Source organism: Oncorhynchus kisutch, linkage group LG30 (assembly GCF_002021735.2).
Source record: "Oncorhynchus kisutch isolate 150728-3 linkage group LG30, Okis_V2, whole genome shotgun sequence".
NCBI lineage: Eukaryota > Metazoa > Chordata > Actinopteri > Salmoniformes > Salmonidae > Oncorhynchus > Oncorhynchus kisutch.
Window position 1 is genome coordinate 2,575,818 of NC_034203.2, and position 576,716 is coordinate 3,152,533.

General features: G+C 41.6%; 8 protein-coding genes and 1 long non-coding RNA gene across 12 annotated transcripts; 5 read left to right on the forward strand and 4 right to left on the reverse strand.

Moving 5' to 3' along the window:
• Positions 1-596: 596 nt before the first annotated feature.
• Positions 597-20,038, reverse strand: epdr1 (ependymin related 1). The gene is made up of 3 exons (XM_031809879.1): positions 18,978-20,038; positions 17,380-17,588; positions 597-3,841 (listed from the first exon to the last, which is right to left on the reverse strand). The coding sequence occupies exons 1-3, from the start codon at positions 19,232-19,234 to the stop codon at positions 3,651-3,653; spliced, it is 657 nt and encodes a 218-aa protein (XP_031665739.1). The 5' UTR covers positions 19,235-20,038; the 3' UTR covers positions 597-3,650.
• A 5,641-nt stretch (positions 20,039-25,679) lies between these two features.
• On the forward strand, positions 25,680-32,043 carry nol7 (nucleolar protein 7). Its single transcript, XM_020466664.2, has 8 exons — positions 25,680-25,945; positions 27,915-27,975; positions 28,702-28,757; positions 28,852-28,877; positions 29,023-29,131; positions 29,594-29,715; positions 30,913-30,990; positions 31,210-32,043. The coding sequence occupies exons 1-8, from the start codon at positions 25,761-25,763 to the stop codon at positions 31,281-31,283; spliced, it is 711 nt and encodes a 236-aa protein (XP_020322253.1). The 5' UTR covers positions 25,680-25,760; the 3' UTR covers positions 31,284-32,043.
• A 2,441-nt stretch (positions 32,044-34,484) lies between these two features.
• On the reverse strand, positions 34,485-59,809 carry ranbp9 (RAN binding protein 9). The gene is made up of 14 exons (XM_020466663.2): positions 59,239-59,809; positions 48,548-48,659; positions 47,993-48,045; positions 46,326-46,493; positions 45,804-45,826; positions 42,172-42,356; positions 41,806-41,918; positions 41,368-41,476; positions 40,910-41,064; positions 39,408-39,564; positions 38,776-38,897; positions 38,274-38,425; positions 37,404-37,515; positions 34,485-36,684 (listed from the first exon to the last, which is right to left on the reverse strand). Exons 1-14 carry the CDS (start codon positions 59,453-59,455, stop codon positions 36,554-36,556), a joined length of 1,809 nt encoding a protein of 602 aa, XP_020322252.1. The 5' UTR covers positions 59,456-59,809; the 3' UTR covers positions 34,485-36,553.
• A 25,915-nt stretch (positions 59,810-85,724) lies between these two features.
• On the reverse strand, positions 85,725-88,141 carry rnf182 (ring finger protein 182). The gene has a single exon (XM_020467715.2). The coding sequence runs from the start codon at positions 87,861-87,863 to the stop codon at positions 87,006-87,008; it is 858 nt and encodes a 285-aa protein (XP_020323304.2). The 5' UTR covers positions 87,864-88,141; the 3' UTR covers positions 85,725-87,005.
• Positions 88,142-97,112: 8,971 nt separating this feature from the next.
• retreg1 (reticulophagy regulator 1) lies at positions 97,113-172,057 on the forward strand. Of its 3 annotated transcripts, XM_031809880.1 has the most exons (9): positions 97,113-97,322; positions 100,076-100,194; positions 109,047-109,077; positions 159,328-159,454; positions 159,747-159,831; positions 164,342-164,464; positions 164,561-164,631; positions 167,571-167,694; positions 167,878-172,057. In XM_031809880.1, the coding sequence occupies exons 1-9, from the start codon at positions 97,198-97,200 to the stop codon at positions 168,402-168,404; spliced, it is 1,332 nt and encodes a 443-aa protein (XP_031665740.1). In that variant the 5' UTR covers positions 97,113-97,197; the 3' UTR covers positions 168,405-172,057. The 3 variants fall into 3 exon arrangements, with proteins under 3 accessions (XP_031665740.1, XP_020322919.1, XP_031665741.1); XM_020467330.2 differs by lacking the exons at positions 97,113-97,322; positions 100,076-100,194; positions 109,047-109,077 and adding an exon at positions 140,139-140,340 and having other exon boundaries at positions 167,878-171,833; XM_031809881.1 differs by lacking the exons at positions 97,113-97,322; positions 100,076-100,194; positions 109,047-109,077 and adding an exon at positions 148,065-148,658 and having other exon boundaries at positions 167,878-171,833.
• Positions 172,058-181,961: 9,904 nt separating this feature from the next.
• On the forward strand, positions 181,962-190,174 carry znf622 (zinc finger protein 622). Of its 2 annotated transcripts, none has more exons than XM_020466841.2 (8): positions 181,962-182,089; positions 182,676-182,739; positions 182,917-183,498; positions 183,699-183,977; positions 185,023-185,185; positions 185,456-185,571; positions 188,093-188,236; positions 188,693-190,174. In XM_020466841.2, the coding sequence occupies exons 2-8, from the start codon at positions 182,688-182,690 to the stop codon at positions 188,824-188,826; spliced, it is 1,470 nt and encodes a 489-aa protein (XP_020322430.1). In that variant the 5' UTR covers positions 181,962-182,089; positions 182,676-182,687; the 3' UTR covers positions 188,827-190,174. The 2 variants fall into 2 exon arrangements, with proteins under 2 accessions (XP_020322430.1, XP_020322431.1); XM_020466842.2 differs by having other exon boundaries at positions 183,702-183,977.
• Positions 190,175-197,594: 7,420 nt separating this feature from the next.
• Positions 197,595-200,260, forward strand: LOC116358572 (uncharacterized). The gene is made up of 4 exons (XR_004206320.1): positions 197,595-197,888; positions 198,289-198,565; positions 198,676-198,966; positions 199,070-200,260. It is a non-coding gene; the product is annotated as an uncharacterized LOC116358572 (long non-coding RNA).
• A 12,112-nt stretch (positions 200,261-212,372) lies between these two features.
• Positions 212,373-459,491, reverse strand: myo10 (myosin X). The gene is made up of 41 exons (XM_020466612.2): positions 459,106-459,491; positions 405,364-405,462; positions 358,857-359,015; positions 322,111-322,298; positions 299,620-299,754; positions 296,446-296,570; positions 295,949-295,962; positions 295,691-295,775; positions 292,909-293,012; positions 292,179-292,308; positions 290,748-290,866; positions 289,104-289,250; positions 287,984-288,084; positions 287,675-287,741; positions 287,136-287,228; positions 283,159-283,227; positions 279,147-279,229; positions 278,734-278,842; positions 278,234-278,314; positions 268,734-268,858; positions 262,945-263,059; positions 254,643-254,749; positions 250,807-251,025; positions 245,380-245,419; positions 244,115-245,110; positions 243,781-243,901; positions 242,902-243,145; positions 240,856-240,951; positions 234,388-234,481; positions 233,940-233,995; positions 229,345-229,487; positions 228,977-229,168; positions 222,003-222,160; positions 221,716-221,839; positions 220,960-221,257; positions 218,909-219,116; positions 218,537-218,673; positions 217,416-217,536; positions 216,713-217,204; positions 216,105-216,296; positions 212,373-215,894 (listed from the first exon to the last, which is right to left on the reverse strand). The coding sequence occupies exons 1-41, from the start codon at positions 459,124-459,126 to the stop codon at positions 215,784-215,786; spliced, it is 6,318 nt and encodes a 2,105-aa protein (XP_020322201.2). The 5' UTR covers positions 459,127-459,491; the 3' UTR covers positions 212,373-215,783.
• Positions 459,492-483,817: 24,326 nt separating this feature from the next.
• On the forward strand, positions 483,818-540,510 carry basp1 (brain abundant, membrane attached signal protein 1). Its single transcript, XM_020466435.2, has 2 exons — positions 483,818-484,130; positions 536,746-540,510. Exon 2 carries the CDS (start codon positions 536,754-536,756, stop codon positions 537,399-537,401), a length of 648 nt encoding a protein of 215 aa, XP_020322024.1. The 5' UTR covers positions 483,818-484,130; positions 536,746-536,753; the 3' UTR covers positions 537,402-540,510.
• Positions 540,511-576,716: the final 36,206 nt, after the last annotated feature.

The following is a 576,716-nucleotide window of genomic DNA, read 5'->3' on the forward strand; positions in this document are numbered from 1 at the left end:
ACATGCTTTGTAAGTAGGAAAACCTGCAAAATCGGCAGTGTATCAAATACTTGTTCTCCCCACTGTCCATGGGTGGGGGCCTTTCAATATGGGGCCCGGGCACACAAATGCTCCTAAAAAGAAGCATGTATTTATTGATGGCAGTTCTAATGTTTCCATCAGAGGCCCAGGCTTTTGGCATAGATGGCAAAGCTCTCATTTCTGTACGATTGAGCCCCCCACGGCACTGTTAGTAGGAAAGTTATTCATTTTAACCACCTAAATATACTCACGTATCTGAAACTCAAACATTAATTTCCCAACTGCTTTTTCTATAATTCTACAGGTTCTTTATCATTCTCTGTACCTTATATTCCAAAGCAACCACATTATGCATGCCGTCCATGGTATTGGGCAGATGCTATTTGAGAACTCGTCTGGTTTACAAATCAAACTCTAGTTATCTTATTGCAGAGCACATTGTACAACTGTTTTTTTATTTTTTATATTATATTGTATTACAAGGTATGCTTTATGTGTAGGCTATGCCATATGTATTGACTAATATGCAGCTGTCGCTTTTAAACCCTCATTCTAGCATACATGACACACACACCTTTCTATCTACATGCCTTTATTTGGGTTTCTATGCAAAGTATATGTTTCTTTAAGCCTGCAGCTAGTTATTTGAAATGAGACATACTGTATGTATCATGCCAAAACATGATTTAACAATTTAATTAACTGACAGAGAGATGGCTAATGAAACACAAATTGACATTTACAGTAGGCTTGTCTGTAACATTGGCTAGCTTTCAATAAATTGGCTAAATGGTAAACAGATTTACCTCTTCATATTTTCAAGACAATTCGTATTGTATGCAACATATTTCAAGTGCACTCAAAAACAAATATTTCAATTTTTTCAGTCTGGGAGCTAGCTATGTATATGTTCCTCTTCATCAGACAGCAGCTCATGTTTTCACAAGTAGCTGTGTTTATATCATAGATAGAAGCATAGCCTTCATCACGAGGTGTATGTACGGGAGTTCTGATTAGTTTTAAGTTTAGTAGTTAAGCAAATTTTTCTTAGCGGCTGAGTGTTGGAATATATGTTTTAGGCGAAAATGTGTAAGAATTGAAGGGGCCAACAAATTTGTGTCACAAGAATGTTTTACTGTCATATACAAAAAAATCTGTTCCTCCCTTAAGGCTTCGGCCAACCACCTATCTGTCCTCCACCTCAACACACTTATGGACCCTTCCCAAATTAATTTGAAGGCAGCATACTTCCTGGGGTCCAGCACAATTAAGGCAGTTATACAGTTTTAAAAACATTACAATTCAATTCACAACAGATTTCACAACACATTATGTGTGTGCCCTCAGTCCACTACTTCACTAGCACATATCTACAACATAAAATGCACACGTGTACATGTGTGTATAGTGTGCATATGTTATCATGTGAGTGTATCCATATGTCTGTGCCTGTGTGTCTTCACATTCCCTGCTGTTCCATAAGGTGTATTTTTATCTGGTTTTTTTTGTTTAAAAAAAATCTAATTGTACTGCTTGCATGAGTAACTTCATGTGGAAGTTCCATGTAGTGATGGCTCTATGTAGTACTGTACACCTCCCATAATCTGTTCTGGATTTGGGGACTGTGAAGAGACCAATTATTATTTTTACTGTGAAATAGCATTGTATCTGGTCAAACACCATTTTTTCCAAAACTTTACTAAGGGTTGGTAACAGGCTGATGTTTGGTTGGATGTTTGAACCAGTAAAGGGTGCTTTGCTATTCTTGGGTAGCGGAATGACTTTTACTTTCTTCAAGACCTGAGGGCACACACTTTCCTGTAGGCTTAGATTGAAGAGATGGCAAAAAGGAGTGGTAATATCATCCACTATCACCCTAAGTAATTTTCCATCCAAGTTGTCAGACCCAGGTGGCTTGTCATCGTTGATAGACAATTGTTTCACCTCTTCCACATTCAAGTTACGGAATTCAAAATTACAATGCTTGTCTTTCATAATTTGGTCAGTTATAAATGGATGTGTAGGTTCAGAATTTGATGTTGGCATGTCATGCCTAAGTTTGCTATCCTTGTCAATGAACAAATCATTAAAGTACTTGGCAATAACAGTGGATTTTGTGATGAGTGAGCCATCTGATTCAATGAATGATGGAGCCAAGGTTGCCTTTTTGCCCCAAATTTAATTTAAGGTTTTCCAAAGCTTTTCTCTTCATTCTTTGTATTATTTATCTTTGTTTCAAAGTACAGATTCTTATTTTGTTTAGTCACATGATTTCTTAATGTACAGTATGTTTGCGAATCGGCTGTGCAGACGGACATATTGGTCAATCTTTTTGCCTCATCCCTCTCAACCATACATTTGTCAATTCCTCATCAATCCACAGAGATTTAACAGTTTTTACAGTCATTTTCTTAATGGATGCATGCTTATTAGGAACTGGAACAAGCAAATTAATAAATATGTAAAATTCAGCATCTGGTTGCTCCTCATTACACACCATAGACAAGCAAATATTCTTTACATTTTCAACATAGAAATCACTACAAAACATCTGCTTACATGTTATAGGCTGATATTATTATGTTAGTATATGCTTATACATGTTGCATTAGTTGTTATGTTAGGATTACTTCTGTCTGCAATCCCATGTAACATAAAACAAGTTATCTACCCGCTTGGCATAGTTCTGGCTACAGTACAGTATCCAGGCCATGAGGAGTAATCCCTTCATTGTTGTTATGGAACCCAAGATGGCTACCAGTTAGATCTTCGAGTTGCTCACCTAAAATGGCCGACCGGTAACATCCGGTCACTTCCTCATACGAATCGTAGCCTCTACCAAGATGTCCATTGCTAGACAAATATAATGCTAACTCCTAGCTGCTAACCCTAATGCAAACTCCTCCCTACTGTACATAGTTCTGTATGCTGTACCTATAACCTGAAGCTTACTAGCCTCCACTGTATATATTGTGTGCTACTACCCACAGCCTGTGGCCTGCTAGCCTAGCATGCTAGCTTTTCTTGTATATTTTACATATGCTAGCCAATAATTGTATCTTGTGTATACTATGCTATGCTAGCCCACCTGTATATACTGTCATAATGTGTGCTACATTAGTTGGCTGCTACAAACTTCTCTTTGTAAGCCATACTGTTAGCCTAGCTGCTAATACATGCTAGTAGCTCTGTCCATAGTGTACTATTGTATCCTACAGTGTACCACATAAGCTTATGCTAATACCTGACCATTATAGTACGTGTCATCCTCATTGCTATTACATAGTCATTAGCCTGTAATGCCATTATGTAATACATGCTCTTCTCTTGTAGACAACCACTACAACACTTACACTACTAATAGTCTCCTCTTTCAGTTTGCCATGTGTGTGTGTTTGGTAATAAAGTGTGCCTTGTCTCCCTGTCTCCTGCTGGTCATTCTACATCCTCTAACCGGGATGCCGGGACAGTTGGACCTACACCTAAACCGGCACTAATAAGAATTAGTTCTTAACTGACTTGCCTAGTTAAATAAAGGTTCAATTTAAAAATATAAAAAAAAGTGGGGGAAATGTGAAAACAGAGCATGGGGTCAACGAGCATGGGGTCAAAGGGGAAAGGTGAAGGCCTCAGCAGTCGGAGTCCATCCTCTCTGGGCGGGCTGACTGGCAGCTGCTGGGCGGTGTGAAGACTTCCGGGTCGCTGATGCCCAGCTGGAGGTCAAAGAAGCGGGTAGAGGTAGTGATGCTGCTGTTCCTGGTGTAGGTCTCCTGGACAGGGTAGCAGTCCTTCACTGTGTAGACTCCCACCCACGCCTCATCTGGTGTAGCAGGGAAAGGTAGGATTAGGATTGACTTTATTGTCCCTGAGGGGAAATGTGTACATTAAAATGTTCTGTTGCGTCTACATAGAATACCATAGGTTAAAAACATGAGCTTCCCCGCCCCGCCCCCCCCCCCACACACACACACACACACACAGGTTAATCAGTCCATGGCAAGGCTGTGACTTTGTGGTCTGTTCCACATGATTTAAGAAGTTAAACATTAGTCACATAGTGGCTAATGTGGCCTAGCAGTACTGGCACAGCATTTGACACATATCTACAGTGTCTGCTTATGTTTGAATCTGGCCAACTGCCCTTTGACAACCTCTATCACGATATTTTCAATAAAATCTGAAAATCCCTTAAAATGTATACTTGAAAAAACACTATACACATGGATATCTTCCACAATAATGCACAATTATGAGTGAGACATCACAACATACAAATAGGATACTTTGCAAGGGTCTGTATTCTCAGAGTGGTGAAAACAATCCCATTTCAGCCAATTTGCAGCAAGACAACTAGGAAATCGCCACGAGGGGTCAAGTGGACAAAATCTGTGTTGACTGTTGACTGATTCATATGATGCCCTTGACCTTTTGAAATAAGTTGCTTGTCATCTCCTGACAAGCACTTTGCACTGAACACCCTTAATAAAGGGGATTTTCACCCTGGGGGAATCTGGGCTTGTTTTCATTATGTCATTGGGTGTGTAGATATGGTTGTCCTTGTTCAGTAGAGCTATTGGATGTCTTTCAGCGATGTTCCTATCAGCGGACTCATTGCTAAATATACAAGCTGACAAAATAACTTCATTTATCTACTGAAACCCATATTGTGTGTTGCTAGCTAACACACTGTGTTACAGTGGAGGGGAAATCAAATCATTTTTATGTTTGCTGACTTAATTAGGTAGGTACCCAGCTAATCTAAACACAGCAAAAAAAGAAACGTCCTGTCGCTTTCAACTGCGTTTATTTTCAGCAAACTTAACGTGTAAATATTTGTATGAACATAAGATTTAACAACAGACAAACTGAACAAGTTCCACAGACATGTGACCAACATAAATGGAATAATGTGTCCCTGAAAAAAGGGAGGGTCAAAATCAAAAGTAACAATCAGTATCTGGTGTGGCCACCAGCTGCATTAAGTACTGCAGTGCATCTCCTCCTCATGGACTGCACTATGATGTTACCCCACTCTTCCACCAAGGCACCTGCAAGTTCCCGGATATTTCTGGGGGAAATGGCCCTAGCCCTCACCCTCCGATCCAACAGGTCCCAGACGTGCTCAATGGGATTGAGATCTGGGCTCTTCTCTGGCCATGGCAGAACACTGACATTCCTGTCTTGCAGGAAATCACCCACAGAACGAGCAGTATGGCTGGTGGCATTGTCATGCTGGAGGGTCATGTCAGGATGAGCCTGCAGGAAGGGTACCACATGAGGGAGGAGGATGTCTTCCCTGTAACGCACAGCATTGAGATTGCCTGCAATGACAACAAGCTCAGTCCTATGATGCTGTGACACACCACCCCAGACCAAGATGGACGCTCCACCTCCAAATCGATTCCTCTCCAGAGTACAGGCCTCTGTGTAATGCTCGTTCCTTCAACGATAAACGTGAATCCGACCATCACACCTGGTGAGACAAAACCGCGACTCGTCACTGAAGAGCACTTTTTGCCAGTCCTGTCGTCCAGCAACGGTGGGTTTTTGCCCATAGGCGACGTCATTGCCGGTGATGTCTGGTGAAGATCTGCCTTACAACAGGTCTACAAGCCCTCAATCCAGCCTCTCTCAGCCTATTGCGGACAGTTTGAGCACTGATGGACGGATTGTGCATTCCTGGTGTAACTCGGGCAGTTGCTAGCTGAAGTATATGTTCATTAAAAGTAGTTAAAAGTACGCCCCGGTTTGTCATCATACAAGGAACAAACATAACATGGTGTTAGATTGGTAGTCGCTATGACACAACAAAGAAAATAAAGGAGTAACTCAGCAAATTTCTGCAACGAAAATTGAACATTCTACCACAAGTCAAGTGACGTGAGTAGTCGAAGATGCTACCTTGCAAGAGCGAGGACAACAGGGGGAGATGATGACAAATTGAAAGCTTCCATTTTTCTGCATGTTATTGGAGAGGATGCATTGGACATTTACAATAACTTTCAGCAAGATGATGCAAACTTGACATGGACTGTGCTAATGGCTAAATTTGAGGTTGGTACTTTTGGTCGATACTTTGTACCAAGCCAGAACGTCACGTTTGAGAGATACACGTTTTTCTCTCATGATCAGAATCAGGGAGTCAGTTTTGACCAGTATTTGGCTGAGCTGAACACACTGAGCAAAATGTGTGAATTTGAAAATCTGAAAGACAGGATAGTCTGTGGCATACTTGATAATGGACTCAAGGAGAGATTGCTGCATGAGCAAGATTTAGTGAAGTGAATATGTGCCGAGCAGCTGAAACCACCAGAGCACAAGCTAAAGAGCTACGCAGGGATGAGACGTCAGTGCATGCAATAAAAAGAGAGCAGCACCACACACAACAACTTACAAAACAAAAACAAGCAAAAGAGACATCACTACATGTGGATTTATCCACAAGCCAAAAAATTGCCCTCCATATGGAAAATCATGCAACAACTGTTGGAAAAATAATATTGTCTCAAAATGCTGCAAAGCTGAGGTTACAAAGTAAAAGGTTCACACAGTCGAGGAGATTGAATAATTCTTTGTTGATTCTGTGGAAATATGCAATGCAGTAAAAGCTGAATGGAATGTGACATTGACTGTGAATGAAACTATAATACCATTCAAGCTTGATACTGGAGCACAGGTAAACCTGTTGTTCGCTGGATGACTACAAAACACTTAAGGTGAAGAGCAAAATACACCCGGTGAAAATTAAGGTTACTGGTTATACTGGGGAGAACGTACCAGTCAAAGGAAGCTGCATAGTAACTTTACAGCACAAAGGAAAACAGTTCAGAGCACAGCTGCTGATCGTGGAAATTAGTGTACAGCCTATTCTAGGAATCAATGCATGTGAAAAGCTCAATTTGTTGAAAAGAGTGTATGTAGTGACATCACAGAGTGAAATTGACCAAAAATCATTACTGGCTGAGTATGAGGATGTGTTTGAGGGTCTTGGATGTTTACCAGGAGAACACAAAATATGTACTGATGACAAAATTACTCCAGTTGTGCATGCATGCAGAAAAGTTCCATTTGCACTGAGGAAAAAGCTCAAGGTGGAACTTGGACGCATGGAAAAGATGGACAATAATGGATGAACCTCCAGACTGGTTAAGCTCACTGGTTATTGTGGTGAAAAAGAAGGGCGATCTCAGGATATGCCTAGACCCGAGAGATCTCAATAAAGCATTTCAAGTTGCCAACCACGGAAAGTCAACCTAAAACTAAACAAGGACAAATGCGAGTTGTGTGAAAACACTTACATTCGTGGGAGACGTACTTTCAGAGGATGGAGTCAAACCAGACCAGAGGAAAACATCAGCCATCAACAACATGGAGCGCCCGAAAAACCAGGACGACGTGAGATGCTTCATGGGCATGATCCCCTACCTTGCAAAGTTCATACCTCAACTGTCAGCACAGTCCGCTCCACTCAGATGTCTTCTGGAACAGAAAAATGAATGGGAATGGTCCCATGAACAGGAAAACTGCTTCAAAAACCTAAAGAAGACAATCACAGAAGAGCCAGTGCTCAGGTTCTATGATTCAGAGAAAAACACAAGGATTTCTGCAGATGCGTCAGTTTGGCCTAGGAGCAGTGCTTCTGCAACAGCATGACGACATATGGCAACCCGTCGCTTATGAGTCCAGAGCCTTGACAGGCGCAGAGACAAGGTATGCACAAATAGAGAAAGAACTACAGGTGAGCACATACGCTTGTGAAAGGTTTCACTAATAAGTCTAAGGACGAGACTTCGAATTAGAAACCGACCACAGACCATTGGTGTCAATCATATCTAAGCCACTGAATGATTTACCAATGAGAAGCCAGAGAATGTTGATCCGACTGCAAAAGTATGATGTGAAGATGATCTATACCCCGGGAAGTTCATGTTCTCCACGACATGCTTTCTTGAGCAATCAACAAGAAAGAGAGCTTCGACACACATAAAAACACAGATTCAGGCCTACGTTGACATGATCGTAGCATCACTTCCTGTGTCTTCTGAGAGAATGGAGCAGATCAAAAGAGAGACTGCGGCTGACCAAACTTTGACAGAGTTGAAAGAAACAACACTGATAGGATGGCCCGCACAGAAAAACAACTGTCCAAAGAGAATACAGGATTACTGGATGTGCAGAGCAGAGCGCACGGTTGTGGGTGACATAGTGTTCAAAGGCAACAAGATTATCATTCCCATGACACCGTAAAGAAATGCTACAGAAAATACACGACGGCCACTTGGGTGAGGAAAAATGCAAACGACAAGCACGAGAAGTAATGTACTGGCCAAGATTGAACCAGGAAATCAGCCAGACCACTGCTTCATGTGAACTTCCAAAGCAGCAAGCAGAGCCGCTAATCCCTCATCCAGTACCCAACAGACCCTACTACAAAGTTGGAGTTGACCTTTTTGACTGCAATGGCAAAAGTCACATTGTTGTTACCGACTACTACTCAAACTACCCTGAAGTAGCAACACTGCCAACTACCTCCAGCAAAGCTGTAATCACCTAATCATCAGTCTTTGCAAGACATAGGGTTGCATCTGAACTGTACTCAGACAATGGCCCGCAGTTCTCAAATTCCGAATTCCGATAGTTCGCTAACGACTGGGGAATCCGACAACATTTCCAGCCCCAACTACCCAAGGTCCAACGGCTTAGCAGAGAGTTCAGTCAAAATCGTCAAAGGTCTGATGAAAAAGGCACATGTTGGAAAGGAGGATTTCCTAAAAAATCTGATGATCTTCCGCAGCGCACCACTGCAGAACGGAATTTCACCTGCACAAATGTTGATTAGACGTCGCATCAGAACCAACCTACCCATCCATGAGGACTTGCTAACACCCAGAGGTGCTCACAAAGTCACTATTCACAAAGGAAAAACAGAAAGACAGACAAAAACAGCAACACGGTAAAAGTGCAAGAGACTTACCTGAACTGAAACCTGGAGATCATGTACGACTCAGAGACATAACTACAGGAATCTGGATGCAGCAAGGGTGTGTGCAGAGAGAAGTTGCACCACGATCCTATGAGATCCAAACGGAGCATGGATCACAACTGAGACGAAACAGAGTGGATCTAAGGCTTCAGCCATTCACTCAAGGGACTGAGGATCCTCAGGAGGATACTGCTGAAGCGTCAGATGCCTTTAGAAATGGACAATTCAGTCAGAACACCCTGACTGACAATGCTGTCCAACTATTTCAGGAAGCACTTCAGCAGAATGACCAAAAAAGACTGTCAGAGCCCCTGGAAGAAAGGTTGAAAGGTGCCCAGGGGTGCCCAGAGTAAACGGCCTGCTCCTCAGTCTCAGTTGCTAATATATGCATATTATTATTAGTATTGGATAGAAAAATAAGTTTCTAAAACTGTTTAAATGATGTCTGTGAGTATAACAGAACTCATATGGCAGGCAAAAACCTGAGAACAAATCCAAACAGGAAGTGAGAAATCTGAGGTTGGTATATATTCAACCCATTCCATATTGAAATCCCCTTGGGATATGAATGAATATTCACTTCCTAGGGCTTCCACGAGATGTCAACCATCTACAGAAATTTGAATGAGGCTTCTACTGTGAGGTGGGACTGAATGAGAGGGGAATGAGTCAGACTACTGGCAGAGAGCCAGTTCCAGGTCACGCGCATACCACATGATATCTTCCTGCGTTCCGTTCCTCAAGACACAAAGGAATTCTCCGGTTGGAACTTTATTGAAGATTTATGATAACATCCTAATGATTGATTCTGTACTTAGTTTGAAATGCTTCTTCGACCTGTAATATAACTTTTTGAAGATTGACTAAAAAAATGATCGACCATCACCAGCGTTTGGATAGGTGTACCAAACACGCTAAAAAAAGTAGCTAATTGGACATAAATAACGGACATTATCGAACAAATCAAGCATTTATTGTGGACCTGGGATTCCTGGGAGTGCATTCTGATGAAGATCAAAGGTAAGGGAATATTTAGCATGTAATTTATGGTTTATGTTGACTACAACATGGCGGCTAATTTGACTTGTTCTGAGCACCGTCTCAGATTATTGCATGGTTTGCTTTTTCCGTAAAGTTTTTGGGAAATCTGACACAGCGGTTGCGTTAAGGACATGTATTCCATAACGGCATGAATTCCATGTGTATAACTTGTATTATCATCTACATTTATGATGAGTATTTCTGTTGAATCGATGTGGCTATGCAAAATCACTGGATGTTTTTGGAACTAGTGAATGTAACGCGCCAATGTAAACTCAGATTTTTTTAATATAAATATGAACTTTATCAAACAAAACAATGAGTGTCATCTGATGAAGATCATCAACGGTGAGTGATTAATGTTATCTCTATTTGTGCTTTTTGTGACTCCTCTCTTTGGTTGGGAAAATGGCTGTTTTTTATTGTGGTTTGGTGGTGACCAAACATAATCGTTTGTGGTGCTTTCGCCGTAAAGCCTATTTGAAACCGGACACTGGTGGGATTAACAACAAGACTACCTTTAAAACGGTATAAGATACATGTACAGTGAGGGGGAAAAAGTATTTGATCCCCTGCTGATTTTGTACGTTTGCCCACTGACAAAGAAATGATCAGTCTTTAATTTTAATGGTAGGTTTATTTGAACAGCGAGAGACAGAATAAAAACAAAAAAAATCCAGAAAAACAGATGTCAAAAATGTTGTAAATTAATTTGCATTTTAATGAGGGAAATACGCATTTAACCCCTCTGCAAAACATGACTTAGTACTTGGTGGCAAAACCCTTGTTGGCAATCACAGAGGTCGTTTCTTGAAGTTGGCCACCAGGTTTGCACACATCTCAGGAGGGATTTTGTCCCACTTCTCTTTGCAGATCTTCTCCAAGTCATTAAGAAGCTGACGTTTGGCAACTCGAACCTTCAGCTCCCTCCACAGATTTTCTATGGGATTAAGGTCTGGAGACTGGCTAGGCCACTCTTGCTAGGCCAATTGCTAATAAATAAAACGTTTTTTAAAAAGGGGCACCTGGTTTATGTTTTGTTTATGTGAAAAGAAATAGAGTCACAATAGAGTATTGTTGGACAGACTATAGACATCAGAATATGTTTATTGCCTCTTAAGTGATGAGAGCAATGTAAAAAAAAAAAGCAATAACAATTGGGGGAAAGAAATGTGTGTTATTGAAAATTGCATGTTATGCAGGTTGGGTAAACAAATGTGATGTGACATGTGTAGTTACATAGAAAAGTAGTTTTCTTTTAAAGGAAGGACAATATGTTGTTATGTGTTAATAACATTTAGGCTACGTTAGCCAGCAGGCTATGCAGGGGGGTGTGGTAGGTGGTTGAAGAATGCCTTGCATGGCTAAACAGGGAGTTTTCTAGGTGAAGTATATGTTCATTAAAAGTGGTTAAACCTCCGCCACGGTTTGTCATTATACAAGGAACAAACATAAGTGACCTTAATTGCCTGTTAGTGTCTTAACGACCGTTCCACAGGTGAATGTTAATGAATTGTTTATGGTTCATTGAACAAGCATGGGAAACCGTGTTTAACCTCTCTAGGGTATGTGGGACGCTACGTCCCACCTGGCAAACATCCAGTGAGATTGCAGAGCGCCAAATTCAAATATTGAAATACTCATTATAAAAATTCAGAAAACAAAACATATGTTACATCATCTTTAAACCTAACTTCCTGTGAATCCAACCACGGTGTCAGATTTTTAAAATGCTTTACGGCGAAAGCATACCTTACGATTATTTGACAACATAGCCCAGTTGACAAATCATTACAAACAGTAACCAGCCAAGCAGAAGAGTTACAGAACTCAGAAATAGAGAGAAAATTAATCCCTTACCTTTGATGATCTTCATATGGTTGCACTCAGAAGACATTCATTTGCTCAATAAATGTTCCTTTTGTTCGAGTCTCTTTATATCCAAAAACCTCTGTTTTGTTCAGTAATCCACAGAATCAAACACAGTCAAAACAGGGAGAAAAAACATCCAAATTGTATCCATAAAGTTCATAGAAACATGTCAAACGATGTTTATATTCAATCCTCAGGTTGTTTTTAGCCTAAATGATCTATAATATTTCAACCGGACAATAACGTCTTCAATATAAAAAGGTAAACAAGAAATGCACTCTCCCGGGATTGAGCATGAAAATGCTCTGTGAAAATGCTCTCTGTCCACTCATTCAGATTGGTTTTACTCACTCATTTACAAGAATACAAGCCTGAAACTATTTCTAAAGACTGTTGACATCTAGTGGAGGGCATAGGAACTGCAAATTGAGTCCTAAGTCAATGGATCCTGTAATGGCATTGAATAGAAAACTACAAAAAAAAAAAAAAACGACTTCCTGAATGGATTTGTCTCGGGTTTTCGCCTGCCAAATCAGTTCTGTTATACTCAGACACTATTTTAACGGTTTTGGAAACTTTAGTGTTTTCTATCCAAATCTATCAATTATATGCATATCATATCATATCTTCTGGGCCCGAGTAGCAGGCCGTTTAATTTGGGCATGCTTTTCATCCAAAATTCTGAATGCTGCTCCCTACCCTACAGAAGTTAAACCCTTTACAATGACGATCTGTGAAGTTATTTGGATTTTGATTAATTATCTTTGAAAGACAGGGTCCTGAAAAAGGGCATTTCTTTTATTGCTGGGTTTAGATGACAACATTTGCTAAACAACTACAGGTAGCCATATCTATGACTATAAATAGAAGAGGTTTTAAAGTCGGAGATCTATTGTATCTCCATTGTAAAAGCTCTTCTCTTTTTAGTCATAGAAATATGGCTACTAAACAGCAAGCTATAACATTACAACCAGCCACCTAAAGCTAGGTTTACCAGCAAACATTAGTACATGACTGGAGATTGCTAGCTAGTTAGCCTGGCACCTGCTAACTTGTTACTATGCGCCAGGCCTCCCATTTGTAACTTTTTAGCAAACGTGTAACATCAGCAACTGTAAATAGTTTTACTAGCTAGTTATGTAGCATAATTGATGAGGGTTGACATTGCTTATGATTATGACCGTGGATGCATTTCAAAATGACAAATGTATAGGCATGACACAAGATAGGATTCCAAACAGTTGTAAATAACATATATCAGCTATCCAGCAACTAAGCTAGTTTGGTTTACTAGCTAGCTAACAGTGAGGAGAAACAAAAATACAACAATTTAACAGTTGTAAATCTCAAAAACTGATACGCTTGATTATTTTTACTGAGCAAATATTTTCCTAAGCATGCCTGTTAGACATGGCTGTAGCTTGATACTGTCAGCCTACCTACTTTGGTACATTTGCACAGTCTGGTCACTGTGCAAAGGTTGAGGGTCACACCATATTTATTTCTATTAGGCTAGATATTGTTCTAAATGTAATCTCTGTGCCTATGCACATGTATGCATGTTCAACTAGTCTACCCAAATGTTGTTATGCTGGCACAGTTCAACTGTCGTTCAAATTGTGCAATGAAGTCTAATTTATTATACATTTGTTGTCTTATAGACCATACCGTGTGGTGCCTGGGATTCTTCCTGGAGTGGATTTTTGGAGAGAAACATAATTAATTTGCCTGCGTGTGTCATTGTAGGAGAACTGTATCCTGTGAAATATATCCCTCTTGATGGATTGGACATTATGCCAGATTACAAGCAGAAGATGACTCAAGAGGAGCTGAATGGCAGTTTGATCATGGCAAAGTGTTCCCTGAACTTACTGTATGCTTCTTTGGAATGCCAATTCCACCATGACCACCTCTCCCATCATTGTACATTCCCCACCAGTTCTTTTAGCTACAGATTGTTACACCAGATAATGTGATTTAACCAAAACATTTTGGTATCCCTTACTGCGAGTTACAGAATAGGTACCGTTTGGTGTAGCACAGAATTTTCGACCAACCTTGCGGTCTTCGTCCTCAATTTGTGGAAACACAAGTCTCATAAAATATCCATGTTCATTTGCAGGGGGTCAGCTTGAATTCAGAAAATGCTCAGTTACTAAAGTAAATACAGATTTTGCTCCATCAAGTAATCCAACCATGTGTACGTCTCCATCTTGTCTATTTAAATTATTCTCTCATTCATCGAGACTGGTGTCTGTCATCATGACATGCGGCACTTTGGGATGGACACGCACCTGTCTCGATCAATTGTTATCTGCTATTATTTTATTTTGTTACTATTTTTCCTTTAGTTTATTTAGCAAATGTTTCTGGATTGTGAGTTAAGGGCAAATTAGCATTTCACAATAAGGTTCTACACTTGTTGTATTCGGCGCATGTGACAAATACAATTTGATTTGAAAAGTATTGATTTTAATAACAAAGCATTTTCTAAATTTCAAACGGACCCCCTGCAACAGAATACAGACATTTTAAGGCTTCTGTTTCCACGTATCGAGGACGAAAACAGCATTGTCAAGCTAAAATTGGTTGAACATTTCCTATGCTACACCAAACAGTACCCATCCTGTAAATCCCAGTAATGGATACCAAAAATCTTTGGTTAAATAACATCTGTTGTAACAATCTGTAGCTACAGTTCTCTGCACTTTACTACACCTGAGACACACTGAACTGTACTACACTGTTCATACTGTATTTTTGAGGGTATGTTACCATATACATTTTTTGTTGAATACCGAGTCCTCTTTTTGAGATGGCATTAAATATTGAACATTCCCCTGTATTTTAGATTGACAAATAAACATTATTTGGATATATCTGAATGTCTAACATCTGTTCGATGCTACAGAGCCCTGTACAGCTTATATAAATGTATTTTGTGAATCCATATTTGAATCCACTTATTTGAAATTAGCACAGACAGCTAGAATAGCACACGGGCATGATGACAAACTTGTTTTTAAATTACCTATAGAAGTTCTGAGATTACTGTGTGTTGGTCGTTCAAAGTAAATAACGGCATGAACCAAGTTTGTGGGCATGCCCCATCTACTTAACTGGGTGGTATCTGCATTCGCTATGAATGCTGGACTTTGTGGTTCACTATGAGCAGACGAATACAAAGGAAGTCAAAACTTTCCGATTCTAGCAGTGAAATTAAAATGTACTTCTTCTAGCTTGTGGTTTGGATAATGTTGATGTTTTTAACAAAAACGTAATGTTGTTAATATAGTAATGACTATGTCGTGGCAGAGCCAGGGGGAAATTCCTCTTTAACGGACTTCCCCAGAGGAAGTTGCCACCACTATTTCATTGTAATTTCCTGTCCTAGAGAGGAAATGCATGTTTAGGTTCAAACAAAGAATGATGAAGGCTACTTATACATATTCACAAATTGGGTATGAGAATTTCCACGTGGAGTTGATAAACATTAACAAATAGGGCACTGAAGGCTGTCAGTGAAGCTAGCTTGAATGCTAACCTTAGCTAACATTATCTAGCTAGCTAATGTTATCAGATGTTGCTTTAAAAAAAAAAAAAATACATCGTATTCAAAATATTAGCCAACTGGCTCTATGGCTGGTTCTGGAGCTGGATATGTCATAAGTATTGATTTAGGGAAAACTTTGCCCCACTGGGCCTCCTGGGTGGCGCAGTGGTCTAGCACTGCATTGCAGTGCTAGCTGTGCCACCAGAGACCCTGGGTTCGCGCCCAGGCTCTGTCGCAGCCAGCCGTGACCGGGAGGTCCGTGACGCACAATTGGCCTAGCGTCGTTAGGGAGAGTTTGGCCGGTAGGGATATCCTTGTATCATCGCGCACCAGTGACTCCTGTAGCAGGCCGGGCGCAGTGCGCGCTAACCAGGTGCACGGTGTTTCCTCCAACACATTGGTGCGGCTGGCTTCTGGGTTGGATGAGCGCTGTGTTAAGAAGCAGTGCGGCTTGGTTGGGTTGTGTTTCGGAGGACGCATGGCTTTCGACCTTCGTCTCTCCCGAGCCCGTACGGGAGTTGTAGCGATGAGACAAGATAGTAACTACTAACAATTGGATACTATGAAATTGGGGAGAAAAGGGGGTAAAATTCAAATTAAAAGAATTTGGGCCACACTGGCCTATTGTTATATCCAGTTTTGGCATCTTCTATAAATTGCAGTGGAGCACATAGTCAAAACTTTAAAGATCAAAACCATTCATCTTGGGGCTATGGCCATAGAGCCAGTTGGCACACATTTATACCATTTATACAACTATAATATATATATTTTTAAACAGACTAGCTAAAAAATAAGTGAACATTTATACATTTTCCAATGGATTATGATAATGTTCTGGTAAAAAAAATTTTTTGCAAAAACACATGTTTGCACCCCCTATTTTAAATTTGCACCCCATAATTTAAATGTATTTTAACCATTGCTCAGGTGGCCAAGTAAAACACAAGGCTGTTTGGTTCTCTGAGTCGATAAGAAGAATAACTTTACAGTTGTTTCTGATTAATAATAATCAGGGCGGCAGGTAGCCTAGTGGTTAGAGCGTTGGGCCAGTAACCGAAAGGTTTCTAGATCGAATCCCCAAGCTGACAAGGTAAAAATCTGTCATTCTGCCCCTGAACAAGGCAGTTCCTAGGCCGTCACTGTAAATAAGAATTTGTTCTTAACTGACTTGCCTAGTTAATTAAATAAATAAGCAATGCCATGCTGGTGGGTGGTAACATTCAAATAAAACCCAGCCCTGAAACGAAATGTAGGCAGAAAATAATTTGTTCATTCACACGGATTTGCAGTTTGGATTTGTCACTCAAGCCCAAATGAATCATACTTTGACTAAAACAATGACTTAAATCATTGTGCAACATTATGGGTAAGCTCTGGCCATTGTCTTTCATCTTGAAAAAGTTGATTTCTACTGGTTTAACATATATGAAAATAAAAGTAAACATTGAAGCATTTCCTGTTTCTTCTAAATAAGATGGTGTTTGCCAGCCAGGTGAGCTTGATGCTTTCAAACATTTATAAACCAACTTTTTGGTCTTCAATGGACCTTCACTTCCTTCTAAGTATACAGTTTTTCACCAAGCACCTGGTAACACAATGGAGTGAGTGTAGGAACACCTTCCTAATCTCGAGTTGCACCCACTTTTGCCCTCAGAACAGCCTCAATTCGACGGGACATGGACTCTACAAGGCATCGAAAGCGTTCTACAGGGATACTGGCCCATGTTGACTCCAATGCTTCCCACAGTTGTGTCAAGTTGGCTGGATGTCCTTTGGGTGGTGGACAATTTTTGAGTCACACGGAAAATTGTTGAGTGTGAAAAACACAGTAGCATTGCAGTTCTTGACGCACAAACCGGTGCACCTGGAACCTACTACCATACCCCGTTTAAAGGCACTTACTTACTTTTGCGGGCTGGTTTCCTATCTGACCACTCCTGCACCTCGATCATGTCTCCAGGTCCACCGATAAAGTACTGGTCCTCATAGGTGGAGTTCATAGGGATGTCAAAGGGGTCCCAGGCCTGGGTCAAGGGGATCTTAGAACACTGCTTTGTCTTCTGCTCGATCTGGAACAGCAGGCCACTGTTGTACAGGTAGATAAACTCAAAGTATCTGGAGAGTGAGTGCAAAACAAAGGAAATATTAAAATGTCAAGTTTGTAATAATAGGAGAAAATGCATGTGATTTGAATCAATCATACTGTAGCAATGTAAATAGTAGCTATTCAACAAGAAATGCAGGGTTAGTCCTTTTAACATTAGGCCTATTATATTGCCTTTTGCATTACTGATTGATCATTGATAATAACCAAGTAATTACATTATTGTTCAAGGTCTATCTATGCTGTGAGAAAAACGCTTTTCCTCTTTTGGCTCTGGCTGTTGTCATTTGTTTTACTTACATGGAACCCAAAACCGGCTGCGCGCATGCACTATCGTGCATAAATGTATTTTGTCCCCCTACACCAAAAGCGATCACGACACGAAGGTTAAAATATCAAAACAAACTCTGAACTAATGACATTAATTTGGGGACAGGTCGAAAAGCATTAATCATGTAAGGCAATTTAGCTAGTTAGCTTGCACTTGCTAGCTAATTTGTCCTATTTAGCTAGCTTGCTGTTGCTAGCTAATTTGTCCTGGGATACAAAACAATGAGTTGTTATTTTACCTGAAACTCCTCTACTCTGACCATTAATCAACACATAAAACGGCCAACTGAATTGTTTCTAGTCATCTCTCCTCCTTGCAGGCTTTTTCATCGTTGAACTTATATGGTGATCGCATCTTTCATAGTATTACCACGACAACCGGCAAAACAGTTAGTCTTTCAATCACCCACATGGGTATAACCAATGATGAGATGGCACGTGGGTACCTGCTTCTATAAACTAATGAGGAGATGGGAGAGGCAGGACTTTCAGCGCAATCGGCGTCAGAAATAGGAATTACTTCTATTTTAGCCCTTGGCATCGCAGACGGTTGTTGTTGCGTGCGAGCAGTGTGGGTGCAATAATTGAATAACATGGATTTCTAAATTAATTTTGCGGCGCACGCGACGTGTCTGGTGAGCATATTAGGCCTATTAGGGGTACGGAGAGCTTATCCAAAAACAGGGCACTGGATCAACTACTTTCATGAAGGTCAGCAGCAATGCTGACTCATAGGTCTGAACATAAAACAGTTCTAGTTCATAAAGAACACATCTGCTTATTATTTAAAATATGAATTAAAAAACATTTATAATCTTATTATATTGGTAAAGGTTCAATATCACACAATGTCTTAGATTGGATATTTTTGTTTCATAATTTTGCTGTTATTGTCTATTTAGGTCTGCAATCAATGGTAAAGGACAGCTCAAGCCATATTGACGCTTTGTAGCGGCCATCATCGGTATTTCATCAGTATCCACAATACCTAACCTTTGTTTACTTGACCTCAGCAGTTGGACAAACGCTATTCATGAATAAAAACGAATGTTTCAAAGTAGCCTGCTTACTTCTGGCATGGTGTATGTTTTTTATTCTGTTGAAGAAGCCTTATTCTGTGGTTCTGTGCATCATACGACACCGAGGCCCGTGTATTTCGTCCTGTGTTGTGGTTGTATTCGACGGATCTGCCCTCCCATTGCAAGGGCGCAAGACAGGGCTGAACCGGCGGTGCGAAAGCTGTCTCCGGGTAGCTCAAAGCAGGTACCACCGCTCCCAAGCAAAATGCAAACACAAGAGGTACAACATGAGTCATCCTGGAATTCATTTAAGTGAAGGTAAAAATCATGAACTGTTGATTTCATTTGATATGTGGCAGCAGGTTGATAACACCACAGAGTCTTTGATACCGTTACACTCAAATAAAAAGCCCTTTTGTTTTTTCAGAGCAGCTCACGCAGTCGCAAATCCGTCCTGTGATAATAAACATGTTTGTATAAAAAGGATACATTTACGGTAACATTGTTATATTAATTATTGTAAACATAAATAGCATGATATGTAGTCGTACCTTAGAATTTAACAAGCACAGGAACATTTAGCATTTTGAAATGTACATGTTTAAAATGGATATTTGCCCACTTATCTTTTTCTTTACAATGTATTTATATAAAATGATATAAACATAATTAATAGCCAACAAATAATAGTCCATACATAGTATGGAACGCCGTTTGGGTCTTGACTTGTCAAAAATGATACAATTCAAAGAACACTATTTGACGTGTCAAATAAGCTTGTTGACCAATCAGGACCTGAATATGACTGCAGTCACATAACAATTTATCGCGTTCATAATTTTTTTACGTAGTAATTACACAATGATTACAGTATCACTCGTATTTCATGTCACAAGGATTCATCGATATGTATGCTATGATGCTGGTAAAGTTGTCTCGCGCACCTGCCCTTCCCTGGACAGTGCGGATCGTAAAAACGCTAGCTAGCTGATGGATGCAAACAATGTTCTTCCCCAAAAACACAGAAAAAAGACATCATATGTTTCAGTAGTTATAGTCATCATCTAAAATAACCCTAATTTGTAAGACAGTTCTTACTTGATTAATGGTGGGCGGACCCATTTATGTGAAGCTAGCCACAATAGTGGACATTGCGGTTAGCCTTCAAAATAAAATGTCATTGACAGTAATGCAAATGCATACAAATAGTATAATTATGCCAAAATTCAACAAAATACAATAATTTATTGATTTGACAAAAATGTTGAAATCACACTGGATGTATTAGACTTTAGAATTGCATTGGGGGCATACTTATTTCACTGTACAGCCTACCTATGGATTGTGGATCAGTGACATGGGGTATCAGTCGTAGCACTTATTGCGGGACTCTGAAACAACTGTGAATTGAGCCACATTTCTTGTACCAGTCAACCTACTATCTGTATTGAACACTGTTCCAGAGGAAAAATAATACATTGTGGATGTTTTGGAGCTTGATAACTCTTGAGGAGGACTTTGGGGAAAAAGCACTTGGGTACTGAGTAGGCTGATACCATATTTCATTGATCTCTCGTTCGTTAGGTAAGGCTGTACAGTGCAATATGAATGTCAAAACGCACAATAGTCTGACTGGGGAGGTGATTTCCCACAGTCAAAGTCCCGCAATATGAGCTACAACGCTAATATTTCTGTAAACTCTTCACAGTTGTCTTCTCTGGGTGTCTCAGAGTGGACTGATACCCCCATTTCATTGCTCCACATTCCAACACTCCAACCATGTTTAACATTATCAAGTCTAAATATGGAATGATTTCACCAATTGTAACCTTCTGCATCACTTTCAAATAGGGACTTTTAGTTTAAAGGCGAACCACAAATTCCACGATTGCTGCTATCTTCACAACACATATCCCGGTACGGTCAAGCCATAATATAGTAGTTAGATAAAGCTAGCTGGATGATTATAACGTTAGTTTTGGGCAACAGGGTTAAGTAGCAGGCTAGCTATTTTTTTTTTTTTCAATAGGAGAACAACAAGTGGCTACCTAGCTAATACTTACTCACATGGATTCCTAAATCATTGCTAAGAATAATGAAAATGACTCCAGTTTCTACTGTTTATTGTTTTCAGGCTGGTTGTATTGGTGCTAGCTAGGTACCAAGCTAAAGCTAGCTAGTTACCCCCAAAGTTATTTGTTAACATTTTTGATCATGATCTAATATCAAATAATATCGAATGCTTACACAGACGTTTTCCCATTCGGTCGAGCAAATAATGCCTTATTACCAACGCGGTACTGTATAGCTGTGACAGTGATCGTAATTGTTGCGCTTGGCTTGCACGTGCAAATTCAGCACACACAACATTCTATAATAGAACTGTGTTATTTGACGCGTCAAATTAAACGCTTTTTTAACGCGTCAAGTATATTTTACGCACAAAGACCCAAACGGCGTTCCGTACAATAGTGCGTAGGCTAAATTAAATTATGTTTTTATTTATCTTACTGTTATCTAGATCTGTTTATGTGCATGTTTTTTTTTAATCATACTTGTCATGAGAGGGCGGGCTTGTAAAAGTTGTGGTTCCATCAATCAGCTGATGCTAGTTTCGCCAGAGATAAAACAATTGCACAATTTCTAAACCATACTGTACCTTCTTTGACAATAGAGCTCGCCCATTGTAGTCCTAAAAACCGGACATTAGTTAGCCTACCTCTGGTTTCTTCAGCCATTGCTATACAGAAAGAATAGGGGTTTGGCACATATAGCGAAAATAAGGTCTGAGATTAACACAGGTTTGGGAGATTTTATACGTTTTGTTTTATGAGATCATATCAGTCAATTAACATGACCTTTATGATTGATGAAGGCTTTGTGCTTTATGTGCCTTTTTAAAATTGCATAAAATGCGTCATAATTCACAAAAAGTGACGTTAGCTGATTAAGATGATTTAATTGAACAAAACCTATAAGATCTCCTAAACTTGTGTTTACCACATACCTTATTTTGGGCATTTATCCAAAACCCTACAAAAACGCTATTTCCCAATAGGGAACTCCATTGCGGAGTTGGTGCCTACAAAAAGACGCCATTACCTATTGCCAGAGAAGGAAGAGAGGCCCAACTCGGCGGAAAATCTGTCTCCCTCCAGTAGATGGCGTTTTTTTAATTCGCCCACCAACCAATGAGTTTTTGTATGGCGGTAAATGAGAGTTTCGAATTTGGTTAGCAAAAACATGTATGGCTTGTTTGCTACATTCGGTTTATTGATCAAATAGAAGTTTCGTAATGCTTAAGTTGTTACTAGTGTACTGATATAAGTACGACACGTCACATCCCAGCAACTTTGAGAAAACACCCTGTATCGGAATTGTCTCAAGATTGCTATGCATAGTAGTATTGCGTCTCTCTCCATGGAATACAGGTGGTTGACGTCAACAACCTTCATGACATATTCAAAATAATATCACTATAATGAGATGTATCCACCAATCAAAAGATATGATAGGCGGGAGCTAGATAGCCCGCTGGGCCACTTTGTGGACAACGACTCATACTGTTAGGGTGAAGAGACATGTATCTAGTTTCAAGTTTCAATGTACAGTCAAATGCCTTTCTTGCAAACTCAAAACCAAACAATGCAATATTCAATAATGTATTACTAGAAAAAGACACGAGAAATAAGAATATGAAATATGAAATACACAATAAAGTAAGTACGCATACTATACACAGGAAATATTTTAAGTCAGTTCCAATACAATATTTACATGTGCAGGGATATTGGAGTGATGGAGGTAGATATGTATAGTGGTAAGGGGACGAGGCAACAGGGTAAAAGATAAACAGAGTAGCAGTAACTTGCATCTTGTCAGTATATCCATAATCTTTGCTTTTGATCTCTATGTGGGAGGGTTAGGTTATAATGCCGCATTTAAAACAACTGGGAACTCGGAAATATGCCGACTTCCGAGTGTTCATGACAGTGGAGGCTCCTCAGAGGAGGAAGGGGAGGACCATCCTCAGTGAATTTCATTAAATTTTTAATTGTAAAACATTTAAAAAAGTTATATTTGGGATAAAACTATACTAAATATAATCACATCACCAAATAAGTGATTAAAACACACTATTTTGCAAAGGAGGTCTACAGTAGCCTCAACAGCACCATGGTGTAGCCGGAGGACAGCTAGCTTCCCTCTTTCTCTGGGTACATTGACTTCAATACAAAACCTAGGAGGCTCATGGTTCTCACCCCCTTCCATAGACTTACACAGTAATTATGACAACTTCCGGAGGACATCCTCCAGTCTTTCAGAGCTCTTGCAGCTTGAACTTACATGTTGTCCACCCAATCAGAAGATCAGAGAATGAATCTAGTACTGAAAGCATAAGCTACAGCTAACTAGCACTGCAATGTATAAAATGTGTCGAGTAGTTGACTCAAAGAGAGAGAAAGAACAAATTAATTGCTTCCAAAATTAAGGAGAAGCAAGAGAGAAATAGAGAGAGAGAGATTGTCATTCTTTTTCACTTACTTAGCTACCAAATGCAGCTAGCTAGTTTAGCCTGCTGAAACACCCTGCTTAAACAGAGGGATGCTATGTTAGCTAGCTGGCTATGACTTTCCAACACAACACTGAAACTCTTCCAAGTCAAGGTAAGCTTTTGGTATTCCTAAATTATTGCCACCGGGCTCACCGGTAGCCTAAGCCTATCACTGTTACATTGAACTGGGTGAATGGAATATGAACGAGAGTCATGTAATATGCTGTAATAGAAATAAGGCCATGCTCATTTAAAAAATGGTCCTTCCACCTCTTTAACGACACTGACCTTCTGACATCATGATTTGACCTCTTTTTTTCCCCCAGAGTTCAAGACATCTGGGAACTGGGAAATACCAGGTGAAATAATGACTTCAGTGATCTTCAAGTTGGAAAGTCGGAGCTCTAGAAAGAAGCCTGAGTTACTAAGTTGGAATTCCGAGTTGATTGACTTAGAAAATATTGTTTTTTCCGCAGTGTCTTGAACCAACTGAAATCGGAAGTCCGAGATTTCCGAGTTCCCAGTTGTTTTGAATGCGGCACAAGTTGTCTTGAAAATCTTTGGTTTCGCCACGACGTGGACTAATGAGGAGACGGTGGATGTGGTTGGAAAAGCACGCTTGTTTGAATTGGAAAAGCGTTGCGGTAGCTATTGATAAAGAAGAACATCAAGACGAAGCAGTTGATTTACAAGTGGGAGCGCTATGGAGATTGTGACAGACGGTTAAATGGTGTCCCTTGAGAAGGCAAGAACAAAACGTATGTCAGGAGAAGTGCAGTATTATCATAAGGAGACGTATACTTGGAATACAGAGGGCGAATGGAGTGAAAAAGAGGCAGAGGAGATCTAAGAGAGAGAGGGGGAGGAAGAGGGTGAGCTTGAGTCTTAAAAATGGCAGGACAAGGAGAGATGGTTTGTTCAAGAAGAATAGTAGAAAGTGTAAGCAGAGTGAGCTGAAGACAGGAGGAGAAATGGAAGTGAATGAGGGAGAAGTATCGGAGATGGTAGGTGTGGTGAAGTTCTCGGAGCCCAAGGCTTGAGGTTCAGGATGAAGATGAGTCTGTGACAGTAGGAGGGAAGTTTTTGGAAAAAGTGGACCCTTGCCGTTTGACTGATCTGTGGTTTCAGGGTGGTTTCAGGGTGGGTGAAAACAGAGTTGGATGCTGTGGACTCAGTGAGGGTAACCAGAAGTGGTCTTGTGGTAATTGTTTGTGTTTCTGCTGGTCAGAGGGAGAAGGCGCTCCGCATTAAACGAATGGAGGCTAGAGATGTGAATTGATTTGCTCTCAAGAAAAGGGTGCCATTGAAAGGAGTGATTACTGGTGTAGCAGTAAATGTAAAAGTTGAGCAACTGAAGAGGAAGATTCCCGGTGTTTGTGATTCTTGTCGTTTTGCGTGACGCAGACAGGGTGGCGTGAGTGGTGAAACAGAAGTCTGTTCTTTTGAAAGTTAATGTTGAGTCTATGCCCGACAAAGTGATATTAGGCTATTTAAGTTATCCTGTACGTGCTTTTGTGCCGAATACATTACGTTGTTAAAGCTATCAAGCTTATGGGCATGTGGCAGCAGTGTGTAGGAGGGAGGTTTCTAGGTGTGAGAAGTGTGCAGAAGGGCATGAGACAAAGGAATGTGTAGCATTGGGGAAAGTAGTGGTATGTGCTTATTGTAGGGGTGCCCATGGGGCTGGGGATCAGAAATGTCAGGTTTGAGAGAGGCAGGTTGAGGTTTCCAGGGTTAGAGTAGTGCAGAAGTTGTCATATGCTGAGGCAGTGAAGAAAGTAGAGGAAGATGGGTCAAGGGGGAGGGATCCTGAGAGGAGTGGTGGGAGTAGTAGAGCTGTACCATTAGAGTTATAAACCAACAAGTGATATATGTTTCAGTAAGATTGGATTTTTAGCATTTATAGCAATGGCTATCAACTGTACTGCAGGGATTGAGGTTTTGGTGGCAGCTCCAGAGCGGTATTTGGGTGTGCGAGACTTGATATCATAAGAGTTACAGGGTGTGTTAAGTTGTGTTTTTTCTTTTCAGGTGTTTGGCCTGAAACTAAATAGTTTTAAATAGTGGAGTAGGGTGGTGTTCTTGTTTATTATGTGAGAATTTTTGGGGTGAGTGTTGTGTTAGATGGCAGGGTATTTGTTTATTTATTTATTTTTTCAAACAAAGTAGAAGGGAGTTGTACTCCAGTCTAGTAGGTGGCGGTAATGCAAAAAATGTTGGTTGAAAAAGAAGTTAAACCTCACCGAAGAAGAAGTGGACTGATGACGTATTGACCTAAGATGGCGAAAAAACTGCTTAGGACATCTCCTTCGTCCTCAAATAAATTCAATAGTGCAAACATGACGGATGATTTTCAATTACATCTCGACTCAAGCGACGACGACGCTCCAGAAGAGGTGACCTTCGAAGAGTCAAAGGCTTCTGCTCTACGGAGCATGAAAAATGCGTTGGAGACATCCAAAAGGTACAGGCTAGCTACCTGCTAATGCTAACTATCTCCTCATGGTACAGTAGTATGTTTTTCAGTTAGAGTAACGTTGATGAAACCACGTTTTTTTTAAATCGAAAACCAGATGTTTTAGGCTTATTTCTAGTAAAACACAAATTCTGGTGTTCATTTTTACAGTACATTGCAAAAGTGATATTTTGGTCTTTCAGTAGTAAATCTAGTTAATTTTGCCCACCTAGCGGTTCAACTCGACTCTTGAAATCGTGATGTAGAAAAGGTGCCTCTAAATTAGGGTTCCCAAATTTGGCCCCCATGTTTTCTGAGCAAAAAACGTAAAATTTTTGTTGGGCATAAAATACTCCCAAATGTAAATCATTTCCTGCTGTTTTTACAGTATGTTCCCAAGTATTCCCACGCGTAAGAGACGTGATCATATACAAATAATAATTGATTGGATTTATAAAGCACTTAAATACCAACTGAGGTACTGAAAGCGCTTTACATAGTAGGGGAAAACTCACCGCATCCACCATCAATGAGCTGCACTCATCTCTGATACATGGCAACCTTTTTGTGTGTCAGAACTCTCAACACACATCAGCTGTCAGGAGGAGAGGTGAGGAGTTGTATGCCAATTAGGAATGAGGGGGATGATTAGGTGGCCAGGTTGGGAATTGGGGCAAACGCCCCTACTCTCACAATAAGCACCATGGGATTTATAATGACCAGAGTCAGGACACCCATTTTTACCTCTCATCCGATAGACGGCACCCTACGCAGGACAATGTACCCAAATGTAAGAGGTTTGAAATGATTGTTTTCGTCAAATATGATCTGTTTAGGCTTCTTACGGTCAATTTGCAGACTAAAAATATTTTATGTTCTGGCACCCTTACCATCCGCTCAAGAAAGAAAATGGCTCATGGCTGAAGCTAGTTGATGATCCCTGCTCTAAGTCATACTCATCTCAGGGGAGGTGTTCGGTATAAAATACACTTCCATCTATATGTGCTGAGTGGTACCGACTCAAGGCTTGCTATAAAAACAGATGACAGCGTGCCTTATTTGGTAATGGTCTTGGTAAATGAAGTGTGCAAATATATTCTGCATGATTCTTCCTTGACTAGACCACTGACCTTACACAAGATTCAAAAGGCATTAAGGCACATATCTGCCCATGAATAAATTCAATGTTTTTACTTACCGTTTCATACGATGAGGTTGAGGATTATATGTTTGTTTTTATATTTGTAGCTACATCCGTCATAAGAAATTTATGTTAATGGTGGTCATGTCAACTCATATTTTTCCAAACCGCTATGACTGATTGGTCTGCTAAAACAGTTGGCTCATAGTTCAATGATTGTGAGTTCTAATCCCATATGGGGAAGATCTTTTTTCAAATCTTTTTACTATATCCTGTGCCCACACACTTCTAATTCTAAAAAGTGATCGCATACCTGTGAGGGGTCACCCCGGTAGGAGTTTTAGGTTTTTACATAGTACCCAAGACCAATCGGAGTACATTTGACCATTGGAAAAAGCGCTAGTGCGTAAATACTGCAGTCCAGGTTGGATTGAATTGAGCCCTAAATTTAAGCTGATTGCATTTTCTTCCCAACACGATACCGCGATAAATGTGAGTCCACATTTCAAAGATTTATTGCACCCCATGGGGGATTTGAATTTACACCGCAAGTGGCAGTAGATGTCTAGGAACTCGGCACCTTACCACTGTGAACTAACTGTCCAGAGCCATATTTTCTCACAATGCTCATTTTATTAGCAGAGCGTGCCAGTGGACTTCTAGTAAGTATGCTTTAGTGAGAGAGTATTGGGATATTTATGAGCAATTCCCCCCACCCACAACTTCTCACCTGAATTCATTTTAGGAAAATGTTAAGGGGTTGGGCAAAGGCTGAAATTGGGGTTGAGAGTTACCCTTCAATGGCCAGCCTGAGGTAACACATTGATTTGTTCACAGAGAAAAGGATTTGCTCAAAGAAAAGCGAAGGAAGAGACAGGAAATGTTTCAAGAACAGAAGGTAGGTCCATGTCTCAATGTTCTCAATATTATTAGCCCAGTAACGTTGACGTTATGTCTGTCACAATTTAATCATAATCATTTGGTGGGTGCTTATCAAGGTTTCCGTTATGACAATGTGGCCGCGGTCCGGCAGCATTTTAATTTACCGGACCCATATGCATTGGGTGTGTAACCTGATTACATCAACTGGTATTTCCATAAATGAATAGGCTAAAAAGCAGAATTTCATAGTTTTTCTTTTTCTTCTCCCGGACAATTTCTATTTTCTATTTTGTTACAGCCAAAAGCCATCTATTACCCTGGTGCTTGTACATGTGTGAAATGGGACATATTTAAGTTTGTACTATACGCAGGTGTGAACTGGATTTGTTTATTGCATATCCCAACTCCCCCTGAGACCAGCTGTTATCCACAGCAACCCTGGAGCAATTAGGGTTATGTGCCTTGCTCAAGGGCACAAACAGATTTAACCTTGTTGGCTCTGGGATTCGAACAAGCAACCTTTCGGGGACTGGCCCAACACGCTAGCCGCTAGGCTACCTGCCACCCATTTACTGTGCGCAGTTATATTTGGCACAATGTGTGTCAGAAGTAATAGAAAATAAGTTCATTTGCATTAAGGCAGTGTTTTGAGGTTTTCTATTTCTCTCAACTTTCAGTTACCAAGGGCTCAAAGGGTTATAATTTTGATGAGCGAATTTCTGTTCCATGTTGTTCTGTACAGAAAAGAAGACTTCTCCCTGCACATATTCTAGAAGAAATTGACACAGCTCCATCAAAGTAAGTGCACATAAGCCTATATCCCAATATGCAACAATTATGATATACCTTTATATTGTCATATGAAACTAAGTGTTCCTACCCATCTCTTTAGAAAACAGAAGCTACCTAGAGATCAAGGTAGATATGTTCATCACCTCAGATTATTTAAGTAGCCGTCTCGTTTCTTCCTTATTGAAATTATCATTTACCTTTCAATACATTGTTAAATGGCTATTTCTTCAGTTTCTAAAACAAAATTGCTTTATTTTATTCTTTATCCCAGCTGAAAGCAACCATGAAGAGGCATACTGTTCATGGGAGGAGGGGCGCGAAGGATCGAAAGAAGGGTATGAGAAAGAGACGAAGAAAGGATTCAAGGGAAATATCCGGAGGTAAAACTGAATTCTGGTCCCATAGTCTGCATTTACACAGGCAGCCCAATTTTGATCTTTTGACAATAATTGGGCAAAATATATTTGGGCTGGCTGTGTAAATGCAGCCATAAAGGCATGTCTAACATGCTATACTAGATGTATAACTTTTGCCCTGTGTGAGATGAGCCCATTTATTTAATTGAAACCTGGACATAAGAAGCGTGGCTCTGTAAGAAGCTTGTGGCGGTTCTATTAAGAATGACATGTGGCTCACGCTCGAGAACACTTGATAAAGTGGCTCACGCTCTGCAAAAGTTAATAATCCAGTGTAGAAGCTAAGAACCTACTGTTTTTCACAACGCCCCAGTGTAGCTCCCCTGTAAAAAGGTTCACGACTAGGCAAGCATCCTTTTGAAAAACTCCATTCTAATGCTTCTCTACTAGGAATGGTCCATTAATGACACACGCCTCTTGTTTCAGACTGAAGGGTAACTACAGCGTAATGCGGGTGGCGGACCAATCTTCAACCAACTCCCAACAGCAGACAGCCATGGATTTCATACAGGCCAGACTGTATGGCCCGGGAAGTCAGAGGACGACAAGTATGAATACTCAGTGTTTCCGTTTGGAAAATGTGGCGCTGGACATTTGACCAATAGCATTTTACCCATATGCATTGGGTGCGTAACCTGATTAGAGCGCCCACAATGACAGATTACATTTCGATGATGGGTATTCATCTTAACAGCTGATGCAACAGATCAGAATGTTTAGCTTTAAAACATTTTTTTATAACAATTTCTTCATAAGTGAATGTTTGTTCCATAGGAACATGCAATTATAGCGGGGAAAACAGTTGTCAAAAGCGCACCACACATGCGAGACGTTTCATGGGACAGATGAAAATATCTGTTTGAAATTTAGAAAGGGGAGGTCTGGTTGACGAAAGAGTTGATTTGTGGGCCTCTAGAGATCCTGGTTCGAGTCTAGGCTCTGTCGCAGCCGGCCAAGACCCATGGGAAAAAAATTCCCAGAAATGTACGCACAAAAAGCTCTTGTGTGCAAATTTGTTTCGTCCCTGTTAGTGAGCATTTCTCCTTTGCCAAGATAATCCATCCACCTGACAGGTGTGGCATATCAAGAAGCACATCTGTGTGCTGAGAAGTATTTCTATCTGTAATAACCCGTTTTGTGGGGGGAAAAAACTCATTCTGATTGGCTTGGGCCTGGCTCCCCAGTGGGTGGGCCTATGCCCTTCAAGGCCCACCCATGGCTGCACCTCTGCCCAGATATGTGAAATCCATACACTAGGGCCTAATGAATTCATTTCAATATATGAACTGTAACTCAGTAAAATCTTAAATTGTTGCGTTTATATTTTTGTTCAGTTTTGTAATGTTAATACCTATCACATTACAGAATGCATTTGAAACTACACACAGTTAAAGCTCGACTTAATACAATTATTTTATTGATAAGAGTATGGGAAAAGTGCTATTACACACCATAGCCTTTTGAATTTGCAAGAGTTTCTTTTCCATTTTGATTTCGTGGCACTGACTCGCCCATGGATTAAGGTTTCAGCATTGTCACAATGAAGAGTTCGGCATTGGACTAACCACCTGCGCTAGCACGCACAGTTACAAGTCTGCTACGGTTAGTGGCAGGCAGACCAGCAACATTCACTTTTGTAGTGCGGAGGAAGCCTGAGCTGGCTAGCTTTAGAAAATTGTGAGTAGATCTAGCTTCCACTGTAGTATACTCCTGTTCTAATATCAGCAATTCTCTCTTTGCTGCAGACAATGAAGTTCTCTCCCTTCAAAATAAGAGGGGCCCAAATAAAAGTGCGGCCATGCAGTTTGTGAATAAGAAATGGGGTGAGTTTCCTACATCCTTCAAGCTGTGGTTGGCTCAGTTCTTCAGTCAATACAATTTCTACATGGCTGCCACGACTTAAAATGCATCAGTAGTAATGTGATTTATGGAATTGCATCTGGCTCTCTTTGGGTCACACTGCTACTCAGTTTACTAAATGGTTTTGTATAAAGTATGTTCTCTGGGAAGGGTTACTTACCCATGATGTCATATCCTTACAGGCACAGAGAAGAAAGCAAAGGCGGAGAAGTTGAAGAAGCAATGGATTCAGAAACGGAAGGTTCCCTCAAGCTGAGCAAATAGGGAAAATATGGGGTGGACACCAATCGGGTAATCGCCCTTTCACTCTGCCCTGATCTGAAGGTGCTGGATAAGTTGAATAATTATGGTTATAGATCAAACTAGCCTTCTGATTTGGGTCAAAGTGCTTTCACCTATCCAGGCCATTGAGGAGCTGGATCAAGCATCTCCGAGTAGGAGTGCTGATCGTGTAATTTGTCATTGTGATGTAAAAGAGGAACACCGAACCTGAATCAGAACAACTACTCTGATACAATTGATAAATGACTGCCAATCTGAGTTAAGTAGACCAGCTTTTTTTATTTTTTTTTATCTAAGTTGCACTTTATGTGGAATGATCCCAAAAACTCTTTGAAGTTGGAGCCTCTAGGGCAATTCATGCAGATGTTAGAGGGCCTTTTTACTAAAGAATGCGATTTCCCCCATATGATTGTTTTGCTTTTCATGTAGTGTAATTGGTGTGACACACAATGAATAAAAATGTAAAGTGTTGTTCCCATGTTTCATGAGCTGAAATAAAATATCCCAGAAATTCACACAAAAAGCTTCTCATTGGGTGCACATCCCTGTTAGTGAGCATATCTGACAGGTGTGGCATATCAAGAAGCTGATTAAACAGCATGATCATTACTAGGGCTGTCCCAGACTAAAGAAAATCTTTGTCAACCGAGTTGTCCTGTTCTGTCAATGTTTAAATGTATTGTTCCACAGTCACACACCCTGTGTTTGAATAAAATCAACTACATATACACTGAGCTGGGCTGATGCTTTAAGCACACTGTTTGATTATAAGACCAATGACGATGGTCACTGTTGAAGAAAAAATTACTGTGACCGGCACATGTTGTCTCACTATCTTCCCTACTGCAGCGAAATGGCAACACAGCAAATGTTTATTGCGCTGTCAATGCTACAATTTCAGCCATTTAGTTTCTGTCTGAAGTTCTGTTACCGAAAAACTTCCCTATTCCCTCAACTCTTGCTCACTTTATGTGAAACATGACAGCGTCACATGCAACCAATAGGGCCTCATATCAATAAATTGATTAGTCCTAAATGGATGCAGAGGATGTGAAAATTGAAATATTTACTGGTTGCTCAGGAGGGAAAGGGACGTCAGATCTGTGGAAGACATTTGCCATAGTTATGGAAACTACTGGAGGTCAATGAAAAGGAGGGTATAAGAGCAAGTGTTGCATGAGTATTGTGTTCCAAACAGTTTGTTAGATTACAATATATAAGATACTTTATACAGCAGACTAAACAGTTGCATGCATTTGTGAATTGTGGTTTGTTTAAGCTAATGTAAAAAAAAAAATTAAATAGTTGATTGCATTTCAAAGCATGAATGTCTCATATGCGGTGTGTTGGCATGAACGATAGATACTTCTGATGTATTGAAATAGAGGCCAAAGTAAGTTACGGTATTAAGACTGAACAGGACACGTTCTTAGGCCTACAGCTCGATGTTGGTTATACAAGACTACTATACAAAGCCTACTAATGTTGATAAGAAAAATGTTCTGTTTGATTACAATACTGTTTTTCTGCCTGTTTGGAAAAGTGTAAACTAAGTAATACCAGTCCGTTCTAAGGAAAAACATTGTAATGCCTTTTAACAGCATAGCAAAGATTAAAAACCGCCGAATCTGTGAAATCACTTTCTCCGATATTTTGCCATTGCATGAGGCTTGGTGCTCACGAAATCAGTAGGCCATTACACTCAAACAGGCAACAGAAGCAAGATCTGTCTTATGTCAGATATATGGATAATTAATAAAGCCAGGCACACGTAAGTTAGGCTATTGATTATAGACCTCAACCTAATTGAGGAGAGAGGAAACCAACTTAATCTGCTTAGCCAAATTGGCTAAAGCAAGGGCTGCTCCCTCCACAGCATTGTTCTCAATCCAGATATGCTGGTTAATGCTGCTATTATGCACATAGCAACATAGGGAAAGGTGCCAATTCTACAGCGAACTGAAGATTGTCCGCGGTTCTGAAACGGTGACCGTATCCAATGCGGGAGAAAGCGCATTGGTTTTAAAATGTGTTGCACCATTATTTTTTACATAATATAACCATATAAATTATCTGGCAATATCTGAAATTGTAATGTTTATTTCTATACTGTAAGCCACCTCTATCATTTTAGAGAATTTGTCTGAACCACCAACTGGCATCACAACCACGTCAGCCCAGGACCTCCACATCTGGCTTCTTTGCCTGTAGGATCGTCTGAGACCAGCCACCTGATGAAACAGGAGTATTTTGGGTCTGTAATAAAGCCCTTTGTGGGGAAAAACTCATTCTGATTGGCAGGGCCTGCACCTCTTCCCAGTCATGTGCAATCCATAGATGAGGGGCTAATACATTTTTAATTGACTGATTTCCTTATATGAACTGTTGCATGTTGTTTCTTTTTGTTCAGTATAGATATGAAGAGTGCAATGGTGATGTTCACGCAACGCTCATCTGCAAGAGACTGTGATCTCAGTATGACTCCGTTTTTTTTTTTAAAGTCCAGGGAGAAATTTCAGATTTAATCCAAAGGATGTCGTCTGTAACAGCAGCCTGCATTGGAAATTTGTCTTCAGCGGCAACCAGGCGAATCTGAATCAACCGAGACCAGACTGAAGCATGGGATGAAACTGCAGCCCAAGTGGATGTGTCAAAGCTGAGTCCCAGATATGGTTGAGCCATCTTGCCAACTATGTCGTTGGTTCTGCCCTAAATGGCACCCTATTCAGTGCACTACTTTGACCTGGGCCCATAGGGCTCTGGTCTAAAGTAGTGCACTATATAGGGGGGGGAAAAAAAGGAACCATTTGGGACAGACCATGTAAGATTGGCCCAATTATCTTAAGATCAAAGTCACAAATGTTTTTATACGGTATATCATGCAAAATGATTTCTAAACTGAAAGATGTGGAAAAGGAAAGAATGGTGTGATGGTCAGACACTGAAGGACACTTTCCGAGACAGACTATAAATGCCCAATGCGTTAGCATTTACTTTTAGCCAGAATACATACAGCCTGAGAATGTTCAGTGGATTAGATCCCATGTAATATTATTCATTGTGATATGAAAAGCAAAAACAATCTTAAATCACAACTCCTACTGTGAGATGCTCCATATGCCCCTGCTTGTGGTTTCTCTGCGTCTGCAAGCACTAAAGCACAGTTGCAATGTCGCCTGCCTAGGTATGTTTTTTATTTTATTGTAAACGTGGTAACCACAGTGCAGTTGACAATACTATTTTATTTTCCGTTTTGCTGTTGAGTACTAAAAGGAGATCCGGTCAACAAAAACTAGGAAAGAGTAAGGCCGGGATTCAAGCTAAGGCGCGTTGTAGACAAGCTCATTGCAAGAGAACAATTTGCCTGTTGAAAGGCAATGTCCCAGACGCTGCAGATGTTGGCTCAAGTGCTTTACAGTCGCCTTTGATTCCCGGTCCAAGTCTTTCTGTTAATGACAAGTGTTCTGACAAAAGCAGCCTATAAGGGTTTTTCACACCTGAAAATGGGCATGTTCGATATACAGATTTAGCAGAGTATAGGCTCATTATAGTAAATTGGTAGGTTAAAACCCTTCTCCAGGTATTGGGAAGATCTCTGCAGAATCTTGACGCTATCTCAAACATGCCACTATCCAAACATTTGCGTCGCGTTGTGGTTAGCTATGAAAAGGCTAATGGGGGGGGTGCCAATGTTAACCTTACACAAGCCTGCTCTTGACCAAGTTCACCATCACAAGCTGAGCTATGGTAAGCCCTGGGCTAGCATCAAGCTGCTATGGTTAGCCCCAAACCAGGACAATACCTATTCTGGGTATTGGCTAACATTAAATCATGAGCGCTTAGGCGCTAGCTCGCTACCGGTTCAACACAAGGCTAATCTGCTAAACATTGAGGGATTTAAGTCTGAAAAGCCCTTCATTACAGACACACGTTCATTTAGAACTTAACTGAGACAATCTCAACAGTCAAATCAAGAAAGGGCTCATGAGTTCTTCATGGCTAAAGGATATGTGATGCCATGAATGAATACATTAGGAAATGAAATAACATATCAGACCTGCTGTGCAGTTGGGGGGGTCACATATGGAAGGGGTTAATTAAACTTCAACCACAGTATAACAAAGTTTCAGAGACTAACACCACAAAGGATTCTAAACACTCAAGTGTGAAGCTTTGAGGGTAGATATTTTTTCCTTTCTTTTGGTAGCTAAATATTTAATGATTGATCTTTTATTCATAGAAATGTTAACATGTACACACGCTGACACTTGTCACTAGTAAGGAGTGGTGGGATTGGGACCTTTATTATTTGGTGGAATTCACTCTTGCCGGCGCGCAACAAATATACTGTGTATGCAAGTAAGAATATAATTAGCTAGAATAATAAATCACCATGCCTTGTAAACCAGGAAGTGTTAACAGAGCCTACCCACCCTCCCCCACCTACTGCCCCTCCCCAAAATAAAGTTTTTTTTTTTTTTAAAGAAAGACAAAAGTTAAGACTGTAGATTCTCTCACTGGCTTCTTCAGTCTTCAAGCCACATGTGTCACCAGTCACTGATGCCATGGGGTTTGGGTGTGCCTTTTGCGCCACCAAGGAGTTGGTTTCTCGGGGTGGGAATCTGCTAGCGTACTCCAAACCCAGGTGCAAATGCACTAGAATGGGTCGGAATACTCACGTCTGTGGGCCTGGCTTGCCTGGTAGGTATAGTTGGTCAGGGGTTTAAACGGACCACGTTTTGGGTTGGCAAATGGAGTGTCAACATATGTTGACTGGGTTGGTGTTATGCGGTCACTGGAAAGCCGTTCCTTGTTCTTCAGACCAGGGTGCTCCCACCTTCGCACAGTAGTTTGGGCATATGAAAATCCTGCATGGTTTGCCACAGTCACACAGATCAGAGAGGTGAATTTACTAGTTGGCTAGTCTTTGCAATTTCCCCCTTCTCCCCATCAACCAAAATTACATGGGCAGACTTGCATCAGGGTTCCTGTGAGACTTGGGCGACGTCCCGATTCTCCACCCTATCCCAAAGAGTGCACTCGTACACTCCCCTCATGGATTTCAAGGGAATAGACTGCTGTGAGGAAGATGGTGAAAACTCTTCCCAGGCATTCTTGCACCAATCCAATGCATGAGTGAACACTTCAGGAGGTTGGAGAATCTGAAAGTAGCCTTGGCTAGCCCAGGGAGTGGAGGGATCCAGATTGAGTTTGTGTGAAGGTGGGGGACCTGTGTGTGGGGGGCTAGTGCAGGTAATCGTCCACAGCAGCAAAGGCGCAGGAGCCACTTCCAGAGTGTGCCATGATGGACAGGCACTGGGCGGCCTGTCCCACAGCCTGGGCCAGAGGGGGCTGCTTGGGCAGGTTATGAGTCTCTGTGGGGGGGGGGGGGAAACAGCTATGTAAGGACTACATATCACTCCCATAGTTAATGCATAACACTCAACACAAAAGTAGCTAAGGACACTGCTGAATGAGTAACTTGGGGTGGGGGGGTGAGGCTGTATAAGGGCCTTAGTGTGCACATCTTATTAAAATCAATAAAAGACTGAATCAACACCAATTTTAGAGATTCATACATTTCTAACATTGGGCAATGCATTACACATCATATCCATGACATGGGCCTAGTAACTAAGGACACTAAATAAGTCAAGTCAGTTCCACATAGCACACCCATAGGCAACGCATAACACCGCCACATACACAAAATAGTAGCTATGGACACCGCCAAATGACTACTTATTAACCATGACTCAAATCAAAAAGGATGACTTCACATTTATGACCACGTTGGTAATTAACCGCTCCCTAATTTGACATTTTCAAAGGAAAACGATAACACCCCGGTCAACGCGAAGCTATACAGAATCAACATTAAATGCTAAATTTACAGGGCCAGTTTCCCAGACAGAGATTGAGCCAAGTTCTAGACTAAAAAGCATGTTCAATGGAGATTTTCCATCAAAAGTGCATCTTAGTCCAAGACTAGTCTTTAAATCGGTGTCTGGGAAACCGCCCCAGAGTGAACAACACTTGACTGCTGGTTGAGGAGAGGCTCTGAAGTGACAACAAGAGGTGGTGGTGTACCTACCTAGAATTGCACTGTTGAGTGTGGAACACACTGGTTCCCTCTGGATAGAGTCCAGCTGGTAGCCCACTGGGCTCGTCCACGGGTCCGAGTAGGCCAGCAGACTGAATGCATCCTACAGAGGGAGATGGGAAGCGATAAGGGACATACAAATAGAGGAGAAAGACAGCCAAGAAGAACAAGAATTTAGAAGAATGTAAAAATCATTGCAGGGAAAAGAGTGGGGAAAGGCAGGGTAGGAGAAACAGCTGTTAATGAGAGATGGATGCAGTGAGTCAAGGTACAGTAACCTCAAATTGTACACCAAGTTCAAAATTGACAGATCATACACTGAACAAAAATGTAAATGCAACATGTAAAGTATTGGTTCTGTGTTTCATGAGCTGACATCCGCACAAAAAGTTTCTCAAATTTGTTTACATCCCTGTTCATGAGCATTTGTCTTTTGCCAAGATAGGAGTATGTCTGTACTGAAAGCCCCTGTGGAGAGAAACTCATTCTGATTGGATGCAGTCATGGGTGGGCATAGCCCCACCCACTTGGGAGCCAGGCCCACCCATGGCTGCACCTCTGCCCAGTCATGTGAAATCCATCAACTAGGGCCTAATGAATTCATTCCAATTGACTGACTTTCTTATAGGAACTATAATTTAGTAACATTTTTGAAATTGTTCAGTGCGGTAGTGTACTGCTAGAGAAACTGTTGTTTTGAGATATTAGATGTAGTTATAGGCCAAGTGCAGTGCTGTGTTTTTAGACGTAATGTAGTGTGACGTACACGCAAAACACTCACAGCAAAATGTACATCAAGGTTTTACAGCCATTACATTGAGCCATTTATCAGAAGTTGTTTGAACATAATTGACAGAGTACCTTGAGCATCTTCTTGTTGACCGAGTTCTTGCCGCATTCTCGGCGTAGGTGCTCACTCATGCTCTGGAGCTCCCGGCCAAAGTGGATCATCCTCTCGATGGCTGCCTGGCTTCCCCCACACAGCTGCCTCTTGGACTGGGCTGACTCCACCTCTGTGGACACAGAACCAATCAAACTTGCACGTCACGCGAGGACATAGCATTCAGCCACTCCGAGGGATGGTTTGATAGATGCAGACCAGAGTCAATAATGTCAGTTGTACCACCTCTTTTGGAATATAACAAATGTGCAATCTGGGAATCTATGCAATGATCATTTCAATTTTTGCTATATACACACCCATTGATTCTCGAATAATAAGTTATGCCTCATGAGTTTAGCACAACCGTCTTATCGTAACCCCCAAAAAGATGCACTACTCCATTGTTTACATTCGTTTGTAAGCAATGTATAGTTTTAACTTTTTGAAGCTATCATGTGGATGTCATGGCCTGTCACTCACCCATGTCTGTGTCACAGTCCTCTGTCTGGGCTCCGTGTTTGGAGGTGCCATTGAAGAAGCCGTTGGAGGAGGACTCGGTCACTCCGTTGGTGAAGTGGTCAACCTCCATGTCCACATCAGTACTGGGGGGGTGAAACAGTAGGTGTGTTTGAGTGGATCCGTTTTAAAGATTAGAAATGATACTTTATTTTTGATAGACAAAAATAAACATTCATACATTTCAACAAACATTGACATCACACTTCCTCAGATCCACAAGTCCCAAAAAATTATTTATATTTCAATAAAGCATTTGATTCTTCCATTCTCGTAGATTTGGAATATCATTAGAGTTCTAGTACTTATAATCTTGATAACATAAATTAGTTATTAGAACTGCAAGCAGATTTGTAAATCCGAAGTTTTGCTCAGTCCCACTGCAATGTAGTCGATCTTAAACCTGCGTTTTTTGGTTGCGTGATACGTTGTGTCAATACCTTGTTTTGCAGGTATACGTTAAGCAGGCTGTGCAAGACTGTCGGTATGGACCGTTATTTAATTTTCTCTAGTGTTGGATGCATGTTGAAGCGTTTACAAGCAACTAGTATTGAGTAGGGTGTTCAGTACATTATAGCCTTGTGCATGTTCCATACCTGGCGTTGGGCTGCTGCAGGCCGTGGCTGCCATTGAGGGAGCTGAGCTCAGCAGCGGGGGCAAGGAGGGCTGGGCCCGGGGGGCAGGGCTTGTGACTGTGGGGGGAGGGGTGGGCCTTACTGGACATCACCCCATTACAACAGCCGCCATCAAATCCTGGGGAAGCAATCAGGACAGTCAGATGAAAAACACCATACAAGACACAAAAAGGTGAATGGCAAGCTAAATAAAGTGCACCTTAAGTATTTGACTAAATGAATTTGATCCAGGACTGGGTCATGTTCATGGATAAGGTTTAGAAACATTTAACAAAAACAAGAAATGTAATCCTTTTGGACAAATGCAGGTAGTCCCTCCCTGTTGGTTAGTGCTCTTCCGTTTGGTACCTATTGAACACGCCCCAGGGTCATAGTTATAACAGCACACTGTTGCAAAAACGTTGTGCAAAAAAAATAAAATAAAGTACCTTCCTGTTTCGGCCTGTTAAGTGCCTAATGAACACAACCAGATGTGAATATACACTGAACAAAAACATAAAATGTAAAGTGTTCGTCCCATGTTTCATGAGCTGAATGTCCACCAGAGCTGTAGACAGAATTTAATGTTGATTTCTCCCCCAACTGCCGCCGACGTCGTTTTAGAGAATTTGGCTGTATGTTCAACCGGCCTCACAACCCCACCAGCCAGGACCTCCACAACCAGCTTCGTCACCTGTGGGATCACCTGAAACCAGTCACCCAGAAAGCTGATGAAACAGTTTGCACAACCAAAAGAATTTCTGCATAAACCCTCAGTGACGCTCATCTGCGTGCTCATCCTCACCAGGGTCTTGACCTGACTGCAGTTCGGCATCGTAACCTACTTCAGGTGAGCATTTACTCACTTCGATGGCCACTGGAGAAGTGTGCTCTTCATGGATGAGTCGCAGTTTCAACTGTACTGGGCAGATGACGACAGCGTATGGCACCGTGTGGGAGAGTGGTTTGCTGATGTCAACGTTGTGGAGAGTGCCTCGTGGTGGCAGAGGGATTATGGTATGGGCAGGCATAAACACTACGGACAACGAACACCATTGAATTTTAATCGATGGCAGTTTGAACGCAGATACCGGGACGAGGCACATTTCGTCACGCTATTCATCCACCTCATGAGGATCTGTACACAAGTCGTAGAAGCTGAAGATGTCCCATTTCATCCATGGCCTGAATATTCAGACATGTCAACCATTGAGCATGTTTGGGATGCTCTGGATCGAAGTGTACGACAGCGTGTTCTAGTTCCCACCAATATCCAGCAACTTCGCACAGCCTTTGAAGCGTGAGAGAACATTCCGCAGGCCAATCAACAGCCTGAGCAACTATGTGAAGGAGATGTCACGCAGCATGAGGCCAATGGTTATCACACCAGATAGATGCTTTTTTTATTATTATTTATGGCATCTGTGACTAACCAATGCATATCTGTCATGGGGAATCCACAGATTGTTCAGTGTATCATATACCTGTGAGGTAGGCCTGGGAGCCGCTTGCTTTGTGTCTGGGGCTACTGAAGGGGCGAGGTGAACCTGTGTAGCTGTCCTGGGACTTGGGGCTGCGGCCTCCCAGGCAGCGCACCTCGCTGTCCGTCCCATTCACCATCTCGATGAACTGTCTTACCCTGAGAGACAGTGGGATAAAGTGGACAGGGGGAGGGTTAAAAAGATCAGGCCTATCCAATGCAACCGTCAAACCATCAACCACCACATTAGAAATACAGCATCAATCAAATACAGATATACCAACAACCAAATATACTTGGCTGCACATCAATGTACAGTCTTGCCCTTAAAGGGTACGTTCAGGAATTTACAACCACTTCCAGGGTGAGGAACCACCTAACAAGTTGTAATATCCTGAGCTTTCCCTTAAGAGGTACAGTTCCTAAATGTGCCAATATTGCCTATCCCTTGCCATTACTCACTTCAGCATAAATAAGAGGTTGGGGTTACTCTCCAGTAGGCTGGGGTACAGCTGTTGGGTGGTCTCAATGGCCTCTCCCATTCTGCCTGACAACACCAGCTTCTGGATCTCTGTAAGCACATCCCATTTACTTTCATTCACATATTGGGAGGAGACTTAGTGTGGCATGGCATTTCCCCATTCGTCTCAAAGGGTACGAGAGCGGAAACATTTTAAAGTGTTAGACAATCATTTATTCTAGGCCCATTCCTTTTTGGCCCCTGGCCTCTAGGCAGATATGTCCCTAAGAAATATTGTAATGGCTCCACCTATGCCAACTACCCATCTAGTCCGTTTACATTTTGTGAATATAGCATATAGTTCTAATATACACAAAGCAAATACACAAGTCAATGACAGGACACACCCTAAACCCATCTTTCACACAAGCATGACTCACTCTGTCGGTTTTTAATGGAGGCCAGTTCCTCATGCACAGCCTGGTCTGTGGATTTGGCAAAGGCTTCGGCAGTGGCACAGTAACTATGGTGGACCAGGTAGGATGCCACCATTCTTTGGAGACAAAGAGGTGGGAGAAACATAACAGCTCAGAGATATGATATACAGATTACGATATGCTGCCTTCAAACGCTGTTGGGAATTTAGAAATACGAGGTTCAGACTCAGAAATACCCACTTAAAAGCAAGTTGGAAAATTTGAGATATTTTTTTTATAAGTGGCAATAATACAAGTCAAACCAGTTGCACGGGCAGATGGGAAATGTAGTTTCCATTGGTGTGTACAGCTACAAGGGAAGGTACTTACTTCTGGATCATGGACTGCCACTCTCCCTCCCTGTCCCCTATGGGGAACCTGTCGATCTGGGCCTGGATCTTAGTCCGCCACTCGCGCATGTAGTCCTCAATGTCGAACACAAATGGGTGCTGGCCAAAGTTGGCATCCACCACCTCCCCAGGGGTCTGCAGCCCCACTGTGGGGTACAGGTTGGGCTGGGGACACACAAATATACTAAGATGATTTGTTAAATCACAAACTCTTAAAATGTTGGATGCATGGTTCAAACAGATGATCTTTTGTATTTATTTTCATCTAACCACTCAAGGGGAAATGTTCCATATAGCCTCTACCACAATTCAGTGAGTATATAATATAATTTCACAAGCAAGATAGGTCAATGAGCCAAATTGATACCAGGTTTGCATTCACTAGGAACCAAATGAAACTGGGAGGGACCTACCTGAATTTGTCCGCTTAAGAAATGTTTCTGTTCTCCGTTGCAAAACATTTCACTACAGTGCGCAATAATGAACACACTCCAGGACAGGTTGCTTTATAAGGAGCAGATCAACAAAAACATGGCGACATGGTTCAGGATCCTCATCTAACTGACTGATATATAAACACACTGTACCTTAGTTTAGCTGGCAGAGTTAGAGTTAAGAACTTTACGTTGTCAGCTGTGTTTGAGCACAAACTCTTCAGACCAGGTAGCTATTGCTCTTTCCAAAGTCAATACAATGTACTGATAAAACAGCAGAATTTGCCATCAAGAAAGACTGCCATTACTTACATGAAGGGGTGCAACTCAATATTAGGACGGTGTTCCTAATGTTTTGTAGATTCTGTGTATATGGCAAAGGTAAACGATCCCAGATCAAATTTACAAAGAGGACTATCTGTACCAAACTTTAAGATGGGACAAAATGTGCCTGGAAATACAATTTTAAACATGATTCTTCTCCCATGGCTGAGTAGCGACAAATGGAGTCTCATATTGGCCTGGAAGAGGTGGTCTTCACTGATATGACCCTTAAACACTTTGGTGCTATTATTGTCACAATTTCTATTTGCTCCAAAATTGAAAAAGCTGGCGCTTAAAAAGAAAAATTATTGTCCACTTAACTAATTGAATATGAACCCCCACATTATTAACAGAATATGGAAAAATATGACCTTGACACCCCATAATCCAAACCACCAACTCACTCATTTTAAGTTTGGTCAGACAGTATAACACCAAGGAAACCAAGGGGGGGGGGGGGGGGGGTTATGTATTCATTTGATTGTTTTTGTACCTGTTTTTGTACCCCCCCCCCCCTGAAAAATGACAACTGAATAAAAAGGTTGGTCACGCAAAAAAAGCAGTTCAGGAAATAAAGTGGAAGTCATGTAATGCGAGTTATACATTGGCATATTCAATAAATAAAAACAATCCCACGACCACTTGGGTTGCATTCTCATTCGGCATACTCTGGTAGTTCCCGCCCCGTTTCACGCCTAATGAACATGACCCTGGAGTTAGCAGCGGAGGGATTTCTAAAAGCCCGTTTCATGGTCTAACAGAGAAAAGGTCAGCTCCAGTGGAGTTGACGCACATCACCGTAGAGCCCAGAGAAACATGAATGCTGGCTTGTGGCCAACAGTTTCTGCTCAATGGATTATTGTTTCGGCTAAAGCAGTCGTATTTTATCCTCAAACAAGTGGTCATTCTGCTGGTAGGGGGACAGCGCAGCCAGCGCTCAACCCCCCCCCCCACCTCAGAGTGCATCGAAAAAAATGCAGACATGTAAATTTCACTTTTCTTTTTTAGGACCTTTAAAATGGCATAAATTCTTCAGTCTTCACATATTTGTTTTCTATATCAGATCCTCCAGGCAGCAAACACCATTAAAAATATGCATCGTTTACATTAAAGCTACAGTCTGGGATTTGTGAAGTTGTTCAATTAAAATTCTTGATATTTACCCATTGATTCTTTAAGAATTGAATGCATAAAAGTCTAAATGAAATTAGCACAACTGTCTATCATAAGCCAAAATATCACGTTTTATTACTCCATCCATTGTTTACTTGTTGTTTGTAAACAATGTTGTTTGTAAACAATGTTTATCCTTCAAATAGGGTTCAAACTGGTAGGCCTGATCAACAACGAGACAGCCTATAGGGAGGAGGTCAGAGACAACAACCTCTCCCTCAACATGATCAAGACTAAGGAGATGATTGTGGACTACAGGAAAAGGAGAACTGAGCACACCCCCATTCTCATCGACGGGGCTGTAATGGAGCAGGTTGAGAGCCTCAAGTTCCTTGGTGTCCACATCAACAAACTAACAAGGTCCAAACACACCAAGACAGTCGTGAAGCGGACAAAACCCATTCCCCTCAGGACTGAAAAGATTTGGCATGGGTCCCCAGATTCTCAGAAAGTTTCTACAGCTGCACCGTCGAGAGCATCACTGCCTGGTATGGCAACTGCTCGGCCTCTGACCGCAAGGCACTACAAAGGGTAGTGCGAACGGCCCAGTACATCACCGGGGCCAAGCTTCCTGCCATCCTGGACCTCTATACCAGGCAGCGTCAGAGGATGGCCCTAAAAATAGTCACCGGGAAGCGGTACCGGAGCACCAAGTCTAGGTCCAAGAGGCTTCTAAACAGCTTCTACCCCACAAGCCATAAGACTCCAGAACATCTAATGGCTACCAGACTACTTGCACGCACCCCCGCCCCCCCTCTTTTACACTGCTGATACTGTCATCTATGCTTAAGTCACTTTAATAACTCTACCCACATGTACACTACCGTTCAAACGTTTGGGGTCACTTTGAAATGTCCTGGTTTTTCAAAGGCACACTGAAGATCTGGTACAACTCCCTTCACAGAACAGCCCAAACGGGCTCTAACCAGAATAGAAAGAGGTGCACCGGGGCCTCCCACTCCTCTATCTATTCTGGTTAGTGCCAGTTTGCGCTGTTCTGTGATGGGAGTAGTACACAGATTTGTAAGAGATCTTAATTTCCTGGCAATTTCTCACATGTAATAGCATTCATTTCTAAGAACAAGAATAGACTGACGAGTTTCCGAAGAAAGGTCTTTGTTTCTAATAATGGGCCGATGTAGATATTCAATAACACATTTTTTTTTAAGCCGTTTCCAGCTACAATAGTAATTTACAACATTGATCAGGAATACAGTGTAGACAATTTGATGTTATTTTAAAATGGGGGTAGAAAAGTCCTCGTCTTTCAAAAACAAGGACATTTCTAAGTGACCCCAAACGTTTGAACGGTAGTATGCATGTATTACTTCAATTACCTCAACTAACCGGTACCCCCTCGCTATTGTCATTTTACTGCTGCCCTTTAATTACTTGTTTTTGTAGGCATTTCTCTTAAAACGGCTTTGTTGGTTAAGGGCTGATAAGTAAGCATTTCACTGTAAGGTCCTCTGATGGATTTGGTGCATGTGACACCATCTCTTGGATATCATGGAATGTTAGTCCACGCAGCTAGAGTGTGACCAATGAATGAGGGGGATTACATTGCCCTAACCCCATCCCTCAGCTGTGGATCAAAACAAGTGGCAGGGGTGTCGTTTAGTTGTTTCACATCCCAGAATGTAGCTTTTAAAGACAACATGGCCGGTGGGATAATACTTACCGGTAGATCTGTAAAGGCTATTCCTAGAGTACAAGAGAGAAGATAAAAACATCAACATACATTTCTTAATCTCTGACTGAATATCCTATTGTTTGGTACAGGAATGCACGATGCAGCATATCAATTCTATGCAAACCATGGATGTTCAATTGGACAAAATGTTGCCTCTAAAATACATTAAAAGGGTGGGATGAAATGTGATATGCAAAGAAAAGTATAGAAATGTGCCTTTTTTTTACGAGTCAAATGATTCAGACCAGGATGAGACAGAATATTGTGTATCGCGTGTTTTCATGTGGCGTGTTGTTTGATAGTGATATGGTGTAAATAAATAATTGTTAATAAAAAATGAAAGGGTGGGGCACGCATTGTGTTAGTTCAGAGTGTGTACATTTTCCAGTTCCAAATTCCCCCCCAATAACTCCACAAAAAGTTAAACTGAATGACACGGCTTAAGTTCCATAATGGATTACTACATTAATTAAATTCATTTTTATGTTCTAGAGCAGGGGTGTTCCATACCTAAGCTGTGGCCATTCTTTGTGTAGAAACAGGTGTTGTTGATGAGGTTGACGCAGCAGCCAATCACGTCACCTGTAGTGAACGTGGGGCCGTAGGGCTGCCCCGTGCCGGAGGAGCAGAACGAGTGGCCGTCATCTCCGTGGTAACCATACGAGTGTTTGTCCCAACCTGAGAAAAACCGCACAGACATTGGCGTCACTCTGAAAGATGCCTCGACTTACAAACTGAACAAAAATGTAAGCACAACATAGAAAATATTGGTCCCATGAGTCATGAGCTGAGAAAAATATAAAAATAATCCCCAAATGTTCCATATCCACAAAAAGCATATTCCTCACCTGTGCTGGGAACAATAACACACTACTTTAAAATGTGCATTTTTGTCAAAACGAAACGCCTCCAACATTGTTTTAAAGAATTTGGCTTCACAACCACATGTAACCATGCAGGCGGAGGAGGGTTGCTGAGGAGTATTTCTGTCTGTAATAAAGCTTGTGGCAAAAAAAAATAAAAAATATTCTAATTGGATGGGCCTATGCCAGCCAGGCCCACCCATGCCAAATCCATAGATTAGGGCCTAATGAATTAATTTTTTTACATTGACCGATTTCCTTATATGAACAGTAACTCAGTAAAATCTTAGAAATTGTTGCGTTTATATATAATATTCTCAGTATAAGTAGCAATTCTCTATAAGATAGTACTTCATTAAACACTGAGGAAATGTGTTTGCACTAACCATCACACTAGAAACAACACTTCACCAATGCATCTTAAACTAAATGTTCAGATTAAAAAGCCTCACAGCAGAAGATGAGTATCCGTTTTACACCTGGGTAAACTATAGGCCTATCGATCTGCCACGGCACTGATTAGATTAGAAGCTCTCATTTCAGTATAGCTTTTAAAACCTAGGACCTAACAATTATGTGCATTATGCTAATTAGGTCTCTGCTATAAAATGTATAAAATAATTGAAGTTCTCATTTGAATTCTCATGCATGTATGTATTAGGTTACCTAAGAATTAGCCACGTTCCATTTCACACTTGTGGGTCACAAAGCTACTAACAGTTTTATTTAGAAAGTTAAAAACTAGCCATTAGTGATTACTTAGCAGTGCCAGATCATGGCTCTGTCTGCTGTTTTATAAGACTGCGCTGCATTGCTATGCCATGGGCCTTTGCTGGGCCCGCCCTGTGCCCTGAAGGGTTACAGGATGCATCTCAAACGGCACCCTATATAGTGGACAACTTCTGACCAGAACATGTGGGGCACTATGTAGGAAATAGTCTGCTATTTGGGATGCAGGCCAGTGTCAGACACCCTGCACTGCCAGATAAACACCCCCCCCCCCCCAACATGTGACCCTGCCCCAATGGTGTCATGTCAGGACAGAGAATAAGCAGCCTGTCTGGCTTTTAAGGGCACACCCACACGAGTTTCAGACAATACATACTCAAAGAAAACAGACAATCCACTGAAACACACAAGTGTATGTTCATCACCAGCACATCTTCCAGACAATACACACACAAACCAAGTCACATAATTCCCCATCACAGACAAGGACAATTCACAAACCAAACGGTCTTCCAACCCACCCGAAGACCATGGCAGAGTGTCAACATTGACACACACAAGCTATAGCTTTCAGAGTCGCCTTACCAGGGAGTCTGTTCATGTTGACACCTTGAGCTGAGAGACCGATACCCATGTACCTGTTAAACAGAAAGATAGCAGGGTCAAAATGTGATGATCCGGGCATGTTAACAGTTTTATAAAGAATTGGTTCCACTGGCTAAGGATATCTAAACTGCCTCAAGGGAATTTCATGAATCATACCAACATGACACCCTCATGCAAATGTCAATTCCTAACTGTCCAGAATTGTGATCAGCAATGGAAATCAGGGGTGTTCATTAGTGCACAGCATAACAAAAGTTGAATTGCAAATGAAAAAGTGTTTTTTTAGACAAATTCAGGTTGTCCCTCCCTGTTTTTGTTCAGTTTGGTTCCTAGTGAATACACCCTAGGAAAAAGTTGATAGGCCGATTAATGGGGTGGAGTCTAATTTCAGAACCGTTAACTATTACAGGGAACTGATGAGATGACCTTGATTGAACAAAACGTTAACTGTTGACTATGATTAGTTAAGTCAAGAGGTTTGCATGGGTAGAGCACAATGTGTGCGTGGTGCTCAATTCTGTGCAGCCATCTTACCCATCTCGGCCTTTACTGATGATTTTCACCTCAAAGTAGTAGACCCCGCAGGCAGCTGGGATGGGATGAGTGGCTCGTACGGATGCCGCATCTTTAGGAGTCTTTCCATGACCTGTGGGTGGATGGAAGCGATGGCATGAATGAAACAAGACACCCTGTAATCAATTCAATGCCTAGATCTTACCCTTAGGCACTGCTTTAGATCTGAAACAATTGGATAGGGTTAAGTAGTATGACAGAAATCCCCCCTGGCCAATCAGACAGCAGCAATTACTACCATATTGCTTAAACTAGATCTACTAGAATGCCAAGAGGTGTGGGAATTCAGCATTAGGTGAACAGAAAAAAAGCATTTTCCCCTAGTGCTGAGCGATTAGTTCCTTTTGAGGTCGATTATATATTCATTATATATTATATAATCACTTAGTGCAATTAATGTTGAAAAATAATTCCTATGCGGGTTGAACGCTTTAACACAGAACAATTAATAAAAAAGTCCCATGATGGTAGTGAATGCTTATCACTTAACCATCATTTATTCACAGGACTTTAAAATATTTACATTCCAAGTCATCTATAGAACTGCTGCCTATGCCTTAACAAAATTACTTCAATGTCAAAGGTATACTTATGAATAGCAACTATCAAAATCACTTAGATCATACATTTCAGGTAGATACCTTGAAGCAACTGCTCTATCCCTCTCAATTGGGCATTCTAGCTTCTCTCGTCTGCCTCACACTAGCCTAACAAAGCAGGCGTAAAATAAACAATTAGACAAGTAGGCCCGCAATGGATTATGATCATTAGTTCAGAAAAAAATGGTTATGAACTACAAACTACTGTATGTCGACTATTGGTCTGTTGTGAACTACAACTGAGTCACACAGTTAAGGTTTGATCTAATTCCTGTAGAGAAATACCGTGATGTGCTCATTGAGTTCACAGGAAAAAAATCAAAATAGAAAGTAGTAGTTTCAAAAACGACCAACATTTTGGTTAATCGCCCAGCACAATCTACCCAAGTGGGAACCATAAATACGATTTTCAGACAAATCACGATGTCGCAGGTAGTCACATCTAATTTGGGAAGGGGGACATTTGGCCCATACACTTGCATTTAGGACACCCAGAAAAGTAATTATCATGCACCGTCTGTAAGTCATCAGAAATAATGTTAACCCTGAGAGTCCATTCACACCTGTGACACTAGCAACAATAACGATTACCAACAAGTGGAATTTGCGATTCAACTTAAATAAGAAGTCCCCCTTGAAACTGAAGCAAACCGATACAAATAGTGGAATAATGCCATATCGAGCACGCTAAACAAGGTTGGAATGTTATATAAATTCAACAAAGGCAGTAAGTAGTTCATTTGACACAAACGTAAAAGCTGTTGAAATCGCACTATGGATGTATTATAACTTTAGAATTGCATTGTGGGCTGTTAAGCCTTACCTATGGATCTTGGGACCATGAAATTGGGCATCGGCCTACTCCGTGACAACACTGAGCTAATGTGGCTCAATTCACATCAGTCCTAGCAGCAACAATGTTGGGATATCCCCCTCCCCAAAAAGTACGGCTGTACATGGCAATATGAATGTTCAGTACGTACAAAATCGACTGAAGAGAGGTGATTTTCCCACAAGAGCATTGAAGCTAATATTTGTGTGAACTCTTCAGAATTGCAATCTGTGGGTGTCAGAGTAGGCTGAACACACATTTCATGGTCCCAAGATCCATAGGTAATGCTGTACATTGCAATGTCAACATGGGGCTGGGCAAAATATCGTATTTTACTAATACTGAACAAAAATAAGACGCACCATGCCAAGTGTTGGTCCCATGGGTCATGAGCTGAAATAAACAGATTACTGAAATGACCACGTGTAACCACACCAGCCCAGAACCCCCACATCCGGCTTTTTTCACATACAAACTATTTGCGTGATCGTCATCCTCAGGGTCTTCACCGGGCTGCAGTGGGAAAATGCTCACCTTCAATGGCCACTGGAGAAGTGTGCTCGTCACGGATAAAACCCGGTTTCAACTGTCCCGGGTAGATGACAGATGTTTGGGCAAACAGTTTGCTGATGTCAACGTTGTGAACAGAGTACCCCATGGTGGGAGTGGGTTTAATGGTATGGGCAGGCACAAGTGACGGACAATGAACACTATTGCATTTTATCTAAGACAATGTTAATGCTCTGACTCCAGTTCACACCAATATCCAGCAACTTCACACAGCCACTGAAGGAGTGGGACAACAACATTCCACAATCAACAGCCTGATCAGCTCTATGTGAAGGCGATATGCAGCACAACACGAGACATATGGTCACACTAGATACAGACTGGTTTTCGGAACCACACACCTACAGATTTTTTAAAAATATTTAAGGCATATGTGACCAACATACACATAACTGTATTACTAGTCAAGTTAAATCCATAGATGAGGGCCGAATGAATTTATTTTAATTGACAGATTTCCATATGAACTAATGCAGTAGAATCTTTGAAATTACTGCATGTTCCATTTATAGTTTTGTTCAGTGTCCACACAGCTGCACAGACCGGTTTGGGTTTTTACTTCTACAAAAAGGTATGTCCATGTTGATTTTGTTAAATGTCCATTTTTATAGATAACCTAGTTTGCTAGTCTCACTCCCTCTCCTTCCATAAATACCTACGCACTTCCCACACCAAGCCCCGCCCAGTCACTCGAGCTCTGTCTGCATGGTCAGATGCAACAAGATGGTGACAACGATGCTAATTTCCACTTTGCTTCCTAATATAATTCAACAACCCGGTTCCTGGAAAGCTACCGTCCTGTAGGTTCACTAACCATAATCTAGCACACCCGATTCTAGTAATTAGCTGAAATCAGGTTAGTTACAACTGGGGTTGTAGTGAACACAATATGTGCCAATGCTTCAGTTGTGTTCTGTGGGTGACAGAGTTGGCTGATACACCATTTCACGGAACCAAGATGGGTAACGCTGTACATTGCGTGCCTGACTACAGACTCCTTGCTCCAGTCAAATGCAAACACATTCAGGCCGTCTGATAGTTCCAGAAGCCGTTGGGTTGAGCCAGAGAAAGAACACATGGGTAAAAAAAAAGCTAACTAATTATCATTGACTTTGATACTCTGATTGGTTAGAGACGATCCCGTCGCTGATTACTTTTTGTACAACGCCCTTCGTGCCTTTTGTCACCACAAATGGCTTCAATGATGGCGGTCTTAGACTCAAGTATCTAGCAAAAGGTAGCGCAGTAGAATTTAGGGTGAGTCGCCAAGGCACATTACCCTAATTGCTTCTGTAAGTCCCTCTGGATCATTATTCAACTAGTCAGTTAAATTATTTACAATGACGGCCTACCCCCGCCAAACCCTAACGACGCTGTGCCAATTGTGCGGCGCCCTATGGGACTCCCAATCATGGCCGGTTGTGATACAATCCTGGAATCAAACCAGGATCTGTAGTGACACCTCTAGCACTGAGATGCAGTGCCTTAGACCGCTGCGCCACTCGGGAGCCCCACTAAATGTCTGCAAAAAAACAAGTCCGGCTAGTACATTGCGATATGAATGTCAATACACACGAACAGGGATACTTAGTCAGTTGCACAACTGAAATCTTTATTCCACATTTAATCCAACACCTCTGAATCAGAGGCCTTAGTCGTCGGTGGAGATAGCGCAAATGTATAAAACAAACCTCAAAAAAGGGGGTCATTGTTTGCGATTTTCAGCAGGCTAGTCGTGTGGCCCTATAAAAAAAAAAAACAATCCACAACAAATGGTTAGCCCACATTAGAGACCACTAATGAGGTGTGGGAGAATATTGTTTATATATATTTTTTTGTGGGGAGGGTTATAGGTTTCCTTTAATTCAATTGCGAACCAAGCAAGAGGCCGTTGTGTAGTGGTGTTTCTATACTGTACAGTGTAGCCTACATGTGATGGCAGAGTCTTCATTAACACCCCCCGGATTGATACTGTGCAACTCATCAGGACATTCTGCCAACTCGACCTACTTCGCATTTAACAACATTCATTTGGGAAGGTTGTTTTGGGAAAGCCGTTAGAATTGTTCATTCAAAACAGAGCAAGATGACGGAATTAGGCTTTGGAAAGATTTCGGACCAAAAAGTCGATTTCTGGTTTAAATATCCATTGTTAACTTATCTACCAGTAAATGCTACACATGACCAAAAGTATGTGGACATCTGCTTATCGAACATCTCTTTCCAAAATGAACATTAATATGGAGTTGGTCCCCCCTTTGCTGCCATAACAGCCTTCACTCTTCTGGGAAGGCTTTCCACGATATGTTGGAACATTGCTGCGGGGACTTGCTTCCATTCAGCCACAAGAGCATTAGTGGGGATGGGCACTCATGTTGGGCAATTAGGCCTGGCTCGCAGTCATTGCACCAATTCATCCCAAAGGTGTTCAATGGGGTTGAGATCAGACCTCTGTGCAGGCCACCAGTCAAGTTCTTCCACACTGATCAACAAGTTTTATTTTTTAACCTTTATTTAACTAGGCAAGTCAGTTAAGAACAAATTATCTTCAATGATGGCCTAGGAACAGTGGGTGTTCAGGGGCAGAACGACAGATTTGTACCTTGTCAGCTCGGGGGTTTGAACTTGCAACCTTCCGGTTACTAGTCCAACGCTCTAACCAAGTAATTTCTGTATGGACCTCGCTTTGTGCATGTGGGCATTGTCATGCTGAAACAGGAAAGGTGCTGCTCAGCCATGGAAACTCATTTCATGAAGTTCCCGACGAAGTTGTGCAGAAGTTGCTTCCAGAGGTAGTTACAAACTCTAGTGAGTGTTACAACAGGATTTTTACATGCTTACAGCACTTGGCGGTCCCCTTCTCTGAGCTTGTGTGGCCTAACTCTTTGCGTCTGAGCCATTGTTGCACCTAGACATTTCACTTCACAATGACATCACATCCAGTTGACCGGGGCAGCTCTAGCAGGGCAGGAATTTGACTTGTTGGAAAGGTGGCATCCTATGACGGTGCCACGTTGAAAGCCAATGAGCGCTTCAGTAACACCATTCTATTGCCAATGTTTGTCTATGGAGATTGCATGGGCGTGGCTGAAATAGCCGAACACTCATTTGAAGGGGTGTCGCCACAAAGTTGTGTATATCATAAGTCTTTCCTACCTACCCTAACGCTGTCGTTCTTCTGTGAGCTGCTCCACAAAATAACCACTTGAGAGCTGCGTGACAGTTTGGTTATGTATATTATTTTGAGCGGGACAATTTTGAGCGCAAACTTGAACGTAGTGAAAATTGTGCAACTCCTGGCACATGTTTACTGTGAACAGGCTGTACCCGCTTTAAGTTAGTTTTAACAGTGGTCAAGTAGGCTACTGGCCATTTGATCATAATGTAAGACTATAAGAGTGGCCTACCATCAAAAAGAATTTAGAACATTCATCCCATAATATTTTACCATGTTCAGCCTACAGCAGCAAAATGTCTGGTGTTCAATGTAGGCCTACGTTCCATGAGACTTTTGAAAAGTGATTGACAACCTGTTTATCCACTTGTCCTTCAGACAAGGTGACTGAAAATGTGTTTGATGCAAGAAGACACTTTATAAAAACACAATTATTACATTATCAGAGAATCAGACCATGTATGCTACCCTCTTGCCTATTGGCTACTTAGCTTATGCAAAATTCAACTGACCCTTTCAGACAAAAAAAAAAAAAAAGCTCTTTAGGGGCGGCAGGTATCCTAGTGGTTAGAGCGTTGGGCCAATAACCGAAAAGTTGCTAGAGCGAGTCCACGAGCTGATATGGTAAAAAAAATATATATAATAATAAATTAAATTAAAAACAGTCGTACTGCCCCTAACCAAGGCAGTTAACTCATTGTTCCTAGGCCGTCATTTAAATTAAGAATTTGTTCTTAATCCACCTGGCGTGTCAGACTTCAAAAAAGCTTTTCAGCGAAAGCATTCCAATTGTTTATTTAAGGACATCTCTCAGTAGACAAAACATTACAAACAGCTAGCAGCCAAGTAGATTGACTTCTCTGACTTTCGTGACCAGAGAAGCTATAAAATGAAACGCTTACCTTTGATGATCTTGGGATGTTTGCACTCACGAGACTCCCAGTTACACAATAAAATGATCCTTTTGTTCCATAAAGATTATTTTTATATCCAAAATACCATTTGGTTGGAGCGTTATGTTCAGAAACCCACAGGCTCGAGTGGTCAAGACAAATTCCAAATAGTATCCGTAAAGTTCATAGAAACATGTCAAACTTTTTTTAAATTTTTATAAGCAATCCTCAGGTTATTTCTACAATATACAATCAATAATATTGCAACCGGGACTATAACTTCTTCGATAAGAGAGAGAAAATGTCTGCTCCAAGCTGTTGCACATGCAAAACGCTGCATGACGCGATGTAATCTTTCTCGCTAATTTTTCAAAATAAAAGCCTGAAACCATGTCTAAAGACTTCACACCATGGGGAATCTGGTTGGTATCCCTTTAAATGGAGCGAAGGCAGGCTATGGAATAAAGAGCTTTCAGGAAAAACTGCACTTCCGGGTTGGATTTAGTTAACTGACTTGCCTAGTTAAAAGGTTAAAAACGTTTATTTTACCTGACTCGCTTTTCAAAGACCGCTAGAAATGCACACATTGTGTTCTTGTAGGAAGCAATCACTCCCCCATTGCTGACTACTAATGATCTATAACTGGGCTAATAACTCACTAACTAGCGAAGGATATGAACAAATGTGCGCAAGTGGCTACATGCAGCTCTCGCTTTGATCTCAAAACAAGTTCACCTACTCACGACCACTCATGCTTTAAACAGTCCAGTTCAAAGTGAATGGCACAGATCCATATAATGGCAAAGGTCTATTTGCATATTGGCCTACTGCAGCATTGATTGGTTATGGCGCACGGGCCTGTGTAGAGTACGGGCCTGTGTAGAGTACGGGCCTGTGTAGAGTACGGGCCTGTGTAGAGTACGGGCCTGTGTAGAGTACGGGCCTGTGTAGAGTACGGGCCTGTGTAGAGTACGGGCCTGTGTAGAGTACGGGCCTGTGTAGAGTACGGGCCTGTGTAGAGTACGGGCCTGTGTAGAGTACGGGCCTGTGTAGAGTACGGGCCTGTGTAGAGTACGGGCCTGTGTAGAGTACGGGCCTGTGTAGAGTACGGGCCTGTGTAGAGTACGGGCCTGTGTAGAGTACGGGCCTGTGTAGAGTACGGGCCTGTGTAGAGTACGGGCCTGTGTAGAGTACGGGCCTGTGTAGAGTACGGGCCTGTGTAGAGTACGGGCCTGTGTAGAGTACGGGCCTGTGTAGAGTACGGGCCTGTGTAGAGTACGGGCCTGTGTAGAGTACGGGCCTGTGTAGAGTACGGGCCTGTGTAGAGTACGGGCCTGTGTAGAGTACGGGCCTGTGTAGAGTACGGGCCTGTGTAGAGTACGGGCCTGTGTAGAGTACGGGCCTGTGTAGAGTACGGGCCTGTGTAGAGTACGGGCCTGAGTGGTGCCTGTCAATGCAATAGAATCCAACGCTAATGCGTTCTGCCTACCACAAAATCTCTCGCAAAGTTTGTTTTGTTTCATTGAAAGTGGCTAATATTGTGTTGATTCGATCAATTGCCAGTTAAGGGAAACATTGATAGTGTTAACAGGGGGGGGGATTTAGAAAGTTGAATGAAGTTCACTCTTGCTTCTCTGCGTGGGCTGATATTTCTTCTGCGTGGAAATCCCAGTGGAGCTTTGCGCACATGCGCAGCTTAGAGGTTACACTGTACATTAACAGCTTTTGGAACAGACTTTTCTCATCAATTATATAGCCTAGATTGAAAATAGCATTATGGATGATTGACTTGCCCAGATGGTTTCCAAAACCTACCTGGGCCAGCAGCCCATGTCAAGCCCTGCAAGATCCAGAGGTAGGCTATACAGTGCATAGTCTACAGGTATGCATGTAATGTAATTCTGAAGTCTAATACTTCCACAGTGCGATTTCAGTTGTGTCAAATAAACTACATTGTCTTTTGTTGAATTTATATAAAATGCAAACCTTACTTGGACTAGATGCTAAACATGGCATTATTCCACTATTTGTATCCACCAGTTTCATTGGGGGAATTTGATTTTGAAGGCATACCACAAATTCCACTATTGTGGGACAACTCTGCGAAAATCTCTCCCTCCAGCAGGTGGTGTTTTTGTTGTTTCGATCTTGTTTCGCCCACCAAGCATGGAGTTTTATATGGAGGTCAATGAGTGTTGAATTTGGTCAACAAAGAATGTATGTCTTATTTGCTACATGAGGTTTATTTGATCTAATAGAAGTTTCATATTGCTTAAGTGGTTACAAGTGTACTGCTAAGTAGGACACGTGACACCCCGGCAACATTGAGAACTTTATCGGAGTAGTCTTGAGATGACTATTCATGGCATGAGGCTAGTAGTATAGCATCCAGCGCCATTGAATACAGGTTTTTGAAATCAACAACCATCATTGAATATTTAAAAAAGGATTACAATAATGAGATCTATCCTTACTTTGTTGGTGGATACGCGGGAGCTAGACAACCCGCCATGTGGTCAATGACTCCCATTGTTTGGGTGAAGAGACATGCATCTTGTCAGTATATTTATAATCTTTGGCCCACCCATCCCTGTGAACATAGTCACATACCCTGAAGTGTCAGTCTCAAGTGACCAGTTGTCAGCCAAGTGTGTTGGTTTAAAGTTTGCACTATGCCTGCCTGGCTGATGAATCATGGAGCCAGTGTTCCGGTATAGAAGCACAGTTGACTGCTCCTACAGTTTTGCGTCAGTACTGGCCCAGAAGACAATTTCCATAGAAGTCAGATTTGAACATTCCTAATAAGGACAGTCATCACCTTTGTGCACAAAACATTCATTGAATTATTCAAATTTTCACAGAGGCTTATTTCCCGGTTGTTAAATTCTAAATAATTAGGTCTAATTTCAGTTTGTGACAAAACAAGCTAGTGTAGAGAATCATTGGACCATCTAAACCACTGAAATACATTTTCCATAACCAAAAATATTGTATTTTCAGCTGTTTGAAGCTGTTGTACAAAACAGAAAGAAGCAAAAAAAAAATAAACTTAATGTGAAGCATATAAATAGAGCACAGAAACAGAGCTACAGCTTTTTAGACATGCTTTCAATGAGAATGACAGATCTAAGTCATTTTTGTGAATTTAGTCAGGTAGCCCAGAAAAAACATTGCAGAGCTAACATTTTACATTCATCCAATGTCTGCCAATGTTTTTGGATGACATCGTGGCTGCTCCCTGTGCGCACCGAGTTCAAGTGCGCATGTCAAGTTAGGCTGTGTAAACCGGATATAAAAACGGTCCATGAATCGGCATATGCAAACGCGAATAGATTACGTTGAAAACGAAAAGGTCAGGCGTAGTCTAGATCTTTTTCATATTATAACCTCAGTGGTCTGTATAACCACAAAAGGATGTGTAAAGCCATGATGTTCTCTAGACACATCACATACTATGAAGAGATTGTTTAAAGGGTCAAATGCATGGCCTACACACCCAGAAAGGAAATACACTGTTACACCTTGATGTAGTAGGCCTACATCAAACACTGGGGAAAATACCTTTAGTTGGTTGAGGTACAAAGCAAGAGCCTTGATTTTCACTCCAGCCATTGACTTCCACCATGACATAGCAACCGATTGAATAATAGTATTTGCCACCAATATGACCTAATATAGGGTATACAGATCCGAAATGGGTAGTGCTAAAGAAGCATTTCTAGGCTAGCTAGCTAACTTTAGGCCTATAGCTAGACGGCAGCCTACACGGGATAAGGGCTTTGCCTTTAGGTGTCGTTTTTTGTTTTGTCAGCTTGACAAAGCTAGCTTGCTGATTTGTGCCAATTTAACTAGTAGCTGAATTAATTTGTGAACCCTGGGCCCTTGATAAATAAATAAACAAGCTAACAGTGGGCCCTGCCATTATAAATCAGTTAGCCTAATCAGCTAGGGTTACGGGAGGTTTTGGCCGGAGTAGGCCGCCATTGTAAAATAAGAACTGGTTCTTAACTGACTTGCCTAATTAAATGAATGTCAAATAAAAATGACAAATCGGCGGTTGTGACATGTTTATTTCCGGACCTGGTCGAGCTAAACAGATGCTAATCTATGCTAAACAGCTGGAAATCAAAGAAACGAGCCAGTAATGTAGCAAGGTACAACTGACATGTCAATTATGTTAAAAATCTAATCTAATTATCAACTGTTGCTAGCTTTGACAAACAGTTAGCTAGGACTGCAGTTCGTCCAACTGGAAAGCTCGCTGGCGTAACGTTGCTACTTAACGTTCTTGTTTTGGCTGGGGATTTCACCAGCTGGTTTACAAGAGAGCGTATTTTTGTTAATCATTACCTAGTTACAAACCTAACATTAGCTTGACTGTTTGCAGCCAACTAGTGCTGTCAATTCGTTTTGAGAGCGATAACTACTAAGATTAGCTGCGAACGTTGGCTAGCCTAGGTAACGTAGCTAGCTAAGAGTACGGCTAGCTAGCCACTGAAATGTGACCGCAGCAAAGTAAGCGGATGACGCTAGCTAACGTTAGCACTCACATTTAATTTCATTTACGCGTCATAGATAGTTACCTTTGTAGTGCACTCGAAGATTGTTCTGAGAGAGGCCAATGTAACTGAACTTGTCCTTCGGGCTCCAGGATCGAGGAAGCGGGGTTTCAAGTTCGTTTACCGCTGGATAGAGCCGTCTGAGTTGCTGGTTGAGCTCATTTTCCTGCTCGTTCAGAGCCGAGTCTCCGTGAACAACAACCGACATAAGAAACCCACAGCCCGATGACTGTCCCGACATGGCGAACAAACTGGTTTATTTAAGTTAAAGGCGTGTCAGCCACCGATTCAAACAACTTAACTATAAGTCAGACGCCTCCAAACTGTCAAGTATTTTAAAAGCTAATGCTAGCCACAAAACAAGCTAGCAAACTAAATACGCGTATTGCAAAAATGGCTCAATATCTGACATCCGCTAAACACATAAAACGACCAAATTTAACGAAGAAAACCCATCTCACTAAAGCGTTTTGGAGACAAACTGAAAATATACGACACGATTTATCTCGCAGATATGATTAGAGCTGGTAGACATCGACAAAGTATGGCTAACCTCGATCTTTTGTTTGTTGTCGGTGCTAATCCACACATTTGATTGGTTTAGAGGAGGTCCAGTCACATTTCCTTAAGGACTGGGAAGTACATGCTCAGACACATAACAAACAGCAATGTGTCCCTCAATGTTCTACCAGGGGTTCTATCACAAAGTTTAGTTCTATCCTCACAATGTTTTTAACAGTTTATTATATTTAGGCCAATTGATCTGCAGAAACCCCAACTCTATATGAAGTAGTTTTCTCTTGGAAAATGGTCAAGTAGTTCAATTGTAATTTCTTCATCAAATAGGGTAGCTAATGCAATACCAGGAATGACTGTAGGAAGTGGGGTAAATTGAGGTCTAGTCCTACATTTCCATCACTGTGGAAAATGAAAAAGTTATATAAATGAATAAAGAATTGAACGAAAATCATTCATACATTTAACACTGGTCACACAAATGAAATAAAAATCTATATAATAATCACCTAATAATGCAAATCCAAGTTGAACCCAGCTCACCTACCACATTTCTCAAATGCTGTCATCCCCCAGGATGATTAGGCCAACTCTTCCTACACAACAGATACTTTCACAATTTGCAGCTCGTTTACATTTGGTTTACAGTGAATCTCTTTGAAGCTAGTATTAACTGTGGCTTAATGTAGTCTAACTGTCCTGAGTCTGACTAAATGAAACCTGGATTCAGGGGCGTCATGCACCCATTATTTTAGAGGTGGTACACGAAGTACATGAGGATGGACGGGAGGTGGCCCGGGTGACCCCCCCACTCCTCCGGATGTAGGAGAATTTCAAACACCTGAAACACCTATTTTTCTGCATAGGTTATCTAAGCATACCTCTTTACCTGTTCAATTGCTCTTTACCTTGCTAGCAGGCATGACAGCTTAGGGACAGATCGAAATTTACTGTTGGGGGGCTGGTCCAGGTGTAAAAAAAAAATGCGCCCCCTGCTGAACATTAGATATTTTCACATGATCCTCCCCTTCTACTGTAAAATAAATGTAACACCCTCCCCCCTCATAGAATGAACTATAAAATAATGTTTACGACCAAAAATAATAAAAGTTGCAACCCTTTGTTTATAAGCATGGATATCGACTTTGCCACTTCAGCATGCTTTTGTGGCACAGTCGATGCCATGCAGGGCTACGGGCCAGAAGTTTAAGGGTTTGCCGACCACCACTGTCCCTCATTACACTTCGATCAGAGCCAGCTGCAGAAAATTATCAGCTAGGGGTAAATCAGATTTTCATCATTTTGATGCCATATTTATAATTATATAAAATATATGCAACACATTTTCTACCAACAGGTTTCTGTGCAAATGCACCACACAACCAACAAACAAAGCATACCGATTTCAGGCACTTCAATATCACAATAAATAGACAATCTCAAGAAACAGAAAATACATCCTGAAAATACAGGCTTGGCTTGACAATCTCTGAATGTCATTCAACTTTTTGGTGTTTTGTAGGAGATGTCTCTTTCTATTCATCAATTCGCTGCTTCACAGTTTGAATTGATTGATTGGTTTTATGTGTCAGTAAAAAAAATACATATATACACAAAGATGTTTAAGTGACCAGGATTATACAATAAAGTCATTGACTTATTTCCATTGTGATCCCTATTTTTTACATAAATACATACACACAATTACAGAGATAGAGATGAAAAAATGCTCAACCACCAGATGAGTATGAGTGGGGAGTTTATTAAATTCTTACAAGCTTGTTTGGCTGGTAGCTTATTCTTTAGACGTTTGGGGCTGCTGGTGAACCATGATGTGCAGGCATAATCAAAGTGAAAGTCTTCAGGGTGTCATGGCGCCGGGGGAGATGGCTGCCGTTTTACGGACTCCTAACCAATTGCGCTATTGTGTGTGTTTTTTCACGTTATTTGTACATAATGTTTCTGCCACCATCTCTTATGACCAAAAAGACCTTCTGGATATCAGGACAGCAATTACTCACCTCGTACTGGACAAAGATTTTTTCTTTAACGAGTCAGACACGAAGGATTTACTTCAGTCACCCAACAAAGCCTAAATCTCCATCATTCACATGAGAAAGAGACGGAGATATCGGGGACGTAGGTTGGGGTGCCTTGTAAGGATACGACGGCGAGTGCGTAATCTGCCTCTACCATCAGTCCTATTAGCCACCGTAGAATCATTGGATAACAAAATAGGCGAGCTACGATTGCCTGAGGTAGAATAACTCATTATGAGCTGTAGAGCCCACTATTTACCAAGAGTGTTTTCATCTATATTTTTTTGTTGCTGTCTATTTACCACCACAAACCGATGCTGGCACTAAGACCGCACTCAATGAGCTGAATAAGGCCATAAACAAACAAGAAAATGCTCATCCAGAGGCGGCACTCCTAGTGGCCAGGGACTTTAATGCAGGGGAACTTAGATCTGTTTTACCTCATTTCTACCAACATGTTAAATGTGCAACCAGAGGAAAAACAACTTAGACCACCTTTACTCCACACACAGAGACGCGTACAAAGCTCTCCCTCGCGCTCCATTTGGCAAATCTGACTATCATTCTATCCTCCTGATTCCCGCTTACATGCAAAAACTAAAGCAGGAATCACCAATGACTATGTCAATAAAGAAGTGGTCAGATGACGCAGATGCTAAGCTACAGGACTGTTTTGCTACCACAGACTGGACTATGTTCTGGGATTCTTTCGATGGCATTGAGGAGTACACCACATCAGTCACTGGCTTCATCAATAAGTGCGTCGATGATGTCGTCCCCATAGTGACCATATGTACATGTATATGGCATTATTCCACTATTTGTATCAGTTTGCTTCAGTTTCAAGCAAGACTTTTATTTTGAAGTTGAATCGCAAATTCCACTTGTTGGTAATCTTTATTGTTGCTAGTGTCACACAGGTGTGAATGGACTCTCAGGGCTGACATTGTTTCTGATGACTTACAGAAGGTGCATGATAATTACTTTTCTGGGTGTCCTAAATGCAATTTCTCTGCCAGTTTCAGGCAAGTCTGTGTGCCAAATGTCCCCCTTCCCAAATTAGATGTGAGTACCTGCGACATCGTGATTTGTCCGAAAATCTTATTCATGGTTCCCACTTGAGGGTAGATTGTGCTGGGCGATTAACCAAAATGTTGGTCGTTTTTGAAACTACTACTTTAACATCTTGTTCCATTTGATTTTTTTCCTGTGAGCTCAACATCATGCAATTTTCTCTACAGGAATTAGATCAAACCTTAACTGTGTGACTCAGAGTTGTAGTTCACAACAGACCAATAGTCGACATACAGTAGTTTAGTTCAGAAAAAATGGTTATGGACTACAATGATCATAATCCATTGCGGGCCTACTTGTCTAATTGTTTATTTTACGCCTGCTTTGTTAGGCTAGTGTGAGGCAGACGAGAGAAGCTAGAATGCCCAATTGAGAGGGATAGAGCAGTTGCTTCAAGGTATCTACCTGAAATGTATGATCTAAGTGATTTTGATAGTTGCTATTCATAAGTATACCTTCGACATTGAAGTAATTTTGTTAAGGCATAGGCAGCAGTTCTATAGATGACTTGGAATTAAATATTAATTTAAAAAACGAATGTAAATATTTTAAAGTCCTGTGAATAAATGATGGTTAAGTGATAAGCATGCACTACCATCATGGGACTTTTTATTAATTGTTCTGTGTTAAAGCGTTCAACCCGCATAGTGCAATTAATGTTGAAAAATAAGTGATTTAAAAATATAATCTACCACAAAAGGAACTATTCGCTCAGCACTAGGGGAAAATGCTTTTTTTCTGTTCACCTAATGCTGAATTTCCACACCTCTCGGTATTCTAGTAGATCTGGTTTAAGCAATATGGTAGTTGTAATTGCTGCTGTCTGATTGGCCAGAGGGAATTTCTGTCTTACTACTTACACCTATCCAATTGTTTCAGATCTAAAGCAGTGCCTACGGGTAAGAGCTAGTGGTTGAATTGATTACAGGGTGTCTTGTTTAATTCATGCCATCGCTTCCATCCACCCACAGGTCATGGAAAGAACCATAAAGATGCCGCATCCGTACGAGCCCCTCATCCCATCCCAGCTGCCTGCGGGGGCCCTGATAATCGGATGTTTGTGCCTGATGCTGTTCGCTCTGCGATCCTGGAGTGGGCCCATTCCTCCAGGCTTGCCTGCCACCCGGGCTCCCGTCAGACCGTGACCTTCATGCGACAACGCTTTTGGTGGCCTATGATGGTTCCGGATGTTGCCAAGTTTGTCTCCGCCTGCATGGTCTGTGCTCAGATTAAGACTCCTCGGCAAGCCCCGGCTGGTCTTCTGCAACCACTGCCTGTCCCTCACCATCCCTGGTCCCACATATCCCTGGATTTGTCAAGGGTCTACCCCCGTCTGAGGGCAACACTACCATCCTGACTGTGGTCGACCGGCTTTCCAAGGCCACTCACTTCATTCCTTACCCCAAACTTCCGGATCAAATGGACTGCCCGTGGATAGGGGCTTCAGTTCTCACCCTGGTTCTGGAAGGCGTTCTGCGCCCTCATTGGTTCGTCGGCCAGCCTGTCCTCTGGGTTTCACCCCCAGTCCAATGGCCAGTCGGAGTGAGCCAAACAGGATCTTGAGACTACTCTGCGCTGCCTGGTCTCCGCCAATCCCAACTCCTGGAGCCAGCAGCTGGTGTGGGTCAAGTACGCCCGCAATGCTCTTCCCTGCTCTGCCACGGGCCTATCTCCATTTGAGTGTTCCCTGGGGTATCAGCCCCCGCTCTTCCTGAGCAGGAGGAAGAGGTCGACGTACCTTCTGCCCAGATGTTTGTCCGCCGCTGTCGTCATACCTGGAGGAGAATCCGGTCGGCCCTCAAGACCACCTCCAGGTATCGACGACAAGAGGATTTCCGTCGGACCCCGAATCCCCGGTATCATCTCGGAAAGAAGATATGGCTATCCAACCGGGATCCGCCCCTCCATGTGGAATCCCGCAAACTCTCCCCCCGGTTTATCGACCCATTTCCCATCTCCAAGATTATTAGCCCCTCTGCTGTTCGTCTTCTGTTGCCCTGTACCCTTCGTATACATCACACCTTTCATGTGTCCAGAGTCAAACCTATGTCTCACAGCCCTTTGTCTCCTGTTTCCAGTCCCACCCCTCTCCCCCCATCTCATCAATGGCCAACCGGCTTACACGGTGAGGTGTCTCCTGAAGGTTCAACCTTGGGGCAGGGGGTTCCAGTACCTAGTTGACTGGGAGGGTTATGGCCTGGAGCAGACCAGGGACATCCTGGACCCAGGCCTCATCGCAGATTTTCAAAGCCGATACCCGGGTCAACCAGGAATGCGCCCAGTTAGGACGCCAGGTGTCGCCCATCTTCCCCATTATCCCCTGTGTATTTATACCTGTGTTCTCTGTTTGTCCGTTGCCAGTTCGTCTTGTTCGTCAAGTCAACCAGCATTTTTGTTATCAGCTCCTGCGTTTCCCAGTCTCTCCTTTTCTCACCCTCCTGGTTTTGACCCTTTCTTGTCCTGACTCCGAGCCTGCCTGCCTGACCACTCTGCCTAGCCCTGACCCTACCTGCCGACCTGTACCTTTGGCACACCTCTGGTTTACTGACCCCTGCCTGCCCTAACTTTTGCCTGACCCTGTTGGGATATTAAACCATTGTCCATTCAATGTGTCTGCATCTGGATCTTACCTTGATTCCTGATACTCCACGCCGCCCTTTCCCCCTGGACAAAAATAACACCTACGTGAGAATGATTTTCATTGACTACAGCTCAACGTTCAACACCATAGTGCCCTCAAAGCTCATCACTAAGCTAAAGACCCTGGGACTAAACACCCCCTCTGCAACTGGATCCTGGACTTCATGACGGGCCGGCCCCAGGTGGTAAGGGTAGGTAACAATAAATCTGCCATGCTGATCCTCAACACGGGGGACGCTCAGGGGTATGTGATTACCCTCCTGTACTCCCTGTTCACCCATGACTGCATGCCCAGGCACGACTCCAAACCCATCATTAAGTTTGTAGACAACACAACAGTGGTAGGACTGATCATCGACAAAGATGAGACAGCCTATAGGGAGGAGGTCAGAGACCTGGACGTGTGGTGACAGGATAAAAACCTCTCCCTCAATGTGATCAAGACCAAGGAGATGATTGTGGACTACATGAAAAGGAGGACCGAGCACACCCCATTCAGTTTGAGAGCTTCCAGTTCCTTGGTGTCCACATCACCAAACTTTCATGGTCCAAACAAACAAAGACAGTAGTGAAGAGGGCATGACAAAGCCTATTCCCCATCAGGAGACTGAAAAGATTTGGCATGGGTCCTCAGATCCTCAAAAGTTGAACAGTTGCACCAATCGAGAGTATCCGATTGACCAGTATCTGACTGGTTGCATCACTGCCTGGTATGGAAACTGCTCGGCCTCCGACCGCAAGGCACTACAGAGGGTAGTGCGCATGGCCCAGTACATCACTGGGGCCAGCTTCCTGCCATCCACAACTTCTATACCAGGCGGTGTCAGAGGAAGGCCATAAGAATTGTCAAAGACTTCAGCCACCCTTGTCATAGACTGTTCTCTCTGCTACCGCATGGCAAGCGATACCGAAGCACCAAGTCTAGGTCCAAAAGGCTTCTTAACAGCTTCTACCCCCGCCATAAGACTCCTGGACAGCTAATCAAATGGCCACCCAGACTATTTTCATTGCCCCTCCATCCTCCTTACGCAGCTGCTACTCTGTTTGTTATCTATGCATTGTCACTTTAACTACACATACATATTACCTCAACTAACCTGTGTGTAACGGGTGTCGTCGTCTGAAGAGGAAGAATCGGACCAAAGCGCAGAGTGGTAAGTGTTCATGACTTTTATTGAACTGAACACTGGAACAAAATAACAAAGAGAATAAACTAAACCGAAACAGTCCTTTCAGTTGCAGAAAACACTAAACAGAAAATAACTACCCACAAAGCAGAGGTGGGGAAAAGCTACCTAAGTATGGTTCCCAATCAGAGACAACGATAGTCAGCTGTCCCTGATTGAGAACCATACCCGGCCAAAACAAAGAAATACATAACATAGAAAAAGGAACATAGAATGCCCACCCAAATCACACCCTGACCAAACCAAAATAGAGACATAAAAAGCTCTCTAAGGTTAGGGCGTGACACTGTGCCCCCGCACATTGACTCTGTACCGGTACCCCCTGTATATATCCTCTACTATTATTTTACTGCTGCTCTTTATTTGTTATTTATATTTTTATTACATTTTTTACTCATCTATTTTTACTTAACACTTATTTTTCTTAAAACAGCATGGTCGGATAAGGGCATGTAAGTAAGCATTTCACTGTAAGGTCTACACCAGTTGTACTTGTCATGCTGGTATAAAGGATTTGGAGACAGGCGCAGGAATAGACAATGGGGGTTTTATATACACCCAAAACAAACACGTATACAAAAACACTGGGCTGTACCCAAACAAAAAAGCAAGGGTAAAACTCTAAAGACACGGGACGATACCCATAATACACAATATATAAAGCACACAGCATAAAAGCTGCACCAACGCATAGGTACTGACACGACCAACAGACATGTGAACAATAACCGGCAAAGAAAGAATGAACAGAGGGCACATATATAACGTACTAATCAGGGGAAATGGGAACCAGGTGTGTGTAATCAGACAAGACAGTCCGGGGTTGATGATAATGAATCCCGTTCAGTGAAGCCTAGAAAGCCGGTAACGTAGACCTCTGGAACTGGTGAACAGAATGAGCAGCAGTTCTGGGGGGATCCGTGACAGTACTCGGCGCATGTGATAAATACAATTTGATCTGATTTGGGATTTGGCAACAGATTTGAATGCAAATATTCAAAATCTTTATAAAAACAATATGCTATTTCAAATCAAATCAAATTTATTTATATAGCCCTTCGTACATCAGCTGATATCTCAAAGTGCTGTACAGAAACCCAGCCTATAACCCCAAACAGCAAGCAATGCAGGTGTAGAAGCAGGGTGGCTAGGAAAAACTCCCTAGAAAGGCCAAAACCTAGGAAGAAACCTAGAGAGGAACCAGGCTATGTGGGGTGGCCAGTCCTCTTCTGGCTGTGCCGGGTGGAGATTATAACAGAACATGGCCAAGATGTTCAAATGTTCATAAATGACCAGCATGGTCGTATAATAATAAGGCAGAACAGTTGAAACTGGAGCAGCAGCACGGTCAGATGGACTGGGGACAGCAAGGAGTCATCATGTCAGGTAGTCCTGGGGCATGGTCCTAGGGCTCAGGTCCTCCGAGAGAGAGAAAGAAAGAGAGAATTAGAGAGAGCATATGTGGGGTGGCCAGTCCTCTTCTGGCTGTGCCGGGTGGAGATTATAACAGAACATGGCCAAAATGTTCAAATGTTCATAAATGACCAGCATGTTCGAATAATAATAATAAGGCAGAACAGTTGAAACTGGAGCAGCAGCACGGCCAGGTGGACTGGGGACAGCAAGGAGTCATCATGTCAGGTAGTCCTGGGGCATGGTCCTAGGGCTCAGGTCCTCCGAGAGAGAGAAAGAAAGAGAGAAGGAGAGAATTAGAGAACGCACACTTAGATTCACACAGGACACCGAATAGGACAGGAGAAGTACTCCAGATATAACAAACTGACCCTAGCCCCCCGACACATAAACTACTGCAGCATAAATACTGGAGGCTGAGACAGGAGGGGTCAGGAGACACTGTGGCCCCATCCGAGGACACCCCCGGACAGGGCCTAACAGGAAGGATGTAACCCCACCCACTTTGCCAAAACACAGCCCCCACACCACTAGAGGGATATCTTCAACCACCAACTTACCATCCTGAGACAGGGCTGAGTATAGCCCACAAAGATCTCCGCCATGGCACAACCCAAGGGGGGCGCCAACCCAGACAGGATGACCACATCAGTGAATCAACCCACTCAGGTGACGCACCCCTTCCAGGGACGGCATGAGAGAGCCCCAGTAAGCCAGTGACTCAGCCCCTGTAATAGGGTTAGAGGCAGAGAATCCCAGTGGAAAGAGGGGAACCGGCCAGGCAGAGACAGCAAGGGCGGTTCGTTGCTCCAGAGCCTTTCCGTTCACCTTCCCACTCCTGGGCCAGACTACACTCAATCATATGACCCACTGAAGAGATGAGTCTTCAGTAAAGACTTAAAGGTTGAGACCGAGTTTGCATCTCTGACATGGGTAGGCAGACCGTTCCATAAAAATGGAGCTCTATAGGAGAAAGCCCTGCCTCCAGCTGTTTGCTTAGAAATTCTAGGGACAATTAGGAGGCCTGCGTCTTGTGACCGTAGCGTACGTGTAGGTATGTACGGCAGGACCAAATCAGAGAGATAGGTAGGAGCAAGCCCATGTAATGCTTTGTAGATTAGCAGTAAAACCTTGAAATCAGCCCTTGCTTTGACAGGAAGCCAGTGTAGAGAGGCTAGCACTGGAGTAATATGATCACATTTTTTGGTTGTAGTCAGGATTCTAGCAGCCGTATTTAGCACCAACTGAAGTGTATTTAGTGCTTTATCCGGGTAGCCGGAAAGTAGAGCATTGCAGTAGTCTAACCTAGAAGTGACAAAAGCATGGATACATTTTTCTGCATAATTTTTGGACAGAAAGTTTCTGATTTTTGCAATGTTACGTAGATGGAAAAAAGCTGTCCTTGAAATGGTCTTGATATGTGTAACGGAGTTCGTCTGTTGAAAGAGGAGCGGACCAAAATGCAGCATGGTTAATTCGATACATCTTTAATAAACGAAAAAAACACGATAATACAAACCAAGAAACGGAACGTGAAAACCTATACAGCGTATCTGGTGACAACTAACACAGAGACAGGAACAATCACCCACGAAATACTCAAAGAATATGGCTGCCTAAATATGGTTCCCAATCAGAGACAACGATAATCACCTGACTCTGATTGAGAACCGCCTCAGGCAGCCATAGACTATGCTAGACACCCCACAAAACCCCAAAACAAAAACGCACCACAATAACCCATGTCACACCCTGGCCTGATCAAATAAATGAAGACAAACATAATATACTTCGACCAGGGCGTGACAATATGTTCTTCAAAAGAGAGATCAGGGTCCAGAGTAACTCCGAGGTCCTTCACAGTTTTATTTGAGACGACTGCACAACCATTAAGATTAATTGTCAGATTCAACAGAAGATCTCTTTGTTTCTTGGGACCTAGAACAAGCATCTCTGTTTTGTCCGAGTTTAAAAGTAGAAAGTTTGCAGCCATCCACTTCCTTATGTCTGAAACACATGCTTCTAGCAAGGGCAATTTTGGGGCTTCACCATGTTTCATTGAAATGTACAGCTGTGTGTCATCCGCATAGCAGTGAAAGTTAACATTATGTTTTCGAATAACATCCCCAAGAGGTAAAATATATAGTGAAAACAATAGTGGTCCTAAAACGGAACCTTGAGGAACACCGAAATTTACAGTTGATTTGTCAGAGGACAAACCATTCACAGAGACAAACTGATATCTTTCCGACAGATAAGATCTAAACCAGGCCAGAACTTGTCCGTGTAGACCAATTTGGGTTTCCAATCTCTCCAAAAGAATGTGGTGATCGATGGTATCAAAAGCAGCACTAAGGTCTAGGAGCACGAGGACAGATGCAGAGCCTCGGTCCGATGCCATTAAAATGTAATTTACCATCTTCACAAGTGCCGTCTCAGTGCTATGATGGGGTCTAAAACCAGACTGAAGCATTTCGTATACATTGTTTGTCTTCAGGAAGGCAGTAAGTTGCTGCGCAACAGCCTTTTCTAAAATTTCTGAGAGGAATGGAAGATTCGATATAGGCCGATAGTTTTTTATATTTTCTGGGTCAAGGTTTGGCTTTTTCAAGAGAGGCTTTATTACTGCCACTTTTAGTGAGTTTGGTACACATCCGGTGGATAGAGAGCCGTTTATTATGTTCAACATAGGAGGGCCAAGCACAGGAAGCAGCTCTTTCAGTAGTTTAGTTGGAATAGAGTCCAGTATGCAGCTTGAAGGTTTAGAGGCCATGATTATTTTCATCATTGTGTCAAGAGATATATTACTAAAACACTTGAGCGTCTCTCTTGATCCTAGGTCCTGGGAGAGTTGTGCAGACTAAGGACAACTGAGCTTTGAAGGAATACGCAGATTTAAAGAGGAGTCCGTAATTTGCTTTCTAATAATCATAATCTTTTCCTCAAAGAAGTTCATGAATTTATCACTGCTAAAGTGAAAGTCATCCTCTCTTGGGGAATGCTGCTTTTTAGTTAGCTTTGCGACAGTATGAAAAAGGAATTGGTTAACTGATTTTTGTCCTCTGGCGTCCTTGGGTAGACAGAGGCAATCTGGAAGGAATCTTTGTGTTGTCTGTGAATTTATAGCACGACTTTTGATGTTCCTTGGTTGGGGTCTGAGCAGGTTATTTGTTGCAATTGCAAACGTAATAAAATGGTGGTCCGATAGTCCAGGATTATGAGGAAAAACATTAAGATCCACAACATTTATTCCATGGGACAAAACTAGGTCCAGTGTATGACTGTGACAGTGAGTGGGTCCAGAGACATGTTGGACAAAACCCACTGAGTCGATGATGGCTCCGAGTGTGTCTGTGGACTTTTCCATGTGAATATTAAAGTCACCAAAGATTAGAATATTATCTGCTATGACTACAAGGTCCGATAGGAATTCAGGGAACTCAGTGAGGAACGCTGTATATGGCCCAGGAGGCCTGTAAACAGTAGCTATAAAAAGTGATTGAGTAGGCTGCATAGATTTCATGACTAGAAGCTCAAAAGACGAAAACGTCTTTTTTTTTTGTAAATTGAAATTTGCTATCGTAAATGTTAGCAACACCTCCGCCTTTGCGGGATGCACGGGGGATATGGTCACTAGTGTAGCCAGGAGGTGAGGCCTCATTTAACACAGTAAATTCATCAGGCTTAAGCCATGTTTCAGTCTGGCCAAGCACATCAAGATTATGATCAGTGATTAGTTCATTGACTATAATTGCCTTTGAAGTAAGGCATCTAACATTAAGCAGCCCTATTTTGAGATGTGAGGTATCATGATCTCTTTCAATACTGACAGGAATGGAGGTGGTCTTTATCCTAGTGAGATTGCTAAGGCGAACACCGCCATGTTTAGTTTTGCCCAACCTAGGTCGAGGCACAGACATGGTCTCAATGGTGATAGCTGAGCTGACTACACTGACTGTGCTAGTGGCAGACCCCACTATGCTGGCAGGCTGGCTAACAGCCTGCTGCCTGGCCTGCACCCTATTTCATTGTGGAGCTAGAGGAGTTAGAGCCCTGTCTATGTTGGTAGATAAGATGAGAGCACCCCTCCAGCTAGGATGGAGTCCGTCACTCCTCAGCAGGTCAGGCTTGGTCCTGTTTGTGGGTGAGTCCCAGAAAGAGGCCCAATTATCTACAAATTCTATCTTTTGGGAGGGTCAGAAAACCTTTTTTCAACCAGCGATTGAGTTGTGAGACTCTGCTGTAGAGCTCATCACTCCCCCTAACTGGGAGGGGGCCAGAGACAATTACTCGATGCCGACACATCTTTCTAGCTGATTTACACGCAGAAGCTATGTTGCGCTTGGTGATCTCTGACTGTTTCATCCTAACATCGTTGGTGCCGACGTGGATAACAATATCTCTATACTCTCTACACTCGCCAGTTTTAGCTTTAGCCAGCACCATCTTCAGATTTGCCTTAACGTCGGTAGCCCTGCCCCCTGGTAAACAGTGTATGATCGCTGGATGATTCGTTTTAAGTCTAATACTGTGGGTAATGGAGTCGCCAATGACTAGAGTTTCAGAGTTACCTTTAGGAAAATTTGATAGTAAAAATAAAGAAAAACACTTGAATGAGCAGGTGTGTCACACGTACACATTCAATTATTTATTATTTTTTTCTCTCAACCAGCTTCACCTGGAATGCTTTTCCAACAGTCTTGAAGGAGTTCTCACATAAGCTGAGCACTGGTTGGCTGCTTTTCCTTCACTATGTGGTCCAATTCATCCCAAACCATTTCAATTGGGTTGAGATCAGGTGTTTGTGGAGGCCAGGTCATCGGATGCAGAACTCCATCACTCTCCTTGGTCAAATAGTCCTTACACAGCCTGGAGGTGTGTTACGTCATTGTCCTGTTGAAAACCCAATGATAGTCTCACTAAGCACAAACCAGATGCGATGGCGTATCGCTTTGGTCGTGATGATGGTTAAGTGTACCTTCAATTCTAAGTAAATCCCTGACAGTGTCACCACCAAAGCACCCCCACACCATCACACCTCCTCTTCCATGCTTCATGGTGTCAACCACACATGCGGAGATCATCCGTTCAACTTCTCTGCTTCTCACAAAGACACAGTAGCTGGAACCAAAAATCTCAAATTTGGCTCATCAGACCAAAGGACAGGTTTCCACCAGTCTAATGTCCATTGCTCATGTTACTTGGCCCAAGCAAGTCTCTTCTTATTATTGGTGTCCTTTCGTAGTGGTTTCTTTGAAGCAATTCAAATCCAGATCCGCCAGTCAGCCAGGATCCACCAGTCAGCCAGGATCTTCCAGATCCCCCAGTCAGCCAGGATCCGCCAGTCAGCCATGATCTTCCAGATCCGCCAGTCAGCCAGGATCCACCAGTCAGCCAGGATCTTCCAGATCCGCCAGTCAGCCAGGATCCGCCAGTCAGCCAGGATCTTCCAGATCCGCCAGTCAGCCAGGATCCGCCAGTCAGCCAGGATCTGCCAGAGCTTCCTCTCAGTACTAGGCTTCCTCTCAGTGCTGAGCTTTCCCTCAGTGATGAGCTTCCCCTCAGTGCTGAGCTTCCCCTTAGTGCTGAGCTACCCCTCAGTCCCGAGCTACCCCTCAGTCCCGAGTTACCCCTCAGTCCCGAGCTTCCCCTCAGTCCCGAGCTTCCCCTCAGTCCCGAGCTTCTACCTCAGTCCCGAGCTGCCCCTCAGTCCAGTGGGGTCCTTGGTGAGGGTTATTAGGCCTAGGTCGGCGGCAAGGGTCGCCAATCAAAGGACGCGTTTACAGGGGGACTAAGACTTGGTTGGAGTGGGGTCCACGTCCCGAGCCGGAGCCGCCACCGTAGACAGTCGCCCACCCGGACCCTCCCCTATGGGTTTAGGTGTGCGGCCGGGAGTCCGCACCTTGGGGGGGGGGGGATTCTGTCACGCCCTGGTCTTAGTATTTTGTGTTTTCTATATTTATTTGGCCAGGCCAGGGTGTGACATGGGTTTATTTTGTGTTGTGTTTATGTATGGGGGTTTTTCGTAGGTTTTGGGATTGTGGCTTAGTGGGGTGTTCTAGCAAAGTCTATGGTTGCCTGAGGCGGTTCTCAATCAGAGGCAGGTGATTCTCGTTGTCTCTGATTGGGAACCATATTTAGGCAGCCATATTCTTTGAGTGTTTCGTGGGTGATTGTTCATGTCTCTGTGTGTGTTAGCACAAGATAGACTGTTTAGGTTTTCGCGTTACTGTTGTTGTTGTTGTTGTTGTTGTTGTTGTTGTTGTTGTTGTTGTTGTTGTTGTTGTTGTTGTTGTTGTTGTTGTTGTTGTTGTTGTTGTTGTTGTTGTTGTTGTTGTTGTTGTTGTATTGTATGTTTTTTCGTCTTCATTAAATATGTATCAAGCTGCATTTTGGTCCGATCCTTGCTACACCTCTTCGTCAGAGGAGGAGATAGTAGAAAACCGTAACACCGTGGTTCTAAATCAATAGTTGTTTAGTGGTCCGAAAATGTCGGAAACATTAACTGGCTTGACCATGCTGTAGGTCATGTAACTGTTACATGCAATATGCTTTGTGGACATCACAGGACAGAAGTTGCTCTCCGGTTTTGTGATGAAACAAATGTGTAGTTGAATTTATTCTGCCACTGTGTTCTTATTATCTCAGCCTTTAGGTCACAGGTTATAGAGCAAACAACGTATTTGTCACAACACATACATTAGGTTGTAATATGGCATTTTTTCTGGCTTCCCCAGTGATTTTACCCACTCACCACTACTGATCAAACAGTGTGTGTGTCACTCGACAATCTTTCTCCTCCTCCACTGATGATACTGTCTGTACGCACTAACTAGAGTATTTAGTATATCTTTGCTCCCTGGTGCACCTTGGAAGGAACCCCTTACTAGGGAGAATGCGTGATTAAAGAGCAACTGCTCCTAAAAACCAACTAATCCCTTTGAATACGGCCTATGTCCCATTGATATGAGTCAGAAACCTTTATTCTACTGTCAAAATTGTCTACAAAGTGCAAATAGGATAATTTTGGTCATCAAGTCAGTTTCGTCTAAAACGGAGTTTGTCACCTGACTGCGTCACAAAGAGTAAATTAAGGTTGGGTTTGGATTACCATTATGTCAACAATTCATGCCCCTTTTTTGCAAATCGTTCCTCCGCCCACTTCGCTTCGCTTCATTGAATGGGGCTCCGTCGTTTCATCCCTTGACATTCCCTATATGGATTGACCATGCCTCCAGCTCCGCTTTAACAATGCATGCTTCCAGCAGGATGCACATCAAACTATGGTTTGCATGCCCTACGGAATGACTCTAATTCCCTTCCATGCAGAATATGTGATTGGAGTTTGTTGGTCCCCAATGGTGGGGAGTATACCAGTAGCTAGACCATAAACTGCTGGTTATGGTTCTGGTTATGTATATTTTGATAATCATTAATATCACTAGCATAGCTGATGTTAGCTAGCTAGCTAAAAGAAGGCAAATAATTAGTTGAAAACCTTTTTTTATGATTGGGATGTTGCCAGATGGACTTTAGATGCAGTATACCTATAGCCAGCTAAAACAATTTGAGAGGACCACTGTATTTTGCATCTGGTTACATCTGGTGATGTAGAGGTTAATCAAGGTCCTGCAGCCCCTAGCTCCACTCGCACTCCCCAGGTGCTCTCATTTGTTGACTTCTGTAACTGTAAAAGCCTTGGTTTCATGCATGTTAACATCAGAAGCCTACTCCCTAAGTTTGTTTTACTCACTGCATTAGCACACTCTGCTAACCCGGATGTCTTAGCCGTGTCTGAATCCTGGCTTAGGAAACCACCAAAACCCCTGAAATATACTTCTACTTCTAAAAATTCACCTTTCCAGAAACAAGTCCATCCCATCAGTAGATGATGCCTGGCTATTCTTTAAAAGTGCCTTCCTCACCATCTTAAATAAGCATGCCCCATTCAATAAAAAAAAAACTAGGAATAGATATAGTCCATGATTCACTCCAACCCTGTCTGCCCTTGACCAGCACAATAACATCCTGTGGTGTTCTGCATAAGCATCGAATAGCCCCCGTGATATGCAACTTTTCAGGGAAGTTAGAAACAAATAAACACAGGCAGTTAGGAAAGCTAAGGCTAGCTTTTTCAAACAGACATTTGCATCCTGTAGTACTAACTCAAAAAAGTTTTGGGACACTGTAAAGTCCATGGAGAATAAGAGCACCTCCTTCCAGCTGCCCACTGCTCTGAGGCTCGGAAACACTGTCACCACTGATAAATCAGTGTCTCCTGACCCCTCCTGTCTGAGCCTCCTGTATTTATGCTGCAGCAGTTTATGTGTCGGGGGGCTAGGGTCAGTTTGTTATATCTGGAGTAATTCTCCTGTCCTATTCGGTGTCCTGTGTGAATTTAAGTGTGCTCTCTCTAATTCTCTCTTTCTTTCTCTCTTTCTTTCTCTCTCTCTGAGGACCTGAGCCCTAGGACCATGCCTCAGGACTACCTGACATGATGACTCCTTGCTGTCCCCAGTCCACCTGGCCGTGCTGCTGCTCCAGTTTCAACTGTTCTGCCTTATTATTATACGACCATGCTGGTCATTTATGAACATTTGAACATCTTGGCCATGTTCTGTTATAATCTCCACCCGGCACAGCCAGAAGAGGACTGGCCACCCCACATAGCCTGGTTCCTCTCTAGGTTTCTTCCTAGGTTTTGGCCTTTCTAGGGAGTTTTTCCTAGCCACCGGGCTTCTACACCTGCATTGCTTGCTGTTTGGGATTTTAGGCTGGGTTTCTGTACAGCACTTTGAGATATCAGCTGATGTACGAAGGGCTATATAAATAATTTGATTTGATTTGATTTGAAATTTGATTTGAAATCCACTATAATTGAGAATTTCAATCAGCATTTTTCTACGGCTGGCCAGGCTTTCCACCTGGCTACCCCTACCCCGGTCAACTGCCCGGCACCCTCCACAGCAACTCGCCAAAGCCCCCACCATTTCTCCTTTACCCAAATCCAGATAGCTGATGTTCTAAAAGAGCTGCAACATCTGGACCCCTACAAATCAGCCTGGCTAGACAATCTGGACCCTCTCTTTCTAAAATGATCTGCTGAAATTGTTGCAACCCTTATTACTAGCCTGTTCAACCTCTCTTTCGTATCGTCTGAGATTCCCAAAGATTGGAAAGCTGCCGCGTCATACCCCTCTTCAAAGGGGGAAACAATCTAGACCCAAACTGCTACAGACCTATATCTATCCTACCCTGTCTTTCCAAGGTCTTCGAAATCCAAGTTAACAAACAGATTACCGACCATTTTGAATCCCACTGTAGCTTCTCCCCTATGCAATCTGGTTTCAGAACTGGTCACGGGTGCACCTCAGCCACGCTCAAGGTCCTAAACGACATCATTAACCACCATCGATAAGAGACATTACTGTGCAGCCGTATTCATCGACCTGGCCAAGGCTTTCGACTCTGTCAATCACCACATTCTTATTGGCAAAAAACATACCCATTTGAAACGGCCTATTTCTCAGCCCCAGAAACTAGAATATGCATATAATTGTCAGATTAGGTTAGAAACACTCTAAAGTTTCCAAAACTGTCAAAATATTGTCTGTGAGTATAACAGAACTGATATTGCAGGCGAAAACCTGAGGAAAATCCAATCAGGAAGTGCCTCTTATTTTGAAACCTCTCTGTTCCTATGCATGCCTATCCTCCATTTAAAGGGATATCAATCAGATTCCTTTTTCTATGGCTTCCCTAACGTGTCAGCAGTCTTTAGACATAGTTTTAGGCTTTTATTTTGAAAAATGAGCGAGAAAGATTGCGTAAGTCACTCTCAGAGTGAGTTTTGCGCAACAGAGTAAAGTGGCCATTGTTTCTCCCTGTCCTATTGAAAAACCTACACTCCCAGTTGATATATTATCGAATATATATTTTAAAAACAACCTGAGGATTGATTATAAAAACATTTGACATGTTTCTGTGGACATTATGGATATTATTTGGAATTTTCGTCTGCATTGTCGTGACCGCTCTTTCCTGTGGATTTCTGAACATAACGTGACAAACAAACTGAGGTATTTTGGATATAAAAATTATCTTTATGGAACAAAAGGAACATTTGTTGTGTAACTGGGAGTCTCGTGAGTGAAAACATCCGAAGATCATCAAAGGTAAACGATTAATTTGATTGCTTTTCTGATTTTCGTGACCTAGCTACTTAATGCTTTTAGTGTAGATAATGTTTTGTCATGCTATCGAAAAACTTACACAAACGATTGGATTGCTTTCGCTGTAAAGCATAATTTCAAAATCTGAGACGACAGGTGGATTAACAAACATCTACTCAACAAACCGGATGCTGTCTATCACAGTGCCCTCCGTTTTGTCACCAAAGCCCCATACACTACCCACCATTGCGACCTGTAAGCTCTCGTTGGTTGGCCCTCGCTTCATACTCGTCGCCAAACCCACTGGCTACAGGTTATCTACAAGTCTCTGCTAGGTAAAGCCCCACCTTATCTCAGCTCACTGGTCACCATAGAAGCACCCAGTCGTAGCACGCGCTCCAGCAGGTATATCTCACTAGCTACCCCCAAAGCCAATTCCTCCTTTGGTCGTCTTTCCTTCCAGTTCTCTGCTGCCAATGACTGGAACGAACTGCAAAAATCTCTGAAGCTGGAGACTCATATCTCCCTCACTAGCTTTAAGCACCAGCTGTCAGAGCAGCTTTCAGATCATTGCACCTGTTCATAGCCCATCTGTAAACAGCCCATCTATCTACCTACCTCATCCCCACACTGTATTTATTTATTTATCTTGCTTCTTTGCACCCCAGTATCTCTACTTGCACATTCATCTTCTGCACATCTACCATTCCAGTGTCTAATTGCTATATTGTAATTACTTCGCCACCATGGCCTATTTATTGCCTTATAACTCCCTTATCTTACCTAATTTGCACTCTCTGTATATAGACTTTTTGTTTTCTTTTGTTCTACTGTATTCTTGACTATGTTTTGTTTATGCCATGTGTATCTCCGTGTTGTTGTATGTGTCAAATTGCTATGCTTTATCTTGGCCAGGTCGCAGTTGCAAATGAGAACTTGTTCTCAACTAGCCTACCCGGTTAAATAAAGGTGAAATATATATATATATTTTTTAGCTAGCTAACATTAGCATTGCTAACTATTTTTGACAAACTTTGCTAGTAACAGTAAAGACAACATTGCCAACTTTCTAAAGTGAATTCGTCGACCTCATATTAAGTTGTTTACTACAAATGATTTGCCTACTTTAACAATGTGATCGCATTTCCATAGCACTGTAAGTTAGTGTAATTTAGACTAAACAGTCACATTAGCCTCTGAGGTCCGACCCATGTCTAGGGCACACATTCATATTGGATGCAGCTATGGTGGTATTAGCTAACTCATGTCTGACTACAACAGTGCACTAGCCATAGAATGTCGAATTAGAATACTAGAATGGATATGAACCTTCTTATGATGGGTTAAAGGTCAGCCATTTTGGTCAGGGAGAGGGTCAACCATGGTTTGCCAGCGCTGTGATAAGATATTGTGTAAAATAATTCATTTTAACAATTTATCTGCACTGTATGTTTGTTACCTAGCTAGCCAGACAGTTTTGGAGGAATGATTCCATAATTATTTTTTTATTAACTGCCATCATTCCATTTAAACAATGCAGTCAACCCACAGCCATAAACTGGCTGAAATCAGTTGATAACAGGACAACTTTTCGTACTTTATTTCATATTGGTCCCCTGCGGGAATCGAATCCACACCCCTGGCGTTGCCAGCACCATGCTCTACCAACTGAGCTAAACAGGGCCACGTGTAATTCACTGTTCACTTGCTGTTTTCACAGCTTGTCAGGCAAGACCTCAGAATAAAGGTACATCATGCGACACATATACCCTTGTGAATCCTCCTCAGTTGTTGCCAGAATTTCCATTGACTACTCTCAAAAGGATACGTCATCATGAGGCCTTTCATAGTGACCCGAGTTCCTGCCCTGATGACACAGACGGCTTCATAGAAAATGGTAATGTGGGTTATGTGAAAAGTTGTACAAAACAGTTTGCCAGTTTGATAAACTAGTAGGTTTGCCTGATTGCTGTGTTTATCATTCAGTTTCACTTCACATACCATGATATTTAAAGTGAAATAGAAAGGTGAATGCAGCCATCAGGTTGGAGCAGGGAACTCCTGTTGTATACGGAACATCACGCTGGACGTGTCACGCCCTGATCTGTTTCACCTGTGCTTGTCTCCACCCCCCTCCAGGTGTCGCCCATCTTCCCCATTATCCCCTGGGTATTTATACCTGTGTTTTCTGTCTGTGCCAGTTTATCTTGTTTGTTCAAGCCTACCAGGGATTTGTGTCTTGGTGCCTGCTTTTTCCAGTCTCTCTTTTCTCGCCCTCCTGGTTTTGACCCTTGCCTGTCCTGACGCCGAGCCCGCCTGCCTGACCACTCTGCCTGCCCTTGAGCCTGCCTGCCCTGTCCTGTACCTTTGCACCTACTCTGGATTACTGACCTCTTTGCCTGACCTGACCCTGGCCCTGCCTGCCATCCTGTACCTTTGCCCCACTACTCTGGATTATCAACCCCTGCCTGCCTTGACCTGTCGTTTTCCTGCCCCTGTTGTTACAATAAATATTGTTACTTCTACACAGTCTGCACTTGGGTCTTACCTGAAACCTGATAGGAAGGAATGACCACTCTGACATGTTTGCCAAAGTAACCCCATTACCACCAGACAAAATGTCGATAGGCAGAGTATCTGTATCAACTGGAGATGAAAGGTGCACATTGTTATATTAGCAGAACAATGCTTCTGCGGTATTATGTAAAAAATTGTTTATTCTACTTAGACCTGTTACTACACTGAACAAAAATATGAACACAACATGCAACAAGATTTCAATGAGTCACAATTCATATAAGGAAATCTGTCAATTACAATAAATTAATTAGGCCCATATCTATATATTTTACATGACTTGGAATACAGATATGCATCTGTTGGTCACAAATAAAACATGTTTACATAGGTATGGACGTGGATTTGAAAACCAGTCAGTATCTGGTGTGACCAGCATTTGATTCATGCAGCACGATACGTCTCCTTCACATAGAGTTGTTCAGGCTGTTGCTTGTGGTCTGTGGAATGTTATCCCATTCCTCTTCAATGGCTATGCTTAGTTGCTGGATATTGTCAGGAATTGAAACACGCTGTCGTGCACGGTGATCCAGAGCATCCCAAACATGCTCAATGAGTGACAGGTCTGAGTATGCATTGTCCGTAGTTTCTGCCTGCCCATACCATAACCCCACCGCTACCATGGGGCACTCTGTTCACAACGTTGACATCAGCTGACTGCTTGCCCACAAAACGCTGTCTGACATCTGCCCGGTACAGTTGAAACCAGGATTCATCTGTGAAGAGCACACTTCTCCAGTGTGCCAATGGCCATCGAAGGTGAGCACTTGCCCGCTGAAGCTGGTTACGATGAGAAACTGCAGTCAGGTCAAGAACCTGGGTGAGGATGACGAGCATGCAGATGAGCTTTCCTGAGACGAAATATGAGAAGATGTAGATTTTCTAACCTAAGTGTTTAGATAACTTTCAAATGTACACTGAACAAAAATATTTACGCAACTCGTAAAGTGTTGGTCCCATGTTTCATGATCTGAAATAAAAGAGCCCAGAAATTTTGAAGGACAAACACTACAGCATCAAGACACTATCAAACATGTATCAGTCTTTCCGCAACAGAGCCATCCTTATGTGTGAGAGTGCGTGTGCATGATAGTGATATTAAATATATGTCATAGTTTCCTTTTTCATGATCACAATCTTGTGAAACCCGAACCCTCCAAGATCCCCCCCACAGTTCCCCAATAGCTGTCCCTCAACCATTCGAGACCCCTCCCACAGCCCCCCCACGGAATAAAAAAATTAAAAATAAAATTAATTCCATTCCCCACCCCCAAGAACCCCCCAATGCACCAACAACCAAGAGAAGAAACGAAAGAGAAAAAAGGAAAAGACAGAAGAAAACAGCAAACAACAATGCAAAAAAATATATTAAAATATAATCCATTTAAAACAAAGGACATGAAGGACAACTGAAATCATAACAGCAATGCCAACTGTATATGTTTGTGTGCATGTCTGGCACTATTACATGTATGTTTGTGTTCTTGTATGTGTTTATTTGAATGAGAGTGTGTGTATATACATGTGTACAAACGCCTGTACGGCATCAGCCTCAGGCAAACCGGCATTAGTTGTAAAAACACTGCCACTTAGTGTCATTCAAATGTACTTTCATTATGTTTTATTTCAACTTTTTCCCCCTTTATCTTTTGACCATCATTCTCTCTCTCACACAGCCACTCCACTCCCACTTGTCTCCAATTCCACATACCAACCCTCAGCTTCCCTCAGCCCATCCCATCTATCTCTGCTGACCACCCACTTTGTGTTTCTACGCAACACATATCTTTCAACTATGCTGTGATGTTTAACGTACAATTTCAATCTATCTAACTGAATAGAATCTACAGATTGCGTGTTGAAGATAAATACTTTTACTAAGAGTATTAGTATATTAGTAATTGACTGACCCGGTCTCTCCAGATCTAACAGTACTATTTTTAGGGTCAATTTTAGATCAATGCTATGCATTTTCAGCCATTCCTGAACCTGAGACCAGAAACAGGCTACCCGAGGGCAATACCAAAGTAAATGGTCTATTGATTCTGTATCCTCACAACAAAATCTGCAGAGCTTTGATGATTTTATGTCCCAAATATTCAACATTTTGTTGGTGGCAAGAATTCTATATAATCATTTTAGCTGAAAAGCACAAAGTCTTGAATCTTGCGTTGTTTTATATATCAACTCATACACCCTGTACCATGGAATCGGTACATAAAAAAATCTCTTCCCAACTATTTTGCAATCTGTATGGCACAGTTGTCAACATCCTGGTCCTCAAATGAAACTGGTATACTTTCGCTATTTTTATTCCTCCGCCAGTTTTGATCCTTTATATTGGGCAGACAGACCAGTTCCCTACCTCCTCCTGCTGCCACCCACCTTGGATTGAGCAGACCTTCCCGTACAATTCTGAGAACTCCATGAAGGACATTATTCTACCATTACAATTTACAATATAATTTAAGAACAAAATACCCTTTTCAAACATCTTTCCCAAAATACAGGTATTTTATCAACCAGCACATTTGAGTTCAGCCATAATATTTGTTGTAATATTTGTTCCATCTTTTCAGGGGGATGAAATTGAAATTGTAGCCAGCTCTGCAATGCTTGTTTGAAAAAGACAGATACTTTAAAAAAGTATAATTTTCAATTAATCGAAAATGAGACATGGCAATCTGCACAAAGGCAAAAAGCCAATTTTTAAACAATGGATGAGCTTTTCTTAGTAATCTACTTGAGAACCATTTAGGGTTGAAATAAAACTTTTGAATAAGTGAAGCTTTTAGAGAGAGGTTTAGTGCTTTTATATTTAATAATCTCAACCCACCCAATTCATATTCATTATATAGATAGGCACGCTTTATTTTGTATGGTTTAGTGTCCCAGATAAAGCTAAATATTTTTTGCTCGTATGATTTGAAAAACGATTCATCAGGAGTAGGCAGCGCCATAAGTAAGTGAGTAAACTGAGATATGACTAAGGAGTTAATCAGGGCAATTTTTTCCATAAATAGACAGGTATTTACCTCTCCATGGTTGCAGGATCTTGTCTATTTTTACAAGTTTTCTATTGAAATTCATTGTGGAGAGCTTATTTATATATTTTGTGATATGAATACCGAGTATGTCTTCACCATCAGCCCATTTTATAGGTAGGTTGCAAGGTAATGTAAAAGTTGTATTTTTTAAGGATCCAATACATAATATTGTACACTTATCATAATTAGGTTTTAGTCCAGAGAGTACAGAAAAGTTATCTAGATCTTTAATGAGACATTGCAGGGATCTAGCTTGCGGACTTAACATAAAACTTGAGTCATCGGCATACATGGACACCTTTGTTTTTAAGCCTTGGATTTCTAATCCTCTAATGTTGCTATTTGATCTGATTTTAATAGCTAGCATTTCGATGGCCATAACGAATAGATATGGTGACAGTGGACACCCGTGTTTAACTCCTCTTGACAATTCAAAACTCTCTGTGAAGTAGCTGTTATTTACTATTTTACAGCTGGGGTTGCTATACATTATTTTCTACCCATTTTACAAGAGAATTACCGAAATTGAAATAAATCCAGGCATTTACAAAAAAAATCCAGTCTTACTTTATCAAATGCCTTTTCAAAATCCGCTATAAATACCATTCCTGGCTTCTTATGTGTTTCATGATGTTCTATTATTTCTAGTAGTTGTCATATATTATCTCCAATGTATCGTCCATGTAAAAAAACCTGTCTGATCAGGATGAACAATACCTGGTAAAACCCTTTTAATTCTGAGTGCTATGCATTCTGCTAGTGTTTTTGCATCACAACATTGACATGTAAGGGGCCTCCAGTTTTTTAGATAGACCGGGTATTTATATTTGCCGTCTGGGTCTTGTTTTAACAATAGAGAAATCAGACCTTCCTGCTCAGTACCTGACAGACTACCATTTCTATAGGAGTAGTTAAAACAATCTAACAATGGAGCTTTTAGTATATTGAAAAATACTTGATATACAGTGCCTTGCGAAAGTATTCGCCCCCCTTGAACTTTGCGACCTTTTGCCACATTTCAGGCTTCAAACATAAAGATATAAAACTGTATTTTTTTGTGAAGAATCAACAACAAGTGGGACACAATCATGAAGTGGAACGACATTTATTGGATAGTTCAAACTTTTTTAACAAATCAAAAACTGAAAGATTGGGCGTGCAAAATTATTCAGCCCCTTTATTTTCAGTGCAGCAAACTCTCTCCAGAAGTTCAGTGAGGATCTCTGAATGATCCAATGTTGACCTAAATGACTAATGATGATAAATACAATCCACCTGTGTGTAAGCACCAACTGTCAGAGCAGCTCACAGATTACTGCACCTGTACATAGCCCACCTATAATTTAGCCCAAACAACTACCTCTTTCCCAACTGTATTTAATTTTAATTTATTTATTTATTTTGCTCCTTTGCACCCCATTATTTTTTTATTTCTACTTTGCACATTCTTCCATTGCAAAACTACCATTCCAGTATTTTACTTGCTATATTGTATTTACTTTGCCATCTTGGCCTTTTTTGCCTTTACCTCCCTTCTCACCTCATTTGCTCACATTGTATATAGACTTGTTTATACTGCATTATTGACTGTATGTTTGTTTTTACTCCATGTGTAACTCTGTGTCGTTTTATCTGTCGAACTGCTTTGCTTTATCTTGGCCAGGTCGCAATTGTAAATGAGAACTTGTTCTCAACTTGCCTACCTGGTTAAATAAAGGTAAAATAAAAAATAAAAAATAAAAATAAAAATCAAGTCTCCGTATAAATGCACCTGCACTGTGATAGTCTCAGAGGTCCGTTAAAAGCGCAGAGAGCATCATGAAGAACAAGGAACACACCAGGCAGGTCCGAGATACTGTTGTGAAGAAGTTTAAAGCCGGATTTGGATACAAAAAGATTTCCCAAGCTTTAAACATCCCATTACATTTGTTATGCTATTTGAGAAAATGCAACAACATCAGTAACATTTATTGCTGGGCATAGATAGTATTTCCTGTTACAAAATCATATATATGTGAACCTAGTTTTGTTAATAGCATAGCTAATCCACATCTCCATTTTGCACTTGTCCTTAGATATTTGCAAACATCTCATTAAGATATTGATTATTATTATTAAAACAAAGGGGTTATTCATAACACCTGGGCTGTGTTCATTAGACCCCAACTGGAAGAAAACTGACTGAAACAAGAAGGAACTTTCTGGACTTGTCCAATAATGAACACTTGTTTTTGTGTTCCTGTTGCAAAACATTTTTGCTCCTGGTGTGCCCTAATGAATAAGACCTGTTGTGTTCAATTAAAAAAAAATCTGTTGTGTGCTGTAATGATCACAACCCTTGACTGCCGTGGTCAATTCGTCATTTGCATTTCTGCACCCAATTCTGAATGAGAATCATCCATTTACTGTCCTGTGTGGATTGTGGATGATCCCGTAAACATTCTGAAGGTGATATGCATAAGTCAAATTAACTACACATTTGATAAACAATTTTCATTAAAACATTTTTTAATTCTGTTTTATTGTCACATACACCAGAATGATGATGATAGTATGATGATACATTTATGGTGGCGGTTATATTATGACTAACTCATATTCTTGGTGTCCTCCACATTATTCACGTCCTTTATAACAAATGATTATTTACACTGACTTGCCAAAGCTTAGCATTAGACCATTGTTCCTCCCTCTAAGTGCTTTCAATACAAAATGTATACATTTCTACTGTGCCAATTATGGCCAGATAGTTATATTGTTAATACCTCAAAATGAAAAAAGAATGCTTCATAATTTTTCTGGTTGCGAAAGCATACCCGATACTTACTGCGACTTCTTATTTAAGTATAGTTGGATATTTGGTGGACCGTTTTGTTTACACAGTACACAAATTACATAATCTAAATGAATGACTAGAACTGAAAATGCCCAAACTTAACATTGATCTAAACTGTACATCTCTTGTACCTGCTCTCTTCCCATATACAATCCACCAAGTCATTTGAGCCTGAGTAAAAAAAAAAGAAAGAAAGAAAAAGAAATATTCTATGGTATCCAGGATGCCAATTTCCATTGTCAGTAGTAACGATCTCCTTCGGAAAAATGTAAAATTTCTGCAACCCATTCTTAACCTCCTCGGATGATCGTTCTTTGGCTGCTATGGGGCATAAGGTCCCAGAACTCGTGACAGAGGCACTGGCAGAAGCCGTAGACCATGATCATGACGAGGCTTGCCGGGACCATGCTTACCAGAAGGACCCCCAGGGTGGTCTTCTGCATGATGAGCAGGTAGACTCCCATGGGCAAGGAGCTGAAGTAGAGGAGCCCCAACACCCACACCAGCGCCCGGGCGGCGCAGTTCCACACCGCCCACCTCTGGGTGATGGAGGCCATGGAGTCCAGACTGGAGGAGTGGTAATCCCTACCCTGGATGGTGCCCACTCCAGGAGGGTGGGAGTGAAGTTGGTAGGGGTGGTGGTCCTGAGGGGATGGAGGCGGTTCCATGATGGTGATGACCATGTAGTTGGGTGAGCCGCGGATGGAGGAGTAGGTGTGGGTGGTGGTGGTGGTAGTGGAGGAGGATGGGGAGCCGCTGGGAGGGTTGCCCATGAGTGAGCTTAGGTGCCTGGGGCTGAGCAGTAGCTCGGTGGGGCCCTCATTGGGGTAGTGCAAGTTCCTCTGGTTCCGGGTCTGGAGGGACAGCGCGGCCACCAAGTTGCAGTCATCTGGCAGGTTACCCACCGCCTCGCCCGGGAAACTAGTGACGAACCGGCAAAACGGGCACACCACAGCATTGGGTGGCGACTCGCCCAAGTCTAAGATCTTGGCCAGGCACTTGGCACACAGGCGGTGACAGCACTCGAGAACCTTAGGGCGCCGGCTGCCCAGGCTATATGGGCAGTAACAGATCATGCACTCCAGCTCCTCCATGCTGAAGCCCTCCACTATCCCCCCTTCCTCCATATTCCGTAACTTCCCCATCATCTCTCTCTCTCTCTCTCTCTCTCTCTTTCTTTCTTTCTTTCTTTCTTTCTTTCTTTCTTTCTTTCTTTCTTTCTTTCTTTCTTTCTTTCTGTCTGTCTCTGTCTGTCTCAGCTCCCCACAGGATCAACGGAAGAAGATGACAGTCCAAAGCTTTTGGGGAAATTCAGCGTTGGAAGACATGACAAGAGGCAGCAGCAGCCTTCTGATGGCGACGACAGTAGCAACGCTCCGCTCCGGAGGAGGTTTCAGGGTCATCCTGGTTGTCTGTGCAGCTCCTGTGGTGTGTGTATGTGTGGGTGTGGGTGTGTGTATGGGAAGCCTAGCGCGTTCTAGCCTCCGGGGTACGCGCCTCGGCTCAGTTTGGGGTAGGCCTAACTACGCGTCATGCGGGGCCAAAAGCCTTTCATGCACCACAGAGAGAGAGAAAGAGAGCGAGATGGAGGGGAGAGGCCATCATAGAAAAAAAAGATTTGTGTTAACACAGCATTAGAACAGAAAAAACAGGGGCAATGAACAACAAAGCAGGGCCTGTACAAACCAGGACTGGAATTTTCGAGCCCAGCCTTTTGTTGCCAGTTTAAATTCAGTCCAATTAGTGGTGGGTTCTCTTTCGTTTTCTGGTACTGTGTCTGTTAATGGTCTCTGTGTGTGTCTGTGTGTGTCATGAAGAATCTTCCAAAGAGTTTTCGGTCTGAAGGAGATGACAGGATGTACTGATCAACTCAATGTTGATGATCATTTTTCTTGAAGTGAAGATAACATGGAGGAGGTGAAGATTTATGGGCCAGTAAAGACTTCTGTGATTGGGAGGGAAAATGGAGCATGTCATTGTTGGGGATAGTGATTTGGCAGTAAACTGTGCTCTTGTGCTCTCTTTGAAAGAACTTCTAAGCCTAATAACAATGATGTTGGTCCGGATGCTGAAAGGGGAAACTTGCTGAATGATAAGAGAAAAGACAGTCAAAGATGTTCTTTTCGGCTATTTACAAAAAAAGAAGTCATGGATGCTTTTCTAGCAGTAGACAACAAGAAATATACAGGGGCAAACCAATTGGATCCTGGTCTGCTTAAGTGTGCAGCACCTAGCATTGTTGGCTCAAGAACCCACATTTTTTTTAATCTAACATTGTTATCTGGAAATATTCCAAAAGTATAGAAATCAGCTCTTGTGCTGCTACTCCATAAGGGAGGGGGTAGTAGGGATCTTAGTAAGTATTGCCCCCATTCAAGGCTTTTTTGTCTTGCTCAGATTTTTGAATCCTTGGTAAATGTACAACATTTTTATCTGAGAAATGTATTTTGAATGTAAACCCATAAGGGTTTAGACCTGGGAATAGTACTATTACTATAGTACTATTGTAAATAGCCCATCCAACCAACTACCTACCTCATCCCCATATTTTTTTTTTTTTGTTTATTTCTGCTCTTTTGCACACCAGTATTTCTACTTGCACATCTTCATCTGCACATCTATCACTCCAGTGTCAATTGCTAAATTGTAATTACTTCGCCACTATGGCCTATTTATTGCCTTACCTCCGTACTTCATTTGCACCCACTGTATACAGACTTTCTATTGTTATTGACTGTATGTTTGTTTATCCCATGTGTAACTCTGTGTTGTTTTTGTCGCACTGCTTTGCTTTATATTGGCCAGGTCGCAGTTGTAAATGAGAACTTGTTCTCAACTGGCCTACCTGGTTAAATAAAGGTGAAATAAATACAAATATTTTCTTTTGAATAAGTTGTCCTCGATAGGCGTGAGCTCTGGCGCCTGTTCATGGTTTCATGATTATCTTAGTGACAGAACTCAGGCCATAATGATTGATGGGGTTAAGTCCGCATTTCTTGAAGTACATAAAGGTGTTCTGCAGGGGTCGATACTCGGACATGTTCTTTTTAATATTTATAAATATCTGATTTCAGGAAAGACCCATGTGCAGACTGTTGAAGTAAAAATGTTTATTGCAACAACACAGGCAGGCAAGTGACAGGTCAAGGCAGGCAGGGGTTGATAATCCAGAGTTGTGGGGCCAAGGTACAGGACATCAGGCAGGCCAGGGTCAGGTCAGGCAGAGGTCAGTAATCCAGAGTAGAGGCAAAGGCACAGGACACCAGGCAGGCTCAGAGTCAGGACAGGCAAGCGTCAAAACCAAGAGGAAGAGAAAAAGTGAGACTGGGGAAAGCAGGAGCTGAGACAAGAGGCTGGTTGACTTGAACAGACAAAACAAACTGGCAATAGACAGAGAACACAGGTATAAGTACCCAGGGGATAATGGGGAAGATGGGCGACACCTGGAGGGGGTGGAGACAAGCACAAGGACAGGTGAAACAGATCAGAGCGTGACAATATAAATGCTATTGGTCAATCTGTTTCAATTTTTACATTTCATCTATATGCGGATGATACTATTATACACACAATTGCCCCCACCGCTTGGCTGTGACAAGACTACATTCCAATTTTGCAGTTGTACAGGAAGTCCTTACTGATTTAAAACTCATACTTAATACGGGTATTATAAGTGTTGTTTCCAAGTTCAAGAGATTCAAGTCCAAGTTCAAGTTCCAAGATTGTCTAAGATGGATTACATCTTAACTTATTGGATGGTTCTTGCATACAACTGCCTAAGTATTTGGATTGACAATGATTTATTGTTCTTAAAACATGACTGAGCTTTTACTTTTTAAGAAAACATAACTTTTCTCTCTCTAGTCAGCAGGGAGCAAATTGTGCAGTCAACCTTTCTACCTGTTCTTGAATATGGTGATACTATTTGTCAAAGTGCAGCTGTCTCTACTCTTAAACCCTTGGATGCCGTTTTTCATACCTCCCTTAGTTTTATTACTTATCACTGTATTATTTACAAAAAGATTGGCTGGACCTCTTTGAAGTCAAGTAGATCACATCACGTCAAGTAAATCCTGCTTCGCCAACTCCCGACTTGCTGAGTACACTGTTAAGGTTTTAAATTAAAAGTTATCAAACCCGTAAATCAGCCTGTAATGTCCTTGCACCTTTAACAGTGGAATGATCTACAATACACCTTAAAATTGGAGGAATTGGTGCCTCTAAGCGATTTCAGATGGTTGTCAGGGGACGTTTTTACTGGAGAATTGTCGGGTTTTTATGATTGTGTTTAGCTTTTTGTGTCTTGTTGTGCACAATGTGTATTTTAATGTGTATATGAATGTGTATTTTAATGTGTTTGTTGTATTTTGATTTTGTATTGTGGTGCTATACAGGGCTCATCTGGAAAAGAGATCTTTGTCTCAGCATTTACTCCCTGTCAAAAAAAAGGTTACCATGAAATGCTTACTTAACCAACAATGCAGTTCAAGAAATAGAGTTAAGAAAATATTTACTAAATAAACTAAAGTAAAGAAAATTATGAAAAGTAACAAGAAAATAACAAGGCTATATAAATATATATATACAGTTGAAGTCAGTTTACATACACCTTTGTGAAATACATTTAAACTCAGTTTTTCACAATTCCTGACATTTAATCCTAGTAAAAATTCCCTGTCTTGGGTCAGTTAGGATCACCACTTTATTTTAAGAATGTGAAATGTCAGAATAATAGTAGAGAGTGATTTATTTCAGCTTTTATTTCTTTCATCACAGTGTATATACACTCAATTAGAATTTGGTAGCATTACCTTTAAATTGTTTAACTTGGGTCAAACATTTCGGGTAGCCTTCCACAAGCTTCCCACATAAATTGGGTGAAATTTGGCCCATTCCTCCTGACAGAGCTGGTGTAACTGTGTCATGTTTGTAAGCCTCCGTGCTCATACACGCTTTTTCAATTCTGCCCACAAATTTACTATCAGATTGAGGACAGGGCTTTGTGTTGGTTCCAATAGTTTATATACGCATACACTTGGCGCCATTAAAACCCACTACACAAATTTCTTGTTGAAAAAAATGTTTTAGCAAGTCGGTTAGGACATCTACTTTGTGCATGACACAAGTCATTTTTCCAACAATTGTTTACAGACAGATTATTTCACTGATCATTCACTGGATGAACCAGTGGGTCAGAAGTTTACATACACTAAGTTGACTGTGCCTTTAAAGAGCTTGGAAAATTCCAGAAAAGGATGTCATGGCTTTAGAAGCTTCTGATAGGCTAATTGATATCATTTGAGTCAATTGGAAGTGTACCTGTGGATGTATTTCAAGGCCTACCTTCAAACTCAGTGCCTCTTTGCTCAACATCATGGGAAAATCAAAAGAAATCAGCCAAGACCTCAGAAAAAAAATTGTCGACCTCCACAAGTCTGGTTCATCCTTGGGAGCAATTTCCAAACACCTGAAGGTACCACTATTGTACAAACAATAGTACGCAAGTATAAACACCATGGGACCACGCAGCCATCATACCGCTCAGGAAGGGGACGCATTCTGTCTTCTAGAGATGAACGTACTTTGGTCCGAAAAGTGCAAATCAATCCCAGAACAACAGCAAAGGACCTTGTGAAGATGCTGGAGGAAACAGGAACAAAAGTATCTATATCCACAGTAAAACGATATCGACATAACCTGAAAGGCCGCTCAGCAAGGAAGAAGCCACTCCAAAACCACCATAAAAAAGCCAGACTATGGTTTGCAACTGCACATGGGGACAAAGACTTTTTGGCGAAATGTCCTCTGGTCTGATGAAACAAAAATAGAACTGTTTAGCCATAATGACCATCGTTATGTTTGGAGGAAAAAAGGGGAGGCTTGCAAGCCGAAGAACATCATCCCAACCGTGAAGCACGGGGGTAGCAGCATCATGTTGTGGGGGTGCTTTGCTGCCGGAGGGACTGGTGCACATCATGACGATTGAAAATTATGTGGATATATTGAAGCAACATCTAAAGACATCAGTCAGGAAGTTAAAGTTTGGTCACAAATGGGTCTTCCAAATGGACAATGACCCCAAGCATACTTCCAAAGTTGTGGCAAAATGGTTTTAGGACAACAAAGTCAAGGTATTGGAGTGTTGATGTGTCAACTCTCTTATTCTCTGCCATTAAACAATTCTAATTTGTACATAGGTCAAAAATAAAGCTATCCCCAGTAAACTCATGAGCCCACCTCCAGCACTGCTCACACCTAATCCAGTCCCCACTTGTGACTAAAAACCGGGGGAGAGGCCAATTGAAAAGCTCCCCCTTACAAACGTAGCTAGCTATCCAGCAGTATGACATATAATGCTGTGTAAAATATCTAAACGGCTATAAAGTAACATGAACTGTAAAGCTATCAGTCAATAGTTGAAACATTTACAACTGGAATTCAGTTACATTATCTTTTTAATGCATTTTTACCTCAGACGATCTGGTTGTAAGGTTGCTAGCAGCTTATGCTAACTAGCTACTTATTGTCTTAATGACAGGTAGAAACACATTCATTGACATTCATACTACTTAACTAAAACAATTATCTACATTTTTCTATCTAAACAAGTGGATTATTTATCTTAAGGCTTTCCTACTTGTATATTTAAAAAAAACATTTATAGATCTAACTTCATTGGAATATATCTACAACTTTTTCAAAAGTTCCAAAAATGTAATAAACTTACCACAAAATTGTTTTGTTGAAATATACATTGTGATGACACAGAACATTATTTGTTGAGCAAGAGCTGTGACGTGCGTAATAGTGCCGGATACCAATGGTCGCATAATGCTTGGACCGGAAACGGAGAGGAGAGTGGGTATGAGGTGATGTGCAGGGAGGAGGCAAGGGCCTGGTCAATAAAATCCCCCATGGCACTGGAATTCACTAGAGCTGTAGAAACAATAGACGAGGGACAGCCAGCTTGTGAAATCGTTACTAAAAAAGGTTTGGCGGAAAGTGATGATGGATTACTCACACCTAACCCAAGAGGCGGATGATCAAGGTGCCGTTCCTCTGCTCTCGTGGATTTCGGGTTGGGACATACCGGACACCGTTGAAGCTAGTGCACCTCCTGGCCACAAAAGGGACAGAGCCCCAACTGTCTCCAATGGCATTGCTCAACCGCGGGGAGGTGTGTGGCCCCTACCTCCATGGGTTCAGGCTCTGACTCAGGAGGGAGAGAGGCGATGGGGCTGCCGATGCTCCCAAGGAAGGTTATCCAGACGGATGGCAATCGCGATTAGTGTGTCCAAGGTTAGATTGTCGTCTCGGCACGCCAACTCCGTCTGGACCTCTTCGCAAAATCCTCTTCTGAATAGGGTGCAGAGCACCGGCTCATTCCATCCGCTGGATGCTGCTACTGTCCGCAGTGGTCTGGCCATCCTGCCGTAGTTGGAGGAGGTGTTCACCCACCTCTCTGCCCTCCGGTGGATGGTCAACGGCCCCCATGAACAGAGCCATGAACCCCTCATAGGAACCCAGCTCCTCCTCTCCTCTCTCCCAGGCAGCCGGAGCCCACTCTAACGCCCGTCTGGCCAGCAGGGAAATAACCGTGGCAACATTGGACCTCTTGGTGGTGGGGGCTCCCATCTGATGAGTGAAATAGAGGGAGCACTGGAGTAGGAAGCCATGGCATTTGGATGGAGACCTGTCATATTTGTCCGGGAGGGACAAACGGGCATCGCTGACCTGGGCTGACTATTGGGGGAGAATAGAGAATCATCCACTTGTTGGAGGCGACGCCCCTCTGGGAATGTCGAGACGTTGAAGAACACGAAGGCTTTCATCCATAGCCATCCCCAGTTGTGCTAGCTGGTCGTGGCGTTGGCAAAGTAGGTGTCCCTGTTCGCTGACCATCTGGGAGATGTCCTAATAAACGGCTGCTTCCATTTGTTGAGGTAGTATTCTGTAACATCAATGCAGTGAGTCAGGAAGCAGGTGCAGTTAGTGAGTTTAATGATAATGGAACGATACCAAACAAGAGAAATATCAGACAAGGAAACATAACCAATACTACCTGATAACTGAAAACAAAAGAGGGCTAAATAAAGGGTAAGTAATCAGGGAGTAATGAAGTCCTGGTGTGGCTGATGAGACGCAGGTGTGTGTAAAGATGGGTTGCCAAGACCGGTTTTAGTAGACCGCCAACATTGAGTGCCGGAGAGGGGGAGCGGGAGTAGACATGACAGCTGTCGATTTGTAGTGCAAACTCTCCCCATTTAGCAGTGTAGACTATGTCACAGTTCCATTACATTACATTACACATAAAAGTCATTGGACAAAGGCATCTCCTGTACAGGGGAGTTTTGTTAAGAGCCCTGACACTCGATCTGATCATTAACACGCATTGGTTGGGGTACTGTTTTGGAAGCATGAGGAGGTTTAGGATTGGTTAGTGTTTCCACATGGCCATATCTCCATTGTTACAGGCATGTTTACAGAAGACAGACGGAAGACATATGGTCCACCTGCGCCAATTAGCTATCTAGCATGCTCCGAACACCTGTGTGTAATGTAAGAAGGCCTCCAGAAACCTGTTGTCATTGAAAAATATTGTCGGCTGCAACTGTGATAAAGCTGTGTATTCATGGATGGCTTCCCCCAAATAATTGACTACGAAAAAAAGTAAAAACATATCAAATAATTTATCTTTGTCTCTGTGTTTAATAATTTTCCTTAGATTCAGCCTCTTGTGAATTGATCTCACCGGAGAAAGCATCCAAGTGAGCCTTCCTTAATAATAAAAAAAGAATACAATAATAGCCCATCAGCGTTGAGATAACTGAGTGAGCTCAACTGTGAATGGTCCTGGCAGACCAAAAAATTGTGTCAAGGGAAGCCAGTTTGGATTTGGCTTCACACCAATCACATCACATCAAAAGCAAAACGTCATTGGTGAAAAAATACGTGAATCGTTGCATCTCGTTGTGTTGTTGTCCTAGCTAGCTAGCTAAAATTGTCCCTTTCCTAAATTAGACATGGATGGAGTTAGAGATATGTGCCCCTGGCCTGAGAGGATGGAAGTTCAATATGTAGCTAGATGTAGCTAGTAAGCTAATGTTAACTAGCTAGCTAGATCATCTTTGCTCATGAAAGCAGGCAAGCATTTTAGCCAGGTAGCCTAGGACAACAAAAACTAAAAGCATGTATTGAGTCATAGACTGTTTCAGCAACATGAAAGAGAGAAGAATGGCATTGGAGTTGCTCTAGGGTGAGTCAGCATGTTTTTTTTCTTTCAATTTGCACACACACACACACACACACACACAAATCAGAACCATGGACAGCCAAATCATTTTTAGCTTATGTTGATTGGACTCAATTGTTTTTGGTTTCTTTTAGTTGTCACTGTATTAGACTAAGCATAGGTAAATTGAAATGGTGCTGGAATAGTGGAGGCAGCTCCTGTTTTCTTTGAGACGTGCGCTAACCCTGTGGTTCTAAATCAATAGTTATTTAGTAGTCCGAAAATGTTGAAAACATGAACTTGCTTGACCATGCTGTAGGTCATGTAACTGTTTGTTACATGCAGTATGCTTTGTGGACATCACCAGACAGAGGTTGCTCTCTGGTTTTGTGATGAAATAAAGGCGTGGTTGAATTATACTGCTACTGTGTCTTCTTATGCCTTAGTCTCTGCCTTAGTCCTACATATCAAGGTGGCAAGTCCGTACTAACAGGATTTATAGAGCAAACAACACATTTATTATAACACATACAGTAGCTTGTAATTTGGCATTTTTTCTGGTTTTGTCTTCCCCAGTGATTTTACCTACGCACTGCTACTGTGTACAGTAAGTGTATATTTTGCATTTGTGAAATTATTTTGATGTGATTTGAAAGTAAAGTGCTTTATGTTTCTAGAACCATATCGCAATTAAGAATCGATTCAGGTAAAGATGGAGTATTTGGCCGTTTTGGCTGCCAGATCCAGTCTACCTCTGAAAATAACATATACGGTCCTTGGACCTTAGGGAGTAACGTCCGCCTCCTTTTGAGTACATCTTGGGCTAGCTAACATCCAGATGGTTACAACCAATATTAGAAGGTATGTATCATGTAGGCTACTCTCCTACTGGAAATAAAAAACAACGTCAGATGGTACAAACTAGAGATGGTGTCCAAACCCAGATGGTGACTAATACAGTTACTTCCATCGAAATGAACATCACTTTATTTTTGGTAGCACTATGCTGTTGTTGTTGTCAGCTAACCAGCATAAACTATATGGGAAGGGTTTATCAGAACGACTTGACTGAACCGAATACATTAGTCTCCACACTTGACTCAGATGCGCGACATACGTCATCCATTTGGGCACCAGGCGAGTCCATATAGCCTCTCCCACGTCAGAATCGACACGAGGATGCTGCCGTAGTGGCGGGGCCGGAGGCTGCAGCTGTGAGTCTGGCCAGGGCTAGACACTCAGGTGGGGCGATGGCGGCGGCTAGGCACGAGGAAGAGCAGGCTGTTATAGCGGACTGTCGCATTTCAAACGTGATCAACTGGAATAAACCTTTTAGGACCACGACACTCTTTGCTGCCACCACTGCTGTGTACTGGTAAGCATGACGTAGTGGAAATGATGTGTCCGTCGTTGAAAACGACCTATTGAAACCATTGAGTGCTTTTACAAATTGTTCTCCTCTATTATTATAGCATATCTACAAAATTCGAATTGTGGTGAAATGTAGTGTATATTATAGCCTACGGTATCATGATTAACAAATAAGATATTTGATTTGGAATGAGTGCATATTGAATGCAATTGCAATATGATGCAATATCATGACTCCCGAGTGGCGCAGCGGTCTAACGCACTGCATATCAGTGCTAGATGCGTCACTATAGACCCTGGTTCAATTCCAGGCTGTATCACAACCGGCCGTGATTGGGAGTCCCATTGGGCGGCGCACAATTGGCCCAGCGTCGTTAGGGTTTGGCCATCGGTAGCCCGTCAGTGTAAACTGACTTGAGTAGTTAAATAAAGGTTAAATAAAAAATGACCTGGCTGTGTATGACAAATTCATCATCTGTGTTGGATAGGGAGTGGGAACAACAACAAGATCGACTGTGTGTGTGTGTGTGTGTGTGCCTATAGTGTTATGCATTGAATAAGCAACTGTCCTTTCCCACTTATAAATTATTCTGAAATTAATTATGTCTGCAGGACATTTTATGCAATAATGCAAATGCTCAAGTCCTGTTTTGTTCCTCACAGTAGGCTGTTGCCTGGATTATGAACGTGTAAAGATTATAGCTGTGCTATTACCTTGGCCAAGCAAGTTTAACTCAACTTCAACAACACAAAAACAAGGCATGTTTTGACTAGAAAATGGGAACAGAAGAGAGAAAGTTAAAGAGAGGTTTCCATAGTCACGGTTTTACAGTGAAGGGCATTGAGTGGTATTGAATGCATATTGCCCTTACAAAAAAAGATTGCAGTTTTGAAACTGCAGTAAAAGTGCAATAACTGCAGTCGACTGTGGTATTTTGGATGCAGTAATTGCAGAATAACTGCAATGTACTGCAGTTATACTGCAAAAGTGCAATAACTGCAGTCGACTGTGGTATTTTGGATGCAGTAATTGCAGAATAACTGCAATGTACTGCAGTTATACTGCAATCTTTTTTCAGAAGGGTGATGATCATGTGTAATGCATTTCTCTCGCTCAGCCCAACATCAGGTTTCGACAATTATTCACTTCTCAATATCTAATCATCAAATGAAATGTATTTATCAAGCCCTTCTTACATCAGCTGATATCTCAAAGTGCTGTACAGAAACCCATCCTAAAACCCCAAACAGCAAGCAATGCAGGTGTAGAAGCATGGCGGCTAGGAAAAACTCCCTAGAAAGGCCAAAACCTAGGAAGAAACCTAGAGAGGAACCAGGCTATGAGGGGTGGCCAGTCCTCTTCTGGCTGTGCCGGGTGGAGATTATAACAGAACATGGCCAAGATGTTCAAATGTTCATAAATGACCAGCATGGTCAAATAATAATAATCACAGTAGTTGTCGAGGGTGCAGCAAGTCAGCACCTCAGGAGTAAATCTCAGTTGGCTTTTCATAGCCGATCATTAAGAGTATCTCCACCGCTCCTGCTGTCTCAAGAGAGTTGAAAATAGCAGGTCTGGGACAGGTAGCATGTCCGGTGACCAGGTCAGGGTTCCATAGTCGCAGGCAGAACAGTTGAAACTGGAGCAGCAGCACGGCCAGGTGGACTGGGGACAGCAAGGAGTCATCATACCAGGTAGTCCTGAGGCATGGTCCTAGGGCTCAGGTTCTCAGAGAGAGAGAAAGAAAGAGAGAAAGAGAGAATTAGAGAGAGCATACTTAAATTCACACAGGACACCGGATAAGACAGAAGTACTCCAGATATAACAAACTGACCCTAGCCCCCCGACACAAACTACTGCAGCATAAATACTGGAGGCTGAGACAGGAGGGGTCAGGAGACACTGTGGCCCCATCCGATGATACCCCCAGACAGGGCCAAACAGGAAGGATATAACCCCACACACTTTGCCAAAGCATAGCCCCAACACCACTAGAGGGGTATCTTCAACCATCAACTTACCATCCTGAGACAAGGCCGAGTATAGCCCACAAAGATCTCCGCCACGGCATAACCCAAGGGGGGGCGCCAACCCAGACAGGAAGATCACGTCAGTGACTCAACCCACTCAAGTGACGCACCCCTCCTAGGGACGGCATGAAAGAGCACCAGTAAGCCAGTGACTCAGCCCCTGTAAAAAGGTTCAAGGCAGAGAATTCCAGTGGAGAGAGGGGAACCGGCCAGGCAGAGACAGCAAGGGCGGTTCGTTGCTCCAGAGCCTCTCCATTCACCTTCACACCCCTGGGCCAGGCTACACTTAATCATAGGACCTACTGAAGAGATGAGTCTTCAGTAAAGACTTAAAGGTTGAGACCGAGGGTAGGCAGACCATTCCATAAAAATTGAGCTCAATAGGAGAAAGCCCTGCCTCCAGCTGTTTGCTTAGAAATTCTAGGGACAATTTGGAGGCCCGAGTCTTGTGACCGTAGCGTACGTGTAGGTATGTACGACAGGACCAAATCAGAGAGATAGGTAGGAGCAAGCCCATGTAATGCTTTGTAGGTTAGCAGTAAAACCTTGTAAAATATGTTTGTCTGTTTCATTTTGTGACTTGGTTATTTGGTTAGTTAGCTGCAATCCTTAATGATTTGTTTAATTCTTCTCCATGTACAGTGCAAGCTCACAACATGGCATCAGGATGAGAGATAAAAGACAGATAATGACCCATGATGACATTGTTTATTTCTGATCCTCTAGGTTTGTGGCCCTCAGTTCCTATAGAGCGTACTGTCTTCTTGCCCTTTCCTTGGCTCTGATGGGGACAGTGCTGCTTGTTAAAGATGTGGCTCTCTCCAGATGTGTCTCTTTCTCTAAAGGTATGTAGTGCATCACTCAATATTTAAGGGATAAACACCGATGTTCTGTACATTACCTTGGAAATAATGGACAGCGCAGAATCCCTTTGCAGAGTTCATTTTTCCAAGGTAATGTATAGAACACCGGCGTTTGTTTGTTTAAATGTTTAGTCATTTATCCAGAGCGACTTACAGGAGCAATTAGAGTTAAGTGCCTTGTTCACAGGCATATTGATAGATTTTTCACCTTGTCGGCTCGGATTCAAACCAGCAACCTTTCAGTTACTGGCCCAATGCTATTAACTGCTAGGTTGCCTGCTGGTATTATACAGAACTGAGGCGTTTATCCCTCTTATACCACAGCTGCCCCCAAAAATATATGAAAGCACACATTTAGTGATATAAATACTTTTTTTCCATTTATATTTTATTTTTTAGAAGCAAATTCATGCTTTCTCATCTTTTGGTCGCTAGAGACACGACCCAGTCGTTCATTCGATTAGTTCGATATTTATGGATGCGACCCAGTCGTTCATCCCTTGCTTAGCTACGGCTAACACAGTCACGACCTCTGCAGCCAAAATAAAAGCAAAGTAGCTGTAGTCTATTTACATTTACTTGGATACATCCATTAAAATGAGCTAATATTTCCCGATTTTGCCTGGCATAGCTAGAAAAGTTTGCCTTTTCGTCAGGACACTCGACACTGTTCATTACGAGGAAATCGCGGTGAATATCAAACACTAGACTAGAAGCTAGGTAAATATTTTTTAGCTACCAAACAAGCTAATTAAAAAATATCAGTTGCTGAGAACAGCTGGTCAAACTACAAACGTGGGAGGATTTGACAGCATAGCGAAACTTGCGTCATGACTGCAACAGATGCACGCTTCAAGATTGTTTTGATCACGCAGACTGAGATATATTCCGGGTAGCGTTGACGAATTAACATTGACGAATTCACTGATACGGTGACTGAGTTTATCAGGATGTACCCACTGTGACTATTAAAACCTACCCTAACCAGAAACCGTGGATAGATGGCAGCATTCGCGCAAACTGAAAGCGCGAACCACCGCATTTAATCACGGTAAGGTGACTGGGAATATGGCCGAATACAAACAGTGTAGTTATTCCTTCCGTAAGGCAATCAAACAGGCAAAACGTCAGTACAGAGGCAAAGTGGAGTCGCAATTCTACGTCTCAGACACGGGTCTACAGACAATCACAGACTACAAAGGGAAAACCAGCCAGGTAGGAAACAACACCTCCATTTCACTGATCCTCAACACTGGAGCCCCACATTGGTGTGAACACAGCCCCCTCCTGTACAGACGACACACCAGTAGTAGGTTTGATTACCAACAATGATGAGACAGCCTACAGGGAGGAGGTGAGGGCTCTGTGAGTGTGGTGCCAGGAAAACAATCTCTCACTCAACGTCAACAACACAAAGGAGCTGATCGTGGACTTCAGGAAACAGCAGAGGGAGCACCCCCCTATCCACATCGACGGGACCACAGTGGAGAAGGTGGAAAGCTTCATGTTCCTCGGCGTACACATCACTGACAAACTGAAATGGTCCACCCACACAAACAGTGTGATGAAGAAGGCGTAACAGCGCCTCTTCAGCCTCAAGAGGCTAAAGAAATTTGACTTGGCACCTAAAACCCTCAGAAACTTTTACAGATGCACAATTGAGAGCATCCTGTAGGGCTGTATCACTACCTGGTACGGCAACTGCGCCGCCCGCAACCGCAGGGCTCTCCAAAGGTTGGTGTGGTCTGCCTAACGCATCACTGGAGGCAAACTACCTGCCCTCCAGGACACCTACAGTACCCGATGTCACAGGAAGGCCAAAAAGATCACTGAGGAGTGTCACTCTCCCATAAAGGCCTGATTGGTGGAGTGCTGCAGAGATGGTTGTCCTTGGTGGTTGGTTCTCCCATCTCCACAGAGGAACTCCAGAGCTCTGTCAGGGTGACCATCTGGTTCTTGGTCACCTCCCTGACCAAGGCCCTTCTCCCCCAATTGCTCAGTTTGGCCAGGCGGCCAGCTCTAGGAAGAGTCTTGGTGGTTACAAACTTGTTCCATTTAAGAATCCATTTTACAATTCCTTCGACCTCATGGCTTGGTTTTTGCTCTGACATGCACGGTCAACTGTGGGACCTTATATAGAAAGGTGTGTGCCTTTCCAAATCATGTCCAATCACTGGAATTTACCACAGGTGGACTCCAATCAAGTTGTAAAAACATCTCAAGGAAGATCAATGGAAACAGGGTTCACCTGAGCTCAATTTCGAGTCTCATAGCAAAGGGTTTGAATACTTAAAAAAAAAATGTAATCTGTTTTAGATTAAGGTTGTGGAAAATGGAAAATGGAAAATGTCAATGGGTCCAAATACTTTCCTAAGGCATTGTATATACAGTACCAGTCAAAAATTTGGACACAGCTACTCATTCTGTAACGTCTGCTTCTAACTCACACCCTCAAACACGTAGATCCCCTGAACGCAGCTCACTTTCCAGCCCACTTTTCAGCTCACACTCTAGAACACGTAGATCCCCTGAACGCAGTTCACTCTCCAGATCCCAATCACCTGAATTCTAATCACCTGTTCACACACATGTATGTCATTATCACACACTATTTAGTTCAGTTTGTTGCACCCCATCACTGTGAGGTATTGTTTGTTTTGTGACACACAGCTTTCGGAACTCTGTTTTCCCGTGATTTTCTTCTCCCGTGTATGATAGCTTTTGCCTGCCTCACTAACGACACCTTTAGCCTATTCCCTGCCTCTACTTTAGCCGGATTTTTATCGGATTTCCTGTTACCTATCTGTTGCCTGATCTCCCGGACTACGATACTAGCCTTTCCCCTGCCTGTACTGTTTCCCTTTTGGACCCCCTGTGTATGACCTGTCTGCCCCTTGACCCAGCTACCTGCCTCCTCCTGTGGTCCTTTTCAATAAACACCCTGCACTTGAAACCAGTGCTCTGTCTCCTCTCGTGTTCATTACACATTCAAGTAAAAACATTTTTTAAAACTATTTTCTACATTGTAGAATAATAGTGAAGACATCAACCCTATGAAATATCACACATGGAATCATGTAATAACCAAAAAGTACTTTATATTATTCAAAGTAGCCATCCTTTGCCTTGATGACAGCTTTGCACACTCTTGGCATTCTCTCAACCAGCTTCACCTGGAATGCTTTTCAACCGTCTGGAAGGAGTTCCCACACATGCTGAGCACTTGTTGGCTGCTTTTCCTTCACTCTGCGGTCCAACTCATCCCAAACCATCACAATTGGGTCGGGTGATTGTGGAGGCCAGGTTATTTGATGCAGCTCCATCACTCTCCTTCTTGGTCAAATAACCCTTACACAGCCTGGAGGTGTGTTTTGGGTCAATGTCCTGTTAAAAAACAAATGATAGTCCCACTAAGTGCAAACCAGATAGGATGGCGTATCCCTGCAGAATGCTGTGGTAGCCACATGAAGACATGAAGGCCTGATTCACGCAGTCTCCTCTGAACAGTTGATGTTGAGATGTGTCTGTTACTTGAACTCGGTAGCGTTTATTTGGGCTGCAATCTGAGGTACAGTTAACTCTAATGAACTTATCCTCTGCAGCAGAGGTAACTCTGGGTCTTCCTTTTCATGAGAGGCATTTTCATCAAGTTCTTGAAATGTTCCGGATTGACTGACCTTCATGTCTTTATGTAATGACGGACTGTCGTTTCTCTTTGCTTATTTGAGCTGTTCTTGCCATAATATGGACTTGGTATTTTACCAAATAGGGCTATCTTCTGTATACCACACCTACCTTGTCACAACCCAACTGATTGGCTCAAAAGCATTAAGGAGGAAAGAATAAAAAAAATAATCACTTAACAAAGCACACATGTTAATTTAAATGGATTCCAAGTGACGATGTTATGAAGCTGATTGAGAGAATGCCAAGGGTATGCAAAGCTGTCATCAAGGCAAAGGGTGGCTACTTTGAAGAATCTCAAATATACAATATACAGTTGAAGTCGGAAATGTACATACACCTTAGCCAACTACATTTAAACTCAATTTTCACAATTCCTGACATTTAAACCTAGTAACAAGTCCCTGTCTTAGGTCAGTTAGGATTAGGATCAACACTTTATTTTAAGAATGAAATGTCAGAATAATAGTAGAGAGAATGATTTATTTGAGCTTTTATTTTTTTCATCACATTCCCAGTTTGGCAGAAGTTTACATATACACTCAATTAGTATTTGGTAGCCTTGGGTCAAATGTTTCGGGTAGCCTTCCACAACCTTCCCACAATAAGTTGGGTTAATTGTGGCCCATTCCTCCTGACAGAGCTGGTGTAAGCGAGCCAGGTTTGTAGGCCTCCTTGTTTGCACACACTTTTTCAATTCTGCCCACACATTTTCTATAGGACTGAGGTCAGGGCTTTGTGATGGCCACTCCAATACCTTGACTTTCTTGTCCTTAAGCCATTTTACCACCACTTTGGAAGTATGCTTGAGGTCATTGTTCATTTGGAAGACCCATTTGCGACCAAGCTTTAACTTCCTTACTGATGTCTTGAGATGGTGCTTCAATATATCCACATAATTTTCCAACCTCATGATGCCATCTATTTTGTGAAGTGCACCAGTCTCTCCTGCACCCCCGTGCTTCACGGTTGGGATGATGTTCTTCGGCTTGCAAGCCTAACCCTTTTTCCTCCAAACTTAGCGATGGTCATTATGGCTAAACAGTTCTATTTTTGTTTCATCAGACCAGAGGACATTTCTCCAAAAAGTATGATCTTTGTCTGTATTTTTTTATGGCGGTTTTGTAGCAGTGGCTTCTTCCTTGCTGAGCGGGATTTCAGGTTAGGTCGATATAGGACTCGTTTTACTGTGGCTGTAGATACTTTTGTACCTGTTTCCTCCAGCATCTTCACAAGATCCTTTGCTGTTCTGGGATTGATTTGCACTTTTCGCACCAAAGTACGTTCATCTCTAGGAGACAGAACACGTCTCCTTCCTGAGCGGTAGGACGGCTGCGTGGTCCCATGGTGTTTATACTTGCGTACTATTGTTTGTACAGATGAATGTGGTACCTTCAGGCGTTTGGAAATTGCTCCCAAGGATAAGGTCTTGGCTGATTTCTTTTGATTTTCCCATGATGTCAAGCAAAGAGGTACTGAGTTTGAAGGTAGGCCTTGAAATACATCCACAGGTACACCTACAATTGACTCAAATTATGTCAATTAGCCTATCAGAAGCTTCTAAAGCCATGACATCATTTTCTGAAATTTTCCAAGTTGTTTAAAGGCACAGTCAATTTAGTGTATGTACTTAGTGTATCTTCTGACCCACTGGAATTGTGATACAGTGAGTATCAAATAACCTGTCAAATAATCAAGTAATCTGTCTGTAAACAATTGTTGGAAAAATTACTTATGTCATGCACAAAGTAGATGTCCTAACCGACTTGCCAAAACTATAGTTTGTTAACAAGAAATGTGTGGAGTCGTTGAAAATTGAGTTTTAATGACTCCAACCTAAGTGTATGTAAACTTCCGACTTCAACTGTATTTTAACCCTTATTTTGTCACTACATCATTCCATATGTTATTTCATAGTGTTTATGTCTTCACTATTATTCTACAATGTAGAAAATAGTAAAAATAAAGAAAAACCCTTGAATGAGTAGGTGTGTCAACTTTTGACTGTTACTGTATGTATATCAATCCAAATCCAAGTAATGAAATGGTAGTTCTGGGCTGTGTTCATTGGGGCACACAATTGAAACGTTTTAAAAAGGCAATGGAAACCAAAATGTTTGTTTTTTGTTTTTTGCCCATGTCGTCTCTGTTTGTCAGTTTTTGCTGTTTGGGTGCATAATGAACATCACCGTGCTTTGTTTCAAGCTGCCTGTTGTTTTAAGTTTCAAAAGCCCAGTTCAGCTGGGAATAATAACAAAAGCAATAAGCCCCTGCTCCAGGGTGAAGTTTCCCCTAGGTACAGATCTTGGATTAGTTTCCTCTGCCCCAATCCTAACCTTAATCATTAGTTGGAAAAATGCTAAACTGGCAGAAGATCAGCATCTAGGGACAACTTCACCCTACACTGTAAGCCCCTTGTCCAAAACAAGCCCCTTGTTACACCACGTTCTTGAATTATATTTCCCTATTGACTACCTATAAGCCCAGTACAATACATGGTTATAACATCTACAGAAATGACAGAAATGCCCATGGGGGCGGTGTAGCGGTCTATATTCAGAGCCACATTCCTGTAAAGCTTAGAGCGGATCTAATTTTAAAAACTGTTGAAGAAATATGGCTGCAGGTTCACCTGCCTCATCTATAGCACCACTCATGTATTGATAACATCTTTACTAATGCTGCACAAATCTGCTTTAATGCAGTGTCTCAATCCATTGGCTGTAGTGATCACAATATAGTAACCATATCTAGGAAAACCAGAGTTCCAAAAGCTGGGCCTACACAACGTATTGTATGACCTCTTAGTGTATAAGAGGTCATACAATATGTTGTGTAGTGATTCAAATGTTGATAATGTAAAGAATATTTGCTTGTCTGTGGTGTGTAATGAGGAGCAACCAGATGCTGCACTTGACACACTTATTCCAGTTACTAATAAGCATGCACCAATTAAGGAAATTACTGTAAAAACTGTTCAATTCCTGTGGATTGATGAGGTACTAAAACACTGTATGGTTGAGAGGGATGAGGCAAAAGGAATGGCAAATAAGTCTGGCTGCACAACCAATTGGCAAAAATTGCAAATTGAGAAATCATGTGACTGAACTGAATAAAAAGAAGAAACTATACTATGAAACATATGAAAAGCTTTGGAGCACCTTAAATGACATTTTGGGTAAAAAGGCAAACTCCGCTCCATAATTCATTGAATCAGATGGCTCATTTATCACAAACCCCACTGATATTGCCAACTACTTTAATCATTTTTTAAATCTGCAATATTAGCAAATTTAGGCGTGATATGTCGTCAACAAATGCCGACACTACACATCCAAGTATAACTGACCAAATTATGAAAGACAAGCATTATCATTTTGAATTCCTGGCTGTAATCCTGAATTCCTGGAATTCCTTTACTGGCTCAAATAGCTAACCAATCAGCCTGTTACCAACCCTTAGTAAAAAAAAAAGAAATTGTTTTTGACCAGATACAATGCTATTTTACAGTAAACAAATTGACAACAGACTTTCAGCACGCTTATAGGAAGGACATTCAACATGCACGACACAAATGACTGATGATTGGCTGAGAGCGATGCATGATAAAAAATATTGTGGGAGCTGTTTTATTGGACTTCATTGTGGCTTTTGACATTATCGATCATAGTCTGCTGCTGGAAAAACGTTTGTTATAGATTTATACCCCTGCTATATTGTGGATAAAGAGTTACCTGTTTAACAGAACACAGAGGATGTTCTTTAATGGAATCCTCTCCAACATAATCCAGGTAGAATCAGGAAATCCCCAGGGCAGCTGTCTAGGCCCCTTACTTTGTTCCATTTTTACTAATGTCATGCCACTGGCTTTGAATAAAGTGTCTATGTATGCGGGTGACTCAACACTATACATGTCAGCTTCTAAAGTGAGTGAAATTACTGCAACACTTAACATGAGCAGCAGTCAGGTTCAGAATGGGTGTTAAGGAATAAGTTAGTCCCAAATATTTATAAAACTAAATGCCTTGTATTTGCGACAAATCATTCACTAATCCCCAAACCTCAACTAAATATTGTAATGAATAATGTAGAAATTGAGCAAGTTAAGGTGACTAAACTGCTTGGAGTAACCCTAGATTGTAAACTGTCATGGTCAAAACATGTTGATGCAACTATTAGCTAAGATGTGGAAAGTCTGTCCATTATAAAGCGCTACTCTGCCTTAACAACATTATCAACCAGGTAGGTCCTACAGGCCCTAGTGTCACACTACTTGTCACACTACTGTCCAGTCATGTGGTCAGGTGCCACAAAGAGGGACTTAGGAAAATTACATTTGTCTCAGAACAGGGCAATACGGGTGGCCATTAAATGTACACTCGAGAGCTAACATTAATAATATGCATGGCAATCTCTCATGGCTCAAAGTGGAGGAAAGATTAAATTCATCACTACTTGTTTTTGTAAGAAGTCTTGACATGCTGAATGCACCGAGCTGTCTGTTTTTAAACTACTTGCACACAGCTCAGACATACCCCACAAGACATGTCACCAGAGGTCTCTTCACAATCCCCAAGTCCAGAGCAGGGTATGGGAGGCGCACAGTGCTACATGGAGCTCTATTCCACATCAGGTAACTGATGCAAGCAGTAAAATCAGATTTTTCCTTATGGAAAAGCGGGACTATGATGAGACACACACAGGCACAGACACACACTCTACACACACGTACACATGGATTCTGTATTGTAGATATGTGGGAGTAGAGGGAAAACACTTAATGTGTTGTGAAAAGTGTTATGAAATATAATGTCATGTAATATTTTAAATTGTATATAACTGCCTTAATGTTGCTGGACCCCAGGAAGAGTGATGGGAATCCTTCATAAATAGAAATACTGCCACCAAGAAATGGAAGTGACTGTCTCACTCTGGGCTGCTTTGCAATCTTAATCCCAAATGGACCCCTTAACCATACTCCCTAGCCAATCCTGTAGTTCTGAAAAGGTCAGAAAAGATAGAAGCAATATGGGTATTAAACCTTTTTCACAGCTGAGCGTTCTACTGTAGACGGCTCGAACAGGTAGCTGATAAACAGCCTATTGGACAGAACATGTTGACCAATAAAATGTCTGTTCTCTCACTTATAGGGGCCCACTTATGGAGCAGTATGACTGTAAGGTAGGAGCTCTGTTGCATTATCAACACATTGTGTGTGTGTGTGTGTGTGTGTGTGTGTGTGTGTGTGTGTGAGAGAGAGAGAGAGCTCACAATATGGCTTGTATTGAATACTCCCCGTAAAGGGACACTTGATCTACTTCTACAGAGTCAGATGAACTCATGGATACCATTTTTATGTCTGCGGTTTGAAGGAAATTGCTAACCAGCGCTAGCGCAATTGCTAACTAGCGTTAGTGCAATGGCTGGAAGTCTATGGGCTTCCATTAAATGAGCTGACACTAGTTAGCATTGGCTCACAAAACTACTTCCTTCATACTGGACACAGAGACATAAACATGGTATCCACAAGTTCATCTGACTCTGGGGAAGTAGATGAAGGGCCTCATTGCCAAAATCCTGAAGTATTGCTTTTAATGTTCCCTGTGTGTGTCCGCATCCCGTTATATTTGCTCAACTGTGAGACAAGGCACCTGACAGTGTTGTGTTCGAGACCATCTAAAGCTAGTCCAGTTCAAGACCATGATTGTAATTGTTTCATATCACCACCATAATAAGAGATCAAAATGTCCAGTATTTCTGTGTTCATATTTCAGAAGAACATATAGATTCTTTAGACGTTCAGAATGCTGAAAAACATTATTACTAACCCAAACTGGTCTCTAAATAATAGATACAAATACAAAATATGTAACAACTTCCTCGGTCTGTCCTTACTAATAGTGAGCACACAACTTTCCCCACTCTTTCCTACTAGCTGCATGGAGCAGGTTGATGTTTATTGGGATGAAGCTTGTCCTGGAGGCAGAGCTGAGCGATTTCCACTAGATGGGCCAGCGGCAAAGTCAAAATTATGAGGCTTCCATGTCTAGCCAAGATTCTCGAATCTTTGGTAAATAAGCAACTTTGCTCTTTTTTATCTGAGCATGGTATTTTGAATATAAATCAATCTGGCCAGGGCACAATACTATTACAGCAACCACATTAGTTGTTAATGATATTGTCAATGCTTTAGCATAATTGTGCTGCCTTGTTTGTGGACCTGTCCACAGCGTTCGATACTGCTGATCATGCTATTTGGCAGTTGTTGATGTGTGCAGAGGGTCCCTGGTTTGAGCCCAGGTAGGGGCGAGGAGAGGGACAGAAGCTAAACTGTTAATGCTTTGTGGGAGGCAGTTGTTTATGTGCAGAGGGTCCCTGGTTCGAGGGCCAGGTAGGGGTGAGGAGAAGGACGGACAAGGAATGGGTGAGGAGAGGGACGGAAGACTGTTAACAGCTTAGCTTCCGTCCCTCTCTTCGCCCCTACCTGGGCTCGAACCAGAGACCCTCTGCACACATCGTCAACTGCCTCCCACGAAGCATTGTTACCCATCGCTCCACAAAAGCCACAGCCCTTGCAGAGCAAGGGGAACAACTACTTCAAAGTCTCAGAGTGAGTGACGTCACCGATTAAAACGTTATTAGCGCGCACCCCGCTAACTAGCTAGCCATTTCACATCGGTTACATTAGTGACAGAACTTAAGCAATCGTGATGGATGGGATGAATTTCTTGAAGTACATAAAGGTGTTCTGCAGGGGTCGATAGTTAGGACCTCTTTTCACTATTTATATAAATGCTATTGGTCAATCTGTTAAACATTTTAAATGTGACCCGTTTCAGAAAACTAGGCGCGTATGTCACAAATCACTACTTCACAGGAGAGCCATTTGAACTTGTATTTGTAATTTTGATCAAAATGTGTTTTTTTTGGGGCAAACTTGTATGCCATCTTTAAATATTATTAAAATTGTTGAATTACGAGCTTTGTTGGTTAAGCCACAGAAAAAGGCAGCAACCTTCCACTAGCCATGATTGGCTGAGATAATGAGTGGGCTGGACATGCCGAGAGAGGAGTTCGGATTGGTCTGCCATATAGCCGGCTTCTGTCTATTTGAGCTGGTCAGTCTGTGTTGGTAATACTGTCAAACGCAGCTTTAAAAAAAAATTGTAGTGGAGCTGCATAAGTGTTGCTCTCTGCTTTCTGGAGGATTGAGTTATGAAATCAGTGGAATTAGAGTATGATAGCTAAAGGCATGGAGAAAAAACCTGTCTCCGGATTACATCTTCAAACTAAGTGAAACTGTGGCATGGCATCCGTGACAGGGAGAAGTGTCCACCATGCATGATGATGTATACAGGTAAGATAGTCTAGCGTTAGCTAGCTAAATTTTCAAATATTAAATGTTTATTATTTCGACAAAATTGTTTAATTTCAAGCTAAAGTGTACTGTTAGCTAGCTAGCTATCAAATGTTAGCTGGCTGGCTCCCTAGCAAACGTTATGTGTATGATGTTATTTTTCATATCCCAGAATCGTTTACTTTGCTAGTTACAGCCTAATGTTAGCTGGCTGGCTCCCTAGCTAATGTTAAGTGCATGACATTATTATTCATATCCCTGAACCCTTTGCTTTGCTAGTTACAGCCTAATGTTAGCTAGCTAACGCTGAACCTGGTTGGTAGGCTTCCAGCAGATTCATGCAGGGTAGTAATGACATGATTTGGCACTATGTTCATTGTTGTTTAACTAGGTAACGTTAGCTGGCTGGCTTGTTAGCTAATGTTACGTGATGTGTGTGATATTACACATTGTTTGCCTAGCTAGGTTCATTGTTTACCTAGTTAGCTAGCTACATGTCTTACTCTAAAGTGTACTGTCACTAAACGTTGGCAAAAAAGCAGAGCTGGTTAGGCTGTTTTCATGTTATCCAGAGGTAAACAAATCATTGGTCAAGTGTGCGCTCTGAACGCTTCCAGAGCGAAACGAGATACCCTCACATTCTGTTTTTATTTACTTTTTTATTGTTTTATTATTATTATTATTATTATTCACTAGATACCAAAACATTCAATGGCCATTTTCTAAAAAGTGAGTTCACAAGTTTATCATCTTTCAAAGCAGAATTACTTTCCCATTGTCCTTCAAAATGCAGTGTATGATTTACCATTTGCTCTGAGTCTCTACTTTTATCCAATGTTATAAAACACCATTTCAAATTTTGCTATACATAAGACCGAATCCAGGTGGTGAGTCACAATTGTAATCTATCCTGAACAAACATAGAAACGCAACATGTAAAGTGTTGGTCCCATGTTTCATGAGCTGAAATAAAAGATCCCAGAAATTTTCCATATGCACAAAAGCTTATTTCTCTCAAATTTTGTGCACACGTTTGTTTACATCCCTGTTAGTGAGCATTTCTCCTTTGCCAAGATAATCCATCCACCTGACAGGTGTGGCATATCAAGAAGCTGATTAAACAGCATGATCATTACACAGGTGCACTTTGTGCTGAGGACAATAGCAGGCCACTCTAAAATGTGCCGTTTTGTCACCCAACACAATGCTACAGAGGTCTCAATTTTCGTGGGATCGTGCGATTGGCATGTTGACTGCAGGAATGTCCACCAGAGTTCTTGCCAGAGAATTAAATGTTAATTTCTCTACCATAAGCCACCTCCGTTGCTTTAGAGAATTTGGCATTACGTCCAACCAGCCTCACAGCTGCAGACCGACCATGTGGTAACCACGCTAGCCCAGGACCGCCTTTTTCACCTACGGGATAGTCAGACCAGCCAACCAGACAGCTGATGAAACGGAGGGTTATTTCTGTCTGTAATAAAGTCCTTTTGTGGGGGAAAACTAATTCTGATTGGCTGGGACTGGCTCCCGAGTGGGTGGGCCTATGCACTCCCAGGTCAACCTATGGCTGCTCCCCTGCCCAGTCATGTGAAATCCATAGATAAGGGCCTAATTTATTTATTTCAAATGACTGATTTTCCTATATGAACTGTAACTCAGTCAAATCTTTGAAATTGTTGCATGTTGCGTTTATATTTTTGTTAAGTATATATGCGTATGTTGCTATTAGGACCTGGCTGTGACAAGGCTACAGTCCGATTTTGTGTGTGCTTAATACTGGCAAAACTAAAAGACATATTGTTTTCAAGTTCTCGTAAGATTGTCTCAGATTGATTACATATTCACTCATCGGATGGTTCTATAATCAAACGTGTCCCTGCATACAAATACCTTGGTATTTGGAGTGTCAATGATATATTGTTTAAAAAACATACAAATGAGCTTGTCTCGCTCTAGTCTGTTCTTGATTATGGTGACACTAGCAGCTGTCTCTACTCTTAAACCCTTGGATGCCGTTTTTCATACCTCCCTTAGTTTTATTACTCATCACTGTATTCTTTACCAAAAGGTTGGCTGAACCTCTTTGAGGTCACGTAAACCACATAATTTTTTCTTCAATGCCATACAACACTCCTTCCGTGGCCTCCAACTGCTCTTAAACGCTAGTAAAACCAAATGCATGCTTTTCAACCGGTCGCTGCCTGCACCCGCATGCCCGACTAGCATCACCACCCTGGATGGTTCCGACCTAGAATATGTGGATGTCTATAAGTACCTAGGTGTCTGGCTAGACTGCAAACTCTCCTTCCAGACTCATATCAAACATCTCCAATCGAAAATCAAATCAAGAGTCGGCTTTCTATTCCGCAACAAAGCCTCCTTCACTCACGCCGCCAAGCTTACCCTAGTAAAACTGACTATCCTACCGATCCTCGACTTCGGCGATGTCATCTACAAAATGGCTTCCAACACTCTACTCAGCAAACTGGATGCAGTCTATCACAGTGCCATCCGTTTCGTCACTAAAGCACCTTATACCACCCACCACTGCGACTTGTATGCTCTAGTCGGCTGGCCCTCGCTACATATTCGTCGCCAGACCCCCTGGCTCCAGGTCATCTACAAGTCCATGCTAGGTAAAGCTCCGCCTTATCTCAGCTCACTGGTCACGATGGCAACACCCATCCGTAGCACGCGCTCCAGCAGGTGTATCTCACTGATCATCCCTAAAGCCAACACCTCATTTGGCCGCCTTTCGTTCCAGTACTCTGCTGCCTGTGACTGGAACGAATTGCAAAAATCGCTGAAGTTGGAGACTTTTATCTCCCTCACCAACTTCAAACATCAGCTATCTGAGCGGCTAACCGATCGCTGCAGCTGTACATAGTCTATTGGTAAATAGCCCACCCTTTCTCACCTACCTCATCCCCATACTGTTTTTATTTATTTACTTTTCTGCTCTTTTGCACACCAATATCTCTACCTGTACATGACCATCTGATCATTCATCACTCCAGTGTTAATCTGCAAAATTGTAATTATTTGCCTACCTCCTCATGCCTTTTGCACACATTGTATATAGACTCCCCCTTTGGTTTCTACTGTGTTATTGACTTGTTAATTGTTTACTCCATGTGTAACTCTTTGTTGTCTGCTCACACTGCTATGCTTTATCTTGGCCAGGTCGCAGTTGCAAATGAGAACTTGTTCTCAACTAGCCTACCTGGTTAAATAAAGGTGAAATCAAATAAAAATAAATAAATAAATAAAAATCATTAAACCACATCATTTTTGTTTACAAAGCCCTGCACCACAAGCTTCCACAAACCTACCTTCACTGTTAAGATTTAAAATGACAAGTCATTAAACCCGTTCACAGGGTTGGTTAACTCTGGAGACTGCTTTGGTGTCTACAGAGTTAGGTACGTTAGCATTCAGTTTTGTTGTTTGGAATAATCTCCAAAATAGATGCGTTAGTGTATCTAAGGCAGTTCAGGCAGGGGAAAGATGATTTTTGTAATGAAGAATATGTTTGTTTTAGTTGACTGTGTTTTGTATATATTTATGTTTGTCTGTGCAATATGTGTTGTGCTGTATTTTATTTGTTTAATATTGTATTTTATTTTGTATGTTTTTATCAATTTGAATATGGAGGTCGAGACACTGGTCTCAATGGTGACTCCCTTATCTGGTCTTGGCTGGTCTCGGGAATAAATTACAAGTCCTCATTGTCCGAGACCGAGTCAAGAACGAGTAAAATGTATTTGAAACAAGACAAAGACACTCAATATGTGGTGTCGAGACGGTCTCAGTCTACAACAAGTACTACAACACTGACACCTGATGTTAATTTTTACAACAGGTCTTTGTTACTGGTGTTTGAGTTACAGTGATACACTTAAAGGACTCATGCTAGGAAAAATGCCACATGGGTCATGTTCATTAGGCAGCAAACTGGGCACTTTGTTTTTCTCACAAAATTGACAATGAAGTATTCTAAAGCCAGTCTCACAATTCGCTAGAGGAACAGGAGGAGAAACTTGGAGATTGAGGTTTTCTGTACTTTTACTCATTTTTGTCTCTCTGAGCTGGTTAGTTGTTACTAACAGTTTTCTCTGTATTAGATTCCTGGCATCCATCGTGTGATATCACTGTAACATGGAGTTTACTGTCAGATAATCTGATCAGAGGACTAATATCCAATCACCAGGCCTTGGACATGACATCCAAAAGTTTGGGGTCACTTAGAAATGTCCTTGTTTTTGAAAGAAAAGCACATTTTTTGTCCATTAAAAAAACATCAAATTGATCAGAAATACAGTGTAGACATTGTTAATGTTGTAAATGACTATTGTGGCTGGAAACGGACAATTTATTATGGAATATCTACATAGGCATACAGCCCATTATCAGCAACCATCACTCCTGTGTTCCAATGGCACGTTGTGTTAGCTAATCAAAGTTTATCATTTTAAAAGGCTAATTGATCATTAGAAAACCCTTTTAGAATTATGTTAGCACAGCTGAAAACTGTTTTTTGTATTGATTAAAGCATCAATTAAACTGGGCTTCTTTAGATTAGTTGAGGTATCTGGGGCTTCAGCATTTGTGGGCTCAATTACAGGCTCAAAATGGCCAGAAACAAAGAAGTTTCTTCTGAATCTCATCAGTCTATTCTTGTTCTGAGAAATGAAGGCTATTCCATGTGAGAAATTGCCAAGAAACTGAAGATCTGGTACAACACTGTGAACTACTCCCTTCACAGAACAGCGCAAACTGGCTCTAACCAGAATAGAACGACAACAACTGAGCAAGAGGGCAAGTACATTAGAGTGTCTAGTTTGAGAAACAGACGCCTCACAAGTCCTCAACTGGCAGCTTCATTAAATGGTACCCGCAAAACACCAGTCTCAGCGTCAACAGTGAAGAGGCGACTCCGGGATGCTGGCCTTCAAGGCAGAGTTCCTCTGTCCAGTGGCAGTGTTCTTTTGCCCATCTGGCTTTTTCTTTGCAACAGACAATAAGTCTGGCAACACAGCAGATTGGCAAACAAAATCACGTAACTAAACAAAAAGAAGAAACTATACTATGGAACAAAGATAAATTATATAAAGAAGGATGGTAAAAAGCTCTGGAGTACCTTAAATTAGCTAATTCCTCTCCATCCTTCATTGAGGCTGATGGCTCATTCAAAACAGAACCCTTTGATATTGCCAACCACTTAAAAAAAATTGTTGACAAGATTAGCAAATTTATGCATGACATGCAAACAACAAATGCTGAGCCTTCGTATTCATGCATAATGGACCAAATAATGAAAGACAAGCACATTAGATTTGAATTCTGCAAAGTTAGTGTGGAGAGGTGTAAAATGATTGATCTATGAATGAGAACAAATCACCCGGAACCGACAACCTGGATGGTAAATTACTGAGGTTGGTAGTGGAATACATTGCGACTCCTATTTGCCACATCTTCAAGCTAAGCCTAGAAGACGGAGTGTGCCCTCAGGCCTGGAGGGAGGCAAAGGTCATTCTGCTGCTCAAAAATAGCAAAGCACCATTTAATAGTTCAAACAGCAGACCAATCAGCCTGTTAGCAATCTTTTGGAAATTATCACATTAGACCAAATACAATGTTATTTTAAAGAAAACAAATTAACATGAGCATGCTTATAGGGAAGGGCATGCAACATGCTCAGCACTGACACAAATGACTGAAAGAAATTGATAATAAGAAGTTACAAGCTGTTTTGTTAGACTTCAGAGCAGCCTTTGATATCATTGATCATAACATATTGCTGAAATTGGGGATCCTTAATAATTACAAATACAAAAGAATGGACAGTTACCTTGTCACGTCCTGATCTGTTTCACCTGTCTTTGTGATTGTCTCCGCCTCCCTCCAGGTGTCGCACATTTTCCACATGATCCCCTGTGGATTTATACTTGTGTTTGTCTGTTGCCAGTTGGTTTTGTTTCGTCAAGCCTTACCAGCGTGTCTATTGATTCTTACTGTTTTGACCCTTTCTGCCCACCCTGAGCCTGCCTGACATCCTGTACCTTTGCCCCACTACTCTGGATTATCAACCCCTGCCTGCCTTGACCTGTCATTTGCCTGCCCCTGTTGTTACTTCAACACAGTCTGCATTTGGGTCTTACCTGAAACGTGATATACAGTGGCTTGTGAAAGTATTCACCCCCTTGGCATTTTTCCTATTTTGTTGCCTTACAACCTGGAATTAAAATAGATTGTATCATTTGATTTCCACAATATGCCTACCACTCTGAAGGTGCAACATATTTTTTTACTGTGAAACAAACAAGAAATAAGACCAAAAAAAAACAGAACTTGAGAGGGCATAACTATTCACCCCCCCAAAGTCAATACTTTGTAGAGCATTATTTTGTAGCAATTACAGCTGCAAGTCTCTTGGGGTATGTCTCTCTAAGCTTGGCACATCAAGCCACTGGGATCCAGCTCCAGCTCCTTCAAGTTGGATTGGTCCGGCTGGTCTACAGCAATCTTTAAGTCATACCACAGATTCTCAATTGGATTGAGGTCTGGGCTTTGACTAGGCCATTCCAAAACATTTAAATGTTTCCCCTTAAACCACTTGAGTGTTGCTTTAGCAGTATGCTTAGGGTCATTGTCCTGCTGGAAGGTGAACCTCCGTCCTAGTCTCAAATCTCTGGGGGACTGAAACAGGTTTCCCTCAAGAATTTCCCTGCATTAAGCACCATACATACCATACAGAATATGGCTGCCTAAATATGGTTCCCAATCAGAGACAACGATAATCACCTGACTCTGATTGAGAACCGCCTCAGGCAGCCATAGACTACGTAGACACTCCACAAAACCCCTAAGACAAAAACACACCACAATAACCCATGTCACACCCTGGCCTGACCAAATAATTAAAGAAAACACAAAATACTAAGACCAAGGCGTGACAGAACCCCCCCCCCCCTAAGGTGCGGACTCCCGGACTCTCAAAACCATAGGGAGGGTCCTCAAAACCATAGGGAGGGTCCGGGTGGGCGTCTGTCCATGGTGGCGGCTCCGGCTCGGGACGTGGACCCCACTCAATAGTTCCTCCCCCTCGCGTCCTGAGATAATCCACCCTCGCCGCCGACCATGGCCTAATAGTCCTCACCCAGAACCCCACTGGACTGAGGGGCAGCTCGTGACTGAGGGGCAGCTCGGGACTGAGGGGCAGCTCGGGACTGAGGGGCAGCTCGGGACTGAGGGGCAGCTCGGGACTGAGGGGCAGCTCAGCACTGAGGGGCAGCTCAGCACTGAGGGGAAGCCCAGCACCGAGGGAAAGCTCAGCACCGAGAGGAAGCTCAGCACTGAGAGGAAGCTCAGCACTGAGAGGAAGCTCAGCACTGAGAGGAAGCTCAGGCAGGTAGTTGGCTCTGGCAGATCTTGGCTGGCTGGCGGATCTGGAAGAGTCTGGTTGACTGGCGGATCTGGAAGAGTCTGGTTGACTGGCAGATCTGGAAGAGTCTGGTTGACTGGCAGATCTGGAAGAGTCTGGTTGACTGGCAGATCTGGAAGAGTCTGGTTGACTGGCAGATCTGGAAGAGTCTGGTTGACTGGCAGATCTGGAAGAGTCTGGCTGACTGGCAGATCTGGAAGAGTCTGGCTGACTGGCGGATCTAGCTGCTCTGGCTGCTCCATGCAGACTGGCAGCTCTGGCTGCTCCATGCAGACTGGCAGCTCTGGCTGCTCCATGCAGACTGGCAGCTCTGGCTGCTCCATGCAGACTGGCATCTCTGGCTGCTCCATGCAGACTGGCAGCTCTGGCTGCTCTATGCAGACTGGCAGCTCTATGCAGACTGGAAGCTCTGGCTGCTCCATGCAACCTGGCAGCTCTGGCTGCTCCATGCAGACTGACATCTCTGGCTGCTCCATGCAGACTGACAGCTCTGGCTGCTCCATGCAGACTGGCAGCTCTGGCTGCTCCATGCAGACTGGCAGCTCAGGCTGCTCCATGCAGACTGGTAGCTCAGGCTGCGCTGAACAGGCAGGAGACTCCGACAGCGCTGGAGAGAAGGAAGGCTCTGGCTGCGCTAAACAGGCGGGAGACTCTGGCAGCGCAGGATAGGAGAAAGGCTCGGACAGCACTGAACAGGCGGGAGATTCCGGCAGCGCTGGAGAGGCGAGGCGCACTGTAGGCCTGATGCGTGCTGCTGGCACTGGTGGAACTGGATAGAGAACACGTACAGGAAGTCTGGTGTGGGGAGCTGCCATCGGAGGACTGGTGTGTGAAGGTCGCACAGGATGGACCGGACCATGAAGGCGTACTGGAGAACCTGAGAGCAGGACTGGCACAGGACGTGCAAGGCTAGGGAGGTGCACAGGAGGCCTGATGCGTGAGACTGGCACCATCTTCACCAGCCGACTAACACGCACCTCAGGACGAGTATGGAGCGCTGACCCAGGTGCCATCAAATCCCCGACACGCTCCGTCGGGCGACTATCTTGCATACTACGCCAAATCAACTGCTCTCTCTCTTCACTCTCCTGCAATTCTATTAACAACTCCTCGAGTGTCTCCTCATCTCCCATCTGTTCACTCTCCTCCATTCTGTCCACTAATTCCTCGACCCTCTCAGACTCAGCACTCAGCTTCGCCGATAGCTCCGATAACATCCATGGCTCTTTACGGTAGACAGGGGGAGTTGGCTCAGGTCTGAACCCTGACTCTGCCACACTCTCCCTGAGCCCCCCCCCCAATACATTTTTGGGGCTGACTCTCGGTCTCCTGTCCGAGCCGCCATGCCTGCTTTGCCAACTCCATTCTCCTATAGCCTGCTTTGCACTGCTCCTGCTGCCGCTGTTGCCTGTTACCACGCCACTTGGTCCGGGTGTGGTGGGTGATTCTGTAACGGCTCTCTTCTATCTCCTCCTCTGACGAAGATGTAGAACAAGGATCGGACCAAAATGCAGCGTGATGATGATTCATGATATATTTTAATGAAGGAAAACCTATACATACAGAAACTACAAAACTAACGAAAATGAAATAATGAAAACCGAAACAGCCCTATCTGGTGCAAACACAAAGACAGGAACAATCACCCACGAAAACACTAACAGAATATGGCTGCCTAAATATGGTTCCCAATCAGAGACAACAATAATCACCTGACTCTGATTGAGAACCGCCTCAGGCAGCCATAGACTACGTAGACGTAGAAAAATTACTGTGCAGCCGTATTCATTGATCTGGCCAAGGCTTTCGACTCTGTCAATGACCATGTCCTCATCGGCAGACTCGACAGCCTTGGTTTCTCAAATGATTGCCTCGCCTGGTTCACCAACTACTTCTCTGATAGAGTTCAGTGTGTCAAATCGGAGGGTCTGCTGTCCGGACCTCTGGCAGTCTCTATGGGGGTGCCACAGGGTTCAATTCTTGGACCGACTCTCTTCTCTGTATACATCAATGAGGTCGCTCTTGCTGCTGGTGAGTCCCTGATCCACCTCTACGCAGACGACACCATTCTGTATACTTCCGGCCCTTCTTTGGACACTGTGTTAACAACCCTCCAGGCAAGCTTCAATGCCATACAACTCTCCTTCCGTGGCCTCCAATTGCTCTTAAATACAAGTAAAACGAAATGCATGCTCTTCAACCGATCGCTACCTGCACCTACCCGCCTGTCCAACATCACTACTCTGGACGGCTCTGACTTAGAATACGTGGACAACTACAAATACTTAGGTGTCTGGTTAGACTGTAAACTCTCCTTCCAGACCCATATCAAACATCTCCAATCCAAAGTTAAATCTAGAATTGGCTTCCTATTTCGCAACAAAGCATCCTTCACTCATGCTGCCAAACATACCCTTGTAAAACTGACCATCCTACCAATCCTCGACTTTGGCGATGTCATTTACAAAATAGCCTCCAATACCCTACTCAACAAATTGGATGCAGTCTATCACAGTGCAATCCGTTTTATCACCAAAGCCCCATATACTACCCACCATTGCGACCTGTACGCTCTCGTTGGCTGGCCCTCGCTTCATACTCGTCGCCAAACCCACTGGCTCCATGTCATCTACAAGACCCTGCTAGGTAAAGTCCCCCCTTATCTCAGCTCGCTGGTCACCATAGCATCTCCCACCTGTAGCACACGCTCCAGCAGGTATATCTCTCTAGTCACCCCCAAAACCAATTCTTTCTTTGGCCGCCTCTCCTTCCAGTTCTCTGCTGCCAATGACTGGAACGAACTACAAAAATCTCTGAAACTGGAAACACTTATCTCCCTCACTAGCTTTAAGCACCAACTGTCAGAGCAGCTCACAGATTACTGCACCTGTACATAGCCCACCTATAATTTAGCCCAAACAACTACCTCTTTCCCAACTGTATTTAATTTTAATTTATTTATTTATTTTGCTCCTTTGCACCCCATTATTTTTTTATTTCTACTTTGCACATTCTTCCATTGCAAAACTACCATTCCAGTATTTTACTTGCTATATTGTATTTACTTTGCCATCATGGCCTTTTTTGCCTTTACCTCCCTTCTCACCTCATTTGCTCACATTGTATATAGACTTGTTTATACTGCATTATTGACTGTATGTTTGTTTTTACTCCATGTGTAACTCTGTGTCGTTTTATCTGTCGAACTGCTTTGCTTTATCTTGGCCAGGTCGCAATTGTAAATGAGAACTTGTTCTCAACTTGCCTACCTGGTTAAATAAAGGTAAAATAAAATAAAAATAAAAATAAAATAAAGACACCCCACAAAACCCCTAAGACAAAAACACACCACAATAACCCATGTCACACCCTGGCCTGACCAAATAATTAAAGAAAACACAAAATACTAAGACCAAGGCGTGACACAATGGCTTTTATCTGGCCACTCTTCCATAAAGCCCAGCTCTGTGGAGTGTACGGCTTAAAGGGTTCCTATGGACAGATTCTCCAATCTCCGCTGTAGAGTTGTCTGATTTATGCCCTCCTTTCCTTGTCCGTGAGTTTTGGTGGGCGGCCCTCTCTTGGCAGGTTTGTTGTGGTGCCATATTCTTTCCATTTTGTAATTATGGATTTAATGGTGCTCAAAGCTTCTGATATTTTTTTATAACCCAACCCTGATCTGTATTTCTCCACAACTTTGTCCCTCACATGTTTGGAGAGCTCCTTGGTCTTCATGGTGCCGCTTGTTTGGTGGTGCCCCTTGCTTAGTGGTGTTGCAGACTCTGGAGCCTTGCAGAACAGGTGTGTGTATATATACTGAGATCATGTGACACTTAGATTGCACACAGGTAGACTTTATTTAACTAATTATGTGACTTCTGAGGGTAATTGGTTGCACCAGATCTTATTTAGGAGCTTCATAGCAACGGGTGTGAATACATATGCACACACCACTTTTCCGTTTTAAATTTTTTTATTTTTTTTTATTTTTTTGAAACCAATTATTTTTTTCATTTCACTTCATCCACTTTTGACTATTTTATGTATGTCCATTACATGAAGTCCAAATAAAAATCCATTTCAATTATAGGTTGTAATGCAACAAAATAGGAAAAACTCCAAGCGGGATGAATACTTTTACAAGGCACTGTTCCTATCCAATAGAACACAGAGGGGTTTCCTTAATGGAAGCCTCTCTAATGCAAATTCAGTTGAGTGTAGTTGGACCATTTTTGTTTTCTGTGTTTACTATTGACTGTCCAATGACCTTGACTAAAGCCTGTGTGTGCATGTTCTCTGACGACTCAACAGTATACACATTGGCTGAAACAGTAAAATAAATAACTGACATCATTAATATAGAGCTCTAGGTAGTTTTAGAATGAGTAACTAGCAATAGGCTGGTGCTAAATATCGCAAACTAAAAGCATAATTTTTGGGACAAATAACTTGCTCAACCGTAAACCTCATCTGGATCTATTATTAAATAATGTGGCTATTGAGCAAGTTGAAGAGACTAAACTGCTGGGTGTCACCATAGATAGGAAGCTATCATAGTCAAAACTTATAGACTCAATGTTTACTAAAATGGGAAGAGGTCTGTCCATGATCCTTGCTTTCTTTCTTGATATCTCAGTCAACCATATAGGTCCTACAGGATAGAAAGACATACAGTACCAGTCCAAAGTTTGGACACACCTACTAATTCCAGGGTTTTTATTTATTTTTTACTATTTTCTACATTGTAGAATAGTAGTGAAGACATCAAAACTATGAAATTACACACATGGAATCATGTAGTAACCAAAAAAGTGTTAAACAATTCAAAATAGATTTTCTATTTGAGATTCTTCAAATAGCCACCCTTTGCCTTGATGACAGCTTTGCACACTCTTGGCATTCTCTCAATCAGCTTCATGAGGTAGTCACTTGGAATGCATTACAGGTGTGCCTTGATTAAAAGTTCATTTGTGGAATTTCTTTCCTTCTTAATCAGGGGTGGTATACAGAAGATAGCCCTATTTGGTAAAAGACCAAGTCAATATTATGGCAAGAACAGCTCAAATAATCCAAGAGAAACGACAATCCATCATTACTTTAACACATGAAGGTCAGTCAATATGGAAAATGTAAGAACTCTGAAAGTTTCTTCAAGTGCAATCGCAAAAACCATCAAGCACTATGAAACTGGCTCTCATGAGGCCCAGACCCAGATTTACCTCTGCTGCAGAGGATAAATTCATTAGAGTTAACTGCACCTCAGATTTTTTTTTATTTTTTTTTACCTTTATTTAACCAGGCAAGTCAGTTAAGAACACATTCTTATTTTCAATGACGGCCTGGGAACAGTGGGTTAACTGCCTGTTCAGGGGCAGAACGACAGATTTGTACCTTGTCAGCTCGGGGGATTGAACTCGCAACCTTCCGGTTACTAGTCCGACGCTCTAACCACTAGGCTACGCTGCCGCCCCAAGATTGCAGCCCAAATAAATGCTGCAGAGTTCACTTAACAGACACATCTCAACATCAACTGTTCAGAGGAGACTGCGTGAATCAGGCCTTCATGTGGCTACCACAGCATTCTGCAGGGATACGCCATCCAATCTGGTTTGCGCTTAGTGGGACTATCATTTGTTTTTCAACAGGAAAATGACCCAACACACCTCCAGGCTGTGTAAGTGCTATTTGACCAAGAAGGAGAGTGGAGTGCTGCATCAGATGACCTGGCCTCCACAATCACCCTACCTCAACCCAATTGAGATGGTTTGGATGAGTTGGACAGATTTCAGATTTCCAACATGTTTATCACTTGTAGCTGATTTGCTGTTTTTTTTTAGTATTTTATGCCCAACAATTAAGATATATATATTTTTTTTTAAATAATCTAAACTTCGGGGCCTAAATACCTTGCCAGTTGGAGCACCCTGCTATAGGTAGTCTCATATCTCAGTCTTCCCAACCCTGGCAGTCCTTTTAAATGTAGGTTGCGGCTTATCAAAAATTCCAACGGTTGTATATCCCCACTCTTGGCTCATCTTGCTCTAGAGACTCCTTGTGGCGGGCCGGGCGATGCAGGATGACTTCGTTGGTCAGTTGAACAATGTTTCCTCTGACACATTGGTGCAGCTGGCTCCCGGGTTAAGCGAGCGGGTGTTAAGAAGCACAGTTTGGCGGGTCATGTTTCGAAGGATGCATGACTCGATCTTCACCTCTCCCGAGCCCGTTGGGGAGTTGCAGCGATGAGACAAGATCATAATCATGAAATTGTGGAGAAAAAAGGGGGTAAAAATACATTTAAATAAATGTTCAAAAATTGGTTGTCCCTAACCGCCGAACTAGACGGTTGTGCATTGGCTATATAAATAAACGAGACAACTTGGCCTGCAGCATCACGTAAATTTGCACAAAGACGCATTTAGAGACCGAAGACCTCAATTGCAGTGAATGGGAAAGCCAGATATCATAATAGATACCCATGATGCTTTGCTTTGTTGCTATTCCAGAATCGCTTCATAATGGTGGGCTACTGGGCCACCAAGGCTCTTGTCTCTATCTCCTGTCTGACATTTAGCTATTGTGTTGGTGTCATCTGCCGCTGTCCGTCAGACAAAGGTGCCTTGTGGGTAATTGTAAAGCGGGCTCCGGGTGTGGCGGGGCTTAGTTGGAGATTAGCCAGGTCAGAATGGCCGCTGACAGCTGTGGGCTGGGATGGAGAGAAGGAGGAAAATAATATTGTTGTCTGTGTGATCAACCTGGTCTCAAGGCAATTCATAGGATTTGGTTCCTAAATCTGCTCCCTTCATTTAGTATGATATACACTGAGGGGTGGTTTCACAGACACAGATTACGCCTAATCCTATTCTTAATTGCACTATTGAATTTGACTAACTGAAATGGCATTTCTCAGACATGGTTTAAAATAGTCTTCGATTTGCCCTAGTCTTGATTTAAAAAGTCCATTTCAAGAATGATCATTAGAGGGTTTTAAAAAAACGCTATTTTAGATTTTCAGATGTAAAAAAAACAGTACAACCCCCAACCCCTCATTCTCCCACCCACCCATCCATCTGTCCATTTCCTCCCTCTCTCTGTCTCTCCCTCCCTCCCACCCTCCCTCCAAACCACCCACCCCTACAAAAGAAACAAACAAGAACACAGTCATAGAAACAAAAACAATGGAGAAAAAAAAGTTCAATAAAATTATTAGCCCCAACCCGGCAGTTGGCACATATGTGAGAGTGCCTCAAAAATGGGGTCCCAGAGGCCACTCAAAGATTGGCATGACCAAAACATGTGTCCCACAGTCGCTGGACTCTGGTGGCATTTCAAACACTTGGGGTCAACATTTGGGTATATTTTTGCCAATATGTCATTTGAGTAATGAGGATGGTGCAAAACCTTAAACTGAATAAACCCATGCCTTATGCAAAATGATGATGTGTGGTGTTACACGGAACACAAACCGCCATTGTGTGCCATTGTGCACACATTTATTTTGTCCCCCCACACCATACGCGATCACGACACGCAGGTTAAAATGTCAAAATAAACTGAACCAATCATATTAATTTGGAGACTGGTCGAAAAGTATTAAACATTTGTGGCAACTTAGCTAGTTAGCTGTTGCTTTTACCTGAAATGCACAAGGTCCTCTACTCCGCCAATTAATCCACACATAAAACAGTCAACCAAATCGTTTAGTCATCTCTCTTCCTTCCAGGCTTTTTCTTCTCTTGATTTTATATTGCTATTGGCAACTTTCATAAATTAGGTGCATTACCGCCACTGACCTTGTTCGTATTTCAGTCACCCACGTGGGTATAACCAATGAGGAGATGGAATGTGGGTACCTTTCTTCTATAAACCAATGAGGAGATGGGACAGGCAGGACTTGCAGCGCGATCTGCATCAGAAATAGAACTGATTTCTATTTTAGCCCTTGGCAATGAAGACGCTCGTTGGCGCAATAATTGAATAACATAGATTTCTACATTTATTTTGCAACGCTCGCGCACACGAGCGGCGTGGTCAGCCTATTAGGTTCTAATTTTGAGTAAATAACTCAGGGACACTAGAGAAGCTGAACCAAGTTGAATTCTTCCCAAAGGGTCGATACAGCTGTAATTCAGACACAGACATATCTTCCCCTGTGGTGGTATTCATACCCCACTTTGGGTGGAGTCTCCTCGTTATCGCTAAACATTACATCATTCTTGCTAAGCAGGGAACTAAGTGATATGAGCCTTCAACGGTTTCTCCCCTTATCAGCACTGTCATATGCAATTGTGTTCCCTGCACCCAAGCTTCATTATGCCAACCCCTCATGTCTCTTTTGTAACTAATGTTCCTATACTTCTGAGTATAACAATGTTTGAAGTTTAACCCCGAATCCAACAGTGGATACGCTTTGTTGCCATATGTCATCGGGTAGCTCGACACCCATGTCTTGCTCCCATGCAGATTTTGTGTTTGCAAAGGAAGGCGGATTAATGTTCTGTATTATGTCGTATAATCTGGAGATCTAAGCACCTCTCGACTGGACACTTCGTAGGCTTGAGTGGAAATGTGAAGGACACTTTTTGTTTTGTTTAATTCACTTATAACCAGAGAATGTCCCAAAACCTTGTAGCATGTCCAAGAGATAGGGTGTAGACTCCACAGGGTTAGAGATGTATAAAAGAGGACTGTCTGCATATAAGGACACCTTGTGAGTTATGTTGCCCCTTAATACTCTCCTCCACCCGCAGGGCGATAGCAAGAGGTTCAATAGCCATATTAAAGGGGATAAATAGCAACCTTGCCTGACCCCCCCTGTGGCAAGGGAAGTAGCTGGAGGTAACATTGTTGGTGCAAACAGAAGCCACTGGGGAAGAGTATAACATCTTAATCCAGGAAAGGAATGACTAAACCCAAATCTCTCTAGTACTGTAAATAGATATTCCCACTCAACCCGGTCAAAAGCCTTTTCAGCATCAAGAGAGATGCTCTGTTTGTTTGGTGAAAAATTGTCAAATTCCGATTGGTGAAGCAGTCTCTCTTTCTAGAGTTCAGGAGTCGGAGAAGAGGCATCTGTTGTCCACATCTCTGATAAGTGTTTGGTGCACTGTTTGTTGTCATAGGCTGTGTATGAAATATTTTGGCCCCTTAGATATGCTTTTAACGAATCCCACACAGTAGAGTGAGACACATCAGGGGTGCAGTTGATCTGTAAAAACACATCAATGTGAGTTGAAATGTATTTTTTAAAGGCACTACAGGATAGTAGTAGTGGGTCAAGTCACCACGGTAGAGCTCTATCCAGGGCTCTACTGAGAAACAGACGCCTCACAAGTCCTCAACATGGCAGCTTCATTAAATAGTACCCGCAAAACACACGTCTCAACGTCAACAGGGAAGAGGTGACTCCGGGATTCTGGCCTTCCATGCAGAGTTGCAAAGAAAAAGCCATATCTCAGACTGGCCAATAAAAAGAAAAGATTGAGATGGGCAAAAGAACACAGACACAGGACAGGGAAACTCTGCCTAGAAGGCCAGCATCCCGGAGTCGCCTCTTCGTCTTGCTGTATCCTGTGGGGATCAAAACTGAACTCACTCCTGTTACCTCTGCAACCGTCCCCAACTATACGGGAGTCTTTTCTTCCCCAACTCTCTCCCCTGTGTGCTGCCAGAATGGAACTTGTACAGCTGGTGAGCAATCAGCCATTGATTACTCACAAACTCCCAATCAGCCCCAATTAGTCCTGGCCGGAGAGTCCGTCAAGACCTGGCACGTCCAGCAGATGGAGCCATCGCCTCGTGATGTATACTCCGTCTGTCACCAGTCCTCGACGAGTCTCCCCCTGGTGGCTGACCTGCTGTATGCCACAAAATACATTCACACACATATTATTATATATATATATATGTGTGTATGTGTGTGTATATATATGCGTGTGTGTATATATATATGCGTGTGTGTTTATATATATGCATGTGTATTTATATATATATGCGTGTGTGTATATATATATACACACACACACACACACATACAGTGGGGCAAAAAAGTATTTAGTCAGCCACCAATTGTGCAAGTTCTCCCACTTAAAAAGATGAGAGAGGCCTGTAATTTTCATCAGAGGTACACTGCCGGGGCGGCAGGGTAGCCTAGTGGTTAGAGCGTTGGACTAGTAACCGGAAGGTTGTGAGTTCAAACCCCCGAGCTGACAAGGTACAAATCTGTCGTTCTGCCCCTGAACAGGCAGTTAACCCACTGTTCCCAGGCCGTCATTGAAAATAAGAATGTGTTCTTAACTGACTTGCCTGGTTAAATAAAGGTAAAATTTAAAATTAAAAAAAAGCCAGAACACCAAAAAATGACTGGCTGTGATTAATACCCATCCTGCAGTGTTCGCTCAGCTATACAATCTGCACCCCCGTGCCAGCCGCCACCAAGCACCAGGGCGGACCAACCAGTCAAATAGTAAAGAATAATACACATGGTCCTTTGGGAGTATAAACTTGTATGTATTAAACATGCTCACAGTATGTTAGTAGGGTATCTTATTAAGGCATGGAAAGAGAGCTCAGTGGCTAGCGTTTGGTAGCGACTAGGCTAATTATTACCGCACCACCTAGCACCGTGGCTTTACAGCCACAGCTAGTTGGCAAAACGAATTGTGCCACGTACTGTAAATAAAATACTATTCAAACTATATTGTCCTTGTGAGAACATGTCACACCCTATACATACCTTCATTGTTCATAACTTTAAGTGACTGGATTAATAATTGTAATGGTTTTTGGCAACGGGGTGGAGGCACATTTCTAATCAAGATATGAATGCACTCGTTGGTCCCTGGTTGCGTTAGCAAGTCTAGTGCAGGGTCAGAATATGAGCCTACAATGGCTAGCTAGTATTATGTTGCCTGTCCTGTGGATGTAGGTGCGCGACAACATATTCTCTGGCCTTGTTTGTGTCTAAGAATGTCTTCTGCTCGCCAGAGGAAGTAGTGATCTTTAGTACAGCTGGGTAAAGAATGCTGAACTTGGTGTCCAGACAGCGGTGTAGGAGCCCCCTCACCTCGTTGAAGGCTGACTTCTTCTTCATGCCTGCCGCCGTGTAAACCAGGTAAATGCGAATATTTTGGCCGTTGTGGGTGATGGAAGCCGCTCGCGCTGCCTTATGGAGACATCCTCCTCCTGAAGGTAGTGGAATTTTACTACTATGGGTCTGGGCGGCTCCCCATTCTTCGGGAGAACTGTATGCTTCTGTGCGCACGGACGTGGCCAAATGTTTTGAGAATGACACAAATATAAATTTTCACAAAGTCTGCTGCCTCAGTTTGTATGATGGCAATTTGCATATACTCGGGAATGTTATGAAGAGTGATCAGATGAATTGCAATTAATTGCAAAGTCCCTCTTTGCCATGCAAATTAACTGAATCCCCAAAAAACATTTCCACTGCATTTCAGCCCTGCCACAAAAGGACCAGCTGACATCATGTCAGTGATTCTCTCGTTAACTTCTCTGGGATATGTGGGACGGTAGCGTCCCACCTTGCCAACAGCCAGTGAAATTGCAGGGCGCCAAATTCAAAACATCAGAAATCCCATAATTGAAATTCCTCAAACATACAAGTATTATGCACCATTTTAAAGATAAACTTCTTGTAAATCCAGCCACAGTGTCCGATTTCAAAAAGGCTTTACAGCGAAAGCACAACAAACGATTATGTTAGGTCAGCACCAAGTCACAGAAAACAATACAGCCATTTTCTAGCCAAGGAGAGGGCTCACAAAAGTCAGAAATAGCGATTAAATGAATCACTAACCTTTGATCTTCATCAGATGGCACTCACAGGTCTTCATGTTACACAATAAATGTGTGTTTTGTTTTTACTCTGGGCACCTCTGGGCACCTTTCATCCAAGCTACTCAATACTGACCCTGCAGCCATAAGAAGTTAATGCAACCGCTGTGTCAGATTTCAAAAAGGCTTTACGCCGATTATGTTAGGTCAGCACCTAGCCACAGAAAAACATACAGCCATTTTCCAAAGAAGGAGAGGTGTCAGAAAAGTCCGAAATAGCGTTATAAATATTCACTTACCTTTGATGATCTTGATCGGAATGCACTCCCAGGAATCCCAGTTCCACAATAAATCTTTGTTTTGTTCGATAAAGTCCATCATTTATGTCCAAATACCTCCTTTCTGTTCGCGCGTTTAGCCCAGTAATCCAAATGCTCAATGCACGATCGCTTAGTTCAGACGAAAAGTAGAAACATGTCAAACGATGTATAGAATTAATCTTTAGGAAGTTTTTATCATAAATCTTCAATAATGTTTTAACCGGACAATTCCTTTGTCTTTAGAAATGAAAAGGAACGCAGCTACCTCTCACGGCCACACGCATGATTTAGCTCATGGCATTCTGCCAGATACCTGACTCAAACAGCTCTCATTCGCTCCCCCTTCACAGTAGAAGCCTGAAACAATGTTCAAAAGACTGTTGACATCTAGTGGAAGCCTTGGGAAGTGCAATATGACCCCATAGACACTGTATATTGGATAGGCAAAGACTTGTAAACCTACAAACCTCAGATTTCCCACTTCCTAGTTGGATTTCTTCTCAGGTTTTTGGCTGCCATATGAGTTCTGTTATACTCACAGACATCATTCAAACAGTTTTAGAAACTTCAAAGTGTTTTCTATCCAAATCCACTAATTATATGCATATTCTAGCTTTTGGGCCTGAGTAGCAGGCAGTTTACTTTGGGCAACTTATTATCCAAGCTACTCAATACTGCCCCCCAGTCCCAAAGAAGTTAACACAGGTGTGAGTGTTGACGAGGACAAGGCTGGAGATCACTCTGTCACGCTGATTGAGTTCAAATAACAGACTGGAAACTTCAAAAGGAGGATGGTGCTTGGAATCATTGTTCTTCCTCTATCAACCATGGTTACCTGCAAGGAAACACGTGTTGTCACCATTGCTTTGCACAAAAAGGGCTTCACATGCAAGGATATTGCTGCCAGTAAGATTGCACCTAAATCAACCATTTATCGGATCATCAAGAACTTCAAGGAGAGTGGTTCAATTGTTGTGATGAAGGCTTCAGGGCGCCCAAGAAAGTCCAGCAAGCACCAGGACTGTCTCCTAAAGTTGATTCAGCTGCGGGATTGTGGCACAACCAGTACAGAGCTTTCTCAGGAATGGCAGCAGGCAGGTGTGAGTGCATCTGCATGCACAGTAAGGCGAAGACTTTTGGAGGATGGCCTGGTGTCAAGAATGGCTGCAAAGAAGCCACTTCTCTCCAGAAAAAACAGGGATTGGACTGCCGAGGACTGGGGTAAAGTCATTTTCTCTGATGAATCCCCTTTTCCGATTGTTTGGAGCATTTGGAAAAAGCTTGTCCGGGGAAGACAAGGTGTGCGCTACCATCAGTCCTGTGTCATGCCAACAGTAAAGCATCCTGAGACCATTCATGTGTGGGGTTGCTTTTCAGCCAAGGGTGCTGGCTCACTCACAATTTTGCCTAAGAACACAGCCATGAATAAAGAATGGTACCAACACATTCTCCGAGAGCAACTTCTCCCAACCATCCAGGAACAGTTTGGTGACGAACAATGCCTTTTCCAGCATGATGGAGCACCTCGCCATAAGGCAAAAGTGTTCTCAGGGAAACAGTCTTATTCACATTGGGGCCCAGACAGGAGGAGTATGAGCTTAGGCGAATTCATCCTTCTGATAGTGTCTGAAGGGGACAACACTCAAAACAGGTGTTACCACACACACACACAGGTCTCCTGAGAGGAGACCTTACAGTTTATCATAACACAATTGATTAACCCTTTAAATGGTATGAGGCCTTGGTTTAACCCTCTTCATCTCCTAATTTAAAACTTCTACTAAAGTGGTCCAAGTAGTCTCTTAAGGTTTCCTCTAGAATCAGCTGTACCTAACATCAACCAGTAGGACACAGAACACAATACTGGTTCTGGGGCAGCTCTTATTGCACGTTTTTACACCACCAACTACTTTGTAGCAAGGTGCTGTTTATCAGTAGCCCCGCTTACTTCCCTCCTCCATCCAAATAGTTGCTGCCAATCAGCTTTATCTATATTGATCACAAGACTCTATGCTCAAGGACTTCCAGGTACTAAGATATTGGAGACTTGAGGGAGCATGTGAAAAAGGCACTAGAATAGCCCACCCCTTATGGGCTAAAATAGCCCATAGTACTTCATAGAATGATAGGAACCTATCTGCTTTTTTTATGTCTCATCCAAATGGGCTCACTAAAATACAATAGTAATTCTATGTTCAGTGAACAGAAATATAAATGCAACATGTAAACATTTCAAAGATTTTACAGTTACTGTTCATATAAGGAAATCAGTCAATTGAAATAAATTCATTAGGCCCTAATTTATGGATTTCCCATGACAGGGAATACAGATATGCAGCTGTTGGTCACAGATACAATAAAATATATATATTTTTAATGTAGGGCGTGGATTAGAAAGCCAGTCAGTATCTGGTGTGACCATCATTTGCCTCATGCAGTGCAACACATCTCCTTTGCATAGAGTTGATCAGGCTGTTGATTGTGGCGTGTGGAATGTTATCCCACTGCTCTTCAATGGCTGTGCGAAGTTGCTGAATATTGGTGGGAACTGGAACACGCTGTGGTATACGTCGATCCAGAACATCCCAAATATGATCAATGGATGACATGTCTGGGTATGCAGGCCATGGAAGAACTGGGACTTTTTCACCTTCCAGAATTGTGTACAGACCCTTACGACATTGGGCCATGCATTATCATGCTGAAACATATGGTGATGGCGGTGGATGAATGGCACTACAATGGGTCTTAGGATCTCGGCACAGTTTCTCTGTGCATTCAAATTGCCATCGATAAAATGCAATTGTGTTCGTGTCCATAGCTTATGCCTGCCAATACGATAACCCCACCGCCACCATGGGGGAACTCTGTTCACAACATTGACATCAGCAAACCGCTCGCCCATACGAAGCCATACACGCTGTCGGCCATCTGTCCAGTACCGTTGAAACTGGGATTAATCTGTGAAGAACACACTTCTCCAGCGTGCCAATGGCCATTGAAGGTGATAATTTGCCCACTGAAGTCGGTTACAATGCCGAACTGCAGTCAGGTCAAGATCCTGGTGAGGACGACGAGCATGCAGATGAGCTTCCCTGACACAGTTACTGACAGTTTGTGCAGAAATGATTTGGTTGTGCACACTCACAGTTTCATCAGCTGTCCGGGTGGCTCTTCTCAGCAGGTGAAGAAGCCTGATGTGGAGGTACTGGACTGGCGTGATTACACGTGGTCTGCGCGTCTGAGGCCAATTGGACTTACTGCCAAATTCTCGAAAATGCTGTTGGCTTATGGTAGAGAAATTAACATTAAATTCTTTGGCAACAGCTCTGGTGGACATTCCTGCAGTCAACATGCCAATTGCTTGCTCCCTCAAAACTTGAGACATCTGTGGCATTGTGTTGTGTGATAAAATTGCACATTTTAGAGTGGCCTTTTATTGTCCCCAGCACAAGGTGCACCTGTATAATGATCATGCTGCTTAATAAGCTTCTTGATATGCCACACCTGCCAGGTGGATCGATTATCTTGGCAAATGAGAAATGCTCACTAAGAGGGATGTAACAAATTTGTGCACAACATTTGCGAGAAATAAGCTTTATGTGCATATGGAACATTTCTGGGATATTTTATTTCAGCTCACGAAACATGGGACCAACACTTTGCAAAAAATAAAGGGAACACTTAAACAACACAATGTAACTCCAAGTCAATCACACTTCTGTGAAATCAAACTGTCCACATAGAAAGCAACACTGATTGACAATACATTTCACATGCTGTTGTGCAAATGGAATAGACAACAGGTGGAAATTATAGGCAATTAGCAAGACACCCCCAATAAAGGAGTGGTTCTGCAGGTGGTGACCACAGACCACTTCTCAGTTCCTATGCTTCCTGGCTGATGTTTTGGTCACTTTTGAATGCTGGCGGTGCTTTCACTCTAGTGGTAGCATGAGACGGAGTCTACAACCCACACAAGTGGCTCAGGTAGTGCAGCTCATCCAGGATGGCACATCAATGCAAGCTGTGGCAAGAAAGTTTGCTGGGTCTGTCAGCGTAGTGTCCAGAGCATGGAGGCGCTACCAGGAGACAGGCCAGTACATCAGGAGATGTGGAGGAGGCCGTAGGAGGGCAACAACCCAGCAGCAGGACCGCTACCTCCACCTTTGTGCAAGGAGAAGCAGGAGGAGCACTGCCAGAGCCCTGCAAAATGACCTCCAGCAGGCCACAAATGTGCATGTGTCTGCTCAAACGGTCAGAAACAAGACTCCATGAGGGTGGTATGAGGGCCCGACGTCCACATGTGGGGGTTGTGCTTACAGCCCAATACCGTGCAGGACGTTTGGCATTGCCAGAGAACACCAAGATTGGCAAATACGCCACTGGCGCCCTGTGCTCTTCACAGATGAAAGCAGGTTCACATTGAGCACATGTGACAGACTGGAGTCTGGAGACGCCGTGGAGAATGTTCTGCTGCCAGAAACATCCTCCAGCATGGTGGGTCAGTCATGGTGTGGGGTGGCATTTCTTTGGGGGGCCGCACAGCCCTCCATGTGCTCGCCAGAGGTAGCCTGACTGCCATTAGGTACCGAGATGAGATCCTCAGACCCCTTGTGAGACCATATGCTGGTGCGGTTGGCCCCGGGTTCCTCCTAATGCAAGACAATGCTAGACCTCATGTGGCTGGAGTGTGTCAGCAGTTCCTGCAAGAGGAAATCATTGATGCTATGGACTGGCCCGCCCGTTCCCCAGACCTGAATCAAATTGAGCACATCTGGGACATCATGTCTCGCTCCAACCACCAACGCCACGTTGCACCACAGACTGTCCAGGAGTTGGCGGATGCTTTAGTCCAGGTCTGGGATGAGATCCCTCAGGAGACCATCCGCCACCTCATCAGGAGCATGCCCAGGCGTTGTAGGGAGGTCATACAGGCACGTGGAGGCCACACACACTACTGAGCCTCATTTTGACTTGTTTTAAGGACATGACATCAAAGTTGGATCAGCCTGTAGTGTGGTTTTCCACTTTAATTTTGAGCGTGACTCCAAATCCAGACCTCCATGGGTTGATAAATTTGATTTCCATTGATAATTTTTGTGTGATTTTGTTGTCAGCACATTCAACTATGTAAAGAAAAAAGTATTTAATAAGAATATTTAATTCATTCAGATCTAGGATGTGTTATTTTAGTGTTCCCTTAATTTTTTTGAGCAGTGTATTTTTTTCAGTATACTGTAAGTAGTTTTCAATACATAGGGAAAAAGCATACAACACACACACACACACACGCACACACATACCCCTCTTAATTGTCCATGTTTCCTATCCATGTAAATTCCATCAATTCAATTCAAATTCCATGTCAATGTTGTAATTCAGATTTAATTAAATTATTCTCAATTCCTATGTTAGTTCGATTTTTTTTTTATGGGGATAATTCAATATTATCCCTAACAATTCCACAAATTCCAATTCCCATTCAATTCGTTATGGCTATCGGGCTGATCATATGAGTGTTCAGACAGCCCAGCTATACATAACTTCAAGTTGAAATGATTTACAACAAATCCTGAAGTTTATTTTGATACTAAACCCATTATGATATGAATTGAATTGAATTCCAAATATATGTATTTTTTTTTACAATTCCAATAATAATTCCAGTTCAATAACTAGAAGATTGTTGCAAATCGAATTGAATTCCATGTAAAATATGCACTTCATAAGTGAATTCAAGAATTTTGTTTGAATTTAGGGTTGTAAACAAGTGTTGCTCAATTGGTAGAGAACAGTGCTTGCCACGCTAGGGTTGTCGATTCAATTCCCATGGGAGACCAATATGAAAACATATGCACTCACTACTGTATGTCGCTCTGGATAGTGTCTACAAAATGATTGGAATTGATTCCAACCCTGATTGTCATTTAAGACTTTAAAAAAAAAAAATTACTTTCATTTAACTAGGCAAGTCAGTTAAGAACAAATTCTGATTTACAATGACGGCCTACCAAGATGCAAAAGGCCTACTGCTGGGTGGACGGGGGCTAGGATAAAACGTTTAAATGTCGGACAAAACGCACATGAATTAACATTCTATGAGTATTATGTAACTTTGATAGATATCAGTTGAAAAAAATGATAAAAATGACTGTTTTGGGTTCATGGCTGCTGTGCATGCCGGTGTGTTGAGGAATACTGTCGTTCTGAAGTCAGGGCAGCTGTCAAAATGACGACACAGGCCAGAGATTACGTAACCCTGATCCATGGGCTGCACGTGCTGAGGAAATAGACAAAAATACCTCCACTCCCAGAAATACCCACGCTCTCTCTTTGTTAGTCTACACCTGTTTTTTTATGAAGCACGTGACAAATAACATTTGATTTGATGTTTCTTAATGGTCCTATATACATAATTTTCTCTGCACACACACATATTTGAAATCACCCATTGAATAGTGTTTACGCAACATTTCTCAACACCTATTTTTGTCAGTTTTTTGTGTGTATACACAACATTTCAAATCACCCATTTACGTCAACAATTCAAATCTTCAATTCAAATCAACATGTAAAACTGGATCTGAGTCATAATGAGAAGTTATCTATAGCGAGCTGTTGCTGTCAAGGAATATGACTTGGATGTGTAGTATTATGTGTTTGAATCATAACACCTGTTACGCTTCGTGTTTCGATCATAAATCTGCTTTGAGATAGGACACACATGTTGTTTGTTCCCACGACAACTGTGATGTTTGTGGGGTTGTGAAATCTGATATGGCAAGCAGTGTGTGTGTGTGTGTGTGTGTGACAGAGAGAGGGAGAAACAGAGAGTTTGTTTGATTCTGTGTTACAGGAACTGATCCTATGACAGCAGTTACTTTGAACCCTACAAGCAGCCAGTCAGGTCAGAAGACTAGCAGGGGGTGTGCTTCTGAAGGAAACCTGTCATTGGACCAAAAATACTCGTCATGAGTGTTTCGTCACAGTCAAAGGATTTGCATAAGTCATTTGGATATAAAAATCTATAATAAATTGTTGACGTTCTTAAAGTGCTTTGGATGAAACTATACATTTTTTCTGTTACCATGTTTGTCTAATATATTTGTGAAAACATGGTGAAATGTAGCATAAATTGTGGCATAAATACAATACAACACAATCAGGGTTGGGTAGGTTACGATATAAATGTAATCCATTAACAGTTACTAATTACCTGTCCAAAATTGTAATCAGTAATGTAACTTTTGAATTACCCAAACTCAGTAAATTGATTACGTTCAGTTACTTTTAGATTACTTTCACCTTAAGCGGCATTAGAAGAAGACAAACATTTATATGACCTATAGAATGACATCTATTGTAGGCGCAAATAGCTAAATGAGAGAGCAGCAGTGTGATTCACCTCAATGACCTATGTAGATATCAATAATAAATTAGATTCCCACCCATAGGCTACACCACTATGAAAAGCCGTTTTAACATATATTAATTGATTGATTTATATTAGTAATTAAATGTTTTACATCAATAATTACATTTTCGTTATCAATCATTCACATTTTTATATCCCAAAAGTATTTATCGAAATTATATGAAAATATGTTATCCACAATGGAAACGGCTTTCTATGGTGGATATTTTGATATTTGATCATTGCATTTTTATATCAATAATTCCCCATAGAATTAAATGGAGAAGCACATTTTTTACATCGATAATTCAATGTACTATATAAAATAAAATAAACTGTTGTTATCGCTATGCAGATATTAAAGTGTGCATATCAAATATCAATTCTTCAAATTTTGATATCATGGACTCTTTTTATATCAAATATTAGAATTATTGATATCAATAATTCATTTTTTATATAAAGCAATTCATTATCGATATGAATAATTAACATTTTTTATTTATTTTATTTTACCCCTTTTTCTCCCCAATTTCGTGGTATCCAATTGTTTTAGTAGCTACTATCTTGTCTCATCGCTACAACTCCCATACGGGCTCGGGAGAGACGAAGGTTGAAAGTCATGTGTCCTCCGATACACAACCCAACCAAGCCGCACTTCTTAACACAGCGGGCATCCAACCCGGAAGCCAGCCGCACGGAGGAAACACCGTGCACCTGGCAACCTTGGTTAGCGCGCACTGCGCCCGGCCTGCCACAGGAGTCGCTGGTGCGCGATGAGACAAGGATATTTCTGCAGCATTGAAAGTTGAAAGTTCCCAAGAACATATTGGCCTCCATCATTCTTAAATGGTTTGGAACCAACTAGACTCTTCCTAGAGTTGGCCGCCCGGCCAAACTGAGCAATCGGGGGAGAAAGGCCTTGGTCAGGGTGGTGCACTTATTGATATAAAAAATTCAATAGATACATGTTAAAACAGCTTTCCATTTTAGCGTTTATTGAAGTTGGATAATCTTTGGATGCCGACAGCAGTCGCACCATTTGAAGACATTGCTTGGACTGTGGCCTACAAAAGCCAATTCATGCTCTTTTCCGTTTTTACGTGATCCATCAAACGCACTTGGGTGTGTCATTAAAGTGCTCTCTGACTTGTGGTCAGACTAGCTCAGGCAGAACAACCTTAAACCTTTTTTCAATGCTGATTTGAATGTCATTGGGAAAACAGAAAGGTGTCAACGATTGTTTCGCAAACATCCTTTCTGAATTTAACAGTAATCCTAGAAGTAATCTAGTTGTTCAAAAGTATCTGTAATCTGATTTCAATTTTTTTGCTGGTAACGTTACTGATTACAGTTAGTCACAGAACTCAGCCCCATCAATGCTCCTCAACTTAAAATATCCTTAACATGATGGCCAAAACTACCTAAACAATCATTATCGTGTTTGCGTAACTTTGCAACATAATGTTTACTCCACTACGGCTAAATAAAGACTGTAACTGAACTGTTGTTAGCAGGGGAGAGCTAGCATTTGCGCAACTTCTGAGTAGTTTACACCGGATATGGCGTCAACATTCGACAAAGACAACAATGACATGTGCTTGCTTTCTACTTCTGAAACCCCCCTCCCACATACACACACACACTCACAAAAAAACACACACACACTCAAAGATATCTGATAAACAGATTGTGCCCCCCCAACTTTACAGAGGGGGGCAGTGACACTGACATAGAGGGTCAGCTCCCACCCGGTCACTGGTGTATTCGTATTCGTACCCCCCCCCCACCCATTCACCCACCACCCAGCCCCAACCTCTCTGTCCTCTTGATAGTTGCCTGATGGAATGCTGTGTGACCTGTGTTATTTTTAGATGGGCCTGGTTGAAATAGTCAAGCTCAGGCTTCATTGAAGATAAACACTAGCTGGTCTCGCACTGTGTGGCACGTCAACTGTGTCTTGACTTGACCTGAACGATTTGTAGAGCTTTGCTGTGACAGACAAGTACTTATATCCAGAACCACGTCTTCTTCGGACTACCTTAATATCGTAACAGAACCAAACTAGTGCTCCTAAGATGTCTCCTGAAGACCGTGGGGCAGGAATGAGGTACATGACTATGTCTTTTCGTTTTGACTTCTTTTGAGTGTGTAATAAGAGAAAGTGAGAGACACTGACAGTCTAACAAATGGTTAAAAGGAGTTTTGAATACGGTTACAGCTTTCTGTTCATAGTGCCTTAAGAATGTATTCACACCACTTGACTTATTCCACATATTGTTGTGATATTACTACTTTCTGAAGGCACTGTATGTCAGTGATTAAAAAAAAGCAGTCTTCTAGACAAGGTGCTACACTCCTCGTGTTAGGTAATTGGTTGTGATTATATTGGGTGCCATGCCTTAAGTTTTCCCTCAAGTTTAAGCGACAGGATAATGGTATCCATATTGCTAAGAGTCAGAGGTATACAATTCACTCTAGTTTTCTCCGCTCAAAACCCCACATGGCTAGGCAAATAAACTTCTCACGGGGGATTTCAAATAGAATTAAGCTCTGTAACAGAAAGAATACAGCTTGTGTTCACTTGGAACGGTGTCAACATCATTGCATAAAATGTCACGATATCAGTGATATCAACAGAGCCACATGGGTGTTGTGTGGCTCAGTTGGTAGCGCATGGCACTTGCAGCGCCAGGGTTGTGGGTTTGATTCCCACGGGGGACACCTATTAAATATGACAAAAATGTATGCACTCACTACTCTAAGTCGCTCTGGATACGAGTTTCTGCTAAAAGACTCAAATGTTAATTTGGGCTTGGGCTCTCTGGTTTAGACGTGCATGATGACTCTTTTGAAATGGAGGTTTGAGTCAACTGGTCAAGACTTTGCCTTGGGGTTTTGAATAGCAGCCAATTTCATTTTTAAGTTCTTGCGGAGGGTCTTTGGCATAAAGGTATAAGTTGCATCTGGAGTGATCTCTTGCACCCACACATAGACTGGTAAACATATTTACTCCCTCTGTATATCCCTCGGAAATATGTGGATGCTCTGGATTCTTTGGCCGCCATTCCTCACATTGTTTGGCCGTTTGTTAAATATAATTTTTAAGGTGCCGTCACTGGACTCATTAGAGGCTCAGACATGTAGTTCCCCATGTTGTTTTAGAGATCACCAATAGGTTGAAATGACATGTCTGCCTAACAACTGCTTTGGATGCCCCTCCCCTGGTCTCTCGATAGGATTGTTGTCATGGAACGATCCCCGTGGTTTTCCCAGATGAGTTGGGGATAACAGAGCAATGTGTCTGTTAGGTTTGGATGCCGTTAAAGATAGGAAAGGACTCATTTTACAGAAGCCTGAGTGAAGTACAAAAGGTATTTCATATCAGGAGTATGTGTGGCATAATGTCAATTAATTCTGGAAATACTGTTGTTAGACTCAAGATTAAGGTTGCAGTAATCACGTAGAATAATGCAGTATTAGCATAGTCAGGGTTACAAACATTCCAGTCATCATTCACTGGGTTGGATACCAAAGTGTAGGATACCAAAGGCAGACAAAGGTAGATAGCTCCAATGTCATTTAGTAGCAGTGGAGAAAAAGATACTGAGGTACAAGGACATGACATTAAGGGCTTTTATAGGCTCAGAGAGATCACGCAGGGTTGAGCCAGTGTGATCTGAAGTCTTTTAAATGTTTTGCTCCACGTTGAATGGAGTGCCAGGATTTTTTAGGACTTTCCCCTGAAGGGGTTTACCCATGACAGTCAATAACACTGTCCCACAGAAGTTTTGTTTGGTCTGTCCCTTTTGGTCTACCAAGGAAGATACGATCACTGCATTACAGTACAAAAGCTGGATACTGTAATACAGTGGGTATTGCCTCGTGAGCGGCGCATTGTATCCTTTGAGTTTACCAATGTTTTGACAATGTCTTCTGGGTGTTAACTTGGAACCAGTCTTTCTCCCTTGGGTTTCCCTTAGGAGTGTTTTCCCAAAAGGAATTTGCCCAGTACCAGAACGCTTGACAAAAGTGTTTACCAGTAGACCACATCCCATACTAGGGCACTGTACTTAAGCAGTTCTAAGGAGCAGGGCAGTTTTACAGGAAATGGTGAAACCTTTATCAGGATTCATTGCCTCACAGACAAGCGTTCCGTCACGCTGTCACATGTGCGCCCGTTACGGTTTCCCTGGAAACCTGTCTCCCTGGGAAGCACGTGCCTGGAATGTGAGAGGGCAATAGCAATCTGACCTTTCTTGACAGAGGTATATGTCAGACATGGCGTAAATTTGGTGGGGGGCTGGGGGTGGAGTTCAGGAGATACCCTACCCTGGCCTGTTGCTCTTTTCCTGGTTGATGAGTGAGAGGGGTCTGGAGTAGGGCTGGGCGATATGGCCAAAATATAATATCACTATAGTTTTTAAAAAAAAATTGCATTTCCTCCACTCATTTGAGGTCATTTCCACACTGCCACCTAGGGCTGCACGATATGGTCAAACAATCTAGGCCTTATTTTTTACCAAATGTTGCAATTGCGATTTAGAGCAAAACACTGAACTGTTGGAATCATGGAAATAGAATGATTATTCTAATTCTATACTTAGAATATAATAGTGGGCACTTTGAATACAGTGCTGTTTGCCATGACAATGAAGGAAAATGCCAGGAGAAGTTATTGTGACAGGGTAGGAACCAAAGTGTTAATAAGTGTTTCCTAGTGGACCCTATATTCTTTATCTTAGCTACATCATGTAGCTAACATAATGATGCTTCGCGTATTCCTCTTTGATTTAGAAGATACTGTTGCACAGACAACATGCTGATTTAGGTCTACACCATCACTGGTATTATCAGGCTGGATAGCTAGCTACGTTTGCTCTGACCTAGTACATTTAGTAGCTAGCTAGCTAGCCAGCTAACCAGCAATTAGCATTAGCGGCTAACACGATTTAGGCCCAACTTGCTAAGAAAAGACAAACTAGCCGTTTTTTTCAGATGTAAGAAATACAATCTAATAGTGTCATTACAGACCGCTAGAACATTAGTTGTTTTATATGAAGCAGCAAAGTGAAAACAGCATCATTGTCATCAACATTGAACGCAAGTGTGTCCTGGTTGAGGAACATCAAATGTACTCCGTAAGTGACAGGGGGCGGGGCTAGGTCTGTGTGGAAAGCAGTATGGAGAGAGCTGCGAGAGATGACTCAAATAGTGGAGTAAACTATAAAACTCTTACACACGGTGTATAACATTTAACAATCCAAACATTCAAATACCGTTATAAAAGGTAATGTAAAAACTCAAACCGGTCCGTGCATCAATACCGGTATATAGTAAAATACGGTATACCACCCAGCCCTAGAATGGAGCTTAAGGGGGAAGCAGGCAAAGGGGTGCATTAAGGTGGATATTTGAAATATCTCTGCAACCAAAACAAATGAGAAAGGGACAGCTGTGTGGGGGTGGAAGGTGGGTTTGGGAGAGAGGGTAACGAGCTGGGAAAGGGCACTGCTCAAATAAACTTCAGTTAATAGATGTCCTCAGCCTGCCAAGGAATCCTGTGTTGCGCTGACTTTGAAAGCCTTTGAAAGCCTTTTCCTTGAGAGCTGAGGTCCAGCGATGCCAATTCTCCAACATCTGTCAAACGCTCCCACGACAAACAAAGAGAGATTTTCTGAACGGCATGCTGGGTAATGTAGTTTTATCTTTTATCTTTCACCTGCTCTATGCCTTGGAATTGACTTGAAGCGAATAAAGTGTGATACAGTTGTCAGGCTTTCCAGGGTCACATGGGGGATTTCATTACGAGCGGCTCGTAGAGCTCGACCTACTTTCCTGTCGTTAGAAAATGTCAGATTAAAGGGGTGGAGATTTGTAAAGAGTTAGGTAGTGTTCAGTAACCACATCTGTCAACGCGATTAGTGTTTAAGGGCACGGTGTTAGGGTTCTTGGGGTCATAGCACTTTAGTATCTATTGCCTATCCACTATCCTACTCCTTGAGCAAGGACACCTCGAGAGATGGAGAGACCATTCATGAGAGTACACCATGCAAATCCTGGTAAACCCAAACAGATATACAGTGCCTTCAGAAAGTATTCACACCCTTTGACTTTTTCAAAATGTGGTTGTGTTACAAAGTGGGACTAAAAAGGATTTAATTGTCATTTTTTTGTCAACGATCCACACAAAATACTATAAGAGAAATACACATGCGCCGAATACAACAGGTGTAAAACACGTGTAGGTAGACCTTACAGTGAAATGCTTACTTACAGGCCCTTAAACAACAATGCAGTTTTAAGAGAAATAAGTGTTAAGTATAAAAATAGATAAGTCAAATATAATAATTAAAAAGCACAATAGCGAGGCTATATACAGGGGGTACCAGTACAGTGTCAATGTGCGGGGGCACCGGTTAGTTTAGGTAATTGAGGTAATATGTACTTGTAGGTAGTGTTAAAGTAACAATGCATGGATAATATTCAGAGAGTGGCAGCAGCATAAACGAGGGGGGGGGGGTGCAAATAGTATGGCTAGCCATTTGACTAGCTTTTCAGGTGTCTTATGGCTTGGGGGTAGAAGCTGTTAAGAAGCCTTTTGGACCTAGACTTGGTGCTCTGGTACCGCTTGCCGTGCGGTAGCAGAGAGAACAGTCTATGACTGTAGGGCCTTCCTCTGACTCCGCCTGGTATAGAGGTCCTGGATGGCAGGAAGCTTGGCCCCGGTGATGTATTCGGCCTTACCCACTACCCTCTGTAGTGCCTTGCGGTCAAAGGCTGAGAAGTTGCCATACCAGGCATACCATACCTGTCCAACTTTTTGAGGATCTGAGGACCCATGTCAAATAATATCAGTCTCCTGAGGGGGAATAGGCTTTGTCGTGCCCTCTTCACGACTTCTTGACATCTTGGTGTGTTTGGCTCTCAACCTGCTCCACTACAGCCCCGTCGATGAGAATGGGGGCGTCCTCCTTCTCCTGTAGTCCACAATCATCTCCTTTGTCTTGATCACATTGAGGGAGAGGTTGTTGCCCTGGTACCACATGGATAGGTCTCTGACCTCCTCCCTATAGGCTGTCTCATCGTTGTTGGTGATCAGGCCTACCAACAGGATGGGACTGAGCATGCACCCCTGAGGGGCCCCCGTGTTGAGGATCAGCGTGGCGGATGTGTTTGTTTCCTACCCTTACCACCTGGGGGCAGCCCGTCAGGAAGTCCTGGATCCAGTTGCAGAGGGAGGTGTTTAGTCCCAGGGTCCTTAGCTTATTGATGAGCTTTGAGGGCACTAAGGTTTTGAACACTGAGCTGTAGTCAATGAACAGCATTCTCACATAGTCAATGAATAGCATTATTTTATCCAGGTGGGAAAGGGCAGTGTGGAGTGCATCATCTGTGGATCTGTTGGGGCCTTTCAAAGAACTTTATGGCTACAGACGTGAGTGCTACGGGTCGGTAGTCATTTAGGCAGGTTACCTTAATGTTCTTGGACACAGAGACTATGGTGGTCTGCTTAAAACATGTTGGTATTACAGACTCCGACAGGAAGAGGTTGACAAAGTCAGTGAAGACACTGGCCAGTTGGTCAGCACATACTCGCAGTGCACATCCTGGTAATCCGTTTGTCCCTGCGGCCTTGTTAATGTTAACCTGTTTAAAGGTCTTACTCACATCGGCTACGGAAAGCGTGAGTGTGAACAGCTGAAGCTCTCATGCATGTTTAAGTGTTACTTGCCTTGAAGCATGCATAGAAGTAGTTTAGCTCATCTGGTGGGCTCGTTTCACTGGGCAGCTCTCGGCTGTGCTTCCCTTTGTAGTCCCTTTGTAATGGTTTGCAAGCCCTGCCACATCCGACGAGCGTCAGAGCCAGTGTAGTACAACTCGATCTTAGTCCTGTATTGACGCTTTGCCTGTTTGATGGTTCGTCGGAAGGCATAGCGGGATTTCTTATAAACTTTCAGGTTAGGTTCCCTCTCTAGCCTTTAGCTCAGTGCGGATGCTGCCTGTAATCCATGGCTTCTGATTGGGGTATGTACGTACAGTCACTGTGGGGACGACATCATCAATGCGCTTATTGATGAAGCCAATGACTAATGTGGTTTACTCATCAATGCCATCGGAGGAATCCCGGAACATATTCCAATCTGTGCTGGCAAAACAGTCCTGTAGCTTAGCATCTGCTTCATCTGACCACTTTTTTATTGATCTAGTCACTGGTGCTTCCTGCTTTAATTTTTGCTTGTAAGCAGGAATCAGGAGGATATAATTATGGTCAGATTTGCCAAATGGAGGGTGAGGGAGAGATTTGTATGCGTCTCTGTGTGTGGAGTATAGGTGGTCCAGAGTTCTTTTTCCTCTGGTTGCACATTTAACATGCTGATAGAAATTTGGTAAAACAAATGTAAGTTTCCCTGCATCAAGGTCCCCACCTACTAGGAGCGCCGCCTCTGGGTGAGCGTTGTATGCTGTAATGTTAAGATTTCCCTTCACTGGAACTAAGGGGCCTAGCCCGAACTATGGAAAACAGCCCCAGACCATTATTCCTCCTCCACCAAACTTTACAGTTGACACTATGCATTGGGGCAGGTAGCGTTCTCCTGGCATCCACCAAACCCAGATTCTTCCTTCGGACCGCCAGATAGTGAAGCGTGATTTATCACTCAGGAGAATGCGTTTCCACTGCTCCAGAGTCCAATGGTGGAGAGCTTTACACCACTCTAGCTGATTCTTGGCATTGTTCATGGGGATCTTAGGCTTTTGTGCGACTGCTCAGCCATAGAAACCCATTTCATTAAGGTTCCATCGGACAGTTATTGTGCTGACGTTGCTTCCAGAGGCAGTTTGGAACTCGGTAGTGAGTGTTGGAACCGAGGACAGAATATTTTTACGCATTACATGCTTCAGCACTCGGCGGTCCCGGTCTGTGCGCTTATTTGGCCTACCACTTCACAGCTGAGCCGTTGTTGTTCCTAGACGTTTCCACTTCACAATAACAGCACTTACAGTTGACTGGGGCAGCTCTAGCAGGGCAGAAATGTAAAGATTTGACTTGTTGCAAAGGTGGCATCCTATGACGGTGCCACATTGAAAGTTACTGAGCTCTTCAGTTAGGCCATTCTACTGCCAATGTTTGTCTTTGGAGATTGCATGACTGTGTGACTGTGTGTGATAAATGTTATACACCTGTCAGCAATGGGTGTGGCTGAAATAGCTGAATCCACAAATTTGAGGGGGTGTCCACATAGACCAAATGATCTTCATTACATAAGTATCCAACCCCCTGAGTCAATACATAATAGAATCAACCACCTTTGGCAGCGATTACAGCTGTGAATTTTTCTGGGTATGTCACTAAGAGCTTTCCACAACTGGATTGTGCAACATTTGCTCATGATTCTTTAAAAAATTCTACAAGCTGTTGATAATTGCTAGACAACCATTTCCAGGTCTTGCCATAGATTTTCAAGTACAGTGCATTCTGGAAGAATTCCGACCCGTTCCCTTTTTCCACATTTGATAAGTTACAGCCTCATTGTAAAATGTATTAAATACATTTTATGCCTAATCAATCTTCACACAATACTCCGTAATGACAAGGCGAAAACACATTTTTTGTTATTTTTGCAAAAAAAAAAAAAAAAACATACGTAAGTATTCAGTCTTTTTGCTATGAGACTCAAATTGAGCTCAGGTGCATCCTGTTACCATTGATCATCCTTGAGATGTTTCTACAACTTGATTGGAGTCCACCTGTGGTAAATTCAATTGATTGGACATGATTTGGAAAGGCACACACCTGTCTATATAAGGTCCCACAGTTGACAGTGCATGTCCGAGCAAAAACCAAGCCATGAGATTGAAGGAATTGTCAGTAGTGCGCAGAGACAGGATTGTGTCGAGTCACAGATCTGGGGAAGGGTACTAAACTATTTCTGCAGCAGTGTGTTGCCCAAGAACACAGTGGCCTCCACCATTCATAAGTGGAAGACGTTTGGAACCACCAAGACTCTTCCTAGAGCTGAATGCCCGGCCAAACTGAGCAATCGGGGGAGAAGGGTCTTGGTCAAGGAGGTAACCTGGTCACTCTGAGCTCCGGAGTTCCTCTGTGGAGATGGGAGAACCTTCCAGAAGGACAACCAACTCTGCAGCACACCACCAATCATGCCTTTATGGTAAAGAGGCCAGACGGAAGCCACTCCTCAGCCCGCTTGGAGATTGTCAAAAGGCACCTGAAGAACTCAGACCATGAGAAACAAGATTATCTGGTCTGATGAAACCAAGTCAGGTCTATTTAGCCTGAATTCCAAGCGTCACTTCTGGAGGAAACCTGGCACCATCTCTACGGTGAAGCATGGTGTTGGAAGCATCATCCCCTTGGGTTGTTTTTCAGTGGCTGGCACTAGAAGACAAGTCAGGATCAAGGGAAAGGTACAGTGAAATGCGTGATACTAATGTGCTCAGGACCTCCAGCAGGGCCTATGGTTCTGATTGATCTGAAAATGTATATAAATGTAATATTTCATTTTTTAAAATCTTAATTAGATTTGCAAAAATTTCTAAACCTGTTTTTTGCTTGGTCGTGATGGGTTATTGATGAGAAGAAAATAACAATTTAATCAATTTTAGAATACGGCATTAGTTACAAAATAAAAAGTCAAGGGGGTCTGAATACTTTCCGAATGCACTGTAGATTTAAGTCAAAACTGTTATTCGGCCACTCAGGAACATTCATTGTCTTCTTGGTAAGCAACTCCAGGGGTAGATTTGGCCCTGTGCTTTGGGTTATTGTCCTTGTTTCCCTCTAGGATTTTGCCTGTGCTTAGCTTAGCTTTTATCCTTTAAAACTCCCCAGTCCTGAACGATTATCAGCATGCCCATAACATAATGCAGCCACCACTATGCTTGAAAATATGTAGTGGTAATCAGTTATTGTATTTGCTGCAAACATGACACACTATGCAGGACAAAAAGTGAATTGCTTTGACCCATTTTTTGCAGTATTACTTTGTTGCAAACAGGATGCATGTTTTGGAATATTTTTATTCTGTACAAGCTTCGTTTCACTCTGTCAATTAGGTTATTCTGGCGTAACTACAATGTAGTTGATCCATCCTCAGTTTATTATTACAGCTAGAGATATACCGATATACAAAAGTATGTGGACTCCTTCAAATTAGAGGATTTGGCTATTTTAGCCACACCTGTTGCAGACAGGTGTATAAAATCGAGCACACAGCCATGTAATCTTCACACACAAACACTGGCTTTACTGAAGAGCTCATTGACTTTCGACATGGCACCATCATAGGATGCCACCTTTCCAGCAAGTAAGTTCGTAAAACTTTCTGCCCTGCTAGAGCTGCTCCGTTCAACTGTAAGTGCTGTTTTTCTGAAGTGGAATTGTCTAGGAGCAACAACGGCTCAGCCGGGAAGTGATAGGCCACACAAGTTCACAGAACGGGACTGCCGAGTGCTAAAGCACACAATGCATAAAAATTCTGTCCTCAGTTGCAACACTCACTACCGAGTTCCAAACTGCCTCTGGAAGCAACGTCAGCACAAGAACTGTTCGTCGGGAGCTTCATGAAATGGGTTTCCAGGGTGAAGTAGCCGCACAAAAGCCTAAGATCACCAGGTGCAATGCCAAGCGTTGGCTGTAGTGGTGTAGAGCTTGCCCCCATTGGACTCTGGAGCATTGGAAACGCATTCTCTGGAGTGATGAATCGCACTACAGCAATCAAATCTAATTTTATTGGTCACATGGTTACATACACATGGTTAGCAGATGTTAATGCAAGTGTAGCAAAATTCTTCAGCTTCTAGTTCCGACAGTGCAGTAATATGTCCTGGAGGGCAGGTAGTTTGCCCCCGGTGATGCGTTGTGCAGACAGCACCACCCCCTGGAGAGCCTTGCGGTTGAGGGCGGTGCAGTCCTCAGCAGCCCGACAGGATGATCTCAATTGTGCATCTGTAAAAGTTTGAGGGTTTTAGGTGACAAGCCAAATTTATTTAACCTCCTGTGTCGGTGAACCATTTCAGTTTGTCCGTGATGTGTACGCCGAGGAACTTAACTTTCCACCTTCTCCACTACTGTCCCGTGATGTGGATTGGGGGGTGCTCCCTCTGCTGTTTTCTGAAGTCGAGGTTGTTTTCCTGACACCCTACTCTGAGTGCCCTCACCTCCCTGTCTTGTCGTTGATGGTAATCAAGCCCACTACTGTTGTGTCGTCTGCAAACTTGATGATTGAGTTGGAGGCGTGCATGGCCGTGCCGTCAGGGGTTAACAGGGAGTACAGGAGGGGGCTGAGCACGCACCCTTGTGGGGCCCCAGTGTTGAGGATCAGCGAAGGGGAAATTGTTCCCTTCACCACCTGGGGGCAGCCCGTCAGAAAGTCCAGGACCCAATTGCACAGGGCGGGGTTGGGACCCAGGGCCTCAAGCTTAATGATGAGTTTGGAGGTTACTATGGTGTTAAATGCTGAGCTGTAGTCAATGAACAGCATTCTTACATAGGTATTCCTCTTGTCCAGATGAGATTGGGCAGTGTGGTGGCGATTGCATCGTCTGTGGACCTGTTGGGGCGGTATGTAAACTGAAGTGGGTCTAGGGTGGCAGGTAAGGTGGAGGTGATATGATCCTTGACTAGTCTCTCAAAGCACTTCATGATGACAGAAGTGAGTGCTATTGGGTGATCTTCATTTTGTTCAGTTATCTTTGCCTTTTTGGGTACAGGAACAATGGTGGCCATCTTGAAGCATGTGGGGACAGCAGACTGGGATAGGGAGCATGCTCTGAGGACGTGGCTAGGGATGCCGCCTGGGCCAGCAGCCTTGCAAGGGTTAACACATTTAAATGTCTTACTCACGTCGGCCACGGAGAAGGAGGGGTGGGCCGGCAGTCCTTGGTAGCAGGCTGCGTCGGTGGCCATGTATTATCCTCAAAGTGGGCAAAGAATGTGTTTTAGTTTGTCTGGAAGCAAGACGTCGGTGTCCGTGACGTGGCTGTTTTTTCTTTTGTAGTCCGTAATTGCCTGTAGACCCTGTCACATACGTCTCGTGTCTGAGCCATTGAATTGCGACTCCACTTTGTCCCTATACCAACATTTGATTGACTTGGGAGGGAATAACTATACTGTTTATATTCCAAGTCATCTTTCCATGGTTGAATGCGGTGCTTCGCGTTTTCAGTTTTGCGTGAATACCGCCATCTATCCATGGCATCTGATCAGGGTAGGTTTTAATGGTCACAGTGGGTACAACTTCTCCAATCCACTTCCTTTTAAACTCACACATCTAGTCAGCGTATAATTCAATGTTATTCTCTGAGGATTCCCGGAACATTTACCAGTCGGCATGATCAAAACAATCTTGAAGCGTGGATTCCGATTGGTCAGACCAGTGTTGAATGGTTCTAGTCACGGGTACATCCTGTTTGAGCTTCTGCCTGTAGGACCGTAGGAGCAAAATGGAGTCGTAATCGGATTTGCTGAAGGGAGAGTGGGGGAGGGCCTTTTATGCATTGCAGAAGTTAGAGTAGCAGTGTATTTCCTGCGCTCATGCTACAGTCAATGTGCTGAAAGAATTTAGGTAGCCTTGTTCTCAAATGAGCCTTGTTAAAATCCCCAGCTACAATAAATGCAGCCTCAGGATATATGGTTTCCAGTTTACATAGAGGGCCATCGTGGTATCTGCTTGGGGGGATATACTCGACTGTGATGATGATCGAAGAGAATTCTCTTGGGAGATAATGTGCATTTCATTGTAAGGAATTCTAGGTCAGGTGAATAAAAGACTTGAGTTCCTGTATGTTGTTATGATTACACCATGAGTCGTTAATCGTGAAGCATACACCCTCGCCCTTCTTCTTCCCAGAGGGATGTTTATTTCTGTCGGTGCGACGCATGAAGAAACCCTGTGGCTGTACCGACTCTGACAACATATCCCGAGAGAGCCATGTTTCCGTGAAACAGAATTACAATCTCTGTCTCTCTGGAAGGCTACCCTTGCCCTAATTTCGTCCATCTTGTTGTCTAGAGACTGGACATTAGCGAGTAATATACTTAGAAGTGGGGAGTGGTGTGCACGCATCCGAAGTCTGACCAGGAGGCCACTCCATCTACCCCTTCTGCGGTGACGTTGTTTTGGGTTGGCCTCTGGGGTTAGATCCAATATCCTGGGTGGTGGTCTGAACAAAGGATCCGTTTCAGGAAAGTCGTATTCCTGGTCGTAATGTAAGTTGACGTCACTCTTCTATCCAATAGTTCTTCCCGGCTGTATGTAATAACACTTAAGATTTTCTGGGCTAACAATGTAAGAAATAATACATAAAAACAACTAAATACATAATTTCCTAAGGACTCGAAGCGAGGCGACCATCTCTGTTGGCGCCATCTCAGTTGGCGCCATCTAATTGACACCATCTGGCATTCTGATAGACAAATCTATGCCCCAATGCATAGTGCCAACTGTAAAGTTTGGTGGAGGAATATTGGTCTGGGACTGTTTTTCATGGTTCGGGTTAGGCCCCTTAGTTCCAGTGAAGGGAAATCTTAACGCTACAGGATACAATCACATTCTAGACCATTGTTTCCCAACCGGGGGTACGGGTACCCCTAGGGGTACGTGGGCAGTCCCCAGTTGGTATGTGGGAAGATTTTCAAAAATGTGAAGGAAAAATAAATATATTCAATTTAATTAAATTTGAATAGGCAGGAAAAAAAATTACTGAGGTCACTGGTGTGAAATCTCTAGTTATTTTATAGGCCTAGTTTTTTACTTTACTTTTGGGGTGTTAGCAATGCACTGTCGATCTGGCCTCTGGATGATCGCCCGCCCGTTGGCTCAATGTTTGATCCTCTGCTCATGCCAAGTGCACGTGATCCTTTGCTCCATGCACTAGAGTGCCTGCTGCGGTTATCCTCACAGAAACTATGATGCTGATGAACTGAAGTCTGTACCATTGTCATATAACACTGTGTGCTGTAGGGACGATGACAATGGGCGTTGATATTATTTTATCAATTGGTGAAAAAACTATAATTCCGGCCCATTTTCTTTGCAGTTTGACGAATCGACTGATTTCAGTGGGGAAGCCCAGTTGATTGCGTTTGTGCAATACAAAGACATTTCAGAAATGAATGAGCACATTCTGTTCTGCAAGAAGCTAACAGGGAGAACTACAGGTGAGGATGTGTTTCACGTTATTGACAGCTTTTTTTCAGAGCACTATCTGGATTGGAAATCCTGTTTTCCTGTGTGCACGGATCATGCTGTATCAATGCCTGGGAGAGTGAAATTATGAAATGCCCACGTAAAGAAGGTAAATCCCACTCTATCATTCAAAGAGCGGCATTGGCTAGCAAGAGAATGAGTCCTGAATTACATGATGTTTTGAAGGACAAAGTGAAAGTGATTCACTTTATCAAGTCCAGGCTTCTGAATCACCGATTGTTTGAAAGGCTCTGGGATGACAGCAGGACTGAGCACAAGCAGCTACGGCTTCACACCGATGTCCATTGGCTATCCAGAGGGAAATGCTAGCGGCTTTTTGAGCTGCGTGCCGAACTAAGTGATTTTCTGTCTGAGCAGTCACACCCCCTTGTGTCTGTGTTTGAGGACATAGACTGGAGATCCTGCCTTGCCAATCTTGCTGATGTGTTAAGCGAACTCTGCAAGGTAGACACACACATCCTAAAAATGTTTGACAAAGTGTGTTGATTCATGAAGAAGTTCAAACTCTGGGAGAGGAAATGTGAAGATGGGGAAGTAAGTTGTTTTCAGAAGCTTTACACCTCTTTTAACAGGTGATGTTGACAATAGTGCAAATAGTAAGCTCCCATTTACCTAAACTCAACAGTGAGTTTAACTCCAACTTCCCTGACATTGAAACCAAGTCTGCCAAACTTGACTGGGTGCGTCAACCACCTTTTTATCAAATTTACAGAAAATCTAGGAATCACCGGTTGCAAACGCATGAGGGTGTACTTCAGGCAAGTCAAAGTGTTTTAGGAGTACAGAACCCAAAAAAGGTTGGGAACCACTGTTCTAGACGATTCTGTGCTTCCAACTTTGTGGCAACAGTTTGGGGAAGGCTGTTTCCTGTTTCAGCATGACAAGACTCCTGTGTACAAAGTGAGGTCCATACAGAAATGGTTTGTCGAGATCGGTGTGGAAGAACTTGACTAGCCTGCACAGAGCCTTGACTACAACCCCAGCGAACACCTTTGGAATGAATTGGAACGCCTACTGCGAGCCAGGCCTAATCGCCCAACATCAGTGCCTGACCATACTAATGCTCTTGCGGCTGAACGGAAGCATGTCCTAGCAGCAATGTTCCAACATCTAGTGGAAAGCCTTCCCAGAATAGTAGTTTGTTAAAGCAGCAAAGAGGAAACCAACTCCATATTAATGCCCATGATTTTGGAATGAGATGAGCAGGTGTCCACATACTTTAATACTTATTGAATGAAGACATTTCAGATTTAATTTTTTAATACATTTGTAAACATTTCAAAAAACATAATTCCACTTTGACATCATTGGGCATTGTGTGTAGGCAAGTCACACAACAAAATCATAATCCATTTTAAATTCAGACTGTAACACAACAAAATGTGCAAAAAGTCAACGGGTGTGAATACTTTCTGATACAGATCATAACACATTTATTCATGTGACTTACAGTTTATAAAATGTGTCTAATTAAAGTTACCTTTTAAGTTATCTGCAGTTGATGTTTTACACCACTATTGCCTCTTTGCTATGTTTATGGCCCTATCTGGTTCAAGACTACCCACTTTTAAATTAAGGCGGGAGCCTCAAAGCAGTGTTAAGTGGCAAGGATGATTATTTTTTTTTAATCACCTTTTATTTATACACTTAAGAATTTGTTCTTAATGCACTTATTTACAATGACGACCTGTCAAAAGAGAATCTGCCTGTTCTGGGGCGCAACCAGATCTTGATAGTGACTGTAAGTAATTTCACACTGCCGGTGTCCAGGACAGCTGCTTTCACAAGACATGTGGCCTCCGCCAACACGTTAAACTTAAATTTTGCCATTGTTATTTAATCTGACAAGCCTCCATCTGACACCCCCCAATTCTAGCTGTCCAACACTGACCCTGTTGAAAGTTGACCCACAGATATAGTCCCTTTGTCACTGTCCTTATGCACCAGCAGGTGGTATCACCAGAGAGTACCTTCAGTGTGTATGCTGACTATGTACAGTGCAGGGTCAGTGGTGCATGCCAATACCAGTGTCATGCCAAAATTGACTGTATCCCACAAGTTAGATAGCATGCTAAAATAGCATACTCTGAGTTGTCCTGATGTGGCTATGCCATATGGCTGTGGGCTACACTAGTTCATTTAGCAGACAAGATTTGCTTATAATTCTGTGGCATTATTTTATAGTATGAAAAATACAATTGAACAAAGCTGAATAAAATATAAATATGTTCTCCACAATTTGAGGGAGTGTGCACGTGCTGCTATTATGTGTTGAGCGGTTAACAAAGATATAGGTCCTCCTATATGCTTAATTTAGAGTTATTCATGCAACTTTAGTTGTTCTACAAACATTGGGCTATATGTTTTGATTTGTAATACATTGTAAGGCTGCATGATGAGACTCTAATTATTTGAAAAAAGTCACTTGAAATACATGAGCCCTACTTATTTTTTTGCATAAGCTGTACACACTCCAATAGTCTCTCATTCACAATTTGACAAGCACTTAATGCCTCAAATTTCACGGCGGCATCCCCTTTGTGGCCGTAATGCACCCAAAAAAAATCCATGCCTTTTGAGGCCCGGAGTGCTGCTTTGTGCCCGTCTCCCTGAGTGTGCTCCGCAATCCGAAGCATTTCGCACTCACATGGCTCTCCATCATGTGATCGGGTCTTTCTCACAGGCTACAAGTGAAGACAGACACATCGGGAACGCAATTTGCGTGCATCCTTATCCAATTCTGAGGTGCATATTGAAGATACTGGAAGAACGTTCCACATTCCACATCGTCAACCAACAAGACGAGTAGACCTAACGAACAACGAAACCACTAGCCTATGTCAATCTACTATCCCCCATAGTACAAAAGTCGACCCATTCTATTCTGTGCGAGAAATACATATTCCAAACATAGTCTGGGACAGTTGTGGGATGCGATAGTTCCCAAATTAATACAACCACTAGCATCAAAACACTTTATTTATGCAATGTGGCTGACACAACAGATCAGAACGTTTTATCTTAAAATGTTGATAAACTATTAGGTTATTTCTACACATTATACTCGCAGCAATGCACACATGGTAAAATGCTATAAACGCGAATGTTCCATTAGCAGAAAACACCATTATCAAAAGTGACCGCAAATGCAATCCTTTATTATTTAGTATATGTAAAGACAAGATAAATAAAGAGTAGTCTCATGGGTGACAATATTAGCTTACCACCGGCATCACACATGCTTTTATTATGAAGGTGCATTTTTATGGTGAAAACTTGAAACTCACACACTGCCAGTTAGGCTCTATACCCCTTGCAAAGTGGAGGAATGTGCTTAATTTTAAGAAGTTATTTGGCCACTTTATTAAAACATTTAGGCCTATGGGCTAGGCTACATGAGGTGTGCTATGATTCGAAAAAGTTGAGAAAAAAAAGGCATTGTTTCTTATGCTGGGCATCATTCACAAGTGATATTATATCATTCACAAGTGATAAGCTAATATTGTCACCCATCAGACTATTCTTTATTTATCTTGTCTTTACATATAATAAATGTGTGAAATTTGTTTTGATTTAGAATGGACCATTATCATGCACCTGTATCGAAACAGGGCCAGGGGAAAAATACATGTAATCTCTGCACTTAAATAGCGAATGGAGGATGCTTTTCCGCGTGGTTCATTTTCATGCTAGTCAGGTAGGCTATACTCCTGTTGTAAAGATAAGCAATTTGTTTAATATTAGGAAAATGAGAAATAAATATAGTAGGCCTAGCCAATAGAAAGCGGATGGGATCCTCGTTTTCTCCCGCAATTTCAACGCCTGTAGAAATGTTGCGCAACACGGGCTCTCATGAACTGTTTGATTAGATTTTTGATTACATTTGCATTGATGACTACCAGGCAGGTAGCAAGTTTTGTAGGTTACTAATGACCATCAGCATCATCAGAGCTTGGAGAAGCCTAATTACCGTGGAATTTGACTGCCTTCATTGACTGCCTTCATACCGGTGTGGCGGTAATACGGTCACCACAACAGCCCTACTTACTTCCCTATGTTTTTATGCGACAAAAACAAACATAAGTTTGCTCTACTGCTCATCCCCTTCCCCAACTCTCTCTACTCAAACATTATTCATTTTGTTACACATCAAAGAAAAACTCACCTTTACCTTCACTGATGTATTCAACCCTCTAGGCACTGAACCAAACTAATTTACAGAGCAGCTAGAATGTTAATGGCTCATTTCCTGTAACTACAGCAATTTGTGTATATTCTTCAGCAATGTGTGTTATAAGGTGGGGATTATTTGACTGAAGTTTAAAGGGGTAATCAGCCCATTTTTGGACTTAAAAATGTATGAAATGTACACATTGATTCTCTAAGCTCATGAGCTTAGTTCAACTGTCGTACCCCATCAGAACATTGTTTTAGCTTGTTTTACTGTTTTGTTTACATTTATTTAGTTAACAAACACTATAGCCTCAAAACACGATTAAAACTATACATTTTATATGGATGGTCAGTCCTTGCATCCATAGCTCTGTCTATGAATTTGAGAGTGGTTACATTTCTCAAGCTCCATCCCTCAGCTTTTTACCGAAACAGGAGCGGGGAAAACACTGTTATTGTTTCAACAGTTGATTGCTACTTTAAGTAAACTGAGCAATGCATTACTAGTCGCACATTGTTGAAGAAAAGTTACAAATGAAATTATAATCCCAGATTTGAGTGATTTTGATTGTATTTTTGCACAGAGTCAGAAAAACAAACATGAACTATGGTTCAGCTCGAACTAGGGTTACAAGGGTTACAGCTCAACAACATAAATAGCAGCAAAGGCCGATTTGGACTACATCTCATGGTGAATTACAAAGCAGCTAGCATGCTAACAGCGAATTTCCAATAACAATGCTGGTTTTCAAATCACGGTAACAACTGACCCTGCAAATGACCCTTGAAGTGTAAGGTTGGCATTTTCATGGTGCAAAAGAGCAAAGACCAAACTCAATCTTTGCTCTTATGCACCATGACAATGTCTCTGTCAGACTTCGAGGGTCATTTGTTACCAGTGTTGTTACCTGAAATGATCCATTAGCATTCTAGCTGCTTTGTAAAATACCCTGAAACATATTACAAATTGGCCTGCTATTTATGTTGAGCTGGAACCAAGTTTACCCTAGTTTCTGTGAGTCCGCGCTGTCCACCATTTACATTCTGACAGATACCAAGGCCCCCAGCTCCATATCCTAGCATGTCGTAGCAGTAAAGCATGTGACTGTAGGGCCTATAAAGTCACCTTTGATGACATGTACATTTTAGTCATTTAGCAGACTCTCTTATCCAAAGTGACTTACAGTAGCAATTAGGGTTAAGTGCCTTGCTCAGGGGCACATCAACCGTTTTTTTCCCCCCACGTCGTCAGCTCGGGGATTCGAACCAGTGACCTTTTTGTTACTGGCCCAATGCTCTTAACCGCTAAGTTACTTGCCGCCCATACCTTATAGTATATACTAGAGCATGTGATGATCTAATGATAGCCCAAATGGAGTATGATACAGTTCTCATGTTGGGGTGCTAACCTTCCCTTTACAACTGTTTCTAGAAGGGGTGCTCATATGACCCACATTCTACTGATTCAACTCTGTGATGTTGGTTTGATACATTTCTATGACTGTGCCAACAACAAATATAATGTATGGTACTGACATGCTACAAAACTCCTGATACCAGATTTGGCTTTTTTTAATGTTATTTTACTCATCCTTTATTTAACCAGGGATGGATTTACAACCTTGTTAGCAGGAGAAAAGAGGCTGTGCTTGTGGTCACCAGTGATGGATCATTCTAATTCTCTCTGACTCTAGCTGGGAGATCATTGATGCGGGCCAGGACAGCAGATCTGGAGCTGGGCTACAGGTCACAGACTCCTGGACTAGCTTCAAGCTCTTTCTGCAGGAGACCTCCTCCTTCAAGCAGCAGAATCCAGGCAAGGTGAGGCAAATGTGGTTTGTAATGCCTGATGCATTATTTTTTATGACTGGATATTCAGTAGTTGCCTTTAATCCAAATTGAAAAGTATGATTGATAAACTCAGTTTACCTTAATTATTTTAGATGCAGCCCGACTCCTGCATTGTATGTCAAGTTCTAAATCAATTATAAAACTTGAGTCCCTTCTCTCCTCATCCTTGCAACCAAATCTTGCTTAGGGCCCCCAAAAAGCTGGAGCCGGCCCTGGTTGCAACCTAATAAATGTTGCTCTCTTTCCTTCTTCCCCATCTTAGTTTTGCTTGCTGGTCTGCAGTTTGTGCACCTTTTTGGCTGTCTTAGGCCGCTACATTCCAGGTGTTCTCATCTTATATGTTTTAGGTAAGTTGTTGGGATCATCCAACCGTATCTTTGGACAACTAGCCAATATGCAAGGCACAAAATAATCTGGAGAATGTGTTGATTCAAACTGATGTATCATCACTTTAGTTGAGATTATGAAATGTCTTTAGAGTGGAATGTTACAACTCGTGAACCCAGCTTTAGGAAGAAGTTGACATTCAATAAATTGTCCTCCAATTCTGAGCTGAACTATGGTGGTTAACATTTGACATGCAGTATCTTTGCTTCATCCTATGATATTGATTCACTATTTTAAAGGATGAATTTATTACTGCTGATTATCATTCACTTGAAGTATGCAAGTAAAGTGCTTTGTCCGAAATATTCAGCTCTCTAAACACCTCGGAGGATACACGCTAGTGTGATAGAATATTCTAATCAGGTAAGAGAGACTTTGTAATTTCTTCAAACAATAATATTTTTTCAATATTGATTAATTATTGCAATAATGAGGCTGGTCGACCCAACACCTTTGAGTATTGGACCTAGAGTCTAACCTTTACAGACAATGATGTTTCTTATATACACTAAGAATGCTTAGTCATGGCTGGTTCCACCTCTCCCATGCAGATAGGGGGCACCATAAGCCACGTTGGATTTATCCTGTGGTCATCTGTACCCGGTGCCGTTTCCCAGATGCAACGACGATTAGACACATTATCAATTATGTTCTACTCCCCCCACGCTATCCCTGTCTCGGTTACACCCACCACATCTTGTCTATGGAATGCCAGCTGTAGGTTTTTAGGATCCTCTCAGTTCACAAAGACATTTGACGAGAAAGTACTCATCAAAGCTATTCAATGCATAAACAGTATAGCATAATCTTGTAATTTGTCTTTCACATTAGCCTCTTTCAAAGAATTCAATGGTAATTCCAAATTGCCTCGCCAAGAGGTTGTGTAAGGATGTTCCTATCCTAGTTTCCCCTACAGTTTCAGAATTTTCCAGGATTGACATGGTATTGTGGATCCCTGGAAATGCAGTCCTTCCGTCAGTCTCACGCTGCTTCCAATTGCGCTAGTTTAATTCCCCGCCGTCAGCAGTTCCACACACTTGCTATGTGCGACATATATGCATGTAAATGGCTCCTACTAGGGCTGTGGCGGTCATGAAATTTCATCAGCCGGTGATTGTCAAGCAAATAACTGCCGGCCTCATGGTAATTGATCGTTAATTAACATAAACACATTTACCATCTCCTGTCTTCCACGCATAGCCTACAAGCCACTGATGCAGACCTTTGGAACACCTAAATTTTAAAAAGTCTAATAAATCCATGTAATACAGCCTACACCATCGCAACAAATCCGTTATTTATTTTAGACAGGTCTAAAGAAGCATGATATGAAGAAAATGTAGTATATTTCAGGAGAACAGAATATCTTACTCTGAGTTGTCCTTGTATTAGGTCCTGATGTGGCTATGCCATATGGCTGTGGGCTACACTAGTTCATTTAGCAGACAAGAATTCAATGGCATTATTTTATAGTATGAAGAATACAATTGAACAAAGCTGAATAAAATATAAAGGATATTTTTTCCAAACGATTTGAGGGAGTGTGCACATGCGGCTATTCTGTGTTGAGAAGTTAACAAAGAGTCAGCTACTCCTATTATGCTTAATTTAGAGTTATTTATGTAACTTTATTTGTGATAAAAACGTTGGGCTACAGTTGAAGTCGGAAGTTTACATACACCTTAGCCAAATACATTTAAACTCAGTTTTTCAAAATAAAAACAAATCCCTGTTTAAGTCAGTTAGGAACACTACGTTATTTTAAGAATGTGAAATATTACTAAATACAATTATTTTTCAGCTTTTATTTCTTTCATCACATTCCCTGTTGGTCAGAAGTTTACATACACTCAATTAGTATTTGGTAGCACTGCCTTTAAATTGTTTAACTTGGGTCAAATGATTCAGGCAGCCTTGCACAAGCTTCCCACCATGTTGGGTGAATTTTGGCCCATTCCTCCTGACAGAGCTGGTGTAACTCAGATTTGTAGGCCTCCTTGCTCGCACACGCTTTTTCAGTTCTGCCCACAAATTTTCTATGGGATTGAGGTCAGTGCTTTGTGATGGCCACTCCAATACCTTGACTTTGTTGTCCTTAAGCCCTTTTGCCACAACTTTGGAAGTATGCTTGGGGTCATTGTCCATTTGGAAGACCCATTTGTGACCAAGCTTTATATTCCTGACTGATGTCTTGAGATGTTGCTTCAATATATCCACATAATTTTCCAACCTCATGATGCCATCTATTTTGTGAAGTGCACCACTCCCTCCTACAGCAAATCACCCTCACAACATGATGCTGCCACCCCCGTGCTTCACGGTTGGGATGGTGTTTTTCGGCTTGCAAGCCTCCCCCTTTTTCCTCCAAACATAACGATGGTCATTACAGTTCTATTATTCTTTCATCAGACCAGAGGACATTTTTCCAAAAAGTACGATCTTGGTCCCCATGTGCACTTTTCGCACCTAAGTACGCTCATCTTTAGGAAACAGCACGCATCTCGTTCCTGAGCGGTATGACGGCTGCGTGGTCCCATGGTGTTTATACTTGCGTACAATTTTTTTGAACAGATGAACGTGTTACGTTCAGGCATTTGGAAATTGCTCCCAGACTTGTGGAGGTCTACAATTTTTTTGGGGCTGATTTATTTAGATTTTTCCCATGATGTCAAGCAAAGAGGCACTGAGTTTGAAGGTAGGCCTTGAAATTCATCCACAGGTACACCTCCAATTGACTCAACTGATTGGAGGCTTCAGAAGCTTCTAAAGCCATGGCATCATTTTCTGGAATTTTCCAAGCTGTTTAAAGGCACAGTCAACTTAGTGTATGTTAACTTCTGACCCGGGCCGGCAGGGTAGCCTAGTGGTTAGAGCGTTGGACTAGTAACCGGAAGGTTGCGAGTTCAAACCCCCGAGCTGACTAGGTACAAATCTGTCGTTCTGCCTCTGAACAGGCAGTTAACCCACCAGGCCGTCATTGAAAATAAGAATTTTTTCTTAACTGACTTGCCTGGTTAAATAAAGGTAAAATAAAAAAGTAAGTCTCACTCAAATGGCTCGCAGTCACGTGATTGGGTCTTTCTCACAGGCACATGTCCTTATCCAATTCCGAAGCACATATCGAAGATATTGGATGAACTGTCCACATTTATTTTTGTCAGCCAACAAGATGAGTAGGCCTAACGAACATAAATCTACTATCCCCCATAGTACAAAAGTTGACCTGTTTTGTGCGATAAATATTTATTCCAAACCTGGTCTGGGACAGTTGTGGGATGGGATAGATCCCAAAGTAATACAACTAGCACCAAAAAAAGTTTTTAAGCAATGAGTCTGACACGACAGATTGGATCGTTTAGCTTAAAATGTTAATAAACTATTAGGCTATTTCTTAACATTATAAGCGCAGCAATGAGCACATTGCAGTAGGCCAGTAGGCCATTGCATAAATGCAATGTTCCATTAGCAGGAAAACACCATTCTCAAAAGTGACCTCAAATGCATTTATGCATGGAATGCTTTTATTATAAAGGTGGATTTTTATGGTGAAAACTATCTTCCCCAAATTTGAAACTCACATGCTGCTTATATATGCCAGTTTGGCTCTAAACCTGTTGTAAAGCAGATTAATGTGCATAATTACACCTCATGTAGCCTAGTCCACAGGCCTATATGTTTTTATAAGGTTTGTTTCACAACTAGAGTGGCCAAATAACATCTTAAAATTATGCACATTAATCTGCTTTACAACAGGTATAATTTTGAAAAAAATGTTTAAAAAAGGCATGTTTTTTTTGTTGCCTTTACTGCACTCCAGCTGGGCATCATTCACAAGTGATAATATATAATTCACAAGTGACAGGCTAATATTGTCACCCATCAGACTATCCTTGATTTAATCTTGCCTTTACATATACTAAATAAAATATGTGTGAAATTAGTTTTGATTTAGAATGGACGATTATCATGCACTTAAATAGCAAATGGAAGACACTTTTCCATGGTTCATTTTCATGCCAGCCAGGTAGGCTAATATTGTACTCCTGTTGTAAAGACAAGCAATGTGCTTAATATTAGGAAAGTTGAGAAATAAATAAAGTAGGCCTAGCCTATAGATAGCTGATAGGATACTCCCCTTTTTAATAGAGGCCATCACTCTGTTTTCTCACGCAATTGCATAGCCTACAGGAATGTTGCACATTGATGTCAGAGTGATTAGAGGGACAATAGTGCTGAGTACCAGGCAGTTAGCAAGTTTTGTAGGCTACTAATGACCAGCAGCAGCATCAGAGCTGGTAGAAGCCTAATAACAGTGATAAAGCGGTCACGTGGAATTTGATTGCCACCATGACTCGTGACTGCCGTTGTGGCGGTAATCCGATCTCCGTAACAGCCCTAGCTCCTCCATCTGTTAACTATGTCTCCCCCATATCCCCCCCCCCCCACCCCTCGGTCTCCCTCTATTATTAGTGCTGGGCGTCTTCCTGTGGCCACTGATGACAGCGCATGACTTTGGGTTGTGGATGAAGCCAGTTCTGCAGAAGCTGGACTTCGGACTGGAAAGATTCCTTCAGAAAATCAGAGAGAATCATGGTAACTAACAACTCCAAGATCGCTCACACCCACACACACATGCACACACAATAATAACAGGTCCACAGATGTTTTATTCTGTGTTTTCTGTTTCAGAAAAGAGACTCCTTCTGGCACAAGCTGACCGGGAGAGTATTGAAGCCGATCTGTCCTCCCTTTTCCCCAAGGTTGGTTCATCCTTTGCTGTAATCTAATTAGACATGTGTTGACAATCATTGAAATTCAATGCTTATGATCCATATCTGTGTTTTGCAATAGTTGGGTTAGTTAGTTGTAAAGGGAGGAAGAAGGAAGGAACCATTTTTGAACTGGGAAGGTTCTTCCAGATCATGTCCAATAAGAACACAGATGTCAAAACATTTGGCTATGGAGTGCCCTACTGATCATGGCCCAGATGATCTAGCCACAAAAAAAACTCTGGTCCCTAGTTATGACCTTGCCACCTGACTCTGGGGCCCTAATTATGACCATGTGACCTGACAAGGAAAAGGGACTACAGTTTTACCAGGCCAGGTTCAGAAGGGCACATCGTAGCAAATGTTGTACAAAGGGAAAGTACATACAGTGGTTGCTCCACCAAAAGTTTTGCAATTATGCTGCGGCACATTGTAATTTGTTTACACCACGGGACTTAGATGTAATTTGTGGTTTAGTACGGTACCCTGCGTCACCACCATTGCTCCAGACCAGCACAAGGGGGAGTTATAGCACTGATTATGCTTTTGGGTCCTACTGTGTCTCTAACTGACAATGAATGGGCGACATAAACCTAAATAGAAACTGATAATTGTTCACAACTTCAGTATTACTTTCTAAAACTGTTGTTACACTAGGTTTTTATTATTTTATTTTGTTAGGATTATTTTGCTCTTACTGTAGTAGTGTAGCCCACTCACGACCGGTCACGTTGTACAGCGCCTGAGTGGCGAAATGGTCTAAGACACTCTACAGATGCTGGTTCAATACCCGTGCTGACCTTGACTGGGAGACCATGAGATGACTGTAGGATTTGGTTTCTCTCCCTCTAAAAACATAAATCATTCTAAATAACAAACTGGCTTTATTTACAAATTAGTAACAATGTCTCACCCCATGTTCAAGAATGCCCTTTTTCTCGCTCATTTTACATTATTTGAAAATGAATCATCTCCAAAATATTTTTAAACAAAGCTATTATTATTATTATTCATTTAGAATTATTTAAAAGCCCGTTGGATATTCTCACAGATATATTATTAACCCTGTTATTAGCAGGACAATATATATTGGTCATATTGGTAATGGCTCCCGAGTGGCATACTGAAAGTGTGAGGTTCAAGGCACGAGGGCAGGGGGCACGGGGTGGGCCATTGCACTAATAATGGCGCTGACTAGGGAAACGTTCCCGCTGTTCTTAGTAACCTTTTGCACATTCAAATGAAAACAATGTAACTAATAATGGCATCTTCATGCTTTCATTAATAAATAAATGATAAAAAACTCTTTCAAAATGCCAATGTTTATTTAGTTATGGACCAATAACGAATTACTATGGGAATAAATGTCACTGAATTACAGAAATATTGGAATAAAGTAGGCTAATGAAGGTAAGCAAATTGTTTCTTACTGGAAAACACTCTTTCGAATACACAGTCACGTTGTACAGCGCCATTATGGCTATTAGCAGGTAACTGGACAATAGACTTTTCTAAAAGGAGGGTAGGGGGAAGAATTCTATCATCAAATGTATTTCTTCAGTTACATTGGCTGTGTCACAACCGGCCGTGATTGGTTGCAATCTTTATTCAGATTACAATTGCAATTTTTTAAATGAAATAACCTCCAAAATATCGTTATATATTATCAAGTTGATGGCACGGTCATATAGCGGCACCTACATAAAGCTGAGTGGTTCACTCATTCATGGCTTTGGATCAAAATAAATAAGTACTAACATTCTTTCTGATAGTTTTTAATAAATGTTTTGGTTATCCTTACTTTGACACCATGTACAGTATTATAATAGCCCTTTATGGGCTATTAGCAGGACAATATACCTTTACCAACACCTCTCTGTATTTTGATACTTTGTGCATGGGGCCTCCCCAGTGGCGCAGCTGTCTAAATCACCGCATCGTAATGCAAAATGCGTTTCTACAGATTGGTTTTAAATTAGAATCCTCCAATCCTCTATATGTAATTATTGGTGGAGAGTCACAACATGTTTTTCGATATACTGTAGACCTACCGTAGGCAACATGAGTCTCACTAGTGTTGAGTAACATGCTGTTAAGTGGTGTAGGTCTTGTTTATTTAAAAAGCATATTGAAGTTAGAAGCAATAGGATTTGAAGAAATAGCCTTCAACTATTTTAGCACTGTTTCACGCTGCTCTGAGACAAGCATGGGGACTGGTCTTGATAAATCAATGAGATTTTTTTTTTGACTGAATCTCCTTTTGGGTATTGGTTAGACTACAATTATGGTGTAGAAATGTTATGCTCTTAGCGTAACCTTTATTTAACTAAGCAAGTCCGTTAAGAACTAATTCTTATTTACAAGGACAGCCAACTCCTTCCTGCCCATCGGGGAATTGAAAACCGGTCTCCCGCGTGCCTGCATGACACGGGAATTCTTTAGCTAAATAGCCAAGTACTGTAGCCTACTCCCGACCATCACGTTGTACAGCACCATATTTTCCGTTTCATCCTAACAGAACCCAGAGGGTTTTTCATTTTAATTTAAATAGAAACACCATAATATTAATAAAATGAATTAAATCAGTCCCATATACTATGTTGTTACAAAAAAAGGTTTTAAATTCTCTAGTACAGCCACTATTGAAGGCTACCAAATGCTTTTCAAAGATGCCCTCTGGTGGTCAAACCAGCACGAACTAGCATTAATGGTACCAGTGGTTGGCACTTAAATAACATGCCATAGAATTCTACGGCACCACGCAAGCTGTGCTGCAGTATGCTGCAACGTTTAAAGGACAAACCACTGTACTGTATGTATTCTTATTTGACTGTTCAGGAAGTAACTTTCTGTTTCCCCCCAAAAATGTCCTACCGAACATTACCCAGAAAAAAGTAAGGTCCTAATAATGTTACTTTTACTTGCGACAGTTGGACTCCACAGTTTGTAAGGAGATGTCGATATCGGATACAGAGGCCTCTGATGTGACGTGGACAGACAACGGAACATTTAACCTGTCTGAGGGACATACGCCCCAGACTGAGAACTCAGATGGTGAGTGTTACTGTGTGTGTATTCCATTGTGAGTACATATGCAATATTCCAAACATTTAGGATCAAGTGCCGTGACAAGTATTTTCAATTGTGTGACCGCTTTTGTCAACTCAAAATGTCACCCTATAATACAAAGTAACTGTAATTCACATTAACAACATGGTTGTTTTTATTTTCCTGTAGACCTAGACAGAGAAGAACTATTCATAGGGGGCCTCCCGGAATTCCCCTCCTTGGACAACGGCACCAATGGGGAGGACGATGACGACCTGAGCATCGGCCTACCCACCCCCCCTCCCCAACCCCAGCACAGCAGAGCCAAGGGGGGGTCCGTGCCCCTGCTCCAGGGGGACCCTTCCACCCAGGCCATGGAGTTTGTCCACAAGATGGCAGGCAATGTCATTGCAGCCGCCGCCACCGCTGTCATTCAGGAGAGGCTGGAGGCTGCCATCGGTAGCACCATACCCACAGACCCCCACCCCAGGTCCCTGCTGTTCCCCAACCCCACGACACTGCTGCCCCTGGACCTGGCAGAGGAGTCGTCATCGGACAGCGATGTGGAGGAATTTGAGCTGCTGGACCAGTCCGAGCTGGAGCAGCTGGAAGGGGAGCTGGGCCTTGGGGCGAGCGCAGCAGTGGCGGCCAAAGAGCCCAAAAAATCATTGTCTTCTTCCAGTGGCTTCTTTTCAAAACTCCTGGGCCGCCATTGATTAGAGCAGGGGTGTCAGGAGGATGTGGTGCAGGTCTAGTAGGGGGGTAGAGGGCACGTGGAGACAGAGAGAGGCCTTGTTTTGGAGGTGGTGGGTGGGGAGGTTAGGGGTGCAGAGACTGGGGGTTTGGCGAAACAATATGGTGTTGCATTCTTTTTCCAGTTGTCCTAATAATGAATACTCCTGCATTACATGATCGATATGTTCGAGAGCGAGAGGAAGGGGGTGTTCAGCAAGTATGATGCTGTATGGAGATTGGAGATGTGGAGTTGTCAGGGGGCTGTGTTGGTGTGGTGAGATAGTGACTTTTATTTAATGATTTTCACATCTTCAACCTGTAGTAAAGTTATGGGTAGGAATGGAATGGAATGTGGTGGTGTTTCTGATTTGCTGCCAAAAGGACTAAATTTGTGTTTTGTTGGTTAATTTCTTCAACCGATGATCAGGTCTATATAATTATCAAACATACATTAGTAATGGAAAGGAAACACACTCTTTGTTTAAGTATTAAAATACTCATTTTAGTAATACAATTGTAGGCAGAAGTTGATGGAGAGTACAGTATATGATAGTTCTCCCCAAGTTCTGCAAAGTGTCTAAGATATCCTGTAACTCATAGCCTCCCCAATCCCCCTTACATAACTTTCCCCAGCAACAACATTTTAATAAATCTAACCTCCCCTCTGACAGCAGGAACCATCTTATCAGCAAGTAAAATCTCAGAAGTGGGTTTGACCAAAACTTGACCTTTCATCACAAGTATAGAGTCATAACAATGTGAACGAGTGTAAGCATCTTCTGACAAGGGACTGGTTTCATCAGGTCTGTGGCAGCCTTGTGTTCTCAGAAAACCAGATAACCACGGTGGGATCCAGATAGGAGTCTGAACGTAGACGCCTTCTGATAGTGTCTGAAGGGATCAACACTCAAAACAGGTGTTAAAACACACACAGAGGTCTCCTGAGGAGACCTTACAATTTATCATAACATAATTTAATGAAACCCTATTAAAGGTATGAGGCCTTGGTTTAACCTTCTTTAGTTTCAAGATTCATACACTGCCCGATTGGGCCCATTCAACTCCATCACCCATTAATCTACAGTACAGCTTAATTCGACCAGACCTACGACAACAATGACAATCATCTGTGCTAACAATGGAACCAATTGTTCAAACCCATACTGTTTGTGCATATTGGTTCTTACTGAAGCACAAGTAAAGTAACAAATCCTGTAGTTAACTGGAACATGCGATGGGATGACAGATAATAGTAAATTTATATTTTGTATAATTTTTTTTCTTTTTTCTAATTTTGTATATTGTTCATGAAGCCATAATGTGGGTGAGGGAGGGACTTCACATTTTACGACATGCAATAGGTCTCACGATATTATGCATGATAATCTTTTGACCTTTAACGGATGTTCAGTAACACTTTTCTAAAAGAGATATTCCTCTCAAATCTAACATACAACCTTATATATTGAGTGGAACATCCTGTTAAAGTTCATTGTCTGGGATGCTGACATATGGCTGACACAAGAATGTTGTAATTTCTCTTTGAAAATTGTGTGACAAACCATTTATAAGTTCATTGGGCACTGACTTTTTTTCCTGTCAATGTTTCCTTGTCTGGTGACTTTGTCAGGATAAAGTAATTGAACTGAAATAGCACTTGATTCATTCTGCTTGTGAATGTTTCATCAGTTGTCACAAACTAGTGTTATGTCAGTGTTGTGACAGAATCCATGTCAGTCAGGTAGCAGTATTATAAAGCTGTTATAGCTCTCTACACTTCAAGCAAAGTGTTGCTCCACATTTTATTTGTACTTGTACCTTATTATTTGACAATGCAACTAGGCACTTTGGACATAATCACTTAGTAGTGACAGTTTTAAACTTCATGCAAAAAGAATGTAAGCAACCTGCAAGTTGCCATTGTTACTGTGTAATTTGTTTGAAGTTAATGTTCGCCTTCTTGAGTAAAGTTGAAGGGCTAACTGAGCTCAATATGTCATAAGGAATTGACCAGGCCCACAAATTGTGGAAAACAAACATTATTTCCTATTGACCCCCATTGTAAAAGAGCTAACTTCGTCATAGATTTTTTTGTTGTGCCGAAAAGCTGTAACCAGGTCAAAAATCCCGACCTACGGTTCGCAATGCTCCCATGTAGGAAAATAGAGCCTGGGACAAGAGCCCTTTGGCTTCAGGCTATTCGGCATCGGAGAGTGGGAAATTGTGGGGACCCGGTGTCAAAGTAGTCTACACGTAGCTATGTGTGTGGAAAACATTTAATGACAGATAAAGACATTTAACTTGATTAGTATTGTAACGGTTTTCCTTAGGTGAAAGAGAGTCAGACCAAAATGCGGCGTGGCTATTGCGATCCATGTTTAATGAGACAGTAAACACGATCAAATACAAAATCAAATAAACGTAACACAAAAACCGAAACAGCCTAATACTGGTGCAAAGTAACACAGCGACAATCACCCACAAAACCCAACACCAAACAGGCTACCTAAATATGGTTCCCAATCAGAGACAATGACGAACACCTGCCTCTGATTGAGAACCATATCAGGCCATACATAGAACTAGACAAACTAGACATGTAACATAGAATGCCCACTCAGCTCACACCCTGACCAACCAAATCATAGAAACATACAAAGCAAACTATGGTCAGGGTGTGACAAGTATAGTCTGTTTGTATCTACTTGTAGCTGTATAGTCCATTTGTTTGCATTTTTGGTATTGGCTAGCTTAATGTTTCGGTCGTAGCTAGCTAGCACTCACTCTCACGTGGCTGCTAGCACCATAATGAAAAGGGGCATGAAGGAATTCGTATAATATGCTCTTCTAAGTAGTGAGAATGCTCGGGAGCAGGCAATGTTAAAAATAAATCTTTAGACGTACTTTCTTAAATGTAGTTTTGTAATCGACTAAAACAAGCAGACAACAAGAGAAAGGTCAAGTTGTTGCTGTGAGCCAATGGGGTAACCTAGGTAACCACAGGTTTTTTTTGCCAACAGGCAGGCAGGGCCTGCTGTGTTCTATCTAATACCGACTGGGACTATCCAAACAAAATAATAAAAGTTATCAGACCAGGCTTGTGTTTCCGATGATTGACAAGGGTAGGAGGTACATCCTGGGGGGAAATATATTTCATATTGCGCAACACTTAATTGATTATTGAATATGCCAATAATAAACCCCTGTGCTAAAAACAAGATTGACAACGTGTAATAACCATTAATTCTTGATTCTCCATCATTATAGCCTGCCTTTTTCTAAATATATGCTATGACTGTCAAGACAAATATATGCATTTTACACCACGGAATTTGAACATATAGCATATAATCAGGAGTTTAAACAAGCCATTTATTGATTAACAATAGCCATGAGTTATTATGCATTCTGTTCGCTATCATGTCAAATCATGGCAGTATGTGATTGCCTTACAGTGACAAATCCACTGAACTGTGTCTTCTTTAAACTGCTCAATAGTTTCTTCACATTAGAAAGATCATCTTACACACTTGTGAGTTGTTAGTTATTTGTCTGAAGTGAAGCATAAGCAAAATGTAGTTGTATGTAAATGATCAAGAATATTATTAATAAAGTGTGACAATGTAACACCTTGTGATTTCTCTGTGTGTGTGAATTCTCCTCAGAACAAGCCACACATTTCTATAAACTTGTATTTGTGTTTTTTGTCAAGTACACTAAAATGCTTAGCTTGCAAGCCATTCACAACAATGCAGTAGTCAATATCAAAATACTATAACAAAAAAACAAATAGATATATATATAAATATATACAGTACCAGTCAAAAGTTTGGACATACCTACTCATTCCAGGGTTTCTTTATTTGTACTATGTTCTACATTGTAGAATAATAGTGAAGATGTCAAAACTATGAAATAACACATATGGAATCATGTAGTAACCAAAACAGTGTTAAACAAATTGAAATATATATTTTTTTAGGTTCTTCAAAGTAGCCACCCTTTGCCTGGATGACATCTTTGCACACTCTTGGCATTCTCTCAACTAACTTCATGATGTATACACCTGGAATGTATTTCAATTAACAGGTGTGCCTTGTTAATTTGTGGAATTGCTTTCCTTCTTAATGTGTTTGAGCTAATCAGTTCTGTTGTGACAAGGTAGGGGTGGTATACAGAATATAGCCTTATTTGGTAAAAGACCAAGTCCATATTATGGCAAGAACAGCTCAAATAAGCAAAGAGAAATGACAGTCCATTATTACTTTAAGACATGAAGGTCAGTCAATCTGGAAAATGTTAAGAACTTTGCAGGTTTTTTCAAGTGCAGTTGCAAAAACCATCAAGCGCTATGATGAAACTGGCTATCATGAGGACCACCACTGGAAAGAAAGGCCCAGAGTTACCTTTGCTGAAGAATAAGTTCATTAAGAGTTAACTGCACCTCAGATTGCAGCCCAAATAAATGCTTCACAGAGTTCAAGTAACAGACACATCTCAATATCAACTGTTCAGAAGAGACTGCGTGAATCAGGCCTTCATTGTCGAATTGCTGCAAAGAAACCACTACTAAAGGACAACATTAAGAAGAAGAGACAAGTTTGGGCCAAGAAACACGAGCAATGAACATTAGACTGGTGGAAATCTGTCCTTTGGTCTGATGAGACAAATTTTAGATTTTTGGTTCCAACCGCCGTGTCTTTGAGACGCAGAGTAGGTGTCACGAGTCCGACCGAGGTCGTCGTCACCGGCCTATTCGCTGCCACTGATTGTCTTTCCTCCCCCTCCTTGTATGTTTATTGGTAGCACCTGCTTGTGTTGATTAGTTGGACTTCTTTAGACAGCCGGCTCGCCTGTTTGTTGTGCGGGATTATTCATTGTAACCTTCGGCTCTGTAGTAGAGGAACGTGTTAGTTCCTGGTCGTGCATTTTTCAGTAGTCATTTTTCATTCCCTGTGTTTTGGGGCCGTTATTATTGTGAGCACCCTGTGGTGCGTTGGTGCAATTAAAGAGCACATAATTGCACTCTCTGTCTCCTGCGTTTGACTCCACACCCACGACACCCGGAGCATTACAGTAGGTCAACGGATGATCTCTACATGTGTGTTTCCCACCGTTATACGGTGCCTAGTGCAAGTCCCTCCCCCCATAGTCTTCACATTTTGATGCCTTAAAATGAAATCTAAAAAGGGATTGAATTTGATTCCCCCCGCACCGATCTACACAACCTAGTCCACATTTTCAAAGTGAAAGAAAATGTATAGAACATTTTCTGAATTAGTAACAATAATTTCAAAAAACAAAATGTCTTGACACCCCTGAATGAATAATTGGTGGAAGCACATTTGGCAGTCATTACAGCTGTGAATAATTTTGAATACTATTCTAACAACTTTAACAACCCTTAGTGCAACATATATCCTCAGTGCAACAAATTCCTCAGTAAAAATGGTTGGGAATCATTGAAGGACAGCAATTTTCAAGCAAAAGAGACTGGACCACTCAAGAACACTCAACTCCTCTTGGAAAGCCATTATGTTGTGTCTTTGGCATTAACATTTGCGTAATTGTACCGCTGAAAAATAAAACTACCGTATATCACAGGGTTAGGTTTTCAGAAGACTGACGCGGGCTATCCTCTAACTTTTTACCTGGGCTTTGCACCTTTCATATTTTTTGATCCTGACAAACCCCCCAGTCCCTGCCAGTAACAAGCATACCGATAACATGATGCTGCCACCACAATGCTTGAAAATACAGAAGGGTTCACTCTATGTTGGGTTGCATTGGATTTGACCCAAACCTGTCATTTTTAATTAAGGCCAAAAGTATGGCTCCTATCCACATGAAGACTTCTGGTTTTTGGATTTTGCCTTCAAAATAAAAGTCAGCGTGTAAAACGCTGTATGTAGGATACGAAATCAGTATTTTCTTGTAGCTTTGCATAGTGCATAATGTTACAATCATGTAACAAATAAAAATTATAACTACATGGGGGGGAAATATTAAATAAAGACTATACTTTATATAAGATAAATAATATTTTAAGGCGGAGCACATTGAGAAATGGCTGGAGCTGAAGTAAATGAATTGTCAAGAACATAATAATAGCCTATTGGTAAAAATCTATATTCATAAATAATTCAAATAAATTAAAAAATCTTTATTTTGATTGTATGATTCTTGTTCATTTACTGGTGCTGTTGTTCAAGGATGCAATTTTGAAATGTAATGTTTAAGGAAAGTCTTACTGTATTTTTGTTGTAATGCAGAAACAAATTGCACTGTACAGGAAAAACAAAGAGGAGTAAGAGTTCAAGGATATCCAGGAAAACATAGCAAAAATGCTCCCAATGCACACCAAAACAAACAAACTGCTACAATCTGTTATTGCAAAAGTAGATTAGCTCAAAAATATAGTCGAGGCTATTGTGTCAGAACCGCACAAATCAGGTGTGAACAAATAAGACAACAAAATGTGCCTTTTGGAAACAAAGCTGCAAACTTTAGAAGATGAATTGGACCAGTAAGAAAACAGAATGAGACGAAACATGAGAATATTGTCCTTACTGGAAGATGAGGGAACAGGAGACCTTTCCAGCTACATGGCCAAACTAATATCAGAGGAACTTGACATGAACATCTGGAACGATGCCATAGGATCGGCTTGAAACAGAAGAACGCTAAATACTGTACCCGCGCATGGTAATCTTCAAACTGTGGAATTATCAGCCGACAAAAACCCATTGAGGGCACAGGGGGGAAAGGAGGTCAAAATACAGAGCCGATCCATTCGAGTCGTACAGGACCTGTCTGCTAGGCTAAGAGAGACACAAGGAATGCATTCCAATCAGACAGTCACTGGAAGAAAAAGGGATCAAGTCTCAGCTCCGCTTCCAGGCAGTGCTGTGGGTATAGAGAGGAATGGAAGGCATAGAATTCACAAACACTGATGAAGCCGTAATCAAGCTCCACAAACCTTTACAGTTGAAGGATACTTTGAGAAAAACGATGAGCGCAGTAGGCTGTATTCAGCACAGGGATGCCTAAGACCAGCTTATCTTAAATTGAGACAATATCCTTTCCCCCTTCCCCAAATACAATCTATACTCTACTTTCCCCAAGTAACTGTTCATCTCTATGAAGTAACAGTACATGGACACTAAAAAGACAATTCAAAGGGGGAAATATAGCATGTATGTCAATAACTGTTCTATGGATGTGTGTGTTTGTGGGCATGTAGGTATGTGTGTGTGTTTTTGTATATGAATGGGAGTGTCAGGGAAGAGTGAAGGATGGTGAATATGAATGTGTGGGAGGATGGGAGAGAATGGGTGTGTGGATGCATAGGGTATATGTTGGGCGAGAATGAATGAGAATGGATGAGTAAGTCGATGGAGGGATCGAGAGTTAGGAAGGGTGGGAAAAGATGGGAGGTTGGGACAAGCTTGGCTTGGGTAGGTAAGGATGAAAGGTTGGGAAAAGCTAGGCTTAGGTGGGGTAAAGGGGAGAGAATACTGTGAGGAGGAGGTGGACAGGAATGCGTTTGGCTTGGACAAACCTGTAAAATGAATAAGAGTTCTGGACAGATTAGGAGAGGATGTCAAGTCATTATTATTCCTTTGTCATTATAACTAAGATTGAATGATGGTTATTGGTGAGAGTGGCTCTATCTGAGGGATTGGGGCAGGGTGACTGGGAGGGCACTTCAGACACTTCTTTAAAGTATGTGTGGGGTCATAGCCACGGGAAGTATGGGTGCAGAGGGTGCTGTAGCACACCCTGAAAAATCAGAATCCCAAAATACATGTTAATAAACAAAATACAAAATAAATCACAAAAGTAGTGCACTGGGGATTTATTAGCAAACCAATGAATATATCCAGCTGCAGCACGAGCGTGGGCAAAATATTTGTCTAAATATTTGACAGCACCCCCACCCCCCAAACTACTCCCCGGGGTTATGTGTGGGGCCTCCACTCATCTCACTTCAGTCTCTCGGTTGACCCACTTTCCACAAGTAAACCCCCACCAGACATTATACTTTAATTTAATTTATAAGGTAATACAAACTGACCACAGTACTTAAGTGGCAGTCTTTCTCCAATTACATTATCCACAGACTTTTGGTGCACTAGGAGAAGAGTTGGAGCTTAAAACCTAACGTATTACATGGAATGTGCACAGGCTCCAGGATGGGGGGAAAAAGCATATGGTTCATGAACACTTCAAGAGATTGACAGGAAATGTGGTTTTCCTGCAAGAGTTACATTAAAAAAAGTAGAAAAGTAATGTTTAAAGAGGAGCTTCTGGGTTGGAGAGGCCTATGCTTCCACCTACTGTAGTAATAGTAGAGGTGTACGCATCCTGATAAATAAGAATACACCCTTTTCCCTTATATCCCAGCACACGGACCAAGAAGGCCATTTGCTAATGTTGATTTGAACCCTACATGATGACAAATACACATGTTACTTTGGTCCCAGCTCTCTGCAGGTCATTGACTAGGTCCCCCCGTGTGGTTCTGGGATTTTTGCTCACCGTTCTTGCGATCATTTTGACCCCCCAGGGTGAGATCTTGCGTGGAGCCCCAGATCGAGCGATATTATCAGTGGTCTTGTATGTCTTCCATTTCCTAATAATTGCTCCCACAGTTGATTTCTTCAAACCAAGCTGCTTACCTATTGCAGATTCAGTCTTCCCAGCCTGGTGCAGGTCTACAATTTTGTTTCTGGTGTCCTTTGACAGCTCTTTGGTCTTGGCCATAGTGGAGTTTGGAGTGTGACTGTTTGAGGTTGTGGACAGGTGTATTTTATACTGATAACAAGTTCAAACAGATGCCATTAATACAGGTAACGAGTGGAGGACAGAGGAGCCTCTTAAAGAAGAAGTTACAGGTCTGTGAGAGCCAGAAATCTTGCTTGTTTGTAGGTGACCAAATACTTATTTTCCACCATAATTTGCAAATAAATTCATTAAAAATCCTACAATGTGATTTTCTGGATTTTTTTCTCTCATTTTGTCTGTCATCGTTGAAGTGTTCCTATGATGAAAATTACAGGCCTCTCTCAACTTTTTAAGTGGGAGAACTTGCACAATTGGTGGCTGACTAAATAATTTTTTGCCCCACTGTATCATTTGGAATGCTTTTAAGGCGTACATCAGGGGTATGATAATCTAATGCTCGGCAAAAGTTAAATCTCAGTTACAAATTAAAATGAAAGAAAAATAAATCAAGATCTTAGAAAAAGTCCATAACAATCTTTACAAGCTACAGAAAATATTAAAATGTCAGAACTTAAGTACGAATATGATATTTTACTTTTGAAGAGAGACAACAAATAAAGCATACTACTTAATGGCAAATAAACCTGGTAAACATCTCACTGAACTCACAAAACGAATACATGTCAAACCACTTATAATTTTAAAAGATAAAGATACAAATGCGTTCATTAGAAACAACAATGTGATTACTTACAATTTTAAAAGATTCTACAAAAATCTATTTAAATCAGAGTTAAATAACAGTTGGACTGATCCTACTACTGCATTGTCGGAACTAGAAGCATAAGCATTTCGCTACACTCGCATTAACATCTGCTAACCATGTGTATGTGACAAATAAATTTGATTTGATTTGATACAGCCTTCTGAGACTCAACAACCCTGAAGCAATAATCAGCAGACTAAACAAAATACCTAAAAACAGGGATCACCCAAAAATAATGATTAGAGACTGTTAAAACCTTTGCATTGAGAAAAGCAACAGGAATGGACAGCTTTCCCATAGAATTCATTTTGGGACAAAGTAGCACCCCTATTTACACTAATGACAACACACATCACTACATTCAGTGCTTCCTAGTTCCATGTATAAAGCAGTTATTTCAGTTATATTAAAACCAGGAAATCTGGAGAGTCCCCTGCTGATTACAGACCCATAAGTTTAATAAATTGTGACAATAAAATGATAGCAAAGTTCATAAGCAATAGAATGGCAAAGGGCTTACCAGACTTGATTCATACCAATCAAACAAGGTTTGTAAAAAAATAAGACACTTACAAATTCAAGAACATGTTTCAGTTTAATACGCAGAAAAACAATATAAAATTTCATCAATAATGGTTGTTGATGCCGAAAAGGCTTTCAACCGTCTTGAATGGCCTTTTCTATTCAAAACGTTGGACGCTTTCAACTTTCCATCTGAAATAATACATTGAAATAATATATTATTTAAAGCAAAAAATATACACAAATAATACATTATCTGATTACTTTAGAAAGGGGTACAAGACAGGGATGTCCTCTCTCCCCCCTCCTTTTTGCAGTGGCAATTGAACCGCTTGCAGAAAGAATTAGACAGGACCCAAATGTAACAGGTATCAGTATAGGTAAACATGAATATAAACTAAACTTACTTACAGATGATCTCCTGATATACCTGACAAATAAAGAAAACTCAATGTCCCTCTTGCTAAAAATATTTGAAGAATACTCGTGGAAATGAACGTGGAAAAAAACTAAATAATGCCAATAGGAAAAATAAAAATTAAAACTCATGGTCTACAGCAATCCTTTAAGTCGACCACAAAAAATATAAAATACTTAGGATGCTTAATAAGTGACAATAAACAACTTTAGGCAGATAACTATCCTATTACTCAACAATATGAAAGAATGCATTTTATAGGTAGAATAAACTTCAGAATGGCATGGTTCCCAAAGTTTTTATATTTACTCTCGGTAATAGCAAAGACAATCTTTAAAAAAGTGTACTTAGTCATAACAGACTTTATATGGTCTAGTAAAATTCATAGAATAAAAAGGAACCCTTTTACATCTCCCTAAGTCTGAGGGTGGTTTTAATCTTACAGCCTTGGAATTGTATCAACTTGCTTTTACTTGAGACATCTAGTTAAATGCACTAAAGAGGAACAATGGTACATTTTGAAGATGTGCATGCGCATCCCCAGAATATTTTAATCTGTCTATTTTCAAAGGATAAAGCTAAGAACATTGACAACTTCATAGTTAAGAACACTATAACAATATGGAAGAAAATATTATGTATTCTACAAGAACCAATACATTTGTCTACATGGAAAACTAAAAGCATAGAAACCGTAAATGACAATGTAATAGGAAATGGATTTATTTCCATTACAGAATTAAAAAGCAATTTTGGACTGCCCAATGTAGATATTTTCAAATACATGCAACTTAAAAGTTGAATATCACGAAATCTTGAGGGAATCCTATTTGGAGTCAGAAAAGGATATTCACATGATAAGTAAGATATAGAAAACCTTGTAGATAGCACATCCAACTGAAAATCTCCTAGAAAAAAATATAAACTATTGGAACCAAGACTGATATTCGGAATGTTGAAACATAACTAAGTTAACTAATTCCACAGCACAACAAAATCTCCAAACATGTGGCAAATGTTTGGCCCAAATGCATATTAATGTAATTTCATATATTAGTCATTGCAAGACCACACTCAAAAATAGAAAACGTTACTTACTACCTGTCTCAAATAAACTGGGGTTGAAAATACTCAGTTGGGATTCTACTAACCAAATATGTTCAGTTTTTCAGGGGAGCTGTGCCGAACAGCTTGCTGGTTATTACTCTGTCTATATTGCGATGCCTACATTTATTCCTGCATGTTATACTAATCCCAAAACAATACATGAATTTACTTTATATGTTGAATTTCAGCTGGAGAAACAAAACACCTTAACACATTTTTTTGCTTACCCTAGTGTGAAATAAAACCCCATTCCATACATGACTTTGAAATCGTAAGCTCTATGAAAACTGAATCTGATGAGCAGAATGTAAGTGGAGAGGTTTTACATCAAAATAAGCGAGGATACACTGAATTGGGTTTTGTCTGATGAGGCAAATTTTGGAGGGTTCAGGCACACCAATTGACAACAGACTTGCAGCACGCTTATAGGGAAGGGTTAATTCAACAAGCACATTACGTACACAAATGGCTGAGAGAAAATGATGATAAAAAGATTGTGGGGGCTGTTTTGTTAGACTTCAGTGCAGCTTTTGACATTATCGCTCATAGTCTGCTGCTGGAAAAACATATGTTTAATGGTTTGATACCCCTGCTATATTGTGGATAAAGAGTTGCATGTCTAACAGAAAACAGAGGGTGTTCTTTAATGGAAGCCTCTCTAACATAATTCAGGTAGAATCAGGAATTCCCTAGGGCAGCTGTTTAGGCCCTTTCATTTTTTTCAATCATTACTAATGACATGCCACTGGCTTTGAGTAAAGCCCATGTCTATGTATGCGGATGACTCAATACTATACATGTCTGTTACAACAGAGACCAAAATGACTGAAACACTTAACAAAGACATGTAGTTAGTTTCAGAAAGGGTGGCTAGGAATACATTTGTCCGAATAAATAAATAAAATTAAAAGCATTGTATTTGGGACAAATCATTCACTGAACCTTAAATATTGTAATGAATAATGTGGAAAGCTGGCAAGTTGTGGTGATTAAACTGCTTGGAGTAACCCTGGATTGTACTGTCATGGTCAAAACATATTGATACAACAGTAGTTAAGATGGGGAGAAGTTTGTCCATAATAAAGCGATGCTCTGCCTTCATAGCAACACTATCAACAAGGCAGGTCCTACAGGCTCTAGTTTTATCACACCTGGACTACTGTTCAGTCATGTGCTCAGATTCCACAAAGAGGGACTTAGGAAAATTGCAATTGGCTCAGAACAGGGCAGCACGGCTGGCCCTTAGATGTACACAGAGAGCAAACATTAATAATATGCATTTCCACCTCTCCTGGCTCAAAGTGGAGGAGAGATTGACTTCATCACTACATGTATTTTTGAGAGGTATTGACATGTTGAATGCACTGTCTGTCTAAACTACTGGCACACAGCTAGGACACCCATCCACCCCACAAGACATGCCGGTCTCTTCACAGTACCCAAGTCCAGAACAGACTATGGGAGGCGCGCAGTAAAAGACCAGTAATACTCCGTTTAATTCAGTTACCCATGAAATGACACCATATATGGATCCTACAGACCCTACTGAGTATTCCCTACAATACTTTTACTGTGCACTTACAATAATTTTTGCTCTATAAGCCAATATACATTATATTCAGGGGCTCCCAAGTGGCGCAGCATTCTAAGGCACTGCACGCCAATTCCAGGCTGGAAGTCCACATAATTGGCCCAGTATCATCTGGGTAAGGGTTTGGCTGGGGTAGGCCGTCATTGTAAATAATAATTTGTTCTTAACTGACTTGCCTAATTAAATAAAGGTTAATAAATATAACAAATATTTCATATATAGTGATTTGCATTGTGGGCATTTATTTGACCTGGGAACATGTTGTAAAACCCAAATGTAATGCAAATGTCACTTAAATATGAATCAGTGTTAATGTTTAGACATTATGTTTAATTTATAATGAATAAATAAAGGGTTTTGAAACGTTTCTACTGTTACGTGGATTACTTTTATTTTGAAAATGTCCGAAATTCCATGACCTGGAAATACTTTTGTAGTGTCGCTGAAACCCACGTGTGGAGGAAGACAAGTTTGCAGTCGTTTGCATAAACACGTAGTTAGCTTCCAAATTTTCTTCAAGGAGGGCTTTGAATTGGTACGTGAACTGTGATTTTATTTGTCAAGTGTGTAAATTGTTTGCTATATCCTTTCTAACTAGATGTTAACTGAAGTTTCAGACATCAAGCTTATTAGTGGCCAAATAGCTAGCTACCGGTTAGCCTAGCATTAGCACGTCATTGCTCACGTATAAATATGATTTCGCTAATGCTATCAAGCCAATGCCTTGCTGGCTGCGCTTGCCTAGTCAAAATATGTTCCATGACGTTATAAAAATGATATTGTCACCTGTAGCAAATCACATTTGAACTGTCACATGCTTTGTAAACAGGTGTGGAATAACAGTGAAATTCGTACGGGCCCGTCTCTACCAGTAACGTTAGCTAGCTAGTCAGCTAGAAAGGTGTAATTGAACGTTACAGCGATTTGTTTTTCATGAGAGATATATCTGGTTGGCAAAGTCCTGTTCATCCTACCAATACAAATTAAAAATGTTCATGCAGTGATAGCTGTTTGTATTCATGAAGCATAGCTAGCTAGTAAGCTACCACTGCATGTAGCTAGGTCTGTAGCTAACGTTAAACCTTACATTTGGGACTAACTACATACTTTTTGGTTCTCAGGTTGACTTTAGAATGAATATTCCCATTAACTACGACGACGAACCTGCCCCCACAAAAGTTCATGGTAAGTGGAAATATAGAGGTAACGTTAGTCTCGTATAGTCCAAAAGATGAATATATATCTGCAATGGTTACTATTGGTCAATGGTCATTTCAATAAATTATATAAAGCCATTGATTCTTGAAGAATAGTAACTATAGGGGAGCCACTGTCGGCTAATCTTCTTGTTTATCTTTCTAGCCACAACCATGTCCTCGTATACCTGCATCAGCTGTCGTGTGGCCTTCGCAGATGGTGAGGTCCAGCGTGCCCACTACAAAACCGACTGGCACCGTTACAACCTGAAACGCAAAGTTGCCGACATGCCCCCTGTGACTGCAGAGAACTTCCAGGAGCGTGTGCTGGCGCAACGGGCCGCCACCGAACAACAGGTGACTGGCGCCACTGTCAGTGAGGGCTGTACCACGTGCAACAAGAAGTTTTCCAGCTCCAATGCCTACCAGAACCACCTGCAGTCCCACAAGCACCAGCAGGCAGAGAAGCAGGCCTTGCTGGCAGCCCAGAAGAAAGTGGAGATGATGAATGAGAAAAACCTGGAGAAGGGCCTTGGGGACGACGGCAAGGTGGACCACAATGCCAAGAACGAAGCGCTACAACAGGCCCTAAAGCCGCCGCAACGGCACAATCCGGAAAAGGCCCAGGCTTCAGGAGTGGAGAGGCCAGCAGCGGATAAGGCCAAGCCGGAGAAACCGCCCAGGCTGCAATGGTTTGAGGGGCAAGCGAAGAAGATGGAGGGAGAGGAATTGGCCACAGCAGAGGAAGGTATAATGTCTGACTCAAGTAGGCCTGAATTAACTTGTGTAGGATCTATCTGGATTGCATGAATAGGTGGCCAAGAATGTGTCAACTTCTGTGAAGATGATTGTAATATCAAAACGCCATCCCTATTTGTCAGCGTTGCTGTGGTTGTCTTGGGTCTTCTGTCTGTCTCCATTGTCACTCAGTCAGTTTCTTTATTTCAGAAGAGTGGGAGGATGTGGATGGCGACAATGACATGGATGATGATGATTTCGAGGAAGATGCTGACGAAACCATGGAGCACGAGGAAGGGGATGGTGCTGCTTCGGCTTCCCCCCACCACGCCGTTCTACCAGGGGCCATCCCCCCCACGGACTGTTTGTTCTGCCCCCACCACTCTCACTCACTCCTCAAAAACCTGGCTCACATGACAAAAGTGCACAGCTTCTTCCTGCCCGACCTGGAATTTCTAATCAACCTCAAGGGACTAATTTGCTACCTGGGTGAGTGGAAGTCCATAAGTGTCATCAGGTCCTCCATTGTTCTACCAAGAGTGGCTGAATATCTTTACACCTTGCTCGATGGTTCATGCACCTTGTTTTGAAAGCATGTCCTTTTCTATAATCATGTCTTGCCTAGGGAAAATAACCTGTAGCTAGGGTCTAGAGTTTTTCTCTTCCGGTTTTTAGACGTGAAACTGAATGTTTTTCTGACCGCGTATTCCCTGTCTTCAAAGAGCAGCTTGGGTGAACCCCCTAGCAACAAAAATGAACACCTGTTGTCTTTCTTGACTTTTTTTTCATTTATTATTTTAGCCAGAGTCATGCTGAGACCAATTGACTCTTTTGCGAATCAGTCCTGCATGAACACATCAATAAACAGCAATTACACTATACATGCTGTATCATGTCCGGCTGTGATTGGGAGTCCCATAGGGCGGCGCACAATTGGCCCAGCATCGTCCGGGTTTGGCCGGGGAACGCTTTCATTGTAAATCAAATTTTATTCTTAACTGACTTGCCTAGTTAAATAAAATAAAAATGTCTATATACACATCAATTACACAATGCATGAAAAGCAAACACGATTGTATGAAACAAATGCTTTCTTCAGTAAAAAGGCCCTCTAACATCTCCCTGAATTGCTCTCGAGGCATCAACTACACAAACTTCAAGGCGTTTGAGATCATTTCATATGACGTCCAAAAAAACTAAAAGCAGATTTACCTAACTGTGGTGATTGAAGGGAGAGTTGGCCTTCCCTGAGACTGGGTCTGGTAACTTATACGTCTGAAGGTAAACAATGAGGTGCGGTATGGCGGGTGTCTATGCCATACCTTACCTTATTGTTAAGCTTCAGGAGGGGTTGATTTATCTACCTTAGTTGAATGCACTGAGTGTAAGTTGCTCTGGATAAGAATGTCTGCCAAATGTTTCATTTACATTTAGGTCAATCTAAACCTGAATCGGAGGAGTCTCTTGCGTCATTTCTCTGCTATTGAATGCTCACTCATAAATCTTAAACACACTCTTGTTCTTTGTGCTGCAGGAGAGAAAGTGGGCGCTGGTAAGGTGTGTCTGTGGTGTAACGAGAAAGGCCGCTCCTTTTACTCCACTGAGGCAGTACAGGGCCACATGACCGACAAAAGCCACTGCAAGCTCTTCACTGACGGAGATGCATCGCTGGAGTTTGCCGACTTCTACGACTTCAGGTAGATGTCAAATACCAGGGCTCCTATAGTCTAACATTTTTCACACTACTGAGCTGAACCAAGCTGTACTGTGCTTGCCTGGTTCCAGCACTGTAGTTGCTGGAACTAGGCTGGAAAGGACAATATGAAGAAGAAAAATCAGAGCCAGCACAGAATTCAAGTATGCACCGTAGTAGGAAAGGGGGTCTTCTGCCCTTCACGTTTTATCTTTGATTGTAATTATATATTAGCAATTTCTCAAGTGGCCATTTTGTGAAATGTTGTTTGCAGGACAAGTTATCCTGACCAGAAAGAGGGAGATGATGCTGAGATGGAGGATGAAGAGTTGCCGGACGGGAAGAACATAGACTACGATGATGATACGCTGGAGCTCACCCTTCCCTCAGGTGAAATCAAATTATTTTCACATGCTTTGTAAACATCAGGTGTGGACTAACAGTGACATGCTTACTCACGGGCCCTTCCCATCAATGCAGAATTAAAAAAATTAACACAGGGAATAAATACTCTGCAGTATTTCCTTCACTCTGCAGTCCAACTCATCCCAAACCATCTCAATTGGGTTGCAGCAAACCACCAATCAAGCCTTTATGGTGACGTGGCCAGACAGAAGCCACTCCTCAGTAAAAGGCACATGACAGCTTGCTTGGAGTTTGCCAAGACACCTAAAGTCTCTAACAATAAAAAAAGATTCTCTGGTCTGATGAAACCAAGATTGAACTCTTTGCCCTGAATGCCAAGCGTCACGTCTGAATGAAACCTGGCACATCCCTACGGTGAAGCATGGTGGTGGCGGCAGCATGCTGTGGCAATGTATTTTTTTCATCGTCATTCACTGGGAAACTAGTCAGGATTGTGGGAAAGATTAAAGGAGCAAAGGACAGATCTTTGATAACCTGCTCCAGAGCGCTCAGGACCTCAGACTGGGACGAAGGTTCACCTTTCAACAGGACAACGACCCTAAGCACACAGCCAAGACAACGCAGGAGTGGCTTCAGGACAAGTCTCTGAATGTCCTTGAGTGGCCCAGCCAGAGCCTGGACTTGAACCCAATCAAACATCTCTGGAGACCTGAAAATAGCTTAATCCAACCCGACAGAGTTTGAGAGGATCTGCAGAGAAGAATGGGAGGAACTCTCCTAGTACAAGTGTAGCGTCACACTCAATAATACTCAATGCTGTAATCGCTGCCAAAGGTGCTTCAACAAAGTACTGAGTAAAGGGGCTGAATACTTTATGTAAATGTGATATTTCAGTTTTAAAAAATTTATGTTTAAACATTTCTAAACCCGTTTTTGCTTGTGTAGCTTGAGGGGGGGTTATTTTATTCATTTTAGAATAAGGCTGTAACAATGTGGATAAGTCAAGGGGTCTGAATGTTTTCCTAATGCAGTGTGTAGGAGATACTGAATGCCATTTGTTGGGTTCAGAAATTTACCCGCGAATGTTTACGAGACATGCAAATGAACAGTTTTCATGCATGCTTGTCTGAAGGAAAAATGGTACTGGCTCTGGAGTAGCATACGTTGAGTCTGGAGTCGCTAGGGCAACTGTCCTTCTCGGTAAAGATGGGGGAAGAGCAGATGGGTTGAGAACAGAGGAGATAAAAAACACAAATCAAGATTGCAGCTATACAGAACTAAACCAACGGTCTTTGACTTCTCAAACACAGCAGAAAGGTAACACTATGATACCCCGTCAATTTATTAATTCAGCCACTTAACATAGACGGCAAGTTAAATTTAGCAGTCGCGTTAACACAGAGTTGACGCAGGGGAAAGAACGCATAACAATTATCTTGCTGCGTTTTGTAAATGCAGATTTAAAATGCTTATTGTAATTTCTCCTCTGCATCAGGCAAATTTTGTGCTTCAGTTGCACATCTAAGCTGGGATAAGAATTCACGAACGGGCATTCTATCAGCAGACAGCGCTGACTTATGTGTGGTTACTTTTCTATGGTACTTTTCCAAGATTAACTTGGAGCAAAACATTAGGCAATGTAACTGGCTACTATCTTTCTAAACTCAGGACCTTTCAAAGATAATTTGTAAAAATCCAAATAACTTCACAGATCTTCATTGTAAAGGGTTTAAACACTGTTTCCCATGCTTGTTCAATGAACCATGAACAATTAATGAACATGCACATGTGGAACGGCAGTTAAGACACTAACAGCTTACAGACGGTAGGCAATTAAGGTCACTGTTATGAAAACTTTGGACACTAAAGAGGCCTTTCTACTGACTCTGAAAAACACCAAAAGAAAGACGCCCAGGGTCCCTGCTCATCTGCGTGAACGTGCCTTAGGCATGCTGCAAGGAGGCATGAGGTTATCTGCACATCTGCACATCTGCAGTCCTATGGTGGTCTGCTTGAAATATGTTGGCATTACAGACTGGGTCAGGGAGTAGTTTGAAATGTCTCTGAAGACACGTCCCAGCTGGTCAGAGCATGCGCTAGTACGCAGCCTGGTAGTATGCAGCCCGGCAACTAGGAGTGCCACCTCTTGATGAGCATTTTCTTGTTTGCTTATGAGTGCAGTCTTAGTGCCAGCATCGGTTTGTGGTAAATGGACAGCTACGAAAAATCTAGATAAACGCTCTTGCTAAATAGTACGGCCTACAGATTATCATGAAGTATTCAAACTCGGGGAACACTATGATGAATGTCTTGTAAATTTTGATTTCTGCTATCTGACCAAATGTACGCAAATTATGAACTGCCATTTGTCTTGAACCCCTCTTAACATCTCTTTAGAATTAGATGGGCTGTCCTCAACTCCCTTTAGACCAGAGGTTTGCAAAGGGCCGGTGTATGTGCAGGCCACAGCCGTAACGTGCCGTATTAAACTAATCATCGCTTCCAACTAATACATATTTTCTTATCTCTCGCTGTTTTTCCTCAGGTGCTAAGATTGGCCACCGCTCTCTGATGCGATACTACAAGCAGCGTTTCGGCGCACCCAGGACTGTGGCGTTGGCCCACAACAGGAACGCAGTGGGTCGGGTACTCAGACAGTACAAGGCCCTGGGCTGGGGTGGAGACATGGGTAAGGGTCAACACTACACATAAACCATGATCCATGCAGGGTTGCCTCCTACACATTCACTACTTAACTCTATACTTGAGTGAACCTATACATTACTTAACACGTGCATAGAGAAATTAATAAGCCAGTCTACATTAATTGAGCTTAATTTACAGATAATCCTGAGTTCACAATTTGATTTAGAGATGAACCAATAGTCTTTATTTAAACTCTCATTCAATACTTCAGTGTATACCTTTTTGTTCTACCCTTATGGAAACCAATGCGGTTTTGAGACTTCAATTTTCCACAATTAAAAATATCTTCCATTTTTATTTTAAATCCCCCATGTGACTATTTTGAAGGTGTTTGACCAAGGACGGTATGGAGCATGTGACCACAGCAGTAACATGCGAAAAGCTGAATACAATTAATTGACCAAACCCATTCACCATTCATTGCTTGTTTTCTGTCTAGGTAAAAACTCTTTCCATCAGAACCAGAAGGACATGAAGTTTGTCCAGAAGATGAAGTCAAGGTGGATGCTGAAGATAGGCATGGGCAACAACTCTAACAAACAGACCCACTTCAGGCTCCAAGTCATGTTCTAGTCCCTTGACAGAAAATGCAGCGTTAGATCCCCATATACATGACTCTCATATCATTGGACAGTCCCTAAACCTTTTACGGCAAATGTATTTTGCATCGTTCAAAGATGTCTGTTGTAAACATTCAGCACTCGTTATATCTGCTGCATATTGCAAAGAACTTCACCATGACATAATTTTAAGAGCCGTTAATATTTACTGGATATGTCATATTCTATTCATGATCCGAGGTCCTATACAAAATACTGAGTTACTGTTTGGTATTTTGACAAATGGCTGTATATTTCACATCATGAAATTCTGACTTGGATAATTTTCTGTCTAATTCATGCTGTCATTCCAGCAAGTAATTGTTTATAAAATACAATTGAGGTTGAGTAATAAACATTAAGGAATCGTTATGTTTCACATTTGACAAATTTTAACTGATTCCTTTGGTAAATATGACAATTTTATGCCCATTTGGTTATTGAGTTATGGGTATTTATTTGTGCAAAGCACAAATAGAGGGATCAGTCACTTTGGACAGGTTTTTGCCAGCAAAATTAATCAAACATATTGTTGCAAATTCAGGAGGAAGTCATGACCGTGATTATAACCCAGGTCCAGTGACTGTCAAGCCAACACCTTAACTGTTACGGCAGGAGGTCTCAAACTCTTAACACCTAGCTACCTTGTTACGGTCGCTACAACATTTTTAGAAGTCAAAGGTATACTTCCCCAAAATTGGAAAATATAATTTGCTTCCTGAACTTGCAGTCTAAGGACAAGGAGAAACTGCAATCCACACTGGTTGTGTTTAATACAAAGAGCAAAAATAGAAAAGCAATGTACAGTGTTGGTTTCATGTGCTGAAATAAAAGATCCCAGAAATGTTCCATATACAAAAAAAATGTATTTCTCAAATTTTGTGCACAAATTTGTTTAGTCCCTGTTGGTGACTAGTTGTTGCCAGATAATTTAATGTTAATTTCTCTACCATAAGCCGCCTCAAGTCATTTTCGAGAATTTGGCAGTACATCCACGCTGATGTCAATGTTGTGAACAGTGCCCCATGTTGGCGGTCAGATTATGGTATGAGCAGGCATAAGCTACAGACAGCGAACAGTTATATTTCAGCATTGGCAATTTCAATGCAAAGATACCGTGACACGATCCTGTGTCATCACCTCATGTTTCAGCATAATGCATGGCACAAAGGATCTGTACACAATTCTTGGAAGCTGAAAATGTAACTCAGTGAAATCTTTTGAAATAGTTTCCTGTTAAGTTTTATGTTTTTGTTCAGTGTATAATGTTATTCCGATGCCCTAGAAAATAAAGGCTAATTTCCTTGAATCATTCAATGTTACATTACCATAGGCCCATTGTTTTTTCACTACGAAATTAGCCTGTTTTTTGTTTTGTTTAGCTATTATATGTCAAATCACTGATTTATAATTAAATAATATAGAAAATATTCCAGGAATCCTATGTTACATAATATATGGATGAGGAATTGATGTATGAACTGTTTTATTCCACAGAATTGCTTAAGATAACCAAACAGAAAATGGTAGAGAGGGTTTTGGAGCCATCGAATGAGTCCTGGGGCCTGTTGCACAAAAGTAGAATTAAGACATCCGGGATAAATGACTCAGCTGAGCTCAATGAAGCCAAAACATGTGCGTCCAGGCTTAATTGGTTGCACAAAGACCAAGCCAGGATGAGCAGACACGGATTCATTAAACCAGGTGAAACCAATCCTGGATAGGTGCGCGCTCACGGCTCACTCAAATAGACCCCGCCACAGATTAACTGATTTACCATGGCAACTAGAGCCGCGTACTTTTCCCCGTCGGAAGCACAAATCCTCATGGAGGCACACGAGGAGGTAAAAGATATAATTAAGAAGAAAGGCAACACCGCCACAGTGATAAAGCAAAGAGAAAAAGCGTGGCAAAGTATTGCAGACCGCCTGAATGCGTAAGTAGTGCACAATTACACACTCACCGCTCCGCTGAAACATCACAATTACAATTCAAATATTTAATTCACATCTCCAAAAATGCAGTTGTACTGTAATTATGAAACGGTTACATTTTTTATTGAAATGCACTGCAGATATGAGTGAAATTGTGTAAAGTAACTCCATCACACTGTATAAAGCTATGATACATTTTTTGATATTTTTACAGAATTTTTTTTTTTGCAGTGTGACTCCATTAAATGTGTGTGTGTGTGTGTGTGTGTGTGTGTGTGTGTGTGTGTGTGTGTGTGTGTGTGTAGATGAACGGGCCAAAACGGACATGGCAGCAGGTCAAAATCAAATACAAGAACATTCTGCAGAATGGTATGGTCCCTGACTAATATTTAACAAAGCACAAGCATATATTGTACCCAGAAGGTGCCTGCTCACACATTGTCTGTACTGTTTTCGCAGTGAAAAAGAATACCCACAGACAAGGCACGGGTGGTGGGTCACCAAAGGCTGACCTTACCCCAGCAGAGGACATGGCCTTGGAGCTAAATAAAGGCAGGCCCGTCTTAGAGGGGATCCCTGGGGGGAAAGAGACGAGCATAGGTTCCTCCCAAGATGCCACCCGCTTCATTCAAGGTATGTCCTTCCATCTCTACATGGGATACAACCACATTCATATTGAATCAATTTGGACTGTCTGACTTTGGTTTACCTATTGCCTTGCAGTGTCTGGCAGCACTGTGTTCCTGTTAGAGCCACCAGCACAAGCACCAGACGATGCTGATCCAGTGAGTACTCCATCAAAGGCATACTGTAGGCCTGGCATGTCTTGTCTACTAGCTTCAATATGAATCCGATTAAATGTGATAGGGTGAAGGCCCCAGTGCAGCAGCAACAGCACATGATGGAGACTATGATGAGGAGGAGACCATCTCTCTGGATTCCAGAAGGCATGAGGTATCATGTTAAGACTGTGAAAGTACTATTTACTCTACAATGGTGAGGAGTCCTCATCAAAATCAAAAAATCTAATTTCTTTTACAGGACCCAGATGCTATACAGTGGGAAAACCAGCCTGGCAACAGTGCGTATTAATAAAAGGACACCACATCCTGCCAAATTCCAGCTGCGCTAATTGTATTGTGTTCACAGAGCTCACAAGCTATCAGAAAGTTGTATGGCAACCACCTCCGGCGCCAAATAGAACTGGCAGACACAGACATTCAGTACAAGAAGAAAAAGATGGAAAATCTTGCGCTGGAGTTCGAAATAAAAAAGAGGACAATTAGGAAACTGGACCTTGAAATAAAAAAACTTGAGAGGGAGGTGAGATATGCCTTCAATGTACACTGTATGCTAACTGTAACACAAATGTATTAATCATTATTTTTCTTTCCTCCCCCAGCTCCAAGAAGATGACACAGCTCAAAATAAAAATTAGGTATATTCTCGTAAAGTCAAGTGAGCCATGACATATGAGCTCTTATTGTGAGCACACAGGACGGTGGCATCTTTCTAAGGTTTTTTTTATTTTCCCAGCAATCAGTACAACCAAGTCATCGTTATAAGGCATCGCCCTCTTTTGCCCACCCCCCCCAGCACCAGGTGTGGCCACTAGCCTATATGAAGGCCCAAAATTGTGTGTTCCTTTCTGCTCTGACAATGGCATGCCCATTCGTGCGAGATGTGGTGGATGAAGAAGCACTTGTGCTGAGGAGAGCCTTCAGGCGAGAAAGGGTCTTCAGGGACCGGTTGGACCCACTGGCCTTCCCTGATGACCATCTATATGAAAGATACAGGTTTTCTGCAGATGGCATCAGGTATCTATGCAGACTACTGGGTCCCAGGATTAAGCACCGCACTGCACGGAGCCATGCACTGAGTGTGGAGCAAATGGTTTGTGTGGCCTTGCGCTTTTTTGCAAGTGGAGCCTTCCTGTACTCAGTGGGGGATGCAGAACAGCTGAACAAGGCCACAATTTGCCGCACAATAAGGAGTGTGTGTCTGGCTATCAAAGCATTAGCAGATGTCTTCATCTCCTTCCCTGGCCACAGAAGACTCTGTGACATCAAAGAGGAGTTCTATAGGATTGCAGGTAAGAGGATCTACAAATTACAGGACAACTGTTAACACATAGTAGGATACTCATTACTTTGTGTGACAGGTTTCCCCAATGTCATTGGTGCAGTGGACTGCACACACATAAGGATAAAAGCCCCCTCAGGTGCCCATGAGGCCGATTTTGTGAATAGGAAATCCTTTCACAGCATTAATGTTCAGGTGAACATAACTTTTTGATATTGTCCATTGACGAACACTCTGCATTGCCAGTGATGTGCATTGATTGGTGTAATATTCCTCATCTTATGATTTCAGATGGTCTGCAATGCTGACTGTGTGATCAGCAATGTTGTGGCAAAATGGCCTGGCTCAGTCCATGACTCCAGAATCTTTCGGGCCTCTGAAATCTATCACAAGGTAAGCCACACAACCCCTATTTATAACCATCATGGCTGTGTCAAGAATATCACTGTGTTTATGAGGTAGTAATGATGAGATTTTGTGTTGACAGGTGAATTCTCTGGTGTGTTGCTGGGAGACAGGGGGTATGGCTGCCAGCCTTTTCTCCTGACACCTTTCACAGACCCCCAGGAAGCACAGCAGGCCTACAACCATGCCCATGCCAGGACCAGGGCCAGTTGAAATGACCTTTGGCCTCCTGAAGGCACGCTTTCACTGCCTTCACAAATTAAGGGTCAGCCCTGTTAGGGCATGTGATATTACTGTGGCTTGTGCTGTCCTCCACAATGTGGCCTGCCTGAGGAAGGAGAGGGCCCCCAGAGTGCCACCAGCCATGGACTGGGACAATCCGGCAATCTTCCCTGATGACGACAGTGGTCGGCTGCTGAGGGACCAATATGTGTTGAATTATTTTAGTTAGTATGTGTGCATTCAATTTTGGTTAAATATGTCCTGCGGTGGCAGAGGAATTTTTTTTTTTTTGGGTTCGTTTTTTGACGAATTTGGCCTCTTATGATGTTTGTGCGGTATACTGTGTGTAATACAAGGCTGCAGGGAGGCTACTGCATCCATTCATTTGTCTGTTCAGTTGATGTGTATGGATTTGTCCTGCATTTATTTTAGTGTGCAGACATGCAGGGTGTGTTATATACAGACCTTTGAATGTGTATGTATCATTTTGTATAATATGCTTGGATTCTGTGCTTTCCATCTTGTAGAGTCACTGTGACTTCAGTTTCGAAAGGAGCTGATGGTTTACCTGCTTTGTTTTGTCCTTATTCAATAAAGGAACATAATGTTACACATAGTGTTTTTATATTCATATGGAATGTGTATTTGTTTATATGACAGAGTACTAGGGCCACACTGAAGAAAAAGGATAAAGTCATAAATTTGAGGCTGGTTCTTTCTGCAGAAAAGCTACATATTGTTTTGATACTTATGACAATGTGATACTTAATATTCTGGCACATCAGCATGTCTTTGTTTATGAAACCATACTGAAGTACAATTTCACAATGCCCCACCATCTGTCATTTTAACAACTGTCCTCCTTTAAAACAACTGGTTACAATACTATGACTTGTGTTTTTTTCCCCTCTGTGGCCCTAATATTCTATCATTTTATATATAGCCTTATATAGTCTATGGGAAACTGTAAATTATCTAATGATAGCAACATCATCTAAAAATCATTTTTTATCCAAAATCATTGAAATTAATGATCACAAACGTTTAACTAATAACAGTGGGTCTAGTTATATGTGATAATGTATAGTGAGCAGTGAAATAACTATTGGTTTCCATTTGTGGTGACTGCTGACTGACATTAGGGATGAGATTAAATAGATCCTGGAATTTAGCCTGGTCTGGAGCAGGCTAGCTCCACAGAATAAATCTCCATGGTAATTTATACCATAACATATCCTCCTGCCCCCTATCCATCTTTAGTGCAACCGGATTACGGATCAATTGAGCCAGGATCACCAAGATATCCTGGCTTAATCCCTTATCCTAGTTTTGTGCAACAGGCCCCTGGTCTCAGATCGGAAACATAATCACCTCTTCAAATGGCAGGACAAAGACATCTTGTCATCAGTCCACGCAGCACTGAAACCTGTGGCTGACTTCACTAATGTTCTCTCTGGTGACAGTTACTGGGGGGCAGAGGCAGGGGTACTGCTGTGACTGAGGGAGATGATGACTCGAACAATTCAGCCACCACCTGCCAAGAAAGTGAAATTAGGGGATCTCCAGAAGTGAAGGGCCTATACCACTGCCCCTACAGTATACCCCTCACGAGTCTGTGCAGACACTGAACTAACTCGCTACCTGCAGGAACAGCCTGATAATCCCCTGACCTGGAGACTCGCTATCCATTGTCAAAGCTGGCACGTAGATACATATGTATTTGTGCCACGAGCACTGCACCAGAGTGAATGTTCAGCATTACGGGGAACAGTGTTACCCATGTCCGCTCATGAGATAGATGATGCATAGTTTACATTTTTCCAGCTGACTCCATTTGCTATAAAAGAGCTTTTTTATTTGTTTTATAATATATTAAAGTATTTTTTGTTTTATTATAGACCTATAGATCTGTTAATATTTGCTCCTACCTATTTATGTTGCTGCTTTTAGTGGTAATTTATTGTAGAACAGCTAGCCTTCGTTTGACGTGTGGACTTTAATACAATGCATGATTTTGTTGCTTTATGCTTTATAAATAGCCTAATAACAAGAGTCCCATAGGCGTCATGTCCAGAAGGCTAGTAAATATAATTAAATTGCAAAAAATATATAGCCTAATTAGCCTACTCCTGTCTATACAGAAATATATACCTGGAAGGAGAGTTTTACCTAGGTATTTGTAGTTGTCCACATATTCTAAGTCAGAGCCGTCCAGAGTAGTAATGCTGGACGGGCGGGCAGGTGCGGGCAGCGATCGGTTGAAGAGCATGCATTTAAGAGCAGTTGGGCATTGAAGGAGAGTTTTTTGGCATTGAAGCTTGTCTGCAGGTTAGTTAAAACAGTGTCCAAAGAAGGGCCAGAAGTATACAGAATGGTGTCGTCTGCGTAGAAGTGGATCAGAGAATCACCAGCAGCAAGAGCGATATCATTGATGTTTCCAGAGAAGAGAGTCGGCCCGAGATTTGAACCCTGTGTCACCCCCATAGAGACTGCCAGAGGTCCGGACACAGGCCCTCAGATTTGACACACAACTCTATCAGAGAAGTAGTTGGTGAACCATGCGATGCAATAATTTGAGAAACCAAGGCCAGTGCAACAAATTGCAATGTCCGTACTGTGAGACGCCTAAGACAGAGCTGCAGGGAGACAAGACGGGCAGGTGATCGTCCTTGTAGTGGCAGACCACGTGTAACAACACCTGCACAGGATCGGTACATCTGAACATCACACCTGCGGGACAGGTACAGGATGACAACAACAACTGCCCGAGTTACACCAGAAACGTACAATCTCTCCATCAGTGCTCAGACTGTCTGTAAAAGGCTGAGAGAGGCTGAACTGAGTGCTCTTCACTGACGAGTCGCGGTTTTGTCTCACCAGGTGTGATGGTCGGATTCACGGTTATCGTTGAAGGAATGAGGCCTGTACTCCGAGGCCTGTACACCGAGGCCTGTACTCTGGAGCGGGATTGATTTGGAAGTGGAGGGTCCATCATGGTCTGGGACGGTGTGTCACAGCATCATCGGACTGAGCTTGTCATTGCAGGAAATCTCAACGCTGTGCGTTACAGGGAAGACATCCTCCTCCCTCATGTGGTACCCTTCCTGCAGGCTGACATGACCCTCCAGCATGACAATGTCACCAGCCATACTTATTGTTCTGTGCGTGATTTCCTGCAAGACAGGAATGTCAGTGTTCTACCATGACCAGCGAAGAGCCCGGATCTCAATCCCATTGAGCACATCTGGGACCTGTTGGTGCGGAGGGTCAGAGCTAGGGCCAATCCCCCCAGAAATGTCTGGGAACTTTCAGGTACCTTGGTGGAAGAGTGGGTTAACATCTCACAGCAAGAATGGGCAAATCTGGTGCAGTCCACGAGGAGGAGATGCACTGCAGTACTTAATGCAGCTGGTGGCCACACCAGATACTGACTGTTACTTTTGATTTTGACCCTCCCTTTGTTCAGGGACACATTATTCAATTATGTCTGTGGAACTTGTTCAGTGTATGTCTCAGTTGTTGAATCTTATGTTCATACAAATATTTACAAATGTTAAGTTTGCTGAAAATAAACGCAGTTGAGTGAGAGGACGTTTCTTTTTTTTGTTGAGTTTAGCTAGCTTAGCTATATTTCTAACTAGCTAACGGTAGCTAGGTATCTAGCTAGCTAGCTAGTTGGTTTGAACTTTAGCTAGCGTTAGCCAACAATCCGCACAGACAAAAGTTATATTTGCTATCGTAAGTATCAGGCTTATTACGTTAACAATATTTGTCCTGGACATACGCTACACGATTTCACCACGTTGTTGCCGTCCCAGACACATTTTCATGATCAGGGTGAAATCCTAGCTATGAACTTGGATCAGTACGTCAGATGGATCAATCGCATAGTTTGAGCAGGTCAATGACACACAAATGGATGTTCCGTTCTCTAGACTCCTGTCGGTGTCCGTTCTGAAATGTCAGAAAATGATCGGTCTTTATAGTATGAGCAGTGCTACGACGCGATTGGACAAGGACTACTGCCAATAGCCGATGAGCTCTCAGCATGTGAGACCAAAACAATTATAGTGAAGTGGAAAGCAACAACAAGCAAGTTGTCACTACTTTGGCTATATTGCACAAATTTATAAAAACAAACTTTTTGGGGGATAGGCATAAGGTTAGCAATGTGGTTAGGTTTAAAATCAAATTTTAGGAAGATAAATTGTAGAATAGGTGGGGCTAACTATTTAAAAAATATATATATTTAACCTTTATTTACTGGTTTAGACATACTTATGACAGATTGGTGGAGTGAATGCAGCTCTAACGTTAGCCATGGAGAACTGCAAATGTGTTGCTACTGCTCTCAATAACATAGCTGACCTGAATTGATCAGGCGCCATCGAAGGTCAGTGGGAAAAAAGTTGTGATGGACTACTTTCTGGAGGACGATCGTGCCATTTCACATGGCTAGTTATAGCCTAATGTTGCTAGCTAACTAGCGAACATTGAACCTATTTGGTTAACTTTAGCTAGCAATGACAATCTGTTTGTATTGCTAGTACTCTATGGTTTGGGATTATAATTCATTGTTTAGCTAGCTAACTTTAATGTTACATGTCTAAACCAAAGACCCCAAGTTAAAGCTTGCTGTTTGCTAGCTAACGTTAGCTGACGTTAGATGGCTGGCTAGCTAGCTAGCTAACATTACGTGTATGAACTGTGTGTAGTGATGTTATCTCAGAATGCCATTTCACATCTATTTTATAATAATGCTAAAATATTTATATGTGGAATTTGTCTTTCAGCATCATTACAACACGCCTGACTCTCCTCCACTAGTCACACAAGGAGAATGGTCTAATGCCTCCCATCAAAAAGAGAGCTGGACCAAGCACAGGTTACGCCTGAAGCATGAGGACTTCCAGTGAGTGGTGAACTTCATCAACAACAACGCAGAGGGTAATGCAATAGTATTGCCAGGATGCCACCCAGGACACAAACACTTTCGTGGAAAGCTGCTGCCATCCCATGTGACAAAAGCAGCAGTGTGGCGTCTCTACAAGGAATCGATGACAACACTTGGTATGTAAAGCATAAACACGTTTTGATTATTTAATTGACCTCCAACATGATTAGCACAACTTTTATTGATCTCACATTATTTCTGTCTCTGGGGGCCCATACTAAACCAGAAACAGTCAGGACCTTCACTTCCTGATCACAGGCCACACCAAGTTTGCCCCCGACTGGTGCTTCGGCCTCATCAAGCAGCGCTTCAGAAAGACCAGTGAATGAACACTTTGTCTGAGATTGCTGGTGTTGTGAATGACAGCGCTGACAGGGTCAACATCCCACAGCTGGTTGGACTTGAGGGTGACACTGCGATGGTGGAAATCTATGGCTGGCAACAATGCCTGACTCCGTACTTCAGGCTACTGCCACAGATCAAGCAGTACCAGCACTTAAATAATTTTCATTGCATTGTATGGGGTTATTCTTCTTATCCACTTGAATTGATGTTGAATTGAATTGATGTTGATGTTGTGCAAGTTTGTAATGTCTTCAATTTTTTTTTGTTATTCACAGTTTTACAGCTTCGATGCTCTGGAGACTGGTGTTGTTGGCGCCAAGGAGCGTTCGGACTGTCTGGACTAGGTTTCAGCTGCTGCGCAACACCTTCCTCCCATAGATGGTCTGCCTGTACAAGCACCACCTGGACTGGACACAGCTAGACAAACTTATATTTTTTAGGGACTTTTGCGACAGAGGCTATGGACATCATATGCCCTGCACCAAAGTCAAGGGCAGGACAGAAACAGGCTCTTCTAATATAGATTCCCTTGTTCATGCGTGGTTTGGACGGACCAGTCATCAGCACTATCTGCAGTGCCTCTATTCAAATGACTCTCGCCACACACGCCATACGTTGCTGCTATACCATATGTTTTATCCTGCTGCTCAGCCACTTTACCCATGATGGTATGCATATAACTACCTCATCTATCACTGATATCGTTATTGATATTGTTCTTGTACATATTTTATATTATTTTATTTATATTGACACTATCTATCTCTGATATTGCTACTATGCAAGTAACTATGTGGCTGTACCTTTTCCACCTTCTGTAGAGACCATCCACTTAGCAAGACTTAGAAAAATATTGATATATAAAATTCATTTTGATATGTGTGGTCATAACATGATTTTGTGACATACCACAACAATATCATGTGACTGTATCAAGTGTCCACCTCATAAATATATGGCGCATGCATCTGTTTATATACTGTTCATGTGCACCTCGCTCAGGTTTCAACTCCGGTTGCATGGCCTTAACTTATGTATGTAATACTGTGATAGGTGCGTGTGTAACAGTATATAAAGTATGCCAATGTATTGGTGTGAAGGCAGTGGTGTAAAAATACTTTAAAGTACTAAAGTCTTTTTGGGGGTATCTGTACATTACTTCACTATTTATATTTTTGGGAACTTTAACTTCACTACATTCCGAAAGAAAATAATGTATATTTTACTCCAAACATTTTCCCTGACACCCAAAAGTACTTGTTACATTTTGACAGGAAAATTGTCCAATTCACACACTTATCAAGAGAACATCCCTGGTCATCTCTACTGCTTCTGATTTGGCAGACTCACTAAACACAAATGTTTCATTTATAAATTATGTCTGAGTGTTGGAGTGTGCCCCTGGCTATTTGTTTTACCTTTATTGGGTAAAATAAAAAAATTGAGCCGTCTGGTTTAATACAAGGAATTTGACATGATTTATACTTTTACTCAAGTATGACAATTTTGTACTTTTTCCACCACTGGATGTGGCTGGGGGTTATAGCATTTCATTCACATGACCCATCAATTTAGACAAGCGTGTCTGGGTAAGTGTCATCTAATATTTATAAAATATTTTGATCTGGACACTTTGAATGGGTGTAAGACAAAGGAGAACTCTCCAGTAGGTACCAGAACATTCAAAGGCCCTTTTCTCAAAAGTGAGTTTACAAGTTTATCAACTTTCAAAGCAGAATTACTTTCCCATTGTGTCTCAACTGTAGTGTATGATAGACCATTTTGAAGCTCTGAGTCTCTACTTTTATCTAAGGTAAAAAAGATAATTTATGCTACATAAGACCGATTTGAGCCGGTCAGTCACAAACAACCACATCCTTCCATTGTATTCCAGGAGCGTTTGATAAATTACAACGAGGAACAGAGGCAGGGACTTCAAACAAACTCATCTTAGTATACGTCAACAACACTCCAGCTGCTACGAAGTCTTCTCTATACATCCCATTCATGGTGATCTCAACTTTCTCTTTGTGTTGACCATTTCTACTGGTATTCAGGGTCTTCTTCACATGAGAGAACAGCGGCAGTACCATGTATGTATATTTAGACACTACCCAGTTAGCATGCAATGGTGAAGAAAGGGGTTGCTCTCTCAGCTGTCCCTCAACATGTTGATCATTTAGGTGCCAAGCATGGTAACAGTTATCAGGCACGGGAAGATTCCATTTTCTCTCTATCCCAATGACAACCCTTCTTCAGTACAGGCAACAGATAAATTCATTTTACACAATAAATCTCTTCCTAACAAATTTACTGGGCAGGCAGAGGAGTACAGGATTCCGTGTCTCCATTTGCCCTCTCCCTACTCCAAGTCCATGGGAAAAGTCAAACATTCTTCATAGGGAATTCCAGACGTTCCAACTGTGTGCATGGTTTTCTTTGATGGGGAGACAGACAGGGCAGACATGTTCAACACTGAGACTGCAGAATTTTAAGTTTATTACCTAAAATGTCAATAAAAAGTGTTTTGGGTTGACAAGGTGGTCAATTTTAGCATTTGACAGGTTGTTTTTGGTTCTTCATCATTTTCTTCACTTGTCTCTTCTGTTTCTGCCTCTATGATTGGTAGCCACCTCGTCCACCTCCTCTTCCAAATGGGTTGTTCACCTGAATGCCCACAGGTGGGGACGGCCACTCTCCTTGGGCTTCTCCTGCTCCAGGACAGTGTCTTGAAAAATGCCCTATCTTCCCACAGTTGTAGCCACTCCAGTCTCGCCCTCCGTCATCTCCAGCAGGAGCCCCAAAAAATGCTGCCTGGGTCTGTCTGATGCAGAATACTTGGGATACACCGTGGGAAATGGAAAAATACGCCCACAGGCCAAGGCAAAGGCAATTCGGGACTGGCCTCGGCCCCAGACGAAGCGGGACGTCCGAGCCTTCTTGGGGATAACGGGATATTATCGCCTTTCATCCCTGTATATGCAACCATTGCCACCCCCCTCACAAACATCATCAAGAAAAACCTGCCAAACCGTGTAGCATGGAAGGACAAGACAGAAGACGCCTTCCAGTTTCTAAAAGATAGCCTGTGCTCTGATCCCGTCCTGCAGGTTAATGACTTTTCCCAAGAGTTCATTGTGCAGGGCTGGGATATGGGGCTCGGGGCCATCCTAGCTCAGGGTGAAGCTGAAGCAGAGAGGCATATTCTCTTCATAAGTAGGAAGCTCAGTGATCTGTGAACAGAGATATGCTACCGTAGAGAAAGAGGCCATTAAGTGGGCCCTTGATTATCTCCGGTACTATGTACTCGGGCGTAGGTTTGCCCTCGTTTACTGACCACGCTCCCCTCACGTGGATGGCCTGGTAAGAGAAACAATAACAACAGAATAGCCAGACGGTTTCTTGCATTTCAACCGTTCTCTTTCCATGTCATCCAGGGGGCTGGATGGAGGAACGGGAATGCAGACGCGCTGTCCCGACACTACTTTGATGGCGTGTCTGGCACCCAGCCCTCTGGTCCGGTCCTGAGGGGGGAGGTATGTGGAAGTACCACCAGAGGGCAGGCTGGTTCCACGGATAGTAGCCCAGCCCAGCATGTGAGTCAAGGTGATCAGAGGCAATTATGCACAGCTGACGGTACTAATGATCTATTCTCTTTCCCCTACAAGAGAGAGGAGGGAACCGGTAGTGAGGGGGACTGGAGGAAGAGAAGAGTGTTTGCTTCTACAAACCACCTCTTGGGAATGGCCACCACGGATCCGGACCACCACCCGAAGGGAGCTCTCCACAAACATATATTTAAGGCGGTGATCACACATGTGATTTATGTTATAGTATGAAGATACTCGCCTTGTGTTCCTTGTTCTCGTAAAGAAGATTTGTTTTCCTTGTGCGATCATCCTTGATTGTGTTGGTGGGTTTGAGAAAGACATACCTCAATAGAGAACTTTGTTCAATTAAGAACCTGCTCCTGACTCATTTATTCCACCTTTCCGCTATAAGAGCAACCTCAAACGACTTGGTCCGCTCACACTATATTGTACTGAAAAAAGTCAGTTACAAACGATTTTGTCCTCCAATAGCCTTTCCAATATCCCCGTCCATGTGGAAATCTCCAAATATTGCTATTTCTGTGTATTTAATATTTTTTATCTCTTCAGGGCACGGTGATGATAGTTTGTAGGGTGATTTCCTTTACGGTCCATTAAGGTCTCCCACCATAATGATTTGATCGTTTGTTGCCTGTAAATTCATTAAATTGGTATACATATTTTCCAAGAACTATGGATAATCCTGATTTTGACCATATTGATTAATGAGCCAAATCTGTTTTTCATCCACTTACATTTTCTAAAGGATCTATCTTCCTTGCGAATCATTTCTGACTATTTGCACATTCTGATTTTTTTTGTTTGTTAATTAACATCACACATTTTGAGTTCCATTGTCTATTACAAAAAATATTAATTCCTTCGTCCACGCAGATCTAAGGCTGTATAGTGAGTTTCCTGTAAACAGTATATGCTATATTCCTTTTATTTTAACCACATAAAGACTGGTCTTTTCTTATCTGCTAAATAATTATACCTGCCTTACCATAACTAGAAAATATTCAGTCTAAATTTAACATAATTGGTGCTTGTAAAGTTACTGCAATTAATAGTTTCTGTCTAGATGCCATATTGGTCACCGCCTTCCAAAGTGTGTTGCATTATGGAGATCAATATTGACCAATTTGAGCTTCCATGACGACTGAATTCCACCAAAACCATCTGATTAAAGGCCATGAAAAATTTGACTTCAGTCGACTGTACATTTCTGCAGTTGCTCTTCACAAACTTCATGCCTGCATTGTCTGAGGCTCTATCATCAATTAATTAGTGGGTTTTTGTTTGAACGTGACAGAAACCAACTTTGCGCGATTCATATATACAGTGGATAAATTGTGATATTTGAGACCAATTGATAATATAGCAACAAAAAAAGAGAAGGTAGTAACTCAACATAACGGTATATACAGTTGAAGTCAAGTTTACAACACTTAGGTTGAAGTCATTAAAACTCGTTTTTTACTCCACAAATTTCTTGTTAACAAACAGTTTTAGCAAGTCGGTTAGGACATCTACTTTGTGCATGACACAAATGTTTTGACACAAATTTTTCCAACAATTGTTTACAGACCGATTATTTCACTTATAATTCACTGTATCACAATTCCAGTGGGGCAGAAGTTTACATACACTAAGTAAACAGCTTTGAAAATTCCAGAAAATGATGTCATGGCTTTAGAAGCTTCTGATAGGCTAATGGACTTCATTTGAGTCAATTGGAGGTGTACCTGTGGATGTACTTCAAGGCCTACCTTCAAACTCAGTGCCTCTGCTTGACATCATGGGAAAATCAAAAGAAATCAGCCAAGACCTCAGAAAAAAAATTGTAGACCTCAACAAGTCTGGTTCATCCTTGGGAGCAATTTCCAAACGCCCGAAGGTACCACGTTCATCTGTACAAACAATAGCACGCTATTATAAATACCATTGGACCACGCAGCCATTATACCGCTCAGGATGGAGACACATTGTTTCTGAGAGATTAACGTACTTTGGTTCGAAAAGTGCAAATCAATCCCAGAACAACAGCAAAGGACCATGTGAAGATGCTGGAGGAAACAGGTACAAAAGTATCTATATCCACAGTAAAACAAGTCCTATATCGACATAACAAAAAAAAACGCTCAGCAAGGAAGACGCCACTGCTCCAAAACTGCCATAAAAAACTACGGTTTGCAACTGCACATGGTGACAAAGATTGTACTTTTTGTAAAAATGTCCTCTGGTCTGATGAAACAAAAATAGAACTGTTTGGCCATAATGACCATCTTTATGTTTGGAGGAAAAAGGGGGAGAAGAACACCATCCTAACCGTGAAGCCTGGGGGTGGCCGCATCATGTTGTGGGGGTGCTCCACTGCAGGAGGGGTTGGTGCACTTCACAAAATAGATTGCTTCATGAGGAGGGAAAATTCCGTGGGTATATTCAAGCAACATCGCAAGAAATCAGTCAGGAATTTAAAGCTTGGTCGCAAATGGGTCTTCCAAATGGACAATGACCCCAAGCATACTTCCAAAGTTGTGGCAAAATGGCTTAAGGACAACAAAGTCAAGGTATTGAAGTGGTCATCACAAAACCCTGACCTCAATCCCATAGAAAATTTGTGGGCAGAACTGAAAAAGCGTGTGGGAACAAGGAGGCCTACAAACCTGACTCAGTTACACCAGCTCTGTCAGGAGGAATGGGGGAAAAAAAATCGCCCAACGTATTGTGGGAAGCTTGTGGAAGGCTACCCGAAACGTTTGACCCAAATTAAACAATTTAAAGGCAGTGCTACCAGATACTAATTGAGTATATGTAAACTTCTGACCCACTGGGAATGTGATGAAATAAATAAATGCTGAAATAAATAATTCTCTCTACTATTATTCTGACATTTCACATTCTTAAAATAAAGTGGTGATCCTAACTTTATACGAGGATTAAAGGAATTGTGAAAAACTGAGTTTAAATGTATTTGGCTAAGGTGTATGTAAACTTCCGAATCTCACTTTGAATCTTAGCTTTTTGACTGGGAGAGCCATCTAAAGATAGTACAAGTCGGGCAGCTGGCCAGATAGGTCCAGTCGCCAGGCCAGATAGGTGCAGTCTGCCGGGCAGTTAGTACCAGATGGCCGGCCATATTGGACCAGTAGGCTGGCCGGCCAGATAGGTTCAGTCGGCCAGCTGGCCAGATAGGGTCTGGGAACTCTTGAGAGAATTTGAAAAGTGCCGCAGAACTGCTTCAAATTGATATCTTTAACAGAGTAGCCAATAGATCAGCCTGCCAGATAAGACAAGCTTACTGGCCAGATAGGATTGTCCGGCCGACCAGATAGTACCAGTTGGCCAGCCAGATAGGACCAGTAGGCTGGCCAGATAGGATCAGTCAGGTCAGATAAGTCCAGCTGGCATGCCAAGTAGGACTAGTCAGCTGGCCAGCCATATAATAACAGTCGGCTTGTCATATAGGTCCAGGCGGCTGGCCAGTTAGGACCAGTCGGCCGGTCTGCCAGATAGGGTCAGCCGGAAGGTCATATAAACTCAGCTAAAAAAGAACAGTCCTCTCACTGTCAACTGCGTTTATTTTCAGCAAACTTAACATGTGTAAATATTTGTATGAACATAACAAGATTCAACAACTGAGACATAAACTGAACAAGTTCCACAGACATGGAATAATGTGTCTCTGAACATCCAACAGGTCCCAGACATGCTCAATGGGATTGAGATCCGGGCTCTTCGCTGGCAATGGCAGAACACTGACATTCCTGTTTTGCAGGAAATCACATACAGAACAAGAAGTATGGCTGGTGGCATTGTCATGCTGGAGGGTCATGTCAGGATGAGCCTGCAGGAATGGTACCACATGAGGGAGGAGGATGTCTTCCCTGTAACGCACTGTGTTGAAATTGCCAACAAGCTCAGTCTGATGATGCAATGACAACAAGCTCAGTCCGATGATGCTGTGACACATTGCCCCAGACCATGACGGACCCTCCACCCCCAAATCGATCCCGCTCCAGAGTACAGGCCTCTGTGTTATGCTAATTCCTTCGATGATAAACGCAAATCCGACAATCACCCCTGGTGAGACAAAACGTGACTCGTCAGTGAAGAGCACATTTTGCCAGTCCTGTCTGGTCCAGCGACAGTGGGTTTGCGCCCATAGGCGACGTTGTTGCCGGTGATGTTTGGCAGGGATCTACCTTACAACAGGCCTACAAGCCCTCAGTCCAGCCTATACCAGCCTATTGTGGACAGTCTGAGCACTGATGGAAGGATTGTGCGCTCCTGTTGTAACTCAGGCAGTTGATGCCATCCTGTATCTGTACCGCAGGTGTGATGTTCGGATGGACCGATCTTGTGCAGGTGTTGTTACACGTGGTCTGCTACTACGAGGACGATCAGCTGTCAGTCCTGTTTCCCTGTAGCACTGTCTTAGGCATCTCACAGTATGGCCATTGCAATTTATTGCCCTGGCCACATCTGCAGTCCTCATGCCTCCTTGTAGCATGCCTAAGGCACGTTCACGCAGATGAGCAGGGACCTTGGGCATCTTTCTTTTGGTGTTTTTTTCAGAGTCAGTAGAAAGGCCTCTTTAGTGTCCTAACTTTAGTGCCCTAACTTTTAACTTTTCATAACTGTGACCTTAATTGCCTACCGTCTGTAAGCTGTTGGTGTCTTAACAACCGTTCCACAGGTGCATGTTCGTTAATTATTCATGGTTCATTGAACAAGCATGGAAAACAGTGTTTAAACCCTTTACAATGAAGATCTGTAAAGTTATTTGGATTTTTACGAATTATCTTTGAAAGACAGGGTCCTGAAAAAGGGCTGTTTATTTTTTTGCTGAGTTAAGTACCAGTCGGTTAGCCAAATTGAAACAGTCAACCGGCCTGCCAGATAGGACCAGTCGCCGGCCGGCCAGAATGGGCCAGTCGGCCGGCCATTTAATACCAGTCGGCCGCCCAGTTGGACCAGTCGGCCAGATAAGGTTGGCCAGCAGGTCATTTAGTACCAGTCGGCCTGCCAGATAGGACAAGTCGGCCGGCCAGATAGGTACATTCAGCCAGCCAGACAGATGGATCTAGTTAGCCGGACAGATTGTTCCGGTTGGCTGGCCAGATAGGACCAGTTTTCTGGCCACATAGGTTCAGTCAGCCAGCTGGCCAGATAGGTCAGAGGAGACAATGTTTGGGCAAGGAACTTGATCGGTCCGGCTGAAGCTACACTACATTTACAAAAGTATGTGGCCACCCCTTCAAATGAGTGAATTCGGCTATTTCAGCCACACCCGATGCTGACAGTTGTATAAAATCGAGCATATTGGCAGTAGAATGGCCTTACTGAAGAGCTCAGTGAAACTTTAAGTGTTGTTATTGTGAAGTGGAAACGTCTAGGTAGGCCACACAAGCTCACAGAATGGGACCGCTGAGTGCTGAAGTGCATAGCACGTAAAAAATAATCTGTCCTCGGTTGCAACACTTACTACCGTGTTCCAAACTTCCACTGGAACCAACGTCAGCACAATAACTGTTTGTCAGGAGCTTAATGAAATGAGTGTCCATGGCAGAGCAGTCGCACACAGCCTAAGATCACCATGTGCAATGCCAAGCTTTGTCTGAAGTGGTGTAAAGCTCGACGCCATTGGAGCAGTGGAAACGCTTCACCATTTGGCAGTCCAATGGACTGTTACGTTCCCCAGTTTCTGTGTTGTGGGTTTGTATGTGTGTGTATTTCAGGATGGCTTCCTGGATTCCAAGCAGCAGATTGGTCGGCCCCATTGCAGATTGGCGCTCTGACCCCGCCCTCTCGTCAGGGGAAACAGCTGGCTCATCAATTACCGACTCCTTCTGCAGCTTGAAAAGCCAGTGTTCCTTTGTTAGAAGAGAGCTTCTTTGTATGTGCTGTGTTGGTTGTTGGTCCGAAAGTGTTGTTGTAAAGTATTTTGTAGCTGCTCCTGCAGAGGTATGTGTATGCCGTAGGACTTAGTGTTTTAAAAAAATTGTTCACTGAGTTTGGTGAATTATTCTGTTTAATTTGTTCCCGGGGGGAAGGCACGTTGGGAGTGTTTAGGCAAGAGGCCTGTGGGCATACATAACGGGCATACATAACCCACACTAGGTAAGACCTGGGCGGACCAACCCCTGTATTTTGGTTAGCGTGCCAGGTGGTCCTAACAATAGGTACGTTGTGGGTAGGTAAGGTAGGAGAGGGGCCTCGTTAACTTCTACTTTCTTTGTATTGGTTCCATCCAGCCCCTTTTCCCCACTTTACCGTGTGAAGGAAATACATTTCCTGTAAACGGTAACTTTTCTCAGCCTGTGTCGTCCTTCCCCGCACCAACGAACACATACTTCTTTCACTCCGCAGGGTGTTGCGTTCCCTCCACCAAGAGGCATACGTACACAGACCAAATATGGGTTTGGCGGATGCCAGGAGAACGGTACCTGCCCCAATTCATAGTAAAGTCAAATGTAAACCATGGTGGAGGAGGAATGATCTTCTGGGGCTGTTTTACATGGTTCGCGCTAGGCCCCTTAGTTCCAGTGAAGGGAAATCTTAATACTACCGCATCCAATGACATGATTCTGTGATTCTAACTTTGTGGCAACAGTTTGGGGAAGGACCTTTCCTGTTTCAGCATAACAATGACCCTGTGCACAAAGCAAGCTCCATACAGAATTGGTTTGTTGAGATCGGTGTGGAAGAACTTGGCTGGCCTGCACAGAGCCCTGACCTCCACCCAAATGTGTATGATGGGAACGCCGACTAACATCAATGCCCAACCTCACTAATGCTCTTGTGGCTGAATGGAAACAAGTACCCACAGCAATGTTCCAACATCCAGCCTTCCCAGAAGAGTAGCAGGAAGTTGAAATTGGGCATGCTATTTATCCAAAAGTGAAAATTCTGCTCCCTAGCTCCAAGAGCAGGATCCCACCAGCTTTCTATAGGCTTGGTCTGCTATATTTATTTCTCAACTTTCCTAATATTAAGCACATTGCTTTTCTTTACAACAGGAGTATAGCCTACCTGGCTGGCACGAAAATGAACCACGGGAAAAGAGTCCTCCATTTGCTATTTCTAAATCATTTAAGTTCATAGATGACATGTACTTTTTCTCCTGCCCCTGTTTCAAGACAGGTCCATTCTAAATCATAACAAATTTCACATATATACTATTTAGTATATTTAAAGACTAGATTAAATCAAGAATAGTCTGATGGGTGACAATATTAGCCTATCACTTGTGAATGATATATATATATTGTTTTAACTAGGCAAGTCAGTTATTAAGAACAAATTCTTATTTTCAATGACAGCCTAGTAACTGCCTGTTCAGGGTCAGAATGACAGATTTGTACCTTGTCAGCTCGGGGATTTGAACTTGCAACCTTCCGGTTACTAGTCCAACACTCTAACCATTAGGCTACCCTGCCGCCACTTGTGAATGATGCCAAGCGTAAGGCAAGAAACAAAGCCTTTTTTTTCTCGACCTTTAGAATCATAGTCACGCACCTCATGTAGCCCATAGCCCTATATGTTTTGATAAGGTTTGTATCATAATTATAGTGTCCAATTAACTTTTCTTCAAATGAATCTGCCTTCCAAGGTGTATAGAGCTTAACTTGAAACTCACACGCTGCTTATGTATGCAAATTTGGGGAAGATAATGTTCACCATAAAAATGCACCTTTATAATAAAAGCATTACATGCATAATCACATTTGCGGTCACTTTTGATAATGGTGTTTTCACAATAATGGAACATTCGCGTTTATAGCGTACTGCAGTGTGTGCATTGCTGTGCTTATAATGTGAAGAAATAGCCTAATAGTTCATCACCTTTTAAGGTAAACGTCAGCCTCATTGCGTAGAAAGTATTTTTTTGATGCTAGTCCATATTTATTTGGGATCTATCGCATCCTACATCTGTCCCAGACTATTTATTTCTCGCACAGAATAGAATGGGTCGACTTTTGTACTATGGGGGATTGTAGATTGACATAGGCTAGTGGTTTTGCTGTTCCCTAGGCCTTACTCATCTTGTTGTCTGACGAAAAGTAAGTGTGGACAGTTCTTCCAACGTCTTCATTATACACATCGGAATTGGATAAGGACAAGCACAGTTGCTTCCCCGAAGTGTCTGTCTTCACTTGTAGCCTGTGAGAGGTGAAGGAGAGCCATGTGAGTGAGAGGTGCTTCAGAGCACGCAGCACTCAGGGAGAAGGGAACAATGGCCACGGGCCGCAAAAGGCATGGATTATTTTAGGGTGCTTTATGGCCACACAAAAAGGAAATGTAATGGCATTATCAAGTGCTTGTCAAATTGTGATTGAGATACTGATGAAGTTTACAGCCTGAGCTGTAAATCATCCTTAGCGTCGCATCATGAAGCATTACAATGTATTACAAATCATAACATATAGGAGGACTTATTTATTTGTTAACCGCTCAACACAGAATAGCCGCATGTGCACACTCAAATCGTTTGGAGAAAATATCCTTTCTATTTTATTCAGCTTTGTTCAATTGTATTCTTCATACTATAAAACAATATAAAATCATGCCACAGAATTCTAACCAAATCTTGTCTGCTAAATGAACTAGTGTACCTCACAGCCATATGGCATAGCCAGATCAGGACCAAACATAACTCAGAGTATGCTATTCTGTTCTTTTGAAATACATTTTCTTCATATCATGTTGTTGTAGGATATATTACATGGATTTATTAGACTTTTTAAAATGTATATGTGGCTTGTAGGCTGTGTGTGGCCGGCCAGACCTACCTGTCTGGCCTGCGGGACCTAGCCGACTGTTCCAATGTGGCTGAACAACTGGTACTATACGGCAGACTAACTGTTACTATCTTGCCGGCAGGCCCACTGGTCTTATCTGGCAACATCTAGTGGAAAGCCTTTCCAGAAGAGTGGAGGCAATTATATCAACAAACTCCATATTAATGCCCCCGATATGGAATGAGATGTTCGGCGAGCAGGTGTCCACATACTTTTGGTCATGTAGTGTATATTGATCATTTGAGGCACATGTTTCCATGCAAATGATTTTGGTTCAAGAACCATCCAGTCCATTAGTGGAATATAAGCGGCAATTAAGCATATAGGAGTACTTATTCCTTTGTTAACTGCTCTTCACAGAATAGCCGCACGTGCGCACTCTTTTTAGGAACATATTTTGACATGCTTTTGATGACTTTGATTGTGATTGTTTTTTTTATATACTCGAATAGGTTTGGTTAAAAATGTGTTGATGTGTAGAGTTCTTCTCATTGGGTGGTAAGCTATGAGTAGTTAACATATCAAGACAAGAGGCTGTAGTAGAAGTTGCATCTGATTGACGATTCATGGTTATTTTTCATCCAGGAAAATTCCACTCCTGGAATTAAATGTATTTTTCTTAAAGTTGGTTCTCCCTCTCACTTAATTCCCAGGTCAAAGGTGGTAAGTGTTTTTCTACAAACCTTTTGTTGAATGGTCATTGATAAATACTGTTTCTAGTATGTTAGAGATGGGATTCTGCTCAAGGTTGAGAATGTGTTTAGGAATAAGCACTGCATTCTGCTCATTAAGTACAGAATCAGTAAACAAATGCACTTTGGGTGGTTTACATATGTAGTCACTGGTCTTTATTAACTACCAGATTTTTTTAGTCTTACAATATTGGTTGGATTTATATACAATTTTCCTCGATGCTTGAAGCACTTCATTAACGTTGTACGGGGGAAACACTACATCCACGAGCAATATGTAGTAACCACCTGGGTGATGACATGGTGGTCATTTTGCACCAGACAGCTTACACATCAGCTATCACAGTGCAGAGATGAGGAGAGTGAATCATGACAATGAATTTATGTTGTGTCATTTCTTTGTCTGATTACAAGTTAGTCAGATTGTCTCCTCTAATCCTGAATACTGTTAAAATACACATAAACTAACTCAAAACACAGACACCTGAGTAAATAGGTATTCATTTATTGCTAGAATCATCCTTTAATACATAACACAACTAATACAAATGAAGGAAAAAAGATACACCGACCAAAGACCAGTATTGTATACCGTTGTTATACTTTCACTGTAAGCTTTGAAATTGACTTTGGGAGAAAAATAACATGGTTATCTCATATATTTCTTTGTGGTTCAGTTAGAGATCATTTTTATAGACGTTTGAAACCAAATCCATTGAAAAAGAACACGTGTACATAATATACAACAAGGCACTGAGGAACAATCCTGCACATCTTTGGGTGGAGCTACCGCCCGCGGAGTTCCAGTGAAATGCTGTGGGGTGTCGCTTATGTTAAAGCAACCTTGCAGGAACTTTACGAGAACTTTGCTGGTAGAGGGAAATAATGAAGCACCTTCCAAGCTGGAGATCTTTTGAGTATGTACTGCTGTGTGTTTTTCGTCCAGATGTTTAAAGTAAACGTGATTATTTTGGACCAAGCTTCCCTATCTATATTACAATACACTAAGCTTTCTAAGCTGAAGGGAGGGTCTGCTCCTAGCATTTTTGGCTAATTTTCTGAATCTTTGTCTTGTTTCCAGATTTTTGTGTTTGGAATGGCACTGTTGCTATTGCATCATGTCAGTGCCATTATGAAGTAATTTCACTCCCAAGGCAAAGCCTATAAAAGCATGGGTCCAGCTACTCAGTGGGTATAGCAATAATCATGCCCAGACGCAGACGATCTACTCGCCCAGTCCGCAGGAGGCGTAAAGAACTCTTGGGTCCCTAGTTAGAAAGTTAGGTCCCTTCCCTTACTAGCCCATCAGGTAAGTGTCCTTTGGGCTGCAAAGCTCACTAGTCCAAAGTCTTCTAAATAAAAACGAGGACTTTAAACTAACTACGACCTACAGTATGTTCAATCAGATTAAGTGTTAACCGGCAATGGCAGACATCCACATAGTGGATGTTTTGGCGGTGTTGGAGGTGGAACTGCATTGGAGCCATAAATCGGTAAGCAGCTGCTCTTGCGATCATTGTCACGAAGCCACACCCCCCCCCACTCATGTTAGAAGTTTCTAACGAGAAGGTGTAGGTTATATAGAAATGATTACCCTCAAATTGAAAAATCATTAAACGAATGAAGATTTTTATCATCCTATTTGAGGTGTAGATTACATCTCACATTCCAGTGTTTGAACTTGTAAACACAGATGCATATGGGATTTCTGTTCATGCGACTCTGCAGCATATGGCGATGTACGCTTTAGGAGTAATGCTGGGATCCAATTCTTTTTTTTGACAGCTCTAATGCGGTGCCACCTCCGACACAGCAAAAACAACCGATGTCGGCTAAAGCGGATCTGATTCAAAGGAGCTCTCAGGCTAGGATTAAATCAGATCAAGTGTGAACAGGCGACAGCTGACACCTACATAGCTGGTGTTTTGGCGGTGTCTGAGGTGTAACTACATTAAGAGCTGTCAAGCAACAATAAGGATTTGTATCAGCCTAATCGAGGTGTAGAGGCTGCATAGGATTATTACTAATGCGACTCGGTCCATCCAATGGCAATTTCCACAATAGCCTACCGCACAGAGCTGCTTGTGGATTTGATGTGGTTCTAGCTCCGACATAGCCAAAACAACCGATATCCAAATGTCGGCTAAAGCGGATCTGATAGAATTGGGCCCTTTCTCTTTTTAATATTTTCAATTTTTGGGGGGTTTAGATTGGCACCGCTATGGGAGAATATGCTGTCATAAAGCATTTGATGTAAGTTAAGATGTACATTTGTGGGCCATAATAATTGACTGGACATTCCTAATTACCATGGCAATTAGGCCTCACAATAGTAATATTACATTTGCAACATGCAGTACAGTATAAACTGCACTGCTACGCTTATAGTCTATGGCAGGCAGTGAGTAAAATCTTCAGCAGTATCTCATGACCCGCTGCCCTGTTGTCCCCCAACTCTTAAAAGTGAGGTATATAATGAGTTAAAAAAGCACGAGTCAAATAAGCACTAGGCCTAAAATCCTTTCAAATAATGCTGTCAAATAAAGCGAGGCATAAAATGAGTCAAATAAGCACTAGGCCTGAAACAGTCCTTTGTAGACACACTGGAGAGGTGGAAATTCCACTTCCACACTTTGAAGTGGCCGCATCCATGCAAACTACAAATTTTAGCAGGTCACTTCACTCAAAACTTAATATTTTTGGGGCAGCTATAACTCTGATTTGGTCCAACAATACAATATTGATTCCTGCATGAATCAGTGTTTGCCTTGCCCCGTTTTCCCTGTGTGCTCCGAGTAGTCTAGATGGAGAGAAGGGAAGAGAAGAATGCAATAATTGTGGAGCGTTTAAAAATCCAATTGCAAGAAGAAACCATAGGCTACTATTGGGGTTTTGGTTTCGAGTTTCCCCTCCCTCAGTGATTATCCCCAAGTGTGATAGCCTATTTGTACACAAGTAAATTTCTCTCTATTAAACTAAATAAATCTGCAATTCTGAAGCCCTATTTTGACAGTAATATTCTAGCAACAATAGCCTAATTGTCAATCCAAAATTTATGCCAATCACTCAATGCCTATTTCACATCAAAATCGATTTATCATGCATTCCTGCTTGGACATGTTAGATGACACAACTTGAGTTGAGAAAATTGGTATACCCAGAAAGCTGAACAAATGTTTTATTTGTACGAGGGGGAAATTTTCATTAAATCAAATAATTAATTTCCAATGATTTACCGTCTGTAAGGATGGGGTGCCGCTAAGCAGTCTGCTATTTTAAGGGTTTATTTCAAGCACTTTTAACCCTTTAATCACTGGCAATGTTCCCCTTTCAACAATCATTATATATATTAAAAATGCCACTTGAAAATAATTTGAGTATTGAGTTGCATATTTCCATTTCTTGATAATAAAAGAGATGGTTCCTTAACAATCGGGAAGGGCCCGAAATTTCCAAAGCTTAGAAGTGGGCGTCCAATTGAGGTTTCATCTATTAGAAGAACCAAACATGGTACTCATGAGTTGGTAGAAGTTTCTCCTAACCGCTGGTCCAGGGTTTGGGGTTGGGTAATCTGATCCTAGATCTGTGGTTAGTGACGACTTCTACCTTGAACCCTTATAGATTCTGACTGGCCATGCCCCAACTCCGCACACTCATAGGAACCACCCCAGTAACACTAGTCTCACCCTGTAACAAAAGCCCTTGTAATGGTAGCACGTTAGCATAAGAAAGACAAAGCTAGCTGGTTAGCAATAAGAGCCATGAGAAAGTCAGTCTGGCCCAGAGTGTTCAAAATCACGTTTCTCCAAAACACTGAGGGAAAGGTGTCCTGACAAGGCTGTCGCAGGACTCAACCTTCCCCAGCCCCCTGCTAAGTGGTGAAAGGTCTTGGACGACACCTCACCAGGTGCTACACTGGCTACCGTAGCTGCTGATGGATGCAGAGTTGCTGTAGCGCTTTTTAACGATCATGCTAATGTATGCTTTCATCAGCTTGGCAATGTCCATAACCTGGGGAAAGAGTGAAGGAGGCGCAGTTAGGACCTTACAGTTGACACAGTCGTTGTATAACAGAAAATGGTTTACAACACTTTCTATGGACGTATAATTATAATACCATGTACCATTATTACATTGCATTAAAAAACATTCCATTACCACCATGGCTCCTTATAACAGCCTATATAATGCACAAATCGGATCATGGGTGGCTTAACATACCAGACTGGTCTCGAAGAGCAGTTCGCGGCCCTCCACGGCTATTTTGTAGGCATTTGGCAGTGGGGCCCCAAACGAAAGGATGAGCTCATAGGGGAAGACCTCCAGGGGCCAGGGTTCGCCACGCTTATACACCGAGATGGCCTCCCTGCTCACCCCCAGCCACAGCTCCACTGGAAAGGCCCCGTCACAGGACTAGGAAAGGAGACAAGAAGGAGACATGGTATGAGTAGGAGAAAATTATGGTGATAGATTCACTTATAAAGTTTTCCATTTCGGTCCGGATCTGGGTGTTATTTTTTTGCAAGACACTCAGTCCAACACTATGCATCCTCATCAAGCCCTTGAATCAGGATTGTGTTCACAAGGCACTAAACATAAGAAAACAGACTGAATCAACAGGGAAACACAAATCAATTAGTTATCCAGATTTTTACAATGTTTTTAACATTTTCCATTGTGTGCCCTAATGAACACAACTTAGGTGTGATAGTGGTAGAGTAGAACAAAAATGCGAAATGACCGAGGATCCCAGACGAAACGGTGTAAGAAACCCTGTGCTAAATGTCTAAAATTGAAATGTAAACCACTGTTTGGTAAGGGCCACTCACCTCCACTTCGAAGAGCGTGGATCCGTAGCCGGGCCACTCTTTGACCAGGGCCATGTACTTCACCATGGCCAGCTCCTGGTTCATCCCCTGCAGCTTCTTCCATTTGTCCACCAGGCTGGCTCGTGCTGCCGCTATCTCCTCCCTCATCCAGGCCTCGAGCGTGTTCTCCTCCTCCAACTTCTGGCGGCTCATTGAGCCGCTCCTGAAACTACGCCTTAGCGTTCCCTCCAAGAAGCTGGAGCGCTTCTTCTCCAAGGTTCCATCGGAACGGTCCACCACTGACCCCATGCCCAAACCAGTGGCCGGGGAGAAAGTCTTGGCGGAATTTTGGATGCGGGCACGCAACCGAGTCATAGGGAACACCTGAGACATTTCGGGCACGGTAGCTTGGGGGTTGTAGTCTCCGAGGAGGTATTGTAGTCTTAGGGCAGCCAGGAACTGGAGGGTCTCCTCCGGGGCTGGGTAATGGCCTCTGATCACCGCCTCATGGGCCTGGAGGAGGACAAGAGAAAGAGAGAGGAGGAAAGAGGAAAAAGAGTGGGGGGTAGTGAAAGAGATTGTCTTTGACAAGCTGTTATCATCGGATTAACGTTTAGATTGGCAGACACAGCCAACAACAATTACGGATCTTGATAATTTAAAGTCTGTAGACCGACCGACAGACAGAAACATTGTGGATGGATATTTTTTTGCTGGTTCATACCTGCTCAAACATGAAGGCAAACTCAACACAGTCCCTGGGTACATTATCTGTGTCTAAGAAGCAGTACAGCTTAAAATAGAACTTCCAGCCTGTCTTGGTCTCATCTTGACTTGCAGAGAGCCTGGAAAAGATGAGTGAGTGTTACTAGTACTGTTCATACACACACACACACACACACACACACACACACACACACACACACACACACACACACACACACACACACACACACTATAAGTACATTAGACATGTCCTGTTCTGAAAATATTGAGTTATTATCTATAATTGGGCAGTCAGGGTAGGCTAATAAAATAGGTGTTAAAAGAAAGAAAAAATGTTTTGGGGGGCTTTTATGCCCAAAATACCAAACATTTCCTGAAACTACATCAAAATCTCTCGTTGTACCTTCCCATCTAGTCAAATCGTTGACATGCACAGCCATTCCTTACTCCACTCAATGCATAGGCCTTGCTGTTTATACTAGCTTCCTCTGTTGCAATGAGCAGAGTTCATATTTTGTGCATTCGTATTGTCTTTAAAGCTTAAACATTATTTGGGCGTGTCAACATAATTTGGCGTGCATCCCTTCAACTGAGTAAAAAAGCTAGCTAGTGAGCAAAAACAACCTGACAAAATAGGACTAAGGTAGGACTAAATGCATTTTCTTTAGCAATTTTCAAGTTAGGCTACTGTTGAATGAGAATAACGGTTTATTGGTGTATTCAAACTTGCAAAATGTAATCGGTGTGTGTGTGAAATGACCTGTGCCCACAAACCGTCTCCTGGCTTGTCCACAAACGGAAAGAATTATAGCTGGCTAGACAAAGATGCTGTCCACTTTGCACCATAGAGTTAACATGCCCCAGCGCTATCCATTCACTAGTGCTGAATCCTCAGATACCATTATAAAAGATTTTCCTTTGAAGCTTAATTTTCTCATTTTCGCCATTGGTTGGTCGAGTTTGCTTGATTTACCTTGATAAAGTATGTAGTATTTTTGATGTCTGCCTTTTATTTCAATGTAGATTTATTGTTGGAGCTATTTGTTGAGTAAATCTGGCTTTGATAATACGCTGTACCTACTCAGCCACCGCACGTCACTGACACACACACAAACGTACTTTTCAAACTTGGCAAGGACGTCAGCCACCACTGTGCGGCTCTCAATGGCTTTGTCAGTGGTGTCATTGTGCTCAAACAGGGCGAACATGTTCCTGCTGTCCTCCATAGCCAAGCCCCGTATTAGCTTCTCCACCACCTGGGACACATACACACAGTTATCAACGGTGAAGTAAGCGATCAAACAAATGAGTCAAAGTAACAAAAACTTGTAGCATTTTACGGTGGTTATCTTCAGCTAACTTACCTCCGGTATACAGCACACTGTAGACAGATATGTTTTATTTTGGTTAAGGTTATTGCAGTCCGTTACCCATTACCATTGGATCACCACAACCCTAAACTCCCAACTTGTTTCCCTCCCCGGCTCTCACCTCTCCGGCGGTGGTGTGAGAGTTGATGGTGATTTTGCAGGAGCCTCCGCCATGGCAGTGCACTGTGGTGGTCATATCCTGGCGCGCCACCACGGCCCGGATCTCCTCCTGGGAGGGTACGTACTCCCGGCCACGCGTCTTCCTCAGGGAATCCAGGCCGAATGAGGCGTAGCGTTCTATCTCCATGCCCGGGAAGAGCTCCCGAGCCCTGGAGGAGAAACAGAGGGGGAGCCCTGTTATGCTGGTGCTTTTGTTGAGTTTTAAGGCTCTGCGATACTAATGAAGCATTACTTTCATGACCTGGAAATAGCCATTTCAGGATGTGCTATACCAGATGTGAATTCTACCTGACCTGCTAGCTCCCACCATATTTCACATCTATGAATGTGACGTGGTCATTTAGTAGCACTTTATATGAAGACGGTATACATAATGCCCTCATAACACCTTTATGAAACTATTCATGACCCCTTTGTGAATGCTGCAGTATCATTCATAACATCCTTCATAACACATTTATTCAACATCATTCATAAGGAACCTTGAAAATATATGTTTTTCTTTTCAGTAATTCCAGTAGAAATCTAGTGGGAGTGAGCCTGATGGTTGTTGGTGTTTACTGGGTTAGTCCTGCACACCACAAGACTGTCTTAGCCTCTGCTGAGCTAAAGCCAAGGCATTAACTTCAGGTCTCAACATGTTACAATGACATCAATTGCTCTGGTGCTATCCAGACCTGGGATCAAATAGTACTTTTTGGACTATTCCAATGGTTCCATTGTGCCAGGCAAGCTCAATAATCAAGCACAGCTAGTTAGAGCAGCCTTTCTCAAACCTCTCCTCAGGAACCCCCAGCCGTATTTGAACTATTCCAGAGCAAACAAACCTGATTCAATTGGTCAACTAATCATCAAGCCCTTACCTAATTGAATCAGGTGTGCTAGTTTTACAACAAAACTGTGAAATGTCTGGGAGCCCCCGAGGAGAGGTTTGAGAAGCACTATCGTATTTGAAATACACAATTTACACCGAGGTCTGATTCCAACCCCTAGGCAGGGATGCCAAACTCAATTTCTGGAGGGCTGAGTGTCTTGCAAGTTCTCTCTCCTACCTTGTACTTGATTGATCAATTAAGGTCACTGATTAGTTAGGAACTCTACTTACCTGATTGTTTAGGTCTTAATTGGAAAATGATTTAAAGGAGATAACAAAAACAAGCAGATACATGGCCCTCGAGGAATTTATTTAGTTAAATAAAGGTTCAATAAAATAAATTTAAAACGAAATATATAACATCGCCCTCCGGAAATTGAGTTTGACACCTCAGCCTTACTGCCATTGTGGCCCTGAGAAACCCCTAAACTGCTACCTGGGTAATACTCCGAGTTTTAGCCGGTGCTCCCAGACTGGTGCGTAAATATTGTGCCAGGAGGTTGGGTACTGTGACAGTAAAAACATGAATTTCCGTTGTACTGATGACTAAAGAGCTATTCGAAGGGACTTTCATTTAAAAATGTTTTATGAATGATGATAAATAAATGTGTTATGACGATTGTTATGAATAATATTGCAACACTCATAAATGTGTTATGATAATATTGCAACACTCATAAAGGTGTTATGATAATATTGCAACACTCATAAAGGTGTTATGATAATATTGCAACACTCATAAAGGTGTTATGAATAATATTGCAACACTCATAAAGGTGTTATGATAATATTGCAACACTCATAAAGGTGTTATGAATAATATTGCAACACTCATAAAGGTGTTATGATAATATTGCAACACTCGTAAAGGTGTTATGAATAATATTGCAACACTCATCAAGGTGTTATGAATAATATTGCAACATCAATAAGGTGTTACCCCCATCATATAAAGTGCTCCTGCTCATTTAGCAGATGGTTTTATGCAAAGTGTTTTACTATCAGCTATCAAAAATACCCAGCATGTGTGGCCCACAACACTCTGATCCTTCTAATGTGTCATTCAACAGAAATCAAGACTGACCAAATCAAGACTGACCAACACTGGGCCCTCTCACCTCTTGAAGTGGAACTTGAGGTACTTGAGGATTCCGCGAGATGGCATGAACGTGCAGCACATGCATGCCAGGATCCTCCAGCTGCACAGGTTCCCAGGGCTGCAGGGCTGTGGGGGGCGAGTGGTCTGTTTGACCAGCTGGCAGTAGAGCTCATCCCTCAGGGGCCTCAGCTCCTGGCCCGTCTGCAGCACACCCTGGATGATGGTCACGGGGTCGGTAACACCCTCCAGGTGCTGCAGCGAGTTGAACATCTTGAGCGCCTCATCCTGGAGCGTCGTGTAGCCCTTGTTCCTCAGGGCTGCAGAGGGGAAAGGGGGTAGGTAAGGGACAATTATAGATAATAACTCAATATTTTCAGAACAGGACATGTCTAATGTACTTATAGTGTGTGTGTGTGTGTGTGTGTGTGTGTGTGTGTGTGTGTGTGTGTGTGTGTGTGTGTGTGTGTGTGTGTGTGTGTGTGTGTGTGTGTGTGTGTGTGTGATAGAGTGTGTGTGTGTGTGTGTTTGCGTGTGGCCCTAGTTTTTCAATGCTGTTTTGGGGAGAGGGAAGAGGTTACTGTCAGTTGGTGAAAAGTGAGAGCGAGAGAGAGAGAAATAAAAATTGTGTGTGTGTGTGTGTGTGTGTCTGAGAGAGAAAGACAGAGAGATGCATGTGTGTGCATGTAGAGGGAAAGAAAGAGGTTGCTATCAGTTGGTGATGTTGGTGAGGGAGGGAGCGGGTGCACAATGAAAGGAGCATAGTGTGCGATCTTACAGCTGATGTGGATGTCTCCGTAGGGCAGGGGCAGCAGTGGCGAGTGGAGCGGGTGGTGGCTGTAGCGCAGGATGGGGTTCCTCTTATAGATTTGCTCCACCACCTCGGAGTTCAGACAGTTCTCCTATGGATACAGAATGACATGACAATCTCATCGGAGAGGAGTAAAGGACGCTTCAATCTAATTATTTCTCTAAATAAATCACTATTATATAAATACACATAATCATGGCTGTCAGGGATGTTTCCAGAGTGACTAAATTTTTATTTAAAAATGATTGAAAAACCTTGATGTCCTGGATGAGCTTCTGGGTGGGGGTGTTGATGGGGGCCTTGGTGTCGATGACGTTCTGCATGGCGCTGGCCCAGCGCGTGGACTCGTTCAGGAGCTTGGTGTAGAGACGGTACGAGTGCTTCCGGCCATAAACTGTGACGTTCCAGTAACCTGGGAAACGAAAAGAGTGGAGGATTTAAAATTACAATTACATTTACTGAAAATGTATGAATTCAGTGTCAGTTGTTTTGGATATCATCTAGATCCAGGCCTATATGATCAGGACTATTTTCTAAGTAAGATCAACATTAATCATTTTTAACATTAAACCTGTCTTCGATTTTAAACTTGTCTTTGTATTTTATTAAAACAGAAGAAATTATGCTTTTTATTAAAACAGAAACATGAAGTAAGGGTATCTTGAAAAATGAATATAAGACTTCTTATATCAGTCTTAAGTATAATCTCCTTCTGATTGTACGTAGACTATACATTTACATAAATCTGTTTTCGTTATAAAAACAATTATTCGTATAGTTTTTCCCCAAATTCAGTTCTCAGTTTTGTTTTTCTAGATTTCTATTTTACAATTTTCTTTCTCAGGTTTTTCAGGTTTTCGCTCTCAATCGCACAGCAAAATTGGAAGTCCACAACAATGCTAAAACCACATCAGGAGACCACTTTTTAGGTCTGAAACTAGGTCTGAAGATTTTTGGGTGTAGTTACACTTTAGTTCAAGTGTGCACCTAGCAAGATGACAGAGGCGTCATGCCCATAGGGGCACAGGGGCATGTGCCCCATCAGAATTGTCCTGTTAAAAAAAAAAAGATTATTTAAAAAAATCTATAAAAAATGTTTTTGTTTCTCTGCAATACTACTAGCCACCTAGCAATTTTATGAAGTTGGCTTTAGCTACTGCAGATAGGTCCCCAAACTCCCAACCTCATAACTAGCTACCAAGAAGCAATTTCAGACTATCAATCAATTTAGAGTAGCTAACGTGTCTAACTACAGTGCCTTCAGAAAGTATTCACTCCCTTGACTTTTTGCACATTTTGTTATCTTACGATCTACACAAAATACTTTTTAACATTTGTCAAAAAAAAGATGAAAAATAAAACCCTAATATACACTACAAAACCAAAAGTATGTGGACTCCTGCTCATCGAAAATCTCATTCAAAAATCACGGGCGTGGAGGTCCCCCCTTTGCTGCTATACCAGCCTCCACTCTTCTGGGAAGGCTTTCCACTAGATGTTGGAACATTGCTATAGGGATTTGCTTCCATTCAGCCACAAGAGCATTAGTGAGGTCGGGCATTGATGTTGGATGATTAGGCCTGGCTCGCAATCAGCGTTTCAATTCATCCCAAAGGTGTTCGATGGGGTTGAGGTCAGGGCTCTGAGCAGGACCTCGCATTGTGCACGGGGGCATTGTCATGCTGAAACAGGAAAAGGACTTCCCCCAAACTGTTGCTACAACGTTGGAAGCACAGAATCGTCTAGAATGTAATTGTATGCTGTAGTGTTAATATTTCACTTCACTGGAACTAAGGGGCCTAGCCCGAACCATGAAAAACAGCCCGAGGCCATTGTTCATCCTCCACCAAACTTTACAGTTGCCACTATACATTGGGGCAAGTAGCGTTCTTCTGGCACCCGCCAAAGCCAGATTCATCCGTCAAACTGCCAGATGGTGAAGCGTGATTCATCACTTAAGAGAACGTGTTTCCACTGCTCCAGAGTCCAATGGCAGCGAACTTTACAGCCAATTCTTGGCATTGCGCATGGTGATCTTAGGCTTGTGTGAGGCTGCTCGCCATGTAAACCCATTTCATGACGCTCCGGACGAACATTTCTTGTGCTTATGTTGCTTCCAGAGGCAGTATGGAACTCGGTAGTGTTGCAACCGATGACAGATGATTTTTGCGCTTCAGCACCCTCCGGCGGTCCCATTCTGTGAGCTTATGTGGTCTACCACTTCGTGGCTGAGCCGTTGTTGCTCCTAGCCAGTTCCACTTCATAACAACAGCACTTACAGTTGACCGGGGAATCCTATGACGATGCCACGTTGAAAGTCACTGAGCTGTTCAGTAAGGCCATTCTACTGCCAATGTTTGTCTATGGAGATTGCATGACTGTGTGCTCAATTTTATACACCCGTCAGCAACGGGACTGGTTGAAAAAGCCAAATCCACAAATTTTAAGGGTTGTCCACATACTTTTGTATATATAGTGTATTTTTCAGTGAGTTTTGTGTATACTCACTTCTTAATCCCCAGGATGCATATCAAAGTAGTTTAGTGGAAGTATATAAATGATCAATTAATTAATAAGGCTGATGGAACAGATCAGAATGTTAAGCTTAAATTGTTGATAAACTATCATTTCTTCACATTTTAGGCACAGCAATGTGCACACGATTGTAGGCCTACGTGTGAATGTTCCAGAATTCACTTTGCGAGAAAAACACCTTTCTAAAATGTGCACCGCTTTTGAGAGCAGTTTCATGGAGAGAGATGGACATATCCGGTCAAAATTTAGAAAGAGGGGAGGATTAAAGATGCAACAACTATCATGGGCTGATAATATGACTAGGATAGAAAAGGAAAAAGAAAGCCAATAGAACTGGAGGAAGTGAGGAAGTATTTATAAATTAATTGCCTCCACGTTTTTATGGTGGGATTTTGGATATAGGCTACTTTGAAGCAAGGTAAGATATGCCTCATAATATGAACAAAAATATCAGGTTTCATATATAGCGAGAGAGGGCTAATGATAGGCCTAACCATGCTCTGGAATATGGAAAGGCTTTCCCTATAACCTTCTCGTTGTAACCCCCTGGAGTTGACTGATGCATCAGTCAGTTGAAGTTACAGATATCAGTTTTTGTTTTGCATTGTGAGACCGTGAGACATCCCGAAAATCGGTCTTCTCACGAAAACGTCTGTAGCTTCTGAACAGTTTGACCTACAAACTATTATGACCACTCTACGACCCCCACAAGTGTCAGGGGACTCGTCTGATGTCGGTACAGTTGATATACCGAACTGAGTCCGAACTGTTTGGGCTACAAACTAATGTGATCCCACTGTGGAAAGGGAACACGATGGTGTTCTCTGTTTTGCTCTACGACCCCCACAACTGTCGCGGGAAGTATGAAGGCAGTTTGTGGCTACCAGAAAAAGTGGTTATGTGTAAAAATTAAAAAATATATAATACGAGCATTCTTATGTCTCCTAGATAAAGGACAAGCACTTCAATACCTTGTTTTTTATGTAGCCTTTTTGCCATTTATGAATGTGTTATTCAATGCGTTTCTCTGGGCTATAGTAGTAAAGACCATATTCAATATTATATCCCCCCCAAAAATACATATATTTCTTTTGATACCTAAAGGGGTCCTAAAATTCAAAATCAAATAGCTAAATTATCCAAATTATGACCATCTTAAAACAATTCCATATGTCAGCTTAGAACCCCCCCCCCCCCCCCCAACGGCTTTTAAGAATGAAATATTAACCAGCCTATGCCTACCTGGCAGAATGATATCATGATTATTTGCAACAATCTAGAGACCATCTAACTCCATCTCATGTGCTACAGAAACACCTCTAACCAAACAACAGTCCTAAGTGCCTGTACACTGGAATTAAAGAGTAACTACACTAACTACACACTTGGAAATATTTTTTTTTCTCTGTGGTCTCTTGATGTGGTTTACGCATTTACAACATGGATTTACAACATCCAATTTTGTTGTTTTACTATTAACCTGTTGAGTGTAGGGGGCAGTATTTTGAGGTTTGGATGAAAAACGTACCCAAATGAAACTGCCTATTTCTCAGGCCCAGAATCTAGAATATTCATATAATTGTCATATTATGATAGAAAACACTCAAAAGTTTCCAAAACTGTCAAAATATTGTCTGTGAGACCTCCCGGGTGGTTAAGTGTGGTTAAGTGGTTAATGGTGCTGTACTGCAGCGCCAGCTGTGCCACCAGAGACCCTGGGTTCGCACCCAGGCTCTGTCGTAACTGGCCGCGACCGGGAGGTCCGTGGGGCGACGCACAATTGGCCTAGCGTCGTCCGGGTTAGGGTGGCTTGGCCGGTAGGGATATCCTTGTCTCATCACGCACCAGTGACTCCTGTGGCGGGCTGAGCGCAGTGCGCGCCAGCCAAGGTTGCCAGGTGCACGGTGTTTCCTCTGACACATTGGTGCGGCTGGCTTCCGGGTTGGATGTGCGCTGTGTTAAGAAGCAGTGCGGCTTGGTTGGGTTGTGTATCGGAGGACGCATGAATTTCAACCTTCGTCTCTCCCGAGCCCGTACGGGAGTTGTAGCGATGAGACAAGATAGTAGCTACTAAAAACAATTGGATACCACGAAATTGGGGAGAAAAAGGGGTAAAAAAAAATAATATATATATATTGTCTGTGAGTATAACAGAACTGATATTGCAGGCGAAAGTGAGCGTAACAGGCAGTCCGGAAGTGCTGTTTTTCCTGAAAGCTCTCTGTTCCATAGCCTGCCTTCACTCCATTTAAAGGGATATCAACCAGATTCCTTTTCCTATGGCTTCCCCATGGTGTGAACAGTCTTTAGACATAGTTTCAGGCTTTTATTTTGAAAAATGAGCGAGAAAGATCACATCGCGTCATTGGATGGCTGGGTGCCAGCAGCGTTTTGCATGCGCAACAGTTTGGAGCAGACATTTTCTCTCTCTCTCCTATTAAAGAAGCTACAGTCCCGGTTGAAATATTATCGATTATATATTGTAAAAACAACCTGAGGATTGATTATAAAAAATGTTTGACATGTTTCTACGAACTTTACGGATACTATTTAGAATTTGAGTTTGCCTGGTCTTGACCGCTCAAGTCTGTGGATTTCTGAACATAACACTCCAACCAAATGGAGGTATTTTGGATATAAAAATAATCTTTATGGAACAGAAGGAACATTTATTGTGTACCTGGGAGTCTCGTGAGTGCAAACATCCGAAGATCATCAAAGGTAAGCGATTCATTTTATTGCTTTTCTGACTTTCGTGACCAATCTACTTGGCTGCAAGCTGTTTGTAATGTTTTTTCCTACTGAGAGAGGTGTCCTTACATAAACGCCTGGTATGCTTTCGCCGAAAAGCTTTTTTGAAATCTGACACGCCAGGTGGATTAACAACAGGCTAAGGTGTGTTTTGCTATATTGCACTTGTGATTTTATGAAAATGAAATATTTTTTGTAATTTAATTTGAATTTGGCGCTCTGCAATTCAGAGGATGTTGACGAAAATGATCCCGGTAACAGGATGAATGAATTAAAAAAGTGTGGCTTCAACAGCCAAAATCTGAAAAGGGGAAACATCTGAAACCTGTGAATTTCTGACTCAGTTTGACAGCCTAATTTATCTGTTTAAATAGTAGGCATACTATTATCCTACTTGCACAGTACAGCTTGGGTTGGCCTAACTGTGAAAGACCAATATGGGATTTATCATTTTAGGTCATTCACAGTGTGTCACTGTTTCTCTTAGAATTTTTCACACGGGGAACCTTTCTTCCACCGTGTGGGCCGTTTGGGACATTCTGGAGTATACCCACTTCTCCAGGTACCACTACACTGCTTTTAGATGCACACCAAACATGCTGCAACTTGTTTTCTCACAAACTGTCCGCTCTCTGTCTTCACAGCAACTCACTGACTGGAGACGAGCAGGTTAAAGAGAACGTCTCTGATTGGATGGAAAGTTAGGGGTGATTCGACTAATGGGCTGTCGGTTATTCTAACTAAAGGGACAAACTAGGGGTGCATAGGGAAATTAAATATAAAGGCCTTTTCTACAATGATCTTGTTAGTATGAGATAATAGCAGCATTTCCATGATTAAATATTACATTTCAATCTCATTTTGGATAATTCTCCACTCACTTCCAGACTCTCCAAGCATTTGTAATACAAGATAAAATAAAACAAACAAAATAAACAAACACAACCCAGAATAAAAAGGCCCTGCAGGGACGGGACTTCCTCCCTCAGCACATCTGCATCCTAATCAGTGTGGCTACCTCATGGACTGAGTGAAGTGTTTGGAGAAGTGTTCTGGTTATATTCCTCCTATTTCCTGTTTCTCCTTTGATGCGATATTGATTAAGTTTGTCCTCTTTCCTTTCCTACATATGTATCTGATGTGGTTTAGATCCCTCAAACCGAACTCTGGACCTCGAAGCCAGTTCCACTGCATTTCTCATTGTTCCCCTATAATCAGGGACTGATCTAGACATGGGACACCAGGTGTGTGCAATTCATTATCAGATAGAACAGGAAACCAGCGTTTTACCTACCATTGCCTAGTTTGTTAGCCATTAACCTAGCCTTATCCTCTTATACAGGCCTTTGTTCTTGAGTATCTACTTATCCTTATATTGTTGTACTGAATTAGATATGTATTCTTTACATGGTTTATTTCCCAGAAAACATCCATCCAACTTTCGTCCTTAGATCCGTACCCTCTTCCTTTACAAACATCGAAGCTTAAAATATCAAGACCAAGAAGACAAACCTGTGTAAAACAAATTGGTCAAAGGTTACCCTCCTCTCACCTTGTGTTCCTACAGACTCACCCGTTGTGTTACCTCCCAGCCATCTCTTACCCGTTTTATTTAGCTTTCCCTCATTCTTACACGAATCGTACTGTCCTGGCTCGGATATTCTCTTTTCACGTAGTCCTTTCTAGCAAGGGTCGCACAACTATGATGAAATGCAGAACTAAGCCAGCACAGTAGAGTTCGGCTTGACTCGGTTCAGCTCAGTAGTGTGAAAAGGCTTTCACCTGGATGTGTAACCAAGCCAGCAAAGTACAACACAGCTCGGCTCAGCTCGTAGTGTGAAAATGTTATCAGGTGCGTGCAAAACCAGGCTAGCGCAGTAAAATACAGCTAGGCTCAGCTCAGTAGTGTGAAAAAGGTATATGTAGCTAATCCAGTACTAACCTGTCTCCTTGAAGACCTTCTCGTCAGGCTGCACCACTGAGCACAGGCTATTGAGCACCAAGGTGCCCAACTTGAGGGTGTTGCGCTCCGAGCTTTTATAGTAGTCCAGGGAGTTGTGGGTAAGCAGGAACCAGCGCTTCTTCAGCTTCAGAGAGGCTCTGCTGCTGTTCTTCATCTCCTTGTGGAGCCAGCCTAACGAGGCAGATATTTGAACCATTTTACAACTCAATCAAAATCAAATATCAACCGAAATGTATCCCTAAAGGTGTAGCATAATATAATATAACGATCTGGTCAGATATGCTGTAACATAATATAATACTATAATGTCGGACCTCTGGCGCTAATGTAACGTAACAATGTCTGACCTCTGATGATGAACTCCTGTCCCTCCACACGTGTGTCTCCTTTGGAACGTTGCAGCAATGTTATCCAGTGGTGCATCTCTTCAGGAGTGTCGGCATTGCAGTGTAACACCCTGTTAGCTGTGATCATCACAAAGGAGTTGGTCCTGGGAAGGGAGAGGAGTGAAGTTGTAGATTTAGTTCAACTATGTTTATTTGAATGTATCTTTGTATTTGTATTTATTAAGGATCCCCAGACAATAAAAAATATTACATGACATTACATTTCACAACACTTTGTGTTCCCTCAGGCCACTACTCTACTATCACAGACAGTACCTACATTACAAAATCCATGTGTACGTGTGTGTAGTAGAGGTCGACCGATTAAATCGGAATGGCTGATTAATTAGGGCCGATTTTAAGTTTTCATAACAATTGGAAATCAGTATTTTTGGACACCGATTTGGACGTTTTTTTTTTTTTTACACCTTTATTTAATATTTCTTTAACTAGGCAAGTCAATGACGGCCTAGGAACGGTGGGTTAATTAACTGCCTCGTTCAGGGGCAGAACGACAGATTTTTACCTTGTCAGCTCGGGGGATTCAATCTTGCAACCTTGCAGTTAACTACTCCAACGCTCTAACCACCTGATTACATTGCACTCCACGAGGAGACTGCCTGTTATGCGAATGTAGTAAGCCAAGGTAAGTTGCTAGCTAGCATTAAACTTATCTTATAAAAAACAATCAATCAATCATAATCACTAGTTAACTACACATGGTTGATGATATTACTAGTTTATCTAGCGTGTACTGCATTGCATATAATCGATGCGGTGCGTATCGTTGCTCCAATGTGTACCTAACCATAAACATCAATGCCTTTCTTAAAATCAATACACAGAAGTATATATTTTTAAACCTGCATATTTAGCTAAAAGAAATCCAGGTTAGCAGGCAATATAAACCAGGTGAAATTGTGTCACTTCTCTTGCGTTCATTTCACGCAGAGTCGGGGTATATGCAACAGTTTGGGTCCCCTGGCTCGTTGCGAACTAATTTGCCAGAATTTTACGTAATTATGACATAACATTGAAGGTTGTACAATGTATCAGGAATATTTAGACTTATGGATGCCACCCGTTTGATAAAATACGGAACGGTTCCGTATTTCAATGAAAGAATAAACGTCTTGTTTTCGAGATGATAGTTTCCGGATTTGATAGAGCAGTCTGACTGAGCGATGGTAGGCATCAGCAGGCTCGTAAGCATTCATTCAAACAGCACTTTTGTGCGTTTGCCAGCAGCTGTTTATGACTTCAAGCCTATCAACTCCCGAGATTAGGCTGGTGTAACCGATGTGAAATGGCTAGCTAGTTAGCGGGGTGCACGCTAATAGCGTTTCAAACGTCACTCGCTCTGAGACTTGGAGTGGTTGTTCCCCTTGCTCTGCATGGGTAACGCTGCTTCGAGGGCGGCTGTTGTCGTTGTGTTCCTGGTTCGAGCCCAGGTAGCAGCGAGGAGAGGGATGGACTGGTAATACTAAAGTGCCTATAAGAACATCCAATAGTCAAAGGTATATGAAATACAAATGGTATAGAGAGAAATAGTCCTATAATTCCTATAATAACTACAACCTAAAACTTCTTACATGGGAATATTGAAGACTCATGTCTTCAATATAGACTCATATATTCTCATGTTCTGAGCAAGGAACTTAAATGTTAGCTTTCTTACATGGCACATATTGCACTTTTACTTTCTTCTCCAACACTTTGTTTTTGCATTATTTAAACCAAATTGAACATGTTTCATTATTTATTTGAGGCTAAATTGATTTTATTGATGTATTATATTAAGTTAAAAATAAGTGTTCATTCAGTATTGTTGTAATTGCCATTATTACAAATAAATCAAATAAAAATTGTCAGATTAATCGGTATAGTTTTTTTTTGTTCCTCCAATAATAGGTTTCGGTATCGGCGTTGAAAAATCATAATCGGTCGACCTCTAGTGTGTAGAGTGCATGTCTTATCATGTGTATGTGTAAGTGTGTGTCTGTGCCTGTGTGTGTGTCTCTTCACAGTCCCTGCGGTTCTATAAGGTGTATTTTTATCTGCTTTTTAAATCAGATTTTACTGCTTGCATCAGTTACCTGATGTGGAATACAGTTCAATGTAGCCATGGCTCTATGTAGTACTGTTTGCCTCCCATAGTCTGTTCTTGACTTGGGGACTGTGAAGAGACCTTTGGTGGCATGTCTTGGGGGGTATGCATGGGTGTCCAAGCTAGTAGTTCAAACAGACACCTCGGTGCATTCAGCATGTCAACACATCACAAAAACAAGTAGTGATGAATTTAATCTCTCCTCCACTTTGAGCCATGAGAGATTTACAAGCATATTAGCTCTCTGTGTACATTTAAGGGCCAGCCGTGCTGCCCTGTTCTGAGACAATTCATCTTCCGAAGTCCCTCTTTGTGGCACCTGACCACACGTAGTAGTACAGGTGCGACAAAACTAGGGCCTGTAGGACCTGCCTTGTTGATAGTGCTGTTAAGAAGGTAGAGTAACGCTTTATTATGGACAGACTTCTCACCATCTTAGCTACTGTTATATCAACATGTTTTGACCATGACAATGTACAGTCCAGTCACCTCAACTTGTTTAATTTCAACATTATATATTGCAATATTTAGGACTCATTTATTCTTTGAAACACATTCTGAAACTAACTGCAGCTCCATGTTAAGTGTTGCAGTGATTTCACTCGATGTAGTAGCTGACGTGTATAGTGTTGAGTTATCCTCATACATAGACCCTAACACCCTCTGTGTTTTGTTAGACAGGTAACTCTGTATCCACATTATAGCAGGGGTTGTAAAGCCATAACACATACGTTTTTCCAATAGCAGACTATGATCGATAATGTCAAAAGCCACACTGAAGTCTAACAAAACAGCCCCCACAATCTATCATTAATTTCTCTCAACCAATCATCAGTCATTTGTGTAAGGGCTGTGCTCGTTAAATCTCCTTCCCTATAAGCGTGCTGATTTTTTTGTTGTCTATTTGTTTACTGTAAAATAGCATTGTATCTGGTCAAACACCATTTTTTCCAGAAGTTTACTTACAGACTGATTGGTTTTGATCCAGTAAAGGGGGCTTTTACTATTCTTGGGGAGCGGAATGACTTTTACAGAGTGGCAAGTAGCCTAGTGGTTAAGAGGTTGTAACTGAAAGATTGCTTGTTTGAATCTTCGAGCTGGCAAGGTGAAAAATCTGTTTATGTGCCCTTGAGCAAAGCACTTACCCCTATCCAGTCGCTCTGGATAAGAGTGTCTGCTAAATGACTAAAATGTAAATGTAAAATGCTTCCCTCAAGGCCTGAGGGCACACATTCTAGTAGGCTTAAATTGAAGATATGGCAAGTAGGAGTGGCAATATCGTCCGCTATTTTCCTCAGTAATTTTCCACCCAAGTTGTCAGACCCCGGTAGCTTGTCATTGTTGATTAGACACTTCACTTCTTCCACAATCACTTTACACAATTCAAAATGACAATAATTTGATCAGTTATACTTGGATGTGTAATGTCCGCGTTTGTAGCTGGCATGTCATGCCTAAGTTTGCTAATCTTGCTAATAAAAAATCATTCAAGTAATTGGCAATATCAGTGGGTTTTGTGATGAATGAGCCAACTGGTTCAATGAATAATGAAGCTGAGATTTCCTTTTTGCACAAAATGTCATTTAATAAGGTGCTCCAAAGCTTTTAACTGTCATTCTTTATATCATTTATCTTTGATTCATAGTATAGTTTCTTATTATTATTTTTCAGTTTAATCACATGATTTCTCTATAGCAGTACATTTGCCAATCAGTTGAGAGGCAGACTTATTTGTCATTCCTTTTGCCTCATCCCTTTCAACCATATCATTTTTCAATTCCTCCTCAATCCACGGGGATTTAATAATTTTTACGTTTTAATTGGGTGCATCAGTAACTGGAATATGAATTTCATAAATGTGTCAAGTGCAGCGTCTGGTTGCTCCTCATTACACACCAGACCAACAAACAGTATTTACATCATCAACATATGAATCACTACAAAACATATTGTATGACCTCTTATACACTATATTAGGCCCAGCCTTTGGAACTCTGGTTTTCCTAGATATGGTTACTATATTGTGATCACTACATTCTATGGATTTGGATACTGCTTTAAAGCAGAGTTCTGCAGCATTAGTAAAGATGTTGATGATTTCATTCCTGTGCTGTTTGTAACTACCCTGGTAGGTTGACTGATAACCTGGACAAGGTTGAAGGCACTGGTTACAGTTTGAAGCTTATGTTTTTTATCCTCACAAGGTGAGGTATTGAAAGGTATTGAAAACTGGGGTGTCAATCATTTTGACCCCTATCTTTTTGAGAGAAAAAAGTACTACTTGTTCAACAAATCTCTTTCTCCGAGCAATTGTTTCAGTATAAAATAATATCATTTCCCCAATGTTGCTCAGTATTTGAACTATTTATTTTATACAGTCATTTTTCTTCATCTTTATCAAGGGTGTCCATCATTTTGGACCCTACTGTCGGTGTAACTTGAATCTTACCGTTCAGGGTTGTCTGACGCACAGACTGAATCGATCAAGCCAACATCGAGGGTTCCCTGGGGAGAGAGAGAGCCTTTATAAGAGAGAGAATAGATGTCCTTCAACTACCAGTCAGAACACAAAGTCACTTTACACAAAAGATACGGTTCAGTGTGACTGGGGTTCTGATGTGAGTTTGACCTTCTTCCAACTCCCTAGGTTCTCATTATTTCCCCACATCCACACACACACACACACACACTCCCCCAATGAAGAGTGGCCACTGCCTCAGCAACAGCTAATTGGGGATCCTAATAAATACCTGTTCTGAATCAGACGCCATCCCCCAAAAACCACAATGTTTTCCAGCATTCTGTATACCCAGCTTTCCCTTTACATACTGTATAACCAAAGCTCCCGTATTGAACTCTATTTCCCATCATCCTCCTCTTCTTCCTGTAGTACTTACCACTGCATTCTGGGGGTTGGCTTGTTCGTCGTGCATCTCCCTGATCTCTTGCTCTGTGGAGGTGTGCACCTGGCTGAGCACACTGAACCACTGACTGAAAACACAGAGAAGAGTGTCAGCCAATAGGAACCACAGAAACTACACACAGGAACAATACAACAAGAATACAACATTAGTTACAGAGAACAACAGAAATGTGTCTTCTGCTCCATTCTCACCCCTCCAGGCAGCACACATCACACATACAGCTGAGACGAGCACAGGGTAAAGCTGCAGTGCAGCACCCCTGAATGGAGAGCATGTTGTGGGGTTAAGGGCCTTGCTCAAGGGCACAACAAGGGAATGTCTTGAGGATATAAACCCAGCAGCCCACCAGTTGCCAGATCAATTCCGCCCCTTGTCCAGCACCCGGCCTGGGACTCGAAACGGCCACCTTTTGGCTACAAGTCCAACTCCTTAGCCATTGGGCTAACTACCACCGAAGAGTGTCAGCCTATAACAGCGGAACAAAGAACTGTAAATCTTGTCTGCGCTGGATTGACATTTATTTTAGTGGTCTGTCACAGGAGTTATTTCCAGCAACATCAAACTGTTTTAGAGACTGACAGACAAGGTCTGGTAGTGCTCCAGTCCCAGCAACATCAAACTGTTTTAGAGACTGACGGACAGGGTCTGGTAGTGCTCCAGTCCCAGCAACATCAAACTGTTTTAGAGACTGACGGACAGGGTCTGGTAGTGCTCCAGTCCCAGCAACATCAAACTGTTTTAGAGACTAGTTCTCCAGTGCTCCCTGTTAGAATAATCAACAGAGGACTTGGAAAGCATATCAACTCCTGTAGAAATGGCACTATTGTTATTGTGAGTAATTTATGTTCCTTTAACTCCGCCTTCTAGTGAGTTTATACAAGCTGTCAATCTGTTAGATTGGAGACTGTCAGATAACGTGGTTGTTACGTTAATCATTTGGTTGTTATTCCATTGGTTACTTCGAGGCAGATGCCCGAAGGGCAAAGTGGCACACACTCATTGAATATGGCACTTTTAAATGTTAAAGCAATCCCTAATAAAACTTTTCTCGTGAATGACCTCATTACTGAGTGCAAAGTTAATTGGATGTTTCTCACTGAAACATGGCTGTCATCAGACTGTAGTGCTGCTCTTATTGAAGCCTCCCCTTCGGAATACAGCTTTTCATTCTCTATCAGAAAAGTGCAAAAGGCCTCTATTTTTACTAATGCTCTCAGCTGTAAGGTTATTTTTTCTTTTGTCGACTTTGGGTCTTTTGAGCATCATGCTATACTGTTTAAATGTCAGCTACCAGTTCTGGCCATAACCCTGTATAGGTCACCAGCACTGCCTCACTTTCTTTACTGATTGATCTGAACTATTCTCTATTGTCTTTGAGAACTATGATAAAATCATTGTGTTAGGCAAATTTTATATTCGCGTTGACAAAGAGACCGACTCCAAGGCCATTGAATTCATGAATCTTTTGAGCTCTATGGACTTTAACCAACATGTTACTGGGCTACAGATTTTATTGAGTGTCTGAACAATTCTCCATCACCAATTCTGCCTTCCTCTTGTGATGATTTAGTTGATCACTTTAATAGCAAATGGAGGGCAACCATTGATGCCATAGCTCCAGTAAAGTTGAAAAAGGTCACATCCAAACAGAGAGCCCCTTGGATGAATGAGGAAACAAATCCATTAAAGAGAAATGCAGAAAGGCAGAGCAGAAGTGGAGAAAGTCAAAACTGCAGGTCCATTATGATATTCTGAGAGATCAACTTGACATATATAACAAGGCAATTAAAATGTCAGATGGGCAAATTTTTCTAACTTGATCACTACTATCCAGAATAATTTGAGAGTACTCTCCTCTACCACTGATGGCCTGATAAATCCTACCCCCTCAAACCTATGTGAACTTTCCACCAAATCTAAATGTTATGAGTTTTCTGCATATTTCAGAGATAATATAACCAACATTAGGCTGGGTATCAGTCAAGTAAGACCTGATGAGAAGTGTGATTATTTGTGCCTACCACACAAAGGCCCTATGTCGTACCCACTGTGACTATTAAAACCTACCCTAACCAGAAACTGTGGATGGATGGCGGCATTCACGCAAAACTGAAAGCGCGATCCACCGCATTTAACCATGGAAAGAGGTCTGGAAATATGGCTGAAATATGGCTGAATATAAACAAGTTATTCCCTCCGCAAGGCAATCAAACAAGCAAAATGCCAGTACAGGGCCAAGGTGGGGTCACAATTCAACGGCTCAGACATGAGACGTAGGTGGCAGGGTCTACAGGAAATCACGGACTACAAAAACAAAACAGCCACGTCATGGATACCGATGTCACGCTTCCAGACGAACTAAACCCCTTCGTTGCCCACTTTGAGGATAATACAGTAACAAAGACTGCACCCCACCCCCTTTCTCCGTGGCTGATGTGAGTAAAACATTCAAATTGTTAACCCTCGCAAGGCCACTGGCCCAGATGGCATCCCTAGCCGCGTCCTCAGAGCATGCACAGACCAGCTGGCTGGTGTGTTTATGGACACATTTAATCGCTCCCTATCCCAGTCTGTTGTCTCCATATGCTTCAAGATAGCTACCATTGTTCCTATACCCTAGATGGCAAAGATAACTGAACTAAATTACTACTGCCCCGTAGCACTCACTTCTGTCATCATGAAGTGCTTTGAGAGGCTAGTCAAGGATCATATCACCGCCACTATACCGGCCACCCTAGACCCACTTCAGTTTGCATACTGTCCCAAAAGGAAGGCGCAACAGCGCCTCTTCAAACTCAGGAGGCTGAAGACATTTTGGCTTGTCACCCAAAACTCTGACAAACCTTTACAGATGCACAATCGAAAGTGTCCTGTTGGGCTGTATCACAGCCTGGTATGGCAACTGCACCGCCCTCATCCGCAAGGCTCTCCAGAGGGCAGTGCAGTCCTCACAAGTCATCACCAGCGGCAAAGTACCTGCCCTCCATGACACCTACAGCACCCGATGTCACAGGAAGGCCAAAAAGATCATCAAGGACAACAACCAATTTAAGCCTATTAGAGAGCATGTGCCCTCAGGACTGGAGGGAAGCTAAAGTCAATCCGCTACCCAAGAATAGTAAAGACCCCTTTACTGGCTCAAATAGCCGAACAATCAGCCTGTTACAAACCCTTAGTAAACTTCTGGAAAAAATTGTGTTTGACCAGATACAATGCTATTTTACAGTAAACAAATTGACAACAGTATTTCAATATGCTTATAGGGAAGGACACTCAACAAGCACAGCACTTACACAAATGACTGATGATTGGCTGAGAGAAATTGATGATCAAATTATTGTGGGGGCTGTCTTGCTAGATTTCAGTGCAGCTTTTGACATTATTGATCATAGTCTGCTGCTGAAAAAACATATGTGTTATGGCTTTACACCCCTGCTATAATGTGGGTAAAGAGTTACTTGTCTAACAGAACACAGAGGGTGTTCTTTAATGGAAGCCTCTCAGACATAATCCAGGTAGAAGCAAGAATTCCCCAGGATAGCCGTTTAGGCCCCTTCATTTTTATTTTATTTTTACTAATGACCTGTCACTGACTTTAAGTAAAGCCAGAGTTTATGCAGATGACTCAACAGTATACACGTCAGCTTCTACAGCGACTGAAATAACTGCAACACTTCATATTCATGAAATTTCGCTGTAAAGCATCATTTCAAAATCTGAGACGACAGGGTGATTAACAAAAGGCGTGTTTCGCTATATTTCACTTGTGATTTCATGAATATGAATAATTTCTAGTAATATTTTTGTTTTATTTTATTCATTTTTAAAATTGGTTTGAATTTGTACCCTGTTTTCTCCCCAATTTCATGGTATCCAATTGTTTAGTAGCTACTATCTTGTCTCATCGCTACAACTCCCGTACGGGCTCAGGAGAGACGAAGGTTGAAAGAAATGCGTCCTCCGATACACAACCCAACCAAGCCGCACTGCTTCTTAACACAGCGCCCTTAACCACTGCGCCACCCGGGAGGCCCCCTAGTAATATTTTTTGACTGTTGTGCTATGCTATTCAGCGTTGCTGATGACAAATATACTGGATCCGGGATGGGTAGTTCTAACTAATTAAGGAAAGACCTAGTTAAACTGCAGCTAGCCCAGAACAGAGCGGAACGTCTTGTTCTTCATTGTAATCAGAGGGCTGATATAAATACTATACATGCCAGTCTCTCTTGGTTAAGAGTTGAGGAGAGACTGACATGACTTCTTATTTTTATAAGATATTTATTAATGTGTTGAAAATCCCAAATTGATTGCATAGTCAATTTACACACTGCTCTGACACACACACTTACCCCACCAGACTTGCCACCAGGGGTCTTTTCACAGTCCCCAAATCCAGAACAAATTCAAGAAAGTCTACAGTATTATATAGAGCCACTATTGCATGGAACTCAATTCCATTTCATATTGCTCAAGTGAACAGCAAACCTGGTTTCACAAAACAGATAAAGCAACACCTCACAGCACAACGCCTCTCCCCTATTTGACCAAGATAGTTTGTGTGTATGTATTGATATGGAGGCTACGGTGCCTTTTGTAAATGTTTTATCATTCATGTAGTTTTGTCCTTGAGCTGTTCTTGTCTATTAATGCTAAGTATTATGTTATGTTTCATGTTTGTGTCGACCCCAGGAAGAGTAGCTGCTGCTTTTGCAACAGTTAATGGGGATCCTAATAAAATACCAATTCTCGATCCTATCCCAACCACCTTCTTCAAAACTGTTTTTAATTGCATATCTGAAGAAGTGCAAGCTATTGTTAATCACTCACTGTTCACAGGCACTTTCCCCAATGCACTAAAAACAGCTATGGTGAAACCCCTTCTGAAGAAAAGTAATCTAGAGTTAGCAAGTTTCTGAGAATCTCCAACCTTCCATTCTTTATGCAAAATTCGGGAGAAATTGGTTTTCAAACAGCAAAATTATTTTTTAAGTGCCAACTGTAATTAAAAATGTTTTATTCCAATCTGATTTTTGTGCGCACCACAGCACAGAGACAGCCTTATTAAAAGTGGTAAATGATCTTGGAGCCAACACAGATGCAAAACAGCTCTTTGTCCTTGTACTCTTGGATTTAAGTGCTACATTCAACACTGTTGACCTTGATGTCCTTCTGGACAGACTGGAGAGGTGGGTTGGTCTATTTAACCAGTTGAGAGTTTTTTGTCAACCTTGGTGAACATAACTCATAGAAAACAAGGCTCGATTTTGGGTCTGGTACTATTCAGTTTATATATGTTACCCCTTGGTAGCATTATCAGAAAGCACAACAATGATTTTCACTGCTACCCAGATGATACACAACTTTACGTTTCTGCGTCACCAGAGGATTTTAGCTCTATGGATAAATTATTAGACTGTATTAGTGATTTAAATACTTGGACGCCTCACAACTTCCTTCAGCTGAATCAAGACAAGACCCGAAGTATTTATTGTTGGAGCCAAAGCACAGAGAGAGAATCTGGCTGCACATTTTATTCATGGGCAATAAAGATAAAACACCAGGTAAAAAACCAAGGTGTTATTTTAGATTCTGAACTAAATTTCCATTCATACATTAGGAATGTGACCAAAATAGCTTTTTATCACCTGAGGAACATTGCCATGGTGCGGCTGTTTCTCTCTCAGGGTGATACAGAGAGACTTATCCATGCTTTTATTACAAGCAGGCATGACTGTTGTAATGCCCCCCCTGTCTTGTCTACCCAAGAAAGCCATTGGTAAACTGCAAAATATACAGCATGCTGCAGCACGGGTACTGACCAAGATCAGATGGAGAGCATACATTACACTGGTTTTAAGGTCTCTGCACTGGCTGCCTGTGAGTTTTATAATTGGTTTTAAGATTCTTCTTTTGGTTTGTAAATCACTCCACGATTTTGTGCACCCCAAAACATGTCAGACACTCTTAAAAAGTTATGTACCCAGTAGGTCCCTCAGGTCCTCTGGACTTTTAACTATCCCAAACCCTGGGACCAATAGGCATGAAAAGGCAGCCTTTAATTATTATGCCCCCAACCTCTGGAATAGCCAGCAAGAGAACCTGAGGGGGGCTGAAACTGTGGACATATTTAAGAGACCTTGAAACCAAACTTTTTAGCTTTGCTCTTCCTTAGGGTGGTTTTTAGTCATTCAGTTTTTGTAAATCTTTTGTTTCTATCTTAAGTTTGTGTAGTAAATATTTCAGCTTTTGTTTGAATTTTTTTATTATAATTTCTTCCTGTGAAGAACATTGCGTTGCATTCCATGTCTGAAATGTGCTGTGTAAATAAAGCTTGATTTCATTTGTTTTGATATGGTCAGTTGAATGGCTTGGTCTCTACTTGGTCAATAACTGATCCTAGTAGATGACCATGCACATGTACACACACACTAAACTTGCCTTGCATCCTCAGCGGTCTCAGCAATAAGGTGGTAGGTGCGTTCTGGCATGATGATGTCGATTCCGTTCTCCTTGCCTGTGTTGTCCACAATCTCTCTGCAAGATAGAAGTACATCAATCTAGATCAGTTCCCTCTCTTCAGATATAAAACCTAGAGACGAAACCCCAAACTAGCCAGAAAGGCATTAAGAAAGACAGCTTTGTATAATATTTTCTTCTATTTAAATACTCTAAAATGCATCCTTCCTTCCTCCGATCTTTGAGGAAATCACTGATCTAACATGATTTGATAGGAGCAAGGTTTTCACTGTGTCAATAAACATGTCAAGTAAGATCACTGGAAAAATTGGTGTTTGACCAGATACAATTCTATTTCACAGTAAACACATTGACAACAGAATTTCAGCATGCTTATAGGGATGGACACTCAACAAGCACAGCACTTACACAAATGACTGATGATTGGCTGAGAGAAATTGATGATACAATTATTGTGGGGGCTGTCTTGTCAGACTTCAGTGTAGCTTTTGACATTATCAATCATAGTCTGCTGCTGGAAGTGTTATTATGGCTTTACACCCCATGCTATATTGTGGATAAAGAGTTACTTGTCTAACAGAACACAGAGGGTGTTCTTTAATGGAAGCCTCTGAAACATAATCCAGGTAGAAGCAGGAAATCCCCAGGGTAGCTGTTTGGGCCCCTTGCTTTTTTTCATCTTTACTAATGACATGCCACTGACTTTGAGTAAAGCTAGAGTGTCTATGTATGTGGATGACTCAACACTATACACATCAGCTACTACAGCAACTAAAATGACTGCAACACTCAACAAAGAGCTGCAGTTAGTTTCAGAGTGGGTGGCAAGGAATAAGTTAGCCCTAAATATTTCTAAAACTAAAAGCTTTGTATTTGGAACAAAACACTCACTAAACCCTAAACCTCAACTAAATCTTGTAATAAATAATGTGGAAATTGAAAACTGTCATGGTCAAAACATATTGATGCAGTGGTAGCTAAGATGGGGAGAAGTCTGTCTATAATAAAGCGATGCTCTGCCTTCTTAACAACACTATCAACAAGGCAGGTCCTACAGGCCTAGTTTTGTCGCACCTTGACTACTGTTCAGTTGTGTGGTCAGGTGCCACAAAAAAGGACTTAGGAAAATTGCTGACAAGGTACAAATCTGTCGTTCTGACCCTGAACAGGCAGTTAACCCACTGTTCCTAGGCAGTCATTGAAAATAAGAACTTGTTCTTAACTGACTTGCCTAGTTAAATAAAGGTTAAAGAAAAAAAATTAAAATATGCATGTCAATCTTTCCTGGCTGAAAGCAGAAGAGAGATTGACTTCATCCCTACTTTTATTTATGAGAGATATTGACATGTTGAATGCACCGAGCTGTCTGTCTAAACTACTGCACACAGCTCGGATACCCCATAAGACATGCCACAGGAGGTCTCTTCACAGTGCCCAAGTCCAGAACAGACTATGGGAGGCGCACAGTACTACATAGAGCAATGACTACATGGAACTCTATTCCACATCAAGTAACTGATGCAAGCAGTAAAATTAGATTTAAAAAACACCTTATGGAACAGCGGGGACTGTGAAGCAACACAAGCATTGGCACAGACACATGCATTTACACACACACACACACACACACACACACACACACACACACACACACACACACACACACACACACACACACACACACACACACACACACACACACACACACACACACACACACACACACACACACACACACACACACACACACACACACACACACACACACACACAGATTTAGTACTGTAGACATGTGGTAGGGGCCTGAGGGCACAAGGTGTGTCCTGAATTCTGTAATGTTTTAAATTGTATAAACTGCCTTAATTTTGCTGGACCCCAGGAAGAGTAGCTGCTGCTTTGGCAGCAGCTAATGGGGATCCATAATAAATAGAAATACACTGATTACCTCAAGGAAGGGCAGCAGGAAGGATGCATTTTAACATAGCCCTTATATAGTTCACTCCTTACTTGGCTGCATGCATGTCAAGCATGCCCTTCATCTTGTCCTCGCCGTCTTTCTCAAAGTACATGAGCTTGCTCTGGCGCAGGACGAACCAGCGGCGCTTCCAGTTGCGGCGTGACAGTGTTGAGGAGCCGCCACCCTTCTTGTGGAGCCAGCCCTGCTTCAGGGCCTCCTGCTTAGCGCGGAACCACAGGAAGGTCTCGTCCTTCAGCACGCACCAACGCCGCTTCCACGTGTTCATCAGGCCACCTGGGGTAGAGAAGGGAGAGAGAGGGGGAGATGTTAGGCATTGGAAATTATTAAATGAAAGTCTAGAGGTAAGACGCTGTGACTGTAACACAGTCAAAAAGATTAACATCCATTAAAGTTCAATGGTCATTTCAATTAATGCTATTTCCCCATTGATTCTTGAACAAAATAACTTGGAATATAAACCAGAAACAAATGACTGCGTTTCAATGAAAAAACATTTAATGTGTTCATACAATATTAAAGAGTAAGTGCAGGTGACAGGGAATGAGAGAGGAAAGGACATCGAGCGAGAAAGAAAGTGAGAGTGAAGGGGAGAGAAGGGACAAAGTCACAACACGCACAAGCAACTGCTCCTCTGACCCCTAAAGAGAGATGGTGTGATGTGGATAGAGGGAGAGAGAGGGATTATGGTGAGCAGTGAGTTGGAAAGACCCCCATGCACTCATTTTGCCAATATGGAGGAACACTGCCATGCTCTTCCCAAATACCTGCAGTGCAACCTAGTGGGAAGTTGTAATAATGGAAAAGTGTGACTCAGTGAAAAGCAAACACCAGATTCAACTAACCATGGGTTTGATGACTAGTTTATCAATTAGTTGTGTTAGTGCTGGGCTCGAACAAAAATGTGTTACCTTTGATGTGGAGGAAGCTGTGAAAGTATGGCAGTGTGACACAACTATAGACCGAGTCTCGTCGGTAGGACAGCTCATCGTCTATGTCGAACCTGTTGAAATCGTCCTCGCTGTCCTCAAACTGAGCAGAGAGAGGGAAAAAGAGAGAGCGAGAGAAAGAGAGAGATATTGAAAAATATTCCGATAAGAGACATATTGAGGTTTAACAAACATGTTATGTCAACATCATAAGTAAAATATGTCTTGGTTTCACTTTTACTGATGAAAACCATTAACCATATTATTGCTTCGACCCCTGAACTAGGTTGTGATGTCACCCACAGCTGGTACCCACCGATGATTGGGCCCCCTCCGAGCTGAAGCGATAGGTTCCCGAACTGTTGTAGGTGCCCACAGAGCCGTGGTAGTCAGGTGACCACTGCCCTTTGCAGGGTTGTGAGAACGCCATGCTGCCACTGGACACTATGGCCCCCTCGTCATAGTCGTCCTGGTCATAGTCCGAGTCTTCATCCGGAGGAATGAGCTCGACCAGATCATCGGACTGGGCCTCTGAAACCTGGGGGTGGCAGTAGACCGAGTCCCCGCCAGAGGAGGCGCTGTGGCAGGCTTGAAACAGCGGCAGCAGGGGCAGCGGCTGGTGGAGTAGTGTATTTGGTGGCAGGAGTGGGATCTGCATTCCGTCATTAGCATACGGGTCCTCCTCTGATGAGTCGTCGCTGGTGCGGATGCCACTGGTGCGCTGGCCATCTGAGTGGCCATGCTCGCTTGGGTTGGGTGAGTCCTTGTATCCCTCATCATCAGCGCCAAAGCCTTCGTCCACCTCCTCCTCCTCACCCTCCTCCCTCTCTCCGCCTATCTTCTCCTCCTCCTCCACGCCCAGCGAGCACTCGATATTGCGCACGCACTCGTCAATCTCGTCGAAGTTGAGCGACTCCAAGAACTGCTGGGCGGCCTTGCACGCCTCGTCCTCCAGGCGCTGCAGCTCCTGGTCACGGAGGGTCTGCAGTCGGTGGAGGGAGGCCTCGGTCAGGGACAGCTCCTGCTGCTCCTTCTGCCGCTGAAGCTCTTGGATCTCCCGCTCCAGACGTAGGATCTCCTCCACCTGCGAGGCGTCCTGGGATGCGTCCTGGGTCCGCACCGCCTCTTCTGAAAACTCCTCAGTAGAGATCTCTTCGAACATTTTGCAAGACTCCATTTCATTCATCTGTTGCTGCACTGCCTGGGTTGCTTGTTGTGTCTGTGTATTTTTCTGTGTCCGTGTTTGTGTCTGAGTCAGAAGGTATAGCTCTTGGGCCTGATGGAGGTCCTCAACCTTCCTGGCTTTCTCTGCCTATGGAGAAAGAAAAGAGAGCGCAAAAACTAATGTTTCGAGACAGACTGGTACTGAGAGTGGTCAGCAAGCTATTAAGCAAAAGGCAACTAAGACAGAGAGAGATAGCACAACACAAAGCGCAAGTGGCAAAATGTTTACCTCGGTTTTATCGAATAGGCACCGAGAGTGAAAGACATAATCATGCAACATGCATTGAGAAAGAGGTGATACTATAAAGCATGAAGCAAATCTTAAATGAATGTTATGCGATTAATAGATACTCTTACATATTGTGCTAGCCATTCGGCCTCCAGCCTCTTCTTTTCCCTATAATAAAAAAACACACAGAAAACAGCGACATCATGTCATGTTACATATTACCACGTATTTCATGTGTGCATTTTTTGTATTTACATGGCTCATTTGCAAAGGAAAACTTGGTCTAAACATTACTCCCTAACAAAATAAAGGTTAAAAAAATATAAACTTCCTTTCTTGGGCAACGATGAGCTAGCTACAGTGCCTTGCGAAAGTATTCGCCCCCCTTGAACTTTGCGACATATTGCCACATTTCAGGCTTCAAACATAAAGATATAAAACTGTATTTTTTTGTGAAGAATCAACAACAAGTGGGACACAATCATGAAGTGGAACGACATTTATTGGATATTTCAAACTTTTTTAACAAATCAAAAACTGAAAAATTGGGCACTACAAAGTTAATACTTTGTAGCGCCACCTTTTACTGCAATTACAGCTGTAAGTCGCTTGGGGTATGTCTCTATCAGTTTTGCACATCGAGAGACTGACATTTTTTCCCATTCTTCCTTGCAAAACAGCTCGAGCTCAGTGAGGTTGGATGGAGAGCATTTGTGAACAGCAGTTTTCAGTTCTTTCCACAGATTCTCGATTGGATTCAGGTCTGTACTTTGACTTGGCCATTCTAACACCTGGATATGTTTATTTTTGAACCATTCCATTGTAGATTTTGCTTTATGTTTTGAATCATTGTCTTGTTGGAAGACAAATCTCCGTCCCAGTCTCAGGTCTTTTGCAGACTCCATCAGGTTTTCTTCCAGAATGGTCCTGTATTTGGCTCCATCCATCTTCCCATCAATTTTAACCATCTTCCCTGTCCCTGCTGAAGAAAAGCAGGCCCAAACCATGATGCTGCCACCACCATGTTTGACAGTGGGGGTGGTGTGTTCAGGGTGATGAGCTGTGTTGCTTTTACACCAAACATAACGTTTTGCATTGTTGCCAAAAAGTTCAATTTTGGTTTCATCTGACCAGAGCACCTTCTTCCACATGTTTGGTGTGTCTCCCAGGTGGCTTGTGGCAAACTTTAAACGACACTTTTATGGATATCTTTAAGAAATGGCTTTCTTCTTGCCACTCTTCCATAAAGGCCAGATTTGTGCAATATACGACTGATTGTTGTCCTATGGACCTAGTCTCCCACCTCAGCTGTAGATCTCTGCAGTTCATCCAGAGTGATCATGGGCCTCTTGGCTGCATCTCTGATCAGTCTTCTCCTTGTATGAGCTGAAAGTTTAGAGGGACGGCCAGGTCTTGGTAGTTTTGCAGTGGTCTGATACTCCTTCCATTTCAATATTATCGCTTGCACAGTGCTCCTTGGGATGTTTAAAGCTTGGGAAATCTTTTTGTATCCAAATCCGGCTTTAAACTTCTTCACAACAGTATCTCGGACCTGCCTGGTGTGTTCCTTGTTCTTCATGATGCTCTCTGCGCTTTTAACGGACCTCTGAGACTATCACAGTGCAGGTGCATTTATACGGAGACTTGATTACACACAGGTGGATTGTCATCATTTATCATCATTAGTCATTTAGGTCAACATTGGATCATTCAGAGATCCTCACTGAACTTCTGGAGAGAGTTTGCTGCACTGAAAGTAAAGGGGCTGAATAATTTTGCACGCCCAATTTTTCAGTTTTTGATTTGTTAAAAAAGTTTGAAATATCCAATAAATGTCGTTCCACTTCATGATTGTGTCCCACTTGTTGTTGATTTTTCACAAATAAATACAGTTTTATATCTTTATGTTTGAAGCCTGACATGTGGCAAAAGGTCGCAATGTTCAAGGGGGCCGAATACTTTCGCAAGGCACTGTATATAGTTAACAGCTAGCGACATTGAATTTCCATCCTCTCAGGCCAGGGGCATAATGTATGAATTCATCATTGGTTCAGAATCACCACTGTAATAATTTGTCAGTATGGAGAATTAAGTAAAACCACAAGCCCAAATCCATATCTCCATCCATGGCTAATCTAGGAAAGGGGCGATTTTAGCTAGTTAGCAACACAATGAGTATGCAACAATTAAAGTTTCTGGCAATGACGTATTTCTGTTGATTCGATGTGATAGGAGTGAAGCCAAATCCAAATTGGCTTCATTTTCTTTTGGTGAACCAGGACCATGCACAGTTGACCTCACTCAGTTTAGCTCAATGCTGGCTATTATTTTATAGTTTTTCTTATCAAGGCAGGCCAAATGCTCGCTGGCTTCCCTGGCATTCAATGCTATGGGCAGCAACCATGTCATACCACATATAGAACAATGCGAAAGATAATTTCACCGGATGTATAAATGTGAAACATCCAGTTGGCGTTTCCACTCACTACCAAATATAGTGATGAGAGGAAGCCCAGTGGCCGGCATCCGGCGAAGATGGAGCAAGATGGATTTTGGTTGACATTCTGCACATTTTCTCATCGATGGAACATTTAATCTCAATAACTAGAATCTGTTACGAACAGATTAGGTTTTGTAGACTTTACCCTTTGCCAAAGTTTTAAAAAATTGCTTTCTTTGGAAGAAATGCAATGGTGGATTGAGTTATTGCACATGCGCACTTCACAGAGTACAGTTATACAAATCTTTTTCAAATCATATACAAATCATACTCTTTTTGACCATACAGAATCAGATGGGCTACAAATACTGAGACAGAGGGGTGCTGTTTTGCTCACTCGGATGCTTTCTCCGGTGAGATACATTCAGCCTCTTGCGAATTAAAGGAAAACTATAAAACACAGAGACAAAATATACAATATTTTATTTCTTCTTTTCTGGCTACATTTTTGGGGGAAGCCTGGCTTCCCTTGGTAACCATGAATACACGCCACTGGTGTGTTTACAAGTAGGCTACAACTTCTACTGTACAGTCCTGGCCAAAAGTTTTGAGAATGACACAAATATAAATTTTCACAAAGTCTGCTGCCTCCGTTTGTATGAAGAGTGTTCAGATTAATTGCAAAGTCCCTCTTTGCCATGCAAATGAACTGAATCACGAAAAAACATTTCCACTACATTTCAGCCCTGCCACAAAAGGACCAGCTGACATCATGTCAGTGATTCTCTCGTTAACACAGGTGTGAGTGTTGACGAGGAAAAGGCTGGAGATCACTCTGTCATGCTGACTGAGTTCGAATAACAGACTGGAAGCTTCAAAAGGAGGCTTGGAATCATTGTTCTTCCTCTGTCAACCACGGTTACCTGCAAGGAAACAGATGCCGTCATCATTGCTTTGCACAAAAAGGGCTTCTCAGGCAAGGATATTGCTGCCAGTAAGATTGCACCTAAATCCACCATTTATCGGATCATCAAGAACTTCAAGGAGAGCGGTTCAATTGTTGTGAAGAAGGCTTCAGGGTGCCCAAGAAAGTCCAGCAAGCGCTAGGACTGTCTCCTAAAGTTGATTCAGCTGTGGGATCGGGGCACCACCAGTACAGAGCTTGCTCAGGAATGGCAGCAGGCAGGTGTGAGTGCATCTGCACGCACAGTGAGGCAAAGACTTTTGGAGGATGGCCTGGTGTCAAGAAGGGCAGCAAAGAAGCCACTTCTCTCCAGGAAGTAAGGCTGTAACATAACAAAATGTGGAAAAAGTCAAGGAGTCTGAATACTTTCCGAATCCACTGTACTTGCATATGGTGTGTTTGGGGAGTGCAGTGAGGTGTTCGGAGTGACTTTGATACAAGGGAGGCTAGTTTGTTGTTATGGATCACCAAATTGTACTGTATTGAAAGAGAGCTTATATTGCTAGCTAGATACCGACAGCAAAACAACTTACTAGCTTGTCATTTACCCTCCCGAGTACCAGTCCAGCCGGTCTAGGCTGCCGCCACTGCTTGCTGGTCTCGCAATTATTTTTCTCGCCGCCACAAGTCCTCTTCAGTGTATTCTGGCTCAAATAAACAGGGCTGTATGTTTCAATGTAAAAATTGTTGTCCAGCTCTTCTTGTCCCATTGTAGCTAAGTATTTAGCAGTCTTGGATAGACAGTGCACAGTCACCCCCGTTTTGAAAAGCCTGCCTTTGAGGCCCGGAACAAGGAAGTATGGGTCCCATCAGGCTGTCGTCTTTACAAAGCCAAGGAAAATGAGTCAACCTAGATATCCTGCAATGTCCTGGCAGATAGGAACATCATTGAGACAAATCCAATGGCTCTATTGACCAAGGACAATCATATCTACTCGCTGCTAGCGTGATCGTGCAATCATCGAAACACAAAGCCCACAATAATTGCTACAAAACATGATTCCGTACATTTTTATATCAGACAGCAGGTTCAATCAACCAATGACGTATAGCTTTCATGACTGAACTCATGAAAGCTGCTATTCAGTGCTGAATCAAGCGGAAGCATAAACCATATCATTGTAGTGGATACTGTGGTTTACATACAGACAGTACTAGTCAAGTGTTTCAGGGCAACAGAACAACAGATGTTTATTTTTTTGATGTGCTTCTCAAAGAAGTATTGAGCCTCCTTGGCACGTTTGTGTTGTCTTCCCGGAAAGTCAAGACGAGTCGCATCTCAGGTTTAGCTTAGCTTTATCTCACCTAGTTGTAGGTCACCCTCTGTTTCAGCAGTTCGGCACTCACTGATCCTCTTCAAAGCCACCAATTCCGCTGCGAGGCGAACAATTTGCCATTAGACTTCAAAACTGTGGATTCGTACAATCGTACACTGAGCTCCGTTGTGGATAGGACTCGTATGGTGAGCAATGTTAATCAGCGGCATGGGACCAAGCTTTTCCTGCCCAAACCGTTCATATAAAAGATTTTGCTCATGAAGGAAGGTGGGTTGCCCGCTTCCACACCAGTTTCAAGTCCTGTGACCCGCATATTGAAATTATGGGAATTATGTCTGAGTGATTCTGTTAACTTTTTTAGGAGATTGACTCCCCTTCTAGTTTAGTATGCGCTGTGTCCTTGTTATGGAATCACACCTCTGTCACACTGGCCACTGTTTCCAAACTGTCCACTTTAGTTGAGTAAGCATTGCTGAAGGCTGAGGCAATTTCCTCACGAACAATCTCTTGGATAGTAGCGGGTGTTGTCGGGTGTTGAGAGTCGCCATGTTCCCACAGGGGAATTGTGGACGGACAGATTATGCTAGCTGCTGGAGTGAAATAGAATTGCTAGTTGTGTCTTGTAATACTGTCAAAATCACACACCTTAATATGGTGTTATGTGTTGACAATTATTTAACAAGAAGTCTGTTTATTTATAGTTATTTTCTGCAAGCAATAAAGGCTGATTGAAGCTCAGAAATATCCTAGTCAGCCGCGTGGGCAATAGCATACACAACAGTGTCTTCTACATAAATTAATAAAGTGGAATAATCAAATCCAACCCTAGTCAGCACACAAACACACACACACACAGAAACTGCAAATAGCCCACCTATCCAGCTCTTCCACCCTCCTCCTCCTCTTATCCTCCTCCATCATCTTCTTCTCATCCAGGAGCTGGCAGTAGACCTTTCGTCCCAACTGGCCCCTCAGGCATTTCTGGAAGGTGAGAGCGGCCCAGCGCAGGAGCAAGAACTTCCGCCTCCAATAAAACGCCCTGTAGTTCTTCTGAATGACCACAATGCACTGCAGCAGCTTCCTGTACTGCTTCCTGTGGAGTGACATCAATGAAAAGGAAATTGATATAGCTCGTCTTAGAATCGTATATCTTAGTGTGTTCTCATCTTGGAATAGCTAAACATCACAATAGGTATTCAGTAAGTATGTATGCATAATCATATATACAATTACTGACAAGTGTGTAACAGGGAAGTGGTCCCCCCCAGGGTCTGACTTTGGCCCAATCATTTCCCTCGAAGAGGCTGTGCGTAGAGAAGGGGGTAGCTGCATCCCAATATGGTGACTGGAGTATGGGAGAGTGGGTGTGTCAAAAGGAAAGTATTTTTTAAATTTGACCTTGGAAGACATATTGAGACCTAGCTCTCTTTTTCAAACGTGCCCTGCACAAATATACACATTATACACCGTAGTGGGCGTGTGGAAAGGAGTGGGTGTGTCAAAAGGAATGTATTGGGCATGTGGAAAGGAGTGGGTGTGTCGAAAAGAAAGTAGTGGGCGTGTGGAAAGGAGTGGGTGTGTTGAAAGGAAACTCATGGGCGTGTGGAAAGGAGTGGGTGTGTCGAAAGGAAAGTAGTGGGCGTGTGGAAAGGAGTGACAAAGACCTGAGAAAAAATCCAAACAGGAAGTGGGAAATCTGAGGTTTGTGGTTTTTGAACTCAGCCCTATCGAATACACAGTGGGATATGGTTCACGTTGCACTTCCAAGGGCTTACACTAGATGTCAACCATCTTTAGAAACTTGAATGAGGCTTCTACTGTTATGTGAGGCAGTGGTCTGGCAGAGAGCCAGGTCCTGGTCATGCGCATTTCACATGAGAGCGAGCTGCGTTCCATGGAATTCTCCGGTTGGAACGTTATTGAAGATTTATGATAAAAACATCCTAAAGATTGATTCTACTATACTTAGTTTGAAATGTTTCTACGACCTGTAATATAACTTTTTGAACTTTTCGTTCGACGTTCGGCTGGACCTGCACAAGCGTTTGGATTTGTGTACTAAACGCCCTAACATAAGTAGCTACTTGGACATAAATAATGGACATTATCGAACAAATCAAACATTTATTGTGGAACTAGGATTCCTGGGAGTGCATTCTGATGAAGATCAAAGGTAAGGGAATATTTATGATGTTATTTCTGATTTCTGTTGACTCCAACATGGCGGATAATTTTATTTTTATTCTGAGCGCCGTTCTCAGATTTTTTAATGGTTTGCTTTTTCTGTAAAGGTTTTTTTTATTTTTATTTTAAAGCTTTTTGTGACTCCTATCTTTGGCTGGAAAATGGCTGTGTTTTTCTGTGACTAGGTGGTGACCTAACAATCGTTTGTGGTGCTTTCGCTGTAAAGCCTATTTGAAATCGGACACTGTGGTGGGATGAATAACAAGATTACTTTTAAAATGGTATAAGATACATGTATGTTTGAGGAATTTTAATGATGAGATTTCTGTTATTTTGAATTTGGCACCCTGCACTTTCACTAGCTGTTGTCATATCGATCCCGTTATCGGGATTGCAGCCCTAATAAGTTTGCCAGAGAATGCCTGAGTTGCATGATTTTATTTCAAGTCGGATAGCAGTCTAAACAATAAATAACTGATAACCATCTAGACCAGGGGTGCACAATTAGAAAAAGAGGTCCAGTGACTAACATTTTCTCCCCGCAAAGGTCCAAACCATTAAAATGTCTAGCGTGCGCTATGATTTGGGGGCATATAAGTGAGTGAACAGAAGAAAAATCTACATAAAATAAATATTTGGTGTGACCTCCCTTTGTCTTCAAAACAGCATCAATTTTCCTAGGTACACTTGCACACAGTTTTTGAAGGAACTCGGTAGGTAGGCCCAAACATCTTGGAGACCTAACCATAGTTCTTCTGTGGATTTAAGCAGCCTCAGGAGCTTCTCTCTCTTTATGTAATCCCAGACAGACTCAATGATGTTGAGATCAGGGCTCTGTGGGGGCCAGACCATCCCTTCCAGAACTCCTTGTTCTTCTTTACGCTGAAGATAGTTCTTAATGACTTTCGTTGTGTTTGGGGTCATTGTCATGCTGCAGAATACATTTTGGGCCAATCAGATGCCTCCATGATGGTATTGCATGATGGATAATTATCTGCCTGTACTTCTCAGCATTGAGGAGACCATTCATTCTGACCAAGTCCCCAACTCCATTTCCAGAAATGCACTTCCAGAAACTTGCGAGGAACCTCCACCATGCTTCACTGTTGTCTGAAGACACTCATGTGTACCGCTTTCCAGCCCTTCGGTGAACAAACTGCCTTCTGCTACAGCCAAATAGTAACATTTTTGGCTCATCAGTCCAGAGCACCTACTGCCAATTTTCAGCACCCCAGTTCCTGTGTTTTCTTGCATAGTTGAGTCGCTTGACCTTGTTTCCACGTCAGAGGTATGACTTTTTGGCCGCGAGTTTTCCATGAAGGCCACTTCTGACCAGACTTCTCAGTAGATGGATGTACCAGGGTCCCACGGTTTTCTGCCAATTCTGAGCTGATGGCACTGCTGGACATCTTCCGATTGCGAAGGGAAGTAAGCATGATGTGTCTTTCATCTGCTGCAGTAAGTTTCTTTGGCCGACCACTGCGTCTACGGTCCTCAACGCTGCCCGTTTCTTTGTTCTTCAAAAGAGCTTGGACAGCACATCTGGGAACCCCTATCTGACTTGAAATTTCTGCCTGGGAGAGACCTTGCTAATGCAGTCCTTGTTGCTGTGCTCAGTCTTGCCATGGTGTATGACTTTTGACAGTGAACTGTCTTCAGCAAACCTTAACTGTCTTTGGCTGTTCTTCACCCACTTTTAATCCTCCTGTCTCCACAGCTGTTTCTGTTTCAGTGAATGATTGTGTTTCAACCTACGTATTGAATTGATGATCATTAGGTATAATTGCTTAATCATACACCTGACTATATCTACAAAATCCCCTGACTTTGTGCAAGTGTACCTACAATAATTGATGGTGTTTTGGAAGGCAAAAGGTGGTCACACCAAATATGGATTTGATTTAGATTTTTGCTCTGTTCACTGCATTTAGTTAATTGATAAATATAATCTATTAACATGTCTATTTTTGAAAGCATTCTTACTTTACAGCCTTTTTTAACCTGCCTAAAACATTTGCACAGTGCTGTATATGTATAACATTTAAACAATATTTATTGCACATTTTCAATGCAGACACATTAAACATGAGGTAAAACAAATATGCAGCCAAATCATAAATAAAAGTAGACCAATCACAAATGTTCTCATTTTAAGCAAAACGACTGCATCTTCAATAAAAAATAACAAAAGTGCCTGTTTCTGAAAAAAGTGCTTTGTTTTTAGAACAAATAAGAAACCACCGGTTTAATATTCATCTTTCCTACTCTCTCCCACTTCACTTCTCCATCTCTCTTCTTTAGTGAGAGAAATGGGCTTTTGCTTGCCCTGCCAGTAATTTGAATCTTGGCTGGAATGGAGTCAGTGTCATTCTCATGTACAATTAGTCAATTTAGGAAGTGAATCTCAAATGTAAATTCATACACTGAAAAAAGATTATGGGCAGCAATTTTCGATTCATGAATTTCATAACTTAAACTGAAATGACCTCAAACCTGGTGCACATACAGGATATGTGGCATGTTTACCTGGCCATGTAGCCCATGACGTGAGCCTGAATGACCATGGCTGCTTTTAGCACCTCCAACTCTCGCTGCTTCTCCAGCCTGTGCTCCAGAGACTCCCGTAGAAACACCTGTGGGGGGATAGAGAGGGAGGAAAGAGAGGGAGGAAAGAGAGGAAGGGGAAGGGTTCCATTTCAAATAAATATATTTGCCTGCAATTTGATCAAACCTACACTACATAATAGACTTACATTATATTACAAATGTACATTTTTGTACTGTACGTAGTAGAATAGTTTTGGGCTCTTTGCAAATACCCGGTACACTCCTAATAGGCAGATAGTTCCAGCTTTCTGAATGAACAAGTATTATTGTAAACAGTGATGTTTGATTGAATCCAACTCTGTTTAATCTATGTCATTCCATTTCTTTGAACACGTGGAACAGTACAGCTAGACAATCAACAGCTATTCTGCCTGAGAATATGCTCAAAATAAATTCTAACACACTATAAATATGTAAGCCAACAACTTCAGAAACCCACTCACGTACATCTAAAACCGATTTAAAACCCAACACAAAAGAATAACACACCGCAATGTTCATCAAATCAATTATTCACTCTTTTGTTCGAGTCTCACTCTTTTGTTCAAACTGCGGGAGCCACCGTTAAAGGCTGCAAAATAACGAAGGCAAGGCATTTAGTGGCTCAGTTTCTGAATGGTCTAATCTACAGGCAGTCCGACCGCCCTTCTTAAGACCCAAGCTCTCTTCCATTTCTATAGGGAAACCAGGCTCAATTGTGGGCCTTGAGGTTAAGCCAATTAGAGACTGTAGAAATGTAGATGTGGGATGTTGTCTCAAGTGAATCAGTGAAATGTCAGAATTACAGGGGTATTGCTGAACAGGTTGTCTTGGCTTGGCTTTATCCTGTCGAATGATTATAGGAGGGGAAATTAAACAAGATATTGAGATATAGGATAGAATGTCTCATCAATGCATGTTAGGTAACACTGTACATTAAGTTGCCAGTATTACTATATAACTACACAGTAATAACAGTACATGAATGTTATTCAAATCAAATTGTATGTGTCACATGCTTTCTTAAACAACAGGTGTAGACGAACAGTGAAATGCTTACTTACGGGCCCTTACAAACACAGAGAAAGAACATTGAGAAATAATAGAAAAGCAAATACACAATGAGTAACGATAACTTGGCTAATTACACGGGGTACCAATACCGAGTTGATGTGCAGGGGTATGAGGTAATCGAGGTACATGTGTATATATTCCAAGGAATAAATCCAATAGAATTTGTCACATGTGCCAAATACAACAGCTGTAGAGTTTTGTTTTTTTGGGTACTTTTTACCCCAATTTCGTGATATCCAATTGGTAGTTCCAGTCTTGTCCCATGGGACTTGGGAGAGGCGAAGGTCATGGGTCTCCCGGTCGCGGCCGGCTGTGACACAGCCCGGGAGCGAACCCGGGTCCCGAGTGGCTCAGCCTTAGACCGCTGCACCACTCAGGAGGCTAGGTGTAGACTTTTCTGTGAAATTCTTAGTTACAAGCCCTTAACCAACAATGCAGTTTTAGGAAAATAGAGTTAAGAAAATATTTACTAAATAAACTAAAGTTTACAAAAAGTAACAATAAAATAACAATAACGAGGCTATATAAAGGGAGTTCATGTAATGTAGGTAGGGGTAAAGTGATTAAGCATAGATAATAAACAGCAAGTAGCAGTAGTGTGGGGGGGGTCAACGCAAATAATCCGGGTGGACATTTGAGTAATTGTTCAACAGTCTTGTGACTTGGGAGTAGAAGCTTTTAAGAAGCCTTTTGGACTTAAACTTGACGCTCCGGTAGCACTTGCCGTGCGGTAGCAGAGAGAAAAGTCTTGGGTGACTGGAGTCTTTGACAATTTTTTGGGCCTTCCTCTGACACCACCTAGTATAGAGGTCCTGGATGGCAGGAAACTTGGTCCCAGTGATGTACTGGGTCGTACGCACTACCCTCTGTAGCGTCTTACGGTCGGAGGCCGAGCAGTTGCCATACCAGGCAGTGACGCAACATGCTCTTGATGATGCAGCTGTATACCTTTTTGAGGATCTGGGGACCCATGCCAAATCTTTTCAGTCCCCTGAGGGGGAATAGGTGTTGTCATGCCCTCTTCATGACTGTCTTAGTGTGTTTGGACCGTGGTAGTTTGTTGTTGATGTGGACACCGGAGTGACAATAGAGTGGACAATTGAGTGACTAGGGAGCATTATAGATAATAAATGAAAGAAGCAGCATGTGATGACTCAAAAAGGTTAGTGCAAAAAGGGTGTCAATGCGGGTAGTCTGAGTAGCTACAGTGGGGCAAAAAAGTATTTAGTCAGCCACCAATTGTGCAAGTTCTCCCACTTAAAAAGAAGAGAGAGGCCTGTAATTTTCATCAGAGGTACACTTCAACTATGACAGACAAAATTAATCCAGAAAATCACATTGTAGGATTTTTTATGAATTTATTTGCAAATGATGGTGGAAAATAAGTATTTGGTCACCTACAAACAAGCAAGATGTCTGGCTCTCACAGACCGGCTCTCACAGACCCTCTTCTTTAAGAGGCTCCTCTGTCCTCCACTCGTTACCTGTATTAATGGCACCTGTTTGAACTTGTTATCAGTATAAAAGACAACTGTCCACAACCTCAAACAGTCACACTCCAAACTCCACTATGGCCAAGACCAAAGAGCTGTCAAAGGACACCAGAAACAAAATTGTAGACCTGCACCAGGCTGGGAAGACTGAATCTGCAATAGGTAAGCAGCTTGGTTTGAAGAAATCAACTGTGGGAGCAATTATTAGGAAATGGAAGACATATAAGACCACTGATAATCTCCCTCGATCTGGGGCTCCACGCAAGATCTCACCCCGTGGGGTCAAAATGATCACAAGAACGGTGAGCAAAAATCCCAGAACCACACGGGGGGACCTAGTGAATGACCTGCAGCGAGCTGGGACCAAAGTAACAAAGCCTACCATCAGTAACACACTACGCCGCCAGGGACTCAAATCCTGCAGTGCCAGACATGTCCCCCTGCTTAAGCCAATACATGTCCAGGCCCGTCTGAAGTTTGCTAGAGAGCATTTGGATCATCCAGAAGAAGATTGGGAGAATGTCATATGGTCAGATGAAACCAAAATATAACTTTTTGGTAAAAACTCAACTCGTCATGTTTGGAGGACAAAGAATGCTGAGTTGCATCCAAAGAACACCATACCTACTGTGAAGCATGTGGGTGGAAACATCATGCTTTGGGGCTGTTTTTCTGCAAAGGGACAAGGACGACTGATCTGTGTAAAGGAAAGAATGAATGGGGCCATGTATCGTGAGATTTTGAGTGAAAACCTCCTTCCATCAGCAAGGGCATTGAAGATGAAACGTGACTGGGTCTTTTAGCATGACAATGATCCCAAACACACCGCCCGGGCAACGAAGGAGTGGCTTCGTAAGAAGCATTTCAAGGTCCTGGAGTGGCCTAGCCAGTCTCCAGATCTCAACCCCATAGAAAATCTTTGGAGGGAGTTGAAAGTCAGTGTTGCCCAGCAACAGTCCCAAAACAAAACATCACTGCTCTAGAGGAGATCTGCATGGAGGAATGGGCCAAAATACCAGCAACAGTGTGTGAATACCTTGTGAAGACTTACAGAAAACATTTGACCTCTGTCATTGCCAACAAAGGGTATATAACAAAGTATTGAGGTAAACTTTTGTTATTGACCAAATACTTATTTTCCACTATACTTTGCAAATAAATTCATAAAAAATCCTACAATGTGATTTTCTGGATTTTTTTTTCTCATTTTGTCTGTCATAGTTGAAGTGTACCTATGATGAAAATTACAGGCCTCTCTCATCTTTTTAAGTGGGAGAACTTGCACAATTGGTGGCTGACTAAATACTTTTTTGCCCCACTGTATTTGGGTATCTATTTAACGTACTATTTATCAGTCTTGTGGCTTGGGGGTGGAAGCTGTTCAGGGTCCTGTTGGTTCCAGACTTGGTGCTACGTAACTACATGGTAATGAGGTTGTAGCGCTGTTATTTCACAATTGGAACCAGGAATGTATAATTACACATCCACTTGCTGAAGGTTATTCCACATGTGTAATTACTGATGTTATTACACATTTTCTGGTTCCACTAAGTAACTAATGTTTTGGAATTACATGAGTCACCTATGAATTGCCATGTTAATAACGCAAACCAAAATCTGACCTTACATGCAACTACAAGGTGCCACTACAATTGGATCCACATATAATACCAGGGTTGATAAATAAGCTAGGACCTCGTAACAACAATTGCAACAAGGCACACCCTGTCATTAACTACAGGTCATTTTAAATGTGATTATTTCTGACCTGGCTCAAATCAAGTGTAATGTAATGTACCGAATCAAGTGTAATGTAAAAACAATGCAGTTACATAGGATGTACTTGTACCTACCCAGGACCAAGCAACTTAATGTAAGGTGAAACCCAGTAACCTTTATAACTACTATGTAGCTAGAATGTACCAACCTTTGCAGGAGAAAGTAGGAGACAGGAGAACATCAGGTATAACCCTTTTAGTTACATTGTAACAATCTTTAACAACGAACTCTGTAGTTACAATGTTGTTACGAGGGATATACATGTATTTACAATGTACTACCCAGGAGCATGCAACTTGATGTAAAGTGAAGTGACATCTTTTATTACTTTGTGGTTACAATATAACAACCGTTGCACAGTAGGAAACCAGTAGAAATAAGGGGAATATTTTTCACCTTGACATTTCTTTAATGGATTTGACAAAGAATACTATTCTAACCATTCAAATTCTATAACTATTGGTACTATTTTACAAATGTACTAACATAGGGTGGTAAAGCTAGCTAGATAGTTAGTATTTTCCCTTTTTCACTCATGTAGCTAGCTATTGGAACACTGTCACAATGTCAACAGTTTTCCAACTCAATTAACTTTACAAGATTGTTAACTAAATGTTTAATACATTTTATGACAATGTGATTTCACTATTTTGAGACTTACATTGCACTTTTGCACATTACAAACCTTTATAAACACTACAAATGAAGAGACAGAATTAGCATGTGGCTTCCATTTTGGTTGCAGAGGTGAGTTTGAGAGGTGAAAGTTCAGTGTGACATCACTTTCTGGTGAACTCTCGATTTTGCTAAATCTTTTAATAAAAACCTAATGAAACATTTAGTTAACCTTTATGCTCACTATTTAGTGACTGATATTGTACATTTGCACATTCAAAACAAAAAAATAAGGTTGAAGAAATACAGGTTAAGACAACATAATAATTCCATGTGGAGTGTTAGAAAACAAACACATTCATTGGACCAGCACTGTGGCTGATTATACAGGATTAGCATTGTAAAATGTGACCAGCAGTAGGGAAATAAAGTAATAACGTAGCTGTAGATAATTAAACGTTGAAATGAATAAAATGACAGTAAAGCAGTTATGCTAAGTGTTTGCTGAGTAGTTAGCTGAAATGTACTACGATTGTGTTTACTTTCCACTTTGATGGCAAACTTTCTGGACTGCTAACTTCCACTTGCAGTCATTTTCACTCTGGCGCTGGTGCAATGAATTAGTTTATTTCTGTATACTTCCGCATGGACCTATTACGTTGTGTTAACCTTTGTGTTTCCAATTCCCTGCCATTGACTCTTAGCAGCACCTCACAACCCTGAGCTGCACTCCACTCCCCATCCCCCACGACCAGATCCTGAGATTCTAGGGGTTACCATAAACCTGCCTCTCAAACACTCTCTGTCCTGTGCCCTGATAGGTTGGTAAGGAGTTTACTAGGGGGCCGGACATCTGCATACAATACTTGCAGTCTCCCTCAAGCAGTGACAACATCTCTGTCTCTGCCCATGGAATTGTGGGATGGTGTGCGTGCACAAAGTGGCATCACTCTGACCTTTCACCTCTTACACGCTCTTCGCAGCCAAAATGGAAGCCACATGCTTTTTCTGCCTCTTAATTTGTCCTGTTTATAAAGGTTTGTAATGTGCGAAAGTGCAATGCAAGTATCAATATAGTGAAATAACATTGTTAACTAAACATTTGATAATTTTTATAACAATTTTGTCATGTTTATTGACCAAGCTGGAAAACATATTGACATTGTGAAATGCTAGCTATCTAGGCTGTGGATTGTGATCTGAGGAATGTTGTTCCACTCCTCTTCAATGACTGTGTGAAGTTGCTGGATATTGGCAGGAACTCGAAGACGCTGTCGTACACTTTGATCCAGACCATCCCAAACATGCTCAATCGGTGACATCTCTGCTGAGTATACAGGCCATTGAACTGGGACATTTTCAGCTTCCAGGAATTGTGTTCATATCCTTGCGACATGGGGCCGTGCATTATCATGCTGAAACATGAGGAGATGAGGCGAATTAATGGCGCGACAACAGGCCTCAGGATCTCGTCACGGTATCTCTGTGCATTCCAATTGCCAGTGATAAAATGCAATTGTGTTCGTTGTCCGTAGCTTTTGCCTGCACATACCATAACCCCACCGCCACTATGGTGCACTCTGTTCACAACGTTGATATCAGCAAACTGCTCGCCCACATGACGCCATACATGCTGTCTGCCATCTGCCCCGGTACAGTTGAGACACGGATTCATCCATGAAGAGTACACTTCTTGTCACGTTCTGACCTTAGTTCTGTTGTTATGTCTTTGTTTTAGTATGGTCAGGTCGTGAGTTGAGTGGGTTGTCTATGTTCCTTTTTCTATGTTTTGGGATTTCTGTGTTTGGCCTGGTATGGTTCTCAATCAGAGGCAGCTGTCAATTGTTGACCCTGATTGAGAACCATACTTAGGTAGTCTGGTTTCACTTTTGAGTTGTGGGTGATTATTTTCCGTGTCAGTATTTGTTCCACACGGAACTGTTTCGGTTTTGTTATTTCACGTTGTAGTTTATTGTTTTGTTCAGTGTTCATTATTCTTATTAAACAATATGGACACTTACCACGCTGCACATTGGTCCTCCGATCCTTCCTACTACTCCTCTTCGTCAGAGGAGGAAGACAAAAACCCTTACACTTCTTTAGCGTGCCAGTGGCCATCGAAGGTGAGCATTTGCCCACTAAAGTCAGTTATAACGCCAAACTGCAGTCAGGTCAAGACCCTTGTGAGGATGACGAGCATGCAGGTGAGCTTCCCTGAGACGGTTCCTCACAGTTTGTGTAGAAATTCTTTGGTTGTGCTAACCCACAGTTTCATCAGCTGTCCAGGTGGCTGGTCTCATACGATCACACAGGTGAAGAAGCCGGTAGTGGAGGTCCTGGGCTGTCGTGGTTAAACTTGGTCTACGGTTGAGAGGCCGATTGGGCGTACTGCTAAATTCTCTAAAATGACATTGGAGGCGGCTTATGTTAGAGAAATTTACATTAAATTCTCTGGCAACAGCGCTGGCTGACAGTCCTGCAGTCAGCATGCCAATTGCACGTTCCCTCAAAACTTGAGGAATCTGTGGCATTGTGTTGTGTGACAAAACTGCACATTTTAGAGTAGACTTTTATTGTCCCCAACACAAGGTTGTGTAATGATCATGCTGTTTAATCAGCTTCTTGATTTGCCACACCTGTCAGGTGGATGGATTATCTTAGCAAATGATAAATTACAGGCATGTAAACAAATTTGTGCACATAAAATTTCTGGAATCTTTTATTTCAGCTCATGAAACATGGGACAAACACTTTACATGTTGCCTTTATATACTTTTTCAGAATAGTTAGGACTTTTTATTAATAGATTGCTTTGAGTCTAAATTTGGGAATTTAATTTGAATGGTTTGAACATGAATCTTTGTCTAATCCATTAAAGAAAAGTCAAACAGAAATGTTTATCCTGTCTCCTTATTTATCCTGGTTAGCCTATTGTCTGCAAATGTAATATTTAGACAGACAGTCTCTCTCTCTCTCTCTCTCTCTCTCTCTCTCTCTCTCTCTCTCTCTCTCTCTCTCTCTCTCTCTCTCTCTCTCTCTCTCTCTCTCTCTCTCTCTCTCTCATTCTATAATTCAAATCCCTTTGAATCATTACTGTTAAGGTTGTATCCTAGGTTATATCTAGCACGTTTCCCTTTTCTATGTTTCCTTGCCTAAAACATGGTAAAACATAAAGGGAGGGGCCTATAGTCACTAGTTATCTTGTCATGTTCCCTGCAAACAATGAATGCAGCTAAACCTAATTTCTAGGCTAAAACAATATTGGCCGGGTCATCTCTCACCTTGGTCTTCCCCAGCTCCCATTCTGCACTGGTGCTGTCGTAGAGGTGGAGTAACTGTACGCACCGTCCCCTTGGGTCTTCTGGTGGAGACACAGTCCTCATTAACACCTTGTACCTGAGAAAGGGATGGGACCGAATGGAATGTTAGCATATACATGGCTCGGAATCCATTGTCATACGCAAAATATGTCAAAATATAAACATTCACGTTGTCAGTTTTCGGGACATGAAACATTGTTGGAGTTGCAAGGAAAGAGATAGGGTGTGGTAGTTAATTTAAAGTAAACATGTGAATTGTTTTCGCCCCACCATTAGCCAAGTTAGCTTCCTAGCTAGCTGGAGTTGTTTACATATTCTTCACAGTTACTGTTCTTACACTTCTTTGCTATCTACCATAACGTTGCATCATGCCTCCAAAAAGGACACTGTGGCTCCAGGTATTTTTTTTACATTTTTACAGTTGTGATGTATCCATTTTCAAAATGTATTAAAATCTTCGGATGTAACTTGTAGAAGAACGTACTGTATTGTAAAATAATTGATAGTCAAGTGGAAGGAAAACAGCATACAATCATCTCAGATAGGGCTGTGGCGGTCATGACATTTTGTCAGCCAGTGATTGTCATTCAAATAACTGCTTCACGTTAATTAAGATAAACACATTTAGTATCTCCTGCTTCCAACCATAGCCTACAATCCACTGATGCAGACCTTCGGAACATCTAAATTTTAAAAAGTCTAATAAATTAATTTAATATAGCCTACACCATCACAATAAACCCATTATTTATTTTAGGCAGGTCTAAATAAACATTATGATATGAAGAAAATTTTGCGTATTTCAGAAGAACAGAATAGCATATTCTGGGGCCTAGGCGCAGCGGTCTAAGGCACTGTATCGCAGTGTTGAAGTGTCATTACAGCCGGTGGTTCGATCCCAGGCTGTGTCATTACAGGCCATTACCGGGAGTCCCATAGGGAGGCCCACAATTGGCCCAGCATCATCCGGGTTAGGGGAGGGTTTGGCCGGGGAGAGGGGGGGGGCTTTACTTGGCTCATCGCGCTCTAGCCCGCCCTTGTGGCGGGCCGGGCGCCTGCAGGCTGCCTACAGCCGTCAGTGGAACAGTGTTTCCTCTGACATTGGTGCAGTTGGCTTCTGGGTTAAGTGAGCGGGTGTTAAGAAGCACGGATTCGGAGGACGCATGACTCGACCTTCGCCTCTCCCGAGCCCATTTGGGAGATGCAGTGATGGGACAAGATTGTGATCAAATTGGGGAGAAAAAGGGGGTAAAAAGAGTCATCCTTATGTTAGGTCCTGATGTGGCTATGTCATATGGCTGTGGGCTACACTAGTTCATTTAGCAGGCAAGATTTGCTTCTAATTCCTGTGGCATATTATTTTATAGTGAGAACAATACAATTGAACATAACTGAATAAAATTGAAAAAAAAAAATCCATTTTTTTTCCTCAAACGATTTTGCGGCTATTCTGTGTTGAGCAGTTAACAAAGAAACAGACCCTCCTATATCATGTCATTTCCTGTCACGAACATTCTCAACTCCTATGGCTGGACGGCGCTCGGGCTTGATGGATGTGTCCCTGCCTTGTCATCTGTCCCTATCCGAATGGCCTGTGCTACCTGGAACTTGCCTGCCAAGGAAGTCATCTCCATATTCTTCTCCTCCTCCATCTTGTAGTGAAGTAGACGGAGAAGAGCAAGAGGATTGTTCCAGTCAGTGCTGGTCCCATGTCACAAGTCATGGAAACCGACGGCAGCGGCATGCTGCTAAGTGGAAGGGACTGACTGCAAGAGGTTCGGAGCAGATTGACATAAGAAGTAGCTTCGCTGCACTGGTGCCTGATCTACCTGCCCTTTCAATGCTGGGATTGCCTGTGTCTGCGACGGCGGTACTGACTCCAACTACAGTGACTCCAGCAGCGGCCTCGTCGTCGAGCTCGGCTCCTTTCCCTTTCTCTGGATCTGACGGGGCACTGCCTGCTGTGGGAGATCTGGACCAATCGCCAAGAGCAGCGGGCGTACACTATCCTGCTTCAGCGAATTGTGTGAGGGGTAGGAATGGCCAGATATCTCCATTCCCTTCTCCGGCCGTTGTATTGTGCAGTTCAATGGTGAGAAATGTCTCAGTCCCTGGAGCACAAACGTTGTGCTATCCAGGAGCACGAGTACAGGACATCAATAAGCTGCTCCCAAACATTATAAACCTGCATCAGGACATGAATAAGCTGCTCCCTAACATTATAAACCTGCATCAGGACATCAATAAGGTGCTACCAAACATTATAAACCTGCATCAGGACATCAATAAGGTGCTACCAAACATTATAAACCTGCATCAGGACACCAATAAGCTGCTACCAAACATTATAAACCTGCATCAGGACACCAATAAGCTGCTACCAAACATTATAAACCTGCATCAGGACACCAATAAGCTGCTACCAAACATTATAAACCTGCATCAGGACACCATTAAGCTGCTCCCTAACATTATAAACCTGCATCAGGACATCAATAAGCTGCTACCAAACATTATAAACCTGCATCAGGACATCAATAAGCTGCTCCCAAACATTATAAACCTGCATCAGGACATCAATAAGCTGCTACCAAACATTATAAACCTGCATCAGGACATCAATAAGCTGCTCCCAAACATTATAAACCTGCATCAGGACATCAATAAGCTGCTCCCTAACATTATAAACCTGCATCAGGACATCAATAAGCTGCTCCCAAACATTATAAACCTGCATCAAGACATCAATAAGCTGCTCCCTAACATTATAAACCTGCATCAGGACATCAATAAGCTGCTCCCTAACATTATAAACCTGCATCAGGAAATCGAGTCTATAATAGTTCATGTGGGATTCAATGGCATTATGAAGGGCAGCTCTGAACAGCTGAAGATGGATTTTAAAGAACCGATTGGGTCACTGCTTGACACCAACAGACACCCCTAAATATCTGTCCCTCTGCCTTCCTTAAATCGTGGCATTGAATGTTTCAGCAGACGTTTAGCCCTCCATAACAGGCTACGAGACTATTGCAGCTCTGTGGGTGTAACATTTAATGACAATTTTGATACCTTCTGGAACCAAAGCTCGTATTATAAGGAGGATGGGATCCACCCAAATCATTTGGGTTGCTGGATCCTTTCACAGCATTATAAGGCTGCGTTGAGACAATGACTTATCAATGACCCAAGCTCAGCTCAGTTAATCCCTACCATTGTGTCACTAAATTGTCATAACGCTTCAGCATTAGTACATTATCCCAGGGGTGTTGGAAGACACAATGTAAGTAACATAATTTGTGTACAATCTTACTGCCCTGAATGTCTCTGCTGAATACACAGCTATTGTATGCAGTAATCACACGCCTATGAATCATTTATACTATTAACACTGAGGCGGTGTGCCCTAGTAGCAAGTCCACTGTGTGCAGCTCACCCTGCACTAACATAAATAAAATGAGCATTTCTACTGTTGCTAAGCTTCCCAGGAAAGCAATGAAAACAGTCAAACATCCTAGAAAAGTGCTAACCTAAGAAACAAGGTTAATGAAGTCGATAACTTGCTAGTAAAAGATTATGTTCATATTCTGACAATCTCTAAAACTAGATAATACCTTTGATGATATAGTGGTAGCATCTCATGGTAATAACATCTACAGAAAATACAAAAATACCAATGGGGATGGTGTTGCGGTCTATATTAAGAACCACATTCCTGTAAGGCTTAGAGAGGATCTCATGTTAAATAGTGTTGAATTGGGGCGGCAGTGTAGCCTAGTGGTTAGAGCATTGGACTAGTAACCGAAAGGTTGCAAGTTCAAATCCCCGAGCTGACAAGGTACAAAATCTGTCGTTCTGCCCTTGAACAGGCAGTTAACCCACTGTTCCTAGGCCGTCATTGAAAATAAGAATTTGTTCTTAACTGACTTGCCTAGTTAAATAAAGGTTAAAAAAAATATTAAAAAATTAAAAAATAAAATATGGCTACATGTTCACCTGCCTCACCCAAAGCCCATTCTTGTGGGAAGCTGCTATAGACCACCAAGTGCTAACAGTCAGTATCTGGATAAATGTGTGAAATGCTTGATAATGTATGCTTGATAATGTATGTGATATCAATTATAGAGCTATATTTTCTTGGTGATTTCAATATTGACTGGCTTTCATCAAGCTGCTCACTCAAGAAAAAACATCAAACTGTAACCAGTGCCTGCAACCTGGTTCAGAATATCAGTCAACCTACCAGGGTAGTTACACACAGTACAGGAATGAAATCATCAACATGGATTGATCACATCTTTACTAATGCTGCAGACATTTTCTTGAAAGCAGTATCCAGATGCCTAGGATGTAGTGATCACAATATCTAGGAAAACCAAAGTTCCAAAGTCTGGGCCTAATATAGTGTATAAGAGGTCATACAATACATTTTGTAGTGATTCCTATGTTGTTGACGTAAAGAATATTTGCTGGTCTGTGGTGTGTAATGAGGAGCAACCAGACACGGCACTTGACACATTTATAAAATGTCTTATTCCAGTTACTAATAAGCATGCGCTCATTAATTAAGAAAATTACTGTGAAAACGGTTAAATCCCCTTTGATTGACGAGGAACCGAAAAAGTGTATGGTTGAGAGGGATGAGGCAAAAGGAATGGCAAATAAGTCTGGCAGCACAACCGATTGGCAAACGTATTGCAAATTGAGAAATCATGTGACTAAACTGAAGAAAAAAAAGAAGAAACTATACTATGAATCAAAGATAAATTATATAAAGAATGATAGTAAAAAGCTTTGGAAAAAAGCGAACTCTGCTCCATCATTCATTGAATCAGATGTATCATTCGTCAAAAAACCCACTGATATTGCCAATTACTTCAATGATTTATTATTTGTCAAGATTAGCAAATTTAGGCATGACATGCCAGCAGCAAACACTGACACTACACATTCAAGTATATCTGACCGAATAATGATAGACAAGAATTGTAATTTTGAATTCTGTAAAGTGAGTGTGGAAAAGGTGAAACAAATATGGTTGTCAATCAACAATGACAAGCCACCGGGGTCTGACAACTTGGATGGAAAACTACTGATGATATTGCCACTATTTGCCATATTTTCAATTTAAGTCTACAAGAAAGTGTGTGCCCTCAGGCCTGGAGGGAAGCAAAAGTCATTCTTGTATTTCGCTACACTCGCATTAACATCTGCTAACCATGTGTATGTGACAAATAAAATTTGATTTTGATTTGAAGTCATTCCGCTACCCAGGAATAGTAAAGCCCCCTTTACTGGCTCAAATAGCCGACCAATCAGCCTGTTACCAACCCTTAGTAAAGTTTTGGAAAAAAATGTGTTTGACCAGATACAATGCTATTTCACAGTAGACAAATTGACAGCAGACTTTCAATGATAAAGGGACAATAGAGAGCTGAGTACAGGCCATTAGCACATTTGGTAGGCTATTAATGACAATCAGAGGCATCAGAGCACAGCTTTGGAGAACCCTAGTTACCGTGACTCAACAGTCATGTGGAATTTGACTGTGGTCATGACTCCTGACTGTCGGTATGGCGGTAATATGGTCACCATAACAGCCCTAGTCTCAGAGTAGGAGTGCTGATTTAGGATCAGTTTAACCTTTTAGATAACTTGAATAAGAATAACTGGACAGGGGAGAGCTGATCCTAGATCAGCACTTCTACTATAAAACACTTGAACACATACGGCCCCAGCTCTGTACTCACCTGGTACAGAAGTCTTGGAAAGGCCTCCTGATGGGGAAGCCTGTACGGCGGATCTTTACTGTCTCCAGCATCCCTGAGTATCTGAGCTGGTTCAGCACCACCGTCTGGTCAAACTGCTCAGGCATCTGAGGGCAGGAAAGTGGACGGAAATACGTAATACTGCGGCGGTTGCTTGGGCACAAAATGGCAGCCACATCGCATCACTCAGGCGGGTGCTGTACATACTGTTTTGGTGTGTTCTTTTGATGTTACACATTAGTAGTGCAGCAGATGAGTGGGCACACACTGTGCAGAGGGAAACCTTGTGAACCCAGTCGCTATTAGCTATGTAATTACAACCTAGTATTGGCAAATCTGAAATGATTTGGGGCAGTCGTACTTGTGTAACTTTTCCTCGATAAGTCGCTCAATCAGATGACATGATGCTTGTACAGTGCTTTTTATAACGCCGTTGTCACAGGCAATACATCAGATGTCATTAGGCAACTGGAAAACCAGTGTTCATATTTGTGTTTTAAGAAAATACATACGTTTAGTTTGAGACCACTAGAGACGCAGCCCTGACTTCTTAAACAAATGTCATAAATTGAACAAGTTGAGACGACATAACTGATGAGGTCTACAACCATCACACAGCCCCTACTGTAAAACCCTCCATTCATAGTCTCATATGATGCATATCTCTCATTCATGAATCTAAGCCCTTTAACACAAAACACGCAGGAGCACACAGGAATATCTGTCATTCACAAATCAAAGCCCTTTCATTTGCTTGGCCATTTAGAGACGTCTCCACCAGCAACAGATACGAAAGGCATTGGGGGAAGGAAGGGGAGTGTGTGAGCGAAAGCCTAGTGGAAGTCATTATGTGGTACCCCTCACCCTTAACCTCAGTGGGCGTAGGGGGGTAGCAATAAGAGGGCGCTTTCATACCTCATGTATTGCCCCTTTTATTTCAATTTCATTGAAAGGGCAGAGATCTAGATAGCCCATTCTGGCCAAGAGAAGAAGCGATCAGATTCACCAATGGACACAGATCACTGGCTGAATGACGCCCTGTAAGAGCAATAGGCTAAGGGAACACATTATTTGCATAATTGTATTTGCATAATGAGCCTAACTAGCCGTCGTTGTGTCACAAAGCCCCGTGTCATAGGAAGCTGCCGTCTGACTCTTTCTTTCTTTTTCTGACTGACTGTCGTTGTCTGGTTTTGACCAACCCGATTGTCTGTATGTCAGATGTGCTACCTCTCTTTGTATATCGCTCTGTCTCTCTTCCATCTGTTTTTAATTCTCTGATTTTAAAAAGCAGTTTGTCTGTCAGACAGCTGCCCTCTCTTTCTGTCTTTCTGTCTCTCTTTTGCTCTCCCGCTCTTTCTCAGTCACTTTCTGACTTTTGAAACATTGCTTGTTTGTCAGAGAGCTGCCTCTGCAGGTCATATCTCTCTTTACCTCTCTATCTGTGTTGCAAATTCTACTCTAATAAAGTACTCTTTATTTTTTTTTTAAGTACTCTCTGATTTTAAACCCCACAGCTGTCATTTCAGGAAGCCACAGTGGGTTACTCTCTCTGACATTCAGTTTCTATATCTAAACAGTCAGTGTTGGGCTCAGGGAGAGCAAGAGCTACACCATGTATATGAAACAACTACTGTAGGCCTACGTCATACTCAGAACTTACCCGGTAAAATGTGTATTCTGTCTCTTTTGTTTGATTAATTCCCTCACTTCAGGGGCGCTACATCCCTCCCTTCAGGGGCACTACATCCCTCACTTCAGTGGCGTTACATTAACACATTTGGCCAAAAGGGAAGAAAAAAAAAAGAAATCTTATAGACCAGAAGACCCACAACCTCTTTACAAAAAAGTGCAGGGTCAGGCCTTTTGCCCGTCAATTAAAGTGACATATTGCACCTTTAAAAATCTAGTATGTGAATGTAAATCTAGATCCAAAATATTTAATTCAAAGTTCCCAAACTTCAATCAATCAATCAATTGGCATGATTACAAACAAGCATCAGCCACGGCCTCTCTCTCTGAAGGGAAAGCATAGTCTGAGAAAGCAAAACCTTATCTCTTCACACCAAATGTCTAACTAAGACCAAGCTGGTCATTCGGTTGGACAAAAGAGGGTGTGTTCAGGTGGTCATGGGGGTTGGGAACTCTGAGGGAAAAGTCAAATATGGACAAGAGAGAGGAGAGAATGCCTCCCCCCTTACAAATCATCATATGTATAGCAACAAAAAGCTGAATTATTAGTAAACATACAGTATTATATCAATGATTGTAAATAAAATCAATAAGAGAATCCATCATCTCAGTTGATGAGAATATCAACAGGTATTTTCTCTCTGTAAGTAACCAAAAAATCATATCACATAAGCTGATTAGCACGTGTCAAACATTGGTAAAAACTAGGTTTGCAAAAAGCCCCACACATATAAATGGTGCATTGTTTAAACTAACAGTGTCCCAAAGAGCAGTGCATTTCAAAGGTTGAGAGACGAATAATAGAGCGAGCTGTGGTGACACATCTGTTTGTTTTTAACCGAAATGTCACATTTTTATCAATCTCCTTATCAATTCATTTTGGTCATGCCGTGAGCAAAATCAATGAACTGCAACAGCACAACAAATACACATCTAATAATGACACATAACTGGCAATATCAGAAGAGTTGTCCCTTTCGCCAGCCAATCAAATGGTGTGTCCTCACCAAAAATGCTAGCCCTAGATAATGAATGTGATGGCACAACAATCAATAACTATAGCTAGCAAATGCAACAAGAAACCCCTTCGCCATGCCAACACTGAACCGTGCACCTTTTCAGTCTTCCATTTCCACTCCACCACGGAAGCCAATCTTTCAGGTAAAAACATACTCCAGTGCCACAAACAAAGTCTAATGCACACTAGCCGAGCGATAACACTTTCCATTTAAACTACATTGCCTCTTACCATGCAATGCAGCGTAGTCTCTCATTCCATCTCTTACAATAAGCCAAGAGTTCCGTATCAAGGCAGAGAGATATAGACAGATGACAGAAGTTCCTAAAAGCTGAGTCTCTCTCTCTCCAACACACACACAAGAATAAACACAAGCAGAGAATGAACAAAGCCTTTTGCTAGCTCCGCTTCTCTTTATGTGTGTGGGGGCGGTTACCATGGAGATGCGTCCCATGCTGAGGCTAATTTGTATGGGCCACTTGTAGGGACTGTTGGGGAGGGTGGGGAGAAGTGTGTGTGTGTATCAGTGTGTGTATGTGTGAGTGAACATTTTTGTGCCAGTGTATGTTCTATGTAAGTGCATATGTGTGTGTGCGTGTCTTTACCTGTGTGTGTGTGTGTGTGCACAGGGGGAAAGGGAATAGTGGACAAAAGCAGTGCACTCTGGAAACACGAGGAGCGGGCATCCGGGAACAAAAGCTGTTCATTTTTAAACATGTTCCAATATCCTCACTAGCATACCCACGTCGAATGAATCAATGTATGTATTGGGCAGGCATTGAACTCATGGAACATTCTATTTTGCAGCGTGACCCAAATGAGTTACCCTCCATTGCAGGCATTGTAACATTGGCTGAAATAGTACTCACACAACCATTTCATGTTTCAAAATGATTTCTTTATCCAGATTAAGGGTGCTGCTATGGAATCCCCTATGGCTCCTAACTATGCTAATTTGTATGTGGGTTACATAGAGAAACAGTCAATTCACTAAGATCTACATGGATATTATGGCGGAGGCGGACAATGTTCGTTCCCTTGGACTGTAGGTGTTATGCAGTGAAAACTCTTTTGAATCTGCTGGGGACTCACATGCTATTAAGTGTACGGTATGCGACATGTTTGCAGACGTCATGGGGAAAGGTCAGATGGACACCTTCATGTGTGAAAAATGTATTGAACTCGATGCAGCTAAAGAAAGGATTATTGAATGGAATAAGTATTGAACTGAGGATTCTTAGAGTCTATCGGCATCTTTAAATGCTTCCTATCAAAACATCCAAGAGGATTATAATGGGACCTTCCTGGGATATGATCAGTTTCCGCCATTGTACCCCTCTACTAGTATGAACCAGATTTATGGCTGCTCATTGTTCAACTCCAGTTGAGTGTGAATTGATGTGTGTCGGAACCAGGAAGAAGGAGAATAATCGTTCCCTGCGTGCCTGCTTTGTTACCACGCGTACAGACTTAAGACTCAAATTGCTTTGAGCCCCTGTCCCGTCTGTCTTCTACCGGGGACGTACATGTTCCTTCCATGGCTGTGAAAGCTACTGTCCTAGTGAATCAACTGCCTGGACCCCTGTGGCCCCCCTCCCCTGGGCCGTGCTCTCTGTCTCAGAGCTCTGTCCCTCTGGCTGTTGCAGGTCTGCACACAGCCGGCGGTTCAGCGGCCCTCCTCTGGGGTAGTTATGTGGCTCTGCAGTCTGCTACGAGGCCGGAACATTCCGGACGATTATGATAGTTCGATGGTGCACATATATCATGTACCCGGGGCAAGGACTGTGTTTTCCTGGGGCAAAAGTTCAGGATATCACCAGGTTGCTTCCTGAGGCTGTGCGTCAGTTACCGGGGGCTGAAACTGTTATAGTTAATGTGGGGTTGAAAGACATTAAGTTGGCTAGATCAGAGCAGCTTAAAAAAATATTTTATAGACCTTGTTAACAAGCTGAAAGACTTAAAGAAGTGTCCGTTCACCTCTGCCCCTCTTCCTCTGCTTGGTCATAGAAGTGGCAGATTCAGTAGACTGCTAGTACTCCTTGACTGGCTGAACGTCTACTGTCTATACGCAGGTATGACTTTTATTGACAATTTTGATACATTTCAGGGATGATGGAATTCACCCAAATCATCTTGGCACGTGCGTGAACACTATCTAATCAGTACAAGGCAGCTCTCAGAAATGGACTCTTAAGGTATTTTACTAGTCCTGCTATGGCTAGAAAGGAGGGTACTGCCATTAGCACGTTTACTCATTTGCATTGTAAAATGAAGCCGCTGCTGTCTCAGGTAATCCCTACTATAATTACGTCTCAACGCCCCCAGAAAACAGCGATAGATAAGCAACATGTAGGGCGGATTGAGGTCAATTTCAACAATTTAATTTTCATTGCTATGCAGCCTTTATGAATAATAGGTTGGCAGGTAATGATCTGGCTTTTATTGACACTGCAGGTGATTTCAAAGCCAAAAATGGTTTGAAATGCATACACCTAAAGGTGGTGGTGTTGCTATCTATACAAAAAGTCACCTTTCTGTGTCTCTTTTAAAGGCTACTTCTAGTCCTAAACTATTTTAATTTCTAGTTTAAATCTTCAACTAGGTTCTAATTCTAAAGTAACTCATCTACTGATCTCCCTCCACTAAGAAATGGTTGTTAACTAGTCTCACTGATTTAATAGCTTATTTTTTACTTCCAAGACTCAAGACTGTTTAAAGGATTTTTGTAATAACCTAAATCTCACTCAGTTGATTACCAAGCCCACACGTCCAAATCTGAGGGATCCTACTAAATAAACATGAATTGACCTTATGTTTACAACCCCCCTGAGAAATGTGTGGCTAATGGTGTTTTCTCCTAGGAAATTAGTGGTCACTGTCCTATTGTTCGTATTATAGATGTTAGGACTGATAAGGCAATACAACTACTGCCCACTCAACTACTGACCACAACTACTGACCACAACCTCACAACTTCTGACCACAACCCCACAATTGCTGACCACATCTAGTGACCACAACCACACAACTTCTGACCACAACCACACAAATAGTGACCATAACATCACAACTTCTGAACACAACTACTGACTAAAACTATTGACCACAACTACTGACTTCAACCCCACAACTTCTGACCACAACCACAAAACTACTGGCCTACAACTTTTGACAACATAACTACTGACCACAACCACACAACTTTAGACCACAACCACACAACTGCTGACCACAGCTAGTTACTACAACCACACAATTACTGACCACAAACATACAGCTTCTGACCACACAACTACTGACCACACATGTAAATAACCATAGCTACTGACCACCACAATTACTGACCACAACTACCTGGACACAACTACTGACCACAAACACACAACTTCTAACCACAACCACACAACTTCATAACACACACCGACTGACTCGACTACTGAACAACTCCTGACCACAACCACACAACTACAGAACACAACCACACAACTCCTGACCACAATCACACAACTACTGGCTACAACTACTGACCACAACTACTAAACCACAATTACTGACCAAACATATATCTGCTGACCACAACAACACAATCACTGACCCAAGTTACTGACTACAGCCACACAACTTATGACCAGAACTGCTGACCATAACCACACAATGGCTGACCACAATTAATGATGACAACCACTAAAATACTGACCACAACCACACAACTACTGACCACAACCACACAACTACTGACCACAAGAACACAACTACAGTCCATAAAACGGACCACCCCAACTGATTCGACTACTGAACAACTCCTGACCACAACTACTGACCAAAACCACACAACTACAGAACATATCTACAGCATCGGTGGGACCCTCGTGGGACGGTTGAGCTAACGTAGGCTAATGTGATTAGCATGAGGTTATAAGTAACAAGGAAATTTCCCAGGACATGGACATATCTGATATTGGCAGAACGCTTAAATTCTTGTTAATCTAATTTCACTGTCCAATTTACAGTAGCTATTACAGTGAAATAATACCATGCTATTTTTTGAGGAGAGTGCTCAATTATGAACTTGAAAATGTATTAATAAAACAATTAGGCACATTTGGGCAGTCTTGATATCAAATGTTGAACAGAAATGCAATGGTTCATTGGATCAGTCTAAAACTTTGCACATACACCGCTGCCATCTAGTAGCCAAAATCTAAATCTGAGCTGGAATAATTACATTATGGTCTTTCTCTTGCATTTCAAATATGACGGTACAAAAACAAGAAAGAAATGTCTTTGTATTATCTTTTACCAGATCTAATGTGTTATATTCTACTACAGTAATTTAACATTTCCACAAACTTCAGTGTTTCCTTTCAAATGGTATCGAGAATATGCATATCCTTGCTTCAGGTCTGGAGCTACAGGCAGTTAGATTTGGGTATGTCATTTTAGGCAACATTTTTTTTAAAAGGGTCCGATCCCCCATTCTAAATCTTTGACACACACTACCATTCAAAAGTTTGCGGTCACTTAGATATTTCCTTGTTTTTGAAAGAAAAGCATTTTTTTGTCCATTAAAATAATATCAAATTGATCAGAAATACAGTTTAGACATTGTTAATGACTATTGTAGCTGGAAATGGCAGATTTTTTATGTAATATCTACATATTGTGGTTCCTCCTTTAAAAGTTGCGTTATACTGCGGCACACCTTGCGTGCTGCCGCAGCATTCTGTGGCACGTCATTTAATTCTCAGACATTTCTTCTGTTACTGCAAGAAATTGCTAGTTTGACCACAAGAGGGCATCTTTGAGAAGCATTTGGTAATAACATAGTATATGGGATTGATTTAAAGAAATGTGGCTTAATTAGATTAATATTAAGGTGTTTCCATTCAGAGAAAAACGACAAACGAAACCCTAAGGGAAATGTGGTTTCCGTTAGGATGGAATGGAAAATATGGCGCTGTACGTGTACGTCGGGAGTAGGCTACAAGATTGGAGGATTCTAAATTGTTTGCCTTCATTAAACAACTTTGTGTAAATCAGTGATATTTATTCCCATAGTATTTCATTATGGATCCATAAGTAAATAACATCTGCATTTTGAAAGAGTATTTTTTATCTTTATTTTATTAATGAAATGTGGTTATTTGTCTATTAGGCTACTGTGCAGTTTCCGTTAGGATGGAAAAGAAAATATGGCTCTGTGCAATGTGACGCTCATCAATTCAGAGCATTGTAAGATTGTCAGTTCGTAAATTCAGACTATTTCGCCCTCGGAGCGCACACTGGACGTTCGGGATGAGGAGTAGGGTTGATTTTAGCGTTCTGGCCTTACAACGGTAGTCAAGCACCCAAGCGAACGTTGGCTAGTTACATCCAGACACAAATGAGACCACTCTTACCATTTTACCCGTCCTAGCAGAGCTGGTAAAGTAGTTGTTGTGTTAACCAGAGCGTTGGTGACTGTAAATGTGCTGCTGCAAACAATTTAATTACGCTTTTTTCCTGACGTTTACTGACACCGGCCATATTCAACGGGTGTTGAGCGCTTGTAAAGTAATTATTCTGCGCTCTGGTACACTCAGACGAGAGTGCTCTGAAATCCGTGTAGATCGTAGGCTGGACACACAACATTTTTAACAACGTTCTTTTCTGATAAAAACGAGTTCATTGCATCCGCCGTGGAGCCCGGTTTCATAATATGACAATATGTCCCAGCTGCTTGCTGTCTTTCTGAAGTGATGTGACATTTGTTTTTGTGCATAATGCCTTATTTTAATTCCTTTTTTCACCCTGCCAGCTCCTATTAGTTCTATTGAGCACCGTGGCACAAACTTGTCTTCCAAACAGTCTATTCCCAGCTTATTGCTCAACGTCACAATGCCTGCTTCATTATTGTTGGCAATGAGACCTGTTCACGTTGTTTTATAGTTCAAATGTAAACATCAAAAATAATATTGGAACTCTACAGTCTTCCCATTGTTTCCTATGGAGGAAATATAGGCATGTCTGTGTATATTTAGATTTTTTTCAAGTCGGACGACATTTTAATCATGAGAATCTCCTCTTTCTAAGTATGTAAGCCCGGGCAGCTAGCTCAGTTGTCATCAAATGCTAGCCCCAAAATACGTTTTGCCCTTGGAATGCTGAGCTCCCCACATTGTTTTCCTATGGATAATTAATATAGAATTAATGATTAGTTTCACAGTGTTATCTGACAAAGGTATTGATGTGAGTTTTTGTTCCTCTGCCTCCCCACACATTGTTTACACCATATCAATTGGGTGCCAGTAATAGGTCTCTGCAATAGTGTGTGGTTTCTTGGCATTCTCTCAACCAGATTCATGAGGTAGTCACCTGGAATGTTTTTCAATTAACAGGTGTGCCTTGTTAAAAGTTCATTTGTGGAATTCCTTTTCTTCTTAATGCGTTTGAGCCAATCAGTTGTGTTGTGACAAGGTAGGGGTGGTATACAGAAGAAAGCCCTATTTGGTAAAAGACCAAGTCCATTTTATGGCAAGAACAGCTCATATAAGCAAAGAGAAATGACAATCCATCATTACTTTAAGACATGAAGGTCAGTGAATCCAGAACATTTCAAGAACTTTGAAAGTTTCTTCAAGTGCCGTCGCAAAAACCATCGAGCACTATGATGAAACTGGCTCTCATGAGGACCGCCACAGGAAAGGAAGACCCAGAGTTAAAAAGATTGTATTCAAGGATTGTATTCAAGGAAGAGGAGTATAACGTAAAGTTTATATATGTAGGAGCTTACCTTGTGAGTGTTCGGCTTGATGCATCGCACAAAAAAGGGGTTCGAAGTACTGAGGTTGGCCATCAGTGAGTGCAAGGAATTCTGGGTAAAAAAATATATTAAATGTTAGCTAACTCTGACACTGTTACACTTCAGTATTGTTAGGGATGCTGATTATTATGCACTTTCCATGTTCATGACATAAGGGCAAATACAATCAAGGGACAAGGGTCAATTAAATGGTCACTTGCATTATGTACAGAACAAAAATATAAACGCAAAGTGTTGGTCCCATTTTTCATGCGCTGAAATAAAATATAGCACTTTTTTGGTTACTACATGATTCCATATGTGTTATTTCATAGTTTTGACATCTTCACTATTATTCTACAATGTAGAAAATAGTAAAAAATAAAGAAAAACCCTTGAATGAGTAGGTGTGTCCAAACTTTTGACTGGTACTGTGTACAGTCCCTCGACTGGTTAGTGCAGATAAATGTAAGACAATTATCGTCACTGACCTTAAACTGGGAACTGACAGTGGGTCTCCTGTGCTTGGAGCTGCATTTGAGGGTGTCCTGCTTGTTACGGCTCGAGACGTGCTCAAAGAGGTCGTACACAAAGTCCAACCTGATGCAAACGCACACACACACGCGCATTGACGCACACACACAGAATAAGTGTTACAATGTGCACGTTTGAATAACCAACTTTACCCAGCTCTGCATGACCCTCAATTAAAAATAAAACCCCTATTCAATTAATTCAAAACAGTAGTGCAGAATGTATGAATTGTTCACTTACAGATGGTTGCATCTCAAATAGCACCCTATTTCATATATAGAGTACTACTTTTAGGCTATGGTCAAAATGTCTGCACTGTATAGGGAATAGGGCGCAATTCGAGATTGAACATTATAGAATTGCCGCTTACCTGCTCTCTCTAAGCAGGTTGAGGATGTCATCCCTGAAAGTGTCTCGATTCTTCTCCAGAATGCCCCTCACGTCATACACCACCTAGAGCACACCAACTACTTTAATGATTTTGTTCGTCGGCAAGATTAGCAAACTTAGCCGTGACATGCAAGCAACAAATGCCGACACTACACATCCAAGTATTAATGACCAAGTTATTATGAAAGAAATACATTCCAATTTAGATTTCCGAAAGTGAGTGTGGAAGAGGTGAAAAAATCAACAATGACAAGCCACCGGGGTCTGACAACTTGGATGGAAAATTACTGAGGAAAATAGAGTACGATATTGCCACTTTGCCATATCTTCAATCTAAACCTACAAGAAAGTGTGTGGAGAGAAGCAAAAGTCAGTCCACTACCCAAGAACAGAAAAGCCCCCTTTACTTCCTCCAAAAAAATTATAGGACACGCACTCTACACACACTGATTTGTTATGATAAGTGTTATTAAATATGTAATGTCATATTTTAAATTGTATACAACTGACTTAATGTTGCTGGACCTAGGGTTGCAAAGGGTCGGTAACTTTCCATGGGAAATTAAGCCCGGGAATTTAGGGAATTTTGCTTAAATTAATCTAAAAAGTTAGCTTACAACAAGTGAACCTTTTTTTCTGTGATTCACATAAGGCAATTCTAGGTCTTGTGGCATATTTTGGTTAAACTATCCCCAATTCAATGGATTTGCAACCCTCTGCATGCACAGTGCATTCTTCCATCACATGTACAGCTAATTCTCAAGATCTTGCACACTAACGAGATGCTATTGAGCCCACACTACTACACTGTCTGAGCCAAGGACAACATGCTTTCTGTAAAATTTTGATTACAATACTGGGTGGGGTGAATATATTTTATAGGACATACATAATTTTTTTGGGTGTTAACTAGTAAATAGTAGCCTAAAACAAAGTGTGTTTAAATCATTTATAACTTGTTAACAATTTCTGCTTGTTATTGTTTGCTACCATGTAGGTTTTTAGCTTGCTTGAGCCTGCTAACTGAGTGTTAATTCACCTGTTTCCATACATGTTTCATTTTAAAACATTTTATCTTACAAAGGAGTTGTTTAATCTAACAGCTTAACTATTTATCTGTACATGGAGTTTTTGGGGTTAAAAAAAATTATAATTCTAATCTTTACAGGAAAATGCCACGGGCACTATCTGATGTGTGGAGACATTTCACTGCAGATAATGTAGAAGGAAAAGCTGTGTACATTTGAAAATACTGTGCCAAATCATGTGTGAAAAATGAAATAAAGATGCAGAATCATCTGGCCAAGTACATAAAGTTCCCTCAGCGCTCACAAGCAACCTTTGACAAAAGTCCCTCTACTTCTACTCGAGGTGAAAATGATTAATCAGACACCTTATCGATAGCAACAGCTCATGGTCCTCCTGGAATCAGACGTTTGACACAATGGAGGAACGTAGTCAGAGAAATGCTGATGAATGTCTTGCTCGAGCTGTGTATGCAGCTGGTTCATCTCTGATCCTCACAGGCAATGTGTATTGGAAGAGTTTTCTGAATGTTCATCTCCCAGCATACACCCCTCCAACCAGACATGCTTTATCTACATATTTGCTGGATGCAGAGTTCAACAGAGTTCAAGTGAAGGTCAAGCAAATCATAGAGAAAGCAGACTGTATTGCAATCATCTCTGATAGGTGGTCAAATGTTTGTGGGCAAGGAATAATTAACTACATAATCTCCACCACTCAGCCAGTATTCTACAAGAGCACAGACACAAGGGACAACAGACACACCAGTCTCTACATTGCAAATGAGCTGAAGGCAGTCATCAATGACCTTGGACCAGAGAAGGTTTTTGCACTGGTGACAGACAATGCTGCGAACATGCTTGCTGCTTGGTCTAAAGTGGAGGAGTCCTACCCTCACATCACACCCATTGGCTGTGCTGCTCATGCATTTAACCTTCTCCTCAAGGACATCATGGCACTGAAAACAATGGATACACTCTACAAGAGAACCAAGGAGATGGTTAGGTATGTGAAGGGTCATCAAGATATAGGAGCAATCTACCTCACCAAGCAAAGTGAGAAGAATAAGAGCACCACATTGAAGCTGCCCAACAACACCCATTGGGGTGGTGTTGTTATCATGTTTGACAGTCTTCTGGAGGGGAAAGAGTCTCTCCAAGAAATGGCCATATCACAGTCTGCTGATATGGACAGCCCCATCAAGAGGATCCTCCTGGATGATATATTTTGGGAGAGAGTGGTAAGCAGCCTGAAACTCCTGAAACCTATAGCAGTAGCCATTGCATGGATTGAGGGAGACCATGCCATCCTATCTGATGTTCAGACTCTGCTTGCAGATGTAAGAGAAGAAATCCGTACTGCCCTGCCCACTTCACTGTTGCTCCAAGCAGAGAAAACTGCAGTTCTGAAATAAATCAAAAAGCATGAAGACTCCTGCCTGAAGCCCATACACACCTCAATGTACATGTTGGACCCCAAATATGCTGGCAAGAGCATCCTGTCTGGTGCAGAGATCAACAAGGCCTATGGTGTCATCACTACCGTGTCTCACCACTTTGGCCTGAATGAGGGCAAGGTTCTTGGCAGTCTGGCGAAGTACACTTCCAAGCAAGAGCTTTGGGATGGAGATGCAATATGGCAGTCATGCCAACATATCTCATCAGCCACCTGGTGGAACAGACTTTGTGGATCTGAGGCTCTTTCCCCTGTTGCCTCCATCATCCTCCAAATCCCACCAACATCAGCTGCCTCAGAGCGCAACTGGTCCTTGTTTGGAAACACACACACCAAAGCACACAACAGGCTGACCAATACAAGGGTTGAAAAATTGGTGGCCATCTGGGCAAATTTGAGGCTTTTTGAGCCTGACAATGAGCCACCCTCAACAAGGTTGGAAATTGACAGTGAAGATGAGGCCTCAGACTCTGATGTTCAAGAAGTGGACATTGAGGAGGTCCAGGGAGAAGACATGGAAGCCCGAGAGGAAGACAACCAAAGCTGTAGTTTCGAGACACATTTTACAGAAGTATGTTGAAAACGTTTTTGGGAGATATGATGGATCATTGGGATCATTCAATATTCCCTTTCTTTTGTTGTTCAGTGAAATCATCCAATGTGAAGGGTCAACTCATTTAATTAAAGTTACATTCGTATCTAAATTGTTTAAAAAATAAATAAATAGCAAGGATTTAATCATTGCAATTATGACTACTTATGATAAGGTAAAAGGTTTCTGTTTCTGTCTCCATTTCAAGCCTGACCTTAGAGAGCTGTTTTATTTCTCTATTTGGTTAGGTCAGGGTTTGATGTGGGGTGGGCATTCTATGTTCTATTTTCTATGTTTTGTATTTCATTGTTTTGGCCGGGTATGGTTCTCAATCAGGGACAGCTGTCTATCATTGTCTCTGATTGGGAACCATACTTAGGCAGCCCTTTTTCCCACCTGTGATTGTGTGTAGTTAACTTTGTTTGTGGCACATAGACCTGAAGCCTGAACCCTAGCTGGACCCCAGGAAGATGACCTGCTGCCTTGTCAGCAGCTAATGGGGATCCTTAATAAATAAAAATACACCACCAGAGAGCAGCAAATAGCGGTGAGACGAATGCAAACATTCAATAGCACACACATTTGTCTACTAAGTACAGTACGTGTTGCTTGCCAGAGCTGCTGTCTGCTTTGCAAATGCTGTCATGTTGTGTCTAACGTGCTCCTGTGTCATGGTAACACTTTAAACCTAAAGGTATGATGCTATACAACATGGTATTAGCCTGTAGTCCTATCCTGGGGCTAAAAATATGTTATGTTTCTCTGTGTCTGAATTTAAACTCAAAAGCACTGTATTTAGCGAGGATCCTTATGAGATGACGATAAGCTCCTGACAAGTCTTAAAATGCATTGTACAGGCATCATATTGCATTATACCTGCGGTTTTAACTAAAGTGTTACAGACAGGAACAACTCTTACCTCGCCTGCATAGTGTCTCACTCCAAAGTTGTGCACAGCAACGCGTGGTTTCACATAAAATTGGTTTTTCTGTAACATGAGAAGATTTGCGTTAGCATTATCGGCTATTCACCACATAATGCTATTAGCCACACCATGCAATTGAGCCAACATTATTTAGAATATGACAATTGTGTGGATAACATCTCCTACAATGAAGGATCAATGAAAGACAAGAATTGAATGAATTCCCATATTTTTCTTTATCATAATTTCAGACTCAGAAACAAAGTCTAAGAGATCTGCACGCCTATATACTACATTAGCTATATTGTTACGTACAGTAAGTGGGATGAAAAGGTAGTTGAATCAATGAAATCTTAATAAGCAAAATTATTATATATTATTATTCCATTTCAGGACAAGAAACTGAAGCTATTATGGCAAAAATGTACCCTTTCAAAATCCTTTAAGCATTTCTGGATATCTCAAAATATCATAACTCATTCATTATTTCCAGGGTTGGGGAGTAAACAGTAATCTGTTACATGTAAGGGATTGCAAAAAAAACGGTAACTGTAATCTGTTACGTTACCAGCAAAAATATTGTAATCAGATTACAGATACTTTTGAAAAACTAGATTACTTTTAAATTCAGAAAGGACGTTTGCGAAAAATCTTTCACACTTCTCTGTTCTCAATGACATTCACATCAGCATTGAAAAAAGGCACAAGTTTAAGTTTGTTCCACCTGAGCGAGCCTGACCACAAGTCAGAGACCACTATGATGACACACCAGATGTGTTTGATCGATCGTGGGAAAAGGCTTTTGTAGGCTACAATCCAAGGTAATTTGGAATGACCTGGATTTCTGCATAAATTGGTCATAAAATTTGATCTGACCTTCATCTAAGTCACAACAATAGACAAACAGTCTGCTTAAACTAATAACACACAAACAATATGTTTTCATGCCTTTATTGAACACACCATGTAAACATACACAGTCTAGGGTGGGAAAAGTATGTGAACTCTTGGATTTAATAACTGGTTGACCCTCCTTTGGCAGAAATAAACTCAACCAAATGTTTTCTGTAGTTGCATATCAGAGGAATTGTAGACTATCTTTACAAAACTGATTCAGTTTAGCAATATTCTTAGGATGTCTGATGTGAACCACTCTCGAGGTCACGCTACAGCATTTTAAACCGGGTTGAGGTCCGGACTCTGACTGGGCCACTCCAGAAGGCGTATTTTCTTCCGTTCAAGCCATTCTGTTGTTGGCTTGTTGCAACACCCAACTTCTGTTGAGCTTCAATTGGCGGACAGATAGCCTACCATTCTCCTACAAAATGTCTTGATAAACTTTGGAATTCATTTTCCCGTTGATGATAGCAAGCTGTCCAGGCCCTGAGGCAGCCCCAAACCATGATGCTCCCTCCACCATACTTTATAGTTGGGATGAGGTTTTGATGTTGGTGTGCTGTGCCTTTTTTTTCTCCACACATAGTGTTGTGTGTTCCTTCCAAACAACTCAAATTTAGTTTAATCTGTCCACTGAATATTTTGCCAGTAGCGCTGTGGAACATCCAGGTGCTCTTTTCCGTTGTTCAGACGTGCAGCAATTCTTTTTTGGACAGCAGTGGCTTCTTCCGTGGTGTCCTCCCATGAACACCATTCTTGTTTTGTGTTTTAAGTATTGTAAAATTGTCAACAGAGATGTTAGCATGTTCCAGAGATTTCTGCATGTCTTTAGCGGACACTCTAGGATTCTTCTTAACCTCATTCAGCATTCTGCGCTGTGCTCTTGCAGTCATCTTTGCAGGATGGCCACTCCTAGAGAGAGTAGCTACAGCGCTGAACTTTCTCCATTTATAGACAATTTGTCTTATTGTGAACTGATGAACATCAAGGCCTTTAGAGATACTTTTGTAACCATTTCCAGCTTTATGCAAGTCAACAACTCTTAATCTTAGGTCTTCTGAGATCTCTTTTGTTCGAGACATGGTTCACATCAGGCAATGGTTCTTGTGAATAACAAACTCAAATTTTGTGAGTGATTCTTATAGTTCAGGGCAGCTCTAACCAACATCTCCAATCTTATCTCATTGATTGGACTCCAGGTTAGCTGACTCCTGACTCCAATTAGCTTTTGGACAGGTCATTAGCCTAGGGGTTCACATACTTTTTCCACTGTGAATTTTTAAATGATGTATTCAATATAAAATAATTTGTGTGTTATTAGTTTAAGCACACAGTTTGTCTATTGTTTTGACTAAGATGAAGATCAGATCAAATGTTATGACAAATTTGTGCAGAATTCCAGGTAATTCCAAAGGCTTCACATACTTTTTATTGCCACTGTGTATGTCTTCCAATGGTGCGACTGCTGTCGGCATCCAAAGATGATCCAACTTGAAAAAGCGCTTGGAGGTAAGGATGACAACAAACACTGTATAGCCTCATAACATTGTTAAAACAATAATGTTGATATCATGGATGGTCGGTCCTTGCATCCATAGCTCTGTCTATTCGTCTGAGAGTGGTTACATTTCTCCAGGCCCATTCCTCAACTTTTTACCAAAACAGAGGTGGGGTGCCGATTTTGTTATTGTTTCATCTGTGGCTTTGCCCTTTAAACAGCTGCATATTATCAAGATATCAAAGTGTCACCAACAAAAAGGTAAACAATAGGTCTATAGCTAATGCAGAATATGGCATTCATTTTCACACGTACATAACACTTTCAGTAGTGCTCAAAGCATGCCATTCCATGAGTGCAGCATTTATTTTTCAACTCTAAGCAATGAGCCCAATCAGTCCTCCATGACAACAAAATCATAAACAGAGTAGGGCAGGCTAATAAGTCTTTTGTTTTGGGGTTATGCTCAGGTAAAACAATTTGGCTAATCTATACTTCCATATTTCAAAGTCCTATTCTTGAAGATCAAGGGGTATAACATTTATTGGATTGAATGGAATTCTGATAGACTTTAATCGTATTATTATATGTAGTAGAAAGCGATGGGTTAGAAGAAGCCTCCATAACCAACCCATAAAGTAAAATTTAACATATAAATATATATATAGCCAGCTATGTAAACTTTAACATTGATTTATCCTGCAATAAATTGGTAACATACATTTTTGTCTTCTTCTAATGCCTCTTTAGGGGAAAGTAATCTAAAAGTAACTGAATGTAATCAGATTACGTTACTGAGTTTGGGTAATCCAAAAGTTACGTTGCTGATTACAATTTGACACTAGTAACTGTAACGGATTACATTTAGAAAGTAACCTACCCAACCCTGATTATATCCAATATACCCTGTAACTCTTTCATAATCCAATAAATCAATTTAATAAATCTCCTATACATTTTGCAGCGCAAATATTTATAGAGATATTTACGAGCTGCGCTCATATTTATTCCAAATCAAAACTCTACTCAGTGTTTCTTTACACCCACTGGTGAGATCAGAGCGTAAATCAAACCAAGCTGTAATAGCACTGGGTGCCAATGCTATGAATGTAGAGGAGGCAGCTAGCCCCAAAATTAGCTAACATATCCATTGTTTGGCTTTCCATAAAGTAGCCAGCCTCTCTTAAAGTATGTCGTATGATTTTGCAGTGTTGGAAAACTCCATCTAGGGTTACAGTAGCTTCTGCCACATTGCTGTCACCTACAATCTTTTCAAATCACTGAGAAAAAAAAAAAATATATATATATATATATATACAAAGCTGTATGAATAGTTTAGAGGAATCCTTCCTTCCTCCAAGTAATCATAGATCAGGGATTGTTTCCACCAATCCAACTTGATCAGATCAGTGATTACCTTACGGATGGAAAGAAAGAAGGGAGGATATAAGGATGGATCGATGGATGGATGGATGGACAGACCGACGTGTGGGTATGAGAATGCCTTTCTCAAGTATTTCAACAGGCCCACTAAAGCTATCGACTGGTGACGTCATAACAATGGGACTTGACTCACCGAGTGCTGGTTGTGGAGCTTCTCCAGTAGAGTGCCGTCAGTGGCTTTGGGAAAATGACTCTCCTCGTTCATCAGTGCAAGGAGACCCAGTTTCTGTGAAGAAAATAGACAGATGTTATCATAACCAGTCTGAAACAGTATATTGTTTTTCTGACAACTCTAATCAATAGATTTACAACTTATTTTTATCTATAGAAATGATTGTTTCTGGTAGATCAAGACCACTCAGCATTTGTCTGGGTAACGTTGTCGCCAGGTCCAAGGGGTTTCACATTATAACGGCTAGAATGGCATTGCACTGAGCTAGCCGTTGGTTCCCAATTGAAGGGGACTTCAGTTCCTAAGGGTTGCTGTTGCGCTTACAAGTGGCGTACATCAGGCTGCTACAGTCAATGTTGAAAAGATTTACATTTGACAATGCTCCTGTGCCCAACCTTGTGGCAGGCATCACCATAATATGAAACCTGCTTCACAAGTGTAAGTTCTAGCAGTGTCAACGTGAGAAAAATCCCATTCAAGTGGGAATGAAAAAGACATACCTTCTCAATCAGATCCAAACATTCCCCGTTGTCCATCCAGTTGATGTCCTCCCATACAAGCCCTTCCCTGATGGAGCAAGAAAAACTAAAACATAAGCCAATCAAATTGAAATTGAAGTTAACCTGTAACACTTTATAATAACCTTCATGAATAAGCTCTTATTTTTACACATGCTTATAAATGTTTTATAAATTAGCATACATGTTATACATTCTGATAAACTGTAAATAGAATACATATTTATAAAAATGATAGGCTGTAACACTATCTAAATTTAATGTGAAAGTTCATGTTTGAGGTCTACCCACTTGTTGTATTCAAGTTGCTCCAGCGAGAAGATGTGCTTGTTAAAGTATTCCTGAAGTTTCTCGTTTGCATAGTTAATGTTGAACTGCTCAAAGCGGTTGACCTGTCAGAGAGAGATGTAAGACTCACATACTAAATATTTACAATTGTTTGGTGGGGGGGGGGGGGGGGGGGGGGGTTGTTATGGGGTACATCCGCCAAGTGATTTGTTTTGTAATGGTTTGCTCCTGATTTTTCCAACTGGGTTTCATGTTGTAAGAATAGTCAGTTACAATATGAAACTATACAATTTCACTTTACATACAAGTATTATCATAATAACTTGGTGGATGCTTATATTTGTCCTATTTCACACAAATTTGTTTTTTGCATACCCCAACTCCCCCTGAGAGTGGCGTCACGGCCAGGTCTGCCTTAATCAACGGCGACCCTGGAGCAATTAGGGTTAAGTCGCTTGCTCAAGGGCAAATCAACAGATTTTCACATTATCAGCTCAGGGATTTGGACTAGCAACCTTTCAGTTACTGGCCCAACACTCTAACCGCTAGGCTACCTGCAGTTTTCTTCCACCATCTCTAATGAATTTGTTTGTAAATCTGCACCTGTATTCACAAAGCAACTCAGAGTATGAGTGCTGATCTAGGATCAGTCCCCCCTATCATGCATTATAATTTAAAAGGCAAAACTGAATTTATGTCAGCCCTCTTCCTCTAGGATGTTTTGTAAATGCAGGGCCTCCTATAGGGAACACTAAGATCATAGACATCATAATGAATGTGCAAATCTACTACTTAAGTTTGAGAGTTATCTAGGTCATGATAAACACCTGTTGCCCTTGAGGGTGAACTGTCTCATGGATGACTGATAGTTGATTTTAAGTAGTTTGGCAGGATTTGCTGGAGGCCATTTTTATTCATTACTGATGGTGACAGCCAATATGAGAAATCAACATTAAGATGAACGTACATCATTGCTTGTGATCAGTGAGTTTCCTGACTAAGATATGTTGCTCACAAAAAAAAGAAGAAATATAAGACATGATCATTTAGGAAATGTATCAAAAAGGCAAGTGATTCAGACATTACACCTTGAACCACCAAAATTGTTTTTTTTCCAACCAACCTCGAAATTCTCAAATCCAAATATGTCTAGGATGCCAATGGATTTGAAGTCCTCTTTCCCTCGGATACGGTTGTTGAGTTTCCGGATAATCCAGGTGAAACACTGGGAATAAAGTGCCATCGCCATGGAGTCTCTGGAATCCACCGCCTGGGAAAAAGGAAATGACATCACAGTTTTACAAAAAAAGGAAGCTGCCCTGTTCTCGTTCAAGTAAAATAGGAATCTAAATGACTCTGGATGACCTTTAAATTGACTATCCCTTGGTGTAACCATGAATTCATTCATACCGTGGCTGGGATTCAAACACACGCAGATAAGCAACTTGTGCTTTGCAATATGCATTTAAAAGGTGACTTCCACAATCTGCTTCTGCTTTTTCTGATTGCAAAATACCTGCACTTCGGATAGGGAGGTGTGCTTCTTTCTGTCCAATGTAGTCATTTCTGGAAACATTTTCTGTCCATTTAGACAGAGCAAATTAAATCATTTATAAAAGCTAGTTTAAATAGTCTACATATGATCTCCTACACAAGCCAAGTTATTAAAGATAGACTCAGAGATATGACAGATGCAGAAAATAAACAGCATTTCCGCTAAGAGCGTTGAAGCGTGAGGCTTTGACGCTGATTCAGCAGACATGGTCAGCAGATGAACAGGAGACACTTGAGCCGGTTATCACAAGTAGACCATCGCCCGCCTGACCATAAAGGTAAACTCAGAGAAATGACATTGCCCTAAGCAGCACTGCAACTATTGAGGTGAGAGAGATACAAGACCTCACTCTCACACAGTCACATACACAGCTCATACACAGTCACATGCCCTGGCGTGTGCACAGGCCAGGGCACCCAACAGCGAACCCGTGCAAATGCACAGATACTGTGTGTGTGACTGTGTGAGCGCCAAGTCTTGCATCTCGCTCATCTCAATATCTGCGGTGCTGCTCGTGGCAACGTCATCGGTGATAATCCAGTCTGGCACTAGTTGTGTCTCCTGTTTATCTGCTGACCATATCTGCTGAATCAGCGTCAAATGTGATTAGCCTGGCCAGCTACACTCCTAGCTTTAGAGATTAAATCAGACACATGATAGGGGTGGGGTTCATTAGGCACCAAATGCAAGACAACTAGGTGAAACAGTGAGGGACTAATCTGTATGTTATGTTTTTAAAAAAAAAATTTATGTTTTAAAATGTTAAGTTTAGTGCCTAGTCAACACAACCCAGGTCATGCAAGGGGAAATGGTTCAGGGTCAGTGGCCAATACACACCCAGCCTTCAAAAGCTGACAACAACAACGGCGGTCACACAACTGTAAGAGACCATGAATGCTTTGTTTTGTCTAGCAGGACCTATGTAAACGAGGTAGAGATAAGCCACCATTGACTTTGAAACCAAAGTATTTTTTCACAAAGTTGATGGCTAGCCTCACAGTTGGGCAGGCGCCATTGACTATGAAACACCAGCCCTAAATGTTTCCCTATGGCATAACTCATGCCCCTGGCCTATCTGCCCTAATGTCAGGTGTTGACCATGGAGTCAAATATTTGTGTGTCGAGGGATTAGTGTCGCAAAGGAGTGAAGCCACTTCCTGATGTTAAACAATGGGGTCAACTGGTGCCCTCCTGTCATCATGGTTAGGTTACCTGTTCAACGGTGAGCGGCGTGCAGATCTCCTCACCCCGTAGGATCAAGGACTTGTGGGTCAGCACCTCGGCCAGATGTTCTGAGTTCAGGCCCAGGAGGTCTGCTGTCCTGCCCAGTGCTACAGACACACAGACAGTGGTATTTTAGAAAAGGGATGTGGGGGTGTAATAAGTACTGTACAATAGATATCCTTTGCTGTGCTGTCATCAAGCATTTTGCTACACTCGCAATAACATCTGCTAACCATGTGTATGTGACCAATAAAATGTGATTTGATGTCCGTCTATGCCCCTCTAGATCAGTGGTCACCAACCTGGTTGATCTTCAAGGCATTCCTAGTCGATCCCCAAACATTTCTGTAGAAAAGCCAATGCTCAAGGCTTGCACTCCTTTTTTTGTGTGTGTGTCTATTGCGCTGTTGGCGTTAAACCGTGCTCACCGGGTAATCAAAGCAGCAACAGATGGTGGACCCTCTGCTGTTGCTCCCCCCCCCTCCCTCCACTGAGACTAACGCCATGTTCAAAACAACTGGGAACTCTGGGTGAAAAAACTAGATCTGACTGGGAAAAATAGTTTTGAACGGTCATGCAACTCGTAATTCCAAGTCGGAAACTCGGGCATCTTTCTAGAGCTCTGACTTTCCTACCTGAAGATCACTGACATCATGATTTGACCTTGTCTTTTCCGAGTTCCCAGTTGTCTTGAAAGCACCATGACCATCAGATTCAGGTACCATCAGTCCAGTAAAATAAAAAAGCTAATTATTTATGAATTATTTCAACTTATGCTCAGTTGTGCCTTGCAAATGCTACACCAACCGATTTTCTTTTTTTAAAATCAAAGCTGGAGATTTGAAATCTAATATGTTCTGAGAAGAACAACATTGGCAGGCCAGGCATATATCCAATATGCTGTGATAATGTATTAGGCTCACTGCACAAACCTCATTCCTACACAACTGTTTTTATTGGGTTAATGTTATATTTTTTAAATCATGTTTTTTTTAAATAATCTAAGTGGTAGATACTTTCACAGTCAAATATTATCTTGACTCAAAGGTTGGTGACCACTGCTCTAGATGCATTTATTCATAATGTGATTAAATCAAGGTTATTTCTAAACACCAATCTTGTTATGACAGTTAAGGTTGATATACGAGTGTGTTCATTACATATCACATTTCAAAGCTTTGTGGGCACTAGGCAGAATATTATTGTTTAGTTGAGGCAAAAGGTTAAGGTTACCCTAGCGCTAAGGCATAGGGGAGAGCTAATCGCTAATCTCAGCGCAGGTCTTAAAACTTGGACAACCCAGAACTAGGACAGGGATAGGGAGAATCTCACGGAAAGTAGCATATCATAGGTAGTACCTTAAGGAAAAAGGGGAACGTGAGGAGGAGAGGAAGGAGAGAAAAGAGGAGAGACATTAACCTGTTTTGGAAGAGACCTGAGCTCCTCCGGCTGTCATAAACTCGATATTCCCGGCATGAAGAATTCCCGCCAGGAGCCGAAGGATCTCCCAGATATTCTCCTCTGTGAACTGCATGGTTCGCATTGCATTCTGGGATGGAAAACAACACAAATTAACAGAATGTTGATGCTGCCAAAAAAAGGCAGTTGTGCCCCCAATAAAAATGTTTTAATAAAAAAATCTAAATCACACAATATATCCTAGTTTTCCCATATATTCAATCTGTCCAGGCACAATTTAATCCAATTCATTACCATATCCCTGAACAAACCAAGTAAAGTTGAATCCAGACCACTATAAGTGGAATCTGGTGCTTTAGTGTCTCTATGGTATGAGGTGCAGCTGTAAGACCCTGTGGCAAGACCCTGTCATTGACATTTTCAAATTGTAGTTCCACTAATGTCAATTTTTTACAACCGTTCTGGGCAATAAAAATAACAAAAAAAGTACTGTAATATTAGCAAAAAAACGACATTTGCTTCAAAGGGGATGTAACATTGCCATGGGCATATTTCAGAAATGTATTTAAATGTATGGGTTATTGTTAGATGTTTGCTAATGAACTTGGCGCTTGGCATCACCTCACGAATGTTCGGTTAAAAATGTACCGCTTGCTGCAGCAAGTAACTTTTGAATGCCCTGAACTGTATCATCAACAATAAACCATTGATAGAGATGGGAGGGCCATACCAGTACGTCCTGAAAAGTGCCTTTGTCGTTGATTGTCTTGTCTGCCACACAGCCAGATTGCTTTAGGTAGTAGTAATTCTCTGGTGGGGAAAAGCTGAAGGCCTCTGTCATGGAAAAAAGAAAGACTCAATAATGGGTTAAAAGTGTAATTGTTGTATAATCCAGTGTTTCTCCTAACATTATATACAGTGGTTCTTCCTTTAAAAGTTGTGTGGTACTACAGCACAGCTTGCGTGCTGCCGCAGAATTCTATGGCACGTTATTTACTGTAAGTGTCATATCATTGTTGTCATTAATGCTAGTTGGTGAGCGTTTGACCACCAGAGGGCATCTTTGAGAAGCATTTGACTGTTTTTATATTGTCTGTACTAGAGAATTGAAAAACTTTTTTTGTAAGAAAATAGAATACAGGATTTATTTTAAGAAATGTAGCTTAATTAATTTGATTAATATAATGGTGTTTCTATTCCCCCCAAAAATACAAAATTATACATCTGACAGACAGCGCCTAATTCAGTAACACGAAACAAGGATTAGACGGAGGCAGATGTTATAGGAAGAGCCATGGATGTATAGCTGAGGGAAAGGTGGGAAGTATCTGGGCAACTACAGTACCGTTTATTTAGCGAGGAGAAATTAGGAGAATACGTTTTGTTAACTTGGGGGGAAGCGGTGACTGGCTTTCAAAAGTTGGCGCTGTTTAGTTCCCCGAGCCACTTAGTTATCAATTTTGCCTCATGGCAAGGTGCTCCATCATGCTGGAAAAGACATTGTTCGTCACCAAACTGTTCCTGGATGGTTGGGAAAAGTTGCTCTCGGAGGATGTGTTGGTACCATTCTTTATTCATGGCTGTGTTCTTAGGCAAAATTGTGAGTGAGCCCACACCCTTGGCGGAGAAGCAACCCCACACATGAATGGTCTCAGGATGCTTTACTGTTGGCATGACACAGGACTGATGGAAGCGCTCACCTTGTCTTCTCCGGACAAGCTTTTTTTCCGGATGCCCCAAACAATTGAAAAGGGGATTTAGCAGAGAAAATGACTTTACCCCAGTCCTCAGCAGTAAAATCCCTGTACCTTTTGCAGAATATCAGTCTGTCCCTGATGTTTTTCCTGGAGAGAAGTGGCTTCTTTGCTGCCCTTCTTGACACCAGGCCATCCTCCAAAAGTCTTCGCCTCACTGTGCGTGCAGATGCACTCACACCTGCCTGCTGCCATTCCTGAGCAAGCTCTGTACTTGTGGTGCCCCGATTCCGCAGCTGAATCAACTTTAGGAGACAGTCCTGGCGCTTGCTGGACTTTCTTGGGCGCCCTGAAGTCCTCTTCACAACAATTGAACCGCTCTCCTTGAAGTTCTTGATGATCCAATAAATCGTTGATTTAGGTGCAATCTTACTGGCAGCAATATCCTTGCCTGTGAAGCCCTTTTTGTGCAAAGCAATGGTGACGGCACGTGTTTCCTTGCAGGTAACCATGGTAGTCAGAGGAAGAACAATGATTCCAAGCACCACCCTCCTTTTTAAGCTTCCAGTCTGTTATTCGAACTCAATCAGCATGAAAAGAGTGATCTTCAGCCTTGTCCTCGTCAACACTCACACCTGTGTTAACGAGAGAATCACTGACATGATGTCAGCTGGTCCTTTTGTGGCAGGGTTGAAATGCAGTGGAAATGTTTTTAGGGGATTCAGTTCATTTGCATGGGAAGAGCCTGTTGTCCTGCTGATTGTTGGTTGAAGAGTCTATTGTCCTGCTAATTACCGATCATGGAAACTTTGTTTGTACCCATAGCTTTTAGGCCTGCAGTAGGTTCTAATAATCCATGCCTTCTGGGAATGTTCAAAAGTCCAAAAGTTATGGGTGGAGTTAGAATTTTGGTTGTCAGAAGTATTCAAATCCACCAATGTCAGCCTTTAAATGCTTTATTATCCAAATGTTTAAAGTGCGTGTGGGTGACGGAGAGAATGCATTTGGCTGTTTTTAATATTAGGGCTTTCAGGAGGAATGGAAAATTGGGTGTTAATTCATAAACCACGTGCCATGGAATTGGTATATCAAAAATTGCTTCCCAACTATTTTGCAGTCTATATGGCACAGCTGTCAATTTTTCGGCCCTTAAATGAAACTGGTATATATTTTTATTTAATCACAATTTTCTTTAACCAATTTTGGTCTTTAATGCAGGGCCGACAGACAAGTTCCTTACTTTTTTTCCTACTGTAATTGCAACCAACTTTCTATGGCTTCGTGTCAAATAACCGAAAGTGAGTGATTGTAATCTGAATAAAGGGAAAAAAAACATTCTTGAACATGGGGTGAGACATTCTTACTAATTTGTAAATAAAGCCAGCTTGTTATTTAGCATTATTTATTTATGTTTTTTTAAGAGGGAGAGAAACCAAAAGCCCACCGTGCCTATTATCCGAAAATCGTCAGTCCACGTCAAGTGAAATTCCCTCATTGTATTTACCCAAGTTGTCTCTTAACTCCAGGACAATCAACCGTTTATTTTGTTGTTGCCTGTTGCAGGACTCTAGTGGCAGAGGAGAGACTCTCAGACTGAAAACGCCTCCATTAATTGCTGCAGTTTAGACTACCGATAGGTTAGCGTTCTACCTCCCCCTTGTGATAGTGTTGTGCAATGACAGAATGCCACCATTGATGCTAAAGTGGGCTTGGATCTTACTTTGGGGGCCTTTTTGCCCCATGTAGAAAATAAACTACGAGATAGCTACACCCTTCTGTTATGTTTTGGTTTGACCCATGTATCATATTGTCACTCACCCCTCTGTTCTGCATTGGTTCCAGCCAGAAGTGCATAGAAGATGTGATAGTTCCTTTCCCCTGGATTCTGCCTAACAACTCGATTCTGATAGGGCAGAGGACACAACCATCAACGCACACCTCCAACAGGACACATAGCAACACAATGACATTGGGGAGCGAGAGAGAGACCGACCGACTGCCAGAGGCAGAGAGAGAGGGGATAATGGGGAAAGAGAGATTGAGAGAGAGAGACAGAGAGAGAAAGATAATATTTACCTTCTCTAGGAGGTCTTTGCACAGAAAGGTGGTAGTTAAGGCATATATTACCTTTAGAAAGTCGGATGCTCCACATTGAGATTCATGTATGACAATTATCTGGCATAGATTTTTAGAAAGAAGAGGGAAGATGAAGGAGAGATAAATATACAAACAGATGAGAGAGTGGAGAGAGAAAAGAGAGAGGGAGAGTCACACCTCAAAGTAGGTGAAAAGATAGGAGGGAAAATAGTTCCAGAGAGAAAGCAGAGTTTTCTATCTCGACACCTAGTCATTGATTGTCCCATACTCTAACTCACCAGAACAGAGATTGTCATGTTTGAGACTAGAACAGCACACTGCACACTAATAAAGCACGTTAATAAATCATCACCTAAACCCTTCACTGAAGAGTTTTTGGCAGCAGTTTGGAGCATTTCCTATAGGAACTTGAACAGGACATGTAGAAAACATAATTCTGTCCACACTATGGATGTTAATAGCGTAGTAAAGGATACAGTCCACGATTTTACCGCCTTGGATGTTGCCCTTCTGACAGAAGTGCAGTTGAACAAACTTCCCAAACCGGCTAGAGTTGTTGTTGTAGACGGTCTTGGCATTGCCGAAGGCTTCCATGATTGGGCTAAAGGAGTAGAGAGAGACAGAGAAAGTCCACTAAATTGTTGAAATAAGAATATTGGCAGCGAGCTGGAGTCTTTTTCAAATAATGTTTTTTTCACATCCTCCTCCAACCTGCAACTAGATAAGGTTGGGAAAAGACTTTCTTTCCAAAAAGTTAAATGACTGAAAATGTTTTACAATCTGTACATAAAGTAGGCAGGTGCTGTCCAATAATTCATATAGAGCAAATATAATATTGTACTGCAGAAATTTGCTTTAAAGCAGTATCCAGATCCATTGGATGTAGTGATCACAATATAGTAGCCTTATCTAGGAAAACCAAAGTTCCAAAGGCTGGGCCTAATATAGTGTATAAGAGGTCATACAATAAGTTTTGTAGTGATTCATATGTTGATGATGTAAATACTGTTTGTTGGTCTGTTGTGTGTAATGAGGAGCAACCAGACGCTGCACTTGACACATTTATGAAATTCATATTCCAGTTACTAATGCACCCATTAAAACGTAAAAATGGTACTTTGAGGAATTGAAAAATGATATGGTTGAAAGGGATGAGGCAAAAAGAATGACAAATAAGTCTGGCTGCCAACTGATTGGCAAATGTACTGCAAATTGAGAAATCATGTGATTAAACTGAATAAAAAGAAGAAGAAACTATACTATGAATCAAAGATAAATGATATAAAGAATGACAGTTAAAAGCTTTGGAGCACCTTATTAAATGACATTTTGGGCAAAAAGGCAATCTCAGCTTCATTATTCATTGAACCAGTTGGCTCATTCATCACAAAACCCACTGATATTGCCAATTACTTGAATGATTTTTTTATTAGCAAGATTAGCAAACTTAGGCATGACATGCCAGCAACAAACGTGGACATTACACATCCAAGTATAACTGATCAAATTATTGTAATTTTGAATTGTGTAAAGTGAGTGTGGAAGAAGTGAACAAATCATTGTTGTCTAATCAACAATGACAAGCTACCGGGGTCTGACAACTTGGGTGGAAAATTACTGAGGAAAATAGCGGACGATATTGCCACTCCTACTTGCCATATCTTCAATTTAAGCCTACTAGAAAGTGTGTGCCCTCAGGCCTGGAGGGAAGCATTTTACATTTTACTTTTAGTCATTTAGCAGACACTCTTATCCAGAGCGACTGGATAGGGGTAAGTTCTTTGCTCAAGGGCACATTAATAGATTTTTCACCTTGCCAGCTCGAAGATTCAAACAAGCAATCTTTCAGTTACAACCTCTTAACCACTAGGCTACTTGCCACTCTGTAAAAGTCATTCCGCTCCCCAAGAATAGTAAAAGCCCCCTTTACTGGATCAAAACCAATCAGTCTGTAAGTAAACTTCTGGAAAAAATGGTGTTTGACCAGATACAATGCTATTTTACAGTAAACAAATAGACAACAAAAAAATCAGCACGCTTATAGGGAAGGAGATTTAACGAGCACAGCCCTTACACAAATGACTGATGATTGGTTGAGAGAAATTAATGATAGATTGTGGGGGCTGTTTTGTTAGACTTCAGTGTGGCTTTTGACATTATCGATCATAGTCTGCTGCTGGTATAATGTGGATAAAGAGTTACCTGTCTAACAGAACACAGAGGGTGTTAGGGTCTATGTATGAGGATGACTCAACGCTATACACGTCAGCTACTACATCGAGTGAAATCACTGCAACACTTAACAAAGAGCTGCAGTTAGTTTCAGAATGGGTGGCAAGGAATAAGTTAGCCCTAAATATTTCAAAAACTAAAATAATTATATTTGGGACAAATCATTCACTAAACCCTAAACCTCAACTATATCTGGTAATGAATAATGTAGAAATTGAGCAAGTTGAGGTGACTAAACTGCTTGGAGTAACCCTGGATTGTACACTGTCATGGTCAAAACATGTTGATATAACAGTAGTTAAGATGGTGAGAAGTCTGTCCATAATAAAGCGCTACTCTACCTTCTTAACAGCACTATCAACAAGGCAGGTCCTACAGGCCCTAGTTTTGTAATACACATACTGTTCAGTCGTGTGGTCAGGTTCCAAAAGCGGGACTTAAATGTACACAGAGAGCTAACATCAATGATATGCATGTCAATCTCTCATGGCTCAAAGTGGAGGAGAGATTAAATTCATCACTACTTGTTTTTGTAAGAGGTGTTGACAAGCTGACTGCACTGAGCGGTCTGTTTAAACTACTAGCACACAGCTCAGACACCCATGCAAACCCCACAAGACATGACACCAGAGGTCTCTTCACAATCCCCAAGTCCAGAACAGACTATGGGAGGCACACAGTACTATATGACTACATGGAACTCTATTCCACATCAGGTAACTGATGCAAGCAGTGGAATCAGATTTTAAAAAACAAATAAAAATACACCTTATGGAACAGCGGGGACTGTGAAGAGACAGACACACAGGTACAGACACACAAGGGCGCTAGCAAACACACTCTACACACACATACATTGTAATATTGTTGTTTAGTGGTAACATACATTTTGTGTTGTGGATATGTGGTGGTGTGACAGTGTTATACGAAGCACCGTTTTATATTTTGTTTATATGTCATATAAGTGTCTTAATGTGTTTGGACACCAGGAAGAGTAGCTGCTGCCTTGGCAGGAACTAATGGGGATCCATAATAAACCCCAGGAAGAGTAGCTGCTGCCTTGGCAGGAACTAATGGGGATCCATAATAAAATACAAATACTGTCAAATGTAAATAAGTACCAACACCTAAAATGAGTACTATAACACTTTTTACTTATGGCTTGCTTACACCATACAACTTTACCCCACTGTTTGGCCTAAAGACACACCTCTGACCTCTGAGACCTGTTCCCCAAAAAGCCCACCCTGGCCCCAAAAATATCTACCTTACTTGGGACCAGACTGGCCCATTGGGACTTAAGATAGCGATGATTGACTCACTGAATAAAAATTATTTGGCCTTTTCCTTCTCAAAAGCAAGTGTTTAGAGGTTGTTGATTCTGCTCTTCACAAGTCCTTAGCTATGTAAACACATACCTGCTCTCCAGGAGGTCTTCCTCCACGTGTGACGTCCTGTCTGTTGAGGAGAGCTCCAGGGAGTGCTCACTCATAGCCGACAGGAACCTCAGGATCAGCTTGGTGCTCTCTGTCTTACCCGCTCCACTCTCTCCACTGGGGAGGAAAGGAGAAAGAAAGAGTTGATTTGGATTCATTTGATCTTTCGTTATTCAACGCTGTAGAATGGGACTGGTACATAATGTAAAAGGCATGTCGAAATGGGAAAGGAGTCATGAATACACGTACACACACGCGCACACATGCTTGCACACACACACATGCACGTCAGTGGCGGTCGATGCCGTTTAACATGAGGGAGGATGATTTTTATTTTATTAGCATGGCCTTATTTCTGTTACAGCATATTGGGATGACTGTCATTCATATTCCATTCACCCAGCTCAATGTTACATCGATAGGTTTAGGTTACTTCATGATACTATATTTTTCCCTGTACCCATCATGAGGTTGCTTCAACCTAGGCTATTTTACAACATAGGTCCACAGATCGAGAGAATTTTGAGTAATCAAAGTGACAAGACCGTGACAAATTCAATACCGTCTTGCACACTCTTGCCTGCATGATCTAGGGTGTAATCATTAGTCCAACAGTTGTAAATGAGAGTTTCTATTGAACAAATTCAGGTATGTTTATCCTGGTTTGTTGCTTCCGTTTAAGAAACGTTTTTCAACAGAATCGGCTAAATGAATACAGCCCTGATCACATGCAAACAGTTCATAGCAGCCACATAAAAACAGCATGATGACTTTGCTCGTTATCTATCTACGCGCTCTCCTCCTCTCACCTTTTCCGTTCGCTTGTGGACTTCAGTGCACAACACATCAGCTGTATGTGACCAGGCGCACAGCCTACATCATTGTTATGTCATAGTAAACAAGACTACTAAGCACTAATGCATTAGTAAACTCGCAACAATTACACAGTAGTGTAGTCGGAAAGCAGTTTAGCAGTTACACCGGCAGGCACCGGAGGCAATACATTAATAAAACCAAAAGCTTACCTTGACTTGGAAGAGTTCCAGTGTTGGATAGCCATAGCCAGCTAGCTAACATAGCATCCCTCTGTTTGAGCCGGGTGTTAAAAAAAATACAACCAAATATATCTAGCTTTCTCTCTCTATCTCTCTTGCTTCTCCTTAATTTTGGAAAAAAATATATTTGTTCAAAATTGTTGAACTATTGTCTTTCTCTCTCTTTGAGTCAAATACTCATCACATTCTACGTACTGCAGTGCCTGCTAGCTGTGGCTTACGCGTCAGTACCAGATTCATTCTCTGATACTTTGATTGAGTGGACAACATGTCAGTTCATGCTGCAGGAGCTCTGATAGGTTGGGGACGTCTTCCTGAAGTTGTCATAATTAGGTTTTGTATTAAAGTCAATGAACCCAGAGGAGGACAGAAGCTAGCTGTCTTCCGGCAACACCATGGTGCTACCCTAATAGAGTGATGTTGAGGCTGCTGTAGACCTTCATTGTAAAACAGTGTGTTTCAATCAATTATTTGGTGACATTTTAATATATTTATTATAGTTGTATCTAAGAAGGATAACTTTAATGTTCCACTATTTTCTTATGAAATTCGCAGAGGAGGATGGTCCTCCGCTTCCTCCTCTGAGGAGCCTCCACTAATGCACGCATGCACACTCGCACATGTCCTTGACACCATATCTCTTACATTTTAGTCTCCAGCCTTCAGCTATATCAAGTGTTTCTTGATAGCATGCCCTTGATTGAGTCTAGCCACAACAATGAGGGTGATAATGTATGATAAGCCAGATGTGTTTCAAGAATGCTTTGCACTCTTCATATGGCATTTAAAACAATGCCTTGCTTGCTTTCATGTATGTATGTATGTATGTATGTATGTATGTATTTTTTTATTTAATTAGGCAAGTCAGTTAAGAACAAATTCTTATTTTCAATGACGGCCTAGGAACAGTGGGTTAACTGCCTGTTCAGGGGCAGAACGACAGATTTGTACCTTATCAGCTCGGGGATTTGAACTTGCAACCTTGCGGTTACTAGTCCAACGCTCTTACCACTAGGCTATCGTGCGTGTGTGCGTGTGTGTGTGCGTGTGTGTGTGTGTGTGTGCGTGTGTGCGTGTGTGCGTGTGTGCGTGTGTGCGTGTGTGTGTGTGTGTGTGTGTGTGTGTGAGAGAATAAACACATGTTAACAATATGGGTCAAATGTAAATGACTAACTAACTGACAAATAGGTTTTGCATTCACGTCCTGAAGCTTTTCCCACATCTGAAACATTCTCAACATACAGGATATTCACCATTTTACCACTAGAGATTTCATTGCACACTACAAAACATTAGTAAGTAGACTACACTGAATATACAAAACATTAACGACACCTGCTCTTTCCATGACATAGCTTTCACCTGGTCAGTCTATCATCCGTTATTGACGGCGCTTGTTAAAGAAGATTTTTTAAGCCTCGAGACAATTGAAACATGGATTGTGTATGTTTATCGTTCAGAGGGTGAATGGGCAAGACAAAAAATGTAAGTGCATGAATGGGGTATCGTAGTAGGTTCCAGGCACACCGGTTTGTGTAAAAAAATGCACCGCTGCTTGGTTTTTCACGCTCAACAGTTTCCCGTGTGTATCAAGAATGGTCCACTACTCAAAGGACATCCAGCCAACTTGACACAACTGTGGAAAGCACTGGAGTCAACATAGGTGAGCATCCCTGTGGATTGCTTTTGACACCTTGTAAAGTCCATGCCTCGACGAATTGAGACTGGTCTGAGGACAAAAGGAGGATACAACTCAATATTAGGAAGATGTTCTTAATGTTTTGTACACTCAGTGTATACTGTACTGAACCATTGCTCACCAACACCTGTGCAGATTAACTACAGGGTGCGAAGGCTTTTGTTCCAATGTCTTGCTCATCTGGATTTAGATTAATTGAATCATGCATATAATTGCTAGGCTAAAACAAAAGCCTGCACACCCTGAACAAACAATACTGTGCAGAGAGCAATAGAGTTGCTCTAGAGTTACAATAAGAAGTTAATCATTCAAAAGACTGCTTGCATGGTTCCCTTTCAGTCGGTACTCTCGGTACAACACAACCACGGGGAGTCGCTCTCTTGCGACTGACTGAATAACTAAAATCATGCCCGACAATGTCAAAGAAAATCATGCCTCACTGGAATCTCCGACCTTCCACAGGTGATAACCGTTGAAGCTTAGATTCATTCATTCAATTCTTCCTCTCTTTACCTTAGACTTAGCAGGAACGATTCAAGCTATAATTTGAGGGCGGAGGAACAGACTATCTGACTTTGCCAACTAAAGTGTCCATTTGTGGCAGAGCGCGCTCACCCCCTGGACGTTGTGTGCTTGAGTTTGTATTTGTTCTCCTAGTTTCCTAACCACAAACCAATGAGTTATTCTTCGGATTGCTTGACCTGGCTTTAGCAATGACTGAAACGACAAAGGCTAACAAGCCGGGCTTGAGTTCGCGACCATGCCCAAACGGATAAAAATATACTCATGTTTGTTGTCTTGTATGTCTCAGCTCGGGGCATGCTCTGGCTGCCCTCGCTCGAATCAATTTGTGTGCGGGATTAGGGGACGGTGTCAGTAACAGTGACACCGTCCGCGACTGGCACTGTTCCCCTAGTCCACGGCGCAGGTTCTCTTGGCAATCGTGTAGCATTCTTGAGGGGGCTTGGTGTGTCTGATAGTGACTTCTTCTCCCGGGTACCGTACCTCGACTGACTGAGTTGCGGGATGTGGAGATTGATTGAGTCCTTGTTTGGTCGAAACAAATGTTGTCTACCTGGGCGTGGTGTATGCGGTAGCTGCCTGCTCTTAACCCGGCTTCTGTGCGCTCTGCCAGGGTTACGGGAGGCTACTCAATCAGAGAAGTCCCGCCATGGGTACCCCCCGCCACCTTGGTCTGCCTTGGTCAATCACCGCTTGCCTCTCTTCCCAGACTTGTCGATGAAGGATCCAGTCCCACCTCGGTGATCTGGTCCTACGTAGACTTTAGAGACCAGACTAGCTAAACAATCGCTGCAGAGCGTACCAGCCAGTTTAGCTACTGCCAGCTATTCATGCCTCCCCATGGTGGAATTGCTTGGGTAGCTCTCTTGTTTAGTATACGTAGCGTTAAGTTACCTGGTTATTCTAAACGGACCGTGCTAGCTAGCTAGCTAGCCTAGCTTAGACTAAAAGCCTCATGGCTAACATTGGCTAGCATGCATAACTTCCGGCAGATGAAGTTTACTAGTGTTCCTCCGGCATTATGGCCGCCCCATTCCTATTTCCCAATCCTGGAGTTGGAGGGATTGGAGGAAGTGGGGTTTGCGTGCACCTCCAATGAGGAAGCAGTTCCACCCTAGAGCGAGGGGCCTTAGCACGGGTCTGAGCAACCAGTGCACCCTTCCACAAAAACATTACTGTGATGACAGTGCCCCCACGTTTGTTACCATGTCAGCCATTGCCGGACCCCCCTGGGCTTCATGCAGGCTATACAGTCTCACGGTACATTGGGAGCTTGTCCATGTTTAATTTGGGAAACCAAGTGAAATCTGTTCGGGAACATTGATAGTAATATGTTTTCACAACAAAACATATTTATTTAAACTGTTGATAGCCCCTCTCTCTGTGCTCTCGAGAAAGGAATGAAGAAGAGAGAGGAAACGCATGATGGTGAGATATGTTTTCCACTCAGTTTCAACCTGTTGTTGAACTTCTTTCTTAAAATTGATAAATCACAGTGAGGTGAGTTTTAAAAGCATGAACCTGTCTTGGTGATAAGGGTTTGATGTTATTTTTGATTGCATTTGCATTGGTGTCAGAGTGGTTAGAGGAACAATAGAGGGCCGAGTACCGAGTTGGGTACTACAAACACATGTCCAGAGTGCATAAAATGAGATTAGAGTCAAGTGGAATTTTACTGCTGTCCTGAAACCGGTAATACGATCACTGTAACAGCCCTAGTAGAGACTGATCTGAGCCGGTGCACACCCTTTTAAGGGGATGAGTGGCAACATCAATTCCCACCACTGAGCCAGTAGGTCACACCTGAAGCGACCATTTTAAGCTGCGAGACGCGTCCAGGTGAGTGGCTAGCCTCAGTGCTGGAAAGGCTGCATCAACAATAGCCCCAGGGGAGCGACTTCCATCACAGCGGCCATCATCCCCAGTAGGCGTAGGCACTGTCGAAAACGCCCTGTGTGACCCCAGCCAAAACTTGTCTGAGCAGGGCCCGGACGCCCTCTGTGGGGATAGATGATCACGATACGCGAGTGAAACTAGCTCGAGACCCAAAAGGGGAATGCGCTGAGATGTAGCCAGCTCTTTTTTTTTGGTTTCTTATGAAGCCTTATGAGACTGAATACAGGACAGTAGCATGGATGTGTAATACTGTTTTCTCTGCCACCACCAGCCAATCCACTCTAATAGCCACCGCCTTGTGAGTATTCTGAATTTGTAGACTCTGAGGTGTTTGTTGAGGGCATGGGCGTCTAGAATGGCTTTGCAAAGTTCCATCCCTTTTCGGATCCAGGAAATACCCCTCTATCTCCGAAATAGGAACCACTTGGATTGCTTGCTTCTGGAGAAGGGAGGATATTTCCTCCCTCAAAACGGACGCCAAGGCTTCGTAAACAGTCCACGTGATGATACCACAGAAGTGAGGGGGACACACAACAAATTGTAGCCTGTACCCCAATGTCACTGTTCAGATGATCTAGGAGCAACATTGCACATTTGCGCCATTGGTCAGATCAGACAGCTAGCCTCCCATCATCTGCTATTTGAAGGGGTGGGACGCCACCTTTTGGATGGGAAAGAGTTTTTTTGTCTGTTTACACCACTCTCGACTGTGTCGCCGAAAAACAAGACCCCTTCTGTGGTAACAGACAGGGGCAATTGTAATTCAAGCGAATTCCCAGGAACGAAAAGTGTTGAGCTGGAGACAAACAGCTCATTTCGGGGTTCATATGAACCATAGAGACTGTATGTGGGATAATAGCATGGTTGTGTTCAACCCTGCTCGTTACCTCTATTCCACTACCAACAACCTGTATCATTAGGCACCTCATAGTGAGTAGTGAGCTCCAGGCAGGATTCATCAGCAATGAATCAGAGTAATGAGCCACCAATGGGGGAGGGGTGCCCAACTTATTACTCCCCCCCGTGGGGAGATTGATTCCCCCCTAGAACCCTATGAACACCATGGAACACGGGGTAATTGAGGGGACATTAAGCACTGGGTAGCTGCAGAAACGGGGTTGGGAGAGCCCATGGCATACAGAGTTTCACCTGTTGTGCAGCAAGAGGCTGCATGCTCCTCAAACAGTGCTTGATACATGGAGTGAAATACGTCTTCTTATAAGATATTTAAATATGCAATCCTGTGAAAACAGAGTTTTGATGGTTGCCACTAAAAAGAGGAGGATCCCAGCTGCTACTATATTTATTTCTCAGCTGTTCCTATTAAGCACATGCTCTGGTGTAAAACCAGAGTAGCCTACCTGATTGAGTGCAAGCTTTTTCAATAGCCTATGTAGCCCACATTCTAAGGTTTATATCATTCACAACTAAAGTTGCCAAATAACTCTAGCATATATAACTTTTTAAATGATCACTTTTACGCTCAACATACGCACACTTGCTCCGGAATCAGAAAAATATCCTTTCTATTTTATTCAGCTAAGTTCAATTATATTCTTCTTACTATAAAATAATGGCACTTATAAGCATATCTTGTCTGCTAAATGAACTAGCCTACAGGCTATGGAATGGCACATAGCCAGATAACATACAGTAGGCCAACTCACTCTGTTCTTCTGAAATACATTTTCTTCATATCATGTTTCTTTAGACCTGCCTAAAATAAATAATGGATGTTTTGTGATGGTGTATATTAAATGTATTTATAATACTTTTTTAAAATGTCGATGTTCCAAAGGTGTTTAAACGTGTTTATGTTAATTAACAGTACATTACGTGTTAAACGTGTTTATGTTAATTAACAGTTAATTACCATGAGACCGGCAGTCATTCGCATGACAATAACCAGCGGACAAGATTCCATGACCACTACAGTCCTCGTCTGTCCACTTATTGTGCCCACTTTGGATTCAGCTTTGGTTTGGGATGTGTGAGGCCCCCTTTGAACCACTGGAGGCTGTGGATTTGAGGATCCTCTCCTACAAGAACTCCCTGCTCGTGGCTTTGGCTGTGGCTATGCTTGATAGGGTACTTCCAAGCGTTATCCGTGCACCCTTCCTGTACTCAGTTTGCCCCGGGAGACTCTGAGGTGACATGGCGTCCTAATGCGTCCTTCGCCCCCTAAGGTCATGACTATGTCCTACAGGTCTCTAGCTTTGAGCTATTTCCCTTTTCCACTGTCATGCTGAGAGAGGAGTAGAAGAGGCAACTGATGTAATGTATTTTTCTGTTTTGAAATGAAATATGCCGCATGCATTTGAACAATTTAAAGTTATGATGGTGCAGAGCAAAAGATGACTTTCGTTCATGAGATAAAAAGAAAGTTGTATTGAATGAAGAAAAATACATTACTGCAGCAAAGAGAAGTCATCAGCAGTAGCTATAGCATCTAAGCTAGCAAAAGCTTATGCTACTTGCACTTCCTCCTACACTTGTTATCGTGCTTTGCTGTAGGCCTGCAAACCAGTTGATTTAGTTAGTTGAACTCAGTAGCTGTGGGCAGAAAAACAATTGCTGTGTGTTCAGGGTTAAACACTTGTTATCCTTAGTAAAACAATGTCATGTTCGGCTCAATGCCATGACCATTTAGGCCAATTCCACTTCAACGAGGTCAAATCAGGAAATACATCATTTGCAATTGAATACATGATCGAAAAAAAACCCTGGCCCAAGAAAGCATTCATTGTCTCCATATAGGGGGTCAAATGGAATTCATTACAAATAGTGAAGCACAAAAAAGCTCACTCATTATTCTCAAACCGAACACTCAGTGACAAGACACAAATATTTAAAAAGGCACATAAATAGCAATGTCATTCCAAAATCTCCAGGGTTAAGAAATCTGACAACCCTCAGCCAGACACTAAGAAACTTCCAGAATGAATGTGCCAAATGTAAAACTAGTTAACAAAGTTTCAAAGACACATACAAACCTTAACGATACCCACAGCTAATTCAGATATTCACAGTGTTGTGTGGTGTCTCAAATTAGAAGTGAAAGTCATGCCAACCCTCAGCCGAAGCTTCCAGTAGCATTACATCAAGATAACTTGTTCGCCTCAGACAGGGCGACATGTTTGTCTAAACAATGGGCCAGGGGCCCACACAGGAAGTGCTGTCTGTGGTGACAGAGCAAAAGAAAATAGCTGCCAGCTTATAGCCGGTCTGCTCCAGCCTCCTCCCTGAGGTCCCTGATGGCAAGGCCAACACACACAAAATACGAAGTACATAACACACACCAAACATTAAAACACGAGTCCACTAACTCTTCAAGTGTCAAATCGGGAAACTTCTTGTCCCTACAGAGACATCGCTACTATGCACGCCCATGTGCAATTACTTGTGACTACCACTGCAAAGCCTTAGACTACTGGGGCATTTGTGCAACTGTAGGCTACAGAGAGCCACATAGAAAGCCACATAGAAACTGAGACCCACACATAAAAGAGAGAAAAGGCTCATATCCAGTGCTTTTGGTGTAGGGTGGAGTTGCCCCTAGATGCCGATCTAGGATCAGTCTAGCATTTTCTACACTAATGTTTAAGGTTAGGATTGGGGGTGGGAAAGCTGATTCTACATTTGTACCTGGGAAACTTCTAGTGAGGTCACCTAACAAAGATTTCTGTGAAGTCAAAATTTTTATCACTAAAGCCGCAGCTTTGAGAGTTTTTCTATTAGCTCTATTTTCCATGTTCTGTCTCCACCGGAAGGCATGAGAAGAAGGGGCCAGTCCAGTGGGACATCTGGAATGTTCTCTAACAGAAATATTTACTCTGAGCCGGGGAGTAGGTCGAATTTAATATCGCCCGTCACACAATTTTTGTGATCCCTCACATTCATAACCTGCGTGTCAAGGGTGCTGGAGAGGTCAAGAGGTCAAACCTTCTTTAGCAGGCGGGGGGGGGGGGGGGGGGGGTGTAGCAACTAGGTGTTTTTAGTGACAGAGAACAGAAGTCTGAGTACAGTGTGGAGTACGATTTAGTAAACGTGACTGTATGAATGACAGTGTTTTGATAGCGCTGTTTACGGTTGAGACACGCGGCGACAGAGGAAGGTTGAACATATGAGCTGAGGGCTTTATGACTTATTTCACTAGCTCACTTTTTTATGAATGCCTATAACCATAACTTTTGAGACCACCTTGTCATTCTTTTCTTTGAAATAAATTGTTAACTGTTGAATTGGAGAGAGGATCCCACTGGGCACACCAACACTGGTTGAATGTAAATTGTTTCAATGTAATTTGTCAACGATTTGGGACATGGAATTTGTGTGGAAATTTCCACCACAGGACTACGTCATCATGGTGACAAAATACATTTTCAACATAGACAAACCTTGTGTAAAGTATGTTGAAATGTACCTTTAAATCAATGTTAAGTACACTATCAGAAAAAAAATGTGTAGGCTGGGAAGAACCTCCTACTGGATAATATCTCCATCTACAGCTACCCTTCGGTCTCCCATTCAGGGACAACCCTGCTTAGTTATAATATTTGTTACTGACAATTACCAATGTGCTATCGTGAGAATAAGTGTTGAGAGATGTACATTTTAAATACTTAATGGATTGACTGTTGCTATTGAAGTCATTCCAAAGGGTAGGTTTAACAGAGCAAATGAAATGTGACCATACTTTATCAAACATATATTGTCACGACCGTCGTTTACATAACTGGACCAAGGCGCAGCGTGAGTAGAGTTCCACAAAGATATAACGATCGTGCACACAAAGGCACTCACACAAAACAATATCCCACATCGCAGGTGGGAATAGAACACACTAAGTATGAGCACACCGTGCTTCTACACCTGCATTGCTTGCTGTTTGGGGTTTTAGGCTGGGTTTCTGTACAGCACTTTGAGATATCAGCTGATGTACGAAGGGCTATATAAATAAATTTGATTTGATTTGATCCCTAATTAGAGGTAACGATTATCAGCTGCCTCTAGTTGGGAACCATACACCAACATAGAAATAAACTCACTAGAAATCCCACTAGTCACGCCCTGACCTAAAACACCATAGAGAACACCGAGGGCATTTTTTACCCTTTTTTTCTCTCCAATTTCGTGGTATCGAATTGTTTTTTTTAGTAGTAGCTACTATCTTGTCTCATTGCTACAACACCCATACGGGCTCGGGAGAGACGAAGGTTGAAAGTCATGCGTCCTCCGATACACAACCCAACCAAGCCGCACTGCTTCTTAACACAGTGCGCATCCAACCCGGAAGCCAGCCGCACCAATGTGTCGGAAGAAACACTGTGCACCTGGCAACCTTGGTTAGCGCGCACTGCGTCCGGCCCGCCACAGGAGTCGCTGGTGCGCGATGAGACAAGGATATCCCTACCTGCCAAACCCTCCCTAACCCGGACGACGCTATGCCAATTGTGCGTCGCCCCACGGACCTCCCGGTCGCGGCCGGTTACGACAGAGCCTGGGCGCGAACCCACAGTATAGGATTTTGCAAAGTCATCAACAGCTATTGTTTCAATTCAACCCAGAATTGAACTGAAAATCGATAACACAATACGCCTAGGGTTTAAAGCTCTGGGTGATTTAAAATGTAGTATTTTGTGATATTGAATTGTGTGTGGTTGTCATGGTGAGAGGTTAGCACGTCTTCAGGGTATGATATTTGTGCTTCTGTAACTTTCTCACTCATCATTATTCACGATTCATTCAGGATTATCCGTAATCACGGTATATTAATGTAGACGTGTTTAGAAACATATTATATTCTTATTGGTTTGTGACCTAAAACCCTCACAAACTTTTACAGATGCACAATTGAGCGCATCCTGTCGGGCTGTATCACCACTTGGTATGGCAACAGCAGCGTCCTCAACCGCAAGGCTCTCCAGAGGGTGGTGCGGTCTGCACAAAGCATCACCGGGGGCAAATGACCTGCCCTCCAGGACACCCACAGCACCCGATGTCACAGGAAGGCCAAAAAGATCATCAAAGACAACAACCACCTGAGCCACTGCCTGTTCACCCCGCTACCATCCAGAAGGCACGGTCAGTACAGGTGCATCAAAGCAGGGACCGAGGCCAAGCAGGGACCGAGGCAATCTCAAGGCCATCAGACTGTTAAATAACTATACATACAGACTCAAATCATTGGCCACTTTAATAAATGGATCACTAGTCACTTTTAATAATGCCACTTTAATAATGTTTACATATCTTACATTACTCATCTCATATGTATAAACTGAATCGTATACCATCTATGCAGTCAATACGTGCGATGAATGTGGGGCCAAATACTTAACTTTGAACTACTTTAATACACATACAGTGCATTCGGAAAGTATTCAGAGCCCTTGACTTTTTCCACATTTTGGTACGTTACAGCCTTATTCTAAAATTGATTCAATAAAACAAAATCCTCATCAATCTACACACAATACCCCATAATGACGAAGTGAAAACATTTTTTTTTAGAAATGAGAGAATGCCAAGTGTGTGTAAAGCTGTCATCAAGGCAAAGGGTGGCTACTTTGAATAATCAAAAATATAAAATATGTTTTGATTTGTTTAACACTTTTTTGGGGGTTACTACATGATTGCATATGTGTTATTCCATAGTTTTGATGTCTTCACTATTATTTTACAATTTAGAAAATAGTCAAAATAAAGAAAATCCCTTGAATGAGTAGGTGTGTCCAAACTTTTGACTGGTACTGTATATCATAAGGCCTTCCGTTGAGGTCCTAGTTACACCCCAATGCAGTGTTCCTGAAACTCCTGGTTTTACAGGTCACATCAAGCCTGCAAGTCACATTATGCTGTTACTGAGGTGAACAGCCACCTCCGTAACGAATACAAAAAGTCCAACTACTAACAGATTAGATTAGTTTAGAAAAATGCATCTTATTTATGTTTGTGTAGAATAAGATTAATCAACCAATCAATGTACATGCAAAAACATACATATTGAAAAAAATAATTCAGAAAATCAATCTGCAATAAAGCATGCTGGGAGATATGATAATGATCGGCATGGTTTTGAGTGGTTTTGAGCAAACATGAATTTGTAATTTTACTCAACAATCAAATTCAGCTCACTCCGAGCAGAGTGAATAAACAAACTGTAACACATTAGCTCAAATTCTTATCCTTTTGAAGTCTGCTCAACTGACATAATAATGCTAATTAAGCAATTAGTTAAGTTGGCTTTTTTTTCAGCGAGGGAAAGTTGGCTATTGCATTTTTAAATGTTGACTAAGTTAGAATTGTGTCCACAAATGTACCCACTTTTCTATTATGTGTAAATCATTTATGATCAGTGAATGCCATAATGTAGTTCTTTGGTGAGGTACTTCAACCTATTAGATGAAATCTTATTTTCATTGTTTTAGCTGTCATACTGGCTGTTCAGTCCAAACCTAGAATTGTATCATGGGAATTTGTTGCGCTATACAGACGTTGCCTCCCTCCAAGGCAAGGCAACCCCCTAGACATATAGGCAAAAGCCAGTGTGAGAAACTTGCTAGGAACTGTTTATGCTTGGAAACAAACAAAAAATACTGCACTCTAACCCACAAAACATATCTGCTTGATTCATGATAGTGTTGTAAGACAAAGCAAGGAAAGTGAACTTCAAAACATCATGTCGTTTCATTGGGATTTGAATCTGCTAGCTTCTGAAATAACTTACTGATCCTTTAAAATGAATGGGGTACATTTAAAGGAACAGGACATCTATTTTCAGAAGGATTGGTAACAACTTTTAATAGCTGGGGGTACATAAGAGGATGGAATTCAATTTTAAAAAAGAACTAATAATGTCAGAAGAAAATGGCACAGAGACGGGCAACTAACTCATTTAAGTATCTGAGAGCATATTCAAAGGGATGGGACCTCCTGTTAAAGGGACTAGTACATGTAACTCATTTAAAATGGCCTTGGCAGTGTGCCAGGCGGCCCAAACTGGGCAAATACAGAGCTGAAAGGCACTCTGCCTTTGTGTAAAGCCCTGGCCCTCCCCATGGCTCTACAATCCTAGTCTATTACACAGCCCAGCGGGCACTGTGGATTCTTTATATCAGAGTCAGTGGGCACACTGTCGGAGCATACCAACACCACTGGCACTGCCCCAACACTTTTGTGCCCCTGAAGAATACCACAGAGTCCGAAAAAGACTAAAGGACTCTGACACAGTGAGTTTTCACATCAAGAAAAGGAGAGATGAAGGAGGGAAAGAGTTGTAAAATATCTAATGCTCTGGTCCCCTGTAGGGAAAGCTGGTGTATGTATACTGCTTTATTGGCAGGAAAGCTTCATTGCTACTTAAATGCTACAATGAGTCTTTCAATGTAATACTTTAGTACTGTGAAAATGTCTATAAGAAATATTGATGAAACTGAGAACATGCAACACAAATGGTAAAGCTTTAGGAAAGGGCTAAACCATAAGATGTTTTTGGAAAGAGGGCTATAACACAAGTTACAAGAGTCTAAAGCTGAGATAATGTATTGTACATTTCCTACTGTGTTACCATGCCTCTGAACACGACAAAAAGCAGCACACACTGTAACAGTAGGTCTGTGTTTAATTTATTGAAAATGCCGGAAAGAGCACTTTGAGTACAAATCATTTAGTACACAGTATGCTATTGCTGTTGACCTGCTGTCACACAAGTGATGAGAAAGTAACGCAAAGTGGCCTGACTCCTATAATCGCACAACAAATACAGGAAAGACCTCAAAACCAGAATGCACCAGTGATTGCACTAGTTTAAAGGTTGCACCCCTTTCCCAAAAGAGAAGTTAGGGAACACAACACCACAAAATAAAAGTAAAAAGCAAAATAGCCATACACTTCAGTGTGATCTAATTCCTTCTTTCAACCTCAACACCTTTTTGTTCTTGCTTTTATACTTTGACTTTGATTCTAAACGCTCACAGGTATGTTTTGTGCACAAGTACCCTTCGTGACCTCTGTGAATTTAATTAAAATGGTTAGGGGGCCTTGAGTTTGACCCCATAACAGCTCTGGGGTCAAAAGGTCAGAGATTTTATACAATAACACCCCAAAAGCCTAATTCCTATGTAATATTCACTTCTCACCATGACTGGACTCGACAACAGAACAAAACAGAAAGCAGATAAAACACCAGTGGGTGAACACCATTGTACAAAAAATATCACAGGGAGTTTGCTTTTAAAACCCATGATAGTTTGTGGTATGGGGGCATCAACATAAACGAAAATGCAACGTGACATTTATCACCATTAATGACCAGGTGTCTTTTATTAAGGGTATAATGGCAGGTTCCCTCTTTCTCCTCCTCCTTCTTTTCCTACCTCGTCCTTCTTCTCCACCTACCCTCCTCCTCCAGCTCCCATTCTTGGCTTCCCTTCACCGGACTAGCCTGGATCTGATTACTCACAATCCCTAAAATCTGAGCAGAAAGCTTCCTGCCCCTCCTTAAAGTGCCAGCCTAAACAATTTACTGTCCTTCTACTGCCCTATCCAGCCTCCCACACACTCACCAACCCAGTGAAACAATCTCAACTCAGCTTGGGGGCAATAGGAGTGGCATATCCACTCACCGGCAAGTTTATTAGGTACACCCATCTAGAACCGTTTCGAACCCCCCTTTGCCTCCAGAACAGCCTGAATGAATCGGGGCATAGATTCTACAAGTTTGAAATGTTCCACGGGGATGCTGATCTCTGCTGACATCACACTGCAGATTGAACACCACCACCACCACCAGGCTGTACAATTAACACCAAGCAGGATGGGTCCATGAACTTGATGCTTATGCCAAATCCTGACTCTGCCATCAGCATGACACAACAGGAACCTGGATTTGTCAGACCAGGCAATGTTTTTCCACTCCAATTGTCCAGTGTTGGAGATTGTGTGCCCACTGGAGCCACTGCCCACTTCTACTTGTTTTTTAGCTGATAGGATTATTTGTATTTGTATTTATTAGGGATCCCCAAGGCAGCAGCTACTCCTCCTGGGGTCCAAACATATTAAGGCACTTACATTACATATAAAACAAAGACAAAACAATACATCATATAACATTATTACACCACTACATATCTACAATAAAAAATGGTTAAGACCCTCATACAACAATATCACAATGTTTGCGTATGCATGTGTCTGTACCTTTTGTGTGTGTCACTTCACAGTCCCTGTTTTTCTATAAGTTGTATATTTACCTGTTTAAAAAAAAATCTGATTCTACTGCTTACATCATTTACCTGATGTGGAATAGAGTTCCATGTAGTCATGGCTCTATGTAGCACTGTGCGCCTTCCATAGTCTGTTCTGGACTTGGGGACTGTGAAGAGACCTCTGGTGGCGTATGCATGGGTGTCCAAGCTGTGTGCAAGTATTTTAAACAGACAGCTCGGTACATTCAGCTTGTCAACACCTCTTACAAAACAAATAGTAATGAAGTCAATCTCTCTTCCACTTTGAGCCATGAGAGACATGTACATTTAAGGGCCAGCCGTGCTGCCCTGTTCTAAGCCAACTTGTCACGCCCTGGTCTTAGTATTTTGTGTTTTTCTTCATGTATTGGGTCAGGCCAGGGTGTGGCATGGGGTTTTTGTATTGTGGTGTGTTTTGTCTTGGGGTTTTGGTGTGTATGTATTGGGATTGTAGCTAGTGGGGTTATCTAGCAAAGTCTATGGCTGTCTGGAGTGGTTCTCAATCAGAGGCAGGTGTTTATCGTTGTCTCTGATTGGGAACCATATTTAGGCAGCCATATTCTTTGAGTTTGTCGTGGGTGATTGTCCTATGTGTCCTTAGTGTCCTCTGTGTTAGTTAGCACCAGTATAGGCTGTTTCGGTTTTCGTTACGTTCTTTGTTTTGTAGTGTTTGTGTTTATTCGTGTTGTACGTTGTTCATTAAACATGGATCGCAATCTACACGCTGCAGTTTGGTCCGACTCTCCTTCACACCTAGAAAACTGTAACACAACTGCAACTCCAAACTCCATCTTAACTATTGTTGTATCAATATGTTTTGACCATGACAGTTTACAATCCAGGGTTACTCCAAGCAGTTTAGTCACCTCAACATGCTCAATTTCCACATTATTCATTACGAGATGTAGTTAAGGTTTGGGGTTTAGTGAATGATTTGTCCCAAATATAGTGTTGATTCAGCATACATAGACACACTGGCTTTACTCCAGTGGCATGTCGCTAGTAAAGATTGAAAAAAGAAAGGGGCCTAAATAGCTACCCTGGGGAATTCCTGATTCTACCTGGATTATGTTTGAGAGGCTTCCATTAAAGAACACCCTCTGTGTTCTGTTAGACAAGTAACTCTTTATCCACAACATAGCAGGGGGTGTCAAGCCATAACACATGTTTTTCCAGCAGCAGACTATAATCGATAATGTCAAAAGCTGCACTGAAGTTTAACAAGACAGCCCCCACAATCATTTTATCATCCATTTCTCTCAGCCAATCATCAGTCCTGTGTGTAAGTGCTGTGCTTGTTGAGTGTCCTTCCCTATAAGATTGCTGAAATTCTGTTGTCAATTTGTTTACTGTGAAATAGCACTGTATCTGGTCAAACTCCTTTTTTCCCAGAAGTTTACTAAGGGTTGGTAACAGGCTGATTGGTCGGCTATTTGAGCCAGTTATGATTAGAATTGCAGAAAAATACTTGGTTTAAATGTAATCTGGCACCTTATTATATAATATCATGATATTTGTGCATTTATAATGATGACATGATATTGTATTGATGATGTGTACATGTACTGTGATGTAATTTGGATGTAATATCCTAGGCTTGTTATTGCAGTATATTAAGATATGTGATTTACAACAGTCAGAATGACACCCTCATTAAAATGATAATTGAACAGGTAAAGAGGTGTGCTTAGATAAAGCTGCTCCATCCTCACATACCTTCTGCCCTCTCAAAAATATTGGGTGCATGACGACTCTGGTCACAGGTTAAATAATTATGTTTATTTGTTGGGTCACATGGAAATTCAAAAGGTTGTCGCGACCCAGAAAGGTTTGGGAATGATGGGACGAGAGCATAGTCCCATCATTTAAAAAGTGGACACTTTTGTGCTCTGTAGTCAATACCAACACTTCAAAGTGTCAATAACTGTACATTTTATAACAAATAACTATTTAATGTTGGTTTTTCCTGACAGTCTTACTAAGATTTCTCGGTGAAAATCAGAAAATTCGATCTTGAGCCAACATGAGCTCTCTAAACACAGGTGAGAAATGGCTAACCTGACAGATTAAATGGCTGGTGCACAGCAAGCACCTGAGGAGTCGCCTGGGGTGATCCTCTGTCAATCACTGAACCACCGTCGGCTTGGCTGTCATACAACATTAATCATTTGACATTACAGGGTTGCCTCGGCCTCTAAAAATATATTATTTTTTTTACCCCTGAATTGACCCATTTCACAGAATCACAGAAACATAACACTTTGAATGAATAGAAGACAAATGTTGTTGCTATGGATGAAGTTGATCAAAAATAACTTCAAAACATGAAACACACGCAATTTTTTAAATATTTTTTATAAATATCCAATTGTACTATAACTGTGTGAAAAGGTTACAATATATGCTTATTTTGGGTAATTAAACCCAATATCTTGTGTTGCAGAAGGTTAATAAAATGTGTTTACGCTTGTGTCTCTTTGCAATTATTATCAATTTGGGGGTCAAAAACAGGTTGGCACTTTTAGGGTTAAATTGCCTTGTAACTTGCATCTTTACCAAGATATCCCATAAGCTGACTGGGTGCATCCCAATATATGGCTCCCTTCCCTTTTCTCTTTCCTCGTCCTCACTGAACGAAATGAAATGGATAGTTGAGCACAATATGGGAGCAACTCAACATCCTCAGTGCTACCCCTATCCAGTTCCTTCCAATCAGTGAGAACAAGTAGTACAAGGGGCATGTAGCAAAGGAAGCCATTTTCACCCCTATGAATCCCACTAATGACTAACCAACAGAACAGTGAGTCCAAGCTTCTAAGGGACAATCGGTTAGCAGTTAGCCGTATGCAGACACCCTCAGGACAGCAACTTAGCAGTAAGCTACCTAGGCGCCCTTAGGATAAACACTAAGAAGTAATTACCACTCCATTCTAGTGTTGGATTTTCCAATTATTCACAGACTCACACCTCTGGGGTGAAATTTACCCTAGGTACAGATCTAAGATCAGCTTCCCCTCCACCAAAGTGGAGAAAATGTCAAACTGACATTAGATCAGTGTCTAAGAGCAACATCACCCTACTTCTGAAGAGGTACACCAGTTACGGGTCTAGGTTAGGGCTGGGAGGTGTTAAAACATAAAAAAACACAGCTGTGTAGTGAAATTGCTGTGTTGAACACAGCAAGTACACATACTCTTCATCAGTGATGTGTCAAACACCTGAGAGTTGACAATAATTCCAGTATGTTCAGGCTACTTATTCTTGATGAGTATTTAGAGAGTTACAGCATGTGCTGACAAAAGCATATTGCTAAAGTGGGAACACACTTGCTTATCAATGTTGCACCATAAAATTCTCAGAATTTGATACCTTTTCAGAAATGAGCAATAAAGCCTTTTTATGTGTCAGCATCAGTGTTCTCTTTGACAGTCTTAGTAAATTCCACATTCAAACTATTGTACTTTTCAGTCTTTCACCAGCTCAAAGTGAAAGCCTAACATTTAAATGGTGTAACGGCACCACAAGGTCATTAGCCTGGTTTCCACAATTCGTTTTGGGTTTGGCTTCCTTTTCATGTGCAACCCTAACTCCAGGCTAGAACAGAATGGCACCATTGTCTGTCCCTCCCAACATCCAAGTACATAATATAGTATGTTTGTGTTTGCTCCCCACTTCACACACCTTGATACATAGTCCTCCCACATTCCATCTATCGTCAAATACAATCATGCGTTATGCTGTATACAGTAAACCTAAAATGCTGACTACAGCGCTCACGTGCGCGAGCATTGCAAAATACATTTAAACATACACGTTATTCAATTATCGCACCCACACTGCTCGCTGCTCGTGAGCAATGTGGGTGCAATAATAGAATGACATGTATGTTTCAATTTATTTTGCAACGCTCGTGTAGTCAGCATGTGAATGCTTAGATGCCATATAAAGTCCAAAGAAGAAAAAGCCTGGAAGGAGGAGAGATGACTAGAAACTATTCGGTTGACCGTTTTATGTGTGGATTAATTGTCGGAGTAGAGGACCTTGTGCATTTCAGGTAAAATAACAACTCAATGTTTATATCCCAGGACAAATTAGCTAGCAACTTCAAGATAGCTAGCTGAATTGCCATAAATGTTTAATGCTTTTCGACCTGTCCCCCAATTCATATAATTGGTTCGGAGATTGTTTTGATATTTTAACCTACGTGTCGTGATCGCGTTTGGTGTGGGGGGACAAAATTATAATGTGCACGCGCGGCCGGTTTGGGTTCGGTTTTTTGCCGAAATCACAAGGTGAGACGCCCATCAACAACGTGAAATTTGCGTGCTTGAGTAGTGAGTGTCAATTCACATGCACTGCTTAGAGTATGCCAACGTAATTGCTACGAAAATCCATAATAAACCGTTGTTTTTGTTTACTATGGGATCCACCGTACCTGGGCTAAACAGATTGTTTTGCCAGCTCCTCATGAGGATGTTGTTGTTTCTAATAAACCAGAGCCATGTATAAACTACAGTACATCTCATTCTTTCTACATAAACAGTGCTCTCTCTTGAAATCGGAGTCCTCAAGTTTTCCAGCTGTAGCCTGTCTAGGCTATAATCAAAATCAACACAGGTACACTGCAGTTGTTTTCAAATATATAGCCTATTTGACTGATAAACCTTAGTTTACAGCCCAATACATTGTTAACTACATCTTTAATCTACTTAGCATAGGGAAGATCATAAAACCTCATTTTCTACAAAATGTGTCTGCTTACTCTACCAGCATTGTTCCTCGTAGACAGGAGATAAAAAATACTTGCGTTCTAATTTGACGCACTCTGAAGCCGTAGACATTGTTGACGCTCACGGCCCTTCTGCTTTCTGTCATTCACGTATTCTATTTCCAGCGTGAGCACTCTCATTCGCGCCCTAAAAAAAAATGCCTTCAAAAAAAAGCACTGCAATACAACTAAGCAAAGGAATACGGCGCAACTAACACCAAACAGCTGGAATAAATGTGAACATGGATGGTATAGGACTGATATGAACGGTATGAACAAAAGTGCATTTGCTTCATGACACTGGTAATCAGTTTCCCCTGCAATTTCAATCTTTAAGTGGCAAGCTATATAACTGAACAGTGTCACATACAACCCTATTACAAGTTATCTAATTGTATCAAATGAATCTCAATTAATCAAATCACCTACACATAAATAACAACAATTATGAGGCCTAAATGTTTTATATGTAATTGCATTACTGCATCCCAAATGACACCCTATTCCCTACATAAAGCATTACTTTTGACCAGAGGCCTATGAGAATAGTGTGCCATTATGGAACATATCCTAAGTAACCTAAGTAGTCCAGGACCTCTGAATAGGAGCAGTTTATAAGGATACATGTGTCTCTCGTTACCTCAGCATCTCAGGGCTTCCATAAGTGGCCGTCAAACAGGGCTGTAAACTAATGTGGGCGAATTGCTGGGTAACTGCAGCACTTGTATCTAAAACAGCATGCCCCGACTTGCTTAAGGGCACAAGAGCCACCACTGTGTCACCTAAATGGGGACTTGCGTAACTGAGCCATAATGTACTCCATGACCCATAACTATGTATGTTTATAACACTATTTGTAAGCCCAGTATGTGTGGCCTTTCACCCCCAGGCATCCCCATATCTGTCATGTGAAGTTAGCATGAAACGGAAAACCAAAAGGAGTGTTCTTATTGGACAAATTCTGGTAATAGCTCTCCTTCGTACCTATTGAATGTGACCATTTTCTTATACTTCTGCTCTAATACACTTATTGGCTCTCCTGTCTCAATATTCTATCCCATTCTATTCAAACTCAGCATTGACAGAGTGAGCTGCTCACTCTGCAAAACTAAGAATAATCCAACCAAGAAAAAAAGTCCTTTGGCATCCACTCTCTCTGCTAAATGTGGACTGAATATTATCATTCCAAAACAGTAAAAATAACTCTGTGTGTTTGATGTGGGTGACGAGAACAGTGCCTGTCTGTCTGTATGTCTGAACACAATAGCGCGAGGCCGGATGAGAAAGTTGGCCAACTACAAACGCAGAGGAAGGATGTTCGGGAAGAACCAAAGGAGCATGGAGATAGAAACAGAGCCAAGAGCACCAAGACTGAGACTTGAAATTGAATCGGACCGCTGTGGATGCCAAAGGGCATAAAGTTGCATAAAGTCCACAAGTGGACAATTGTGGACCAACAACCAATCATCCGTATTCATTCTATTGACAGGTAACATACTGGCTTCTGAGATTCTTTCACAGCATACAATTGGTCAGTCAGCCCCTGGCTATCCGTACATTTTAAAAACAAGAAAATGGTGCTGTCTGCTAATATCAGAAATGTTAAATGATTTATACTTTTACTTTTGATACTTTAGTATAATTTAGCAATTACATTTACTTTTGATACGCCTTATAATGTTTTGTATTTTTCTTGGTAGAAATAAAAAATAAAAGGTTTCAAGATTTTTGTTACAAAAAACTCCTAATATAATGTGAGCAGTGGCTCGATATACATAGTATTTTACTAGACACCCCCCCCCCCCCCCGTACATAAAGTTAGAATCCCACAAACTCCCTGAAAGCATGATCTTGTCTCTCACTGCTAAACTAGTTTGGGTTCTTGTGAAGTTTAGTATATTTAATATTTACGTATATTTAAAACCAAATACTTTTAGACTTTTACTCAAGTAGTATTTCACTGACTGACTTTCACTTTTACTTGAGTAACTTTCTATTAAGGTATCTATACTTTTACTCAAGTATGACAATTGGGTACTTTTTCCACCACTGTCAATTGCCCATCATTCACAGCTCACAAAATGACAAGCCAATGACTTCTCTACATTCTCTCACCTGATGGCAGCCTACCCAATCACATTTCTCATTAATTTCTCTTCAAATGACCCAACATCATTTCAGTCATTTAGTGTTCCTCATAGCATATACTTTTACACTGAGTGACTTACAATCAGTGCATCCGAATAAAGTCAAGCAAAACAACAACTCATAACAATCATCACTCACCTGATTAACACACACTGGTTCTGCAGTCTCTTCCATAGGGAGCGGTAACACTCGTTTGCTACAGCGTAGATGTGCGGGGAAATCTCGCCCAGGTGGTGTCGGCTGTACCTCTCCACTGCCGGCCGGTCGTATAGGTCAGGGATGGACTGGTATGGGTTCACCGCAGCCAGGATGGAGCCGATGTATGTCTGTTGTAGGGGAAGATAGAGATGGAAAGGGACATGAAACGCATGGAGAGAAATAGGGTTGATACACAATACTGAGCCCGAGTCAAGCCCAGCCATGCTGAGCTGTACCGCGCTGGCCTGGTTACACACACATCCACATTGCAGTGTATAGCATGGTTACTGAGAAAAAAAAATCTAAAAGCCATGTAGAATATCCCTTTTCATCAACAGATTGCATAATTCACATGGAATGGAATGATATTAAGGTTTTGTCTGCAACACTCCCCAGGGAATGACCAGACTTGAACAAGGGAAGTCTTGGGAGAACAGTCCTTTGTCCATGTTCCAATGTGAGAAAAACAGTTTTTTTTCAGATAGCCCAAAGGCCGTAGATAACTTAATTTAAGACAACAACAAAAAACAGGCCATAAAAACCTTTAACTTATTTTCCAGGACCTTGGAAGATAACAATCGGCCATAACCTTCCGTGAGGGAAAAGTAAGTAGGCTAGGTAAAGTCATTCCAAACCAACATGAACAACAACATCATTGTGAACAGTAGGTCTGGATTAGCTTCAGAACACAACGCTAAGTTTATTTGACCTTTCCCCCTTCATTTTCTTAGGCCTACTCCAGTTTTCATGAAAAGCCGCTTCATATTTAAAAGTTCAAAGCCAAATAAACCAAAGTGCTGAAATAGAAACTTCTTCAGCCAGAGAAAAGGTATTGTGGCAGTTCCCTGAGTTCTGTGGTAATGAGTAATGGATAATGAAGCGTTTTGGAATAAGCACAGATGCATCTGAGGGGAAAGCGACTTTACATACTTCAATTCGGTACATACACCGATTACAGTTAACAGTGCTGATGACCCTGAGAATAAACTGGGTGAGGGTGAGGCAGTTGTGGTGAGAAAGCATGTTTGGGGTGCAAGTGGATGACACAAAATCAAATATAAAACACTGAGCACACCACGCCATTTCAACGTGGAGAATTTGGTCATATTTGGTAGATACGTTGATCAATGACATTACAACCCTTTTCTCACCCACTCAAAAAGACAGCCAGAAGCTTTTTGAATTCCCAATGTGTTATCACTATGCTTTCAATCATCTAAAAGCACAACCTAATTCCCAAGGAAAATGTAGGTCTCATTTTTGGTTTAGTTGTCTCCTAAATGTGTTATCACTGCAATGTCAACAATTTAGAAGTTCAATTGGGAATACAATGCCATATATTGTATTTATTTATACAACAACTTAATGTGTTATCACTGTGATTCATCTAATAGCACTTCCAAATAACCTGGATTGCAGATGAAATTACATTAAAGTACATGGTGCAAGTGATCAATGCCGTTTGAGATTCTGTGCAGATTATTATAGCAATTGTGAAGACTTCCACAGACCTGCGATCCTGAACATAGACACTTTCTATGATTACATAAAAATACATTTATTGGCACAGTAACCTCAAAATGTGGCCATGGATGTGTTACTCATTTTAAGGTTAAATAAATACCGTTACATTTGTTTCTAAAACGGCCTTAACATTTGGCTATTTACTGGATTACAAAAGTAATATTGAATTGTGTTTGGTTGATAACATAACCAAATATCAACATTTAAAGGAGATTAAAGGAGATTTAAATGTTGATATTTGGTTATGTTATCAACCAAACACAATTCAATATTACTTTTGTAATCCAGTAAATCTACTGCTCGGATAGCTAGATTCGAGCCACTGACTTAATCCTATTATTTTATTTATTTGACTTTTATTTTTGGTTGAGATGAATCCAACATATTAGTTGTTAACTTGTCGACAATTAATAGGCTATTTACCGTATCGCAAAAATTATATTGAATTGTGTTTGGTTCTCAATGCAACCAAATATCAACATATGAAGATGTTTCTTCTGCTTAGATAGCTCGATCTGTGCCACTGAGTATTTAATTCCAGTCGGTCTATTCTTAACTTACATTTTTGGTTGCGATTGAGATGTGAATCGAACATATTTATTATTAACTTGTAAGTTCCATTAGTTCCAATAGCTGTTGATGACTTCCCAGATGCTATATAGGCCTAAATAGCATAATTGATGATATATGGTTCCATTTAATTTGCTCTGTTGAACCTACCATTTGGAATGACTTTGACAGCAACACTGAATCTATTAAGTGGAGATTCCTCAACAATAATTCTCACAATAGCACATGGGTTATGGTCAGTGACAACTATCAAAGCTAAACAGGGCTGGGCTTTGTTAAAACCCTGGATGGGAGACCAAAGGGATAGCTGTAGATAAACTCTCTAGTCGGAGGTGCTACCCAGCCTATTGGGTATCAACATCCAGCCTATTTGGGTGGCAGGTAGCCTAGCAGTTAGAGCATTGGGCCAGTAACTGAAAGGTTGCTGGTTTGAATTCCTGAGTGGACAAAATTGCCCATTATTTTGGCTACCATGGCTAGAAAAAGAGATCTCAGTGACTTTGAAAGAGAGGTGATTGTTTGGGCACGTTTGGCAGGAGCTTCAGTGACAAAGACTGTTCAACTTCCTGATGTTTCAAGATATGCCATGGCCGTCTAAGATTTTCCACCACCATCAACAAAACACCAAATGATAAAATGTATTGTGGAAGAATGGTGTTGTATCCCTCCAATTGAGTTCCAGACACTTGTAGACTTTACACCATGGCGCATTGAAGCTGTTTTGGTGGCTCGTGGTGGCCCAACCCCTATAAAGACACTATGTTGGGGTTTCCTTTATTTTGGCAGTTACCTGTATGTCCACATAACTACGTTTTAGGGTTGGACCAAAACTAAGCATATTCCTGGAATATAAAGCACTTCATATACAGATTCTCCACTGAGAGTGTTTGTTAGTCAAGGAGTGGTGGTAAATGAATGAATCTGTGTCCGGGAAACCGGCCCTTAGAGTCACAACGAGGCCAATTGAGAAATCCCATAGTCTTTTCAGGACCTCTCCCATAGACAGGGGTGGCAGGCAGCGTAGCAGTTAAGAGTGTTGGGCCAGTAACCGAAAGGTTGCTGGTTTGAATCCCCGAGCCGGCAAGGTAGATACTTCTGCCCTTGAGCAAGGCATTTAACCCCCAACAACAACTGCTCCCCAGATGTCAATTAAAGCTTCCCCCTGCACCTCTCTGATTCAGAGGGGTTGGGATATATGCGCAAGACACATTTCGATTGAATGCTTTCAGTTGTGCAACTGACTAGGTATCCCCATTCCCTTTCAATGTAACCATTAAACCCAAAGTGGGAGAGAGTGAGACATAAGGCGCTAGTAGATTCAGGGATACAACACCATTCTTCCACAATACATTTTATCATTTGGTGTTTTGTTGATGGTGGTGGAAAATCTTAGACGGCCGCCATGGCATATCTTGAAACATCAGGAAGTTGAACAGTCTTTGTCACTGAAGCTCCTGCCAAACGTGCCCAAACAATCACCTCTCTTTCAAAGTCACTGAGATCTCTTTTTCTAGCCATGGTAGCCAAAATAATGGGCAATTTTGTCCACTCAGGAATTCAAACCAGCAACCTTTCAGTTACTGGCCCAATGCTCTAACTGCTAGGCTACCTGCCACCCAAATAGGCTGGATGTTGATACCCAATAGGCTGGGTAGCACCTCCGACTAGAGAGTTTATCTACAGCTATCCCTTTGGTCTCCCATCCAGGGTTTTAACAAAGCCCAGCCCTGTTTAGCGAACAGGTTAGGGATTCCCCTTATTCAGCTGGACAAACCCTTCCCAGTGCACGCCTTAGATAGCCGACCATTAGGGTCAGGGCTAGTCAGGGAGGCCACGGCTCCACTGGGTATGGTTACGCAGGAGGGTCATGAGGAGAGAATTAGTCTCTTCCTCATTGATTCTCCTGCGTTTCCGGTGGTGTTGGGGATCCCCTGGTTGGCTCGGTTGACTTCTTGACCGATCTGCCACCGTCACAGAGCAACACCACGATCCTGGTCGTTGTGAATCGGTTTTCTAAGTCCTGTCGTCTCCTCCCTTTGCCCGGTCTCCCTACGGCCCTATAGACGGTGGAGGCCCTGTTTACTCACGTCTTCCGGCACTACGGGGTGCCTGAGGATATTGTTTCTGATCGGGGTCCCCAGTTCACGTCCAGGGTGTGGAAGGCGTTCATGGAACGTTTGGGGGTCTCGGTCAGCCTGAGAGTAATGGGCAGGTGGAAAGAGTGAACCAGGATGTGGGTAGGTTTCTGCGGTCGTATTGCCAGGACCGGCCAGGGGAGTGGGCGAAGTACATCCCCTGGGCGGAGATGGCCCAGAACTCACTCCCCCACTCCTCTACGAACCTGTCGCCCTTCCAATGTGTGTTGGGCTATCAGCCGGTCCTGGTACCATGGCATCAGAGCCAGACCGAGGCTCCTGCGGTGGACGATTGGGTGAAACGCTCAAGGGAAACCTGGGAGGCCGCCCACGGGTACCTTAAACGGGCCGAAGGGCGGCAGAAGGCCAGTGCCGACCGCCACCGCAGCGAGGCCCCGGTGTATACACCGGGGGACCGGGTCTGGCTCTCGACCCGAAACCTGCCCCTCCACCTGCCCTGCCAGAAGCTGGGTCCGCGGTTTGTGGGGCCATTCAAAGTCCTGAGGAGAATAAACGAGGTGTGTTATAAGTTACAGCTCCCCCCGTATTACCGTATTAACCCCTCGTTTCATGTGTCTCTCCTCAGGCCGGTGGTGGCTGGTCCGCTTCAAGAAGATGAGGTGCGGGAGGTCCCTCCGCCCCCCCCGACTCGAGGCGTCGGGTGGGGGGTCTTCAGTACCTCGTGGACTGGGAGGGGTACGGTCCGGAGGAGAGATGCTGGGTGCCGGTGGAGGACGTACTGGATCCACCTATGCTAAGGGAGTTTCACCGCCTCCATCCGGATCGCCCTGCGCCTCGTCCTCCGGGCCGTCGTCGCGCTGCGGGAGCCGCGCGTCAGGGGGGGGGGTACTGTCACGACTTCTACCGAAGGTAACTCCTCTCCCTGTTCGGGCGGCGCTCGGCACTCGGCATCGCCGGTCTACTAGCCGCTACCGATCCCTTTTTCTTTTTCTGGTTGTTTTGTCTGTGTTCCTTTTCACACCTGGTTTTCATTGCTTTGATTTGTGTGGGTATATAGGGCACCTGTTACCTGCCGTAATTCGTGCAGGATTAGACTTGTGTGCATTGCGCTCGAGTGTATTTGATGTTTGTTGTTTTTTCGCTATTACGCACGTGTATGTAAAGTGTCGGAACTGTGTTTGTTCCTCCGTGCGTTTGCACGAGTTTCTGATTATTCGAGAGCGTAGTTTTGGGGTTTTGGTCTGTGCCGTTTTTGTATTGCTGGACTATATTATTAAACACGCTTCTCAGACATCCCTGCTCTCTCCTGCGCCTGACTCCTACACCTCTCACCAAGACGCATGTTATCACAGAGGTAAATCATGTTTGTCTCCCAAATTGCACCCTATTCCTATCCCTATGGTCCCTGGTCAAAAGTAGTGCACTATATAGTGAATAGGGTACCATGTCGGGCTGTATCACCGCATGGTACGGAAACTGCACCGCCCTCAACCGCAGGGCTCTCCAGAAGGTGATACGGTCTGCTCCAACGCATCGCCGGGGGCACACCGCCTGCCCTCCAGGTCACCTACAGCACCCGATGTCACAGGAAGGCCAAAAAGATCAAGGACATCAACCCCCTGAGCCACGGCCTGTTCACCCCGCTATCATCCAGAAGGTGAGGTCAGTACAGGTGCATCAAAAACAACTTCTATCTCAAGGCCATCAGACTGTTAAATAGCCCTCACTAGCCGGATACCACCCGGCTACCCAACCCTGCACCGTAGACTCTGCTGCCCTATATGGTGGTATTGAACATTTTGTGTTGTGGATATGTGATGGTGTAGGGATGTTATATGATGTACTGTTTCATCTTTAGCTCATTCAGTACAAACATTGATCACTGTTGTATCTGTTGTTTTATATGTAATGTGGGTGCTTTGGTGTGTTTGGAACCCAGGAAGAGTACGTAGCTGCTGTCTTGGCAGGAGCTGATGGGGATGGGGATCATTAATATATATATATATCACTATATATTTTACCTCTTGGGGATGTCATTCGAAAACATAATGGTAACTTTCACTGCTATGCGGATGACACACAGCTGTACATTTCAATGAAACATGGTGAAGCCCCAAAATTGTCCTCGCTAGAAGCATGTGTTTCAGACATAAGGAAGTGGATGGCTGCAAACGTTCTACTTTTAAACTCGGACAAAACAGAGATGCTTTTTCTAGGTCCCAAGAAATAAAGAGATCTTCTGTTGAATCTGACAATTAATCTCAATGGTTGTACAGTCATCTCAAATAAAACTGTTAAGGACCTCGGCATTACTCTGGACCCTGATCTCTCTTTTGAAGAACATATCAAGACCATTTCAAGGACAGCTTTTTTCCATCTACGTAACATTGCAAAAATCAGAAACTTTCTGTCCCCAAAAAAATGTATCCATGCTTTTGTCACTTCTAGGTTAGACTACTGCCATGCTCTACTTTCCAGCTACCCGGATAAAGCACTAAATAAACTTCAGTTAGTGCTAAATACGGCTGCTAGAATCGTGACCAGAACCCAAAAATGTGATCATATTACTCCAGTGCTAGCCTCCCTACACTGGCTTCCTGTCAAGGCAAGGGCTGATTTCAAGGTTTTACTGCTAACCTACAAAGCATTACATGGGCTTGCTCCTACCTATCTCTCTGATTTGGTCCTGCCGTACATACCTACACGTACGCTACGGTCACAAGACCCAGGCCTCCTAATTGTCCCTAGAATTTCTAAGCAAACAGCTGGAGGCAGGGTTTTCTCCTATAGAGCTCCATTTTTATGGAATGGTCTGCCTACCCATGTGAGAGACGCAAACTCGGTCTCAACCTTTAAGTCTTTACTGAAGACTCATCTCTTCAGTGGGTCATATGATTGAGTGTAGTCTGGCCCAGGAGTGTGAAGGTGAACGGAAAGGCTCTGGAGCAACGAACCACCCTTGCTGTCTCTGCCTGGCCGGTTCCTCGCTTTCCACTGGGATTCTCTGCCTCTAACCCTATTACAGGGGCTGAGTCACTGGCTTACTAGGGCTCTTTCATAGTCCAGGTGAGTGGGTGCATCACTTGAGTGGGTTGAGTCACTGATGTGATCTTCCTGTCTGGGTTGGCGCCCCCCCTTGGGTTGTGCCGTGGCAGAGATCTTTGTGGGCTGTACTCGGCCTTCTCTCAGGATGGTAAGTTGGTGGTTGAAGATATCCCTCTAGTGGTGTGGGGGCTGTGCTTTGGCAAAGTGGGTGGGGTTATATCCTTCCTGTTTGGCCCTGTCCGGGGGTGTCCTCGGATGGGGCCACAGTGTCTCCTGACCCCTCCTGTCTCAGCCTCCAGTATTTATGCTGCAGTAGTTTATGTGTCGGGGGGCTAGGATCAGTTGGTTATATCTGGAGTACCTCTCCTGTCCTATCCGGTGTCCTGTGTGAATTTAAGTATGCTCTCTCTAATTCTCTCGTTCTCTCTTTCTTTCTATCTCTTGGAGGTCCTGAGCCCTAGGTCCATGCCTCAGGACTACCTGACATGATGACTCCTTGCTGTCCCCAGTCCACCTGGCCGTGCTGCTGCTCCAGTTTCAACTGTTCTGGCTGTGATTATTATTATTTGACCATGCTGGTCATTTATGAACATTTGAACATCTTGGCCATGTTCTGTTATAATCTCCACCCGGCACAGCCAGAAGAGGACTGGCCACCCCACATAGCCTGGTTCCTCTCTAGGTTTCTTCCTAGGTTTTGGCCTCTCTAGGGAGTTTTTCCTAGCCACCGTGCTTCTACACCTGTATTGCTTGCTGTTTGGGGTTTTAGGCTGGGTTTCTGTACAGCACTTTGAGATATCAGCTGATGTACGAAGGGCTATATAAATACATTTGATTTGATTTGATAATAAATACAAATGCATAGAAATCACTGGCCACTTTAATAATGGAACACTAGTCACTTTAATAATGTTTACATACTGCTTTACTCATGTCATATGTATATTATTTTTAATATTATACTGTATTTAGTCAATGCCACTCCGACATTGCTCGTCCTAATATTTAGATTTTTATTATATATTTCATTCTTTTAGATTTGTGTATTGTTGTGAATTGTTAGATACTACTGCACTGTTGGACTTAGGAACACAAGAATTTCGATACTGTCACATGTGCTCCCTCTCCGGCCTCTAGGTCACCAGGCTGCTCGTTAGGGCGCACACCTGTCACCAGCGTTAGGCGCATAATGACACTCACCTGGACTCCATCACCTCCTTGATTACCTGCCCTTTATAAGTCACTGCCTTTGGTTTCTTCCCCAGTCGTCATTGTTGCTGTTTCTTGAGCTGTTTGTTTCTGGCTTTATTCATTAATTTATTAAATACTCCCTGAACTTGCTTCCCGATTCTCAGCGTACATCGTTACAGATACACCTGCAATAACATCTGCTAAATATGTGTATGTGACCATTACATTTGATTTTGATTTTGATTTGGTGATTTTCCGTTTTGTTTGACAGAGAACAGATGTGAGCCATTCCCCACACACAGGGCCTACTTGGAGCTGACCAGTGTGTGTGTGTCAGGGAGATGAGCAGCACCGCAGATACAGGTCGTGTTCCACTGCAATGCCTGGATGCCTATTTTACCTATCAGCTAACCACATATGTTATAGCAATCTGTTAGTCGACGACAGTCGATGACTTGGCACGCAACCATTGGTTGATGCATGCAGCGTCTGAGCAGGGGAACACGGCCTAGTCGTTTTCTGATATGTAAAATACCTATCCAGTTGTTGTAAGATCTGACAGACATCAGCAACATCTGAGCAGAGAAATGTGCCCATTGAGATGAGTGAGATGCGAGACTTTGCTCTTACACAGTCACACGAGTATCTGCGCATGTGCACAGGTCCGCGTCACGCAGCGTGATAGCTATGGGACCAAAACAGTGGAGAAGTTAAGCCTCGCACTTCAACGTTCCTGGTTGTTGAGGAAATTGACCCACTGTTAGTGATGAGGGAAAAAAATCCAAACAGTTACAAATCGGGATATAATTTTTGATGATATACCATATCATATTGTTTTGACAATATCGCAATATTATTTTTGCAATAGTTGGCTGTACCTGCACAAAACTCCAGTATTTTTCCTTCATAACTGGTTCTCTATCTTCGTTTTAAATAAGGGGCCAATTTTGTTTTTAAGCACTTATTGAAATGACTGATTTAAAACTTATTTTCTCATGGCTCTCTCTCGTCCCTCTGCAGCAGACATATGGTGAGCAATATGTTTGGACCATGGAATCACAATAAAAGCACAGTATTGAATCGCAATACATCCACTATAGAATCGTGAGAATCGCAATACATATAGTAATGGCACCCACGTATTGTGATATTGTATCATGCGGTCCCTGGCAATTCCCTGCCCCACCCACTATTACCGTTTCCTTTGTGCATCTTCGTTATCTCGCTGAGTCTACCTTTTAACATAACCTAACCTATGACTTGACCCGTCACCTTATGCATTACTGTCCCACAGTGGCAATTAGTGACATCCACAAAAACACAAACTATACAACACATAAATGGCTCCTAGTCACCCAGGCTACTTAGGCTACTTTCTGTTCCTAACACTAACACTAAAACTAAATAATATAAAAATGAAATAAATGTTTTTTTATAAAACTTTAACTAAATAAAAATGTGTAAATCAGATCTGAAAGCTAACTGAAACTAAACTGAATTTCAAATAAAAATCTTAAAACGAATAGAACAAACTATAATAACAGAACAAACTATAATAACCTTGGTGTGTGTGATGATTGATCAGAGGCTGAGCATTCAGAAGCAAAATTCCCTTCTCTTAAACATCCCCTATATAGACAAAGAGATAGCGAGAGAAAATGAAATGTATTTGACCCATATCGAAAAACTCAAAGAAATACCCATCATGCAATAGTTAAGAGAACACATATTTCTGTCTCCTACAAACTTTCCTACTGTATATACATTAGAATAACAACTGAACACGTACTTTGCTATCTACACTATGTAGAACCATATAGGGTTCTACTTAGAGTGTGCTAAGTACAACCATATAGGGTTCTTCGGTTTGTCTCCATAGAATAACCTTCTGTAAATGGTTCTACCTAGAACCCTCTAAGAAGGGTTCTTTGTAGAAATCCCAATAAAGGGTTCTACAAATAACATTTTTATCCTCTAAAGGTTCTACCTAGAACCCTATATGAAGGGTTCTACCAAGAACCCTTTTATCTTTCAAGGGTTCTTCCTAGGGCCTTTTCCCCTTTATTCAGATTACACCTGCTCACTTTCGGTTGTGAAATTATCTCCAAAATATCTTTATTTTTTAAACAAGCCTTAGAAAGTTGGTTGCAATTTCAATTTAATCCACCTGAAAGGACGGAACAAATAGTACAACAAATATTGTGGTTAAATTCAAATATACTAATTGATAAAAAAAAACGGTATTTATCGAAGAAATTTTTAAAAAAGGTATACATTTAGTGAATGATATCATAAAAAGGACTGGTGGAGTTGTCACACATGCAGCTAACACAGACATATGGAAATGTCTGCTCTACCCAAAATTACAACCAATTAATTGCAGCATCACCACAAAAATGGAAGAGGCAAGTAGAAGGGGAAAAAAGTAAGGAACTTGTATGTCGGCCCTGTATTAAAGAACATAAATGGTTAAAGAAAAGTGTGATAAATAAAAACATATACCAATTTCATTTAAGGACCAAAAAACTGACAGCTGTGCCATATAAATTGCAAAATATTTGGAAAGAGATTTTCGATGTACCCATTCCAGGGCACATGGTTTATGAATTGATACGCAAAACAACGCCTGATTCAAAACTTCAAATTTTTCAATTTAAATTACTATACAAAATTCTTGCAACTAATAGAATGTTATATATATGGGGGATACAATCTTCCCAGCTCTGCAGATTCTGCTGTGAGGAGGCAGAGTCATTAGATCATTTATTTTGGTATTGTCCATATGTAGCTCATTTTTGGTCACAGGTCCAGGAATGGCTGAAGAATTGCAACATTTGCCTAGAACTAACACTACAGATAGCAATACTGGGTGATTTGAAAAGCCATAGTCAATCAATCAATAATATAATAATTATTTTAGCAAAAATGTTTATTTTTAATTTACAATCTGTAGAAGCTATGAGAATAGGAAGGTTCAATTATTTTGTGAAGCATCACAGCACAGTTGAAAAATATATGGCAAGTAGAAATCCGAAATGGATGATGTTGAGAGACAGATGGGAGGGGTTGAGTGGAGCTGAAGGGTGGGACTAATAACAAGATAAACAATGTAGGGCATAAGGGATCTGTAGAATGTATATAGGTTCGGAGCTTTTGTGAAATAGCATAGTTACAAATAGAAATCAAACTGGATGGACATCAGAAATAGAGGAAGGACTAAGAACAAACAAGAGAGAACTATTGTAAAGTAGACTGTGTCTGTAGAGTGTGTATAAGATGTATGGATTGAAGGTAGAAGCAGAAGTATTTATTAGTTTACTCCAATTGGGGGATCGGCGGAAGGGTTTGCGGGGAATAATAATAAAAGTATATTCTTTAAAAAAGTATGTATGTCTATATAGGTATGTGTACGTATATATGTGTATATATATATATATGCATGCGTGTATGGATATATATATTTACCAAAAAAATATGGGGGATTGGAAATGATGCAGACAATTACATTGAAACCAACATTCTTTCCGCAATATTAAGCTGATCCACCCTTAAAAAAAAGGGTTCTTCCTAGAACACTCCATGAACAGTTCTACCAGTCTTACTTGCATATTTTTTTATGACAATACATCACATATATCATTAGGCCTTTTTCACAGCCTAGTTGTACCCTAACACAGTGGTTGGAAGCTCCTGATTTACAGGCCATATCAGTCCTGCAAGTCACATTATGCTGGCTTGCAAAGTGATATGTTATTCCTATTAGAATCCAGCTAGAGTGAGGATATCCAACAATTGGAACTTTTGATCACCAGCAAGCCTGCATTCAGAATGACTGAAGGTGGATAATGGAGACTACCTAAATCATCTAAACGGGAACTGGTACAATCAGTAACGGCTGCAATAAGTCCAAATACTAACAGACTGGATTAGTTTAGAAATATCAAAGTTATTTATCTTTGTGTAGCATACCTTTGTGAAGCAACAAACAATTCTGAAAATCAACCCGCAATAGAGCATGCTGGGAAATATGCCAATGATGGGCATTGAGTAAAAATGACACAATCACACTCAACTCTGGTTGTTAACACCAAACACTAGGGTTGTTTTACACCACTTTACAGAACACTGACATTCCTGTCTAGCAGGAAATCACACACAGAACGAGCAGCATGTCTGGTGGCACTGTCACACTGGAGTGTCATGTCAGGATGAGGCTGCAGGAAGGGTACCACATGAGGGAGGAGGATGTCTTCCCTATGGCGCACAGTGTTGAGATTGCTTGCAATGACAACAAGCTCAGTCCGATGATGCTGTGACACACTGCCCCAGACCATGACGAACCCTCCACCACCAAATCGATCCCGCTCCAGAGTACAGGCCTCAGTGTAGCGCTCAATCTGACCAGCACCTCTGGTGAGACAAAACCGCAACTCGTCAGTGAAGAGCACTTTTTGTCTGTCCTGTCTGGACCAGCGACAGTGGGTTTGTGTCCATAGGCAACGTTGTTGCCGGTGATGCCTGGTGAGGACCTGCCTTACAACAGGCCTACAAGCCCTCAGTCCAGCCTCTCTCAGCCTATTGCAGACAGTCTGAGCACTGATGGAGGGATTGTGCATTCCTGGTGTAACTCGGGCAGTTGTTGTTGCCATCCTGTACCTGTCAAAGTGAACATGTGTGATGTTCGGATGTACCGATCCTGTGCAGGTGTTGTTACACGCGGTCTGCCACTGCGAGGATGATCAGCTGTCCGTCCTGTCTCCCTGTAGCGCTGTCTTAGGCGTCTCACAGTACGGACATAGCAATTTATTGCCCTGGCCACATCTGCAGTCCTCATGCCTCATTGCAGCATGTCTAAGGCACGTTCACGCAGATGAGCAGGGACCCTGGGCATCTTTCTTTTGGTGTTTTTCAGAGTCAGTAAAAAGGCCTCTTTAGTGTCCTACGTTTTCATAACTGTGACCTTAATTGCCTACTGTCTGTAAGCTGTCAGTGTCTTAACGACCGTTCCACAGGTGCATGTTCATAAATGATTTATGGTTCATTGAACAAGCACAGTGTTTAAACTCTTTACAATGAAGATCTGTGAAGTTATTTGGATTTTTACGAATTATCTTTGAAAGACAGGGACCTGAAAAAGGCACGTTTATTTTTTTTCTGAGTTTATATTATACAATATAATGTATCTATCAATATCTCTGAAGTATCTGACTCGTATCAGAGTAAGAGCTGTAAACTTTCCCTTCTATCTACTGCTAAGTCTGAGTCTTGTCATGCTAGACAACTTTATTTACAAAAATACTGTTTACATTATATACAACTACCTCTAATTATTTATTAAATGCCTGTGTCACCTTGGACCCCAATGAAGCCCCGACCTAATCTTCTACGGTGTAGATTGAAGTTGTCCCTAGATGCTGATTTTGGGTAAGTTCTGTATTTTCCCAGTAATGGTTAAGATTAGGATTAGAGGAGGTGAAGTTGGAGTAAATTTTACCCCAGAGGACAGGCAGTCAAATGTGCCTCTTACTGACTGACCCACTTCTGGCTGGATGACACTTTATGCAAATAAATGTGAATGGCAGTTGAGATGGCAATATTTACATAACAAATATTGGTTCTCAAACTTCAACCTGGTTTTGTGAAGCCGTTTAGACCACAACAGAGTGCAAAAAAGGGGCTTATAAGTATAGTTTAAGCCATAAACCTCCCTCAGTATTGAGTTGAACCACCAGATAAGACATTTGACCAGAGCCCACGTCTCAGTGAAAATTAAGACTTTCTAGTGTTTCAGCGCAATGTTTATATTACCGGCACTTACAGTTAAACCAGAACCGTATCGCACACTTCATTGTGATCATTTATACATAAAAGCAAAAATGTGTTTAATCCGGTGTAAGCGTAAACAATTTCATCTCCTAGTCCAAACCAATGCCATATTATCAATTTATGTGACACTCACTTAATCATATGAACATAGAAGCCTTTCTTAAACTCACATTGGGCTAGACATGCTACAAGTCTAGTCTAATCTTCCCATTTTGATCTTGAGAGCAACAAATTACCTCACTCTTTTCACATACAGTGGGGAGAACAAGTATTTGATACACTGAAGATTTTGCAGGTTTTCCTACTTACAAAGCATGTAGAGGTCTGTCATTTTTATCATATGTACACTTCAATTGTGAGAGACGGAATCTAAAACAAAAATCCAGAAAATCACATTGTATGACTTTTAAGTAATTCATTTGCATTTTATTGCATGACATGAGTATTTGATACTTCAGAAAAGCAGAAACCTTTGTTTGCAGAAACCTCTCCAGATCCTTCAGATTTCGGGGCTGTCGCTGGGCAATATGGACTTTCAGCTCCATCCAAAGATTTTCTATTGGGTTCAGGTCTGGAGACTGGTAGACCACTCCAGGACCTTGAGATGCTTCTTACGGAGCCACTCCTTAGTTGCCCTGGCTGTGTGTTTCGAGTCCTTGTCATGCTGGAAGACCCAGCCACGACCCATCTTCAATGCTCTTACTGAGGGAAGGAGGTTGTTGGCCAAGATCTCGCGATACATGGCCCCATCCATCCTCCCCTCAATACGGTGCAGTCGTCCTGTCCCCTTTGCAGAAAAGCATCCCCAAATGATGATGTTTCCACCTCCATGCTTCACGGTTGGGATGGTGTTCTTGGGGTTGTACTCATCCTTCTTCTTCCTCCAAACATGGCGAGGGGAGTTTAGACCAAAAAGCTGTATTTTTGTCTCATCAGACCACATAACCTTCTCCCATTCCTCCTCTGGATCATCAAGATGGTCATTGGCAAACTTCAGACGGGCCTGGACATGCGCTGGCTTGAGCAGGGGGACCTTGCGTGCGCTGCAGGATTTTAATCCATGACGGCATAATGTGTTACCAATGGTTTTCTTTGAGACTGTGTTCCCAGCTCTCTTTAGGTCATTGACCAGGTCCTGCCGTGTAGTTCTGGGCTGATCCCTCACCTTCCTCATGATCATTGATGCCCCACGAGGTGGGATCTTGCATGGAGCCCCAGACCGAGAGTGATTGACCATCATCTTGAACTTCTTCCATTTTCTAATAATTGCGCCAACAGTTGTTGCCTTCTCACCAAGCTGCTTGCCTATTGTCCTGTAGCCCATCCCAGCCTTGTGCAGGTCTACAATTTTATCCCTGATGTCCTTACACAGCTCTCTGGTCTTGGCCATTGTGGAGAGGTTGGAGTCTGTTTGATTGAGTGTGTGGACAGGTGTCTTTTATACAGGTAACGAGTTCAAACAGGTGCAGTTAATACAGGTAATGAGTGGAGAACAGGAGGGCTTCTTAAAGAAAAACTAACAGGTCTGTGAGAGCCGTAATTCTTACTGGTTGGTAGGTGATCAAAAACTTTTGTCATGCAATAAAATGCAAATGAATTAATAAAAAAATCATACAATGTGATTTTCTCTACGTGCTTTGTAAGTAGGAAAACCTGCAAAATCGGCAGTATCAAATACTTGTTCTCCCAACTGTATATTGTCCTCTCTAGGAGACAGAACGCGTCTCCTTCCTCAGCGGTATGACGGCTGCGTCAAAGCTCGCTACATTGAATTACACATAATTTCAAAGAGATTGTTACAAACTGGATTACATTTAATAAAATGCAAATTAATTACTTAAAAATCATACAATGTGATTTTCTGGATGTTTGTTTTAGATTCCGTCTCTCACAGTTGAAGTGTACCTATGATAACATGCTACATGCTTTGTAAGTAGGAAAAACTGCAAAATCGGCAGTGTATCAAATACTTGTTCTCCCCACTGTACTAAACAAAAATATAAACACAACATGTAACAATTTCATTGATTTTACTGAGTTACAGTTCATATGAGGAAATCAGTCATATGAAATAAATTCATGAGGCCCAATCTATGGATTTTACATGACAGGGAATAAAGATATGCATCTGTTGGTCACATATACCTTTAGGATCTCGTCACAGGATCTCTGTGCATTGAAATTACCATCAATAAAATGTAATTGTGTTTGTTGTCTGTAGTTCATGCCTGAACATACCTTAACTCCACTGCAAACATTTAGCTGTTCACAACGTTGACATCAGTAAACCGCTCGCCCACACGACGCCATACACGTGGTCTGCGGTTGTGAGGCCGGTTGTACTGCAAAATTCTCTAAAACAACATTGGAGGTGGCTTACGGTAGAGAAATTAACATTAAATTCCTTGTAAAAGCTCTGGTGGACATTCCTGCAGTCAGCATGCCAATTTGCCTGCTCCCTCACTTTAGACATCTGTGGCATTGTGTTGTGGCATTGTGTTATGTGACAAAACTGAACATTTTAGAGAGGTTTTATTGTCCATAACACAAGGTGCACCTGTGTAATGATCATGCTGTTTAATCAGCTTCTTGATATGCCACACCTGTCAGGTGGATGGATTATTTTGGCAAATAATACATGCTCACTAACAGGGATGTAAAAAAATTTGCGCACAAAATTTGAAAGAAATTAGCTTTTTGTGGGTATAGAACATTTCTTTGATCTTTAATTTCAGCTCATGAAACAAATTACATGTTGCGTTTATATTTTTGTTCATTGTAGTATGCTTACTTACTTAGTTATTGTGTTCTTCAAATGTATTCATATTTCTTGTGTGTTTTCTAATATTACATTGTTATTGATTATTGCATTGTTGGGTTTTGCATTTGCAAGAAAGGCATGAAATGCCTTGTGCATGTAACATTAAAACTTGAAACTATTCCCTAACAGGTCTGTGAGAGCATAGTGCACTACTTTTGACAGAGCAGTATGGGGTAGTGCACTATATGTGGACTAGGGTGCCATTTGGAACAAAGACTTTCACATCTGACTGTGATCACAGGTTGGAGCCGGGCCGTGTGGTTGCCTCCTTAACCAGAAATAGGTCAGTAGACTCACAGACGACTGAGAGAGACTGTGATTCAGCAAAGACATGAGAGGGCGCACAGAGTTGCTCGGCAGTTTACAAGAGGGTAAATAGGGTGTGTGTGTATATCTGTGAAAGAGAGAAAGTGTGTGTGTGTATGTATCTCTGTATATGTGTGTGCACAATTGTATGTGTGTGTCTGCGTGTGTGTCCATGCGCGTAAGCATACATTTGTTCACGCCATTAGAGGCAAGTGCTTTTGAAATGACTTGAGAGTGGCAGCTAGCAGTTGCATCTATCAATGGCCTAGCACAGACATGGAGACTTAAAATAAGTGTTCATGCAGCACTGAAAGACTGGTGCTTTCTTTTAAGGAATCTGGGAATCTCTCGCTGGGGGATTGTAGTCTTTGTTTAAAATGGGAGACACAGATGTCTGTTTGGTAATATGAGTGTGTGTGTGTATGCGTGTGTGTGGAAGTGAGTGTGTGTTCATACAGAAATGTTTACCCTTGTGATAATGGAGGAGACACAGAACGTTAGTCGTCAGTCAAAGACTAACGTGATTGACCTGAAGGTATGGTCTCACTATGGGCCAAACCTTAACATGATAAATGTGTTCAGAACTTAAACATGGATACAAAATATGCTTTGAAGTCTAAGAAGGGAGATGTGATCGAACGTTTGAGGTATAGGGACAAAACAGGGGTCTACGCTGACCTTTTTGAAAAATGTTGGGCACACAAAGAAATTTAGGAGCACAATGAAAAATATTTGCTATTAAAGTTAGAATCCTTCATTTCTGGTCGCAGAACAAAATATTTAGGCTCATATGCGAGTAAAATGGTCACACAGTAGAGTCCTGATACAGTATCTCAAGCCCTAACTACATTATAAAAGGGTCAAGTTTAAATGGGATAAACTCCAAGAAGACATAGTCAACTCTCTGGTATACTTTAAGCACTTCTCTTACAACATAGCCAGTCAACCATGCCGTTGTAGCAGGGTTGATGTCAATTCCAATTGAATTTAGACAATTCAGGAAGTAAACTGAAATTCCAATTCAATAATGGAAAATATTTATTTACATTTTCAATTACTTCTCAGAGGATATTGAAGAGAAGAAGCTATTTCTTTCAAATGTTTAATTATTGACTAACCGGAATTTGAACTGACCAACCCTGTGTTGAAGTGCTTGGTAACCCTGGCAATTGCCACACCTGAAGTTTGGAGCCAACTAGGGCGGCTATAAAAAATCTATATTTGCTTAGGATGTGGAAAGGTGTTGTGTATGTCACATGTGAGCCGCAGACGGATAGCTCACTATAGAAGATGGAAGTGACTGAACTGAGTTGGATGGGCCTACTGTTTTAGGGATACGGGAACTAAATCAGTCTCATCATTAAATGTCTGTCAGAGAAGGCTGTCTGCCCACCTGAGGGTGAACAATGACAATAGTCGTATATATTCTCTAAATGTAAGCAGCTGTGTTCTGAAACGTGACCACTAGAATGGAGCGCAAACTGTAACTGAAAAAGGTAATTGCCTGCAGTTACACATACAAAATAAAATAAATTAAAGTGTGCACGTGCACGTGCACACACTGAAGTTGGCAAGTAACATCTACACAAATGTAATCTACATATACAGCACAAAAACAAACACACAGGCACACACTGTCTGTGTCTATGTTGTACAAAAAATAACACACTCAATGCAACTGTCCCAAAGCTTATGAAATGAAAAATCTCCTGTTTGACCAATGGCCTGCTGTGAATGTCTGATGGGGGAGAGAGTAGAGAGAGAGAGAGAGAGAGATTAACATTGAAATCTCCATAGGAGAAGAGTAAGGGAACCACTCAACAGCACAGCTGGTTACAATCAAAGCCTGAGAACTGAGGCTAACATTCTCAATCGAACTCCTGTGAGTTAGTGCCACTGAAGCTAACATTCTCAATTGAACTTACTGTGTAGGAGTGTTAATGCTACCACTAATTAGCAATGAGGCTAGTTTATCGCTTTGAAGCTACGTTGAAGCACTTGAGGGTAACACTGAGCAAAATTCTCAGGTTCACCTCAATGTGTTAGCGACAATGCTACATTCTGAAATTAAACTATGAGAGGGAGAGTACTTATCGACACAGTTAGTTTGACATCACTGCGTCATCATGGCTAAAAACAAATGCTAAATTCTCAACTACATTCCATTGACTTAGCACTTGGGCTACATTATCCATTTATAAGTCCATTGAGTTAAGTTCTCAATTTAACCAGTGACATAGCTCTATGCTAGGTCTGGCTCGCTCAGTTTATCTCAATGACGGAGAGCCAGGGGTTAATGGAAACAAAACAAACGTAATCTTAATATGAAAACTTTTTCTCAGATCGAGTGTCTGGGGACATGTAAAGAAAAGTCATGACCCCCATGCTTTTAGGGAAAGAGGGTCCTTTTTGTAAATGTATCAAACTGTGAGTTTAACCAATTCCAGTCTCTTTGCTTATGGGGTCCAGGGTTCTCACCAGGTGAATTTGTATGTAGAAGGAACTGAGAAGCTCAGTTCTGGTGACTTTTTAAAAAGAACATTCTACACCAAAATGAATGGAAATAAAATTATGCTGACAACCCTCTCAAATATAATTTCTTCCTCCAGAAATGAGCCAAGTAACATATTGGTAATAATTATGTTTAAATATAGCCTATACATGGTCTATATTGTCAGATGTGCCATCAGCAATAAGCATTATCACCCATTGGACATAGCATCCTGATTGTTATTGTTATTTATTATTATTATTAATAAATATAAATTATTATTCACTTTTTCATTTTTTATTACAAAGTAAGTAATTACCATTTTAATACACCATTGCCCCTTTAAGAGCTATGTTGTGCAGCTGTACCTAAACCATGCTTGAAACTTTGGTTGTAACTGCATTTGTAAAATGATGGCACGAGCGCAATTGTAGGAGTAGAGAAATAATCGTGGAAGCAATGGAAAGCTGGGATCCCCGTCTTTTTTAACAAAGGCCAAAACTGCTTTCAAAAGTGTTCGTCCAGCGATTGCATTAAGAATTGTTGTACTGCTTGTCAGAATACATGTTTCCCTCACTATGGATTTTGCAACTTTTTTTTATTGCGGATCTACACTGATCTCAAAAATGACCTCTCCAGAATCCATATGAATCCAATCCGTTGCAGTGACAGAGAACTAGAACCTCTGCGGAAAGTGCTTAGGCTACATTTGGAGCGTAATAACAACAGTTAGCCTACATTCACTATAAATATTTCCAGGGTCTGAGAAACTCAAAGCTTCTGCTATATTATCATGTTAGGTGTAAAGACTATACTTAGCAACTTACTCAGTTATCACTGGAGAAAAAACTCATGACAAATAGTGCCAAAATAGCATGAGATAAACTTCAGGCCCTGGTCTGTAAGACCTCTTCCTGGAACTGACCATTAAGATTCAGGTTCAACAGCACCCAGGACAGACAGCTGGCTGAAAGCAGGGATTTGGGATATTGTTCACTGAGCAGTTTTAACACGGGAATGTAAGAATATGCAATTGCCTCTTTGGAATACAACCCTGACAACATTTCAAGCTTCTGGCTGTCCATATGAAGCACAGTGGCAATAAATCATTCCTTTTTAAGGGACATGTGGATTAAGATGGTTTAAATATCTGATGGTGCTAAAGGTAAGAGCTCTATACACACACAAGGACAACAGTTAAAAATGATGTTTGGCTAAATCTGACACATTTACAGAAATGTTTATAAATGTGTATGTCCTTGTCATATAAATCAAATAGGGGTGGTTTCAAAGACACAGGTTAAGCCTAGTCTTAGACTAAAAAGCTATTTCAATGGAGATTCTCCATAGAGGGGGATCAGGTGGAATGGAGCTTGAACCAACAACCCTGTGCCATAAAGGTCCAGACCTTTAAGGTCATAAAGGTCCAGCACAGGATATTGTATGCTTTTATACACTGTACAGTACAGCGCCATACATTGTCAATCACAACAAGCTGTTTCTGCTTAGACAATGACCAAACAAAGGAACATTTTGGGATAAATCAGTATAATTGAGAGAAACAACCTATGGAATGCAGTAATACATGAAAAGGGTAAAATGTAGGACAAATAGTTGCAACATTCCCATCTATGTTTCTGTCTACACTAATGAACGAATCTGACCCTGCATTTTCCCCATGCAAAACAAGCGTGAGACAAAGGAAGCCTTGTGTCGTCATCCCCACATATTAGCCTGGGTAACCTTTGACAAATGCCATCTTGTTACGATAATCATATTTGAACGGTCCCGTATGGTTAAAATTATCCAATCAATTTATCATGGCTGCCATGGCTGTCCCATCTCGGCCCTAAATTACTGTTTTACCAGAAAAATGGCACAGGGAAAACGAGAGGATAGACTAGGAGAGATGGGATGGTCATTGGTGAAATAGGGAACAACTAATAATGATGAGAAATATGTATCTAAAGCCAAGAAACAGCTTCTGCTTTGAAAATATGAAATGGCCGCCTTACTTCACACAAGTTGTTCTTGATGTTTGTAAAGGCATGGTTACCTTGTCCTGTCTTTGGCTTTCAAGTGGGGAAAGTGAATGATATGACAGGAAAAGAACCATAACACAATGACCAAAAGGGACAGTCTTTCAAAGGTGAGGAACTAAATGTATCGTATGCAGAGCATGAGATAAGCTATCTACTTTCATACAAAAGTATGTGAACAAATTAGTGGATTTGGCTATTTCAGCCACACCCGTTGCTGACAGGTGTATACAATCGAGCACACAGCCTTGCAATCTTACTGTATAGGAGTGGCCTTACTGAAGAGCTCAGTGACTTTCAACGTGGCACCGTCATAGGATGACACCTTTCCAACAAGTCAGTTCACAACATTTCTGCCCTGCTAGAGCTGTCCGGTCAACTGTAAGTGCTGTTATTGTGAAGTGGAAATGTCTAGGCGCAAAAACGGCTCCGCTGAGAAGTAGTAGGCCACACAAGCTCACAGAACGGGATCGCTGAGTGCTGAAGCGAGTAGCGCATAAAAATCGTCTGTCCTCGGTTGCAACGCTCACTACCGAGTTGCAGATTGCCTCTCCGCCATTGGACTGTGGAGCAGTAAAAACGCATTCTCTGGAGTGATGAATCACACATTACTATCTGGCAGTCTGACGGATGAAAATGGGTTTGGTGGATGCAAGGAGAACGCTACCTGCCCGAATGGATAGTGACAACTGTAAAGTTTGGTGGAGGAGGAATAATGATCTGAGGCTGTTTTTCATGGTTCACGCTAGGCCCCTTAGCTCCGGTGAAAGGAAATCTTAACGCTACAGCATACAATTACATTCTAGACGATTCTGTGCTTCCAACTTTGTGGCAACAATTTGGGAATGCCCTTTTCTGTTTCAACATGACAATGCACCCGTGCACAAAGCATTGTCCATACAGAAATGGTTAGTCGAGGTCAGTATGGAAGAGATTGATTGGTCTGCACAGAGCCCTGACCTCAAACCCATAAAACACCTTTGGGATCAATTGGAACCCCGATTGTGAGAAAGACCTAATTGCTCCAACATCTGTGCCCGACGTCACTAATGCTCTTGTGGCTGAACGGAAGCAAGTCCCCGCAGCAATGTTGTAATATCTAGTGGAAATCCTTCCCAGAAGAGTGGAAGCTATTATAGCAGCAATGGTGGACCAACTCCATAATGCCCATGATTTTGACAAGCTGTTGTCCACATACTTCTGGTCATCTAATGTAGTTTCTCACATGAGCAAAATAAACCTTTGCCACAACAACAATATCAAAGAATTTGTCTGAGCGACTTAATCTTGTCATATGACTGTTTAATTTTCCAGTAATCTTCAATTTTCTAGTTCAAAACCATAGGTGGTCATCATGCATTTATCAATTGAATTAGGAAATAACTTAACTTCAATTGTGTTGCCATGAATGACCCTTCCATATCTTTGATAATGTATTCCAACCCTCACTCTTGGCCCTCAAATCTGTAAATTGCATCTACAGTATCTACTCTAATATGAGGCGAGTTGTCTCTTGCTACTGTTTGGTTTCACTTTAGACATTTCATTTTTTTTAATCACATGACTTCTCTCTCATCATTTGAGTGAAAAAGACAAAGAAAACCTTTTACATTGCTTCTAACAAATGTAGCCTTATGGTCTGGGTCTTCAAGTAAAATCATTTTTGTACAGTTCTCTCTTGTGGTTTCGCTCCAAAGCTATATATATATATATATATATATATACATAGAGAGTCGCACACCCTCTCTCTATATACATATAAACTCCCAGTAATTTATTAGTTAAAACACAAATTTTTCGGCATCACTGTGCATTCTCCATGACCTCTACACTAAATAATTTTCTCTAGGTGCACGCCAGCTCATGCATTTGATTTGCTCCAAAGCTAACACACTAACTAGCCTGCATCAGGGGATGGAAAACGTAAGGTTCTTAGCTTGGCTATAGCCACAACCACCGTGCCAAGCTTCCACTGAGATTACCACCCGAATACCGGCCTCTAAAAATGAGCGTCAAAGCAAACAAACTTATGCCCTTGTCAATCTCCCTCCCACTATGCAATCTATTGCTCTTGGCTGCTAAACAAGGACACGATTCAGAGTAGACCTGGTCCAATGCCTGATTTAAAAGGGGAATTCGTTTGAAAATGGGTTAGTTCGAGACTGAGGTTGAACCTCTGCCATCACGAACAAAAACTTCAGCGGCTGCACCTTTTAGTGTTACATCACCCGGTCAACCCGGTAGTGGTGGAAATGTTGTAGTGGCAAACTTGACCGTTCCAGATGTGTGTATATTTAACTCCCACATTAAAGTGAGGATGGGGGCTTGAGGTAGGGCTTTTAAAAACACATCTAAGATCAGATTACAATCCTAACTTTCACCATTAGGTGCATAAAATATATATGTAACCCCTATGCGCAGCACAAAATCTGGTGGGAAAATCCGACCCGACAGAGAAAATGAAAATCAATTAATACAGCTGTTCTCAGGCAGGCTAGAGGCTCAATATTGTTACTGTTGTATCACAGTGGATGACCACTAGCAACTTATTGGAGCTTTTGAACATACAATAAAATGTATACAAAAAGTTACATCATTCGGATTTAATTTAGAAAATGTTATATACTTTTTCTTTCAGTGAAAATGTGGAGACGGTTGTGTAGATGTGTAGAATTGTTTTTAAATGTAATCCCTTTTTAGATTTAATTGTAAGGAAGCAAAATGTTACAACTGTGCAATGGGTGTGTATGCATAATATTTACATTTGACATTTTAGTCATTTAGCAGGTGCTCTTATTCAGAGCGACTTACAGTTAGTGCATTCATCTTCAGGTGAGTCAACCACATATCACAGTCAAATATACAGGATACGAACATTCCATTTCCGGCTAAACAATGAATATACACTCATCTGCCAGTTTACTATGTACATGACCAAGTTCATGAAAATGGATCCCTCGTACAGACACGTGGCCGTGGCTTGCTATATAAAGCAAGCAGATAGGCATCGAGGCATTCAGTGACTGTTAGATTGAACGTTAAAATGGGCAAAACGAGTGACACAAGCGACTTTGATTGTGGTATGATCGTCGGTGCCAGGCACACCGGATCCAGTATCTTAGAAATGGCCGCCCTCCTGTGCTTTTCACTGTCAAGTGTTTTGCCGAGAATGGTGCGACAAACAAATAACATCCAGTCAGCGGCAGTCCTGTGGGTGAAAACAGCTCATTGATGAGAGAGGTCAAAGGAGAATGGCAATAATCTTGCAAGCTAACAGGTGGGTCACAAACAGATGGGCTATTGCAGACAGGCGACCACACCGGGTTCCACTCCTATCAGCTAAAAACAAGAAGAAGCAGCTCCAGTGGACATGGGATCACCAACACTGGACAATTGAGGAGTGGATAAACATCGCCTATTATTACTGTCCGAGATGTTGACAGCCTTAGCCCAAAAACTACACATGTACTGAGTATAAGACTGTAACAGGACATTATGTTGAATGACTGGAAAAATCTAACTGAAATTAAAGATATTTTAAACACCCCTCTCTTCCTACAGAGAAGATTACTTCCTGGTGCCTGGAGTCCAAGTGTTAGATGAGCTATGTGTTGACGTTGAAGCTTTAAAGAAAAATGTTCAATAGTTTTATGGGTTTACTTTGGGTGTTGCTTTTTACTTTTACTTTTTTACTTTACCCCTTTATAGTGATTACACAGTTTTCGAAAAATACTGTATGTTTATCTTGGGCATTTCATGTGAGGGACAAACATGAGCATTTGTGAGGACCCTGTGATTGTATATGATTATGAAGCCGAAGATCTAATGAACAGTGTGTAAGTATGAACTGTATTTGCGTGACCTGATACATGTCCTTGCATATAGATGGATGAGAAAAATCGACCTATAGTTGAAGTTTGTTATTTACAACTGTATGTTGGTTTTACAGTATAGACTGCATAGGCGAGCCCCAGGTACCTTCTGATGACCCGTGGGAGACTTCCGATGAGTATTTGGAACCAGAGGACAACCGCTCAGATGATAGCTCCGATATGTTATGTTCCCCCAGTTTTTGTGTGGTACGTGTCACAGTATGAGTTTCTCTTTCTGTCCAAGGTGGACAACAGTTTCCATACAAATATAATTTGATGAGGCAGTGTCTTCATAAGTATTGTGGTTGTCTTTGTCAACACAGAACTGGCAGTGCACTTCAGAATCCACCATGCATAGAGACTCTTCCTGTCATTGGGCTGGATGATTCCTTGGGGCTCAAATGGGGCTACCAAGGAGAATCATCCTGAAAACAGATGACACAAGACTTCTTGAAGTGTCACCACCAACAATGGCTGAGCTGCTACAACTTCGAGGGGACATCGCCACGCAACAGGGGATGCAGTTGGCACACCTTTGAGCAGGGAAGGACCTGAGCCTTCCCTAATGTCAGACTTGGTGGCTCCCGGGAAGTGTGAAAACCTATACAGTAGGACAGAGGACTACTACAGAGGACATGCTGCCACTCAGTTTATTATCCATCCTGATTGCCCTAGTCACTTTTACCACTACCTACGTGTTCTCTGGAGATTTAATTAGACCTTTATTTAACTAGGCAAGTCAGTTAATAACAAATTCTTATCTTCGATGACGGCCTAGGAACAGTGGGTTAACTGCCTTGTTCAGGGGCATAACACCAGATTTTTACCTTGTCGGCTCGGGAATTCGATCATGCAACCTTTCGGTTACTAGTCTAACGCTCTAACCACTAAGCTACCTGCCGCTTCTCTGGAGTGACAAATCACGCTTCACCATTTGGCAGTCTGATGGGTTTGATAGATGCCAGGAGAACGCTACATGCCCCAATGCATAGTGCCAAATGTAAATTTGGTGGAGGACCGGACCCCTCGAGAAGACTCAACACCTCTAGAAAAAAGAGTCTGGTGTGTCTGTGGCAATTACAATTTGTGTACTTGTCCCGCTGAAAAACAAAACTCTATCCCAGCGTATTTAGAAGACTGAGGCAGGTTTTCCTCTAACATTGTACCTTGGCTTTTCTCCTTTCATATTTATTTTTAATCCTTTATTTTTAAACTCCCCAGTCCCTGCCGGTGACAAGCATAGCCATAACATAATGCTGCCACCACATTACATGACAATACAGAGGGTTTCACTCTGTGATGTGTTGGATTTGACCCAAACCTGACATTTTTATTGAAAGCAGCCCAAAAATATATATTTGCCATGTTGTCTTGCAATATTAATTAAGGGCCTAGTTGCAAACATAATGGATGATTTGAACTAGATTTTTCAACGCAGGCTTCCTTCTTTTCACTTTGTTATACAGGACAGTAATGTTGTGTGAATTAAATGTTGTGAAACCTCTGTATTTGCAAGTATTGTTGTGGCAGCATCAGTTAAATATGTGTAATTTACTGTAGAGGAAGCTCTTATCCAGAGCAACTACGGTTTAGTGCCTTGCTCAAGGGCACATTGACAGATTTTTCACCTAGTCGGCTTCGGGATTCAAACCAGCAACCTTTCACTTATTGGCCCAACACCAATGACAAAGACACACCAGAATGGCATTCCAAGAGGAAAGTGTTCCTGAAAGGTACAGTCTCAGTCCTGACATAAAATCCACTTAAAAATCAGAGACCAGTTTTGAATATTGCTGTGCTTCAATGATTCCTAACCGAATTTACTGAGCTTGAGCAATTGTGACAAAAACAATGTTACCCCAAGAGTAGGTAGAATCTTATTCAAAATTATTGGCATCTGTAATTGCACCCAAATATGCTTCCACCAGGTATTAACTCTGGAGTGTGAAGACGTACGCAATCAAAACAACTTATTTTTTTAACATTTATGAATTTAGAACGTTGTTTATACTTTTCTTTCACATCGAAAATGTGGTTGCGTAGATCTGTAGGGGAAATAATTAAATGTAATCCCTTTTTAGCTTAAATTTTAAGGCAGCAAAATGTGATAACTGTGCCAAGGGGTGTGAAGACTAGACACTGTATAGCATTTTGCAACAAAACATAAAACCATTAGTGATACATTTCAAACAGATATGTCTGTCATTGAACATGCCATGAATAGATGGTGAAGAAACACACCAATCTCTTCCATACATTCTTTAAACAATAAAAGCTCATTTATCAACATTTCTAAACATATTTAGCATTTCGGAATGAAACTCTTCAAAAGTCTGACATTTTTTTGCATTTCCATGGTCATTTCTGACAGAACATAAATATTTTCAAAAGCTAATGACAGACATTCATTTCGACTTCAAATTCAAACCCTGGTCATCCTGGAACCTTTTAAGCGAAAATATGAATCCATCTCTCCACTGTTAACTTTGGGCAAAAATCTATTAAAGTGACCATCCCACATATTTTTTGATAAATGTTTTAGGATACATGTCAAATATTTAAAGTTGGCCAAATTATGTGTTTACATATATGTTTTATATACAGTCGTGGACAAACATTTTGAGAATGACACAAATATTTGTTTGTATGATGGCAGTTTGTATGATGGCAATTTGCATATACTCCAGAATGTTATGAAGAGTGATCAGACGAATTGCAAATGATTGCAAAGTCCCTCTTTGCCATGCAAATGAACTGAATCCCCAAAAAACATTTCCACTGCATATCAGCCCTCCCACAAAAGGACCAGCTGACATCATGTCAGTGATTCTCTCAATAACACAGGTGTGAGTGTTGACGAGGACAAGGCTGGAGATCACTCTGTCATGCTGATTGAGTTTGAATAACAGACTGGAAGCTTCAAATGGAGAGTGGTGCTTGGAATCATTGTTCTTCCTCTGTCAACCAGAGTGGTCTCCTGAGGATAGCTAATCAGCCGTGTCGATGATTCCAGAGTGGTGATGAAAGCCGTGTAAACAATGATTTGAAGAGAATAACATGATGGTCCTACTTATATTTGCTTTCTTAGAAACAGTACTTAGAACAGCTACTTAACTGTAACATTGATTGTTAAGAGGCTACTTTGTCTTCTTCAACCTTGTGTTGCGTTTCTGGGTCGTGACTAATCATAGATCTCAGCTGCAGCTCATGATCATCCTCGTCTGATATGTTAATGCTTTATACCCTCGGGTAAAAAGGGGAGTTTGTGTCTTGCTGACACGCTCTCCGGGTTCCCTGGGGTATCACAATTTACTATGATCTCGTTAGAGAGCTAAAATCACAATCTTATCGTCACAAAAACATTTTCCTTATCCTGGATATTTTCTACACAACGTAAAGTATGTAAACATGATTTACACAAGCCCTTCAAGTTACAATGTTTTTGTTATAAAGTCTTAATTGAACTTTTAATGACATCACAAAATAGACATTAATCTTCCACATTCCATCTCTCATCATTACCAACATTCAGAGGATGAAATATATTGTCCCGGTGTCCATTGTTTGATGTTGAAGTTCTTGGGCGGTAACCATTTCATAAGGCACACAGATATTCCGATCACCCCAACTAGGCCCCAAAGAGAATCATCTGCTGCCTATGGCTTACGATCCACTCTGCGGGAGAGGGCTCTGTAGAGCTGATCCTATGTAACCTGATCCTTTGGATCCTCACAGGAGAGTCATGACAACAGTATCAAAACCTTTTGACAAGTCCACAAACAAAGCATTTGTGACCATTTGTGACCAACGGTCTTATATAGCAAAATTTGAAATTGTGTTTTTTACATTTGATAAAAGTAGAGACTCCGAGCTAGAACATTTAGTATCACACACTACAGTTGAGGAACAATTGGGAAAGTAATTCTGCTTTGAAAGTTGATAAACTCTTAACCTTACTTTTTAGAAAATGGCCCTTGAATATTTTTGGTACCTACTGGAGAGCTCTTCTTTGTCTTCACCCACTCAGCATTGTTCACACCATTTTAATGTGTAGCCGCACCCATCTCTCGGTAGCATCCCACTTGGCCAAAAGACATAGAAAATGCAGAGCATCAAATTCAAATAAATTCCTATAAAAATCTAACTTTCATGAAATCACACATGTAAGATACCAAATTAAAAGATACACGTGTTGTGAGTCCAGCCAACATGTCAGATTTAAGGCTTTTCGGCAAAAGCAAATGATGCTATTATCTGAGGATAGCATCTCCATAAACAAAAGAGAGAAAACATTTCAGCCCTGCAGGCGCGACACAAAATGCAGAAATAAAAATATAAATCATGCCTTACCTTTTGACGAGCTTCTTCTGTTGGCACTCCAATATGTCCCATAAACATCACAAATGGTCCTTTTGTTCGATTAATTCCGTCCATATATATCCAAAATGTCCATTTATTTGGCGCGTTTGATCTCGAAAAACACCGGTTCCAACTTGCGCAACGTGACGACAAAATATCTCAAAAGTTACCTGTAAACTTTGCCAAAACATTTCAAACTACTTTTGTAATACAACTTTCGGTATTTTTAAAGTAAATAATCGATACAATTGAAGAAAAACAAACTCAAGCATGCTTTCTGGTCATGCGCCTCTATCAAACAGTACACATGAAGTGACCCTCGTTCAAGATGGCTGTACTTCTTCATTAAACAAAGGAATAACCTCAACCAATTTCTAAAGACTGGTGACATCCAGTGGAAGCGGTAGGAACTGCAAGCAAGTCCCTTAGAAATCTGGATTCCCAATGAAAGTTCATTGAAAAGAGGGTGATTCATTGAAAAGAGGGTGACCTCAAAAAATAACATCTGAATGGTTTGTCCTCTGGGTGTCGCCTGATAAATAAGTTATGTTACACTCACAGACATGATTCAAACAGTTTTAGAAACCTCAGAGTGTCTTCTATCCAAATCTACTAATAATATGCATATCTTATCTTCTGGGGATGAGTAGCAAGCAGTTGAATTTGGGCATGCTTTTCATCCAAAATTCCAAATGCTGCCCCCTATCCTAGAGAAGTTAAACATTCACAAGTGAGGCTATGTACCAAACAAACAAAGATTGAAAGACTAAAGGCTGGTTTATACTATGGGGTGTGTTCGATAATTTAATCTGGAGAGCCAGAGTGTGCTCTGGGCATTCGTAAACTCAGACAGGTCAGATTGTCCGTTCGTAAATTCAGATCTTTTCACTCTCTGAACATTCAGAGCACAAACTGGACGCTGTAGCCGAGGAGTAGGGTTGATCCGAACGTTCTGACCTAACAACAACTGGCTATCGTTGGCTAGCTACTTCTAAACACAAATGAGAGAACAGCTCACTGTGACAGTTTTACTCACACTAGCAGAGCTGGTTAGGCTGTGTTTATGTTATCCAGAGCGTTGGTGACTGCAACCGTGCTGCTGGCAACAATTTAATGATGCTTTTTTTGACAACGTTTACTGACACTGACCATATTCAACGAGTGTTCGTAAATTTGTCAGCTATTCTGAGCTCTGGCACACTCAGATGAGAGTGCTCTGAAATCGGAGTAGATAGAGCGAATTTACCAGCTACGTCTATCGACAGTTTTTGCAGTGACTTCATGAATTTTCGAATTAAATAGTTACTTGCAAAGTGGAATCTTTTGTTTAGACATGTAGCTAGCTAGCTAAACAATGAACCATAATCCCAACTCATAACGTTATTACCCTGCATGAATCTGCAGGTAGCTAACCAACCAGGTTCAATGTTAGCTAGCTATCATTAGGCTATAACTAGCAATCCAAATGGCTCTGAGATATGAATAATATTACTACACAGATCATACACGTAATGTTAGCTAGATAGCTATCCGGTACACTTTAACTTGAAATGAAAACAACTTTCTGACAAAATTAGAAACATGTAATATCTGAAAATGTAGCAAGCTAGACTATCTTACCCGTATACATGGATGGACACTTCTCCCTCTCTGTCACTGATGCCATGGTTGCCCTTAGTTTAAAGATGGAATCCGGAGACAGGCATTTTATACAACAGCCTTCTGTGTGTTCTCTTTTCGACTCCGTCTGCATATTTGCAATCAATCGGCAGAATTTTGTTCATCTCCTTAGCTATCATACTCTAATTCCACTGATTTCAAAACTCGGTTCTCCAGAAAGTGGATAGCAACACTCATGCAGTTCTACTAGGTGATATATTTTTTTTAAAGCCACGTTAGAAAGAACTACCTACACATATGGACCAGCTTATCTTACAGACAGAAGTGTGCTACATGGCAGACCAATCTCAACTCATCTCTCGGCATGTCCAGCCCACTCACCTCAGCCAATCATGGCTAGAGGGAAGGATGCTAACTTTTTCTGTGGCTAAACCAACTAGGCTCCTAATTTAACAATTGTATTCCTATTTACAGATGGCATACAATTTTCTATTAAGGCACATGAAAGTTCATATGTTCCAGAAGGCATTTCTGCCCCAGAGCGAATTTTGATTAAAAAAACAAGTTTACGTTCAAATGGCGCTCCTGTGAAGTAGTGATGTGTGACATACGCCTAGTTTCCTGAAACAAGTCACATTTCATTTTAGTGTCTAAAGCATTGACAAGATCATTAACAACTAAAGTGGTTGCTGTAATAGTGCTATGGCCAGGCCTAAACCCTGATTGGTTTAGATTCAAAATACATTTCTCAGATCAAAAAGAGAAAAGTTGTACATTTACCAAGGATGTGAGAATCTTAGCTAGACAAGGAAGCCTTGAATTGGGGCGATAATGATTAAGATCACTACTATCCCCTCCCTTATGGAGTGGCAGCACAAGAGCTGATTTCTATACTTATGGAAATATTTCCTGATAATAATGTTAAATACAAAATGTGGCACTATGCACACTTTAGCAGACTAGGATCCAATTGGTCGGCCCCTGTGGATTTCTTGTTGTCTATTGCTAGCAACCATACAGGACTTCTTTTTTTGTAAGTAGCCTAAAATAAATATATTTGACTATCCATTTCTTTAATCATTCAGCAAGTTACCCTTATCAGCATCCAGCCCAATATTATTGTGAATTGGCTTAGAAGTTATTACAAAGAGATGTCAGCTGAAATAGAATGTTGATCAAATGTAGAATGATGCATTTTGTTCCGTTATGAGGCCAATGTCTGAATTAATTTGTTGTGGAAGTGAGGAGGAAGTAGAGCCCTTCGGGGATTTGAGAGTTTCCCAGAATCTAGCAGGGTTCCCATTACAATCCGAAAATATGGTTACATAATAATCAGATGTTGCTTTTCTGATGTCTTACACAATAATTCCTCAGTTGCTTAAAAGCTTGCCAATATGGTCTCCCGAGTGGCGCAGCGGTCTAAGGCACTGCATCACAGTGCGACAGGCATCACTACAGACCCGGGTTTGATCCCAGGCTGTGTCGCATCCGGCCGCGACTTGGAGACCCATGAGGCGGCACACAATTGGCCCAGAGTCGTCTGGGTTAGAGAAGGGTTTGGCCGGCTGGGATGTTCTTGTCCCATCATGCTCTAGTGACTCCTTGTAGCGGGCCGGGCACATGCTCGCTGACCTCGGTCGCCAGTGTTTCCTCCGAGACATTGGTGCGGCTGGCTTCCAGGTTAAGTGAGCAGTGTGGCTTGGCAGGGTCGTGTTTCGGAAGACGCACGGCTCTCGACCTTTGATCTCCTGAGTCCGTCCGGGAGTTGCAGCGATGGGACAAGACTAACTACCAATTGGATATCACAAAATTACTTCTGATCATTTCGGAGTGTACCAGGCATTCGATCTCCCTTTAACCCGTAATGTGGTTAAAAATGCTCAAAGCTAAATCAGGTTCAGGGATAGCTGTAATACAATCAAGGTCACTAAAATAAAGATTGTGTAAAAAAGCCTGTTCACTAAAGTTTTTAAAGTTCCTCTTGATGAAACAAGGTGATGAAACAAGGTTAGTAATGCATTTTCACATCTTGTCACGCCCTGATCTGTTTCACCTGTCTTTGTGATTGTCTCCACCCACCTCCAGGTGTCACCTGTTTTCCTAATTAGTCCCTGGGTACTTATTCCTGTGTTCCCTGCTTGTCTATTGCCAGTTCGTCTTGTTTGTCAAGTCAACCAGCGTGTTTTTCTCCGTTCTCCTGCTTTTGCCTTCTCTCTGTTTTGCTAGTCCTCCCAGTTGTGACCCTTGCCTGTCTGGACTCTGAACCCGCCTGCCTGACCATTTCTGCCTGCCCTGACCTCGAGCCTGCCTGCAACTCTGAACCTCCTGGACTCTGACCTGGTTTTGATCTTTTGCCTGTCCACGACCATTCTCTTGCCTACCTCTTGGATAATAATTAATATCAAAGACTCAAACCATCTGCCTCCCGTGTCTGCATCTGGGTCTCGCCTTGTGCCCTTATCCATCTCTTACACAGACAACTGGGTAATAGTCACTAATATGCAGTGGGGAAACCCCACTAGTAACATATTTATCTGGAGTATTTGTTAAAATAAGATCAATCAGAGTTAACTTTGAAAGATCTTAATGGTTGGGCCGTGTAGGCTTCGTCACCAGCTGGTTTAGGTTTAGATCATTACAAGTCTTAGATTGTCTGAAAACTCCATTTCCCAATCAGAATTTAGGTCACCCATGATAATAACATCTGATTTAGTAAAAGAAGACAACAAAGCACTCCTCGAAGCATCCCTCAAGAGCAAAAATGTTAGCCATGGGGAGACGGTAGACCCCTATAACAGTTATGGATACATTTGACTCCAGACAAAGGCTTAAAGATATTAGCTCCAATTTCAGTAAAGAGAGAGAAATTATTTTTCATTAAAAAAAATCTACAATACTGACAACGTATCAGCTCCTAGAAAGATATTACCACATATGGCTTCAAATATTGATGCGGCTTACCCAATAACAATAATACACTAAATCACAGATTTGCACATCAAGAAAAATATTTATATAAATTATAGTAGCCTATTATTAGCGAAATAGAACTCAATCGACTGAACATTAAATGGATTTCAATATGATTGAAATACATTATATAGATCTATAGCCTTTACTGTATTGATATTTGAATGCAGTTATCTCTGACTTTATTTAAAGAATATTTTTAGGCCTATCCTTCACTTGTGTAACAATTGCAATGACATTGGCAACTTTGTATTTGTAATCAACTTGGTTGTGAAGTTATCGCCGGTCACAGAGAGCTGGATACACATCTTGACTCTATGTTTAGCGGAGATCTTCTGAATGTAAAGTGAAGGGCAAAAACTCATCTAACGACGTACTTCGCTGTTCTACAAGTGGTCTGAAGCAGTCGGTAAATAACGAGAATTTTCAAGTGCAACTTCAGCAATAATGATTTTGGGAACCAGGTCAGAGATTTAATGATGGACCTACAAAGGTTATTAGCCTTAAGATGCTATTGGGAAACCAGGCCATGTGCATGATCTTCCGTGACCTTTTGATCCTGAATTCGGACACACAAATTGTTATATCCCAGCAATGGTAAGGCCTACAGACTTGTGCATCTGAGAGTCTGTTGTATGATTTGAGCTTTAGTTCAATTGTTATTAATACATTTAACCCCCCTAACATTTAACCCTCCTAACAATGGGAGTATAATAGTAAATCTGCAGGATGGTGATTTATCTTGACAGACATACTGGGAATAGATAATGACTAGATAACGGCTAACAAAATGGATGGCAGCATTCTAATCTGTAGTTTTGTGTCCTGGATATCTTTTTGTTTGCGTACAAGGTTAAGTGGGTGGTGTATTGAAGTGAATGATGTGAGTGTGTGGCAAAGGTCCCCCATCCATGAACAGGCACTCTTTCACAGTCTGAAAGTGTGCCCGTTCAAAATGAATAAAGTGTTTGATGTCACAGTACCGGAGAGATTCACTGTACTAAGTCTTGACAGTAATGGTGGCCTAATGGATGCATGAATAACAACTCTAGTCCTAGTAAAGTGTGTACTGTATGTGTGACTTTTCTTCCCGGTTTTCTTCATAAACTGACCTTTTCATTCATCACTAGTGTTTGTGTGAGAAAAATCTTTGTATAGGAGTGGGGGACTGAAACAAAAACAGACTTCGGATAATTTCTCAGCACTTTCTGCTTCTCAACTGATTATGTGAAACAAGAAGAGGTACTGTATATCTCTACATCTGGACATGGCTATTTTCAAATCCCATAACAAAAATGACATTGAAGTTCCTCATTGGTTTTCATCTTGACTGTTTTAGCGCCATTTAGCGCCATGTCACAGTGAGATTAAATATGGACCATAGAGGTAATCCATTCATTCAGATAAACAAAATAACTATTTATTTTCTGAAATGGTCCCATGAGACATTAAAGTTCCTCATTGGTTTTCATCCTGACTGTTTAGCGCCATGTCACAGTGAGATGAAATATGGACTACTTTAGGTGCTGGGAATATACTATATGAAGTTATTTCAGAACAAGAAACTTGAAATTTATGAACCATTCTGCTCTAGTTTACATGAAATATTGTCTGACTGATTTGTAAATGTTGACACAATATAAGCTACAGAAGTAAATGTGTGTATCAATCAATGGCAAATCTATGTATCTTCGATGAACTAAACAATGGGGCTTTCATTCTCTTGAATTCTTACTCTCGCCATAAGGGGAGACAGCATGGCAAAGTGTGTTAATCTTTACTTTACAAGGCTTCGTAAACACTCACATAGATTTCACACACTCGGAAGAAGGCATAGCTGCGTTGTTAATGCATACTTTTGTGGTTTTAACTGTCTCTGTGATCAAGATAATGAGGTACTTTGATTTGCAACAAAGTGAGAAGTGCCTGAGTATCATTCTAATATGAACAACTCACATAAATGTTCCTCTGCTGGTAGCGAAGGTACAGGTTGTGCATGATGGCCCCGTCATGAAGGTCTTCCAGGCTGGCCATATCCTCCACTCCCCCTGAGCTGCTGGGGTGCATGGGCTGCACTTTCTGTCTGGTGAGGGCATTCTGCTTGTAGGTGTACACCTGGGTCAAAACACAGAGGGTAGGTTGTGAGTGGACAGTTCACTAAACATTCTCCTTTACAACAATGATCTGGAATATTTGTTCATAATTGACTTCATGTCATATGGTTCTATTGAAGTCACCAAATGGACCATAGAGGTAATGGGTGAAAATATTTTGAAACAAGAGTATTTCATTTGGTCATTATTGATTTATTCCTTGTTTTACCAGGTGAGTTGACTGAGAATACATTCACATTTACAGCAATGACCTGGGGAAAGTTACAAAACATAGTAAAAATACATAGTTAACATACAAAATATATAAGCAAGCAAAACCACACACAAAAAGATCAAGCATAGAATCATAAGAAACAAACACATTTTTCCCTAAAAAGGTCCTCACACAGCCATCTGACCTGCCTCAGAGGCACTAATTCATCCAATTTCAGCAAACTCTGTACACCATTCCACAAGCAAGGTAGAAAATAGTTAAAGGCTAACCTAACTCTATCGAGATGGAAGGGATCTCCAGAGTTAGCCATCCCTTAGACCGTGTCTGACAGCTTGTATTTCCGTAGGTTAACAGAGAAGCTAGGTATGGAGGTAGGTTATGCAACACGGCTTTATAAACAACTAGTGTGCAATGCATCGATCTACGAGATTTCAAAGAGGGACAGCCTACTTTCTGATACAGAGTGCAGTGATGTGTGCTGAAACTATCACCTGCAATAAAGCACAATGCACTACGATAACTGCATCCAGTGGCTTCAATACTATGGCATCTGCATTCATATTGACAATATCACCATTGTCTAAGACCGGAATAAATGTTGACTGAATTATTTGTTTTCTGCTATTTAAGGAAAGGCATGACCTATTCCCATAAAATACCATTTTAATTATTAACTTCTTAATTAACTAACTCATCAACATGATTTTTGAAGGAAAGCCTATTATCAATCCAGATGCCTAGAAATGTATAAGTGGGGACACAATCAATGAGGGCACCATCCCATGCTACGTATGCATAAATCATCAGATATATGTTCACGTGATTTGGAAAATAGCATATACTTGGTTTTACATGCATTAGGAGAATATTCAATCAACGTCACACCAAACATACAGTGCAAATTGTTGCCATATTCTGGGAATATAAGATATTAATGCTCCAATGTTTTATTGGAACGTTATAAGTACATTCCGGGGACCAAAAGACGTTTAAAACATAGAATATTCTGTCATGGTCCCCTGGAGGTTTTTGTCTAGTTCCTGACTTGTTCCGGGGATGTCCATAAAGACGTTTTTAGGACGTTGCCTGGTAGCCCTAAAGAAACATTCTCCCCCCCAAAATATGTGCCTCATTACACATCACCCCTTGTTACTGTTGCTAAGCCCATCAAAGCCCTGATCCATTCACAGCTCTTTTGTCTGTTGACAAGGTTAGGGAAACGGACACACACACACACACACACCCGGTCTATCAATATAAAGCATTTTCAACTTACAAATTTGACCCACATGATTACATTATGCATGTGCATTTAAACAGCATTCACCCAGGATTTGAACTCACAACCTCTTGGTTCACAGCATTACAATCTTTCTTTTACACCACCATGTCTGGGTAAAATACTGATTTCACCTGTATTGCTACACTTTGCACTTCAAAGTAAATCTCAGCTCTATTAAAAGTACACTCAGGAAAAACTTTAAATGTTTTATTAATTCAGGCCCAATTGAGACCAGGGTCTCATTTACAATGGTGACCTGAGTACAAACATTTTCACAATCAAGAAACATGTACATTCCAAATAAAACAAGAATACACTACCATTCAAAAGTTTGGGGTCACTTAGAAATGTCCTTATTTTTTAAAGAAAAGCACATTTTCTGTCCGTAAAATAACATAAAATTGATCAGAAATACAGTGTAGACATTGTTAATGTTGTAAATCACTATTGTAGCTGGAAACAACTGATTTTGTAATGGAATATGCGTACAGAGAACCATTACCAGCAACCACCACTCCTGTGTTCCAATGGTATGTTGTGTTAGCTAATCCAAGTGTATCATTTTAAAAGGCTAATTGATCATTAGAAAACCCTTTTGCAATTATGTTACACAGCTGAAAAATGTTATCCTGGTTTAAAGAAGCAATAAAACTGGCCTCTTTAGACTAGTTGAGTATCTGGAGCATCAGCATTTGTCGGTTCAATTACAGGCTCAAAATGGCCAGAAATAAAGGACATTCTTCTGAAACTCGTCAGTCTATTCTTGTTCTGAGAAATGAAGGCTATTCCATGTGAGAAATTGCAAAGAAACTGAAGATCTCGCTGTGCACTACTCCCATCACAGAACAGTGCAAACTGGCTCTGGTGCACAACTGAGCAAGATGACAAGTACATTAGCTTCATTAAATAGTACCCGTAAAACACCAGTGTCAACGTCAACAGTGAAGACGTGACTCTGGGATGCTGGCCTTCTAGGCAGAGTGACAAAGAAAAAGCCATATTACAGACTGTCCAATAAAAATTTAATATTAAGATGCGCAAAAGAACACAAAAGGAACTCTGCCTAGAAGGCCAGGATCCCGGAGTCGCCTCTACACTGTTGACGTTGAGAATGGTGTTTTGCGGGTACTATTATATGGAGCTGCCACACAGTCAAAGTACCAGTCAAAAGTTTGTACACACCTTCTCATTCAATAGTTTTTTCTATGTTGTAGAATAATAGTGAAGACATTAAAATTATGAATTAACACATATGGATGTAACTGAAAAAAGTGTTAAACAAATCAAAATATATTTTAAATTTGAGATTCTTCAAAGTAGCCACCCTTGGCCTTGAACACAGCTTTGTACACTCTTGGCATTCTCACAACCAGCTTCATGAGGTAGTCACCTGGAATGAATTTCAATTAACAGGTGTCTCTTCTTAAAAGTTCAATCGTGGAATTTCTTTCCTTCTTAATGCGTTTGAGTCAATCAGTTGTGCTGTGACAGGGTAGGTATACAGAAGATAGCCGTATTTGCTAAAAGATCAAGTCCATATTATGGCAAGAACAGCTCAAATAAGAAAAGAGAAATTCCTTTAAGATATGAAGGTCAGTCAATCCAGAAAATTTCAAGGACTTTGAAAGTTTCCTCCAGTGCAGTCGTAAAATCCATCAAGCGCTATAATGAAACTGGCTCTCATGAGGACCACCACAGGAAAGTAAGACCCAGAGTTACCTCTGCTGCAGAGGATATGTTCATTAGTTACCAGCCTCAGAAATGGGCAATTAACTGCACCTCAGATTGCAGCCCAAATAAATTCTTCACAGAGTTCAGGTAACAGACACATCTCAACATCACCTGTTCAGAGGAGACTGTGTGAATCAGGCTGTGTGAAGCATGTAGGAGGAGGTGTGATGGTGCTTTTCTGGTGACACTGTATGTCATTTATTTAGAATTCAAGGCACACTTAACCAGCATGGATACCACAGCATTCTGCAGCGATACGCCATCTAATTTAGTTTGCACTTAGTGGGACTTATATTTGTTTCATAAAAGGACAATGACTCAAAACACACCCCCAGGCTTTGTAAGGGTTATTTGACGAAGAAGGAGAGTGTTGGAGTGCTGAATCAGATGACCTGTCCTCCACAATCCCCCAACCTCAACCAATTGAGATGGTTTGGGATAAGGTGGACCGCAGAGTGAAGGAAAAGCACCCAACAAGTGCTCAGCATATGTGGGAACTCCTTCAAGACTGTTGGAAAAGCATTGCTCATGAAGCTGGTTGAGAGAATGCCAAGAGTGTGCAAAGCTGTCATCAAGGCAAAGGGTGACTGCTTGAAGAATCTCAAATATAAAATATATTTAGATGTATTAAACACTTTTTTGGTTACTACATGTTTCCATATGTGTTATTTCATAGTGTTGATGGCTTCACTATTATTCTACAATGTAGAAAATTGTAAAAAAAAAAATAAAGAAAATCCTGGAATGAGTGGGTGTGTCCAAACTTTTTACTGGTACTGTGTGTCTGTGTGTGTGTGTGTGCGTGCGTGAGTCTATAAATATATATATATATAACAAATAAACCATTAGAATCAATAGAAACAACTGCAATCTTCTATGAATTAACTTAACACCAGAGTCCTAAACTGCACTAGTGGCAGCAGGGAATCAAGAAGCAAGGAATTTTGCAGGTTATTCCAACAATGCATTCAAAATATCACCTGTGATAAAGTCAAGAACTGTCAGGAAAATTTACTATACAATCTACCTCCTGCTATTTAGGGAGAGACAACATTTTTTTCTAAAAAAGCCCACTTTAAATAATAGCTTTTTAACTAGTTTATTGTTTTTTAAACAATGAATATTTGTCAATCCAAATGGGAGAACCATCCAATTAATGAAAATATTTTTTTGCGAGAATTATTTGTATTATTATTTATTATGTATTTAATCTTGCCCGCATTAAGTACACATTTTAAACCAACTAGTGCTTTCTGTAAGTCAATGCAAAAAGGTCAGATTGCAGCTCTGACATAGCCTGGTCAACAGCAAATATAACAGTGTATTCTGTATACAGATTAATATTACAAGTTTTAACAGATAGACCAATATTACTTATATAAATAGAAAAGAGGACAGGTCCCAATAACGTCCCCTGCGGTACACCTTTGCAATATCCAGGAAACTAGACTTAACACCATCAGAAATCACATATTGTGTCCTGTCTGTTAGATCATTCTCAAACCACATGCAAGAATCCTGTTCCTGGCCTATTTCAGTCAACCTTTTAATGAGAATGTGATGGTCAACAGCAGAATGATTAGTATGATCTTAGCAATTTAACACAGCATAGCAGCTGAAACGGCGCTATGTCCAGATCTAAAACCAGATTGGTGCACATCAGGGGCGGACTGAAACAATAATTCAGGCCGGGAATTTGACTCCATCCCAGGCCAATTTGACTCCATCCCAAACTTCACACACACACACATTCACAGAACTTAAAACATAAGCTACAACAATGTAAGTAAGTATAATACAAAAGTCGAATAAGACATCCTCTACAAAAAATGTAGATTACAATGTTCCCTAACTGGTGTCCAGAAAGCCAACAGCACAACAATAAACACATCTATACACTAAGTCAATGAAATTGAACATTGACTACATAACTGCAAGTATAATATGAAAGTCCAAAAAACATGCCTCTGTACAAAAGCTTTAACTCACATCAAATGTTCTTTCACCCTTGTCAGCCTGTTAATAAGGAAGAGTCATAGCATAGCTACTTTAGAGTAACCAGTAAGTAATTACCACTAGTAACAATATAAGCTCAAAAAACTAGCCATGATTGTTGGCTGTGTTTTCCAAGTTATATGCTGCTTCGTGTCTGCGTCCTCTGTAGCTAAGCCCACATTTACCAATCACTTTAACTACATCAATCACACGTTCCATGACCTGCCTCCTCTTTCTGACCTGGTCTCGTTGAACTGACATTTGCTTATCACTCAGAAGGGTACAGATGTCTGCTTTGCTGGCTCTGAGGAAAAAGGCTTCTGCACTTTCTCTATGGGTCTTGCTTCTCTCATGTTCATGTACTTTCCGATGGGCATGTTTCCAGGCCTGCATGCCTCCTTTGACAAATGCACTGTCACTGGCGTGAAGGTTTTGCGAATGCAAGACATACTGAGCAGAACAAGGAGTGAGTTACTTCATTGTATGTCAGCCATTTTCTGTTTGTGCCATCTCTGGAGTGGAATACATTGGGAATGACTCTATGAGAAGTCAAAATCCTTGGACTGAGGATGGGCAAAATAATCAAATGGATGTTCAGTGCTTTCCCTGTCCCTATTCTATTTTCCCTGTACTGGGCTCTGAACCTCTCTCTCTCTCTCTCTGCACATCTGGTTGCTCTGCAGAATGAGATTAACATTGTAAATAACCTAAACTTAAACTTGTATTACTTGTGCGGTCATCGATTGTCTGCCCCCAGATTACAGTCCTACTGATAATCTCATAAATAAAGCACATATTAATTTAAAATCATAGCCTACATGTTTAGGTTTGTGCTCTTCAGTTGTAGCTGAAGGTTCCTGCTCTGAGTCTGACTCTGAACTGACCATCTCCAGTTCTGCAAGAGCACCTGAAACTCTAGTGCTGCTGCTGCTTCCTTCTCCACCTTTGCAAAGAAAATACTCTATTATCATACTCACTATCATTAGTGTATCAGTAGGCTACATTAATACAGCTCTGAAAAAAATTAAGAATGGTCTCTTAATTTGGAGTGGTCCTATAATTTTTCCCAGAGAAGTATATTATTTTAGAAACTTGTAATGCTGGTACTAATGGTGCTAATGATCTTTGTCATTGCCTGTGCTGTGTCACACAGTGTTACGTTCATGGATGCATTATGGTTACGTTACTGTAGCCTGTTTCGCTGTACATGTGCACTTTCACTAGCTAATGTGGTCATGACCAAATGTTGGTCAGCCCAGTCTATGTTTACTATGTTTTACTAGTTGAAACATATTGTCTTCAATGTCATATTATGATCGCTATGTTGCACTCATTGCTATGATATAAATCTACCACGACGACGTAAGACGTGCAAACTGTTTAGCCTACCGGCCGTTGTGTCACTATTATTAGCTAGGTTACTTAGCTAGCCATTCTGGGTGTCGTGTGTGTGGTTTAGATAGTGTTTTTTGACTGACCTGGTCCCTTACTGGCGAACATGTTGCTTATTTTGCAGCGTCTGTGGCAAGGGCCTTTCTCTTTTTATTCTCTCCCTCTCTGCTCCACCTTTCCTCTTCTGACTGTCCATTTCGCCGTGCGACTTGTGTAAAATGTTATCTGTAAGAGGCAGGTAGACGGTTGCTATGTGCGTTGCGGAGAGACCTGATGTCATTTTTGGTGCGGGGACACTGCAGCGAGTGAGTGAGAGACGCGCCTGATGCGTGGATTCTCCGTCAACTCATTCCGGCTTGCTATATTATTGCTGGTCAAATTGACTATTCACCGCAGGCCAAAACGAGCCTCAGACCACCGGGAAATTTCCAGTCTGCCATTGGTGCACATTAAGAATAGAGTGAGAAGTTGAAAAAGTTCATAGCTTAGAGTTGGCCTGGGATTCTAAACTTTGGAAAGACAAAATAATATGAAAGAGCTCAAATACAGAATGGATTTAATATTTTGTTCTTACAAATGACATTAATGAAAACAAAACTGCCTACATTTTTAAGTGTAATGGGGCCAAAGACATTTAATTTACTCAGGATACAGCCAGACAGACCAGGTATTAAGACGTACAGTGCATTCGGATAGTATTTAGACCTGGACCTTTTCCACATTTTGTTACGATTACAGCCTTATTCTAAAACGAATTAAATTGTTTTTTTTCCCCTCACCAATCTACACACAATACCCCATAATGACAAAGCAAAAACTGTTTAGAAATGTTTACTAATTTATTAACAATAAACTGAAATATCACATTTACATAAGTATTATGACCCTTTAATCAGTACTTTGTTGAAGCACCTTTGGCAGTGATTACAGCATTGAGTCTTCTTGGGTATGAGGCTACAAGCTAGGCACACCGGTAACTGTTCCTAGACCATCATCAAAAAAATAATTTGTTCTTAACTGACTTGCCTAGTTAAATAAAGGCAAAATAAAAAATTTGGGAAGTTTCTCACATACTTCTCTGCAGATTCTCTCAGGCTCTGTCAGATTGGATGGGGAGCGTTGCTGCACAGCTATTTTCAGGTCTCTCCAGAGATGTTTGATTGGGTTCAAGTCTGGGATCTGGCTGGGCCTCTCAAGGACATTCCGAGACTTGTCCCGAAGCCACTCCTGCATTGTCTTGGCTGTGTGCTTAGGGTCGTTGTCCTGATGGAAGGTGAACCTTCTCCCCAGTCCGAGGTCCTGACCGCTCCGGAGCAGGTTTTCATCAAGGATCTCTCTGTACTTTGCTCCGTTCATCATTGCCTTGATCCTGACTAGTCTCCCAGTCCCTGCTGCTGAAAAACATCCCCACAGCATGATGCTACCACCACCATGCTTCAACGTAGGTGTGGTGTCAGGTTTGAGAGTCTTTAGATACCTTTTGGCAAACTCCAAATGCGCTGTCATGTGCCTTTTAGTTAAGAGTGGCTTCCATCTGGACACTCTACCATAAAGGCCTGATTAAAGGACTGCTGCAGAGATGGTTGTCCTTCTGGAAGGTTCTTCCATCTCCACAGAGGAACTCTTGAGCTCTGTCAGAGTGACCATCGGGTTCTTGGTCACCTCCCAGACCAAGGCCTTTCTCCCCCGATTGCTCAGTTTGGCTGGGCGGCCAGCTCTAGGAAGAGACTTGGTGGTTCTAAAACTCTTTCAGTTAAGAATGATGGAGGCCACTGTGTTCTTGGAGACCTTCAATGCTGCAGAAATGTTTTGGTACCCTTCCCCAGATCTGTGCCTCAACAAAATCCTTCGACCTTGTGGCTTGGTTTTTGCGCTGACATGCACCGTCAACTGTGGGACCTTGTATAGACAGGTGTGTGCAAGGTGTGTGCCTTTCCAAATCATGTCCAATCAATTTAATTTACCACAGGTAATTTACCACAGTTGTAGAAACATCTCAAGGATGATCAATGGAAACAGGATGCACCTGAGCTCAATTTCAAGTCTCTTAGCAAAGGGTGTGAATACTTTTTTATTGTTAATGCATTTGCACAAACTTTCTAAAAAGCTGTTTTCACTTTGTCATTATGAGGTATTGTGTGTAGATTGCTGAAAAAACATATTTAATCCATTTTAGAATAAGGTTGTAATGTAGAAAAATGTTGAAAAAGTCAAGGGGACTGTATACTTTCCGAAGGCACTATATGAGGATATTGTGGAAATACTGAAAGGACACTTTTCACCAAAACCACTAGTTAAAAAAAGGTTTAGGTTCCACAGAAGAAACCAGGAAGAGGGAGAATCAGTGACAACGTTTGCTGATGCATTATAAAACTGTGAGTGTAAGTCTAAGCCCTGTGTTCGCGATATCTACTAAGCTAACATATGGAATTGTTTTAAGATGGTCATACCATGGATCATTTAGCTATTTGATGTAGAATTTTAGAACCCCTGTCAGTATAAAAAATATATACAAAAATGATTTGATAAAATATTACATTTGTTCTTTACTGCTATAGCCCATAGAAACACATTGAATAACACATAAAAAAATGGCAAAACAGACAGTCAAAAAATAAATAATAAGGAATAAGGTTTTGAAGTGTCTGTCCTGTATCCAGGAGATATATTTTTTTAACTCCACCACAAAAAATGTTGACCCATATTTAGTACCTTTTTACATCCTATCCATCCTACTGGGTTACCTTCTTGATGACTCTCCTGAAGTGTCCTAGCAACTTTTTTTAACTTAAAAAGTACAGAAAACAAATGGAACACACTTAAAAATAGAAGGGTCTTCAGAAACAAGTCCCTGACACAGGCCTTATCCCCTGCCCCAATCCAGGTTATGGCGATGGCGAGATGGTTTGACAGAATGCAAGGTAGCATCCACCACACTGTTGACTTCAGGTCCTTGGCACCCGTTACAGCTAGAACCTAAGCTACAAAATGCAAGAGAAGTATTAGAAATGACACACATATTTCCATCCCCCACCCTCTATATTTCATATACATTTATTGTGACAGTCTAAAGCAGGCCTGGGCAATTATTCTCCAAGGAGGGCCACGTTATAATATGTTTTTGCCATCGCGGGCCACAATCATATTACAGGATTATACATCATGTGTATGACTGTGTGACAGATATCTACAGTAAATCATGTCTAGATGTGCTACTTATTTTACTTTTTTAACATGCACAGAAATAAACCACATCCATGTTCTCCTTTTGGTAGGTATTTTCATTATTAAACATGCAATGAACTACACGGAGGAAAAAGTACACTGCATTTCAGCACCACAGACAGAACTCTTAAGGGTATGCACAAAAATACAAGAAAGAAAGAGCTTAACATTACATTTAAACTACTCAATCAGTGTGAGGAGTGAAGTCTCTGATAGGCATTGACTAGAGCAGTGAAGTCAGGTATAGTTTCTGACGTTGCTATATGCATGATTGCTGTGAGGTGAGAGTCAGTAAGAGATGATCTGTGCTTTGACTTGTTATATTTCATCACTGAAAATGTCTGTTCACATACATTGGTTGACCCAAAGATCTTCTGAACATGATTCGTAATCTTTTGAAAGTTTTGTTTAATTGAGAGATGCATAGAACCTGGTCAGTGACATTGTTTTAAATTACTGCATCAGACTGAAGATCGATAAGCTCAAGTTGCAGGTCAGAGGGAGCGTTATCCACATTGAAGGTGAAAGGAGAGGAAACCAACAGCATGTCATTTTCCAACACTTTGAAATCCTCAAAACGATGAGAAAACTCGCCGTTCAAAGAACGGAGCAGCGATGTATAGTTCTCATGCTGGTCATCTGATAGGGAATAGACTGTCGAAAGGTGGGTGAGATTGTTGGCTTCTACTTGGCGGGTCAGGAGGAGTCATTTTTCCTTGAAGGCTTTGACAAGGCTGTACGTCTGATGTGGAAAAAGGCCCTTCCCTTGTAGTTTGCAATTCAGTTCATTCATGAGGGCCATGATGTATGCAGTGAAGGCAAAATCAGTCAACCATTTGCAGTTGAGGGAAATCCACATATTTTCCTTCCATTTGCCAAAACGCAGCAATCTCCGACTTCAGGTCCCACACCCTTTGAAACACCTGCCCCAAACTCAGCCATCTCAGGAGACTCCGTCTCCTCCATCAATGAGGTAAACTGCCTGTGGTTTAAAGATTTTGCTCTGATGTAGTTTACCACTTTAGTGACTGCATCCACAACATGGCTCATTTTCAGAACACATTTAGAAAGCATCTCCTGATGAATAATGCAATGCAGGAAAATCATTTTCTGATCTGGGTTCAGCTCAGCTATTTGATCTTGTATCCTTTTCAAAAGGCCAATGTACTTCCTGTCAAGTTTGGTCACACTGGATCAGTGGTCACACTGGATCAGTGGTCACACTGGATCACTTTTTAAAGCTTAGTCCCAGCTTTGCCGTACACTTTTAACCTCCTCCAATAAATCTTTCCCTGTGGTTGTGCCCTTCATTGACTGCACTGAAGCAAGCCCCTCTGTAATTTCAAAGTCTGGGGTTATGCCTCGTAAGAATATCAACAACTGTGCCGTGTCACGTGCATCACTGCTCTCATCCAGGGCCAAGAAGAAATAGGTGAAATCCTTCCCCTTGTCTTTCAACTGTTGTTCCATATTCTCTGCGATGTCCTCAACATGCCATGTCACTGTTCGTATTGACAGGGAAACATTTTCAAACAGTTCTTTCTTGTTGGGGCAAAGTATTGCTGCAGAGTCAATGAAAGTTGTAGTCTTTCAAGACAGTGATGCACTCTTTGCACACTAAACACACAGCTTTCCCTGATACCTCAATAAATAAATATTTCAATGTCCACTCTTGCTGGAACACAGTACATTCATTGTCTACTTTCCCTTTCTTTGAAATCTTTGAAAAACGAATTTTTGAGAAAATGTCTAGCTGCTGCTATTTGTTACTGTGACGTGTGTGTCAGCCTGTCAGTCACTGTCTGTCCTCATGCAGTTGTTATTTATACGTGCCTTCAAAATAAATGTCCCACAAGCGGTGGGAGTTAAATTATTACACAAAGGAGAGTATTCATTGGGCTTTTAATTTGAGGGCTCTGGAGAAGGCCTTCACCCAGGCCTGGTCTAAGACGGATGGCAGATATTTCCAATAAGTATTTACATTTAAGTTGGTAACAGTTATGTTCTTACCTTTATGTCTGCGGCCCAAACTTGGCACCGATGGAGTGTCTCACTCCTGGCCCTGTTTGAAAAAAATTATGTTACATTGAAAGGAATGAAATACTGTACAAGAAATAACAGAGAGGCAGAGTCTCATCCGGCCTAAGTGAATGTAACGATACATACCTCCATGACTATCGCATCCACATGGTGCTGTGGTGAATACGATGCTGGGGCTGGCCATTGCCCTAATGGAAAGACACAGCAGATTAGCTAGCTACATGACTAAAGGGGCTTTTTCTCCTGTGAATATAGTTACATATACTGTTAGTCAATTTTGATAATTAGCAAACCATCAAATGTTAGCAAGCTAGCTAAGTAATGTGGCTAGCAAGGACACAATCATAATTTGGCTAGCTAGCAACGGTCAAGTTCATGTTTCTGTTAAGCTAGCTAGCTAAAGTTAGCAAGCTAGCAATGTAATGTTAACTACCTATCTAGGCTCGCTAGCTTGCATTATTGTCCTCATTGATGTTAACGTTACACAATAAAACTACTCACAAATGAAGGAAAGCAGTAATATTACTTACTTGAGCAAACAAACTTTGCATTCCAATCTGGTGCATGAACAGATGAGAACTAGAAACGAGAAACATTTTCAAACACATTGGTTTAAAAAATTAAAAAACAACTAGCTAGATAGCTAATGAGGTCTGTTGTCTCCCACAAATGATCCACTGTATGCATGATTCAAAATTCAGGTTAGCGAATTGGTGCACCATGTGTCACTAGTGTATTATTTCTCGGTATTTCCAAACTTTCGGCAGTGATAAATGAAAACAATTAAACTGTTCTTTAGTTCCAAAAGCCTGTGAATTTTATTTACCAAAAGCTACTGGATATTAGCTATCAAGTATCAAAGACAGATTTCAAAACTCAATGGAGGATGGTAATAAAGAACTTCCTGTGAGGCTTTTCGGCTTCTTCTGGGGGGTTTAAGAGGTGCTGCCACCTATGACACGTAGTGATCAACCCTTTTCTTCAAGTGGGTGAGGCGGTTTAGTGAGTGGGTGACATTTATTGCTAGAAAGGAAGCGTTTTAATTGCGTCAAATATAAACAGTTGAAGTCGGAAGTTTACATACACTTAGGTTGGAGTCATTAAAACTTGTTTTCAACCACTCCACAAATTTCTTGTTAACAAACTATAGTTTTGGCAAGTCGGTTAGCACATCTACTTGGTAATTTTTCCATCAATTGTTTACAGACAATTCACTGTATCACAATTCCAGTGGTTCAGAAGATTACATACACTGAGTTGACTGTGCCTTTTAAACAGCTTGGAAAATTCCAGAAAATGATGTCATGGCTTTAGAAGCAATTTCCAAATGCTTGAAGGTAGCACGTTCATCTGTACAAACAATAGTACGCAAGTATAAACACCATGGGACTCAGCCACGCAGCCGTCATACCGCTCAGGAAGGAGACGCGTTATTTCTCCAAGAGATGAACATACTTTGATGTGAAAAGTGCAACTCAATCCCAGAACAACAGCAAATGACCTTGTGAAGATGCTGGAGGAAACAGGTACAAAAATATCTATATCCACAGTAAAACAAGTCCTATATCGACATAACCTGAAAGGCCGCTCAGCAAGGAAGAAGCCACTGCTCCAAAACACCATCACAAAGCCAGACGGTTTGCAACTGCACATGGGGACAAAGATAATACTTTTTGGAGAAATGTCCTCTGGTCTGATGAAACAAAAATATAACTATTTGGCCACAATGACCATTGTTATGTTTGGAGGAAAAAGGGGTCCGCTTGCAAGCCGAATAACACCATCCCAACCGTGAAACACGGCGGTGGCAGCATCATGTTGTGGGGGTGCTATGCTGCAGGAAGGACTGGTGCACTTCACACAATAGATGGCATCATGAGGGAGAAAAATGATGTGGATATATTGAACAACATCTCAAGACAATCAGTCAGAAAGTTAAAGCTTGGTCCTTGGGCCTTCCAAATGGACAATGACCCCAAGCATACTTCCAAAGTTGTGGCAAACTGGCTTAAGGACAACAAAGTCAAGGTATTGGAGTGTCCATCACAAAGCCCTGACCTCAATCCCATACAAAATGTGTGGGCATAACTGAAAAAGCATATGCGAGCAAGGAGTCCTACAAACCTGACTCAGTTACACCAGCTCTGTCAGGAGGAATGGGCCAAAATTCACCCAACATATTGTGGGAAGCTTGTGGATGGCTACCCAACACGTTTGACCCAAGTTAAACAATTTAAAGGCAATGCTACCAAATACTAATCGAGTGTATGTAAACTTCTGACTCGCTGGGAATGTGTTGAAAGAAATAAAAGCTGAAATAAATCATTCTCTCTACTATTATTCTGATATTTCACATTCTTAAAATAAAGTGGTGATCCTAACTGACCTAAGAAAGACAGGGAATTTTTACTAGGATTAAATGTCAGAAAACTGAGTTTAAATGTATTTAGCTAAGGTGTATGTAAACTTCTGACTTCAACTGTAGTAGCCTACACTAAATCAATGGCAAAATGTATGCTATTTTGAGGCATAAATCTATTTCAACTGTAAATTATTAGGAGTAGTTCTATAACATTTTTGGGTCATCCTCAATTATTGTAAATGCATTATGTCCACGTGTGGTTGTATTGTGTTTTCAAATTGACAAAAACATTTAAAAATGTAAAATCACAACAAATGTAAAGTATTGATAGGAACAACAAAAACAGCTTACATCTTCTGGCTGACAGTAGGTAACTGGAAGGTGGCAGGCCGAATTTGAGATCAGAGAAATTATTTGGTATTGGCTTTCAAATGACCTCATGGCTAGATGGCTTGCCTAGGGCTTATACTGTAGCTGTCCTCGGACTGGAGGCTAAATGCCAGAGATGCAAAAGCGGACTGCCAAGAGCTTACAGCGGTCCTATGAGTCGGGGCTACCAGTCTTGAACGGTAAACTCCATTCGCCCGCTGGCGGTAGGAATTTCATCCACACACAATTTACACCTTGTATAGATTCCAGTCCTGATATACTGTATATACTGGCAAAATAGATTTGGCAGACATGAAGTACCTTGAAAACACCTTACAGGTTAAATGTTTTGATTTGGGGAAAAAATAGGCAATATGCAAATAGTATACAGACACAAGTCCACTACAATATTGGCACACTAAACATAACTCTGGAGTTTAGGCTGATTGCAGTAGGAATATACAGTACAATTTACAGAGGATAAATATCTATATATGCAGAGGGAGGGATGCTGCCATGGCAAATACAGTGCCTTGCGAAAGTATTCGGCCCCCTTGAACTTTGCGACCTTTTGCCACATTTCAGGCTTCAAACATAAAGATATAAAACTGTATTTTTTTGTGAAGAATCAACAACAAGTGGGACACAATCATGAAGTGGAACGACATTTATTGGATATTTCAAACTTTTTTAACAAATTTAACAAAATTATTCAGCCCCTTTACTTTCAGTGCAGCAAACTCTCTCCAGAAGTTCAGTGAGGATCTCTGAATGATCCAATGTTGACCTAAATCACTAATGATGATAAATACAATCCACCTGTGTGTAATCAAGTCTCCGTATAAATGCACCTGCACTGTGATAGACTCAGAGGTCCGTTAAAAGCGCAGAGAGCATCATGAAGAACAAGGAACACACCAGGCAGGTCCGAGACACTGTTGTGAAGAAGTTTAAAGCCGGATTTGGATACAAAAAGATTCCCCAAGCTTTAAACATCCCAAGGAGCACTGTGCAAGCGATAATATTGAAATGGAAGGAGTATCAGACCACTGCAAATCTACCAAGACCTGGCCGTCCCTCTAAACTTTCAGCTCATACAAGGAGAAGACTGATCAGAGATGCAGCCAAGAGGCCCATGATCACTCTGGATGAACTGCAGAGATCTACAGCTGAGGTGGGAGACTCTGTCCATAGGACAACAATCAGTCGTATATTGCACAAATCTGGCCTTTATGGAAGAGTGGCAAGAAGAAAGCCATTTCTTAAAGATATCCATAAAAAGTGTCGTTTAAAGTTTGCCACAAGCCACCTGGGAGACACACCAAACATGTGGAAGAAGGTGCTCTGGTCAGATGAAACCAAAATTGAACTTTTTGGCAACAATGCAAAACGTTATGTTTGGCGTAAAAGCAACACAGTCCATCACCCTGAACACACCATCCCCACTGTCAAACATGGTGGTGGCAGCATCATGGTTTGGGCCTGCTTTTCTTCAGCAGGGACAGGGAAGATGGTTAAAATTGATGGGAAGATGGATGGAGCCAAATACAGGACCATTCTGGAAGAAAACCTGATGGAGTCTGCAAAAGACCTGAGACTGGGACGGAGATTTGTCTTCCAACAAGACAATGATCCAAAACATAAAGCAGAATCTACAATGGAATGGTTCAAAAATAAACATATCCAGGTGTTAGAATGGCCAAGTCAAAGTCCAGACCTGAATCCAATCGAGAATCTGTGGAAAGAACTGAAAACTGCTGTTCACAAATGCACTCCATCCAACCTCACTGAGCTCGAGCTGTTTTGCAAGGAGGAATGGGAAAAAATGTCAGTCTTTCGATGTGCAAAACTGATAGAGACATACCCCAAGCGACTTACAGCTGTAATCGCAGCAAAAGGTGGCGCTACAAAGTATTAACTTAAGGGGGCTGAATAATTTTGCACGCCCAATTTTTCAGTTTTTGATTTGTTAAAAAAGTTTGAAATATCCAATAAATGTCGTTCCACTTCATGATTGTGTCCCACTTATTGTTGATTCTTCACAAAAAATACAGTTTTATATCTTTATGTTTGAAGCCAGAAATGTGGCAAAAGGTCGCAAAGTTCAAGGGGGCCGAATACTTTTGCAAGGCACTGTATATACAGCGCATCAGTGGAGGCTGGTGGGAGGAGCTATAGGAGGACAGGCTCATTTTAATAGCTGGAATGGAATAAATGGAACGGTATGAAACATATGGAAACTACGTTTGACTCCGTTCCATTTATTTCAGTCTAGCCATCACAATGAGCATGTCTTCCTATAGCCCCCCCCCCCCCCCCACCACCAGCCCCCACTGCAGTGCATATACAGTGTTGTGCGGAGGTGTACATAGTCCAAATGCAGTAGTGTAGATTAGTATTTGAGGTGCAGTAATCAGCCCAATTGAGGTGGCGGGAAGTTTTGGTCATGATTGACCTAAATCATCTGCCAGAGCAGAGTTTTGAAATCATGGGGTGTCCAGGATGGGCAGGGGCGGCGATGATCTTACCTGCACGCTTCCTTGCACTGGAGGCGTGCAGGTCCTTGATGGTGGGCAGGTGACAGCCGATGACCTTCTCTGAAGACCGGACAATGCGCTGCAGTTTGCCAGGACCCAAACCAGACAGTGATGGACGTGTAGAACCGAATTAGTTGGAGTTTGAGTTTCCTCAGCTGGTGCATATAGTACATCCTCTGTCGAGCCTTCTTGGTCACTGCTGTGATGTTTTCCTCCCACTTGAGTTTGTGGGAGATGATGGTCCTCAGGAATGTAAATGACTTGGCCATGCTGATGGCGGAATCATCAATCTCGAAGTCAACCACCATCTCTACGGTTTTGACTGTGTTGAGTTCCAGGTTGTTGCAACTGCACCAGACGGTGAACCTCTCCAAGATACATGTGTGTGTTTTGTCCTATGTGTTTTTATTTTTTAATTTTTTATTTAATCCCAGCCCCCGTCCCCACAGGAGGTCTTTTGCCTTTTGGTAGGCTGTCATTGTAAATAAGAATTTGTTCTTAACTGACTTGCGTAATTAAATAAAGGTTAAATGAATAAATAAAATTAGAACATGGACTCGTAGCCGTCGGAGATGAGACCGACCAGGTTGGTGTCATCAGCGAACCTGAGGAGTTTGACAGATGCGTCGTTGAAGGTGCAGTCATTGATGTAGAGTGAGTAGAGGAGGGGGGAGAGCATGCAACCCTGCGGTGCCCCCGTGTTGAGAGATATGGAGTCTGAAATATGTTTCCACATCTTTAACGTGCTGTGTCCTGTTGGTTAGGAAGTTGGTGATCCACCGACAGATAGAGTCAAATACTTCCAGCTGGGTAACTTTGTGCTGTAGCAGTTCCAGAATGATTGTGTTGAAGGCTGAGCTAAATTCCACAAATATTATCCTCATGTATGTCCTTGCGTTGTCAAGGTGTTGGAGAATGTAGTGAAGGCCCATGTGGACGGCGTCATCCACAGACTGACTGGCTCTGTCGGCTAACTACATGGGGTCAAGTGGTTGTTTTGAGATGGGACAGGACAAGGTGCTTAAAGGTTTTCATGATGACCCGAGGTGAGCGCTACAGGTCTGGAGTTATTCAGGCGGTTACCTTTTGTTTCTTCGGGACGGGGATGATGGTGAAGCAATTGAAGCAGGCAGGTACAGTGCATAGTTCCAGAGTCTGATTGAATATGTCAGTGAAAACAGGGTAAAACTGGTCCATGCAGTGCTTTAGTGTGGCTGAGGAGACCCGGTCTGGGCTTGCAACCGTCCTGCTGTTTTGCCTCTTGAAGAGCTTGTTCACCTCCTGTTCTGTGATGACGATGGGGTGGGTGGGCAGCCTGGGGTAGGCGGGGGTAAGGAGGGAGGGAAGGAAGGGGAGGGAGGGAGGGGTTTGGAGAAAGGGAGTAGAGTCCTGATTGGCTGAAAGTATTGTCAGCTGAGGGGCAAGATGGCAGAGAAGAAACTCTTGATGGCTGAGGGCATTTAGAGATTCAAAACGACAGTAGAATTTGTCCAGCTGGTTTGACAGTAGTGGGTCGTCTAGTGCCTGGGGGGTCTTTTGTTTGTAGTTTGTGATCTGCTGGAGACCCTTTCAGACAGATGAGCTGTCGTTGGGCTCAAATTATTGTTCTAGCCACTCCTTGTAATGACTTTTGGCCACTTTTATCCCCTTGTTGAGCAGCTGTTAGCAGTTCTATAGGCCTCTTTGTTGTTGCTCCTATGTGCCCCCTATTTGGCTGAGCACAGGGCTCTGAGTTCAGAATTGAACCAGATTTTGTCATTGTTAAATTTGACAAAAGTTCTGGTTAGAACCACTGGTGTCTGCATGGTCAGATGTACAGTTCAGATTTCCAGCTGTGAAAATGAGACCAGACAGTTGATTACAGTTGGGTGATGTCAACCTTTGTCCTATCGTGATTATGTACCCATAAAACATTGTGATATACGACGGTATCATCCCCTATTGGCCAAGCAAAAAAACATTTGCTCAGCGAAATCTAAATGCTACAACTTGAAGAATAATGATGAAAGATAAGGTTGTTGACAGCCTGGGCAGAGACTAAGTACAGGCAAATATTTTCTAATATTTATTTCTGGCGCGCAAATTATGGAGCAGTGACATAAACCCTGTTTATACCTGGTTCTAACTTGCATCCTTTGTCCTGATCTAGTCCACATTCTGATTGTCTACACCTGTCTAAACATGTGGGCACAATCAAACTGTGATCCGATCCTCCTGCCCACCTCCGGAGGTAGTCAGACATGCATTGTGTCTGGATATCTTACAAGTGTAGAAAGATCTGGACAAAGAAACCATTTAAATCATAATTATTACGCCCTCTAAAATCCTTGACTGGTGGCACAATTGACTGATTACATAAATATGTTTCATACAATAAATAAATACATATTATGTTTGATAGAGTAGCTGTGAAATAATTTGCATAAACGAAGTGACCAGGAAATCTGGTCACAACGCAGACACAGTGAATGGATAACAGTGGATGGATAATGTGTGTAGACACATTACTGGAAATGTGGGCACAATCAGAATGTAGACAAGATCAGGATAAAGGACCCATGTTAGCACCAGGTATAAACAGAGTTTTAGTGAGTTAGGTTATATATCATGGGCTGGATCTAAGCAGTCTCCTATCTTCAGAAGTGGATAATAATAGCTTTATTTGCCTCATAAAATAATAGTAAATAAATGATATTGTTTGTTCTCTCATAAAGCTGTGATTGAGAATAGTGTATGCCTAAGCTTAGGCTATAGACTTTCATTCTTGATCATTCTTAAACTAGAATATTTGGGAAATAAGCTAATGTTCATAACTTTAACATCTCTTAAATTCATTGTTCATTTTGTTAAGACACTCTATGACCAGACTTGTCCAGAGCAGACTGTGGATAAATACTTTTGACATCTTTCTATGTGTAAAATCTATATGTAAAATGCATTTTTGGTGCATTTGATTAAAATAATCTTGATTCTGAAGCTGAGAAAAAATAGTTGGCTTGTGGGAAGAGTCTGACTTTCGGGAAATGGCAGTTAAAGACAAGTACACTGAATTAATTCGACCAAATGTCAAAAGCATATTTAGACCCAATCACCATCTCTTCAAAGTAAGTTACTAAATGTAATCCAGTTTGTAACAATCTCTTTGAAATGATGTGTAATTCAATGTAGCGAGCTTTGACGCAGCCGTCATACCGCTGAGGAAGGAGACGCGTTCTGTCTCCTAGAGAGGACAATATACAGTGGGGAGAACAAGTATTTGATACTGCCGATTTTGCAGGTTTTCCTACTTACAAAGCACGTAGAGAAAATCACACAATTTGCATTTTATTGCATGACAAAAGTATTTGATCACCTACCAACCAGTAAGAATTCCGGCTCTCACAGACAGTTTTTCTTTAAGAAGCCCTCATGTTCTCCACTCATTATCTGTATTAACTGCACCTGTTTGAACTCGTTACCTGTATAAAAGATACCTGTCCACACACTCAATCAAACAGACTCCAACCTCTCCACAATGGCCAAGACCAGAGAGCTGTGTAAGGACATCAGGGATAAAATTATTGACATACACAAGGCTGGGATAGGCTACAGGACAATAGGCAAGCAGCTTGGTGAGAAGGCAACAACTGCAAGATCCATGCAAGATCTCACCTCGTGGGGCATCAATGATCATGAGGAAGGTGAGGGATCAGCCCAGAACTACACGGCAGGACCTGGTCAATGACCTGAAGAGAGCTGGGACCACCGTCTCAAAGAAAACCATTAGTAACACACTACGCCGTCATGGATTAAAATCCTGCAGCGCACGCAAGGTCCCCCTGCTCAAGCCAGCGCATGTCCAGGCCCATCTGAAGTTTTCCAATGACCATCTGGATGATCCAGAGGAGGAATGGGAGAAGGTAATGTGGTCTGATGAGACAAAAATAGAGCTTTTTGGTCTAAAGTCCACTCACCATGTTTGGAGGAAGAAGAAGGATGAGTACAACCCCAAGAACACCATCCCAACCGTGAAGCATGGAGGTGGAAACATCATTCTTTGGGGATGCTTTCCTGCAAAGGGGACAGAACGACTGCACAGAACGACTTCCCTCAGTAAGAGCATTGAAGATGGGTCGTGGCTGGGTCTTCCAGCATGACAACGACCCGAAACACACAGCCAGGGAAACTAAGGAGTGGCTCCGTAAGAAGCATCTCAAGGTCCTGGAGTGGCCTAGCCAGTCTCCAGACCTGAACCCAATATCTTTGGAGGGAGCTGAAAGTCCGTATTGCCCAGCGACAGCCCCGATGTCGAAGAAGGTCTGTATGGAGGAGTGGGCCAAAATCCCTGCTGCAGTGTGTGCAAACCTGGTCAAGAATACAGGAAATGTATAATCTCTGTAATAGCAAACAAAGGTTTCTGTACCAAATATTAAGTTCTGCTTTTCTGATGTATCAAATACTTATGTTATGCAATAAAATGCAAATTAATTACTTAAAATCATACAATGGAATTTCCTGGATTTTGTTTTAGATTCCGTCTCTCACAGTTGAAGTGTACCTATGATAAAAATTACAGACCTCTACCTACATGCTTTGAAAGTAGGAAAACCTGCAAAATCGGCAGTGTATCAAATACTTGTTCTCCCCACTGTAGCAGGACAATATACCTTTAGCAGGACAATATACCTTTACCAACACCTCTCTGTATTTTGATCCTTTGTGGATGGTGCTTCCCCAGTGGCACAGCTGTCTAAGTCACCGCATCACAATGCAAAATGCGTTGCTACAGATACCCGAGCCGGCCAGTGTAACGGATGTGAAACGGCTAGCTTAGTTAGCGGTGCGCGCTAAATAGCGTTTCAATCGGTGACGTCACTTGCTCTGAGACCTTGAAGTAGCGGCTTTTGTGGCGCGATGGATGACGATGCTTCGTGGGTGTCAGTTGTTGATGTGTGCAGAGGGTCCCTGGTTCGCGCCGGGGTATGGGCGAGGGGACGGTCTAAAGTTATACAGTTACACCGCCACCGGGAGACCCATGAGGCGGATTTTGGTTTTAATTTAGAATCCTCCAATCCTCTATATGTAATTATTGGTGGAGAGTCACGTCATATTTTTCACTATACTGTAGGCCTACTCTACTGAGTCTCCTACTGAGTCTCACTAGCGTTGAGTAATGTGCTCTTAACTTATTTATTTAAAGAGCATATTGAAGTTAGAAGCAATAGGATTTGAGGCAATAGCCTATTACTATTTTAGCACCGTTTCACACTGCTCTGAGATAAGCATGGGGACTGGTCTCCATTTGGGTATTGGTTAGACTACAATTATGGTGTAGAAATGTTACACTCTTGGTGTAACCTTTATTTACCTAGGCAAGTCAGTTAAGAACAAATTATTGTTTACAAGGGCAGTCTACTCCTTCCTCCCCATAAGGGAATTGATCCCCGGTCTCCCACGTGCCCGCACGACACAGGGATTCTTTAGCTAAATAGCCCAGTACTGTAGCCTACTCCCAACCGTCACGTTGTACAGCGCCATATTTTCCATTCCATCCTAACAGAAACCCAGAGGGTTTTTCACCATAATATGAATCAAATTAATTAAGTGACATTTCTTAAAATCAGTCCCATATACTATGTTCTTACAAAACAGTTTTAAAATGATCTAGTACAGTCTCTTGTAACCTCTCTAGGGTATGTGGCTAGCGTCCCACCTGGCCAACATTCAGTGAGATTGCAGAGTGCCAAATTCAAATACAGAAATACTCATTGTAAAAATTCAGAAAAGATACAACTATTTTACATAGGTTTAAAGATTAACTTCTTGTGAATCCAACCACGGTGTCAGATTTAAAAAATGCTTTACGGCGAAAGCATACCGTACAATTATTTGAGAACATAGCCCAGCAGACAAATCATTACAAACAGGAACCAGCCAAGTAGAAGAGTTACACAAGTCAGAAATAGAGATAAAAATGAATCACTTACCTTTGATAATCTTCATATGGTTGCACTCAGAAGACATTCATTTATTCAATAAATGTTCCTTTTGTTCGATAAAGTCTCTCTTTATATCCGAAAACCTCAGTTTGGTTCACAAGTTTTCTTTAGTAATCCACAGGCTCAAACGCAGTCACAACAGGCAAGACAAAAAAATCCATATTGTATCCGGAAAGTTCATAGAAACATGTCAAACGATGTTTATATTCAACCCTCAGGTTGTTTTTAGCCTAAATATTCGATAATATTTCAACCGGACAATAACGTTGTCAATATAAAAGGTAAACAAGAAAGGCACTCTCTCGGTCATGGGCATGATAAAGCTCTGTGACACGGCAGGGTCCACTCATTCAGACTGTTCTTACTCCCTCATTTTCAGACTACAAGCCTGAAACAATTTCTAAAGACTGTTGACATCTAGTGGAAGGCATAGGAACTGCAATTTGAGTCCTAAGTCAAAGGATACTGTAATGGCATTGAATAGAAAACTACAACAACATCAAAAATCCTACATCCTGAATGGATTCTTCTCAGGTTTTCGCCTGCCAAATCAGTTCTGTTATACTCACAGACACTATTTTAACAGTTTTGGAAACTGTAGAGTGGTTTCTATCCAAATCTACCATTATATGCATATCCTACTTTCTGGGCCTGAGTAGAAGGCAGTTTAATTTGGGCACGCTTTTTATCCAAAATTCCAAATGCTGCCCCCTACCCGAGAGAAGTTAAAAGCTATCAAATGCTTCTCAAATATTCCCTCTGGTGGTCAAACCAGCACGAACTAGCATTAATGGTACCAGTGGTTGGCACTTAAATAATGTGCAATAGAATTCTGCGGCACCACGCAAGCCGTGCTGCAGTACGCTGCAACTTGTAAAGGACGAACCACTGTAGGAAGTTCCCAGCAAGCCAATCCAACTTGTGGTAGGTGCTTCAGGAAGCATGGGGTGAAATCTCTTCAGATTACCTCAACAAATTGACAACTAGAATGCCAAAGGTCTGCAAAGGCAAAGTTTGAAGGACACAATTATTATTTGAATTAAAAATCATTATTTATAACCTTGTCAACCTTGTCTTGACTATATTATAACCTTGTCCTGACTATATTTCCTATTTATTTTGCAACTCATTTCATGTATGTTTTCATGGAAAACAAGGACATTTCTAAGTGACCCCAAACTTTTGAAAGGTAGTGTATATACAGTATATATATATATATATATATATATATATATATATATATACAAAAAATATACATGTGAGATTGGAAATTATGCAGACAATTACATTGATGGAAGCCACAATCTATCTGCAATATTAAAGCTGATCTACTATTTTTTGATAACTGGTTAGATGGCCTTCGGTATTTCAAAAACTTTGGTTTACTTTAATGTAGCTGTAAGCTAGGTTTTGATAGCAACCGGCTGACTCATGCGGTCACGTAATGTTAGCAAGCTGGTTGGGCTAACGTTATTAGGCTAGTTGGCTAGCAACCTTGCAAGCTGGTTGGGCTAACGTTATTAGGCTAGTTGGCTAGCAGCCTTGCAAGCTGGTTGGGGTAACGTTATTAGGCTAGTTGGCGAGCAACCTTGCAAGCTGGTTGGGCTAACGTTGTTAGGCTAGTTGGCTAGCAACCTTGCAAGCTGGTTGGGCTAACGTTATTAGGCTAGTTGGCTAGCAACCGTGCAAGCTGGTTGGGCTAACGTTATTAGGCTAGTTGGCTAGCAACCTGGTTGGGCTAACGTTATTAGGCTAGTTGGCTAGCAGCCTTGCAAGCTGGTTGGGGTAACGTTATTAGGCTAGTTGGCGAGCAACCTTGCAAGCTGGTTGGGCTAATGTTATTAGGCTAGTTGGCTAGCAACCTTGCAAGCTGGTTGGGCTAACGTCATTAGGCTAGTTGGCTAGCAACCTTGCAAGCTGGTTTGAAATAATACATTCATAAAGCATTTGCTTATTGGCTGAAAATGTCATTCATTCTATTAGTCATGCGTTATTTTGGTTGGAGTTGGACTACAGGTGGTCTACAATACAAAGACAGACATCAGGGCACTGAGGGGGTGTCTATACTTAGCTGTTAAACAATCACTCTGGGTGGTTTAGACCTACAAGCAAAGACCGGTATAACCAGAGAGGATACATTATTCACAGCGAGATCAATACGGCCTTATTAGGGTTTGTGCTTTGATATCGTAGAGGAGGGAGATGGTATAAGTGTTTAAATAAATACAAATGTGTCTTAATGTTGTATGCATGTTGTCATTTGTATCACAGGAGCATTTGGAAATGTTTCTGAGACAAGCAGACAGACAGACATTCAGAAATGCAGACAAACGGACAGACATGCACGTGCAAACACACACACACACACACACACACACACACACACACACACACACACACACACACACACACACACACACACACACACACACACACACACACACACACACACACACACACACTCTTTTACACTACTGGGTGGGTCTGTTTCCAATCATTCCTTTCCCGCATTTCGTTTCCCTTCCCTTCTCCGGCTACAGAACGGCTCCAGAAGCTTTAGCCCCCCATATTAAATAGACTGTGAGGTCATGAAACTTTCCCCTTCTCCATTTCCTGCCAGCTCTCAAGCATCGTCTGTCATTAAAACACAATCCTGGCAGTCCCCCGCTCCAGTATATAGAATCTCCATTGTGTGTGTGTGTGTGTGTGTGTGGCCCGCAGTCAAATGTCTCTGAACTGACTTGCAATTGGAAATATGTTGTTTTGAAACCGAGAGCCCATTTTACATTTATTTGGATGTATTGTAATTTTGTGACGTCTTGAAAAAAAGGGCTCAAATTTAGATGGCAACCAACATATCTAACCACTGGAGGAGCCACATGGAAACCCTTCATTTGGAACTATTTATTTATTTATCATTTTTTTAAACCTTTATTTAACTTGGCAAGTCAGTTCAGAACAAATTCTTATTTTACAATGACGGACTACCCCAGCCAAACCCTCCCAATAACCCGGATGACGTTGGGCCAATTGTGCGCCGCCCTATGGGACTCCCGATCACGGCCGGTTGTGATACAGCCCAGGTTTGAACAAGGGTCTGTAGTGACGCCTTTTTGTGTAACCATGAGTGAAAGTGTCAATCCAGTATATCTAATGTTATACCATTATGTTACACTGTTGCATGTTAAAAATGTTATAGCCAGTGACAGTATTGTGTGAAAGACTCACGTATGGCCTTGTGTCAATCAGTGGTCCTCAATTCTCTCCTCAGGGACCCACAGCTATTCCTGAGCACCCGATTCAACTTGTCAATAATCCCTGTAGGTCGCAAAATCTTCTAAGCTAACATATGATATTAATAATTTAGCTATTTAATTTAGAATTTTAGGAACCCTGTAGGTATAAAAAATAATATATATATGAAACAATTATTTGATTAGAAAACACACTGATTAACACATTTTTATACATGGCAAAACAGACAGTCACCAAATAAATCATAAGGAATAAGGTTTTGAAGTGTCTGTCCTATATCTGAGAGATATATCTTTTAAAAAGTGCTAACTTTATATCAGTGGAAAGAGGGGATTGAGCTGCAGCCATTACAAAACACGCTAAGTATCTAGCATAAACACACGGGAGCCATTCAATATTCAAAATGACGTCACTGTGTGACGGACTGGTGCGTCAACAGTAATACCTATTGAATTATAACAATATAATATGACTAACCAAAAAAATAACCCTATATGGTTTTTCATACGGTTCTTTGTAGAACCTTTCAGATTGAGAATGGTTAAATAAAGAACCTTTCTCCATAAAGGTTCTATAAAGGGTTCTATATAGCACCAAAAAGCTTGTAACAATCAGAACCCTATTTGGTGCTTTATAGAACCGTTTCTTTGAAAATAGTTCTTTACAGAACCCTGGAAAAGGTTATTTGTAGCACCATAACAGTTCCATTTCGAACCATGTGAGCATGGTTCTTTATAGAACCATCAAAAAAGGGTTCTTTAAAGCACCAAAAAGGGTTACACTATGGTTACAAGCATTATTTGGCACTATATCGAACATGCTCTTTTTTTATGTACTTATGAAGGCTTTTTGCATTGAAGTGGAAAGTGTTACATGGTCCATATAAGAACTAGGCCTAAGTCATGAGAAATGCTGCCACTGCCAAATCCTATGCTGGCTCAGCCTTTTCCACAAAGCTCCAGATGGCAACACCACAAGAGTCTCCCTAATTAAATTGTCCGTCATTAACACTTAAACAATTAATTAAATATTTTCATCCACATGAGTATCTTGAAAATTATGTCTAAACACATGCTCTTTTTCTCAATAACTGACACACAGATGCACACACACACACACACACACACACACACACACACACACACACACACACACACACACACACACACACACACACACACACACACACACACACACACACACACACACACACACACACACACACACACACACACACACACGTGACTTGTCAACTGAGTAGCATTCAGCTTTAACTCTACAACGTCAATGCTCTGACAAAGGAGCCAATGTCCGAAAAGTGGTAGCCTTCATCTTTGTAAGGGAATATAGTATCTACAGCATAAACATGATTGTATGTTGTACAGAGAGGTGCCGAAAAAGGTAGCTCACTCCAAAGCAGACAAAGCATAAATACCCAATTCAAACTGCAAATATGGCTGTTAGCTCTACTACAAAATACATTATTGTATGTTTCTCCTGACTGAAAGGCCAGGGTAATCCTGGGGCAAAGAAGAAGCACAAAGGACAGAGAAAGAGAGACGACACACATAAAAGACATACCTAAAGCTTGTGTCCACCAGTGTGCTGTGCGTTATGGTTGAGATCAAGGACTTCTTTGTTTGAGAGGAATACCCCTTGTGTAGTGTTCCTGATTCGGTGATGAGGTGTGTGTGTGTGCGCCCACTATCCCAAGGTTTGGTGTGTGTTGTGTGTTTGTGTATGTGTGCCCACCAACCCAGGGTTTGGTGTGTGTGTGTGCAGTTTACACACATACGTTAGTGTGGGGATTGTCCAGCACCAGAGAGCTTGGTGCTGTGTCCTGTCAATGACCCCAGTAACCCTGGCACTCATTGTGACATTTCCATCAGGAGCTGTGAAGAAGGCTAGTTACTGTTCAACAAGTCAAACACATGTGACCCCCTCCTATGTTTCCCTCTTGTAACCCCCAGTATTCTGCCAGGGCTCATTGCTGCATTCTTGCGTTAGCAAAGCCTCTGTGAGACAAGGCCTAACATCACAGATACATCTCTCAGAGAAGGGTGGAGATTTATATATAGTTTAAGATTACATTAAAAGTGTTGTGTGTACGTTTTCTGTGCTATTTCCCCATGTTTTTTAAAGAATACTTACTAGTACTAAGCTTTTCAGTTGTTTCAATGGAATTACTGTACTTCGGTTACTTTATTAATAATCTTGGATATTTTATTTTTATAATGTAATACTCTTGGATATTTGGATATATGTCATGCAGTTTCGTTTATTTACATAATATAAAGCAACTGTGGGATGCGTGTGAGTGATGGAGTTTCTGTTTGGAATTGTACACATGATGTCGCACCGGTCTGGATATATTTACAGACAACAATCTAACATGTGGGGTAAGCACTAAACAGATGGTTAACCAATGGAAACACGCGTTTTATGGTCCTCAGTTGATAACAAAGAGACATGTTGGGAATCTAACAGAACTATTTGCCAGTTCCCTTTAAAACAGTTAAATTAGCCACCCATTGGACACACACTGGTTGAATCAACGTTGTTCCAATGTGATTTGTCAACATATTGTGATGTGGCATCTATGTGGAAAACACATTTAGATTTGCAAAAAGTCATCAACCAGTACTGTTTTCATCTAATATCAACCAGCATTGTAAACATTTAAAATTAGGGTCAAACTTAAACTTAAATACAATGACTTAACCTGACTAAGAGGTTGTTATATCAATCAATATAATCAATCTATATATTTTTATATATTGAAATTGTGTTCAAAAACTCCACGTACAATCATTACAAATCTTTTTCATTGGGTGGTTGATATCATGTTGAATTTTATATTTGATTAGACATATTTTATTTCACCTTGTATCAATGTTTATCATAAAAAAGTATGTTTGAATAAACATCATTATTTCAACCTAAATAAAGAGGTATATTGAAATAAAATGTGAATCCATAGTCCAACAATTCCTGTTTGAACACTTACTTCTATATGAGGAGTAATGCATTTCAGTGAGAACGAGCCTAACATCCAGATGCCTACCTCTATGTACACTGCTTGGCTTTGAAAAAAAGATGTGTTCATTTCAGCTGAGCTATCATGTCAAAACATGAAAAAATGTATCAGCTTCCATACTCATTTGGGTAGACTACCAAAATAATGTTAGTTCATCATTTTGAAATCGGAAGGTCCCGGAACACATAGTGGGTACAAGGGGGGGAGGTGTTATCTGGGGGGCTCTGAGGTACCGGAACACATTGAGAAAAAGAGGATTATAGTTCTGTTTCTAGACTGAAGCTCCCAACCTTTTTGCATGTTGTACAGCCCAACTTTGAATTCTGCATGTCAAACTAGGGGTTATACGTTTGCTTGTTCTTGAACCCCCCTCCCTCCAGCTCCCAGTCTACCTCAATGTTCTTGCATTGCTGGACTTTTGAAACTTCATGTATTTACATTGTTTTAAAAATGTACAACTAAACGAAAATGTATGGTTTAAACGTCTTTAATGTTTATTTGTGAAACAACTAGCTAAAGTTAGCTGGCTGGCTCGTTAGCTAACGTTACGTGACGTGTGTGATCTTAAATGTTGTTTACCAAGCTAGGTTCATTGTTTAGCTAGCTAGCTAGCTATATGTCTTAAGCTAAAGTGTACTGTTAGCTAGCTAGCTAACGTTACCTGACTGGCTCCCTAGCGGACGTTATTATTCGTTTCCCAGAGCTGTTTGCTTTTCCAGTTAGAGCCCAATGTTTGGCACTTTGTTCATTGTTGTTTAACTAGCTAAAGTTAGCTGGCTGACTCATTAGCTAACATTACGTGACCCGTTGAATATGGCCGGTGTTAGTAAACATCTGCAAAAAAGCGTTAGGAAATTAAAGCTTATTAAGAGGGTGTGAACGATGCTCAATGGGTGTAGACAAAGAAGAGCGTGTCACTAGATACCAAAACATTCAAAGGACGATTTTCTCAAATGTGAGTTTACAAGTTGATCAACTTTCAAAGCAGAATTACTTTCCCATTGTTCCTCGAATGCAGTGTATGATATACCATTTTATAGCTTTTATAGTCCAATGTAAAAAATACCATTTCACATTTTGCTACATAAGACCGAATCCAGGTGGTGAGTCACAAATGGGTCTGACTTTATAGTAAGTGCAGTGTCATATATTATATGGCATTTATGGATGTTATATAAATGATCGAAAGGGGGCTGACTTTAAATTAAGTACAGCGTCATGCATAGAGTCTTTATGGATGACTTATGAATGACCGAAGGTGTCTCACTTCAAACTAATTATTACAGGACACTACATAAAGGCTCAATAAATTGATTATTAACGTTCTGCTGATTTATGAAGGTTCTCTCATGATCCAGAGGTTAGGGTGTGGGATGTATTTAAATGGGTTGATAGTGCTGCAAAGCTTGCGTTTGTGTGTGTGTGTGTGTGTGTGTGTGTCAGAACCAAGATGTTTTGGAGTAGTCCAACCTGAGACTAGCGCACCAGTTATTCCTCTTCTGTTCCCATGAAGGAGACCAGGGGTTACATTATGTGTGTGTGTGTGTGTGTGTGTGTGTGTGTGTGTGTGTGTGTGTCAGAACCAAGATGTTTTGGAGTAGTCCAACCTGAGACTACCGCACCAGGTATTCCTCTTCTGTTCCCATGGAGACCAGGGGTTACATTCTGTGTGTGTGTGTGTCAGAACCAAGATGTTTTGGAATAGTCCAACCTGAGACTACCACACCAGTTATTCCCCTTCTCCTCCCATGTTGGAGACCAGGGGTTACATTCTGTGTGTGTGTGTGTGTCAGAACCAAGATGTTTTGGAATAGTCCAACCTGAGACTACCGCACCAGGTATTCCTCTTCTGTTCCCATGTTGGAGGCCAGGGGTTACATTCTGTGTGTGTGTGTGTGTGTGTGTGTGTGTGTGTGTGTGTGTGTGTGTGTGTGTGTGTGTGTGTGTGTGTGTGTGTGTGTGTGTGTGTGTGTGTGTGTGTGTGCGTGCGTGTGTCAGAACCAAGATGTTTTGGAGTAGTCCAACCTGAGACTACGGCACAAGGTACTCTTCTGTTCCAATGCTGGAGACTAGGACTTACAACCTGTAGCTACAACCTGTAGCTCTGTTGGAATCACTTTTATAGATAACTTTGACAACTTCTGGAAACAGAAGATACTCTACAGAAATGACGAAGTCTCAATGACCCAAAACCAGCTCAGTTAATCCCTACCATTGTGACCATGAGTTGTAATTATGCTGCATCAAATGTACATTATCCCAGGGTGTTGGCACACAGAATGTAAGTAACTTAACTTATGTCCCCCTAACTGCCCTGAATACCTCGGTTGATCCTACAGTTAGTGTATGCAGTAATCATGTGCCTATGAACCAGAGTTACACTGTTAGCACTAAGGCGGTGTGCCCTAGTAGGAAGTCCACTGTCAGCTCCAACAAAAATAACATGAGCAAGTCTCCTTCTGATAAGCTTCCCAGTAAAGCATTAAAACAATGAGTTTTGAAAAGTGCTAAAAACAGCCCATATTAACATATGTAGCCTAAGAAACAAACTTCATGAAGTCAATAACTTCCTTGTAACAGATGACATTCATATTCTGACAATCTTTCTTTTCATATTCATATTCTCACTTTTCACATTCATATTCTGACACTCACTTAGATAATACCTTTGATGATAGAGTGGTAGCAATACATGGCTATTGTCACGCCCTGACCTTAGAGAGCCTTTTTATGTCTCTATTTGGTTTGGTCAGGGTGTGATTTGGGGTGGGCATTCTATGTGTTGTTTTCTATGTTTTGTGTTTCTATGTTTCTATGTGGAGGCAGCATCATGCTGTGGGCTTGTTTTAAAGCAGCAGGGACTAGGAGACTAGTCAGGATCGAGGGAAAGAAGGAAAATACAGAGAGATCCTTGAGTAAAACCTGCTCCAGAGGGCTCAGGACCTCAGATTGGGGCAAAGGATCACATTCCAACAGGACAACGACCCTAAGCACACAGCTAAGACAACACAGGAGTGGCTTCGGGACAAGTCTCTGAATGCCCTTGAGTAGCCGGGGCAGAGCCCTGACTTGAACCCTATCTGCTATCTGTAAATAGCAGAACCATATTACCAAGTAAAATTCAGAGTGTGTGTAAATGTACTTGATGAATAAAGGGGATTTTGATTCTGATAAAATTGTCTTAAAAGTATAAAATGTCAAGATAAGTGTTTTAAAATTACATAAACACTGAAGCATTGTATTGCCACTCCAAACTTTTTCGTTCCTACTTCCTGGTCACGTGATACAGCACACTGCCCATGAGGCCCAGTATTAAGCCAAGCGACAGATGCTAGCGTGAGTAAATCTCTCACGGACAAAGCTATGAGACACTGCTACGACTACTAACTGATGGCGCCGGAGGGGATGCCGTTTTACGGTCCCCTAACCAATTGTGCTATTGTGTGTATTTTTTCACGTTATTTGTAACTTATATTGTACATAATGTTTCTGCCACAGTCTCTTATGACAGAAAATCGCTTCTAGATATCAGGACAGCGATTACTCACCCCGTACTGGAAGAAGATTTTTTCTGTAACGATTCGGACGCAAAGGATTTACTCCATCCGACAAGGCCCTTGTCCCCGTATTCCGCTGGACAAAGAGATGGCGATATCGGGGACCTAGGTCTGGGTGCCTTGTAAGGATCAGACGCCGAGTGGGTTGGTCCTATTAGCCAACGTACAATCACTGGATAATAAAATAGACCAATTTCGAGCATGTATATCCTACCAACGGGACATTAAAAACTGTAATATCTTATGTTTTACCGAGTCGTGGCTGAACAACGACATCAATAATATACAGCTGGCGAGTTTGACACTTTTTCTGCAGGATAGAACAGCCTGGTAAGACAAGGTGTGGATGTAGACCACATTATTTACAAAGAGAGTTTTCATCTATATTCTTCGTAGCTGTCTATTTACCACCACAAACTGATGCTGTATACGGCCATAAGCAAATAGGAAGACGCTCATCCTGAGGCGGCGCTCCTAGTGGCTGGGAAGTTTAATGCAGGGAAAATGACATCTGTTTTCCCTCATTTCTACCAGCATGTTAAATGTGCTGGTAGAAAATAAGAAAAAAAAGTTGACACTCACCCTCCTTTTGGCAAATCTGACCATAATTCTATCTTCCTGATTCCTGCATACAAGCAAAAATTAAAGCAGGAAGCACCAATGACTAGATCAATAAAAAAGTGGTCAGATGAGGCAGATGCTAAGCTACAGGACTGTTTTGCTAGCATAGACTGGAATATGTTCTGCCTTTCTTCCGATTCTTCAGTCACTGGCTTCATCAATAAGTGCATTGATGACGTCGTTCCCATAGTGACTGTACGTACTAGAGGTTGACCGATTAATCGGAAAGGCTGATTAATTAGGGCCAATTTCAAGTTTTCATAACAATCAGAAATCGGTATTTTGGGGATTTTTTTTTAACACCTTTATTTAATCTTTATTTAACTAGGCAAGTCAGTTAAGAACACATTCCTATTTTCAATGACGGCCTAGGAACAGTGGGTTAACTGCCTGGTTCAGGGGCAGAACAACATATTTTCACCTTGTCAGCTCAGGGGATACAAACTTGCAACCTTAACTAGTCCAACGCAATAACGACCTGCCTCTCTCTCGTTGCACTCCACAAGGAGTTACGCGAATGCAGTAAGCCAAGGTAAGTTGCTAGCTAGCATTAAACTTATCTTATAAAAAACAATCAATCATAATCACTAGTTAACTACACATGGTTGATGATATTACTAGATATTATCTAGCGTGTCCTGCGTTGCATATAATCTGACTGAGCATACAAGTATCTGACTGAGCGGTGGTAGGCAGGCGCGTAAACATTCATTCAAACAGCACTTTCGTGCGTTTTGCCAGCAGCTCTTCGTTGTGTGTCAAGCATTGCCAGTGAAGGGCCGTCAGCCAGCAAGGCCTTCTCTACTGGCCTAAAACATCATCAGAAGAAATAAAAAATTCAATATATTTCCCACAAATATGTATTAAATTATTCCCAAGAGTAAGAGTTATACTCTTCATTTCATAGCTTTCCTCTTGGTTGCACTGCTTCCAGCCCCAGGTTGAGATTTGGAGGGCTGGTCTTTATGTTAGATCTTTTATCCAATCATATTCAGCCATCATGTGTTGCCAGGGGTCTAAAATCTGCCCTCAGGCCTTCAGAATCAACAGTGAGGGCGCTTGTAGCTTAAAGTGAATGGAAATGAAAATTTAGTGTCAACCAATCAGCTTTAGAGTTGGCTATTGTACGCCTGCTGGCTGGCTCCAGTGTTACACAGGAGCCAGCTAGCAGGCGTAGTGCGTGCACATCTTTTGATTGGATTACCAATATTGAGAGGCAGGTCCTATACGGGCAGGTCTATGCAGAACCTCAGAACTAGGAAACTGAATTTGATAAACAAATTAATTCGCGTACTACTAAGCTGTTTTTTCAAACAACAATGGCGGAAGGAGGAGAAGATATCGATTTGTTCGAGGATATAATTATTACGCCATTCTCAAGACAAACTTTTCAAGAAAAGTTAGACATTGTCAGGAGAGGTCGCCCGACGCTACAAAGCCTGTCACAGGGATTTGTTCGCCACTTCAAAGTTCCAACTACGAGCGCTATCAATGGCTCACAGGCTCCGGGAAGCACTGCAAACTGTACTGCTGGGAATGCTGGGAATGCCTATTATTTGCAAGTGATCAATTTGGTGTTTGGAGCCACACTGGCTTTGCAAACTTGAGTTGTCTAACCAAGGCAGCAACGAGACACCAAAGTACGGCTGGGCACTTACAAGCAATGGTGCTTTTGAAAACTTTTTGTTGTAATTGTCATTATTACAAATAAAAAAATTGTCCGTTTAATCGGTATCGGCATTTATGGTCCTCCAATAATCGGTATCGGCGTTGAAAAATCATAATCGGTCGACCTCTAGTACGTACATACCCCAACCAAAAGCCATGGATTACAGGCAACATCCTCACTGAGCTAAAGGGTAGAGCCTCTTAAAAAATAAGTTATAGGTCTGTGAGAGTCAGAAATCTTGCTTGTTTATAGGTGACCAAATACTTATTTTCCACCATAATTTGCAAATAAATTCATTAAAAATCCTACAATGTGATTTTTTTCTCATTTTGTCTGTCATAGTTGAAGTGTACCTATGATGAAAATTACAGGCCTCTCTCATCTTTTTAAGTGGGAGAACTTGCACAATTGGTGGCTGACTAAATACTTTTTTGCCCCACTGTAAGTAAGTAAGCATTTCACTGTAAAGTCTACACCTGTTGTATTTGGCGCATGTGACAAATAACATTTGATTTGATTTGATTTTAACTCAAGTACTGTACTTTTGTTTTAAACTGGATGAGTGAAGAACGTGAAGAGATAACCACAATGAAATATTACGCTTATTAAACAAATAAGTGTAGGTTTATATGACATTATTCTTTAGCATTTGTAGCCCCTGCGCTAGACCTTTGGAATGACATCGGAAATTTGATTTGCAAATAAAACAGAAATAATAGGTAAAACATCTACACTTTGCCATTGGGGATTGTTTATGGTTTCAGACCCACTAACTTCTCCCATTCTTTAAAATTAACTAGACAGATAACTGCACAGATAAGTCCCCACCACTCCTCTCATCATCAAACCAGGTGGTTCAAGTCACCATTCATCTTTCCCTGTATTGTTCTCAACTCAACTCAGTGACTGTCGCCACTGTCAAAAGGGCTGAAACTTGATCAAGAGAGAGGGCTATATGACCTGGTGCACACTTAAAACCCCCCTCCGAACCCACAACCATCTTACCCTTGACACAATTTGACAGTTGCCATGACAACGATGAACCTACTAGGTCCGCTAGGCTCCAACCGACATAAGCCCATGCACACACGCGAACAAACACAGACACACACAAACACAAACACTTTTGCTTGTTCTCTATTAAACTAAAAAACTACTTTGGGTGAGGACTACTGCTTTGTTTTTGGGGTTGTTTAGGTAAGGGAGTGAGCGTGTGCTTGAACAAGCTCCAGCTGAACAACATCTGCTCCAAGAGCAGTTTCGCCAATGTTCAGTGAACAACAGGTGTCACTGCATGTGTGTTACCCAGGTAATATGAACAGATGGCCGGCGGAGACCAATCTCCTCTACCCCTCCTCCCGCCCACCCCCCACTAGCTGAAGATCCTTCTGCATTATACCTGCACACCTTCTCCTTTCCTTCTTCTCTCCCTACCTCTTTTCAACCTAACCCATCCCCCTGTTTTCCAATCATCTCATTACCCTGTAAGAGAGCAACAAGATCCCATCTCTAACAATAACAGTAATTCCCTCCTCATTCTCAGGTTACACTAGTCCATACCAATCTAGTTACAGTTTTAATTCCCCCCATTCTTGGAAGAGCCTGCAGAACTCCTTGCGTCTTGATTCCCTGGTGCCACCAGGGTGGTTTAAGAGTTGCAGACGTATTGATTGAATAAAGAAATTGTTGTGATTGTAATGTAGAAAATTGTAACATATACACTACCGGTCAAAGGTTTTAGAACACCTACTCATTCAAGGGTTTTTCTTTATTTTTACTATTTTATACATTGTAGAATAATGGTGAAGACATTAAAACTATGAAATAACACATATGGCATAATTTAGTAACCAAACATTTTTGCCTTGATGACAGCTCTGCACACTTGGCATCCCTCCATCAACTTCACCTGGAATGTTTTTCCAACAGTCTTGAAGGAGTTCCCACATATGCTGGGCACTTGTTGGCTGCTTTTCCTTCACTCTGCGGGCCAACTCATCCCAAACCGTCTCAATTGGGTTGAGGTCGGGTGATTGTGGAGGCCAGGTCATCTGATGCAGCACTCAATCACCCCTTACACAGCCTTTGTTTTGGGTCATTGTCCTGTTGAAAAACAAATGATAGTCCCACTAAGCGCAAACCAGATGGGACGGCATATTTCTGCAGAATGCTGTGGTAGCCATGCTGGTTAAGTGTGCTAAATAAATCACAGACAGTGTCACCAGCAAAGCACCCTCACACCATCACACCTCCTCCATGCTTCATGGTGGGAACCACACGTGCGAAGATAATCCGTTCACCTACTCTGCCTCTCACAAAGGTACGGCATTTCTCAAAATCTGAAATCTGACATTTGGACTCACCAGATGTCCATGCCTTGTGTTTCTTGGCCCAAGCAAGTCTCTTATTTTTACTGGTGTCCATAAGTAGTGGTTTCTTTGCAGCAATTCGATCATGAAAGTCTGATTCACGCAGTCTCCTCTGAACAGTTGATGTTGAGATGTGTCTGTTGCTTGAACTCTGTGAAGCATTTAATTAGGCTACAATTTCTGAGGCTGGAACTATAAGGAACTTATCCTCTGCAGCAAAGGTAACTCTGGGTCTTTCTTTCCGCTGCCGGTCCTCATGAGAGCCAGTTTCATCATAGCGCTTGATGGTTTCTGCAACTGCACTTGAAGAAACTTTTTCCGCATTGACTGACCATGTATTACAGTAATGATGGACTTAATTATGGGGTATTGTGTGTAGATTGATGAGGGAAAAAATGATTTAATCCTTTTTAGAATAAGGCTAAAAAGTAACAAAATGTAGTGAAAGTCAAGGGCTATTGAATATTTTCTGAATGCACTGTATAATCTCAGACATAAATCAATTCCCTATTATATATATATATATATATATATATATATATATATAGGCTACATATAGGCTTATATATATATATATATATATATATATATATATATATATATATATATATATATATATAGGAAGTTATGAGATAATGAATTCCCATGAAATGGTGGGAGAAAGCGCATATATATAGATCACCAGTAGTAGCCTATATTTACTGTTAATTCCCATAATTTCTAATCTCCAATGTTTGTTTGGTTACAGTAATTTCTGTTAATGCATTCAATGTATTATCAGGGCCTAAAATGTACTTTTTGTTTACCATTCAAAATATTTTCTCCAGCTAAAATTACACACAAAAAAAACAACAGATGAGCATGCTTTGTAATGTTTCAAAAACAAACATGTATTACTAATAAGAAATAATGTATTGTTTAATACAGGATTTTTTTGTGACCTGAGCCTTTTAACCAGAATATCAAGATGAGACAAACATTTTCACCTGGCCCTTTAAGGGCGGGAAGTTACCGTGGTAACGCTACTGGAGAGTCATGTCCCTGTGGGAGTGAGAGTCTGACTAATAGCTGTATTGTCTTCTCTTCTCTATCAGCTGAAACTCAAACATAGAAAAACAACCTAGTATGTGAACAAAAAAATGTAAATAGCCAAGAAAGACAAGGACAAAGTCCCACTTCAGTAGACTTTCATTTCAAGTAAATTAGACCAACTTATGCCTGTGCACAGCACTTCTAAAAATGAATTGTTCACTCAGCTCTCTACATGCGCACAGCCCCTTGCCAGGCACTGTTGCACCTCGAGGTGAGATGGGATTTGTAGTTTGTTGACTTTACCAGCTTTTAAACAAAATGGCAGAAATACTTTGAAAACAGCTACTGCAGCATTTACTTTGCTATAAATTAGATCATACATTACTATTTGTATTCACAAATGCGAGTGAAATTGTCACACTGTGGAGCCCTGACGGAGCATCTGTAAAAGTTTGTAAGGGTTTTTTTAGGTGACAAGCCAAATTTCTTCAGCCTCCTGATGTTGAAGAGGCGCTGTTGTGCCTTCTTCACCACACTGTTTGTGTGGGTGGACCATTTCAGTTTGTCCGTGATGTGTACGTCAAGGAACTTAAAACTTTCCACCTTCTCCACTGCTGTCCCATTGATGTTGATAGAGGGGTGCTCCCTATGCTGTTTCCTGAAGTCCATGATCATCTCCTTTGTTTTGTTGACGTTGGTTGAGATGTTATTTTCCTGACACCACACTCTGAGAGCCCTCACCCCCTTCTTGTAAGGCTGTCTCATCATTGTTGGTAATCAAGCCTACTACTGTTGTGACGTCTGCAAACTTGATGATTGAGTTGGAGGCGTGCATGGCCATGTAGTCAAAAATTGGAAACAGGTAACAAGTACAGGAGGGGGCTGAGCACACACCCTTGTGGGGCCCCAGTGTTGAGGATCAGCGAAGTGAAGATGTTGTTTTCTACATTCGCCACCTGGGGGCGGACTGTCAGGAAGTCCAGGACCCAATTGCACAGGGCGGCGTTGGGACCCAGGTCCTCAAGCTTAATGATGATCGTGGAGGGTACTATGGTGTTGAACGCTGAGCTATAGTCAATGAACAGCATTCTTACATAGGTATTCCTCTTGTCCAGATGGGATAGGGCAGTGTGCAGTGTGATGGCGATTGCATTGTCTGTGGACCTATTGGGGCTGTAAGCAAATTGAAGTGGGTCTAGGGTGAAACGTAAGGTGGAGGTGATATGATCCTTGACTAGTCTCTCAAAGCACTTCAAGATGACAGAAGTGAGTGCTACGGCGTGATAGTTCAGAAAATGCATTGTCTTTTGTTTGAAACGCTCCTGTCAATGTTGAGTTAGGAAAGAACCTGATTATGCATATAGAAGTAGGACTAGTTGGCCTCCTGAGTTTCGCAGTGCTAGCTGTGCCATTAGAGATCCTGGTTCAAGTCCAGGCTCTGTCGCAGCCGGCCGTGACCGGGAGACCAGCGGTGCCGTGCACAATTGGCCCAGCGTCATCCAGGTTAGGGGAGGGTTTGGCTGGCAGGGATGTTCTTGTCCCATCGCACACTAGCAACTCCTGTGGCGCGCAATGCATGCTGACACGGTCGCCAGGTGTACAGTGTTTCCTCAGACACATTGGTGCAGCTGGCTTCCGGGTGAAGTGGGCATTAGAGCTGCTCGGCTTGGCAGGGATGTGTTTCGGTGGACGCACGGCTCTAGACCGTCGTCTCTCCCGTACGGGAGTTGCAGCGATGGGACAAGACTGTAACTACCAATTGGATACCACAAAATTGGGGAGAAAAAGGGGTAAAAAAAAGTCTACATGACCTGCGTGCAAATGTAGGCCTATAAATATGCCAATTTGGAGAGAATTACTGTGAGAATCACAATAATTCCTCAAAGTATTTGAACAATATTTCCAGCTCTCTCCATTTCAATAACTACTCCGCAGTCTGAAAATGTAATATCTGATCCAATGGAAACGTCCTAAAATACCTGATTATTTCTTATCCCTTGCACAAATAGCCTACAGCTGGTGCGGGAATATTGCAGATTAACCACAGACAATGATCTTGAGATACAAGACTATTATAAATTAAATTGAACTGTTCCACAAAAATCTGCATATGAAAATCATAACTGGCACTCAGATCGGTAGAAAAGGTAAGATAAATTGGCACTCCAAATGGAAAAGGTTGCCTGTAGCCTATTGGTGTAGCCTATTACCGGCAACTTCAGGAGCATAACGGCAGAATCTGTGAAGGACCGCAGCAGCGGGAGGAAGGTTCAGAACAGGTTTTTTTCTGGTTAGGCTATCTTGATCTCTGGCTCTCTTGAGTCATTTGTGTCTTAATTATTTAATGCAAAAGCCGGATTAACGCATCAGACAAATTCAGTACTTATAGCCTAGTTGATTTTCTTAAAACATATATGGAAAAATACACGTTCGAAAATTTTGACCAATCGAAGAAACGGCTTCTCGTGGGCGACACATTTTTTGTTGGTGTTGTCGGGGACAGCCCTAGTAGAAATGCAGGAAATTAGCTTTAGATGCCCAAAACAATTCTGAGGGAGGACACCCAGACCCACCATCAGGTTATGTCCCCCCCTCTTCTAAAGTTGTGCCCCTGTATTATCACCAGTACAATATCCTTTACAACTCTGTTCCATGATAAAAAAACAGACATAAAAAAGTTCCCTTTACACTGCATTTACCTCAATCTCTTACACAAACAATACCCAGGTACCTGTATGTATACAGTATTAGGAAGGCATTTCTTACATGGAATAACAACTCAATATCATAAACAATTCTTACTGTGCTTCATTTCTTCTGTAAAACAGACAATGCCAATATAATTGACCTAAATCATATACCCCAGCAGAGTGCCTGTGACATCTTTACATGATATCTACCAACTAAACCGCTCTATGTGTGAGTCAACCTGACAGCAGTGAGACACCTTAAGCCCTTAAAGGGATTGACCGTGAAACACTGCTTTGTGCTGAGCCAAAACGGATTTAAAACCTAACAACACATATTGACACAAGCCACGACACTTCTGACTGGTTAATGGCCTTGAGGTCATTGTCGGATAGACCATTTTGTAACCCTTTACTACAGTAAGCTAAAACAGGATCACACAGTGTTTCTCGGTAGTCTTCAATAACACAGAAATACGAGCCTTTGGTCATTAATATGGTCGAATCCGGAAACTGTAATTTCGAAAACAAAACGTTTATTATTTCTGTGAAATACGGAACCGTTCGGTATTTTATATAACGGGGGGCTTCCCTAAGTCTAAATATTCTTGTTACATTGCACAACCTTCAATGTTATGTCATAATTACATACAATTCTGGCAAATTAGTTCGCAATGGGCCAGGCTGCCCAAACTGAAAACATTTGAATGAATATTAGGAGTACAGGAATATTTCGGGCATTGTTCGAAAGCTCGGATTGTACCCTATTTATGGGAATCACTGTTATTTACCCCAATCCTAAGGTTACAATGGGAATAAAAGAGCTGTATGTTTAAATTGTTTAACCTGTAGCCAATGTTCTATAGCCTATGCTCGAGCTTTTGCTCGCCTGAGGCAGACTAACTCATGATGAGCTGTAGACTACACTATTAACCAAGAGAGTTTTCATCTATATTTTTCAAAGCTGTATAACAAAACAAAAAAAACGTCCTCTCAGTGTCAACTGCGTTTATTTTCAGCAAACTTAACATGTGTAAATATTTATATGAACATAACAAGATTCAACAACTGAGACATGAACTGAACATGTTCCACAGACATGTAACTAACAGAAATGGAATAAGTTGTCCCTGAACAAAGGGGGGGTCAAAATCAAAAGTAACAGTCAGTAGCTGGTGTCGCAACCGGCTGCATTAAGTACTGCAGTGCATCTCTTCCTCATGGTCTGCACCAGATTTTCCAGTTCTTGCTGTGCGATGTTACCCTACTCTTCCACCAAGGCACCTGCACGTTCCTGGACATTTCTGGTGGGAATGGCCCTAGCCCTCACCCTCCAATCCAACAGGTCCCAGACGTGCTCAATGGGATTGAGATCCGGGCTCTTTGCTGGCCATGGCAGAACACCGACATCCTGTCTTGCAGGAAATCACGCACAGAACGAGCAGTATGGCTGGTGGCATTGTCATGCTGGAGGGTCATGTCAGGATTTATTTATTTTTTACCTTTATTTTACTAGGCAAGTCAGTTAAGAACAAATTCTTATTGTCAATGACGGCCTAGGAACAGTGGGGAGCCTGCAGGAAGGGTACCACATGAGGGAGGAGGATGTCTTCCCTGTAACGCACAGCGTTGAGATTGCCTGCAATGACAACAAGCTCAGTCCGATGATGCTGTGACACACCAACCCTGACCATGACAGACCCTCCACCTCTAAATCGATCCAGCTCCAGAGTACAGGCCTCGGTGTAATGCTCATTCCTTTGACGATAAATGCGAATCCGACCATCACCCCTGGCGAGACAAAACCGCGACTCGTCAGTGAAGAGCACTTTTTGCCAGTCCTGTCTGGTCCAGCGACGGTGGGTTTGTGCCCATAGGCGACGTTGTTGCCGGTGATGTCTGGTGAGGGCCTGCCTTACAACAGGCCTACAAGCCCTCAGTCTAGTCTCTCTCAGTCTATTGCGGACAGTCCGAGCACTGATGGAGGGATTGTGCATTCCTGGTGTAACTCGGGCAGTTAATGTTGCCATCCTGTACCTGTCCTGCAGGTGTGATGTTCGGAGGTACAGATCCTGTGCAGGTGTTGTTACACGTGGTCTGCCACTGCGAGGACAATCAGCTGTCCGTCCTGTCTCCCTATAGCGCTGCCTTAGGCATCTCACAGTACGGACATTGCAATTTATTGCCCTGGCCACATCTGCAGTCGTCATGCCTCCTTGCAGCATGCCTAAGGCACGTTCACGCAGATGAGCAGGGACCTTAGGCATCTTTATTTGAGTGTTTTTCAGAGTCAGTAGAAAGTCCTCTTTAGTGTCCTAAGTTTTCATAACTGTGACCTTAATTGCCTACCGTCTGTAAGCTGTTAGTGTCTTAACGACCGTTCCACAGGTGCACGTTCATACATTTTTTATGGTTCATTGAACAAGCATGGGAAACAGTGTTTAAACCCTTTACAATGAAGATCTGTGAACTTATTTGGATGTTTACTAATTATCTTTGAAAGACAGGGTCCTGAAAAAGGGATGGTTCATACTTAATGAGTATATACTACATACTATATAATATTAGTTTATTTTAGTATACTGTAAACTAACGATATCGTTTCAGTTGAGCATACTAGAGCTTTGCCTGTCTATAGGAAGTTGATGCTCTTGCTATGTAACCTCTTGCTAGCTTGTTAGCATAAAAAATTACTAGCTAAACATTTTAAGATTTCGGGTGTGTTTGTAAATTCAATCTTGAGTGCCAGAGCATGCTCTGGTTGTTTGTAAATCCAGAGCGTTGTCAGATTGTCCGTTCGAAAATTCAGAGCATTACACTCTCGGAGCCTTCAGAGCACACACTAGACACTGGCCGAGGAGTAGCGCTGATCCGAGCGATCAACAGCAGTCAAGCACCCAAGCTAACTGGCTAACGTTGGCTAGCTATTTCCACACAAATGAGAGAACACCTCACTCTGACCATTTTACTCTCCCTAGCAGAGCTGGTTAGGCTGTTTTCATGTTATCTAGAGGATTGGTGACTGTAACTGTGCTGCGGGCACCAATTTAATTACTCTTTATTTTGCAGACATTTACTGACACTGACCATATTCAGCGGGTGTTGAACGTTCGTAAATTCATCAGTTATTATGTGCGAGAGTGCTCTGAAATTGGAGTAGATACCCATAATTAACAATGCCCATTGAAACACACAAGGACTATACCACTTAGCTAAGAATTACGTGAATAATCAAGTCAATAAATGTTTGGTAGCAGATAGTAAATATACTGTCTGGCAAGTTTGATGTATTAGTAGCCAACTAACATAAGGTAACTAGCTAACATACCGGTAGATACTGCTGTAATGCTATGCGGTTCGTAAGGATAGCATAGCTGACAAATTGTCAGACAAAATAATCTGTAACCTAACTTATTTGAAAAGTAATTACTTTATTACATTGCTCAACATTTTCTAATTAGTTAGTTAAAGCAATTAATTTAATAATTAGTTAAAGCAATGAATTTGTATCCATTCTCGTCGGACTTCGGCTGCTTATTTTCCAACATTTTCTTAAACTCTGAAAACCACGGCCAGTTTCTGGAGAATTGCATTATGGGCCCTAAAATCACGGAAATAGTGTCTACTGCTTGTATATTTTGTATTTTGGCGAATTTAGTACAACATCCGGGAACTTTTGGCATACTAACTATATCCTTACTATGACCAATAAGCATACTACATACTCAATTTGGGTCACAAACAGTACGGTTAGTATAAGTATTCGAACTTAGCTTAATAAGACTAAAACTATACCTAAAATATCTGACAAAATTAACACTGGTTTAAAGGGGAAGCTCGGGATTTTACAAGTTGATGTTAGATGTTACCTCACCCTCAGGGTAGTATTTTGGCCAGGAGGAACCATGCTTCGGTTTTCTGTAAGTAGCCACTACAAAATTCAGCTAACTTTATCCACATTAGCTAAAAATCTAAATGGGAAATTCATGGCAAAATCAACTGAAATCAATTAAAATCAACTCCATACTTGGTTTGTTTTGGCCATTAAAAAAAAGGCAAACACATGCCTTTATCACTTCCTTTGCTTGCTAGCTAGTGGTGGCTAACGTTCCCAGAAATGGCTAAATGTAAATTTCCGACTAAATAGACATACCCAAAAGTTAATGTGTAATTACATGATTCTGACATGCCAATACTTGGTATATTTGGAAAGAAAACATCTGGGAGATTATGAGGAAATGATCAGAAGATAGATAGGAGTTACATAGTTCAGAATACATAAGATCAAGCAGACACAAAATAACAGTTTATTTTTAAAGTAGTCTTTCATTGACAAGATATAACTGAATTATTGATGCTCAGAGCTGGAATCACATCAGATGGCTTCCACAACATGTGAACAACATTTTCCGAAAAAATGGGATTGATAGACCTAACAACTAGAAATGGGCAGATGTTTTAAAGATTCTTCAAGTAACCTATATTGAGTTGTATAGACATAGTAGTGTCCAGCCTTTATTTGAGTGCTTTCCAGGACCATCCTCTTTAGAGAAATCATGCTTTATATGTTGCAACAATAAAAAAGGGTTATTTCCGGTCTGAATATTCCTAAAACATAGTTGATCATTTGGCCTTAGAATTTCAAATTCCATTGAAGTTAATTTGATTTTTGCGCTATGACCCCTAAACGAGCTACAAACCTGTCGATCCCTTGTTTTCACAATATATGGATCAAAGCATAAAAAAAAGACATATTTTCCTTTTTCCCCAAGGCCTGCTGTCCTGTGTTTCTAACATGCTATGTATATTGCCTATGATGTGCTGCCAGATACTTTCAATGCAGGCAAGGTTGGGAAAAGGGGGATCCCAACCAATAAACACAGAACTCTGGCAGCCCCAAAAGTAGGTAAGCACCACCTTGAGGTGTTGCCAGATCTTTATTGTAACTCACTTGGGTGATTTATTTTTATTTTTTAAGGGGAGTGTTATGGTCTTACCTGTCCATATTCAGTAGCGAAAACCACCACGCCTCCAGAGCAAGAGGAAACAGTGCTGGGGAGGTACTGTTCTTCCTCGCGTAACCACACACGGGCACCCTGTATAAAGAGACAAATAGTCACCATTGAGACTAGCGTGTCTTTTTCAAGGGAGCACTGCATATACAATTTCAAAGAACAAAAAAAATGAATACAATAGAATAAAGTAAAATACAGCACAACACAAATTGCCATACTTCCTAGACTTGTATTCACTCAGCTACTGGAACTTCTTAATAGGAACATTAAAAAAATGGAAAGTAAGGTTCCTAAACGTGTAATGAATATTATCAAATGACATAATCTTGCAGAACTCAACATCACAGACCACAATATCAAACAATCAAAAAAATATAGCAAAAAACAAACTTCCCAGTATAACAATAAAATCACACTGGTCTTTGTTTTGTCACCTCAGATATACAGTACCAGTCAAAAGTTTGGACACACCACCTCATTGAAGGGTTTTTCTTTATTTATAACATTTTCGACATTGTAGAATAATAGTGAAGACATCAAAACTATGAAATAACACTTGAGATTTGAGATTCTTCAAAGTAGCCACCCATTGCCTTGATGACAGTGACTTTCAACGTGGCACTCTCATAGGATGACAGCTTTTCAACAAGTCAGTTTGGAAAATGTCTGCCCTGCTAGAGCTGCCCCGGTCAACTGTGAGTGCTGTTATCGTGAAGTGGAAAAATCTAGGACTTTGGCAATGTCATCTATAAAATAGCCTCCAACACCCTACTCAACAAATTGGATGCAGTCTATCACAGTGCCATCCGTTTTGTCACCAAAGCCCCATACACTACCCACCACTGTGACCTGTACGCTCTCGTTGGTTGGCCCTCGCTTCATACTCGTCGCCAAACCCACTGGCTACAGGTTATCTACAAGTCTCTGCTAGGTAAAGCCCCGCCTTATCTCAGCTCACTGGTCACCATAGCAGCACCCACTCGTAGCACTCGCTCCAGCAGGTACAGTGCCTTGCGAAAGTATTCGGCCCCCTTGAACTTTGCGACCTTTTGACACATTTCAGGCTTCAAACATAATGATATAAAACTGTATTTTTTTGTTTAGAATCAACAACAAGTGGGACATAATCATAAAGTGGAACGACATTTATTGGATATTTCAAACATTTTGAACAAATCAAAAACTGAAAAATTGGGCGTGCAAAATTATTCAGCCCCTTTACTTTCAGTGCAGCAAACTCTCTCCAGAAGTTCAGTGAGGATCTCTGAATGATCCAATGTTGACCTAAATGACTAATGATGATAAATACAATCCACCTGTGTGTAATCAAGTCTCCGTATAAATGCACCTGCACTGTGATAGTCTCAGAGGTCCGTTAAAAGCGCAGAGAGCATCATGAAGAACAATGAGCACACCAGGCAGGTCCGAGATACTGTTGTGAAGAAGTTTAAAGCCGGATTTGGATACAAAAAGATTTCCCAAGCTTTAAACATCCCAAGGAGCACTGTGCAAGCGATAATATTGAAATGGAAGGAGTATCAGACCACTGCAAATCTACCAAGACCTGGCCGTCCCTCTAAACTTTCAGCTCATACAAGGAGAAGACTGATCAGAGATGCAGCCAAGAGGCCCATGATCACTCTGGATGAACTGCAGAGATCTACAGCTGAGGTGGGAGACTAGGTCCATAGGACAACAATCAGTCGTATATTGAACAAATCTGGCCTTTATGGAAGAGTGGCAAGAAGAAAGCCATTTCTTAAAGATATCCATAAATAGTGTTGTTTAAAGTTTGCCACAAGCCACCTGGGAGACACACCAAACATGTGGAAGAAGGTGCTCTGGTCAGATGAAACCAAAATTGAACTTTTTGGCAACAATGCAAAACGTTATGTTTGGCGTAAAAGCAACACAGCTCATCACCCTGAACACACCATCCCCACTGTCAAACATGGTGGTGGCAGCATCATGGTTGGGCCTGCTTTTCTTCAGCAGGGACAGGGAAGATGGTTCAAATTGATGGGAAGATGGATGGAGCCAAATACAGGACCATTCTGGAAGAATGATGGAGTCTGCAAAAGACAAAAGACCTGAGACTGGGACAGATATTTGTCTTCCAACAAGACAATGATCCAAAACATAAAGCAAAATCTACAATGGAATGGTTCAAAAATAAACATATCCAGGTGTTAGAATGGCCAAGTCAAAGTCCAGACCTGAATCCAATCGAGAATCTGTGGAAAGAACTGAAAACTGCTGTTCACAAATGCTCTCCATCCAACCTCACTGAGCTCGAGCTGTTTTGCAAGGAGGAATGGGAAAAAATGTCAGTCTCTCGATGTGCAAAACTGATAGAGACATGCCCCAAGCGACTTATAGCTGTAATCGCAGCAAAAGGTGGGCTACAAAGTATTAACTTAAGGGGGCTGAATAATTTTGCACGCCCAATTTTTCAGTTTTTGATTTGTTAAAATATCCAATAAAGTTATATCCAATAAATGTCGTTCCACTTCATGATTGTGTCCCACTTGTTGTTGATTCTTCACCAAAAAATACAGTTTTATATCTTTATGTTTGAAGCCTAAAATGTGGCAAAAGGTCGCAAAGTTCAAGGGGGCCGAATACTTTCGCAACGCACTGTATATCGCACTGGTCACCCCCAAAGCCAATTCCTCCTTTGGTCGCCTTTCCTTCCAGTTCTCTGCTGCCAATGACTGGAACGAACTGCAAAAATCACTGAAACTGGAGACTCATATCTCCCTCACTAGCTTTAAGCACCAGCTGTCAGAGCAGCTTACAGATCACTGCACCTGTACATAGACCATCTGTAAACAGCCCATATATCTACCTCATCCCCATACTGTATTTATTTATTTATCTTGCTCCTTTGCACCCCAGTATCTCTACTTGCACATTCATCTTCTGCACATCTACCATTCCAGTGTTTAATTGCTATATTGTAATTACTTCGCCACCATGGCCTATTTATTGCCTAAATTCCCTTATCTTACCCCATTTGCACTCACTTTTCGTTTTTTCTACTGTATTATTGACGGTATGCTTTGTTTATTCCATGTGTAACTCTGTGTTGTTGTATGTGTCGAATTGCTATGCTTTATCTTGGCAAGCTCGAAGTTGCAAATGAGAACTTGATCTCAAATAGCCTACCTGGCTAAATAAAGGTTTAAAAAATTTAAAATAAACATGCGCCAAATACAACCGGTGTAGTAGACCTTACTGAGAAATTCTTACTTAAAAGCCCGTTAACAACAATGCAGTTCAAGAAATAGAGTTAAGAAAATATTTACAAATAAACTAAAGTAAAATGTTTTAAATAAAAGTAACACAATAAAATAACAATAACGAGGCTATATAGAGGGGGTAGAACCGATTCAATGTTCGGGGTACAGGTTAGTCGAGGCAATTTCTACATGTAAGTAGGGGTAAACTATGCATAGATAATAAAGAGTGAGAAGAAGCAGGGTAAAAACTAAATCAAAGGGGGGGGGGTGTCAATGTAAAGTGTCCGGGTGGCCACATGATTAATTGTTCAGCAGTCTTATGGCTTGGGGGTTCAGTGACTTTAGGTGGCTTAATAATTTCTTTCAACAATAAAATATGATTTACCAACATTTCTGAAAATGGATACGGTGCATTCAGAAAGTATTCACACCCCTTGACTATTTCCACATTTCCACGTTTTGTAACATTACAGCCTTATTCTAAAATGAATTCAATAAATAAAAAATCCTCATCAATCTACACACAACACCCCATAATGACAAAGCAAAACCTGGTTTGGAGAAAATTTTGCAAATGTATTAAATATAAAAACAGAAATAGCTTATTTACATAAATATTCATACCTTTTGGTATGATACTCGAAATTGAGCTCAAGTGCATCCTGTTTCCATCGATCATCCTTGAGATGTTTCTACAACTTGATTGGAGTCCACCTTTGGTAAATTCAATTGATTGGACATGACTTGGAAAGGCACACACCTGTCTATATAAGGTCCCACAGTTGACAGTGCATGTCAGAGCAAAAAGTCATGAGGTCAAAGGAGCTCTGAGACAGGATTGTGTTGAGGCACAGATCTGGGCAAGGGTAACAACAATAACAAAAAACACAGTGGCCTCCATCATTCTTAAATGGAAAAAGTTTGGAAACACCAAACATTTTCCTAGAGCTGACCAAACTGAGCAATCGGGGGAGAAGTGCTTTGGTCAGGGAAGTGACCAAGATCCCGATGGTAACTCTGACTGAGCTCCAGAGTTCCTCTGTGGAGATGAGAGAACCTTCAAGAAGGACAACCATCTCTGCAGCACTCCATTAATCAGGCCTTTATGGTAGAGCGGCCAGACGGAAGCCACTCCTCAGTAAAAGGCACATGACAGCCCACTTGGAGTTTGCCAAAAGGCACCTAAAGGACTCTCAGACGATGACAAGATTCTCTGGTCTGATGAAACCAAGATTGGACTCTTTGGCCTGAATGTCTCGAGGAAATCTGGCACCATCCCTACGGTGAAGCATGGTGGTGGCAGCATCATACTGTGGGGGTGTTTTTCAGTGCCAGGAACTGGGAGACAAGTCAAGATTGAGGAAAAGATTAATGGAGCAAAGTACAGAAATATCCTTGATGAAAATCTGCTCCAGAGTGCTCAGGACCTCGGACTGGGGCAAAGGTTCACCTTCCAAAAGGACAAGCCAAGCACACAGCCAAGACAACGCAGGAGTGGCTTTGGGACAAGTCTCTGAATGTCCTTAAGTGGCCCAGCCAGAGCCCGGAATTGAACCCGATCAAACATCTCTGGAGAGACCTGAAAATAGCTGTGCAGTAACATTCCACTTCCAATCTGACATAGCTCGAGAGGATCTGCAGAGAAGAATGGGAGAAACTCCCCAAATACAGGTGTGCCAAGCTTGTAGCGCCATACCCAAGAAGACTTGAGGCTGTAATTGCTGCTAAAGGTGCCTCAACAAAGTACTGTGTAAAGGGTCTGAATACTTATGTAAATGTTATATTTCATTTTTTTATATACATTTTTTCCAAAAACCTGTTTTTGCTTTGTCATTATGTGGTTAGGGTTAGATTGATGTCTGTGGATTGATGAGGGAAAAAAAATATTTAATCCATTTTAGAATAAGGCTGTAAAGTCAAGGGGTCTGAATACATTCCGAATGCACTGTATATAGCATTTTGGAATGAAACTCTTACACACTGCAGCTTTGAACTTCTGAACCCCCTTACACGGAATGCTCATTATCAAAACCTCCCATGTATGTCACAGCGGCTGATGACTAATCGCTTTTGACAGGCAGCTGCATAGCGTTGACCTTTCCCTTAGCCAATAGGGTCACAGCTGTCAGGAACTGGGAAACGTATTACGGATTCAGGTTACAGGAGGTTTATACCTGGGGCACACTTTAGCATACTCAGGAGAGCAGTAAACATTGTGGTATATTGAGGCCTTTAACTTTTGTGACTAGGGGGCAGTATTTTCATTTTTGGAAGAATAACGTTCCCGCAGTAAACGGTATATTTTGTCAGGACAAGATGCTAGAATATGCATATAATTGAAAGCTTAGGATAGACAACACTCCAAAGTTTCCAAAACTGTAAAAATATTGTCTGTGAGTATAACAGAACTGATATTGCAGGCGAAAGCCTGAGAAAAATCCAATCCGGAAGTGCCTCATGTTTTGAAAGCGCTGCGTTCCAATGCGTCCCTATTGAGCAGTGAATGAGCTATCAACCAGATTACTTTTCCTCCATATTCCCCAAGGTGTCTACAGCATTGTGACGTAGTTTTACGCATTTATGTTAAAGAATACCCGTAAGTGGCTACATTGCGCAACTGGTCACCTGATGGCTACCAGAGTGATTCTCGCGTAAAATACAGAGGTAGCCATTATTCCAATCGGTCCTACTGAAAAACCAATTGTCCTGGTGGATATATTATCGAATAGATATTTGAAAAACATCTTGAGGATTGATTATAAACAACGTTTGCCATGTTTCTGTCGATATTTTTCGGCATTTTCGTGACTGCAATTCCCGGGCGATTTCTCATCAAAACGTGAAGAACAAACGGAGCTATTTCGCCTACAAAAATAATATTTTTGGAAAAAAGGAACATTGGCTATCTAACTGGGAGTCTCGTGAGTGAAAACATCCGAAGCTCATCAAAGGTAGACGATTTAATTTGATTGCTTTTCTGATTTTCGTGACCAAGTTACCTGCTGCTAGTTGGCCAAAATGCTATGCTAGGCTATCGATAAACTTACACAAACTCTTGTCGAGCTTTGGCTGTAAAGCATATTTTGAAAATCTGAGATGACAAGGGTGATTAACAAAAGGCTAAGCCGTGTCTCAATATATTTCACTTGTGATTTTCATGAATAGGAATATTTTCCAGGAATATTTATGTCTGTTGCGTTATGCTAATTCGTGTCCGTCGATGATGGGGAGTCACTAGAGGTTAATGAGCGTGGACGATTGAGGTGGAACACAACTTCTGAAGAGGCTTCTATTTAATGTGACCTAAGAGGTTTTGTACTTTTTTTGTTGTTGTGAATGTTCACAGCTTTACAGCTGGATAATTACTAATTACTCAAGTTGTTTTTTTCTCCATGAGCCCAACTTGGAACTGGCAACCCACTGGACATAAGTTTTTACTGGGTGTATATGAACAGAAGTAAAAGTGTGTCGAATATGACTGTTCTCAAATGTTTAATTTCAGCTGATCGGAGGTCTCTTTAGCTATTCACCTCCTGATGCCAAAGTTACACTTGGGATATGGAACACTGATCCTAGATAAGAGCTTATAGAGGCAATCCCTGCCAAGAGTGATCTACTGCCCTCACTTTGACTATCAGACAAAGAGTTTCACTTTGCACATAATATGACCCCTATCAGTCAGGCAGTCAATAATCTCATATCTTTGAATTAAATGAAAGTGAATGGATGTCGTTCTTTTTTTCTTCTGTTTTTAGCTCAAGCCATCCTCTAGCAGTTCGCCCCTGCCCATGAAGAGAGTAGCTTTGTACCAAACCAAATAACCAGGAGGCCTCCGGGGATGCCTCTTAAATGCATAGCCACATGTGTGCAGTACTCATTAGTGTGACCGGCCAATGTTAATGAGAAAAACATACTGTGCTATTTGAAGAATGGTTTGGCAAGGGCCATGGGGTCCCCTTATTGAACTGGGCCAATGATTGACCTCTGACCCCTGACCCATAAGCCCTACACCTGACTGACCTGGATGACTTGCTGAGTTCTGTCTGAACCGGCACCTGACTGAGAAGAGATGCAAGGAAGAGAGAGATAGAGAGGGGTTCCAACTGTTACCCCTTCACCTACCTACCCACCTACCCACCCACCCACCCAGCCAACCACCAACCCACACAGGTTGCATGTCTACCCTATCAGCAGTGTATCAATGGAGAGCAGTAAGTTGTTCTAATCTAAACCTTGGACAGACTCCCGCTGAAGAGAGAAAACACACACGTTAGAAGAACAAGGGATCACCTAGGAAGAGATAAATCTGGACTACAGGGTACACTCATAAAGGAACTCATCTTTCCATATGAGAAATGTGACTGATTAACTTTATTCAAAGCAATAGGATTTCAGAGGTTTTAGAGAAAAATTAATATTTTTAAATGAGTTTACAAAACATAAAGAGCACCTGCTCTTTACATGATATACAGTGCCTTGCAAAATAATTCATCCCCTATTTTGTTGCATTACAACCTGTAATTTAAATGGATTTTTATTTGGACTTCATGTGACATTCACAAAATAATCCAAATTGGTGAAGTGAAATGAAAAAAATTACTTGTTTCAAAAAATTTGAAAAATGTAAAAACGGAAAGGTGGTGCGTGCATATATATGTATTCACACCAGTTGCTATGAAGCTCCTAAATAAGATTTGGTGCAACCAATTACCCTCAGAAGTCACATAATTAGTTAAATAAAGTCCACCTGTGGACTAAGTGCCACATGATCTGTCACATGATCTCAGCATATATACACCTGTTCTGAAAGGCCCCAGAGTCTGCAATACCACCAAGCAAGGGGCACCACCAAGCTAGCGGCACTATGAAGACCAAGGAGCTCTCCAAACAGGGCAGGGACAAAGTTGTGGAGAACTATAGATCAGGGTTGGGTTATAAAAAAATATCAGAAACTTTGAACATTCCACAGAGCACCATTAAATAATATGGCACCACAACAAACCTGCCAAGAGAGGGCCGCCCACCAAAACTCACCGACCAGGCAAGGAGGGCACTACTCAGATAGACAACAATGAGACCAAAGATAACCCTGAAGGAGCTGAAAAGCTCCACAGCGGAGATTGGGGAGCTGTCCATAGGACCACTTTAAGCCGTACACTCCACAGAGCTGGGCTTTACGAAAGAGTGGCCAGAAAAAAAGCCATTGCTTAATGAAAAAAAGAAGCAAACACGTTTGGTGTCCACCAAAAGGCATGTGGGAGTCTCCCCAAACATATGGAATAAGGTACTCCGGTCAGATGAGACTAAAATGTAGCTTTTTGGCCATCAAGTAAAACGCTATGTCTGGCGCCAACCCGACACCTCTCATCACCCCAAGAACACGATCCCCACAGTGAAGCATGGTGGTGGCAGCATCATGCTGTGGGGATGTGTTTAATCGGCAGGGACTGGGAAACTGGTCGGAATTGAAGGAATGATGGATGGCGCTAAATACAGGGAAATTCTTAAGGGAAACCTGTTTCAGTCTTCCATTGATTTGAGACTGGGACAGAGGTTCACCTTCCAGCAGGACAATGACCCTAAGCATTCTGCTAAAGCAACACTTGGGTGGTTTAAGGGGAAACATGTAAATGTCTTGGAATGGCCTAATCAAAGCACAGACCTCAATCTAATTGAGAATCTGTGGTATGACTTAAAGATTGCTGTACACCAGCAGAACCCATCCAACTTGAAAAAGCTGGAGCAGTTTTGCCTTGAATTTTTTTCTCTCCCAGTTTCTTGATGTGCCGAGCTTATAGAGAAGGTTGCTCTACAAAGTATTGACTTTGGGGGGTGAATAGTTATGCACGCTCAAGTTTTCCATTTTTTTTGTCTTATTTCTTGTTTGTTTCACAATTTAAAAAAATATGTTGCGTAAATCAAATGATACTACCCCCACAAAATATATTTTTAATTCCAGGTTGTAAGGCAACAAAATAGGAGACATGCCAAGGTGGTGAATACTTTCACAAGCCACTGTAGACTGATCAGGTGAATCCAGGATAAAGTTATGATTCGTTATTAATGTCACTTGTTAAATCCACTTCAATCCGTGTAGATGCAGGGGAGGAGACAGGTAAAATAAGGATTTTTAAGCCTTAAGACAATTAGGAGTTGCCTTTTTGAACAGGGTATTGTTTTAGGTGCCAGGGGCACCGGTTTGTGTCAAGAATTACAACACTGCTGGGTTTTTCACACTCAACAGTTTGCCATGTGTATCAAGAATGGTCCACCACCCAAAGGACATCCAACCAACTGGACACAATTGTGGGAAGCATTGGAGTCAACATGGGTCAGCATTCCTGTGGAACGTTTTTAATACTTTGTAGAGCCCATTCCCCAAAGAATCTGAGGGTGCAAGCGGAGGAAGGTGTTCTTAATGTTTTGTATACTCAGTGTATATCAATGTATGAGAATTAACAGAATTTCTAAGGGAAAGTATCACTAGGTTTGCGGTGACTCACAAAATCAAACTATCTACAGTGCCTTCAGAAAGTATTCATACCCCTTGACTTATTCCACATTTTGTTATGCAACAGCATGAATTCAAAAGATTTCCTTCTCATCCATCGGAAAACAAGGTGAAAACATGTTTTGAAATATGAAATATCTCATTTACATAGGTATTCGCATCCCTGAGCATCCATGTGAGAACCACCTTCGGCAGCGATTAAAGCTGTGAGTCTTTCTGGGTAAGTCTGTAAGAGTTTTGCACACCTGGATTGTACAATATTTTCCCATTATTCTTTTCAAAATTATTCAAGCTTTGTCAAATTGGTTGTTGATAATTGCTAGACAACCATTCTCAAGCAATATATATTCAAGCAGAGTTAAATCAAAACTGTAACTCGTCCACTCAGGAACATACACTATCTTCTTGGTAAGCAACTCCAGTCTAGATATGGCCTTTTTTAGGTTATTGTCCTGTCCTGCTGAAAGGTGAATTCATCTCCCAGTGTCTGGTGGAAAGCAGACTGAACCAGGGTTTCCTCTAGGATTTTGCCTATGCTTAGCTCCATTCTGTTTGTTTTTTTATCCTGAACAACTCCCCAGTCCTTAACTATTTCAAGCATACCCATTACATGATGCAGCCAACACTATGCTTGCAAATATGGAGTGTGGTACTCACTAGTGTGTTTTCTTGGATTTGTCCCAAAAATAACACTTTGTATTCAGGACAAAAAGTGAATTGCTCTGCCACATTTTTGAAAGAATTACTTAGGTACCCTGTTGCAAACAGGATACATGTTTTGGAATAGTTTTATTCTGTACATGATTCCTTCTTTTCACTTTTTCAATTATGTTAGTGGACTAACTACAATGTTGTTGATCCGTAGTCAGTTTTCACCTATCACATCCATTATTATTATATTTTTTTTATTTCACCTTTATTTAACCAGGTAGGCTAGTTGAGAACAAGTTCTCATTTGCAACTGCGACCTGGCCAAGATAAAGTGTAGCAATTCGACACATACAACAACACAGAGTTACTCATGGAATAAACCAAACATACAGTCAATAATACAGTAGAACAAAAGAAAACAAAAAGTCTATATACAGTGAGTGCAAATGAGGTAAGTTAAGGAAATAAATAGGCCATGGTGGCGAAGTAATTACAATATAGCAATTAAACACTGGAATGGTAGATCGGCAGAAGATGAATGTGCAGGTAGAGATACTGGGGTGCAAAGGAGCAAAATAAATAAATACCAGTATGGGGATGAGGTAGGTAGATAGATGGGCTGTTTACAGATGGGCTATGTACAGGTGCAGTGATCTGTAAGCTGCTCTGACAACTGGTGCTTAAAGCTAGTGAGTGCGATGTGAGTCTCCAGCTTCAGAGATTTTTGCAATTCGTTCCAGTCATGGGCAGCAGAGAACTGGAAGGAAAGACGACCAAAGGAGGAATTGGCTTTGGGGGTGACCAGTGAGATATACCTGCTGGAGCGCGTGCTACGAGTGGGTGCTGCTATGGTGACCAGTGAGCTGAGATAAGGCGGGGCTTTACCTAGCAGAGACTTGTAGATAACCTGTAGCCAGTGGGTTTGGCGACGAGTATGAAGCGAGGGCCAACCAACAAGAGCGTACAGGTCGCAATGGTGGGTAGTGTATGGGGCTTTGGTGACAAAACTGATGGCACTGTGATAGACTGCATCCAGTTTGTTGAGTATAGTGTTGGAGGCTACTTTATAGATGACATCACCGAAGTCGAGGATCGGTAGGATGGTCAGTTTTATGAGGTTATGTTTGGCAGCATGAGTTAAGGATGCTTTGTTGCGATACAGGAAGCCGATTCTAGATTTAGGTTGGATTGGAGATGCTTAATGTGAGTCTGGAAGGAGAGTTTACAGTCTAACCAGACATCCAGGTATTTGTAGTTGTCCACTAAGTCAGAGCCGTCCAGAGTAGTGATGCTGGACGGGCGAGCAGGTGCGGGCAGTGATCGATTGAATAGCATGCATTTAGTTTTACTTTCATTTAATAGCAGTTGGAGGCCACGGAAGGAGAGTTGTTTGGCATTGAAGCTCGTCTGGAGGTTAGTTAACACAGTGTCCAAAGAGGGGCCAGAAGTATACAGAATGGTGTCGTCTGGGTAGAGGTGGATCAGAGCCTGAACTCTCAGAGACTCATGAGGCCTGAACCGTCATTCCCATATAGGGAATCAGAACCTGCTGCAACTTGGCTATGCACACTAACATGCTACCACTGCAGCCCAAGTTACTCCACAGTTCCAAGAATAATACTTACCTTGTAAGCCTGAAATGTAAGAACTCGTACAAGGAACCGCAAGTCCAAAACCACAGAACAGATGTAGCGACTTGGAAAATCGCACACGCTTACTGCATAGCATCGACCAGTTGGTGAACCATGGCAACCTGATGCTCAAATGGAATGGAATTGTGTTAACTCGGATAAATGAACAAGCTGCGCGCTGCCTAACACCTACTCTCGGACCCAGCGTAAGAACACTATGAGTCACACTGGGAGCGAGCAGTTACATCCAAGCGATAAAAACTCACGAAGGTATGTCGGGAATGCCAACTCACTGCAGAAAAAATATCATCATGCCCCTGAACAATGCCCAAGCAGCCGACAAACCCCTAGTGGAGTATTTGTACTTTTTATGGATCCCCACTAACTGAGCAGCAACTCTTCCAGTGGTCCAGCAAAATAAATGCAGTTATAAACCATTTAAAAAACATTACAATACATTTCACAGCAAATTTCAAAACACATTAAGTGTATGCCCTCACACCATGTTCTGAAAGAGCTGCAAAATCTGGAACCCTACAAATCAGCAGGGCTAAGCAATCTGGACCCTCTCTTCCTAAAATGATCTGCCAGAATTGTTGCAACCCCTATTACTAGCCTGTTCAACCTCTCTTTTGTATCGTCTGAGATCCCCAAAGATTGGAAAGATGCCGCGGTCATCCCCCTCTTCAAAGGGGGAGACACTCTAGACCCAAACTGCTACAGACCTATATCTATCCTACCCTGCCTTTCTAAGTTCTTCGAAAGCCAAGTTAACAAACAGATCACCGACCATTTCGAATCCCACCGTACCTTCTCCGCTATGAAATCTGGTTTCTGACCAGGCCAAGGATTTCGACTCTGTCAATCACCACATTATTATCGGCAGACTCAACAGCCTTTGTTTCTCAAATGACTACCTCGCCTGGTTCACCAACTACTTCTCCGACAGAGTTCAGTGTGTCAAATCGGAAGGCCTGTTGTCCGGACCTCTGGCAGTCTCTATGGGGGTACCACAGGGTTCAATTCTCGGTCCGACTCTTTTCTCTGTATACATCAATGGTGTCGCTCTTGCTGCTGGTGATTCTCTGATCCACCTCTACGCAGACGACACTATTCTGTATACCTCTGTCCCCTCTTTGGACACTGTGTTAACTAACCTCCAGACGAGCTTCATTGCCAAACAACTCTCCTTCCGTGGCCTCCAACTGCTCTTAAATGCAAGCAAAACTAAATGCATGCTTCAACCGATCGCTGCCCACACCTACCCACCCATCCAGCATCACTACTCTGGACAGTTCTGACTTAGAATATGTGGACAACTACAAATGTATTTGTACCTATTTATTGCCTCACTATTATTGCTTCACCCCCCTTATCCTACCTCATTTGCACACACTGTATATAGACTTTCTCTATTGTATTATTGACTGTATGTTTGTTTATTCCATGAGTAACTCTGTGTTGTTGTTTGTGTCACACTGCTTTGCTTTATCTTGGCCAGGTCGCAGTTGTAAATGAGAACTTGTTCTCAACTAGCCTACCTTGTTTAAATAAAAGTGAAAATATATATATTTTAATCTAGCTACATTTCTTAACAAAAAGACAAACATTTTAGTGTGCCAGAGCACAGAATAACCAATGCATTTTTGAACACTCAACACCTGTTGAATATGTCAGGTGTCAGTAAACGTCAGCAACAAATCGTAATTCAATTGTTGCCACCAGCACAGTTACAGTCACCAACGATCTGGATAACATGAAAAAAGCCTAACCAGCTCTGCTAGGGCGAGTAAAATGGTCTGAGTGAGGTGTTGTCTCATTGTGTGTCTGGAAGTAGCTAGCCAATGTTAGCCAGTTAGCTTGGGTGCTCGACTGTGATTGAGAGCTTTCGGAACAACCCTACTTATCGGCTAGAGCGTCCAGTGTGCGCTCTGAACGCAAAACCACAGATAGGGCGAGTAATGTCAGTGAGCTGTTCTCTGTCTCTTAGATGTCTGGAAGTAGCTGGCAAGTTAGTACAGAATGCACAGATCAACCCTTAAAGAGATGGGTGGGGCTAAGGCTTAAGAGGGTGTGAACAATGCTGAATAGGAGTAGACAAAGAAGGGCTCTCCAATAGTAGTACCAAAACATTGAAAGACAGTTTTCTCAAAAGTGAGTTTACAAGTTTAGCAACTTTCAAAGCAGAATTACTTTCCCAATGTTTCCTCAAATCAGTGTATGCTATACCCTTTTATAGCTCTATAGACATTTTGCCATAGGGTAGAGGCAAATGTTTGCAGTTTTTAGTATGATAACTGATGATCAATGGACCCCAACCTGGTCGGTAATTTGACAGTGCTAACTACAAGTTTAGATAGCTAGCCACTAGACTAACTTACCTATCAAAAAAGGTTTGCTGACATGGGCTAATTGAATGACTGCTGATGCACAACCAAATGTGTATTCTATTATTCTAAGTCTCAACAGTAAGTTGAGACCCGACTTAGTTCCTACAAAAGGGGGGCGGGCCGCCAGTTGCCCCTCCATGCTCTATATGATCACTGATCTGGCATGGCCTAATAGGAGAATTAAATATGTTGAAAGCCTATCTGATCCCTTTACCAATTTGTTGTAATGAGGGACAGGAAGTTGCACGTGAAATAGTATTGAGACGCACCCTCTATGGAATGGGAAGGGAACTGTTGAAGAGCAATGGGACACAGCCCAAGGTTTCTTTCACAGAGACCACTGAGTAGTCTTGTCTCAGACAAGCAGGTTAGAGGCCAGCTGTTGCAGACACCAGCAGGCTAATGCCCCACAAGAGAGTCTCTTAAGAGTACTGTCAGTCCTAGCCAGCCAAGGCAAGCACAACCATACAATGGAGCAGCTCTAACCTAGCCATGCAAATGCTTCTGTATGCTCCCATGTGTGTAACATGAAGAAGCTTGATTGCAGACAGCAGAATAGAGTTGATGTGTACTTTATGGAAGGCTTGTACAGATGACATGTTCATGGTTAGGGCTGTGGTGGTCATGAAATTTTGTCAGCCAGGGATGCCAAGTAAATAACTGCCGGGCTCACGGTAATTGACCGGTAATTAACATAAACACATGTACTATCTGCTGGCTTCCACGCGTAGCCTACAAGCCACTGATGCAGACCTTTGGAACATCTACATTTTAAAAAGTCTAATAAATCCATGTAATACAGCCTACACTGATCTGACTATGTCATATGGCTGTGGGCTACACGTTCATTTAGCAGACAAGACTTGCTTAGAATTCCAAGGCATTATTTTAAATAATTGTATATTATTTTATATTATTTTATAGTATGAATAATCTAATTGAACATAGCTGAATAAAATAGAAAGGATATTTTCTCCAAACGATTTAAGGGAGTGCGCACATGCGGCTATTCTGTGTTAAGCAGTTAACAAAGAAACAGGTACTCCTATATGCTTAACTTAGAGTTATTTATGTAACTTTAGTTGTGATACAAATGTTGGGCTATATGTTTTGATTTTTAATACATTCCAAGGCTGCATGTTGTGACTAATGATGATTTTTTTTTAAAAAGTTGCATGAAAGACATGAGCTCAGTTTTGTTTTGCAGGCTGCACACCTCATTAGTCTCATTCACAATTTGACAAGCACTTGATAATTCCGCGAATTTCCCGGCTGCATCCCCTTTGTGTGGCCATAATGCCCTCTAAAAAAATCACATTCCTTTTGCGGCCAGTGGCCGTTGTGCCCTTGGGCTGAATATTCTAATTCCATTCTCCCGGCTGTGTGCCAAAGCACCTCTTACTCACATGGCTCTCAGTCACGTGATTGGGTCTTTCTCACAGGCTACAAGTGAAGACAGACACACCAGGGACGCAACTGCACGAGTCCTTATCCAATTCCCGAGGCGCATATTGAAGACATTGGAAGAACTGTCCTCATTTACTTTTTGTCAGCCATTCTGTGCGAGAAATACATATTCCAAACATAAGCATAAAAAAACTTGTTTCATGCAATGAGCCTGACGCAACAGATGAAAATGTTTAGCTTAAAATGTTGATAAACTATTAGGCTATTTCTACACATTATAAGTGCAGCAATGTGCACATGGCAGTAGGCTACAAGTGCCAATGTTCCATTATTGTGAAAACACCATTATCAAAAGTGACCGCAAATGTGATTATGCATGTAATGCTTTTATTATAAAGGTGCATTTTTATGGTGAAAATTATCTTCCCCAAACTCACGTATGTATGTCAGTTAGGCTCTACACCCCTTGTAAAGCGGATTAATGTGCTTCATTTGAACAAGTTATTTGGCCACTTTAGTGGTGATACGAATCTTATCAAAACATATAGGCCTATGGGCTAGGCTACATGAGGTGTGCGACTATGATTTGAAAAAGTTGCCAAAATAAAGCATGCCCTGTTTGCCTTCAGCTGGTCATCATTCACAAGTGATAATATATAATTCACAAGTAATCGGTTAATATTGTCACCCATCACATTATTCTTTATTTAATATTGCCTTTACCTATAATAAATAATATATGTGTGAAATTTGTTTTGATTTAGAATGAACCATTATCATGCACCTGTATCGAAACAGAGGCAGTGAAAAAAGATACGTCATCTATGCACTTAAATAGAGAATGGAGGAAGCATTTCCGTGGCTCATTTTCATGCCAGCCAGGCAGGCTATACTTCTGTTGTAAAGATAAGCAATGTGCTTAATATTAGGAAAGTTGAGAAATAAATATACCAGGCCAAGCCTATAGAAAGCTGATGGGATCCTCCTCTTTTCAATAGATGCCATCACTCTGTTTTCTCATGCAATTGCATAGCCTATAGAAATGTTGAGCAACATCAGCTCATGGGCTCTCATGAAGTGTTTGATTTTTGATTTGATTGATGTCGGCGTGATTAGAGGAACAACAGAGTGTGGGGTACCAGGCAGTTAGCAAGTTTGGTAGCCTACTAATGATCATGACTAAACGGTCACATGGAATTTGACTGCCATCATGACTCGTGACCTCCGATGTGGTGGTAATATGGTCACTGTAATAGCCCTATTCTTGGTCACTGTATTCAGTGTGAATTCAACCCTAAAGCTTACTGTGGCTGGACCAGTATGACCTTACCTGAAATCTATCTCAAGGGATTGAGAATCTTTTAATAACATACCGCCAGCCAAAATGATTGCATTTAGCCTCAGTTTTCCTATAACCCAACAGCAATACAACCACACATAAGCTAGCTAGCGTTAGCCTTGATGTTTACCACATGTGAACTCTGCCTTCGAGAGGCTCTGAGGCCCTTCCTGACCTGATCCCAGCATCGATATCTCTTGCAGTCAAAACCAAAACACACAAACACAACTCTCACCCTGACCCTCTTCAAGTCAGGTGGAAAATTAAGTGAAAATGAAGCCACTGACCCTTCCCCTAAAGACGTTTCCTTATAAACATGAACCACTTTTTTCATGCAACATGTGTGGCTAGCATTCCCCTTCATAGGGACGCTGATGGGAATCCTTGGGGCTGGGAGCACAGTTACATAGTCGGGGTTCGGAATGAGCAGCTGTGCACTCACCACCATTTGCATGTAAAAAACGTAATGGGGATACAGTTGCTTGCACAGACTGCCAGTTGTTTGGAGCAAAAAATGCATGAGAACACACAGACTTACCGTAGACAACAAAACCTTTGTGAACAACAGGTGTAGACTAACATTGAAATGCTTACTTACAGGTCATTTTCTAACAATGCAGAGTTAAGATACAGATACAAAATTAAATACATAGTGTAATAACGAATAACAATAACAAGTAAAAGTAACTTGGTGAAATACAGGGAATACCAGTAAGGAGTCGATGTACAGGGGTATGAGGTAGTTTAGGTAGCTATGTACATATAGGTGTGGGAAAAGTGACTAGACACAGGAATCATTGCCATAAACGTCCACTTCCATAGACAGAAACAGCCGTGGTATGTCGACACTTTAACATACAGTAGTCTCAGATGTGTGGGAACACTACATCAGCACACAAACACTGTTACATAGTTGTGTTGAGTCACCAGCCGTGACCCAATTGACACCCTATTCCCTATGTAGACGTTGTCCAGAGCCCATTAGGTTAGGGTTAGGTATCTAGGGAAGAGTGGCTCTCTAGGAAGAGAGAACATTTTTGTAATGTGATCTGGACAACATTTTGAGAACCTTTTTAGCAGGTTTTGGTGTTAAAATTGTCTCTAGCGTCCGTTACCGTTTGGCTTACAAACTATTATGACCCCTCTATGGAAAGATTAGACTCTAACGAACAACGATGGTGGTTTGCGCAATTCAACAAATACATTTTTTATATTTTTTAAACTTCAAGCGGTCTTAAAATTCTAAATCAAATAGCTAAATGATCCTTGGTATGACCTTCTTAAAACAATTCCATATAGCTTAGTGGAACCTAATTATGCTGCAGAGCTGTCATTTTCCTAGTTCTTCAAAGTACAGTTGAAGTCGGAATTTTACATACACCTTAGCCAACTACATTTAAACTCAGTTTTTCACAATTCTTGACTTTTAATCATAGTAGAAATTCCCTGTCTTAGGTCAGTATTATTTTAAGAATGTGAAATGTCAGAATAATAGTAGAGAGAATGATCTATTTCAGCTTGTATTACTTTTATCACATTCCCAGTGGGTCAGAAGTTTACATACACTCAATTGGTATTTGGTAGCATTGCATTTAAATTGTTTAACTTGGGTCAAACATTTCGGGTAGCCTTCCACAAAGCTTCCCACAATAAGTTGGATGAATTTTGTCCCATTCCTCCTGACAGAGCTGGTGTAACTGAGTCAGGTTTGTAGCCTCCTTGCTCACACACGCTTTTTCAGTTTTTAAATTGAGGTCAGGGTTTTGTGATGATCACTCCAATACCTTGACTTTGTTGTCCTTTTTGCCACAACTGTGGAAGTATGCTTGGGGTCATTGTCCATTTGGAAGACCCATTTGCGATCAAGCTTTAACTTCCTGACTGAGATGTTGCTTCAATATATCCATAGAATTTTCCTCCTCATGATGCAATCTATATTGTGAAGTGCCCCAGTCCCTCCTGCAGCGAAGCACCCCCACAGCATGATGGTGAAGAACACCATGGTTGGGATGGTGTTCTTTGGCTTACAAGCCTCCCCCTTTTCCCTCCAAACATAACAATGGTCATTATGGCCAAACAGTTATATTTTTGTTTCATCTGACCAGAGGACATTTCTCCAAAAAGTACAATCTTTGTCCCCATGTGCAGTTGCAAACCGTAGTCCGGCTTTTTATGGTAGTTTTGGAGCAGTGGCTTCTTCTTTGCTGAGCGGCCTTTCAGGATATGTTGATTCAGGACTCATTTTACTGTGGATATAGATACTTTTCTACCTGTTTCCTCCAGCATCTTCACAAGGTCCTTTGCTGTTGTTCTGGGATTGATTTGCACTTTTTGCACCAAAGTACGTTAACCTCTAGGAGACAGAATGTGTCTCCTTCCTGAGGGGTATGACAACTGTGTGGTCCCATGGTGTTATACTTGCGTACTATTGTTTGTACAGATGAACATGGTACCTTCAGGCATTTGGAAATTGCTCCCAAGGATGAACAAGACTTGTGGAGGTCTACAATTTTTTTTCTGAGGTCTTGGCTGATTTCTTTTGATTTTCCCATGATGTCAAGCAAAGAGGCACTGAGTTTGAAGGTAGGCCTTGAAATACATCCACAGATACACCTCCAATTGACTCAAATTATGTCAATTAGTCTATCAGAAGCTTCTAAAGCCATGACATAATTTTCTGGAATTTTCCAAGCTGTTTAAAGGCACAGTCAACTTAGTGTTTGTTAACTTCTGACCCACTGGAATTGTGATACAGTGAATTAAGTGGAAAAATCTGTCTGTAAACAACTGTTGGAAAAATGACTTGTGGCATGCACAAAGTAGATGTCCTAACGGACTTGCCAAAACTATAGTGGTTGAAAAAATAGATTTAATGACTTCAACCTAAGTGTATGTAAACTTCCGACTTGTTCTCTTTGTTGCCTATCTGATTAATGCCCTCCTTGCCTGGTCCGTGAGTTTTGGTGGGCGGCCCTCTCTTGGCAGGTTTGCTGTGGTGCCATATTCTGTCCATTATTTAATAATGGATTTAATGTTGCTCCGTGGGATGTTTAAAGTTTCTGATATTTTTTTATAACCCAACCCTGATCTGTACTTCTCCACAACTTTGTCCCTGACCTATTTGGAGAGCTCCTTGCTCTTCATGGTGCCGCTTGCTTGGTGGTGCTCCTTGCTTAGTGGTGTTGCAGACTCTGGGGCCTTTCAGAACAGGTGTATATATGCTGAGATCATGTGACAGATCATGTGACACTGAGATTGTACACAGGTGGACTTTCTTTAACTAATTATGTGACATCTGAAGGTAATTGCTTGCACCAGATCTCATTTAGGTGCTTCATAGCAGAGTGTGAATACATATGCACGCACCACTTTTACGTTTTAAATTTTTTTTTTAAACAAGTAATTTTTTTCATTTCACTTCACCTGTTTGGACTATTTGTATGCCCATTACATGAAGCCAAAATAAAAATCGATTTAAATTTGTAATGCAACGAAATAGTTGTTATGCAACGAAATAGAAAAAACGCCAAGGGGATGAATACTTTTGCAAGGCACTGTACACAGAAAACTAACATTAATAATATGCATGTCAATCACACATGGCTCAAAGTGGAGGAGAGATTGACTTCATCACTACTTGTATTTGTGAGAGGTATTGACATGTTGAAAGCACCGAGCTGTCTGTTTAAATGACTAGCACACAGCTCAGACACCCATGCATACCCCACAAGACATCCCAAAAGTGGTCTCTTCACAGTCCTCAAGTCCAGTACTGACTATGGGAGGTGCACAGTACTACACAGACCTATGACTACATGGAACTCTATTCCACATCAGGTAACTGATGCAAGCAGTAGAATCAGATTTAAAAAACGGATAAAAATACACCTTATGGAACAGCGGGGACTGTGATTCTGCTCCCGGGTGGCGCAGCACCTTAGTGCTAGAGGCGTCACTACAGACCCTAGTTAGATTCCAGGCTGTATTACAACCGGCTGTGATTGGGGGTCCCATAGGGCGGCGCATAAATGGCCCAGCGTCGTCCGGGTTTGGCCGGGGTAGGCCGTCATCGTAAATAAGAATTTGTTCTTAATTGACTTGCCTAGTTAAATAAAGGTGAAATAAAAAATTAAATAAAAAAAGCAACACAAACATAGGCACAGACACATGCATACACACACATGATAACATATGCACAATACACACACGTACACATGGATTTTGTGTTGTAGATCTGTGGTAGTGGAATACGGTTCTGAGGGCACCCACTTAGTGTGTTGTGAAATCTGTTATGAATCTATTGTAATGTTTTTAAAATTGTATAGCTGCCTTAATTTTGACGGACCCCAGGAAGAGTACCTTCTGCCTTGGCAGCAGCTAAGGGGATCCATAATAAATACAAATACAGTTCGATTAGGATTATATAAATCCTCATTATTTCGCTTCAGAAAAGGTTTGAAAATATTAGGGTTGAAAATATTCAGACAATATTTTATGGCTTGTTCCATTTTCAAAATATTTTTGTTCACTGTATTAATCTTAAAACAATGTGTCGTCAAGGACCGCCTATTTAAGCACAGCTATATCTCATCCCCTGTCTCCTCCTCATGTATAGTTTACGCTCAAAGGTTCCTCTCCCAGACAAACAACAAGTTCCTCGTGGTCAACCGTGTGGAACAGATTAGGTACTGCTTGTTTGTACAAGCCAAATATCCTAATCATGTCCTTTCACTCAAACATTTGGCCAGGAGGGAGGAGAGAGAGAGGAGGCCAAAACCGTCTCACTACAGTCTACAGATGAGTGGTACTTTACAGTGAAGATCATTCATTTGATGTATTTTTTTGAGGGAAAGATGAACAAAAATGGGAAATGAATGTGTGGACAATAAAGTTTTTCAAATTGTATTATTTCCTATTCTATGATAGGTGTCCCGTTGGTATAAATTATTTGGTAGACAGGCGCAGGAATGTGTAATAGTTTTTTTTATTAAGCCCAAATTACAGCGTGCCGTGTAAAGGCACAGTGCGGGTCGATCAGGACCTGATGCAGCTGCCGAAGTTGCGTCGTCGTCGGACGGGCCAGTTGCCGCTGCCGAAGTTGCGTCGGATGGACCGGTTGTGGCGGCATCGGACGGGCCAGATGTGGCTGCTGAAGTGGCAACGTCAGACGAGTTGCAGCTGCCGAAGTTGTTGCGGCGGCTCGACGGGCCATTCCCGCTGTCTCCCTTAATGGTAGATTATTCTGTCACGTTGGTATGAAGAGATTCGGGAGACAGGCACAGGCGAGACCAGTAATCATCTGCGCAATCCACAACGGCACGAAAGCCAAAACACACAGCACAGGTACTCACACGCACCAACGGACATAGTAACAATAATGGACAGCCCAATGGAAACCAAAGGGCACACTTATACAAGTACTAATCAGTGGGAATAGGGGACAGGTGTGCATAATGAAATTTCCCGAGGGATCCGTGACAATAGGTTTGCTCCAATATATAATTTAATAATTTCTCAGTCTACTCTAAATAGACATTCTATAAGAACAAATAGTGTATTTTTGTTCTGAAATAAACTAATGGTAAGAGAACAAAGACCAGCCAGACATTTAGTCTGGAAAAAAAGATACATCCAGAGTGGATAAAATGCATTAATAATTAACATTCAATGAGGAAATGCTTTTTTACAATGGCAGTCAGGAGTAAACAAACAGTAAAAAGTATGTTTCACTTTGAGCGGACACCATTGGTCTTCTATTTGAATTTGATTGGATCCCACTAGCCAATAATAAGCAATAAAACAAAATCACCTGAGTTCACGTAGGATTAGTTTCAAAAACATAGAGAGGACGGTCTGTTATTCTTACTGTACCCAAACAATAGTCATTTTCAATAACTCCAAGCATTTACTTTGGGGTTATCCTTTCAAATGTGTGTACTAATTTGTCTGAAGTCTCTTCCCCTTGATGGAGGGGTAGTCTGTGCAAGGTTGCTAAATCATAAATCTGCACTGGAGGGTGAAATTACAGTGGCAAGAAAAATGATGTGAACCCTTTTGAAATACCTGGATTTCTGCATGAATTGGTCAGAAAATTTGATCTGATCTTCAACTAGGTTACAACAATAGACCAACACAGTCTGCTTAAACTAATAACACACAAACAAATATACATTTTCATGTCTTTATTGAACACACTGTGTAAACATTCACAGTGCAGGGTGGGAAAAGTTAATGAACCCTTGGATTTAATAACTGGTTGACCATCCTTTGGCAGCAATAACCTTGGGTCATGGTCCTGTTGCATCACTCAACTTCTGTTGAGCTTCAATTGGCGGACAGATAGCCTAACATTCTCCTGCAAAATGTCTTGATACACTTGGGAATACATTTTTTCCGTCGAGGATAGCAAGCTGTCCAGGCCCTGAGGCAGCAAAGCAGCTACAAACCATGATGCTCCCTCCACCATACTTTACAGTTGGGATGAGGTTCTGATGTTGGTGTGCTGTGCCTTTTTTTCTCCACACATATTGTTGTGTGTTCCTTCCAAACAACTCAACTGTAGTTTCATCTGTCCACAGAATATTTTGCCAGTATCGCTGTGGAACATTCAGGTGCACTTTTGCAAACTTCAGATGCGCAGCAATGGTTTTTTTGGATAGCAGTGGCTTATTCCATGGTGTCCTCCCTTGAACACCATTCTTGTTTAGTGTTTTATGTATCGTAGTCTCGTCAACAGAGATGAATGCATGTTCCAGAGATTTCTGTAAGATTTTAGCTGACACTCTAGGATTCTTCTTAACCTCATTGAGCGTTCTGCACTGTGCTCTTGCAGTCATCTTTGAAGGATGGCCACTCCTAGAGAGAGTAGCAACAGTGCTGAACTTTCTCCATTTATAGACAATTTCATCATCATAGACTGATGAACATCAAGGCTTTTAGAGATACTTTTGCAACCCTTTCCAGCTTCATGCAAGTCAACAATTCTTAATGTTCGGTCTTGTGAGATCTCTTTTGTTCGAAGCATGGTTCACATCAGGCAATGCTTCTTGTGAATAGCAAAAAATCAAATTTTGTGAGTGCTTTTTATAGGGCAAGGCAGCTCTAACCAACATCTCCAATCTCATCTCATTGATTGGACTCCAAGTTAGCTGAGTCCTGACTCCAATTAGCTTTTGGAGAGGTCATTAACCTAGGGGTTCACATACTTTTTACAACCTACACTGTGAATGTTTAAATTATGTATTCAATGTGTTTCGGGGCATTGGTTCCTACTATGCGTGAATTGTACCGAAATTAGCTGAAGAATTGGGACTTTGAGGGTACATGAGTACCAAAACATCACTGAACACATGCAGTAAAAATTTGCCCCAATACGATGGTCATCGGAAACATACAATAGAGACAGAGCCTGCTGAAGTACTTAGTGTGAAAGGTTGCTAAAGCTAGGCAGGGTAAAGTCTGCATACTAATAAAAATGGACCTTCAACCTCTACCAGCATGTGGCATGAACCAATCAACTCCCACTGCCTGTGTCGAGTGCCAATCAACATTTGTTCACAGACAAAGGGTGTTTGGATTTGAATTATTGGATACACCATAGGTCAAGACTGAGAACTATGGGAACTTATTGCTTCCCTGTATTGATTATTTGTGGTGTGTGGGAAATGCCAACCCAACAGGAAAGACACACGCACACGCACACGCACACACACGCACACAAGGAAATGACACACTAAATGGGCATACACACACACACACACAATTACTTATTTTGTGGTCCGTGGACATGGAGGAACACCATGGACCATGCACAACATAAAAACAGATGATGACATGTTTCAAAGAGTTTGTCCATCCACCCCCACATCATGACCTGAGTGTCACGCCCTGGCCATAGAGAGGCTTTTTAATCTCTATTTTTGTTCGGCCAGGGTGTGACTAGGGTGGGCGTTCTATGTTCTTTTTTCTATGTTTTTGTATTTCTTTGTTTTTGGCCGGGTATGGTTCTCAATCAGGGACAGCTATCTGTCGTTGATTGAGAACCATACTTAGGTAGCTCTTTCCCACATGGGTTTTGTGGTTAGTTGCTTTCTGTTAGTGTGTTTTGCACCTGACGGAGCTGTTTCGGTTGTTCTCTTTGTTGTTTTGTATTTAGTGTTCAGTTCTATTTAATAAATATGAACACATACCACACTGCACCTTGGTCCTCACCTTCTTCCACCAACGGCCGTTACACTGAGACTGCTTCACAGTTACCAGATATACTTTCAGTAGTTACAGTAAAGAAGAGGCAAAATCATTCTAACACATATCATAGTAAAATAATAGCACTCCTCAGAGGAGTATGGGGAGGACCATCCTCCTCAGTGAATTTCACAAAAACATTTTAAAAGTTATCAATTTTAGATAAAACTATAATAAATATAATCACAAGTCACCAACTAACTGATTAAAACACATTATTTTACAAAGAAGGTCTACAGCAGCCTCAACTTCACTCTATTAGGGTAGCACCATGGTGTTGCCGGAGGACAGCTAGCTTCCGTCCTCCTCTGGGTACATTGACTTCAATACCAAATCTAGGAGGCTCATGGTTCTCACCCACTTCCATAAACTTACACAGTAATTATGACAACTTCCAGAGGACTTCCTCCAGCCTATCAGAGCTCTTGCAGCATGAACTGACATGTTGTCCACCCAATCAAAGGATCAGAGAATGAATCTAGTACTGAAGGCATAAGCTACAGCTAGCTAGCACTGCAGTGTATAAAATGTGGTGAGTAGTTGACTCAAAGAGAGAGAAAGACAAAAGTTGAACAGTTTTGAAAAAATACATTTCTTCCTAAATGAAGGAGAAGCAAGAAATAAATAGAGTTTCAGTTTCAGTTACTTAGCTAGCAAATACAGCTAGATAGTTTAGCCTACTTAAACACCCTTCTCAAATAGAGGGATGCTATGTTAGCTAGCTGGCTATGACTTTCCAACACAACACTGGAACTCGCCCAAATCAAGGTACGTTTTTGGTATTACTAATTTATTGCCACCGGGGCCCACCAGTGTAACTGCTTACTGACTGTACACAAACATTACTGCATGGTTATAGCGGGTTTACTAAAGTCTATTAGCTATGCTGACTATGACGTTACTTTAGCTAATATGGTGACAACGATGTAGGCTGTATGCAGCAGTTTGGCTTGGAAAGGTTTTTTCGCCTGGTCACATATGGCTGATGTGTTGTGCATTGAAGTCCACAAGCGAAGGTAAGAGGTGAGAGGAGGAGAGCGCATAGATGCGAGAACGAACACAATGTGGTTGCTATGAAAGTGAACTGTGTTTACGCGTGATCAGGGGTGTATTCCTTCTGCGAATTCTGTTGCAAAACGTTTCTTAAACAGAAGGAAACAGAACAAAACGGGGGATAAACATACCTGAATTTGTCCAATAGACACTCTCGTTTGCAACTGGTGGACTATTGATTACACCCTATATCAGCTAGATGCAGGCAGGAGTGTGCAAGGTGGTATTGAATGAAAATGTGAGTATCATGTAGTAGCCTAAACCTATCGCTGTTATATTGAACTGTGGTGAATGGAATATGAATGAGAGTCATGTAATATACTGTAATAGAAATAAGTCCATGCTCATGAAAAAAAATGATCCTCCCTCATTTTAAACAGCACTGACCGCCACTGCTTGTGATGAGGCATGTTTCTCAGACTCTCAATCCAATCACGTAGTAAAGACATGGCTCAGTCATTTTGGCCTTAAATCGAGGGATTTAAATGAAAAGCTAACTGCACACTTCTAGCGTTTGTCAACTTTTCAGTTTCCCAACCTTCGTCAGCGAGGTCAGATATAATTTCCCTTTTTGAATTATGCTATGCATTTAAATATTCCAACACACTTTAAACAACACTTTTAAAGCACCCTGTTTGGATGTCCAATACCTTTAACATGCTTTATTCCTCCTTTCATTGATTAAAAAAAAAAAAAAAAAAATGTAAAAAAAAATAAATAAAAGATTGTCCACTGTTGATACGGTCCCAACATGTTTTGCATGTCAGCAGTCAACTTTTTCCTTTAAGTAAGTGGATAGGTGAAGACATGGTTTCCTTGTCAATGCTTTCACCAATCTTGCCATGTTACATTAGTGATTTCCTCAAGGAAAGAAGGAAGGATGGGTGCATTTTTAGAGTATTCAAATTATCCAATTGAAGCACACTGGCATTTCGCTACACTCGCACTAACATCTGCTAACCATGTGTATGTGACAAATCAAATTTGATTTGATTTGATTTGGTGTCAACAGAGCCACCAGAATGATTGACAGCAGCACTGATCATAATGAATACACAGTGTCTGCCATAGTAACTGTTAGGCCTCAACTCTGCCGATCTTATTGAGTTTCCACTCCTTAATGCCCTTTAATAAGATGTTAAATACCACTTAACCACTTCTGGGCTCAATATGTCACGCCAAATATTACGTTATATGTAAGAGTGTGCATTTAGCATCCGTTCATGAATTGCAATTAGGGGCATTTTAGCTGTACAGCAGCTCTGTCCGAGACGGCTTTTCTAGTCACCATATTAAATATGAAGGGGCTCAGAGAGGGGTTGGGTGTTATTTGTCAAAAATCACACACAATTTAACAATCAGCCAGTGTGTGCAACATCAGCATATCGAGAGCTTGGGACTATCTATCTAAAAAAAGATGATTCTGAGATCATTTGCTTTAAATTTCTAAACCCCTCATTGGTTTGACTGGTGTCAGCAATTTTTATATTGTATTCTCAGTACTATATCAGTACTATATAAGTAGAGAATACAAAACACGGCTATGTCAATAACTACATTTTGGAAAAAATGCAGATCAATTATCCATTAGATAGAGATACTGTGTGACTTCCTATGAATTTTGACATAGGTAATGAATATATTTGTGGTATTCTCGCTATACCAGTCAAAAGTTTGGACACACCTACTCATGTCAGGGTTTTTCTTTATTTTGACTATTTTCTACATTTTAGTATAAAAGTGAAGACATTAAAACTATGAAATTACACATATGGAATGATGTAGTAACCAAAGAAGTGTTAAACAAATCAAAATATATTTTACATTTGAGATTCTTCAAAGTAGCCATCCTTTGCTTTGATGACAGCTTTGCACACTCTTTGAATTCTATCAACCAGCTTCACCTGGAATGCTTTTCCAACAGTCTTGAAGGAGTTCCCACATATGCTGAGCATTTGTTGGCTGCTTTTCCTTCACTCTGCGGTCCGACTCATCCCAAACCATCTCAATTGGGTTGAGGTCGGGTGATTGTGGAGGCCAGGTCATCTGGCCTTGTTGTCATAGCACATAAAATGCAATGCACTAGCTTTCGCGGAAATATTCATTTAAAACATTGCTATTGTGTAAACTACAATCATGTGTGGGGCATAATTTCAGGCCTGTCTCGATCCTTTGGCCGAATCCTCACACAGTGCCTTTAAAGAGTATTCACACTTTTTCCACATTTTGTTGTGTTACAGCCTGTATTAAAATGATTTAAATTTATATTTTTGGTTACTGGCCTACACTCAATACCCCATAATATCAAAGTTTAATTATGTTTTTATTACATTTTTTACAAATGACAAACTCAGTATTCAATTCAACTTATTGACTCAAAAATATGCTAAAAAAAAGAAGCAGACACTGAATATCCCTTTGAGCATGATGACATTGTTAATTACACTTTGGATGGTATACAAAGATACAGGCGTCCTTTGTAAATAAGTTGCCGGAGAGGAAGGAAACTGCCAATAGTGGCATTAAAACAGTTACAAAGTTTAATGGCTGTGATAAGAGAAAACTGAGGATGGATCAACAACATTGTAGTTACTTACCCAATTGACTGAAGGAAGCCTGTACAGAATAAAAAATATTCCCAAACATGCATCCTGTTTGCAACAGGGCACTAAAGAAAAACTAGAAGAAATGTGGCAAAACAACGAACTTTCTTTCCTGAATACAAAGTGTTACTTTTGGGGCAAATCCAATACCACGCACTACTGAGTACCACTCTCCATATGTGACTTGTTTTAGGAAACTAGGCGTATGTAGCGCCATTTGAACGTAAACTTTTTGTTTTTATTATTAAAATGTGTTTTTTGCCAGAAATGCCTTCTGGAACATGTGAACTTTCATGTGCCTTAAAAACAAACGTGTATGCCATCTGTAAATACTAATACAATTTTACATTTATAAGCCTAGTTGGTTTAGCCATGGAAAAGTCACCAACCTTTCCACTAGCCATGATTGGCTGAGATACTGAGTGGGCTGGACATGCCAAACGATGAGTTCGGATTGGTCTGCCATGTAGCGCACTTCTGTCATTATGTGTAGGTAATCCTGTCTAACTCTGCTTTTTTGAAAGATATCCCATAGTAGAACTGAAAAACTTTCTGGAGGACCGAGTGACCGAGTTTTGAAATCAATGGAATTAGAGTATGATAGCTAAGGAGATGGAGAAAATGAGAAAATTCTGGCGATTGATTGCACATATGCAGACAGAGTCGAAAAGAGAACACACAGAAGGTTGTTGTATAAAAAACACCTGTCTCCTGATTACATCTTCAAACTAAGGGCAACCATGGCAACCAGTGACAGAGAGAGAGTTAAGTTCATCCATGTATACGTGTAAGGGAGTCTAGCTAGCTACATTTTCAGATACTACACATTTTTTATTTAGTCAGAAAGTAGTTTTAATTTAAAGTGTACTGTTAGCTAGCTAACGTTACATATATGATATGTGTAATAATATTATTCATATCTCAGAACCATTTGCATTGCTAGTTATAGCATAATGTTAGCTAGCTAACATTGAACCTGGTTGATTAGCTACCTGGAGATTCATGCAGGGTAGTAACGTTATGAGTTGGGATTATGGTTAATTGATTAGCTAGCTAGCTACATGTCTAAACAAAAGACTCCACTATGCAAGTAACTATTTCAATAGAATGCTTATGATGTCACTGCGACAATAGACGCTCTGGCTATCTACTTTGATTTCAGAGCACTCTCGTCTGAATAACTGACACATTTACGAACGTTCAACAACCGTTGAATATGGCCAGTGTCAGTAAATGTTAGCAAAAAAAGTTTAATTAAATTGTTGCCAGCAGCACAGTTGCAGTCACCAACTCTCTGGATAACATAAAAACAGCCTAACCAGCTCTGCTAAGGTAAGTAAAAGGGTCACAGTGAGCTGTTCTCTCATTTGTGTCTGGAAGGAGCTAGCAAGCTAGCCAATGTTAGCCAGTTAGCTTGGGTGCTTGACTGCTGTTGTTAGGTCAGAATGCTTGGATCAAACCTACCTTTTGGCCAGAGCGTCCAATGTGCGCTCTGAACGCTCCCAGAGCAAAACGCTCTGATTTTCCGAATGGCAAATCTGACAACGCTCTCAGTTTACAAACGCCAGAGCACACTTTTCCATTCCAGATTAAATTTAGGAACACACCCTTAGTATAAACCAGCCAACCAAATGTTTGGTTGATTAGTACATAGCCTCACATGTGAATCCTTAAAGAGATGGGTGGGGCTAAAGATTTTAAGAGGGTGTGAACGATGCTGAATGGGTGTAGACAAAGTGGGGCTCTCCAGTAGGTACCAAAATATTCAATGGTCATTTTCTCAAAAGTGAGGTTGCAAGTTTATCAACTTTCAAAGCAGAATTACTTTCCCATTGTTCCTCAACTGTAGTGTATGATATACCATTTTCTATCTCTTTACTTTTATCCAATGTAAAAAACACAATTTCAAATTTGCTACATAAAGACCGAATCCAGCTTGTCGGTCACATAATTTCAAGCATAGTGGTGGCTGCATCACTGGGGAGTTTTTCAGGATAAAAAAATGGAATGGAGTCAAGCACAGGCAAAATCCTAGAGGAAACCCTAGCTTTGAATAATACAGGTACTGTAATTTAATGTTACTGTAGACTACTTCTGTATTTGTATGAGAGCTGTAGATAATCGTTTTTCATAACTAAGCTTGGTAGCAGTCATAATCTTGATAGCTAGCTAGATGTTCTAATGTCTGACTCGTTCTGCATTTGAGTTTGTGAATCGGAAAATAAATCATTTTAAATTGTCTGCACATGCTTGCGAATTGTTGCATTTTTTAAGAATGTAATGGCTTAGATTAGAAATCGCTCGCTTGGCATTCTAGCTTCCCAAGTACTGTGATATTTACCGTACTTTGAAGCTGTGCAGGGAGATGTAGCATCACCAAAGCCAAGGTAAGGATAGCTAATGTAAACAGAAAAGTAAAAAATCTGGTGAACTGTGGAAGACAGTGTTGGTAACAAGTCTAGTTAATGTAAACGGGCCTTTAGGTGCCTGAAGGTTTAGAGACTGAGAGTGTAAGGGCAGAAGCTATTTAGTCGGACTTCACTGTAAAGACCTTTAAAAACCTCTTTGATGTTAAGTCTCCTGTTTACGGGACCAGCGTGGTTCTGGTACCGGTTCCGACAGACATTTTAGCTTGTAAATCGATCTGTGGACACCGTAGACTGAAATGGCTTGCAATGAGCGGTAGCCCTGCTCCTTAGTGACACAGGAGTAGTTGTTTTCTGCCTGTGTGAAGCAGGAAGTAAAATCTGACACCACTTTTTTATCTGACACCACTCTCATGATAAATAATCATTTTGGGGGGGGATTATGTAGATTACATTTTCGATTATATTTAGTTACATTTAAGAGTTTAAAGTCCTACTCCTCAATTCAGAAAAATGTGTCACAGAAGATCACAAAGCATTATTTAACTGTTTAATAAAGTAATAAAGCAAAAGAGGTTGAGATACACTACATTACCAAGAGTAATGGACACCTGCTCGTCAAACATCTTATTCCAAAATTATGGGCATTAATATTGAGTTGCTCCACCCTTTGCTGCCACTCTTCTGGGAAGGCTTTCTACTAGATGTTGGAACATTGCTGAGGGGTCTTGCGTCCATTAGGCCACAAGAGCATTAGTGAGGACGGGCACTGATTTTGGGCAATTAGGCCTGGCTCGCAGTCAGTGTTCCAATTCATCCCAAAGGTGTTCAATGGGGTTGAGGACTGGGCTTTGTGCAAGCCAGTCAAGTTCTTCCACACCGATCTCAACAAACTATTTCTGTATGGACCTCGCTTTGAGCATGGGGGCATTACCATTCTGAAACAGGAAAGGGCCTTCCCCAAACTGTTGCCACAAAGTTCAGAACGCAGAATCGTCTAGCATGTTCTTGTATGCTTTAGCATTAATAATTCCCTTCACTGAAACTATAGGGCCTAGTCTGAACCATCAAAAACAGCCCCAGACCATTATTCCTCCTCCACCAAAATATACAGTTGGCACTATGAATTGGGGCAGGTAGCATTTTCCTGGCATCCACCAAACCCAGATTCATTGGTCCGTCGGATTGCCAGATGGTGAAGCGTGATTCATGAAATCAAACTTTATTTGTCACACGCGCCGAATACAACAAGTGTAGACCTTACTGTGAAATGCTTACTTACAAGCCCTTAACCAACAGTGCAATTCAAGAAGAGTGAAGAAAATATTTACCAAATAAACTAAAGTAAAAATAATAAAAAGTAACACAATAACATAACAATAACAAGGCTATATACAGGGGGTACCGGTACCGAGTCAGGGTACAGGTTAGAGGTAATTTGTACATGTAGGTAGGGGTGAAGTGACTAAGCATAGATAATAACCAGTGAGTAGCAGCAGAACAAAACAAATGGGGGTGGGGATCCTCTCGATGGTGAACCTTTTGACGATCTGAGGACCAATGCCAAATCTTTTCAGTCTCCTGAGCGGGAAAAGGTTTAGTCGTGCCCTCTTCACAACTGTCTTGGTGTGTTTGGACCATGATAGATCGTTGGTGATGTGGACACCAAGGAACTTGAAACTCTTGACCCGCTCCAGTACAGCCCCATTGATGTTAATGGGGGCCTGTTCGGCTCGCCTTTTCCTTTTCCTTTGTCTTGCTCACATTGAGGGAGAGGTTGTTGTCCTGGCACTAGACTGCCAGTTCTCTGACCTTCTGCCTATAGGCTGTCTCATCGTTTTCGGTGATCAGCCCTACCACTGTTGTGTCATCAGCAAACTTAATGATGGTGTTGAAGTCATGTTTGGGCACACAGTCGTGGGTAAACAGGGAGTACATTAGGGGACTAAGTACACACCCCTGAGGGGCCCCAGTGTTGAGGATTAGTGTTGCCTACCCTTACCACCTGGGGGCGGCACGTCAGGAAGTGTTTTGTCCCAGGGTCCTTAGCTTAGTGATGAGCTTTGTGGGCACTATGGTGTTGAATACTGAGCGGTAGTCAATGAACAGCATTCTCACATAGGTGATTCTTTTGTCCAGGTGGGAAATGGCAGTGTGGAGTGCGATTTGAGATTGCGTCATCTGTGGATCTGTTGGGGCGGTATGCAAATTGGAGTGAGTCTAGGGTATCCGGGACAATCCTGTTGATGTGAGCCATGACCAGCCTTTCAAAGCACTTCATGGCTACTGACGGGAGAGGTTGAAAATGTCAGTGAAGACACTTGCCAGTTGGTCCGCGCATGCTTTGAGTACACATCCTGGTTATCCATCTGGCCTTGTGAATGTTGACCTGTTAAAAGGTCTTAAAAGGTCACATCGGCTACCGAGAGCATTATCACACAGTCATTCAGAATAGCTGGTGCTCTCGTGCATGCTTCAGTGTTGCTTGCCCCGAAGTGAGCATAAAAGGCATTTAGCTCATCTGGTAGACTCGCATCACTGGGCAGCTCGCATCTGAGGTTTCCCTTTGTAGTCCGTAATAGTTTTCAAGCCGGTGTAGTAGGATTCAATCTTAATCCTGTATTGACGCTTTGCTTGTTTGAAGATTCATCACTCCAGAGTACACGTTTCCACTGCTCCATAATCCGGTAGTGAGAGTTGCAACTGAGGACAGCTACACGCTTCAGCACTTGGCGGTACTGTTCTTTGAGCTTGTGTGGCCTACCACTTCGCGGCTGAGCCGTTGTTGCTCCTAGACATTTCCACTTCACAATAACAGCACTAACAGTTTTCCAGGGCAGCTCTAGCAGGGCAGAAAGGTGGCATCTTATGACAGGGCCACGTTGAATATCACAGAGCTATTCAGTAAGGCCAATGTTTGTCTATGCAAATTGCACGGCTATGTGCTAGATTTTACACACTCTGAAATTGCCAAATCCACTCATTTGAAGGGGTGTCCACATACTTTTGTATATACTGTATAGTGTATATCCTGAATAAAGCTAAGGGGCCTCTTGGTCTTATTGTTTCCATTTAATGTTTGTACTGCATATAAAAGGTGAAATGAGTGTTTCTATCAGGCATAACACATCATAAGAAGGTGCGGTAATGATTCACAGTAACTCTATCCTTTGTGCCGTATAAAGATACAGCTCATGTAAATCGTGACCAAAACGGTTCCCAGTACAGTCCTAAAAAAACACAATGAGTTTGAGCCAAGGAGCCATTGACGAGACACCTGGCATGCCTGAATTATTAACACAGTAAGGGGGTGGAAGGGTCAGGGGGCATCGTGTCACTCACTGTGCTCTGGTTAGAGGGGTTTGCTACACCCCCCTCAACACCCCGACAACACAGGAAACAGCTGTCGATGAGCTCATCAAGCTTTTGTTTTGATCAGGTTATCAGAAAACGCTTGGAGCTTTCAGTGACAACCACTACAGGTATCAGTCTCGCATACCCTTCCTGACAACAGGCTATTGGATGTTTGCCATAGCAAAGGCATGGTCTTTTATTTTTTTTTGCAAAGGCATATTTTCTCATACCAGTGATAGGTCCCATGTTAAATGAAGCCTTCATAAACCCTTTATTAGGCATATAAGGATACTACCTAAATAATTTGAAGAAAATGTAATGATGTAAATGATTGGTGAAGCATCTATGTAGTGCTTATGAAGACTTTAAGAATGTTCCATAAAGCCTATATTAGTTATGTTTAGTTCAAAGTGGGACCCAAGGATTCTAAGTGAAAGGCAAGCATGGGTAAAGGATGCTTCCCAGCTGAAACAGTTTGGAAGAGTTTGTGCATATACTGTATTATGACGAAAATGTATTGTTCATTTTGGACTTCGGTAGTTTTTTTTTAGGTTGATCGGGGACACAACATTTTATAAGGCACGACGAAATTGGTAGCAGAAGTCTACGCCCCTTCGTCGGTGATTGGTCAACAGAAGGGATTCTTCAATAAAGTCTTTGTCGTCATTCAATGAGAAACAATTCATTTTCATGCACATTTTTTTAATTGAGAAATACTACACCAAACATCTTAGTTAGATGTAAAATTGCGCGACTAACATCTCTGGAAAAAAGTCTCAATTAATGACAGATTTCTTGAGTTATTTTAGAGTAATTCTGACTAATTTGAGGAAGTGTCTACCGGCTACAGCATCTCAAAATGGACAAAGTCCTATTGCTGCTTTTTCTCGTTTCCCAAATGGACAAACAGTACTATTGCCACTTTTTTTTCTCGTTTTTCAAGCAAAGGTCTTTTAAGGGAGTATACAAGCACACTCGTTTGGTTCCCCTAGTAGGCGCCAACTGAACTGAAGCGTGCTGAGTGTATCGTTGTATCAGTAGTGGATCTGGAATGCAGATGTAGGGTGTATCCATGCGAGTTTACTTGGGAGACAGCTGGAATGTCTAATGGTTGGACAGGGAAAGTGCTACAGGGGGACTAATTCTTCAATAAGACGTGAGATAACAAAGCAGAGAGAAGCAAATCTGCCAAAATGATGGGAATCCACATGAACTTTGTGATCTTTTCGACTCGTTCAGTCAAAATAACAAATCTTTTGACTCATTTCGTTAATTTGAGTCAGTAATACCAAGAGCGCGCAGGAACGCTGCGCGCCGGCGGTCAATGAACTGAAAACTCGAAAGAGTCATTCCATTTCTTCAAGCCTCTCATTCACCATAGGGGGCTTGTTGGAGCTGTCATTTGTGGCTGAGACTTGTAAATGTGTGCTTTAAACAATGCAGGCCACAGTTGTTGACTGCTAGGCATACAAATACAATTATTTCTTGATACATTTGAAACTGGGTCTAGTTGTAGCCACAACCGGACTAGATTATGAACGACTCTTGGCGGAATCTATTGCTTGACTGCAGTGAGGGTGATGATAAGCACCATATCATTTGCGAACTGCATCCCACCAAACGATTCATTTTCAAGTTGACCAGAGGCTGTGTATGTTTTGGTTCTACAAAGCTGTGTTCATCATAACGTTCAATACACAATTAATTGCATTCATTTTTGCACCATGCGATCAATTATCAGTTGTAAACATGTATTTTTCCTCTCTATACTGCCTGCAGCAAGATAATCTATTTTCCTGTGGGTATATGACAGTTGTTGGTCAGAGCACGTCTCTGTGGCCCGCTAAGCTGGAGGAGACTGAGCATGTATCAATCCTGCTGTAGTATCCAGCAGGTCAAATGAACTACTACAATGAACGAGTCACTCAGAAAAAAACGAATCATGACTCTCGAGTCAGTAAAAAGAGTTGTTCAAAGATAACAAATCGTACGCGAACTGAAAATGCACACATTCTTTCGATGCAGACTTTAGAATATTCACATGAAAATCTTCCCCCAATTGGATGGAAACCTAGTTTATGTCTCCAAATGTCATGGAAGTGTACAATGCATTTGCTGTCAAAGGAATACAAAGCTACATTCTAGCTGTTGGAACAGCGTGATATAAGTTTTTTTTTTTCTGCTGCAACCGCTTGCCAGTACTTGGTGAATTATCATCAATGAGGCTCCTTAAAGGAGATGTGGGGCAGCATTTAACTTGCTCTTTTATGTTCAATTTCAACTGATTACTTGATAGAAATGAAACCTATACATTTCTCTCATATTTCTTTTGAAAGGAATCCATAAATAAAATTACAACATCTTATTACAAAATGTTAGTGTTAAAAAGCTAAAATCCCTCTCAATGCACCAATCCCAAAATAATCTAAGCTCTTAAAACAATCACGAATGCCTCTACTCCCCCAGAATGTTCATTGGGAGGTAGGGAATGTTCATTGGGAGGTAGCAATGTAGAAAACAGGTGTTTGTGGTTGTACGCTATATAGCCTTGACCGTGCCACAATATTAATGGTCATCACTGCATTCTTGTACATATAAATAACATAGTCATTTCCCAATAATCCAGGGTTTCAAGTCTTATAAATCCATTTCTGCATTATTCTAGTTGGCAGGCTCTTTTATCCAATTCACATTACAGTGAATGCATTCAGTTTTAGTATGTGTATGTGAGCCCTGCTGGAATTTAACCCCACGACCTTGGTAGCACCATGATCTTACAAACTGAGCCACTCAGGACAATATTGTGTCGATAACGTAACTTTGCTAAAAAGCACAAGGGAGACCGAAGAGGTGAAGAAGCTTTTGGCATCTCATTTCAAGACAGCCACATGAAATAACAGAGAAGAAAAGAAGTTCTGAGCCTTGCTTGCCCCAACTAAAACATAAGCACGCTTATCCTGTGCATAAGAAAGATGAACCTACATTTCAAACAAAAATATTTAAAACAAAACAACCTTTTGAAAACCCAATGGCTTTGAAGTGAAGATTAAATCCTACTTCGCTTTCCTGTTTGGACTTGGGAATGGCGTTACCGCCTTCATCCTCCTCATCGGAGAGAATATTAATCGACAAGCTGCCATTTTGGTTTTCTCTCATACCAATTACTCATTTTGAACAAAACAACTCCAAATGCCAAGGCTGTAATCTCAGATGTGCTTGCTGGGCAAGTTCCTTTGTTTCCACACGGAGTCATATATGCAGTTTACATAGAAAAGGGAGTATGTTTTTGCTTGTATTTTTGGTCAGGCATTTTGGGGGCCACCTCATGCTGCATCTGCAGAAACGCGAAAATGATTGAGTGTTTATCAATATTTGTCAACCAGGGTGTGTTGAGTGAGACTAGGCCCTCGAGTGTGTGAGTGTGGGCACGTGCATGTGTAGTCTGGACAATGTGTGTGTGTGTGTGTGTGTGTGTGTGTGTGTGTGTGTGTGTGTGTGTGTGTGTGTGTGTGTGTGTGTGTGTGTGTGTGTGTGTGTGTGTCTGTGGTGTGTGTGTGTGTGTGTGTGTGTGTGTGTGTGTGTGTGTGTGTGTGTGTGTCTGTGGTGTGTGTGTTTGTGTGTGTGTGTGTGTGTGTGTGTGTGTGTGTGTGTGTGTGTGTGTGTGTGTGTGTGTGTGTGTGTGTCTGTGGTGTGTGTGTGTGTGTGTGTGTGTGTGTCTGTGGTGTGTGTGTGTGTGTGTGTGTGTGTGTGTGTGTGTGTGTGTGTGTGTGTGTGTGTGTGTGTGTGTGTGTGTGTGTGTGTGTGTGTGTGTGTGTGTGTGTCTGTATGTGACCCAATGGCAGGTATAGAGGAACATTAGCCAAGGGGGCCCTGAACAAAAATATAAATGCAACATGTAAAGTGAAATAAAAGATCCCAGAAATGTTCCAGACGCACAAAAAGTTTATTTCTCTCAAATGTTGTGCACAAACTTGTTTATATCCCTGTTAGTGAGCATTTCTCCTTTGCCAAGATAATCCACAACCTGACAGTTGTGGCATATCAAGAAGCTGATTAAACAGCATGATCATGACACAGCTGCACTTTGTGATGGGGACAATAAAAAGCCACTCTGTGCAGTTTTCCTTGTTTTGTCACACAACACAATGCCACATTTGTCTCAAGTTTTGAGGGAGCGTGCAACTGGCATTCTGACTGCAGGAATGTCCACCAGAGCCGTTGCCAGATGAGCCTCCTCCAACGTAGTTTTCTAGAATTTGGCAGTACATCCAACGAGTCTCACAACCGCAGACCACGCGTAACCATGCCAGCCCAGGAACTCCACATCCGGCTTCTTGACCTGCGGGATCGTCTGTGGGTGGGCCTGTGCCCTCCTAGGTCCACCTATGGCTGCGCCCATGCCTAGTCATCCATAGAGTAGGGCCTAACTAATTTATTTAAATTGACTGATTTCCTTATATGAACTGTAACTCAGTAACATTGTTGAAATTGTTGCATGTTGTGTTTATATTTTTGTGTTTATATTTTTTGTTTTTGTAGGAGTCACGTTCTATTCCAACCTCATTTCCAATTCTCCACAACAGAAAAAGGCCCATAGTTAATTTCTTAAAATGCGTTACTAATCACCATTGATCCAGTCTCTATACATTATTTGGCCACTCAAAATCTCCATCAACAACAATAACCAAAATGGTTTATGAGCATTTCCGAAGTCTACTACTCCGGAGGTATCATTGAAAACTTTGTGTAATGTAAAAACACAATTCTATATACTGTAGTGTAGTAGTTCTGTATTTGAGCAATAATATATGCCAGTCAGCAGACACTTTTATCTAAAGCAACTTACAGTCTTACGTGCATACATTGGGTGGGCCTGGGAATCAAACCCACTAACCTGGTGTTACAAGTGCCCTGCTCTACCAACTGAGCTACAAGCAAACACAATCAGCAGTACTTGCTTTACATGCAGGGACAGTACAGTATGATTCACCTGAGCCAGAGACTTCATGGCAGCCGTGGAACACATATTGCAACTGGGAAAAGACAAAAGCCAGTGTTGTTCTTATTCCCTGGCAATTTTGGGGGGAAAGGACCGAATAAAAATAAACTTGAATGAAAGCAGGGCTAACATGAACACTGAAAGAAAGCTCAAGTTGTGATGATTCTGTGTAGCTCAGTTGCTACAGCTTGGAAAATACAAAGGGTTGTGGATTTGATTACCGTTATGCCCACCCATACAAAAAAACTGTATTCACACACTACTGTATAAAAGCGTCTGCTAAATGGCATATACTGTATAACTTAAAACTTCTGCTCAGTATCTCTCAACCAATTTCATTAGAGGACTCAGAGAGAGCCTTCAAGTTAGACTTATGTCCGGATGACCTCACTGAGAAGTACTGCACGGCAAGGCGTATTGTCTGAGTTCACGAGCAAAGACCATCCAATGAAATGTTTTACTTGCAAGCCAATAAGAAATGCAAGCCAATAAGAAATAAGAAAAGATAAGAATAAAAAGTACAATGGCTCAGTAGAATAGAATTAAAAGAACGTGTCAGGGAAGGCACTCAACATTTTATCGTACAATATTTACACGTGTGTCGGGGAAGGGGGATTAGAGCAAGTGTTTCAATTCTGCAGTATTTAGCAATAATAAATACAAGTCTAGCAGCAGTTGTGATGTGTGTGTAGTAGGAATGTATATGCGTTTGTGTGTATATGTGTGTGTGACTGTGCATGAGTGCATGTGTGTTAAGGTGTGGAGAGTCAGTGCAAGGCTGTCTTCACTAGTCCAGTTCAAGTGTTCAGCAGTCTGATGGCTTGTAGATAGAAACAGTCTCTGAGTCTGTTGGACCGAGACCCCATGCTTCGATACAGTCTGCCCAACAGTAAGAGAGTGAACAATCCATGGCTGGGGTCCTTGATGATGTGTGGGGTCCTTGATGATGCTGCGGGACTTCCTCAGGCACTGCTTCGAGTAGATGTCCTGGATGGTACTGTGATGTCTTAACCACCCGCTGGAGGGTCTTGCGGACGTGGGCGGAGCAGTTCCTGTACCAGGCCGTGATGCAGCCAGTCAGGGCACTCTCAATGGTGCAGCGGAAGTATTTGGAGAGAATCCGGAGAGGCATAGCAAAACCTTTTAGCTGTCTGAAAATTGGTGGTGTTGTTGGTCCATGTCAAGTTCTTAATGATGTGGACGCCAAGGAACTTAAAACTACTGACTCTCTCCACTGCAGCCCCGGGGATGTGGATCGGGCCTATCCTATCCTCTGCTTCCTGAAATCGACATTCAACTCCTTTGTTTTGCTGACGTTGAGTCTGTTGTCCTGGCACCACAATGCTCACAATGTTCACTTACCTCCTACCTTGTCGTTGTTAGTGATCAGGCCTACGACCGTGGTGTCATCAGCAAACATGATGATGGAGTTGGTGTCGTGCTTAGCCACACAGTCGTGGCTGAACAGGGAGTACAGCAGAGGGAAGAGGACACATCTCTGACGGGCCCCAGTGTTCAGAGTCAGTGTGGAGGAGACGTTTGATGCCAGTCCTCACAGCCTGTGTGTCTGCCTGTCAGGATGTCCAGAATCCATTTGCAGAGGGTGGTGTCCAGGCCTAGGGCCCTGAGCTTGGTGACGAGCTTGGAGGGAACAATAGTGTTGAATGCTCAATTAACAGCATTCTCACATACAGTAGGTGTTCCTCTTTTCCAGGTGAGTTAGGCCATTGTGATTTGCAATGGAAATGTGGATCTGTTGGAGCGGTAGGAAAAATGGAGTGGGTCCAGTGCAGAGTGTGAATTTACAGGAGCCCCTGGGGTCAAGAATTAACAGCCCCCCCCCCCCCCCCGGGGTCAAGAAAGAATACACATTTAACCATTCTCCTATAATCCATGTGGCTGCACTTTCATGTGGCTGTCATCTCAGGGCAGTCCCGTATCTCAGGTTTCCCAATTTTTCTTTCTACAATCAATCACCGAATGTCATTGTACTTTTTATAAACGGATGTGTCATTCCATTCTTCAACTGGCACAAGTGCATAGTGCACTGTTTGGATGCTGGAATTATTTGGGGTGGACGAACATCCGCAGGAAGTCTACTTTGTGAAGTGATTTGTTTGACAATAAGATGAAAACATCATGACTGGCTGTGTTGTTGCCCAATTAAAATGTAATACAAAATGTGTACAGTTCGAGACATGTCTTTACTATCAGACCCATTAAAAATCACCCCCTGAATGTCACAGCATAATTCACACTCTGACTTTGGTCCACTGTGTATGGCATGCTGACCTTGATGTGGTACTACAGGGAACATGGTTATCGAACATTGATTCAAGTTTGAGTCTGTATTGTCTTTTTGCATCCTTAATGGAGCTCATACCTGCTTGCCTTGTACGCATCGTGTGCAACCGAGTCATCAGAGTTCGTTCTGCCCCTTCGCTAAGCAACCGGTGGCCCCACACTCAAAGACTTCCTGACCTACTTTCCATGTGTGTGTGTGTGTGTGTGTGTCTATGTGTATATTACAGGCTGGCAGCTGAGGCCAGTGTTGCCATGTGTTGGCCAGCTGTGGTCCCCCGGTGCGGATATCCAAAGTTTAGCAAAATTGTAGCGGAGGAGGGCAAATGCAGGAGAAGGGGGCGAATGTAAATACCGGCTTACCTTTCTGGCTTTCTTCTAACGGTAACAACAGTCACCCTTGTTATACTCAAGACACCGTTATCTGTTACATTGAGCTATGGCATTAGGTTGGACATACTAAAAACGGACTGAACAACAAAGATAGAGAGATCCAAGCTGTTTATTTGGTCTCAAGGCTGTTTGTTCTGTCAGCGATGTGAAGAAGAAGAGAAAAAAATGGGAGGTAGTCCAACCCTCTCAGCGTTTAAAATCTGTGTCGTGATTCCTTAGTGCACACCGTAGCAAAACACTTTGCAATGGACATGTTCAGGTATTCACTCGCCATTTCTGTCTGTTTTCTTCCGTTTCACTTCTGGTGAATATGACCCTGGTCATCTGATGACTATATAGACTTTTTGGAACTGTTTCAAGGCACTGAATGCCATTTCGTAGTCTTGCTAATAATGTTGGCAGAAGCGGTGAGGTATTACTCGGGTGCCGACGTATAAACAAACTCTGAAGATTGTTTACCTGACCGGATCCTCATGTCCTTAGTTTCATGAAACCTCAAAGCCTAACGTACCTATCTACCCAAACACACTATTACAGCTTTTTGTGAAATGACACAAATTACTTATTCGAAATTCGTGACAGGCACACGAAAAAGTATTACACCATTTTTTTCACAACGCATTTCATGTGTATTACACAATTTCAATTCTTTACAACTCATTCTTGTACATTACACAAATTCCAATTTGTTGTGGCTAATGTTAGGACTGTGAGTAATACATGTGTGATAATTGCAATAAAGAAAGTAGTTTTATTGGAAGATATGGACATTTTGGATATGAGTTGGAACCTATTTTGGCATTTAATAGAAATGGCTAATTAAAACCTAGGAACAGAAGCCGTTTCCTTTTGGAAAGAGTGAATACATTCTTAATTGCCTTGAACTTACAAAGACATTCAAACCACAATGTATGGCATTGATAGGGGAGCTCACACAGCAAATGGAACTGAAAAAGAACAAGGATCATGTGGCCTGGCTGGTTTGGCTGTAATGCGGCAGCCTCTGGCACACATCTGCAGTATTGGCATAGTTTCAAATCCGGCCTAATGCCTTTTGACACAACCTCTATCTTTCCTACTGCCATACTCTCTCACAATCTGAACATACAAATGGTATCCATGAGTTCATCTGACTCTGGGGAAGTAGATAAAGGACTTTGTTGCAAAAATCCCGAAGTATCCCTTTAAGCCTTTAATGCTTAACATTAAACACTTTGCCAACAGCGTGTATCAAAAAAAGAACTGCTGAATCATTAAGCAGTTGAGTAGGGCTCTTAGTGGAAAAGTCCAGTAGCTCCTCCACCGAAACAGGGTTGCATGGCAAGGAGATAATAACAATTAAATAACCAAACAGAATGTCCAGACAAACAGGCTTTTATCCATCATGAATCCATCTTACACCTCCCACATGATCTCACGTCGTGAGTTTATCTCTCGATAGAAAAAGTAAGAAGGGCAGTTGATAGATAAAACTAGGTGTAACCTAGAAACCAATTTGACCGTTCACAAGTACTTTAATCACACCTCATATCTGCTCAGAAACGTTGAACGATAAAAGCAGTTGGCAAAAAAGGCAAGGGTAAAATGCATCAGGCTTTTATGCTGTTTTTAATTGACCAGATAGACTGTCTGGAACACCAATCCAACAGGAGCCATTAGTGTCAGCAAGCCATTTTTATATACCAACTGATGATTTTGATATATTGCGTATGTATTTTATGCTCAAACGCTTTACATTTTTTTCCAATGGGATATTACATCAAAAAAGCTTACTGAGTGACTACCCACTGGTTGAATCAAGATTGCTTCCATGTAATTTCATTGAAATTACGGTGAACCAACATGGGATAGACGTTGAATTGAAGTTGGTGCCCAGCATTCTGTACTAAAGACAACGGACTGCAGAACTGTATTTTCATACAAGAAGCAAAGCTAATATCATGGGGCGGCAGGGTAGCCTAGTGGTTAGAGTGTTGGACTAGTAACCGGAAGGTTGCAAGTTCAAACCCTCGAGCTGACAAGGTACAAATTTGTCATTCTGCCCCTGAGCAGGCAGTTAACCCACTGTTCCTAGGCCGTCATTGAAAATAAGAATTTGTTCTTAACTGACTTGCCTAGTTATATAAAGGTTAAATAAAAAAATATAATAAAAAAGCTGCACCACTGATCGCAAAAACCTAAAGAAAAATATGTGTGAACCAAAAAGAGGTGAAAACGAAACAAAAGTAGTACGTGTTATGAAGTGATGGAACACAACCATGGCCTGTATACAGACACACATACTGACTCAAGCAGGAGGACGGTAGAGGTAAGATGTTTCAGAGCCATACGGAATGTTACCAGCAATCAGGCAGGATATTGGGCCTTTTTTCATTGCATACCAAATGGAAGAGAATGCGAAACAGGGAGGGACTACCTGAAATTGTTAAATAAGAAACACACATTTTTGTTTTACATTTGAAAAAGTTTTCTATGTTTTCTGTTGTCTGCCCTAATGAACACAACCCAGATTGTTTTTCTCAAGCTCATCCATTCGCACTGAAGAGTATGGGTAAAAGTGGTTTATATTCCACACTAATTTACACCTTGACATGGTAAACAGAAACACACTGTGGCTCAGTGAGTATATCCTTACAGTTAGCAGCGAGGTGAAGTCATGCCCTGTCTAGATGCTATAGAGATCTACATACTGAGCTGTATCGTGATGTTTGAAGCAGGGATTAACCTAGAAAATCGAAAAGTCAAAAGACTCTGGGGAATTTTGTGGACACTTATTTTTGTATTTCGGATGTTTGGGGGCCATCTCCAAAAGGGAGCAGATTTTGGCCAAAAGTGTATCAAGCCCATGGGTATGTAAACAGTCGGTTCAATCAGTACGTAGGAGATGCAGGGTGGGGTCATGTTTAATTTGTATCCGTCACAGTTGCTCTGTGACCTTACTCTGTCGGTTCAGGGCGGAGAAAACGCTTCGAGATACATTGCAGACTGTTCTGGCTTTGACCCAAAATATCTGCTTCCTTGAGTAGGTGTTATTTCAAGAGAGGTGCGAAAAAGTGTTAAATGATCCAGCAGCCATTCTTCAGGAGAAACTTGACTGACTGGCTGGCTCACAGATTTCTCCTGATTTCCTTTGGTAGGGTCACATGCACTAAAATGAAGGGTGAAATACGATACAACCCTCCTAAAAGTCTGCTAAGACAAGACTCTTGTTTATGTTTCAGGTGTTACAAATTGTCAAAGGCCAACTTCATGAACCTGGTATTTGGCTTTTAGAGATGTCACAGAAACGGAGGTTCCTATGTATGGGTTATGACTGTTTTATGAAGTCCTTAAGTAGGCACCCTTCAAGTAAAGTTTTGAATGTCAGGACTTCTAAATCAAATGTAATTTGTCACATGCTTCATAAAATGATGTCATGGCTTTAGAAGCTTCTGATAGGCTAATTGGCATAATTTGAGTCAATTGGAGGTGTACCTGTGGATGTATTTCAAGGCCTACCTTCAAATGCAGTGCCTCTTTAAAATAAATCAGCCAAGACCTCAGAAATACAATTGTAGACCTCCACAAGTCTGGTTCAAACCTTGGGAGCAATTTCCAAATGACTGAAGGTACCACGTTCATCTGTACAAACAATAGTATGCAAGTATAACACCATGGGACCACGCAGCTATCGCTCAGGAAGGAGACGCGTTCTGTCTCCTAGAGATGAACGTACTTTGGTGCAAAAAGTGCAAATCCATCCCATAACAACAGCAAAGGACCTTGAGGAAACAGGTACAAAATGATATATATCCACAGTAAAACAAGTCCTATATCAACATAACCTGAAAGGCCGCTCAGCAAGGAAGAAGCTACTACTTCAAAACCGCCATAAAAAAGCCAGACTACAGTTTGCAACTGCATATGGGGACAAAGATTGTACTTTTTGGAGAAATGTCCTCTGGTCTGATGAAAGAAAAATAGAACTGTTTGACCATAATGACCATTGTTATGTTTGGAGGAAAAAGGGGGAGGCAAGGAGAAGGCAAGCCGAAGAACACCATCCCAACCATGAAGCACAGGGGTGGCAGCATCATGTTGTGGGGGTGCTATGCTGCAGGAGGGACTGGTGCACTCCACAAAATAGATGGCATGATGAGTAGGAAAATTATGTGGATATATTGAAGCAACATCTCAAGACATCAGTCAGGAAGTTAAAGCTTGGTCGCAAATGGGCCTTCCAAATGGACAATGACCCCAAGCATACTTCCAAAGTTGTGGCAAAATGGCTTAAGGACAACAAAGTCAAGGTATTGGAGTGGCCATTACAAAGCCCTGACCCCAATCCTATAGTACATTTGTGGGCACAACTGAAAAAGCGTGTGCGAGCAAGGAGGCGTACAAACCTGACTCAGTTACACCAGCTCTGTCAGGAGGAATGGGCCAAAATTCACCCAACTTATTCTGTGAAGTTTGTGGAAGGCTACCTGAAACATTTGACCCAAATTAAACAATTTAAAGGCAATGCTACCAAATACAAATTAAGTGTATGTAAACTTCTGACCCACTGGGAATGTGATGAAAGAAATAAAAGCTGAAATAAATAATTCTCTCTACTATTATTCTGAAATTTCATGTCCTTAAAATAAAGTGGTGATCCTAACTGACCTAAGACAGGGAATTTGTACTAGGATTTAAATGTAAGGAATTGTGAAAAACTGTGTTTAAATGCATTTGGCTAAGGTGTATGTAAACTTCCGACTTCAACTGTACATGCTCCAACAAATCTCATGTACTGACTTTCAAACCTTTACTTGAAGGGTGCCTACTTCATAACACATTAATAACCCATACATACCACACTCATTAGCAGTTTCATACATGCTTCTGTCGACTTGTGCCAGCAACCACCAAGTTGATATTTTGGTATGTTTTGCCATTGTTGCCTTGCAGTTTATGAATGCTGGTAGGTATGTTTATAACTGTGTTATGAAGTACATAAGTATGTACCCATCAAGTTAAGTGTTCCCAAATATTCACTTTTATGGCTGTTAGTCTTGTGTCCAGTTTATTAACTTGTAATTCATCTCAACAATTGTCCACATAATGAAGCTTCAGACTAAGCAAATGTTCAGTAAGAACAGGAGTACACGGTAACCGCATTAGGTAGAAGACAAAGAACGCAGCTGAGCACAAAATTCTAAATCTGCAAGATCTTTAAATTCCATCTAGCCGTTTCACAGGTGTCACGTTTCAACCCTTGAAGAAGCCGGAAGAAAGAGAGAAAGAAACTTCAACATCTAACACAGCACTGCTGCTTTGAATTCATCATGAGAGCGTTTCAGTATAATGTGGGTATATAGACTGTGTTTGTTGTGGTAACACCATTAACATCATGATTAGGCTATTATATTTTATGCCCTGAATGAGAAATGCAGACAGTTGCGGGCTATGGGAGTAGCCTGCAAAGCAGCAGTATTCTAGAATGATTTCATGAGGTTGTATTCACAGAGGCTCAACATATCATGAAACAGTTAGTTCACAGTGTCTTCAATAAGTTGTGACATCTAGTGACTGGTGCATTGAAAGAGTATATCCGGTGTTTGAGAATGTTTATAATTGATCACTGATGATCGTTTTATCAGCAACTGTACAAGAAGTACCCTCGCAAAATAGTTATACTAATAAAATTATATGAATGAAACCCTCTTTAGTGAAGTGAGTTGACACTGTCTTAAATATCTTATGGGTTTCAAATGTTGAGACATGCTGTATCTATCAAAAAATGCTTCCATGATTCAAATGGCCATTGTCAATGTCAGCACTCAGTCCCACAGACCTGCCACAAGTGTAGAATAAAGTTGTCCCTCAGTGCTGTGCTGGATTTAGTTTAACTTTCTAACAGTTTTCATTCTTCAGTTGAAGATTTGCATAGGGGAAATAAGCCTACTTGACCCGTAGCTGCACTAGGGGAAACTTCTACCAGTAATGTGCCAGTGTTATTAGTGACACATTGGACCTGATACAATGCATTCAAAAAGTATACACCCCTTTACTTTTTCCCCATGTTTTGTTTTGTTACAGCCTGAATTTAAAATGGATTCATGTTTATGTGTCACTGGCCTACATATACTACCCCATAATGTCAAAGTGAAATTGTTTTTTGGACATTTTTACACATTTATTAAAAATGTCAAGTTTAAATGTCTTGAGTCAATACGTATTCAACCCCTTTGTTATGGCAAGCCTAAATAAGTTCAGGAGTAAAAATATGCTTAACAAGTCACATAATATGTTGGATGGACTCTGTGTGCAATAATAGTGTTTAAGATTTTTGAATGACTACCTCATCGCTGTACCCCACACATACAATTATCTGTAAGGTCCCTCAGTCAAGCAGAACATTTCAAACACAAAGAAGAAGAAGAAAAGCAGATATTGAATATCCCTTTGAGCATGTTGAAAATATGAAATACACTTTGGATGGCATATCAACACACCCAGTCACTACAAAGATATGGGCGTCCTTTCTAACTCAGTTGCCAGAGAGGAAGAAAACCGCTCAAGGATTTCACCATGAGGCCAATGGTGACTTCAAAACAGTTACAGAGTTTAATGGCTGTGATAGGAGAAAACTGAGGATGGATCAACCCTTTAGTTATTACTCCATAATACTAACCTAATTGACACAGTGAAAAAAAGGACGCCTGTACAGAATAAAGTATTCCAAAACATGCATCCTATTTGCAACAAGGCACTAAAGTAATGCTGCAAAAAATGTGGTAAAGCAATATACCTTTTGCCCTGAATATAAAGTGGCGTTTGGGGAAAATCCAATAGAACACATTACAGAGTACCACTCTCCATATTTTCAAGCATAGTGGTGGCTGTATCACTGGGGAGTTTTTCAGGATAAAAAACAAACAGAATGGAGCTAAGCACAGGCAAAATCCTAGAAGAAAGGAAGGTTCAGTCTGCTTTCCACCAGACACTGGGAGATGGCCTTTCAGCAGGACAATAAGCTAAAACACAAGGCCAAGGTTCCTCAGCAAGAAAACACTGAATGTTCCTGGGTGGTCGATTTACAGTATATTTCTGTATTTCATTTTCAATACATTTGCTAACAATTCTAAAAACATGTTTCACTTTGTCGTTATGGGGTATTGTGTGTAATCCATTCTAATCCATTTTGAATTCAGGCTGTAACCCAACGAAATGTGGAATAAATCAAGGGGTAGGAATATTTTCTGAAGGCACTGTAGGTGGAAAGTGAAGTCTGCCCAAGCTATCTTGAAGCAAGTCCACCCACAACACAGCAGTTCAAACAAACACAAGCCCATTCAACTGACAGTGCTGATAGACATTGAACCGTCTGACTCTGCTGTGTCAAGACCGACTGGCCACTGGATAAGGTTGCAGGCTACTATTGGAGTCTACAGGAAAACCTACTTGTGAATGTTATCTTACCAATCTATGGAAACGTACAATAAAATGGCCAGTGGTGAGTGCCGTCTATCACCACTAAATGAATGAACACTCAACCTTGAAGCCAGCCAGTGTTTTGACTTTTGAATATCAAGACCGAAAAGAATATATCTATATGTATCTACCAGGGGGAAATAAGCTAATCTACATTCTCTGCACTACCTTTACTGGTTGAAAGCGAGTTTGTTTCCTTGTCAAATGCCCTTTTCCTTAAAGACTGGGGGCTTTGTTTCAGGCAGAGATTAACTGAGAGATATAAAGGCAGTGAATATTTCTCATTGCCAGAAGCAGGCAGGCTCACACAGAGTAGTCTCAAATATCGGCCTGCCTGCTTCTGGCAATGAGAAATATTCACTGTTTTCAGAATTTCTGTGGTCATGCAACAAGGATATCAACTAACTGTTGCTTCTACTTGCTTATCTACTTTGGTTGGTTATGGTGATGATCATGCCTTTTCTACCTGAGGGGGAAATGGATTTTTTTGTATTTTTATATTCAGCCACACCCACGCCAATAAACAAACACATCATACGTAATGATAGATAGATAGGTGAAGTCAACTTTCCCAACTGTCAGTGGTGGTGCAATAACTGCTTGGGGCAAAGTGATATTCAGGTGTGACTCAAACGTCAACACTTTTTCCAGCTTATACCTGCATCATCAAAAGGGAGTGGTGTTCTTTTCATCATACAGGTTTCACAAATCAACTGTCATTGTGAACCCCCGGAAGAGTAGATGATGCATTTGCAGCGGCTAACGGGGATCCTAATAAATACCAAAATTGTACGTACACTGTGGTTTCGACACCGTATTTCCCTGACTCTCACAGCAAATTGGCCAGTGTTACCTAGTGTTGATTTTTCAATGTACCCTTCCCCATTTTTTTGTGTTGATTCAGGTATTAAACGAACTCTTTAAGTGTTAAATTAACACTCATTAGTCAAAAAGAACAACAGTTTTGCTATTAACAACCAGTGTTAAACCAAAACCACACCGTCATTATCATATTTCCCAGCATGTTCTATTGCAGGATGTTCTTTAGAATTGTTTGTTTCAATATCTATGTTTTTGCATGTACATTGATTGATTAATTAATCATATGCTACTCAAATATAAATAACGTACATTTTTCCAAGCTAATTCAATCTGTTACTTGGAAATGTTTTTCCAGGTTAGATGGTTTAGGTAGTCTCATATCTTATCCTTTTCAACCTGGCAGTCATTCTAAATGTAGGCTGTGGGTGAATAAAAATGTTGTATATCCCCACTCTGGCTGGATTCCAATAGGAATTACACCGTACTTTGCAAGCCATCATATGTGACTCGCAGGCCTGAAAACCATGAGTTTCAGGCCACTGTATTTGTGTAAAACTAGGCCCTCAAAATAATGCCTCATCAAATACTTAATTTAACTTAATTTGAATTATAACATATTCACTTAGGATCTCACTTATTGAAGGCCACCAGACTGAACATGGATGCAGGTTATCATCAAGGATCTCTCTGTACTTTGCTCCGTTCATCTTTGCCTCAATCCTGACTAGTCTCCCAGTCCCTGCCTCTGAAAAACATCCACACAGCTGATGCTGCCACCACCATGCTTCACCATAGGGATGGTGCCAGGTTTCCCCCAGAACGTGACGCTTGGCATTCAGGTCAAAGAGTTTGATCTTGGTTTCATCAGACCAGAGAATATTGTTTCTCGTGATCTGAGAGTCTTCATGTGCCTTTTGGCAAACTCATAGCGGGCTGTCATGTGCCTTTTACTGAGGAGTGGCTTCCGTCTGGCCACTCTACCATTTAGGCCTGATTGGTGGAGTGCTGCAGAGATGGTTGTCCTTCTGGAAAGTTCCCTGATCTCCATCGAGGAACTCTAGAGCTCTGTCAGAGTGACCATCTGGTTTTTGGTCACCTCCCTGACCAAGGCCCTTCTCCCCCGATTGCTCCGTTTGGCCTGGCGGCCAGCTCTAGGAAGAGTCTCGGTGGTTCCAAACTTCTTACGTTTAATAATGATGTAGGCCACTGTGTTCTTGGGAACCTTCAATGCTGCCACATTTTTTTGGTACCCTTCCCCAGATCTGTACCTCGACAGGATTCTGTCTCAGAGCTCTACAGACAATTACCTTTGACCTCTTGGCTTGGTTTTTGCCCTGACAACTGTGAGACCTTATATAGACAGGTATAAGCCTTTGCAAATCATGTCCAATTAATTTAATTTACCACAGGTGGACTCCAATGAAGTTGTCGAAACATCTCAAGGATGATCAATGGAAACAGGATGCACCTGAGCTCAATTTCGAGTCTTATAGCAAATGGTCTGAATGCTTACGTAAATAAGGTATCTGTTTTTTGTTTTTAATACATTTGCAAACATTTCTAAAAACCTGTTTTTGCATTGTTATTATGGGATATTGTGTGTAGATTGCTGAGGAAATTGTTTTTTTTAATCCGTTTCAGAATAAGGCTGTAATGTAACATTTTTTAAAAGGTCAAGGGGTCTGAATAATTTACAAAGGCACTGTATTATCATTCACAATGAGACATCCCCACTCAAAAATCAGACATCCCCAAATGGGTACTTTCCTACATTTGCGGCAGCAGGCTAGTTAGCCTACTTCTATGTGTGCTCAGTTGCGCATGCTCCGTCAACATTAGGACAGAGAAACAAGCCACATGCTGATTGCGCACAAACAAAACGCAATGAACAAATTGGCAAAACTTGTAAATGTTATGAAATAAATCAAAACTTGTTTTTCATAAGTCTATCAGGTTGTGAACTCTCCAAATAAAGTTTCCACACCGAGAAAGCGAACAGTAAATTGCAACACACCACTCCCCTTCTTCTTGTCTCAAAATTTCAAATGATACTCAAGACAGTTTTTTTTCACACACATATTTTAGATGCATTGCTAATCATCTCAATAATCAGCTAGGCCTATTGCCACACGTGTTGTGTAGACACTGGACCAGTGTTGAATTAAACACCATCAGTGTTGATTTAACAGTGGATAATTTTGTATGCAGGTTAACCTTACAAGCATTTTGTGTTTTAACCCATGTTTTATACCATTTAATATCTCAGGTTTTTATGAAGAGGATAAATATAAAGCATTTAGCTAATATGCTATGTGTGATAACAGTATTTAAAATATTGAAAGGTATAAAGCATTATCAGTTCTTTTAACGAACATTATTCAACTGTAATAACAAGCCAGTAGTAGGCATATTAATGATCATCATAGTGTTTGGGTTTTCTATAGGCTATAAATATGCATGCCTATTGTCAAATCAACAAGTGTCAATAATCGGCTAATTACAGTTTCCCTTTACTCAAGTGGTGTAGGTTGAATCCATATTCTATTGCTTCTATTATTAGCTTTCGCAGGATGTCTTCTAGGAGGAAACGTGAAAAAACGAAGGTACGGAAATGCCAGAGTTCTACTTGGAAAAGGTCCAAACCCTGTTTTATCCAGAAGCATTTAACACACAGCCTAAATCTACGAGCTAGCGTTACGACCACTGTCTGATGAACTCTCTCTCATTATTGCATTATAAGGAACGAAGTTACAGAAATAAGAACATTTGCTATTCATTCGTATTCCTTAGAGCGCATAAGTACAAGGTTACATGGCATCAACTTTCAGCTCCCCCAAAAAAGAATGAAAGTTGTTTCCCATCACTTTCTTGAAATATAATTATTACTACAGACTTGTTATAACCAACTTGTAACTCAATGATGCGTTTTTAGTACAACAAAGTTTTAATAGCCAACTTACCTCGGTGAAAAAATTGTCCATCGTCCTTAAATTAATCCACAAGGATCTCTGTATGCTAATCGCGCATGCAAAACATGTGTTTTGATGTACAGGGCAAAGGCATCTTCTTTAGTCCATGATCAGAAATACATCTCTTCCAATAGTTCCCGTGACAGGGAAAAGGGAATCAAGTCTTCTGCAACTTCTGCCTTTGTTTCATAGATTACATTTCCAGCAAAATCAGCATTTGTTATTTCAAATAAAATAAAAATCAGTCTTCCGATATTGGCGAAAGACGGGACTTGCTGCGCGATAAAACTCAGTATGGAGTGAGATCAAATGCTGTGCACCTGGACACTTTGTCTGCCGAACATTCACATTGGTAAATAGTCCAACTTGCTGAAGTAAAGTATTTGAGGCGACTGGCGAGCCAAGTTTGGAGTGACTCCATCCGTAGATACTGTAGCTCCACCCAGCACTGGTTTGAATGGTAAAGTAAATCTCACCCCAGGATTGCCTCTTTTACCCCGCCTGCCGTCCAAAGGAGCCTAAAGTTTGAAACCTGACTGCGGACTGCCGCTGCGGAGATGTTCAAATAGTGTGAAATAAAACAGTGTGAAAAAGTAACAGCCTATGTCAATTGAGTTTTATAAGTAGGCAATAGGCATATGAACATGGATTCCATCGCGTGTAATCAAATAATGGAGTGTGCATCTCACAATCATTTTATGAAACTGAAACTGACATAGGCCTATCCCACTGGGTACATACTGGTTGAGTGACCATTGTTTCCACGTCTTTTCAATTACATTATGTTGAATCAACATGGAAAATACATTGAATTGAAGTCTGCCCAGTAGGACGTTGCAATATAGTGTAATTGCAGACCACAATTTTGGGCATTTCTTGATATTGGCTTTCCTTGATATCAGGAAACGCCCATTGATGCCTGCCATTGGACAGTCCATTGACATCTGCCAATGATGAGTTCCTGCACTGTCCCACGCAGCCATTTCCGGATTTCAGATGTCAAAAAATCACCTTTTAAAGGAATGCTTTAGATATGATTAGAATTGCATTTCTTCTGGCAAAGTGAGAGGCTAATAACTCTGGTGCCGTTCAGCTATCCTCAGCCAGAAACCTCACAATCTTAACCTGGTCAAGTTCGGTTTCTGTGCAAACCTTAGACACTGTAGAAGGCAACCAAACATGTTTCATCATTCTACATTACATTTTGTCTACAGAACATGTCAATTAGCCCATGAAAATCAGCCATCATTACGCACCAATGAGACGAGCAGCGTTCACTTGATTGACAGTGTCTTGGTCCAATGACCACCTATTGGTTTGAAACATAGCTAGGTAGATAGCCAATGAGCTGGGATTTTCAGATATACAGTACCAGTCAAAAGTTTGGACATGCCTACTCATCCTACTCAAGTTTTTTTTTAAATTTGTACTATTTTATACATTGTAAAATAATAGTGAAGACTTTAAAACTATGAAATAACATATATAGAATCATGTAGTAACCAACCACTGTCAAAATACATTTTATATTCATTTAGATTCTTCAAAGTAGCCACCCTTTGCCCTGATGACAGCTTTGCACAATGTTGGCATTCTCTCAACCAGCTTCATGAGGTAGTCACCTGGATAGCATTTCAATTAACAGGTGTGATTTGTTCAAAGTTCATTTGTGGAATTTCTTTCCTTCTTAATGCGTTTGAGCCAATCAGTTGTGTTGTGACAAGGTAAGGGTGGTATACAGAAGATAGCTCTATTGGGTAAAATACCAAATCCATATTATGGCAAGAACAGCTCAAATAATTTAAGAGAAAATACAGTCCATCATTACTTTAAGACATGAAGGTCAGTCAATTCGGAAGTGCAGTTGCAAAAACCATCAAGCGCTGAGAAACAGAGTAGGTGAACAGATGATCTCTGCATGTGTGGTTTTCACCGTGAAGCATGGAGGAGGAGGTGTGATGGTGTGGGAGTGCTTTGCTGGTGACATTGTCTGTGATTTATTTAGAATTCAAGGCACACTACCTGCATGGCTACCACAGCATTCTGCAGTGATACACCGTCCCATCTGGTTTGCGCTTAGTGGGACTATCATTTGTTTTTCAACAGGACAATAACCCAACACACCTCCAGGCGGTGTAAGGGCTATTTGACCAAGAAGGAGAGAGAGTGATGACCTGCATCAGATGACCTGGCCTCCACAATCATAAGACCTCAACCCAATTGAGATGGTTTGGGATGAGTTGGACCACAACGTGAAGGAAAAGCAGTCAACAAGTGCTTAGCATATGTGGGAACTCCTTCTAGACTGGAAAAGCATTCCTCATAAAGCTGGTTGAGAGAATGTGTGCAAAGCTGTCATCAAGGCAAAGGGTGACTACTTTGAAGAATCTCAAATATAAAATATATTTTGATTTGTTAAACTTTTTTTTAGTTACTACATGATTCTGTATGTGTTATTTCATAGTGTTAATGTCTTCACTATTATTCTACAATGTAGAAAACAGTCAAATAAAGAGAAACCCTTGAATGAGTAGCTGTGTCCAAACTTTTGACTAGTACTGTATCTATAATGTATCAGGTTTACGATTTAGAAATGAAAGCACTTTATGTATCTAGTTTGCCTGACAATTCAATCTGAATTGTTCCGCTGTTCTATGTTTGCTACATACTTCAGTCTAAGACTGACATAACTGAAGTAATATGTGGTGATGTCAAAATTAGGGGTGTTTGTAACATCTGGGGAAGGAGAGGAGGACCAAGGCGCAGCGTGGTAAGTGTTCATATTTTAATGAACACTGAAAACAAAAACAACAAACAGTCCTGTAAGGTGCAACACAACACGAAACAGAAAATAACCACCCACAAAACACAATGGAAAACAGGCTACCTTAATATGGTTCTCAATCAGGGACAACGATTGACAGCTGCCTCTGATTGAGAACCATACCAGGCCAAACACAGAAATAGAAAATCATAGACAAACTAACATAGACAACTCACAATTCACGCCCTGACCATACTAATACAAAAGACAAAAACAAAGGAACTAAGGTCAGAACGTGACATACCAGGCCAAACACAGAAATAGAAAATCATAGACAAACTAACATAGACAACTCACAATTCACGCCCTGACCATACTAATACAAAAGACAAAAACAAAGGAACTAAGGTCAGAACGTGACAGTATCCCCCCCAAAGGTGCGAACTCCGGCCGCAAAACCTGAACCTATAGGGGAGGGTCTGGGTGGGTGTCTGTCTGCGGTGGCGGCTCTGGCGCGTGATATGGACCCCACTCCACCATAGTCTTTCTCCACCTCCTTAACCGCCTCCTTGGCCTCTTAAGAACGGCAACCCTCGCCACCGACCTCGATCTGGGGACCTTAGCCACGGGTCCCGGACGGACGGGAGACTCCGGCAGCGCCGGACAGGCGGGAGACTCCGGCTACGCCGGAGTGAAGGGCGTCTCTGGCATCGCCGGCGTGACAGGCGACTCTGGCATCGCCGGCGTGACAGGCAGCTCTGGCAGCTCCTGGCTGACTGACGGCTCTGGCAGCTCCTGGCTGACTGGCCGCTCAGGACAGACGGGAGACTCTGGCCGCTCAGGACAGACGGGAGACTCTGGCCGCTCAGGACAGACGGGAGACTCTGGCCGCTCAGGACAGACGGGAGACTCTGGCCGCTCAGGACAGACGGGAGACTCTGGCCGCTCAGGACAGAAGGGGGACTCTGGCCGCTCAGGACAGACGGGAGACAGACGGGAGACTCTGGCCGCTCAGGACAGACGGGAGACTCTGGCCGCTCAGGACAGACGGGAGACTCTGGCCGCTCAGGACAGACGGGAGACTCTGGCCGCTCAGGACAGACGGGAGACTCTGGCCGCTCAGGACAGACGGGAGACTCTGGCCGCTCAGGACAGACGGGAGACTCTGGCCGCTCTGGGCAGGAGGAAGGCTCTGGCAGTGCTGGATAGGCGGTAGCACCTGTAGGGAGAAGACGGAGAGACAACCTGGTGCGGGGGGCTGCCACCGGAGGGCTAGTGCGTGGAGGTGGCACCGGGTAGACCGGACCGTGAAGGCGCACAGGAGGTCTCGAACAACGAGCCTGCCCAACCCTACTGGACTGAATACTCCCCGTAGCCAGGCCAGTGCGGCGAGGTGGAATAGCCCGCACTGGGCTGTGCTGGCGAACCGGGGACACCATGTGCAGGGCTGGTGCCATGTACACCGGCCCGAGGAGACGCACTGGAGACCAGATGCGTTGAGCCGGCTTCATGGCACCTGTCTCGATGCCCGCTCTAGCCCGGCCAATACGAGGCGCTGCAATGTCCCGCACCGGGCTATGCACACGCACCGGGGACACCGTGCGCCTAAAGGCATAACACGATGCCTGCCCGGTCCCTCATGCTCTCCGGTAAGCACGGGGAGTTGGCTCAGGTCTCCTACCTGACTTAGCCACACTCCCCGTGTTCCCCCCCAATACATTTTTGGGGCTGCCTCTCGGGCTTCCAACCACGCCGCCGTGCTGCCTCCTCATACCACCGCCTCTCAGCTTTCGCTGCCTCCAGCTCAGCCTTGGGGTGGTGATATTCTCCAGCCTGTGCCCATGGTCCCTTGCCGTCCAGAATCACCTCCCATGTCCAGGAGTCCTGCGATTCCGGCCGCTGCTGCTGCTGCCCATTACCACGCTGCTTGGTCCTTTCTTGGTGGGTGGTTCTGTAACGCTTGTCGTCTGGGGAAGGAGAGGATGACCAAGGTGCAGCATGGCAAGTGTTCATATTTTAAATATTTTAATGAACACTGAAAACAAAACAATAAACAACCAACGAACAGTCCTGTAAGGTGCAACACAACACTAAACAGAAAATAACCACCCACAAAACACAATGGAAAACAGGCTACCTAAATATGGTTCTCAATCAGGGACAACGATTAACAGCTGCCTCTGATTGAGAACCATACCAGGCCAAACACAGAAATAGAAAATCATAGACAAACTAACATAGACAACCCACCCAACTCACGCCCTGACCAAACTAAAACAAAAGACAAAAACAAAGGAACTAAGGTCAGAACGTGACAGTGTTGTACAAAAGTCATCAGCGATTGGATCATTTCTAACCAATCAGAGAATCAAAGGCAATGACCAATTTTCAAAACGCTGCTTTACACACGTGTGTTTTGGTTTTGGCTCAACCCATTTGTTTCTGGGACCAATCAGAGCGGTAAGAATGTGTTTGCGTTCTGGGTACTCAGATTCAGACTCATTGCAGAGAAGAAACTAAAGTCTGTGGGTGTGGTGTAGCGTTTGGCTGGAGCAAGGAGTTTGGGTAGCCAGGCAAGTATCTAGTCCCCCCATTTGAAGGTTTCAAAAGGTTGCTGTGTGTAAAACCAGTCTAAGAATGCCAAATAATACAGTCAATCCACCCTCAAAACACTAGTTTACTATTGTTAGATTATGCAATAGCCTATCATCTATAACTATATACAGGAAACAAATCTAAAAAATGCAACATGTAAAGTATCGGTCTCATGTTTTATGAGATGAAATAAAAGATCACAGAAATGGTCCACATGCACAAAAAGTTTATTTCTCTCACATTTTGTGCACAAAATTAGTTTACATCCCAGCGTTTCTCCTTTGCCAAGATAATCCATCCACTTGACAGGAGTGGCATATCAATAACTGATTAAACAGCATGATCATTACACAGGTGCACCTTGTGCTGGGGATAATACAAGTAAACTTTAAAATGTGCAGTTTTGTCACACAACACAATGCCAAAGATGTCTTAAGTTTTGAGAGAGTGTGTAATTGATATGCTGACTGAAAGAATGTTCACCAGAGCTGTTGTCAGTGAATTGAATATTAATTTCTCCAACGTCGTTTTAGAGAATTTGGCAGTACATCCAACCGGCCTCACAGCCGCAGGTCCAGGATGCGAGCCCGACTGTTTTCGATTCTGAGTATTGACAACCTATACAGTCTTTTCTGAGACATTGTGCATTATATGTCCATTGCGCTGTTTACAATTTTAAATTAGTCTTGAATTATGCATGCCAAGCACCAGAGATAAGGGACTGTTGATATTGCAACCACAACTCAAATGCTGGTTTACCAGTATGATCAAAATCGTAAACTGCTTTCTTTTGTTTGAGCCCTAAAGAACTGTTGTCCGCTAAAGATGATAATCTGTTTGCATCTACCATTTTATTGACTGTCCGGTTTCCAGACGACCTGTCCCGGAACTTCCTATACAGTTCATCTCTTTCCGTAATGTGGTGAGGTTGCCAAATAAGGAGAATGCAAGAGGCTCAATGAAAGATGTTGCATAACTGCTGTATTTGCACCACTCCCTTCTGCCCAGTTTCCCTGATGTTGCTACGACAATCAAGCAGTTTTTAACCTTCCCTGTCACTGTCGCTTCTGCGGGGAGATCGTTTTCTACACTAAAACTCATAAAGAACTACCTAAGGAGCATTAGGTTTTTGGTCTGCTATGTTGGCCCCATAGCCTGACCATGGCATTTGTTTACTGATATCACCTTGCTTTCAATCAGTTCAATCATTTATTTTTCAAGGCCTGAGGAACTTTGATCTATCACATTCTTGAATCCCAAGAAACAAATACTTAGCTTCCTAGTACATATGGAAATGAAAACGTTTTCAAACGTTTGAGGGTTACTGTCAAAATGATTTATTAACAACAACAAAAATAGACATTGATGAAAGTCGCATTGGCCCCCAGAGCTCATGCCCCCTCCCCCTTATCCTATGAACAACTACATTCACTTTTCATTTTGTGATGTGAAAATGAAGATTCTTTACATATAGGATATTCCAAATGTTGCTCTGTGTATCTGTTTGGACTTGGCTTCAAAGGGAATCATGTTACAACAGGGCTGTCCAACCCTGTTCCCTCAGAGCTACCGTCCTGTACATTTTCACGACAGCTTTAATCTAGCCCACATGGTAATTAGCTGGTTGATAAACTGAATCAGGTTGGTTACAACTGGTGTTGGAGCGAAAACCTACAGGACATTAGCTCTCCAGGGGCAGGGTTGGAGAGCCACGTGTTACAGACTACAGTGGACAATTTTGCTTGGTTTCATGGCTTGGTATGAATCGCCATCTATTGGCCAATCAGAATACTAACAATGAAATGCATGGAATACATTTCTTGTTCATAGTGCATGGCACACATTTTTATGCAAATTATTGGTCTATCATTTGATGTATTTATTTTTCATAAAATCACAGTTTTTTAAATTCTCTTTCAAAACAGTGATACAAATACAACACTTAAACACATCGAATATACATTCTTTAGTCAGAATCAGAATCACCTTTATTCGTAAAGAACATTTACATATAGATGGGATTTGACTTGGTGAAATGGTGCAGAGAGCAATAGACAAAATATAAAGACACTATAAAGACAGAGGAATGTACACAGTCTACATACAGTATATAGGCATAGGTACAGAAGAGATAGTCTCCTATGATGTGTAATTGTTCTATTAGCAAATTTACAGTGGAGGATATACAATTTACATTGGAAATATGTCTACTGTATATCAGTAGCTAGGATTCAAAATATCAGTATGCAGTGTTTGAACAAAAAATTTATTATGGGTAGCAGTGTATTTTAAAGTGCAAAAGTATACAGTGCCTTCAGAAAGTATTCACACCTCTTGATTTTTTTTCACATTGTTGTGTTACAGCCTGAATTGAAAACGGATTAAATTGAGATTTTGTGTCACTGGCCTACACACAATCGGGAATAAAAAGAAACGGAATAGAACTAAGCACAGGCAAAATCCTAGACGACAACCTCGTTCAGTTTGCTTTCCAACAGACACTGAGAGACAAATTCACCTTTCAGCAGGATAATAACCTAAAAACACAAGGCCAAATATACACTGGAGTTGCTTAACAAGACAGCATTATATGTTCCTGAGTGGCCTAGTTACTGTTTTGATATAAATCAGCCTGAAAATCTATGGCAAGATGTCTAACAACCAACGACAGAGCTTGAAGAATTTAACAATTATGAGCAAATATTGTACAATCCAGGTGTGTAAAGTCCTTAGAGACTTACCCAGAAAGACTTGGTGATTCTAACATGCATTGACTCAGGGGTGTGAATACTTCTGTAAATTAGATATTTCTGTATTTCATTCTCAATAAATTTGTAAACATTTCTTAAAAACATGTTTTCACTTTGTCATTATGTGTCACGATCATCGTAATAACATTCAGACCAAGGCGCAGCGTTATATGGGTTACACATCTTTTAATTCATGAAACACACAAAAAAACGATGCGTGAAGCTATGGAGTGCTCACAGGCAACTACACATAAACAAGATTCCACAAAACACAGTGGGGAAATGGCTGCCTAAATATGATCCCCGATCAGAGACAACGATAAACAGCTGCCTCTGATTGGGAACCATACCAGGGAACCATACCAACATAGAAATAAAACAACCTAGAATTACCCACCCTAGTCACACCCCGACCTAACCAAAATAGAGAATAAAAAGTATCTCCATGGTCAGGGTGTGACATTATGGCACATTGTTTGTAGATGGGTAAAAAAAAATGTCATCGATCTTGAATTCAGGCTATAACACAACAACATGTGTAATAATTTATGGGGTATGAGTACTTTCTGAAGGCACTGTAGCTAACAAGGCCTTTAGTATGTCCTATTAGCCATATATTAGGCCTGAATTAAGGTGTCGATGAGGTGTCGACTATTCGCACACCCTGTACAAACACATATAAAACATACAAATCTAGAAAAGCAAACTTTCCCTAACTGAAACTCAGGCTAAAAAATTTAGCATCATTGTCCAAATGCTTATGGAGAGCACTGTATACATGCAGCAAGTCCTAATACATTGCGGTCATTCTAATTTAAAGATACTTTGGAAGTTTAGTATATCATGAAACTACACAAATCCCGTGTTTCAGACAAACATTATATGCTTTTGCTCACGTGTGGGAGATGTGCTTCTTTTCTTCCACAGTGGTCCTTTCTGGGAAAAATGTCTGCAAGAATAAGGTTATTTAGTGTAGGTAACACGTCGGTACTATGCTTTTCTTAGTTCTACATTGAGACAGGATACTAGAGTCTGTTTCTTGTGTAACTTGCTATTTATTAAATACTATATAAAAATGATATATTTACACCCAATGCCCCAGTAGACTCCATAAACAATATTATCACCACTGTTAATTCAATACATTGGTCAAATAAATGAATTATTTTAGGTGACTTTAATAAGAATTGGCTAGATAAATCCTCTGCTAAGGATAGAAAAACTATTGAAAATATATATATTTTACTCAATTAATTAAAGAACCAATGAGAGTCATACCACAAACTCATAATGAGACTTTGCTGGATTGGCTCTTGGTGGCACGTCCTATCAGGATTGTCCACCCAAGTTTATTGAAATACATGGGATTACTTTCCCACTGAATTCACAAAGGTATGTGATAAACATGGACCTTGGAGAACAGTGAAGTGTAGGGCTATCACCTTCCCTGGGTTAGCTCTGACTTAATACATCTGTTGAGAGAAAGGGATAAAAACTGGGCTAAGTACCGTAGAACCAAAAATCCAACTGATTGGGAGTCCTATAGAAAATTTAGAAACACCAGTAAAACTAAAAGTAGAAATGACTCCTAATGGATCATCTTAAAAATAATTGTAAAAATCCACAGCAGTTCTGGAAATACACAAATTACCTTTTAAATAGGTCAAATAACCAACCTATTTGTCACGACTTCCGCTGAAGTCGGCTCCACTCCTTGTCCGGGTGGCGTTTGACGGTCGACGTCACCGGCTTTCTAGCCATCGCTGCTTCATTTTTAATTTATCCATTTGTTTTGTCTTGTTCCCTGCACACCTGGTTTTCATTCCCTAATCACACTGCATGTATTTATTCCTCTGTTCCCACTCATGTCTTTCTGTAGAATTGTTTGTGTTACATGTCAATTTTGACAAGCCAGACTGGTGTTCGTATTATTCCGTGTTTTGTCACGAGGTATGTTTATTTGGTTGAACATAATTATTGTGACTGTTTGCGCACTTTTTGCACTTGTGCCAATTGGCTGGAGGTCTTGACGCAGTGGCGTCCGTCTGTTGGTTTCTCCTGCCTCAATAAAGTGTGCGCCTGTTCACAACTCTCTGCTCTCCTGCACCTGACTCCGCTCCCAGTACACACACCCCTGACACTATTAATCAAATAATCCTAAATGACTATGTCATTAAAGATCCAGTAGATATACAGTGGGGCAAAAAAGTATTTAGTCAGCCACCAATTGTGCACGTTCTCCCACTTAAAAAGATGAGAGAGGCCTGTCATTTTCATCATAGGTGCACTTCAACTATGACAGACAAGATGAGAAAAAAAAATCCAGAAAATCACATTGTAGGATTTTTAAGGTCGACCCGGAGGACGAGGCGCAGGGCGATCCGGATGGAGGCGATGGAAATCCCTCAACATTGACGGATCCAAAATGTACCCCACCGGTACCCAGCACCTCTCCTCCGGACCGTACCACTCCCAGTCCACGAGGTACTGCAGGCCCCTCACCCTCTCGATGTCCAGAGGGGGAGGAGGGACCTCCGGCACCTCACCGTCCTGTAGGGGACCAGCTACCACCGGCCTGAGGAGAGACACATGAAACGAGGGGTTAATACGATAATAGGAAGGGAGTTGTAATCGATAACACACCTCGTTTATTCTCCTCAGGACTTTGAAGGGCCCTACACACTGCGGCCCAAGCTTCCGGCAGGGCAAGCGGAGGGGCAGGTTTCGGGTCGAGAGCCAGACCCTGTCCCCCGGTACAAACACGGGGGCCTCACTGCGGTGGCGGTCAGCACTCCTTTTCTGCTGTCCACTAGCTTGTTGGAGGGATTCCTGGACGGCCCTCCAGGTCTCTTTGGAGCGCTGCACCCATTCCTCCACCGCAGGAGCCTCGGTCTGGCTCGGATGCCACGGTGCCAGGACCTGCTGGTACCCCAACACACACTGAAAGGGGGACACATTAGTAGAGGAGTGGCGTAGTGAGTTCTGGGCCATTTCGGCCCAGGGGATGTATCTCGCCCACTCCCCTGACCGGTCCTGGCAATAAGACCACAGAAGCCTACCCACCTCCTGGTTTACTCTCTCCACCTGCCCATTACTCTCGGGGTGATAACCGGAGGTCAGGCTGACCGAGACCCCCAGACGCTCCATGAATGCACTCCATACTCGGGACGTGAACTGGGGGCCCCGATCAGAAATGTTGTCCTCCGGCACCCCGTAGTGCCGGAAGACGTGGGTGAATAATGCCTCCGCAGTCTGTAGGGCTGTAGGGATACCGGGCAATGGGAGGAGACGGCAGGACTTAGAGAACCGATCCACAATCACCAGAACCGTAGTATTCCCCTGAGACGGGGGCAGATCGTCAGGAAATCTACGGAGAGATGAGACCATGGCCGTTGTGGAACGGGGAGGGGTTGTAACTTCCCTCTAGGAAGGTGCCTAGGAGCCTTACTCTGGGCGCATACCGAACAGGAGGAGACATAAACCTTAATGTCCCTAGCCAAGGTAGGCCACCAATACCTCCCCTGAAGGCTCCCCACTGTCCTCCTCACCCCAGGGTGACCCGAGGAGGGTAGGACGTGAGCCCACCGAATCAGTTGGTCCCGAACACCAAGCGGCACGTACTTCCACCCTGCCGGACACTGAGGAGGCGCGGGTTCAGCAAGGTAACGCCCGCTGGATGTCCGAGTCCACCTCCCATACCATTGGTGCGATCAGCCTTGAGGCGGGAAGGATGGGAGTAGGTTCGGTGGACCTATCCTCTGTGTCGTAAAGGCGGGACAGTGCGTCCGCCTTCACGTTCTGGGAGCCCGGTCTATAAGATAACGTGAACCGGAATCGGGTGAAAAACATGGCCCACCTTGCCTGATGTGGGTTCAGTCTCCTAACTGCCCGAATATACTCCAGATTTTGGTGGTCGGTCCAGATGAGAAAGGGGCGCTTAGCCCCCTCAAGCCAGTGCCTCCACACCTTCAGAGCCCTGACCACCGCTAACAACTCCTGGTCCCCCACATCATAGTTACGCTCCGCTGGGCTGAGCTTCCTCGAGAAGAAAGCGCAGGGGCAGAGTTTTGGTGGCGTACCCGATCCCTGTGATAGCACGGCACCCACCCCAGCCTCGGACGCGTCCACCTCCACTATGAATGCTAGAGAGGTGTCCGGATGCGCCAACAGGGGTGCATCAATGAACAGCGCCTTCAACCTGTTGAAAGCTCCGTCCGCCTCTGCTGACCACCGCAACCGCACCGGGCCCCCATTCAGCAGTGAGGTAATTGGAGCCGCTATCTGGCCAAAACCCCAGATAAACCTCCGGTAGTAGTTGGCAAAACCCAAAAACCGCGAGTTCAATAAAGTGCTTTTTCTTTAACGCACACACGGTGAACTACGGTCACCCCACTTACGGGTGCTCAAACCAAATGCCCCAGACACAGGGAAACGAAAACAGTCTAGCACTAAATACACAAACATGTACATCTAATGCAAACACCAGGGTTACAATAATCAATCCCGCACAAAGAACCAGGCAGCCGGCTGACTTAATAAAGCCTCACTAATTATAACCAACTCAAAACAGGTGTACTCAATAAACACATAAGGAGGGAGAGAAACTAATCAGTGGCAGCTAGTAGGCCGGGGACGACGACCTCCGAGCGCAACCCGAACGGGAAGGGGAGCCACCTTCGGTCGGAGTCCTGACATACATGCCCTGCCTCCAGTCCACTTACCGATATCTGAAAAAAAGAGCCTCATCGAAATTGTAACAAGTGATTCTGTGAAAATTTAAATTAATCAGAAACCAATGCTAGATTTTTTGATTGTGCTAGGCTCAGATTATCCTGCCTTGGCAAATTGCGTTGTTAAGACACTGATGCCCTTTGCAACTACGTACCTATGTGAGAGTGGATTTTCGTCCCTCACTAGCATGAAAACTAAATACAGGCACAGACTGTGTGTGGAAAAGTATTTAAGACTGAGACTCTCTCCAATACAACTCAACATTGCAGAGAGTTATGTGCATACTTTCAAGCACACCCTTCTCATTAACCTTTGGTGAGTTATTCACAATTTTCATGAAACAAATAACGTTTTATTTGTAAGATGGATAAATAAAGAACAAAATGATTGATTATTATAATATTATTATTTATGCCCCGATCCTATAAGAGCTCTTTGTCACTTCCCACAAGCCGGGTTGTGACAAAAACTCATTATGTCATTCATTATGCAAAAACCATCAAGCCCTATGATAAAACTGGCTCTCATGAGAACCGCCGCATGAAAGCAAAACCCAGAGCTTCCTCTGCTGCAGAGGATAACTTCATTAGCCTTACCAGCCACAGAAATTGCAGCCCAAACAAATGCTTCATAGAGTTCAAGTAACAGACACATCTCAACATCAACTGTTCAGAGGAGACTGCTTGAATCAGGCCTTCGCAGATTAGGTGAATAGTACGCGCAAAATACCAGTCTCAATGTCAACAGTGAAGAGGCGACTCTCAGTTCCTCTGTCCAGTGTCTGTGTTCTTTTGCCCATCTTAATCATTTGTTTTTATTGGCCAGTCTGAGATATGACTTTTTCTTTGCAACTCTGCCTAGAAGGCAGCATCCCGGAGTCGCCTCTTCACTGTTGACGTTGAGACAAGGGTTTTGCGGGTACTATTTAATGAAGCTGCCAGTTGAGGACTTGTGACGCGTCTGTTTCTCAAACTAGACACTCTAATGTACTTGTCCTCTTACTCAGTTGTGCACCAGGGCCTCCCACTCCTCTTTCTATTGTGGTTAGAGCCAGTATGCGCTGTTCTGTGAAAGGAGTAGTGCACAGCGAGATCTTCAGTTTCTTGGCAATTTCTCACATGGAATAGCCTTAATTTCTCAGAACAATAATAGACTGACAAGTTTCAGAAGAAAGATCTTTATTTCTGGTCATGTTGAGCCAGTAATCGAACCCACAAATGCTGATGATCCAGTTTTATTGCTTCTTTAATCAGCAGGACAGTTTTCAGCCTTGCTAACATAATTGCAAAAGCGTTTTCTAATGATCAATTAGCCTTTTAAAATGATCAATTTGAATTAGCTAACACAACGTGCCATTGGAACACAGGAGTGATGGTTGCTGATAATGGTCCTCTGTACGCATATGTAGATATTCCATAAAAAAAGCACCCGTTTCTAGCTACAATAGTAATTTACAACATTTACAACAAAATTACTTTTCTTTCAAAAACAAGGACATTTCTAAGTGACCCCAAACTTTTGAACGATAGTGTACATGTTCACTTAAAAGCTGATGATACAGTCAGGTTCACATATTTTAGTTTAAAAAATCTCTCCAAGATGATTTTATCACTTTACAAAAATGTTTTCTAGCAAATCATTAAGTTTTAAATCCAGAAAAGTCCTGTATCATGCTGTTTGGTACACAGCATAGAATAAACTCCACAGCTGGCAATTTCAAAACTCATACAAGTGATGGAACAATGCTGATTGTTTGATTGTGTTTGAGGATAGATTTTGAATGATCTTTTTGGAAAAGATTTTGAATATATCAGAAAAACAATGAACTGTAAGCTTAGGTTACTATACAGATCTAAGAATTGTTTTACTGTATCCATTAGAAAGACCTTAGTAACCCAACTGCTGCTTCCTGGACTATGGTAATGGTGGCTCACCATTAGGGCACTCCATCTCGTCATTGGAAAAGTAAAACTATTTTTATAAAAAAATATATAGTTATTATAGATTTAATGGATTATGTTTTAAATGCTCATAAAAGTGTGGAAAATGTGTAAATGTTCATGTTTCAAAGATATGTTGTTAAAAACAAGCTGTTTACTTAGTTACTACTCTGCCCCTCAGTGACCTCCAGATAGCTCCACCTCCATGGGCTCATAGGCCATTGGATTGCTCTGCCAGCTATTTGCTATCAGGGGGAACGGCCCCAATGAAATCGCGGGATTTCATAGCATATATTTTAACACCACAAAATAAATGAACCGTCCTGGGGGTATTAAATGTGCATTCATTCAGATCATCAGTGTTTGAAATTCACTGCTCGACTGCGGGACCGTACACATAATGGCATGTGTAGAGTACAGAAATGAAATGAAAATCATATTAAACACTATTATTGCACACAGTCTGTCCATGCAACTTATGATGTGACTCATGAACTTATTTAGGCTTGCAATAACAAAGGGGTTGAATAATTATTGACTCAAGACATTTCAGCTTTTAATTTTTTATTAATTTGTAATATATATACAAATGTGGATATATATATATTTTTTCCACATTTGTATTGTGTATAGGCTGGTGACACAAAATCTCAATTTAATCCATTTTAAATTCAGGTTGTAACAGAAGAAAATGTGGAAAAAGTAAAGTGGTGTGAATACTTTCTTAAGGCAGTGTAGCTAGTAAGGGAAGACTCCCATGAAATTGACAAAAATGAAAGGCATCTTATTGGCATTAGGCGAACCATATGCACAATCGCAAATACCACTCAAATGGACGGCAGTTCATTAAAAACATATTGCAAGCGGAACATGGCATACTCCAAAATCCCAAAGGTGGCAAGCGCGCTCCACCGTAGGATTTCAAAAGGGAAATGGTCCCAAAGTTAGGTCTCAGGGGGTGAATGTTTTGGGGTCAATTATACATACCACGTATACGTTTGTTTTATTTTATTTGAGTTTGTCCATAAGACCTATCTTTTGTCCATTTGCCATATATGATCATAGCAATATAGCATATGTGTAATGGGAACTGTCCAATTGCTCGTTGGTGTTGATTTCAGCCTGTCCATTTGGTGATGGTAAATCTCTCATTATACATACCATGTATACGTTTGTATACATATTGGAAAAGTACAAATGTACACTGTCCATTTCCAATGTATTACAATGGGCATTTAACATCACAAATTGGACATTTTTATTAAACATTTTTATTTCACCTTTATTTAACCAGGTAGGCTAGTTGAGAACAAGTTCTCATTTGCAACTGTGACCTGGCCAAGATAAAGCATAGCAGTGTGAACAGACAACACAGAGTTACACATGGAGTAAACAATTAACAAGTCAATAACACAGTAGAAAAAAAGGGGAGTCTATATACATTGTGTGCAAAAGAGGAGGTAGGCAAATTGTGTGCAAAAGAGGAGGTAGGCAAATAATTACAATTTTGCAGATTAACACTGGAGTGATAAATTATCAGGTGGACATGTACAGGTAGAGATATTGGTGTGCAAAAGAGCAGAAAAGTAAATAAATAAAAACAGTATTATTATTATTCTTTTTTTTTTTTACTAGGCAAGTCAGTTAAGAACAAATTCTTATTTTCAATGACGGCCTAGGAACAGTGGGTTAACTGCCTGTTCAAGGGCAGAACGACAGATTTTGTACCTTGTCAGCTCGGGGATTTGAACTTGCAACCTTTCGGTTACTAGTCCAATGCTCTAACCACTAGGCTACACTGCCGCTACACTGGGGATGAGGTAGGTGAAATGGGTGGGCTATTTACCAATAGACTATGTACAGCTGCAGCGATCGGTTAGCTGCTCAGATAGCAGATGTTTGAAGTTGGTGAGGGAGATAAAAGTCTCCAACTTCAGCGATTTTTGCAATTCGTTCCAGTCACAGGCAGCAGAGTACTGGAATGAAAGGCGGCCAAATGAGGTGTTGGCTTTAGGGATGATCAGTGAGATACACCTGCAGGAGCGCGTGCTCCGGATGGGTGTTGCCATCGTGACCAGTGAACTGAGATAAGGCGGAGCTTTACCTAGCATGGACTTGTAGATGACCTGGAGCCAGTGGGTCTGGCGACGAATATGTAGCGAGGGCCAGCCGACTAGAGCATACAAGTCGCAGTGGTGGGTGGTATAAGGTGCTTTAGTGACAAAACGGATGGCACTGTGATAAACTGCATCCAGTTTGCTGAGTAGAGTGTTGGAAGCAATTTTGTAGATGACATCGCCAAAGTCGAGGATCGGTAGGATAGTCAGTTTTACTAGGGTAAGTTTGGCGGCGTGAGTGAAGGAGGCTTTGTTGCGGAATAGAAAGCCGACTCTTGATTTGATTTTCGATTGGAGATGTTTGATATGAGTCTGGAAGGAGAGTTTACAGTCTAGCCAGACACCTAGGTACTTATAGATGTCTACATATTCAAGGTCGGAACCATCCAGGGTGGTGATGCTGGTCAGGCGTGCGGGTGCAGGCAGCGAACCGTTGAAAAGCATGCATTTGGTTTACTAGCGTTTAAGAGAAGTTGGAGGCCACGGAAGGAGTGTTGTATGGCATTGGAGCTCGTTTGGAGGTTAGATAGCACAGTGTCCAAGGACGGGCCGGAAGTATATAGAATGGTGTCGTCTGCGTAGAGGTGGATCAGGGAATCGCCCGCAGCAAGAGCAACATCATTGATATATACAGAGAAAAGAGTCGGCCCGAGAATTGAGCCCTGTGGCACCCCCATAGAGACTGCCAGAGGACCGGACAGCATGCCCTCCGATTTGACACACTGAACTCTGTCTGCAAAGTAATTGGTGAACCAGGCAAGGCAGTCATCCGAAAAACCGAGGCTACTGAGTCTGCCGATAAGAATATGGTGATTGACAGAGTCGAAAGCCTTGGCAAGGTTGATGAAGACGGCTGCGCAGTACTGTCTTTTATCGATGGCGGTTATGATATCGTTTAGTACCTTGAGCGTGGCTGAGGTGCACACGTGACCGGCTCGGAAACCAGATTGCACAGCGGAGAAGGTACGGTGGGATTCGAGATGGTCAGTGACCTGTTTGTTGACTTGGCTTTCGAAGACCTTAGATAGGCAGGGCAGGATGGATATAGGTCTGTAACAGTTTGGGTCCAGGGTGTCTCCCCCTTTGAAGAGGGGGATGACTGCGGCAGCTTTCCAATCCTTGGGGATCTCAGACGATATGAAAGAGAGGTTGAACAGGCTGGTAATAGGGGTTGCGACAATGGCGGTGGATAGTTTCAGAAACAGAGGGTCCAGATTGTCAAGCCCAGCTGATTTGTACGGGTCCAGGTTTTGCAGCTCTTTCAGAACATCTGCTATCTGGATTTGGGTAAAGGAGAACCTGGAGAGGCTTGGGCGAGTAGCTGCGGGGGGGGCGGAGCTGTTGGCCGAGGTTGGAGTAGCCAGGCGGAAGGCATGGCCAGCCGTTGAGAAATGCTTGTTGAAGTTTTCGATAATCATGGATTTATCGGCGGTGACCGTGTTACCTAGCCTCAGTGCAGTGGGCAGCTGGGAGGAGGTGCTCTTGTTCTCCATGGACTTGACAGTGTCCCAGAACTTTTTGGAGTTGGAGCTACAGGATGCAAACTTCTGCCTGAAGAAGCTGGCCTTAGCTTTCCTGACTGACTGCGTGTATTGGTTCCTGACTTCCCTGAACAGTTGCATATCGCGGGGACTATTCGATGCTATTGCAGTCTGCCACAGGATGTTTTTGTGCTGGTCGAGGGCAGTCAAGGTCTGGAGTGAACCAAGGGCTGTATCTGTTCTTAGTTCTGCATTTTTTGAACGGAGCATGCCTATCTAAAATGGTGAGGAAGTTACTTTTAAAGAATGACCAGGCATCCTCAACTGACGGGATGAGGTCAATGTCCTTCCAGGATACCCGGGCCAGGTCGATTAGAAAGGCCTGCTCGCAGAAGTGTTTTAGGGAGCGTTTGACAGTGATGAGGGGTGGTCGTTTGACTGCGGCTCCGTAGCGGATACAGGCAATGAGGCAGTGATCGCTGAGATCCTGGTTGAAGACAGCGGAGGTGTATTTGGAGGGCCAGTTGGTCAGGATGACGTCTATGAGGGTGCCCTTGTTTACAGAGTTAGGGTTGTACCTGGTGGGTTCCTTGATGATTTGTGTGAGATTGAGGGCATCTAGCTTAGATTGTAGGACTGCCGGGGTGTTAAGCATATCCCAGTTTAGGTCACCTAACAGAACAAACTCTGAAGCTAGATGGGGGGCGATCAATTCACAAATGGTGTCCAGGGCACAGCTGGGAGCTGAGGGGGGTCGGTAGCAGGCGGCAACAGTGAGAGACTTATTTCTGGAGAGAGTAATTTTCTAAATTAGTAGTTTGAACTGTTTGGGTATGGACCTGGAAAGTATGACATTACTTTGCAGGCTATCTCTGCAGTAGACTGCAACTCCTCCCCCTTTGGCAGTTCTATCTTGACGGAAGATGTTATAGTTGGGTATGGAAATCTCAGAATTTTTGGTGGCCTTCCTGAGCCAGGATTCAGACACGGCAAGGACATCAGGGTTAGCAGAGAAGGAGTAGTATGAGGGTGCGGCTAAAGGCTATCAAAACTGGTCGCCTAGAGCGTTGGGGACAGAGAATAAGAGGAGCAGGTTTCTGGGCATGGTAGAATATATTCAGGGTATGATGCGCAGACAGGGGTATGGTGGGGTGCGGGTACAGCAGAGGTAAGCCCAGGCACTGGGTGATGATGAGAGAGGTTGTATCTCTGGACATGCTGGTTGTAATGGGTGAGGTCACCGCATGTGTGGGAGGTGGGACAAAGAAGGTATCAGGGGTATGAAGAGTGGAACTAGGGGCTCCATTGTGAACTAAAACAATGATAACTAACCTGAACAACAGTATACAAGGCATATTGACATTTGAGAGAGACATACAGCGAGGCATACAGTAATCACAGGTGTTGAATTGGGAGAGCTCTAATATATGCTCTAATATGCTCTAATATACTGCAGAAATGCCCAATTGACTGGTTCATTGAACTCAAGATGGCCGAGCGGTGATAGTGGTTCCTCTCCATTGCTCATTGGTGTTGATTTCAGCCGGCCAACCACAAAGAAATGGAAAACATAGAACACAAAACATAGAATGCCTACCCAAACTCACGCCCTGACCAAACCAAAATAGAGACATTAAAAGGATCTCTAAGGTCAGGGCGTGACAGGGAGTGACAACCAATTTAGTGATTCATACATTGTGTAACGATGAGTCTTATAATGGCATACAACAATTAATCTGCAAAGATTGTTATAAATTACATCTAATTCGCAGAGTAAGGTCTTGGGCAGCGGCCGCTTATTGATTGAAAACTCGGGGTGCGAGGTGCCGCATGACAGAACTATAGTGGTAAGTTTTTGAACTACCGGTAGGTACCTTGAGAAGATATATATAGTGCTTGGCATTTGAACAACAGCATAAATACACCATTTTCACTTTTGCATATTTAGAATGAGCAGCCAGATCTAACTGTGGATAGATAGCTAACATAATGTCACAAAGCATGTTGCTCTATCCAGTTAACTTTCATTCTGAAATAACTTCAAATTTCAGAGTGAGTCAGATATTAGTTTAGAAAGACTTGGAATTGGCATGGGAGCTAACTTACCTCTACAGGATTGGTGGGTCCCCTGTGGGACAGTTGAGCTAACATAGGCTAATGCGATTAGCATGAGGTTGTAAGTAACAAGAACATTTCCCAGGACATAGACACATCTGATATTGGCAGAAAGCTTAAATTCTTGTTAATCTAACTGCACTGTCCAATTTACAGTTGCTATTACTGTGAAATAACATCATGCTATTGTTTGAAAAGTTATTAATAAACCAATTAGGAACATTTGGGCAGTCTTGATTTAAAAAAAATAACAGAAATGCAATGGTTCATTGGATCAGCCTAAAACTTTGCACATACAGCTGAAATCGGAAGTTTACATACACTTAGGTTGGAGTCATTAAAACTAGTTTTTCAACCACTTCACAAATGTCCTGTTAACAAACTATAGTTTTGGCAAGTCGATTAGGACATCTACTTTGTGCATGACACAAGTAATTTTTCCAACAATTGTTTACAGACAGATTATTTTCTCTTATAATTCACTGTATCACAATTCCAGTAGGTCAGACGTTTACATAGACTAAGTTGACTGTGCCTTTAAACAGCTTGGAAAATTCCAGAAAATTATGTCATGGCTTTACAAGCTTCTGATAGGCAAATTTACATAATTTGAGTCAATTGGAGGTGTACCTGTGGATGTATTTCAAGGTCTACCTTCAAACTCAGTGCCTCTTCGCTTGACATCATGGGAAAATCAAAAGAAATCAGCCAAGACCTCAGAATGTTTTTTGTAGACCTCCACAAGTCCGGTTCATCCTTGAGAGCAATGTCTAAATGCCTGAAGGTACCACGTTCATCTGTAGAAATAATAGTACGCAAGTATAAACACCATGAGACCACGCAGCCGTCATACCGCTCAAGAAGGAGACGCATTCTGTCTCCTAAAGATGAGGTATAAAAGTATCTATATCCACAGTAAAACGAGTCCTATATCAACATAACCTGAAATGCTGCTCAGCAAGGAAGAACCCGCCGCTTCAAAACCGCCCCCAAAAAAGCCAGACTACGGTTTGCAACTGCATATGGGGACAAAGATTGTACTTTTTGGAGAAATGTCCTCTGGAGGTCTACAAACCCGACTCAGTTACACCAGCTCTGTCAGGAGGAATGGGCAAAAATTCACCCAACTTATTGTGGCAAGCTTGTGGAAGGCTACCCGAAACATTTGACCCAAGTTAAACAATTTAAAGGCAATGCTACCAAATACTAATTGAGTGTATGTAAACTTCTGACCCACTGGGAATGTGATGAAAGAAATAAAAGCTGAAATAAATCATTCTCTCTATTATTATTCTGACAATTCACATTATTAAAATAAAGTGGGGATCCTAACTGACCTAAGACAGATAATTTTTACTGAAATTAAATGTCAGGAATTGTGAAAAACTGAGTTTAAATGTACTTGGCTAAGGTGTATGTAAACTTCTGACTTCAACTGTACACTGCTGCCATCTAGTGACCAACATCTAAATTGTACCTGGGCTGGAATATGACATTATGTCCTTCATCTTGCATTTCAAAGATGATAGTACAAAAAATAGAAAAAATGTTTTTTTCTTTGCATTATCTTTTACCATATCTAATGTGTTATATTCTCCTACATTCATTTCACATTTCCACAAACTTTAAAGTGTTTCCTTTCAAATGGTATCAAGAATATGCATATCCTTGCTTCAGGTCCTGAGCTACAGGCGGGTAGAGTTGGGTATGTCATCACAGGCGAATATTTGAAAAATATTAATATCCGAAGGAAAGAAATTCCACAAATGAACTTTTAAGAAGGTATACCTGTTAATTGAAATGCATTTCAGGTGACTACCTCATGAAGCTGGTTTAGAGAATGCCAAGAATGTTAAAGCTGTCATCAAGGCACAGGGTGTCTATTTGAAGAATCTCAAATATAAAATATATTTTGATTTGTTTAACTTTTTTTTTGTTACTACGTGATTCCAAATGTGGTATTTCATAGTTTTTATTTCTTCACTATTATTGCACAATGTAGAAAATAGTAAAAATAAAGAAAAACCCTTGAATGAGTAGGTGTTCTAAAACTTTTCATCGGTAGTGTATGTGGCAGGATTTACAGACAATCACGGATTACATAGGGATAACCAGCACGTTGAGGACACAAGATGTCCACCATTGTTCCTGTACCGAAGAAAGAAAAGGTAACTGAACTAAATTACTATGGCTCCGTAGCACTCACTTCTGTCATCATGAAGTGCTTTGAGAGGCTAGTTAAGGATCATATCACCTCTACCTTACCTGACACCCTAGACCCACTTAAATTTGCATTCCGCAGACGATGCAATTGCCATCGCACTGCACACTGTCCTATCCCATCAGGACAAGAGGAATACATTATGTAAGAATGCTGTTTATTGACTATAGCTCAGCCTTCAACACAATAGTAACCTCCAAGCTCATCATTAAGCTTGGGTCCCTGGGTCTGAACCCCGCTCTGTGCAACTGGGTCCTGGACTTCTTGATGGGCCGCCCACAGGTGGTGAAGGTAGGATCCTCAACACAGGGGCCCCACAAGGGTGTGTGCTCAGCCCCCTCCTATACTCCCTGTTCACCCATGACTGCTTGGCCATGCATGCCTCTACCTCAATCATCAACTTTGCAGACGACACAACAGTTGTAGGCCCGATTACCAACAACGACGAGACAGCCTACAGGGTGGAGGTGAGGGCCCTGGCGGAGTGGTGCCAGGAAAGTAACGTTTCCCTCAATGTCAACAAAACGAAATAACTGGCTGTGGACTTCAGAAAACAGCAGAGAGAGCACGCCCCTGTCCACATCAGCGGGATCACAGTGGAGAAGATGAAAAGCTTCAAGTTCCTTGGCGTACACATCACAGATTATTTGAAATGGTCCACCCACACAGACAGTATGGTGAAGAAGGCGCAACAGCGCCTCTTCAACCTTAGGAGGCTGAAGAATTTTGGCTTGGCCCCTAAGACCCTCACAAATGTTTACAGGGACCTATCTCAAGGCCATCAGACTGTTAAATAGCCATCATTAGCTGGCTACCACCGGGTTACTCAACCCTGCACCTTAGAGGCTACTGCCCTATATACATGGAATCACTATTCACTTTAATACATACTGCTTTACTCATTTCATATGCATATACTGTGTTATATTCTACTGTATTTTAGTCAATGCCACTCCGACATTGCTTTTCCTAATATTTATACATTTTTTAACTCCATTCTTTACTTTAGATTTGTGTGGAAAGTAACGTTTCCCTCAATGTCAACAAAACGAAATAACTGGCTGTGGACTTCAGAAAACAGCAGAGAGAGCACGCCCCTGTCCACATCAGCGGGATCACAGTGGAGAAGATGAAAAGCTTCAAGTTCCTTGGCGTACACATCACAGATTATTTGAAATGGTCCACCCACACAGACAGTATGGTGAAGAAGGCGCAACAGCGCCTCTTCAACCTTAGGAGGCTGAAGAATTTTGGCTTGGCCCCTAAGACCCTCACAAATGTTTACAGGGACCTATCTCAAGGCCATCAGACTGTTAAATAGCCATCATTAGCTGGCTACCACCGGGTTACTCAACCCTGCACCTTAGAGGCTACTGCCCTATATACATGGAATCACTATTCACTTTAATACATACTGCTTTACTCATTTCATATGCATATACTGTGTTATATTCTACTGTATTTTAGTCAATGCCACTCCGACATTGCTTTTCCTAATATTTATACATTTTTTAACTCCATTCTTTACTTTAGATTTGTGTGTATTGTTGTGAATTGTTAGATACTACTGCATTGTTGGAGCTAGGAACGCAAGCATTTCGCTACACCTACAATAACATCTGCTAAATATGTGTATGTGACCAATAACATTTGATTTGATGAATGAAAGATGATAATTGTACAAGATGTGTAAACTCGCCTTTAAGGGGGCTGTGTAAGCGGCTTTGTAAGCTCCTTAAGGGCAGCTGTAAGGGCAACGGTTTCACAGACATCATTGGGATTAGGGCACAGGGCTGCAAAAAAAAGCAAGCAGTTTTACAAGCAGTGTGGTTTGTGTTGCTCATGCCTGTGAGGAGCGTCTAATGGATCAGCACTCTAGGCTCCAAAGTATGAAATTAGGTGAAGTCAAGAGCAGGTGCTGTGCATGTTTGACCAATGAGCAGAGTGCATCTTGTAAACCAATCAACCAATGTTTTAACGAGAACATTCGAGCTGATAACAACCGGGACCGATGGTCTCTACACATAATCAAATGCCTATCGTGGCCCATGTGAAAGCCCCTTTAGGCATTTGTAGATCAGCCCTCCACTTCTAAGCAGCGTCGCGCGCCCAAATGATCGCCAGAATGGAGTGAACCGGGTGCGTGCGTGTGCGTGCGTGTACGCGTGCGTGGCGCCAGAGAAATGCAGAGTGAGCCACGCAGAACACTACCATAATAGGCACAAGCTACCACGCGCACAGGCGAAGCCGCTTGACAAACTACGCTTACTGAAAGGAGGGCTTTGTAACTTCACTGTCAACGGTAAGAATCACTCCATTTAATATTTATTTTTGAAAATCATTAACAATTGCTCAAATTCGCTTTTTCAAACCGTTTTATTTTCCTGGTGTGTAGATTTTTGCTTTTCACCTATCCATTTGGATAGCTAGAGCGCACGTTGGATAATGGGGTGTATTTGACAAAAAAAGGAGCACTTCTGAGCAAATGGACTTGACAATGATTACGTGGACAAATCCTAAAAATGTATGAGTAACCTTGTTTGCAATGGAAATGTCATAATTAGTCCGTTTTCCCTTCTATGCAATTCTACGGACAAAATGTCACGATAAAGGGGTGTGTTCTCTTTCTCGTGCACAATGTCTGGTGGAGTATCGACCTTTTCCTCCATACAAGTGTTTTACATGTCTTGATGATAGTGTAGTTCATTAATGTATGAGCTCTTTAAAAGTAAATATGACTGATTACAAACATTGTGTGCTAATGATGCACAAAGATCACAATTTAGTCTAACCAAATGCACAAACTCCACATTTTATAGAGATTGTGGAACATCTCTCCAAATGCAAATTATAGTAATTCCAGAAATAAGATTATTTGCCCCACCTCTTTGTGTATGGAGGTGTGACACATTAGCTATGCTACATGTAACACACACACAGTCTTATCATCAAATCTGAACGCGACCGAATTATGTCATAGGTGACTGATTTATTAATATCATATTTCATCTGAATGTGCACAAATAGGAGATGCTCAGTTCTTGTATGGCATCTGTGATGAGAAGGGGGGTGTAGGCTACTAGAGTGCCTATCCTTTCGCAAGACTCTTTAGCATCATTAAAATATTTAGCATCATATCTGATTCGGTTAAATAATAAGTAAAATATCGTTATCATTTTTAGTGTCCATCGTTGCAATTACATCTCAAATACTATTGGGTTGGAGTCAAACTTCGATTAGTAATGCCAAGTCCTTTGTTTGGTTGGGACGCATGCGCATTGCTTTTAGGGTGTGGATTGCTGGATGCATGATATTCTACCTTGCTTATCAATTGCCTGTCGCGTGTCCCGTAGATCGGTATCCTCATCGATAGCCTAAAATACTACTTTATTTCGAAAATCGAGAGATGTGAGAATGTGCACGGGTTCTCTTTTTTACGACAGTGATTAGGGCGGGAATGAGACATTTCGAATTTACATATTATATTATCAAATGTATGACCTAAACATTTGGCTATTATTCAATGACAATTAAAATAGCTAGGGTTCGGTTTCCTTTAATGCATGTTTGTAGGCAATGCAATTTTGGTTTCTGCATCAAGCTACACTGTCGCCTATACTTAAGCCACCTGTCAAGAAGCAGCATAATGCATTTCAGTAACTGCTCTGCAATGGATGCATATCATTTTAACTCATCATTTGGGTGTCATCATTACATCTGCAGGAGGGGAATTGGCTATAAATTGGAGGCATCCTGGTGTCTATTCGATGCTGCTATGAAATTATGGCTGAATAACTCATCCCATAAACTAAGATATAGCCTAGTGAGCACCATCCAAAGTCCATGGACTTTGAAATTTGGTCCGTCCGCCCCGGCTTTGATTTCAACGTCCAAAGTAAACCCTTTTTTTCACAGATTGGGACTGGCCTTAATTTCAAACTCCACAGCTGTCTGGTGCTTCACTATAGTACACTGCTGTGATCTACTGTGCTGTCCAAACTTGTGAAACATAAAAGTCTATGTTTGGGCCAAATCAAGGCCATTACAGACAGAAATACTCCTCAGTCCCCCCCCCCCCCCCCTAATTACTTACAATAGCATTCACACTGATATAAGGGCTATGGTTCAGGGCCCGGTTTCCCATCATTAGAACCTTCGTAGGATCATTGTTAAATCTCCGAGCTGTTTCCCAGAACCAGCGTTAACGTTGCACTTGAAAATGAACGCAATCGAATGCCTACCTCAGACCACTTGATGCGCAGCGCATTGTTATATACTGTTTTACCCTCCTGTGTCACTTGATTTATTTTTCTATCTGTGACCGCAGATTACTTCAGAACAAAGTTGACTGCAAATACAAAGTTGCCAATGTCTTTGCAATTGATACAAACAAGTATAAAAAATATACTTTAAATGAAAACTGAGATGACTGCATTAAAATAAACAGTAGGCTATTTGAATTATATTAAAATATATTTCATGTTCAGTCAAGTTCTATTTTGTTACTTGTAGGCTAGGCTACTGTCTGTAATTTGTCTCAATATATTTAATGATGTGTAGCCTAACGTGCCAAAACTGTGATTTAATGCTTTTTTTATTGGGTAAGCATTAGAATAAGCCATGCCAATATTGGCAGCTGTTGTGGAAATATTTCTCTAGGAGCTGATCTGTCATCAGTATTTTGAAATAATTCTAATGTTAAGGTAAGATTTGAATTGAGAACGCTGAAGCGAGATCCTGTCAGTATCGACATATGCTCCAACGATGCACTTAGTGACCATTCTATCTTTGTGATGTTTTGGGAAATGTATGTTACATATTCAGTCATTGTAGGAACGATGCATTGTTAAAACACTCGTAAACCTAAGATCCATCGCTATCGGGGAAACTGGGCTCTGTACAGAACAGTAATGTTCATACAGTAAATTAAGTGTGAGTAAAGTTCAGTATATTGTACTGAACTCCACTCTACTTGACTGTACTCTATGAAGTAAACTCTACTGTAGGCCTACTCTACTGTATTGTGCTGAACTAAATGCAACTTTGCTCTACTGTACTGTGCTGTATCGTACTTAATCTATGATTTGGTTCAGATTTGGCCCAGTCCGGGCAGACCAAATATGGTCTTGTTTGGGGGTGAGTTCATTTAGAATAATACTCAGCATGCTTTGAAAGAGTACATTTACATTTTAGGCTTTTAGCAGAAATGTATCCAGAGCGACTTAGTCAGTGCATTTAACTAAGGTAGATAAACAACCACCTATCATATTCACAGCAAGAAAAACATTTCTGTAACTGTTACGGAAAACATTATTGATAAATTGTGAAACCGTTGCAAAGTAGACTAAATGATTACGAATACAGGAATGGTGTTGCTGTAAGCTTATGGCTAGCTGCATATGATCTTATTTATTTTTGGGGTTTGGATGTTACCGGTAGGGTGCAATGGTATGTCTTATTTAGGGGATCCAATTCCACGGGTGGAAGCAGAAAATTTAACACAAATGGCTTCTTTGTTGAACTGCCAATGAATGGGATTATGTGTTTCACATTCACATAATACTGTTTCTGTTTTAATTGAAAACCAAGCAGTTAGCACACTTGGACAGAGGGTACAGAGAATGTAGTAGGAACATAGACAGGTGCTCAGGACATTGCCCTCACTGCTAACTCTAGCCACACCCACTAAACCTCTAATTAGCTTTTGGCTGGGATTCATGCTAATAGGCAGAATGTAAGTATATTAATTTAGATTGACAAAATAAAGAACAAACAAAAACCCCAAACCAATGTTGAAATAATATAAAATGGCCCTTTGACTACTACATTAGACCATTTTACAGTTAATAGGATGGGTTTCTTAGAATTTACTAGGAGTCATAGGGAGTATTTAATCATATAATGTTTATGTTTCTCGATCTAGAAAAAACAAACAATTGAACAAATAGTATCCTGCACTTATGGTAGCCTATAGGCAATATGATTCCCTTCTCCTGCAAAATGTCTAAATGAAAACATATACACTACCTTTTCAAAAGTTTGGGGTCACTTAGAAATGTTTTTGAAAGAAACACTTTTTTTGGACCATTTAAAAATACATCAAATTGATCAGAAATACAGTGTTGACATTGTTAATGTTGTAAATGACTAGTGTAGCTGGAAGCTGCCAGTTCAGGACTTGTGAGGCATCTGTTTCTCAACTAGACACTCTAATGTACTTGTCCTCTTGCTCAGTTGTGCACCGGGGCCTCCCACTCTTTATATTGTGGTTAGGGCCAGTTTGCGCTGTTCTGTGAAGGGAGTAGTACACAGAATTGTACGAGATCTTCAATTTCTCACATGGAATAGGCTTAATTTCTCAGAACAATAATAGACTGATGAGTTTCAGAAGAAAATCCTTTGTTTCTGGCCATTTTGAGCCTGTAATCGAACCCACAAATGCTGATGCTCCAGTTTCTCAACTAGTCTAAAGAACGGCAGTTTTATTGCTTCTTTAATCAGATCAACAGTTTTCACCTGTGCTAAAATAATTGCAAAAAGGTCTTCTAATGATCAATTAGCCTTTTAAACTGATAAACTTGGATTAGCTAACACAGCGTGCCATTGGTACACGGGAGTGATGGTTGATAATGGGCCTCTGTATGCCTATGTAGATATTCAATTAAAAATCGTCTGTTTCCAGCTACAATAGTCATTTACAACATTAACAATGTGTACACTGTATTTCTGATCTATTTTATTTTAATGGACAAAAACCATGCTTTTCTTTCAAAAACAAGGACATTTCTAAGTGACCCCAAACTTTTGAAAAGGTAGTGTATGTTTTATGCCCACTACGGTCATGCTTCAGATATAACAGCAATGCAACATTTCCTCATCTCCAGTCTCTATACTGTGAGCACCATCTGTCACACAACACCCTGTCTGCCAAGAAATCATGACTGCAATACAAACTGACAATGCTATTTAATGCAGCCAGAATTGGCATACCCTCAAACTGATTCAAGATACCTTGATGTGACCATATCCAAGACAGAGCCTAACTTTTTGCCAAATTTGCTCTGCATTTGGTGTCAAATTTATCATTATATACTATGGGCTCTATTTTCGGCTGGCACTAAGGCGGCACTAGTGTCCAATGCACGTTACTTTGCAATCGTCATGCAATACTGCCGCATTGGCATTTTCCAGCCCTAACGCCAGGTTTGGGGGGGGGGGGGGGGAATATTTGAGGTGTGCCCTTAAACATGATCCAAATTGCTAATTTCAGGCAGCGCTGATGGATATTTAAGACCAACCAAAAGCTGCTTTTACTGGTAATGCTGTTCATTTTAGAATTTATAATTATATTCTCTTTTTAGGCCTTATGAATAATTAATTTAATCTTGCTTATGGACCATGTTTGGCATGTCCATGATTCAATTCACAGTAGGCCTAGTCCTTATATCAATGTGAATGCGATTGAAGCCATGCTATTACTTAGAATAATGTGGACTGCAAATTAAGTTAACCCTAAACTCCACCCCTACGCTAAATAGGTTAAGGTTATATAGTTAGTTGAAATGTTACTGATAGTCTGTAGAGCATCTATAGATGGACTATCCAAATCAAGTGTAACCAAATGTCTTATTCCCTTCTGAAAATACAAGGTGCAAATGCTTGGTAAAAGCTTAGCAAATCTGGTCCTAGGTTAGAGGTAGAGAGAGGGAGACGAGTGGCTTAAATCATGTAAGATATGATGGGATACCGTTGTGAGTCCTAGTTAAGTCAGCTTTCATTTAGTGTGTGAGTGTTCAAGAGTGGGTGCTGAAGAGAATATTACAGTATTTTCTCAACATTTTTTTTATAGGGCAAGAGGGGAATCAAAGGCTTGTCAAAAACATTCAATTGTGTGTGGGGGAGGGGTTATAGATGTGCATGTTGGGGTGAGTGAGCATTGTGTCCTTTGAGTGTATTGCAGAGAGAGAGAGAGAATGTATGTATGTGTGTGTTAACAAGAAAGTATGTGTGTGTCTGGACCCCTCTCTAGCATGGGGTTCGGAGGACAGTACCCGGTCTCCCAGCGCCTCCCCTATCTGCCTGGCCACTCTGTGCAGACCTGACCATTATGTTGTGGCTTTGCCCATGTCAAACCTGATGCTTCCCACTCAGCCACACAGTGAAAGGGTCAATGAGAAGCTATCTTAATAGGACCAGCCCTGTCAGTCAGAGGTAGAGGGAATTTTTTAAATTTTATTTAACCTTTATTTTGACAGGGAGTCAATGCTGAGACACTGGTCTCTTTTCCAGATGAGCCCTGTATAGCACCACAAGATACATTAAACTACACATTCATATACACAGTAAAATATTTGTATTTTTTAGGGAAACCCATTAGCTGCTAATAAAACAAGAGAACATTATTACACCACTACATATCTACAATACAAAAATGTATAATACCACCATACAACAATATTACAATATCTGTTTGTATGCGTGTGTCTGCTCCTGTATCTCGTCAGTCTCCACTGTTCCATAAAGTGTATTTTCATCTGTTTTTAAATCTGATTCTACTGCTTGCATCAGTTTCTTGATGTGGAATAGAGTTCCATGTAGCCATGGCTCTATGTAGTACTGTGTGACTCACATAGTCTGTTCTTGACTGGTGGCATGTCTTGTGGGGTATGCATGGGTGTCTGAGCTGTGTGCTAGTAGTTTAAACAGACACCTTGGTGCATTCAGCATGTCAACACTTCTTACAAAAACAAGTAGTGATGAAGTCAGTCTCTCCTGTCATGAATGTTAGCTGTCTGTGTACTTTTAAGGGCCAGCCGTGCTGCCCTGTTCTGAGCAATTTGTAGTTTTCCAAGGTCCCTCTGTGGCACCAGACCACACGACTGAACAGTAGTCCAAGTGTGAGAACTAGAGCCTGTAGGATCTGCTTTGTGGCATGTCTTTAATGCCAGTGGCATGTTTTTAGTAAAGATTGAAAAAAGTAAGGGGCCTAGACAGCTGCCCTGGCAAATGCCTGACTCTTATGTTGAAGAGGCTTCCATTTAAAGAACATCCTCAGTGTTCTATTAAACAGGTAACTGTGTATCCATAATATAGCATGGTGTGTAAAGCCATAATACATACGTTTTTCCATCAGCAGACTATGATCGATAATGTCAAAAACCACAGTGAAGTCTAAAAAAACAGCCCCCACAATCTATTTATCATCAGTTTCTCTCAGCCAATCAGTCATTTGTGTAAGTGTAATGCTTGTTGAATGTTCTTCCCTATAAGCGTGCTAAAAGTCTGTCAATTTGTTTCTGTAGTATAGCATTGTATCTGGTCAAACACCAAGCTGATAACAGGCTGATTTTGGTCGGCTATTTGATAAAGTAAACGGGGCTTTACTATTCTAGCGGAATGACTTTTTCTTCCCTCCAAGCCTGAGGGCACACACTTTCTAGTAAGCTTAGATTGAAGATGTGGCAATATCATCCGCTGTTATCCTCAGTAATTTTCCGTCCAGGTTGTCAGACCCCGGTGGCTTGTCATTGTTGATTAACAACAATATTTTTTTCACCTTTCCACACTCTCTCTTTACAGATTTCAAAACTACAATGCTTGTCTTTCATAATTTGATTAGTTAAACTTGGATGTGTAGTTTCAGCGTTTTGTTTCTGGCATGTTTGCTAAGTTTTGCTAATCTTGGCAATAAAATATATAATTAAAGTAATTGTCAATATCAGTGGATTTTGTGACGAATGAGCCATCTGATTCAATGCATGATGGAGCTGAGTTTGCCTTTTTTGCCAAAATGTAATTTAAGGTGCTCCAAAGGTTTTTCCTCATCTTTATACAATTGATATTTGTTTCATAGTATAGTTTCTTCTTGTTTTTATTCAGTTTAGTTACATCATTTCTCAAATTTCAGTACATTTGCCAATCGGTTGTGTAGCCAGACTTATTTGCCATTCCTATTGCCTCATCCCTCTCAACTATACAATGTTTCAATTCCTCATCCATCCAAGGGGATTTAACAGTTTTTTTTTTTTTTTGTCATTTTATTAATGGGTGCATGCTTATTAAGTAACTGCAATAAGCAATTTCATAAATGTGTCAAGTGCAGCATCTGGTTGCTCCTCATTACACACCACGGACCAACAAATATTATTTACATCATCAACATAGGAATCACTACAAAATGTATTCTATGACCTCTTATACACTATTAGGCCCAGACTTTGGAACTTAGATTTTCCTAGACATGGCAACTCTATTGTGATCATTTGATGGATTTTGATACTGCTTTAAAGCACATATCTGCAGCATTAGTAAAGATGTGATCAGTACATGTTGTTGATTCCTGTGCTATTTGTAACTTCCCTTACTGATAACCTGAACCAGGTTGAAGGCACTAGTTACAGTTTACATATTTTTCTTGAGTGGGCAGCTTGATGAAAGCCAGTCAATATTTAATTCACCCTGAAAATATACCTCTCTGTTGATATCGCATACATTATCAAGCATTCCACACACATCATACTTGGTGGTCTAAAGCAGCTTCCCAGATGAACCTGTAGCCATATTACTTCAACAGTATTTAACATGAGATCTTCTCTAAGCTTTACAGGAATGTGGTTCTGAATACACGTTATTATTCACAACGACACATGAAAAACAAAATACAATCAGAAAAACACAGTAAAAAGGTCCCTAGAGGCACCAATTCTTCCCATTTAAAAAAAGTGTATTGTAGATCGTTGCACATGTAGTAAGGTGCAAGGAAATTAACGGCTGCTTTACATAACTCTTTAGATACCAAAGGAGTCTCCAGAGTTAACCAACCCTGTGAACGGGTTTGATAACATGTCATTTTAAATCTTAACAGTGACGTTAGGTAAGCCGAAAGTTTGTGGAGCAGGGCTTTGTAAACAAAACGTGCGTAATGATGTGATCTACGTTACTTCAGAGGTCCAGCCAACTTTTTGTTAAAGAATACAGTGATGAGTAATCAAACTAAGGGAGGTATGAAAAACGGCATCCAAGGGTTTAAGAGTAGAGACAGCTGCACTTTGACAAATAGTATCAACAATCAGTATGAACAAGAACAGGTAGAAGGGTTGCTCTGCTTCCTGTTGACTAGAGAGACAAGATCTCGTTCTGTAAATAAAGCCCACTTTAAATCTCAGTTTCTTAACCAGCTCAATTGTATATTTAAAAAACAAAACAAATCATTGTCAATCCAAATAAAGTTATTTGTATACAGGGACTCGTTTTGATTACAGAACCATCCGATGAGTGAAGATGTAATTCATCTGAGACAACTTCCGAGAACTTAAAAACAACATGTATTTAGTTTTGCCCGTATTATGTAAGAGTTTTAAATCAGTAAGTGCTTCCTGCACAACTGGACTGTAGCCTTGTCACAGCCAGGTCAGCAGTTAGGGCAATTACGGTCATAATATTAGCATTCGCAATTTTTAATTTTTTTATTGTTGCAGATTGACCAATAGCATTTATATAAATAGTGAAAAGGACAGGTGCTAGTACCACCCCCTGTGGAACACCTTTATGTACTTTAAGCAATTTGGACTTAAACCCATCAATCACGATAGCCTGCGTTCTGTCACTCAGATAATCATGAAACCATGAACAGGCGTCAGAGCTCAGGCCTATCGAGGACAACTTATTCAATAAAGTAGCATGATCAACAATATCAAAAGGTCCACAAACAAAGCAGCACATTTTATTTTAGAGTCTAGGGAATGAGAGAAGGAAGTGGGGTGGGGGTATGCTGTCTAGCCACGTTTATACCTGGTACAAATATGCGTCCTTTGTCCTGATCTTGTCCAACTGATCTTGTGCCTAACTACCTCCATATGTAGTTAGGCACACATTGTAGACAGATCTTGACAGTTAAACCATTTAAATCATCATTATCCAGCTTTCTAAAATCAGGTTGACAGGTGGCACCACCAACACTTATGACATAAGTATCATTTTGAAGAATATCTGTCAAATGATTTGCGTACAGGGAGGCACCAGGACATTTAGCATGTGTAGATGCATATATGAAAATGTGGGCACAACCAGAATGTGAACAAGATCAGGACCAAGGATTCATGTTAGCGCCAGGTATAAACAAATCTTCAATTTGGGTTAAGAGGCAACAGGCCTAAGGGATTGACATGCAAAAAAAGAGGGTAGTGCGGGATGTGCTATTTTAAGAGGGGGCTCGACTCAATCTGTATCGCTGAGCATTACAGATTGTGCGACCTAAATGTATGAACCAACATATGCACCTTTTACCGTGAATGCAGTCAACGCTAACGCGGGAACATTATCTTTAGTGGATAAAAGCGGTAAGCCTGAAGCAAAATGTGTACCTTACGCAAAAATGCAATGCAAGAACGCAATTAGGATTGTCATGCTGTGTAGGTAATTGCTTTTTTGCATTGCGTAATGTATAAATTAGTCTTAAGAGACACAGCAGGCAGACACTGGGATGTAGGTGTGCATGAGAGTGGCGTGTTGGTGGCAGCTGGGGAATCCAGTCTGGAGTAGTATTGATTGACAGTGGATGCCTAGACAAAACCAAGGGATGCTAGTCATCAGGACTTTTCTTTACAGTGATTGTGGGAAGCCAAGTGGCGACCCTATATACCTGTACATACAGTTGAAGTTTACATAAACCTCAGCCAAATACATTTAAACTCAGTTTTTCACAATTCCTGACATTTAATCCTTGTAAAAATACCCTGTCTTAGTTCAGTTAGGATCACCACTTTATTTTAAGAATGTGGAATGTCAGAAAAATAGTGATTTTATTTCAGCTTTTATTTCTTTCATCACATTTAAATTGTTCAACTTGGGTCAAAAGTTTCGGGTAGCCTTCCAAAAGCTTCCCACAATAAGTTTGGTGAATTTTTGCCCATTCCTCCTGACAGAGCTGGTGTAACTGAGTCAGGTTTGTAGGCCTCCTTGCTCACACATGCTTTAGCAGTTCTGCCCACAATTCTTTTTTTTGAGGTTATGGCAGATTTTTCTTTAGATTTTCCCATGACGTCAAGCAAAATGGCACGGAGTTTGAAGGTAGGCCTTGAAATACATCCACAGGTACACCTCCAATTGACTCAGGCTAATTGACATAATTTATCAGAAGCTTCTAAAGCCATGACTTAATTTTCTAGAATATTCCAAGCCTTTTTTTAAAAGCACAGTCAACTTAGTGTATGTAAACTTCTGACCCACTGGAATTGTGATTAATTGAAATACAATTTTGGGAAAAATGACTTGCCAAGAATATGGTTGAACAACAAATTGGCGGAGTGATTGAAAAACGAGTTTTAATGACTCCAACCGAAGTGTATGTAAACTTCCAACTTCGTATGTACGTACCAGTCAAAATTGTGGACACATACTAATTCCAGGGTTTATCTTTATTTTTACTATTGTAGAATAATAGTGTAGAAATGACACATGGAATCATCAGATTTTTAGCTGGGCTTTTTTTGGGAAGTTTTTCCAAGGCTCCATCTGTTGAAATTGAATTATATTCATGTTATTTCCAACAACCAAAGAGCAACTCTGCCGTAAATTCAGCTGCATATTGAACGTTGAAATTGCTGAAAGGCCAGTCTCTTTGGCAAGTAGTGGATGGTCAGCTAAAAAGACTGTTACACAGACTAGAGATATTCCCCTCCTGGATCAATATCTTTTTTTTATAGTGCCCCTTGTGTGCACTTCCGGTAATATCGTATATTATGAACATTGAAAAATGCCGAATTCCTAGGCCAGTGGTTGCCAACCAGACATTCCTAGTCCATCGCAAACATTTCTGTAAGAAAAGCCAACGATAGAGGCTTGGGCTCTTTTAAAAAAAATGATTTGTCTTGCTCTGTTGGCTGTAGGTGCACTTGATTCAGAAGCCCTTCACACCGAGTAGGCAACGTGTTCCCATTTTGAACCATTTAATTTGTCTGAAAAGACAAACTCTGCCTACCCGTCGGACCAGGAGATCTGTGGCTAAATCGAGTGTACCTACTGCACTGGCCAATCAGATAGGCACGGTGATTTGTGATACAGTGCTTCCACGACCAGTGGCGACCTGTCATTCGGGGAGAGCCCCACCTGTTTCGCAAAAGAAATGGGAGGGGTTGAATGGCGATAAACTGGATGGACATTAGAAATAGAGGAAGGACTAAAAACAAACCAAATATAACTATTGTAAAATTGTCTGTAAAAAGTGAATAAACTGAAGGCAGAAGCTTAAGTGTTATTGTTTATTCGTTTACTCCAATTGGGGTGGTAGGGTTTGCGTGGAATAATAAAGGTATATTCTCAAAGTATGTACATGTATGTATTAGAGGTCGACCGATTTAATCGGAACAGACGATTAATTAGGGCCGATTTCAAGTTTTCATAACAATCAGAAATAGTTTTTTGGGGGGTGCCGATTTAAAAAAAAAAAATTTATTTTTATTTTTTTATATACCTTTATTTGACAAGTCAGTTAAGAACACATTCTTATTTTCAATGACGGCCTAGGAACGGTGGGTTAACTGCCTTGTTCAGGGGCAGAACGACTTAATTTCACCTTGTCGGATCGGGGGATCCAATCTTGCAACCTTACAGGTAACCTAGTCCAACGCAATAACGACCTGCCTCTCTCTCGTTGCACTCCACAAGGAGACTGCCTGTTATGCAAATGCAGTAAGCCAAGGTAAGTTGCTAGCTAGCATTAAACTTGTCTTACAAAAAACAATCCATCATAATCACTAGTTAACTACACATGGTTGATGATATTACTAGATATTATCTAGCGTGTCCTGCGTTGCATATAATATGACTGAGCATACACGTGTCTAAGTATCTGACTGAGCGGTGGTAGGCAGAAGCAGGTGCGTAAACATTCATTCAAACAGCACTTTCGTGCGTTTTGCCAGCAGCTCTACGTTGTGCGTCAAGCATTGCGCTGTGTATGACTTCAAGCCTATCAACTCCCGAGATGAGGCTGGTGTAACCGATGTGAAATGGCTACATAAAGAGCTCTACATAAAGAGCTCTCAAATGCCCATCCAAGAGGGCTCAAAGTCATTGGCCACAGATACAATTACAGTCACCATAATAAATCAAGTTGACAATCTACTGGCAAATCCTTGTCATATGAAGAGAAATTATAGATAAAACGTATTGTTGCTCATTGGCCGTTGGACATAAACATTACACAACAATTTTCTATGTAGGCAATGTTGAAAAAATAATATTTAGACATGTTGTACTTTCCTTAATGTAATGTATTTGACAAACAAGCACACAACAAGAAAATTGTTTGAGAAAGGTGAAGTTTTTGCAGTGAACCACTGGTGTAACCTAGGTAACCACAGGTTGTTTTCCCCAAAGGCAGGCAGGGTCAAGAAGTTATATCTAATACCAACTGGGACATACGCTCAGAAAATTTGGACTGTAGTGTAAGGTAATCAGTCCATCCAGTATGCATAATAATACAGTCCACACTCAAAGACAATTACTAGAATGTTTAATTTTGGAATATGCTAGACCAATAATGTACCAAAGACATCTTAAATGTTTTTAAAAATGTTTTATGCTGTGTATAATATGACAATCATTATTTTAATTCTGTTTTTTGGGGGGTCTTGGGCTCCTATACAGTTGAAGTCAGAAGTTTACATGCACTTAGGTTGGAGTCATTAACTTGTTTTTCAACCACTCCACACATTTCTTGTTAGCAAACTATAATTTTGGCAAATCGGTTAGGACATCTACTTTGTGCAAGACACAAGTCATTTTTCCAACAATTGCTTACAGACCGATTTATATCACTTATTCACTGTATCACAATTCCAGTGGGTCAGCAGTTTCCATACACTAAGTTGACTGTGCCTTTTAAACAGCTTGGAAAATTCCAGAAGATGTCAAGTCAATTGGAGGTGTACCTATGGATGTATTTCAAGGCCTACCTTCAAACTCGGTGCCTCTTTGCTTGACATCATGGGAAAATCAGCCAAAACCTCACAAAACAAATTGTAGACCTCCGCAAGTCTGGTTCATCCTTGAGCAATTTCCAAACTCCTGAAGGTACCACGTTCATATGTACAAACAATAGTACACAAGTATAAACACCATGGGACCACGCTGTCGTTATACTGCTCAGGAAGGAGACGCGTTCTGTCTCCTAGAGATGAATGTGCGAAAAGTGCAAATCAATCCCAGAACAACAGCAAAGGACTTGGAGGAAATAGGTACAAAAGTATCTATATCCACAGTAAAACGAGTCCGCTCAGCAAGGAAGAAGCCACTGCTCCAAAATCGCCATAAAAAAAATAAAAATAAGCCAGACTATGGTTTGCAACTGCACATGGGGACAAGGATTATACTTTTTGGAGAAATGTCCTCTGGTCTGATCTGATGAAACAAAAATAGAACTGTTTGGCCATAATGACCATCGTTATGTTTGGAGGAAAAAGGGGGAGGCTTGCAATCCGGAGAACACCATTCCAACCGTGAAACATGGGGGTGGCAGCATCATGTTGTGGGGGTGCTTTTCTGCAGGAGGGACTGGTGCACTTCACAAAAAAGACAGCATCCATGAGGAAGCAAAATGATGTGGATATATTGAAGCAACATCTCAAGACCTCAGTCAGGAAGTTAATAAAGCTTGGTCGCAAATGGGTCTTCCAAATGGACAATGACCCCAAGCATACTTCCAACGTTGTGGCAAAATGGCTTAAGGACAACAAAGTCAAGGTATTGGAGTGGCCATCACAAAGCCCTGACCTCAATCCTATAGAAAATGTATTGGTAGACCTGAAAAAGCATGTCGTAAGGAGGAATGGGCCCAAATTCACCCAATTTATTGTGGGATGCTTCTGGAAGGCTACCCAAAATGTTTGACACAAGTTAAACAATTTAAAGGCAATGCTACCAATGTAACAGTATAACTTTAGACCGTCCCCTCGCCCATGCCGGGCGCGAACCAGGGACCCTCTGCACACATCAACAACAGTCACCCTCGAAGCATCGTTACCCATCGCTCCACAAAAGCCTTGCAGAGCAAGGGGAACTACTACTTCAAGGTCTCAGAACAAGTGACGTCACCGATTGAAACGCTATTTAGCGCGAACACCGCTAACTAGCTAGCCATTTCACATCCGTTACACTCACCCCCCTTTTGACCTCCTTTTCCGCAGCAACCAGTGATCCGGATCAATAGGCAAAAGGCAATGCTACCAAAATACTAAATGAGTGTACGTAAACTTCTGACCCACTGGGAATGTGATGAAGGAAATAAAATCTGAAATAAATCATTATCTCTATTCTGACGTTTCACATTCTTAAAATAAAGTGGTGATCCTAACTGACCTAAGAAATACAGGGAAATGTTTCTAGGATTAAATGTCAGTAATTGTGGAACTGAGTTTAAATGTATTTGGCTAAGGTGTATGTAAACATCCGACTTCAACTGTATAGGCGTATGCGTATGCATAAGCTCTAATATGCGTATGGGTCTTTTTGAATGAATCATCAACTTTTTTAGAAAGCACTGCTCATTTCCCACTCAGTTTCAACCTGTTGAACTTCTTTTATGATACTGTTTTGATCATAAGTGTTTGTGATTTTTCAATTGCATTTGCATTGATGTCAGTGGTTAGAGGGACAATAGGTCGCTAATGGCATGGCACTCAGCGCTCTAACAGTTGCTAGCGAGTTGGGTACTACCAACACATGTACATAAGTGGAGTTTACCGGGACTCAACAGTCATGTGGAATTTCCTGTGTGGTTGTAATAAGGTCACCGCAACAGCCCTAGCTATACCATATTTGTGGGCTTGAGAACAAACGTTACGACCCCGCCTGGAAAACTCCTTCCATTCACCTTTGTTATGGTAACAAAACTGCCTCATTTGCGATATGATTTGGAGATTTTGGCGCAATTGGTATGGGCAGAATGTTCATCTTTTTGTAGTGATTTTTTTCCAATAAAAAAAAAATTGCATTTTGCCTATAGCGAGTGCCAAACACTGTCTGCACATTCCTCAAGATTGTCTATTCGAACAATTTAAAAGTATATGCTACAGCCCATACATGCTACATCCACACTACAGCCCACACAAATTTGTTCAATATTTTGTTTATCAAAAGATAGAAACACAATCTCCTGCCTTGAAAAGGGTATATTATTAAATAGGCTATGATGTCACGCTCCTTGCACACAATACTGTGGCCTATCCATACTGTCAAATATTTTAAATAAACTACCAGATAAATGGTGGCCTTTTTATTTGTTGTGTAGTGGGAATAAACCAGTCATGTCAAAGGAGAGACATGTCTTGCAATATGATTATTTATTATTATTTAGGCCAATTGAATAAACACAAGGCTACATTCTGCAATCTTACCAATGGAAATTGCATCCGTTTTATCATTAGGCCTACATACGTTTTCAGTAGTCAACCATTTATTATATGCCAAATTCCTGTGCATCAAACAACTCCATTTCCCATAAGGCCTCCGAAGACAGATATGATTCTATATAAACTGAACAAAAATATAAATGCAACATTGTAAAGTGTAGGTCCCATGTTTCATGAGGTGAAATAAAAGATCCCAGAAATTTTGGATGCACAAAAAGCATATTTCTCATTTGTTTTTCTCACATTTGTTTACATCCCTGTTAGTGAGCATTTATCCTTTGCCAAGATAACCCATCCACCTGACAGGTGTGGCATATCAAGAAGCTAATTTAACAGCATGATTATTACTCTACAATGTGCAGTTTTGTCACATCACAATGCCACAGATATCAAAAATGTCAAGGGAGCGTGCAATTGGCATGCTGACTAAAGGAATGTCAAAGAGCTGCTTCCAGATAATTAAATGTTAATTTCTCCACCAACAACCAATGTTGTTTTAGAGAATTTGGCAGTACGTCCAACTTGCGTCACAACCGCAGACCACGTGTATCCACACCAGCCCAGGACATCCACATCCGGCCTCTTCACCTGCCATTTTCTTGGCCATGCATCGCGCTGGACTGATAGGTTATCTTCGATGGACTGGCCGCTGCTTGGAGGTGTTCACTCACCGATGGAGAATAGTCGGTGGGACTTTTTGTTGCTGAATTGCGGGATGATCCACTCCTGGACCTGGCTGGCCGGGTGGGGAGACGTCGAGGGTGGAGTCCTTCACTTTCTGAGCCCTCTGCGGTGATGGGATTCATGACTGGGATGCCGACATGATCGAATAGCTTCGCTGCTCTGGAGCCTGATGTCCCGGCGCCATCTTCTCATGGAGTGTCGGAGGTTTCTTCCGTATCTGCCAACGTTGTGATGGCATCGCTGGGGTCTAAGGTGGGTTCTGCTTTAGCGGGGTCAACAGCGTGTTCTGCTATTCCTGTCATTGTGCGGGTCGAGTTAGAGGAGCCCCTAGTGGGGCTATGGTTGGGCTGAGGGCTCCGGCTCGAAATGGACAACAGCCATCAACCATTATGGGAAGCTCCATGGTTAGATTGTTGGTCTGAAATACCTGTACACTTTGTTTTCCTGGAGCTAGGGTATTGGAGTTATCAGAAGTCAAGCCCACCGTCAAGAAACAGATTCCTGCTCTGAAAGCAGTTGCATTGCATATGTGTGTGAAATCTGTAACGCTAAGAGAGAATTTCTTACAGCTCTTAGAGAATGCTCAGAAATGATCAGGACATCTAATTCTCAGGCCCAATTCCATCTCCTTGCTGGACTTGTTGCAGGACTGAGTCTTTTAGCCATCTTTGGTCTCTTCATCCATGATTAATGCATCTGACCAAGGACTAGGGCATGTTCTTCATTGACAACTTTGACTCTGGAATGGGCCTGGCTACTTTGGAAGATGGAATTCACCAAGGTGAAAATGGCTCCTGACTTGTCATCAAATTGGAAAGGTTCTTGGTCAACTAAATTGATGTGAGGACAATATTAGCCTTATGTAAGTCAGTTTTTACCATCTCCTCTTTGGTCACTATGGGAGTTCAACATGTTGTATCTGATTGCTATTCCTACTTTTTCTAATAGGTGTAATCCAATCCAGTCTTCTGTTCTTAAATCTCAAAGTAATCTGACTTTTATTGAGAAACTGATTTTAAATGCAGAAAATGTTTGACATTTTTACATCTTAACATTCATAGTTTATTACATGAAATGGATAATGTCAAGATCTGGCCCTCTCAGGCAGACCCTGAATTTCTTTTAAAATCTGAAAACTGGTTAACTGATAGCAACCTGAGTCCAGGGTTTTATGGATGGTTACAATGTGTTTAGGGCTGATATGAAAGGCAAAGGTGGTGTTGCTAGTTCTACAAATAATCTTATTTTTGTGTCTGTTAAAGGCTACCTATATTCCTAAACCATTTGAATTGTTGGCTTTAAGTCTTCAGTTAGATTCCATTTTGTTAACCCTTCGACCAGAAGTATGTATTGAACAAACTCACTGATTTAGTTGCCATTTTTACTACCCCAGAGGTGTTGATCGCTGGAGATTTTAATCTTGCATGGGGAACAGTCAGGCTATTTTGAGAATTCTGTGAGTAAAACTAGTTAATAAAGCAAAATCTTATTATTATGTTAATACACTATCTGAATGTACAGGGAACCCAGCTAAATTTTGGAAAGCTGTTATGTCGCTTACAGGGGGGGGGTCTCTTCTCTCCCCCCCCAAAATTATTTAGATTCTGGCCCTATTACCAACAAAATTGATATCATTAATGCATTTAATCACCATTTTTATCTCTGCGGGTTAAATATTTGAATGTATTTCAAAGCCAACTCTTGAAAATTTTTGTTTGGTTGTTGATGGTGAAAATCTATTGAATGATAGTTTTCTTTTTGGAAATTCTTTGATAAAGAAATCCTGGATGCTTTGCTATCATTAGACAACAACCAACAATCAACAGTGGCTGTTAATTTAAGTGTGCAGCTCCCTTTTTTATTGCTGGCTCAGTAGCCAACATTGTTAAATAAATGTTGTAAGGAAGTATTCCAAAATCATGTAAATCCACATATGTGCTGCCACTCCATAAGGGTGGCGCTACAAATGATCTTGACAACTATCACCTCATTTCAAGACTACCTTCTTTAACCAAGGATTCAAGAATCTTAGCTAATGTACAACTTTAACTTTTTTTAATCTGATAATTGTATTTTTAATATAAAACCAATAAGCATTTAGGCTTGGGCATAGTACTACCACAGCAGCCAGGCAAGTTGTTAATGATCTTGTCAATGCCGTGGATGCTAAAAAGAGCTGTGCTGCCTTGCTTATTGACCTATCGAATGTGTTCGACACTGATAATTCTGTTTTGACAGAAAATAGGCCTGGGATACAGTGGGGCAAAAAAGTATTTAGTCAGCCACCAATTGTGCAAGTTCTCCCACTTCAAAAGATGAGGCCTGTAATTTTCATCATAGGTACACCAACTATGACAGACAAAATAAGAAAATCCAGAAAATCACATTGTAGGATTTTTAATGAATTTATTTGCAAATTATGGTGGAAAATAAGTATTTGGTCAATAACAAAAGTTTATCTCAATACTTTGTTATATACCCTTTGTTGGCAAACGTTTTCTGTAAGTCTTCAAGGTTTTCACACAGCTGCTGGTATTTTGGCCCATGCCTCCATGCAGATCTCCTCTAGAGCAGTGACGTTTTGGGGCTGTTGCTGGGCAACACAGACTTTTAACTCCCTCCAAAGATTTTCTATGGGGTTGAGATCTGGAGACTGGCTAGGCCACTCCAGGACCTTGAAATGCTTCTTACGAAGCCACTCCTTCGTTACCCGGGCGGTGTGTTTGGGATCATTGTCATGCTGAAAGACACAGCCACGTTTCATCTTCAATGCCCTTGCTGATGGAAGTAGGTTTTCACTCAATCTCACGATACATGGCCCCATTCATTCTTTCCTTTACACGGATCAGTCGTCCTGGTCCCTTTGCAGAAAAACAGCCCCAAAGCATGATGTTTCCACCCCCATGCTTCACAGTAGGTATGGTGTTCTTTGGCTGCAACTCAGCATTCTTTGTCCTCCAAACACGACGAGTTGAGTTTTTACCAAAAAGTTATATTTTGGTTTCATATGACATTGGGAGAATCTTCTTCTGGATCATCCAAATGCTCTCTAGCAAACTTCAGATGGGCCTGGACATGTACTGGCTTAAGCAGGGGGACACGTCTGGCACTGCAGGATTTGAGTCCCTGGCGGCGTAGTGTGTTACTGATGGTAGGCTTTGTTACTTTGGTCCCAGCTCTCTGCAGGTCATTCACTAGGTCCCCCCGTGTGGTTCTGGGATTTTTGCTCACCGTTCTTGTGATCATTTTGACCCCACGGGGTGAGATCTTGCGTGGAGCCCCAGATCGAGGGAGATTATCCGTGGTCTTGTATGTCTTCCATTTCCTAATATTTGCTCCCACAGTTTTTCTTCAAACCAAGCTGCTTACCTATTGCAGATTCAGTCTTTCCAGCCTGGTGCAGGTCTACAATTTTGTTTCTGGTGTCCTTTGACAGCTCTTTGGTCTTGGCCATAGTAGAGTTTGGTGTGTGACTTTTTGAGGTTGTGGACAGGTGTCTTTTATACTGATAACAAGTTCAAACAGGTGCCATTAATACAGGTAACGAGTGGAGGACAGAGGCGCCTCTTAAAGAAGAAGTTACAGGTCTGTGAGAGCCAGAAATCTTGCTTGTTTGTAGGTGACCAAATACTTATATTCCACAATAATTTGCAAATAAATTCATAAAAAATCCTACAATGTGATTTTTCAGGATTTCTTTTTCTCTCATTTTGTCTGTCATAGTTGAAGTGTACCTATGATGAAAATTACAGGCCTCATCTTTTTAAGTGGGAGAACTTGCACAATTGGTGGCTGACTAAATACATTTTTGCCCCACTGTATACAGCCTGTTTATGGTTTCAGAATTATCTCCGTGACAGAACACCCACCATAACCTCTTACAGCTACCCCCTACTTTCTTCAATTTCTGCCTGAAGACATACCCAAATCTAACTGCCTGTAGCTCAGGCCCAGGACCAAGGATATGCATATTCTTGGTTTCATTTGAAAGAAAACACTCTGAAGTTTGTAAATGTAGGAGAATATAACACAATAGATCTGGTTTAGATAACATGTTTTTTTTCATTGTATTTTCTTTTTATTGTTGTATCTTTAAAATGAACAAGATAAAACGTTGGCTTTTTTCATGAAGTCACCCAGGTGTCCCACACAAGTAGCCCAAATGTACCCAAGTGGCCAAATTGGTGAAGTTATACGTTTTGAATGGAATAACTATATACAAAATACCAAAATGGTATTCCCCCCCCCCCCCCCCAAAAAAAAAGAATTGGAGAAAAAATATGAAAAAAATATATATACATTTACAAAATAACACTTTCAATATTTGGAAGACCCTCAGTCCTCTACACAATATTGTGCTGCTGATGCCAGGTGCCATAGCAGTCTCTTTCTGCTGTAAAGCAGAGGGTCACCAAGCATGTGGTGCAGGTGATGGGGGACTTAATTTTGCAAAGAACACAATGACACAACGACGCCTCCATGCTGTGCCCTTTTGGCCCCGAGGCACATCCATGTCTTCAGAATAAATTTGGGCAGATGAACATCACTTGTGGCAGGAGCTGGATGAACCAACTTCAGTGGGGGATGGAGACCTTGGCCCTGGGGGCTCCCATTCGGAGTCAGTGTCCCTGTGAAAGAAACTGTTCAGTTAGAATAGTTTCACATATGAGCCCTGTATCAACAGGTATAATAAACAGATATATAGTACAGGGAACATAAGGTTGAATATATTATTATAGACCTGCTAGATCTACTGTCTTTATTATATTACAACAGACCAGCTGTATCTTCTGTCTCCATTTCACTTTGGCAATTGTTGTGGGCCTGCCCTCCCATCAACCGCCTCAAATAGGCTATTTCATTTCACAAATAATATTTTATATTATTCATTTCAAACAACGGCATTGGCATGAGAAAAACCTACCAGTCCAAAACGATGTCATATTCCCTCCATTTGGGAATCGCTAAATGAGTCGTTCCCCAACAATCTGTCTCATTTTCCCGATCAATTTCTTCTAAAATGGTGTGTATATCTAGACTTAGATGTAGCTTTCCCTTACTTAGTCGCCATACTGATTGATATACACTGCTCAAAAAAATAAAGGGAACACTTAAACAACACAATGTAACTCAGTCAATCACACTTCTGTGAAATCAAACTGTCCACTTAGGAAGCAACACTGATTGACAATACATTTCACATGCTGTTGTGCCAATGGAATAGACAACAGGTGGAAATTATAGGCAATTAGCAAGACACCCCCAATAAAGGAGTGGTTCTGCAGGTGATGACCACAGACCACTTCTCAGTTCCTATGCTTCCTGGCTGATGTTTTGGTCACTTTTGAATGCTGGCGTTGCTTTCACTCTAGTGGTAGCATGAGACGGAGTCTACAACCCACACAAGTGGCTCAGGTAGTGCAGCTCATCCAGGATGGCACATCAATGCAAGCTGTGGCAAGAAGGTTTGCTGTGTCTGTCAGCGTAGTGTCCAGAGCATGGAGGCGCTACCAGGAGACAGACCAGTACATCAGGAGACGTGGAGGAGGCCGTAGGAGGGCAACAACCCAGCAGCAGGACCGCTACCTCCGCCTTTGTGCAAGGAGGAGCACTGCCAGAGCCCTGCTAAATGACCTCCAGCAGGCCACAAATGTGCATGTGTCTGCTCAAACGGTCAGAAACAGACTCCATGAGGGTGGTATGAGGGCCTGACGTCCACAGGTGGGGGTTGTGCTTACAGCCCAACACCGTGCAGGACGTTTGGCATTTGCCAGAGAACACCAAGACTGGCATATTCGCCACTGGCGCCCTGTGCTCTTCACAGAGTCTGGAGACGCCGTGGAGAACGTTCTGCTGCCTGCAACATCCTCCAGCATGACCGGTTTGGCGGTGGGTCAGTCATGGTGTGGGGTGGCATTTCTTTGGGGGGCCGCACAGCCCTCCATGTGCTTGCCAGAGGTAGCCTGACTGCCATTCGGTACTGAGATGAGATCCTCAGACCCCTTGTGAGACCATATGCTGGTGCGGTTGGCCCTGGGTTCCCCCTAATTGCAAGACAATGCTAGACCTCATGTGGCTGGAGTGTCAGCAGTTCCTGCAAGAGGAAGGCATTGATGCTATGGACTGGACCGCCCGTTCCCCAGACCTGAATCCAATTGAGCACATCTGGGACATCATGTCTCGCTCCAACGCCACGTTGCACCACAGACTGTCCAGGAGTTGGCGGATGCTTTAGTCCAGGTCTGGGAGGAGATCCATCAGGAGACCATCCGCCACCTCATCAGGAGCATGCCCAGGCGTTGTAGGGAGGTCATACAGGCACGTGGAGGCCACACACACACTACTGAGCCTCATTTTGACTTGTTTTAAGGACATTACATCAAAGTTGGATCAGCCTGTAGTGTGGTTTTCCACTTTAATTTTGAGTGGACTCCAATAAGAATGTCATTCATTCAGATCTAGGATGTGTTATTTTAGTGTTCCCTTTATTTTTTTGAGCAGTGTATAAACAGCTGAAGATGCGCTTTACCAAAACATGCGTTGCTCCTTCCGGTATGAAACTTCAATGGCGAATGACTCTTTACGCCGAGTTTACTACAAGGGTTGGTCTTCCAACACATAAACATTACATATTGCCGTTTACCTCCGCTCATTTGCTATCTACCCAGCCCGATTTCAAGACGATCAGTGGTCATTGGGTTAAAATAAAGTCAATCAACGAAATAGCTGTCATATCATTGGTGCACAATGATGTCATTCCTTGTCTTCAAGTCGGTTTCTTTCAGTCTATAGGTCCTGCGAAATGACCCACTAGGTTTGGTTGTGTTACAAACGAACCAGTTGATTGCAATGAAACCAAACATGACTGGAAAAGTCACGTTTAGTGTGTGTATTTACATCGAATGTGTCGTCGTCAAATGGAATGAGACGGAATTCACGACAAGTGGTTCACAAAATGTTTTGTTTTGGGCTATAAAAATAGATTTTATCAAACAAAAGACCATTCATTGGGATTGCAAACAGAGGAAGATCGTCAAAGGTAAACAATTTATTTTATTGCAGCTTGTGAATGTTACACCTGTGCTGGTTAAAATAGTTTTTTTATGGGGCTCTATGCTCAGATAATCGCATCGTATTCTTTCGCAGTAAATCCTTTTTAAAATCTGACAACGCAGTTGGATTAGCAAGATTCTAGGCTTTCGAAACATGTGAGAGAACTTGTATTTTCATGAGTGTTTAAATTGACTATGTTGTCGAATTTCCTCCCGCTAAAGGGGTTCGGTGCGCAGAGAGGTTAACAGATGGGGTTAAATCTGAATTTCTTCACATTCAAAAATGTGTTCCTTGGTTTGATTTTGGGTCCATGATTGTTCACCTTTTATATTAACCTCTTGATTCTAGCCATCCGGGATCGTGAATACAGCCTCAAGCTCATTACCATAACGCAACGTTAACTATTCATGAAAATCTCAAATGAAATAAATATGCTAGCTCTCAAGCTTAGCCTTTTGTTAACACTGTCATCTCAGATTTTCAAAATATGCTTTTCAACCATAGCAAAACAAGCATTATTGATTATTGATAGCTAGCATAGCATTTAGCGTAGCATTCAGTATGCAACATTTTCACAAAAACAAGAAAAGCATTCAAATAAAATCATTTACCTTTGAAGAACTTCAGATGTTTTCAATGAGGAGACTCTCAGTTAGATGGCAAATGTTCAGTTTGTCCAAAAATATTCTTTGTGTAGGAGAAATCGCTCCATTTTGTACATCACGTTTGGCTACCCCAAAAAAAACGAAAATTCAGTCATCAAAACGCCGAACTTTTTTCCAAATTAACTCCATAATATCGACTGAAACATGGTAAACGTTGTTTAGAATCAATCCTCAAGGTGTTTTTCACATCTCTTCGATGATATATCGTTCGTGGAAGTGTGCTTTCTCCTCTGAATCCCATGGGAAAATGCCTGCAGCTAAAGATTACGCACCAATTTAGACAAAGGACACCGGGCGGACCCCTGGTAAATGTAGTCTATGGCCAATCTTCCAATGATATGCCTACAAATACGTCACAATGCTGCAGACACCTTGCGCAAACGGCAGAAAGCTTAGGCTCGTTCATGGCACATTCACAGCCATATAAGGAGACAATGGAAAACAGAGCCTCAAATTCTGCTCATTTCCTGTTTGAGGTTTCATCTTGGTTTCGCCTGTAGCATGAGTTCTGTGGCACTCACAGATAATATCTTTGCAGTTTTGGAAACGTCAGTGTTTTCTTTCCAAAGCTGTCAATTATATGCATAGTCGAGCATCTTTTCGTGACAAAATATTGCGCTTAAAACGGGCACGTTTCTTTTATCCATAAATTACGAGTGCCCCCTATATCCAAGAAGTTAATGACATAGGAAACACTGTTAATACTTGTAACATTCATCTATATGCAGATGACACAGATTTGTGTTCCTGTGCCACCTCGGTGCAGCAGGCCATTTGCGAACTTCATCAAGACTTTGATTCAATTCAGAAATCACTTACAGATCTTAAAAATTATTGTTAAATACAAGTAAAACCAAGCTCATGCTGTTCTCCAGGTCACGAAATGTTGACCCCGAGGACCTGCATATTTGCACTACAAATGGAGCCCAAATTGAGCTTATTTCTCAATATAAGTACCTGGGTGTCTGGATTGATGACAAAGTTGTCCTTAACGCAAATAGAAAATCTGACTAAGAAGCTAAGATCCAATATTGTTTTTTATTTTGAAATAAATCATGCCTCTGTATTGAAAATAGGAGAAAGATTGTTCAAACAACGCTTCTCTCTGTATTGGATTTTGGTGATGTTGTTTACATGCATGAGGCAACCTCTGCTTTAAAATCCTTGGACACAGTCCCATCCTTGGACACAGTACCATTCTGCAATTCGTTTTATCACAGGACAATTTTAGGACTCATTGTAGTCTGTATAAAATGTGGGATGGACCTCCTCTGTAAGAAGAGGGCTGCATTCTCTTATTTATTTGCAAAGCAATCTGACAGAAACTGCCTCCATATGTAACTTCATTAACTAAGATAAGAATCATAAGTTACCAAACCCGTTCTCAGGAATGGATATTACTAGAGATCCCTTCAGTCTCCACAGATTTGGGAAAGTCTTTGTTCCACAAATTAGGGTCAAAGAAACAAAACAATCTGCCGAGGAAACTGCCACTCAGGCAGTTTAAATTATTGATTGAGAACCTCTATGTAGTTTAATGTGATTGCTTTTATTAAATGTTTATTTTGTTATGGTGTTATACACGTATGTTATTGTAATGTATACAGGGCTCTTGTAAAATAGATGTTTAATCTCAATGTGTCTCCTGTTTTAAGTCAAGTTTAAATAAAACATTTTAAATAAATAAAAACAGATTAAGGACTAACTTATTTTCCTTCAATGAACTGGAACTCAGTAAAATCGTTTAAATTATTGCATGTTACGTTTATTTTTGTTCAGTGTATAGAAACATTAGGCATGCAGTGAAGTGAATATAATGGGTTGGGTTTTGATTTTCGTGCCAATAATGACACTGGGGCTAAAATGATTTGTATTTTATCATATCCACTACACTGCATATACATACATACATACATACATACATACATACATACATACATACATACATACATACATACATACATACATACATACATACATACATACATACATACATACATACATACATACATACATACATACATACATACATACATACATACATACATACATACATACATACATACATACAGTTCCATGTGCAAACACACATGGATAAATACACAAATGATATGCAATACTTCTACACTTACACCATATGAACAGTATGTGTAGATAAGTGATCAGAAGGTCGATTCTTTTAACAGACTCTCAACACGATCAGTCACAATAGCATCTTGACTCATTTTGTCCTTTTTATGAACAATGAACTAAACTCGAAAGATGCCTGATTTTTACAAGTCTCTCGTTCACTATAGAGGGCTTATTGGAGCAGTCATTTTGTGACAGACTTACAGAAGTGTGCTTCAAACAATGTTTACATTGTGACCGACCGCTTTGATGTATTATGTAGCAAAACCGCTTATGTAGCAAAATTTGAAATTGTGTTTTACATTGGATAAAAGTAGATTCCCAGTGCTACAAAATGGTATAGCATACACTGCATTTGAGGAACAATGAGACGGTAATTCTGCTTTGAAAGTTGATAAACTTTCCTCACTTTTGAGAAAAGGCCTTTGAATATTTTGATACACATACTGGAGAGCTCTTCGTCTACACCCATTCAGCATCGTTCACACCCTTTTTTTCAATTTTCACCTAAAATGACATACCCAAATCTAACTGCTTGTAACTCAGGCCCTGAAGCAAGGATATGCATATTCTTGGTACCATTTGAAATAAAACACTTTGAAGGTTGTGGAAATGTGAAAGGAATGTAGGAGAATATAATGCAATAGATCTGGCAAAAGATAATACAAAGAAAAAACCAATTGTTCTTTTGTATTTTTTTGTACCATCTTTGAAATGCAAGAGAGGCCATCATGTATTATTCCAGCCGCGCTGCAATTTAGATTTTGGCCACTAGCTGGCAGCAGTGTGTGTGAAGTTTTAGACTGATCCAATGAATCATTGCATTTCTGCTCAGTTTTTTTGTATCAAGTCTGCTCAAATGTGCCTAATTGTTTTATTAAAAACTTTTCATGTTCAAAACTGTGCACTCTCCTCAAACAATAGCATGGTATTCTTTCACAGTAATAGCTACTTTAAACTGGACAGTGCAGTTAGCCAATATCAGATATGTCTATGTCTTGGGAAATGTTCTTGTTACTTACAACCTCATGCTAATCGCATTAGTCTACGTTAGCTCAAAGTCCCGCAGGGGACCCACCGATCCTGAAGAAATTTTAAGGGTTGATCTGAGCATTCTGTCCTAACAGCAGTCAAGCCCCCAATCTAACTGGATAGCGCTTGCTAGCGACTTCCAGACACAAATGAGAGAACAGCTCACTGACCATTTTACTTGTCCTAGCAGAGCTTGTTAGGCTGTTTTTATGTTTTCCAGCGCGTTGGTGACTGCAGCTGTGCTGCTGGCAACAATTTACGCTTTTTTTGCCAACGTATACTGACCCCGGCCATATTCAACGGGTGTTGAGCGTTTGTAAATTTGTCAGTTATTCTGCTCTCTGGCACACTCAGACGAGTGCTCTGAAATCGGAATAGATTGCCAGAGCGAATTTTCCAGCTACGTCTGTCAACAGTTGTTGCAGTGACATTCTGTTGAAATGGATACTTGCATAGTGGACTCTTTTTGTTACGACATGTAGCTTGTTAAGACATGTAGCTAGATGAATCTGCAGGTAGCTAACCATGAGGCCAATGGTGACTTTAAAACAGTTACATAGTTTAATGGCTGTGATAGAACTGAGAATGAACAATATTGTAGTTAACTCCATAACACTAACATAATTGACAGAGTGAAAAGGATAACAATATTCTAAAACATGTATCCTGTTTGCAACAAGGCACCCAAGTAATACTTTCAAAAATGTGCAAGCAATTCACTTTTTGTCCAGAATACAAAGTGTTATGTTTGGGACAATTCCAATAAGACACATTAGTGAGTACCACTCTCCATATTTTCAAGCATAGTGGTGGCTGCACATGTTATGGGTATGCTTGTAATCATTAAGGACGGGGGAGTTTTTCAAGATCAATGGAATGGAGCTAAGCACAGGCAAATTCCTAGAGGAAAACCAGGTTGTCTGCTTTCCACCAGGCACTGGGAGATGAATTCACCTTTCAGCAGGGCAATAACCAAAAACACATGGCCATGTCTACACTGGAGTTGCTTTACAAGAAGACAGTGAATGTTCCTGAGTGTTAGAGTTTTGAGTTAAATCTACTTGAAAATCCATGGCAAGAATAATAATGGGAAAATGTTGCACAATCCAGGTGTGGAAAGCTCTTAGAGATTTACCTAGGAAGCTGTTATCGCTGCCAAAGGTGCTTCAATTCACTCAGGGGTGTGAATACTAATGTAAATGAGATTTCTGTATTTCATTTTCTACAAATTTGCTAAATAATCTAAAAACATGTTTTCACGTTGTATTTTTTTGTATTTTAGGCTGTAACAAAACAATCTGGAATAAGCCAAGCGTATGAATTTATGAAAGTACAGTAAGATTTGTAATAGACGACTGAGGAGAATTGGTTTTTAAAGTTTCCCTATGTGGAAATCCATTTCCTGCTTGCAAAAATTCTAAAAGTTTGCCTAATTTCAGTTTGTGACAAAACAAGCAAGTATAGTGTAGAGAATCATTGTACCATTACTAAATCTCTCTGAAATATATATTTTCATAAGTTCATATAATTCCCATAATAACTACAACCTAAACCTTCTTGCCTGGGAATATTGAAGACTCATGTTAAAAGGAACCACCAGCTTTCATATGTTCTCATGTTCTGAGCAAGGAACTGAAACGTTAGCTTTCTTACATGGCACATATTGCACTTTTACTTTCTTCTCCAACACTTTGTATTTGCATTATTTAAACCAAATTGAACATGTTTCATTATTTATTTGAGGCTAAATAGATTTTATTGATGTATTAAGTTAAAATAAGTGTTCATTCAGTATTGTTGTAATTGTCATTTTTTTTGTCTGATTAATTGGTAGCGGCTTTTTATGGTCCTCCAATAATCGGTATCGGCGTTGAAAAATCATAATCGGTCGACCTCTAGTTAGAAATGCCCTATTAAAAAAAACACTCAATGTGAGTTTGTTATTCACAAGAAGCATTGCCTGATGTGAACCATGCCTCGAACAAAAGAGATCTCAGAAGACCTAAGATGAAATGTTGACAAGAAATGTTGACTTGCATAAAGCTGGAAAGGGTTACAAAAGTATCTCTAAAAGCCTTCATGTTCATCAGTCCATGGTAAGACATGGGGCTTACCATGGACTGATGAACATGAAGGCTTTTCTATTATATTGTAGTAACATCTACCGACTAGTGTTGTAATGATACCAGAATTTTGACTTTGATACCGATACCAAAGCGATTCCGACCCGATTTAAGGGAGCCTAAATTGAACGTAATTCCCTTTTTATGCACTTTTCTCTCTACTCGTATTCTGACCTTGAACTTAATCATAAGAATAGCATGCTATTCACCCGCTATTTGTTTGGTGTGGATATCAGAGAAATTAAGGTGTGGCTGAAGTGTGTACAGATACGCCATATTCTGACCTTGACCTAAATCCACCACCATAACGCTCAATGAGAGATGAATAAGGTCAGACAACCTGTCGGTTCCAAGTGAAACAACATCTACTTAGTTTTCCCAATTAGAAGTAACCTCATTCTCCATGCATTTTAATTCACAAATTGATAAGAGGCTGAGCTACTGATAAGAGCTAGGTAAATGAGTAAACCGTTTGGTTAGGGGGATTGTAAATATAAATTACAATATAAATAGTTTTTGATCTATTTGACCTTAGGATCACTGGAGACAAATGTGGAACCAGTAATTTGGCATCAAATGTAAGCAAAACTACTGAGTTGATTTGTGATTTTTAGAATCCCCAGATATTTCAATTAAAAAATGTATATTGTGTTAAATATTAGCCACTATCGGTAGCCAACGTCAGATATACCCACAACTTTCACTTTAGTGTTTCTTTCCTTACATTTTACATCATTCCATTCTGTTGTTAGGTTACCTTTCTTTCCTCTGTTGCTTTCTTGTGGTTGCTCCTGAGGATCGCTAGCAATAGTGGATCATATCAAGTTAACGTATTAAAAGATGTGCAATAATTTGGGACATGCAGCCTATTTGAATCCTTATGGAACACAGACCATATGTAGCAGTTTAAACCTGGCGCACAATTCACTACGACTGGACCGTTGTCATCACAGTTCCATGACTATTGAGGATTATTGTACTAGATTTATAGGACCAACCTATATTGTACACTTACATTTTTTTTCTTCAATTTATTTAATGAATTTGTTATTTTGTAAAAAAAGTATTTAAAAAAAGTAACCCCTTTTCTCCACCATTTTCGGGGTATTCAATTGGTAGTTTAGTCTTGTCCCATCGCTTGCAACTCCCGTACGGACTCGAGAGAGACGAAGGTCGAGAGCCGTGCGTCCTCTGAAACACAACCCAGCCTTAGCCGCACTGCTTCTTAACCCGGAAGCCAGGTTGTCGGAGGAAACACCTTACATCTGACGACCGTGTCAGCTTACATTGCGCCAGGCGCAATGCCAGGAGTTGCTAGAGCGCGATGGGACAAGAACATCCCTATCGGCCAAACCCTCCCCTAACCCGGACGATGCTGGGCCAATTGTGCGCCGACTCGAACTACTGCGATGCAGTGCCTTAGACCACGGTGCCACTCTTATTGTACACTTTTCTCACCTTTCAATATTCAATGGATTGAACAATTGAATATGGCAACTTTCAGGATGAATCAAAACCACCATTTTTGATTCACCAATATATTTTGTGTGTAAAGGCTCTCCAGACCCTGTTTTTTTTTAAATTATTCATTAATACTTTCCTAAATCTAAATAATATACAAGATCATAGTATTTTTAAATGTACCAATAGTGTCTGAAAAGGAGGAATATGCGTGTATTTAGGCCTACATGACTTTCTTTTATTAATACTTAATATTCTGAACCGTTCTCTTCGTGTACAGTACATTCGGAAATGTTTCAGACCCCTTGACTTTTTCCACATTTTGTTACTTTGTAGCCTTTTAAATAATTTTTCTCCCCCCCCCCTCTACATTCTACACACACAACCCCATAATGACAAAGCAAAATATATATTTTTTGCAAATGTATGAAAACTTACGTAAATGTATTATTTTTTTCAGGCCTTTTACTCAGTATTTTGTTGAAGCACCTTCGGCAGCGATTACAGCCTTGAGTTTTCTTGAGTATGACGCTACAAGCTTGGCACACCTGTATTTGAGGAGTTTCTCCCATTTATTCTCTGCAGATCCTCTCAAGCTCTGGCAAGCTATTTTCAGGTCTCTCCAGAGATGTTCAATCAGGTTCAGTTCTGGCCTCTGGCTGTGCCACTCAAGAACATTCCGAGACTTGTTCCGAAGCCACTCCTGCATTGTCTTGGCTATATGCTTAGAGTCCCGTTGGAAGGTGAACCTTCACCCCAGTCTGAGGTCCTGAGTGCTCTGGAGCAGGTTTTCATTAAGGATCTCTCTGTTCTTTCCTCCGTTCATCTTTCCCTCGATCCTGACTAGTCCCCCAGTTCCTGCTGCTAAAAAACATCCCAACTGCATGATGCTGCCATCACCATGCTTCACTGAAGGGATGGTGTCAGATTTCCTCCTGACATGACACTTGGCATTCAGGCCAAAGAGTTCAATCTTGGTTTCATCAGACCTCAGAATCTTGTTTCTTATGGTCAGTGTCTTTTAGGTGTATTTTGGCAAATTCCAAGCGGGCTGTCATGAAGAGTCACATCCATCTGGCCACTCTACCATAAAGTCCTGATTGGTGGAGTGCTGAAGAGATGGTTGTCCTTCTGGAAGGTTCTCCTATCGCCACAGAGGAACTCTGGCCCCCTGTCAGAGTGACCATTGGGTTCTACGTCACCTCCCTGACCAAGGCCCTTCTCCCCCGATTGCTCAGTTTGGCCGGTCAGCCAGCACCAGGAAGAGTCTTGGTGGTTCCAAACTTCTTCCATTTAAGGAGGATGGAGGCCACTATGTTCTTGAGGGCCTTCAATGCTGCAGAATTGTTTTGGTACCCTTCCCCAGATCTGTGCCTTGACACAATCCTGACTCTGGACAATTCCTCTGACCTCATGGCTTGGTTTTTTTCTGATGTACACTGTCAACTGTGGGACCTTATACAGATAAGTGTCTGCCTTTCCAAATCATGTCCAATCAATTTAATTTACAACAGGTGGACTCCAAGTTGTAGAAACATCTGAAGGATGATCAATGGAAACCGGATGCACCGGAGCTCCATTTCGAATCTCATAGCAAAGGGTCTGAATACCTAAATATTTTTTATACATTTGCCCAAAGAAATAAAACATGTTTTCGCTTTGTCATTATGACGTATTGTGTGCAGATTGAGGAAATGTTTTTATTTAATCTAAGGCTGTAAATAGTGATGCAACGATATGACATTTTTGGCCGATACGATATCCAATATGTTCTTTGCCAAAAAACCTGATACGGACACTTAACATTTTAGTGGCCTTTTAAGCATTCTAGTTAAATAGTTAGACCACTGCGTCCGTGTGTGTGTTAAGGCACTGCATCTCAGTGCAAGAGGCGTCACTACAGCCTCGGCCGGGGTAGGCAGTCATTGTAAATAAGAATTTGTTCTTAACTGACTTGCCTAGTTAAAGGTTACACACACACACACACACACACTGACAAAAAATTATTTTTGGGGGCATTTACTTATGTCCCCATTACAAGTAAAACCTATTTCTTTCACTTACTTGCTGTTTTGTTGTTCAGTCATTTCATTCTCAACCTGGATTTCTATGGAACGCCGTTTGGGTCTTTGCTTGTCAAGAAAATACACCTCAATAACACTATTTGACATGTCAAATAAGCTTGTTGACCAATCAGGACCTGAATATGACTGCATGTCACAATTTAATGTGTTCATACATTTTTACGTAGTTCAGTATTATTTCATATGTCATAACGATTCATCTATGTATGCTACGATGCTGGTAAAGTTGTCTCATGTATCTACAGTGCTGGTCATAAAAAGAAACTAGCTAACTCATGGATGCAAACAATGTTCTTCCCCAAAAACACAGCAAAATGACAATCTGTTTCAGTAGCTATAGTTAGCTAGCTAACTATATAGCTAGGTGTCGTCATCTAAAATAACCCCTCATTTGTAAGACCGTTCTTATTTGATTAATGGTGGTCGGACCCATCTATGTGAGGCTAGCCACAATAAGGATTCGCCAAAACAGTGGACTTTGCGGTTAGCCTTCAAAATAAAAGTATTTCATTGACAGTGATGCAAATTAATACAAATAGTAGAATTATGCCATTAATAGATCATGCTAAACGAGGTTGGAATGTTATATAAAATCAACAAAGGACAATTTGTTAATTTGACACATGAAATCTCACTGGATGTATTATACTTTAGAATTGCATTGGGGACATACTTATTTCACTGTACAGCCTTCTCTATGGATTTGGGATCAATGACATGGGGTATCAGTTGTAGCTCTTATTGCGGGACTCTGAAACAACTGAATTGAGTTATGTGTATTGAATACTATTCCAGAGGAAAAACTATACTGCTTGGATGTTTTGGAGTCTGATAACTCTGAGGAGGACTTTGGGAAAAAATATATTGGGTATTGAGTAGACTGATTACCATTTTCATTGATTCCCCAATTCGTAGGTAAAGCTGTGCAATATGAATGTCAATACATACAATAGGCTGACTGGAGAGGTGTTTTCACACAGCTACAATGCTAATAATTGTGTAAACGCTTCAAAGTTGTGTTCTGTGGGTGTCACCGAGTAGACTGATGCCCCATTTCATTGCTTCACATTCCAACCTTGTTTAACATTATCTAGTCTAAACAATTGGTGGAATCATGCAAAATGTACTTTCTGCATCACTTTCAAAGAGGTACTTTTATTTTGAAGGCAAACCACAAAATACAACTACAGCCTAATCTCTATTGTGGCTAGCTTCACAACACAACCTGGTCCGGTCGAGCCTCACTAGCCAGATGAAGCTAGCTGGCTGCTTATAACGTTAGCCTTGGGCAACAGGGTTAAGTAGCTGGCTATTTATGTTCATGAACTGAAGTTCAATTTCAATAAGTGAACAGCAAGTGGCTACCTAGCTAATACTTACTCACAAGGATTTCTAAATCATTGCTAAGAATAATGAAAAGGACTGCAGTTTATACTGGTCTTTGTTTTCAGGCTGGTTGTATTGGCGCTAGCTTGATACCAAGCTAAAGCTAACTAGCTACCCCAGAAGTTGCGGTCGAACAAATAATACTTTATTACCAACGCAGTATTGTAAACACATCGTTCATGGCCGGTGTGTGCTTGTTTGCAGACTTCTGTACAGCTTTGACAGTGCTACTGATAGATGTGGTGGCACTTGGCTTGCACGTGCAAATTCAGAACATACAACATTCTATAATATAAGTTATTTGACGTGTCAAATTAAAAGCTTATTTAACATGTCAAATAGTGTTATTTGACGTATCTTTTTTGACACGCAAAGACCCAAACGGCGTTCCATAGTATGTCGTGAAGCTAAAAGCAGTGACGCTATTACTGTGTAACTCGGGTAGGGCAACATCTGAAAAATAGCGTACTTGGTAACGTTTTAGTGTACTGGTGCTTGACCAGTCGCAAAAGCCAACATCACCCATGACAGAGAACGGTTGATTGTCAAGGGCAATGAATTCCATTTATCTTGGCTTTAATAGACGTGTAAGCTAACATTTTTTACTTGGCGTCATTGTCATGTACCTACGTTATATAGGTATGCACGTCAGCTTTGACATCGGTTTTGCACATCGGCGTTAAACTAGACATCGGGCCGATACCGACGTTGGCATCTTTGGCTAATATCGGCCGATTCACTTTAATTTAAAAAAATATATATATATATTTTAAAGTATTTTTTTAAATACATTTTTTATATATATATATTTGTGCATCCCTAGCTGTAACGTAACATGTGGAAGAAGCAATGGGGTCTGAATACTTTTCGAATGCACTGTATTCTACAATAGTCGGTCAAGAATTGTTTTTATTAAAATGTACTCCAAATTTAAAGGGAAGGCTTTAAAAGAATGTACTGAAAACCCTATAGAATGAAAAGTCCACAAATATTTTTGCCAGCAAGTTGGAGGGTTTTCAGAGGTTGAATTACATTTATTCAGTGCGCGCAGGGGAACCACGCCTGCATAAGGTAAGTCTGAATACCAACTAAGGAGAAGTGTGTAGGAAAGGCATGCATTTCCATAGTCTGAATCGGGCCCTAGAAGTGTGTCCATGCATTGAGTTATTGAACTTGTTTGGGCTAATTTCATGGGGCTACAGCTGACAGTCTGTTTCCCTTATTTCTGAGCAACCATTTTGTGACCATGCTGTCTTGAAGAAATGTTTGGGGTGTGGTTGATTGTTCTGAATGGTGTGTTGAGTTTATTCGTGTGGGACAATTTTCTAGATATTTGTTATTTAAAACCACTGCAATAATGTCCCTTTCTTTGTAGTTGGCTTGTTTGGAGAGGCTTTGCTGGTATAAAGGTCCATTCAGTCATTTTATATTTCTAAAATATCCATTGTTTATGTAAATGCAGTGGGTAACTGTAATTTTCTACATCAGAAGTACATTATTGTTTGTCACTGTTGGTCATCTTGTGATCTTGGTCAGCTAAATCTTTGACTGTATTTCAGAAAGCGTTCTAGTAATATATCAAAGTAATTTTGCTATACTCTTGTTAATGTTATTTCTGTGTCAAACGAGCAACCCTAATCCGCTAAGCTTGAAATAAACGTAGTTTTCTTTATCTTCCTCTGTACTGTTATCCTTAATTGGGCCTAGAACCTGCCTAACGTTTAGATCAGGTGTCTGATCCATTGCATTAATCAGAACTGGTGAACCAACTAAGTGGCCTGTCACGAAACTGACTTATGTTCTGATTGAGGTGTTCCTCTCATTAAATTGTAACTGCCATTATCTGATAGTTGTGCCATTTTAGATAACCCTACTTGACAGGTGTTACTACAATAAACTAGTCATGTATGCAAAAACACTACAGTAAATACTGTTATACAACGGTCATGTCTGCAAAACACTGTAGTGAATACTATAGTATACTAGTCATATCTGTAAAAAACATTAGTGAATACTACAGTGAAGTCCACAAAAACACCACATCTGTCTAGAAAACACTGTAGTGAATACTATAGGTTACTACAGTCATGTCTGCGAAAACACTACAGTGATTACTATAGTATATAAAGACAGCTTTGTCCCTGACCTGTTTGGAGATCTCCTTGGTCTTCATGGTGCCGCTTGCTTGCTTGGTGGTGCCCCTTGCTTAGTGGTGTTGCAGACTCTGGGGCCTTTCAGAACAGATGTATACAGTTGAAGATGGAAGTTTACATATACCTTAGCCAAATACATTTAAACTCAGTTTTTCACAATTCCTGACATTTAATCCTAGCAAAAATTCCCTGTCGCAGGTCAGTTAGGATCACCACTTTATTTTAAGAATGTGAAATGTCAGAGAATTATTTATTTCATTCATTAAATTCCCAGTGGGTGAGAAGTTTACATACACTCAATTAGTATTTGGTAGCATTGCCTTTAAATTGTTTAACTTAGGTCAAATGTTTCGGGTAGCCTTCCACAAGCTTCCCACAATAGGTTGGGTGAATTTTGGCCCATTCCTCCTGACAGAGCTGGTGTAACTGAGTCAGGTTTGTAGGCCTCCTTGCTTGCACACGCTTTTTCAGTCCTGCCCACACATTTTCTATAGGATTGAGGTCAGGGCTTTGTGATGGCCACTCAATACCTTGACTTTGTTGTCCTTAAGCTGTTTTGCAACAACTTTGGAAGTATGCTTGGGGTCATTGTCCATTTTGGAAGACTCATTTGTGACCAAGCTTTAACTTCCTGATTGATGATGACTGACTGATGTCTTGATGTTGCTTCAATATATCCACATAATTTTCCTCCCTCATGATGCCATTAATTTTGTGAAGTGCGCCAGTCCCTCCTGCAGCAAAGCACCCCCACAACACGATGCTGCCACCCCCGTGCATCATTGTTGGGATGGTGTTTTTCGGCTTGCAAGCCATTTCATCAGCCCACAACACATTTGCCCAAAAAGTACGATCTTTGTCCCCATGTGCAGTTGCAAACCGTAGTCTGGCTTTTTATGGAGGTTTTGGAGCAGTGGCTTCTTCCTCGCTGAGAGGCCTTTTTAGATTATGTCGATATAGGACTTGTTTTACTGTGGATATAGATACTTTAGTACCTGTTTCCTCCAGAATCTTCACAATGTCCTTTGCTGTTGTTCTAGGATTGATTTGCCCTTTTCGCAGCAAAGTACGTTCATCTCTAGGAGACAGGATGCGTCTCCTTCCTGAGCGGTATGACGGCTGCGAGGTCTCATGGTGTTGATACTTGCGTACTATTGTTTGTAAAGATGAACGTGGTACCTTCAGTTGTTTGGAATTGCTCCCAAGGATTGCTCCCAAGGATGAACCATTTTTTTTCCTGAGTTCTTGGCTGATTTCTTTTGATTTCCCCATGATGTCAAGCAAAGAGGCACTGAGTTTGAAGGTAGGCCTTGAAGTACATCCACAGGTACATCTCCAATAGGCTAACTGACATCATTTGAGTCAATCAGAAGCTTCTGAAGCCATGACATTTTCTGGGATTTTCCAACCTTTTTAAAGGCACAGTCAACTTAGTGTATGTAAACTTCTGATCCACTGGAATTGTGATACAGTGAATTATAATTGAAATAATCTGTCTGTAAACAATTGTTGGAAAAATACTTGTCATGCACAAAGTAGATGTCCTAACCGACTTTGCAAAACTATAGTTTTTTTAACAAGAAATTTGTTGAGTGGTTGATAAACAAGTCTTAATGACTCCAACCTAAGTGTATGTAAACTTCCTACTTCAACTGTATATACTGAGAACATGTGACAGATCATGTGACACTTAGATTGCATACAGGTGGACTTTATTTAATGTGACTTCTGAAGGTATTTGGTTGCACCAGATCTTATTTAGCTGCTTCATTGCAAAGGGGGTGAATACATATGCACCAAGCCACTTTTCCGGTCATTTTTTAGAATTTTTGGAAACATGTTATTTTTCTCTCCTTTTACTTCACCAATTTTGACTGTTTTGACTGTCCATTACATGTAATCCAAATAAAAATAAATGTAAATTACAGGTTGGAGTGTAACAAAATAGGAACAACGCCAAGGGGGATGAATACTTTTGCAAGGCACTGTATTCTTACCCAACCATAAAATAAACGCAAAGTTTAGTAAACTACCAGCGACATTAATAAAAAGCAATCGCACAGAGAACTGCTTCAACATTATTAAAGACTCATCTAATCAGTGGAGCAGCGTCAGCAAAGATCGATAAAGCCTTGGGTAATTTCTACTTTCAACCACCCTAGCCTTATGGGCCCTCGTCAAAAGTACTGTAATATATAATCAAAGTTTATTTGTCACGTGCGCCGAATACTACAGGTGTCGGTAGACCTTACAGTGAAATGCTTACTTACAGGCATTAGTGCAACCAATAGTGCAAAAAAAGGTATTAGGTGAAGAATAGGTAGGTAAAGAAATAAAACAACAGTAAAAAGACAGGCTATATACAGTAGCGAGGCTACATACAGACACTGGTTAGTCAGGCTGATTTTGATTGAGGTAGTATGTAGATATGGTTAAAGTGACTGCATATATGATGAACAGAGTAGCAGTAGCGTAAAAGAGGGGTTGGTGGGTGGAACACAATGCAGATAGCCCGGTTAGCCAATGTGCGAGAGCACTGGTTGGTCGGCCCATATACAGGGAATTTGGTGCCATTTCGGGAGAAGGCAACTCATGCCTTCCATTATATCAATACAGTTATAGAGCCATGGACAGGCAGTTCTGCTCCTACAGTGTGTATTTAAGATAATAGTTAGCTGCTCTGCTCTCCACCTCTGATCTCAAGTGTATATTTTCTATTGAATCTGGAAGATTTGAACATCTACTCCCTACAGCAAAGTGACATTAACATCTTAACAGGTCATGTTTGCGTTAAGTACGCTCTTATTTGTGGCCCCACGTCATCTCTTGATTGTGTTCTGGAGGTCAGTCATTGTCATGGTGGGATGACAAACACGATGATGTTTGACTGTGTTCATACGATCTCTTCCATTCACCAGCAGCCATGTGTAGCTCTTTTCTGATGCATTTCTGAAATGTTTGAGTTGGAATGCACAGAGCATTGTTTAAATTTAAAACACTGTTCAAGGCATTCAGGATTTTCACAAAGTGAACTTGGATTTCGTTGTTCAAAGATTGTCATATAGGCTCTTATATCGACCACCCATTTGTAGAGTTGAGTCCTCTCCTTCCAGCCTAAGGAATAACTAAAACGGCCAATATTAGACGATCTATTATCTATAGAACAAAAGCAGAGAAGATCCAATAATGATCCAATGAAAATATTTAATATACATTCTAATTATAAAATAAGGCCACAGGTCAATTTAGTTGGCCTCAGTTGGGTTATAGAGGTACACCTGATGCCCTGAAAAACAGTGATGCTTAGAACTGTGGGGACATACAGAATAAAATGGAGTTGCATGACATTTCAAAACACAATGTGTTGCTCAATGTGCGTGCTGCATTGAAAATACGTAAATATGATTTGGACCACGAGCACAGCAGTAGGCTCAATCCAGCACTTAAACCTGTTCAAAATGGACACCTTATCATTGGTCTCAGACAGCTCTGTGTCGATCATTCAATCCACTTATGCTTTGTGCCAAGCCTACGAGATGGATCAAATGGCCTATTGAGTTGACATACAGAGGGCTAGCCAGCAACTCAGATATGTTTTTTCTTTCACCAGCTCTGCTCATAGTTGGTCCTACAGGAGCTCTTTTATTTTCCAGACTGCATACATTATCTTATAGATGGCTGAAATCTGGAATCGATTGGAGGTAATATTTGAGATGGTGTTGATCAGGTTTTTGATTGAGACTATATGCCAATCGATTTCCTGAATTGACATGAGCTTAAATAGAACGGATGTGTCATCTGTTTAAAGGTGTAGGAGGATACAAATAACTGACACAGTTAAACTGTGAAGGACCATCGTGATGCCTCAGCTCTTTGACATCATTAACATTGTACCACCCCCAGGAGACTCAGTAGGCAAGTTGGATCATGCCCTGGTACAAAGCCTTGTTCTGGGATACAGGCTGAGGATCAGTCAGTCCCTTTTGTATCCTGGAGCTCGACCATTACACGGAAGATGCACCATCTGAGGCACGTCATTTGAACAGGTGATGGCTCCCTAGGGGTGGCCATTCTGGTTTTGTTAGCGCAGTTACGGTTCATGTGATGCCAGTTTTACAAGGTGTCAACAACCGCCTCAAATGTGCAATGGCTCAGTAGCACTAAAGGAACATTAATGTGTCGGAGTATGTGAATAAATTCCTATATGAAATAATAATCACCCTAGTTAAAGGTTAAGTGAAATAAATATTGTCTATGGCTTTTGTTACATGAGTGTTTAATATACTCTGTGTGTATCTTGCTCTCGCTCAGGTTTAAATGACAGTATTGGTTTAGAGATACTATAGTCACTAACTACCCACCAAAAAAGCAAGAACCTTTCAGACTAGGGTTGTAAAAATTCTGGAAACTTTACAAAAATATTCAGGTTTTCCAGAAAACCCTCAACCACGTTATCAGAATTGTGCAACCCTATTTAAGAATATGGCCAACCAGTGTTGCCAGTTTAAACAGAAGCAAAAGGCTTCAAAAGTTTAAGTACCACTTTAAAATATCAGACTTGATTAGCCCTAACTAAAAATGTATCATCCCCTACAAAAATGTCCATTTAATTATAATCCACACAATAATTCCCATTTACGATAGCTTCAGGATTATACATTTTTTACTGCTGTGAGAAACCGGTCAAATTAAGATCCTGTATCTGTAGCATTACAAGTTCAAGAAAAATAAAATGTAATGGGAACTAACAGTGTTTCCTCCATCCAACATGTCCTTATCAAATCACAATACATCAACCAGCCTTACTTCCAAACCCACCGCATTGTCTGCTGTAGGAAATAAATCACATGAGTGAAAAGCAAACCATCTCTGATTTGAGTTCTTGAACACTCGCTGTTCTAGTCAGACTTAGTCAGACGCAGCTGTTTAGTCCAGGTTGGAAGGACAGTGGATGGCCATGTGGTTGGTTATGGGGGATTGTAAATACCATATAGCCCTCGGATGTGCTGGTAGCTTCAGGAGCGTGGAACAGGAGAGCTGCTGAATTGTTAAAGGAGACGTTGCGGACGACGGGTCAAGCCTGGCCCCCTCTGGGTGTCACTGGACACTTTGATACGGAATTCAATACATTACTGATGCTACCCTTACTATGTGATTATGCTCTATTTACAGTATTTGGCTTTTGGGTCTACGTTTGTATATGGTTGCTGCACATTGGGGTTACTTGTTGTTACATTGTAATGTTTGTACGTTGTGGCTAATTGGCACAGACATGGCCCTGCGCTATTTCATGGCTAACTTGGTGCTTAACCATAACTGACTTGCATAAAAACCTAAGTTGGTTCTTCTGAATGTCTGCCCTATTCAGCCATTCAACATGCCTGAAAATTGCTCTGCCTGTGTCCAAATTATTATCTAATATTACCTATATTTTAGTGTATTATCTTGAAGCGATAATAGTGCAACAAATATCTGCATTGTTGTGGATTCAAGCCCTTACAGGGTCTAGCGAATATATTGTATATGCTGTTATCCCGCTGCTGAGGTTTGGTTACACCTGTCCATTAGTTTAAATGCCCTGAAACCCTGACCTGGATGTGTCAGACAGCGTAGCGCGACACTGAAATCTTTCCCCCACTTTAAGGGGAAACAACGCCTGGAGTGCTCGCTTAAATTCACAATAACCCAAGATGGGATGTCAAATGAGGTACTCTGAACTGCTCACTTTGTCAGGGTTTAGACATATTTCTGTGTGTGTTCTGAATGTCGGTTGGGTTGGAATATCTCTACTGTTCAATGCAAAGTGTTGGCCTATATGTCAAACCTGTGAACAGCACATCAAATAAGATGTAAAAAGTGTATAGTAAAATGCACATAGCAATTTCAATAATTCCTGAATACAAGGGAAGTTTTGCTGAACTATTAATGACAAACATTGTAGATTACAGCAACCTGATTCTCTTTTTGGGCTATCACCTACTGCACTGGTGTTATTGTAATGGTAATAAGCATGGTAGTGGATCTGTGGTATGACTGGTCTTTTCCTATGGTGGTCGTGCAAGGTTATGCCAGCTTGGTGAGGACTGACGTTATGATGTTGTGAAGTCTAGAGGGAAAGGATTTTCAAACGGAAATGCCACAATATCTTGCGGGACTGAGATTTTAGTGCATGTATTTAATTTCCTTTCTGTTGCTTGCTTTCCCGTTTTGTTGTTTGCCATTTATTTCTGGCATAGCCGAATAGCAGACAAAGCGCAACTGGAACTGGAGTCAGGTCAGCCTTGTTGAATTGTTTGGGCTAAGATATAATTCAAACTGAAAATGGATCCTCGTTAATTCGCATTCAAACCAAAGCTCTCAAAGCGCATTGAACGAAAAGTCAAAGCTTGCTCACTCACTCATCTTTGCTGAGTCCGTCCTTTGACTCCTAAGCAGCCACTGAACACACACAGACAATTCTTTCTCGGCGGCCATTTTGATCAATAGCCATTTCCAGCGAAGGAGTTTGCCCCAGCTCTGTCAATTTGGGAATTGATCCAGTAAACACAAACAAAATGTGTATGTCTGTGTGTTTGCGCATTTTTGCGTGGGTGGGGGGGACGGGGGACGGGTGTGTGTGTGTACTGCCTTGGGCCAAAACAAGCAGTTGACACAGTCTAAATGCACAGTATGAAAAATTACTCTCCTTTTTTCAATGTCTAAGCAATACTAGAAGGTGGACTTGAACTACAAAAGGTCATGATTGATTAGTGGAAGTTCATGTGAAACCAGAGTGCCTTTGCAGAAAAAAACAGGCATTACAGTATTTTTTTTCAGTGATACATGATGGATAATACTGGTTTATAGGGTTGCAAAATGTTCAATAAATCTTGCTTGTAGGATGCTTATTCCATCTTGATTACAATAATATTCCAACAAAGATTTTGGGAAAGGTTTCTGGAATTTTGCATCATCAGTGTTAATCTTAAAGGGATAGTTCACTGAATAGATACATTTAAGTACTTTGTTAATTAGTCCACTCTGCTCTGTACTGGAAGTGTTTTATCGCACACTTGACTGCTGACATGCTACACTTTTGGGGATTATATTCATGGTGGACTGATTTAACAAAGTACTATCCCTTTAAATACGAGCAAATGGTCTGTCCAGTCTTTGTTTAACAACTTAGCGCTGTTTCAACTAATTGTGTTTATTTGAGTCCGTAATGCCCAGAGCGCACAGGACCCTCTACCGGGGAATGAGGAACTGAAAACTCTCAAGAGTCATGATTCTACGAGCATGTCGTTCACCATAGGGGGCTTATTAGAGCTGTCATTCCTGTCATGTGCTTTAAACAATGTACATTTGTTGATTGCTAGGCACACAAAAATATTATTTATTGATATTTCATAGCCTGGTTCCTCTAGGTTTCTTCCTAGGTTTTGGCCTTTCTAGGGAGTTTTTCCTAGCCACCGTGCTTCTACACCTGCATTGCTTGCTGTTTGGGGTTTTAGGCTGGGTTTCTGTACAGCACTTTGAGATATCAGCTGATGTACGAAGGGCTATATAAATACATTTGATTTGATGATACACTTGAAACAAGGTCTAGTTGTGGCCGCAACCGGACTAGATTGTGAACGACTCTTGGCAGAATGCATTGCTTGACTGCAGTTTCAAATTCAGTCTTGTTTCTTTCTGTGAGCTGATATTTCTGCGTAGCAGTCCTGGAAGAGCTGCGCGGCAGTCACGTGCGCACCTTAGAGGGAACACTGGTTATGGGTATGCTTGTAATTGTTAAGGACCGGGGTGTTTTTCAGGATAAAAAAGAAATGGAGTTAAGCACAGGCAACAAAAAAATTACCTGGTTCAGTTAGCTGTTGTTGTGGAGAATCTTAACAAAATGTAACACTTACAAGAACTTGTGAATTCAATATAGGCTTTTAATACAAACATATCAGAAGCCTAGATGGTCTGCGGAACACATACTTGTCCAGAGCACTGGCTCTGATTTATACACATACAACATATGAGTCCATCCCACATGCAAATGAAGTTACTTCCCTCAGTCCATCTGCCACCATTATATCCCAATCTGTGCATCCTGCTTGTTCAGCTCGATAACACCCATATCTGCTTTCAGTCAAGTTATAATGGTGACAGGACCTCTTCATGTCCCAAAAATATATGGCCTATGTCTATAGTCCATCAGTTGGTCATTTGGCTGACCCCCTCCTTGGTATGTCCAGCTGTCCTATGCTCTCATGGCCTTACTCTGGCCTCCTGTCCTATACAATAGCCAATGCATTTTACCAGAATGGCAAATACACTTAGAGTGCATCTTTCTCTTGTGTTACAGTATTATGTTCCTCCCTATATGTACATCTTTCTCCCACACTGTCCACCAGACCCTGGGAGATTAATTCACCTTTCAGTAGGACAAAAACTACAACACAAAGCCAAATCTACGCTGGAGTTACTTATCAAGAAGTCAGTAAATGTTCCTGGGTGTCAGAGTTACAGTTTTGACTTAAATCTGCCTGAAAATCTATGGGCAGACATAAATGGTTGTCTAGCAATGATCAACAACCAATTGTGACTCAACACCTGGATTCGGTCTTTTGTAGCATCATTTGAATTTCTGTTTTTTTTACATTGGCTAAAAGTAGAGACAGAGCTACAAAATGGTACATCATTCACTGCATTTGCAGAAACAATGGGAAAGTAATCATGTCCAGCCAACTCATTATATCAGCCAATCATGGCTAGCGGGAAGGTTGTTCACTTTATCTGTGGCTAAACCAGCTAGGCTTGTAATTTTTACAATTATATTTGAATATACTAGTTTCCTGAATCGGGTCACAATTTACCGGAGCTTGAAGAATTTTGAAAATAATAATGGGTAAATATGGTTCAATCCAGGTGTGCAAAGTTGTTAGAGACATAAAAGGCTCTGCATGATCAATACGACGTCTGCATTGGCTGTGCAGCATTTGCGGTGATGCGGCATCTGCAGAAGTCGGGGCTTTCATAATTATTGTGCTTTGCAAAGCAGCACAGAGCTGTTGGGCAGAGCTTTAGTGAAGGAAGTTGTCATAGAAATTAGTTAGTTTATACAGGACCTCCAGCCCAACCCTTACACACACAGCTAGCTGGGTTAACCCACATAAAAAATACTTTTTACTATAGAATACTACAGTACTTACTATAGAATTCTAAAGTAAACTGAATAATACTATACTACACACTAGTGTAACTAATATATAATCTAGTGATATACTACAGTAAACACTACCATATTATCTGAAGAAAAACTGTAGTAAATATTAGTAATGTCCCACAAACACTATTGTCCGCAAAAACACCTACACTTTAACTATAGCAAATCCTACAGAATTAAATGTGCATATATACTTCCCATTCCCCTTCCCTTTATCGCAATTTGTGCTGAGTTGAATGCGTTCCAGACAGTATATAGAAAAGAGCAGAAGCGCTGAACTATCCATTCAGACCCCAGTCCTACTTACCTACAGGTAATGGAAAATGGGCTCTATTAGTTTTACTCCAGTAGGTTTCCTGAAGGAGTAAGATTCCATGTTTGTCAGATAATAAACAAAAACACGAGTTTTCTTTTACTACAGTATCGATACCATAGTCAACTGTAAATACTACAGTATAAGTCAGTATACACTAAAGTATTCACTGAGGAGGAGGATTTTTTTTGGGGGGGAATTTGGTCCACAAAAACACTACACTGAATACTACAGTAAAGTCTGCAAAAACTACAGTGAATACTATAGTATTTACACTTTAGTATACTATTGTGTTTCCTCTTGTGGGAAGACAACCAGGGAAATTGCAGTTGAAGATTCTTTCCTGCGCTCAGCAGTTGCTTGGACTAGCCACATCCCTTAACCCCTTCCCTCTTGGTTTACTGGTTGCATCCCAAATGGCACTCTATTCCCTCTATAGTACACTAGTGTTGACCAGGGCTCTGGCAAAAAGTTGTGCACTTTGTAAGGAACAAGGTGCCATTTGGGATGCAAACACTGAGTTGCTTTTACAGCCAAGTTAGCAACGGCATGATTGATGATCCAGTATCCACCGCCAATAACTCTGTTCTCCTAGATGTTTGTGATAAAAAAATCTGCTCTGACGTTGTCAGTCTAAATTTACATTTTGATATGCAGAAGACTCAAGCGATGGTGATTCAGCATTAAGGTTAGATGGTGTGGTTCCTTGATTAGGACAATCTTTTCTCTCCTGTCCTGTTGTCCCTTGCAATCATATCTACCTCTCTTTCTCTCTTGTCTCCTTTTACAATGTCCATCTTTCACACTGTTTCTGTCCTCATCTCATTTACCTGTCCCTTTTTTAACTGCTTGGTCTCTTCCTCCCCTCACTCTCTTCCGTGCTGGCTCCTTAGTTGCTTCTCTATCCCTCGCTCTCCACCACCTCCCTTTTTCTTGTCATCTCCCTTTTTGCTTCTCTGTCCCTCTCTCCTCTTCCCCCCTTTCCTTCCTTCCTTTCTTTCTTTCCTTCTCTCTGGTATGGGGCAGATGGACTTCTCTCCAGGAGGCCCAGAGGTCTCAGTAATCCGGTAGTCGTGGCAGGCTGGGGCGGCGGCTCCTTTCACCGGTGGTCTAGGATGACACACTGAAGGTCAAGGCTGCCATCCTGAGATGCCCTCCCTTCCTGTCTGGCTACGCTACTGTCATGGCCATGAGCCAGCCATGTTAGTGCTGTGGGAAATACAATAGGCACAGACACAAAGGGGCACTATAAGTACCATGCTAACAAGGGTTTAGCTCTTAATAATCCATTAACAAGGCATTTATAAGTGTTAAGAAGTTACCAGTATTGCCACAGATAAAGACCGCGAAAGGCACAGTAGAAGGCATGGTTCCATGCCAACAACAGTTTATAATGTGTTATAAGGCACAAATAACTCTCATAACAAGACATTAATAAGGAATTAATACCTGTAAGAAGTTCCCTTCGTTTTATTGTCAACATTTTAGTCCTTGCTATAAAGTACGCAATGTTTTCAAGATTCCTGTGACCGAATTAAACAGGACGCTATGTCGAAACACAACTAATTTCGAAGTACTCAGCGCTGCATTTATTTTCAATACGTGATTGGAATACAACAGTTAAATGCACAACTAGCTACCCTAAACATTCATAAATCATTGACACCCATGGACATCGCAAAATAAGATGTTTTAAAATACAATTCCACTACTTCACTGAAGGGGGTTAGTATGGAGTCATGATGTTAGTGCTGCAAATTTGTGCTGTTAAAATTGCGCTTTGAGTATAAGACTTTACACAAGGAAAGATTTGCTCTCTACCCTTTCAACCATCATGCTTGTCATACATTGGTCCTCCAGATGAAGGAAATGAGGACGACGTCAATTGGTAGATAACAGATACTGTGTGACCTTAGTGGTCATTTTGAGATTATGTGTGGTGACTCAAGTACTCACGACTTGGAAGTTGAAATAGTGATTGACGTTAACTGCTATTTGCTCTTGCAGTGATTCCAGAGACAAAATACTTGCCCTTTCACTAAGTGGTCATTCATATAGAGTTTTGGTGTGTGTTTGTTTGTGGTGTGTAAGAATTTCCCACAATCAATTACTCATTTTAAGTAAAAAAGATATATATACACACACAATATGGACACACCTACCCATTCATGGGTTTTACTTTATTTTTCTATTTTCTACATTGTAGAATAATAGTGAATACATCAAAACTATGAAATAACACATATGGAATCATGTAGTAACCAAAAAAGTGTTAAACAAATCCAAATATATTTGAGATTTTACATTCTTTGCCTTGACAGCTTTGCACACACTTGGCATTCTCTCAACCAGCTTCACCTGGAATGCTTTTCCATTAGTCTTGAAAGCGTTCCCGCATATGCTGAGCACTTGTTGGCTGCTTTTCCTTCACCCTGCGGTCTAACTCATCCCAAACCATCTCAATTGTGTTGAGGTGGGGTTATTGTGGAGGCCAGGTCATCTGATGCAGCAATCCATCACTCTCCTTGGTCAAATAGCCCTTACACAGCCTGGAGGTGTGTTGGGTCATTTTCCTGTTGAAAAACAAATGATAGTACCACTAAGCACAATCCAGATGTGATGGTGTATCGCTGCAGAATGCTGTCGTAGCCATGCTGCTTAAGTGTGCCTTGAATTCTAAATAAATCACTGACAGTGTCACCAGCAAAGCACCCCCACACGATCACACCTCCTCCATGCTTCATGGTGGGAACCACACATGCGGAGATCGACCGTTCAACTACTTTGTGTCTCACAAAACAGGGCGGTTGGAACCAAAAATCTCAAATTTGAGACCAAGCAAGTCTCTTCAGACCAAGCAAGTCTCTTCTTATTGGTGTCCTTCAATAGTGGTTTCTTTGTAGCAATTTGACCATGAAGGCCTGATTCATGCTGTCTAATCTGAGCAGTTGATGTTGAGATGTTTGTTACTTTAACTCCGGGAAGCTTTTTATTTGGGCTGCAATTGCTGAGGCTGGTAACTCTAATGAATGTATCTTCTGCAGCAGAGGTAACTCTGGGTCTTCCTTTCCTGTGCCAGTCCTCATGAGAATCAGTTTCATCATAGCGTTATATGGTTTTTACGACTGCGTTTGAAGAAACTTTCAAAGTTCTTGAAATGTTCCGTATTGACTGACCTTCATGTCTTAAAGTAATAATGGACTGTCATTTGGGTTTGCTTAATTGAGCTGTTCTTGCCATATTTGACCAAATAGGGCTATCTTCCTACCCCCCCCCCCCCCCCCCCCCACACACACACACACACACCTTGTCACAACATAACTGATTGGCTCAAACTCATTAAGAAGGAAAGAAATTCCACAAATCAAATATTAACAGCTTTTTTTCTAAAATAAAATAAATAAAATAAAATAAAAATACACACAATGCCCCATAATGACAAAGCGAAAACAGGTTTTTAGATATGTTTGCAAATGTATTAAAATAAAAAAACATACTTTTTACATAAGTATTCAGACCCTCTGCTATGAGCCTCAATATTGAGCTCAGGAGGGGACCTTCAATGCTTTTTTGTACCCTTCCCCAGATCTGTGCTCTGACATGCACTGTCAACTGTGGGAACTCAGAGACGGGTGTCTGCCTTTCCAAATCATGTCCAATCAAGTTGTAGAAACATCTCAAGGATGATCAATGGAAAAAGGATCCAAGCACATAGTGGCTGCCATCATTCTTAAATGGAAGAAGTTGCTTTGCTTTGTCATTATGGGGTATTGTGTGTAGACTGATGAGGGGGGGAAATGATTTAATACATTTTAGAATAAGGCTGTAATGTAACCACACGTCTGAATGCTTTCTGAAGTAAGTGTGTGTGTGTGTGTGTGTGGGCAATGTATGTAGTACTAAGTACTATGCGTTCAAGAAAAAATAACCATGAAATATTGGTTTGTTTGCAATGGAAATAGAATTGGCTGAGCCCTGTAGTTAAAGACAAAGCTTGGATTTTCTATGGCTCCATGACAAAATTCTGTCATAGAGGAACGGTCGTGAATAGTGACTACATACCTGAACAAGTCCGATCTCTCTTGGATTCGTTTGTAGAGGCTGCTGTTTGCAGGTTAAATGGACTCGTTTGTGTCTGAATTGGAACGGTTCCTTTGGTCTGGTTCCAGCCCCTGCATACACTAAACCACATGTACTGCAGAGCGAGACACTGCGTCTTTGTGAAGAGAATTCATTGTGTGTGAGGATGTTTGTCAGGGATTGTGGCCACACAGGCTGCCAGTCAAATGGTACAGGGTAGAAAATAGTCCCTATTGTCATCTGTAATAACCCGTGATAGGAACGGTATGGAGTCTGTAGACATTCAGAGCAATTCACATGACAGTGAAATATTAGGGATAGGACTATGGATTATATGGACATGAGGTTACATCACAATTCATGGGCCTTTAGCGAATGGGCCACAAATATCTTAAACATCTGTCTACACCTCTCAACGTCTTCAGTTTTAATGTAAAGCACAGTGCACATTCAAATTTTCCACCAGTACACTATGAAATACGTTAGTAAGTCAAGAGTTTGTCAATTGTTTGAAACCTCTAGGCTGCACAATGAATTGCCCTACTGGGACGATACATATATTGGTTGATCTTTCGATTTATTCTCATCAATCTTCTGGCTTTTTAAACATTTTAAGTTCATCATAAAGTGCCTTTAGTATCTCGCTACATGAAATGTGATAATGTGGAGAATATATGTAATACTCTGCTATATAATATTCTCTCATATATGTGTGTGTGTGTGTACTCTGCACCTGTTAGGTCTATTGGATGTGCATATGGATGTACACTATTTGGATACATTTTTAGGTATTAAAAATCCTCTTCCCCATAGCGGAGGCAGATGGTCACTCAGGTTCAATTGCGTTATAATAGATGGAGAGAGCCAAGAGCCTGCAGGTATGTGTTCAGCAGAAGCCAAGTCAGACACTAGTCAGACACTGTCTGACTTCTTATATAACTCAATTGTTGGAGGAGGAGATACCTGAAGTGCCCTCTTATCCTTGTCACTGATCCCAAATACAACTCATTGTTCAATGGAAAGGTATTAATAACCCTATATTTGGACCATCCACCATAAAAACATGTTTTTGACACTGTTAGCATGATGTAACACATCCTAGTCAAGATTTGACAACTGACTTCAAACAGTCACGACAATGCCACTAATCACTAAGTCTAGCAAGGTTACTAGCTGATGAAGTTGCCATGGAAGCCACATGCAATATTGTACAAAATGTTTGAAAATAAATATAGACTTAAGCCTCCTTGGCTGCGCATGATAACTATATCATGCTTTATTACAGTATAATTGCAGTTTTATGACAGGAGTTTCAAGTCCATTGGTACTACAGAAGGTTGGTCATCAACTTGACACCTTAACAGATGTTTATTCATATTTGTAGTAGAAATTTCTCCCTCGCTCCCCAGTCCTCTGAATCAGTGTTTCACCAATATGAACGAAGGGTTGAATGTGTGCATGAGGAATGTATAGCTTTGCATCATCTGTTGCTGAGAATTTCATTAGCTGGCTGCAATAATCTTCAGAGGGACTTTAAGGGGCTATTTGATAGGAGTGCATGTGGTTAGGAGTAAAATATATTTTAATTTCCACTCGCTCTTGGCGTCTGAGTGACGGGAGTGCTTTTTGCATACTCAATAAAGGGACTGTGATGTTTTGAGTAACTAGCACATATGAAGCGAGTGAAGTCTAGCTGTGTAAGGCGAAACTTGCTGACAAAAATCTGTCTGCATACTGAGGTAGAAGTAGCCAGATGCGGATCAGGGGCCGTATATCAAGGGTTTCAGACTAAGAATGCTGATTTTAAGATCAGTTTTGCCTTTCGGATCTCAATAAATAACATTACAGGGACTGGGGGGACCTGATCCTAGATCAACATCAACACTGAACAACCTTTGTTTGCAGGCAGTAGCATTGTGAAAAATCTTAAGCATTGCTGCAGCAGATTTTTAGAAATCCATCCCTCTGTTGGTTCATAAATGAACAGTTGAAAGCAGTAAATATTCATGACTTGTATTGTAATTGCTGAAATACATGCATACATCCTACTTGGTACATCAATGTTGAGTACCAGAGTGCAGTGCATCAGTATATCACCACAAGCTTTTCCAAAGTCTAAATTAATTCCTTTCTTTTTGATCTTTCAGAGACTAAAATGGGAGGCAAGCTCAGCAAAAAGAAGAAGGGATACAATGTAAACGATGAGAAGGACAAGGATGCCAAACCAGAGGGTGCAACAGCTGAGGAGGGCGACCCTCAGAACGACAAAAAGGACGAGTCCCCTGCTCCTGCCGAGACCACCGAGATAGATAACGACACAAAGGATGTGCCCGCAACCGATACCACGATGACCAAGGAGGAAGAAAAGGGCGCCTCCCCTCCCCCCAAGGAGCCGGAAAAACCTGCAGCAGAGCCCAAAGCGGAGGTGTCTAAGGCTGCGGAAGTCACCGACCCTGCCCCCATAGCCAAGGAGAAACCAGCCGCCCCTGCGAAAGAGCCAGCCCCCTCCACTAAGGAAGCCGCCCAAGCTCCAGAGGTCAAGGCCCAGGCGCCTGCACCACCCGCAGCCCAGGCTGAAAGCAAAGACGAGGCCGACGCTAAAAAGACTGAGGCCCCCGCAGTACCAGCGGCTAAAGCCGAGGCGGCCCCTGTTGCTGCTGCCCCCCAGGCCAAGCCCACAGAAGCAACAGCGGCGGTCCCGGCCAAGGAAGCCCCCACTGAGCCCGCTGCACTGGTCAAGGAGGCCAATGCCACAGAGGCCCCAGTTCCAAGCAAGGATCAAACCGTAGAAGTTCAAGATTAATGGACACCTCTTTTAAGAAAATACATTACATTAAACAACAAAAATGAAGTAAAATAGAGAAAAATGTAATAAAATAGCCCACCCATATTAATATTAAAATAATAATAATAATGATTTGTTGGAGGAGGAGGATTGTGACAACAACCTTGAGAAGGATGATGCTGCTGCTGCCGATGATTATTATTGTTATGGTTATTCTATTTTTTCTGCTGTAGTATTTGAACTTCAATAAAAGTCTGTGTCAGCCATATGCCCCTCCATTCCACAGCATCCTTCCTCCATCCATTTCTGGGATTCAGCATTCTCCGCCTTCATCTCTCTCACAGTCCTCTCAGAGACCTCTGTAGTCTGGGACCATACACGTACATTTCCCCTAGACAGTGTGCTGCCGATGTCTGAAAACGAGGGGGGAAAAGGGGGTTGAATCTATTTACTAGCTGGACATGCACTTGGTCTGTCCCATCCTCGACTCACCCCCTCCCCCATTCCCCAAACTCGCTCCTCTCCAGAGTGCCGTGTTCTCTGCTACCGTACCTGGCACGTCTGTTTTAGCGAGTTCCCTTTGCTGTTCCCATAGTCGGCAACTTATTTGGTATTTTTGGGTTGTTCGTGCTGTATATGGTCACTCAGTTTCTTGCCGCCTGTTTCACCACAGGTTCATGCCACCTCGTTCAGACGCTGTCAGAGTTGAGAGGAGGTACTTTGGAAATTCTGAGACTTTCCTAGAGGTACAATATGTCGATGCATTCTTAGGGATATGAAAATGCCCTAAAGTTGTTTTTTTGTGTTTTTTTTACAACGTTCTTATACCTTAGTTTTTCTAAGAAAAACATTCGTTGTAGATGATCAGGCCAGTTTGAAGCATTTCTTAAATGTTCCTAGAAATCCTGAAAAGCTTTGTAGATTGTTCTCGGCGTTCCAGCTCTGAATTCGCAGACATTGGGAATTCTCAGTTCATTTGGGCCACTCTGACTGCAGCATAGACTCTCTCCCCCCACCCCCCCACTGTGTCTTATTTCAATTGAAAAATAAGACATATCTACTGCGTTTCAATCAATGTAACTCAATGGCTCTCAGCCTATATCACAAAGGTGCAATACATTTACACCCTAAAAAGGGATTGTGCCCAGCTGACAACAGTAGTAGCGTTGTCTGGGGATGGGAGTTCTAAATTAATGGTACTGCATGAGGCATCTACAGCCTACTCAGGCTGCCATGGTCCCTGTAACCATGGCTACCATGTGACATGTTCGAGTAGTAAGATGGAAGAAACCCGCACAAGGAAGGGAGCCTCTAATCTTGTCATCTCCACCCACCATGCATTTTTACTCTTTCTGCTCATATATGTTACATATATGTAGGTATACAGTACCAGTCAAAGGTTTGGACACCTACTCATTCAAGGGTTTTTCTTTTCTTCTTTCTATTTTCTACATTGTAGAATAATAAGGAAGACATCAACACTATGAAATGGCACACATGGAATCGTGTAGTAAATAAATAAAAAAATAACATTTTTTGGGAATATATTTTATATTCTTCAAATAGCCACCCTGCCTTCATGACAGCTTTGCTCACTCTTGGCATTCTCTCAACCAGCTTCACCTGGAATGCTTTTCCAACAGTCTTGAAGGAGTTCCCACATTGCTTTTCCTTCACTCTGTAGTCCAACTCATCCCAAACCATCTCAATTGGGTTGAGTTCAGGTGATTTGTGGAGGCCAAGTCATCTGATACAGCGCTCCATCACTCTCCTTCATGGTCAAATAGCTGGAGGTGTGTTGTCATTGTCCGGTTGAAAAGCAAATGATAGTTCCACTAAGTGCAAACGCCATGCTGGTTAAGTGTGCCTTTTTAATTCTAAATAAATCACTGACGGTGTCACCAGCAAAGCACCCCCACACCACCTCCTCCATGCTCCTTGGTGGGAACCACACATGCGGAGCTCATCAGTTCACCTACTCTGCGTCTCACAAAGACACGGCAGTTGGAACTAAAAATCTCACATTTGGACTCATCAGACCAAAGGACAGATTTCCACCGGTCTAATGTCCATTGCTCGTGTTTCTTGGCCCAAGCAAGTTTATTCTTATTGGTGTCCTTTTAGTAGTGGTTTCTTTGCATCAATTCAACCATGAAGGCATGATTCACGCAGTCTCATCTGAACAGTTGATGTTGAGATGTCTGTTACTTGAACTCTGAAGCATTTGGGCTGCAATTTCCGAGACTGGTCACTCTAATGAACTTATCCTCTGCAGCAGAGGTAACTGGGTCTTCCTTTCCTGTGGCGGACCTCATGAGAGCCAGTTTCATAATAGCACTGGATGGTTTTTGCAATTGCACTTAACTTTCAAAGTTCTTACATTTTCCAGATTAAGAAGGAAAGAATTGCCACAAATAAACTTTTAACAAGACACACCTGTTAATTGAAATGCATTCCAGGTGACTACCTCATGAAGCTGGTTGAGAGAATGCCAAGAGTGTGCAAAGCTGTCAAGGCAAAGGGTGACTACTTTGAGAATCTCAAATATAAAATATATTTAGATTTTTTTTAAACACTTTTTTGCTTACTACATGATTCCATATGTGTTATTTCATTGTTGTGATGTCGTCGCTATAGTTCTACAATGTAGAATATGGTATAAATAAAGAAAAACCCTTGAATGAGTAGGTGTTCCCCAAACTTTTGACTGGTGCTTTATATGTAGATTTATTCCATTCATTCATTCATTCATTCATTGAGTACAGTACCTTTTCGGTCAGTTTCTCCCAGTTGACACACAACATTTTTATTTTTGCCCAACAATGTAGAAATGTTGCGAGAATGTTGTGTGTCACTTGGGGGATTGTCTCTTCCTCTCTTGACAAAGTAATTGCATGTCCGTGGTTGGGTAAACCTGTGTAGTCCTGTCTTTCGGTGAAGTGCAAAATAGCTTTTTTGAAGTCTGCATTCATGGCAATTACAGTTGATATTTCATTCCATGTCTTACCGCTATCTTCACACCACCTCTAATTCCAACAAAGTAAAATAAAATGTAAGCATTCAAGTGATATGTACTTGTATAAATGGTGCAGCAGTAATAAAATGTAAGAAATTGATTGAAACTTCAGGCCTCTAGCAAGACCATATTTTTTTCCCAGCTTTGTCACACAACTCAAAATACTATCGGGCCTGCCTTCAACTTTTGAACTGTCTCCATCTGATCAGTATTTGGCGTTGGGCTTGGAAAGAGAGCTTGACACGAACATTCAAGCTTTTAGTTCTGCTCAAGCTAAGTATGCCATGAAACAACTTTTTGACCGCAGACCTCCTGTATTTGTTGTGTATAATTCCTTGGCTGTAGATATGACGAATGTCACTATTTGCTTATCAGCTTTGCTTCCTTCCCTATCTGGGTACACTATCCTTTAGTGCTGAATGATTAGTGCTTTTTGAGGTAGTTTCGGTTATTAAAAAATAAGCATGGTTTTCGATTTCAGTTTAGATAATACATTTTTTTTAAACAAATTGAGTCAAAAATAGTGAAGATTTAATTAGAAAAAACTAACTTTCCCTTGTATATGTCCACATTGGTAGACATCAACAGAAAAATAGGAAATTACTATGAAGTAATAAAATATTTCAGGTGAAGACCATCTTTAATTCCATAAAGTCACCATCTCATCTCTGCTCTGGCATTAGCAGCCAGTCAGAAAACCATCTCTGTGCTCCCCGTACTGTAGTCTTTGAGCTAGTAGCTTCCTAAGTACGCTGCAGAGATCATTTTACTAGTTCTTCAAAGTACATAAGGCATACTTACAAGACTGCTTATTACAAACTACTAAAACTATCAATTGGGTAGAGCTACCTCACAAACTTTCTCTATCCCTCTTGCCGTTGTTACTTTCCTCTCTCATGACCAGTGTTGCCAACTCCTCAGTAAGGAAAGTAGCTATTGGCGGTTCTAGAAGTCGCTAAATGACGCCATCACCTAATTTGCGTAATTGTGGTGGATGCTGTAGGAGAGAGGAATAACGTTGTGAGAGACAAAAAGTGAATAAAAAACACCCTAAATATGTTTAGAACTACAAATGAACTTCTGTTCATTCTTTTTTAATGCACAATTCCAAACCTTCTCCTTTATCCAGGCTTGGGACCAGCAAAAGTGACCCAAAAGAGACACTGGCGGAGTTACTTTATTTGTTTTTTATTTTTCTTAATTTGGTTTGGTTTTTAACCTTATGGTCCACTTAGGAGCCTACAACAAGTCACAGTAAAACATGAACATTTTTAACCACTTTCTTAAAAACATTTTGTTTGTGTACGATCTACATTAACAATCTAAATGGACCAAAAAAAGACAATAGAACAAAACTGTCAATGGCAATATGAGAAAATTACGGTAACTTGTTTGGCCCTAATTCAGGTTAATTGTTTTTTTAATGTAAGCCAGGGCGGGATCAGCCAGTGGCGGCTTCCCGCATGCGCGATTCATTTGCAGTCTGGACGCGGAGGGGTGAACATCTCCTGCTCTGACTGCAGCTGTGCTCTGACTGGGCCTCCTGTGAGTGCTTTGGGATGGTGGTGGGGCCCACGGCAACACCCGCTGTTCGTTGAGAAGAGTAAGAACGATACGTGCTTTCACGTAAGTCTCCAATAACACCAGAAAGAGTCGCTAGATTTAGTCTAGTCGATTTTAGGAAAATGTGTCACTAGAGGGGTCTGAATTCTTGCTAAATATAGCGACAAAGTTCCTAAATTGGCAACACTGCTCGTGACGTCCGTGTACGCTATCCTTCACTGTCTGAGATGGGAACAGGCGCAATGGATTATGGTCATTGTAGTTAATTACCATGTTTCTGCACTGAACTAGGTTGAATATTTGAATAATGAAAACTACAACTCCCTTTGGCCCAGCGTCCCACATAGTTCTTGGCTTAATGTCTAATGAATGATATGATTTTTTTATATTGAGAAACGGCACGTTGAGCTCACACAAAAAAAAACTAAATGGAATTTAGGTAATTGAACCGACATCGGTCAATTATTTATTTAATAATAATCAACATTTTGGTAAATTGCTCAGCACTACTGTCCTTGCAAAGGCTCTAACCAGGGACCCACTGTTTTGCAAACATGACTGCCCGTCTTAGCCATAAATGCCACCGATAAGTTAGTGGTTCCTCCTTTAAAAGTTGTCCTGCTGCAGCACACCTTGCGGGCTGCCACAGAATTCTATGGCACGTTATTTAATTGTCTGTCATTGTTAATGCTAGTTTGACAACCAGAGGGAATCTTTGAGAAGCATTTGATAGTCTTCAATAGTGGCTGTACTAGAGAATTTAAAACCTTTTTTGTAAGAACATGGTACACTGCTCAAAAAAATAAAGGGAACACTAAAATAACACATCCTAGATCTAAATACTTTTTTCTTTATATAGTTGAATGTGCTGACAACAAAATCACCCAAATTATCAATGGAAATCAAATTTATCAAGCCATGGAGATCTGGAAAAACACACTACAGGCTGATCCAACTTTGATGTAATGTCCTTAACACAAGTCAAAATGTAGCTCAGTAGTGTGTGTGTGTGTGGCCTCCACGTGCCTGTATGACCTCACTACAACACCTGGGCATGCTCCTGATGAGGTGGCGGATGGTCTCCTGAGGGATCTCCTCCCAGACCTGGACTACAGCATTTGCCAACTCCTGGACAGTCTGTGGTGCAACGTGGCTGAAGCCACGTTGGTGGATGGAGCGAGACATGATGTCCCAGATGTGCTCAATTGGATTCAGGTCTGGGGAACGGGCGGGCCAGTCCATAGCATCAATGCCTTCCTCTTGCAGGAACTGCTGACACACTCCAGCCACATGAGTTGTAGCATTGTCTTGCATTAGGAGGAACCCAGTGCCAACCGCACCAGCATACGGTCTCACAAGGGGTCTGAGGATCTCATCTCGGTACCTAATGGCAGTCAGGCTACCTCTGGCGTGTACATGGAGGGCTGTGCGGCCCCCCAAAGAAATGCCACCCCACACCATGACTGACCCACCGCCAAACTGGTCATGCTGGAGGATGTTGCAGGCAACAGAACGTTCTCCACGGCATCTCCAGACTCTGTCACGTCTGTCACGTGCTCAGTGTGAACCTGCTTTCATCTGTGAAGAGCACAGGGCGCCAGTGGCGAATTTGACAATCTTGGTGTTCTCTGGCAAATGCCAAACGTCCTGCACGGTGTTGGGCTGTAAGCACAAACCCCACCTGTGGACGTCGGGCCCTCATACCACCCTCACCATTTGAGCAGACACATGCACATTTGTGGCCTGCTGGAGGTCATTTTGCAGGGCTCTGGCAGTGCTCCTCCTTGCTCAAAGGCGGAGGTAGCGGTCCTGCTGCTGGGTTGTTGCCCTCCTACGGCCTCCTCCACATCTCCTGATTTACTGGCCTGTCTCCTGGTAGCGCCTCCATGCTCTGGACACTACGCTGACAGACACAGCAAACCTTCTTGCCACAGCTCGCATTGATGTGCCATCCTGGATGAGCTGCACTACCTGAGCCACTTGTGTGGGTTGTAGACTCCGTCTTATGCTAGCTACCACTAGAGTGAAAGCACCACCAGCATTCAAAAGTGACCAAAACACCAGCCAGGAAGCATAGGAACTGAGAAGTTGTCTGTGGTCACCACCTGCAGAACCACTCCTTTATTGTGGGTGTCTTGCTAATTGCCTATAATTTCCACCTGTTGTCTATTCCATTTTCACAACAGCATGTGAAATTTATTGTCAATCAGTGTTGCTTCCTAAGTGGACAGTTTGATTTCACAGAAGTGTGATTGACTTGGAGTTACATTGTGTTTAAGTGTTCCCTTTATTTTTTTGAGCAGTGTATATGGCATTGAATTTAAGAAATGTTGCTTAGTTAATTTGATTAATATTATGGAGTTTCCAAGAATGAAAAACAAAACCCTCAGGGTTTCCGTTAGGATGGATCGGAAAATATGACACTGTACAACGTCACGGTTGGGAGTAGGCTACAGTACTAAGAATAGTATTAATTTCAATACACTTTTTAAATAAATAAGACCAACACTTAACAGAACATTACTCAACACTAGTGAGACTCATGTCACCTACAGTATATCGCAAATTTACGTCATTGATTACATTTAGAAGATTGGAGTTATTCATTTAGAATCCTAAGGGGCATTTTTTGTTAGGGCAAAACTGATCTGAGAATATCTAAGGGGCTTTTATATCATTCTAAATGTATTATTATTATTATTATTATTATTATTATTATTATTATCGCTTTGTTTAAAAAAAGAACAATATTTTGGAGATTTTAGTTTTCATTTAACCTAGAGAACAGGCCGTTCTTGAACATAGGGTGAGACATTCTCACTAATTTGTAAATAAATCCAGTTTGATATTTGGAATTATTTATTTATTTATTTATTTCTTTTAGAGGGAGAAACCAAAAGCTGCCTCATGGGTCTCCTGGTGGAGGCCGGCACGGATATCGAACCAGCATCTGTAGCAACGCAGTTTGCACTGCGACGCAGTGGCTTAGACCACTGCTCAAATCGGGAGGCCCCATCCACAAAGTGCTGATCAATTGCCTTGCACAAAGTTTCAGGCAGTATATAACAATATTTTGGACATGATTTCATAAAAATAAAAATAAAAGTGACCGATTGTAATCTGAATAAAGGCGAAAATAATATTTATAAAGTCCAAAATATTTATTTCTGTTTTTAGATGAAGAGAAACCATTAGCCCACATGGACTATTTTTTGGACAAGGACATCCCGGCCAGCCAAACACTCACAGCTTGTGAAAAACATGGTTAATAATAATACTTTCTCCTTTCTTAAAGGTTCCAATTGATACATTTTTTAAAAATCAATTAGTATATTTGAGTTTAACCATAATATTTGTTGTATTATTTGTTTAGTCTTTTCTGGTGGATTAAACTGAAATTGCAACCAATCACGGCCAGTTGTGATACAGCCAACCTAACTAAAATACATTTGACAATATAATTCTCCCCCTACCCTCCTTCTAGGCAAGTCTATTGCCCTGTTAAATGCCACATAATGGCGCTGTACGACATGACTGTGTGTTTTGAAAAGTATTTTTCAAAAAGCAACAATTTGTTTACCTTCGTTAGCCTACTTTGTTCCAGTATTTCTGTCATTCAGTAATATTTATTCCCATAGTAAATAGTTATTTTGAAACCTTATTTTTATCATTATTTTATTAATGAAAACAAAGATCCTGATGAAGAAATACAGTATATGCTTTATCCGACATTTTGCGTTTGCATGAGGTCGCCCACACGCACTTACAAAATGTGGATAATAATGCATTTTGAAGATGGAAGACGCCCGTATCTCTGTCCTCAGATACAGTGCCTTGCAAAAGCATTCATCCCCCTTGGCGTTTTTCCTATTTTGTTGCATTACAACCTGTAATTTAAATGGATTTCTATTTGGATTTCATGCAATGGACATACACAAAATAGTCAATATTGGTGAAGTGAAATGAAAAAATAACTTTCAAAAACTGAAGTGGTGCGTGCGTATTCATCCCCTTCGCTATGAAGCCCCTACATTTTAATTTTTTATCCATTAATTTACCAGGAAAGTTGACTGAACACGTTCTCATTTGCAGCAACGACCTGGGGAAGAGTTACAGGGGAGAGGAGGGGGATTAATGAGCCAATTGTAAACTGGGGATTATTAGGTGACTGTGATGGTTTGAGGGCCAGATTGGGAATTTAGCCAGGACACCGAGGTTAACACCCCTACTCTTACGATAAGTGCCATGAGATCTTTAATGACCTCAGAGAGTCAGGACACCCGTTTAAGTCCCATCTGAAAGACTGCACCCTACACAGTGTCCCCAATCACTGCCCTGGGGCATTTGGATATTCTTTTAGACCAGAGTAAAGAGTGCCTACTACTGGCCCTCCCACACCACTTCCTGCAGCATCTGGTCTCCCATCCAGGAACTGACCAGGACCAACCCTGCTTGGCTTCAGAAGAAAGCCAGCAGTGGTATGCAGGGTGGTATGCTGCTGGCATACCACCCCCATACCAATAAGATCTGGTGCAACCAATTACCTTCAGAATTCACGTAATTAGATTGCACACAGGTGGACTTTATTTAACTGTCACAAGATCTCAGTGTATATACAGTGGGGCAAAAAAGTATTTAGTCAGCCACCAGTTGTGCAAGTTCCTCCACTTAAAAAGATGAGAGGCCTGTAATTTTCATCATAAGTACACTTCAACTATGACAGACAAAATGAGAAAAAAAATCCAGAAAATCACATTGTAGGATTTGTAAAAAATTTATTTGCAAATGATGGTGGAAAATAAGTATTTGGTCAATAACAAAAGTTTATCTAAATACTTTGTTATATACCCTTTGTTGGCAATGACAGAGGTCAAACGTTTTCTGTAAGTCTTCAAGGTTTTCACACACTGTTGCTAGTATTTTGGACAATTCCTCCATGTAGATCTTCTCTAGAGCAGTGATGTTTTGGGGCTGTTGCTGGGCAACACAGACTTTTAACTCCCTCCAAAGATTTTCTATGGGGTTGAGATCTGGAGACTGGCTAGGCCACTCCAGGGCCTTGAAATGCTTTGTACGAAGCCACTCCTTCGTTGCCCGGGCGGTGTGTTTGGGATCATTGTCATGCTGAAAGACCCAGCCACGTTTAATCTTTAATGCTCTTGCTGATGGAAGGAGGTTTTCACTCAATCTCATGATACATGGCCCCATACATTCTTTCCTTTACACGGATCAGTCGTCCAGGTCCCTTTGCAGAAAAACAGCCCCAAAGCATGATGTTTCCACCCCCATGCTTCACAGTAGGTATGGTGTTCTTTGGATGCAACTCAGTATTCTTTGTCCTCCAAACACGTCAAGTTAAGTTTTTACCAAACAGTTCTATTTTGGTTTCATCTGACCATATGACATTCTCCCGATCTTCTTCTGGATCATCCAAATGCTCTCTCGCAAACTTCAGACGGGCCTGGACATGTACTGGCTTAAGCAGGGGGACACGTCTGGCACTGCAGGATTTGAGTCCCTGGCGGCGTAGTGTGTTACTGATGGTAGGCTTTGTTACTTTTTGTCCTAGCTCTCTGCAGGTCATTCAATAGGTCCCCCCGTGTGGTTCTGGGATTTTTACTCACTGTTCTTGTGATCATTTTGACCCCACGGGGTGAGGTCTTGCATGGAGCCCCAGATCGAAGGAGATTATCAGTGGTCTTGTATGTCTTCCATTTCCTAATAATTGCTCCCGCAGTTGATTTCTTCAAACCAAGCTGCTTACCTATTGCAGATTCAGTCTTCCCAGCCTGGTGCAGGTCTACAATTTTGTTTCTGGTGTCCTTTGACAGCTCTTTGTTCTTGGCCATAGTGGAGTTTGAACTTGTTATCAGTATAAAAGACACCGGTCCACAACCTCAAACAGTGACACTCCAAACAGGTGCCATTAATACAGGTAACGAGTGGAGGACAGAGGAGAGCCAGAAAACTTGCTTGTTTGTAGGTGACCAAATACTTATTTTCCACCATAATCCTACAATGTGATTTTCTGGATTTATTTTCCTCATTTTGTCTGTCATAGTTGATGTGTACCTATGATGAAAATTACAGGCCTCTCATATTTTAAGTGGGAGAACTTGCACAATTGGTGGCTGACTAAATACTTTTTTGCCCCACTGTATATACACCTGTTCTGAAAGGCCCCAGAGTCTACAACACCATTAAGCAAGGGGCACCACCAAACGTTACCATGAAGACCAAGGAGCTCTCCAAACAGGTCAGGGACAAAGCTATGGAGAAGTACAGATCAGGGTTGGGTTGTAAAAAATATATAACTTTGAATATCCCACAGAGAACCATTTTTAAATCCATTATAAAAAAAATGGAAAGAATATGGCACCACAACAAACTTGCCAAGAGTGGGCCGCCCACCAAAACTCACAGACCAGGCAAGGAGGGCATTAATCAGAGAGGCAACAAAGAGACCAAAGATAACCCTGAAGGAGATGCAAAGCTCCACAGCGGAGATTGGAATATCTGTCCATAGGACCACTTTAAGCCATACAATGCACAGAGCTGTAATTTTACCGGAAGAGTGTCCAGAAAAAAGCCATTGCTTAAAGAAAAAAAATAAGCAAACACATTTGGTGTTTGCCAAAAGGCATGTGGGAGATTCCCCATACATATGGGAGAAGGTGCTGTGGTCAGATGAGACTAAAATTGAGCTTTTTGGCCATCAAGGAAAATGCTATGTCTGGCGCAAACCCAACTGCTCTTATCACCCCGAGAGCACCATCCCCACATTGAAGCATGGTGATGGCAGCATGCAGTGGGGATGTTTTTCATCGGCAGGGACTGGGAAACTGGTCACAATGATGGATGGCTGTTTCGGTCTTCCAGAGATTTGAGACTGGGGCGGAGGTTCACCTTCCAGCAGAACAATGACACTAAGCATACTGCTAAAGCAACACTCGAGTGGTTTTTGGCGAAACTGGTTTAAATGTCTTGGAATGGCCTAGTCAAAGCTCAGACCGCAATCCAATTGAGAATCTGTGGTCTGACTTAAAGATTACTGTACACCAGCGGAACCCATCCAACTTGAAGGAACTGGAGCAGTTTTGCCTTGAAGAATGGGCAACAATCCCAGTGGCTAGATGTGCCAAGCTTATAGAGACATGTCCCAAGAGACTTGCAGCTGTAATTGTTGAGAAAGGTGGCTCTACATGTATTGATTTTGGGGGGGGGGGTAGTTTTCAAATTTTTTCTTTTTTCTTGTTTGTTTCACAAATATTTTGCATCTTCAAAGTGTGTGTAAATCAAATCATACAAACTCACAAAATATATATTTTATTTCCAGGCATCAAAATACGAAAAATGCCTAAGGGGGGTGAATACTTTCACAAGCCGCTAATGTTTCTCTTTCTGCTGGTCTGCCTTCAATGATTCAAACTTTGAATCTGATCCATGTGCACCTTCATCAGATGAGCAGAATGGTACCGCCCTGAGCCCCCATCGATTACAGTGGCTTATGATATAAACGGTAGATCAATTAAGAATTAAACGTGACTCCAACACGCAAATGCTGTGTACACATTCTAGCCAAACTAACTGCTTTCTTTTGCTCTGAAAAAACACATTCAAGTTTTCAGTACACAATTGTTTAATTTATTTAACCTTTTTTTTAATTATCAATGTTATGACACAGTTATTACACACATTGTTTAACTTTGGTCAAACGTTTCGGTTAGCATTCCACAAGCTTCCCACAATAAGTTGGGTGAATTTTGGCCCATTCCTCCAGACAGAGCTGGTATAACTGAGTCAGGTTTCTAGGCCTCCTTGCTCGCACACGCTTTCTCAGTTCTGCCCACAAATATTCTAGGATTGAGGTCAGGGCTTTATGGCCACTCCAATACCTTGACTTTGTTGTCCTTAAGCCATTTTGCAACTACTTTGGAAGTATGCTTGAGGTCATTGTCCATTTGGAAGACCCATTTGCGACCAAGCTTTAACTTCCTGACTGATGTCTTGAGATGTTGCTTCAATATACCCACATAATTTTTCTCCCTCATGATGCCATCTATTTTGTGAAGTGCGCCAGTTCCTCTTGCAGCAAATCACCCCCACAACATGATGCTGCCATCCCCGTGCTTCACGGTTGGGATGGTGTTCTTGGCTTGCAAGCCTCCCCTGTTTTCCTCCAACCATATCGATGGACATTATGGCCAAACAGTTCTATTTTTGTTTAATCTGACCATAGGACATTTCTCCAAAAAATATCTTGATCCCCATCTTGATCCCCATGTGTGCAGTTGCACATGGCTTATTTATGCGGTTTTGGAGCAGTGGCTTCTTCCTTGCTGAGAGGCCTTTCAGATTATGTTGATATAGGACTCGTTTTACTGTGGATATAGATACTTTTGTAACTGTTTCCTCCAGTATCGTCACAAGGTCCTTTGCTGTTGTTCTGGGATCGATTTGCATTTTTCCCACCAAAATACGTTCATCTTTAGGAGCCAGAACAGGTCTCCTTCCTAAGCGGTATAACGGCTGCGTGGTCTCATGGTGTTTATACTTGCATACTATTGTTTGTGCAGATGAACGTGGTACCTTCAGGCGTTTGGAAATGTCTCCCAAGGATGAACCAAATAAAAGACCTACAACATCCACGGTAGGCCTACAGTATATCTAAAAATGTTTTTTTTTTAACTCGTAGGTCTCCTGATTTTAAACCCGATTTAACTTGTTTGGCATCAACTGAAGACATTCATCCGTAACTATACCAAGCCTACAAGCAACGATGAACTGGTCAAGGCCATCTGGACGTTTTGGCTTTTTGGCCAATACAGAGGAATTGACGATACAACAATGTCACAAATACATTGATCATCTCAGCAAGGTTTTACCCGTGGTCGTGGGGCTAGGTGGAAGTGCAACTAAAATGTTGTTTAAATAAACATCTACATTTTGAATGTCTTTCTTTTCTCGTTGTTTCATTAACAAAAGCATAAAGATGTTGATGAAAAAAATACATAATGCCTCCATCACTATGGTAAATAGAAACACAGCATCTTGTTTACATTCTTTATTGTGACCACAATGTCACAAATAATGTATCTATCTTTCCAATTGCTTTTAGTTTGAGATTTACAAATGTACGCTTTCTATGTAATATTTCATTAAATCCAGTTCGGATTTAAGTGTAGCTTTTGACTGACGCCATTAGTGAGAGGTCTAATGCTTTAATATTGAATAATTTCTGCTATAATAATGATAATATAATTAATATTATTGATGCTATAATTTTGCTAATATTATTTATTATAATAATAGTCACTTTGTTTAAAAAACTTTTTTTTTTTTACGTGTTATTTCTTACATTGGTACTTCAGGTAATCATAGGTTTTATTACATACAGTCGGGAGATATAAGAGCAACGTCAACTCACCATCATCACGACCAGGAATATGACTTTCCCGAAGCGGATCCTGTGTTTTGCCCACCACTGAGGACAATGGATCAGATTCCAGCCGGCAAACCACAATGTCGCCGTAAAAGGGGCAGTGGTCTTCTGGTCAGGCTCTGGAGACGGGCACATTGCGTACCGCTCCCGGGCATACTACTCGCCAATGTCCAGTCTCTTGACAACAAGGTTGATGAAATCTGAGCAAGGGTAGCATTCCAGAGAGACATAAGAGACTTTAACGTTCTTTGCTTCACGGAAACATGGCTCACTCGAGACGCTATCGGAGTCTGTACAGCCAGCTGGTTTCTTCTTGCATCGCGCCGACAGAAACAAGCATCTTTCATCAAATGGTTTTTATGTCAGGAAATGTTCCTGTCCTTTACTTCTCCACCATGTTATCCGTTATGCCATGATATTCTACACTGTTAGAAAGTTCCTGTAATTTTACAGAACACTACAGGCTATTGGTTGCAGTGAAAGTTTGGTAAGCAACAACAAGTTACTGCATTTTGTGCCAGCTGTCAGTGGAAGTGTTGTACCAGTTTAAGTGGTTGATGGTTATGTTGTCAAATGTTGAGCACCTCTTAACACTGTCTGTTCTACCATATTTGTAAGAGCATGTGACAAAGAGCTGCACTGTCAAGAGGTTACTGTGCATTCCACATTAACTTAACTGCCATTAACATTCAGAGTAACTTAATAGCCAGTAACGAACTGTACTTTCGCTGAACTTTTCTGTTTACAAAATATTTGTTGACAACAAGTAAGCATTCTTTGTGGTGAGCCTCACCTGGCCTCAACCTCTTGGTTGGCAGCAAACTGACCTTCCTGCCACACCATCAGGTCAGTGAGCGTTAAAGATCAGCTACAGGAAGTTAGTGAATTTTACAACAATTACTTGCGGCAAGCTGACAGTAAATTATTTAAAATTAATCATGAACTTCCTGGTTACCAACTGTCATTAAGTTACTGGATATTGCACAGTAACCTCTTAACAGTGCAGCTCTTGATTGATACAAGCGTTTACAAAGATTGTAGAACTGGGAGTGGACAAATGAGGTGCTCAACCTTTATCACCATAATGATTAAAACACTTAAACTCGTACAACACTTCCACTAATGTTTGGCATAAATACAACAATGTAGACCATGCCCCCAAATTTGCTAATGAACACATCAACTATTGCCTTCCCATGAAGCATTGTTACCTATCACTCCACAAAAGCCACAGCACTTGCAGAGCAAAGGAAACAAATTCATGGTTTCAGAGCGAGTGATGACATCGATTGAAACACTATTAGCACGTACTGTTAACTAGATAGCTATTTCACACCAGTTACACATAGAACCCAATTGGGTTCCCCCACAGGGCGAAAACAAAGCACCCACCACCTAGGGTTCCTTGTGAGAAGGTACTAAAAATCTAAGGGTTCTACATGGCACCCAAAAGGCTTCCTCCATAGGGACAAATGACAGTCTACTGGTTCTAATCTCATTCATACCCACAGACCAGGTGGCATAGCAGGAAATTCAGGTCACTGGCAACCGAGAGGTTATGAGTTCGAAACAAAAGTGAGGTTCTCTCCCAAGTAATCAGAACACAGCAGCATACTGTCCTTTTCATCAATAATACCTTAATCCAGCGCTAAAAAATATAGTAACCTTTTGTACATTTACCATATGTGGCTCGATTCGATCTTATGTAGCAAAATTACAAATTGTGTTACGTTTTTATTGGATAAAAGTAGTGACTAGAAAATTGTTTATCATACACTACAGTTGAGGAACAATGGGAAAGTAATTTAGATATTTGTTATTTTATTAGGATCCACATTAGCTGTTGCAAAAGCAGCAGCTACTCTTCCTGGGGTCCACACAACACGAAACATGACATAATACATAACATTTAATAGACAAGAACAGCTCAAGGACAGAACCACAATTTTTTTTAAAGGCACACATATACTACATATCAATGCATACACACTTTACCTGGTTTTTTTTTAAATCCAGGTTTGCTGTTTATTTGAGTAATATGGGACGGAATGGAGTTCCATGCAATAATGACTCTATATAATACTGTACGCTTTCTTGAATTTATTCTGGATTTGGGGACATGAAAAGACTTCTGGTGGCATGTCTGGTAGAGTAAGTGTGTTTGTTGTCAGGGCTGTGTGTAACTTGACTATGCAAACTATTTTGAATTTTCAACATGTTTCTTATAAAAAGATGTGATGCAGTCAGTCTCTCCTCAACTCTTAGCGAAGAGAGAATGGCATGCATAGTATTTATATCAGCCTTCTGCTTACAATGAAGAGCAAGATTTGCCACTGTTCTGGGCCAGCTGCAGCTTAACTAAGTATTTTCTTGCAGCACTGGACCACACGACTGGACAATAATTAAGATTAGACAAAACTAGAGCCTGTAGAGCTTGCTTTTTGGAGTGTGGTGTCTCTTTTATTATGAACAGACCTCTCCCCATCTTCACAACCAATTAATCTATTGTTTTGACCATGGCATTTTACAATCTAAGGTAACACCAAGTAATTTAGTCTCGTCAACTTGTTCAACAGCCCCACCATTCATTACCAGATTCAACTGAGGTCTAAAACATAGGGAATGATATGTACCAAATACAATGCTCTTAGTTTTAGAGATGTTCAGGACCAGTTTATTACTGGCCACCCATTCCAAACCAGACTGCAACTCTTTGTTAAGGGTTTCAGTGACTTCATTAGCTGTAGTTGCTGATGCGTATATGGTTGAATCATCAGCATACATACATTGTCACATATGCTTTGCTTAATGACAGTGGCAGTTCATTGGTAAAAATAGAAAGAGTAGAGGGCCTAGAGAGCTGCCCTGCGGTACACCACACTTTACGTGTTTTGACAGTGGGGGCGGCAGGAAGCCTAATGGGTAGAGCGTTGGGTCAGTAACCGAACGGGTGCTGGATCGAATTCCTGAGCTGACAAGGTCGTTCTGCCCCTGAACAAGGCACCCACTGTTCCCCGGTAGACCGTCATTGTAAATAAGAATTTGTTCTTAATGGAAGCTTCTCTAATGTTTTTACTTTTTAAATTTAACTAGGCAAGTCAGTTAACTTCCCATTGGGTAGTTCAAATTCATTTGGAATTTTGGAAAAGCATTCCCAAATTAAAATGCCTTCTACTCAGACCCAAAAGATAGGATATGCATATAATTAGTAGATTTAGATGGAAACTTTAGAGTGTTTTCTAAAACTGTTAAAATAATGTCTGGGTATAACAGAACTGATTTGGCAGGTGAAAACCTGAGAAAAATCCATTCAGGAAGTAGGAATTATTTTGTTGTAGTTTTCTATTCAATGCCATTACAGTATCCATTGATTTAGGACTCAAATTGCAGTTCCTATGCCTTCCACTAGATGTCAACAGTTTTAGAAACAGTTTCAGGCTTGTATTCTGAAAGATGAGGGCGTAAGAGCAGTCTGAATGAGTGGACCCTGCTGTGTCACAGAGCTTTTTGTTGCGCACGACCAGAGAGAGTGCCTTTCTTGTTTACCTTTTATATTGACAACGTTATTTTCTGGTGGAAATATTATCGATCATTTAGGCTAAAAACAACCTGAGGATTGAATATAAACATCGTTTTACATGTTTCTATGAACTTTACAGATACAATTAGGATTTTTGTCTGCCTGTTGTGACTGCGTTTGAGCCTGTGGATTACTGAAGAAAACACGAACAAAACTGAGGTTTTCGTATGTAAAGAGAGACTTTATCAAACATTTATTGAATAAATTAATGTCTTCTGAGTGCAAACATATGAAGATCATCAAAGGGATTCATTTTCTCTATTTCTGACTTGTGTAACTCTTCTACTTGGCTGGTTACTGTTTGTAATGATTTGTCTGCTGGGCTATGTTCTCAAATAATTGTAAGGTATGCTTTTGCTGTAAAGCATTTTTTAAATCTGTCACAGTGGTTGGATTCACAAGAAGTTAATCTTTAAACCTATGTTTAATAGTTGTATCTTTTCTGAATTTTTATGAGTATTTCTGTATTTGAATTTGGCGCTCGGCAATCTCACTGGATGTTGGCCAGGTGGGACACTAGCGTCCCACATACCCTAGAGAGGTTAACTTCTTACAGCTACCCCCCTACTTTTTTTTCAATTTCCACCTGAAGACATACCCAAATCTAACTGCCTGTATCTCAGGACTAAGGATATGCATATTCTTGGTTTCATTTGAAAGAAAACACTCTGACGTTTGTGTAAATGTAAATTGAATGTAGGAGAATATAACACAATAGATCTGGTTTAGATAATACAAATGTTTTTTCATTTTTATTGTTGTATCTTTAAAACGAACAAGACAAAACAAACATTCAGATAGGATGATGGGGACAATTTCAGTAAAAAACATAAGAGGGCAACAGTACTTGTGCTAAGTTTCAGAATGTTAACTTCCAAAAGGAGATCTACTGTCTCTATTATATTATGACAGACCAGCTAGATCTACTGTCTTTATTATATTACAGACCAGCTGTATTTACTCTTCATTTCACTTTGACCATTGTTGTGGGCCTGCCCTCACCCCAACAGCCTCAAATAGGCTATTCCATGTGGGGGTGGGGTGGAGAGGCAGACACACGCATCTTGGCCATACTCCCTCTAATCCACAATATGTTTACAGTGGGGCAAAACAGTATTTTGTCAGCCACCAATTGTGCAAGTTCTCCCACTTAAAAAGATGAGGCCTGTAATTTTTCATCATAGGTACAATACTTTGTTATTGCCAAAAAAGGGTATATACAGTGCCTTGCGAAAGTATTCGGCCCCCCTTGAACTTTGCAACCTTTTTCCACATTTCAGGCTTCAAACATAAAGATATAAAACTGTATTTTTTTGTGAAGAATCAACAAGTGGGACACAATCATGAAGTGGAACGACATTTATTGGATATTTCTAACTTTTTTAACAAATCAAAAACTGAAAAATTGGGCGTGCAAAATTATTCGACCAGTTGAGATTTTACCCAAAAGTTCTATTTTGGTTTCATCTGACCATATGACATTCTCCCAATCTTCTTCTGGATCATCCAAATGCTCTCTAGCAAACTTCAGATGGGCCTGGACATGTACTGGCTTAAGCTGGGGGACACGTCTGGCACTGCAGGATTTGAGTCCCTGGCGGCGTAGTGTGTTACTGATGGTAGGCTTTGTTACTTTGGTCCCAGCTCTCTGCAGGTCATTCACTAGGTCCCCCCGTGTGGTTCTCGGATTTTTGCTCACGTTCTTGTGATCAGCCCCAGATCGAGGGAGATTATCAGTGGTCTTGTATGTCTTCCATTTCCTAATAATTGCTCCCACAGTTGATTTCTTCAAACCAAGCTGCTTACCTATTGCAGATTCAGTCTTCACAGCCTGGTGCAGGTTTACAATTTTGTTTCTGGTGTCCTTTGACAGCTTTTTGGTCTTGGCCATAGTGGAGTTTGGAGTGTGACTGTTTGAGGTTGTGGACAGGTGTCTTTTGTACTGATAACAAGTTCAAACAGATGCCATTATTAATACAGGTAACGAGTGGAGGACAGAGGTGCCTCTTAAAGAAGAGGTTACAGGTCTGTGAGAGCCAGTAATCTTGCTTGTTTGTAGGTGACCAAATACTTATTTTCCACCATAATTTGCAAATAAATTCATTTAAATCCTACAATGTGATTTTCCGGATTTATTTTCTCATTTTGTCTGTCATAGTTGAAGTGTACCTATGATGAAAATTTTAAGTGGGAGAACTTGCACAATTGGTGGCTGACTAAATACTTTTTTGCCCCACTGTATATACACACAAACAAACACAGGCTATGGGTCATAAACATACATTCAAACATACCCCCACCCACAATGTATAGCCAACGTGTACTTTACACATCATTACATTTCTATATATTGCTACTAAAATGTAAAACATTTCTCCATTCAAAAAATATTCCTCCATTTGGGAATCGCTAAATTAATCGTCCTCCAACAATCTGTCTCACTTTCCCGATCAATTTCTTCTAAAATTGTGTGTACATCTGTATATCTAGACTTAGATTTAGCTTTCCCTGACTTACTCACCATACTGATTGATATATAAACAGCTGAAGATGCGCTTTACCAAAACAATGCTGTGCGTAACGTGGCTCCTTCTGGTATGAATCTTCAATGGCGAATGGCCCTCTTTACGCCGGAGTTTGCTACATAAACATTACATATTGCTGTTTACCTCAGCTCATTGGCTATCTACCCAGCTAGATTTCAAGACGATCAGTGGTCATTGGATTAAAATACAGTCAATCAACGAAACAGAGGTCATATCATTGGTGCACAATGATGTCATTACTTGTTGTCTTCAAATCGGTTTCTTTCAGTCAATGGGTCCCGTGAAATGACCCATCAGGTTTGGTTGTGTTACAAACAAACCAGTTGATTGCAATGAAACCAAACATGACTGGAAAAGTCACGTTTAGTGTGTGTACTTACATCGAATGTGTCGTCGTCAAATGGAATGAGACGGAATTCACGACACAAGCGGTTCACAAAATATTTTGTGTTAGGCTATAAAAATTGATTTTATCAAACAAAAGACAATTAATTGTGTGACAATGAGCATTGGGATTGCAAATAGAGGAAGATTGTCAAAGGTAAACAATTTATTTTATTGCAATTTGTGATGTTACGCCTGCGCTGGTTGAAATAGTTTTTTTTATGGGGCTTTGTTCTCAGATAATCGTATTGTTTCGCAGTAAATACTTTTAAAATCTGACAATGCAGTTGGATTAGCAAGATTCTAGGCTTTCGACCCATGTGAGACACTTGTATTTTCATGAATGTTTAATATGACTATTTATGTAGCGATCACCGTATGTTGTCGAATTTAATCCCGCTAACGGGTTCGGTGCGCAGAGAGGTTAAAGAAAACCCTTTGAGTTCTATTAGATTGCCATATCGTGGATTCAGAGCTGAGGTTGAAAAGCCATAACACATATATTTGTTCAACAGTAGGTTATGGTCAATAATATCAAAGTCTGCACTGAAATCTAACAGTACAGCTCCGACAATCTTCCTATTATCATTTTCTTTCAACCAATCATCAGTAATTTGTGTCAATGCAGTACATTTTGAGTGCCCTTCTCTATAAGCATGCTGAAAGTCTGTTGTTAATATATTTACAGGGAAATAGTATTGTATTTGGTTAAACAATTTTTTTTCCAACAGTTTGCTAAGAGTTAGCAGCAAGCTTATAACCAGTAATGGCTGCTTTACCACTCTTGGGTAGCGGAATTACTTTGGCCTACCTCAAGGCCTGAGGACAAAAACTGTCCTTGAGGCTCAGATTTAAGATATGACTGGTAGCTGACTCTATAGCCACTCCTAAGTAGCTTTCCATCTAAGTTGTCAATGCCAGGAGGTTTGTCATTATTGATCGATTACAATCTTTCCACCTCTTCCACACTAACTTTACAGAGTTCAAACTTGCAATGCTTTACTTTCATTATTAGTTTTTTTTATGCATGAATATGATGGCTCACTGTTCATTGTTGGCATTTCCTGCCTAAGTATAAATAAGCCATCTGATTCGATGAACGATTAATTTGTCTTTCTGGTCATAATACTCTTTATAATTGATTTTGACTTCATAATACAATTTGTCATTTGTGTTGAGTTTAGTCACAACTTCTCAATTTGCAGCCAGTCAGATGTGCAGCCAGACTTATTAGTCACTCCTTTTGCCCCATCTCTTTCAACCATACAGTTTAAATTCCTCATCAATCCATGGAGCCTTAACAGTTCTAACAGTCAGTTTAACGGGTGCATGTTTATCAATAATTGGAAGAAGCAATTTCACAAATTCATCAAGTGCAGACCAAATTTTTTTTTTTACCTCCTCCACATAAGTCACAGCAAAATGTTTTGAATGATCTCTTATGCACTATTTTAAACCCAGCTGTTGAAACTTTGGCTTTCCTGGAGATAGCCACTATATTGTGATCACTGCATCCTATGGGTATGGATACAGCTTTAGAACAAAGTTCTACTGTATTAGTAAAAATGTGATCAATACATGTGGATGATCTTGTTCCTGTAGTGTTTGTAAACACCCTGGTAGGTTGATTAATAACCTGAACCAGATTACAGGCACTGGTTACAGTAAGAAGCTTCCTCTTGAGTGGACAGCTTGATGAAAACCAGTCAATATTCAGGTCCCTCAGAAAGTAGACCTTTGTTCAAATCACATACACTATCAAGCATGTCACAAATATTATTTGGATACTGACTGTTCACACTTGATGGCCTTTCCTGGTATCTTATTAGAGATAGACAATACTGAAAAGAGCAAACAAAGCATGATAAAAAAATATACATTCAGCAGTCCATTAATCAATTGGTGTGTGTGAGGCAGGGTGGAAGCTACGAATCCATGGCTCTCTCATCCCCTCCAGGCTTTTTGGAGGGAGGGTGGACAATGAGCCTGTCATAGCGGACGTTTGCAATGTCCCCACTCGCTCTGGCAGCTTTCATGGCTGGGATCAGTTCTTTCCTCTTCTGGCGCACAGATTCAGGATGGTCCTCGTTGAGGAAGATATACATTCCTCTCAAGTTCTTGGCTCTTTCCAGAACGGCTACCTTGTCCTTGAACCTCAGGAACTTGACCACTATCGGCCTGGGCCTGTCATCTGGGCCGGTGGTGGGTTTTCCAGCCCCGTGGGCACGCTCGACCTCAATGTTACTGTGGTCCATCTTTAATTTCTTAGATCATTTCCCTCGCTTTGTCCTCAGACTCCGTCCAGGTCTCGTGGAGATTCTGCAATTCCGTCCACAACCATGTTTATCTACCTTGATTCCGCCTCGAGATCTGATTTATCCGTCATTGTTATCATATCATCACATACAGAACTGATGTCCTCTCTCAATGACTTAGGGATTGCTGTTATCTTGTCGTTCTCCTGTTTCAACTCATCGAGCAGACTCTGACCTCTCTGGTTAGATTGTCCATTCTTTTATTAGTTGAATCCACCAGTATTTGGACAAAACACTTGAAGCTATTTTCTTGTTGTAACAACTGCTTGTAAAGTCCCCTTTTCAGGACACTGTCTTTCAAAGATAATTTGAAAAAATCTAAACTTCACAGATCATTGTAAAAGGTTTAAACACTGTTTCCCATGCTTGTTCAATGAACCATAAACAATTTAATGAACATGCACCTGTGGAACGGTCGTTAAAACACTAACAGCTTACAGATGGATTGCAATTAAGGTCACAGTTATGAAAACTTCCGACACTAAAGAGGACTTTCTACTGACTCTGGAAAAACACCAAAAGAAAGATGCACGGGGTCCCTGCTTATCTGCGTGAACATGCCTTAGGCATGCTGCAAGTAGCCATGAGGACTGCAGATGTGGCCAGGGCAATAAATTGCAATGTCTGTACTGTGAGACACCTAAGACAGTGCTACAGGAAGACAGGACGGACAGCTGATCGTCCTTGCAGTGACAGACCACGTGTAACAACACATGCACAGGATCGGTACATCCGAACATCACACCTACGGGACAGGTACAGGATGGCAACAACAACTGCCCGAGTTACACCTGGAATGCACAGTCCCTCCATCAGTGCTCAGACTGCCAGCAATAGGCTGAGAGAGGCTGGACTGAGGGCTTGTAGGCCTGTTGTAAGGCAGGTCCTCACCGGACATCACCGGCAACAATGTTGCCTATCGGTACACACTCAGTCGAGGGGCCAGACAGGACAGGCAAAAAGTGTTCTTCACTGACGAGTCGTGGTTTTGTCTCACCAGGTGTGACGCGTTTATTGTCAAAGGAAAGAGCCTTACACTGAGGCCTGTACTCTGGAGCAGGATCTATTTGGAGGTGGAGGGTCCGTCATGGTCAGAGGCGGTGTGTCTCAACAAGCTTCGTCCTATGCCTGCAATGACAGCATCAATCTCAACGCTGTGCGTTACAGAGGAGACATCCTTCTCCCTCATGTTGTACCCTTCCTGCAGGTTCATACTGACATGACCCTCCAGCATGACAATGCCACCAGCCATACTGCTCGTTCTGTGCGTGATTTCCTGCAAGACAGGAATGTCAGTGTTCTGCCATGGCCAGCGAAGAGCCCGGATCTTAATCCCATTGAGCACGCCTGGGCCATGTTTGATCGGAGGGTGAGGGCTAGGGCCATTCCCCCCCAGAAATGTCCAGGAACTTGCAGGTGCCTTGGTGGTTGAGTGGTGTAACATCTCACAACAAGACCTGGCAAATCTGGTACGGTCCATGAGGAGGAGATGCACTGCAGTACTTAATGCAGCTGGTGTCCACACCAGATACTGATTGTTACTTTTGATTTTGACCTCCCCTTTGTTCAGGGACACATTATTCAATTTCTGCTCGTCACATGTCTGTGGAACTTGTTCAGTTTGTCTGTTAAATCTTATGTTCATACAAATATTTACCCATGTTAAATTTGCTGAAAATAAACGCAGTTGACAGTGAGAGGACATTTAATTTTTTGCTGAGTTTAGAAGTATTTTTGTTTGTTTAAAATATTCTTCATGAGTGATAGAGAGACACCACTTTGTCATGTTAGCTAGCAATATAGGTTACGCTGTTGCTCCTCACAGTTCCAGACAGGGCAGGTCACAGAGAAGATTGAAAACAACAAACAGCAGGGATCTAGACAGCCACAAAACTGGGACAATCTGCGGTCCCAGCCACAATGGCGTTGAAGCCCTCAAGAAAACCCCGCTAGCTGCAAGCCCAAATGGACAGAGACGCAGTCCCAGCAAATGATGCCAACTATGTCACGGGATCCAAACTAACAGGTTAGCTAGCTACAAAGAACTTTCCAATACACTTTCAAAACAACAAGCAACAAACTTTGTCAAAACCGGAAGTTCTGCTTTGAATGTTGATAAACTCGTAAGGTCACTTTTGAGAAAATAGCCCTTGAATATTTGGTACCTACTGGAGAGCTCTTCTTTATCTACACCCATTCAGCATCGTTCACGCCCTTTTAAGCTTTAGCCCCACCCATATCTTTAAGGATTCATATGTGAGGCTATGTACTAAACAACCAAAGATTTCAAGACTAAAGTCTGGTTTACACTACAGGTGTGTTTTTAAATTTGCCAGCGTGTTCTCTCGGCGTACGTAAACTTGTACGTTCGTAAAATCAGAGTGTTTCACTCTCCGAGAGCACACAGCGCTCTGGGAAAAAAAGTAGGGTTGATCCATTTGTTCTGACCTAACAACAAAAGTCAAGCACCAACTTGACTGGCTTATGTTGTCTAGCTTGCTAGCTACTTCCAGACACAAATGAGAGAACAACTCACTCTGACCATTTTACTCGCCCTAGCAGAGCTGGTTAGGCAGTTTTATGTTATCCAGAGCAACTGTGCTGCTGTCTACAAATTAATAACATTTTTTTGCCAACTTTTACTGACAACGGGTCTTGAGCGTTCATAAATGTGTAAGTTATTCTGCGCTCTGGCACACTCAGACCAGAGTACTCTGAAATCGGAGTAGATAGCTAGAGCGAATTTACCAGCTACGTCTATCGACAGTTGTCGCCGTGACTTCATAAACATTCTATTGAAATAGTTACTTGCATAGTGGAGTATTTTGTTTAGACATGTAGCTGGCTAGCTAAACATTGAACCATAATCCCAACTCATAATGTTACTACCCTGCATGAATCTGCAGGTAGCTAACCAATCAGGTTAAATGTTAGCTAACATTAGTCTATAACTAGCAATGCAAATGCTTCTCAGAGATATAATATTACTAATATATATAATATTACTACACAGATCATACACATAACGTTAGCTAGCTAGTCAGCCAGCTTACATTAGTTAGCTAGCAAACAGTACACATTAACTTTAAATGAAAACGACTTTCTGACTAAATTAAGAACTGACGCCCACATCGGGTTCCACTCCTGTCAGCTAAAAACAAGAAGTGCCTCCATTGGGCATGCGATCACCAACACTGGACAATTGAGGAGATGAAAAACATTGCCTGGTCCGACAAATCCCGGTTCATGTTGCGTCATGCTGATGGCAAAGTCAGGATTTGTTGTAAATAGCATTTATCAATGGCCCCATCCTGCCTGGTGTCAACTGTACAGGCTCGTGGCGGTGGTGTAATTGTGTGGGGAATGTTTTCCTGGCACACGTTAGGTCCCTTGATACCAATTGAACAATGTTTGAATGCCATACCTTGTAGAATCCATGCCCGAAGAATTCGGACTGTTCTGGATACAAAGGGGGTCCAACCCTGTACTAGATGGGTGTACCTAATACGCTGTCCACTGAGAATGTTGTGCAAAGTTGGTAGAATCTTATTCAAAATGATACACAGTTGTAATGGCTGCAAAAGTGCTTCCATCACTTATTAACTCTGGGGTGTGAAGACGTGTTTTTTTTGGTAGGGTTTCTCTTTGACCAATATTTACAGCATTTTCCACTGGGTTTGCTGCATGCCAAAAATCCTAGGAAATGCTCTTTAACTGACAAGATTGCTCCAATCAATAACTCAATGTCTGGTTGTGAGTGTTTGTTGGGGAGATCACCTAAACTAGGGGAGGTGTAGCATGAGCATCTTAATTGCACAAAGCCTAAGATTTGGTAGGGAATAGATGAGTGATGAGTGATTCTACACCTCTTTGCTCAAGCTGATCCTCTCCAACAGGGCAATACCCCGCTGGGACGCTCCTTGCAGACAATAATATATTCTTCAAAACCTACAGATTTTAAACAAAATCAAATGAAATTGTATTTGTCACACATGGTTAGCAGATGTTAGATGTTAATGTGAGTGTAGCGAAACGCTTGTGCTTCTAGTTCCGACAATGCAGTAATAACCAATGAGTAATCTAATCTAACAATTCCACAACTACTACTTGATACACAAGTGTAAAGGGATAAATAATATGTACATAAAGATATTTGAATGAGTGATGGTACAGAACAGCATAGGCAAGATGCAGTAGATGGTATCGAGTACAGTATATACATATGAGATGAGTAATGTAGGGTATGTAAACATAAAATTGGCATAGTTTAAAGTGGCTAGTGATACATATATTACATAAAGATGGCAAGATGCAGTAGATAATAGAGTACAGTGTATACATATGAGATGAGTAATGTAGGGTATGTGTCAAAGTCGTGTGTATAGGTGGCAGGGAAGTCAGGCGCAGGAGAGTCAAACGGAGTGTAAATGGAGTCTTTTATTATAAGTCCACTTAACATGCTCCAAACACTAAATACGTACATACATAAACGAACATGGGTACGAGGACCCATCGCGCACCTATACAACCTAAAACAATACTTGACATAAAACAGAGGGTTAAATACACAACAGGTAATGAATGGGATTGAAAACAGGTGTGTGGGAAGACAAGACAAAACCAATGGAAAATGAAAAATGGATCAATGATGGCTAGAAGGCCGGTGACGTCGAACGCCGAGCACTGCCCGAACAAGGAGAGGCAACGACTTCGGCAAAAGTCATGACAGTATGTAAACATTATATTAAGTGGCATTGTTTAAAGTGGCTAGTGATAAGATTTTTTATGTAAATTTCCATTATTAAAGTGAGCTGGAGTTGAGTCAGTATGTTGGCAGCAGCCACTCAATGTTAGTGGTGGCTGTTTAACAGTCTGGTGGCCTTGAGATAGAAGCTGTTTTTCAGTCTCTCGGTCCCAGCTTTGATGCACCTGTACTGACCTCGCCTTCTGGATGATAGCGGGGTGAACAGGCAGTGGCTCGGGTGGTTGTTGTCCTTGATGATCTTTATGGCCTTCCTGTGACATCGGGTGTTGTAGGTGTCCTGTAGGGCAGGTAGTTTGCCCCCGGTGATGCGTTGTGCAGACCTCACTACCCTCTGTAGAGCCTTACGGTTGTGGGAGGAGCAGTTGCTTTACCAGGCGGTGATACAGCCCGACAGGATGCTCTCGATTGTGCATCTGTAGAAGAGTGCTTTTGGTGACAAGCCAAATTTCTTCAGCCTCCTGAGGTTGAAGAGGCGCTGCTGCGCTTTCTTCACAACCCTGTCTGTGTGGGTGGACCAATTCAGTTTGTCCGTGATGTGTACGCCGAGTAACTTATAACTTACTACCCTCTCCACTACTATCCCATCGATGTGGATAGGGGGGTGCTCCCTCTGCTGTTTCCTGAAGTCCATGATCATCTCCTTTGTTTTGTTGATGTTACGTGTTTTATTTTCCTGACACCACACTCCGAGGGCCCTCATCTCCTCCCTGTAGGCCGTCTCGTCGTTGTTGGTAATCAAGCCTACCACTGTAGTGTCGTCCGGAAACTTGATGATTGAGTTGGAGGCATGCATGGCCACGCAGTCGTGGGTGAACAGGGAGTACAGGAGAGGGCTCAGAATGCACACTTGTGGGGCCCCAGTGTTGAGGATCAGCGGGGTGGAGATGTTGTTACCTACCCTCACCACCTGGAGGCGGCCAGTCAGGAAGTCCAGTACCCAGTTGCACAGGGCGGGGTCGAGACCCAGGGTCTCGAGCTTGATGACAAGTTTGGAGGGTACTATGGTGTTAAATGCTGAGCTGTAGTCGATGAACAGCATTCTCACGTATGTATTCCTCTTGTCCAGATGGGTTAGGGCAGTGTGCAGTGTGGTTGCGATTGCGTCATATGTGGACCTATTGGGGCGGTAAGCAAATTGGAGTGGGTCTAGGGTGTCAGGTAGGGTGGAGGCGATATGGTCTTTGACTAGTCTCTCAAAGCACTTCATGATGACGGAAGTGAGTACTACGGAGCGGTAGTCGTTTAGCTCAGTTACCTTAGCTTTCTTCGGAACAGGAACAGTGGTGGCCCTCTTGAAGTAAGTGGGAACAGCAGACTGGGATAAGGATTGATTGAATATGTCCGTAAACACACCAGCCAGCTGGTCTGCGCATGTTCTGAGGACGTGGCTGGAGATGCCGTCTGGGCCTGCAGCCCTGCGAGGGTTAACACGTTTAAATGTTTTACTCACGCCGGCTGCAGTGAAGGAGAGTCCGTAAGTAGCGGGCTGTGTCAGTGGCACTGTATTGACCTCAAAGCGAGCAAAGAAGTTATTTAGTCTGTCTGGGAGCAAGACATCCTGGTCCGCGACGGGCCTGGTTTTCTTTTTGTAATCCGTGATTCACTGTAGACCCTGCCACATACCTCTTGTGTCTGAGCCGTGGAATTGCAACTCTACTTTGTCTCTACTGACGCTTAGCTTGTTTGATTGCCTTGCGGATGGAATAGCTACGGTCACCTTGCTCTGGTTAAAACCAGTGGTTCGCGCTTTCAGTTTCGCACTAATGCTGCCATCAATCCACGGTTTCTGGTTTGGGAATGTTTTAATAGATGCTGTGGGGACAACATTGCCGATGCACTTTCTAATGAACTCCCTCACCGAATCAGCGTATTCGTCAATGTTGTTGATGGACGCAGTGGGGAACATATCCCAATCCACGTGATCGAAGCAGTCTTGAAGTGTGGAATCAGATTGGTCAGACCAAGACGGGATAGACAGCCATCTGAAAAAAAATATTACATTGATTGATGCTTCTACCATGGAAGGTTGTGGAGGATATAGTCTCATCTTTACGTAACAAGACACCATCAATCATCAAAAATATTTCACAATGTATTAATCTGTTTACTTCTTGTGACAAGCAATCCGGGAGCGTAATCATAGCCTCAAACGAATTAGCATAACGCAGCGGACATAAATACCCCTAGAAAATGTTCCTATTCATGAAAATCACAAATGAAATATATCGAGACACAGCTTAGCCTTTTGTTAATCACACTGTCATCTCAGATTTTCAAAATATGCGTTACAGCCAACGCTAGACAAGCATTTGTAAGTTTATCATGGCATAATGCCATGCTAGGCTCTGCTGGCAGCAGGCAACATTTTCACCAAAATAAGAAAAGCAATCATATTAAATCATTTACCTTTGAAGAACTTCGGATGTTTTCACTTAAGAGACTCCCATTTAGATGGCTACCTCAGTATTTTACGCAAGATTTTCTGCGGGAGACACCATGTGACCACTTGCTAAATATGGTCCCTGTTACGGATACAAGTATCCTGTGTGTCTGTGTGTGTGTGTGTGTGTGTGTGTGTGTATCCTGTGTGTGTTTCTTTTCTCTCCTTCTCCCCTCACAGGTGAAAATCATCACTCCCCAATCAGTCACCAATCCAATCATCAATCAGAAGACACACCTCCTGTTTCCTACCCTCTCATTACCATCCCCCCTAGACTGTCGGGCCAAAAGGGATTCGTAACATAAGTGGGGGCTCGTCCGGAATTTGTCATAACTGACACCCATGCCGCTCATGTAGATTGTTGTAGTGGTATAGTTCAGTGTTGAGCGTCATAGCTGCTGTAGAATTAGTGTTTGCTATTTTCGTTGGCTCTTGTGAAGTAGTTTAAGATGGCTACTTTTGAGTTGAAGTCCTTTTTGGATAACCCTTCGTGGGAGGTTTTTGACAAATGTCGTAGAGTTGATTTAATGACCTTGGCTGACCATTATTCAATATCGATCCCACAGAATGTAGTTAAGTCGGAGGTTAAAAAGCTGGTGTTAAATGTATTGTTGGAAGAGCAGGTGCTTGTTTTACCGCTGCCTGAGCCTACTACCCCTGTAGTGGATGTTGCTGCTCCTGTAAGCCCATTGGTGTCTGATAATGAGGGCGAGGCTAAAACACCAGCCACATTGTCCCGTTTTGATCCACTCTCACCACTGTCAAACGGTGATGCCAGGAGGGATGTCCGTTTAGCACAGTTCCAACTGGAGGCGGAAGAGAGCCCAAATTAGGCGAGAGACTCTCCAGTTGGAGATGTGTAAAATTGAGGCAGAAAAAGAAAGAGAACAACGGCATTTGGAGATGTGTAAAATTGAGGCAGACAGAGAACAAAGGCAGTTGGAGTTCAAAATGCGCCAGATGGAACTGGAGGCAGAGACAGCAAGGCTAGCCTTCGTTCCTACTGTGCCTGTTTGTGAGCCGTCCTCACCATCTGTGTCCTCAAACACGTTTGACATTAGTAGGCAGATTGCCTTAGTACCTTTGTTCAGAGAGTCTGAGGTTGACTCCTATTTTTGTGTATTTGAGCGTATAGCCGTAGCATTGAAATGGCCTGAAGAGGTATGGTGTCTATTACTTCAGTGTAAATTAACTGGTAAAGCCCAAGAGGTTTTGTCAGCGCTACCTCTGGAGGACAGTTTGAATTATGAAGTGGTCAAAGCTACTGTTCTTCGTGCCTATGAGCTTGTGCCTGAGGCATACCGACAGAAATTTAGGTCTCATAGAAAGTCTTCTAGTAAGACTTATGTGGAATTTGCTAGAGATAAGGGAAATCTGTTTGATAAATGGCATGCTGCTAGTAAGGTAACTGATTTCAACTCTCTCCGGGAGTTAATCTTGTTGGAAGAGTTAAAAAATTGCTTACCCGAACGCATTGTAGTTTACCTAAACGAACAGAAAGTATCCTCCCTGGCAGAAGCATCTGTGTTGGCAGACGAGTTTGTGTTGACGCACAAGAGTGTGTTTTCGGCTCATACTGAGAGTAGATCCACAGAGTTGCCTACTTTTAGCCCTAGTCGGCCAGCAGTAGTATATCAAGCACGCCAGAAGAATGAGCGTCCCTGTTTCTATTCTCATAAAGTGGGACATATGATTAATGATTGCTTCATGCTTAAATGCAAACAAGGGATGCCTCTTCGTGCCAAGCCGCCAACAGGTGTTGTTCTAATTCGTACGGTTGTGAGGTCTGCAACAAAACAGGTGCCTCAGGGTAACTGTAGTTTGAAAGTCTCAGTCCCCGACCGCAGTTATGAACCATTCATTTCCGAGGGGTTTGTGTCCCTAACGAATGACGAAGCGTCTCAGCATCCGGTTAAAATCCTTAGAGATACTGGTGCGGCGCAGTCATTTATATTGTCTGATGTGTTGCCCTTATCTGACGATACATACTGTGGTTCCAGTGTGTTAGTGCAGGGTATTGAAATGGGTTTTGTCCCAGTGCCATTGCACTTTGTGAAAGTACACAGAGTTAATCAGTGGAATATTCAGAGTGGGGGTACGCCCTATGTTGCCAGTGAAAGGTGTGACCTTTTATAATGGGTAACGATATTGCCGGAGGAAAGGTAGTACCCGTATTGGATAAAAGTGACCACACTCTCTCGAAAGAGTTGGCACAGAGTTATCCACATGTGTTTTCCCCTAGTGCTGTCACTCGTGCTCAGGCACGACAAGAGGGTGACATGATAGATTTGTCGAACACTGTTCTGTTCAAAGAGGATGATCAAGAGGTTGGCCATGGACAGGTGAGCCCTGTTGATGCCAAGGTCTTGGCTATAACTGCATTCCTTGCACCTACCACCAGGCGAGAGCTACGCCGCTTTTTAGGGATGGTTGGCTACTACCGTAGCTTCTGTAAAAATGTATCTGCGGTAATTGCTCCATTGACCGATTTGCTCAGTCCGGCTAGATCATTTGTGTGGTCCCCTGATTGTAAGAGAGCTTTTGAATCTGCGAAAGCACTCTTATGTAGTACACCTGTACTTGCTGCTCTGGATTTTGAACAACCATTCAAACTTGAGGTAGATGCTAGTGCCAGAGGTGCTGGTGCTGTTCTACTGCAGCAGGACAAGAGTGGAGTGGATCATCCTGTTTGTTATTTTTCCCGTAAATTTATTAAATGTCAAACAAACTATGCGACAATAGAACAAGAAGCTCTTGCTTTGTTGTTGGCTCTGCAATACTTTGAACTATATATTGGTTCCAGTGCCCTACCAGTGATTGTATATACTGACCATAGTTTTAGTTTTTCTCCACCGAATGTACAACCAGAACCAGCGCCTTATGCGTTGGGCACTGATTGTACAAAATTATAATTTGGAGATCCGCCACAAAAAGGGTTCTGATAATGTATTGGCAGATGCTTTGTCTCGTGTGTAAATGATGATTTTTGTATGTTTTGCAAGGTTGACTTTGTTATTGTTGTGAGTATTCATTGTAATACTGTGATCGCAATCCCTAGGGTTGCTCTTTTAAGGCTGGGAGTGTTATGGATACAAGTATCCTGTGTGTGTGTGTGTGTGTGTGTGTGTTCTTTTCTCTCTTTCTCCCCTCACAGGTGAAAATCATCACTCCCCAATCAGTCACCAATCCAATCATCAATCAGAAGACACACCTCCTCCTGTTTCCTACCCTATCACAGTTCCTTTCCCTTGGTTTAAAAACCCTGTCAGTTGTTTGCTCTAGAGCTCAAGCTCTCTGTAAATGCCATGTCTGTAGGTCTCTGTGTTTCACTCTCTCTTTGTGTATTAACCTCTCTTGTTTGAGCACCTCCATAGCACTTTGTCATCACCTGTGAGTATTGTTTTGGTTATGGTGTTTGTGTTTGATTCCTGGTGGGAAAAGGGGAAACCAAGACAAGTCGCCCATGGGCATACACTACCCGTAGGTAAACTTTGTTAAATACACTAGTTAGAACTGGGCGGACCACCCCCTGTATTTTTGGTTAGTTAGCTGTTGTTAAAGTACGCTAGTCTAGCTTAGGGGTGTTTTTGAATACTTATTGTTTCTTTCCTTGGGTCCAGCTCAGACCCTTTTCCTGCTCCCCCCATTACTGTGTGTTTACAAACAAACCCTGAGTTTGACGGTAGATTTCAGTTGTCGTAGTTATTTCGTTCTCACTGTTACTTTGTCACAATTATAATTTGCATGAGTTACGTTACGGGTCTCATTACCATCCCCCATAGACTGTCGGGCCAAAAGGGATTCATAACAGTCCCTTACGGCTATTCTTCAACAGAAATGCTGTAGACACCTTGGGGAATACGTAGAAAACGAAAGCTCATTCGTAGCTCATTCACAGCCATATAAGGAGTCATTGGCATGAGGCGGTTTTAAAAAATGTGGCACTTCCTGATTGGATTTTTTATCTTATTTTTATTTTATTTTTTATCACATATCTTTCGCCTGTAACATCAGTTCTGTTGTACTCACAGACAATATATTTGCAGTTTTGGAAACGTCTGAGTGTTTTCTATCCAAAGCTGTCAATTATATGCATAGTCGAGCATCTTCTCGTGACAAAATATCTTGTTTAAAACGGGAACATTTTTCATCCAAAAATTAAAATATCGGCCCCTAGTCGTAAAAGGTTTTTTAAACATATTGGTATGATAGGCATTTTTATATCAGAAAATGAAAGAAGGGGAAACTCTTTTCAGAACATAAATGGCTAGCATATTTTAATTCTCTCTAGAAATAACAACCCAACATCTTTTTCAACTCCATTTAGACCGTAGTATTTAGAGATACGCTTCTCCGCCTCCACAAAACGCGCTTTTATTGGTCTTGTGTGTCGGTGGATACGGCGGTTATTGTGGACATGTGTACATTTTTTATATTTTTTGACTGTGCCTCCGTTTATCCACGTGTATTAATGAATGTGCCTTATTTTGGGATTGTCAACTTTTGTCATGCCCTGATCTGTTTCACCTGTTCCTGTGATTGTCTCCACCCCCTCCAGGTGTCACTTATTTTCCCCAGTGTATTTATCCCTGTGTTTCCTGTCTCTCTGTGCCAGTTCATCTTGTATGTTCGTTAAATCAACCAGTGTGTATTTCCCGTACTCCCTTTGCTATTCTCTTTTTGATAGTCCTCCCGGTTTTGTCCCCTGCCGGACTCTGGACTACTTTCCTAACTGCCTGATCATCCTGCCTGCCCTTACCTTGATTCTGCCTGCCCTTTGGTACCTTTTGGACTCTGAACTGGTTTTGACCCTTTTGCCTGTCCACGACCATTCTCTTGCCTTACAATATTTATTAATCCAATAGGGTAAGACTCCAACCATCTGCATCTGGGTCCCGCCTTGTGTCATGATACTTTAGGCTACATTTTCTTAGATACAGTAGAATGCCTATTATTCCCATATAAGATTGATAAGACAATGAATAAGGTAATATTTCTGTTGATAATGTCCTTACAATAGGCTAATAATTTGGTGGATTAGGCTAAAGCGTAGGCTGCTGTTAAGTGTCGGCAGAACATTTCATTTGAAGTCAATCGACATGGTTGGGAATTTCTTTTTTACTAATTTGATAATTATGTTAGAGAATAATGTTATTCACACGTGACAATGAATTCACACATAGTGTAAGAAGGTGCTATATCGGCCTTGAGGTCAGATGATCGAAATGCGGTGTAGAAAGAAAACAACCAAAATGCCTCTCCTTAGGTACAGTGCATTCAAAGTATTCAACCCCCTTGACTTTTTCCACATTTTGTTACGTTACAGCCTTACTCTAAAATTGATTAAATAAAAAATGAAATTTGTGGCAAATGTATTAAAAATAAAAAAGATACCTTATTTACAGTACATAAGTGTTCAGTCCCTTTGCTATGAGACTGGAAATTGAGCTCAGGTGCATCCTGTTTCCATTGATTTATCCTTAAGATGTTTCCACAACTTGATTGGAGTCCACCTGTGGTAAATTCAATTGATTGGATATTATTTGGAAAGCCACACTCCTGTCTATATAAGGTCCCACAGTTGACAGTGCATGTCAGAGCAAAAACCAAGCCATGAGGTCAAAGGAGTTGTCCATAGAGCGCTGAGACAGGATTGTGTTGAGGCACAGATCTGGGGAAAGGTACGAAAATATGTCTGCAGTGTTGAAGGTCCCCAAGATCACAGTGGCCTCCATAATTCTCAAATGGAAGAAGTTTGGAACCCCCAAGACTCTTCCTAGATCTGGCCGCTCAGCCAAACTGAGCAATGGGGGGAGAAGGGCATTGGTCAGGGAGGAGACCAAGAACCCGATGGTCACTCTGACAGAGCTCCAGAGTTTCTCTGTCAAGAAGGACAACCATCTCTGCAACACTCCACCAAATAGGTCTTTATGGTAGAGTGGCCAGACAGAAGCCACTCCGTAAAAGGCACATGACAGGCCGCTTGGAGTTTGCATAAAGGCACCTAAAGGACTCAGACCATGAGAAACAAGAATCTCTGGTCTGATGAAACCAAGATTGAACTATTTTGCCTGAATGCCAAGCATCCCGTCTGGAGGAAACCTTCCCTATGGTGAAGCATGGTGGTGGGAGCATCATGCTGTGGGGATGTTTTTCCAGCAGTTGTGATTGGGTGACTAGTCAGGATCGAGAGAGAGAGTAATGGAGCAAAGTACAGAAAGATCCTTAATGAAAACCTGCTCCAGTGTGCTCAGGACCTTAGACTGGGATGAAGGTTCACCTTCCAACAGGACAACGGCCCTAAGCACACAGCCAAGACAAGGCAGGAGTGGCTTTGGTACAAGTCTCAATGTCCTTGAATAGCCAAGCCAGAGCCCATGCTTGAACCCGATCGAACATCTCTGGAGAGACCTGGAAATAGCTGTGGGCGGTGCTCCCCATCCAACCTGACAGCTTGAGAAGATCTGCAGAAAATAATGGGAGAAACACCCCTAGTTGTGCCAATCTCGTAGTGTCATACCCAAGAAGACTCAAGGCTGTAATCGCTGTCGAAGGTGCTTCAACAAAGTACTGAATACTTACAGTACCAGTCAAAAGATTGGTGTCTTCTTTATTTTTCCACATTGTAGTATAATAAGACATCAGAAAAATGGAATAACACAAATGGAATCATGTAGTAACCAAAAAAGGGTTACACAAATCAAAATATATTGTATATTTTGATTCTTCAAAGTATCCATCCATTGCATTGACAGCTTTGCACACTCTTGACATACTCTCAACCAGCTTCACCTGGAATGCTTTTCCAACAGTCTTGGAGTTCCCACATACAGTTGAAGACGGAAGTTTACGTACACTTAGGTTGGAGTCATAAACTCGCTTTTTCAACCACTACATAAGTTTCTTGTTAACAAACTATAGTTTTGGCAAGTCGATTAGGACATCTACTTTGTGCATGACACAAGTAATTTTTCCAACAATTGTTTACAGACAGATTATTTCACTTACAATTAATTATATCACAATTCCAGTGGGTCTGAAGTTTCCATACACTAAGTTGACTGTGCCTTTTAAACAGCTTGGAAAATTCCAGAAAATTTTGTCATGGCTTTAGAAGCTTCTGATAGGCTAATTGACATCATTTGAGTCTATTGGAGTTGTACCTGTGGATGTATTTCAAGGCCTACCTTCAAACTCAGTGCCTCTTTGCTTGGCAAAATCAAAAGAAATCATCCAAGACCTCAGAAAACAAATTGTAGACCTCCACAAGACTGGTTCATCCTTGGGAGCAATTTCCAAACGTACCACGTTCATCTGTACAAACAGTAGTACTCATGTACACCATGGGCCCACACAGCCGTCATACCGCTCAGGAAGGAGACGTGTTCTGTCTCCTAGAGATGAACGTACTTTAGTGTGAAAAGTGCAAATCAATCCCAGAATAACAGCAAAGGACCTTGTGAAGATGCTGGAGGGAACGGGTACAAAAGTATCTATATCCACAGTAAAACGAGTCCTATATCGACATAACCTGGAAGGCCGTTCAGCAAGGAAGAAGCTCCTGCTCCAAAACCGTCATAAAAAAAAGCCAGACTACTGTTTGCAACTGCACATAGGGATCAAGGTTGTACTTTTTGGAGAAATGTCCTCTGGTCTGATGATACAAAAATAGAACTGTTTGGCCATAATGACCCTCGTTATGTTTGGAGGAAAAGGGGGGAGGCTTGCAAGCCGAAGAACACTATCCCAACCGTGAAGCACGGGGGTGGCAGCATGTTGTGGGGGTGCTTTGCTGCAGGAGGGACTGGTGCACTTCACAAGATAGATGGCACCATGAGGACGCAAAATGATGTGGATATATTGAAGCAACATCTCAAGACCTCAGTCAGGAAGTTAATAAAGCTTGGTCGCAAATGGGTCTTCCAAATGGACAATGACCCCAGGCATACTTCCAACGTTGTGGCAAAATGGCTTAAGGACAGTAAAGTCAAGGTACTGGAGTGGCCATCACAAAGCCCTGACCTCAATCCCATAGAAAAAATGTGTAGGCAGAACTGAAAATGCGTGTGCGAGGAAGGAGGCCTACAAACCTGACTCAGTTGCACCAGCTCTGTCAGGAGGAATAGGCCAACATTCACCCAATTTCTTGTGGGAAGCTTGTGGAAGGCTACCCAAAACCTTTGGCCCAAGTTAAACAATGTAAATGTAATGCTACCAAATACTAATTGAGTGTATGTAAACTTCTGACCCTCTGGGAATGTGATGAAAGAAATAAAACCTGAAATAAATACATCTGTTTCTAGGATTAAATGTCAGGAATTGTGAAACACTTCAGCCAAATATATTTAAGTTTATGTAAACTTCCAACTTCAACTGTATGCTGTGCACTTGTTGGCTGCTATTCCTTCACTCTGCGGTCCAACTCATCCCAAACCATCTCAATTGGGTTGAGGTTGGGTGATTGTGGAGGCCAGGTCATCTAATGCAGCACTCCATCAGTCTCATTCTTGGTCAAATAGCCCTTTCACAGCCCGGAAGTGTGTTGGGCTATTGTCCTGTTGAAAAACAAATAATAGTCCCATTAAGCGCAAAGCAGATGGGATGGCATATCGCTGCAGAATGCTGTGGTGGCCGTGCTGGTTAAGTGTGTCTTGAATTCTAAATAAATCACAGACAGTGTCACCAGCAAAACACCCCCACACCATCACATCACCTCCGGCATGCTTCATGGTGGGAAACACACATGCGGAGATCATCCGTTCCCCTACTCTGCGTCTCATAGAGCCACGGCGGTTGGTACCAAAAATCTCAAATTTGGACTAATTAGACCAAAATACAGATTTCCACCTGTCTAATGTCCATTGCTTGTGTTTCTTGGCCCAAACACATCTCTTCTTCTTATTGGTGTCCTTTAGTAGTGGTTTCTTTGCAGAAATTTGACCATGAAGGACTGATTTACACAGTCTCTGAACAATTAATGTTGATGTGTCTGTTACTTGAACTCTGAAGCATTTGTTTGGGCTGCAATTTCCGAGGCTGGTAAACTCTAATGAACTTATCCTCTGCAGCAGAGAACTCTGGGGCTTCCTTTACTGTGGCGGTCCTCATGAGAGCCAGTTTCATCATAGCGCTTGATGGTTTTTGCGAATGCACTTGAAGAAACTTTCAAAGTTCAGGAACTTTCCAGATTGACTGACCTTCATGTCTTAAAGTAATGATGGACTGTCATTTGTCTTCGCTTATTTGGTCTGATCTTAGCGCTATTTGGTAAAAGACTATCTT

What these genes read in the sequence shown, in the direction of transcription:
- epdr1 (XM_031809879.1), bottom strand. Translation starts at nt 19,234, where the DNA reads ATGAATTCCAGGATGACTCATGTTGTACCTCTTGTGTTTGCATTTTGC. An exon ending in AAACATACACCATGCCAGAA is followed by an intron (nt 17,589 to 18,977) that starts GTAAGCAGGCTA and finishes CTCACTCTCCAG; the next exon opens with ATACTTTGAGTTTATCTACC. An exon ending in TAGGAAACCAGCCCGCAAAA is followed by an intron (nt 3,842 to 17,379) that starts GTAAGTAAGTGC and finishes CTGCTACACCAG; the next exon opens with ATGAGGCGTGGGTGGGAGTC.
- nol7 (XM_020466664.2), top strand. Translation starts at nt 25,761, where the DNA reads ATGGCGAAAAAACTGCTTAGGACATCTCCTTCGTCCTCAAATAAATTC. An exon ending in GCGTTGGAGACATCCAAAAG is followed by an intron (nt 25,946 to 27,914) that starts GTACAGGCTAGC and finishes ATTTGTTCACAG; the next exon opens with AGAAAAGGATTTGCTCAAAG. An exon ending in GGGAAGTCAGAGGACGACAA is followed by an intron (nt 29,716 to 30,912) that starts GTATGAATACTC and finishes TCTTTGCTGCAG; the next exon opens with ACAATGAAGTTCTCTCCCTT.
- ranbp9 (XM_020466663.2), bottom strand. Translation starts at nt 59,455, where the DNA reads ATGTCGGGACAGTCATCGGGCTGTGGGTTTCTTATGTCGGTTGTTGTT. An exon ending in ATCAGTAAAGGCCGAGATGG is followed by an intron (nt 48,046 to 48,547) that starts GTAAGATGGCTG and finishes TCTGTTTAACAG; the next exon opens with GTACATGGGTATCGGTCTCT. An exon ending in CTCCCAGGCCTACCTCACAG is followed by an intron (nt 39,565 to 40,909) that starts GTATATGATACA and finishes TTGCTTCCCCAG; the next exon opens with GATTTGATGGCGGCTGTTGT.
- rnf182 (XM_020467715.2), bottom strand. Translation starts at nt 87,863, where the DNA reads ATGATGGGGAAGTTACGGAATATGGAGGAAGGGGGGATAGTGGAGGGC.
- retreg1 (XM_031809880.1), top strand. Translation starts at nt 97,198, where the DNA reads ATGGCGGCGGCTAGGCACGAGGAAGAGCAGGCTGTTATAGCGGACTGT. An exon ending in GCCACCACTGCTGTGTACTG is followed by an intron (nt 97,323 to 100,075) that starts GTAAGCATGACG and finishes CTGATCCTCTAG; the next exon opens with GTTTGTGGCCCTCAGTTCCT. An exon ending in CCAGACTGAGAACTCAGATG is followed by an intron (nt 167,695 to 167,877) that starts GTGAGTGTTACT and finishes ATTTTCCTGTAG; the next exon opens with ACCTAGACAGAGAAGAACTA.
- znf622 (XM_020466841.2), top strand. Translation starts at nt 182,688, where the DNA reads ATGAATATTCCCATTAACTACGACGACGAACCTGCCCCCACAAAAGTT. An exon ending in ATTGGCCACAGCAGAGGAAG is followed by an intron (nt 183,499 to 183,698) that starts GTATAATGTCTG and finishes TCTTTATTTCAG; the next exon opens with AAGAGTGGGAGGATGTGGAT. An exon ending in GGAGCTCACCCTTCCCTCAG is followed by an intron (nt 185,572 to 188,092) that starts GTGAAATCAAAT and finishes GTTTTTCCTCAG; the next exon opens with GTGCTAAGATTGGCCACCGC.
- myo10 (XM_020466612.2), bottom strand. Translation starts at nt 459,126, where the DNA reads ATGGACAATTTTTTCACCGAG. An exon ending in TGGACAATTTTTTCACCGAG is followed by an intron (nt 405,463 to 459,105) that starts GTAAGTTGGCTA and finishes CTCTTTATACAG; the next exon opens with GGTGCCCGTGTGTGGTTACG. An exon ending in CCACGCTCTTCGAAGTGGAG is followed by an intron (nt 216,297 to 216,712) that starts GTGAGTGGCCCT and finishes CTCCTTTCCTAG; the next exon opens with TCCTGTGACGGGGCCTTTCC.
- basp1 (XM_020466435.2), top strand. Translation starts at nt 536,754, where the DNA reads ATGGGAGGCAAGCTCAGCAAAAAGAAGAAGGGATACAATGTAAACGAT.